Below are 563,033 nucleotides of genomic sequence, written 5' to 3' on the forward strand. Positions count from 1 at the left end.
GCTGCTGGCATCTAGAGGGTAGAGATCAGAGATGCCACGAAACATCCTGCAGGCTCAGGAGAGCCCCACCGCAGAGAGCCAGCCCCCGACACGTCAGCGAAGCTGCGACAGATCGTGTGGTGGCAGCTGGGAAGTGGATTGCGCGCAACCTGTCTCTCGGGTCCCTGACCGCCTCGCACCTTGGGCTCCGTGAGATCCTGTCTTGGATGGTAGGAGGCCTGGTGCCCTCGTCTCCAACTGTCTACTCGCGTCCCACCCCACAGCGAGTGCGCAGAGGAGCCTCAGAAGGCTGGCCTGGTGCCTGAGAAGCTGCTCCCAACCGGGGTGCGGTCCTCACTGCAGTTCTTTTGTCTTCAGCGCAGTCTCCCTTCAGAACAGCGTTTCCCACGGTCACTGAGGTCCACCCCCTGGGGAGCGGGAGAGGCAGTGAGGAGATGCGGCTGCAGGAAAGTGGCAGCTCAAGCCGTCCCGTCCCAGGAGAAGTCCCGCCGTCCTTGCAGCGGGTGTCGGACAGCAGGCGGAAGGACACAAGCCGCAGGGAGGGGTGTGGCCGGCGCCCAGCCAGCCCCTCGGCCACTTACCCCAGCACCACCGGCCACTCCGAGCCCGTGTCCCAGGCGATAGCCTGGCTGCTGGGGTCCCACTGGCCTTCTCCGGGTGGCGGGTGCTGGTGCCGGCCCGGGGGCTGCCTCGGGCTTGATCACAGCCTGCTGGGCGTGGGGGAGTGGGACCCCGTTTGTGGAGGGGGCTTCCCCAGAGCCTGGGTGCACAGGGCTGGGCTCCATTCAGCGTAGGAGGGGCTGCATGGGGTTGGGGGTTGCTGGCTGCGGTGCTGGCTGGCAGTTCTCAGAAAAACGTGTTGATGTGATAAGAGCCGATGTAGCGAAGGGAGAGCCGGTCTTCCTGGTGCTTTAGTCGTGTCTCGGGAGGAAGAGGGACCAGGGTCTAGTGGTTCTAAGGTGGCTGAGGACACCCCGCCCCGGCCCAGACTCCAGAGCCACGTGACCACGGCAGCTCCTGTCCACAGTAACACGACCCCACCATCTCCCCGTCTTTGTTGGTGTCCACCAGCCCTCCGCTCTTCCACTGGGACCCTTCGGTGGTGACCAAGCCCTGGGAACGCCCCAGCCTGCCCCCGGTGACGATGAGCCTGCTGCTTGGCCTGTGGGCTGCGGACGAGGCCTGGGTGGCCGGACGCCAGGATGGGCAGGGCTTGTGGCAGACAGGCGCGGGCCGTGGTGCCCGGAGGCCTCGGCAGGTCAGCGACTGTGGGAGGTTGGCTGTCTCCTCCTCCAGCGGCAGGTACGTCCCGGGCAGCGGGGTGTCTGCCTGCTCACGGGCCCCGGGTGGTGGGGTTTGGCCCTCTGCGCACCATCGGAGGACATCGCGGTGGCCTGAGCCTCCTCGGTCCCTCGTCCCCTCCCGCCTTCACGAGCAGCCCTGAAGACGTCTTCGTCTGGCTCGAAGAAGCCACGCTGACCCACGAAGCAGGTAAACACCAGGAACCCGCGAAGGCCGTCTTGGTAGAAACGACTTTATTTAGAAACGTAAACCGCGCGTGAGGGCGACATGCAGACAGTCGTGCTGGAGCCGAAGCCTGGCCGCGCCCCCAGATAACCCGTTACAGTTGGAATGTTTACTTGCACTGGACGCTCACTTCATTTCAGGCTTTGTGGCGCTTTGTTGAATTCAAATCCTGAAAAGGTAGGAGCTGATCTGCAGAACCAAATTCTCATATAAAAGCCACGTTTGCAGGGCCCGGAGTGCCTCTCACGAAAGCGGGACATAGATGTTGCAAATGAGTACATGTGGGAAAACACATCTTGACAACAGTGTTTGATCACAGGTAGTGGTTTTCCTAGAAATAGCATGAGCTGGCTGCGCTGAAGAGTCACTAATTCTAAAACTGAAAAGAAGAGTCTTGGGTCTTGCAGCGATTGGCGACGTAAAAACGCTGGTGCCTGGGGTGGTGCCAGGGCTCTGGCCTCCTGCTGTGGAGGTGTGCCGTGCTGTCCTGGTCCCATGCCCCTGGCCAAGCGCAGTTTGGAAACAGCCCTGGGCAAGAGCTTGGTACCACCGAGGCAGCAGGCTTCATTTCCTCGTCAGAAAGCGCTGGTGATGGCCAGCCTCGGGAGCTAGGCGTGGGTGTGTGCATCACATGCGTGGCTGCTGAAGAAGGGGGGGACCCGGCCACGGCCCTACAGCCCCCAGGCCCCCAGGTAGGGCAGAGGGAAGCTCTCAGGGCCCCTGAGGCTGTGTCTCTGCTTTGGAGCGGCTGTCTGAGTCCTGCATGCTTTGGAAGCAGAGCCTCGGCCCAGGTGTACCTGCCCCAGCAGGAAGTGCTCTCGGTGGTGGGGCGGTGGGCACAGGGGCCACGGGGCACTTGGGAGCTGCCAGTGTGGAGCATGAGGCGCTCTCCGGCAGCAGGAGGCCGGGCTGGGACGGAGGCAAGGCCGGGCCTCTTGGTGGGAAGGGCTGCGAGGCTCTGGCACCCGCACCTGGGCCTGGGTGAGCAGCCAGGGGTTGGGGCTGGAGGAGGGGGAGGCCCGGCAGGGAGGAAGCCCAGGGTGGGGAGCCTCAGGGCCCCTGGAATCTGTGGCCGGCAGGGGGTCAGAGGGCAGTCTTGGCCCTTCGTTGGTGGGCAGACGTACACCAGACCCGTGGGAACACCGCTCAGTGGGCGCCTGGGTTTAAAGCCTGAGCTGGGTGCTGGGGTGCGGGGTTTCTGGGGCTGAACGGCCAGAGAACTGGGTGAAAGCTGTTTATCTTTGAGAAATATAAATGGGTACTGGCTCCTGGGGAGCTTACCTATCCTATTTCGGTTTAAATATTTTAAAATTCCCTTAGAAACCCCCCTCAGCCTCTCCTGGCACCATCGCTCGGGTCTGGGTCTGAGCCCGTGCTCCCGCCCCGGTGCCCCTCCTGGGCCGTGGGGGTCCCTGTCTGACACAGCAGGCACGGCCCCTTCCACCCCAGGCCTGTCCTCGGTGTGGACTGCACACCCAGCCCGCTGTCCTGCGCTACTGGAACGTGGCTTTCATTCTCCGCAGCTTGTCCTGAATCTTCTTGGAGTGCTTCTCGCTGGCCACCTGGTGGGCGCCAGCCCTGCTGTCCTCGGCCAGGATGGAGATGTCCGCCCCGCTGAACCGGGCGATCCTCTGCTTGAGGTGGGACTGCAGCTTGGGGTCGGGGGCGAACGTGTAGGGGTTCTCCTGGAACGCGTGGACCTGGCTCGCCACCTTGGCGATGTTTCTTTGTTGGGGGAAGAAACGAAACGTGAGTTTGCACAAGTCACGGGGGCAGCGTCTGCAGCTGGTGGGTTCCCAGCCTGCTGTCAGGCACTGTCCCAACCAGGCCGCGTCAAAGTCCAGACTCAGAGGGACCAGTCTGCCCTGGACCCTGAGGAGGCCTGACCGGTCTCCACCTGGCTGCCGTGTGGCTGATGAAGTGGGGGGAGAGGATAGAGTGGGGTGAAAGGTCATGGGGGGAGGGTCTCCCTGGAGACAGGGTGGCACTGTCCTGAAGGGCAGTGCGGGCCTGGGGCGCTGCGGGGGGCCGTGGGCCTGGAGCTCCTAAGGAGCGGCCGGCCCCAGGGTGGGCTTCTAAGGAGCGGCCGGCCCCAGGGTGGGCTTCCAAGGCCAAAAGGAGCCGCGATCGCCTTTGGCTGGGAGTGTCTGAGTCCCTGGCAGGGCCGTGGTGGTGGTCGCCACCGACAGCCCCCCCAGTCTGCTCCTCCCAGGTGGGTCAGCAGGTGTGCCGGGCAGTTGAACGGTGGGGACTGACTGAATCCTCCGGACAGCTTTACGGAGGGGCCCCGAGGGGGTCAGCAGAGGCAGGGAGAGAGGGCAGATGTGGCTCGGGGGGTCAGGGAGGGTGGTCGCACGGAGGTGGCGTTCTGGGTGCACCTGGATCTCCCAGGAGGAAGGCAGGTCACGGCAACCTTGGGGCCGCGTTTGGGGCCGTGGACGCTGGACTGTGCGAATTGTGTACCCCTTGTCTGTGGAGAAGGAGGCGGCTGGAAGTCACCCAGGGGAGAGGGTGTGGAGGCCTGGGCTGGGGTGAGGGCTGCGTGAGGGGCAAGGCGGCCCAGGTCTCAGAGGAACGGGAGAGATGGGGGCGGCCCTCACCTGGCTTGCTCACCTGTGGGCCCCTCACCTGGTTCGTTTCACCTGTGGGCCCCCTCACTTGGCTTGCTCACCTTTGGGCCCCTTACCTGGCTTGTTCTAGCTGTTGGGTCCCCCACCTGGCTTGTTGCAACTGCGGGCCCTTCACCTGGCTTATTCACCTGTGGATCCCTCACCTGGTTTGTTTTACCTGTGGGCCCCTCACCTGAGCTTGCTCCACCTGTGGGCCCCGTTGGTCATGGTGAAGCCCCCTGTCTCCAGCTGCTGGATGTGCATGGCCAGGAGGTGGGCTGAGGGCAGGGTGGGCTGGGCCCTGAAGCGCCGTCCTTCCATCAGACACAGGCTGTCGCTCTTCAGGAAGACCTGGGGCCCAGCCAGGGGCGTGGGCGGGGGGTGGGGGGGACGGACAGGTGAGAGGTCAGCCCAGGTGCCCAGCAGTGCTGCATGGGGACTACGGCACCCCGGTTTATCAGCCAGTCCAAAGTGTGCCTTAGCTCTGGGGCTGGGGAGAGTGCAGGTGTCTAAAGCTTGCGGACACAGAAGGAACACTGACCCCCACCAGAAAGCCGTGCGCTTCCTGCTGCTGGTGGCAAATTCCTCTCCAGAAAAGAGCCAGGTGACCCCACTGCCCAAATTAGACTGGGAGCCTGGCTGGCCGGCCACAGAGACCCCTGGGTGTGGTGGCAACCGAGGACACACAACAGTCCCCCCACCGGCGCGCACTGCGTCTGGGGCCGGCTGCAGGCCGCCCCTGCCTCATCAGTCTGGGAAACACCCCTCATCCCGAGGGCGTGTCCTCGTTTAGGATCTCATGGGGGCGGCCAGGAGGCATGTAGGTCGGCCAAACTCAGGCAGGGCCTCAGGGCACCTGCACCCCAGGCTGGAATCACGGCCCTGGAGCAACCCTGCCGCCTCTGCCCAGGTGAGCGGCCGAGGCCCCAGGGGAGATGATGGGGGGGCCGTGAGGTGGGCGCGACGATGCAGGATCTGCCGGGCGATCCCCCCCTCCCCCGGGACATGAGCGGCCCAGGAGCTCACGCAAAGGGGTACCTCCACGGCTTTCAGCTCCTCCATGACCTCTGCTATCTTTGCGGGTAGAATTCTCCAGGCCTAAAATAAAAGCACAGGTGAAACTCCTACAGCCCTGTCTGTGCCCACTGCGTGGCTGCAGCCAGGCCCCCCCGGGTGACTCACAGGGGACTGTCGCACGGCCGGGTGCTCCAGGCCGCCCAGGATCTGCATGGCTGTTGCGAAGTTCCTCTGCTCGTAGCAAGACTTCGCGATCAGCAGAAATTTGGAGAGCAGGTTCACCTGCAGCTGAAACCAGAGAACAAGACGCTCAGCGTCCTCCGTCTCAGACGAGGAACGGGGCACAGGGGCCAGTGTCAGGGTGCAGGGCGGTGCGCCCACCTCCGTGCAGGGGAGGGCGTCGGGGGCCCAGAAAACCAAGGCACAAAGGTGTGCCAAGTCCATCTCACTTCTCTCCCGGGACAAATCTCTGCTCAGGACAAATGGGGGGAGCGGGAAGGGCACCCCCGCTCGGGGAGATGGAGCTGAGGTGTCCAGAGGCAAATGGGGAGCCGGTTTCAGCTTGTCGTCCGCCCAGCCGAGTCCACGGTGGGACGGGGTTGCAGCGCCTCAGGGGCCGCTGGTCGGCAGGGCAGATTCACCGGATTTGATGGGAACACCCCACGGCAGCCCCTGCTACCCCAGTGGGATTCTCCTCTCCGAGCAGACCTGAGGGGCCTGCCTCACGGCCCCACAGTTAGCGTGTGGATTTTACACAGTTCCAGCAACTTCCAGAAGGTTCTGGAGAATTCAGCTGACCCCTCATTTCAGAGCTGCCTCACCCTGTGGACTGTCGCCACGGCCAGGGACATCCTTCAGGTGGGAACATCGCCTGCGGGTCCCAACCAGACACCCTTCTCCTGGGCTTGACCCTTGTCTGGGTCACAGGACGGGCCCTGGGGTCACTCAGCACCGTTGCCTCCCAGCTGTCTGGCTCGAGTGCCTCTTAAAGGATCTTGAAAAACATCTACCCACTCCTGCTTCTTACGTTGACACCTCGTCATTTTCCTCACAGGTTCAGATGGATGTGAAGTAGGCGATTTCCAGCCCGTCCAGGCAGAGCTGTCCGCTCACGGCTGAGCCTCGTACCGGTCAGGTCAGGTCACACGGTGGGTCTGCTCTTGTGACCGGCGTCCTGCCCTCCGGGCTCAGCCGTCGTGGCCTGTGTCCCCATCTGGTTCCCTCGTGGGGCTGAATGTTTTCACAGGGTGGGTGATGCCCCACGTTGTTCATCCGTTCGTGCATCACCGGATATGAGGTTGCCTCCTGCTCTTGGCTGTCGTGTTCCGTCACTTTTACACCTGTCTGATGAAGCCGGGTCCCACCATTATTCATCTACAAAAAGGGAAGCTTTTCTTGAAGGTGAGAAACTTCACACTGTTTCCTTTTCTCCTTGACCTTGTGTTTGCACTGTCTCGCCCCACCCCGCCACCCCGGGATGTGATCTGGAAGGAACGCACTGTTACCACTGAGGGCTTTTACTAGTCTTCCGTTACATTCTCCGGCTCAAAATTTGAGTTTTGACAAATTTTTCTGAGAGCAGAGTTTACGAATGTAGAAGTCAGCCTCCGGGTTGTGCCGGCAGCGTGGTGAGGGGCCCAGTGCGTGAGACAGCGCGTCAGAACTTGATCAGCGTGTTCGCCGGAGGTGCCCGCGTGGCTTCCTGAGAACTCCTGGCGCTGTCTCCGCTCGGCCCCTGCGCTGTCCTGTCCCTGCTGAGGCGGAACTGCCCCGTGAACAGTCCTCCCTCCGACCTCTGCTCGCGGGGACGGGGGAGCCGCTCACGCAATGGGGGGAGTTTGGTCACTGCAACAGTGGTTCCTTCCCGCCAGGCGCTGACCCCGGGTGCGTCCCAGGTGGGTCTGAAGACCGTTCCGTCCTGTGGCCTGGGGACGCTGGCGCCCCTTCGTGGTGACCTGTGGGCGGGGCAGCTGCAGAGGCTCTGGGGTGAGGACTCCCTGGCAGCCGAGGTCCCCTGGGAAGCCCGAGCACCCAGGCCTCGTGTGATACCCCTGATCGGAAGCTGCACTTTGATGTCTCTCATGATAACGTCGTGGATCGGAACAAACCGGGTCGGGGAGGGGGCCAGGCCACATCCTGGCAGAAGTGAGGACGGGTCAGTCTGTCAGCTGCTAAACCCTTAAAGAAAATTCTCCCGAAAAGGGGAAAGAGTGGAAAACTCGGCACTTGTTCATGGGCCTTGGGGTTGCCCCTAGGGGCTTGGGGGACACAGAGGAAACTAGAAAAGGAAAGACAGTGCAGAGGCTCCTAATGCCAGAACGGGCACGTCCGGGCTTCACCGTCTCTCGGGGAGTTGGTGGCCACGGTGGGCTCTGGGGCAGCTCCTGGGACAGAACAGGGTCCCCCACCCCGAGCTCCCCCTTCGTGCTCAGCCCACTCCAGCGGCTCCTGCCCGGGGAGCTGATGCTTTGGGCCTGGGAGGCAGTGGGCGTGCACCCGCGGGAAGGGGCCGGGTGACACAGCAGGAGCCCCGTGGTTCCCACCGGTTCTTCCACGTGGCCACGCCCTACAGGCAGGACCCTGTGACCCCCGCCTGCGTCTGGCCTCCGGCGGAAGGACGTCCGAGGCCCTGGCAGCAGTGTGCTCCCTGGGCGCGCTCTGGGGTGCTAGGCCCACCTGCTGCCCCTCCTGCCTGGGTGGGACCTGAGGGAGGTGCTGGCCCTGAAGCAGGGGCGTCGGTCCAGGCCGAGGCCTGTGGGACCCAGAGGAACCTCCCCTTGATGGGACCACTGACCAGTGTTTCATTTGTTCCACAAACTGGCCGAGGACACACATGCACCCGTGCTGTTGTGACAGTGGCCACGAGAGCTCAGGCCAGCGGGCCAGTTCCCGGCCCTGGGTCGCGACCGAGGCAGGAGGAGTGTGGGAGCACGCGGGGGCCGCGTTAGTGTGTGTGTGACGCCGCGTCCAGCTGTGAGCGGGGCTGTGCCTGCGTGAGGTCTGCGTGTCCGCGCCGCGGGGACAGGCCTGGGTGGGCCTGGAGCCCCCGTGCACCCCCAGCAGGGGGGTCTCCCAGGGAGGTGCCCTTGCTGCCAGCAGCCCCGACTCTGCGCTGGGGCCAGAGCTGAGGGCGCCAACCTTGGAGGTATGGCTGGTCACGATTTCGGCGGCCACCCAGGTGCTGACGTCGTCTGCGCTTCTCAGAAGCTGTAGCAGGTACGTGTCCTGGACGTAGCTAGGCAGAAATAAACTGCAGGCTTCGGCCGACAGAGACCCGGAGGAGCTGGCTCTGCAAGAGACGCAGGCGCACGTCCCAGCCCGGCCCCGGGTGGCGCCCGGCCCAGGAGGCTGGCGGGACGGGCCTGCGAGGCGGGGGCCAGCCGCGCACCGCAGGCGTCGCCCTTGTGCTGGGCGTGTCCAGGAGACGCTTGGGTGAGGCCCCAAGGCCCTCCGGCCAGCCCTGCATCCCAGGCTTCTCTGACAGCCACGCCGGACACTCACTTGGGGACGGCCACACTTTTGTCCGTGACGCCCAGGGCCCGAGAGTTTAAGAAGTGGACGGGGTGGCACTTGTGAAACAATTCCTGCCGGGGACAAGGACGCAGAGGTCAGGCAGAGCCGGGGCCCAAGGGGGGACGGGGGGCACGGGAGTCACAGGGCTGGGCCCCCAGGGACTCTGCACGGCTACCCAGACAACAGTGGCGGGGGGGGGTGATGGGGGCCCAGGATGCCTGGGGGCCTGGGAAGGGGCAGCTGGGGGCTGGGCACCCAGTTTCAGGAGGGAGGGCCTAGCACACGCGGCTCCCCGCCCAGCCTGCAGGGCAGGGCGCCCTCCAGCACGCAGGGTGTGTGTGTGCCCTGTGGGACCTCGTGGGGCCTGTGCACCTGGCGCTCTCTTGCTGAGGGCCTTCAGCGCCCACCCTTGCCCGCTGCCGCAGCGTCAGCCCCCGCCCTCACCTGCTGCAAGTGTCAGCCCCCGCCCTCACCTGCTGCAACAGTGTCAGCCCCGCCCTCACCCGCTGCAACAGTGTCAGCCCCGCCCTCACCCGCTGCAACAGTGTCAGCCCCGCCCTCACCCGCTGCAACAGTGTCAGCCCCGCCCTCACCCGCTGCAACAGTGTCAGCCCCGCCCTCACCCGCTGCAACAGTGTCAGCCCCCGCCCTCACCTGCTGCAACAGCGTCAGCTGGCTGAAGAGCTGGTGGGTGCTGTACTCGGTCAGGAAGTAGGGCCCCTTCTCGCTGGCCCTGGCATAGGGGCCGTAGAAGTCCTCGAAGAAGCAGGGCTTGGGCAGGGCGGATGCGATGCTGTACTGGCGCTCCTTGTGGGGCAGCGCTAGCCCGTTGCCCCGGGACAGCCGCCAGGGGAAGCTCTGCAGGGCAGGAAGACCAAGCCCCGGAGGGTCCCGTCCAGGTTAGGGCAGGGTGGGGGGTGGGCCCAGGCCCAGGCCCTCGCAGCCTGGCTCAGCTAGAGCCACGTGGCAAATCCCTCCCGCCCGCAGCCGTGCTGGGTCGAGGACGCCTGTCCTGGTCATTTCATGGATGGGGCTGTCTGCACGCATCATGGTGAGGTTCCCTCAACCCTGCTCCCGTACCAGGCCGTTTCCCGGCCCCGCCTTGGCCGCAGAGTCAGGGAGGCGGGGTGCTCTGAGCCCCTGGCTGGCCCTCTGCTGTCCTTGTCCAGGGCCAGAGGGCTGGTGCCCAGGACCGGCAACACGGGGAGCGCGTGCCCGTTTGTGCACGTGTGCCTGCCCGTGTGTGTGTGTACCAGGGCACGTGTGTGTGCACATGAGCACAGGAGTGTGTGTGCCTGCGTAGGTGGTGTCCCCACGCCGGCTCCCCGGGAAAGGCCGCACCTTCCGGGAGATGCCGTCCTCTGAGAGCCTCTTCCACAGGGCGTTGAGGGGCCTGGCGGTGTCCTCCGCCTCCTTGGGGTCCTGCAGGTCTGTGCTGCGTGGGGCGCCCTCAGCCCGCCGCTCGGTGCCCACCTCCAGGAGGCTCAACAGGGGCTCTGCGGAGCCGTCCAAGGGCAGGATCTGGGCAGAAGCACGCGGGGTCGCCCGCTGCTCCAGAGGGGTGGTGGCCCCGCTCCCCGAGCCGCGCCCTCACCTGGGAGGCGAGGTAGTCCTGGAGCCTCCCCAGGAGCCCGGCGTCCCTCCTGAAGTCCACGGCATAGCAGTCCTCCAGCCAGGCCTGCAGGAGGCAGAAGCTGCGCCTGTAGATCTTGGAGGAGGTGGAGGTGGGATCCTGGTGGGCCCTGGGGACAGATGGAGGCCTGAGCCATGCAGGTCACCCGCGCCCGCCTGGCGTCGCACCCACGCCAGTGTGTGCATGGGGGTCTGAGCGCTGGGGTCTGAGCCCGCCCACCTGGTGCCCGTCCTGGAGCCCCTGCCACCCTCACAGACGGCACCCAGGGGCTGGAAGGCGTCCCGAGAGGCAGGGCGGGAGCCCTGCTCCGCGTGTGGGGAAGCAGGGGGCTGGGGTCTCCCGTGAGTCCCTCCCCTCCCAGGGCTCCTGGCCTGGGCTTGTGTGGAGTGTGGGGGGCAAGGACAGGCCAGCTCAGAGGGCCAGAGCACGTCCAGCACTGCCCACCACCCCTTCCCTTGTTGACCCCACCTGCCGGCTGAGGCCCGCGGGACCCTCCCTGCCCCCCAGCTGCCCTCCCCCAGCCCACGGGCCTGGCGCTCACCGTCTTCCCACGTGTCCCAGCCCCCGCCCTCGGCCTCCCCCCTCCCCAGCCGCCGGCCCCTCCTGACACTCCTGCCCCTTTCCCGTGGCCCGTCTGCGCCCCGCTCCCCTTCTCTGCCCTCGCCTGGGCCTTCCCGGCGGCTCTGGCTCTGGCCTCGTCCTCGTCAGGGTCGGCGGGTACCTGGACAAGGTGCTGCTGATGCGGTCCAGCAGGAAGTGCAGGAAGTCGTGGGGGCTGCAGAAGTACCGGAAGGTGTACAGGAACTGCTGCACGTAGCCCTCCAGGAAGGCGTCGCTGCGGGGAGAGGGCAGTCAGCCGCCAGGACGCGGCCCGGCTCCCCCAGCCCCGCCGTCCCGGGGTGGGCGCACACGGGCGCATGTGCGCGTGAGCCCCTTGCCAGGAGGGAGGCCAGCAGGAGCGCCGCTCAGAAGTAAGTGGGGGGAGCAGTGGTCACGTTAGAAATCCCTGGATGTTGCGAGCCCGAGGACTTTGGTAACATCCGTTGTTAAGGCCTCACTGTGTCCTTTAGAAACGATTCGGAAAGCTGAGCCGGAGCAGTGGCCCAGCCCCAGCCGGAAATCGCTGGGTTAGGAGACAGGCCACTGAGGGCGGGAGGGTCCCCCACCTCTGGGTGCAGGGAGCCAGGGCAGCGAGAAAGAGGTGGGGGTCCAGGAACGAGGGAGCCTCTGCCTGGGACATTGCAGCCTGGCTCAGGCTGGAGACTAGGCAGCCCGGGTTCAGCATCCCGCAGAGGGGACACCCGCGGGGTCTGCAGGGATGAGCCCACGCCCCCTCGGAGATGCCGTGCTCACACAGGATGCGCGGCACGCCCTGTGATACCGGGGCGCATGCACGCGCTCTCATCTTCTGGAAAGCACAGTGCCTGTGGCGGCGTGTGACAGCCCACGTTGCAGAGGAGGCTGGAGTCTGAGGGGTAGCCTGGAGCCCCGCGAGCAGGAGCCCCAGTCAGCCCACCTCGGGGGAACGAGCCGGGGAGCAGGGAGAGTCAGCTGCCCCGGGAGGGTCCCCGCTCCCCGCCAAGAGCCAGCAGTCTGGGGTCACCACAGCCTGCAGCCCGAAGACCCCAGGGGCTCCGACGTGGTGTCATGAGTCCCTAAAAGTCAACACTGGGGTGAGGTCTGTACCCAGCCCTGATGGGGGCCGGGCCCTGGAGGAGGCCGCCCTGTGCCCAACAACCAGGTGGAGCTGGCGGGACAGACGGAGGGATGGCAGGGTTGGGTGTGGCCCGGGGGCCCCTGTGACCCTGGACGGAGGGGCCTGGCCCTTCCCGCGGTAGGTGAGCCCGCGCACCTGCATTATTAGGGGATCCCGTGAGCCTAAGCCCTGCTGATGCCCAGAAACGCTGCAGAGAGCTGGCTGGGGCCAACCTCACCACAGCCCCGGGGAGCCCAACGTTAACTATGGGGTGTCTGACTTAGGAAAGCGGATGGGGTCCAGGTACCCCTGAGGCTCCCGGCTGCGTTCAGGTTCAGAAGCCCACCGGGCTGTTAGTCACGGTGGCCGCACACCTGACCCAGACGCCCAGGCCCACAGGTGCGGGTCCAGTAGGGCCCGTGGCCCTGAAGCCACTCGGCCAAGGACCTGGAGGCCAGTGGGAGCCGACACAGGCGACTTAGAGGGAACTTTCTAGATAAAAGTGCAAACCCGTCTCAGATGAGGGCAGGTGAGAGTTCTCACCTCTTTCACCCCCTGCCCTGCACCGCAGGGCCTATTTGTTTTCTCCCTGCTTTTGTCTCCGAAGGCCTGGGGGGCACAGAGACGCCCTCCCTCCCCGCTGCACCTGGAATAGAGGTAGGCCATGAGCCCCAGCGGCGTGCCAGCCTGCAGGACGCGGGCCTTCCTCTGCCGGCCGCCACGCGGGCGCTTGCTGGCGTTGTAGAAGATGAGGGAAGAAGACTCGTCCAGGGGGCTGAAGTCCAGTGTGTCGCAGGGGGCGGCCGCGATGTTCACGATCACGGGCAGGGCGCAGGGCTCCAGGCCCCACCGCTCCGCGTACATGACCTGGGGCGCGAGTCAGCACTGTCGGGTTGACCTGCTGCCAGGTCACCCCGCCCCTGACCCGGGGGGCGGGGTGGCCTCTCGGCAGGGGGGTGTATGTTTTCACAGGGACCGATTTCCAAGGTTTTAGCGGGAGGAGCCCTGTGAGCGCTAGGCCTCTGGATGGAGGGGAGTGGGGACCTTGCCTGTAGGTACTTCTTGACCAGCCCGAGGAACTGCACCTTGGACCTCATCTCTTCCAGCTGCCCCTTCAGTTTGGACAACATGGTCTTCACCTCCGAGCCTGAGGGCGGGCAGAGTCAGCCCAAAGCGGCCCCCAACCCCGGCCCCGGCCCACGTCCAGCGAGGCTACCTTTGTTCCGCTTCTCCTTCTGTAAGAGCTTCTGGTAGAACTTGAGGGTTTTCCGGAAGTTTCTCTTCTCTATCATGAGCTGCTGCTCCAGCTCCTGGAGAGGAAAGAGCCATGAGCCCCAGGCGCCCACCCCTCGGTAGTTCAGGGGAAGCAGGTTTGCACGCAGGACCCCGACGCTGGCCGTCGGGAGAGAGAAGGGATATCTGCGTCTGGTCAATGGAACCGGACATCCAGACAGGTTAGCAAATGTCTCAGTAAACTAATTGGGAAGAACCAGATGCGATGGACTCGCTTAAAAAACGAGGCCAAATGTGTGAGGCAGCGGTGTCAGCCTCTCCTAACGCCCCCAGGTGGCCCGCCCCCATCAGCCGCCCAGGAGGAACGGTGGGCAGAGCGGGGTGGGGCACGTCCACTGCCCGTGGGTCCGGGCCACGGAGGGCCTGCCTTCCACTGTTGGGGGCCGGGGGGCCTAGGTCCATGCCTCCTGTGCTTTCTCTGGCCCTGGGGACTGGCCTCCGGTGGGGTCTTCAGGGCAGGTCCACACAGCAGGCAGTGGCTGTCCTCACGGGCACGAGTGGTCCTGAGGCCTCTCTGTGGTCCCAGGCACACACCCTGAGATCCCCACCCCACGCTTGGCCTCTGCCCCTCAGGACCCCCGTTGCGGTGCAGCCCGAGCCTACCCCTGTGGGCCAGGGTGCCTCCCGAGCCCCCCATGCGCTCGGCCGCCCTGCTTTGAACATGAGGTTTGGACACGCCCAGCGTCGCAGACCCCACTTGACCCATCAAGACCGTCCCCCCCGAGCCCACCGTGTAGGCCCCCTTGAGCCCCCGCTGCCCACTTGGTGCTTCCGTCCAGAAACCCAAAGACAGCGGGGGCTTCAGCCAGGCCAGGTCTCCACAAGGGAAGCGAGACCAAGACTTGCAGGCTGCAGGGGAGCCGAGGGCGCCCCAGTTCTGCTTCGTGTGCCCAGCACGGCGGGTCCCAGCCCCTTGCTGCAGGATCTGCACGTTCTCCTCTCACATGGGGGGAGGGAAGCCCTGGGGGCCGGACTGCCCCCTTCAGGGGTGGGAGAGGAGCCCGTGATTCTGGGGCAGGAGTGGGCTCTGGGAAGCCTTGGGGGTGCCTGTGAGCTGGCCCCTGGGTTCTGGTGGGTCTTCTGCTGGGACCTGGAGGCGGACAGGCCACAGACAGGGGCTGGGCTGGGGGCAGAGGCCAGGGGCTCGCTCAGACCCCTGGGGAGACCACTTGCTGTTAACACGAGGGTCAAGGTGACCCCCCAGGTCCTAGTCGGCCGTGCTTGGAGAAGCTCTACCCTGACAGCCGAGCATCTGGGCATTCGTTCTGGGGGGTCTGATCACACGCAGTCCAGACAAGGTTCCCCCATGCCATCGTCCCACAGCGATGGACTTAGCTTTGTCGAGAGCGTCTATTTCTGGACAGTTCTGTGACACTTTTACTTAAACACCCGAATCCCTTCTGTCTGGTGGTTTCACTGAAAACCGGTGGTTCACGTGGTCGTCCTTGTCCACGTGCTAGTGTTTTAACGACGGTCGTAGGCAGCCCCACGGGGCTGGGGGGGGACTCCAGGCCAGGGCAGCTGGGGGGCAGGGGCCGTGCCTCGGGGCTCGCCAGTGGGCGAGGTGGCCCCGTGCCATCACCCTCTGCTGCCTGGCATTGTCTCCGCGAGGCCCAAGGGTCTGCACGGCTCCCCTTCCCCCATGCCTGCTACGTGGTGGCCCTGGCTTCCCGAGGACGGTGGCGGGGACCCTGGCCTGCGTTCCAGGGCACAGCTCAGGTCCAGCCCTTCACACCCGGGCCGCTGCCCAGATGCTGACTTGAGAAAACTCCCCAGCAGGGGCTTGCGGGCATGGCGGGGGCCGCCGTCAGTGCCTCCGTCACCTTGGTTTATAAAGCGTGAAGTCTGTCAGGGCCACTTCTCTCATCACTGAACTGCAGACTGACTCTCAGAAAAGGACCGTTTTGACTGATTTTAAGGATAAATCTACACGAACCAAGATTCACAGGGCGGCTGGTGTTAGCTGGTGTCACCCTCATGGCCACAGCCCGGCAGGCCCACAGGCAGGCGTGGCCCCCAGGCCGAGGCAGACTGGTAGGTCTAAATGAAATACTCAGAATCAGTTTGGTTTAGGTATTTCCTCCCGGCCTAACCCGACCAAGGGTTGTTCTCATAGAATTAAAAGAGCATCAGTTCACTGGACAAACAGATGAGGATGGTCTGAGGCACAGTTTGGGCCCAGCGGCTACTGGACTTAAGGTGGCCCTGAGGCGGACAAATATGAAGAAGTAAACAAATAAAACAGGAAGGAAGTTGGAAGACGAGACGTCAGAGACAGAAAGAGGGAAGAACAGACATCAGTGCCATCCACCTAAACGCTGGGAGCAAAGCCCGTGTGAGCTACAAGGCGAGCCGGGTGCTCTGACTGGCTCCCTTGGCCTGGGGGATGCCCACAGCGCTGGCCACACAAAATCACGGCCAGGGCCATGGCTGTGCCCACACGCACGGCGGTGCCGGGTGGACAGACGCTGCTGTGTGGTCAGCGATGGGAGGAGCCGCCCGCTTGCCCTCCAGCTGCCCCGCCCGCCCCAGCGCCTGGCCTGTTGTACGCGCACTCTCTTTTTGGGCAGCAAATGTGAAACATGTCCACTAGCTGTTTTATGCCTTTTGTGTTCTCTTGAGGCCCCTGTTTGAAAGAGACACAGTGGGTCTCAAAGAGAGTGGAACTGTGGCCGGGGTCACCCAACCCACCCGCGAGGCAGGGGAGGGCACAGGGCACTCACCTGCATGCACTCAGGTTCCAGGAGACACGCCTTCCCAGGTGAGCAGGAGAAAGGGAGAAACATGGCCACTGGACACCCTCCGGCGTTTCCCAGCCCACCTCACCCCCTCCGGATTGTCCCCCACGTGAGCCGCCCGCAGAGTGACGGTGGGACCCAACCACGGGATCACGAGCAAATAAGAACAGATGCTGGCCCAGCAGATCTGGGACCTGAGCTGGTCTCAGCGTCCACCTTCAAGGACGATCGACGTGCGATGCGGGGGGGGCACCCGGGGCTCACCTGTGGGCATGTCTCCCTCCAGGGAGCAGCCACCCCAGGATAGCATGGGATCGAGGACAGGCCCCTCGGCCCTAACCAGGCACCTGCACAGTGGACCCACTGGCACCACCGTCCACGGCCCTGAACACGACACAGGCTGATGACGGGGCTGCCTGTCCACAGGGGTCCACAAGGATGTGATGCTGCCGGCGAGCGTGACCTGTGACATCAGAGGTTGTGACCTGTGATGCCAGAGGATGTAACTTTTGATGTCACAGGACATGACCCGTGCCTTCAGAGGACACACAGGGACCAGTCCCCCACCCCGCCCAGCACTGTCGAGAGGAGGCTGTGGGCAAGTCCGCGTGGAGCTGCCTCTGAAGGGGCCCCGTCCTCCCTGGGGCTGGTGGCTGCTCCGGGGGTATGTGGGCTCCCAGCCCTGCCACTCGCCAGCCCTGGTCAGCAGGGGTCCCGTCTTGTGGTCCAGCTGAGGTCAGGGTGACAACACAGTGCTTCTGGTGGGACGCTGTGGACACCTGGGCTCGGAGTTGGGGGGAGCACGGGAAGCCCACCAAGGATCGGGGACCCCCAGCGTCCCTTCCCTATTTAGATTCAGCTCCAGTGAGTCTGCAAGTTCATTTCACGCTCAAGTCCCCAGTGCTCACCCCTCCCGATTCATTAAACATGTTTTTATTTTGAAATTTCTTAATCGTGACAAAATATACATAACATAAAATTTGCCATTGAACCATTTCTCATCGTGCAGCTCAGTGGCATCAGGTACATTCATTCACACCGCTGTGCAGCCATCGCCACCACCATCTCCGGACGTTTTTCATCTTCGCAAACTGACACTGTCCCCATTGAGCAGCAGCTCCCAGCCCCTGGCTGACTGACTATTCCAGGGACCTCCTGTAAGTGGAATCGTGTAGTATCTGTCCTTTCGAACCGGCTTATTTCCCTTAGAATAATGTCCTTGAGGTTTGTGGCTGCTGCAGCAAGTGCCCGAGTTTCCTTCTGCTTTAAGGCTGAACGATATCCTTGGTGTGGACGGACGGCACGTTGAGAATCCATTCTTCCATTCGTGCACACTTGGGGTGTTTCCACCTTTCGGCTGTTGTGAATAACGCTGCTATGAACACAGGTGCACAAATATCTATTTGAGTCCCTGCTTTCGATTCTTCTGGGTGTATATTCAGACGCTGAACGGCTGGCTTACGTGGGAATTCTATGGTTAAATTTTTTGAGGCGTTGCCACACTGTTTCCCACAGTGGCTGCACTATTTTACATTCCCACCAACGTGCACAAAGATTCTGATTTCTCCAAATCCTCACCGATGGCTGTTGTTTTCTGCTTTTTAAAAAAATCTTTTATTAATAGCCATTCTTTTTTTTTTTGCGGTACGCGGGCCTCTCACTGTTGCGGCCTCTCCTGTTACGGAGCACAGGCTCCGGACGCGCAGGCTCAGCGGCCATGACTCACGGGATGTGAGTCATGTGGGATCTTCCCGGACCGGGGCACGAACCCGTGTCCCCTGCATCGGCAGGCGGACGCTCAACCACTGCGCCACCAGGGAAGCCCAACAGCCCTCCTAATGGGTGTAAAGTGGTAGCTCATTGCGGTTCTGATTTGCTTTTCCCTGATGACCAATGGCGTTGAGCATCTTTTCATGCGTTTTTTGGCCATTCGTATATTTTCTTTGTACAAATCTATTCAAGTCCTTCACTTGTGTTTTAATCAAGTTGTTTGTTTTGTTATTGTTGAGTTCATCAGTTCTTCAAATATTCTTGATACTAGCCTCTTATCAGATAGATGGTTTACAAGTATTTTCTTCCATTCCATAGGCTGCCTTTTCACTCTGTTGATGGAGTCCTTTGATGCACAGAAGGCTTTAACTTTGAAGCCAATTTGTGTTTTACTTTTGTTGCCTGCGCTTTTGGCATCATATCCAAGAAAGCATTGCTAAACCCAACGTCATGAAGCTTTCCCTTATGTTTTCTTCTAAGAGTTTTATAGTTTTAGCTCTCATGTTTGGGTCTCTGGGTTTTTAGTTAATTTTTGTATATGGTGTAAGGTGCAGGTCCTGGTTCGGTGTTTTGCATGGGTTATCCGGCTTTCCCCGCATCATTTATTGAAAAGACTGTCCTTCCTTGTTGAATGGTCACGGCACCCTTATGTGTGATAGTTTGTTCCTGGGCTCTCTGTTCTATTTCACTGGTCTATACGTCTGTCTCTGTGCCTGTCCCACACTGCTTTGGTTACAGTAGCTTTGCAATAAGTTTTGAAATCAGAAGTGTGACTCCTCCAGCTTCGTTCCTTTTCACGATTATTTTGGCTGTTGGGGTCCCTTGGGATCCTGTATGAATCTTTAGGTGGGATTTCCTCTCTGTAAACAGGGCCGTCTCTCCCTCTTTCATTCGGCTGTCCGCATCGGCGTGGACACGTGGATGTGTGGACGCACGGACGCCCCACGCTGTGAGCCAGAGTCCAGTGCTGTGTTCTTGCTTTTACAGCTCCCGCCGCGGCCCCTGTGACGGCTGACACACCCTCTTCATTGTCTTGATCATTTCCTTACTTTCCGGCACCAGAGATGCTCCCGGCTCCTTTTTTTTTTTTTTTTTTGTCCCAGTCCCAAGATCAGCCACTTCTCCAAGGAGCCCTGGTTCCTTTGATTGAGAACGGTATTAGAAACCAAGAACCAGGCACTAGGTGTACTCACTGCTGCTGGGGTGTCACTGCTTCCGGGCTCTCTCGGCTGACAGAACTAGGAGGTCTATGGGGGCACACTAGGCTGTCCCCCACCTCTTGTAACCACTTCACAGCAAACGCTGTGCCCATGGACCCCTTCATGCCAGCCGAGACCCCAGGCTCCTCAGAAGCCTTCAGTGTCAGAGCGGCTCCATTTTGGGAGGACCTGCTCCATACTCGGTTACGAGGGCTGCACTTGTTTTGGGGTTGTCGTGAGCGCTGCCCCGTCGCTGATGCTGCACTCTGGCCTCTCATCAGCCTTGCGAGTCCCTTAACCGCCCCCCCCCGCCCCCCGCCTCCCCCACCTCCTCCTCTGTGACGGCAGGCGGAGCAGTAGCACCCTGCCGCGCTGGCACTCTCTGTGGAAGGCCGCTGGGGACGGGACCACGACACTTAGTAACTTCGAGTGAGCTGCACTGTGCACAAATGCACAGCAAAGAAAGGGCACTGAGGTGGGAGGAAGGAGGCCGGGGCTCACGGGTCGGTAAGGGGGCCGGGGGCACCCTCTCCTGGTCAGAGCTCTGGACTCCGACACAGAGGCCTCGGGCTTCCCCAACCTGGATACTGCACTGGTGGGCCAGGGTGTCTGGTGGATGTCTGCCGTGCCAGCTGTCCTCACCAGTCCCCACGGGAGGCCCGAGTCCTTGCAGCCCCCCCACTCCCCCAGTGCGCGACGCCAAGCACATTCGGGGCCCGGCTTTAAGGAAACCCGGAGGGGGCAGCACGACTCCCAAGCACACAGGCCCGTGCCCGGTGCTCCAGGCCCGAGGCAGGCAGGTCTCTTTCTAGCTTGGGACTAGCAACCAAGCGAGAAGGTTCGGACGGTGCTGACATGAGTGGAGGTGCAGCTCCTGGGGCTCACGGCTCGGAGGCTGCAGATGGTGAGGGTGCGGGCAGGAGTGGGACGCCAGGGCGCTGACAGCTCCCTCCTGTCTGCTACCCTGGGGCCCGGGCCCTGTGTGGCTGTGGCCCAAGTGGGAGCCCCTGGTCACGGGGGGAAGGATGCAGCCAGGTCAGGCCTGAGTTCTTGGCCACTCAGGAGTGGGGCTGCAGCCCAGGTCAGGGCTCCTGGTCACTGGGGGGCAGACCCCCAACGGCACGGGCAGCAACCTTGGGTGCAGAACTCTGTGGGGCTGCCCTGCACACGGGCTGGCCAGGCCCGGACACTCTCCAGCCTAGGGCGTCCCCTCGCCCTGCTGACCCGGGAGGAGCCCAGGCTGCCCCTGAGCCGGGCGGCAGTGCGCTGCGCACCAGAGACGCCCCTGGGGCCTGGCCCGAGTTGACCGCCACGGGCCAGGTGCTTCTGTGCTGCTTTCCATCTTGTGGTGCTGCCTGAGGGCTGACCTTGATGCCCAAACCCAACTGTGGTCACCAGCGTGAGGTAACCTCCTGCCACGTGTCCCCTGGTGGCCAAGGAGCCAAAACAGAGGAAAGCCGCCTCCTTTCCCAGACGGGGGTGGGGAACGCGTGCGGATGAGCACAGCCCCGGAGGACACGCAGGGAGGGGCCCAGCCACGTGCAGATGAGCACAGCCCCGGGAGGACACGCAGGGAGGGGCCCAGCCACGTGCAGATGAGCACAGCCCCGGGAGGACACGCAGGGAGGGGCCCAGCCACGTGCAGATGAGCACAGCCCCGGAGGACACGCAGGGAGGGGCCCAGCCACGTGCAGATGAGCACAGCCCCGGAGGACACGCAGGGAGGGGCCCAGCCACGTGCAGATGAGCACAGCCCCGGGAGGACACGCAGGGAGGGGCCCAGCCACGTGCAGATGAGCACAGCCCCGGAGGACACGCAGGGAGGGGCCCAGCCACGTGCAGATGAGCACAGCCCCGGAGGACACGCAGGGAGGGGCCCAGCCACGTGCAGATGAGCACAGCCCCGGAGGACACGCAGGGAGGGGCCCAGCCACATGTGGATGAGCACAGCCCCGGGAGGACATGCAGGGAGGGGCCCAGCCACATGCAGATGAGCACAGCCCCGGGAGGACACGCAGGGAGGGCCCAGCCAGCGTGGTGGCTGCTGGTGACGGACAGGCACCAGGGCTGGGAGACATGGGGGCCCTCCTGTCACCCGAGGTACTGGGAGCTCCAGCGTGAACCCGTCCTCACGCCCCACGGTGCCCTGGGGCCGAGCACCCTCCCTTCCAGCGGTGGACAGGAGCCCGGGACTCACCGGGCTCTGGGCATTGGCGGCGGGGCACCCGGCGGCCTTCTGCCTCGCCAGCTCCTTCACGTAGCAGTGCACGTCGGCGCTGAAGCAGTCGGCCTCGTAGAAGGCGCTGCACCAGCCGGGGCTGCAGCTCTGCAAGCCGCCTGGGCCTGGGCTCACGGATGGGCCGCCCTCTGGGGGCCGGGCTAGCCGTGCCACTGCCTCAGAGCCCCCAGCCAGGCCCCCGCCCTGCTGCCGGGCCTCTTCTGCCTGGGGCTGCTCCCTCCCAGCTGCTACCGACTTCTGAGGCCGAAACCCCACCTCAAAGTTGCTCTGCGAGAGCTCGTCTGAGTCCACGCTCGGCTTCTCCTTCGCTGGACAGAGGAAGGGGGGGTGGGTCACACGCGGCAACGTGGGTTCCCGGGGAAGAATCCACCCCTGATTGCAGAGAGGCGACAGGTCCCTAGCAGGGGGCAGGAGGTCCCTAGCAGGGGGCAGGAGGCCCCTCGGGATGGCCAGGTGGCCCCCACCTTCGCTCCAGAGGAGCTGCAAAGGGTCCTCAGGGTCGGGGTCCCTCGGTCCCCTCCCAAATGGGCTGCATGCAGGGCACATTTGTGGCAGAGACCCGAGGGAACTTTGAACTGTCCGTAAGCAGACAAAGCAGAGCATCCCCCAGAAACCAAGGGTCCCAGCTGGTCGTGAGCTGTTCCCTGGGCATCTCCATTTTGCTTTCCAGTTTCCCAAGCGTGCACACGGTATGGGGGGGCTCTCACTGCCATCCTGTGTGTGACTGTAGTCACACAACCTAAAGGACATGGTCCCCAAAGCCAAGTCCCACTCAGACCAGATTTGGAGAAATTACAGTTTTCAGTTATCAGGGAGTCCTGGCTCTGCATCTAGGAAGACACGCCTTAGGGTCTTTAAATGGCGCGTTTCCAAGAAAGAATGCAGAGCCCCCCATCACCAAGCTGCTGGCCCTTGCCCTTGCTGCCCACCTGGTGGCCTGGGGAGAATGACTCCTTCGCAGTACAGACCCCCCAGAGGAGGACGGGCCCTGCCCTTGGGACCCTGGAGAGACACAGGGTAACCTGGCCCCAAGGGTGGAGAAGACCCAGCTGTGGAGGGTCTCAACCCACAGCCCTCTGTCTCACCCGCTCCTAGATGTGAAGGCCTTTTGCTGGATGGTGAGCATGTGCTCGGAGTGCTGGTCCCACCGCTGCCCTTGGGCTGTGGCCCAGCCTCCTCGGAAGTGCTGTCATCAGAACGGAGGACACTGCAGGCACCCCCGGGACCCTCCCACAGGCTTACTAGAGGCTTCCCCTGGGAGCGAAGCGGGGGTGTCGGTGACCGAGGCCCCCCCCCCCAGACCTCCAGGACGGCCTGGCCACAGGCCACAGACGTCACAGACATGGGCCCTTTAGCAGACGACTTTCTGGGCGTCCGCCTCTTGGGGTCCTTCAACGGCTCCCCCAGTGATGTGAAAATGCGGGGCTTGCCTGGGGTGGAGAGCAGGGTGTGCGCCGCCCCTGGGTGGGGTTCTGGGGACCAGGAGGGGGCGGGGACGGGGCTGCCGTGAGCTCGGGCGTCAGGGCGTCAGGGCGCTGGACCACTCCAGGCACAGGTCCCGCCCACCCTGCAACATGGCCCTCTGCAGCCCTCGGGAGGGGCTGGGCCAGGCCTGGCACTGAGGCGCCCCGGGCGCGTCCTGTGAAGGGTGGGGCCCAAGAGGGCTGGGGGAAGGGGCAGGAGAGGGAAGGTGCCTGCCCCCCTCCCTCCTGAGCTGTCACCTCATCTTCTACCGCCAGGAGGGGAGCTGGACGGGAGCGGGGTGGCAGGGGGCAGACGCTGGTCCCTGCGGGGGCCTCCCCGCAGCCAAACCCGGCCTCCGGGCTCCGTTGCTCTGCCTCCTGAGCTGGTCCCAGGGAGGCGGACGTGCCTTCCGCGCCCCGTGACCCCACAAGGCCCCCTCCTGCCAAGAGGAGCGCTTGCCTGAAGCAAGAGTTTTGGAAGCAGAGTGGGCCTCGGCCAGGAAAGAGGGGCCCAGCAGGTGGTCGCTCTGGGGAGGGCGACGAGTGGGACTCGGGGCAGGAGGACGGCCCTCGGGGCACAGCGGGGGTGGGAGGCCGCGAGGAGGGGCTCTTACTTCTCGGAGGGTGACGTCCTCCCGTTCACCACTCTGAAAAGGTTCTGCAGCAACCTCTCCCCCCAGTAGAGGTCACAGAACTTCTCCGATATGGCCCCACAGAAAGTGGCATAGGTGAGGTCTTTCAAGGCGTAAATATACTCCCCTGAGTTCGCAAGAAAAGCACGGGGGTGAGTTAAAACGTATGGGTGCTCTTCTGGGTTCCCCTGGTCTCGGGAGCTGGTGGGGGCGGAGAGTACGGCGGGGAGCGGGGTGCAGCTGGCTTCCTCTGCTGGCCGGCCCCTGGGGGCTCTGCCCTTTGTGCAGAGACGGGAGGATGGGGGGCCCTCCTGTGGTGACCTCCCCCAGCGCACGGCTCCCCCCGGGCCTGTCCCTGGTCCTTGGGCCCCGTAGTACCCATGATCAGAGCCTCCAGCCCGTGGTCCAGGTAGCCGTCAAAGGCAAACTCTTCCTGGATGAGGCGTGTGGCCTCCTGCAGCGACGGGCAGGCTGTCCCCTGTGAGAGGGGCGAGGCATCCGCGCTGGACGGACAGAGCTTGTGGTCTGCTGGGCAGGGCCACTCCGGGTGACCTTCTGGGGCCCGGTCATCCCACTCCCTGACGGGGGCTCCCCCGGGGCCGTCGGGACTCCCTGTGGCCGGCGAGGGGCTCCGCGGGGCTGACGGGGGGCCCTCGGGCTCCTGGCCTGGGACCTGGGTGGCCCCGCCCCTGGGCGGCTTGTCTGGGTGGCAAGGACTGTGGGGGGCTGCGGTGGGCCCGGGGAGGCGGGGCTCGAGGCCTCCACAAGCAGCTGCAGTTGGGATGGGTTCCTTCGGCCCTCGCTCCGGGGGTGGCATCTGTGTTGTCGTGGGCGGGGCCGGGGATTTGGGCATCACCAGTGCAGCCCCTTCCAGCAGGCTGGCCGGGGCGGGGGCTGGGGGGCTGGGGCAGCCCTGGGCTGAGCCTCTTGGCGTCGACTCTCTGAGGGGCTCTGGGGAAGCGGGTGCTGGCCCGTCAGGCGTCTTCAGGCCAGCGGCCGCTCCATGGGTCTCAGGAGCCTGCTTCCCATCACCCTCCCCGTCCAGCCGGCCTCTCCTCTCCTCAGGCCCCTCAGCCGGCCCCGAGGTCAGGGCGAGCGTGTCCCTGCGAGCAGAGAGGAGAGAGTGTTCAGGGGGCCCGGCAGCCCGCCAGCCCCTGGGTGGGGACACTCACCTGGCGACACCAGCATTGGCAGCGAGGACGATGGGCCTGAAGTGAGTGGCCGGGGAGGCGAACGCCTCTGGCAGCAACGTGGCCCCTTGGAGGCAGGAGGGTTGGCCGGGCACCGGCCCCTGCACGGCCACCAGCCTGCTGTCACTGCTGATCTGCAGGAAGCCTGGAGACAAACATGGGGTGAGCAGGGTGGGTGCCGGCCTTAGTGGGTGCTGGCCTTAGTGGGTGCCGGCCTTAGTGGGGTGCTGACTTGAAGGGCCCAGGAAGGCTCAGGGGCACTGGGAGGAAGGGAGACTCCAGGGAGAGGCCTGAGGGAGGGGCCTGGAGTCCAGGGCTGCCCCGAGCAGGCAGGGAGGGGGTGCGGTGCTCGGTGGGGGGCTGGAGTGACGGAAAAGGCCAGAAGACCCAGCCACAGACCGGAGGCTTGGACGGGCCCGTGGGGAAGGGTCTTCGTAGGTGCCACTGAGGCGCAGACAGGGCAAGACAAGAGCTGGGTCATCAGTGCGGGGTGCGGAGGTGGAGGCGAGTCGCCTGCTACGGCTGCTGGTGAGACAGGAGGGCTGACTCGAGCGAGGCCTGAGAGGCCGGGGCCAGAGGGGCCGGTGGGAGCCCAGAGCAGGGCAGCCGGGGGCCAGCTGCGGGCACGCTGCCTGCGGTCTCGGCCACGTCCGGAGGTGGCGTCCACTTGGGGCTGGATTCCCGGAGGCAGCCTCTGGGGGGATGGCAGCGGGGGCGCGGTGCGGGGCGAGGGGCCTGCAGGGCAGGGGCGGTGGGGACAGGCCGGTCCCGGGGCCCACCTGAGCCGGGCCTGGGCGCAGCTGCTGTGCTGGGGCTCAGTTCAGCCACCAAGAAGGCGTTTTGCAGACCGATGGTCTCTTCCTCCTGGCGAACCTGGGGCAGAAGGACACGGACAGCTCCCGGTTGAGACGGGCGCAAGGCCCCGGGGGTGCAGAGCAGACCCCCGCGGCGCGAGCCCCCCACCTGTGCTGACTCGCAGGCCTGTTTCTCTGGAGCGGGAGCCCCTGGGGCGTGGGGCTGCCCAGTGCAGCTGGGTTCCGGTGGGTTTCCGGGGCATGGGAAGACCGCCAGAACCCACACTCCCCAGAGTTGCTGTGTGCTCCCGTCTGCATCCGAGGGACCCTGTCACTGCCCGACGGGGCCCTGGCCGGTCAGCACGGCAGGACGCCGACAGGCACTGAGTGTCCCTCGGCGGGACCCCCAGGGTGCGCCCCCGCCCGCACGTGCCAGGGGTCAACAGAGACCAGGTGTGAGCCTGCGGGAGGGGCTGCTCTGTGGGCTCGTTGGCGGTGAAGGAGCCAAGGAAAGTCACGTCGGGAGGATGAAGGGTGACCTGCCTTCCGCCCTAGAGTCTCCACGCATCTATTCAGTAAACACGGAAGAGCAAGGAGCCTCACCTCTGCGGCCCCAGGGTAGGACAAAGGGCCTGCGGGGTCTCCGCGGTGCCCAGCTTACCGTGCAGGTCGATGCCCTCAGGTGGGCTAGGATCTTTCTGCTGTCCATGCCTCTGTGCAGGAGGTAACCGCTGCAGGTCTGAAAGCAAGCACAGGCCAGCGTCCAGCACGCCTGGGGCACCGGCCCGCTTCACTCCCTCAGCGGAGCCCGTTGGAGTGTGCGGTGGCAGCCAGGCAGCCCGGGGGCTTCTCTCCAGGGGGACCCCGTGGCACCCCTTCTTGGGCAGAGCCACGTGCACCCCAGCCTCAGGAGCCTGGGATGAAATTCAGAGTCTCTAGCTGTCCTTCCTGGCCGTCCTGAGCTGGGAAGCCACGGAACGACGGGGCTCCCCCTGACCCAGCCTGGAGGACCCTCGGAGGAGTGCGGGCAAGTCGGGCATGTGGGGGATGCGCTGCAGGGGGTCAGGGGTCAGCGCTCGGGTCCAGGACATCCCCAGCCACTCTCCAGCCAGTGGATGCACTGGAGACACAGGACCATCTGGGGGGAAGGCCGGCATCGAGCAGCAGAGACCCCTCACCGCCCGTCCACAAATGAAGCCATGTCCTCCCCTGTCCAACAGCACTGACCTGCCCCAGAAACGAGAACCCGTGTCCCGGGCCCTGGACCTTGAGCTGGGCCCCCCCCCCCCCCCACCGCGGCCCAGTTACCTCGATGGCCTCGGCCGCGGACGGCCGCTCCTGGGCGCTGCGTCTGGCCATGTGCAGGAGGAGCGTCTTGAGCCTGCGTGGCAGGGCCAGTTTGTGGTCTCGGGGGATGCTGAACTTGGCTGCTGTCCACAGGATCGCGGCCACGCAGTACACAGACGCCTGGGTGGAGGAGGGGAGACGGCCGGCTGGCTCAGCAGACCTGCCCCCGCTCGGGCCCCGCCAAGGGCGCACCAGGCACCGTCCCCCAGGGCTGGGAGCTTCCGCAGACCCTGAGCCAGAACCCGGGGGCCTGGCCTGGGAATATGCATGGTTACCAAGTACCCACAGGCCTGTAAGTCTCAGTGTGACGAGGAAGACCTGGCGCCCCGGCTGGACCTCCCCAGCTCTCTCTCCACGAGGGCAAAGGTGGCACCTCAGGGAGCCCGAGGCCAGGAGTCCCCCAGAAACCGTGCTATGCTGCTAAATGGCTAAGGACAGGCTCTCTGAACAGAAACCCAGGCCTCTTGGTACACAAAGAGGTTTATTCTAAAACGTGCTGATAGAAAGGATGCGTCGCAGGCACTTGAGAATAATAATGAAAAGGGCGGTGCTCTTCCCTGTGAGTTCCAGAGTCAACTGCTTCTCCCTGAACGCCTTCCCCGATTTTCACCCTCTACCCTTGCATCTGCAGCCGACCTGTGACCAACACGTGGTTCCGAGGTACACGTGGCCGATACCTTCGTTTCTCTCGAAAAGTAAGAGAAAGTGAAACCAGAGACACAGCTGACATCTGTGCTGAGTCAGGTAACAGTGGCTGAATCCCCAAAGGAGTATTTCCCAGCGCTTTTGTACAGACCTGACACACTTTTCAGTTTAATTGTGTTGTTCATGTTTCCTCCATTACGTCAAGTCTAGTCAATTGACAAAACAACGAATCAAGCCCTGAGTTCAGCATTTGCTGATTTCCACGGTGTGAAGACTCCCGTGTGGCCAGCTCCAAGCTGCCATGGTGGTGCCAGTGAGCCGGGCAGGGGGAGAGATGGGCCCTTCCTCTAGGGCTCCTGCCCAGGCAACAGTCAACTAGAGCAAATCATGAGGAAGTTCTTAGTTTTGAGTATTTATCAACCTTTAAAAAAATTAAGCTTTTACTTGGAGGTAACTGTAGATTCACATAGTTGTAGGAAGTAATCCAGCGGGACCCCATGTGCCTTCCACCCAGCTCCCCACCGCAGTGACAACTTACAAGGCTGTAGCGTGGTATCACAACCTGCCCCCTGGCGTGGACGCCGGGAGATGCACGACATTTCTGTCACCAGGATCCGTCCTGTCCCCTCCCAACTTAGTCGCCGGCAACTGCTCATCTGTTCTCCACTTCTTAATTTCGTCATTTCATGTAAATGGAGTCCTACGATATGCGGCCTTTCGGGGCGCCTTTCTCTCTCAGCCCCATCAACTGGTGGTCGCCTCGTCAACACTCCGTTCCCCTCACCGCTGCTGCCGCTCTGCGGTGTGGACGCGCCACCCGCTGAAAGACATCTGAGTTGTTTCCAGGCTGTAGCTACTGCAAATAAAATTGCCACAAACATTCGTGTCCAGGACTTTGTGTGAACATAAGTTTCATTTCTCCAGGAAAAATGTCTTATGAGTGCAATTTCTGGGTTGTATGGTCATTGCATGTTTAGTTTTGTAGGAAACCAGCAAACTGTCTTCCTAAGGGCTGCACCGTCTTGCATCCCCCGCGGCAGTGTCACTCCACACCCTCGCTAGCATCTGGTACTGTCAGTGTTTTGGACGTTAGCCTTTCTAGTAAGTGTGTAGTGGTGGCTCATGGTTTTAAGTTGCGGTTCCCAAATGCCGTATGAAATAGAATACCTTCACGTGCTCACTTGCCATCTGACACCTTCTCTGGTGAGGTGTCTGTTCAGATCTTTTGCCCACTTTTTAATTGGGTTATTTGCTTTCTTACTGTGCACTTCTGAGAGCTTTTGGCATGTTTGGGATACAAGTCCTTTATCAGATACGTGTTTTGCAAATAGTTCTCCCATCTGTGGCTTGTCTTCTCATTCTCTTAACTGTGTCTTTTACAGAGCACAGCATTAAAATCAAGCATTTAATCTGAATGAAGTCTAACATCGAGTGTTTCTTTCATAGATCATGCTTTCGGTGTGGTATCTGAAGACTCACTGCCTAGATTTTCTCCTGTTATTTTCTAGAAGTTTTATAGCTTTGAATTTCCTTTTAGGCCTATGTTCCATTTTGAGTTAACTTTTATGAAAGTGCACCAAGGTCTCTGTAAAGGTTTTTTTGGCCTGTGGCCGTCCCGTTGTTACAGCACCGCTTGTTGAGCAGACCGTCCTTTCTCCTCTGTCAAAGACCAGTTAATTGTATTTGTGTGGGTTTAGTTCTGGGCTACTTTGTTCTATTTTTTTTTTGTCTTTTCTTTTGCCGAAACCACACTTGATTACTGTGTCTTACAGTAAGTTTTAGAGCTGGGTAGTGTCAGTCCTCTGACTTTGTTCTTCTCCTTCAATATTGTGTTGGCTATGCTGGGTCTTTTGCCTCTACATAAAAACCTAAGAATCAGTTCGTTGATATCAACAAAATAACTTGCTGGGATTTTCACTGAAATTGCATTGGATCTATAGATCAAATTGGGAAGAACTGACATCTTAATAATATTGAGTCTTCCAATCCATGAACATGGACTATCTCTCCATTTATTTAGATCATTTTCAGTTTCTTTCATCAGAATTTTACAGTTTTCCTCATATGAATCTTATACACATTTTCCTAAATTTTATACATAAGTAATTTTTTTGGTGCTAACGTAAATGGTATTTTTAAAAAAATAATTAATTGATCATTTTTTAAATGGCTGTGTCTGGTCTTAGTTGTGGCACGCGGGATCTTTCATTTCTGTGCGTGGGCTTCTTGCTAGTTGTGGTGTGCTGTTTTTTTCTCTCTAGTTGTGGCGCACAGGCTCCAGGGCACGTGGGCTCTGTAGTTTGCAGCACGCAGTCTCTAGTTGAGGTGTGCGAGCTTAGTAGTTGTGGCGCGCGGGATTAGTTGCCCCGGGGTATGTGGGATCTTAGTTCCCCGACCAGGGATCGAACTTGTGTCCCCTGCATTGGAAGGCGGATTCTTAACCACTGCGCCACCAGGGAAGCCCTGGTATTGTATTTTTAATTTCAAATTCCAATTGTTCATTGCTGGTAAACAGGAAAGCAATTGACATTTGTATTTTAATCTTCTACCTGCAATCTTGCTACAACTGCTTATTAGTTCCAGGAGATTTCTGTTGATTCTTTGGGATTTCCTACTTAGGCAATCATGTCACCTGTAAACAAAGACAGTCTTATTTCTTCCTTCTCAATCTACATCCATTTTCTTTTCTTTTCTTGTCTTATTGCATTAGCTAGAACTTCCAGTACGATGTTGAATAGGAGTGATGAGAGGAGACATTCTTGCCTTTTTCCCAATCTTAGGGGGAAAGCATCTAGTTTCTCACCATTACTTATGCTACCTGTTGGCTTTTTTGTAGATATTCTTTATCAAGTTGAGGAAATTTCCCTCTATTCCTAGTTTGCTAAGAGTTTTTATTATGAATGGGTGCTAAAATTTGTCAAAAGCTTAGCATCTATTGTTATGATTTTTCTTCTTTAGTCCATGTGATGTATTACATTGACTCTCAATTGTTGAGTCAGCCATCCATACATGGAATAAATGCCACTTGGCCAGTTTTAAATTTTGATGAAGTTCAATTTATCCATTTTTCCTTTTGTGGAAAACTTTATGGATAGTGCTTTTGGTGTCAAGTCTAAAAGCTCTTTGCCTAGCCCTCCATTCCTAAGATTTTCTTTGATATATCTTTTTCAGCAGGCTTTTGTAGTCTTCAGCATATAAATTCTGTACGTGCTTTGTTAGATTCACATCTAAGTATCTCATTTTTGGGGGAGTGATTGTAAATGTACTGTGTTTTTAATTTTGGTGTCCACATGTTCATTTCTAGTATATAGAAATACAATTGATTTTTGAATGTTTATCTTATATCCTGTGACCTTTCAAAACTCAATTCTAAGTTCTGGGAGGCTTTTTTCGAGATTCTTTGGAATTGCTTGGAATTTTCTATGTCGACAGTTACGTCGTCTGCAAACAGTATTATTTCTTCCTTCCTGGCCTTTATGCTTTTTACCTGCTTTTCTTGCCTTATTGTAGTGGCTAGAACTTCCAGTACAATGTTGAATAGGGTGGTGAGAGTGGGCATCCTTGCTTTGTTCTTGATCTTAGGGGGAAAGCATTTAGTCTTTCCACTAAGTATGATGTTAACTGTACAGTTTTTTTGGTAGATGATCTTTATTAAGTTGAGGAAGTTTCTTCTATTTCTATTTTTCTGAGTTTTTTTTTTAATAGATGGGTGTCAAATTTTGTCAAATGCTTTTTCTGCATCAGTTAATGTGATCATGGGATTTTTCTTCTTTAGCTGGTTAATATGTTGGACTACACTGATTGGTTTTCAAATACTGAACCAGCCTTATGTCCCTGGAATAACCCCCACTTGTTTATGGTGTATAATTGTTTTTATATCTTAGTGAATTCTATTTGCATATATTTTGTCAAGGATTTTTGCCTTTATATTCATGAGGGATATTGACCTATATACATATTTTTTGTACTATCTTTGTCTGGTTTTGGTATCGGGGTAATATTAGGCTTCATCAAATGGATTGGGAAGTGTTCACTTCTGTTTTCTGGAAAAGACTGTGTAGAATTGGTATTAATTCTTCTTTAAACATTTGGTATACCACCCTAGTGAAAACGTCTTGGCCTAGAGATTTATTTTTGAGAGTTTAAAAATTACAAATTCAGGGCTTCCCTGGTGACGCAGTGGTTGAGAGTCCGCCTGCCGATGCAGGGGACGCGGGTTCATGCCCCGGTCCGGGAAGATCCCACATGCCGCAGAGCGGCTGGGCCCGTGAGCCATGGCCGCTGAGCCTGCGCGTCCGGAGCCTGTGCTCCGCGACGGGAGAGGCCACAACAGTGAGAGGCCCATGTACCGCAAAAAAAAAAAATTACAAATTCAATCTCCTCAACAGTTATGGAGCTATTCAAAGGCCTGTTTCATCTTGGGAGAGTTGTAGTTTATATTTTTAAAGATTTGGTCCATTTCATCTGTCATTGAATTTTATGTGTGGGGAGCTGTCTGTGGTATTCCATCACCCTTTTGGTGTCTGCAGGGTCCATTTCATCTAAGTCATTGGTTTCATGTGTGGGGAGTTGTCTGTGGTGTCCATCACCCTTTTGGTGTCTGCAGGGTCTGCAGGGATGTCCATCACCCTTTTGGTGTCTGCAGGGTCTGCAGGGGGAGTTGTCTGTGGTATTCCATCACCCTTTTGATGTCTGCAGGGTCCATTTCATCTAAGTCATTGATTTTACGTGTGGGGAGTTGTCTGTGGTGTTCCATCACCCTTTTGGCGTCTGCAGGGTCTGCAGGGATGTCCCGAGTCATTCCTGACATCGGCAATTTGTGTCTTCCTTCTCTTCTTGCTTTGTCAGTTTTGCTAGAAGTTTGTTAATATTATTCGTCTCTTCCAGGAGCCAGCCCTTCATTTCACTGGTTTTCTCTACTGTTTTTCTGTTTTCATTTCACTGAGTCCTGCTCTCAGCTTCACTGTTTCCTTCTTTCTGCTTTGGGTCTATTTCACTCTTCTTTTGAGGTGGGTGCTTAGATTACTGAGTTGAGGCTTTACCTCTTTTTTAGTTTTCAGCATACGAGTCCTGTACATGCTTTGTTAGACTTACATCTAAGTATTTCATTTTTAGCGATTTTCTTTGTTTTTGAGGGGAGGTTGCCTCGTTACCACTGGGTGATGGTGAAAGTCCCAGCTCTTCCTGAGGCCTCCTCTGACTCACACTCCCACCCCGGGAACGGCACATCTCACTGATGGGCAGGGGTCCTGGGCACAGGCTGGATGCTCAGCCTTTTCCGACAGCACCTGGCCTGGGCGGGCCGCCCTCCCTTTGTCCTACTGCTCCAGCTCCAGCATGCGGGCTTCCACTGGGCTTCTGCTGTGTCCGCTGGTGTTTCCCAGATGTGCTTCCTCATCCTCCACGTGTGAGGCAGGAAGGACACCCAGGACTCTTAGGACCGTCGCCCCCCGGGGCCCAGGGCCCTGGCCTTTCTGTCCTCACACGCCAGCTTTCAGAACGGCGTGCTTTGTTGGGGGGCAGGGAACTTACGTCTCCCCCACGTTCCCGAAAGCGGAAGTTCTACCTTGGTTCTGAATATAATTTACTTGATTTTAAGTCTGTACAATTGAATTTTTAATAACGCTGTGTTTGATAAGCATCTGGCAAACATCCCTGAAAGTCCAGCTGTGGGGTCTTGTGAGCACTGCCCGGAGCTGAAGTCCAGGCTCAGATGACACCCCGTCACCCTCCGGGAGGCCCCTGCAGAGCTGGGCTCTGGATGCGGGGGCTGCGTTGGGGGGGTCGCCTTGACCCTGCTGAGTCCTGATGCTGGGCCCATCCTCTCCCCACCCCTCCCCCTCTCAGGCTCTCTGGACGGGGCACCACGGAGCGTGGGCACCACGGAGCGGGGCAGGGGGCCACGGGAAGGGGTGGGGGGGGCCCAGGTACCTTCTCAGTCGTCAGCTTTTGCTCTGCGACCTCGGGAGCCAGAAAGAACGAGTTGTAAGCACCTGAGACAGAAAACCCCAAACCCACTGAGCTTGCCTTCAGCCTTGGCTGTCGGAACCAGAGCGCAGCCCCCCGGGGGGGCCCGCTTACGCACCGCTGGCGGGAGGTGGCCCGAAAAGCACGGTTCCATCCTCGGCCACCAGCACGGAGTCCAGACACAGGTAGGCTGCAAGGGAAGGCGAGGGTCAGGGCGGCTGTAGACTCACTGGGGGACCTGATCCCCCTCAGGGCCGGCAGAGCCACGGTCGTGGGGCAGCCCCCTCTCTCAGCCACCCCACGGGCTCCCAAGCCACCCAGGGAGTGCGGGGACGCTGGGGCCCTCGCTGGACACAGCACAGGGGCCAAGTGCTGGCTCCCCTTCCCAGAAGCCTGGGCGACAGGCCACGGAAGGGCCATCTGAGCCAGCCCTGGGGCACAGGAGCTGCGGGAAGAGGAGGGGGACAGAGGGACGTGACCCACCCGCCGAGCGCGGCCCTGGGAGGGGTCCCAGGGGAGGCTGGGTGCCAGCGCTTCATACCCACAGGCCTGAGGCTCACAGAACCCGAGGGAGGCCAGAGAGCAGCGCCCCTGCCCTGCTAGGACCACCGTGGGGCCGGAGGCTGGTCCCTCTGCCTGGTAGGGCTGAGCTTCAGGGGTCACAAACGAATCTAACGTCCGAGGGCCACCCCCCCCCCCCGCCCCAGCCAACCTTCGTCTCCTTGGGGACAGCGTCGCCCCTGCTGAGAGGGTGTGGCCCAGGGCCACCACACAGCTTCCGCCCCTCCTCAGCAGGAGGAGGCCCACGTTTGAAGCTGCCCTCTGACCCCCTTGGTCCTGAGACCAGAGTAGATACACCCAGGCCGCCCCCGACTCACAGGGTGGACACTGCCACCCAGCCCCAGGCTGTCCACACAGCCCACATGGGCGACAGAGGCCACGTATGGCCCTGGGTCCTGGCCCGGACATGCTGGGGGCCGGTGGGCTGGACGAGGACCCATGGGAGGGCGTCACCTGGGTGCTGGCCGTGCGTCCGCAGGGTGCTGAGGCATGCGTGGGACAGAGCCCAGAGCTCGTACTCCTTGAAGGGCCGGCCCAGCTTAGACAGGAGGTCCTGCAGGGAGACGCCCTGAGGGGGGCGGGGGGAGGAGCCACATTCAGTGTGTGGGCACCTCAGACGGATGCATGGAGGAAGACGACAGGGCAGGGACCACCTCAAACACGTGGGGTTTGCCCCACACAGCACACTCCTGGCATGACGGGCTGGGAGAGTCCCCACGTCAGCACAACAGGTGCTGGGGGTGCACGTGGAGAAACCAGCACCTGTGCACGGCAGGTGGGATCGTAAAACGGTGCAACGACGTGGAAAACAGCAGAGGCTCCTCAAAGAATCAGACGTAGAATTACCATCTGACCCAGCAATTCCACTTAAAAGCAGGGTCTTGAAGACGTATTTGCACACCCATGTTCAAATCAGCATGACTCACGAGAGCTAACATGTGGAAGCAACCCAAGCGCCATTGGCGGATGGATGGATAAGCATCACGTGGTCCGTCCATAAGATGGACACTATTCAGCCTTAAAAAGGAAGGGAATTCTGCCACAGCTACAACATAGACGAAGCCTGAGGACACTGTGGTCCGTGAGGTAAGCTAGTCAAAAGGGGACAAACATTGTATGATTTCTCTTCTATCAAAGACTGAGAGCAGTCACACCCGTAGAGACAGAAAGTAGATGAGCGGTTATCAGGGCCGGGGCAGGGATGGCGGGTAAGTGTTTAATGCGGACATAGTTTCAGTCTGGGATGATGACAAAGTTCCAGGGATGGATGACGGTCATGATTGCACAACAGTGTGAATGTACCTAATGCCACTGTCCCGTACACTTGAAATGGTTAAGATGGTAAATTTTATGTTATGGGTTCCCCTTCCCTCGTACTGCCCCCCCCCCCCACAGATTAAAGTCCCAGAGTCAGAAGAATGAGTTCAGCTGGAAGGGAGTTCTCTGCTTTGCGGCCACGGGAGGAGCTGGGAGTACAACCGCCCGCTTGGACACAGAAGTGCATGTTCAGAGGAAGGTTCCAGAGGCAGTGTCTTCACCCCTCCTGGACCCCCCTCTGTGCCCAGGGTGTAGCTGCCTCGGTCCTGAGACTTCACTGCCTGCCTCATCCAGCCTGTGCCTGGCCAGGGGCCCAGGTTCTGGGGCACAGGGCCCCCCAAGCCTCCTGCTACATGTGGGGTTGGAGCAGCCAGCTTTGCACACAGGACGTGCTCTCCAGAGGAGATCTGGGTCCCCGACTCTGGACCAGCCCTGACACCTGACGGGTTGTGACCTGTGTGGGGGCCGAGGTCTGGTGGGCCCTGATCCCTTGAGCCTTCGGGGCAGGGAAGCCTGGTGGTTAAGACCATGGCTGGGCTCCCAATCAGCTCTGCCCTTCAGCGACCACCCACCCTCCTCATGGTGGCCCCCAGCCTCAGTTTACCCATCCGGGAGGTGGGCTGTCTGTGAGGCTGGCGGGCATTTGAAGGTGAGCAGAGCCCTGGGCTCAGGCCTGAGGTTTTCACTTCGGTGCCTGGGCGCTCTGGGTACATGAGTGTGGTCGGGTGGGTGGACATGGGGAGGCCAGTGGAGATGGTTTGGGCTGAGCAGACAGCACGTGGGCATCAAGCATGTGTCAACGCACTGGGGTCTCCAGGATGGCTTTCATTTTAAAGTAACCATATTTTTCAAGTAAATTACCCTCAGGTGCTTATCAGGATATGAATAAAAATGTAACTCAGAGTCTGCCCTCCCCTTTGACCTCTGGGTCAGCAAAGCATGGTGGGAATGAAGCTGGTGGAGCCAGCACTGCTGCACAGACACACGTGTGTTCGGGCCACCGAACCCCAGGTGACTTCGTCCCGAGATGCTCACAGGCACACACCTTAGGGGAGCGACTTACTTCGTACTCAAGAGCCCGCGCCTGCGGAGGGAGGGCGTGCACGGTGCGTGTGCACGCAGGCCCCTCCCGGGCCACGCGGGCCACGGTCACCCACCTGCTCCAGGGCTGCTCCGCCCGGCTCCCCGGCTCTGTCCGCAGTCCCGTCATCAGGCTCCGGAGTCCCTGGGTCTCTGCCGGCATCGCGAGGGCCCTTGGAACCGGGCAGGGGGCTTTCCTCCGTGGGGCCCCGGCCACGCGCCGCCCTGTCCCCAACGCGCCGGAGCTCGGCGTCTCGCTCCGGCCACAGACTGGATTCGGGCTGTGCCTGGGAGCTAGTAAGGCCATTTTTCCCCTCCGGAAAGGGCTTCCTGGGGTCTGGAGGGAAGAATTCTGGTGCCGGTGGCTGGGTTTTCGTGCTGGTCAGCGACAGGCAGAGGGCTCCGGCCTCGGGGCTGCAGGGCGGGAGCCGGGGCAGCGTCTGCACCTTCCTCAGGCGGCTCCTCTCCAGGAAGCCTCTGTCCGGGTCCCCCAGGGGCCGCTGGGCGTCCAGGAGGAGGCAGGCCAGCCTCTCGGGGACCAGCCCCTCCTGGCCCGGGCTTTCTCCGTTTTTCACAGGGGCTGACAGCAGAGCCTTGGAGGGCGGGGTCCCCGGGTGCTCCAGGCTTTCTCCGGCGGGGCTCGGGGGCTGGCCCTCCAGGGCAGGCAGGGCCGCTGGGTCCGCGGAGCGGTCCCCTGGCTGCCTCTTGGGCCCCACACTTTTTGGAGCCAGTCTCTCCCTCCAGGTGATCTCACTGACATCTGGGCAAAAGCAAGACGTGATTACAGCCAAGGGCCACGGCCAGGATCGACCTCCCCCTGCAATCCCCATGCTCACGGCCACCAAGGCACCCACTCCTGCAGGACCCCTGGACCCCCACCCGTCGCAGAGAGCACGGGGCCTCCCAGGCCCCCACCCCATCCCTCAGGACTGGCCCAGAAACGTCCTCATCTGCTTCCTTAATCACACCATCTTGGCTAAGTAATGAGTCTCCGAAGGCTCTCGGTCCCCCCCGCCACCCAATCCAGGATGAGCTTCCCGAAGGGGTTTCCTGAGGCCTGTCTAATTAGCTCATCCAAAAAGCACATGGTTTCGCTATTACGGTTACACAGTGATACTCCCCAAAGGCATAAATTAAACCTGGCAGCAGCCCCAGCTCGTCGTGACGTACGATCTTCCACACGCGTGTCTGTGTGAGCCCCTCTAGAGACACACGCCCTCCCCTCCCAGTGGCCTGCAGCCCCCTCGACGGAGCCTCTGCTCTCAGCGTTAACGCCCTCCCTGATGTTAGAGCCGCCAGCGGGCCTGGTGCTGCAGTGTCACAAATGCCAACGTGGTGGGAAATGCCGCTTGCTTGGCTGGGGGAGGGGCCCTGCCGCCCCCAGAGGCTCCACACCTCCCCTCAGGACCCTCCAGACTCCCTGCTGCGAGCACAGCGCAGAGCAGACGTTGGCATTTGTTCAAAATGCCACCCAAGGTTATGCCTTGTGAGCCGTGAAAATCCCAGACGCTTCAGCAACAGCTTGTGTGGCCACCAGACTGGCGGTGCTGTGTCCGTGTCCCCAACGCCCACAGGAGAGGACAGAGGCGACCGGTCCTGAGGGCAGTCACTTCCCATATGACCTGCCTCTCACCTCCAATTGTGGGTCAGAGCGTATAAGTGTGTGCACGTTTGCAGACGTGTTTGTGCGTGTGGGAAACTGGGGGTGTGTGCTGCATGTGCACGGGGGTGTGCTCGCTGTGTGAGTTAATAGTCTAAATAGGTGTGTCCGAGTTTGCACATGCTTGTATGTTTCCATGTGTGCTGTGGGAGCACACGTGATCTGTCTGCATCCGTGTGCATGTCAGCGTGGGTGGCTTACACGGCGAACACGCTGGTGCGAACGTGTGTGTACGTGATCGTGTTAATGCTTGTGCCACCCATGTGTGCATGTGTGAGGGTGTGCACATGCCTGGGCGTGTGTGCAGGCTCGTCCACCTGTGTGCTTACCTTGAAACGCCCCGAAGGACTCGATGGAGAGCACCCTCCTCCCGGCAGCCGAGAGGCTCTGGCACAGGTGGCAGGAGGACGTGAGCTGCATCTTCTCCTCGCACAGTGCGATGATGCTCTGTGACCGGAGCCAGCGCTCAGCCCCGCCCCAGCCCCCGTCCCCCCTCGCCGCTCCGCTCGAGGCGCCGGGATCACGAAGCGGGGCGTCCTGAGCTACGTGATCCCCGTGGGACAGAATCTGCTTCGTGAAACCAGCGGATTCTGTCCTGCCCGTGATGGTTATCATGCATGCCGTTCATCGCAAAAATGCAGAGTAAAGAAGTAAGGAGCCCGGGTGATGGGCGGGTGGGGGCCCACGTGTGCGCACTGGCTGTGCGTGCGCGCTGGCTGGGGGCGCGTGGGGCGCAGGGCCGTGCCTGGGGGAAGCGGGGGCTGCCTTCGCGCCTACCTGCAGGTCGGGCCGGTCCCGGGGGTCCTCGGCCTGCATCTGGCCCAGCAGCGCTTCCAGCTCCCGGCTCAGCCTGGGCTGGGGCTCGGGCTCCGTCACATAGTCGAGGGCTGCCTTCAGCGTGGCCCCCAGAGAGTAGATGTGGGCCTGCGGCAGCACCAGAGAACCCACTGGGCGTGGGGCAGGGCCTCGCAGCCTCCCGGGCAGCACCTGTCCCCAGGCAGCCGCTGCTCCTCTGGGCCAGGAGCACCTGCGCTTTACAGGGCCGCCTCCCCTGCCCCCAGCGCGGCGACTCTCCTGGCCCCGGGCCACCCCCATGCTCCCGGGCCTGGGGTCTGTGTCGGCCCCGCGCCACCACCCCAGCCCACCTCCCTGGCACAGGCCCTCGCCTGGCACAGGCCCTGTCTTCAAAGGGCCAGCCTATTCTTTTTCAAGTGTATGCTTCAAAAACCGATCTGAGGAGGAGGAAAGGCAGGTTTCTTGCAGTTTGGAAGTCAGGGTTTTCCCCTGTGAGAGAGGGGCTCTTCACCCCATGCCTGCTGGGACAGGCTCACAGGGCAGGCCTCAGTCCTTGGGTCCTGGAGGGGTTGCCGAACCCCCGCGGCCAGGTGTCCTCCAACACCATCTGGCCTTCTCGCCTCATCCCAGGACCGTGCATGTGGGGCTTCATCATCCCCGCTTCACTCACAGGAAGCTGAGACCAGAGAGGTTCAGGAACCTGCCCGGGGCTGCACAGCTGGGCCAGGAGGAGCTGGTGGGGGCCCTGGGCCATGTGACTCCAGAGAGGTGGGTCACACAGCTCAGGAGTAGAGGCCGGGCCCCCAGAGGCCGGCTCTCCCCACCTCCCTGCCCCGGTGCTCTCCCCACCCCAACCAGTGAGTCCCCCACCTCCAGCCCTGGGCCCACTCTGGTCCAGGGTCAACACCTAGCCAGGGCCAGCCTCAGCCTGGCTGAGTGGTGGGGTCCTGTCAGGGACGTCTTGCCCGGCCTCCTCACATGACCCTCAGACCCCACCTTCCTGGTCTGTGGGGAAGTCTGGGGCCACCAGCTCCTGCTGTTGTTCTAGGGTTTCCACTGGCCGCCTGGCTGAGACGCGCCCTCCTGACCCACCTCCCTGCCAGCGTCTGTCTCAGGAGCTGGGCACGTGGGGGTCCGCCCCTCGCCACTCAGGGCAGTTCCTGTGTTTTGCTGTTGTGACCAGCGCTGCAGGGGCCGTCCTCACGTGGACGTCTCTGTGCATCCACAGTGTGTTCACGAGGCCTCAGGCCCCGCAAGTGGGGCTACAATCTGGGCTACATCCGTTCCATCTGCAGTTTTCGGAGCTGCTGAGGAGCTTCCCTTGTGAGTCACCGGCCCAGCCGTGAGCGTGTGTCTGTGCATGTGTGTGTGGGCCAGACCCCCTCCCCCTTCTAGCTCACGGCCTCTGCAGCTTCCCCAAGCTCAGTGTCTCGGGCTAACCTGCGTTTCTGTGACCATGAATGAGACCAAGCATCTGTTCACCTCTATTCGTTGTTTAACATTTTCCTCTTTACGCCCATTCGTGGACTTTGCTAATCTGTCCGCTGAGCTGTTGCCTGTTTTGAGTGCACTCTTGGCACACGAAGCGGCTGACCCCTGGTCTGTGTGTCACACGGATATTCTGTCACTTATGTTTCAACTTTTTCATGTGTCTTTTGACATTCAAAAATTCTAATGTTTAATTTGTGAAACTGGATAATTTTTTTATTGCCTTCTTAAGAGGACCTTCCCTAGCCCACGACAATGAAAACAGCTTACTTCTGCCTTTTCCAATACTTCTGTAATTTGAAAGCATCTAGCTCTAACCCCTGTGGGTTGTACCTGTGAGCTGGCACACTGCAGGGATCTGGTTTGGGCTCCTTCCTGATGGAGAGCCACCTCCATCTCCCACACTGTTAAAGAAGAGCCCACCCTCTGTCCACCCTGAACCCTCGTCCTGCTGCCCTCAGCTCCCCGGGGCTCCACGCTCTGGCTGGCCTCCCCTCCTCTTACTCTGTGTCTCTCCCTCTGTCCAGACTGTGCTACTGTGCTATTTTAATTATGGTAGCTTCAGAATGCATATGGTAGCTTCAGAATGCATTTTCTTTTTGTTTTGCTGAGCCGTGTGGCTTGTGGGACCTTGGTTCCCCAACTTGGGATCGGAATGAAAGCGCCAAGTTCTAACCACTGGACTGCCAGGGAATTCCCCAGAGTGCATTGTCATACCTGGTGGACAAACGGCCCTCCATTTCTTTCCCAAAAATGTTTGATTATTTTCACATTTGTCAGGTTTAAAATATATATATATAGGTTCCCCCATTCCCATTAAAAAAAAAAAACCCAAAAGGTTAGAATTTATTGTAACAGCACTGACGTGGCAGAAGGACCATTGGGAAGGACCAATGTCGTACAAGATGAAATACTTGGATGTCAGCAAGATGGCTGTCCCTAGAGTGTAGCCCCCTCAACAACAATTTGGCATCCATCTGCGGACATATGCCAAGGGACCTGGCAGGAGTCTTGCCCAGCTGTGTGTCAGGTGAGAGGCAGACAAACCTCTGTCCTGGTTGTGGACCCTTCAGCTAGACTAACTAGGGAAAAAAAGAGAGGACTCAAATAAATAAAATCAGAAATGAGGGACGAGTCATTGCACCTGATACCACAGAAACACAAAGGATCATAAGAGACCACTATTTATATGCCAACAACTTGGATAGCCTAGAAAAAAATAGATGAATTCCTAGAAACCTACAACCTACCAAAACTGAATCACGAAGAAATAGATAATCTGAACAAACTATTACTAGTAAGGAGATCGAATCAGTAATCAAAAATCTCCCAACAAAGAAAAGCCCAGGACTAGATGATTTCACTGGTGAATTCTACTAACATTTATTTAAAGAATTAATACCAATCCTTCCTAAATTCTTCCAAAAACTGAAGAAGAGGGAACACTCCCAAACTCATTTTATGAGGCCAGCATTACCCTGACATCAAAGCCAGATAGAACAGTACAAGAAAACTATAGACCAATATCCCTGATGAATATAGATGTGAAAATCCTCAGCAAAGTATTAGCAAACTAAATTCAAAAGTAATTAAAAGGATCATATACCATGGTCAAGGGGGATTTGTCCCTAAGATGAAAAATGGGTCAATATACACAAATCAGTAACTGTGAGTCACCATATTAATAGAATAAAACATAAAAATCATATGATCATCTCAATAGAAGCAGAAAAAAGCATTTGGCAAAATTCAGCATCCTTTCATGGTAAAAACTCTCAATGAACTGGGTACAGAAGGGATGTACCTCAACATAACAAAGGCCACATATTACAAGCTCACAGCTAACATCATACTCAATGGTGAAAGGTTGAAATCTTTTCCTTTAAGATCAGAACAAAACAAGGATGCCCACTCTCATCATTCCTTTTCAACACACTGGAAGTTCTAGCCAGAGCAATTAGGCAAGAAAAATAAATAAGAGGCAACCAAACTAGAAGGGAAGAAATAAAATTGTCTCTATTTGCACATGATATGATCTTATATATAGAAAATCTTAGATGCCACCAAAAATCTTTTAGTAACAACAAATTCAGTAAAATTTCAGGATACAAAATCAGCGTGCATAAATCAGTTACATTTTTATACACTAACAATGAAATATCTAAAAAAGAAATAAAGAAAACAATCACACTCACAATAGCATCAAAAACAATAGAATATTTAGGAAAAACAATAAAATATTTAGGAATAAATGTAACCAAGCAGGTGAAAGATCTGTATATTGCAAAGAATAAGACTTTGATGAAAGAAGTTGAAGACACAAATAACTGGAATGATATCCTGTGTTCATGGATCAGAAGAATTAATATTGTTAAAATGTCCATCCTACCCAAAGCCATCTACAGACTGAATGCAATTTCTATCAGTATTCCTATGGCATTTTCATAGAAATAGAAAAAAAAATCAAAAAGTTTGTATGGAACCACAAAAGACTGCAAATAGCCAAAGCAATCCTGAGAAAGAGCAAAGCTGGAGGCATCACACTTCCGGGTGTGTGTATTACACAGCTCTAGTAATCAAACCAGTATGGTACTGGCATAGAAACCATCACATGGAACAGAACTGAGAGCCCAGAAATAAAACCACGCCTATCCAGTCAACTAGTATTTGACAAGGGAGCAAAGAACCCTTACTGCGAAAGGGCAGTCTCTACAATAAATGATATTGGGAAAACTGGACAGCCACATGCAAAAGAATGAAACTGGACCTGTATGTTACACCACACACAAAAACTAACTCATAATGGATTAAAGAATTAAACATAAGACCTGAAAACCATAGAAATCATAGAAGAAAACATAGGGGGAAGCTCCCTGACATTGGTCTTGGCAATGATTTTTTTGGACATAACACCACAAGCACAAGCACCAAAAGAAACAACAAATAAATGGAACAAATAAATCAAACTGAAAAGCTTCTGCATAAGAAACAATTAGCAACGTGAAAAGGCAACCTATGGGAGAAAATATCTGCAAACCATTTACCTCATAGGGGGTTAATATCTGAAGTAGATAAAGAACTCACACAACTCAAGAGCAACAAAATAATCTGATTAAAAAATGGGCAGAGGGACTTCCCTGGTGGCACAGTGGTTAAGAATCCGCCTGCCAATGCAGGGGACACTGGTTTGAGCCCTGGTCCGGGAAGATCCCACATGCTGCAGAGCAACTAAGCCCGTGTACCACAACTACTGAGCCTGCGCCCTAGAGCCCGCGAGCCATAACGACTGAGCCCACGTGCCGCAACTACTGAGCCCGTGCGCCTAGAGCCCGTGCTCTGCAACAAGAGAAGCCACCACAGCGAGAAGCCCACGCACTGCAACGAAGAGTAGCCCCCACTTGCCACAGCTAGAGAAAGCCCGTGTGCAGCAGCGAAGACCCAATGCAGCCAAAAATAAATAAATTTATTTAAAAAAAAAAATGGGCAGAGGGAGATTTCCCTGGTGGCCCAGTGGCTAAGACTCCATGCTCCTAATGGTCAGATCCTACATGCTGCAACTAAGAGTTCGCATGCCACAACTAAAAGATCCCGCATGCTGCAACTAAAGATCCCGCGTGCTGCAACTAAGACCCGGCACAGCCAAATAAATAAATAATTTTTTAAAAAAGATGCTATTTTAAAAAAATGGGGAGAGCAACTGAATAAACATTTTCCCAGGAAGACATACAAATAACTAACTGGTACATGAAAAGATGCTCAACGTCACTAATCATCAGGGAAATGCAAATCAAAATTAAAATGAGCTATCATCTCACACCTGTTAGAATGGCTGTTATCAAAAAGACAAGAGATAACAAGTGTTGGTGAGAATGTGGAGAAAAGGGAACCCTTGTGCACTGCTGGTGGGAATGTAAATTGGTGCAGTCACTGTGGAAAACAACATGGAGGTTCCTCAAAAAAATGAAAATAGAACCTCCATGTGACCCAGCAACCCCACTTCTGTGCGTACGTCCATGTGACCCAGCAACCCCACTTCTGTGTGTACGTCCATGTGACCCAGCAACCCCACTTCTGTGTGTACGTCCAAAGGAAATGAGATCAGGCTCTCGAAGAGATACCTGCAGCCCCACGTTCACTGCAGCATTATCCACAAAAGCCAAGACATGGAAGCAAGCTACGTGTCTCTGGGTGAATGGATAAAGAAAATGTGGTCTATATACACAATGGAATATTATTCAGCTGCAAGAAACAAGGATGGTCGTCGAGGGCATTATGCTACGTGAAATAAGTCAGACAGAGAAAGACATACTGTATGATCTCACTTACACGCAGGATCTAAAAAACTGAACTCATAGAAACAGAGAGTAGAATGGAGGTTGCCAGCGGCCTGTGGGCGGCAGGGAATGAGAAGACACTGGTCAAAGGGCACAAACTTCCAGTTAGAAGACGAACAGGCTCTTGGCATCTAATGCACAGCACGGCGGCTCCAGTCGGCAATACTGTGCTGTATACTTCAGAGCAGACCTGCAATGTTCTCGCCACCAAAAAGAACGGTAATTAGCGGTGGAGGTGTTAGGTGTTAACTAACCCTACGGGGAAATAGTTTTGAAATATGTTAAGTATATCAAATCATTAGGCTGTAGGCCCTGAACTTACACAACATTAAATGTCAGTTTTGTCGCAGTAAAGCTGGAAAAAATACTTAGTGTAGGGACAGGGTCCACCTCCTCATTTTCTCGTGCCTTGTGTTTTCATCTTTTGAAAAGTGGTTTGCTGTGCACTTTCAACCCTTCCTGCCATGTTCACTCCCGGGCTTTCTGTGGTCGTGGCTGTCATACGTGGGACATTTTCCATTTCCTCTCGAACTGGTAACTACCAACACAAAGGAAAGCTACGTACTTTGGGGGATGTATCTTGCCTTCCGCTGACCTCTGCAGTCTTTTATTCTATCATTTTCCACTGAAGCCCCTGACCTCTCAGGCCCACAATCTCGTCACCTACAGACAACGCCAGCCTGCTCAGGAGGGTGTCCGGCTACCTGCTCGGGGCCCTGTGAACACGGCTGGTGCCCACCCTGATGGCCCGGAGTCTGTCCGCTCTCCCTGTGCACGAGGCCAGGCCCCTGGGCCGCCGCCAGCCTCTCATGGGAGACACTGGCACCCCCGCACTGGTCCCCAGGCGGACGGCAGCCGCTCCCCACCTCACACGCTGACCTCGCCCTCCGCACCCAGGGCCTCCATCTGGGTCCCCACGGAGCCAGCACCCAGGGCTTTCTGAAGGGGCCAAAAGTAGGTCAAGCTGCTGCACAGACTCAGGCAGACGCCTTGGTTCGGGAGCCCTGCTGGGTGCTGCGGGTGGAAGGAAAGGCAGACCCTACGAGCCCAGGCTAGGCCGCAGCAGTGAGGTCCCCAGCAAGCCACAGCCCTGAGGGTGAGACGTGGCTCTGCCCAGGGTACCTGCTTCTGCCGTCCATGCCCTGTCGTCCCTCCAGGAACACTGGTGCCCGTCTACCCTCCCACACGTGCATCCATCCATCCATCTGTCCATCCCCTCTCCATCTGCCACCCACATTTACTTTTCCTCCCTCCCTCCCTTCCTTCCTACTTTTCTTTGTATCCGTATCTATATCTTTCTGTCTCTGTCCACCTTCATCTATCCATCCAACTCTTTTAGTTTGAAAATAACTCAGCAAACAAACTTCTCATTGGCTGTCAGATGACACTGTCCACTACACACTGGCCAACACCAGCGTCTTTGGCCCTCGAGGTCTTTCCACCTTTAATTCCTGTCTTGGAAGCCCCCCTAGTGGTGATCCTGTGAACCCTACTCGCATCAAGTCCGTCCCCCTGAGGACCACGGCCCATGAGGCAGGATCCCACCTGCTCTGTTGCCATCTGAACACCGAGCGGGGACCCCAGAACCATGGGCGGTGCCAACACCGGGATCGGGGCACGGCGCCCATGCTGACACAGGTGTGAGGCGAGAAGGACCTGCTTGCCCCATGGGAGGAGCAACAGGGAAAGTCACCAACCACCCGCTAGGAATTACGGCGACTCAGAGAAGAAAACTTGTCATGATAGGAAGATTCCGGGGACAGGAAGCATTAGAAAGGAAGGGGGAGCCCCCTCCCCTCCCGCTAAGGACAGTCTCCCCCTGCCCCCTGAGCGTGGTCCCATCACTCCTCCCTCCCTGTCGTGGGCCTGCCTGTCCCTACATCCTGCAGCAGGTGGGGTCCCTGCCCCGGGAAAGGCCCTCCACCCAGGGAGCTCTGTCACTTGGAGAGTGGGTGGCGGCTCCCTTCCGTTGCTGGACTCGCTTCCTCTGCAAAGGGAGGGGTACAGTGCCGTCTACACCTCAGAGTAAGGAGCAGACAACTCGGCAAAAGAGGAAAAGCGACAAAGCGACAGAGGACCCGAATGGCCCAACGCGCGGGGAGGGACCTGTGGCTCTGCCTTTCACCTGAACCCTTAGAGGCCATTGCAGGGTTATTCACTGGCCTGATTTCAATACTGTTGTGTCTCGAGGATCAGGGAGGCCAAGGAAGGGACTGGGGAGGGCAGTCAGTGGAGCAGCGAGAACACACACCGCATCGGTCAGTAAACTGTGCCGCGGAACAATTACAATAGCAACGTTAAAGATCACTGATCACAGACAACCATAACAAATCTAATAATAATAATTATAAAGCTTGAAATATCGTGAAAATTCCCCAAATGTGACCGAGATACGAAGTGAACAAATGCAGCTGGGAAAACAGCACCGACAGACGTGCTCAAGGCAGGGCGGCCACAAACCTTCAGTTTGTAAAAAATGCAGTATCTGCAAAACACAATAAAGTGAAGTGCAATAAAGTGAGGTCTGCCTGTATCACAATAAAAAATAAGAAAAACCCAACCCATTCTTTCAGAAGGAATCCCAATGGAAATAAAGAAACACGTAGAGGGACTTCCCTGGTGGTCCAGTGGTTAAGACTTCGCCTTCCAACACAGCAGGTGTGGGTTTGATCCCTGGTTGGGAGCTAGGATCCCACATGCCTCGCAGCGAAAAAACCAAAACATAAAACAGAAGCAATATTGTAACAAATTCAATAAAGACTTTAAAAATGGTCCACATCAAAAAGTCTTTTTTTAACAAAATAAAGAAACACCCAGAAGTGAATGATACCGCACCTGCCGTGTGGCAAAACTCGTGTTCGGAGGGAAATTCTTAGCTTTAGGTGTTGACCCTAATATTAGGAAGGAAGAAAAGCTCAGACTGATGAGCTGTGTGTCCAACTCAAGTTAGGAAAACTCACTAAACTCGAAACAAGTACAAGAAGAAAGAGACTGGAACATAAGAGCAGAATTGATGGAGAACAAGAAACCAAGACAGGACAGGAGACCTCACACCATACAAGGTGGGCTCTTTGAAAAGCTGTTGGAAGAAACTTTCACGTATGGAGGTTTGGGGAAGTCGCTTTGGCTCATATGTGATTTGGCTTGAACTTTGTGCTGGTCAGAGCAGCCCGTCTTTTGTTTGTTTGTTTTTTTTTAAGATACATGTCCCTGTGCTCCAGGAGGGCAAAGGGAATAACAGTCATTTAATAATATTAATAACAATAATTACAATCATTATTGACATTCACTCAGCACTCACTACACGAAGGGCTGCTAAGGAGATCAGGGCTACAGGACATCAGAGGGGGAGAAATCCCCACGGGACCCACTGGTTGGGAAGGCTTCTGGAAGGCGGCGGACTTGACTGGTGCAGAGAGGAGGCCCGGCAAGTCCTTCCGGGGGCAAATCATTGTGTGCTCGCTGCTGCCGCGTTAGCTGCACTCACGTGCAGCCTGTCTTTCTAAAAAGTTTATTTGATTGAAGTACAGTTGATTTATATTGTTGTGTTAATTTCTGCTGTACAGCAAAGAGCCTCAGTTATACATACATATATTCTTTTTCGCATTCTTTTCATTATGGTTTATCACAGGATACTGAATATAGTTCCCTGTGCTCTACAGTAGGACCTTGTTGCTTATCCATCCTGTATATAATAGTTTGCACCTGCTAATCCCAAACCCAATCCACCCCTCCCTTACCCGCCTCCCCCTTGGCAACCACAAGTCTGTTTTCTATGTCTGTGTGTCTGTTTCTGTTTTGTAAAGTTCATTTGTGTCATATTTTAGATTTCACATATAAGTGATATCATATAGTATTTGTCTTTCTCTTTCTGATGTACTTCATTTAGCATGATAATCTCCAGGTCCATCCATGTTGCTGCAAAGGACATTATTTTATTCTTTTTTATGGTTGAGTAGTATTCCAGTGTGTGTGTGTGTGTGTGTGTGTGTGTGTGTGTGTGTCACATATATACATATATCACATATGCATATATAGCACATCTTCTTTATCCATTCATCTAGAGAGCCTGTCTGAAGGCCTGCTGAACACACATTGTACCACTGCTTTAACGTTAAAGAAAAGGATATATTTAAAAATCAAAGTGGAGTGACTGTGGTTCAGGCATCCAGGATGGAGCCGCGTGGCCGCTGTGGATGTGGTTTCAGACACATTCCTGCGTCCCTGAGAACCTGAATTCGGGACCCTATCAGACTCAGGGACACCACCGGCCGCTCTCAAAACAGCCTCTGCCGGCAGCTGCCCCCCACAGCCTTAGGTGTCGAGTCTCTCCTTGTAACTATGCCACCATTTCAGGCCCCAGCCAATCGCGCTGAGCCAGCGCCCTTGCTTCTTGCAGCTCCAGTCCTCATTCCTGACAAACGACTTCGGGAATCTTGTGGATTTTGCCTTTACAAGCCTTCGCCATTTTGCAGCCTGCGGAACGTGTTCAAGTACCTCTTGAACCTGTGTCTCTCAGGCTGTAGTCCTCAGTTTGGCTCACATAACACTCTTTCCTTTCCTATTATGAATTGTTATTGATTATTTCTGTTGACAAAACTAAGAAAATATATAACCCCACCCCCTCAGCAAGGCTGGCAAGAGAAAGTACAAATAAATTATCCAAGGAGTGGAACAGGGCGCCCACGACGACGCAGTGATTCAGAAAGGGCCTCACCTGCAACTTTAAAAACACGGGTAACAATGGGTAAATGTTTAGAAACATATGGTTTACCAAGAAGCTGACTCAGTAAGAAATACAAAACAGATAAATCCTACAATTATTGGAAATAGAGCAGCGATTAAAAATCTTCGCTCCAAGGAGACAGACGGCTTCATAAGTCAGTCTGGCCAGACTTCGAAGGAACAGACCGTCCCATTCTTACATAAACTATTACACGGCAAAGGAAGCGGGGGCACTTACACACAGCCAGGATAGTCCTGAGGGCTCACACGAGTCAAAAACATCAACGGGGGCTTCCCCGGTGCCGCAGTGGTTGGGGGTCCGCCTGCCGATGCAGGGGACGCGGGGTCGTGCCCCGGTCCGGGAGGATCCCACATGCCGCGGAGCGGCTGGGCCCGTGAGCCACGGCCGCTGAGCCTGCGCGTCCGGAGCCTGTGCTCCGCAGCGGGAGAGGCCACAAGTGAGAGGCCCGCGTACCGCCAAACAAACAAACAAACAAAAAACATCAACAGAATGGAAAACTACCAGTCCACTCGAGAAAAATACACAGAGACCCAAAGCAGGCATTAGTCAATCAAATGCAACGGTGTAAAGACAAAATAGGACACAGCCAGCTTAGGTTTCTCTAAGTAGGAAAAGTTGATTTAATGCTAGAAAATAAAAAGGAGATATTAACATCTTAATGATAATTTCAAAGTATGCAGAAGCATTTCCTGATAGAACTCCATCCCTCTGGCACAGTGGGGACTTCAGGGGGCCGCTGCAAACGTCATCCAGGGTGGGGAGGTGGGAAGAGCTCTCTTAGGATTGTGGAGAAATCACTGACCCTGTCACAGCGCTGCTCCAGGCCCACTCAGGACACTTGGAAGGGGAACCTGGCAGCAAGCCCTTGGACAGTGGTATCAACACTGCCTGCCACCTTCTGCTGGTGATTTGATCAGTTAAATAGAGAAACTAAAACACTCTGTAAGTTAGCAGAAATAATAAAAGAATTTACCAAGATGGCTGATGTAAGATTAAGATGGTAAAGCGAACTGCATTTCTGTAGACTTGCCCCAAAAAGCAAAACAATGTGATTAGAAAGATGACCACCCATTTAGAATAGAGTCGGAAAATATCTCCTTCCTGAGAATAAACTAGTAAAGGATATCCAAGTACAACTTACGATAAAGGCTTTAAAATGTTACTGAGACAGTAAATGAGAGCTAAATAAATGGAGAGATATAACATGTATAACATACCACAGGCGTATGAATTCTCCCCAAACTCACCTATACATTCAGAGCCATTCTAGTCAAAATGCCAACAGAGCTTTTCCTGGAACTTGATACTAATTCTCAAATTGATGTGGAAGAATAAAGAGTTAAGCATAGTCGGAACGCTTCTGAAAAGAACAGGGACCGGGCACGTTCGCTGTGAGATGCTGGGCTCGCGGCGGAGCCACGGTCAATAAACACAGCTTTAGGGCAGTGGTGGGCCGACCGCCATGGACTAGGGCAGAGGCCCGGGAAGCAGACCCAGCTTTGTCTGAGACTGGGGTGTATATGGCTTAGGTGACGTGTACCGGGGCCAGGCAACTAACAGCTGGGAGCACCGGTTACAGCCACGTAAAAAAATGAACCTGGATCCCTGCCTCACACGCACCGGTTATATCCACATAAAACAAGGAACCTGGACCCCTGCCTCACACACATTACAAATCCACCTCGGCACTGCCTGCAGGTCCAGTGGTTAAGACTCCACGCTCCCAATGCCGGGGGCCCGGGTTTGATTCGATCCCTGCTTAGGGAACTAGAGCCCACATGCTGCAACTAAAGATCCTGCAGCTAAAAGACCTGCCGCAGCCAAATAAATAAATAAATAAATAAAAAATCAGCCTCAGGCGGATTAAATGTGAAGAACAAAACTTTAAAACTCTTGGTAGAAAATGTCAGTCAATATCTGTTGGATCTCGCGGCTGGCAAGGCTTCTTAAGGCACAAAAAACACAGTGAAAGAAAACACCAATAATTGGACTGTATCAGAAATGAGAAACATGTTTTTCCATCAGAGGAGGGCTTCAGGCAGCTTTTCTCAAAGCGGGGTTCCAGAGGCCAAACAATTTCCCGGCAACAGGCCGTGGAGGCTGCCAGGGCCGCGGGCCTGTGCTGTCAGAGCAGACTGGACGCAGACGTGGCCGTGAGAACCCAGGCCTCTGCTGAGCCGGGCATCCAAGAGAGTTACAAACATGTAAAGTGATGCCACTCTCCTCACTGTTTTTTCTGGAGGGGAATACTGTCATTTCTCACGAAAGTGTGTTATATGTGCTACCATGCAATGGGTTTACGGTTGTCACTGAATTAATAGGTAGACTTTTTATGCATTTCTCCGTTTTAACCTGCAATACAGTGAGTACTGGCAGATATAACTCACAGAAACAAAGCTCTTTGGGCACTCAGTGATTTTTAGGAGTGTAAAGGGTTCCAAGAACCAAAAAGTTTGAGAACTGCTGCCTTCAAGGAAGTGAGACACACGGTGGACATGGCATTTGCAGTCCTGACAAAACGGACGAAAATACAGGGAGAAAAGCTGAGCAACTGGATGGAAATGGGCTCTCCCACAGAGGGGGTCCCCACCCCACCACCTGCAAGCCCACTGTCCTGACCGACAGGAACGCAACCCCTGGCAATCCCAGTGGAACCGATCCCGCAGGAGGGGGTGTGAGGGTCTCTGGGCGGTGGTGGGAGCGCACCTCAGGCAGCCCCACAGGAAAGAGTTGCCCTGCTCTGCAAGTGACCCCGCCAGCCCGCTGGGAGCTCTCACTGGACACACGGAGGCCACGGGGAGCAGCGCTGACCCCACCAGGCCTCCCCCCATGAAGGTCATGACACCCGGTGCGGAAGAGTCTAGGGAAGTCACATAAAAGGAAGTTCCAGAAGCTAAGACGCAGCAGGAGACTCTTTTTAGAAAGTGAAGGCACGAGCGGGCCCCCTCCCTTCTCTAGGTCCCCTGCCCACCTCGCTGCACTGGGGGTGCCCAGGGGCCCCAGTGACCTTGGCCTTGTCCTAGGCGTGGCTGCCTCTCACTCTCGTGGGTGATTCTCTGGGGCCGTGAGCTGCCCCTGCCAATCCCTCAGAGGAGCTGTGACCCCCGTCAGTCACCACCGGTAATTTCAGGCGCTTTTAGCATCTTAAATATAGTAAATTCGCACTCAGACAACATGCTACGCGCTGTAGTGAGAAGCGTGTGGCCGGACGCAGGCTATCGCTGCGGCCAAGTCGCTGGGGACCTGAGGGGACAGAGGTGGGCGTGCCGACCGCAGGCGCTCACTGCCGCCAGGTGACGGTAGGAGGGGGGCCGGGCACTGGCCCACTTGCTGTCACTTACCTCAAAGGTGTTCCCAGTCACATCGAACTCCGGGGGGACAAAGGCTCCCTCGGGGTCGTCTGGGAAGGGAAGAGAAGGCGCCGGGTCACACGGCGACCCTCCGTTCCCACTACTCCCCACCCGGGTCACTGGGGAAGAGAGGCCTCCAGGCTCTCCCGGGATGGGGAGCTGCGAGAACCAGCGCGTCCCGAGCCTCACAACGGTGGGGAGGGGCGGAGGTACCAGCAGGTTACCATGGAAACCCGGCTCCCGGACCATCGGCCCAGGGAGGGCCCGCGTCCGCTGGACTCTGCGTTCACGTTCCCCTGCGGGCGCCCGCCCAGGCCTCACCGCTGAGCTGCTCCATGAAGCACACATTCCCGCTGGTGTTGAAGGCCAGGGTGTCGGGCGTGATGCACAGGGTCTGGAAGATGGCCGAGTGCGCGACGCTCCTCATGGACAGGCTGCACTCCAGGCACACGGCCCAGGCCTCCCGCTCGCTGAGACCGCTGTCCCGCAGGGAGAGGATGTCGGCCAGGGACACGTTCTCCTGCAAGACAGGCCTGGGCTGAGCTGCGGGCGCCGGCAGAGGGGCCGTGGGCCTGGGGACAGGCCCCCGCAGCCCCCAACGTCCAGACAGCTCCCGGGAAGCAGACGCCACGCCGCAACGTTTCATTCTATGTCGGCAACGTCTTAAAAAACCCCACCAGACGACATCCCACAGTTCCTGGACGTCAGGAGCCGCAGAGCACGTGCTGCACCATCAGCTGCTGCTGGAGCAGGTGTTTGCCCAGCCTGCCCTTCGTCCCAGACTGTGCGGCCCCCCGCCGTTGGCCCGGCCCCACGGGCTCAGCACACAGACCTCGGTGGGCAGGCAGGGAGCCCCACCTTTCCAGCTTGCGAGCGGGTGAGGGAAGACGGAGCTGTTGCCACAAAGGCACAGCCGTGCACGGGGAGCCGCCAGCCCATGAACGTGACGTGAGCCTACGACAGTCACGGGACACGCGAGAACATGCTCATGACACCACGGCTGCAGAGCCGCCTGGACAACGGCTCCGGGCGGTGCACGTGGAGGACACAGTCGCGTGGCTCCTGCACAGCTAGACTCCGAGGCCGCCCACACAGCGGGCTCCACCTCCTGGTCTGACTCAGCTGTGGTTGTGCCACCCACACTCACTCACACACACGTGTGTGCACAGAGCGTGCTAACACAATCTGTCAGGTGTGTGTGCACAGACGGACCCACGCCAGCATGCACACAGCTCTCACACATTTACTTACTGACTTTGATGCACAGGTGTGCAAAACCCACACGTCCATACACGTGCCCACATGTATCCACGCAAGTCACACACGCACAAACACACTCATCAGGCTCACACATCAGACACCCTGTGCCTCACAGCCCTTTTCCGGGCCATTGTTTGACACCCTGCTCAGCTCCGTGTATTTGCGTGCTCACGCACCACCAGCCTAAGGAGGGGAGGGGACTGAGGAGCCAGGCTGGGAGCCGGGGCCTGGGCGAGCAGGCCGGAGGGTCGGGAAGGGTCCTGGACACCCGACTCAGAGGACAGGGCGGAGACTCGGGGAGAGGTGTGGGTGGAGGGTCGGGGTGAGTTGGGGGTGGAGGTCGGGGTGAGATGGGGGTGGAGGTCGGGGTGTGTTGGGGGAGGGTTGGGGTGAATTGGGGGTGGAGGTCGGGGTGAGTTGGGTTGGAGGGTTGGGGTGAGTTGGGGGTGCTACAGAAGAGAGGTGCCCCGGCTTCGGCCCCCCCCACCTAGCTCTCCCTCCAGCCTCCTTGCTCCATCCTTCCAGCACACAGGATGTTCTCACGTGTAGCCAAGCTGCCGGGTCCTAAAAGGAGCCTACCATCTCCTGGCCTTGAAATTCTCCCACCTGTACTGCACGGGGGCCTTGACCACAGCAAAGGAGATGAAGGGTTTAAACCCAGAAAGAAAGCAGCAGTGTGAGGAGCCGCTGTGTGTGTGTCTGGCCAAGCAGCATGTGGTATGCGGGGTGGCGGGGGGGGGGGCTACAGGAGGGGGATGCGGCAGGTCCTGCCGTGTGACTAGGCTCATCCCACGTCTGTTCCTTCTCAGTTCAGGGAGGGGCTCAATGACATCCTCCTGGGCCCTCCCAACTCTTTCTCTTGGGGGGTGGTGGTTAAGATGGATGAGGAAAAGGCAGCTCTGAGAGCAGAGAGCCCCTTGCTGGGCTCCCGTATTGTACTGACCGTGGGAGGAGGGTGGACGGGGCATAGCAGAAAGCAGGGCGGCAGAGAGGCTCGTGAACCGGAAATCTCAGCTTCCAAAGCTCCTGGCTGGGTTCCCCGGGTTCGCTCCACCTGGGGGCCTCTCTGCCCCACCCAGGACCCCTCACGACTCAGGAGAGCCCGAGGCTCCCGGGGATGCCCGCGAGGCCTGGTTAGAGAGACACCTGGGCACCGTGTGCACACACGCACACACATGCACACGTACACACAGACGTCTGCACAGCGAACAGCCTGAGGACCCCGTGGGCCTGGTTATTTAGGAGGGTGAGTGAGCCAGTCCCCCTACAGCGGCCTCGCTGACTCCACTGGCTGTTGGCACGCAGCTGTGACAGATGTGCTGCCAGGAGATGGGAGCCCAGGGCAGAACCACAGCTTCCTGCTCAGGCCCAGGCCTCTGCTGCCCCTGCCCAGCGGAAAGATGCCCTGGTGAGGTGGAAGCTCCTCGGGGAAGCTGGAGACCTGCGCCCATTCATGGGGAGCACCCGCTGGGGAGAGCACCTACTGGGGGGAGCTCCTGCTGGGGGATTCTCTGCGTGACTCTATGGGGTAACTTCCATGGGTCCTGAGTCACTGCTTCCGTGTGGCTAACGCCTCCATTCACTGCTCTTAGCTCCTCTGCAACCCCACTGTTACAACGGGAAGGTGGGGTTCAGCTGAAGTAAGTTCCAGGACAGCACCGAGGGACGCTGCAGGCCCCCAACACACCCAGGGCAGGTCTTGCCACATGACGACGGATCCCGGACACTGTGCCCACGGTCACCTCCCTCTGGGACCCGCAGCCCGCCCCCCGGTCCATCCTGCTCTGGCCCAGGCAGGAAGAATGACCCTTCCGTGCCTGAATCCACGGCCCAAGTAGGGCAGGCGGGGGTGCTGGGCCGCCTTGGCTAATGGGCCAAAGACAAGGAGAGGGAGAGACCGGGAAGCAGGTGTTGGCCATTTAGGCCCCCTCAGTCCACCACCTGCCCCAAAATTCCAGCCCTGATAGATGGGAGCCTGTGCTCTTCCCAGAGGGGCAGCTCATTACCCCATGGGCCCTGAGCCTCACGCCATGAGGCCCCGATCCACACTCAAGGGGACGGTGCCTGGAGGTTAGCAGGGGCTTCACGGGCCGAGACAGACGTACGTGTGTGTGTGTGTGTGTGTGTGTGTGTGTGTGTGTGTGTGTGTGTGTGTGTGTGTGTGTGTGTGTGTGTGTGTGTGTGTGTGTGTGGTGACGTGCTACACACAGAAAAGCCAGCGAGGCTCCTGCAGACGCCTGTGCTCCAGCCTCGCCCCCGGGCACCCACCGGGGCTGCGGCAGGCTTGGGGAGACTTCCCTCCTGCCACTGCCCACGTGGCCTGAGCTGGTCATTGCCGGCCAGCTCCATCTCCTGGGTATAGAGTCAGCCTTCCGGGCAGACCCAGAAAGCCTACTGGAGCTCACACCTCATCCCTCACTACTGCCCAGCAAGGCGCCGCCTGGGTGGGCTCTGGGGGGAGATCTGAGGGGGAGACCACCCAGGGCAGGAAAGAGGGCCCCCCTTGCAATTGTGTGGGCACAGACTCAACCCCCATCCTGGCTGGGAGGGGGGCTTGGGAGGCAAGAGGACGCGGCTTCCCAAGGCAGCCCCTGTTGCCAGTCTGGGTCCTACAGGGCAGTGCTGGCTTCCTGCCACGGGCCGCTGTCCAGTGACGGCAACACGCCAGCCATGTGGGAGCTCCTGCCCCGCAGACACAGACTGCGAGCCAGGGCCACGTGGGGCCGCAGGACCCATGGGTCATTCTGCATTTCAAATGCTCCCCACCTGCTTTCAGATCCCCTGGCCCAGCCCAGCTCCCGGCCCACAGATGCCGGGGAGATGCCCCGCTGGACTCCTCACCCCTTGAGGGAGTCTGGGGCCTGGCAGATGCCCTGCCCCCTGAAGGCCCCTGCAGGCCAGTGGCACCGCCTGCCTCCCGATGCCCTGGGTTCTGCCGGATCCGCACCCCGGCCTTAGCTTGTACCGATGCAGTGGTGCTGCCTGCAGGTGGCCAGGGACCGGGCAGGCAGTGACCTCCAGGACCTTGCTGGGCGGTGCCGGCCCCCTCAGCACGCCCCCCGGGTGGTCTCTGGCCCTGAGTTCTCGTGCTTATGCGTCGCCCATGGGTCATGTGTCTCTGGGGCAGGTGCCCAGACTGAAGTTGCTGGGACACAAGTGCAGGCATCCCCACCCACTATCGGATGCCAAACTGTTTTCCAAAGAGGCTGGTCCACTCCATCCCCCCTACACCCTGGCAGAGGGGCAGGGCCGCTACCCATTCCCCGCCAACTCGGGCCACCGTCCAGCTTTCTGGTTCTCGCCAACCTGGCACTTGTGGGAAGGTTTTCGCAGTGGGTGTATTTTGTGTTGCCTGATAATAATGAAGTCAAACATTTTCTCATATGTCCACCAGCAATTTGGATTTTCTCTGGGGTCACAACAGGGCATGGACGTTCCAGGGGCTCCTGCGGGGTGGGGTCCACAGGGTTCTATTTCCTGAGCTCACTGTGGTCAGTTGATATAATTAGCTGTATAACCAGCAAATGCCTGTGTCTCATGTGGCTTGTACAGTCCTGGGTCTGGCACCCACCGTCCCTCCCTGGGAGCTGCCTGCTGTCCTCGGCCACGGTTCCCTCCCGGGGCTCCGCCGCATGGTCCTCCTTCCTCTCACGCAGGATGGCTTTTCGGATACAACCTGACTACACAACGCTGTGCCAGGCGGTCACATGTCCCTGGCGGGGATTTAAAACCTTCAACACCAACCACACCCAACGTGTTTCACGAGAACACACCCAAAGGCAATGCCTCTCTCACCGGGGAGGGTGCGAGGAGTTTGAGGAGCCCCGAGCTTCACGGCTGGATGCCACTACAAACGTGGCATCCCACTTCACCTGGAGGTGACGGCCACAGGATGACGGGGACCCCGGCCCCATGCACTGTGCACGGCTGGGGACACTGTTACCAGGAGGAGGCCTCAGGGCACGGCCGCAGGACAGACGGTGGGCTCGGGATTGAGGCTTTGGGTCCAAGTCCCGGCTCTGCCTGTCCTGTTTATTTGGCATCAGTCACCGGCTCGGTGTGCCAGGCACGGAGGAGGCCCTGGAAGTGTGGGGCAGCCAGTGCAGAAGGCTGCTCAGGACTTGGGCTCCTGACTGAAGGCCACTTTTGCCCTCTGTGAGCCCCACGTGGAGAACCACATGTTCTGCGTCTGCCTTGGGGAGTGATTTGGGGGGACGTGAGTCTCCCAACAGACACTTTAGAAATGCGTCCTTCCGGGGGGAGCGTTTGAAGGCTGACGGCTGGGAGCACCCTTTCTTGCGCCATCAAAGCCACGGAGATATCCACAGGGTTCTTTATTCCCTTGCCTTTCCTCTCCGCAGCCTTCTCTCACGCCGAATCCAGGCCACGGGGTGGGGGTGGGGTGTTGAGGCAGCACCCCCCCCCACCCCGGGGCACTGCCTCGGCAGCCGCCTCAACAGACTCTGCCACCAGAAGGACTGCTGCTAGGGCATGAGCCCCTCTGTCCTCAGAACCAGCTCTGCTGGGGCAGTGGGCAGGGGCCGGCTGAGGGCGAGGGACCTGGAGACCCCCTCTAGCCCAGGAGGGGCTGGCCGGGTCTGCCTCGCTGGTGGGCCTGGCCAGACGGGCACGTGGAGGGTCTTGTCATTTAGAGAGCAACACTGCAACAGCGCCAGCAGACCCCACAGATGGGCGCCTGTACCTGCTAGGGGCTGGGAGGGCATCTGCACAGTCCCCCAGCCTTGGGAGACTAGAGGGTCTTCTTGGGAGCAGCTGTACCCTCTGGGGGCCACCTCTCGTGTGGCGGGGACTGGCTTGTTCAAGGGCCACGGAGTTTATTCATTTGACCCCAACCCACGGTCTGTGGGGCACTACGGGGAAGCCAGAGCTACAGGGGCAAACCCAGGCGGGTGCGGAGGCGTCTCTGACAGAGTCGCGGGCCGAGTGGCCCAGTTAATGGCCAGAAGCCCCATGTGACAGAGACCCTGGCCCCTCTGCACCCTGGCTGGGGGCTCAGGACTTGGGCTCCTGACTGAAGGCCACTTTTGTCCTCTATGAGCAGGAATCAGCCCTCAGTCATGGAGGCCTCCCCCACCCCCAGCTCCTGAGCAGTCTGGCCTGACTGGGCTCTGCTGCCGGCGCCTTCCGCTGACCTCCTAGGGTCTCCGCAAGGAGGAATACAGTGCTCGGGCCCTGCCGCTAAGCGCCCCCCACGCTCATCCCCCCAACATCTGTAACCCGGAGCCCACCCCCGCAGGGCGCCAACTTCTTCAGTGACAGCCCATCCGCTGCTGTCCCAGGTGGCATCCCCCGGTCCTGTCCCCTCTGGGGGAAAACGCTGAAGGCTGGTGCTGCTGGTGAGAAGGGCTTTGGTATCCCCCTGCTGCCAGGACCTGGCCCGGGGGCAGGGGGCCTGGGGACTCTCCGCGAACCCCTCCGTGCGGAACGGTGGGGGTCCCAGCGCGGGTCGGGGGCTCACCTCGTCCTCCGGCAGAGTGGGGAGCGGCTCGAAGTCGTAGAAGTCTAAGTCTTTGCCGTCCTCCTCGTAAAAATCCGCCGCAGCAGGGTCCATGGCCTGCATCCTCCGTGCGCCGCCGGCGGCGCCACACTCGCAGTCACTGCCCGAGCCGCCGCACTCCGGCCGGAGGCGCACCCGCCGCCCGAGATCTACGCGAGGCCGGCGCCCCCCGCCTGGCTTCGCCCCTCCAGCGGCCTCGGCGCCCCGGCTCCGGCTCCGCGCACAGGCTCTGGCTCTGCGAGCCGGGAAGGCTACGCGCGCAGGGCCGCCGTGGGAACGCCCCCCGCGCCGCCCGCCGCGGCCCACGCCGGCCCCGCCCCCGGTGCGCCCCGCCCGCGCGCTGCCGCAGTGTCACCAGAGCGGGGACGGGGGTGGGGGCACCTGGGCGCGGGACTGGGGGTCGGGGCATTCGCAAGGCCGTGCTCACTTTGCCGGGCAATTGGGGGCGACTGGGGCTTCCGAGGGCGTTCTGGGGACTTTGTCCCTCGGGGACGTTGGCCGCTGTCCTGGGGGATGCACTGCGGGGGGGTGGGGAGGGGTGGAGGCCTGTGCGCGGTAGGCACCGTTTGGGGGCGGGGCCAGCCTTGTGGCCGGTGTTCCTGAGCGGTGCGTCGCGGGCAGCCGCGGGCTCTGTGGGCACACGGATGGAGGGCCGCGGCCCAGCCCGCGGAGAGTGCCGGGCGGGTGGTCCACCCTCCACCCTGTCACCCTCGCTCCCTGCCCCCGCTGGCAGGGGCGGGGCTGCCGCAGTCCACGCGGGGAGGTGGGGAGGGGCGGCTGCAGAGGTGCCCAGGAGGGCCAGGCAGGGCTGGGGGGGCCGGGCGGGGGGGGGGCGGAATGGGGTAGAGTCCAGGGAGTAGACCCGTCTGAGCAGTTGGGGTCTGGCCTGCCCCTTTCTTGAGTTAGGGTCCCATGGATGGGGGACCAATAATTAGAGCTTCATCCAGACCTTGCCAGCCTGCCTCCTCGGTGTGGAAAGGGAACCAAAAGAACAGACAAGCTCTCCCTCAATTTGGCAGTCCTGCTGGTTCGTGACTAACCCCTTCACCGGGTTTCCTCAGCACAGGGACGAGCCCTGCCCCAAGCCAGGGCCTGTGGCTGGGCAGAGAGCAGGACACCCCTACCCCAGCCTGGCAGAGATCCAGGGAGGGTGCCCCCTCACAGTGAAGCAAAGAGCCCGACAGCACAGCCTCCACGTCTTCTGCAGGAGGGTGACGGGTGGGCCCCCTCCCCCGGCGCAGGGCAGGGGGTCAGAGCTCCCACAAGACGGTGGGCACTGCGGCCAGGCTTACAGCAGCCACGATGTAAATGCTCCTTGGCGAAGGAAGCTGACTCGCGGCGGGTCCTGCCAGGTCCGAGGATGCAGGGGACTAATTCTATCCCGGCTCAGGTCTCGTGGCCCCGGGGGCCCTGCGATGTGACCCCAGGTGGGCAAGGAGCACCCGGTCGGGAGGAACGTGGGCAGCGACGCCTCAGTCTGGCGGCCGGGGTGCCGGCAGCCCCACTGTGTACAGCCCACCCAAGGCCCCTGAGAGAAGTGGGTCTGGCTGTCTGGGAGCTGGGAGCAGTAGCCAGGGCGGGCGGGTGGGTAGGTGAGGGCAGCAGCGGTTGGAGAGGATCCATCTCAGGATGAGTGCCTGGGCTGTCGGTGGGCACCACCCGGTCTCAGAGGGAGGCAGGCCCTGCTCCAGAGCCCTGGGGCTCCAGCTGCATCCTGTACTCGGGCCCTGCGTCCACGGAGCCGAGCGCCCTGCCTGCAGGGTCCCTGTGCTGCAGGGGCGGGGGGCTGCCCCTTCCCTCTGTCCCAGGCTGGCGTCGAAGGCTGTTGAAGCCTGCGTGTGGCCTTGACACCCCTCACCCGCCATCCAGCCTAAACACCCTCCGGGGGTCTCAGCTGTTGTGGGCCCAAAGGGAAGATGCCAACTTTATCACCTGGTTCTCAGGTCTCCCTGCAACCGGGCCCGGGGTCTGGGCTGAGGACTGAATTGGGGGGTGGCATGCAAACCCCTTGACTGAAGGAGCAGTGTCATCGCCAATGGTTCCGGGCCCAATGGCATTGTCTACTTTGGGAAAAGGCGCATCCAATTTGGGTAAAATGCAGAACAAAAGGGCTGTGGATGCCGGCTGAGTCAGCTTTGGCTGTTCCAGCCTCAAAGCACTTAGTGGGCGTGTGCCATCTCCTCGGTCAAGCAGGGACCAGGGGGCCTGGGCCAGTGGGGCGGGGCCGGCGGGAGCCCTAGGGAGGCACCTGGCAGGGGCCGCATTGCCTTCCTTCTTCTACCCGCCTGCTTCCCCAAAGCGTTTGTGGTCACTGGTCTTCTTTGTTCAGTGGAGTGACCGGAAGCTTCTGCTGGGTGTGTTGTGAGTCTCACTGTGTGTTTGCACACTTGCCCGCGTTTGTGGCAAGCTCTGCTCCCTGGAAGGGCGTGGCCCCCTGTGTCCTGGTGCCTCGGGCGTGGTGGGTGCTCCTCAGTGTTGGTACATGACTGTGACATTACTTTCGAGATCAGACCAAGTCTAGATCAGGCACCCTCAACCTCCCCAGAGCAAATGGGACAAGGACGTCCAGGCAGTCCTGGGCGCCACTCAAAGTTAATTTGAAGCTCAGCTCCAAACAGGCCAAGTCCTCACGAGCAGATGCCGCGAGGGCCCGCTCGCCCCGGCCTCTGCGCCAGCCTCTCCCACCACCCGCACGTCCAGCACATGCCCAGGGAGCAAGTCTGCTTCCTGGGACTCTTAGGCGCTGCCAGAATCCTGCAGAGGCTTCCTGGACGCATGGTCAGCTCCACGGCCAAGGCCGCGACCTGGCGGAGTCCCGTCTCCTCACTGCTCTTCCCTGACCCATCGACCCACTCTCCTCCACCCCCATCTCCTGCAAGACCCTTCCTCTGTCTCCAAGCAGGTCCTAGCCCGACCGCCCTCCCTGCCCACCCCCGAGCCTCAGGCCTCAGACCTCAGCCCTCCCCCGGCCGCCCTCAGTGACCAGGGAGGCTGTACTCCAGGCTAGGCTGGGCCCTCGCCACGCGTGTCCCCAGGCACGCTCTCTCCTGGCTTCTGCCGTGCAGTCAGCGGCTGTCAGTAGATCAGGCCGAATGTGGGGTGGGAGGGAGTGGTACAGGATGGGTTTTCAAAGCTCCTGTTTTCCCTGAAAGATTTTGAGAAGCTGTCACACCACGTGTACATTTTGAAGTCGACATCTACATTTTTGAAAAATTAAGAAATGTAAGTAGTTGCAAAGAATGTAATTTCTGGCGTGGTATAATTATTGACATTTTGAAATAAAGCTGTTAGTCACTCCTGTAAATATATCCAAGGACCTAAAAACCGAAGTGGTTTTGATACCCACTAGCAATCATTTAGAAAAAAACACAAACATTTCTTTTCATAGTCGGAAATGTTCATCATAACATTTTCCTTAAACTCGTTACTGTTATCTAACTTCAGCCAGAATTTTATCTACTGAGATAGATTTTTATGCTTGAAAGTTTCTGCAGATTCTCCATAATACCTTGCAACAAAGATGCATGTAAGTTTTAATAACTTGAATACTTACTAAGTAAAAATTTTTAACATTTTTGTTTCCAGTGACCATGAGATTCATTTTACAGTATCGAAATATTCTGACCATGTTCCTCCTGGCGACAGGACCTAGCCCGCCCACCTGCTGCTGGGGCAGCCTGTGCCGTCCTGTCACTTGGTGGCCGTCACTCCGTGTCTGTCACTTGGTCTCTGCACGCTCTGGCTCGTCCCCGTGCTGCTGCCTCCCTGAGCAGCTGAGGGCAGCCCCTGCCCCACTCCTCTTCCCGGGCAGGGGGGGCCGAATGGGGTACCCCAGGGACCCCAGCACCCATGGGGCACCCTCCCCAGAGGTCTGGGCCCCAGGATCTAACAGCCCTGCCCCCAGGCGTGGAAGCCCCTCCTGAAGGTACTGTCCCCAAGGACCCTCGTGCCCCTCTTGCCTTCCAGCACCTGCTTCCCGTGCACACGCTCTCTGTGGAAGTGAGTGGCGCGGCTGCACCGCCTACAGGTCCAGACCAGTTCCTTTTACTCACGGATGTCGTGTGGATCGGCCGCCCCCATGTCCTTAGTCACGCAGATGTGCGGCCGAGTCACGGGCTCAGCGCGTGAGGGAGCTCACGGTTCCCAGGAGGGGGCGCAGACCGGGCTCGTGTCTCCCAGCACGCGCCGCCCACGCCGCCCACGCCCCGGGCCAAGTGCCTCACCTCTCGAAGCGCGCAGCAGTGCTTCACAGTGTGGAGGATGGGGTGAGGTCGCTACCCACAAAGGTTGCCGGTCCAGCGGTCCTGCTAGGGAACATGCCCGACTGGGAGCATTCAAAGACCCCAGATGCAATTTCTCACACCTGGGGAGCTTGAGAGAGACTGGGGTCCCCTCACGGATGGAGCTGGCAGGGCCCCCATCAGAGGTGGGCAGAGTGCCGGGGGGACCCCGGTCAGGAAGCTGCGTCTCTAACCCTTCCCCCCCAACACCGTGTGATTCTGAGGCCGTCACAGGCGAGCTCCATGGGCTAAACCACCCGTCTCTCTAACCCTGACTGTGGATGTCCCATGCCCCCACCGCACTGCTGGTCTTTGCTGCCCCCGTGAACACCCAGGTGACGTCTTGGCCCCAGAGCCCAGAGCTGGGCTGGAGGGCTGGGGCTCCACCTCGGAGCTCCTTGGCTCCGGTGTGGACACCTGTCCGGCATCAGGTGACGGCAGTGAGCCTGCCTTCTGTTGGGCCAAAGATAAAGCTGCCAGCCCCTGGGGGAGCCAGCCCCAAGCAAGGGGGAGTCACAGCCGTGGAGGGCAGGTCCTGCGGTGCCAGAGAAGGGCCGCTGGGAAACTTATTGTAAATTGCAAATCAGGACATCCAGGGAGAGAGGGGCACCCTCCTGATCTATCAGACAGAGCAGCAGGCAATGTCCCCCCAATCCACCCCCTGAACCCCGAGGGCAGTCACTGTCCTGCCCTTGCGGAAGAGACTCCTCTACTCTCTTTTTTCATCTAGTTTTACCACTAAGCATATGTCGTTAAAGAAATAGTTTAGTTTTGCTCATTTTTTTCTTTTTTGGTAATTTGTATAAATGGAATCACACTGTGCGCGTTTTCTTTTTTTGTCTGGCTTCTCTCGCTCAGAGCTGTCCTGGGAGCGGGAGTCTGCTCACTGCTTTACTGAGCGGTGTCAGATGCACGAGTCCACCACTGACAGACGTCTGGGCATCCAGACACACTCTAGGTCTGGGGTGTCACCTGGCACGTATTTTGCTCACGTTGTGCACCTGCACGTGTTCTTGCCGGGTCAGAGGTGATGCTCGTGTTCAAGTCCACGCGTGTGTCCATTGACTGGCCTCCGAGTGTGCACATGTGTGAGTCTGTCCATTGGTCTGTGCTCAGCCTTGCAGAAGTCCCCACGCTCCGAGTCTCCCGCCCCCCCGCCCCCTCCTCCTCCTTTTCCTCCAAGAACGTCTGGGCTCTTCTTGGCCCCGTGAGAGCCCGCCTGCTGCGAGCCGTCACGACCCTGTTGGGTGTGAGTGGCGTGGTGTGGCGTGTGCTTGCACACGAGCCTGAGAAGCAGCAAGTGTTCTAACCCGAGTGTGGGTCTTTCCCCTTCGAATCAGGCTCCCTTCCTGTCTCTTGATAATATTTTGTGGTTTTCTGTGAGGAGGACTTGCGTTTCTTTTATTGTATTTATCATGAATATTGGGCGTATTTTGGTACTATTGTAAATTGTATCTTTGTAGAAATTTTGTTTCCTGTTTGGTGCTGGCCTACAGGAGTCAAATGGGCTCTTTTTAAAAAATTCATTTTTATGGGAGTATAGTTGGTTTACAACGTTGTGTTAGTTTCTGCTGTATAGCGAAGTGAATCAGTTTCAAATTGGCTTTTGTCCGATGACGTTGTGTCCAGCAATGTGCTAACCACTAACTGAGTGGTTCTGACCTGGAGACGGACTTAGATTTGCTGTGGGAGCGCTCACACTCCCTGGGAATAAGTCCCGCTTCTCCATTTCTCATCCTCACCACGCCTCTCCCTGCCCTCGCTGCCCCATGGGACCCTAGCGCAGCACCGAGCAGACGTGGTGAGACGGTCCTCTTGGCTGAGTTCCCAAGGTGAGCAGCTGGGCTTCGCTTCTTCACCGTCAGGGATAATTTTGCTGTAGGTTTTTGTAGGTTAATGAAGTTCCCTTCTATTGCTAATTTGCCAAATGTTCTTTTAAAATCACAAATAAATGTTGAATTGCATCAAATGCTTTCTCTGTGTCTATTAAGGTGATGGCTTGATCTTCTCTATTCCGTGAGTGAGCTAACGTCTAAGGTAGACTAATTTTGTAGTCTGGGAGCAAATCCACCCAACTGTGACACATCATCTCCTGCATCTCGGTCCTGCTGCCCTCACGCTGTGGTCCTTCGAGGGCGGAGTCCTGACTGCCGCCCCGTGGTGCCAGGGGCGGGGGCGCCTGAGGCATCTCTTCCGCTCCCTCCACTGCTCTGGATTCTCTGTAATGAAAAGCTTGGCATGGATTTCGGGTAAGTTCGGAGGGTCCCGGCAAAGGCTTAGCCCTTCCCTGAGGTGGGCGCAGCCGTCCTGGGTCTGTAAGTATAGCAACGCCTCTCACGGGCACTAGCATTCTTTTTTTTGTTTCTGTTCATGGAACCAATTTCAGAAAGGGTTTCTGCTGTGATTGGTACCCCTGCCCCCAGCGGAGGGGCAATAGTCCCTTTGTAATGTGAAGGGGGTCCGTTCATTTGACAGGCAGGGCCAGCTGAGACTTTCTTGGCCCTTAGACTAGCACTGATCCTTCATAAAGCAAATGTTGATCTTTAAAAACAAAATTCCAGAATAAATTCAATTAAACCCAGTTTAAACAAGACATTGCCGAGACGTGGAGCTTCTTGGCTCTTAGCCCTATGTATGAAAAGCGGAATTGGTTTAATACCGTGGGTCCCTGTAAGCAAAATGTTGAAATGCCACCATCTTTCCTGGATGGTGATGTCTTACGTTTCTTGAAAAATAGCAGAAACTCCCTTTAATTCACTTCATTGGGGCACATTTCTCAGGAAAAGGTGCAAAGATTTGAGACTCAGATACACGGTTATATTTCTCCTCTTTTATCTGTTGCTTGACATACTGAACACAAGGACCGTTGGGCCACAGGGGGAGCAGGGCACAGGAGTTACCTGTTGTCCTGGGTCTCCGTCTCCCCTTTGCTCCAAACTCCCTGAGGTTTCTTCCCTTTGGGGATGCCCTGCCTCTTCCCAGCAACCTCTTCCCAAAGTCTCTGCAGGACACAGCTTTGGAGACTTTTCCACGGAGCTGGGGACACAGGCTGAGCTCCTAGGCCTTCTCAGGGGTCCCTCGGCCACCGCCCGTCAGTTTCCCACCGTCTGACTTTTGAATGGGCTTTTTCGTTTTTTACCAGGTGTTCAGTTCTATCCTTCATCCCCAAACCCCGGTTGGCTCTTCCCTGGGTGGGGTCTGCAAGCCCTGCTGGCTGTGACCCTCCCCTTATGATGCATCTCTGCGGGCGGGGGGTTGCTCTCCCCTGGAACCCGAGGCCAACACTTTCTGTGAAGGATGTTTCCATGCAGCTCATGGAGCGAATTCCACGTGTTCACGGACATTCCAGAAGGTGCTCCTCCCAGGCATTTGTACTTACCTGCCACAGTTTTTGGAACATTTGTAGAAATGAGAGAACTGTTTCTTTACTTGTCCGTCATCTTTATCCTGTGAGCTCAGTCTGAGGCCTTGAAGGAGGCTTCACCTGGAGAGCTCCATCCATCCATCAATGCCACTTCCCTGGTTCAGGAGGGGCCCCTCCACATCCTTCTGCGAAGGTGGCTCTGAAGGGCCCCGCCCCCCGCTCTGGGTTCCCAGCCCACACAGAGGCCACCAGCGTCCCCAGAACTTCCCAACTGCTCTCAAGCTGTGAGGACGTGGACCAAGCGGGGAAGAGACGTGGGTGGTGGGCTGCAGACAGACAGCCGAGCCTGCCACTGGCTTGTCGTGTGAAGACGGAGGGTCCCTGGCTGATGGACGACCCCCATCTGCCCCTCGTCCGGTGCAGTGCAGGAGGCAGGCTGGGGCCCGGTGAACGTGGCCTCTGCGCTGCTTCCCTGGAGCCGCCGGGGGAGCTGGTCACGGAGGCTGTGGCTCTGCCCTTCCTGACTGTGTGACGCTGGGCAATCCGCTCAACCCCTCTGAGCCTGCTCACGAGGCTGGATGTGAGCGTTTGACGGGTGACGTGTGAAAGGCACCTGGCCGGGCCGCTTGGGCACTTGGGTTTGGCAGTGAGCGGAGGGCAGGCGGGAGAAGAGGCTGTGGGTGGAGGCTCCCAGCTGTGCCCTGAAGGAGGCTGGGAGCTCGCTTTCCCCAGGTGGCGCTGAGTTGGGAGTGTGGGGAGGTGGGGGTTCTGACCACATCCTGTCGCTGTGAGCTGCTGGCAGGTTGTGGGCGGGAACGCTGCCACGGGTAGGGCCGCCGTCTGCTGTGAACCCCGACTCCCCTGCACCCTGCAAGGGTTCCTGGACCCGGCGCCGCGGGGCTGAAGGGACTGTACACCCGCCGTGGGCCCCCTCCTCCCCCAGGGCCTCGTCCCCTGCCCCAGCTCAGAGGTGGCAGCTCTTTGTAAACTGTGAAGTGAGGTGCACACTCCTGGACCTCTTGGCCCAGCCGTGGGGCAAGGATGACGGGCACTTCGGCTACCCCATCTCGAGCTTCAGCGTTTCCACTTTTATAGCTTGTGTGTCTCCAGCACGAGAGAGAAGGTGGCGCTGCTCTGTCTGCAAATTGATCCTGGCATGTCCAGCACCTCTCTGCCCGCTTCGCCTGGTTTGGGGTCATTTCTTCACCTGGTTTTGGGCTGTTCTATCCCTGTGCCCTGTAACGGCCTTGGTCGCTGGCTCTGCTGAGGACCCGGCAGATGCTGGGCGTGGACTCTCCTCTGAGTTGGGTGTCAGCTCAGCATCCCCGACACCCACACTGGGGCCACTGGGGGACCACCAGTAACACTGATTCTGTCTCCATTTAAGATTTTGATGCCGGTCACCGTGGATTTTTTGGTATCAATTTTGGTTTTTTAAAATATTGTGTCACAACATTACTTGCTTTATTACTGAGTTTTCGGGCCCCTTAAATCTTGCTCTGAGCATCTCACCCGCCCGGCCCCTCGAGGAGCTGACAGCTTCCGGCCTGTGCTTCCCGCCGGACCCCGCAGTCTCGCCCCCAGGACCCTGGGCTCCCGGCCCCAACCCAGACCCTTCAAGCCCTGTGCCCTGTGCCCTGGTCCCCAGGCCTCCCCTTCCTCTGCCGATGCTCCTGAGAGGCAGTCTCAGCGTCTGACCGGCCACGGGGGTCCTCCTGCCTTTGCGGGCCCCCCAACGTTTGTCCAGGATCCATCCTCGCAGCGGCGATGGCACAGACTGGCTGCCCGCAGGCCACACAGAGCCCGCTGTTCATCAGCCAAGTCCCAGCTGCACTGCGACCACCTGGCGGTGGGGGCGGTCTGTAGACAGTGGGAGGCTTGCCTCCACCCCCTCCCCCCCCCCCGTTTGGAGACGTTGCATGGGGTGACGTGTGTAGAAGCTGCACGGCACCAGCTGTTTCGGGGGCCCCGGTATCCCTCACGCATGTGTGTTTCCTCGGGAACCCCCCACGCAGGGGCCCCGAGGGTCTGTTCCCGGCTCCTGGGGCCGGCGACAGTCTGCTCCTTATTTGTGATCACCTATCTCATAGCCCGTGTGGCAAGCTGGGGTGTCAGCCCCCGAGGGCAGGGCCCAGCTCCCAGACTGTCTTCTCTGCTGGGTCTCCAGGGACCAGTCCTTGCAGACTGGAGGGTCTGTAGGACGTGCATCGGCTCCCCAGCAGCCCAGGTTCCATGGAGGGAAGTTCTTGGTGTCCCATTGCCTCTCCATGGGGGCACGAAAAGATCCTGCCACCCACTTTCCACTCAGCCTCTGGGATATTGGGGCCCCTGGAGGCACGGCTGGGGACCCCCTGGAGGGACCTGGGCTCCTTTCCCAGGGTTCCCAGAGAGGAAGGGCTCACAGCAGACAGGGGCTGTCAGGCCAGGTGGGAGGGAGGTCAGAGCCTCAGTGGGACTGAGAAAGGCTGGGACCTGGGACCGTTTGTGGCAGCACTGCGTACCTGCACCTGGACACACGTCTCCTAGAGCAACAAAATACAAAGAAACTGTGCGGGATTAAAAAGACCTGTGTGGGGACTTCCCTGGGGGTCTAGTGGGTAACATTCCGCACTCCCAATGCAGGGAACCTGGGTTCGATCCCTGGTCGGGGAACTAGATCCCGCATATATGCTGCAACTAAGAGTCTGAATGCCACAAAGAAGAAGCCCGCATGCCTCAACTAAAAAAAAGATCCTGCGTGTTGCAACCAAGACCCGGAGCAGCCAAAGTAAATTAAATAAATAAATATTTAAAAAATACATAAATAAAATTAAAAAGAAATAAAAATAACTGGGTGCATGCGCAGTTGGTGCAAATTCTGGACCCAAAAGATACAAAGAGACCAAAAAACCCAACTTCCACTTTCAAAGAGCCTGGAGCAAAAGCAGAGTGTTGGGAGCAAAAGCAGGGCACTGCCCCTGCCCCCCGCACACAACATCACCTAAGGGGTGGACACACCACGGACGCCACCCTTCCGGCCCCGCCCCTTGACACGCCCCTGCCCTCACCCCATATAAGGAGCCAGCTCCGCCCTCTCTTCCCCGCCCCGCCAGGGAGCCAGCAAGCAAGGAGCCTGTCGTTTGTTCTCACTCCCCCGCCGCAGCAGGGGCCCCAGTGCAGCCCTGCCTGAATTTCTTGTCTGGCCTCTGATCAATTTCAATTGATTGGGGAAGGCCAAGAACCCGGGTGGGTAACAGGACCTGCTTCTGCCGGGAGAGGGCTGGGGTGAAAGAAGCCTGAGTGTGCACGCGTGTGTGTACACAGGCCGGCATGTCTCATGTGCTTCCTTGCACTCCTGTGTGTGTGTTGTCACGCGTGTGCTTATCCGGGCACATCCCTGAGCAGAGCTTGTGTGTGTGCCCGAGTGCACCCGTGTACCTGTGTGTGTCTGTGGCCTCCCCTGCGCTCTGAGGCTGTGGCCTGTGCAGGGACCCCGCCCACCGTCCCAGGGCTGCTGAGCCCCTGACTCCTGGGCTGTTCTGCCCCCCGATTGCTTCGCCGGAGCACCGCTGAGGCCTGTGCCTGCCCTGCCCTGACTGACCACACGCCCTGGTCTCCCACCTGAGACCCCAACTCCACGTCCAATCGGCCCCCATGACCTGGGACCTCCTTCCCGAATCTTATTTCTTGCATCTACTGCGGCCCCAACCCCTTGCTCCCACCATGTCCGTCCTGTGCCGCCCACCTGCTCCCCCGGCCTCGAGCTCAGCCCTGCGGCCCCCTCTCTGCCCTCGGTGGGGGGTGAGGCCTTCCTGGTGGCCAGCGGTGCCACGCAGGTCCGTGCACCCCAGAGACGGCGTTTCAGTCTCACGGGCTTTTGTAAGAGATGCGGATCGTCTGTCCTCGGCCCCAGACTTGCCCCAACACAGACACATTTCTCCTGGATCTGAGTGACTGAGACTCGACCCTGGGACCAGGCCACGGACACCGGCTCGTGGGAGGGACCTGCGCTCCAGGACCCCGGTCACACGCGTCTGAGTTGCCGGGTTGTCCCTGAAAGGGGCCACCCGGGGGTGTTGCCAGAGCTGTGTGTGTGAGAAGTAACCTGCTGCCAGGGACAGGGAAGGCTTGATGTCTGTGCGCAGAGAGTGGATATAAACCAGTGTCACTCTCAGTGCATCCACCCAGGGCGGCGGGAGGGCCTGGGTCCCCCTGGGCGAGGGAGAGGCCGTCCGTGGCCAGTGCCCGCCTGGGCCTCCGAGCAGGACAGAGCAGAGCCGAGGCCGCTGGCGTGTGGTGCCCAGGAGGCTGGATGTGAGGGCAGCGGAGAGGACAGTGGAGCCGTGACGCAGTGGGGGGATCCAGAGAGCCCTGCCCCCCACGCCTCCCAGCCACCCTCCCTCCTGGGCGCCAGGGTTTCTGGTCCACCTCCGATGCCAGGCCAGCGCCTTTGGATCTGCTGTCCAGTGCCCCTGGAGGACTGTCCCTTGGGTGGCAAGTCTGTGCTCAGGGCGCCGGCTCCGTGGCTCATGGGAGGCCCAGGCAGGTGGCCGGTGGGCCGTGGGACTTGGCCACGTGCACTCCAGCCCTAACCAACAACCCCTCCCTTCCAGCCCACCGGAGTGGGGCCCGCGGAGCCGTCCTGCCACCAGCCCCACACCTGCAGGCTGAGCCGCCTGCCGTGAGGAGGATGCCCACCTCCCAGAAGTGGCCGCACAGGGCCCTGGGTCACGTCTGGGGGAGCCCTTCTCACTCATGCCAAGGGGTCTCCCGTGCGACCCTTCCTGCCACGCCTTCCCTCCTGAATGGCCGAAGCTCTCCGATTTGGTCCTCGAGACCTTCCAACGTGGCCTTTTTGCTCCCCTCCCCCACTGGCCTCCCCAGGCTCCCACCAGGGCCGCGCCCACCAGGGCCACGCCCTCCACCCTGCAGCTGGCGCGGCTGCCGCAGCACTGCTCCCTGTGTCCTCACAGGGCTCTTACCCTGTCCCTCTGTCTCACCTTCTCGGGGGATGCAGAGCTGGCCTCTATCAGGACCAGAGGTGCCCCCTCCCCCCGAGGGGCATAAGTCAATAATCAATATGTAGATGATAAATCATGTAGTAAAAGCTGCCGCTGAAGCCTCGGCTCAGAGACGAGCCCGGGGTGTGCAGACCAGGGCGGGGCTGGCGGCCATCCTCGGGGCAGAACACGCACACCTGCTGCCCTGGACGCAGGCCAACCTTGGCCGGTCAGCCTGTGTGCAGCTGCTGGTGACACCAATGCCTGAGGCCCGCCAGTCCCCCCTCCCCACCTGGCAACACCGCGGGTCTCGGGGCGGGTGGCAGGACTACAGGGGCAACCTGGGTGCCCGTAGGGCAGATGTGGCCCTACTGCAGCCACCACGTCTGCGTGTGGCCGTTCGCGTGGCTGGCCGCGCCCCTGCCCAGGGCCCCAGGAGCTGAGAGCGAGCCGCTCCTGCCAACGTCCCCAGCCTGGCAGAGGACAGGCCTCCCGAAGCGGCGAACACTGCTGCCGCCACCCCAGCCCCCCAGGAGGCCCAGCACGACGCGCCAGCCCCTGGACAGCTGCCTTTGCAGCCGCGATTCATGCCCTGTGACCCCACCCCCCAGAGGCCGCTCCTGGGCCCCAAGGCTCTCCTCGACTGTCTGCGTCTTAAAGAGCCCAGTGGGCCAGCAGGACGAGAGACAGAGTGGGTGCCCCCCCCAGTCCTGGTCCAGCCCCTTCCTGCAGACCCAGCTGAGGCAACGCCACAGACCCGGAGGGGCTCCCAGGGGTGGCTTGTTCAGAGGTGGCTCAAGGGGCTTCTTGGAGAAATCGGGGAGGGCGTCGGTGGAGGTGCCCTTAACTGACCACCAACGCTCCCTGCAGACAGCGGTGCTGGCCGGGCCCGCGGGCGAGCGCTTTCCAGGTCCCCAGCAGATGACGCCACACCAGCGCTCAGGAGGGACTGTAACGCGTCCCCGGCTGGACCGCTCAGGAGAGGGCTGCCAAGTCCCCCGAGTCCTCCGGGCTGACTGAGGCTGTCACAGCGACCCTGTGAGGCCACCAGGTCTGCACCCTGGTAGTCAGACAGGAGCCCACAGCTCCAGGGGGCTCTCTGTGAAGGGCATGTACACGCACGCACACACACGTGTGCTCCTCCTGCGCTCACACGTACAACTCAGGCACCCACATGCTCACACACGCACACTCATCCCCACACTCACACCTCCACGCAGCCACGTGATCCAAACACAACGCACACACACACGTAAGCACACACACACGCATGCACTCACGCGTGCATGCTTTCACACACACACACCAGCACATGCTCACTATCACGTGCTCTCACACTCATCTTTATACACGTGCTCTCACACTACACACACGCATGCACACTCACTCACACAGGCACCCACCCACCCAACTCAACATAGCACAGTCCCACCCTTGCACGTGCACTCACAATGCACACACACGTGACAGACTGTGTGACATGCACACACTCACACATGTGCACAAACCAACTTGAACACAGAATGCACTCAGCACACGGGCACACTCACGCACACTCCCACACACACACGCAGGAAGCACGCTCTCACATACACACACACCGCGCGTGTATGCACATACATAGCACAAAGGAAGGGGTGACACACAGCGTTAGACCTCAGACGATGGGCTGTGGCTGTGACCTCCTGCCCTGCATCCTTTTGGAGGCATCGTCCGCGTGGGGCGCTCCCAGATGCGGTCGTGCCGTGGATTTTTATTCCTGGAAAACATTACCTGCAAACGGAAGGTGTCACAACCCTGTCTCCAAGTGGACTCAGGAGGCTGAACCAATGTTGAAACACACGATGTTTAATATTTAAGGTCGAATCTCTTTGGTCTGAATGATGAGCTGCTCTCTCTGGTCTGTCAGGGGCACCGGGGCAGGAAGGATGGGGGACGCCCTCTGGAGGGGCCGGAAAGGGCAGCCTTGTGGCTCCCCGGCCTCTCCCAGCCCCGGGCACCATGATGGGCCTGCCCCCCTATAGGGAGAGATATGCTTGCAGATGCTGTGAACCAGCCTCCCAAAGTGCCAACAAGGACAACGCTGTACTTCGTCGACGGTTCTGCGCCTGCAGCATGTGCCCAGCACAGCCCCAGGGTGCTGGTCCTGTCAGCCGCAGGAGCGGGCAAGCAGGCTGGTCGGCGGTGGAGACAGGAGCCACCCAGCGGTCGTCGGTTGCCCGTCTGGTCGACATGTGAGGATGTATGGGGCTCGGGGCAGGCACCGGCCACCTTGGTCTGTTACAACATCACTGTGAGGTTTACAGGAGCTCCAGGAAGTGGGGCTCCTGTGCTCAGACACTGGGCATCTTGCCTGGGACACGGGACAGCCCCCCAACCCAGGTGGGTGTGAGGCAGGATCTGCTCCTGCTGGAGTCCCCGCCCAAGACACAGACGCTGACAAGTCCTGGTGACGAGGCTGCACAGGGCAAGGAGAGCTCGGCGCTCGGACGGCTGGAAAACACTCTATCCTGTGTGTGCGTAACGTGTTGTGTGCATGTCTGTGCGCAGTAGACGTGTGTGCACGGGTGGCATGTGTGATGTATGCTGTGTGCAGTGCACATGTGTGCACTCTTGTGCATGTATGGTGTACTGTGCACGTGTGGGGAGTGTGCACATGTGCATGCACGTGGCACGTTCACACATGTATGTGGTACATGCACCAACACATGTGCACGTGTGTGTGGGTGCACATGTGTTACAGACCCCAGGGGATGGAGGGAGGGAGCAAAGACTGCAGAGGCCCACACACACATCCCTTTGGGTGTCTCAGCTTCTCCACGGGGACCCGTGGACCCCTTCCCATGGGACACGCCACTTGCTGTCACAGAAGGATATTTGTCACCGACATCTGTCCTCTGAGTCATGGCTTTGTGCCCAGATGTTCATGGAAATGCCAGACCCTCTCTTTTTGTGGCAGGGGACTTTATTGTTCCCAAACGTTCACGGTGTGGGCGGGACCCAGCCCTGACAGCGCCTGGCTTTGGAAGTCGAGTCTACGTTAAAGGGTGTGTGGGCATTTCCAAAGGCACAGGCCCCTCAGAGACCCCACTGGCCCGTGGAAAGCCTAGGGTCACCGACAGTCCCGCTGCCCTTGTGCTCCCAGAGTACGGCTGCTGCCCCAGCGTCTGTGATGCTCTGAGGCCTGTGGGGCGGGGGTGAAGGTGGAGCCGGCACTGGGCAGAGGTGCTGACTCGAGTCCCCCTGAGACTGGAGGGGCCTGGGGCAGCTGCCCAGAGCGCTCTGGACTGACAGGCAGGCAGCCTGCTGGTCCCGAGGAACAAACCTAAACAGAAAACACACATTAAACACTAGGAAATATCGGGGGCGCCACCCGCCGCGGCCAGGCCTAGCAAGGCAGGTGGCGGGGCAGATGGGATACACGCCGGGTGCTGAGGGTGGGCTTCTGCCCTGGGCTGCCGGGGACTGGGCACTACGGGATGAAAGCAGGTGACTGTGGACGTGGACCTCCCGGCTGCCCTTGGGGCTCGTGGAGGCCGACGTAGCCCAAAGCGTCTTCCCGCTCAGGTCCTCCAACGAAGGGGTCAGTGGCGGTGCCGCCAAGGCTGGGTCAGGCGGTGACCCCCTGCCCGCCTCAGGTGGCCGAGGGCCTGGCTCTGCTCTGAAGCACGTCCGGGCCGTGTGGGCGAAGGTGACAGAGCCCCGCCTGCTACACGGTTGTCTCGTTCCTCCAGGGCCCCGTGCGGATGTTACCCGTGCTGTCAGAGCCAAAGGGCACAGCGTCCCGTGCATCACCCTTAACCAGCCCGTTCTGGCCGGGGCCGCCAAAGGGCAGGGACTGTGTCCTCCGGAGCATCTCCAAGTGGGCCGGGCCGTGGGCTGCCTCCCCGCCGGGCCGTGGGGGACAGCCACAGAGCACGGGGCTGGCGTCGCCGCCCTCGGGCTGGCTGACCAAGGGGAAGGGGTCACCCTGGGCACAGCAGGCCAGCGAGTGTGGCCCCACTGGGCCCTCGAGCGAGCTGGCGGGGCTGTCCGTGCGCGAGCTGTGGGGGCTGCCGTCCAGGCTGGACGGGATGTGGTAGGCGTACTCCCGCTCGGCCGTGGCTGCCCGGTGCCGGCTGAAGTAGTGAGGCTTAGTTCTGCCCTGGAGGCACCTGTGCCGGTGCGGGTCATGCCCGAAGGCGTCCTCCTCGTGCACGTGGACGTGGGCTGCGTCCTCCATCAACTGCTCGCACTGCATCTTGGCACAGCAGGGTGTGGCTGGTGACAGGCAGCTGACGTGGCTTTGGGTGGCCTGCAGGTCGGTCATCTTGCAGTGGCCGGCTGGCGGGTGGCCGAAGCCCAGCGACTTGCCGGGACGCGGTGAGTCCTGCAGGCAGGCTGCGTGGCTCAGCACATCCCCGTTGGCGTCGAGCGCGGGGCGGGTGCCGAGCTTCGCGGCGTGGGGGTCCCCACGGGAGGGGCAGCAGGACCACCAGCAGTGCCACACATCTTCCCGCTTGGCGCAGTGGTGGATGAGCACGAAGAGCCCCAGGGTCACGCAGAAGGCGCCGTACAGGCAACTGAAGATCGTGTGCAGAAAGTGGCCCTGGGACACGGCCAGCGCCCCGAAGGTCCACGTGGCCACGAACAGGAACAGCGTGAAGGCAGCGGCCCGCAGCTGGGCCTTGAACGAGTGCTCGTTCTGCAGCAGCGAGGTGAGCAGGGCATCGCGGGCGGGCGGCGTGGCCCGCGGGGCCCCGGGGCTCTGGCCGGCCTCTGACCCTGCCAGCCGCTGCCACTCCTCTGCACGCTCCCTGAGCTCGTACCTGCGCTCTGGGTGGCGCCGCAGCTGGACGTAGGTGCCGAGGAAGTACACGCAGGTGACCAGGGAGATGAAGGTCGCGGGCCCGTAGAAGGCGCCCAGGCTGGGCTCCCAGGCCATCCAGCAGCTGTGGGAGGAAAGCAAGTCAGCGAGGGGGTCGCACCAGGCAGGGCAGTGGGTGGGACCAGGGGTCACCGCTTCCCTGAGCTCGCGGGAGGGCCATCGTGAGAGAAGGAGACACACGAAATCGGGATGGGGCCGCCCCTCCTGCCGCCACCAGACAGCGTGGTGAGAGTTTGGGGGCGCCGGCGGTGGTGGTGGTGTGCAGGCGGCCGCCAGGCCTGGGCTCCGAGCCTCGGGCCGCCTCTCTGGCACTGCTGCTTTTCTCGGGCAGCTGCCTTTCCTCCCAGCTTCATCCGGGCCTGGTGGGGCCGCAGTGCCGGGCCCAGGAAGGGGTGAGCCCCGGGGGAACAGGGCCTGCGTGTCCTGCGGGGCTTTGCCCTGGGGGGGGCAGCTGGGGGAGGAGTGTGAGGGTGGGGGCATGGCTCCAGCGCCGAGGGTCGGCTGGGGGCTGTGCTGCGACCTGGGGCTGGCGCTGGCTCCTGTGAGCGACGGGGCCAGACCGGCCTCCCCAGGAGGGCAGGGGGGGCGGCTTCGGGGAGAGCCCAGTGGGGACCCTGCAGCCCCGGAGCCTGAGAAGCCCACAGTAGCCACTGCCGGGTGCAGCCGACCGGTGGCCTCACGGCGGGAGTGGCCTGGCCAGGGCCAGCGAGGCCGAGGGCCCCAGCCCACCTGCCGGCCGCGGGGGACGCTGGAGGCGGCAGAGCTAGGGCGGGGGCGCCGAGAGCGAGGGGGGCCGGTGGGCGGGGCGCCGACGGGGCGGGGTCTGTCTCAGCTCCTATGCTCGGCCGGGTCCACGCTCTGCCGTCCTGGGCGTGGCGGCCCTGTTGCCGCGGGCGCCCCCCTCCACCCCTCCTTCCAACCCACGGTGCCGGGGGGACGCGAGTGGGGGACGGGGGGTGGGGGATGGGAGGCGGGGAAGCCCGCGTGTGGGGAGGACGGCGCTCCTGGGCAGGGCCGCGGCGCCGGGTACTCACTACGCGGCGTCCTCGTCCTCCATCCCGTAGTTCCCGATGTTCGTGGCGGCCGTGATGCCGCAGATGATGAAAGGGGCCCCTCCGCTGATGAGGTAGAACCTGCGAGAAGGGGCCGCTCACTGCGCTCCCAGTCCCCCTGCAGCCCCAGGGCAGCCCCCCTTCGCCTTCCTCGGGCGTCCTGGCCGAGCAACTGTCCACCCTGGTGGCGGAGCCGCTTCCAGCGCCCTACCCGACCTGGCCTCCCCTGCGCCCCCTCCCCCACGAACCCTGCACCCCACATTCCCCACCCCCTGCATTGCTCCCCACGTTCCCCCACCCCCTGGGTCGCCCCACGTCTCCTCCATGTGTCCCTCCCCGCCCCCCCGCTGCTACACCTGTGCAGAGGTGACCCTGGCTGGGCCCAGCACGTGCGTCTGGGGACATGTGGTGCCTTGGTTCACGCGGCAGAAATAACGGGGAGAACGTGAAGCCCCTGAGTGGAGGGGGGACCACAGTGGACAGGGTGGAGGGGGCTGCATGCTCCATGGGGGACAGTACGGGGCTGTGGTGGACACTACAGTCAGCCGCCTGGCCCCCTTCAGGCGGAGCTGCTCATCCCGCCGGCGCTGGGGCCTCTCGGCCCGAGCCCAGGTAATGCCTGTTCCAGCAGGTGGCTGGCGTCAGCGACTAGCCGACTAGGCGTGCGCGCTCAGGCCAGTTGGCCTGATAACCTCGGGGTGAGAAACTCACAGGGGCCGTTCCTCGTGCCTTTGTGTACTGCCTGGCAGCCCAGTTTCTCAGCTGCTTGGGGCCAAGTTCTGGCGTTTGACCCCTCCCTGGGAGGACAGGAGTTCGTCTGGAAGGGAGTTGCCTGCCCCCCCCCCCCCCGCCCCCCGTGAGCTGACTGTCCCATCTGTGGGGCCGCAGCCGACAGCTCCATCCAAGGGTGTTGGAGCGGTATCCTGGGGAGCGCGAGGGCTGGGGACTGCCAAGCACCCATGCCACGGGCACCTGGCCATGGGGCGTGCTGGTGGTCACACACGGCGATGGGTGGTGCCTCTGGTGGGGAGAGCAAGGGGCCAGCTCGGGGACGATTCCCCATAAGAGGGTGTCGTTCACAGGATGCCACAAATGCCCAAATCAATGGGAGGGCACCAGGTCCCCAGCGAGGGGAATGACACGGATTCCAGGTCCATGGGTGGAAGTGGATGACCCTGCACATGGTCACACCCGGTGACGGCTGGGGACTCTGTGCCTCCCGGAATTCTGTATCCAGAGGGCACGTCCTCCAGAACGAAGGAGAAAGAAAGACACATTCTAACAAAAATAAAACATTCGTTGTCCGCTGACCTGCAGTTAAAGAAACGCCAAATAAACTCCTTCAGGATGATAGGGTGCTGTACCAGACAGAAGCTTGGAGGAGTGAAGGTCATCAGAAATACTGAACATCTGGGTAAATATAAAAGGTTTTGTTTCCTCCTAATTTCTTTAAAATATATATTGGTGTTTAAAGAAAGAACTTTAACACTGCCTTGAGGAGTTTACAGTATAGGTAGGGGCACTATCTATAGTGTCTGTAGCATGAAGAGGGCGGGAGGAGAGATGGTCCCATGCAGTTGCCAAGTTTTTAATGTATTTTACATGAAATAGTGTAAGTGTCAAACTACAAAGACTGTGGAAAGGCTGTGGATTTTAATCCCTAAAGCAACCATGAACAGCTAATAGGCAAAAAGTTAACAGATACATTAAAATGAAATGTTACAAAATATTAAAATACTCAAAGAAGAAAATAAAAAAGGAAAAGGGAGGACAGAAAAAAAAAGAGAAAAAAGAAGCAAAACCAGAAAACAAATAATGAAATGGAGACCAAATCAAAACTCCCATTAAATTTTAATGGAATAAACATTCTAAGTCAAAGCCAGAGGTAATCAGAATAGATTAACAACAGCAAAAAAGCAAGACCTGGTTGTGTACTGTCTACAATAGGAGGAAACATTTTAAGTAAAAAGACACAGAGAGGTTGAAAATGAATGGATGGAAATAGCTATCCACACTAACCGAGTCCAAGAAGGCCGGCATGACTGCATTAATACCAGACAAAATAAACTTTTAAGAGAAGAGAGAAAGGGAGGCATTTCATAATGATGCCAACGTGAGTTCACAGGAAGACATCCAAGTGTAAATGTGTGGGAGCCAAAGGGAAGATTCAAAACATGTGAGGCAAACATGGGCAAAGTTAAAGGGAGAAACAAACAATTCCAAAGCCATAGCTGATGTTCTGAATTCCCCTCTCTGAGCAATCGATAGAACAAGTAGGCAACAAATTAGTAAGAAATAGAAGACCTGAACAAGAACATTAATCTTTTCCCTAATTGCTCTTTCTAGAACATCACACCCAGTAATTGCATAGCACTCATTCTTTTCAAGTGCACGCCATTTACCATCGCAGATGATGTGATGCTCCCTCCATGAAACAAGTGCTGATGAGTGTAAAAGTATCGAAATCATACAGAGCTTATTCTCTGATCCAAGTGAGATTAAATTAGAAACTAATAGCAATAAACTAACTAGGAAAACCACAAATATCTGAAAAATGAAATGACATACTTCTAAATAATTCGTGGATCAAAGAAGAAATCATAAGGGAATTTAGAAAATATTTTAATCAAAATGAGAAAAAATGCAGTATAATATTTCTGGGATGCAGGGCTTAAAGGGACTCTCAGCCGTGAGTATTTCTATGAGGAAAAAAAGAAAGGTCTAAAGTTCAGTGACTGAAGATTCCACCTCAACAGGGCAGCAAAACAAAAGAGCAAAGTAGACTCAAAGTAACCAGGAGGAAGAAGATGACAAAAACAGGGACAGAAATAAATGAAAAAAAAACCAAAAAATAGTGAAAATTATCATGCCAAAATTGATTTCCGGAAAAGAAAAAAAAGTCAACAGAACGATACACTCATAGCTGGATTGATCGGGATAAAGAGAGAGAGCACAAATTGGCGGCATCAGGAAAGGGGGGCCAGCATCGTCCACCCACGGGCACTGAGAAGAGGCGCATGTGCCGTGAACAACTGCACGCCAGCTATTAGCAACTGAGATGAGATGGATAAATTCCTGGAGAAAAATACAAGCTACCAAAACTGAAAGGAGAAGCATTGGAAAATCTGGATACTCTCTTTCCAGTGAAAACACTGACTTCAGTATCCACAAACATGTCGCAGAGAAACGCCAGGCTCTGCGAGTGTCCCCAGTGAATCAGAACACACAGCTGAGGAAGAGAGGACACCAATCTGATATGGGCTCTTCCAGAAAATAAAGGAGCACGGAACACCTCCTGACTCAGTTTATGAGGCCAGCATGAGCTGATACCCAGCTCAGATGGAGACATTTAAAAAAGAGTTGATTACACACAGCAACCCTCACGAGCACAGACACAAACATCTCCAACAGTGTGTCAGCAAATGAAATCTAGGACTTTATGAAAAGGACAAAGCATCGTGATCAAGTAAGAATGATCACAGAAATGCGAATTAGCCTGTTATTCATAAACATCGATCAATGCAGTTCATCATATAAACTCAAGGAGAAGCCATGTGATTGCTTAATAGGTGTAGCAAAAACATTTTAGACAATTTAAGATGCATTCATCGTCAAAAAATCTCAGCAAACTAGGAATCGATGAATCTCCTCAACCTGCTGGGAGGCGTCTATGAAAACTGGTAGCCGGGGTTATCCTTGACGGTGAGATGGTGGAGGTTCCCAAGATCGGGAACAGACAAGGTGCCCCTCCCCCAGCCCCTGCGAACCCTGTCCTGGGCACCCCGGCACCCTGATGAGGCAGCAAAGAAGTAAAGGCACCAGTGAGAATGAAGGAAGTACAGTTCTGTTTGCAGGTGACCTGACTTGTTACCTGAAAGATGCTGTGGCGTCTCCAAGACAACTGCTGGGACTAACGAGAGCATTTAGACGGTTACGAGCTTATCACACAAAAAATCAGTTATGCTCTGTACACGAGCAGGAAACCATTGGAAGATAAAAATGCTGTTTACAATGACATCAAACCGGAATCCCAGCAGATTCTTTCTTTTAAGTGGATAATTTATTCTAAAATTTATATGGAAATGTAAAGGGTCTGGACTATCGCAGGCCATCCTGAAAATAACACGGACTGCAGGATAGACTACGAAGCCCCAGCATCAGGACCGTGTGGTCCTGGAGGGAAGCCTGACAGTGGACGGGGACACTTGGCTCTGTCCCATCCAGGCTGGCTAGGGGTCTCCCCATGGAGAGAACAGCTGAGCACGGCCCCTCCACCAGGGCCTCCCTTCCTGGGGTGAGGCTGGGGGCTCCCCACTTGAAGAGAATCCGCCAGAGCTCTTTCTGGGAGGCGGGGCCTGCGCAGCAGCACTTGCAGCCTGATGACGGCCAGTGACAGGTGACTGGGCCCCTCCAAGCACCTCCGTGGGCCAGACCCCCATCGCTGCCTGCAGTCCCTCCAGGCTCACTCCTGCCTGGGCCTCCCCTTTCTGTCTCTGCCGGGACCCCGGGCCCTCCCGCTGCTCCATCCGTCCTGCGGCTCCAGGCTCACCTGCTCTGTGCCTGCCACGCCGTCTGCTCTGTCCCCTGCACGCCCGGGTCACCTGCATGTTCTCCACGAAGGCGTGGGCCTCACCCACCCCATTCCCCTCAAGCTGCTGCCAGCACAGCACGTAGCTCTGAAGAGTGGTGCCGAGTCTCTGTTCTCGTAGGATGTCCACTATTTGTGGGTGAGAGCGGGCACGGTGGGGCAGGCCCCTGCACTCGTCCAAGCACCTCAGGGCATGAGCTCTGAGTGCCTTCCCTGGGGCTCCGGGCGTGAGCACGCGGCCCGCGCGGCCAGCCCAGAGCAGAAGGGAAAGGGAAGCGACGTGCCCAGAAACTGGCCAGATTCGCAGGATGCTGTCACAGGCCAGTGTGGCCCGAGGCCTGAGTGAGGGGCAGCCTGAGGGCCAGAGCCTGGGGGTGCTGCCGCCTCCGTGGAGGGGCCGAGGGAAAGGAGCTGTGCCTGCACACCCTGCAGGCGCAGTGAGCCAGCCTCCGGGATTCCAGCTCAGCGTGAGGCGGGGCAGCGGCCGGGCCAGATAAAACTGCAGGGACGATGGCGCGACTGCCTCAGTGAGCTGGGGAAACCTTCCCAGGGGAGCGAGTGCTTGGGGACCCAGCCCGAGGGTCCTGCTCCAGCCACGCAGCAAAGGGGTCTGGCCTGCGGGCCTCCACGCCCCCGTGTTGCAGCCGCTCTGCTCCCACCGCTGGCGGGGCTGCTCGGAGAGAAACCCGGGGTTGGCTCAGGAGACACCTTGAGCATACGGTGAGGTGCATCGGCAGGCGGCCCCACGGGATGTGACACGCATGGAAGGGACCCCTGCTCAAGCCTGCACCGCTGCCCGCGGCCCCATGGCTCAGGGAGCCCCCGAGAAGCCCTGCAGCGGGGGGCCCAGGGTGGTCTCTTCTCTGGTGTCTGGGTGGATGGAGAAACCGGCGACATGGCTAAGCCACAGCCAGCTGGGGGACAGCTTGCCCAGAGACCCCGCTGCGGGTCTCAGCCCGGGGCGATTCAGTGCTGCCGCCGCCTCTCTCTTCCCTGGAGGCCGAGAGGCAGCCGGGGCCCTGGAGCCAGTAGGTTGGCTCTGCCCCGCCCGCGGTGGACAGTCGGGGCCCACGCAGCTGACACCACCCTCCCCCCGCCACGGCGAGGCTGCAGCGGGAGCCAGCCTGTGGCCTGGCCCTGGAGTCCTGCGGGGTGAGCGGTCCCGCCCTCTCTGCTGCCTCTGGCCAGGCCCCCTCCAGCCCCCGGGCGCCTCTTCCTCTGCAGGGAGCTTCGCCCAGCCTTTGCCTGGGCTGTTCAGGCTCCAAGTCTACACATGCCCGGGGCGGGGGGGGGGGGGGGGGGGGCATGCCGAGCACAGGTCGCGGGGCGCCATGCAGGCTCGGTCAGCAGAGGGCGCTGGAGGCCGCCTCCGGCCCCTTGGCCAGGGCGGCTGTTCTCGCTGCGGCCGGTGGGCGCTCCGCGGTGGGGATGCTCCGCGGTGGGGATGCTCCGCCCCCACCTGCCCCGGCTCCCCCGCCCCCGCATGGACCTTCCTGCAGCCTCCACTCCCCACCCCAACCAGCCAACTCCAGTACAGCCGCAGCCTCTCCGTGAGGTCGTGACCCCAGCGCTGGAGGGGCCTAGAGCCGAGGGTGCAGCCACCACCAGAAGCCGGCAAAAGCACGTGAAACGGGTTCGACCCTGGAGCGTCCGGAAGGGCCAGCCCTGTCCACACGTGGATTTAGCCCAGGGGGGCTGGTTTAGACGTCTGACCCCAGGACTGTGTGATGATAAATCTGGGTAGTTTTAAGCCCCTGAATTTGTGGTGATGTTTTCCAACAGGAGCAGGAAACGAACCTGGTCCCCCAGCTTACACCACCCAGAAATTCCCGTCCCGGGCAGAAGTCAGGAGTGTAAGTGGCAGTGGAATCACAGAGCTGAGTGTACGAGGCATCTGTAGAGAAGGACGGGTTTGTTAACCGGACGCAGCATTCGTGCCCCAGACTCCTGCTTCAGAAGGTGCTTTCCAGCTGGTAGGAGTCGGGACAGCCGTTTGTAACGCCAGCAGCCCCAGGTGATACAGGGGGTGTGCGCTGTCCTACGGCAAAGGACAGACGGATGGACAGGCGCACGGCCCAGAGGAAGGATGGGAGGAGGCTGGGTGCTCAGCAGGAGACGGCAGATGGGACCCCCAAGAGGTCTCCCCCAGGGAAAGGGGCAAGGGCTGAGGGGTTTGGTGGGGTCACACCCCCCTCCGGCGCCACCAGGAGCAGCGTGACTACAGGAGAGCTGGTCATTTGTCCACGTCACACGGCCACATGGTGACACAGTTACAGAGACGGGTCTGAAAAACACGCTGTGCGGTGAAAAACCAGATAAAAATATGAAATGAGCGATTCCATGTGGATACGGCTCAAAGTCAGTGCAGACAAAACTGGTGTTTAGGGGTGGTAAGACTATTAAAAAAGGCAATAAAAGTCATGAATGAGGACAGAGGGGGGCTGGGTGTGGGCACGGCTGAGGTCTCTGCAGGGGAGGCTCCTGTTTCTTCCCCTGAAGGGCACACGGAAATTCCATAAACCTGTGCTGATACTTTAGACTTATTTGGGGTGTAAATGTTCTATTTCTCAAAAAAAAAAAAAAGTTATAAAAGAAGAAAAGAAAGAGAAAGGACCAGCCCTCTCCCTGAGCCTGGGGTGCCACAGAGCCTGGAGAGTGTGGGGTCCGGCAGCTCTGACCCCACCACCCGCCTGCCTGGGCACCTGACTGTTCCCCGTCCTGTCCTCTGAGCTGGGCCTGGGCCCTGCCCTGCACACTCGCCTGGCTGGAGCCCGCGTCCCGTCAGAATAAACCAGCTCCCGGGACAGAGACGCTGGACAGCTGGCGCAGGGCCCAGATGGAGGGTGCTGTCCCTGCCGAAGCCGCTCGGGTCCTGGGCGGGCAGCTCTGGGGCTGGGTGAGGAGCCCCTGCGTGTGCCTGTCCCCAGCTCCGGGCAGGCCCAGCTGCCCTCGAGGGTGCGGTGTCAGTGACGGGCACACAGTGAGCTCAGGCCACTGGGGTTTCTGGCTCCCGCAGCGCAGGCCCCATCCACTTGAGCTTCAGTATTTTAAATGGGCTTTTGTTTACGAGTCCCCTCTTTCCGCTTTTCGGCTAGTAATCCGCAAGCCTCCAGGGCTGCAGGGAAACCTGACTTTGAAATCCCCGCGGCCTCCCCAGTGCCCTTCCTGTGTCAGCTGAGCTGAGCGGAGGACCCTCTTTCCAGGTCAAGGGGGAGCAACGCTTCCCCGAGAGTCCAAAGGGCCACAAGAGAGGATGGAGGCCAGCAGAGGCCAGTTTCTCCCTCTGCGGCTCGGCCACCAGAAGAGACCAGTGGGTGAAGGAGCCCCCAGAAAGGACCTGGGAGAAGCCGCGTCAGGCTGTGATGAGGGTCCTGACCGCGCGGTGAGGGCCATGAGTCCCCCTCGCCCCGCTGGACAGTCGGTCCACTGTCCGGGGCCAGACGTGCTGAAGGCACCCTCCCCCAGGACAGCCTGAGGAACCACCGTCAGCCGACAGACCCTGGCTGGTCCGCGCCCTCGTGGAGCCTGGGTCTTTATGGACGAGACGCGCTGACATGAAGAGCGGATGTGAACGACTCTCATGGGGGTCACTGCTGCCAGGCCTCCCTGTGTCCTTGAGCCAGGGAGATGCAGTCGGCGGGGGGGTGGAAGCTGGAGTGAGGATGACCTGTGAACCTGCCCAGGCACCGCCCTTCAGACCCGGTGTCCATCATCTCCTGGTGCAGTTAGCGTTCCTTGTGTTGCTCAGGACTTCTGAAACGCGAGAGATCAGGTTGATGATTTCAACTCAGGGGAGAGAGACGTCCACATCCATTGCCCAGGTGTGTGGCTTTTAGAGCCAGCGATGTGCCTCTGAGATGCAGACCCTCACGCAGCTTGCACTGACCGCAGTGGAGGAAGATGATAACCCTTGAGGATTTGAGGCCTGGAGCAAAGCTGGTGGCTGAAGGCCTCAGGGCCACACGGTGAGGGACGCCTGTCCGAGCCCTGACTATGCCATGCAGACGCTCCAAGACCATCTCCTGTTCAGCGTGTGCCCTGCGTTTAACATGTAGCCAGGGCACTTTACGATGACCGGCATGAAACCACACCCCAGCTGCCATGCTTCTCTCAGTGATGCGCCGGCACGTGGGGCCGCGTGGTTGCTTTCACCTAGAAGGAGCCCTGTGTTCCTGGACCAGGTCTGTGAGCCAGGACGTGATCCCAGGTGTGGCCTCACGGGGCCCCGGGGGTCAGGCTTGGAGGGTCCTGCTCGGTTCACCGACGGCCCCGGAGCCCTCTGCCCCCATGGCCGTGCCGGGGGGTTGTGTGGTTCCGGCTGGCCCAGCGCTTGCCGAGCGTGTCCCAAGCCCCTGGCCGTCTTTAATCACTGCTGCGAGAAGGGGTTCCTGGCAGAGGGAGCCCCAGGGAACTATCCCTCCACCAGGCAGGGCCGTCCAGGGTCGGGGCCGACTGCACGTGGGCTAATGGATGACCTGCAGGCGCCTGTCACCCAGGGTGTAGGCACCTCAGCACCAGCGCCAGCTGCAGTTTCCAGATGAGAAAACCACCAGCTGACCTTAAGTAAGAGGAAACCACCTAGGCGCACTTTAGCAGAAAGGGCAGAACAGATTGCAAAGTTAGCGTGTAATTACATGCAGCTGAATTGGGGATGAGCCCCTGAGCTTCGGTGACACCACAGCAAGAAGCGCGTTTGATTGTGAGGTCGACTTGCTCTGGCCGACGGCTGTGGACTGAATGTCCCCCGTTCCCATTGAAATCCTAAACCCAAGTGGTGGGATTAGGAGGGGACTTGGTCGTGTGAGTGGAGCCCTCACAAATGGGATTAGCGCCGTATGAGAGACCCCAGAGAGCTCCCAGCCCCTTCTGCCGTGTCGGGTCGCAGCGAGAAGATGGACATCTAGGAACCAGGAAGCTGGTCCTCACGAGACACCGAAGCTGCTGGTGCCTTTGTGCTGGACGGCTGGCCTCCAGACCGTGGGAAACAAGTGTCTGTCGTTTAAGCTGCCGGCCTGTGGAGTTTTGTTTTCGCCACCCAAATGGACTGAGGCTAAGGGAGCGGGAGAGGTGGAGAGGTCTCTCCACCCAGAGACCCTGGCGGAGGGGCCTTGGCCGCCCAGCCCATCCACAGAGGCTGCGGACGGTGCCCTGCACAGCTGTTCCAGTGGCTCCCCCGGTGCTGGCTGAACGGCCCACGAGTGGCTGGGCTTGGAGACCCACGATCACCAGGTTACACGCGGCTCCTTCCGTGGGGATGACACAGGCAGGGAAGGTAGAGACGTGGACAGAGAAGGGCCTGAACAAGGCTAAAGAGACACACAGTCGTGAAGTTTGGGAGCCAAGCCCTCCTCGTGGTGGTGGCCTCTCAGCAGTGGCCGAGCCATGGCCCCCTGGCCCTCAGTGTGGACACCTGCCTCATTTTCTCTGTTTGTGTCTCTCAGCCAGGCTCTCCCTCCCCAGCTTTCTCCCTCTCCTCCCCGCTGACACTCGGAAGTGCTGACCAGCAGGCCGGCTCTGCTCCCTGAGGCTGGCGGCTGGGGACCTGGGTCTCGGTGGTTCCCCATATCACTGACTGATGAGCGTGTTCCATGTGCCAATGGACACTTGTGCCAATGGCAGGTCTGGAGGTCACCAGCTGTGGCGCTCGGGCTGCAGGGGCGCCTGTGCAGCCGGTCCCCAGGGCAGATCTGAATGTGCCCGCAGCCGGCTTCCCTGGGCAGCGCCCTGCGTGCCTTCTGCTCCTGGAGGACGCTCCCGTGCGAAGAATCCTCCACTGGCTGCTTGCTTGGAGCTTCAGCACCTTCTCAGCCGCACGCTGCAACTCACACCCCGACCAGCTGAGCCCGCGTGGCAGACCCAGCCCTGGACTCGCTCTTCTGCCTGTTCCTGCCGCTTGGTTTTGCTTTCAGCCCACCCAGTGGAATTCCCCGGTGCCAGTGCCCCAGCGCGCCCCGGGCCCCAGCAAGGTCCGCACCTCTGGGTTGAGCACCTCGGCTGTGCCTCGTGTGCCTGGCGTGGCTCCGTGGCCCCCTCTGTGAGTACAGCAAGCCCCCTTCGAGGCCTCGTCTGCGTTTCTTCCCGGAGCTGTGCTTTATCACCCCTCACCCAGCGCCTACATTCCTAGAAACCCCTCCCCAGCGTGCTAGCCTGTGCAGATTCTCCCAGACTCAGCTTGAAGGGTCTCCTCCCACTGCGGCCCCGTGTGGGCTCCTCTGTGGAACCACAGCCAAGCAGCCACCGCCTCCATGCCGAGCAGTGGAGGGGGGGACCCCGGGAGTGCCGCGATGATAGCTGAGCCTCTGGTCCTCACGTCAGAACAGAGTTTTGATCAGACTGCTTTCCTCCAGCTCAGATTAGCACTGAGGTTATGCATTCAAGGCCAAATTAAAAAATATTTACTGAGTCACTATCATTTACCTGCATGTGGTTTCGACATTTAATGAGGAAGAGCTGTGAGCCTGGTTCAGAGGAGACAAAGGGGCAGAGGCAGTCCTTTCCCTCAGTCCAGGGGGAGGACGCAGCAAAGCCCCTGTTAGATGTACTGGGATGGCTGCCAACAGCATTCTGTGGGATCCAGGGATACGGTCCTGCAGGAGCAAAGGGAGTGGCAGGCGTGGGGAGGGGCCGTCACCACATGGTGGAAGCAGGCGTCCTAGCAGGGGCTGCTGGGGGAAGGCGGGGGCTCAGGCTGGGGACCGGCATTAGTGGCGTCGGGGCCCTGCGTGCTTCCACGTTAGGAGGGGACTCTGGAGGGATGGGGGTTGGACGGAAGGGCACTGAGGGTGGGAGGCCTGGGGGACGGAGAGCAGTCTGAAGGGAGTACAGTGGCTGAGGGGGGCCAGGGTGACAGAGGAGAGGAGCCTGGGAACACAGGGGCTCCTCCTGACGTGGGGAGGGGACGAGAACAACGTGGAGCAGCGCCCAGCTTCCTGACACTGGCGTGGGGGTGATGGTACCAGTGCCTTACTGAGCTGCCTGCTGTGTGTGGTGGTGCTGGGCATGCGCTCAGGTCCACGTGGACACACCAGGGCGCTGGGCATGGGCTCGGGTCCACGTGGACACCCCAGGGCGCTGGGCGTGGGCTCGGGTCCACGTGGACACCCCAGGGCGCTGGGCATAGGCTCGGGTCCACGTGGACACACCAGGGCGCTGGGCGTGGGCTCGGGTCCACGTGGACACCCCAGGGCACTGGGTGTGGGCTCAGGTCCATGTGGACATACCAGGGCGCTGGACGTGGGCTCGGGTCCACGTGTACACACCAGGGTGCTCGGCGTGCGCTTGGGTCCACGTGGACACACCAGGGCGCTGGGTGTGTGCTCGGGTCCATGTGGACACACAGGAGTGTGGGTGTGGTTTTGTGTCCCTCGTGGACACACTATTAGTTGTGTTGGGACCTCTGAGAAACAGCATTGGCACCTTGGGGACCGAAGGCTGCACCAGGGCTGCATGGACACTGGGCGGTGGTGGCTGCAGTGGGGAGCTCTGCCTTGAGTCCCTCCAGGCATCTTGGTGTGAGGGGACCCCGTCATGGGTGCGCAGAGCTGTGTCCTGGATCAGGGGGCCTGGTGGTGGAGGCTGGGCTGGGTGGGCCCTTGGGAGCTGGACCGGGCTCCTGGCCGGGTCCATGCTCCAGTCCTGCCCCCTCACTGGGCAGCTCCCCTGTGGGGCGTATGGTCCTCTCTCACCTCCTGCTGTTCTTTCCCACCTCCGCTCTCCCCCTAGCCCTTCACAATGCTTCCTGCGCTGCCCATGTGCTGGTTCCGCAAGGCCTACCCCCCACCCCCACCCCAAGAAAACCAGAAGGTCCTGGTGCTGACATCCTGGGCCCAGCTGAGGCTCTGAGTCTGGCCCATCCCCAGACTCCCAACCCCAAAGCTGAGGGGTAGCACCCCCTTGTCTAAATGTACACCCTTTTGTTCCAAGTGGTGACACCCCAGCAAGAAGCCCTGAGGCAGGACTGACGGGCCAGGGACCCAAGGCACTCTCAGCCCACAGCCATGAGAGGCCCGTAAAGGCCTTGACTCTGCTCGGTGACCCTTGGGCCTGGCCCGGGGCCTGAATCGAGGTGCTCCCCTAGAGCCCACACTCCACACCCATTCCATTCCTCACATAGAGAAAGCAGACAGCTAACCTGGCCGTGCAGCCCCCCAGCAGAACCTGCAAAGTAACCTGCCTCCACCCCAGGCCCTCCCCGGCTCCTGACCCTGACCTCAGAGCTTTCCAAACACCGGAAGGAATGAAATAGTATGTTTCCCATCATTGGAGTCAAGTTCTCTCCCCTCAGCCACGTGGCCCTTCAGTCAATCTGGAATTCCCTCACTCAGCTGTCTCTAAGACTTTCAGCACAATTCTAGAGAGATTCACCCCAGCCCCTGAAAACCGCATGATCTGTGCAAAATAAACAACACATTCATAAATAACCAGTGGGTAGAAGAGAAAATCACAAGGACAATCAGAAAAGACCTTGAGACGCATGAATAAACCCCACAACACACCACAACCTCTGGGATCAGCAAAAGCTGATCAGCTTTTGCCCAGAGGGAAATTCATAGCCATAAGTTCTAGAGTCAAAACAGAAAGATCTCAGATCGGGAATCTGACTTTATACTGTAAGGAAGTGGGACAAAGAAGAGCAAACTGAATTCAAATCAGCAGAAGGAAGGGAATAATAGACACTAGAGCAGAGATAAATACAATAGAGGCGATCACTAATGAGCTGCTGATGCATGAACCGGGACAACCCTCAAATCTCTTTATGCCTCAGTTTCCTTATTTTGTAAAATAGAAACAGTCATGTTCCCTCCAATGTGTGTGAAAGTACTGTGTAAACTATGAGGTATTATTAAACTTCCTTTACGCCAGACACATTTTCTGTTCTAAACAAACTGTGAATAATCGTAAAACACGTGCCTGCCCTTTAGCGTAGAGCGCGACAGAGTATGTGCTCAATAAACGTCGCCTATTTCAAAAAAGAAAAATTACAAAATAGAGAAAATGGATGAGATCAAAGTTGGTTCTTCAAAAAGATTGACAAAATTGGCTAACTATTAGCTAGACTAAGAGAAAAAGAGAGAGGACTAACACAGTCCTGGAAGTCCTAGCCAGAGCGATTAGGCAAGAAAAGAAAGAAAAGCACTCACATTGGAAACCTTTAAGAAGTAATACTCCCTCCATGCAGATGACATGAGGTAGATAAGACCCCAAAGGGTCCACGGAAAGTTGCTGGAGCTTGTAAGCAATTTCAGCCAAGTTGCAGGACACAAGATCAACACAAGGAATCAGTTGTATTTCTGTACATACGCAGTGAACAGCCTGAATATAAAGCTAAGGAAACAATCCCATTTACAATAGCATAAAAAAATACTTAGGGAAAAATTCAACCACGGAGCACACGATATGTGCACTGAAAACCGTAAAACATTCCTGGGAGGAATTAAAGAAGAATGGAAAGACATCCTGCGTTCAGATTGGATGCTGCTACTAATGTTAAAATGGTAACACATCTTAACGTGCTCTCCAGATTCAAGGCAATCTCTATCCGAAGTCCAGTGGCCGTTTTTGCAGAAATGGAGAAAACTGTTTTAGTATTTGTGTGGGATTTCACAACTGTTTTCTTTTTATTTCTCAGTGGAAAACTGCAGAGCTGGGCTGGGAGGACACAGGGTCTCTGGCCACTGCCCGTGCCGCCCAGCCCTCCCCGAGGGTCCAGCAAGACATGGTGCGCTCTGTTCTGACAGCTTACGCAGCACGCCCTGGCGGCACGTGGCCTTTTGGGGCGCTTCCCTCTCAGGGAGTCCCAGGAGCTAGCTTCCTGTTGCTGTTGGTAAAGCCCAGGCGACTTTCCGGAGTGGGGTCAAGGATGCAGGAAAAGGACGCCTGTTGCGGGGCCGGTTGGAAGATCCCCACTGATGAGGGTGCTTCCGGTTGAGGAGGCTGAGGGCAGAGGCTGCAGGGCCTGGAGCGTGGAGGGCAGAATGTGAGCCCTGGGGGCCTGGGACGAAAGTCTCTGGTCCCTGACGGCTCCTCCCAGCCTTTGGGGTCCCCACGATCAGCCTCTGGTCTCTCTGGAGAAGGCCCAGGCCCATCACATTCGCCGCCAGCCCCCGGCCAGGCCGGGCCGAGAGAGCAGACTGTGCTGGTGATGGGGGGAGCCGGAAGCAGACGCCCCCGCCCTCCGACATCTGCACCCGTGGCGGGTGTGCGTGCCGGGACGGGGTGGCGACGGGCAGGCCGGTAACCGAGGGAGCTACTGGGGTCACAGCGCTACGTGGACGCCCCAGTGTCAAGGCCCTTCGTACTAAAGGAAATGGACGCTGGGGCGGGGGTGTGGCAGTGGCGTCCGGCCAGCACCAGGAGCGGCCAAATTCCCCCAGTGACCTGCGGGTGTGACAGCGCGGCTGGGGCAGTCCCCACCCCAGGCCCCAGGTCATGGAGCCCCGTGGTGCTGGGCGCCCAGCCGGGTCACGTGCATTTTGAAGCTGTCAGAGAAAAACAGAGCGAGCTCCACAGCTCCACCCCAGTCTTCAAGCAACCAGGCAGCGCTTCAATCAATTTCAGACCCGCAAATGCATTTTGAGAGTGATTTTTAAACCCAGGGGACCTGGGGCCTCCCTGGCAGGAGACGAGATGACGAAATCCTGCTTCCCTGGCCCAAGTCACTGTGAAAGCGCCACTGCCCCTGATTGCCACATGGCAGCGCGTCTGCTCCACCTGAAAATCAAATAGTGTCGGAAGCCTGGGGGCGGGGACGGGGTGGTGTTGCGGGGGGTCGCTATCCGCTTAAATAACACAGGGCGCTTTTTAATCTGCCTCAGAATGGCCGCTCTGCCGGGCTGTGGGCTTACTGAGCGCTGGTCCACGTCCCTCCAAGTGCAAAGCCAGACAGAGCTCGGTCCGAGGGGCCGGGTGTCCCTGGTGCCCCCCGCATGGGCCGCAACCTCACAGCGGCAGCAGCTGCCTTTCCCAGGGACCACCTGGTTGGGATCGTCTCAGGAATCCCAGGCAAAAGGCTCCCAAACGCCAAGGGTCCCCCTCCCCGCCCCCAGCCCAGTGTCCAGGGCGACCTCTGGCCGAGCTGCACATCACCACCAGCGGGCACCCTGGGGAAGCTCGGTGGGCAGCCAAGGCTTATGCTCTCCGAGCTCAGGTGATGTCCTGGAGACGGTGGCAGCCGGATGGCTTTGGGCAGCTGGTGCCCAGGCTCAGGGCCACGTAGGCGGATCTGAGCCTGGCTCTTGCCGACGGCTGATTTGGGTTCAGTCTTGGCTCAGAAAATTGAAGGTCAGAGCCCAGCAAAACCCTGATTGCCACAGATGGCTGCCCAGTGCTGGGGCAGGTGCGTCCTTGCCTAAAGGAGCCGAGATCGCTCCTTGGCGTGAAGTGAGATGCACTCCTGCTGTGGCCCCGGCAGGCTGGTGCCACAGCGTCTCCCTGGCTCAGATGCTGGCAGGGGGTCTGGGGCTCCCATCGGCCCCAGGCCTGCTCCGACCACGTCCACCTCGAGCCTGCGCGGCCCAAGGAGGCATCGGGGACAGCTGGCTGGCGGGGGCCTCCGAACCTGTGGCCGAGCCTCGCGGTCACCTTGAGACCAGGCCCTCCCTTAGCTCTCTGAGACCCGTGAATAGACCAAAGCCCAGACCAGGCTACGGACCCGCCACGGAGCCATCCCTCCCCACGCCCACCCAGCATGGTGCCGGGGTTCTCCCCGCGGGAACTCAGCGGCACCAGAGGGCAGTCACCCCGCACCAGAGCCCCACCCTGCCCCTGGCCACCTGAGCCACTGGCTCATCCTCAGGCCCCAAGAGCCCCAGAGGGAGGTCCAGGGCCGGGGTCTCCTGGGCCTGGTGGGGGGGCGGCCAGGTGCACTCAGTACCTGAGCAGGGGCTGCCTGGGGTGCGGCGGCTGGTCTGCCCCCGGGCACAGCGGGGCCTTCTTGGTCACCTGCTTGTAGATGTTCCTGGCGGCCACTCCGATCCACAGCATGGTGGAGAGTGTGGAGTAGTGCAGCACGATGCCCACCTGGGGGGAGAGAGCGAGTGAGCCAACCACCCCCGGCCCTGCCTCCGCCAGCACGCGTTCCCCCGAGTCCGAGCCCCTCCCCCTTGCATCCTCAGGAGGTGGTGACAGGAAGTGGGACTGGCAGGGGGCACTGGGGTCCTCGGGGCAGATGCCACACTTCACAGGGGCTGGAGCTCAAGGGAGTCGCGTGGGCTGCCAGGACCCTTGAACGGTCAGCGTGGCCGTCCTGCAGAGAGGTGTGTGAACAACACCCTGGGCACGGTCCTAGTGGCGAGCACAGCCTCCCGCACGTGGGCCGGGTGCACACGTCTGTGTGGTTGGCATGGCTCAGCCCCACCGGCGCCCACCAAAGGAAGGGGGGGCGACGGCGCAGCGGGGTCTCCCGGGATTCCGGTGTTTGCGGCTCGCGGGTGAGATACAGCGCTTGGGGTCAGAGGCTGAAGTTCACCCCCTGCCAGTCGGAGTCGCTCATTACTGTGGCAATAATCTGCCTCAGCTGATTACGTATTCCACACCCCGTCATCTCCATCCGATTCTGTAAAATGAGTTGCCTTTGAAGTAATAACCTGACATTTCGCAATGACAAGTCAAACATGGCTGTAATTGTAAGGATGCCAACGTTTAAGGAACACAGCGATTCTGGGAATAAAGGTAACGTCGCACCATCATAATGATTTATCAACTCCAGGGTTCAGCCTTTACTTATGAGAAGGCTCCGTAATAATGGGTGAGAACGCCGTGGGGTGGTGGGAAACTCCCCGGGCTGTGTTTACGGTTTCAGGTGGCTCCCTGCAGGGGGGAGAGCCCAGCCCTTCCCTCCGCCTGGCTTGGGCCTCGTAGTGGGGCCGTGTGCGCCTGGGGCCTTGAGCTCACGGCCTCACCCCAGCCTGGCCGAGAGGAGGAGGCATGAGGACCTGAGGGGCTAGAACTCCCCGCACCAGAAACAGGAGGAAAGGGGACCACGTGGGCCTGGCCCTCGACTGCAGGACAGCAGAGTGGCTCTCATCACGTGTGAGTAGAAACAGTCAGAGACACGTCCTTAGAAGGAACGCCACCCTCGGCCTCTGGAGCTGGTCCCAGGCCGGGAAGAGGACCCGAAACCCAGAGTGGGGGCAGGGAGGCAGCAGAGCCAGGTCTGCCCTTCACCCGTCTGCCCCGAGCATCGCCCGGACTGTGAAAGTTTGTGGGTGATGAGAAGGTGTAAACGGCAGGACTCCGTCTGCCAGACACCAGCTTCAGGCTGGACGCGTGGAGCGGTCGCAGGGTCGTTACCCTGGCGTCCAGACGGCCCCTCTGCCATGCGGGCCGCCGCCCGTGCTTCCGGACCCAGGGCTGGTGCGGATGCACAGGGATTAGCGGGGCCCGCGGCGGCCGCCCGTGCCCATGATGTCAGGGAGCCCTTCAGTGAGGCTCGCAGCCATGGTTTCGTCGCCATAACAACCGTCTGTTCCCTCCAGCCATCCTGAGCCACTCTCGTTCCTCATGTCTCTCTAACACATTTCCCTGTGACACCTGGATGAGGAGGGTTGGCTGCAGGGTCTGTGTCAGGCCTCGGGTGGTGGTGAGCTGTTGCTGTTGCGGTGCGGGCAGGCTGGCCGCCGGCCGGAGCAAATCCACATTTATGCTAATGACTCGGCTTGTGTGATCACGGAGGCTGAGACCCAGAATTTGCAGCTGGCGGGACAGCTGACTGTGCGGTTTCGGTCTGAGCCCGGATCCAAAGGAGAGAGACTGAGGTCCCAGCCCCAGGACACGCAGGGGTCTCTCTCACTCAGACTTCTCTTCTGTCCAGGCCCGCGTGGAGTGGATGAGGCCAGTGTTGGGGAGGACAGTCTGCTTTCCTCGGGCCACGGCTCGAATGTTCACCTCACGCAGAAACACGCTCACAGTTGCGCGCAGGAAGAGGTTTGACCAAAAAGATGTTTGCACCGTGGCCGGTCGGCTCGACACAGGGTGTCAGCCTTCACACCTTCCAACCGTCCTGGTCCTGGGCCGTGTCCTCTGGGCTCTCTCTCCTCCAGCGAGCAGCGGCCCCATGGCTGTGGCCACCCAGCCCCGCACCTGCTCTCTCTCCTCTGGGCGCTCGGTGGGTGACGTCCAGCCTGCGTGTAGCCGGCCGTCCTGCTGGAATCTTGTTCTCACTGCCCCAGACCTGGCCTATGGCTCGTCTGTGAGAGAAAGCGAGTTCCTTCTGGAAACGTGGTCGGGAAGCCAGGCCAGCACGGACTCCAGAACCGAGGTTGCTCCCCGACAGGGCCATGAGGTTGTCACTACGAGGGGACCGAGCATGTCTCACGCCAGCAGGACCTCTGCAGATCCTGCCTCTCCAGACCCCCCAGGCCTGTCCGCCCCCATCCACCACACACTTCGGGGTCCACCCGGCTGCACCGGCCAGGCCTCGGCTGCCACAAGGATGCCTGGCCCCCAGAGCCTCTGTCTGGGCTGGCAGTCTTGGGGTGGGCTCCCGGTTGGGGGAGGCGGGGCTCCCAGGCCTGTAAGGGCCGTGATGACCTGAGGGGCTGGCTGCACCGCCAGGTTCCAGGGCTCCCGCTGCAGGGTCCTGGCGTGCGGAGCGTTGGTGGCAAAGTGTGGAATAAAGATAGCAATGCATATCACTGCTTCCAGATGGCTCCACGTCTCAGCAGGTGTTCGCAGCGGACGGTAAACTGGATTTCCCGGGGCTCTCCCAGGGCGTGTTTCCACGCTATCGAGAGGCTTCCGGAAGCGTGTCTGCCCCTCTGCGTGGTTTTCAGGGACATGCTGGTGACTTTTCTGCTGGGGTCCAGGAACAGGTGGCAGAATTGGCTTCCCAATGGGATGGTTGGCCCTAACATGGATTTGCAGAAAAGTGACCTCTCTTCTGTGTAGAGGAGCGTGGGGAGACTGGGCCACAGGGCCCCCGGGTCCTGTCTCATGGGTCTGGCACCCTGTTTGCAGGGGGGAGGGCATCGGGGGGGATCTCACAGCCTGACTCCTCCCCAAGGATCGGGGCGGGGGTAGCTCACAGCCTGACTCCTCCCCCAGGTGTCCCTGTGGGAGCAGCCTCTTGCCCCTGACACCCAGGAGCCGCCCAGCTGCCGCCGTCTGTGCAGGAGGATGAGTCATTTTTCGTGTGGACAGGGGGCGTGGAGGCCAGGTAACTGGGCTGCAGCAGCCCTAACGGCTGTCAATAAACTGTTGTTGAATTCACACAACCAAGGCTGCGAGGGGTGCATGTGACGTCCCGGTGGGTGCTGGCAGAGACGCTGCCTCCACGTGGTCCAAGCAGATGGACGCACACCAAATGAGTCCTTGGTGAGATGCCCTGTGGTCCGTGGGGAAGCCCCACCTGGCCCCCGCCTGGGTGCTGGAGGGGTCTGCCCGCCTGGAGGGCACTGTCCACTGGGCTGAGCTGAGGCCAGGAGTAGGCGGGCTGGTGAGAGGCTGGAGGGGGAGAGCACGAGGGGCCTCGATGTCCAGTTGCAAAGGCACCTGGGCCTTCTGTCCTTGACTCACAGTTGACGGAAGGGCCTCTTTCTGGGCTCTGTCAGGACCGGAGGGTAGTTCGTACTACCCGCCCCGCCTTCTTTTGGCCACGCTGCATGGCAGGTGGGATCTTAGTTCCCCGACCAGGGATCAAACCTGGGCCCCCTGCAGTGGAAGTGCGGAGTCTTAACCACTGGACCGCCAGGGAAGTCCCTTTCCCCCCTTTTAAGGAAGGTCAGGCGGGGCTGTGGGGTGGGAAGAAGACCCCTCTGTGTCTTCTCTGTGCTCCCCTTTCACCTGAGAGGGCCAGACCTCCCCAGCACAAGACCGCCGAGTCCCACTTGGAGGGTGGGGCCCGCGTGTCTCTTCCACGGCCCCGAATCCCCGGCGACCCACCAGCGATGGCGCTCTCTCGCCTACATCCGTGGACTCTTACCTGGGCCGAGGGAGCAGGGGGTCCCACCCCTGTGCTCCTACCCCACCTGTCTCTGCAGGAGAGGCAGGTCGTGTCCCTGTTTCTGTGATGAGCCCCGGACTATGAATGTCTCATTAACATGTCACCATAGGCCTTGGAGAAAACTGGTCCGATTGGAAAATAAACTAAATGACATGATCAAATGCTGAGCAAATCGGTCAGACTCACGTGGGAGAGGTGTAGACACACTGGATGCTTAACTGTGCCCTTCACGAGAAGCCTGAGCAAGCACTTGAATGTGGTTTCATACACAAGACGGTTATCACGAATTTCCCCTTTGAGAGGAGAGTCGACAAACACTTCAGAGTCTGTAGCAAAATGAAGACCCAACAGCACTCACCGCCTGGCACAGGATAGGGTACGTGGTGCGGTTGATGCCACCAGCAAACACGGAGAAGGTCAGGGCTGCGTGGAAGCAGAAGTTCAGGAGCGTGTGCCGGCCTTTCCGGCTGATCCGGATGGTGCTGCGGGAACGGAGATTTCAGGTCAGGAACCGGCCTCTCAGGGCAGAGCGTAGAAGTGAACCCTTTTCTCCAAATGCCACGTCCCGTCCACGCGGGGAATGGCTGAAGACCTCGGAGCGGGACGAAGACGGGCAGGGAAAAGCACACCAGAGAGACCAGGTCGGGGAAAGATGGATGGACACGCTGAATCCACCTTAGCATGTGGCCTTGGGTGGTTTTTTGGAAAATCGCCCTGGAATACTGTGACTGGGAGGTCTCTGGTCATTGGACAGACGAGGACCTTGAGGCCCTGGGACGCTATGATTTGTCCAATGTCCCAGAGGGAGGATGGGGAAGAAACCCAGTCCCACCTCCTGGTTCCCCAGACAGAGTTCTTCCCTCTCTGAGCAGAGGCTGTACCTTAGGAGGAGGCTGTGATTGACTGTCTCTGACATGATCCCCTGTAGCCAGGCCTGTACCTGGATAGGACGCTGCCTGTGGCTGTGAACATACCCATGACCAGTCCCCAGCCCTGGCGATGGACAAAATGAAATTTCTTAGCCTATGCCTGCAGCTGTGATTATGACCACAGCTTCTCTGTGGCCTTGAACACACCCAGGCCTCTACCTATGACCCTGGCCTTGGACGTGCCCAAGCCTCTACCTATGACCCTGGCCTTGGACACACCCAAGCCTCTTCCCCTGACCCTGGCCTTGGACACGCCCAAGCCTCTACCTATGACCCTGGCCTTGGACACGCCCAAGCCTCTTCCCCTGACCCTGGCCTTGGACATGCCCAAGCCTCTTCCCATGACCGTGGTTATGACTGTGGCCTGGGCTTTGCCCATGACTTTGATTGTGGACTTGACCCTGATGGTGGTCGGGACCCCTCCTCACATTACCCAGCGCATCTTCAAGTGATGCCCCAGCCCCTCCAGGCCGACATGGCCAGGAAACCAGCTCTGTAGGAAACCAGCTGGACTTCCATGTAGATGAAAAGCAGAGGGCAAGGCTGCTCGAAGTTTCTGCAGCTACTCTAACTTCCTCAGGCCATGGGCTGTAGGGGCCCCTGAACGGACACGGTGCCATTGGAGAAAGAGCGCGTGTCACCTGAATTGATGAGCACGGGGGGGCCCGGGGTGGAAGGCAAGGGTGTCGCCCAGCACTTGGCCACCCTCGGCTGCCAGCGCCGTCTGGGCACTGGGCAGCCTCAAGCTGGCCGGCTGCCTGTGAAGCACCTTCCTGGACTCCTTGCTACGTGAGGGCAGGAGAAAGCTTGCCCTCGAAGGCGAGGGGCAGAGCGGGCCTTACCTCTGGTGCACGACGTAGGTGATGGCGGAGGCCAGCAGACACAGCAGCATGACAGCGGTGCAGGCGTACACCACGGGGTGCAGGAACTCCCCTGGGGACTGGGGCAGGGACAGGACAGTCCTCAAATCCTGGAAAGGACACAGAGCACACCCGTGTGACCAAGGTGGCCGGGCTGTCCCCAGGCTCAGCCTCCGCCCGGCGAGGGGCTGGAAGCATTTCCTGGATCGGGTGGAGGTTCGCAGGTCTCAGCAGAAATGGTCGGCCTGGGGCAGGGGAAGGTCCCCAACCTGTGGAGCGCTCAGGGCAGGCGGCGTGTGGCCTCGTGGGCCCCCCGCCAGCTGCGGGCGCCTCTGGGGGCTCTGACGGCCAGCTCCCCGAGGGCAGCCTCCTGCTGTGCTGCCTGTTGGCCTCCAGACTCCTCGCCCTCCCGGGGGGCTGGTGGACCGCCCGGCTCCTGCTTCTGTCAAATGCCCTTGTATGACGGCACAACTTGCCCCCATGAGGCTCGTGTCAGATTACCCCCAAGTCCACTCCGGGCCTCACGCCCACTGCAATGCTGCTTTGAGCGGTCTCCCAGGAGAATTTGTATCATTTCAGTAAGTCTGCCCAGAGGTGACTCAGGTCAGTGGGGGAAGAGCAGCAGGTGTGAACAGGCTCGAGAACCCCAGGTGTACAACCTTCACTGTTTGTCACAGCCCAGGTAAAGGGCTGAAGGTCAGGGTTCAAAGGATATCCATTTTCCCTGGAGGATGTAACACTGAGGGCAGAATGCCCCGGCTGGACATTCAGAGCTGAGGGAGGTTCTGTCTTTTTATTCATCAGGTAAGCGAGGCCTGCTGCATCAGGGGCTGGGGCTCTGAGGCCAACCCCTGACGCAGCCCCGGAAGTGCCCTGCGTCGGAGCTGCGTTCCCAGGGCGAGGCCGGGCACACCCGCCAGGGGCACCCCCAGGGCCGGTGGAGGAGCCGGAGGGGCTTGGGGCACACCAGGCTGGGAGGTAGGGGCTAGAGCCTGTGGCACCCCCCTCTGACCTCCGACCCCCTGCCCGCACCGAGCCCTGCTCTGGACGCTTCGTGCGGTACAAGTCGTCGAGTCACGCGAGAAGCCCGCTGTGGACTGAGCTGTCCCCACCACCCGGAGGGGATGGCTTTTAGGGATGTGGCTCAGGTAGGGTAGGGTCCTCGGGTGGCCCTGACCGCAGGGACCGGAGTCCCTGTAAGAAGGGGCCGGCACCAGCACACGGCGGGAGGGGCCCTCTACACAGCAAGGAGAGGCCTCAGGAGAAGCCAACCTGCAGGCGCCTGGACCTTGGACGTCCAGCCTCCTGCTCTGTGGGACTTTGTCACGGCCGCCCCAGGGGACAAGCTGAGCCGTGCTCTGGTTCCCACTGCTCAGGTCAGAGGGTGGAGCCCTTGCTCGATGCCCCAGCCTGAATGCCCTACTCTGCTCCCACGGCCCTGGGGGACACGCTGGGCTCTGGGGAGCAGGCTGGGGCCAGTGCCCACAGGCTGAGCTGGGCCTGTGGAGGGCTGCCTGGTGTCCCCTGTAGGACCACCTGAGCTGCACCGGCTGTGACCACGGGGCTGGGGGTCAGAGCTAGGGGTCTGCCGTCGTGCTGGTCCCATTCCCGCAGACCACAGGGGCGTCCATGGCAGGCGCCCCCGCCCCAGGCCCAGAGCAGCTCCAACTGGTGCCTCCCTGGGCTGTGAGGACAGCGGAGGTGGCTGGCGGCTCCTCCAGGATAGAGTCGTGGGGAGCAGAGAGGCACCCCGAGAAGGCCTTGGCCTGTCACGGCGGGAGTCAGGAAGCCAGCGCGTCCGGGCTCAGGTGGCTTCTCTCCTCGTGGACATTCCTGGAGGCCCGGCCAGCCAGAGGATGTGCTCAGAGGAGCCACCCTGGGCCCAGCTGGGGCCTCTGCACCCCGACTTTGCTCCGACGCAGGGACTTCGGTGAGGAGGTCGCTGTTGTCATGGCAACAGCTGATTGAATTTGGTCACCCGGGAAGAGGCACTGAGTGACCTGGGTGCCAAGGGGGCCTCAGCGTCTGGCTGCCCAGGGGCCCCGCTGCCCAGGGAAGCCAGAAATAGCGCCCTGCCCAGAAGAAGCAGGCGGTCAGGGGAGGGCGCCGTGCCTCTTGGCAGACCACAGGCCGGACACCGTGGCTGCCCTCATGCTGCAGTCCTGACCGTCCACGGGCCAGGAAGCCTGAAGCGCGGGTGTAGACGTGCACGGAACACCAACAGCTCCCGTCTGGACACCCAGGCTGTCAGCAGGAGGCACGTTGCACCCACAGCCCAAATCCACGGAATCACGAGCTCAGGAGGAAAGGCAGCCAACAGACGCCAGCCTCGAGGTGACTGGGACGCAGAGGCTGCACGTCCCCAGGGGAGACCTGGAGGTCCCGCCCACTCAAGATGCCTGGGAAGGCTTGGCACAGGGGAGGGTCTGTGGCCAGATCCTGGCAGGGCTTCCACCACACCCAGGGGAGCACGAAGGCTGCTGGGCCCTCTGTCCTGCAGCCAGGAGCCTCCGTCTGGGCGAGGATGGGCCTCTGTGACGAGGGGCAGGATGGTCTCCTGGTGGAGAATAGATGTTTCACGAGAGAGAGAGAGCAGCCTGCCGTTCTTGCTTCCCGGGGGCGTCCAGCTCCCACAGCGTCCCGCCTGCCAGGGGCCCTAGCGTCCTGCCTCCCACTAGCGTCCCGCCTGCCAGGGGCCCTAGCGTCCCGCCTCCCACTAGCGTCCCGCCTCCCACAGCGTCCCGCCTCCCACAGCGTCCCGCCTGCCAGGGGCCCTAGCGTCCCGCCTCCCACAGCGTCCCGCCTGCCAGGGGCCCTCACGCGTCCCGAATTCTGGAGCATTTGGCGTCAGGCGATGGCGGGAAGGGGGCTCACGAGGCCCCGTAGTCCCAGGGTGTTTCTGCATTTGTCAGGCTCCGCGGGCACCGGCCTCCTGCCAGATGCAACTCACTGCAAACGTCGAGGAAAGGCAGGTTTTCCTGGGCAAGTCCTGATATTGGATGATCTTTTCATTGAGAGTCATCAGCCAGGAGTGTTGGATTCAGGTCTGACCGGGCACTGGCGGCGTCCCTGGGCCTGTGTGTGTCGTCCTTTTCATGGGAGATGATGGTGTGTCCCTCCTGTGACATCAGCCGGGGCTGAGACCCCCTGACCCTTCACAAAAGTGCACGTGGGCCTCTGTTACTGGTTTCATGTCCACAGGCAAGAGCCGCTCCGGGTCTGGCCCGTCCGGTTCTCTCACTGACTCAATCGGGACCCGTGTGTCCTGGTGTCTCCTGGAGCTGAGGGACCCGGGGTGGGTCCACCCCCTCTGGGGGGCTTACAAGCCCCTTCCCCACCTTTTCTGGGTGCTGTCACCTGCACTGCTGCCCCTAAAGACTGAGGCCAGACCCCTGACTCTTTCTGGGGTTGGGGGAGGGATGGCGGAGGGGGGGGGTGAACAAAGCTAGGACTTGCTTCCTGACGCAGCGGCCACAGCAACGGCCTGATGCCCTGGGGCCGAGGGCCGCAGGTGCATGTGACCCACGACGGGGGAGCCCATGCACCTCCCGGGCCTGCGGTGGAGAGCTTGCCTCCCAAAGCATCTTATCTGCCAGTTTCTATTCACACACGCAAAACCCCTTTATGTTAAGCCTAGTAAGAGCCAGAATTGGTTTTCCTGCAGCAGGAAAACATCTCAGAGCATCCGTTCAAGACCCAGAGGCGTTTCCTGAGGACGACGCCCAGCCTGTCATGGGACCAGCCCGGAGGTCCCACTGCCCGGAGGTCACCCGCCTTTGGACCCCTTCCCTCTCGTCCGAGGGCCCAGATTTGAGGCTCCTCACAGTGGTGAGGGGGGTCTCCGACCCCGCAGCAGCTGCATCCACAATATATGATTTAGGAGAAACAGAGATTTAATTCCACTTGGCCTCCTATTTTTTTCCTTTCTCCAAATCAGAGTTATCAACAGTGCTTTCTACATTTTTAGAGGTGACATTTAAAATTCAAAGTAAGTAATGCAAAATGGCGCTGGAGTTTATATTTTAAAGTTCACACATGTACACGTTCCTCTTGGAAGAAGCTACTCTGCGAGTGTTCCACGGGCAAAACCCTTACGATGGTCCATATGTGGTCAGACAGCATTGGATGGGCAAGTCCCTCAGAGGCCGTGGACCCAGCGGTGCTCTGGGGACCAGCGACAATGGATGCAGCGTTGACCTCAGAGCAGAGAGGCTGGAGAGAGGTCCAGAGAACCCACGGAGGAAGAGGGGAGGCGAAGGCAACGCCCAGAGGACGAGGCCACACACCGCGTGCCGGGAGCCGCCCAGCTGCGGGGCTGAAGCCCGCAATTCCCGCTCACGTCTGTGCTGCAGGACGACCGGCGGGGCTGCGGTGGAAGCTACAGCCAAGGTGTGTCTCCTCCGGGGACCCCGGGCTCCTGCTTCCCCGTGGCGCCTTCAGGCTCCGGGCAACGGTCCCGGGGCGGCAGTCCCCGTGCTGCCTGGTTTGTGTTTCCCCTTTTCCGTTACACCTCATCATGATCTTAGTTGGATGTGTCCTTTTTGGTATGTTTTGCAATCAAACAAATTGGGATGTTAAGAAAGACAAGAAGAAAGGAGGGAAGAGGTCAGGTCAGGGGTCACTTGTCTGATCAAAAGCGGCAAATGGGCCTCTCCGGGCCGCGGTGCAGACCGTGTACGGGTGTCCCTCCCGCATGGCCAGGCATCAAGGCTGGGCCTTTGGGGGTCTAGGGTGGGCAGGTCCTTCCACCCGGGCTTGTCCCGACCAAGACTGAGCTCTGTGGAGCCTGCGGCCCCTCGTCTGCTTTTTAGTGGCGACCCTGCTGGTCTGTCAGCCTTCCCTGAGGGAGTCCCGGGGGAGAGGCAGACGCAGATGAGCCATCTCTGCGTTGGGAGCACAGGTTGGCCCAACTGGGCATTTGTGTGGTTTGTAGCATCTTCCTTTGAGGGTGCGTGGGCTGGTCTAATTATGAAGAACTTTGGAGAAAAGACCTTGAGATATACAACGGGCTTTCCTTCAGGACTGGAGTTACTTGCTTAAAACCGTCAACAGTAAGGGGAGGCCTGAGGTGGGCGACAAACTCTGTGAGCCTAAGGCAGCTTTTCTGAGTTGTTAGAAATTTAAATATTGGACTGAGTCGAAAGCAGCGAACTGGAGGAACTCCCTGAAGCTCTGAGGCTGGAGCATCGCAGGCGGGCAGCGGGCGGGTCGGAGTGGGAACCCACCCACAGGTGTGGCCCGGGTTCCACGGGCTCAGAGGGAGCCCATGGGCACCCTGCGGGCTCCCGCCTCCTGCTGATACACCGGCTTCCTGGGCCCCGCCCTGCATCCACCCTGGTCTCCCTGGGGCTTTACTTCCACCCTTCTTGTTGGAACGCGGGTGCTTCTGTGTGGACAGGGGCGTCCTGCGTGGCGTCTGCCCTTGGGATGGCCTGGCCTCTCACCCTGTCCCAGCTCCAGGCCCTGCAGGACCTGGCGAAGGTCACCCCGACTCGAAGCCAGCGGTGCTGCCACTGCGGCCGCCTCCTGGGCCCGGGCCACGCTGAGGCGCCATTGCCGAGCAGGTCTCCGTGGCACTCAGGCCGCCACATCGGTGAGCGGCTGGGCTCACCCTCTGGGCCCCACTTGAGGCCACAGGGGCTGCGGGGAGGCCATGTACACCAGTCCTGCCTCCCAGCTAATCCCCCGCGACAGGTATGGCCGGAGAGCAGCGGCGGGGCCAGCACCGCCCGCGGGACCACACTCAGGAAGGAAAGAGTGCCCGGGCTTGGATGGTTTCCACTCCAGTTCCAGACCCATCACTTTGCTCCCTTGGAGGGCGCTGCTCTCTGCGCTAACGGTGAGGATCAGAGAGGAGCACGAGGGCAGAGCCGCACGCGCTTGGGGACCTTCTTGAATTCGAGTATCAACAGCACCATCGCAGAGGCAGCCGTGCAGTCAGGTCCTGCTTTACACTCTGATGAGGGTCAGCGCCGGGCAGGTGTGGGGCCTGGGCTTTACCGGCTGGAGACCAGGCGGCAGGGTGCAGGTCCCCCAGCCCCTCAGCCCCCAGGGGAGCACCTGCGTGTTCACCAACCTGTTGGTGCCGAGGGCACACAGGAAACTCGCTCAGAAGGAGGCACAGGTGCCCGAAGATGCTCAGGGCTCAGCACGGTTCAAACCGGGGTCGTGGGCAGCTCGACACCTCCAGGTGCCTCCAGGACACCTCGGTGGCGTTACACTCAGGAGCTGGTCGGGCAGCTGACTGCCAGGGCCAGGCCCGAGCAGGTGGCCGGAGCGTGGCATCCTGGGGCACGGGGCTGGAGCTGCCCCTGCTGGCTTTCCTCCCCACGGCCCCCAGGGGCCGCAGGCGTCTCACCCACAGGCTCCCAGACACAGGCAGGAAAGTGCTTGCAGCAGAACTGCAGCACCACACGTTAGGTTGGCATCTCTGTTCCTCTCAGAAGCTCTCTCCGGTGTAAATGTTATTTGTTAGCAATAAAACCCCAACAAACTGCTGAGATTCCAAGCTCTCCAGGCAAGGGAAATCCAGCTGGTTCCCAGAGTCCTGGACTGGCCGGCGTGGAGCTGGCTGGGGCTTGGGGGAGGGTGTGGATGGACTTGGAGGAAGGAAGGAGGGTGCTGGGCGGCCTGAGCAGCCCTGCAGATTTGCACAGAAGGGCTGGAGGGTCAGAGACAGAGGCGAAGATGGGGCCTGACGCTGGGGCACCTGGATCACGTGCGGTGGCGCCCCGGGGCGGTGCTGCCCCCCCCCCCCGTTCACCCTTCATCTGCCAGTGACAGGACCCATTTTGCAAATGAGGATATAAATTCGAGGATGCAAAGCTTCAAACACGGCCAACCCGGAGGCCCTGGCTTGTTGGGGGCTGGTGCCTGCAGGCAACAGGTCACGGCTCAGAGCTGGGGTGCGGGCCCGGCTGCGCCTGGAGCACACACCCTCAGACGCCTGAGAGGCAGGTGGCATGGCAGCTCTGCGAGCTGATGCCGACCTTTGGCAAAAAGCATCTCTCTTGTTTGGACATTTCGAATCCAACAGGAAGAAAACGAGCAAGTGACTCAGACACAGCCCTGCTTGTGAAGAGTCGGGTCTGCGCTGACGACCCATGACAGTGTCCGAGCCTCGGCCCCTGTGCCACGCTGTCCTCGGCCAGCGGTGTCCTCTGCGTGCGCTCCGCTGCTGTCCCTCACAAGCAGGCACAATGCATTATTCACTCAGCATCACCCTTTCCGGAATCCAAACAGCAGGAACCACAGGGAAGCGCCCCGAGCCTGCAGGCCGAGCCCCACACAGCCGGCCGCACCCCCTTTTCTGGTGAGAGAGGCGTTCTCTGTGCTTGCCGAACGCGCCGCTGAAGCCCACCCGCATCCCCTGCCATTCGGCCAACTTTCTGATGGGAAGGAGGCCGGCAGGGCTGCAGCAGGAGGGCCGTGTTCAGGGCCAGGGCCGGGCGAGGGAGGGCCCCAGCCCGGGGTCAGAGAGGTTTTCACAGGTCATGGTCGAGCCTGGGTGATGGTGGGACACTGTCTCTTCCACCGATTCAGTGATTCAACACTGCAGCACGTCTGCCACTAATTAGTATGATCTACGCGGAGCAGCCGCTGACGAGCAGCGGAGCAGGCAGCCCGAGGCCCCCCTCCCGCCCGGCCCCGCCCCCAGGGCCCCTGGCCGCAGGGCCAGCATGCGCCCACCGCCCCGACTGACCACGAAGCAGCTTACTCTCCCTGCCTGGGGATCCGTGAGTGGCGGTGGCAGCCTCAGCCTGCCCGCCCCCCCCACCGGCCCCCGCGTGTACTCACCATGAGCACAGCGAAGTTACTGAAGTGTGAGCAGGGGACGGAGGTGGTGCCAACGGCACAGCCGATTACGTCGCACCGTTCTCCCCGCCGGCCTCCATGGCCGTCCAGAAGGTCAAGGTCCCAGGCAGCGGCCACGGGGTAGAGCCCTGGGCGACCGTGATGGGGCGGGTGAGGGTGGAGAGGCCGCCCCCATCTGCGAAGACAGGGCAGGTCAGGGCGGGTGGGGGTCCTCCCTGCCACCTGCATCTAGCACCCCACCCACGGGGCAGCCCCCCGGCTGCAGCCGGCAGCAGCTGTTTCCGAAGTCTGCCCCCATCTCATCTCCCTCCGACCCAGCCAGCCTGTTGGAGTGTCTGGCTTGGGGTACCCGAGTCAGGCAGAGGCTCCGGGGACGACCTGGGGCCTCAGAGCCTTAGAGGGACGGTGCCCCCGGGGAGCACTTCCTTATCCATATTTAAAAACCAACCTCCGCTCGCCATCCCAGCGCGAGACACTCAGCCCAACCTCAGGCTGCAGAAGACACGTACAGCATGTCTGTCAGTTTAAGTCAAGAGACTCCAATAACCCCCAACGGACAGCCAGACCTGGGAGGGCGAAGCTTCCGCCGCCCGGACGTGGCCAGACCTCACGGGCTGGCGTCTCCCACACAGATCAGTTTATCTGGTGGCTCCGTGCCGTCTGTGTAACCCAAAGTTGTTGAGAAGCTGCATTTGGAAGAGCAGGAACTGCTCACTCCTGGTCGGCGCTGATGCCCAGGAAGCGGCCGGGGCAGTGTATGCTGCGGCCACTGGGCTCCGACCTCGCCTCTCCCCCAAGTCCCACTGCCTCCTCGCCCGGGGGGCCCACCTGCCGCGCGGACCCTGGAGAAACGCAGCCCAACTTCTCACCTATTTTGGCAAAAACAGCAGGAGTGGCAGCGGTCCTGCGCTTCCTGTTGGCGAGAGGCGGTGAGTTCCCGGGTCCGGGAGCAGTTTTCCACCCCAGGGGCAGCGCTGGAGCTCGCGAGTGGAGTTATCAACAGATTGCAAGCCTGCAGCCCAGCGACGGCCAGGGCTCTGCACCGGGGAGGGTGTCAGAGCCGGAGGGGCAGGCAGTCACTGCCGTTCTCAGCAGGCGGCTTCCCGGACTCCGGTGGGGAGTGCCTGCTCCCTCGGGCGGGCGACGGCCAGGGACCAGGGACGGTCGGGAAGCAGGAGCCGTAACCATGGGGATGGGGGAGGCGCTGATGGCGGCGGCCAGCTCCCTGCGGCAGGGTGGGAATGGTTCTTCCCAGCCAGACCGCGGGCCCCATCACACCGCAGAGCCGATTTAAAGAGACAACCGGCGGTTTTGCCTTCGCTTCCAAGAGAATCGGACAACTCACAGCAAAACGTCTCCCTGAAGAGGCAGAAGGAGGACAGCGCGATGTTATTTTTTTATTACGGGAACCCCTGTCCACCGGGGCTCTGAGAACAGAAATACAGACAAGGAAATTGATTTTGGAGGAATTTTCAGTCCTCATATTAAAATATTCTCAAATCCAAATATGGCCACACCGTGGTGAACCCACGAGTCCACGCCAGCATGAGTCAGCAGTGTGATCCTGCCAGTGTAGACAGACCTCAGCTGTGCAGAAAGAGGCCCCCACACCCCTGCCCAGCCCAGGGTCCCAGCCCCCAGCCCGGGCGTTAGAGCTGGAGATGACAGGGCACAGGAAGGAAGGCACATGTGTGGAGAGGAGGGAGGACAGGAGGATGGTGCACGGCGGGACCCTGCCTGCGGGGCGTGTGGGCCGCGGCCTGGCCAGCAGGCCTCTGGGTGGGGCCTTCCCCTGCCCCTGGCCCTCGTCCCACCAATATTCCCAGCATCCTGTCTGCATCGCTCCCGGCATCCCCGTTGCACCGCTGGGGGACGCTGTGATGGGTCCTGAACCTCAGCTGAGGGACAGGAAACCCCGAGGGGTGAAGGGGTTTTCCAGTCGCCCAGTGACTGGTGTCAGAGCTGAGTGGAGGCCCTCACGCCCAGGCCCGGCCCACCTGGCGTCCTGGGGTGGCTCCCTCAGGGCTGGAGGGCGCCGTGGAGCTCCCTGGGGGCCCGGGTTGATGGTCCTGGACAAGTGGGGCAGTGGAGGAGGTGGGAAGGCCCGCCCTGGATCGGGGGGCCTTTTGCTCAGACTTCCCCAGGCTGCGGTGGTCCCCACAGGGCTTGTGCCCAGTGCAGCCGCCTCCACAGACTGTCCGGGGACGGGGCTCAGGTGAGCACGGGTCAGGGGCTCCCAGACCAGAGGCGACAGAAAGGCAGGTGTGAGCAACCCATCACGGGGCCCAGGCGCCCAGGTGGCAGGAGGGCACAAGGAAGAGGCCCTGTGGGGGGCTGTCCCTCTGTCCTGTGCCCTGCCTCCTGCACTGTCCCTGTGCCCTGGCTGGAGAATAGGGACCCGCCCTGGCCTCAGAGCTGGTGGGGGCCGGGACCAGAGGTGGCTTCTGGGAGAACTTACAGGAGATGCTGTAGGAATGCAGAGGGGTGGCAGGGTTGGGGGGCACTGGCCTGGCTTGGGGTGGCCTGGAGGAGCCCCTCCTAGCCCAGGCCTTGTCCCACCCTGTATGCCCAGGGCCGGGGCCCACGGGCTCTAAAGGCAAAGGCTAATCAAGCTTCAGACTCACCAGGGGTCCAGGTGGGGCACATGGAGGGTCCCTGGGTGCTTCGGGGGGCACTGGGGGCTGGGTGGGGTGCACGGAAGGTTCTTGGGTGCTTTGGGAGGTCCTCCGAGGGGGCACGTCAGGCAGAGAGGCCTGTCTGGCTGCTACATCCTGACCCCCTGGGTGCTGGCCCCCGAATCCCAGTGTTAGCCTGGGCGAGGGTTGGAGGCGGGGCGTCCCTCAGGAAGAGGCCGTCCTGGGAGCCACGGCTGTGGGCCTCGGGCTTTGTGACCATCAGTGGGGAGCTGGGCCACCCTCAGTGCTGCTGCACCAGCCCTTCCTCGGACTTGGCTACCCAGTGCCCAGGAGCTGCGCAGGGCTGCCCACAGAGGGGACGCGGGCCCGGCGATGCCCTCACACAGCCCTGCACGGTGACCGGGCTCTGTACGCGTCGCAGAGCAGCACACCTGCGAGATGGGGAAACCGAGGCTGTTGGCTGCCTTGCTGGCCACTGGGTCCGAGGGGCAAAGCCAGGGCGGGGAGAGCAGGGCGCTGTCGGCCGGCCCTGTGCCCGCGGCCACTGACACTGCAGGAGCCTCAGGCCCGTTCCTTATCACGATGGCCTCCATGCAGAGGACCCAGAGGGACCCGCGTGGACGGGTCCGCGTCCTGGAAGTCATGGGTGCCATGCTTTGTGTTCGGGACGTGCCCTCGTTTGCTCCTAGGGCCTCAGGCCACCTTCTGCCCCGTGCCCTGAGCTTCTCTGCCGTCCAGGAGCGGAGCCCCTGCTTTCTAGAATTTTCAGTGACCGCGGAGCCAGGTTCAGTGGATCCCCGCCCTTTATGGTCTCTAATGCCCCAAACATGTGTCTTCTAGGCACAGGCCTCTCACCGTCACCGAGAGCTCACTCCTGAAACCTGTGTGGCTTCTTTGTGGTAAACCAGGTGTCTCCTTCAGCGGGTAGTCTCTCAGCCCTTGCTGCACTGAGCCTCTTCCTCCCCCCAGGAAAGGCCCCTTTCTGGAACATTCTATGAGTTCAGGACTCCCCGCCACCGAGGGTCTGTACGCTGCGTGCCCCCCACCCGACTCCCTCTTGGCAGCCTCTCAGCCCTTTATCCGGCCCCTTGGAGGGAGAGTCGCTCCTGAAGCGGGATGACCCACGGCTCTGCGGGGCCGGGGTGGCGTGGGTGTGTGGCCAGGACGTGCTCAGGGGCAGCCGGGGCTGGGGGCGTGGGTCCCGCCTCGTTGGGGCGGGGAACCCCGGGGTGAGGATCGGGCCGGGCAGGAGGGCCGGGGTCCTGGTCCCCATGCCCCGGGGGGTCGGGGGGGGGCTTTGGGAACCTGCAGGCCACTTGTGCGAGGCCAGGAAACAGCCTGGTGACGCTGCTGAGCTCCTTCGGATGGCCTCACGGTGGACGGGGTGACAGGTCACATGAGGCGCTGGGGGTCAGCTTAGGGGGACGGGGTGCCGTCTTCCCTGCGGTGAGTCTGGCCGCAGCTTCATGCACGAGTGCTCACTGAGGACGGCCCCGGGGCTGCAGAGTCTCAGACCAGCGGACCTGCCTCTTCCGTGGAAACTGCCGGGATCCTCGGGCTGCTCGCTTTCTGGCCGTTTCGTGGGGGCTGTGTGCGCTGGACGGAGGTGGCGTCGGTGGCATTTCCGGCCTGCGTGCAGCCCGACCCCGGAGGCCGGACGCCCGACCCGTCCCAGCCGTGCACTCACATCCGCGGCTCACAGAGAGGAATGAAAACCACTCTCTGGTTGCCATGGCAACCAGCCATCTCCCCTAACAGTGTCAGTTTGAATTTGTGCAGAACATTTCTAACCAAGATTTACGCCAACAAGTTCACTCTGCCCTGAGGTCAAGCCGAATCTGAGAACCAAATGGTAAAATTAGCAAACGCACCTTAGTCTCATGGCCGCCCCTCCTCTACTGAAGCCTCTCGGAGCCTCCAGAGGACCAGGCCACCCCCAGTGCAACTTCTCGCTGACCACTGGTGACCAATGGGCAGCCTCGGGGGTTCGTGGTCCCCTCACAGAAGAGGTGTCTCGGGGGTTTCACTTTGAGAAGCATTGTGGGGGTCCATGCCCACGCACATCCCTGCCAGGCTCCCGGGCGCACCCAGGGGTGCAGGGCCCTTGTAGCCAAGCCCAAGCAGGCCCACTTTGGACTCCACAGGCCACGGGTCAGCCTGGGTGTGGGGTGACCGCACGGTGAGCAGAGTTCAGGCAAGCGAAGGTGGGCCTCCGTCCTTTGTCTCTGAGCGGCCTGGGCTGGTAGCAGGCCCCAGACCTCCCCTCCCTCCTGGGGGCTCGCAGCCCTAGCCCACCTGACTGCATCCTTCAGGCCCATTAGAAGCATCCCTGAGAAGACACTTGAACGGAGAGGAAGGGCGGGGGACACTTGGAGAAAACAACGCTTAAATGTCACGAACATACTGCCTGTTTCTCTTTTTTCCTTTTTGGCAATTCCCGATTTGCCCCATTTTTTATCTTCTTCCTTCCCTCACATCATATCTTCTTTTCTCCTTCGCAGCCTTCAGACCCTCCTGGAGCCAAAGCCTCCCTGCAAGCCCTTCCCTCCTTCAAGAGAGTGTCCTGGAGCCATACCCATGGGTGTGGGGTCTGCTGGGCCCAGGCCTGCAGGGGGGCTGGCCTGCGACAGGGGAGGGCCTCAGGCTGAGAGGATGCGGGGGAGACCCTGCCTTGCTGGGTGCAGCCAGGGCGCCAGTTTGCCTGGAGGATGTTCCTGTAGGAAGAGCAGCCCGGGGTGTCACTTGGGACCATGTGGGGAGGGCCAGGGCCTGAGGAATCCTTGCTGGCTCTGTAGCACTGGGGAGTCATGGCTGGTGTTGGGGGGAGTCGGGAGGGAGGGAAGTCTTGTCCTTAGCTGCATGGTAAAGCATGATGGGCTGGGACTTTGCTTGGACTCCTGGGGTCAGCCGGTCTCCCTTAGCTCTGCTCCCACCCTACCCCCAGTCTCCCCAGAGGCCACACGGGGGCTGCAACCCTCTCACCCAGGACACGGCCTTCCTCCCAATGTCCTGGGTTAGCCCATCTGTGGGACAGCCATGGTGACCAAGCCTCTCTGCAACATGTGAGGGGTGTGGGGCCTGGGAGCAAACCCTGCGTGGGGCCAGGCAAGAAAGTGTGTCCACAGCAATCCCCTGAAAGGTCTGTGGTACATCCCAAAGGCAGCACCCAGAACTGGCATCGCGCAGCGGAAACCCACAGCTCCATCCCTAGCCTGTTTGAGCTTCCCTTGCAGACTGTAAAAACAGAACACTTGGTAGGGACAATCTCGAGGCAGGAACAAACATGCCATTGGCCCTCCACATGTGCTCTGGGACCCATGACCCTGAGCTGTAAACCAGCCTCTGTCCATCATCACCTCCAAGGGCCTGCGCTGCACACCCACACGGGCAGTTCTGGACATGCACGACAGCCTCGGAGGTGTCTGATTCCTCTACATGGAGTTGGGGTTCAACAGACCAAGGGACACACCTGCAAGTGCCTGGTGGAGAGCACACACCAGCATGGGCTTGGGCAAGAAGGCATCCGGTACGCTCTGCCATGGAGGACCGGCTGACCATAGGCAGGGCAGCAAAGGGTTCACTAAGAGGCACAGCTGAGCCCCAGCCCTGACGCTGGCTCTGCACATGTGACAAGCACGGGGAGATGCCTCACTTTCAGAAGTTAATGTGGGTCCCAAGGCCATCTGTGAACATGAGGCTTTATAACCAGGGTCCTCTGCTTAAACTGTCCTCCTTCGAATCCCCTGCCCAGCTGGCATCAAGGTCATCCATGCTGATCTCAAACCCAAGGTCAGGACAGAAACAGGAACATCCAGTGGTCAGACTGTTTTATGTTGAGGGACTCGTCCAGTTTCCAGACCTGAATCATTAACCAAACTTAATCGATATTTTTAGAGCGTTCCATCCAAAAGCAGCAGAATACACATTTTTCTCAAGTGCACATGGAACATTCTCCAGGATTGACCACATGCTGGGCCACAAAGAGAGCCTTGGTAAATTTAAGAAAATTAAAATCATACCAAGCATCTTTTCTGACCACAACGCTATGAAATTAGAAATCAATTGCAAGAAAAAACTGTAAAAAACACAAACATGGAGGCTTAGCAATATGCTACCAAACAATGAACAGGTCACGGAAGAAATCAAAGAGGAAATGAAAAATACCTAGAGACAAATGAAAATGAAAGCACAGGGATTCAAAACCTACGGCACATGGTAAAAGCAGTTCTAAGAGGGAATTTTAGAGCAATACAATCTTACCTCAGGAAACAAGAAAAATCTCAAATAAACAACCTAACCTTCCACCTAAAACAACTAGAGAAAGAATACACAAAACCCAAAGTTAGTAGAAGGAAAGAAATCATAAAGATCAGAACAGAAACAAATGAAATATAAACAAAGAAAACAATAGAAAAGATCAATGAAACTAAAACCTGGTTCTTTGAAAAGATAAATGAAATTGATAAACCTTTAGCCAGATTCATCAAGAAGAAAAGGGAGAGGGCTCAGACCAATAAAATTAGAAATGAAAAAGGAGAAGTTACAACGGGCACCACAGAAATACAAAGGATCATAAGAGATTACTATGAGCAACTATACACCAATAAAATGGACAACCTGGGAGAAATAGACAAATTCTTAGGAAGGTACAGTCTTCCAAGACTGAACCTGGAAGCAATAGAAAATATAAACATACCAATCACAAGTACTGAAATTGAAACTGTGATTAAAAACTCCCAACAAACAAAAGTCCGGGACCAGATGGCTTCACAGGCGAATTCTATCAAACATTTAGAGAAGAGCTAACACCTGTCCTTCTGAAACTAATCCAAAAAATTGCAGAGGAAGGAACACTTCTGAACTCATTCTATGAGGCCAACTTTACCCTGATACCAAAACCAGACAAAGATACCAGAAGAAGAGAAAATTACAGGACGATATCACTGATGAACATAGACACAAAAATCCTCAACAAACTACTAGCAATCCAAATCCAGCAATACATTAAAAGGATCACACACCACGATCAAGTGGGATTTATCCCAGGGATGCGAGGATTTCAATATCTGCAACCAATTAGTGTAGTACACCACATTAACAATTTGAAGACTAAAAACCGTATGATCATTTCAATAGATGCAGAAAAAGCTTTCGACAAAATATAACACCCATTTATAATAAAAACTCTCCAGAAAGTGGGCATAGAGGGAACATACCTCATCGCAATAAAGGCCATATATGACGCTACAGCTAACATCATACTCAATGGCGAAAAGGTGAAAGCATTTCTGTTAAGATCAGGAATAAGACAAGGATGCCCACTCTCACCACTTTTATTCAACATAGTTTTGGAAGTCCTAGCCACAGCAATCAGAGAAGAAAAAGAAATAAAAGGAATCCAAATTGGGAAAGAAGAAGTAAAACTGTCACTGTTTGCAGATGACATGATACTATACATAGATAATCCTAAAGATGCTACCAGAAAACTACTAGAGCTCATCAATGAATTCAGTAAAGTTGCAAGATACAAAATTAATACACAGAAATCTGTTGCACTTCTGTACACTAATAATGAAGGATCAGAAGGAGAAATTAAGGGAAAAAATCCCATTCACCATTGCAACAAAAAGAATAAAGTACCTAGGAACAAACCTACCTAAGGAGGTAAAAGACCTGTACTCAGAAAACTATAAGACACTGATGAAAGAAATCAAAGATGACACAAGCAGAGGGAGAGATATACCATGTTCTTGGACTGAAAGAATCAACATTGTGAAAATGACTATACTACCCAAAGCAATCTACAGATTCAATGCAATTTCTATCAAATTACCAATGGCATTTTTCACTGAACTAGAACACAAAATCTTAAAATTTGTGTGGAGACACAAAAGACCCCGAATAGCCAAAGCAATCTTGAGAAAGAAAAATGGAGCTGGAGGAATCAGGCTCCTGGACTTCAGACTATACTACAAAGCTACAGCCATCAAAACACCATGGTACTGGCACAAAAACAGAAATGTAGATCAATGGAACAGGATAGAAAGCCCAGAGATAAACCCACACACATATGGTCTATGACAAAGGAGGCAAGGATATACAATGGAGAAAAGACAGTCTCTTCAATAAGTGGTGCTGGGAAAACTGGACAGGTACATGTAAAAGAATGAAATTAGAACACTACCTAATCCCATACACAAAAACTCAAAATGGATTAAAGACCTAAATGTAAGACCAGATCTATACAACTCTTAGAGGAAAACATAGGCAGAACACTCTGATATAAACTGCAGCAAAATATTTTTTGACCCACCTCCTAGAGTAATGGAAATAAAAACAAATGGAACCTAATTAAACTCAAAAGCTTTTGCACAGCAAAGGAAACCATAGGCAAAACAGAAAGACACCCCACAGAATGGGAGAAAACATTTGCAAACGATGTGATGGACACGGAGTTAGTTTCCAAAATTTACAAACAGCAGCTCAATATCAAAAAATCAAAAAACGGGCAGAAGACCTAAATAGACATTTCTCCAGAGAAGACATACAGATGGCCAAAAATCATATGAAAAGATGTTCAATATCGCTAATTATTAGAGAAATGCAAATCAAAACTACAATGAGGTATCATCTCACACTAGTCAGAATGGCCATCATCAAAAAATCTAGAAACCATAAATGCGGGAGAGGGTGCAGAGCAAAGGGAACCCTCTTGCACTGCTGGTGGGAATGGGAATTGGTACAACCGCTATGGAGAACAGTATGGAGGATCCTCAAAGAACTACAAATAGAACTACCGCATGACCCAGCAATCCCACTACTGTGCATATACCCTGAGAAAGCCATAATTCAAAAAGACACATGCACCCCGATGTTCATTGCAGCACTGCTTACGATAGCCAGGTCATGGAAGCAACCTAAATGTCCATTAGCAGATGAGGTATATATTCTCTCTATATCTATATCTATATCTATATCTGTCTATCTATCTATCTATTCTCTATCTAGAATAACAGAAGCAGACTCACGGACTTAGAGAATGAATTTATGGTTACTGGGGGGAAAGGGTAGGGGGAGGGATAGATTGGGAGTGGGGATTGACACGTACACACTGCTATACTGAAAATAGATAACCAACCAGGACCTACTGTATAGTACAGGGAACTCTGCTCAATATTCTGTAACAACGTAAATTGGAAAAGAATTTTAAAAAGAATAGTTACATATATATATATAACTAAATCACTTTGCTGTACACCTGAAACTAACACAACATTGTTAATCAACTATGTTCCAGTATAAAATTAAAAATTAAAAAAAAAAAAACAACTTCAGGGACTAGTCCAGTTTCCAGACCTGAGTCATTAACCACACTTACTGTTTCATGGAAACATTCAGCCTCCTGGGACTGGAGCTGGTGTCTGGGGGGCCTGGTACTCTCTGAGGGGCTGAGTTCACCTGTGGGGTTCCCGCAGGAGTGGAGGGTCTTGAGGGAAACTCCTGCCGGGAGGGTCTCTCTCTGCTGTCCCTGCCGAGTCACCACCTGCTGCAGCCCCCCCATCCTGGGGCAGTGGACACAGGAAGAGGAGACAGCAGGATGGCCGCCACTGAGCCGTCTGTCCTTGGTGCCGGCCTGGGCCTGACCCTGCCACCCTCGTGCTCCCGCAGGATGTGCCCTCCTTCCCGCTCAGGCCTCCTGCTCTGGCATCTGACCTGCCCTGCCTGTCTGGGCCCCGCCTGGGCTGGCCCATCCCAAGCGGCCCAGCTCCCACCGGTCTCCTCGGCCTCCACTCTCCTCCGCCGGCTGCCGGGTCCCTCTGGCACTTGGGCCAAAGGAATTTTACCAAATTAGATGTGGTCAAAGGCAAGCTGCTCCACGTGGCAATTTTGTTAAAATAGTGGATTTGTTGGAAAATTAATGTTCCCAAGTCTCTGGCCTTCTAGCACTAGCCGTCTGGGCGCACCACAGGACAGACTTCCAGTGCTTTGTATCTTGAAACAGTCCCCCTTCTCCTTTCAAAATACCCCTAAGCCTGAAAATAATCTTTACATTTTAATATCTAACCATCTCCAGCCAGTTATTCTCGCTTTGAGCCTTTGGAACAGCAGAGGTTTGGAACGCTCTGACTGTCTAACGGGGTGGCTTGGAGTCGCTGATGTCCGCTGGCTGGTGATGGGCGAGCAGCCCTTGGAGAGGAGGCCAGCAGACGCGCGTGCAGCCGCTGTTCACAGACGTGTGACGGGATGTGCGCAGTGGAGCGAGCGTGTGCGCCTGTGTGTGTGTTGGGACCCTCTGAGGGGCCCGGGGGTGGTGCTGGTGCCCACGGCCGAGCAGGATGGTGACCATTGGTCAGTTTATTCTTCTGCATCCGTATTTTAGATACTATTTTCTTGACCATGCATTGTTTCATTGGTAAAGAAAAAACCCAATAAAATCAGTTTAAACAATAAAAAAATATAAAATTTTAATAGTTGTCACTTTGAGGATTTTGATTAACTCCTTAGTTGTAGCTATTTGGCTCACTCCATGGTTTGCCTACGTTACAAAGCAGGGCTGGCAAAGTAACTAAATTAGTTACAAGCCAAAAAATCAAGAAATAAGGGAAAAGCAAACATTATGATAAACAGAAACAAAAGTAGAAAAGCTCTTGAAAAAGGATCACAACTTGTGAATATAAAGAAAGCGTTTTCAAAATCCCCCTTTACCCAGACTGGGATCCTGTGACAGCAGTGGGCATACGGTCCTGGGTTGCTCGCGAGCCTGTTGCCCACCCCCTTCTCGTGTGTGAGAAGCACCTGGCGGAGGCGTCTGCGGGGGAGGCTGGCGGGCAGGGCGCCCAGACCCCAGGGCGCACGGACGGCCACCCTCCAGTCAGACCCGTGTGCCCCGGCCGGCCCTGCCGATCCTGCAGGACAGCAGTCATGTCCAGGAGGAGCTGGCCTCATGCTGAACTTGCCCAAGTTGGCAGGTTTATACATTTTGGAAGTCTATAAAAGCTAAGATCCTCATTAATTTTAAAATATGGTTCGCAAACTCCAACATTGACCAGTACGTCCACACACTCCACAGACTCTTTGAGCGGCAGCAGCAGGTGGGGGGAAAGTGGAGGAAAAGTGGGCGTGAGGGAGGAGGACAGAGGGTCGGGCCCCCGGGGGAGGACCTGCCAAGGCCTCCAGCACCACCGTCCTGTTCACCAGCTTGGCCCCCAAAGGAGGCTCGCATGGGCCAGGGGAGGAGACCCTCACACCTCCCGCCCGGCCCCTGCCTGGAAGCCGAGCTTTTTCCCCTGACGGGAGCTCACACTTCCCTCTGAGGAACCGAGGTCCCACCGGCCGGGGTCCTCCCACCCCAGGCGGGGCTCACAAGCCCCCTGCACCTCTTCCCTCCTCACCCCTCCCTGGGCTCGGGGGCTTCCCCGTGGCCACTGCCATCTGTGTAAACCTGCCCCGGCCCCCAGGCACCCCGAGGGCCTCAAACCTCCCCCCCGCCCAGCCTCCTTGGAGCTGCCCTGAGACCACAGGTGTGGGCAGAGGCTCCTGGCCCCGCGGGCGCCCCGTCCATCTCCGTCCAGGCGGGCAGAAGTCTCCACGCGGCGGGCTTCAGCCCTGCTCCATCCCCTGCACAAACCCCTCTGCAGGAAGCCCGGCGCCCTGGGCTAGCACATCGGTCTGGGGAGGAGCGGGGTCCTGGTGGGAAGAAAGGGTGTGTGGTCCTCCCAGGGCCGAGTCCCCGACCCACCCTGTAGTGCAGCCCCACTCGGCCCAGCCTCAGGCTCCCTGAGGTTGTGGGGTGCCAGCTGTGGAGACCAAATGGGGGGCTCAGGGGGCAGCGATAGAACCCAGACCCCAGGAGGGAGGGTCAGGCCCCGGGTCCCGGAAGTCGGGGCGGTGTCTCCCTGGGCCTGACCACGCCTGCCCATTGCCTCCAGTTAGATACGGGGACAGAGATCAGGTGGTCAAGGACAGACTTGGGCTGAGCATGGACTTGGGCCCCACGGGCCCCACACGGGCCCCACACGGGCCCCAAGGCCGGACTGGACCCTCTCTCTGTGCTCATCACCCCACAGGGAGTCCTGCGAGGCCCTTGGGCCCCAGAACCCGGGCCCCCACCGGATGTGAGGGGTGCAGCACTGCAGGAAGGTTCTGTTTCCTGCCTCGAATCCCTCTGCTGTGTGTCTTAATCCTTCATCGCTCCTAAACCACTGATAAGAAAAGCCCTCCTCATCCCTGGTTTAATAGAAGATTCCCAGTTAAGCACTTTTCTCCAAATGCAATTTGGACACAGTCAGATCCGCCGAGTCAGGTTTCAAGTTGACTTTCAAATCCTCCTGCCTTTCCCTTTTCATTCCTGGAAGAGTCGGCAGGTCCTGATGCTGAAGTGAGCTCACAGGCGGTCCCTGCACCCGGAGGGCCCAGGATCCAGTGTCGGGGTGTGTGGAGAGATGGGAGGACAACGGGCCCCGGGCCAGTCACTGGGGGCCCTGCAGACCGTGCGGGGTTATGGGCACCACTGCTGCTCCCGGACAGACCCTGCGGCAGCTCGAGGTCCAGGCCCAGAGGAAGGGGCTTCGCTCCTGGGAAATGCTCGCCTGGCAGGGACCACCTCTCTTGAGCCCCCTGGCTCCCCGCTCAGCCTGCTTGTCGGGAAAGCATGCGAGGTCCCTGTGTTGATGGCGGGCGGCCAAGGGGCTGTAACTTGGGGCGGCCTGGCTTGGTTTCTTCGCTGTGCTGGGGACAGTGGGCCCAGGCCCCTCAGAGTGAACCTGTTACGTTATGCCTGGAGCAGGGGCTGCCATCTGGAGAGCACAGACCATGACAGTCCTTCCGGCTGGGGCCTCGGCCGAGCGGGCCCCGGTGCTGCGGGTGAGGCCTCGGGAACAGAGGCACGGTGGGCCCGCAGGTCTGGTCCCAGGGCCCCGGCAGCACCCCCCACGGCTGATCTCCAGCACACACCCTTGAAGGTCCGCACCCCTCTCCGGGGAGTGGGACCAAAGCGTCCTGCTCTGGACGGAGGCCAGCCCCTGCGGGATGAGCTGTCATCTATAGGCTGACATCCATTTTCACTCTGAGCTTTGGTAGAGCCTGTAGGATACAGGACAGGCCATTTGAAACATCTGTTGCTGGGAGGACCCAGTGTGGGCTGGTAGCTTCCTAGCGCCCTGGGCCCCAGCGACCGGGCAGGGCGCCCGCCCACCCAGAGCTTCCCGAGGAGACGAGGCTGGGTCTCTGGGGCCCGTCCTGCCAGCCCCGCACCGCCAGGAGGAGGTGGGCAGTGCCCCCGCCCTGCCCCGCACGAGGGCCAGCCCCGCCTGCCGGCTGCTGCCCCACCTCCTCAGTCCTTGCGCCCCTCCTCGGCCTCCTCGGGGGAAGGGGAGACCGGGCGGGGGACAGGCTGCCGGCATCCACAGTCCCTGCTCGGTCCGGAGCTGGCCCGAGGGCCCCGGCGTGGGCACGACTACTTCGGCAGGTTGAGTGGGGCTTCTGCTGGGGTCACACGTTCAGGACGCGTCTGGCAGATTCCGAAGGACAAACTCGTTATTTTGAAAATGGGTCACTACAGGGAAAAGCCCTGTTCTGTGCCAGAACGGTGCCTGTTCTGCCTATCCTGTGAGTGTGCACCTCGGGGTGGCCAAGGGGACGGTGAGAGGGAGTCTCTCTTACGGAGCGTCCAGGCAAAAGGAAGACGCAGGATGGAGCTCGTGCCGCGGCTCCAGTGAGTTAATAGGTGATGTAGGCGTGACCTTCAGGGGAGGGCTTCCCTGTCGCACTGACGTGGGACCCAGTGACCTGGGGCAGGAGTGCAACCTTACAGGACACACAGCACCCAAGGGGCCACTGGAAAGCTGGACGTGGGGACAAACGACTGTGTTTCTTCAAAAAATGCATGAGGAGAGAGAGAGGCACCAACAGTCACAGCTCAGGGACCTTTAGACCCCGATTTAAAAATAAACTGTAAAAACTACAAGACAATCTGGAAACTGTGAACATGGGCTAAATATTTGATTAAACCCGGGACTTTAATTGCTCTTTTTCAGGTGTTGGTAGTGGTCCTGTGGCCGCACTTACGGGGCATTCGGCAGGGGGATGACCAAAGTCACGTCTGGGCTTTGCTTCCCAGTCACCTGTGTGGGGGGGGGAGGGGCGGAGGTGCAGTGACCACACTGCCGTCCTGGGGGCTGGGTGACCGCGCTTCACTTTGACCCTCACGGTAGAGTGGGTGTGCCACGTGTCTGTAAAGACCCGATGTCTGGACACCTGCTCTGTAAGGGGGCCCCCCAGTGAGACCTGGGCTCCGCCCCCACGTCTCCTTGAAGTTCCGTGGCCCTTTGCCACCTGCTGACATGCCCCAACAGCTGGGCAAAGCCTCTGGTGACGTCTGCCCCACGGTCTGCGGTGGGACCAGCCGCTGGCCACTGGCCTCTGCGGCTGCAGCCGTGGCCCCAGATGTGCCCTGAGTCCCTGCTGCCTTGGGCCCTGTCCGCCGGGCAGCCCCAGCTCAGCCCCAGGCCCAGCACGCACCGCACCTCCTGACTTCGTGACGTGTGCACGGATGCAGGGGGCGGGGAGGTGGCGAGATGGATACAAGACAGAGGTAAAAATAACACTGTTCCCAGAATTAGTTTCCCCAAGCAAGTCGGCAGCCCCTGGTTATTTGTCGCCTAGGAAATTTGGGAAAATAAAGATGCCTGTTTCTGAACAGCTGCATTTCCGTGCGCAGGGCCGCTGGCCGCGATCCCAGCAACGGCCCATGTCCTGGGACCCGCTTGTGCTCAGGGTCGGTGCCAAGATGGCGTTGCCCTGAGACTGCGTTAGAGGAGAAGCACTTTAGACTTTAGAAGGACGACGTGAAATTGGAGGGAGGTTGAAAATCTTGACGTGCGAATTCTGTAAATGAGGTACTTGCGGTTCTTAAATTCTCAACAAAGTACAATAAACATGTAAATTTGACACTTTCCGTGGAAGCGAGACTGACAGCAGCTGGGGGTTCCGGGGCCTTGAGCGTCTTCCCCGAGGCCACTGCCTCGGCCTCCTGGGCACGTCAGCTCCACCGGCTGCTGGTCACAGCCCCTCCGCCCGCTGGGCACGGCCCCTCCGCCCGCTGCCCCACGCGGCTACTGCCGCCAGATGCCTTCATCATCCCAGGGGCGAGGGCCCAGCTCGCCCCTCAGGATACAGAGAGACAGAGACAGAGAGGGAGGGGCGTGAACAGGAGGGCCGCCTGCTGGGCCCTGGGGGACTCACGGGAGGAACCTCTGGGCTGGGCGGCTGAAGGGAGCTGGGAGGGGGCCCGCGAAGCCCACGTCGGCACTGACCCCTCCCCGCCCCCTCAGCCGCTACCCGTGTCCACGTACCGCTAACGTCGGAAGGCCTGGGTGCTCAGGCCCCTGGGCTTGGGCCTCCCAGAAACATCTGCTCTGGGAAAGCTGAGGTCGCCGCCCCTGGCTTGGAGGCTTTCGGGTGGGCGGGCCGCCTGTCTGTCCCTGGCATCCCCACCGTCCTGGCGACCATTAAGTCACGCACCCTCAGTGACACGAACTCCTGTGCGATCTGTTTGCTTGGTGGTGATGGATGTCACCGTAAGTGGTTTCCTTGCGATGTGTTCATCCCGGCAGTCCGTCCTGCCTTTCCGAAAGGGCTGGGCGCCCCGGAGACTGGGGTGGGGTCTCCACGTGGATCCGGAGAGCGAATGGAGGAAACGATGTCCTCCAAAGTTGCTCGAGGGCCGGCACCGTCCCCACACTGGGCTCCGAGTCTCACTCAGCGCCTGCGACGGGCAGAGTCCCGCTGGAGGACGCAGGGCCGGTCGGGAAGGCCCTGCTTGTGGGGAAGAGACAGGGCGGACAGGAGCGAGCCTGGGGCACAGGGCCACCCATTCTGACGGGGAACAGCAAGCAGGCAGGGCTTCCGGGAGGACGCAGCCTTTGAGCTGTGCCCTGAAGGGTGCCCAGGAGCCCACCGAGTGGAGAGAGACTGTGGTGCCAGTGAGCTGGCAGCGGGGCCCGGTCCCTCGGGGCCGTGAGCACTGACACGGCAGAGCGTGTGGTCGGCTCAGCAGATGCCTCGAAGGCCAGTGGGAAGGGCATCTCCTCAGGGCAAAGGCAGCTGCCCAGCACCCCAGGCAGAAGAACGGCAGTCAGAGCCAGCCAGCTGGGGGGCCTGAGGCCGGGGGCAGCTGGACCAAGGGCCACAGGGACACTACACGGGGCTGGCGTGAAGGCGATGCGGGCTCAGGCAGGGAGCAGGCCTGGCCTGGGCCCTGCCGGGGTCGTGGCCCCAGAGGGAGCCTCTGAGCTTCAGCCTGGGCCCCTGCCCCTCCCCCTCCCACACCCCCTCTGGAACAACTCAGGCCCCAGGCCTCCTTTCCTCCGGTGCCAGGGTTCACCCCGCCTCAGCCTCCACTGCCTCCGCAGCCCAGGCCTGGGGCCCGATGCTGTCCGACCCCCGCCCAGGCGCCCCCCACCGGCAGCAAGAGCCCCAAGAGGCAGGTCCTCCGCTGCCGCTGGGACGGTCGCTTGCACAGCCAGGCCGGCCCGTCTGCCCATAGGGTCTCCTGGGGCACGGCCAGCGCCCAACAGAGACCACGTGCCCTCAGAGTGGGATATGCGTCGTGGCGGCCCTCCCGGCAGGTGCCCCAGGGGGCCCTGCGCACAGGCCTCCTCCCCCCGCGCCCGCCGGGCCCCCGGGCAGGGCTCTGCTCAACCCCAGGGCTGGGGCACCAGGACTCGATGGTCAGCCCGCGGGTGTGGGAGGCTCCAGAACCCGGTTCTCTGCCTCTGCTCCAAGACCACACCCACAGCTGATTGTCCCAGACTGACAACTGACGGGGCACAGTTTCCTTCGTTGCTCCAGGGACACTTAAACGTCCTTTGGCAAATGCAATTAAAATCGTCAAGTACAATACGTTTCTCACCGTTCTAAGAAAACCTCAGACCCGTTTCCATTCCTTCTTTCGTGGCTCAGCAAACGTCTGTTGACGGGTGCACGTGGCGGGCGATGGGCTGGACACTCCAGAGCCTGGCCTCAGACCTCCCAGGACGGCCCACTGGCGACCCCACCGCCCTGCTTCCTGGCTGCGTGTGCAGCCCGCAGGGTCTGGAGCGGGGCCTGATGGAGGCCACACCTTCTCTGCACAGGGAGGGTGACCCTGCCCAGCTCAGGGGCTGAAGGACATGGTCGGAACTTCCGAGATCTCCTGGCCCCAGGACTGCACCAAGGCCTTGGGGCTTGAGTCAATCAGACGTAAATGAACGTGTTTATTGGTTTCTGTCTGAAGCAGATGAGAAAGCACCCGAGGGCTTTGCAGTAATTAAAAACCAGTGGGGCTGTCAGAGAGACGAGAAAATTTCTCCTGTCTCCCGATGGGCCCCAAACCTGGTTTTAGAGAAGAAACGGGAAGGTCGTCACTGGTGCGGTAATTAAAAGTATAAAGTGCCCAGAGCTCCGGCACCTCCGAGAACCCAGGGGAACTGGCTGGGCTTGGGGCCTGGGGCACAGCAACTAGCCTTGCGGGGGGCTGCGTGTCAGGGGTGGCCTGGAGCCAGGAGGTCACCTTGGGCAGGACGGTGGGGCCCCAGGTGGTCCCAGCCCCCAGACAGTGTCCCTCTGGCCAAGGCTGCCTGCATTTCCAGGGAGCACACCCTGACCTCCGACCTCTGTGGTTAGTTCTCCTTCACCCCCTGAGCTGGAGCTCAGAGGGGCCAAGCATGCAGAGTGGACCTGAAGACGGTGAGGTGACCCCATGTTGTCCGCGAGGCTCAGGGGCCAAGCACTGAGATGATGGGCGGCCCTTCTGTGACCCTGGGAAGGGCCCCACTCAGCCCCCCAGGGGGACACTGGGGCCCAGGCCGCTCCCCAGGTCAGAGGCACAGGCTAGAGCCAGGAGGAGCCTGCGTCCAAGCCCCCATCCCCACACCTGTCTTCTAGCTCCTTCGCCAAGACCCCCAGCCCACTGCGGGAGGGAGTGATGCCCCCGTGGGCCTGGGAGGCCTGGGGGTCAGGCAGGTCCCTCCGCTCTTTCTGTGGGTGCCGGCCCAGGGCCGGGTGGTGTGCAGGGGGCGCTCAGGGTCAGAGGGGTGATGGCAGTGTCCCAGCAGCGCTCTCCTCCTGGTCTTTTGGACCCGCGGGCTGCCGCAGCCCCTCGGAGGAGCCGCTGCCCGGGAGAGCCCGACTCACGTGGGGTGCCCACCCCGTGGCACAGCGTCTGTCATGACCTTGCCCCCGGGCATCGCTGCTGTGCCAGTGGACGTGCACTGGGGACACGGCTGGGTTCTCGGCTGGGACTGCTGTGGCCTGGCCACCGTGTGCTGTCACGGTCGCAGACAGCAGTGCAGCGACCAGAGCCCCAAGGCAGCTGTCCTGCAGCCAGGAGCCCCTGGAGCCCCTGAGGCAGGGGGACACTCAGTCCTAGACGGTGGGCGGCTTGGGCCATCCCCAAAGCAAGGAGGGGTCGGCGGGGGGGGGGTTAGGGAGGAGGGTCTGCGGGGCAGGGGCGGCTCGAGGGAACGTGGGGAGACAGGGGGCCGCAGGCGGGAGCCAGGCTGGGCAGCTCTCTGGCCACTTCAGGGCGTGGGCGTGGTTGGGTCCTCAGGGGCGTGGGCGCGGTTGGGTCCTCAGGGGCGTGGGCGCGGTTGGGTCCTCAGGGGCGTGGGCGCGGTTGGGTCCGCAGCCCTGCGAGGTCTGTGATGGGGAAGCTGGAACTGGCTGCTCACCCAGATTGAGGCGTGAATCCAGCCCAGCCCCTCAGTGCAGAACATCCTGGAGCCTCCTCTAGCTCCAGCCAGTGGGCCGAGGTGCTGGACGCCCCTGCCTCGCAAGGAGCTCACTCCCACAAGGCCAGCAGGGCAAGGCCACTCCCACCTGTGCTCTCGCCTCCCCCCGACGGTCACTCCCAGGGCCAGGCCCGGAGAACAGAGACCAACAGATACACAGGGGCCAGAAGCTCTGAGGCCAGACGTGCTGACATGCATCCCGGCGGGGGTGTAAGTGGGAAGGTGGCCCACTTCATGGTCCAGGAGGCCCGGCCTCCATACTCCTGTGCCCCTGCCGGCCGGCACCTGCTCTCTGACAGCCGTGCACTGGGTCCCACCGCAGGACTTTGTGCCCGTGTGTCCACGGAGGTCTGTCTCTCACGCACACCTGCCCGCGAACAGCTCCAGCCCCGTGAACCCAGCGCTTCACTACCTGCTCGGTCCCACCTCTGCACACAGAGTCCAGAACGACCATTTTTAGAACCAGCGCTAAACCTACAATTCTCTGCATAAAAGCAGAATAATTTTCACGAGGTAGCTGTGGAACCCCCGAGCACGTGTGCTTTTGTAAAATTTAATTTGTATGTTTGGACACAACCTCGTTTAAGAAGAATTCACTGATGAAACACTGTTTGTTGTGCACTTGTTGGGAGCTGGGCCTCACGCCCGCCTTTCCTCAGTCGCTTCCACGGAGGGACGTGCGTTGCCACGTCTGCAGGCTGCATGGCGCTGCCCCCGGGGCTGCCGCTGCTCCTTGGAAAGTTTCCTCCTCCAGAGGCAGATTTGTTCTCTGATCTAAGGGGAGGGTATAAACAATGTTCTCTTAATGTCCTGTAATTTATCATTGCCTATGTGCTGCTATCTCTCCATAGGGGTTTGAAACTTGATTTTGCTTCATTATATTTCAGCCAATATTGGAATTTTTAAAGGACAGTTTACCTGTCAAGTGGATCGATAAATGCCCTCCGCGTGTGTTGTCAGTGTTCACAAAGCTGTAGGGAGTTCCGGGGGAAAATCACTGGCCCATGCTAGAAGGCCGTTCTTTGGAGAAAACCTTCCTCTCTGTGAAAGGTGAAATCACCCTGGATTCCTGGCCGTCTGCCACTTCGTGCACTCTCCAGCCGTCCTGTTCTTTTGTCCTCTCTCTTGTCCATTCCTGCCATTCATCCACCCACCCGCCCATCCACCTACCTATCCATGTATCTACTCACTCACCACCCGTCCATCCATCCACCTGTTCACTCAGCCACCTGTCCACCTATCCAACCATGCATCCACCCACCCACTCACTCACCCGTCCACCCATCCATCCTCCACCCACTCATCCACCCAGCCGCCCGTCCATTCTTTTTTTAAGGACCCCCGCGGCCACCATGCCTCGGGTCCTGGCTGCGGCCTCCCTGCCTTGGGTCCCCAGTGCCCTGCGTGCTGAGAGCCCTGGGGCCTGGGGCTGGGAGGGGAGACGCCTGCTCTGGTCCCTTGAGATCCCCCCTCCCCGAGAGGCTGAAGCAGCGCCACCGGCGCGTGGGAGCTGCCTTGTAGCATCGTCTCGGACCCTTGCTCTCCTGACGGGCCCACTTGACCTGGGCGCCTTGTGACCCGCTGCCTAAAGTCAGGAGATCGAAAGCAAACAGGTGTAAATGTGTCTCCTGGAAACGTATTACCTGTCGGGGAGCTGACTTCAAAGGTGGGCTGCTTCTCCTTCCATGTGGGAGTGGCCGGCGCGGAGGGCACGCCACCTCTGCTCGACTCTGGCCCCGGCGCGAACGCAGAGCTGGCACCATCTCAGGGCAGGCAGAGCGGAAGCCCTCTTGTGCTGGGCTCTGGGCGCTGAATCAGACCCGCTGCCACATCCCTGCTCCCGGCGCTGAGACACCCTCGCAGAGGCCACAGGTGTGCACGCGGGGCACAGAGGCCATGGGTGGCGCCCACGAAGGCTGTGCCTTTCGTCAGCCAGGGGGTGCAGTGTGGCAGCTTTGTGGACTGTGCTTCTCTCCGAGTCAGGAGAGCGCCGTCTCTGAAGCATCAGGAGGTCACAGGATGCTGACCTGATCAGCCACAGATTCTAGTGACAACAGAGCAAGTGGGACCTGCTGTGGAGTCTTCCTGCCTTGGAGTCCTCTACCCTGTGTCACCTGTTATGCCCTGTGCCATGTCCTTATGATGGCCTTGGGGACCAGGCCAGGCCTCCTCCAGGGAAATGCATGACCTGCACAAGCAGAGGACTCCTGCCTAGGCCCTTTCTCCTTGTCTGTGGCCGTGCAGGTGACGAGGACCAAGTTCGGCTCTGCCCTCCTGCCTGTGAGGGTCACACCTGCCCAGCCTCCTGCCCGTGAGGGTCACACCTGCCCGGCCTCCTGCCCGTGAGGGTCACACCTGCCCGGCCTCCTGCCCGTGAGGGTCACACCTGCCCGGCCTCCTGCCCGTGAGGGTCACACCTGCCCGGCCTCCTGCCCGTGAGGGTCACACCTGCCCGGCCTCCTGCCCGTGAGGGTCACACCTGCCCGGCCTCCTGCCCGTGAGGGTCACACCTGCCCGGCCTCCTGCCCGTGAGGAGCATCAGACAGCTGGAACCCTGACGAGGGACCCAGGATACCTTTTGTCGGGAGTGAAAGCACCTTCTCCCCCTGCCTGGCGCTTGGTGGGAAGGGCGGGGCCCGGCTCTGGCCACGTCATGCGGGACCCCTGCTCCGTGAGAGGCGAGCCGACTGCAGTGCTGTCCTGGGACACGGGCCAACCACTGCCTGTCCTTCGCGGCCAGCTCCTCAGCTCCCAGGGGCCTGTCGGATCCTCTTGGGGTCCCTGCCCCACCCCCATCATCGCCCACAGCGTGTCTGATGTCCCTGCGGTCCTGGGCCTGCGTGCTCATCCCTGCAAACGGCTCCCCGTGGGGCCTGGGCACCTGCAGCCACTGCTGACAGACTCCAGGCTGGCCGGGCTGCGTGGCCGAGCGAGGGGAAGGCCGCCCCTGAAGGATTTCAGCCTGCAGTGCGCCCCCCGCCGTCCGCATCCTGGGTCAGAGTCTCCACATGACGTCTGCAGGGAGAGAAATTATTTCAGACAAGGTTTTCGCCAAGGTCAATATCATTTATTAGATTCTGCCTAAATTAGCTCTCTCGGCCGGAAGGCTCTGCGAGGACGTCCTGGGACTCAGACGGGACTGCTGTGCCTGCGTTACGCGCCGCCCCTCCACACTCCCGCGCTGTGCTCGCTGCCTCTTCTCCACTGCAGACCCTCATGGCGGGGACCTTGGGCCCCTGGGCCTGCTCTTAGGGGGTCTCTGGGTCTTAGAGGCCGTCCGATGGCCTGGGCTTGGCGCGACTAGCTTCTGCTCTCAGACCCAGAGGTGGCTGCATGGGGACAGTACCTGCCCATGGAGGTGAGCCCGAGCCCGAGGACTGTGCCTGCTCTGCCCCTGGACTCTCGCAGGGCCCCTCACGTACGCAGAGACCCCGTGCCTGACCCCGGCGTGCACCCTCTCCTGATGCCCTGCAGGTCGGGAAGGCCCAGGGGGCCCTCTGGTGACTGGCCACGGAAACCCGTCCCTCTCGCCCTCCTGGTGGAATGGCCCTGCCACACGCTGGGCAGCCAGGTCACCATCCACGCCGACTGCGTGGTGAGGAGACACCTGCCCGTCTTCCTCTGGCTGCTGCCCGGCGGCTGTGCCACAACCTGTGCTGGCCCTCTGCTCCCTGCTCCCCGCACACAGGCCTGGGTGGTGGCCACCTTGACGGCTCTCCTGGCACCGATGGACACACACCTCAGGCACGGTCCTGCTGTGTGACCTCGCGGCCGAGGCTGACATGGCGGCCCCGCGAGCTGCTCCGGAGGGGGTCGCCGTGTTTCCACCGCGGCTTGGGAGCGTCAAGGCAGATGCCCCGGGAAGCCTTGCTCCGTTTCACCACGTGTCTGACCACGCGCAGCACGCTGCCGGGTGGGCGTGGATGGCAGTGGTTTCCTGGTAACTGGGCGCAATCTCGCTGTAATTGAGCGCGCACAGCATGCTGGCAGTGCCGTACAAGGGAAAGGAGTTGTTCCAAAATCTGCATTTAAGTGAAGATGTAACTGTCCTCAGGGCTGGAGCCAGCACTTCAGGCAGAGCCAAGGTCATGACGGATGAGCTCCACTTTGCCCTTGACCTCCTTGTAGGAGACACGTCTGAGTCTGGTCCTGCCTCTGCTCCCCCCGGGCTTGTGTGAAGACAGAATGCAGGGCGTGATCTGCTGGTGACACGTGAGGGAACGCCTCGTAAAAGGGACTGGCTTTCGTGCACCTGGAATGAAGAGGCGTGCTCTAGAATGGAGCCCTGCCGCTCTCCACCACTGCCACGGAGCGACAGAACCCAGGCCAGGGCAGCTCGGGAACCCACGGACATGGAGCGGTGTGAGGCTGACCGGGTCACCCGAGCCCTCCCTGCCTCGGGACACAGCGCTGCCCCACCCCCCGAGTCCCCCGCCAGCAGCGGTCAGGGCTTCCAGACCGCCACGTGAGGGACCCAGCTGAGTCCGGGGATCCTGACCCCCTGGGCTGTCCGTATGGGGCTGGGGCTGGGCAGTGGGCTGACAGCACTTCCCGGCGGGCCCCACCTGTGCCCTCACCTGCCTTCCCAAAGCGAGCCCCCGGGTCTCCTGAGCCCCTCGCCCTGGGGGTCCCCAGCCTGTAGGCAGGGGTTGGCTTTGCACCAAGGCCTTGTCGATGCCCCACGTCCACAGCCCTCGCCCCCACCAACTCCTTCTGCTTTTCAGCAGACTTGGGGGCCGGGGGTGGGACTGGGGCAGCCCCACCTGTGATGCTCTGGGTCATGGGGCTGGGGGCTCTCCCAGTCTCCCAGGAAGCAAGTTCCTCAGGGGCGAGAGGGCACGACCCTGAGCTGAGGGGGCCTGTGTGGGCCTCAGCCTGCCTGGAACTCGGCCTCCTGCGCTGCTGGCCCCGCCCTGCCAGGCCCGGGTGATGGGGGCAGGTAGGAAGGTGTAGGCTCCCCACACGTGCTCAGCAGCACCTGGACCCCAGACGCAGGCGCCTGCTCTGAGCCGGCCCCGAGCCCGACGTCAGGGCGACCAGACAGAGGTTGGAGGAGCCAGTGCCGCCCCGCCTGGCCCCGAGGCAGGCGGGCGCTGAGGCCCAGCAGTGCGGAGAGCAGCAGCGGGCGGACTCGCCAGCTCCTTTTGCAAATCACAAGGAGAGGGAAATGGCAAACCCGGTGCTGGGGCTTCAGACACAGCCAAGCTGCTGTCCGCCATCAAGAGCGTCTGCGAAGTGAGCTCCAAGAGCACCAGACGGCTGCAGGCGGTGGACACCTCCGGCTCCACGGTCCAGTCCCACAGTGGCACCAGCTCTGCGCTGTCCTTCAGCGGGGCCACGGTCTCCCAGGGCATGTCCACCCGTCCTCCCAGGGCTCCAGCCTCCGGCGGGTGCTGGCCCCCGGGGAGCCCACACCCCACCCCAGCCCCAGGGGGCCACCCCTACAAATCTTTGTTCTCCGGAGACTCAGACCAAATTTAGGTGGGATGCGGGTCACTCTCCTCCAAATCCTTAAGTCACAGCCGCCAGCTGGCGGGAGTTTAGGCCACTAGTCAAGGGGGTGCTATCCCATCTCACATGTGGAGCCGCGGGCCCGGCCCTGGGCACCGTGATGAGGTCAGCGAGCCGAGGACCGCTCAGACACAGCGGCCTCGGGCCTGGAGAAGCCACCGTGCCCCGTGGCCGGAGGCCATGGTGCCTGCAGTCTCGCCTGTCCGCCCACTGGTCCAACCGCGTGAGGGCTGCACCCTCCGAGCCCCACCCCTCGGGGACCCGGCACCTGTCCTCCAGCTGCTCCATCTGGGGAGAAGTGGGAACATTTCCTCTCTGTTGTGGGGTCCTGTGTGTGGGGAGCCCCTGTGGGCAGGGTTTTTGGAAGGACATCTGGGGGCACACCTGGGGAAAGACTTCTGAGCGGTGACCTGCTGCTCCCCAAGAACAGCCCAATTCAGACCCTTCTGGATCGACCTCCAGAGGGGAAAACCACCTCTGTGCTCTGTCCGTAAGACGGTCGGACCTCAGCTGAACCGACTCTTCGGTGCGGCCAGACGCCCCTCTGCTGCCCGAGACGGCCCAGCCCCCTCCCTGCCTGCAGCGCAGACCAGAGTCCTGACCGCATCACTGCAGATCCCATTAGGCTGTGTATCGAACGATAACACATAGAAGAATCTTGGAAAATTAATTTCACGTTTTCTTGCTTGATTTGGACTCAATTTGCTAAAATCGTTTTCATTAGAAGAGGCTCTCTTCTCATCAAAAAAGCAAAACCAAGAGAAAAAGGCTAAATTTGTCTGTGTGACGCGCATACATCTGTGAGGCGGGCAGTGCGCCCAGCTGGCGGGATGGGGGGCACCCGGCACCGCGTGTGCGGCCAGGGCGGGGGTCGGGGAGCTGCAGCCCCTACGCTGAAGCAGGGTCTGCATGTCGTGTCTTTGCAGCCATGCACCCCCCATGGAAATATGGGGACACTGGCTCGTGTCCACCCAGGGGACACATCCCAGGACCACGGGCATGCCGGGCGGGGCAGTGGAGCTGACGGCTGCCCCTCTGGGTGGAGGTGCTTGCAACAGGAAGCTCCAACCAGGCCTGAGGGGTCCGTGCCAGTGGGTGAGGGTCTCGAAACGCCGCTCGGAGCCCCTCGCACCCTCCCTGGCACTCGCTCTGCCCACGGTCAGCGCTGTCCAGGGCCGCCTCACCGCAGTGGCTGGCCGGGTGCCTGACCCCTTCCCATCCCCAGGGGTCAGCCTCAGTCCCGTGTCTTCGGGGACAGCTGTCCAGCGTCAGCCGCTTGAGGCCGCCTCTGGCCAGGGAGGGCTGATTGCCAAGTCCAGCTGCCGTCTGGCTGGAGTCTTCACAGGGGCCTCAGTCTCTGGGTGCCGAGTCCTTCTCGGGAGATGCCCGGCGGCAGCTGGAGTCCGGAGGCCAAGCCAGCCTGGGGGCAGGTAGAGCAGCCGGCTCCCCAAACCTGGTTCTCTGTGCCCGGGCGCAAGGCTGGCCGTGGGCCGCTGTGGTCATCATGGCGGCTTGCTTCCGGGAGGCGCGGGTGTGCTGGGCTGGAGGGACGGCGGCGGAGGGTCATGGTTCTTCTGCTGGAAGCGCTCACTGGATCGGCCTGAGGCCTGGGCAGGGGACGTCCGGTTACTCACCATGGACGCCAGGGGGACTTGGACCTCCTCAGCCTCTCCCCACAGCAGGGACATCCAAAGGGATCGTGGACTCCTGGGAGTCTCTGCCACGGGGCCCTGCCTTCCACGTCTGTCCACTCTGTCCCTAAAGTCTCGGCCCAGTGGCCGCCCTGGCGGGGGTGCCGCATGGGGGGTGGGTTTGCCTCCTGAGAGCCCTGGGGTGGGAGAGGACACAGCCCCACACCCTGACCCCCCTTCAGCTCCAGCCCCGAGGAACAGCTGATTAATCACAATATGCAAATGGCCCATTTAAGAAATCAGTCACCAGGACATTTGATTCATTATTCAAGACCTGAGCTGTGTGTGCAGAATTCCTAACGACCCACGAAATCAAGGATCAGGAGGTTGTTTCAGAGAAAAACCCCTGTTTGGGGGGACGAAGTGACCCCCAGGCCCCGGGCCCTCCGCCCCACACCCGGATCTCACTTCCCTTGGTCTCCTCTCAGGGACACAGGCTTTGCTGGGCCCCAGGGCCGAGTGGCCTGACAGGAGCCCAGATCCTGATTCAGGCGGCTGGTCGTCTGGACAAGCAGTTGCCTCTCCACACGGCAGACGGGCGTCAGCAGCCACCTGGCCGGCAGGGGCGCCACCCGTGAGCCCGACCCAGCGCCCAGTCCCAGGCGGGGCTGCCTGCCCGCTGCCCCGCCCGCACCCAGCCCAGCCTGGAACCCAGGATGTCTCACGGTGACCTGTGTGCCTGACAGTGACACGTCTGCCCGACGGTACCGCTCTGCCCCTCACGGGCGTTATACAGCCCAGGGCCCGTGGTCTCTGCAGATTTCACCCGAGGGGGGAACACGGCTTTGTGAGGCGAACGGTGAGAGCAGGTGAACAGGTGAGCCGGTCCCCCCGAAGGAGCCGCCTCCAGGCCCAGCCCTGTCCGGGCCCCAGGGCTCAGTCCGGGCCTGTAGGTGAGTGGCAGCTGCCCCAGGGTCAGAGGGGCGCTGCGGGCGAGGCGGGCAGACGGCACCGGGCTCTCTTCTCTCCCCTTTTCCTCAGACCCTGAAGTAGGGGTCCCTGGGGGGAGCAAGCAACTCCCTTCCCAAATTCCTCCTCTACCCAGAGCCCCTCCAGGGCTGCACACCTGGGCTCAGGGGCCGGGCCCCAGTTTCATTTACAGGGTCACAGAAGCGTGGGGATGTGTCACATCTCGCCCAGGGCCCCCACCCCACCTTTCTCCCAAGTCCCGAGCTTGGAAGGCACGGCAGAACCCCTCTGCCTCCTCCTGACACCCCCAGGCCGTCAGGCCAGACAGGGCGCAGCGGCCGGCACTCAGGCCCCCTCTCCACACAGTGCTCGATGAGCTGCAGGCTCCGGCCTCCTGCTGGGCCTCCAACAGGACGCGCTTGTCCGCGGCATCACGGTGCTGGTGGTGTCCGCCCAGCCGCTCCGAGCTGCAGGACACACAGCCAACAGGAAATGGTGTTGCGAGGCACCACACGTGTGCTCTGCTGTGGCCCCACCTTGAGGCGTCACCGGGAGAGGCTGGGAGCAGATGTGAGGGCGTGACTGGAGGGACGCGGGGCATTGGAGGCTCGCGCGATGCCCTTGGTCTGCCCAGCCCCCCGGGGTTGCATACAAACATTGCTGAAGGTCCAGGAGTGGTTGCCCAGGAGGATGGCTTGAGGGCCAGTCCACCAGACCCCTGCCCCAGGGCCCGCCTTCCCGATCACGCCGGGGCCGTGGTGGAGGTTCATTGGTCTCAGTCAAGGCTGTCCAGCTCCAGCCTCAGTCCGCGAGGCCCCCCAGTAGGGATGCGCGTGAAGCCCCCGCAGGAGTCCCGGCTCCCGGCGGCAGACAGGAGGGGTGGTTAGTTCACACGTGGGTAGGGGCGTGGCTTCGGTCCGAGCTGGAGCCGCTGGGAGCCCGGGCGGGGTGGGGGCCGCTCCAGCCCCAGGGCTCGGGGGAGAAGTTTTCAGAGGGGAGGCACCTCGCACTTGCGGGGCTGGCCCGAGGCCTCTCCTCACCTCGATTTAAGGAACCGTTTTCACTTAATGCGACTGTGCTTGAAAACCAAGCAGAGCACGCCGACTGCATAGGGACGCAGCTGGAACCCAGCCGGGAAGAGGCCTTTTCTCTTAATTTCCCAGGGCTGCCCTAGCCAATCACCAGTCCGGGGCTTAAGACAACAGAAATCACTGTCTCACCGCAGCAGAGGCCGAGGCCCGAGTCACGTGCTCTGCCGTTAGAGGCGGTGCAGGCCCAGGCCTCTGGGGCACCGCGTCGGGGCTGACCTCCAGGGTTTTCTGAGAGGAGCGGTCAGGGGCAGCTCACGGCGGCCGAGGTGTGAGAGGACGTGCCACTCTTACGTGGGTTCCGTTCCTCTCATGTCTGCCTCCAGATAAGATTCTTTTAAGGTTAATACCACATTGTAATTAACGTGAATGCTGAAAATTCTATTAGAACTTATGTTCATACCCATCAAAGGGCTTTATCACGCTCTTCCTGGGGTCCAGCCCCAGGAGGCTTGGAGGAGGCCTGAGGCAACGTCCGCCGGGCCGGCAGAGTCCGCTGAACTTAAAGCCTGAGACCCAGACATGCAGTGACCTGCTTTTCTCACCTTCTGGGCCTTGGCAGGACCCCTGGTTGGGCAGATACGCGTAGCGGGGCCCGACTCCATCCCCATCGTCCGGCATGATCATCCCTGAATAAGCGGGAAGGATCTCTTCCAGACGAGGCCGTGCCTGGGGAGCCGGGGCTCTGCTGCCCCATTAGCTGTCACCTCCCCAGAGCTCCACAGGGCCTGGCAAGCCAGGGGCTCAAACCCAGTGGGTGAATAAATGAAAAGGCCTCTGGGACACCCCTGGGAGAGACTTAGTTAGAGAGCAGCGCTCCTGACACCTCGTAATTGCCAACCAGAGTCAGGGGGCAATCACTTGTCTTTACCCTAAAGAGAGGAAAGACTGCTGACAAGATATTTAGAGCCACCTTCTAATTTCCCCCCAAACGGCTTTTGTAGACCCAGTCATTCCATGGAAGACACTTAATCTAAATGTTAATGTGACAACTGGGGGTTAAATTTACACGGAAACAATTGATTCCTGATTCCCGCGGAGGGTGGGACTCCAGGCACCGCAGCCTCGCCAAGTACCACAGTGTCCTGAAGCGCATCCTCGCATCTACTGCCAGGCTTCCTCAGGCGCTCTCGGCACCCTCTGGACCAGGCTGAGCCTGTGTGGAGACCTGGGGCAGACTCCACACTCCTAGGTCGTTGGGACAGCAGGGAGCTGGTGAAGGGGCCCCAGCTCAGGAAGCACGTGCATCTGCCTGAAATACCAGAGTGGGCCTCGCCCTCCCCGTGAATGGCTGGGCTCGGCGTTTCCGGCGTGAGACGCTCATCATATCTTCACTGTTTATTTGGGGCTTATTTTGGCTCTGAGCACTTGAGATATTTCCTGGGCAAAGAAAATGCTCCTCTTAGTTCAAGTTACTCTAATTATTTTCTGCTTACTTTCCCAATTTGGGAACGGGGTGTGCAGATGAAATTCTACAGAGTAGCAGCATCGTTTTATACTAAATATAAATCTAAAATGTTATACATTGGCAGAAACGGAAAGTTTATCATAAAAGGCATTCCTAAAATACTTTGAAACTGCATTTACTTGAGACTAAGTCGATTAAAAATTCATTAGCTTTATTTGCAACTCTTAAATTTGAAAGCTCCCCTAGACGGGGCACAAGAGTTTCCTTTCCTCATTGCCGTACTTTTTAAACATTAATGAGTTTCTTTTTTTTTTTTTTCAAGATTTTTTTGTTGTGGACCATTTTTAAAGTCTTTATTGATTTTGTTACAATATTGCTTCTGTTCCATGTTTTGTTTTTTGGCCACAAGGCATGTGGGATCTTAGCTCCTTAACCAGGGATCGAACCCACAACCCCTGCATTGGAAGGCAAAACCCTAACCACTGGACCACCAAGGAAGTCCCTAATGTGTTTCTTAAAACAATAAGTTCTCTCTACAAAACAAAAATGTGTTTAGTCTGTTAAAAATTGACATCCTAAGTAATTTGTAAAGCCTCCTCTTGGACGTTGGTGGGCCGTCCTTCCTCGCAGACTTCTAAGTGTGTTGAATTAACGTGTTCACCACCAATTGACTGGCTGCCATGGAGCTGCCAGGAATATCTGACAGCTGTTTACGGTCTGTGCATCTCTTTTACAAACATCAGCATCTCATTTGAGCTAAAAAAACAACCCCTGGGCAGGGGAAAGCAGGCGTTAGGCATCGCCTCCCCTGTGGAGGAGGAAGGAGGCTGGGCTGTCCAGGGCACAGGGTGGTGAGTGGACGACCCCCATCCCGCCTGCCCCGCCCCTGCAACCTGGGGGGACACAGCCCCAGACCCAGGCCCTACCCCCCGATGCGCTCCTGCCCCCGGGGTTTTACCCACAGGCCATTTGCTCTGTTTTTACTTGACTGTCTCGTTCCACTGGATTTTTCTCTGTAATGACTTAATTGTTTTTGTAAAGTATGATATGTTCCCTATTAAGAAAAATTCAAGCTACACAGAAAACCACGAAGAAAGTAAAAAACCTCCCCCCAAATCCAACCACGAAGAAAGTAAAAAACCTCCCCCCAAATCCAACCACGAAGAAAGTAAAAAACCTCCCCCCAAATCCAACCACGAAGAAAGTAAAAAACCTACCCCCAAATCCAACCACTCGACGCAGATCCCCCTTTGCTCATATTTATAGCTAGAAAGACAGAAATCATTTTTGAAAATCGGGATAATATATATGTGGTATTTTAATAAAACATACCCAATTAATTGTACTTGAAATTAACCAAAGAAAGGTCGGTTGAAGTGAACCTGACGGAACAGAGCATCAGATAAAAGTTGCTCTCCTGTCAGAGACGTTTCTAAGGTCCCCAGGAACCCCGATCTCACTCCAGGCTGCGCACGGGAGCCCCTGGAGCCTTGGGGACCACTGGCCCTCTGGCTGCGGCTGCAGAGCTGACTTGGCCTGAGGGGCGCTTGGTGTCCAGATGCTTTAAAAGTTCCGCTGCGTGATTTTAACGAGAAGCCGAGGCTGAGACCAACTGCTCCGAAGAAAAAATATTGTGAGTGTTCAGTGGCTGATACGGTTGCCCTTTAGCAAATCCCCGTGTTCGCACTTGGCGCGAACTCTGATGGCCACGCCCGGCGACGCTTCCTGGTGCCTCTGGCCCTCCCTTGGCTTTGCTTTACTTGCAAGGCGCCCAGTACCAGCATCGCGTCCTGCTAATAAATGCCCTGTTGAAGGGGACACGGGGCAGGGACGACTGCCGACTTGCCTTGGGATTTCTCCACCACCGCGCCCTTCAGCCCCGTCCGGGCCAGCAGGCAGAGTGTTCGGGTGTGACCCTTGGGCCCCTCCGCTGTGAGAACCCACCAGCATCGTGGCCCCTCTGTTGGACGCTCAGCCTGGTCACACCCTCCTCCCTCGGCTCGGCCCCGAGGTCTCCTGTGGGCAGGGCGGGCGGTATGGCCAGATTTCCTCTCCCTTCAGGCCGCTGATTTTTCGGCTAAGGTGTTCAAATGACTCTGTCCCTATTCTGAACCCTGATGGCCTCGCTGGGCTGCAGCTCGGTTGATGGTCCACCTGGGATTTGAGGACAGTCGTCGTCACCTGTGCTCTGGGTGTTTTCCTCCGTTTGCTGCCCTTCTTCCTGGGAACTACTTCTGGGCCTCCTGCTTCCACTCTGACCGGGAGTTGTGTCCTCCCGGCCTCTGCCGGCCTTCTCCCCACCAGCCCTCTTTTGTGGCCGTTGTCTCCTTACGTGGCTCCAGCCGCTGCCCTGAGTCTTCTCCGGCTTCCACGTGGGGAAGGCCGTCAGCCGAGGGGCTGGGAGGACCCCGTGGCCCCTCGGCCTTCTTGGCGATGACCCCTTTCCTCACTGGCCGCTTCTTTCCTCCCCAGCAAGGCCGTTCAGGATCTCACCGCCGGGCCCTGCGCCCCCCCGGTTGACGGGTTTGCCGTCAAGCGCCGAGGCTCCTTTGGCCCCTCTGGGTGTGGACCCCTCCTCCTCCAGGGCCTGTCAAGACCCTCGAGGCCAACTTCCGATCAACGGAGTGGGTCCCTGCCATTGGGGCACGCAGCCTGGTGTGGACACACCAGCGTCCAGCCTGGGTCCAGGCAGCTGAGGTCCTGACCTTTCAAGTTTCCCCCTGTGTCGGGTGTGGTCGCAGCTCTGAGGCCGGGGCAGTGGCCCCACGCAACTGGAGACAATTCTTTTAGTTGTTTTGTAGTTTCCAGTGAGTGACTGGTGCCCCCCTGTTCCGGGGCCTCCCCCAGGCTCATTTAGCGATGTGGGCAATGTGGCTTCTGCGGGACAGATGTGCTGGGCTGTCAGTCCAGTGTGCTCAGGCCCCACTGGGGAAGGGAACGCCGTCTCCCTCCACACGTACGTGGACAGAGAAGAACGTTGGGAATCATTTATTCCAGTTTCAGCGACACTCTCTAGAAGCCGCTTCTACAAATTAGCAAGATGGATTAAGTCTCAGGCTGCAAATCCTATTAGCCGGAGATGACAGTGAGAGGAGATGCAGGTGTGTGCGTGTAACAGTACGTTCACGCACGTGTGTACTTTTCAGCTGTTCCTTGGCCATGGCGCCACGGGCGGATGAGGCTGCTAACCGCCCTCCAGGGCCGCATCTCTGGGCAGACCGGGCTTGTGCCCCCCAGCCGCCCACACCTGGGTCCTGGGGCTGTCGCAGGTGGTGATGGTGGGGTCATGCGGCCTCCCTCAGGGTCAAGCCTAAGGCAGAGAAGGCCTGAGCGGGGGTCCATGTTCCAGGCCCCCAGACCGCGCCCCCCGCGGAAGAGGAGGCTTCCTTGGGGTGTAGGGAAACACCACTTGCCCCCAGGGAGGACGTGTCCCTTCCCTCCCCTGGTCCCCCCGAGCCCAGGCTGGGCTCAGGGCCCACGGTGACCGGCCGCTCTCCTCCTGCCAGAGTGACAATGAGGTCACAGAAGGGAGCAGGCCTGAGACACAGAGGCTGCACCCGGGGCCTGGCCTTTCAGCTGAAGCTTGAGGAGAGGAGCCCCTCCCCACAGCCGCAGGGCCGCTCTGCTCCCTCCCCCGTAGCTGCAGCCTTGGGCAAGGAGCGCCTTCCGCAGGGGTTCTGGGGTCTGGGGAGCCCCCTGCGCCCCCGAGCAGAGAGGGGTGGGCTGTGAATGAGCGAAGGCCGGTCCCCAAGCCTATGGGTGAGGCACTCGCACCCCAGTGCCCCCACCTGCCACTGCTGGGGACACGGTTGCTGCTCAGACTGAGCGGGGCCCACCTCACGCCTAAAGGCATCCCCACCGCGGGCGTGGCGGGGTCTGTGTGATGGGACACGGCTCGTCAGTGGCTCGTCAGCGGCTCGTCAGCAGGTTCCCCAACGGGCGATCGAACTGCTTTGATGAGGTGATGGCATCTCAAGAACAGCCCCTGGGAAGACACACCCGAGACGCAGCTGAGGGAGCTGAGTCCTTGGGGTCCTGCCAGCCCAGCCCCACACGGGAGGCGGCCCAGCACTGGCTAAAGCCGCTTTGAAGGCTCTGGGCCAGAACTTTCCCCCCTCGCTGAGCCCGCGGGCCAGAGCTGAACAGAGGCTGCAGGCCAGCGCCAGGCGCCCGCGGAGAGCGGTCCTGAGCGGAGGGCAGGCCCCGCGCTCCGCCTTCCAGCCAAACACAACCCAGCGATCACTCCGCAGCAACAGCTACGGCTCCCGCCACATCTGTGAGGACGGTGACTTTCCCACCACCTGAGCCGGATTCACGCCGTCTGGGGCCGCGAGCCGGCGGGTGGACCCTGGGCTTGGGTCACCGGGCACCCAGCGAGATGGGTGCTGGTCTGTACAGCCCGGTTCAGCCCAGAACCTTCTGGGGAGCGGACAGGCAGTGGGGGCCTGCGTCGTCCGCAGGCACAGGGACGGCCGCTCTGTGTCTGCCGAGCCCGTGGACCCCCGTAGACGCCAGGCTTCCACCGCCTTGAAAGGTAACGTTTGGCGAGGCGGTGAGGCCCAGCCCCTTGCTCTGACCCCTGCCCAGGCTGCACGGCAGGAACACGGAAGGCGTTCCGAGGTGTACTTTCCTTCACTGAAAAATCGGTGCTGGCCGGGTGCTGGCGCAAGGGCACTTCCTAGGGTGGGACCTGTGCACCGAGGTGGCCAAGCTGTGCACACGTCCAGCGCCCTCCGCGGGCCAGCTCCCGCCGCTGCCAGCCCTCCCAGGGGCTGGCCAACCTCAACTGCCCTTGAGCCTTCCCTCCTGTCCCACGGTTTGAAATGACACCTTTTCTTATTCTAAATCCTACAACATCTCTGGCCTCATTTCTGCCCCCTTCTGCCCTCCTCCATCCATCTGTCCATTCAGGAGCCAAGGGCCAGGCAAGAATGCCCCTGCCGACGGCAGCTGACTGGGTGGTGGGCGCGGGGGAGAGGTGGGGACAGTGGCAAAGGCATCGGCCTGACAGGCAGCCTCACCTGGGCTTCAGCTGACCGCTGCCAAGGGGCTCCAGTGCTCCAGAGGAGAGAGCCACTCGTTTCTGAGCCAGAAATTTGGAACCACGTGTGAAATCTGATTTCTAGTCATCAGAAGAGGCCGATTCGATTAGCGTTTTGTTTCTTTGGGTCACCACGTCGTTGGGTGGTATGGCCTCCGGTTTGCTTCCTCTGAAGAATTGGTGATTCCAAGTTCCTAGAGGGGGAGCCAGACCCTACGCTGGGGGCCATAAAGCAGGACGTGGACTCCCCTCTCCTGGCAGTCAAAGGGTGACCCTACGGCCCGGCCGCACCCCAGAAGCCCATGGGGATGAAGGGACCCTCTGAAGGGCCCACCCACCCGATTCACGAAAGGCGTGCTTCCTTTCTTTGAGACTTATCAACATTTCTGGAACATTCTACGGCCCACTAGCCCCAATAGCCACTAACCCTCCTATCCTGTCTGTCACCCCATCAGTCCCCCTTCCCCTCCCCCCAGCAAGGCTCCCATGTTTCCTGCACCTGAGTTTTCCAGCCACCAGATGCCCAGTGACCCAGCCTCTGGTCCACGGGTTCAGGTGGGGTTGGGCTGGGGTGTTGACTGGTCCCCAGTGGCCCACACATTTGGGGCCCAGGAAGTCTGAGTCCCTCTGCTGGCCTCCCCTGATCTGAGGTGGGGCCCTAGGGCAGCCCCCTCCTTCCTAGACAGTGAGAGCTCTCCAGCCTCTCTGGCCTCATAGAACAGGCTCAGCTGACTCCATCGGGACAATCAGGGCAGAGCCCGGCCATCCGAGGCAGCGGGTTTCCAGTGGGAGGTGTTTTCCTGGGTCCCTGCGACGCCTCTGAGACCACATCACGCCTGCATCCCGCTGTCTCCCGCCCCCTTGGGCAGCCCCAAGCTCCAAACAGACCAGCTCAGGAGGGCTGGTCCCCGGTGCCCCTACCCACCCTGGCTCCAGGGCTCCCTGCAGGCTGGGCTGGGGGCTGGACGACAGCCCGCAGCGGACACCTGGGGGAGGAGTGGAGTGTCCATGTGTCCCCCATTGCAGGGCAGGGGGCTGTGTTCTCGGCAGAGCGAAGAGCACGGGCCTGGGTGGTATGGCCAGCGTGGGTGGGCAGGATGGCGGGGCAGCGGGCCAGCAACCAGAGGGTGGAGTGCTGGCCGATGAGGCTGCAGGGGGGCATGGTCCAGCTCTCTCTCTTGTCTGAGCCCTGAACTCTGAGTTCACGCTGGTAGAGCCATCTCAGGGGAGGGCAGACCTGGGTCTCCGCAGCTCACGAGGCCCTTCATTCCCAGGAAGGACGTGAAGGAGAAAGATGACCCTCATCCCCACCAACCACAAGAACCCTCCCTGGTGAGGAAAGCTGATGAGATGTTTACACACAGGGGCCACACCTCAGCACCCAGGAGCCCAGGCAGGTCAGCAGAAGTGTGGGCGTGAGAGGGACACTGATCTGTTAGATGTCCGGCCATTTAATTAGAGCCGCCCCTGGGCCAGCCGGGCCTCACCTCTCCCAGCCCCACGCTCCGCACCTGGCCGCCTTAGGGCCTCTCGATCTGCCCCCCATCTGCCAGGACAGCGGACCTCAGGGTCCCCGACTGCGGACATGTCCTCAAAGGCGGCTTCTTGGATGAGGGCCCAGCCGGGGCGAGGTCTCATGGTCCTGATGCAGGGCCTTCAGATGCCAGAGGTAGCAGCGGGCTTTCCATAGTGCCTCGGGATGAAGCGGAGGCAGGATCAGTAACAAGGGATGTGTCCTCCTCTCCATTTGATCATCACACGGTGACAGCACGTCCTTGGATTTTGTTAGAACCTGCAGGATTTTAACAAACCTTTTGGTGTTAAAGCAAAAGAGGTGTCATCACCAGCTCGGGCTCCGGCGCCGGGGCTCCCAGGGTTTCTGTGCGGATGTATTGTGCTGCTCTCTTGACGCCGGCTTGGGGGATGCACTTCCAAAGTTTTATTTTTAACCAGAACATCCAGCCCCTGAGACTCGGGGCCGGGCAAGGGGCAGGTCCCACCCGAGGAGACGTGTTGGTGTTGAAACCGCAGGTTCCAAAGTCTGGTCTCCGGCTGGCTTTGCGAGTGTCTCCTGACCTGCCCATCGCTGGAGCTGTGTCTGGGGAGGGTGCGATTTCCACGGCAACCCCTTACAGACGCCCCAGGACTGAGGCGTGGGCAGTGGGGCTTCTGATCCGTGGGACGGCCATCTGTGGGGCTGACAGCGGCCTTGGAGGATGCTCAAGGGTCCTGGAACAAGAACTGGGATGCTGGAAGCTGTGGGCATGACGCTGTGCCGGGGGTGGGGGGGATCTCCAAAATCCGTGTGAAAACCCAAACCACAGGCCTGGCCGAACCTTAACACAGGCGGCTGTGGCCCCGCGTTCCCCGAGAGGCGATGGGCACCCCCCCACCGTGCACCTCCCTGTGCACCGTCGGGTTCTGACAGCTCAGGACCAGGTGAGTGGCCAGTGGTTCGGCTGGTTTGCGGCCTGTGGGTCAGAGCCAAGGGGAGGCTGCGGTCAGACTCGAGAGCGGCCTCTGCGTCCGTGCACGTGACCCGGCACAGGCCACGTGGCACCCAGTTCAGTGTTTTCACTGCAGAAAAAAGGCAAGGCTAGTCTGCGGGTCCATCCGACTCTCTCATGTTTTATTTAGGAAGCTTAAGTATTCACCAGGCCTGGGCCTCCCGCGAAGGGGGCTGTGCACAGCCCGTCGCATCCATTTGAGGGGCTGGAGCTCCAGCCTGGACGCCGCCCGCCTGGCGCTCAGATGCCCGCGCCCCCTCCTGACTCAGCAGCTACTTTGCGGAAACACACGCCCTCTGGATGGCCAGTGAAACTCTTGCCCTCCCCCAGCCTGCTTGTCCTTTTGAGCGAGCCCAGGAGCAGTCCTACAAGGAGCCTCGGGGCGGTGGGTGGGTGCCTGTGAGGGCTGGGCCCCTGCTGATGTGAAGGGGCTGGTGGGCAGCCCTGGGAGCCTGCTGTGGGCCGTGGGGCTCTCACCAAGGGGGATGAAGGGGTGCCCCACAGCCCCCATGCCCCGTGGCGTGTCCTGGGCACTGGGGACCCATGCACTGGGGACGTGACCCGACAGAGGGGTGCCCCTCGGGGGCCAAGGGCTTCTCCCATCCCGACCCCCCACCACCCAGCAAAGGGCCGGCCAGGCGGCCACCATCATGTTCCTACGGGACACGGGGCAATCTGGCCCGCCTCGTTGAGCGGGTCTCACTTGACGCATCCTCCTTTCTCGAGGTTAATGATCATTCCGAGCTGTCTTATTCTAGGAGACGTGCCCTGTGTTACTCAGATCACACTGGAGAGCACAGTGTCTTCAAGAAATTCAAGGGCAGCTTTAAAGAAACCAGATGGTCGCCTAGAACATTTAATGAACTCTTCATATCTTGCCTATCGCCGCTCTGAATTTTATAGGAACGAGAAGGTGGTCCTCAGCCCGGCTGGACTGGGGGTGTGTCAGGCCGTCCTCCTGGGACCCTCACACCTGAGCCTTGCTGGGGTGGTGCAGGGCCAAGCCCACACCGAGTGTCCCTCGGGGGATCTTCCCAGCAGGATGCGTCCAGGTGGAAGTACTTCACAGACACAGACTGGACGTCCTGGCCGCCCACCAGCGATGGCGGCAGAGGAAGTCGCGGTGGCTGCAGGTGGGTCCTGGGGGCTCCAGCCTGACTGTCGTCACACACACGGAATCTGCACACAAGGTGCCGACACCCGAGGAGCAACGGGCGCTTCAGAAGCAGCCCCAGCCTGGGCTGGGCCAGGAACCGTCCCCCAATACTGTGGTCAGAACCGCGGCTGAAGACCGCTGAGAGGCCGGACAGGCTTTACGTGACGGTTCGCGCTCCCCGGAGACCAAGGAGCCTATTCAGAGTTTTCAGAGACAGTGTGTTCAATTGGTGGAGAAAAAAGTTTAAAAACACGAGGCTGGGGCTTCCCTGGTGGCGCAGTGGTTGGGAGTCCACCTGCCGATGCAGGGGACACGGGTTCGTGCCCCGGTCCGGGAAGATCCCACATGCCACGGAGCGGCTGGGCCCGTGAGCCATGGCCGCTGAGCGTGCGCGTCCGGAGCCTGTGCTCCGCAGCGGGAGAGGCCACAGCAGTGAGAGGCCTGCGTACCGCAAAACAAACAAACAAACAAAAAAACAGGAGGCTGACGCCACCTACTCACCTGATCCCAAGATACCTCGGATGTTTGCAGGTGGTCCTCCCTCCCCACCCCGCCCCCCGGCCTGGGGCCCCACCAGCGGGGCCGGTAGGAGAGGTGCACAGACCTGGGGCGGGTGCACACACATCCTGCTGCCCGGCAGAGACCCCCAGACGGCCTCCAGAAACTCCCTGCCCGGGAAGCATTTCACCTTCTCAAGGAACCTATGCTCTGGCTTTACGTGCCCGATGCAGACGGGGTTGCTGGAGACCAGCCTGGCGTTTCCCCAGCACGCGTGTACGGGGAGAGTCAGGCATCCATCAGGACCACTCGTGCTAACGTGATTTAGACTTTGTAAGGAAGGGCTGAGCCGGCCTGCCAGGCCTGCATTACTGAGGCGGTCCATCCTTTAAGCCTTGACGGAACCCCGTGGGAGGAGCAGTGGCACAGCTCTGATGGCTGGTGAGGCAGGGACAAGCCACCAGGCGCGAGGTCCCTGAGGCCGAGGCCCGAAGACCCACGTTCAGACCCGACACCCTCCGAAAGGCCCCATCTTGGCCTCTGTGTCCCAAAGAGGATGCTGCCCGAAGACGCCGTCCACACATGCGGACACGTCTCAGCACCCATTTCCAGCCCAAACACACGGGACGCGAGCGCTCCGCTGAGGGCCCGGTGCAGACTCCACACGCGTGCAGGGCACCCTGCTCCCTGCAGGACGTGGTGACACCGGGCCCCTCTGAGGACGCAGCAGCACCTCCGGCCTGCGTTCTTCCTCACTTGCATCGACTCCGGGAGGCCGGTCTCGGCCTTTGTCCCGACGCTAACGTGGTGCCTCACGAGGTCCGCAGAGCCCACAGCCCTTCCCATGGTGGGAGAACAGGGCTCCCTCTCGGCCAACGTCCCTCTCGAGTCTGTTCCTCCAGCCGGTGGCCACCTGGGGTCGGGTTTGCTGCCACCTCCAGCTACAGAAGCCCCAGGCCTCGGCCATGCCCCGTCCCCACAGGAGCCGACGCTGGGTCCCCGAGCCCAGGACACCAGCAGGACGGAGTGTGGAGGTGTGGTGGGAAGGGACTCGAGGACCCACACGCCGAGGGCGGCCTCGGGGGTGATCCACACTCAGTGTGGACGGTGCAGAAGAGGACCCTTTACACCACATGAAAAAGGAAGCACTTCAGACTCAAAACAGCATCACCTCTTATCTCAATCTGTAAAAATGTACTTTTTCATTTGCGCAGAAAGTGGGTCTTGCTGGGGCAGCCCCGGTTGTCACTGAGCTGATGTCAGAGGGAAGATCCAGCCTCGTAGCTCGATAAAGCTGCCCTGAACAGAAAGGCCCAGAGACGCTGCCGCAGACTTTACAAAAGCAAAACGGTATTATTTCAGGATCGAAAAATCCCTTCATTAAAAAAACCCCACCTTGTATAAAACCATCATATTAACTCAGATAGGCAGTCTGGGTTTCAGTGGGGAAGAATGTTCAGCGGGCCAAGACCTCCTTTTTTCCCCAAACAGGAGCCCACAGGGAGAGCCCTGGGGCCACGGCCTGGCATCCCCGCACAGGGCCACCTCCCTGCTTACCCACTTGCTCTGCCCTCTGGTCCTGGCAGCTGGATGAACAGACTCCAGGTGAGCTGCCCTGAGGTTTCAGCTGAGAAATTTCAACTTGCAGGGTCAGTGCTGGGAGCAAATGACTCCTGGGGACGGTGTACACGTGAGTGTGCACGTGTGTGCGTGAGGGAGCATGAATGCGTGTAGGTGTGCACCAACGTGTGCGTGCGCGTGGGCACCAGTGTGTTCGCACGTGTGTGTGTGCACACGTGTACGATGTGTGTTGTGTACATGGGTGTGTGTGTGCGTGCGCGTGGGCACCAGTGTGTTCGCACGTGTGTGTGTGCACACGTGTACGATGTGTGTTGTGTACATGGGGGTGTGTGTGCGTGCGCGTGGGCACCAGTGTGTTCGCACGTGTGTGTGTGCACACGTGTACGATGTGTGTTGTGTACATGGGGGTGTGTGTGCGTGTGCGTGCGCGTGGGCACCAGTGTGTTCGCACGTGGGTGTGTGCACATGTGTATGATGTGTGTTGTGTACATGGGGGTGTGTGTGCGTGTATGAATGTGTGCGTGCATGCGCGTGTGCTTGTGTTCCGTGCCCTGTGCCTGTGCATCTGTCTTTGACATTTGGAGCAGACGGGTTCTCCCGTGGACCCTGGGTCTCACCCTGGCTGAGTCCATCATCCATGCGTGGGTGGCAGCTGAGCTGAGCTGCTGTGGGTGACATGGCACAGAGCTCCACCCTCATGCGGGGACCCAGGAGGGAGTTGCCGGCCCGGGGAGGGGGGACGCCCCAGGAGCTGAGGCAGCCGTGGTGGACGAGGGGTCCTGTGTGGTGACTCCCGTGTGGGGCGTTCAGTGCACGGGAGTGGCCGCTGTCGCCTGGAACAGCGCTGGGTGCCGGGAGGGTATCAGCCGGAACACGCAGCTCTGTCCAGGGGCCCCGGGGAGCACCTCCTCTGCCCGGTGGCCGCACCATCTTCCCCCTCCCCCAGGGGGTCCAGTGCAAGGCAGGTAGGACCCAGGTGGGGATGCAGCGCTGCCCTGGCCCTCAAGGCTGAGCGCTAGGCCTGTGACCAGAGAGCCGAGCAGGTTGGGGGCGGGTGCTGTCATTACCCAGCTGAAGGGACCCTCCCAAAGGCCTGAAACTTCCCGGTGGCTGGGCCTGTGGGCTTGGGTGGCATCAGGGTCCGTCCTACAGAGCCAGGTTCACACACCGGGGCGGCTGCGCCCTTTCCTCAGGGTCTGTCCCTTCCAGCCCTCTCAGCGTCAGGAGGCATGCACCCCCTGCCAGGACACCTCACCTCCCAGCTGGGACCCCACAGGGGGACCCTAGGAGCCCCTCGGTGCCCAGCCCGAGGCAGGGCTCCCACAGGGAGTGGGAACTTGCTTATGTAACCGGGCACAGCCCTGCTGGTAAGATGCACTGTTTCAATGAACCAGGAAGGTGTCCCGCTCCGCTTCGCAGCCTCTGGGCAAGGTGTCCTTCTCTGGGAGCTTAAAGGCATGTTGGGTATTTCGCGCGCTCTCTGTGGGGTGAGACCCTGGCCGCAGAGCTATTTCATCTGGGCTGCGGGACGTTAGTGAAAACTGCAGCAGAGACGAGAAAACCGTCCAAGGGCCGGCTTGCGCCTGCGGGCAGACGTGGAGGGGACAGCCTGGCTGCCCCTGCAGAAGCCCAGGTGGGGGGCCCAGCGGGGCCTGGGTGAGGGCCTTGGGACGACCCAAAGAGCGGGTGTGCGGGAGGGGCCAGCTCCACTCCGGTCCCGTCGCAGGTCCCCACCCAGACCTCTTGGTCGTCCACCAGCTCCGCCGCCCATGCTGTGCTGCTGCCCGAGGCTCTGTGGAGCATCCCTGGAGGTTCTGTCCTCCTGGCTCCCCACCACAGGGACCCCCGACTGGCCCGGCCACGTGGGTGCTGCAGTGGGCTCCCAAGTCGGCCCTGCGCCCCCGCCCCCCTCGCCTCTTAGCCTCCCCTTCTTCATCCCTGAGGCTTCAGGCCCGGCAAAGGTAGGTTTGGGCCTGTGCCGACCACTCTCCTGACCTCGCCTCTGCCTTGGACAGGCCGGCCTGGCAGTGGGGGCACCTGCCGACCTCAGGAAAGCAGAGTCACTACCCATGGCCCCAGCCCTCCTCCTGGGAGCCAGCAGACCTGAGGGCAGCGTTCTGCTGATGGCCAGGAGGGGTGACCAGGAGGGCCCGGCACCCCTCCAGAGCTGGGGTCTCGATCCCGTGGCCACCTGGCCACCCACGGCCCTCAGAGTCCGCAGTCCTCAGGGCTCAGCAGTGTCCCTTATTCTGACCTGAAATCTGCCATGAAGCCTCCGCGACGGTTCTGGCATGATTTCCACTTCCTGGGACCCAGGTCACCTCCGACTGCCAGGTCCCAGGGCATTCAGCGTGGCCGGGCCTGTGGCTGACCCCACGTGGCCCGGAGGACAAGCAGGCGAGGGCTGGCAGCTGCGCTAACCAGCTTCCCGGGAGGCTTAGGTCGGGATGTGCAGCAGCTGGGCCGGCCCTCTCGTGGGTAGTTTCCGAATTTCCCTGACTTCCTGCGCTGGATGTCCCTCTGTGAGGAGGGTCATGGCTCTCCTAGGCGTCTCTGGGGGGGTGCTGGGCGCCCTCGGCACAGCCGTCCACAGCCAGGGCCTTGCGGGTCCCCTCTCCCCTCTGCTGCCCACCTGGGGCCCTCGAGGGAGACGGCTGAGAACTGCCGGGCTTCACGGAGCACGGCCTCGTGAAGACCCCGCCCGCGAGACGAGACGCACAGACTTCCCAGGAAGATGAGCTCTGAGTTCACAGTCTGTCTGCCGTCAAGACCGGACCTAAAAAGCAGACGGCATCCTGGCCCCCAAGGAGGCCCCGTGGTTGAAGCGCGCACGACCTGGCCCGTGGGAGCCACGTCCAGCAGGATTCAGGAGGCGTCTCTGCACGGCAGTCCCAGCACGAGTCCATGTCTGTGCCCATCAGGTGGGACCCCTGTGTGGGTGCCCTGGAGTCTGGCACTCGCCCCATTCCCGAGGCCTTAAATGGGGGACACGTGGGGGCCTGGGCTGCAGGGCTGGGAGGTGTGCGGGGCAGGGGCAGGTCACAGGAGGCCTGCCTGGTGCACGTGGAGCAGATACACAGGAGCGGGTGGGGGTCCTCGTGCCCTTGAGTCTGCCCCACAGGCTGGTCCTCACCTGTCGCCCCCTCCTGGACTTTCTTCTCTCTCGGCCAGGACAGGTGAGGGCGGGAAAGGCCCGGGTTGGGGCTCTCCGGCCTCTGCAGATGGGACCCCATGGGGCTTTGCGGAGTTCCTGACCTGGAGGGACCGCTGGGCAGAACCAGCCCGAGGGTAGCGGAGGCTGGCTCATCCAGCTTCCGGAGCTGGAGCTCTGAGTAAAGCCTGTGCCTCAGGCTGGAGAAACACCGCCTGATAAATTCCAAGGGAAACAGAGAAGGACCGAACAGACCACAGCTCATTGAACAGGAGACACAAGCAAGCATCCCAGGACGTGGGGACCTGCGGGGCCGCTGCCATGGCGGGGTGGCCAAGAGTGGCCATGGAGCCGTGAGAAGCCCCTCCCCCACAGAGAAATGGCCGCCCAGGCGGGGAGGGTGTGGAACCCTTGGAACCTTGGACCACGGTCCAGAAGATGGAGGCGTCCACGGATGGGCACACGCCCTACCCCCCAGCCTTGAGACCTGGGTCGAGACAGGGCTAACCTCCCACCTTCGCTCACATGACCTCCTTGAGTGGCTTCGAAATGGTGATGGGGAAAGTTTCCCAGCGGGTGTTGGCTCTGAGAGCGGAACCTGCTTTAGAATCTGGGCTCTTTTCAGCTTGTTCTCTGGTTTTCTCTGGTGCACATAGAGCCTGCCTCTGGCTGCCGGATTGGGAGGGAACCACAGCCCTGCCTCTGGGCCAGATTTCAGGCGGTCACACCGTGTCAGTTTGCGCTAGGTACGGAGGGCCGGGACCACGGACAGCAAAGGGAAGTAGCCCGTCTGCAGGGCCTGCGGTGGGATGGGCATGGGATCCACAAGGAGTTTGAGGCCTGTGTGTAACCCAGCAGGACGCTGCGTGGGGGCCTTCCCAGGACAGACACCACCCCCATCCTCCGCCTGACTCCTGTCTGTAGAAAAACTTCAGCCTTCTCCGAGTTCCAAAGAGTAAATTAAATCAAACAAGTGAGAAAATGCAGAAGCAAAGGAAAACAGTTAAACAAGACAAAATATTAATTGTTTAGCCATTAAACAGATCAAGGACCTTCAGTTCCTCCTCAAGGGCTATAGATACTCTTCTGAGCTACGTCCTTGAGCTGTTTTGCAGATACTGAAGCCCCCACCAGGTGGAAGAAGTCAACTGCACGCTGCCCACAAGCACGCAGACCCCAGGCCAGTTGGAACCAGAAGGCTGATGACGTTGAGTCCTGATGACCTCACCACCAGCCAATCAGAAGAGCATGCACGAGCTGATCACACCCCACAACCCACCCTCCCTCACCCTGTCTTTGAAAACCTTTTCCTGAAAGCCTTTGGGGAGTTCAGGCCTTTTGAGCACTAGCTGCCTGGACTCCTTGCTTGGCCCTGCAATAAATGCTGCACTTTCCTTCCCCACCACCTGGGGTCAGTAGATTGGCTTTACTGTGGGCAGGCGAGTGGACCCGAGTTTGGTTCGGTGACACGCAGGCAGCAGGCACAGGGTGGGCAGCACTGGGACAGCATGTCACCTGCAGAGCTGGTGAATAGAACCCCGAACATGCAGGACAGACGACGCCCACATTTTCTAAATGAGACAAGAGCAGAAGACGGTCAGATGCTCCGGAGAACAGCCGTGACCAACGCCTGCTGAGATAGCCTTGGGCAGAGCTGCCACCTCCCACGTCAGGTGGGAAGGCCACTCTCCTGTTTCCAGGGAGGACAGAGGGTCAAGAACCCTCCCCTCTCTTGCTCTGTCCACCTTTACAGCAGATTGTGCATTGGCACCCAGACCCCAACCCGGTGGGGTCCTCACAGTCTAATCCCAAATGTCCCAAGGTGGGAGGTGGGCACGGGCTGTTCCCAGAGCTCCTGACTGACGCGGCTGGTGGGGGGGCATTCTCAGAAGCTGTGCATCAGCTGTGGCCCCTGGATCAGCTCACATGGAAAGATGATGCTTCCCCTTCATCCCGTGGAAGAAGGAATGATAAGTTTTCCATCCGGACTTCTGGGTCAGAGCTGATGGAGGACCCTCCACTCCGTGTGCTGGGCCCCCAGCCCCCAGCTGTGACCATCCAGTGGCCTGAGCGTGGGCCCTGGGCTGCTGAGGGGCTGTGGGCCCTCAGACAGTGACGCAGCCTCTCCTTTCTGGTTTTGTGTCTATAAGCACGGGGTAGGTGCCCCAGGCCTTATCTGCCTCTCTGCCTCACAGGCCTGTTGCAGAGTTGCCAGATTTAGCAACAGAGCCGAGGATGCCCAGTTGAATTTGAATTTCAGATAAGCATTATTTTGGTAGAAGTATGTCCCAACTGCAAGGGACAAACTAAAAAAGTTATTCACGTTCATCTGAAATTCCAGTTTGGTGGCTGCCCTCCTTCCTGGCCTCTCTGCCCACGTGTGGGGACGAGCCGGATCCCTGCCCAGGTGCTGTCTCAGCAACACTCAAGACGTGGAGGAAGGGTTCTGGCCCCTCGGCCGCTCTTTAGGCCCTTTTATGAAAAGACTCATCAAAGCAGAAGCTCACCTGCCGAGCTAATGAGTATGTGGACATGTGCTCCGGCTGTTTAAAAACCACATGGCCCAGGGTGTGGTCTCCTGGATGCTCAGTGGCTGAGCCTGTGGCCCAGCTGCAGAGGGCCCAGCAGGGCACCTGCCCCTTCACTTCTCCCAAAGACGATCAGGGCCTAAGGAACAGCCTTGGCTAAGCTGGGAGACAGCAGCCTCTGGGCCTGAGGAGGTGCTAAGCCCGGGCCCATCCCAGGGACGAGAGCCTTCCTTGGGCCCAAGAAGCCAAGCTTGGCTTGCCTTTCACGGAGCCAGCTCTCCGGGACTAAGACGTGGCCACGTGCCTGTATCAGGTGGGCAGTCTCCTCGGGGCAGGGCCATGTGGAGAGCGGGCAGCTCAGGACGCAGCTGCCGCCTGGAATCTGTGTGCCCCTCAGGCAGCCCATGCTCTCTGGGGTCTGCAGGCCGCCCAGTGTGGGTCGAGGACACCTTTCAGAGTTGCAGTCATTTATCTCCTCCAAGTGCCCGGCACGCTGACCAGGTCCTCTAGGAAAGGACACACTGGGGAGGGCCCGCCCCGTCTGTGCTGTGTCCACGTGACGCGCAGGAAGGCACTCCCGGCTTCTGTCTTTGGAGGAGGTTTAGAGCGCGTTTCAGGGCGTTTCCGTGGGAAGCCCTCTGAGCGGGAGCTGGGGAAGATTTCCTGGAGATTTTCACGGTGACTCTTCGTCCTGGTCCTGGACGTTCTCCCAGCTGCACGAGCCTGCTGGTCCTGACGTGGGCCGTCCGGGTGTCCAGGCCCAGAGGGAGACGCCAGAGGGCTCGTGGCCCCTTCCACACACGGCCAGGGCATCTGTGGGCCGCTGGACGTGGTGAGATGCCCCCTCAGATGGGCCCCGGCTTCATCAGACCAGCAGGTCCTGGGCTTGGCCGCTGCCTGGGGTAAACACACAGCGGAGGCTGGAGGCCAGGCCTGGTGGGGGGCCGGGCTCGCCTTGCAGCTGGGCCTGACTCGCCCAGAGCCCTGCAGTCTTTTCCATGCTCTGGCTTCCCCCTCAGTTTCTGAACTTTGTCCTGGGTTAAAAACAATAGTGATGACAATACTAACGTATCGTCTCGAAGGAGAAAAGTTCTTGGGAAATTCTCATCAGTGCTGAGGCCACTGGACGCTGGTGGTTCCGTGGGGGGCCCCCTTCTCCCTCCTTGGGTCAGGGGACACCTGCTGAGCACCCCTGCAGCCCCACACGACCACTTTACCGTCCCTGGAGGCTGCCTTGCGAGCGTGCTCCCGGGGAGACCCCCCCGCAACGGGGAAGCCTGCAGCCGGGGTCTGGGCGGGACTGGGGGAGGCCCCGTGCTGCCCTGGTGACCAGGACTTGGTTTCCCTCTGTGTCAAGGCCCGGGGCGCCCAGCCCAGCGGGCACGAGGGGCAGTCGCATGCCCGCTGCTGTCTCCGGGCCGTTTCAGTCGCGCTGGAGCTGATGGAAAGGCCGGGATCACGGAGCACCTTGGGCAAAGGGCAGTTAGGCTGGAGGGCAGGGGCTGGGGCTGGGGGTGGCTGCGCTGCATCCTCCGGGCTGCACCGCACGGTCCTGGAAAGAGGCGCCGGCCTCCTGGGTTTTCTTTTACGTTTTGAGCCACGCGCAGGTCTAACTAAGAAAACATCATCGGGAAGGGCCGGCGGGGGCTGCGTTGGAGCACACGCTCTGCTCTGCTAGCTCCACACGCGGCCGGCATCCCTGCTCCCGACGGCGCGCGGGCGGCGCTCGGCTCCGGCAGCCGGGCCTCCAGAAACCCAGTGGCGCTGCGCTGACGGCGGGCCCTGACACCCCCGCTCGCCGTCACCGAGATCTGACCTCTGGGGGTGAATGCTGCCACGTGTCGGGAGGCCACAGCCGTGGCACACGGGGCGTCTCCATTGACACGCGAAGGCTCCGGGGAAACCCCGACCCCAACACGCAATTGAAGGCAGTCGCTGGCCGGGGTGACCAGAGTCAACTAAGAATAGAAAACTGTGTCGCATTTTAGCAGCAGCTGCAAACCCATGACTGGATGACGCATTATTTTCATTAACTATAGAAGCCCAGATTTTAAAAATTATTTGTGCTTCAGACAGAAGGACGTTTTCTACATAATTTGGAAATGAACAATCTGACGGCACTAGAACTTCTCACAAAAACTTAAGTGTGACTTTGGTTCCGAGCATGTGTCTCACAGGTACTTGTTTTAATCCTTGCCTTTCCCTCCTTCACCCTCGTGCTTTACGTTTCTCTGAGTCCCCTCATTCCTCTGTGGCCGCTTCACGGGGTGGGGAGCTGGGGGCCTCCCGGTCTCTGCTCTCATCTCAGCCGTAGGGGGCACCCTGCACATGGAAGGGGGAGGAAGGTGAGGGGAGGTGCTCACAGCCCACTCGGGGCCAGGGGCAGGCGCCAGGGGCAGTGTAGGGAGGTCCCATGGCGGGGGACATGGGAGGTCAGTCGCTCTGCATTTCACAGCTGTCACACACAGATCCAGAGGAAATCCCCTCTTCCTGAAAGCTGTCAGATCTGTTTAACCGGCAGCAAAATGGTATCAACAGCATAATAACACCAATGCAGAACAATTAAAGCCTGGAGGCTGTGGGGTGGGCAGAGGCACTGGGCCACGCTCCTGGGCTGCCGATGGCCCACCACGCCCCAAGGCTGTCCTGGCCCGTGTGTGCTGGACGGAGCCTGGGCCCCTGAGTGACCGCCGAGGCAAGGCTGCTCGACTGGCCTGGATGGGACGTGAGTGAGAAGTAGAACTGCTGTGCTGACGCTCGGGGACGTTTGTTATGGCAGCCGGCAACGCTGATGAATACACACCGTGAGGGCATCTGCAGCCCCAACACTGGTCTCTCGGCCGACCTGTCCTGTTGTCATGGTCTCAGCCTTGAACTGCCGAACAAGAGGGTCTGGAGGGAGCGGGGAACGGAGGGCGGATGTGGGGAGGAGGTGGCCTCTGCTCTGTCCAGGGCCAGCTGCCTATCCAGGCAAACAAAGACCTCGGCTGGTCCAGGGATGCGGGGCAGGCCTGGCCTGGGCCGCGGGAGGCTCTTCCGGCGCCGACACCACTGAGGCCTTAGTGGAGCTCAGGCCCAGGTGGTCAGCACCTCCATCGCCACGTGGGAGCTTCCTGCAGGCTCAGAGGGTGGGTTTTGTAGAAAACCTCAGGGGTCACCCCCAGGAGGGCATGAAACTCAGCACAGTACGGAAAAATTACACTTTAGTAAATAATTCATTTTCTTGAGTGAAAGACTTGCAGGAAAGGTAAAGGAATTTTGCTGAGGTAATCATGGCGATTACCTCTTCAGAGGCGATGGGGGGAGGGCCGGCACAGGAGACCCCGCCCCCAACAAGGTTGCTGCTCCCACAGACCCGCTGAGACTGCCTGGGGTTTGCCAACCCTCAGCGCCAGGAATCCCGGGACCAGTCGGAGGTTGGTGACCCCTGTGCTGGTGGGAGCCACCCTGCCCCCACTCTGGGTGCCAAGGCCAAGGGTCGTAGGGGAAGGTGCTGCTGAGCTCCGACTCTGCCCAGAAGGCACCCCTAACGGCACTCTGTCCTGCCCCTGGGGCCCCTGTGGGCAGGGCCGGCTCCTGGGGGTGTGACCGGGCGTGGGGCTTGGGTCAGGCTTCAGATGGACAGCCCCGCCCCCCAGGTGAGGGTGAAGGGCAGGTGACTAGCACCCTGGGGCCTCTCACGGCACGCGGGGCTCAGGGCAGGGGCTCCCTGTCCTAGTGCCACGTGGTCAGGACCCTATCCATCCAGCCCCGGGCCGGGCCCAGACCCCCGGCTGGCATACGGGGGCCTCGGGACACCGCAGCTGGATTTGGGGACAGGCAAAACTGGGGGCCCTGGCACACGGGGAGGGCACGTGTGCCCCAGAGGGGGGACGCATGCGCCTCGGCCCGGCCACCCCCTCGCCTGCACTGCCCACTCTGGGAAACGTCCGGATTATCACGGCAGCTTTTCACGTATAAATAGTTTAGACCCATTTGCCAAAAATGCTTCTTACATCCAGGCTCTTAAAAGCCATTAGCCACAGAAAATCCTCAGCGTGCATCCAGACAGCTACTTTATTGGCACTTTTTAACAGGAGGTTTCTTTGTTTCTGCTCCAGGCAAAAATGATCCTTAAAGAAACCTCCCTTTAGAGAAAGTGCTTTGAAAGTAGAGCACACAGAACGCGAGTCTAGAGAAAGCCACGACCGCGCAGAGACAAAGAGGGCGAAATCCGGGAGCACCCTGCCTTTTCCGGAGGAGCCTGCGTTGTTGCTGCCTGGCGACACATCGAGCCCCGGGAAAGGTGGCAATGGGAACACAGTTAGCGGCACAGTTCAGACAGAATTAATCCTCGCAGACGCTTTGGTTCTGAAAGTCCAAGCGAGGCCCCCGCTGACTGAACTAACCCAGTTATTCTGTGATGTCTGGAGACAGGAGAAGGAGTGACGGTGATCCTACGGGAGACACTCAAGCCCAGCCACAGGTCGCTGGGCTTGAGACCGTGGACATTAGACCATGGAAGGTACTGAAGCCTTGAAAATGGCGGAGAGCTGGGGACAAGTATCTTCATATGTATTTACTACTCTGAGGAAGTGATCTGCCGTAAGCTAGCCTGGACACACCCGTCAAGCCAGGCTGGACCCGGACGCTGGGCTTTCATGTAGGAGACACAGGCCGGGGGCAGACGTGCCTTTGCTGGGGCCGCGCCCAGACGTGCCTTTGCCGGGGCCGCGCCCACGTGCTTCCCCAAGTGGCCCTGGGTGCTGGGGCCGGAGCCCACGTCCCTCTACTCCCTCGGCCGGGGCGTCAGGCTGCTCCGGTATCGGCCCCAGGTTCTAGACGGGGCTGCGGCTCCTCTCCCGAGACCCACACCTGGGCCAGTTTGGCGGGACTAAGGGCTGTGGGAGCTTCCACACTGTATGTTGGGTTGAGGCTGTTTACAGAGAAAATTAAAATCCACCTGTTATGCTCAGCTCTTTGGTGAGGAGACCCCAGGGGTGCCCCTCGGCTGCCCCCTTGGGCCTTATCTAGACGCCCTGATTAGACTATCTGGAACCTTCAGCTCCCCAAGTGCCTCTCTGGAGGACGTGAGACGCCGTGAACCAAGCCCGAGGACACAGGCCAGACCCCGGCCTGGTGACCAGCGGAAGCCCCTTTTCCTGCAGTCGCTCCACCACTGCGGGACTAACACCGCATCAGCGCAGCTGTGGACCCGCAGACCCCGAGACGGGGCTCAGGGTGGCATCAGCGAGAGAGCTCGGAGGAAGGTTCTGACACCACCAGCAAGAAAGAGCATCTGTGGAAGCTGACAAACCAATCCTGCTTTGTGGAAATAAAAGGCCTCAGGGAGGACAAACAATCCTGAAAAAGAACGAAATGAGTTTAAAAAACGTACTGCAAAGCTACAGTCATCAAGACTGGTTCTGGCACAAGGACAGAGCGTACATCAGTGGGACAGAATCCAGAGTCCAGAAATAAACCCTCACACTCACCATCAGCTGATTTCCAGCAAAGGCGCAAAAGTAACTCACTGGGGAAAGGTCAGTCTTCTCAACACGTGACCGGCACAGTGAGCATCCACGGGCAGGAAGAAGGATTTATATAAAAAGATGAATTTGATCAAAATGCATCGAAGAACTACATGAAAGAACTAAAATTATAAAACTCTTAAAAGAAAACATAGGAGTAATACCTTGGGACCTCGTGCCCTTGGGTTAGGCAAAGATGTCTTAGATACAGAAAGCACAACAAGTTCAAAAGACATAAAAATGAAAAGGGAAGCTGTCGACTGAAGCAAAGAATTGAAATCATATATCTGAGGAAGAACTTGTATCCAGAATATATAAAGAGCTGTTACAACTCAATAATAATAAGATAAATAACCCAAATAGAAAGTAGGCAAAATGTTTGAATAGTTATCTCATCAAAGAAGATAAAGAAATGGCTATTCCATGCACTAAAGAGGTGCAGCATTGTTGGTCAGTAGGGAAACGTGAGTCAAAACCAGCTGTAGGGGCTTCCCTGGTGGCGCAGTGGTTGAGAGTCCGCCTGCCGATGCAGGGGACGCGGGTTCGTGCCCCGGTCCGGGAAGATCCCACGTGCCGCGGGGTGGCTGGGCCCGTGAGCCATGGCCACTGAGCCTGCGCGTCCGGAGCCTGTGCTCCGCAACGGGAGAGGCCACAGCCGTGAGAGGCCCACGTACCGCAAAAAAACAAAACAAAACAAAAAAACCCAGCTGTAACGTCAAACGCACTGGGATGTGGAAATGTGGAAGGATGGGTGCTAACAGGTTTTGGTGAGGCGGGCACCCCCCTCCCCCCCCCCATGACGGAGCCTGGGAGATGGAGGTGTGGGCCTGGCGTCCACACAGGTGGTTCCCATAGGTGCAGGTTTGGAGATGCTCCTTCCGCCTGGAACCGCGCCCTGTGCCCCACGAGGAGGGACCCACTGCCCAGACCGAGGGCCATGGACACGTACAGCCCAGGGTCCCGGACAGGCATAGGCAGAGCTGGGGTCTGAGGAGAAGCTCTGCTCAGTGGGGCAGAGCGTCCACCCCGTGGTCAGAAAGCATCCCTGAGATGCAGTTCAGGCCCGTTTAGTGCCCACCCGGCAAGGAGACCCGTCAGGTCCAGAGTGTCGGCCCCGCCGGGCTCAGGGGTCCAGGGTCGTCGCGTCTCCCCTGGGGGCCTGGCCGGAGAGGAGCCACCAGCACTGGCCCATCGAGGGGCTCAGGCCGGCTACGTCCAGACCAGCTGTGTCCAGACCAGGGCTGCTGCTCCAGGGCCCGGCTTTGGAGCCAAGGGGAGATTTCCCACTCACTCCTCTGGAATCCTGGGGGTGTCCTGGCCTGAAGCCGAGCTGGCTGCTGTGCGATGGGGGCGTCCTACTCACCCCCTGCAGTGGCTCCTGGAGACTCCCCTGCTGCAGCCACGGGGCCCCGCTTTCCTCCATGTCACTGTGGAGGGTTCTCTCTGCAGGGAAAAACATTCGCAGGTGGCAGCTGTCCTGTGCTCGGTCCAAACGCCCTGCAGGCCGTGGCCCTCAGGACGGGGTCTGCACGGACGTGCCGCCCAAGCAGGGTTGTGAGGACACAGCCTCGTCAGCCTGCGGCTCCCTGACACCTAAGGGTCAAAGCAGCGACCAGTGTAACCCTGTGCGCACTGGAAGGTCTCAGGACGCGGAAGGAGGCTGAGGCCACGACACCCCCAAGGGAAGGGGCAAGTCCATGGCGCGCTTCTCCACACGAGGCTCCTGCTACTTTTGCAGGCTGCTGGGTTTTTCCATCCCTTTCCTTTTCTGATGGCGAGTGCTAAGTTGCTCATCTCTCTCCACAAGTCCTTATTTTGGGAAACTTGTCCACAGCTGCGTGATTGCGAACAATCCTTCAGCCTGATTGCAGTCTGTCCGCTGTGTCCCCATGGCAGCTGTCCGTAGGCGGGGATGGGCAGGCCGTGGGGAGGCCCTGGTGGTGTGAACGTCCAGTCTGGTTCCCTGTGCCAGAGAGTCACCAGGAGAGGGGAGGAGGGTCCCACGTGCGTCCTCCTGGTTCCAGCACGTGTGTGTGGAAACCACCTGAGGGCGGGCAAGGGGCAGCGAGAGGCTGAAAGGAAACCTCCGTCCAGCCAGATTAGAAAACCTCGCGACTCCTGGGCCCTGGGTAGACTCACAGAGGCGTTCACTGGTGGAAAATAGAGTCCTGGAGCGAACACTGCCCTGGTCCCACCTCACAAACCTTACGAAGCGAGGTTCACGAGGATCCTCGAGCACAGACACACCCGGCGCTTTGCCAACGTGAGATCCACAGTGTCTGGGTCTCTGCTTAAAGATTGCCGGCCTGCACCGAAGCGGGGAAAAACCACAGAGCTAGGCCACGGCCCAAGGAGGCGATGGGCCCACAGGCTGGGAGGCGGGGCCGTCACAGGCCTCACGGGGGCGGGGGTGGGGGGGGCGGCCTTGGAAGCTGCCACAGAGATGTCTGCGGGCGCTCTTCTGTGCGAGGCGGCCTTGTGCGGTGCTGTGTCCCCTCAGGTCCAGGGGTGAACAGGCGGAGGCGGGAGGGGCCTGCAGACCGCCCCCCCCAGCACCTGCGAGCTCGGCCCGCACAGGCCTCCACCCGCCTGGGCTCCCGGCAGTGCTGGCCTCCTCCCCAGGGCTCTGCTCCCCCGCCACCCCGCCGTCAGGTTCCTCTCTCGTCCTCACCTCCGATCCCCTCGTGGTCCCGGGTTTGGTGAGAAGGGGGCCCGACGGGGTGAGGGGCCGCGGCCGGGGGCACCCATCCTCGGGCCTGGGGCATGGCTGCGGGAGGACGAGGGGGTAGCCCCGGGCTCCAGGAAGGCATTACGGAAGCAGGCGCAGGGAAGGTGGGCTCAGGACAGGCCTGGAGGAAGCAGGACCCGCTGAGATGAGGCCTGACTCCCGGGGTGGGGATTAGAAAGGTACAGCCAGAGCCAGGGGCCCTGAGGGGCTGCCGGGGACCCGGGCAGGAAACGGAGCCCAGCTCAGGGTGAGGACGGGGCTGGAGGGGGGGCGCCAGGCCGGGGAGGTGCGCAGCCTCACTGAGCGGCTGGGGCCGGAGCTGACAGGCGGGTCTCGGGCTGGGCTGGGGCCGGGGGGCGCGGGGCGGCGGTGCAGTGGGTGAGCTAAATGGAGACACTGACGGGCAGGTCGCGAGGCAGGTGTGTGCTTTCCCGGCCCTCGGAAACCACTGCTGAGCCTGGCACAAATGCTTTGACGCAGAATCGGTTGCTTGCATGGGCTGGTCGGGGGGTGTTCACAGGCCGAGCGGCCAGAGGCGTGACGACAGTGCCCAGGTCCTTGGGAGCAAAGTGCACCCCCGTGGCGTGGCCCAGTTCCTGTCTTTAAAGCGAATCTTAGCCGCTGTTTATAGTTCAGGAGAAAAGCGTTCTAAGTGCTTGTCCGGGGCCTCGGGGGGGAAGCAGCGCGAGCTCGTGGGAACACTGGTGCTTCTGAGAATACCCGCCAGAGTGAGCTCAGCAGAGAAAGGTGGGCCGGGGGCCGCTGCCCGGCGGCTCTGCACGCCCCGCACCCTGAACCTGGACGGCAGGTCGTCACGGGAACCTCAGCACGGGGTCGGCGCCCCACAGCAGCTCTTCCCAAGTGTTAGTAAAGCACCTTCCAAGAAGCAGCCTCTTCATCTCAGCACAAAGGCCAAAGCGCTGGGGACTCCCAGGTGCCCCCCGAGGGGAGAGGGACCCTGAGGCTCCAGGCACGTCTGAGAACACGTGCCCCCTTTGCTGCAGGGCCCCTGGGACAGTCGCCGGGCTTGCAGTGACCTGGCCCAACGCAGCACACGAACTGGCCAGCCACACGGGGGACAGGCTGGCCGTGAACTCCAGGCCTCGAGGTCTGGACTCGACAAACTGTCCCTGGGCACAGAGGTCAGGGTGCGGAGCCCACCCCTGGGTCTCACTAGGGGTTCCTCCGTGCCTCCCTAAGTTCACAGGGCGGGGGGGACACACCTGGGGAGGACCCGTGAGCAAGAGCCTGTGGGCGTGCTGCCCTGCCCCTTATCTGGGGGAAGTTACTCTGTGAGCTAGGGTCCTGCTCCCAGCGGGTCCTGTCCTTCCCTCTAGTGGGATGGAAGCTGGGAGGGAGGCCCCTGGAGAAGAGAGACCCCGTCACCCCTCCCCTGACAGAGCCCATGGGAGGCTGAGTGGGCCAGGCTAGGCTCCTTCACAGGCTGGAAACCGCAGGGCTCAGCCGGCCTTTGTCAGGAATCTGAGCTGAGATGGGGGTGTCTGGAGAGACGCAGCCCCCAAGACAGCGGGGGCACAGCCAGCCCCTCCATCTGTTAGGCAGGGTGGGAGGCCAGGCCCAAGGGCCCCCCTGCACCAGGCCCACCCCCAGACATTCACCCGAGGGGAGGGGCTCACACGAGCCGGCGGACAGCAAGAGGCAGGGGTCATGGGGCGCCTGGAGCCTGCCCGGCACACCCCACACAACTGAGACCCCTAGAAATGGCTTGCAGGCTTTCCAAGACGATAGGAAGGGAGACACACACACACCCCCAGCTTTCATGTGCTCGGGCTAACCCACAGGCAGACGGACACATCAGAAACCAAAGAAATACATGGCCGTGGGGGACAGAGGCGGTGGGGGGCCTGCCGGAGAGCTGGGCTGCGGGGCTCCGGGGGCCGCATGCTGGCCCGCTGTCGGCAGCAAGGCCATGGTCTCCATCGATGCAGCCCAGGTGGGCAGGGCACCCTCAGCATCCACTCTGCTCAGGCTGAGACGGATCTCGGGTGTGGTGATGACCTCTTAGATACAACACCAAAGGCACAGTCCATGAAAGAGATAACTGATCAGCTGGACGCCATTAAAATGAGACTCCCGCTCTGCGCAAGATGATGGAAGAAAGAGAGAAAGGGAGCACAGACTGGGAGAAAACATTTGCAAAACACATATCTGATAAAGGACTGCTGTCCAAATATTTAAAGAACTCTTAAAACTCAGCAAAAAGAAAACAACCCAATTACAGTGGGCGAAAGACCTTAACAGACACCTCACCAAATAAGCCATACACGTGGCAGACAAGCATATGAAAAGATGCTCCACAGCATATGTCACCAGGAAAATGTAAAGCAACACACAATACCGCTACACACCTATTAGAACGGTCAAAATCCAAACCACTGACAACACCAAGTGCTAGTGATGACCTTGGCATTTTTTTATTGTGGTAAAGTACACATAATATAAAAGTTACCATCTGAATTATTTTTCAGTGCACAGCTCAGTGTTAGTAAATACATTTAGAACGCTGTGCGACATCACAACTCCACCTTTTCATCATCTTGTAAAACTGGATCTCTGTCCCCATTATGCACCAAGCCCCCATTCCCTCCCAAGCCCCTGGCAACCCCCATTTTACTTTCTGTCTCTGTGATTCTGACGGTTCTAAGTGCCTCCCATAAATGGAATCACACAGTGTATTTTTTGTGACTGACTTATTTCACTTTGCATAATGTCCTCAGGTTTTATCCACGTTGCAGCCTGTGTCAGAATTTCCTTCCTTTTTATGATTAAATAATATTCCCTTGTATGGATGGATCCCATTTTGTTTATCCATTTGCTTCTACAGTTTAGCTACGCTATGAACGTGGGTGTGCAAACATCCATTCAAGTACCTGCCTTCAGCTATTTGGGGTGTATACCCGGGAGTGGAATCACTGTATCATGTGTTAGTTCCTTGCCTTCAGCTATTTGGGGTGTATACCCGGGAGTGGAATCACTGTATCATGTGTTAGTTCCGTGCCTTCAGCTATTTGGGGTGTATACCCGGGAGTGGAATCACTGTATCATGTGTTAGTTCTATTTTCAATTTTTTGAGGAACCTCCATATTGTTTGGCACAGCAGCTTCACAATTTACATTCCCACCACAGTGCACAAGGGTTCCAATTTCCCCACATCCTCACCAATGTTTGTTATTTTCTATTTTTTTATGGCAACCTTTCTAATGGGTGTGAAGTGGTATCTCACTGTGGTTTTGATCTCTTCCCTGATGACCCGTGATGTGGAGCATCTTTTCATGTTTATTGGCCATTTGTATGTTGTCTTTCGAGAAATGTCTATTCAATCCTTTGCCCTCTTTTAAATCAAGTTGTTTGGTTTCTTTTTGCTGTTGTTGAATTTTAAGTGTTCTCTCTCTATTGTAAGTATTAAATCCATTATCAGAAACATAATTTGCAAATATTTACTCCCATTTTATGGGTGATGCAAATGCCCCACCAGAGACAAAGCCAAATGACCAAACCTTGGTCCAAAAGGGAAAATCCCAACCAACACTCCACCATAGGTGAAGCCTATGAGATAGGAATACCTTGGTGTCGTCACTTACCAGAGAGGCTCACAAACCAGACCAGACCGACCAGGACCAGAGCCTTGTTTCCTTCACCACAGAACTGAGAGCGCCGTGGACAAGCGACGCCTGGTCAGTGGCAAACACTTGGGCCTGTCCCTGAGACAGAGGTGCTCAGGCAGCTGTTAGACAGGATCCAAGAGCTGCCACTGGCCAGGGGCCGATGTGCCACGGGCAAGATGCCTGCTCCAGACTTCTGTCCCACCAGGGGTGCCAAAATTATTACAGAACCAAACTTGGGTCCACTCACCCTTGTGCAGTAAAGCCAATCTACTGACCCCGGGTTGTGGGGAAGGAAAGTGCAGTGTTTACTGCAGGGCCAAGCAAGGAGTCCAGGCAGCTAGTGCTTAAGACTGAACTCCTTGAAGGCTCCCAGGGAAAGGTTTTTAAAGACAGGGTGAGGCACGAGGTTGTGGGGTGTGGACGCTCTTCTGACTTGCTGGTGGTGAGGTATTTGGAAGTCAACGTCATCAGCTAAAGCTCCTCAACTTTCTCTAACGGCTGAACTATCATTATTTTGTCTTGCTTGATCGCTTTCCTTTGTTTCTGCATTTTCTCACTTCTCTGATTAAATTTATTCTTTGGGACTCGGGGAAGCCTGGGAGACTAGAGTTTTCTACAGACAAGAGGCAGGTGGAGGACATGGGCGGAGGGGGTTCTGCCCCGGGAAGGCCCCCCAGGTCTTGATGGTTACACCTTTTTACTCATGTGCAGGTTTTTGTGTGGACAAAAGCGTTTAAATCAGTTGGGTAAATACCTAGGAGAGTAAGTGCTAGATGATATAGTAACATTGCCTTTAGATTTATAAAGAAGCTTCCAGACTGTCTTCCACAGCAGCTGCATCACTTGCGTCCCCACCAGGAATGCTGATTCCTGTTGCCCTGACTCGAAATGAGCAGGACCCTAGGGTCCTTCCCCCTGCCCCATCCTCCACCTGCCTTTTGCTTGTGGAAAAATTCTAGCCAAAAATAAGTTTAATCAGAGAGGTGAGAAAACGCAGAAGCAAAGGAAAGCACTCAAAAAACACAGAGTAATGATAGTTTAGTCATTAAGCAAAGTCAAGGACCTTTAGTTCCTCCTCAAGGGCTATAGATCATATTCTGAGCCGTATCCCGTGAGCTGTCTTGTAGATACTGAAACCCCTGCCAGGTGGAAGAAGTTAACTCCATGATGACCAGGCTGTAGCCATGACATAAGCTGCCACAGTTCTGAGAACTGGCCTCAAGGAAATGGAAACAAACGACCCAGGAACTGAAGATTCACTGTACCTAAAACAATCAAGATGACGCTGGTCAGACCACCGATGACCAATTTCAAGATGACTGCCAGAGCTGACTGTGCTGTTTCTGCATGGAGCCCCTTCCGTCCACCTATAAAAGCTCTTGCCCCCTGACTGTCAGTGGGGGGAGTTGGCCTTTGAACAAGCATTAGCCCTCCCCTCCCGTTGCTGGCACCCAAAATAAAGCAGACTCTGCTTTCTACCAAATGGCCTGTTTATTGGCTTTTGAGCAGCGAGCAGCTTGGACCCCCACTTTCGGTTACACTCTCAAGACATTGGTGTTGGCAGGTTTCGATCTGAGCCACTCTGATAGGTGTGCGGAGGTATCTTGTTTCAGTTTGCATTTCTCTAATATCACATGATGTGGAGCATCTTTTCACGTGCTTATCTGCCATCCCTATATCTTGTTTGGAGAGGTCCGTTCAGATCTTTATCCCAATCGTAAATCATGCCGTTTGTTTTCTTATTTTTCAGTTTAAAAGTTGTATGTACATTCTGGATCTGAATCCTTGATCAGATGTGGCTTTGAAACATTTCCTCCCATTCAGTGTCTCGTATTTTCATTCTCTTAACAATGTCTTTCACAGACGCAGGAATTTGGGGATCATGCTTTTGCTGTTGTATCTAAAACCTCATCACCAAACCCCAGGTCATATAGATTTTCCTTTATGTTGCCTTCTAGGAGTTTTACAGTTTTGCATTTCTGAGTGAGTTTTGAGTTTATTCTTTGCGTGTCCGGTGGTCCCAGCACCAGCTGTTGGAAAGTTTGTCCTTCCTTTACTGAATTGGCTTCTCAGGGACCCACACTGCTGGGCAGGGAGCAGGGGGTGTTGGCACCGGAGCTGCCCTCCCACCCTCCAGTTCCGGGCACAGGAACAAGGTGGCGCTGATCAGGGGCCGCAGCCGGGTGCGTCCAGAGCCGCCACCACCGGCTACCATCAGCTGGCAGCACCCTCAGCGGTGGGCCGGAACCCGGTCCTCCCAGAGGTGGAGGCCCCTTTGCAAAGGGAACCAAGGCGAGGGGTCCCCCGTATCAGAACTTCTGCTGGTCACCTGACGAGCCCTCCCTGCTCTTCCTGCCACCCGGGGACGCCTGCACTGCCCCCCAGAACGACGGGCCTCTCCTGACCCCGTGCGGGCCTCCTGCTGCTCTCCGGGGCCGCCCTGTTGGCCATGAGCTGTGGACCCCAGAACTACCCGATGGAAGCCAGCACCAGCGGATGAATGCTCTCCTCCTGCATTTAGGGGGCTTAATGGGGGCCCCGGGATAGGCAGCCACCGCGCCCTGCTCCAGCTCACTGTCCTGAGACCGAGGCGCACAGGGAGCGACCCAGGCGTCCGTCTCGGCTCTGCTTTCTGCGGGAATTGGGCCCGCGAGACCGCGTGCCGTTGGCCCAAAACCCAGCGCCCGGGTGCGGGAGGAAACTACACGTGTGTGCATACACGCTTACACATAAGACGCACACACGTACACTCACACGTGTGCACACATGATTGGTGCCCCTACACGTACACACTCATGCACACCCTCACACACGTGCACATATAGACGCGCGCACACACATACAGGTGCACACGTGTACGCACACATGTCCTGGTACTTGCATTTGACAGGCAGTGAGGGTCCTGCAGGTGTGGGATGAAGGATGCCCCCTTCGTGGTTGCCAGAGGCCCTCGGGGCTGGCGGGAGGGGTCCCTAGGAGACAAAGCAGCTGTCTCCAACCCTGGTCCGCTGGGAGTCCTCTCCAGGGACAGCTTAAGGGTCTTCAGAATCAAAGCTACAGAAACACCCCAGGACAAGAGGCCAGCAGTGAGCTGCCTTCAGGGTGGCCCCTGCCACACCCCTGCCCCAGGATGGAGCCAGGCCTCGTGGTGGTGGCACAGAATTGGGAGCCAAGCCCCGAGTTTGCACAGGCTCTGAGCCACGGCCACAGGACTCCCACACGCATGAAGGGCTCCCATTTCTCCCCTGGGCACGGGCCTAGAATATGTTTACGTGTAAAAGGTCCGAAAAGCATTTGTTTGTTCTTGTTATAAAATTACGGCGTTTTCTTGTCTAAGGAATGCTAACTCGCTCTTTTCATTTCGATTGTGATAAAGCCACCAATAAAATCCCAACAGACTCCAAGGGGCGGCGCAGAAACCCCTCCTGTCCTTTCTTGGACCTCGACCTAGCCCTTGACCAGACCGTGTCAGCCCCACGGGCAGCAGCACAGGCCCCTGGTTCCAGGGGATTCTTTGTGATTCTGTCTCGTTCTCTATCACACACCAACTTTTCTTAATCCTTCCTCAAATATAATGCAATTCCCCACATGGTAACGATGCTGATTTATTATACCATTGGGAGGTTCAAGTGACTGATTTAAGTATTGATTCGATGATTTATTACAGTATTGAGGGGCAGGGTCTTTTCTCAAGACTCCAAGCACAGCTACAATCCACGCACGCAGGCTTTGAAGGACGCTGCCTCTGAGGACTAGGCTGTGCCCCCGTGGGAGGGAGGGACGGAGCCGGCTGCCTCTGAGGACTAGGCTATGCCCCCCGTGGGAGGGAGGGACGGAGCCGGCTGCCTCCGAGGACTAGGCTCTGCCCCCTGTGGGAGGGAGGGACGGAGCTGGCTACCCTGGGGGGCAGTCCCCCCACACCCAGCTCCACTCCTGCTTCTGGGGCAGGAGCGTATCTCAGGGCTGGAACTGTCTTTGTGACCAGCCCGTCCAGAGCCCCGGCCCTTGTCTGACGGTGCAGCACACGGGGCTGACCTCTTGACACGTGTAATCTGACAGGGCTCTAGGTCCTGGCTGTTTATGCTGAGATCTTAGCAGTGTCACCTGCTTCTGGAGTCTGCGTCCTCCTCCCTCTCTGCTCCCCACCCCCCTCCCTGCTCCCCTACCTGACCCCTCCCTGCACGCAATCAGTGATCATTCATTCCGTGCCATGTGTGCGGCGTGGCACTGGCACCAGAGGCCGCGTTAAACAGGCACAGACCATCTCCCCAGTGTGCACACAGGACACACTGCTTCCTGGTCCCCGGGCTGCGCCAAGCCTCTTTCCTCATTTAACCCTCAAATGGCCTTGTTTGTCTCCGCCTTTCCCAGCTGGGGAATCCGGCCTGGGAGGCTCACCAAGGAGCCACAAGTGCTGACTCCAAGCGGGGGAGCTGCTCACCAGCCCTGGCCCCCGTCTGGCCGGTGAGCCCCAGAGCCTCGGGGGATTATTTGATGAAGCCGGAGCTGTGCGCAGCAGGGGCAGAGTGGGAGGTTCTAGTCCCCTCGCTGTCGGCCCGGGGCAAGCTGAGGGCTCAGCAGCCTCCAGACCAGCAGCATCTCTCAGGAGAGCCTTGGGAGATGCTCAGACCACTGTGCCCTTGGAAGCCATTATCAGAGCCCACCCTCTCGGGAGCCCTTGTCATTCTTCGTCCTCATTCCTCAGCCTGAACCAGCCCATCCTGAAGCTGGCACTCCGCTTCCCTGCCACGGTCCAGCCTGGAGAAGCTGCTCTGTGTGCACTTACGCGCACCCAGGGTTTCTCTGCCTGGACTGGCCATGTAGCTGGGCGGGTGGTGACAGACACACAGGACGCTCTGTGCTCACAGGCTCGGGAGATGTGACGGGAACTTGACGTTTACCAGATCGCCCCCAGTCGGGTCTCCCTAGGACCAGAGGGACGCGCCTCGTGTTTACACATCCATCCCTGGACGAACCGCCCGGATGAGCCGGGAACAGTTCTTCCCTGTAGAAGCACGTGGCGTTTCATCAGCACACGTGCTCTGATCCTTTCTGATTTTAGAAGGTGGCTCTGGAACACCAAAGGGCGAAGCTCCTCGGGGCGCCTGACCAAGAGCCACCTTTTGTCTGCTGACCCTCCCTCCAAGGCTGGGCGCTGGCCCTCTATCTGTGTAATTAACCGTGGCCCCCAATGTTTAATCATAGCTGGTGCTCCTTGATCCAGAACCCCAACCCCTCAAAATCTGTCCCAAAGCAGATGCTGGCTGATCCAGTGATGGGCTCGGAAGCAGGACCAGTAGGGACGCAGGGGCCAACGCCGCCCCTCCGTAGGCCAGCTCGGAAACCCTGGAGGGGGAGCCCTCGCGTTCACGGGGTCTGACTCACCCAGGAACTTCACGAAAGCAGACAACCCTGGGAAGGGGTTCACTGAAAAGAGGGGTTGGGAGCCCAAAGGCGGGTTCAGGTGGGGGTGGGAAGTCAGAATGGAGAGGTCAGCCTCTGGGGGGCCCTCTGAGCAGGCCTCACCCTCTCAGCTCTGCAGGCTTCCCTGATGCCCCAGCCCCGGGAAAGGCACACCCGCTGTTGGCACGTATGGAAAAGGCCCAGGTGTCCCAGAAATGCCCCAGGAAGAGGGGCCGGACTGTTTGCAGAGAGACCAGCCCTGCGTCCTCCGTCCGTCCTTCCAGAGGAGGAAGGAGGGCGGGTGTCCCGGTGGTTTCTGCGCCATCCCCGACAGCAGTGGCTTCAAAGATCGCAGCTTTTCCCTTCTGTCAGAGTGTGTTCGAGGGCCCCTCGGTCTGGAGGGCACACGGGCGGGTGGAGTCCCACTGGGCCCACCGGGCCCCTCCATCCACCTCACCCCAGGGCACTTCAGCTGAGCTTTGGAGAGAGGCAGTGAGGCCCCTCCCGCTCCTGTGCCCACTGACCCCCCACTTAGCCCGGCTGTCTGGGGCAGCCCCGTACAGACGGCACCCCGGCCGCCCTCCGCTCCCCAGAGCCAGGCTGAGAGGCAGCTCATCCCACCTCCCGTCGCCCGCAAATACTGACCCTGGGGGAAGCGCAGTCAGGTCCCTGAAGCGTGTGGGCTGGGCTGTGGCTTCCTCTGGGCAGACGGCCTCTCAGGTGCGCAGGTCCTGGGGGCCATTGCGGTGTGTCTCTGCCCTCCTCCGGCATGTGCGGGGACGGTGACAGAACTGCTGACCTTCAGGGCATCAGGCTGACCTTCGGAGACACAGCCGCTGACCTTCGGGGCCTGCCATGAGCCCCAGTCCCCTGTGAGAGGCACTGCCTGCTGGGGATTGCAGAGGCGCCCTCACCCCTCGGTCTGCGGCCCTCACCCCTAGGGCCCTCACCCCTCGGTCTGCGGACCCTTCCCTCCCAAACGAGGTCTTTGCGAGTCCGTGCAGCCCCCACTTACCCATCTCAGCACGGAGGTCTTCGCAACTGGAGGGCGGGGACGGTTCTGTCTCCCTGCACCTGCTCAGGCTTAATACGGAAACATTCAGGAGGCTTCATTTCTCTTCTTGAGGCGAGAGTGGAAGATGGCCTGCCGCTGGGGGAGCCCATCTTCGCACGGCCTGTTCCCTGACCCTGGGTGCAGGGGTCTGTGTGCAACCACAGAGTCGGGCCAGCGCACCCCTGGGGCAGCAGGAGGCCTCAGGTGCCGGGACCCCGGCCAGGCGCCCCTGCCCAGCCCCTCCCCCAGGTGGTCTCGGGCCTCCTCAGCAGAGTTCGTGGGCATCACCTCCCCCAGGCCCAGACCTGCAGCGCAGCCCCTCTGGGCTCAGAGTGTGGGCGGGCGGCCGGCTGGACAGGGAGGGCGAAGGCACTGTCCAGGGGCCCAAAGGGGACGGGCTGTCTCCCTCCGGTTGCCTGGGCTCCGCAGGACCAGTGGGAATCCTGCAGGGTTTCATGGCATGAGCTCCCGGAAACACTGGCTTCTACTGCGAGGAGCTCGTGAAACAAGAAGTTTTGTTCTCAAATACCCACCAGGCTCCAGACCAGGAGTTTTAACTAAGTGGCCGGGGGAGGGGGACGACTTGAGCCATAGGGGGGCCGAGGGCAGGAGACTTGCTCAGTCCAGGGCCTCACACGGGGAGGCAAGTCAGGGCGTCCCCGCACACCGAGACCCCGGGAACCCCCGGAACTGGTGGAGCCGGGTCACGTTTCTCGGGGCCCCTGTGACAGGGCTGCTGCCCTCGCCCACTGCGCGCTGGCCTTGGGGGCTCCACGCCCTCAGCTCTCGGGGCCTCACCCTCCGGTTCCGAGTCTGCGAGGAGGGTGTGGCATTTAGTCCTGTTTCCCTCTGCTCTGTCCACGGTGTTTTCCTTCTAGGCCCAAAGAGCAAAGCTCTCCCTAGGGGATGAAGCCGAGCGGAGTCTGGGCACCAGAGGGTCCCCGGGCCCGGGGACAGGCTGCATCGGGCAGGGGCCCTGAGCGCGAGGCAGCACGGACCCTGCACAGAGCCCACCGCTCCAGGCACCCCCCCGGGGTCACAGTGAGCCCTGCTCCAGCCGCTGTAGAAGCAGGCTGGGGGCCCTTCCAGCCACGTGCTCCGGCCCTACACCTGCCCGCACGTCACCTCTGGGAAGACGAGGGGCTCCAAGAGCCACCTGTGAAGCAGGGAGCGGCTGGAGCCCCACCCTGGGCCCCTGGGGTGACACTGCACCCCGGGCAGCTGCGGAGGCTCTCAGCTGGGTGACCCCCAGCTGCCCTGAGGACGCGAGTCTACACTGTGGCCGGCGGTGACTTTAGAGTTGCCCCCACCAACCGTGCTTTCCCAAAGGCGCTCTGTGTCCACACGCCCCGAGGAATCTCTGCTCGCTGACCCCTGCCCGTCCACAGGGCTGCCGTGCAAGCTCTCCCGCCGTGCAGGGAGGTTTCACCAGGTTGGGGGGCTGCCCCAGAGGGTCTGAGGGTCTGAAAGAAGTGGCCAATCCAATCTGTGCTTGCAGTTTCAGCTGCTGGAGGAGATTGTCTGAATGTGTAAACGACGTTAAATGCTTAGGGAAACTGTCGTGTGTATGAATTAATCAAATGGCAAGTAAGATGACTGACATTTATTATTTTATGCCAATATTAATAAATCCATAAATAATATAACAAGATCTGTGAGTTCAGCCTAGAGGCTTAAGGAAAGACATTGAAATTTGTAACTTGAATAATATTGATTAAAAGCCAAGGACTGTTAAGTGTTTCCTCTGGAAACCATGCTTGCATGGTTGGGACCCGGGACCGGCTCCACGCCCCAGTTGGTCTCTGACCTTCATTCTGCCCACAGAGATGCTCTGGCCCACCAGAGTCAGGCCTTGCCCACCTCCCAGCACATCCCAGGGGCGCTCACGGCTCAAGGACACTGCCTGGTTTTCTCTTGCTCACTTCTGGACGCATTCGCTTCATTTGTTTGTCTCCCGACTGGAGGTAATTTCAGGGAGTAGGGCGCTCCCATCTTCACCGTGGGCGGAGTGGGGCGTGGTCAGGTCCCTGATCTGAGAACCCAGTCATAGACCCACCTGGAAGCACCGTTGTCGGCAGCCTCACCCCAACACCATTCCAGTGGCCCCAGGGTCTCCCCAGACGGTATACGAGCTGATCCTCACCAGTGCTCTGTTCTTCAAGAGGATGCCCCCTCTCCCCTGCTCTCTCCTCCGAACACTCCCCACCTCTCGAGGCACCGCCCAGTCCCCTCTTCCCCACTCATTGAGGCCCTTTGGGCCAAGTCTCTTCCCGCAGAGAGGGGCCCCCAAGGTTACCCTCCCCTCTGGCGTGACCTTGCACTCCTGCTGGGTTTGGTGAGGTCTGGGGGAGGAGGATGCTCGGGGAGGACAGGACTCCAGACACAGGGTGCCCCAGACTGCAGGGTGCTTGGGTCACCTGGTGCTTTCGTTCTTTCAAGGAGGCTCTGGCCTCAGGCTCGTTTTCACTGTATATAAACAGCACTCTTCATTTACCTCCATGTGGGCTTTTAGAAATGGCTAGTGTTCACGGTTTCTAAAGAAGACGCTGGCAAGCACACAGAGCAGCTTCACGTTCTGATGATCTGCGTTCATCTGAAGCAGCCTCTGTGTGACTGAAGCCCTTTCTTTTCAGGTCCAAGTTTTTGAATTAAAGAAAGTGTGCGCGAATCCTTCAACTGATGATGGATAAACAAAATATGCCATCTCTAGTGATGGAATGTTATTCAGCCATTAAGAGGAATGAATTGCTGATTGATGCTAAAACACGAGTAAACCCTGAGAACCTTAGGCTAAGTGAAGAGTGCCAGTTGCAGAAGGCCGCATTTGTATTGCTCCATTTACAGGAGATGCTCAGCATAGACAAATCCATAGAGACACAAAGTAGATGAGTGGTTGTCTGGGGCTGGGGAACAGAAGGGATGAAGGGTTACTGCTCATGGGGTTTCCTTTTGGGGTGATGAAAATGTCTGGAATTAGATAGTGGTGATGTTACATAACTGTGAATTTACTAAAAACCACTGAATTGTACATGTAAAAAGATGAATTTATGGCATGTGAATTCTATCTTAGTGTTAAAAATATAAATAGTCTAAACACGCCAAATAGAAGATAGAGGTTGGCAGCGTAGTTTAAAACCATGACCCAGCCATTTGCTGTCTACCAAAAGCCCACTTCAAATACACAGGCCGCTTGAAGGTAAAAGAATGAAGAAAACTTTACCATGCACACAGTAATCAAAGGAGGCAGAAGTGGCTACACTAGTATTGATAGCATAGACTTCAGGGCAAAGAAATTACAGACAGAGAGACAGGGAGGGATATCATATAATGATAAAAGGGTCCATTCACCAAGAATACATAGCAGTCTTAAATGTGTATGGACCAAACAGCAGAGCTTCAAAATGCTTGAACCAATACTGATAGAATTTAAAGGAGAAATAGTCAAATCCACAATTGCAGTTGGGGAGTTAAACATCCCATCTATCTCTCTGTACTGAAAGATAGAACATCAGCAAAGATATAGAAGAGCTCAACAATACCATTAACCAACAGGATTTAATTGACGTTTAAAGAATCTCCACCCAACAACAGCAGAATTCTTTCAAGTGGCCACGGAACATATACAAACATAAACCATGTCCCAGGCCATAAAGCAAACCTCAACGAGTTTAAAAGAACTGAATCCATACAGGGGGTGTTCTCCAACCACAATGAAATCAATAACAAACAGATAACAGGTAAAACTATACATGCTTGGAAAATAAACAACACACTTCTAAGTGACCCATGAGTCAAAGAGGAAGTGTCAAGGGAAATTTTAAAAATACACAAAACTGAATTAAAATAAAAATACAACACATCAAATATTGTAGGATGCAGCTAGGGCAGGGCTGAGAGGTAAATTTGTAGCACTAAAATGTATATATTAGAAAAGAGGAGATGTCTAATCAATAATCTAAGATCCCACGTCAAGAACCTAGAAAAGGAAGAGCAAAATAAATCTAGAGCAAACAGAGGAAGGAAATACTAAAGAGCAGAAATCAATGAAATTGAAAATAGTAAAATGGAGCAAATCAATGAAACAAAGAGATGATTCTTGGAAAATATAAATAAAATTGACATATCTCTATAAAGAATGATTAAAAAGAGAGAAAATTCAAATAACTTATATTGGGAATGAAACAGGGGATATCAATTCAGAGCCTGCAGACATCAAAAGGGTAATAAAGGGAGAGCTACTACAAACAAAATTAAACACATAAATTTGAGAACTTAGATGAAATGGACCAATATTTTAGAAAACATAAACTACCACAACACACTCAGTATGAATAAATAATTTGAATAGCCCTATAATTATGAAGAAAGTTGAATTTATAATTAAAAGATTCTCCCAAAATTAATCTCCAGCCCCAGATGGTTTCCCTAGAGAATTCCATTAAGCATTTAAAGTTGAATTAACACCAATTCTATACAAACTCTTCCAGAAAATAAGAGGAGGGAAGACTTTGTAATTCACTCTATAAAGCTAGTAATTACTCTAATACCAAAACCGTACAAAAAGAGAGAACCACAGACCATCATCCCTCATAAATATAGACACAAAAATCCTTATAAAAAATCAGTAAATAGAATTCAGCAACTCATAACAAGAATTATACAGCACGAAAGTGCGTTTATTTCAAGGATGAAAGGCTGTGTTCAGTTTTTGAAAATCTATCAGTGTAACCTACCATCTGAACAGGTTAAAGAAGAAAAATCATGTGTTCGTATTGACTGATGCAGAAAAAGCATTTGAAAAAGTCAATATACATTCATGATGAAAATTCTCAGAAATATAGGAATAGAGAAAAACTCTCAACTTGTTAAAGAACATCTAAAAAGAACCTGCACTAACTGTATACTTAATGGTGAAAGTCTAAATGTTTTCCCCCTAAAACAAGGCACAAGACAAGGATGTCCACTCCCATAACTCCTATTCAACATTGTACTGGGAGTTCTAGTCAACATAATAAGGCAAGAAGAGGAAATAAAAGCCATACAGACCAGAAAGGATGAAATAAAACTGTTCGTGTTTGCAGATGACATGACTGTCTATGTAGAAAATCCCAATGACTATCAAAAAATCCCAGAAATCAAAACAAAACAAAAACCTCACAGAAAACAAAAACAAACAAAAAACTACGAGAACTAATAGCAGTTCTCAGAATACAAGATCAAAAAAATCAATTATATTTCTATATACTATCAAGAAACACATGGAAATCAAAATTAAAGATAAAATGACATTTAAATCACAAAAGGAAGGAAGAAAGGAAGAAAACGAAGGGTGAGAGGAAGAAAGATTTACTTGTAATAAATCTACCAAAACATGTACAGAACTTTTATGTAAGAACTACAAAACGATAATGAAAGAATCAATGAAAGATATCAGCTCTCTCCAATCGATATACAGGCTTCAACAACTCATTAAAATTCTAGTTAATTTTTTTCACACATACAGGCAAGGTTGTTCTAAAGTGTATATGGAAAAGTAAAAAAGAAAGAAAGAAAAGAAAAAGTGGAGGTATTTGTCTATCCAATTTCAAGACTTATTCAGAAGACTGGATAGTGTCTATGGAGGGACGGACACACAGATCAGTGCGACAGGACAGAGGAGCCAGACGCAGACCCACACGAATGTGCTCAACTGACTTGTTAGAAAGACACAGAAACAATCCCACGGAGGAAATACAGCCTTTTCAACAAAGGGCACCGGAGTAAGTGGGCACCCAGGCAAGAAAGGACCTTGGCTGAAACCTCACACCTTACACGAAAATTAACTCAAAACAGGCCACGTACTTCAACGTGAAACTTAAAGCATAAAGCTTTTAGAAAAAGCATAGGAGAAAATGTTTGATATCTCCAATATCTAGGGCTAAGCAGAGCTCTCAGACTTGACATCAAAGGCTCAGTCCATAAATGGATACATTGATGGGCTGGACTTCATCAAAATCAAAAACATTTGCTCTATGAAAGACCCCATTAAGAGGAGGAAAAGATAAGCTATGGCCTGGGAGAAAAAACTACAAACTGCATATCTGACAAGGGACTAGTATCTAGAACATATAAAGAACTCTCAAAACTCAACAGTTTTTTTTTTTTTTAAAAAAGAAAGAACAAATAACCCAGTTATAAAATGAGCTAAAGTCACAAAGGGCTTTCCACCAAGAGGATCTACAGATGGCAAATTAGCACATGAAAAGATGTCCAACATCATAGCCATTAGGAAAATGCAAATTAAAACCACAATGAGGTATCACTACACGGTTTTCAGAATGGCTAAAATAAAAAATCCCAAATTCTGGCAGGAGGCAGAGGAAATGGATCCCTCAGATACAGCTGCTGAGGAGGTACAATGGTAGGGCCCTCTGGAAAACAATTGGGCAGCTTTTAAAAAAACAACTAAACATGCAATTACTATATGACCCAGCAATTGCACTCCTGGGCGTTTATCCCAGAGAAAGGAACATTTTTTTCGCACAAAAAACCTGGGCACGAATGTTTATGACAGTTTTATTTATAACAGCCAAAGTGTAGGAACAGGCCAGATGCTCTTCAACAATAAGGTAGCTGAGATGCGCCCAGACCACGGACAACTACTCAGCCCTAGAAACGAGGGGACGACCCGGTGAGCCTCCAGGCAGCCACACTCCTTGTGTGAGCCTCCAGGCAGCCACACTCCTTGAAAAATGCCAGTCCCCAGGGTTACGCACGGCGTGATTCCTTTTCTGTAACATTCTGGAAATGGAAAACCTGCAGAAACGGAGAAGAGATGAGGAGTTGGTGGAGCTGAGGGGGGTGGGGGGAGGGCACACGTCCGTGTGTGGCTGGGCCTGCAGGTGAGTGTGGTGTGTCTCGTGTGCACACGTGTGCACACCTGTCCGTGTGGGGGTGCGTGAGTGCATGGGTGTGTGCACACCTGTGCGTAAGTGTGTGCATGTAGGCGTGCCCAGGTGTGTGAGTGTGCATGCACTGTGCATGTACAGAGCGTGCACAGTTATTCACCTGGGTGCCGCCTGTCCACTCCACTCCTGGTGCCTGGCCCGAAACAGATGACTTCACTATGTCCTGGGGCCAATGTGCTTTCTGGAAAAGTCCATGTCTGCAGTGGCACTGGGAATGGGGCAACAGGACTCGGCTCGGAGAGTGTTTACTTTACACGGTTCCTTTGGACCAGCTCCATGTGCGAAAGGAAGCCGGCCTGTGGGAGGGGCTCCTTCAGACCCGGAGTGACAGGGTCTGTGTCAGTCACTTGTGGAAGCCTGTTCCTGGTTTTAAGGAAAATAAAGTGAGCTGGCATCACCTGCATCAGCTCCTGCATCATCTCCTGCATCAAGGCTCAGCAAAGCTCCTTTTAAATAGAGAGCTCTTCCATGGGCTGTATTTAGAATATAACTCGATTAACTGAAAATAAAGTTTTGCACAACCCGTCAGAACGACATCATCAGGCGAGCAGAGCCCATGGTAAGCAGCTCGGGAGCCGCGGGCCAGGCCTCATGCCATCTATGAACTGCAAGTGTCCCCCACCACGTGCTGGACAAGCTGCCGCGTTCGTTCTGGAAATCAGCGTGGTAGGAAAAGACCATGTCCTCCGCCACCTCAGAATAGGGTGTCTTAAGGCTCCCTTTCATACATATTTTTAAAACCAGTGAAAACACGTCTTTCACGATTACAGAGCCGACTCATGCAAACCCAGATACAGACGACCCAGTAGGTCTTTGCACAGAGGGTCCCCAGGAGCGACCTCTGACAACAGCGGCATCCACCACCTCCCTGCCCATCGTCCCTGGTCAGCCCCGAGTGGGGCCACACCCAAGGCCAAGTCCACTCGGCGCCCACACTGGCAGGGAGGCACACCCCGCACCACCGGCCCTCACCCACGGGGAAGCTAGGGATGGAGAGGCCAGTGGGGGGCCCTGGGCACGGGAGGGCGCCTCCTGGCTGGCGGGGTTCAGTAGGCACCAGCTCAGCCAGCAATGATCAGAACAGGAAGGACGAGGGCCAGGGTCTTCAAAGAAAAACGGAGGGGGCGGGGAATCGTGTTTAAACTCAGAGAATGAAAACACAAAGTGGCAGAAATTGCACGTCAGAGCGAGCTCGGCAAGTTTTGGTCACGGGCGGGGCCACACATCAGCATCAAAGCGTTGGTACGCAGAGGCCGGCAGCTGACTCCCGGGAGGCACTGCTCTGACGGAAGGCAGCATCCTCACGGGGGGGGTGAGGGGCTTCCTGGGAAAAGCAGACGGTGGGCGTGAAGGGAATCAGAGATGCGGCCTGGCGCTGGCCTGCAGAGCAGGTCCCAGAGAAGTGGCTGCTCTGCGTGGGCGGGCAGGGCTGCTGGGCTCCCGCACAGACGGAAGGGCAGGACCAGGCCTCTGGGCTCGGAGGCGGCGGCAGCGGCTCCGGCACCGCCCGGGCTTGGGTCAGCTGCAGTCACTCCTCCCGCAGACAGAAGCCAGCTCGGGTGGGCTTCTCCCCTCCACTGCCCACTGACCCCTCACCTGCCGTCCAGCCCAGGTGGGCACCAGGCAGGGCTGGGGGTGAAGAGAGCCCGGTGAGTGCAGTGGGCCAGGATGGCATCCATCCAACAACAAACAACACGATCCTGGATTTCTAGTCCCCATGACGACAGCTAGGAGCATGGTGGTCGCTTGTTCTGGTTTTATCAACGTCGAAGCACAGATAACGTCTTCGGGCCGAGCTAAGCTCAGCCAGGAGGCCAGGCCAACGCCTCTGACAACGTGTTCTGAATAGTGAGCTGTCATCATCGTCTGCATTTGCTTTATTCTTCTGACAGCAAAGACTTTACCCTGGGCTGATTTCCCACAGAGACAGGCCAGACAAGGCTGGCGCAACGGGAGAGGAGGCCGCGTGAGTCGTGGAGCCAGACGCTTCCCAGCAGAGATGGCCTCAGTCGGGCGAGGGGTGCCGAGCTTCTCGGGCACAGGCTGGAGCCCAGCGTCTCCAGAGGAGGAATTTTGACAACTTTTCTGTACACACATTCAGAAAAATAGCTCTTTCTACAGAAAGTGAATGCCTAATCTAACCCTAACCCTAACGCGTCCACCAGCACAGCCAGGCTCGCGGGCTCAGAGAGCCCTGTCTCAGGTCAAACACACAGCCACCACCTCCTCCAGCGCTGTCACCACTGAGTGGGGGCCCAAGTAAGGAGGAGTCAGCCCCACCCCACCCTGACCCGTCCTCGCCCCAGATACCTGGTGACGGGCCACGCAGTCTGGACGCAGGTTTCCTCTAACGGGTGACCAGAGCCCTGGTTTTCTACCCTGGCCCGAAGACCCCCTCCCCTGACACAAGCTCACGTTTGGGGCCCAGTCCCCAAAGGCCACCAGCTCGCCCTGCAGAGACCCACGTGGAAGCTGAAGGCCTGCAGCCATCGCGGGAGGAGCCGGAAGATACCAGGTGGGGGCCAAGCCCGGGCCCGGCACAGGCTGGACGGACCCACACGCTCCTTTCTGGTCTCCTGGGTCAAAGGTGACCTGCTGCTGGGACTGTCACTCTTCTGCCTCGGCCCCCATGTGGGCCCTGTGCGCTTCCCGGGACGGGGGTCTCCATCGTGGCAACTCCTGGGGACCCTCCCTCCGCCCACCCAGAGCCAAGACAGTCCTTTGAAACCCTTGAGCTCTGCAGCTTCCCTCAGACGAATGAGGTGCCCCTGGTTGACAGGTGGGACACACAGGGACCTGGGGTGGCATCTAAGGGAGAGACGATTGGCGTGGGGACCTGAGACACCAGACAAATGGAAATACGCCCACGGGGCACGTGTCCACGGCCGCAATCAGGGAACGTGTTTTCGTGGGGTCTGAGTCCTGTATTCCCCCGAACAATCCTTTGCTCTGAGATAAATACAGAAAAAGCCCGACCAGCTAAGGAAGAAACACAGTGTATAATCCCATTCCTCAAAACTGCTATTAATTCAGACCCTCCCCCGAGGGCCAAGTCCAGCTAGAAGCAACCGTGGACGGACCTGCTGCCTCGGTTGCACGCGGCTTCCATTCCACCAGCCCCTGGGGAATTCCTGCTGCAAAGATGACAAACTTCCCCCAAGAGGCGCTGGTTTATTTTCATACCCAAAGTGCTCTGAAAGAGGCCTTTTTATTATTTTGAGGATCTCACCTAATTGTGTTCATCTAAGTGATAACGTTTGTTAAGATTTTTAATTTAAGAAACCACGCAAGTCATTTATTTTATAAATACAAAACCGCTCAAGCCCAAGATGTATTTAAATGAAAAAGAATCAGCTTCCCTGCTCTGCCTCATAATTCAGCGCAGCCAAGAGAGTTTCAAATTGTATGAATTTTCACATCAGAATGACAGTTGATAAACAGATAACAGGGGCTGCTTGACGCTGAGCTCCGCTGATGCTTAAATATAAGGTAACACATGAGCCTGTGCCAGCAGCGTACTTATAAACTGTGTGCTCTGTATAGACACCCGAGTGCACGCAGTCACTCTCCTGTACGGGAGAGGGATGAGATTTCCTCAGAAAGTTAAACCTAGAACTCCATAAGACCCAGCAATTCGACCCGAGTATACACCCAAAGAACCGAATACGAGAACTCAAACGAAAACTGTGCACAGATGTTCACTGCAGCACGATTCACAGTAGCCCAAAGGCGGGAAGAGCCCGAACGTCCATCAACAGGTGAGACTGAATAGATGAAACCCCCGGAACGTGACTCGGCCGCGAGAAGGAGTTAAGCCCTGACACTCGCTACAACGGGGGTGAACGCTGAAAACACTGTGCTCCGTAGAAGAGGCCAGACCAAAGGCCACGTGTTATATGATTCCGCGCATACGAAGTGTCCAGAAAAGGTGACTCCAAAGAGACGGGAAGCAGATCCGTGTTGTCAGGGGCTGGGGGAGGGGCACGCGGAGCGGCCGCTGGCGGGCGCTGGCGCTCGGGGATCAGAGGGTCCTGGAGGCGGACAGTGTGATGTCTGCACAACTGTGAACATGCACTGAACGCCCCGAATTGCCCTGGAACCTGCCGGCAAGGGGAGGGGGGGAGCTGGGAGAGGAGATTGAGTCGGAGGAGGGAGGTCTCGCCCAAGGTCCCCCGAAGCAGGCCTCCAAACAGGCCAGGGAAGCAGGCGTGCGTGAGCGCGTGGACGCCCCAGCCGGGTTCCTCCCTGCCGGGGCTCTGGGGGCAAACTCGCTTCACGGCCTCTGTCGGGGCGAGGCAGAGGCTGCGAGAGGCCGGTGGAGCCCGAGGCCGGTTCTTCCCATAAAAGGCTCTGCCTGGGTCCTTCTGCATCACAACAAACATCACAGAGAGTTTTCTCATGTCTCATTTGCACAAAGGAAACGCCAGTCTTCTATTCGGCCAAAGGTGACCTTGTAATTAATGTGTCACACTGAAGCTGAAACAGGAAAACTGGACACTTTCAAATCCTTTCAGCTGTCGAGTATCCAAAAATCCTTCTGCCCCTACTTTGGGAGCCCAAATATTTTATTGCAGAGGTTATGTTAAGGACTAAAAACAGATATAGCACCTGAATTCTGACAGTAAAGAATGCTAGACGTGGGCTTCCCTGGTGGCGCAGGGGTTGAGAGCCCGCCTGCCGATGCAGGGGACACGGGTTAGTGCCCCGGTCCAGGAAGATCCCACATGCCGCGGAGCGACTGGGCCCATGAGCCATGGCCGCTGAGCCTGCGCGTCCGGAGCCTGTGCTCTGCAGCGGGAGAGGCCGCAACAGTGAGAGGCCCGCGCACCCCCCAAAAAAAAACAATCTCAAGTCAACGACAGGTCCAAGGTCCCTGTGGCATCGGGGAGCTGGACCACCCACGGCAGGGGCAGGCCTGGCCACAGAGCAGAGGGTGAGGGACCCGTGGGTGCGGGCGATGCCAGGATCCAGAGGTGCCTCTGGGGCTGCAGAGCAGAGCCTGCAAGGGCCGGCCGCACCCACCTCCAATCCCCCGACCGCGTGCCCTCCACTGTCTCCACCCAGGACTGTTCCGGGGTGATCTGTGGTGTCCCCTCTGGGGAGGAGAGTCTCTGCTCTGCAATGTCATCCCCCATCACTGCCCAGCCGACAAGGAAGGAGCCCAGGAGCCGCCACCATCATACTCTCACAGGCTTGCCCACAGACTAGCTTCTCTGACCAATCCTGCCCCAGTCCTCACCACAGAAGCAGCAAAGGACCCCCTGGACAGCCTGGGAGCCCTCGGGGCCTTGCTCCGAGCCCATGGGATCCAGGAGGTTATCAGCCCAAGGAGCGCCCTCAGTGATGCTCAGCCCTGGGATCCCAGCCGTGCAGTCAGGAGCCTGGTGGAGAACCGGCAGGAGGGCCCACGGCTGCCATCAGAGCATCATCTCCCTCTGGTGGCCACTTCCTGAGGGCGCACACTCCTCAACTCCACCCGAGGCTGCATCCAAAGCCCAGGATGCCAGCGATCACCCTCCCCACCCCAGGGACACCGCCGTCACCTCCCCACCCCAGGGACACCACCGTCACCTCCCCACCCCATGGACACCGCCGTCACCTCCCCACCCCATGGACACCGCCGTCACCTCCCCACCCCAGGGACACCGCCGTCACCTCCCCACCCCAGGGACACCGCCGTCACCTCCCCACCCCATGGACACCGCCGTCACCTCCCCACCCCAGGGACACCGCCGTCACCTCCCCACCCCAGGGACACCGCCGTCACCTCCCCACCCCAGGGACACCGCCGTCACCTCCCCACCCCATGGACACCGCCGTCACCTCCCCACCCCAGGGACACCGCCGTCACCTCCCCACCCCAGGGACACCGCCGTCACCTCCCCACCCCAGGGACACCACCGTCACCTCCCCACCCCAAGGACACCGCCGTCACCTCCCCACCCCATGGACACCGCCGTCACCTCCCCACCCCATGGACACCACCGTCACCTCCCCACCCCATGGACACCGCTGTCACATCAGACAAGGTTGGACTCCAGGCAAAAGAAATGAACAATACGACAGAGGTGATAACCCACAGTGCAGGTGGAAAGGCTGCCCACCCAATGTGCCACGTGACACAGGACCAGAGGCCCTGAAAGCAGGGAAGCCCGCAGGTGAGCACGGAGACCCAGGCAGAAGCACACCAGTGATGCTGTGTTTTCAAAGGTGAGGATGCAGAGACCTGGACAGTAGAATCGGCGCCAGGTTCTAACTGACGTGTCATGATGTTTCCAGTGTCTGCGGGACCGTCCTGAGAACCGGTTGCATATCTGGGCCCAAAGGTGCAGAGCAAAACAGGTGCAGCCGGGACAGTGGTCTCTCCTCACAGTGCGACACCACGAGAAGTTGAAGCGGCAGGAAACAAAAAACTTTCAACTTGCATAAGAAACTCCTGAGCCAGAGAAGAAAGAACTCTCATTACAGACTATCTAGAAAGCAATCCTAGGGTAATCCCTGCTGCTCGAGAAAATGCATCCAGAATTTGGAAGTAAGGCAGCTAGGGGCTCTGGTTTTCAGCATCAGGCCACGCCCTCGCCCGCCCCGTGCAGCGGGCAGAGCTCTGGGGGCTCCTGTGGTGACCCCAGGGCTGGCCGGCCAACCTGGGAAGCCAGAGGTCACCCTGTGGAAAGAGGATGGCGTGTGGGTACAGAAGTGACCCCAAGGCTATACACTCATCGTCCCGTGCGACGTGCACCAGGTGTGGATCTGAGGCAGGAAACTGATTCACTGTCCCTGGTCCACTGGCGGGACTCTATGTCCTGCAACCTCGGACCTTATGGCCATCCGCCAGTTTCCTCATCAATGGGCTAGCGGGTTCTCTGCCACACCCCCAGCTATTTGTATAAAAAACACATTTCAACAGTTTGAGAATCAGGCTTCTGCATTATATATCAGAAATCATGGGATACAGCTAACAGAGCGCTCAGATGAAAAGTCACTCTTTTTTACTTATATTAATTACTAAGAAAAGGTGAAAATAATAAAGCAAGCATCCAATTCAATAAGAACTAAAAATACAGCTAAGTTAAGCAGACAGAAGGACGAGATAAGAACCAAGGAAGAAATTAATGATTTAAAAAATAAAAAATGATAGGATCAATAAATGAATCCAAAAGCTGGTTCTTAAAAATAGGAAAACAATAACATTTAAAAATAAGTTAGCTAGCCTAATCAAGAAAAAAAGAGAGATACAGAAAATAAGGAAATAAGAAGAAAAATCAGCCCCAGATACAGAGAAAATGAAAACAACCATAAATGACTACTTTGTTCAACCCCATGCATATTACAATTTGGATGAAATGAATGCTTTTCTAGGAAAATATAAATTACCAAATTGAGGCAGGAGGAGCCAGTTACCACAGATGAGAGTGTTGCGAAAGAGCTGCAACAGTACACACGCGTGCAGCACACACACACACACACACACATCCATACACATGTACACATACGCCAGACACACACCGAGCATATATGCACACGTACATATCCACACAAAGACCCCCACACACATACACAAAAGCACATATACGCACATCACACACATGCACACACACACACACACCTGCTCAAAACAAGAAGAGAAAATGTCCAGTTTCACAAGCTCTAGTGAACCTTTAAGAAACACATAATTACAACGTTATGAAAACCAGTTCAAGAGCGCAGGAAAAAAGGGAAAAAAGGACAAGCTTCCCAATTATTTGTTTGAGAAGAAACCGCAGGACAACCTTACGTACTGAGGCGTATATTGTAAGCGCAGTGCTCGCAGGAGCAGGACCTTTCCTCACAGCCCAGAGGGAAGCCCACGGGGCTGCGGGGCACAGGCAGGAAGCAGCCACGCAGAGGGCTCTGCGGAGCTGCCTCCTGGGCGGTCAGTGGGCCCCACCTGGGCAGACGCCCGGCCTTCTATCCAAGCTCCTCTGCACGCTCAGCTTTTGGAGGGAGCGGAGGAGGATTTCAGGGGGGAACGCGTGGTGCCCCACAAGTTCCAACTTGATTCTTGGGGAGACAAAGCAAAGAGTGGGCCTGACCTGAACTGTCTTTGCTAAATGAAATACCATCCGGCAAAAAATAACTTTTGTTTTCCACTCTTAATATTTAAGGCTGCTGTAAAACTGGAAACAGGAGTTTTAATATTTAATGCTCTAGGACTCTGAAAGTCTTACTACACAATGTCTGTGAGACACTGCCTCGGTGGGAATAAATACTTTATAACTGCTATGCGTATGGTGCCGGATGTCTTTATGAATAAACAAAGACATGTTTGAGAACCATCTGTGAGGACTAATTGCTGGCTAATTTGACAGGGACTGGAGCCTTCTCCCTCCAAGGTGGTGCACGGCTCCGGACGCCGAGGAAGAAGGGTGTTTAGGTTTCAAAGTGATATCCAGGGAGAACTTCTTTTGTCATGTGTGTACATGTGTATCCATATTTCATCATGCGCTGGGCTCTAAATTTAGCTAAGAAAACCTAGACACTTGTCAGAAAATGTGTCAGACGTCTTCCCTCCCTCCTACTGCCCTGTGATCTGCATTTGCGTCCTAACCTTCACCAACGGGCACAGCTAAAGCCCTGGTGAGGATGTCGGTTGGGGGTGTCTCAGGAAACACAAAGCAGCCGTGAATTCAACAAGAGAGAAGTCTACTTCTTTCTCACATGAGGCTACCCAGGACTGAGCAGCTGCCCACAGAGGGGACCCGGGCTCCTTCACCCCAGCACAGAGGTTTCCTCTTCATGGCACAAAGTGGATGCTCAAGCTCCAGCCTTCATAGCCACTGTCCCACCAGCAGACAAAAGGGCCAAAGAAGGGGCTGCTCTCCCTTTGAGCACACTCCCCTAAGGCTGCATTGCAGTGACCAGAGCTGGGTTACTTGGCCATACTGGTCATAAGGAAGGCAGGAACTGGGGACGTCTTGTGCCTGCTAAAAGCTGGGATCTATTCCCGAGGAAGAAGGGGAGAAGACAGAGTACAACAAGATCTCCCCGAAGCCTGGGAGGCCAGGTGAGGGAGGTCTGCTCTACTGCCCCTCTGCTGCCGACTGTCAAATCAAATCATCCACGACACTTTCCTGTTTGCAGGCTGGCCTTCTGGGCTCTGGCAGCCACGGCACCAGAGCCCAGCCCCGCCCAGGGCACCAAGACCCACCCCACCCTGCCCGCCAGCTTCCCCTCCCGGTCACCTCCGCCCGATGCCTGCACCCACCTCCCCTGCTCCTTCAGCCTCCCACCCACAGAGGCCCCAGGGGACCTTCTCTCACCCTGGACTTGGGCAGCTGTGCCCTGCGGGAGCATCTTGGGGATGGGGGTGCCACTCGGGGTTCATGGCCCCACAACGCAGGGCCCACAGGAGCTTCTTGTCACCCACTCGCTCACCCTCCTCCACGCCCAGTCCTCCCCAGACCACCTGGCCTCTCTCAGCTTCCCAGGCAAAGCGCCCGCCAGCTGACCCCTGGTTCTGGTCCACCCGCCCGGCCCGCGGACCCCGGCTCTGAGTGGGCCCAGCTCATGGTTCATTCCGGCTTGGCTGTCATCACAGTAAAAGAAGATGCCCCTGCTTTAAATGTCGCTTCGCTGCATTTTGAAAAATGCATACGACCACGTGCCCAATTGTCCAGTCAAGACGTGGACCTTGTATGCCACCCCTTCCCAGTCAGGCCCCCACCCGATTTCTGTCACCTCAGTGTCCCTTTGCCTGTCCTAGAATTTCGTGGAAATGGGATTGTGCAGATGGTTTCCACGCCTGGTGCTTTTGCCCCGATTCATCCACCTCGGGGTCGTGTGGCTGGTTCACTCTTGTTGCCGAGTTGTGGTCCACCGTGGCTGTGCCACAACTGTCTACCGTTGGGCGTTTGGGGTTGTCTCCACCTTGGGGCCATTCAGGATAAAGCTGCTGTGTAAATTTCTCGTACACGTCCCTGTGCGTACATGTGGTCATTCCTCTGGGTCAATGCCTGGGAGAAGGATTTCTGGGTCAGAGAGTAGGGGGATGTTCAACTTTATTAAAAACATCGTTTTCCAGTGATAGCACATTTCATATCCCCACAAGCAGTGCGGAAGAATCCCAACCTCCACCTTTGTCGGCTGTCTCCATTGTAGCCATTCTAGTGGGTCTATGGCGACATCTCTTTTTGAACATTTGTAATTTGTATTTCCCTGATTACCGACGATGTTGAGCACCTTTTCACGTGCTTATTGGATATTCAAATATCTTGTATTTTTGAGAGTCTATTCAAGTTTATGCCCATCTTTCAAAATTTGTGTTGTCTTTTTATTATTGATCTATTGGCTTTCTTTCTATAACCTGGATACATGTCCTTTGTTAGATGTTCACTGTGGTTATTTTCAACCACCCTGTAGTTTGCCTTTTCATCTTAACAGTGCCTTTCGAAGAGCAGAGGCTTCACTTTGGATGAGGACAGCTTTCTTTCTTTTCCTTTGATGCCATTTTTTATTTCCTACCTAAGAAACCGTTGTCTGCTCCAGGGTGGTGAAGTATTTTGTTTTACTCAAGAAGCTGTATGCACTTAAATTTTCCTTTTAAAGTCTACCTATGGTCCATCTCAAATTAGTTCTGTCCATGGTGTGATGCAGGTTCCAGGCAATTCACGGCCCACTTGTTCTGGCATCACTTGTTGCGAAGACTTTCCTTTTCCCCCTTGAAGTGGCACATGTGGCAAAAGCAATGGACCGAATCCATGTGGGTCTGGTTCAGAACTATTTATTCTGTTCTATTGGTCCATTCATTTGTCTTTCACCAACACCACACTGTCTGAAACACCGCGGCTTTATTTATTTTTTATTTTCTGCGGTACGCGGGCCTCTCACTGTTGTGGCCTCTCCCGTTGCGGAGCACAGGCTCCAGACGTGCAGGCTCAGCGGCCATGGCTCACGGGCCCAGCCGCTCCACAGCCTGTGGGATCTTCCCAGACCGGGGCACGAACCCGTGTCCCCGACATCGGCAGGCGGACTCTCAAGCACTGCGCCACCAGGGAAGCGCACACCGCAGCTTTAGAGTAGGTGTTGAAATCCAGGAGTTTGAGTCCCCCAACTTTGTTCTTCTTCCTCAAGGCTATCTTGGCCATTCCAGGCCTTTGTGTTTCCATATAAATTTTAGAATCAGCTTTCAATTTCCAGGAAAGCACTTCTGGGATTCTGACTGAGATTTCATTGAGTAGAAAGATCAGCCTGGGGAGAAGGACATGTCACAGATAAGCTCCAGTTCACGAGCTCAGCGATCCTCTCCGTTCACGGGGGTCTCCTGGAGTTTCGCACAGCAAGATGTTGTAGTTTTCAGTGGAACAGTACTAACACATCTTTTGTTAAATTTATCCCAAGGTAGTTGGTTTTGATGCTATTTTAAATGGTATGTTCTGCCCTTCTCTGTTGGTTGTCAGTATACACAGATACAATTGATATCCACGCATAGCACTGTATCCTGCTCCTTGCCAAGTTCACTTAGTAGTAGTTGTAGTAGTTTTGTAGATGCCACAGGATTTTTTACACCCATGATCACTTTGTTTACGAATAAAAGCCCATCAACTTGAAAAGTGCTTAATTGTCTTTTACGTTTAATAAGACACCTCCCCAGACACCAAAGGCCCTACATCATCTCCCCCAAGTCTCTTTCCTCCCCATTAAGAGCCAGACTTCTTAAAGAATTATGTACCCAAGTCTTTCCTTCTGTCTCCTCTCCCTCGCTCACTCTTCCACCCCCTCCAACACCCGCCCCCTCCCCCCCTCCAATTAGAGATGTAGCTATTCCTGAGTCACCGGCCTCCTCCCCCGGGTGCTGTTAAACCCGACACTGGCTTCCCAGGGCTCACCTCACCACTGTCTGGGCCACATTTGACCTGGCCGATCCCTCTCTCCCCCTTGCCTTGGCTTGTGGACTCAGCCCTGCACAGGCCTCCTGTCCACCTCTCCAGTCTCCCCCGCACCTGCTTCCTGCCCACGGCCCAGGGGTCTCAAGAGCTGCCTCCAGCACTCCTCGCCCCGCCACGCTCCCCCTCTGCAAGCTCACCCGCACGCCATCACCCCTGCACACCTGCTCACAGGCCTGAGCCTCCAGCCCCGGACCTCTCCTCCCAGCTCAGACACCTCCCACAAATGTGGGCTCTGAGCACCCGATCCACATGTCCCACAGAGAAGGCCCGACGTCCTCCTGAGCCCCACTCCACCCGCCCTTTCCCGGAGCTCCCCAGGCTGGCCCGTGCCCCCATCCACCCCCAGGTGTGTAGTCCCCTGGCCCTCCCTGGCGCCACGTCCATCACCCAGTCTTCACCTGGTGCCCACGGAACATGCTCAGACCCACGCACACCGCTTAAAGCAGTAGGAACGAGAACCGCCCTGGCAGTCGCGCTCTCCTGCCCCCACCCCCATCCGCACTGCTGTGCCCCCCACCCCGCGTGCCCCTCCCCAGGCCTTGGCAAGAGCTACTCTTTGGACATCCTCTCCCCTTCCTTCTCTGTCCAGCACCTGGCCCCTCTTTCAGACCTCAGCCCAACTGCCCTGAGCTTGGGGCACTCTCCCCAACACCCCCCTCGGGACCTCACCCCTCTACAAGTGGCCTGGCTCCCGCGCTTGCCCTGCCGGCGCCCCGGGCGCACAGTTACTCCGTGCGGGTGTGATGTCCTCTCCCCACGGGGGCGGCCGTCCACCCGGCTGCCTTTTCAGGCCCAGCTCAGCCCCGGCCAGTGGCAGGGGGCAATTAACTATTTGCAGGATACATGAATGAATGAGCTAAGGAATGCAGGACCGCTTTGTGGGAGACTGCGAGGGGGTTTCAGCAGAGGGTCAGGGCCCGAACCCTGGGCATCCTGGACCGGCAGGGACCCAGATCGGAACCCGTGGCAGCTGCACTGGGCAGCCCCGCGACGGGGGTGGGCAGGGGCGGGAGGCGGGGCAGAGCCTGCGGACCCGCCTGCGAGGACGCGACCCCGGTCAGGCGGGCGCCTCGCCCTCACGTCCTCTCCGAGGGGCTGAAGGCGCTCTCACCGGGTGGGCGCCGGAGCGGTTCGCCTCCGGACAAGTATGGCCCCGCCGCCGACCCGTAGGTCCGGCGCCCTTCTCTGTCGCTAGGCAACCCCCGGGCCGCGGAGATAAAGCCAGAGGACGTTGGGCAGCGGGCGCTTCAGCCGCCGGCGCCATGGACCCGGTCATAATGCAGGAGCTGGCCCGCGCCGAGAGCCAGCAGGGTGGGTGCGGGGGCCGGGACCCGCCCGCTCCCCGCCCCTGGGGAGACCCCGGGACCCGCCGGTCACCGCCCTCCCACCGGGAGGCTGTCCCCACCCTGTTGACCCCCGCCCTGCCTGATCCAGTGACCCCTTGAAGGCAGCACTTCGAGGATTTGTCTGACTTGGGCAAACTAAGGCGCCTTTTTAAAAGGAAGCCTTTCGTCCTTCCTAAGCGTTCCTCAAGGGTTATTCACCTCACGCTGCTCCTGAAGCAGGAGCCGCAGAGCTGCTGCGGGGCCCGGAGGGCTGAGCTCGGGGCATCTCGCTGCTGGGCTCCTTCCCCCGGAGAGGACCGGGCCAGCGCGGGGGCCAGCACGGGCTTGCCTGCCCGACCCCAGCCCTGTCCCGGGTCCTCCTGACCGTCCCCACTGCTGCTTGGTGGGGCAATGGCTGCGTGATGACCAAATCTGCCTCAACTCCTGTCCTGATAGATGCTGCGTCCCTGAAGAGGGCTTATCAGTTGATCAAGTCCGCCAACCTGGGGAAATCAGAGTTCGACCCCACAGAAAGCTTCAGCCCCGACCTGTTTGTTTTGTGTGCAGAACAGGCCCTGAAGGTGATTAATCCCAGGGGTCCTAGGGAGGCGCCTTCAGGGGACCCCAATTTCTTGGTTTGTACTAGAATCGGGAAGCGGCAGCCCCTGGTGGGTGGTCCACTGGGCCGCCCCCTCTGCGAACCTCCTGGGGGGGGGTCTGTGTTCTTGCGCAGATGGGGCAGCCCGAGATGAGCGAGGACTGCATCCGGATGTACTTCAAGGTGAAGGGGCCGGTCACCCAGTTTCTGGGCCGAGCGCACCTGTGCAGGGCCCAGCTGTGTGCGCCCAAGTCCACCGAAAACATGGTGAGAGGCGATTCCGGGCCCTGTCCCAGTGTCCCCGCCAGCCCTGCGTGCTGCTTCCGCCGGATTTTCTTTACTGTCCTTTGGATCATGAAGGCTTGGTGTGCACAGCCTTGAGTGTCTTGGCGAGGTGAAGCGCACCCTTAGCTAGCTTGCCATCCTGAAATGAATATGTAATTGTCCTACTGTGTTTTTCCCCTGAGAGGTTGCTTCCATTCTCCTCAAAGTTCCACGGCTTGTACCGCCGCAGTTAAAATTCCCCCACCTCCAGACGGCGTCAGGCTAGACTCACCTTAAAACGGCTTTGTTGGGAGTTGGGTGACCAGATTCTTCTTCAGTGAAGTGAGATGCCGCATTTCCCATCTGTGCTTTTCCCTGAGGGGTCTGGCTTGTGTCCTTTTGACCTCTGCCCTTTGTGTCCCCGTGCCTGGTGGTGCCTGCAGCACAGGTGGGGCGCAGGGTGGGGTGGGGTGGGGGTGGGCTTCCAGGCTTCCAGGGAGGGGGCGGAGCTCCTGAGAGCTTCTGTGGGCGTCCACTCCCCCTGTTGACACCCTGGGGGCCAGGCCGTCTTCAGAGAGGCTTAACGTTCAGGGGAGTGACGGTGAACAGTGATTGATGTTCTAGTAGCAAATTTGATCTAATTGTGCATTCTTTATGTTGTTTAGGAGGAATTTGAAAATTGCGTGACTCAGTATATGAAGGCAATCAACTTTGCAAAAGGAGAACCAAGGTGAGCATGACGGAACGGCCGTTTCTAACTGAGTGTGTACAAGGTTTAGAATCAGAACTTACCAGGTGGTTCTGTCTGTTTGGACGCCGGGGTTTTTGTCTTGTTTTGTTCGTGTTTTACTGCATCTATGGCTGTGGGCTCACGTCTCTAGCGTTGGAGCTGGGCCGCGTGCACACTGGACCCTTTATATGCACCCTCTTCCCTGTGCAAAGGTCTCTATGACCTGCAGATGCCTTTTGCCTGCTTTCTCTGTGGGAACCTCACCTTTGACCAGTCCCCAGGCACCTCCCTTTCTTGTCCTCTCTGGGGGGTTGGCATCTGGGCTCCCTCCCTGCCCTGCCCCCACCGACCTGTGCTCCCCCTGGCAGATTGCCTGGCCCACGGCTTCGTGTCTGGAGGTTTGATTCCCCTGAAACTCCAGCACAGTTTTCTACTTAATTACTGCTTAAATATTATTGAAATTGTTAAGTTTGCATACAAACTGGTATTGATACAGCCTATTTAAACAGGACACAACGTTTAAAGCACATTTAAGTATAAACCCTAGGTTCATTCATTCCTTCTCCTAGTGTCGCTGTGGATGGCCTCCGCTGGCCAGCCCCTGTCGTAGGTGCAGGGGATACAGGGCCCAGCTCCGCAGACCCTTCCTCAGCGGGGACATCTGGATGGCAAGGCCCGGCCTTGAGCCAGAGGTTCTAAGGACAGTGGGTGTTTCAGGGGGACCATGCCCTGGAGCCCTGAGCCCACGCTGTGGGCACCCTTGGGGAGGGGCCTGGTCAGTGCTGCACTGCAGGGGTCTTGGGGGGACGTGCAGACTGCCTGGGGAGGACCAGGAGCCTTGGGGGCTGATGAGGGGTCTGAGTAGACCCCACGAAGGAGCAGGCAGCCTTGCCTTCCTGCTGGGCCTGGCCCGCCCTCCTCTGGGTCGCAGCGGTCATCGGCAGCACCGTCCATCAGACAGCCAGCACCGCCAGGTACCTGGGTCCTGCGAGGCAGAGGTGGCCCCTCCAGAGAGGCGCCTGGGTTCCCTCACTCGGGTTCTCCTGGGGGCTCCTGCAGCCCTCAGGGAAAGGCCCAGCTTCTCGGGGCGCTCTGCTTCTGCCCCAGCATTCCTCCTCACCCACCGTGCACTTCATCCGCTCGCACGGGGACCCCACCCAGGCCGCTTTCCCTGTACTGCTCTCCTGGCTGATTCCTCCAGGCAGCCTTCCTCGATGCCCCCTGCACTTGCCCATTCTTGTCTATCCCTTGAAAGCCGAAGGAGGCCTTCCTCATTGGGTACTTTTATGGGGAGCTGATCGCTTTTCAGAATGGCCAAAAGAGTGATGGGATCTCTGGTCTGGACCCAGGAGCCTGTGGCGGGGTCTGAACTGGAGCCACCTACGCGGCTGAGCAGGGCACGTGGCTGCCTCTGGGAGGATGCTGCGTCCACCCGACATGTATATCTGGCAGCCAGGCCAGGGCGGCTCGGGCAGGGCTGTTGCACCTGCCAGAGACAGAGGCCCTGGGTTCCCTCAGGAAGGGGCTCAGGACGGACTGGCTCTGGGTGAGCCTCACCCACCCTCCTCTTGTGCCCCAGGTATTACTTCCTGGTGTATAATGCATCGGTCCTCTACTGGCAAATGGTGAGGCCATTTCGCAAGCCTGGGTATCACCACCGCCTGATCCCCAGCCTCTCCCAAATCGTGAGTGTGTTGAATCAGACCGAGGAGGATGACAAAGGCTGGCGGGCCGAGCTGATGCTGTGAGTCCCCAGACACCCGGCAGACGCTGGCCTTCCCCTCCCCCATCCCGTGACCACATCTCACACCGCAGCCCTGGCAATGCTTTCTAGCCCGAAGTTAGAATCAGGTTTTGTGTGTCTTGTCTGCACACGTTTCTAAACTCTGCAGATGGCATCACAGTGTCCTGATCAGACAGGTGTTACCACAAAACACGTGCTTCTACTCAGAACCCGGGAAGTGGGAGCCTGTGTCATAGTCCTGGCTCGTGGTTTTGAAAATAAATAAGTTGTGAATCTAGTAGACATTCTAGCAACATACAGCTTGGCCCGAGTGCTCACGCATCCAGGTGGCCCCACTTAGGGAAGCTTGCCCTGAGCGCATAACCCCAGGGACAGACAGACCTGCGTGGATGTCAGCAAGTGGTCCCCAGGCGGGCTGAAAGGCGCTCGGTGACACTTTCCTGTATTTGGGTGGCATTGTTTGCGGCCAGTGACTTTGTGGATGCTACTGGCGGGGCCCAGAGGGTCGGCCCTGAAGTTGGAATCCAGAGTGTGCAGGCATTCCTCACCTGCCTTACAGCTATTTGGGGAGGCCTTAACCGAAAATAAGTAAAACTATGCTCTTTCTGTAAAACACCGTTGTTTGAGTCCTTGGTACTCACAGCCAAACAGGCCCCTTTCCCTTTGCAGGCAGTGGCCGAGCTTTCCAGCCCCGGCCTCAGCTCAGTGAGCCCCATACTGGGCGTGGGGTAAGGAGCTGGCCAATCCCTGCATCTTTCTGAAATTTGTAAAACATGAAAATATAATAACCGGGTTATTAGCCGTTTGCAGCAGAAAATGACTTCATCCAGGTTTAACATGGACGATTTCTGTATTATCCAGGGAGCTTCTGGAGTGTTATCTACAAGCTGGAAGAAACGAGGAGGCCGCGAAGTTTTGTGCCACTGCAGCCCCGTTCATCAAGGCTAATGCGCCACAGAAGTATCGACAAATATTTGCTCTTATGGTAAGTTGGAATATTCCAAACTGTAGAAAGAAGTATTTTCTTAAGCCATTGTTCAGGAAACTATGTATAAAAAACAGACAAGACCATCCACTGAGAGATACAAAAACATACATACATATGTACCAGCATGAACAGAACAAAACAAAATCTTTTCCTTCGTTGTGACTGAATATTTCCTTTTTAACAGCACTGAATTTTTTAAAAAGTTAGCAGAAAATTAGTAATTTAAGTAATTACGGCAACAGTGTGTAAAGAGCATTCATCACCTATTAATTTTATATATAGGAATCAAATTGTGTAAGAAAAACTAAACATAAAGCATAATAACTGAGAAAATAATTGTTAATTACGAAATTTTACTTTTAAAGGAGGAATGTTTGTAAAATAATAGCTAAATAAAATATCTGGTCTTTCCCTAATTATTTGCTCAAATCTCTGTTAATATTCTGTTTTCAACTTACAACAGGTCCGACATGAATTAATGGATGAGCTTCAGTTAAAGGAAGAAGAGAGAAGTTCTATTAGCCTGTCTGTCACTTTCCAGATTAATGTGCTGAAAGCGTAAGTGCTTTGGGAAGGGGGATAGGCGCCAACTAGTCTCTGTGCCGGGGGGGGGGGCACACGTGCAGGGACGGTGAGGCTGGATGGCGGGCTCGGCCTTGCCTCCCTTTACTGAGAAGCGCCGGGGAGGATGCCAGAGTGAGTGCAGCTCGTCAGCAGTGAGGAGGGTGGTTTTAGAAGAGAGGGACAGCAGCCATGTCAGATGCTTCAGTTGGCCCTGCCAGAGGAAGCTTGAGACCTGACCATGAGCTTGAACAAAAAGAGAGTAGTCGTGGGTGAGACCCTCATGGGACCGGGTGACCGTGCATGGGGGAGATTATACGGAGGTAGAGAACCTGGTGTGTGTGGTGAGGAGACCCCGGTGTGTGTGAGCGAAGAGAACCCGGGGTGTGAGGAGATCCTGGTGTGTGTGGTGAGGAGACCCCGGTGTGTGTGAGCGAAGAGAACCCGGGGTGTGAGGAGATCCTGGTGTGTGTGGTGAGGAGACCCCGGTGTGTGTGAGCGAAGAGAACCCGGGGTGTGAGGAGATCCTGGTGTGTGTGGTGAGGAGACCCCGGTGTGTGTGAGCGAAGAGAACCCGGGGTGTGAGGAGATCCTGGTGTGTGTGGTGAGGAGACCCCGGTGTGTGTGAGCGAAGAGAACCTGGGGTGTGAGGAGATCCTGGTGTGGGTGCGTGAGGAGATTCCAGCGTGTGAGTGAGAAGATCCCGGTGTGAGTGGGGAGGACAGCTGTCCAGGGGGAGGCAGGTGCTGGTCTGGGTTGGATCTGGGCAGATGGGAAGGGCCAAGCCTCCCTTTCGGTGGGCTCTTGGTGTGGGACTCGTTCTGGGTACAGGGCCTGTGCACGGTGTCCTCGGGATCCGTCCTTAGTGATGGAGGGAGATAGAGCCTGGGCTGGCAGTGAGGGAGGAGGGCGTGAGAGGTCATCAGGAGAATGGAGAAGGAGAAGGTCTTAGGCCTTAGGCCTTCTGTTCAGTGAGGACACAAGTTCATGGACTTCAGATTTTTTTAGGATAATTTAAAGAAATCTGACAGGATCTTTTGGTTATTTAATATTTGATTAAATCAATCTATATTCTAGAAAACTGGATAAAAATGATTTATCTGAAGATACCAACAAAATTCTGAAGGATACCTATAAATGTTTAAGTTATTACGATCACCAGAACTTGCCTTCAGTCAGAGAGGAAAAGTAAGTGTTTATGTTTTTGCAGTTTCACATCTATGTACAGCATTTCGTAGCTATAGGAAAATGTGGAAAACCACACAACCATCATTACGGAAGCAAGTGTCAGGCATCGTGGAGGTGTCAGTGTTTCCCTCTAGTCTTTTCATGTCCTGAGGTGTGTACTGCTTGGCAGCACCTGGGTTATGAAACTTCACATCATACTTTTTAAAAGTCAAATTCGACTTCTAGTCACAAGTGCTTTTCAAGTTACAACACCATCTTACACCTTCTGAATAGACGCCTCACAGCTGAGCTGCAGAGGAGCGTGCCTCTCCCTGAGCAGTTCCGTTGTCAGCTCTCTGCTGCCTGAGTCCTGCGAGCACTGCTCAGAGCTCAGTCCTGGATCGGGTTCCTGGGAACTGGTAGTTGAGCCAGAGGCTGAAAGAAGGTCTGGAATGTACCCCCAGTTCAGCTCTTTCATCAGGTGCTCTGAGTTGCTCTAACTCAGAGCAGGTCCTGCTCGTCCCGTGCCTGGGCACAGCCTCCCTGAGGGGCCCTGGGAGGTTCCAGAGGGGGGGCCGTGGGGACAGAGGGGACCACATGACACCAGGACACCTGCCCTGCCTCCTAGGACTGCACTGACTCCACTGCAGGTCCACTCCCTGCTGGCGAAGTGGAACTTTTTTTCATATATTTACGGACATTTTTTTTCTCCCGTTAATTTTCCAATGATTTCTTTTGCCCAGTTTTTAAAAAGTAGGTTGTAAATCATTTTACTAAGGACTTGCAAAAGCTTTTTCTGTTTCAAAATTTGAGCCCTCCAATTCCAGTATAGTTATCAATTGTGTCAGTATGTTTACTTTTTAGGTCTTTGAAAACAATTTTTGATGTACAGATGTGTTTTATTTTTATTTTTTTATTTATTTATTTTTGGCTGCACTGGGTCTTCGTTGCCGCGCACGGGCTTCTCATTGCGGTGGCTCCTCTTGTTGCGGAGCCTGGGCTCTAGGCGTGTGGGCTTCAGTAGCTGTGGTGCACGGGCTTAGTTGCTCCACGGCATGTGGGATCTTCCCGGACCAGGGCTCGAACCTGTGTCCCCCGCATTGGCAGGCCGATTCCTAACCACTGCGCCACCAGGCAAGTCCCCAGCTGTGTTTTATTTAAGATAAGAATAATTTGAGCTGACGTTCATCCCCCAGCATCCTGGACCAGGCTCCATTTAGACCCGTCAGGGAGTCCCCACGCTTCTGGCCCAGCAGCCCGGTCGGTGGGCGCTGACCTGGCTCCCGCAGGAGCCCCGGCATGTGGCCTGCACGGAGCCAGCTGCGCCCTTGCTCCCGCGCCCGCCACACGCCCCCCTCCCCCACCCCGCCTGTGGGCCTGTGGCTTCGTGGTTGCCAGGTTACTGCATGTGGCTTGTGATGTGGCTTCCCGAGTGCTCAGCCCAGCTGCTCCCCAGGCCTGGGAGGGGCGTGGCCCCTGCTGGCCTGGGTCACAGGCTCAGCCGCTTGGAGATGCTGTCTGTGGGGTCAGGTCCTTCCTCAGCCCCGAGGCTCCAGCCGTCTGTGAGGCGCCCGCTGACCCCTCCCCACCTGAGCGTCTGTATCTAGAATTCGGGTAGAAATAAAAGTTCTGTGAGGTTAAGACCGAAAAAGCACTGAAAATCAGTGCTGGCTCCCTTTGTGGGTTCTCCCTTCTTCCCTGCACAACAGGCCCAGGTGGTGGGAGCTCGGGGAGGTCAGAGGGGCTGTGGGTCTGGAGGCCCCACCAGGGTGCTTGGAGGTCCGGGCTGCACGGGTCGGGGCAGAGGGCAGGGACCTGCACCCACCCCCGTGAAGGGAGACGGGAGGGCGCCTATTGCAGCGGACAGGGTGCTTGCTTCCGGAGTGGGTGCTGGGAGGTGGAGGTGTTGGATAATGTTCTCCCGGCTGAGAAGCGTCTCTGAGACTGAAAAACAAAGCAGGCAGCTCTGTAAGGTGCAGTTAGGAAGTTCATTGTGGGGACTGACACACAGGCAGGACCAGTCTGCGGACGACAATCCAGAGGCATCCGCAGCTGTGCTCCGAGCCACCAAAAGGGGCGCAGGGGACTTAAGGAGGACTTAAAGGGGCCAGAGCTAACACTGGCACCTGACTACCAGTGGGACCGAGGGTTTACCTCCCCTGGGGGTTCCGTGACCACTGTCAGCACAGGGCACTCTTCAGTTTTCGTATCAGGTGAAGGCAAGGGTTAGCATTGCCGGGGCTCCTCTGCTTTGGACGCATTCCTTGTGAGTGGGCGGAAGCTGGGTCGCGGTCACTAGAAGGAGGCGGGGGTGAGACTGCGGGCCTGAGAGGAGCTGACCAAGTGCAGTCCGTGTGGTCCGGCCACAGTCAGGTTATGATGCCTGCCTCGGAAAGAGCAGGGAGGTGTTGGCTTATCCCCAAGGGAGGCTGGCATGTCTGGGGACGCTGCTGGTGGCCACTGTTGCTGGTGACCAGGGGTGCTGCTAAACACTCCACCATGTGCAGGACGGGTCCCCACCCAGCAGAGAACTGCCTCATCAGGACGTGATGGTGTCAGGCTGGGAACCATTGCCTTGATTCCTGCAGTTTTATATTAAGTCTTAAAATCAGGCAGTTTAGTCCTCTGACTGTTCTTTTTCGGAGTTGCTTAGGAGAGCCTAGGTCCTTTGCATTTCCGTGCACATCTTAGCATCAACCTGCTGATTTCCACAAAGACCACGATTGGCACTTGGTGACTGTGAATGCTCTGGTCACGGCCCCGAGGGAATGTGTGTCTGTCTCTTGTCACCCCTGCCCCCCACCAAGGGCTCAAATGGTGATGCCCAGGGCTCACAGCCCCTCATCAGGCTGCACCTGCACCTGCCCTGAGTCAGTGGAAGTCCCTCCAAATCCTGTGTCAGGGCCAGAGGGGGCTGGGCTTAGGGACCCTCACCATAGGATTTCTCTTCTCTATTTTATTCCTGCCTCCCCTAAATGACAGCTGAAGGCTTATTCTACCCACAGGTGGGTGTTTCTTGTTGTCTCCTGTTGACCCAATGCTGTTTTGTTTCTGTTTCCAGAATTCTTTTGCTTTTTGAATTAGCTCATCTTTCTCTGATCTTGAAATGTGGGGAGATCACCTCTGACTGCCTCTCAGACTTGAAGAAGATGGACAGCAAAGTAGGTGGTCAGGGACTGGGTGCACCACCCCTACTCACTGTGATCTTGACATGAAAGGCAAAAAACAAAAACAAAAACGGGAAAGGAATTCAAAATCCCCTCACCAGGAGGGCCTAAATTGTTGTATTGGTAAATTTCCTTTCAGTCTTTTTTAAGTGCAATTCATACAGTTGAGATGATGTGATTTTTGCAGTTTTGCATCAATAGTATCATTAATGATAAATGGATCAATTTGTCAAGAGAATATAACAATTTTACATGTATATGCATCCAACATTGGAACACCTAAATATATTAAGCAAATACTAACAAATCTGAAAGCAGAAATAGACAGCAATGCAACAATAGTAGGAATCTTTAATACCCCGCTTTCAACATGGATAGATCATCCAGACAGAAGATCAATAAGTATATATTGGGCTTGAACTACACTTTAGACAAAATGAGCCTAATAGACATCCGTAGAACATTCCATTCAATGGAGGAAAATACACATTCTTCTCAAGCACACATGGAACATTCTCCAGGACAGATCATACATTAGATCAGTGGTACCCAACCTTCTGGGCACCAGGGACCAGTTTCAAGGAAGACAGTTCTTCCACAGATGGTGGGTGGGGGTTGTTCAGGTGGTAATGTGAGTGCTGGGGAGCGGCAGGTGACACTTTGCTCGCTTGCCTGCCGCTCACCTCCAGCTGTGCGGCCTGGTTCCTAACAGGCTGTGGACTGGTACTGGTCCACGGACCGAGGGTTGGGGACCCCTGTGTTAGATCATGAAACAAGTCTCAACAAATTTAAGATGATTTTCTGACCACAGTGGTGTGAAACCAGAAATCAGCAACAGGAGGAAAGCTAGAAATTCACAAAAGTATGGAAATTAAACAACATACTCCTGAACAAAGAAAAAATCAAAAGGGAAAAAAAGACTTTGAAACATAGGACAATGGAAGTACAACATACCAAAACTTATAGAATACAGCAAAAGCAGTCCTAAGAGGGAAGTTCATAGCCCAAAACACCTACAATAAGAAAAAAGAAAGATTTCAAATAAATGACCTGTATTTATACCTCAAGGAACTAAAAACAAAAAACAAAAAAACAGAACAAAGCCCAAAGTTAGCAGAAGGAAGGAAATAACAAAGATCAGAGCAAAAAACAAATGAAATAGAGACCAGAAAACAAATAGAAAAGATCATTGAAACTGACAGCTGGTTTTTTGAAAAAATAAACAAAATTGACAAACAGCTAGACTAGGAAAAAAAGAGAAGACTCAGAATCAGAAATGAAAGAGGAGACATTACAACTGATAACACAGAAATACAAAGGATCATAGAGACTACTGTGAACAATTATATGCCAGGAAGATGGGTAACCTATAAGAAATGGATAAATTCCCAGAAGCATACAACCTACCAAGGCTGAATCATGGAGAAATAGAAAATCTGAATAGACCAGTGAGTAAGGAGATTGTATCAGTAATCAAAAAATCTCCAAACAAGGACAAGATGACTTCACTGGTGAATTCTACCAAACATCTGAAGAAGAACTAATGCTAATCCTTCAAAAATTCTTCCAAAAAATTGAAGAGAAAGGAACACTCCCCAATTCAGTTTACAGGGTGAGCATTACCCTGATACCAAACCAGACAAAGACACTATAAGAAAAGAAAATTACAGGCCAATATCCCAGATGAGCACAGATGCAAAAATCCTCAACAAAATACTAGCAAACTGAATTCAGCAGAACATTGTAAAGATCAAACACCATGATCAGTGAGATTTATCCTGAGGTTGAAAGGATGGTTTAATGTAGGCAAATCAATAAATGTGATGTATCACGTTAACAGAATGAAGGGTAAATATACGATCATCTTAACAGATGCAGGAAAAGCATTTGACAAAATTCAACATCCTGTCATGATAAAAACGCTCAACAAATTAGGTATAGAAGGAATGTACCTGCACATAACAAAGACCACATATGACAAGCCCACAGTTAACATTATATTCAATGGTGAAAGAATAAAAGCTTTTCTTCTAATACCAAGAATAAAACAAGGGTGCCCACTCTTGCCACTTCTGTGCAACATAGTACTGGAAGTTCTAGCCACAACAGTCAGACAAGAAAAAGATATAAAGGTCATCCAAATCAGAAAGGAAAAAGTAAATGTGTCTCTGTTTGCATTTGGCATAACCTGTTTATACAGAGAAAACTCTAAAGACCCCACCAAAAACCATTAGAACTAATGAGCAAATTCAGTTAAGTTGCAGGATTCAAAATCATCATCCAAAAATTGGTTATGTTTCTGTTCACTAAAAATGAACTATCTGACAGAGAAATTACGAAAACAATTCCATTTACAATAGCATCAAAAACAGTAAAAGACTTAAGAATACATTTAACCAAAGAATTGAAAGACTTGTGCACTGAAAACTAGAAGACATTGATGAAAGAAATTGAAGAAGACACAAAGAATGGAAAAATATCCCATGTTCCTGGATTGCAAGAATGAAAATTGTTAAAATGTCTATACTACCCAAAATCACCTACAGATTCAATGCAATCCTTATTGCAATTCCAATGGCATTTCTCAAGAAATAGAAAAAAAAAAATTGTACGGAACCACGGAAGAGCCAAAGCACTCTTGAGAAAGAAGAACAAAACTGGAGGCATCACACTTCCTTATTTCCAACTATACCACAAAGCTATAGTAATCAAAACATATGGTACTGGTATGAAAATAGACACACAGACCAAGGGAACAGAATTGAGAGCCCAGAAATAAGGCCACACACATAATGTCAACTAATCTTTGACAAGGGCAACAAGAAAACGCTGTGGGGAAAGGACAGCCTCTTAAATAAACGGTGCTGGGAAAACTGGCCACATGCAGATGAATGAAATTGGACCCGTACCTTACACTACTCACAAAAATTAAATGGATTACAGACTTTAAGACCTGAAATCGTAAAACTCCTATATGAATACATAGGGCAAAAACTTATCGACATTGTTCTGGGCAATGATTTTTTGAATATGACAACAAAAGCAAAAGTAAACAAGTAGGACTACATCAAACTAAAAAGTGTCTGCACAGCAAAGGAAACAACACAATGAAAAGGCAACCTATGGTATAGGAGAAAAATATTTGCAAACCATGTATCTGATAAGGGTTTAATATCTAAAATATATAGGGAACTCATACATCAGTAGGAAATCATCATCATCCAATGGGAAACATGGGCTAAGGACCTGAATAGACATTTTTCCAAAGAAGATACTCAAATCGTACATGAAAAGGTGCTCAACATCATCAGGGAGATAAAATCAAAACCTCAGTGAGTATCACCCCACACCTGTTTGAATGGCTGTTATCAAAAAGATGAGATAACAAGTGTTGGTGAGGATGTGGAGAAAAGGGAACCCTTGTGTTCTGTTGTTGGGAATGTAAATTGATACAGCTATTATGGAAAACAGTAGGGAAGTTCTTTAAAAAATTAAAAATAGAACTACTATATGATTTAGCAATCACACTTCTGTTTGTATGTCCAAAGGAAATGAGATCAGGATCTCAAAGAGATACCTACACCCCCATGTTCACTGCAGCATTATTCACAAAAGCAAGATGTGGAAACAACCTAGGTGTCAGTTGATGGATGAATGGATAAAGAAAATTGTGTGTGTGTGTGTGTGTGTGTGTGTGTGTGTAATGCAGTGTTATTCAGCGATGAGAAAGGACATCCTGCCATTTGTGACAGTGTGGATTAATATGCTCAGTGAAAGAAGCCAGACAGAGAAACAGAATAGCCTGGGGGTTGCCAGGGCCTGGGGGTGCAGGAAGTGGGGAGGTGCTGATCAAAGGGGACAAACTTTTAGCTTTAAGACGAATACGTTTTGAGGATCTAATGTACAGTTTGGTGACTACAGTTCAGAATTTTGTAGAGTATACTTGAAATTTGGTAAGAAAGATCTTAAGCATTCTTACCAAAAAGAAAACAAAACAATAACAATGTGAGGTGATGGATGTATTAATTCATTTGATTATGGGAATCATTGCACAATGTCTATGCTTTTACACTTTACTCTTTAAATATATACAATTTTATTTGTCAATTACACCTAAATTAAAATTTTTACATAAAAATAAAGCAGAGTAGACATTTCAGAAAAAAACATTAGCAGACGTTCGAAGGTATAGTAATGCAAACTATCTAAAATGAGACAGAAAGGAGAAACACTAAGGAGGATATAGGGAACATCAGTGAGCTTGGGACGACTTGAAGCAGACTCTAATGTATATGTAATCAGAGTCCCTGAAGAATAGAGAAAGAAGGGGACAGAAAAAAAATATTTTAAGAAATAACGGCTCAAAATTCTAAATTTAATCGTCTGTAAAGAACAGGAAATTATGTACTGAGGGAAAGAGAGAAGAATGACAGCAAACTTTTTGTAGGAAATAATACAAGCCAAAAGACATAAGATCAACATCCTTAAAATATTAAAATAAAATTAAAAATAACTATCAACCGGGCTTCCCTGGTGGCACAGTGGTTGAGAGTCTGCCTGCCGATGCAGGGGACACGGGTTCATGCCCCGGTCCGGGAAGATCCCACATGCCACAGAGCGGTTGGGCCCGTGAGCCATGGCCGCTGAGCCTGCGCGTCGGGAGCCTGTGCTCCGCAACGGGAGAGGCCACAACAGTGAGAGGCCCGCGTACTGAAAAAGAATAAAAAAACAAAACCAAAAAAACTATCAACCTAAAAAATCTACACTCAGAGAAAATATCTTTGAAAATCAGAGGCAAAATAAGTATTTATTAAAATATACAAAATCTGAAAGAGTCTGACTTACACTACAAGAAATTTTAAAGGACTTTTTCAAGCAGAAGGAAAATGATGCCAGGCGGAAATCTGGATCCACACAAATAGTGAGGAGGACCAGCAAGGGGAGCCGCATGAGTCACACAGAGACGGAAAAATCTGTAAATCTCTTGAAAAGATAATTGACTATTTAAAGCAAAGATAACAACATGGATCAAAAGACTCAATATTGTTCAGATGTCAGTTTTCTCCAGATTGAACTGTATATTCAATGCGATTCAATCAAAGTCCCGGCAGGAGTATTTCAAAAATTGGCAAGCTGAGTATAAAATTTATGTGGAAATGCAAAAGATCTAGAATAGCTAAAAGCAGCTTTGAAAAAGCAGAACGATGTCAGAAGACGAGCACGACCTGATATAAAGTCTCCATGGTTGAGACAGGGTGGCCTTGACATGGAGACTCACAGAGACTGAGGGACAGGACAGGGTCCAGAAAGAGACCCACAAGCGCGGGGCCTCCAGCTTGCATGAGGTGCAGAGGCTTCCGGTGGGTGACAGAGCATCTCATCCACAAATGGTACCGGACAAGGAAACAACCACGTGCGAGAACGTGAGCATCGGCCTGCACTTCATACCGTGGACAGAAATCAACTCAAAATGCATCATAAACCAAAACGTGAGTTAAAATGATAAAACTTCTGGGGAAAACGTTAAGAGAAAACAATAAGAGGAAACTTTGTGAGCTATTATCTCACAAGCACACACCTAGTAGACGGCTAAGCTGGAGACTAACCGTCCCAGATGGCCAGGAGTGGGATGGGAAACGGCAACCCCTTGGGAAAACAGCTGAGCAGTTTTTAAAAGTAAAGTGTGTGTCAGCCACCCACCCAGCAAATCCCAGGCCCCCGCCACCCCGCCGCCTCCAGCAGGACGCCCCGTCCAAACCCGGCAGGGATTCAATGAAAGAAATCAGCCAAGTTTCATAACAGAGCGTTTGTCTGAAGTTGGTGTAGTTATTTAAAAGTTCTGTGTCCAGTGAAATTAACTATCAAAGGTGAAAAACAATTTTTTTCTAGCTTTCTCATTCAAATCTTTGCATCTTTTGGAAACATTTGAAGTTTTTCTTATATATATTTGTATCATCTAATTTTTATTTGTTGAATTTCTACCTAGTACACGAGTCATATTTTTAAATGGTCTTTGAAGTTAGTGAATGTGCGTGATCGCTTTCGTTAAAACTCTCCATCTTACACAGCAACTCCTGTGCCCCGCAGGATCCCGGGGAGCTAATTGAAATCGAATGCCTGGAGTATGAATTGGAAGCTGAAAGACTTGCAAATAAAATGAAAATCTACACCCGAGAGGCTGTGGAGGTAAGTCCTCGACTGGGAGCCGCAGCAGATGCTGAACTGTTGTGCAGGTTCCCTGGACCCTGTGATTTGACTGGTGCCAGGTTTGGGGGGGAGACCTGACAGGCACGGACCAGCCCCCTGTGCCCTGGTTTCCCACCCGTGACTGTGGCCTCTCTGGCAGGAGCTCCAGGGGCCTGGGTGTCCCCCAGCTGCCGAGGCCGGCTGCCGTCCTCCTCTGCGGCACGGAGCTGGACCCCCCACGGCTCCCAGGGCCACCTTGGCCTGGCGGACGTCTGGGTTCATGCAGCCCATTCTCTGGGCCAGGGGCTGGGGTGGGACCATCCTCTGGCCAAGCCCTCCTGCGGCCTGTGTGGAGTGGCCCACCCCAGCACACTGATAACACTTGCCATTGGTGATCGCTGAGTCCCCATGAGAGCACTTTGCCATCCTGACTCAGGTCCAGGAAGGCACACGTTGCCCCGGCTCTAGTGCGGGGCTGTCGGCCTCGCTGGGCTTGGGAAACAGAGGGGCTCCAGTGAAGTGGTGAGGTCATCACGGGATGGGGGAGGGGGGACCTCGGGGAGGGTGGAGGGCAGGTCCAGAGGACCCACACGAGCGTTCCTCCCTCGCTGCCCCCTTTGGAAATCCCTGACTTGTCTAGAATATTCCACTGATATTTACTGAGGAGGCAGCTGTCTCTCTGAGGAGTTGGCGCACGGCAGCCTGGTGAACACGGTGGCAAAGTGACAGACCATGTGAGCTCAGCGTCCTATGTAATGCAGTCAGAGCTGGTCCAGCAGCCACCGCCCGAAAAGGAATCCAGCAATCATTTATGTTCTTTAATAAGAATCCTGCAGTTGGAAAAAGGGAACCAAAATACCCTGAAACAGAGTGATGGCGGCTGGCATTTCTTTGGGGCCCAGGTGTCCGCCCCCTGGCTCAGCTCCTGGGACCCTCTCTGGAGCCCTGGAGCCGGGCTGTGCTGCCCCTCTGGAGCAGGAGAGGCAGCGTCGGTGCCGTGAGCTCTGCCAGGGGACGATCAGCTGGGCCGGGGCTCTGCGAGTTCGAGGCCACCTGGGGGATGTGCGTGTTCCCTTTGGACTTGCCCAGGTGGCTGCCCCTGCCGGCGTTGATCTTCTCGAGGGAGGTCGTGGGCTACCTGTTGACCGCGTGCTGGTGCTGGCTGGTGGTGGCGCAGAGACTGCAGGGCTGTGTCCCTCTGCCTTTGTCGGCCTCGGACCTCGGGCCAGGGGCCCTTCAGGGGCACCGGTTCAATGAGGCTTTGATGGACACATCTTGGCAGGCAGGAGTCACAGGGTCTGAACCCCAAGCCTGTGCTGGTCCCTGTGGCTTGGGAGCAGCACGAGGGGAGGCCCCCAGGTGCCAGAAGCCAGGGCCCATGGACATGGCTGAGCTTAGGCGGCAAGGCAGCCCTAGTGGGTGCTGAGGGAGGCATGGAGCTGGTGAGGCCCCTTGCACAGGCTGAGGCCGGCCAGCGCCTGTCTGCTGGGCAGGGCGTGTGGGGCACGGACTGGAGGAGCTGTTCACTGGACGTCACTGGGCGTGGGCCCCATAAATATACAGGGCCAGGAGATCAGCAGCTTCGCTCAGATGGGCTCACAGAGGAGAGACGCACCCAGAGGGCGCAGAGCCCGTTCTAAGGCAGGGTCTCGACCGCAGGCCATTTCCACGGACAGACTCAGACTGTGGGCCTGGGCGCCCCCTGCGGCCTCCTGGGCTCAGGGTCGGCCGGGGCTGCCCTGGCTCGCCCTGTGCTGCGCGTTTGCCCCCAGCCTCACACATGGGCCACTGTCTTTTGTGCAGACCCAGCTGAATATAGTACAGAGACTGGACATGGTGCTCCGGCGAGCTGTGCGCCTGGGCGACCCGCGGGTCATCCACGTGGTGTGCGCCACGCAGTGGAACACCTGCCTCCCGCTGCTGCAGCACGACCTGCGGCACCATCTGCGGAAGTCGCTGGCCAGCATCGCGGAGGTCCTGGAGAAGATGGACAGGTGGCGGTCCTGGGCTCTCCCCCCGGGGGGAGACAAGCGGGCGGGAGACCCTTGGGGTAAGGACGAAGTCCAACTCATTTTCCCAAAAAAGTGGGCAGGAAGGGCAGCAGGACTCCACGGCTCCCCGCAGAAGGGCCAGCTTGAGAGGCCGGCAGGCCGTGGGGGAGGTGTGTCTGGAGTGCGGGGGGCAGGGCCTTGCAGGGGGGAGGCTGGGGGGCACCCGGGCGGCGCCCATCTGAGGTCGAGAGGGGCTGAGGAGATAGGGCTTTGTCAGGAGGGTCCTGGGCTGCATGGCAGGGGGATGGCAGGGCACAGGGCCTGTGGGCACAGGCGCAGGAGGGAAGGTGGAGTGGGCGGTGAGTCAGTGAGGCCCCCCGGCTGGGGGTCGCAGCCCATGGGGATGCTGCAGTTGGTCCCTGGCAGACAAGGGGTCTAGGAGACGGGGACTTGGTGTGTGGGCAGAGAGGAGCTGTGGGGGGTCACCCAGGAGGGGCTGCAGCCGCAGGGAGGGGCGGTGGGGAGAGCTGCCCTGCCCCGTCTGCTCCTGTGATTAATTAGGGTTGGGTTTCGTCGCCTACTTGAGCCCTCGGAACAGGGGTCTCGGCAGGGGAGCCAGGGGCCTGGTTGTCAGCCTGAGGGTGGGCAAGGGGGGTCCCCAGGGTCTCCGGTATGGTTCATTTCCTGCCGGCACCTGGGGGTCTTGGCTGTGAAGAGCTGCATCTCTCTTCAAATCTGGGATTTTTACCCATTTTGAAAATAGTTTCTCCTTCTGGAATCCCATGGGGATGTATGACAGGCTCCTAGCCCAGCTACCAACCCCCCCACCCCGCCCCCAGCGAACTTTCCACGCTCACGGCCCCACCCCCCATGTGTGACACGCTGAATTCTGACAGATTTCCTCCAGGCCATTAGTACTCTTTTATTTTACAAATTCTCTAATTTTCCTTCCTTTCTTTAGCCTATGTTTTTAAATTTTAATGACTATTTCTTCCAAAATATCCTTTTAGTTTATTTTCATATTTGCCTGATTTTTAAAAATAATGTCTTCTAGTTGCCCTCTTTTCCTCTGACAGCTCTTTTTCTGATTAACTTTATTGAGATATAATTGCACACAATAGAATACAAACATTGTTAATGTCCCTTCGTTGTGTTGTTTTTTAATCATGGGTGGGTGTTGAGTGCCGTCAAATGTTTCTTCTGCATCTATTAAAAGGTCTGTGACTTTTCTCTTTTGTTCTTTAATGTGGTGAATTATGCTGATTGAACTTTGAGTGGTGAACCAACCTTGCATTCTCTGCATGGTCCTGACATATGTCAGCGTGTTGTTACGGATTTTTACGTGTAGGTTCATGAGGACGTTGGCCTGTGATTTTCTTCTTTTGTAATGTCTTTGTCAGGTTTTGACATCAAGGTCATGCTGAATTTATTAAATGAATTGGGAAGGTGGGAAGGATTCTTCCTCCTCTGCTTTCTGAAGGAGTTTGTGCAATCTTGGTGTTTTCTTCCTTAAATGTTTGATAGAATCCAGTGAAACCATCTGGGCCCGTCTGAAGCATTTCTTTTTCCATCCTTTCAATTCTCATCCTCTGTGGATCTTCCAATTTAAAGTGTAGAACACAGCTTTTAATAGCATGTAGTTTGGCCTCACTTCTTTCTGTCTAGTATGATAATCTCTGCCTTTTAACTGGAGTGTTTAGTCTCTTTGCGTTTAGTGTAGCTTTGAACTTGTCTACAATCTCATCATTTGTTTCCAGTTGTCCCTTCTGTTCTGCTGCTGCTCTTTCCCTGCCTTCTTTGAGGTTAATTGAATTTTTTACCATTGGATTTACTTCCTCTATCAGCTTTTTTGTCCACTGTACCCTTGGGGTGGGGGGGATTGCTGTAGGGCTAACAGTGCACATCCTCCTTAGCTAAGTCTGTGTGAGGTGGTGCTTCCCACCCGGCAAAGGGAAAACCTCACGCATTTCCCGTCATCTACCCCACTTTGTGTGGTTGTTGGCATGTCTTTTACTTCTCAATGTGTTATGGGCCTCATCTTACAGGTCATTGTTTTGCTTTTAGCAGCCAGTGGTTTTTTAAAGAAAATTACAGAGAAAATCAATAGTCTCTTATATTTGCCCACTTCTTTGTCAATCCCACAGGCTCGCTCTTCTTTCTTACCCTCAGATCCAAGTTTCTTTCTGCTGTTATTTCAGCCTGAGGAACTTCCTTTATTTTTTTCTTGTAATGCATGACTGCTGGTGATGAATTCTTTTGGCTTTTGTTGATCTGAAAATGACTTCACCTCACCTTCATCTTTGAAGATTATTTTCACCAGTTGCTGGATACTGGGTTTACAGATTTTTTTTTCTTTAAACCCTTTGAAGAGGTTGTTTCATTTTCTTCTGGCCTTCGTAGTTTCTGATAAAAACCCAGCATCTGGCCCCTCTTACGTTCTGACTGTGGGTTACCTTTTCCTGTTTCCTTGCATGTCCAGTCGTTTTTTATTGTGTACCGAATGTTGTGGTTGGTGCACTGTGGAGTCTGTGGATTCTGTGATCTTTTTAAAGAGAGTGTTGCGTTTTGTTCTCTTGGGTACTTCAGTTACGGGTTGAGAGCTGGCTTCTTGTTTTGTTGGCCATATCTCTGGAAGTTTACAGTGTCTTCCAGCCTGTCTCAGTGGGGCTCAACCTCTAGCCCAGTTGCACCCGCGATCTCCGTGGGCTCGGCTGACATCTGGGGTGTGAGTGAGGGATACCCAGCTCTCTCCTCTCTGGTGGGCAGGCCTGCAACAGCTGCTCTGGTACCCGGCTCCTCTTCTCCAGCCTGGAGCAGCCTTCCCAGCCCAGAGCAGAGACCCTCCCTGTGGACGGCAGGTGCCCTGGTTCTGGGCCCAGTGCTCTGCCCGCGATGCCACGGGACACTGTCTCCAGGCAGGGTGCGGGCTCCTTCCTGAGTTCCCGCCTCCAGGGACCCCAGGCTTGTGCTGCTCAGACCCAGTGCTGTGTTTGGTCCAGCTTCACAGTGGATACTCGTGGCAGAGACTTGATCACAGTTGGAAGCAGAAGGAACTCTGAAAATTACTCATTTCTAATCCTTTTCATCTGGTCCCATTCATCCTGTTTTGACAGGGACGGAGTCTCTCATTCGAGTCTGCTGTGCTTACTCACCATCATCTCTGTGGCTTCCTTGAGCCAATGGTTTACCAGGTTGTTCCTGACGCTGGCTGTTCCGCTGTGTAGCCCTCTCCGCCTGCCGGGTTGCTCCTGACCAGGGCTGTGCCTCTGTGTAGACCTCTCCGCCTGCCGGGTTGCTCCTGACCAGGGCTGTTCTGCTGTGTAGACCTCTCCGCCTGCCGGGTTGTCCCTGACCAGGACTGTTCCGCTGTGTAACCCTCTCTCTGTGGTGTCAGCTTGCCTCAGATGGCTCCTCGCGTGGTCCAGCCCTGGATGAGTCTCGCATTATGGATTCAGGGTCAGACTGCCCAGAGCACACAGTTCGGTGCTGGTCCAGCTCCCATTCTATGGGCCTCCTCTTCCGCTGCCTCAACACAGAAGAAAGTGGCCTATTACTGGCTGCTGTCCAGGCTTCCGGGCAGAGTCCGTGGAACCTGCTTCCCTGATGGGAGCGCAGACCTCACCCTTGGCATCAACCAGGTGCCCTCTCCTGCCCACCACTCCCGGCCCCCGAGCAGCGGAGCGCCAGCCTCCAGGCGCCTTGGGCACTGCGTGCTCTTCCCTGAGGTCACGGGCCTAGCGTGTGACGCTTGTGCCTTGCCGTGGCTGAGGGTCGGCTCATGGGTCTCCTAGAACTTTAATTCGACCAAATTTGTTGGCTTTTCTGATGCTCGCGTCCAGGGTGGAGGCTGTGGCATGGGGCTCTGCGTGCTGTGGATGAAAGGCTTTGAGGAGACTGTGTTACCAGCTTAGACACGGCCGTCTCCAGCCCCGCCCAGCCCAGGAGGCTCCAGCAGAGGCAGCAGCAGGAGCAAACGCCAGGCAGGGCCACGGGTCCACGAGAGGCGTTCTGAGCAGGGGAGTGTGTGCTTCGGCCGATGAGATGGAGAGAACTCAGAGCAGAGCCGAGACGGCCCATCCGCTGAGGCAAAGCCTGGGCTTCGGTTGTGCTAAATTCACCTGCTTGGCCTCGCCAAGAGCCTCCCGGGGTGCTGGACGAGACGCAGCGTCGGGCGCCCCGCGTTTGCTGAGCTCGCCACCTGGCTTTCGTGCCGCAGTCGTTCTCTGTAGCGTGGAGCCCGGCTGGGCCCAGCTGCCGCTCCTTGGCCCTGGTGCGCCTGTGGGCTCCGAGGTCTCCTGTGGTCTGCAGGGACCACCTCTTTGTCCTCCGTGGGTCCTTGGGGTAACGAAGGGCAGAAGGCGGGGCTGGAAAACCAGGCACCAGGGGTGTCCCGCGACAGCCCCGCCGGGCTCTTGCAATGCTGTCTGTCCCCGCAGCCTCATGGTCCTGTTCCGTTGCCAAGTGCACATGGAGATGGCGTACATTGAGGAGGGTGCGGACCGGCTGGAGCCTGCCATGGGGCACCTGAGGAAGGCCGTGCTCCTGGACACCCTGGGCCTCTACCAGGACACGCTCAGGATGGCCCTCAACCGCCTGCACCTCTGCGCCACGCCGTGCCAGGTCCCCGAGCGCACCGAGGACAAGGCCACCTTGGCCATTGAGCAGGTGCGCCCCGCCCCCCGGACCTGGGCCCTGGGGCCTCTGCGCCTGGGGAGGGCAGGCATCCGGGGCGGGGCCCCGTCAGGCCAGGAGCGCTCAGCAGAGACGGGCAGCAGAGCTGCTCTGGACAGCGCGGGTGCTCATCACGCCATCTACCCTTCGCAGGCAAAGAAAGCGATGCCGGAGGACAGTGTGCGCAAGAAGCGGGCGCTGCTGGTGACCGCGGGCCTGGCCCTGGCCCCTGACACCTTCCAGATCGTGCTCGACAGTGAGAACGAGGCCAAAGGTGTGCAGGCTCTCTCAGCAGCACACACACGCCTGACCTCCGCCCACACGGGCCTCAGGTGCTGGTGTGCAGCCTCCTGTCCCCACTCTGCGCGACAGAGCACCTCCCGTGGCGAGGGGGGAGGCTCACACAGCCTGGAGGCCCGAAGCCTGAGACCGAGGGGCTGGAGGGAGGGGCCGCCTGGGCCTGTCTCCGGGGCCCACACGGCTGGCTTGCCTCTGCACCCGTTTCTCTCTGTGTCCAATTTCCCCTTTTAAGGACACCCGTCATAATTGATTAGGGCCCACCCTAATGACCTCACTTTAACTTGATTTTTCCTGGTAAGACCCATCTCCAAACAAGGCCACATTCTGGAGTTCTGGGGGTCAGGGCTTCCTCGTATACTTTAGGGGGCACTGCCCCCATGCCACTGTCCCCCCCGAGGATGGGGGTCCTGGGCTTCTCTGCATTACCCCCAAGTATATCGAACCCTTGCAGATGGCAGATTAGCGCCCGGCTCTGGAGCACCCCGGCGCCCTTCCTCTCAGAGTCCCACCTGAGGTTGCCCAGGGCTCCCTTAATGTTGGCTCCCCCGGCAGCCTTCAGCCGGACAGCCCCTGCTGTCTGCAGATAGGAGCCGCGGAGGGAGCCCACGGTGGCCAGTGTGGTGGATCTGGGATGTGGACTGGGGGATGGCTCTAGGATGTGACCCTTGGCCTCGGTGGGCCACGGACCTTGTGCTGTCTCTGTGGCCGCCGCACGTCACCAGGTCCTGTTGTCACCCCGTCCGGGGCGTGGCAGTGCCACCCCATGCTTCCTTCTTGTCCTGCTGGGTGTGAGGGGCACGGGCCCAGTGGGCAGCCACCCTGGACACGCTCGGGCTCTCTTGGTGCGTTTCACTCGGCGAGGCGCCGGGCAGGAGTACCTGGCCAGGCGGGGGCCTTCCGCGGGGTCCCTGCCAGTCGGCTCCTGGAGGTGGGGGGCCGTGGGGACAGAGGCCACCACTGTGCTGGGCGCGGGTGGAGGCTCTTGGGGCCGGCCTGGCGGGTGCAGAGGGGGTCGTTCTGTGCACCAGCTGCCCCTGGTGCCCGGCGCCCCTCCCCTACAAAGGCACAGCTAGCGGGACCTAATCTTCATGAAAAGGTCAAAAGACGCCCGGGAGGCGCCACCACACCCGTCCAGAGTCCTGCGCGCTGGGGTTGCGGGAACGTGCCCTGACCCGGGACCTGCCGCGTCACTGCCCCGTCCCGCTGTCCACCCTCAGTTTCCACCGGGGAAAAGCGGGGCCGCTTCACCTACCTGTACGCGAAGGCGCGGCACCACTCCCTCAGCGTGGATGAGGCCGCGGGGCACGTGCAGCGCCTGCAGGGCCGGAACGCCAAGGAGAGGTGAGTGGGCGGTGGCCGGGGGGCGTGCAGGGGCTCCTGGGTCGTCGCGGCGGGGGCACCGGACCGCTGCCCGCCCCCTCGCCTGGCCCCGGGCAGCACCCCCGCGGGTCTGCCCGTCGCCTCGCGTCCAGGCTGGGGCGTCCATTGGGCTCGTGGCAGGAGCCCTGCGCCGGTTCTCCCGAGCAGAGAGCTCATCGTGCACCTGTGCAGGGTACAGATCTGGGCCGAGCTGGCCAAGGTGGCCCGGAAGCAGGGCGTGTGGGATGTGTGCCGGACGGCCAGCCGCTTCTGCCTCGCGTATGACGTCGGCAAGGTGGAGCGGCAGGCGAGGCTCAGGCGAGGTAGGCCCCGGGGCCACGCCTGGGCGCCCGCACTGACGGGATCTCCCCAGGCGACCTGGGGTTGCTGCGGGGCTCAGCGAGGGGACCCAGGGCTGCAGGCGGGGGCCTGCGGGCAGAGCGTGGGCCTGGGCCGGCTCCCCCGTCAGCGCTGGGTCCGCACAAGTCCGGCCTGCAGGTCTCTGGAAGAGGTTCGTTTTGCGGACGGTGAGGATGGGGGGCCCTGCAGGCAGTCCCAGGAGGCCCGGGGCCTGGGTGTTGGGGGCGGGGCCGGGGCCTCTTGAGGGGCAGAACAGCGCAAACAGAACCAAGAGCCCAGCTGTCAGGGAATCGGTGGGAGACTGGCCATGGCCAAGCTGGCTTTGGGGACACCTCGCCACCCCGTGGGGCCCCTGCGCTTGGGAGGTTTCTGCCAGCCCCTCCTGGGCACAGTGCCACCTCGCAGAGACCCCGCCGCCGCACCCGGGGCTGCGCCGCGTTCCCTGAGAGGCTGTTCGGGTTCTGAGCATCCTGCCGCTCTGCTGTTTCCAGGGAAGAAGAAGGGCGGGGACGGCGCGGAGCAGGACTCCTCGGGCCAGTCAGACGCCACCCTGCATAGGCCGGTGTCCCCCAGCCTGCTGCGCGAGTTCGCGGAGGTGGGGTTCATCAACGCTGAGGTGCGTCCCTGCCCACGACCCCTCGGCCCCCGTGTCACCTGCCTCTGCACGGACGTGGCCCTATACCCCAGCCCTGCTCCCGAAGGAGCCTGTCCTTTAGGGAAGTTTTCCCGGGTTCTTGGGAGATTTTCTGGGAGAAAGATATAAATCAGAATGTATCATGAGGGGTGTAGATGTTAATTTTCCTTAGAAGTAATGTTTGAACTGTGAATCCACGGTGACGTAGGTACCGCAGGCTGATGGTTACTGGATTTGGGAGTGCCCTCTGCATGGGGATAGCTTCAAAAGCACTTTGAACCCATTGTAAGGGAGGAGCGTGTGTTCTCATCTCAGCCCCTCAGAGGCCGCTGAAGGCTGCTGGCGACCACCCCCCTCAGCCCTGACCTGGGGTCGCTCCCGCCCCCTGCAGTGAGCATGCAGAGACCCCAGCGTCAGCCAGGTGGCTGAGCTGGGTCTAAGCTGGCACTGGCATCCCTGCACCTGCACGTGGTGGTGATTTTGGTGATACTTTGTAACTTCGGGATTCTTGGGGCCACTCGAGGTTGTTTATTTTGGGGGTCGATGGGGTAACCTGGCCAGAACTCCCCGGCTCGTTCAGTGAGGGTTTGCTGAGCGCCTCCTGAGGGCCAGGCCATGCTGAGAGCTGGGGGCAGGTGACCGCGGAGCCAGGGATGGAGCCGGCATCACCCCCGGGAGGCAGGCAAGGCCACCTGCCCCCCGTCCTTGGTCCTGTCAGCCTGCAGGGCTTCCGTGCGCAGCCGTGGAGGGACGGGGACTGGGTTGCCGTGGACGCCTGTGGTGTGACAAGGGGACGTTTGTGTCCCTGGGGGCTCAGGCTGTGCTCTCGAAAGGAGCCGGTCTCTCTCTGAGATGCAGCGTGTATGGGTGAAGCAACGGCGTGGGGTGGGGGAAGTGTCGCTGCAGGCAGGGAGGACCCAGGGGCTGGGAAGGCCCTGGGGGCATTGCGCTGGGTCTGTGCTCCCGGGACCTCTCCTCCACTCCACTCACTTCCTCTGCAGGCCACCGTCCACCTGCTGCGATCAGAGGGCGTGCAGCTAAATGACCATCCCATGCCCCCCGAGGACCTGAGTCAGCACCCGGTGGGCTACATACCCGAGTCCCCAGAGGACAACGCCGAGTGGATCACGTACCGGTAGGGGAGCCGCGGGGGCGCGTCCTATGCACCTGGCACCGCTCATGTGTGGCCCGGGGGCACAGGCTGGGACGCGGGCCGCGCCCAGACATGTGAGAGAAGTGGCCGGCTGTCCAGCACGACTCACTAGCTCACGTCGTTGTTCGCTGTGGTTAGTCTTCCTCGTTATTGGTGGAAACGAGATGTGAGGGAGTTGGTGTCTGCGGAGGGAAGCGGTAGTCGGGGCTGGCCATGGGAAACTGTCCCGGGAAGTATGTGCATGGAAAGAGGGTCCACAGGGAACCCCCAGAGACTTGCCCACGTGAGATGCCAAGTGCGGTTTAATCATGAAATCGAGGTGCTGTGGAAACAACCACAGTTTTTAGCCATTGTTTCATCCAAAATTAAATATTCGAGAGGTGAACGCGGTGGTGAGTGAGAGTCCGCGTTGCGGTGTCGCAGGAGCCGAGGCTGTTGGCTGCTTCCCGCTGAATGCGGACAGGGGCCACTCTCCTGTTTGTTGCACCCAGTGGACGGGCCCGCACACCCGCCTGCTGTGGAGGGGTTGGGGATGCCGCCGGACTCCCTCTGCCCACGAGAGGCACAGGGAGGAGGGCCCTGATTTTGCGCAGATGGGGTTTGTCCTGGTGTTTTAAGTCGCCTGTGAGAGCACAGCCCGCAGCCTTCCCCAGGGGCCGCCGCCGCTTCCGTCTGGGCCGGGCTCCCCACGCCTGGGGGAGGGCCCAGGCCACACCTGACCACCGCTTTTGTACAGCCCACGAGCTAACGGTGGTTTTGATGGCTTTTAAGTTTGTGAAGTTAAATAGCGAGAAACACACAACAGAGACTCCATGCAGCTGTCGAAGCCCAGGGTACTAACTGTCTGGCCCTTTAGAGAAAGGGCTTGCCAGGCGCTGGTCTGAGGCCAGCAGGTCCCACGTGCCCATGTGGACGGAGGAGGGCAGCCTGTGTGTGATGGTCCGGGGAGACTGGGCACAGGCAGGTGCAGAGCTGGACTGGCGGCCTGCAAGCCTCGGCCAGGGGTCCATCCTCGGCCAGGGAGGGGCAGGGCGAGGGGCGTCCAGCAGGGAGATGGGAGAGCCAGGCGGATGGGGTGGAGGTGGGAGGAGATGGGCAGGCTGGGTCCTTCAGCGGGAGTGGCGGGCAGCCCCCAGCAGGGCAACTTTCTGACCCCTGGGCTCTAGGGATGGCTTCACACTGGTGTCTTCCTGCCACTTTGGGAAGGGTCTTAATCCCGGGGAGAGCCTGACGCACGCCTTCTGTAGGACCTGGATAGAGGGCCTGTCGCAGTACACCATGAACAGCTGGCTGCGCTCGGCCGACATTGGGCAGATGATACAGGAGGCGTGGCTCGTGCAGAACGCCGTGGTCTACGTCCTGAATCACAACCAGCACCTCATCACGGCCGGGCGCCAGAGGGAGCTCGTGGACGCCTTGTACCACCTCCTGGGCATCGTCAAGGCCATGGGCCATAGCGGGTGGGTGAGGCTGCCGGTCGCTGTGTGCATCCTGGCTTCCCAGGAGGGCCCCATCCTGCCCCTGCCAGAGACCCTGGGATCGGGCCGGGAGCTGTGGGGTGGGACGTGCGGGGCCACCCTCACCTAGTGCGTAGCAGTGACAGGGCCTCTGTGTACTGGCCGTGCACCCCGAGCAAGATACTCACCCTCTCTAAGCCTCAGGGCACCGTGTGGGGATCGATGAGGTGCTCAGACACCCTCGGGCCCGTACACGGATTCCCAGCAGCACCACTGCCACGCAGCTTCCCGGCCTGTCACACTCTTGTTGCAAACAGTGCGATTCTGAGGGAGGTTGGCGAGGCCCGAGCCTCGTAGGAACGGGGGTGGAAACCGACCTTGGTCTGATTTGGGGCGGGTTGGAAATCAGTGTCCGGGAGTTTTCATATCCAGGTGGTGTGAACTCATGAGAGACCGATGTTTTCACTACCTGAAGTTGGAAGTGTGAAAGCGTCAAGTCAGGCCAGACCTTCGCCTAATGAGGGTGACTGTGTGAAGCCCTCTTTGTGTTCTCTGCTGCTTGGGCATTTAGTCTAAACACTCAGCTTTAAAGTTTTCTGCCAGATCCCGAAGCAGAAAGGCTTGAGTGAGTCAGGACGCAGCTACATGTGCACATGGGGACTTTTACACTGCGAATAGGACGGAGCAGCCATGGAGGACGGCCTGCCAGTGCCCTCACCTCTCCTCTGGGCGCGAGGCCCGGGCAGGGTCCCCAGGACCGTAGGGGTTGCGGGAGCACCTCTCTTTCTAGGCGGGTGTCCGTGTCTCTGTCGTAGACACAGGTCGGACCGCGTTTGATGGTTTTAAATGTTTTGGTGCTGAGACGTTTCAGGAAGAAGCAGGGAGGTTCTGGTCCAAGCCCGCTCCATCCGTCGCCCAGTGGAGGGCCTGCTGGACGGCCCGGCAGTGGGCACGGTGGCCAGGTGGGCCTTTCTGTCCAGGCCCTGCAGGACTCCCTGAGGAGTCCACCCACACGGCACAGGTGTCTCCCAGGCGTGAAGGCCGCCTGGTGGAGGACGAGCCTCCACCGCAGCCAGTCCTGTCACCATGGCTTCCTCCCTGGGATGGCCTGGCCCGGACATGCTTCTCTTCCAGAGACTTGGCGCTGCTGGCGACGCTCTGCAGCACCCTGGCACGAGGCCTGATCATCGCCTGGATCCCAGCCCTGACGCCAGAGAAGTCTAGAAGACACACACGCTCAAACCCACTTCATACGCCGCTAGACCCTGAGGCCGCCTCTGAAGTCAGGACCGCAGTGGAGGTGCCGCGCCCGAGGGTGGGATCGGAGCCGGGGGAGTGGCAGACCCTGGTCAGTGCAGGCGTCAGTGGGAGAGCAGTTGAGGAAGGAAGCTGCAGGCATTCTCAGCTGCCCAGAAATGGGGCGTGGGGTGGGGGGACACGCTTTCTCTAAGAGCAAGGAAACAAGACGAGAACACCTGGGTGTCAGTGGTGGGGACGTCCCTGCAAGTCCCAGAGCTCAGAAAAAGGTGGACATAAGGCCAGAAAAATAGGACCAGTGCCAGTTCAGAACAGGAAAGCCGCAACACCAAAGGAAAGATGCACAGGCCGGGGATACGGGCGGTTCCACAGTGACCGAGGGGGGCTGTTTGTGCCCTGATTGCGTCTCCCGGGGACGTGGACTGTGTGGCGGTCTTCCCAGTCGAGGACGAGGGATGTTGATGGGTGCTGACAAGCACGGATGACCCCTCACCCATTCCTAGTAAACGTGAGCGAAGGTGAGTTCCGTAGTGAGTCTGAGGGAGGCGCAGAGCCTGCGGCTGCCCCAGGTGTGGCCGGGAGCGGTGCCTCCTTCCCGCTGAGGCTGTGCCTCAGCCCCAGGACTAGTGCGTGTTCGGGCCACCGTCCCTTCTGGACCCAGCGCCGGGTCTGCTTGTTTTTGCAGCTTTAGGTCTTGGCTCGGGTCCCCTGTTTGGATTCAGGTGTCATGAGCAAGGACACCTCCGTTTCAGGTCTGTGAGTTCGCCCTGAACCTGACCAACGGGACGGTGCCTGAGGAGGCGGTGCCCGTCAGCATCCGGCAGCAGCTCATCGCCACGTGGGTGAAGGCCAAGCAGCTGCTGTGGCAGCAGATCGGGCCGCGCCTGGGCACGGACGAGCAGGTGCCAGCCGGGGGGCGCCCCCGCTGAAGTCTTCCCCACCCGAGGGCGAGCAGCCTGGGGGACGGGGCGGCGGGGCTGCGGAAGGGGTGCTTCCCTTCAGGAGGGTCCGTCCTTGCCCAGGCCGACCCCTGAGAGATGGGGCGTGAGGCCTCCTCTGCCTGCCTGGCCGCTGGAACATCCCCTCGTTCCTCCAGCCGACTGGCCACGGTTCTAACTGTCCACCAAGAGCCGCTGGGCCTCTGGGGGCGCTGTCCACCCTCGGTGACACCTCGCTGTGGCTTTATCTGGAGGTGTGTCTAGGCCACAGGGGGACACCTCCCTGGCAGGGCCCCACGGGCCACCTGAGCTGTGAACGCAAGGCCGTCGGGGTGAGGATGCAGGGACCCAGAGGGGAGGGGGCAGGGCCAGCCCCACGGCTTCTCCTCCTGCAGACGTGGGCCGTGGATGGAGGCCAGTGGGAGGTTCCCTGGGGCCCCAGCTGGAGCCAGGACACGTGGCTCAGGTGGGAAGTGAGGCTGGCAAGGCAGGGACCATCAGGGAGGGGCATCTGAGCCTGCCGGGAGTGAGCACCGGGTTGGAGCAGGACCAAGGGAGGGGCCTCTAGGCAGAGGGCCGCCGCTGTGCCTGGCCACCTGCCCTCCACCTCTGGCCGGCTCAGCCAGCCTCCGGGCCACCTTGGGGGCTGCAGCGCCTACTCCTCTTTATTACGTGAAGAGGTGGCTTGGAGACAAACACTTACACAAACAGCTCCGATCGTTGCCGCAGAGCTAATGTTTCACAGGGTCACTTCCCGAGTAGTCCAGATTCTCCAGCCCCGGGGCTGACGGGCCCTCTGCACTTCCTTCCCACCAGAGTGCCAACGAGGGCATCAACTCGGTGACCGGAGTCCTCGTTGCTCTGGAGATGCACTCCTGCAACGGGCTGGGCCTCATGGACTTCACGGTGCCCCCCTTGGCTCAGGTAGCTGTCGCTCCCTCACCCCACAGGTGTCACGTCCCCCCAGAAGTAACCTTCCTCCCCCTTGGCCCACGCAGGTGTCACTAGGTGCCTGGTAGGCATTCCAGGGGCTGTGCCCCGACAAGGCTCCCCAACTCGAGGTGCTTATTCGAATTGTGCTGTCGAGACAAGGAGCCCCAGGTGGCCAGCGGCCCTGCCGTGTTCTCTGCACAGCGCTCCCAACAGAGCCGAGGGTCCCCTCAGGGCCCCTGAGTCTGGTCTCCTGGCTCGTCAGAGGGCAGGGCTGCCCATGTGGCAGGAACGCAGTGTGGACACTGGGACATTTGTCCTCAACCCACCAGCCCCACCCAGGCTTGGCCGCAGTTGGCAGCTGGAGCCTCAGCCTTGCAGGTGACTCGGCCTAGGCCGGGTGACCACTGGACCCATCCATGTGATGTCAGCCGTGAGCTGGCAGCAGAGACGCCCCCCACCCACTCACAGACGCCCCTCTCCCCCGCCACCGGCAGCTGGTGAAGATGGCCTTGGAGTGCAGCTGGTCGGACCCCTTCGTGGAGCTGCAGACCCTGACGCGGCTGACCCACTTCACCTACGTGGCCCGGGACCACGAGGCCACCATGGCCTGCTCGCAGAAGGCCATCCAGACGGGCATCAAGCACCTGCAGGCCTTCAGTTCGTGAGTCGCCCCAGCGCCCGACCTGTGTCCCTGTGGCGCGGTGCGTCCTCTGAGCCCGCCAGGCGGGGCAGCCTCACCCACTCGGCCCTGGAGCCACCCCGCCAGCCCCGCGCCGGCCGGGGCAACGCCTCAGCTGCGGCCCCTGGAGAGCCGTGTTCAGCAGGGTCCCGAGGCCCCACGAGCCCCGCCAGCTGCGGGCGTGACGGGGGCTCAAAGGCCGAAAGGGCCGCAAGGCTCGACCGGCGGCCGCTCCCACAGGCAGGCAGCTTTGTTGAGTTAGTTTTGAGCAGGCGACCTAGGAGGCCACGTAAATTCGGAAGTAACTGAAGGGTGATTTCAGTGAAATGAAAATAGCCCCCCGCCACTGGCTCCTCTCCGCCCGAGCGCTGCTGGCGGCGGGCTCTCCAGGGTGCCGGGATGGCCGCAGGCGCTCCAGGCCGCTTGCTCCTGTGCCCCGGGCCCCGTTCAGCTCGTCGGTAATCAGGGCTTCTGATCCTTCCGTCTTCTTAAACAGGAGGTTGTTTTAAAGTTGTTTCTGTTGTGAGTATTTCTGCTGTAAAGACTGTTTCCCTTGAGGCTCTTCTCTTTGCCTTACTTCTGAGTCTATTTCCTGAAAGACAGGATCCTGGCCCCCAGGCCAGGAAGATACCCATCGTGGCCGCACAGCCAAGCTGACCGCTCGAGGCCGGATCCAGGGAGGCCTGGCCTCCTGCCTCTGGGTGATGGGAGTGGAGGCCTGAGCCTCTTCCGGTCAGGATCCCGGGGCCAGCTGCGGGAGCGCGGCCGACACGTCCCAGCAGCTGCTCTGGGGCCTGCGTGGGACACCCCCGTGGGTGTTTGGGGGCTGACAAGTGACCATGACCCGAGCTGTGGTCACCCGCCTCGCATGCAGCCAGGGCCACAGGCTGCTCCGAGCTCCCGTGGAGGCCCCACCCGCACCTCATCTGTCCCTGCAGCGGCTCCTGGGCAGGGGCTGCCGAGCCCGCACTGGGAGCAAGGAAACCAAGGCAGGCAGAGGCTGAGGCCCTGGCCGAGGCCACCCAGCAGGTGGAGGCGGAGCGGGGAGCCCCGGCAGCTGCTGGCGTGAAAACCAAGGCAGCTGAAGAAGAGGCTGGACGGAGCCCCCAGGCCAGCCCAGCATGTCTCACTGCGCCCACCCCCGCAAGGGGCTTTCCCTCGTGACTGCCTTTCCCCCAAAACGGAGGTGGCTTTTGCTCAACAATCCATCCTGAGAAGGACTTGGCTTCTGAAAGGCTTTCGAACGTCCTGCCCTGGCCTCACCGTGCAGCAGGTGGGGGCCGAGGGCTCCGTGACGGCCAGGGGGCCGCTGGCTCAGGTGCCCAGCCTACGGAGGTGGAGAAGGCGCAGCGGTAGCGCACGGAACACCTGCCCCCCGGCAGGACATCTGATAGCAGCCAGGGACTCGGGGTTATTCCCGGAAGCCTCTGGTCCTTAGCACAGGGGTCCCCACCAGACACTGGTCTCCACCAACAACTGTAAGGCTGTGCTCGTCAGCAGACGAGCCCTTCCGAGCTCCGCACAGCATCTTATACACACTCTCCAGTGTGAACCGAGGTTCCTGTAAAGCTGTGCTCGTCAGCAGACGAGCCCTCCGAGCTCCGCACAGCATCTTATACACACTCTCCAGTGTGAACCGAGGTTCCTCAGACTTTTGAGAGGCCCTCAGCTCTGAAGAGAAGACCAACGAGAAGAAATAGGGAAAATTACTCTGGAAGAAACTGTCAGCTTTTATAATATAATATGTCCAGTTATCTCACCAGGAGAGGCGGGTTCATTCAGGAATAGCAGAGGAATTGCAATTAGGGAAATGCAAACTTCGGTGGACCACAGGAAATGTGGAAAACAAGGAGGGGGATCTTGCTTTTCTAGGAAAAAGGGGGAGTCAGGAGGGGCTGTGATAGCCAGAGTCCACTGGGGGAGTTGGGGGTCCAAAGTACCGAGGCTTCCTGTTGGCTGTCTGTGCCGGACTCTGATCGGCCGGGCTGTTGGGGGTGGAGGGAAGGTTCCTTCCTCCTGCTGCACAGTGAGTAGAGGCCCCTTCCTGTCTGAGATGTAGGTGAGGCCCCTTCCTGTTTGGGGTAATTGCGGTGCATGGCGGACGTGGGACCTCCCTGACAGGCCTGGCCTGACTCTAGCTGTAGCTGAGGTTTCTGTAATTCATTCCACAGAACAGATTACATGATGATCAGAAGAAGTATTAAAAAAGTAATAATAATAACGTCCAAGGTATTTGAGAAGATGCAGCATTTAGAAGTTAAAATGTGTTATGGAAAAGGAATGAGGAATAAAAGGAAAAGGACTAAAGAGCTCTTCAAAATTAAAAAGGTAATTTCTGAAGTTGAAAATAAAGTCAGTGAAGGGCTAGAAGATAAAGTGTGAGGAAATCGTGCAGGAAATATATGAAGAAGGACAGAAGGAAATGTGACAGAAAAGCCAGAAGAAACAGTAGGAGGTCCTAAACCCAGCTATTGGAATTCCAGAAAGAGGGGAGAAAGCGTTCTTAAGAAAGGGGTGAAAAGCAGGAGCTTCCCTGAGCAGAGGACACCGTCTCATGACTGACCCTCCCACTAAATGACCGGCGAGAAGAATGAAGAGATACTCACATCCAGATACGTCATGGGGTCATCAGGTCACGGTAGATACGGAGACTATCCTACAGCGTTTAGAAGAAAAGAAAAAGAAGAAGGAAATAGAAACGCATCAGTCTTCTCAGAAACCATCACTAGCAGCTAAAAGAAAGTGGAAGGTTCTAAGTGGAAGTAGTTTTCAACATGTAATTCTAACTCACCCAAACTTTCAAGTATCCTGGCAAAGAAAGCTACTTTTAAACAGATGAGGACCTAGAAAATGCATTTGTCACACACCTGTTTTTAGAAAGTTAATTGAGGATACACTCCAGAAAAACAAGGGAGTAACCCAGAAAAGAGAAAGATGTTGGATGCTGGAAATGGAGATGCAGTCCAGAAAAGGTGCCCAGCTGCATTGCTTGCTGAGAGAGCCTCCTCGGCAAGGATGCAGGGGAGGGCCCTGGGGGTGCGGGCAGGGCCAGAGGAGGGCCCAGTGTTGTGGAGAGTTTACAGGTATTGTGGTAAAGGAGGGAGGGAGAAAAGCCAGTTGGAAATGCCAGGAGGTAACAAAAGTAATAGCTTGCCTCTTCAGTGAGAAACACAGACATTATCTGGGTGTTTATTGATATTCCAGTGTTAGGATTAGCATTTTGACAAAGAAGGCTTATTTGTGGTTACCCAGTAAAATATCAATGTTACCAATTTTGACAGTACGAAAGTAAAGTAAAAGCACAGATAACATACTTTAGCAGCGGGAAGGGGGACGAGGACAGGTGGCGTGAGACCCTCATCTGAGAAGCTGAATATTCTGAGGTACAAAGATAATAAGGGAATTAAAAGTAATGCTGGGACCGGCTATATTCATAAGTTGGGAAAAGGGACTTCTGTAGGTAATGTTTAAAATTCATAAATTGGGAAATCAAGATAGAAGCCAGTTTTTTGGAGGAAAGCGTATACCTGCTAGAAGATAGAGCTGAAGACCTAGGAGTCATTCCCTCTTGGGAATAGGACTGGGGGCTGGGTAGGGGAGTAGTTCTCAACCATGTGGTAGGTACCACTTTGATAAAAATTAGAAGGTTAATTCTAAAAGAAAGAAAAAGACTACATTCATAAAGAAAGAGTCGGTGTGTGAGGGCTGCTGCCTCGTCTTCTTATAGCGGAGTTAAGGCTGATTTCACTACTCGTTGCCGGCACCGCAGAGCTTGTGAGGGGACGGGGTGGCAGGGTGCCTGCTGCGGTGATGGGTGTGTGCCCCAGCTTCGCCGTTCTTTCCTCAGTGACCCTTAAATTAACTTGTATTTTAAAACAGCAATTCTTATAATAAAATAGGCTAAAAATATAAATGTTTACGTATGGTAATAGGGAAAGGGGAGGTCGTGCAAGACTATGTAAAAGTTTGGTTTTCACCTCAAGACCTTGGAGAACTCATTTGTAGACTGTTGCTGTCCTCTAGTGGTGGTCGGTGTCACTACTCTCAGTGGGGTCACCCCTACCCGGGCTTGACTGTGGACCTGACCCGTTTTTCACCACACTGAGGGCCAGCTGTGTCTAGGCCTGGAGCTGGGCGCTGGGAGGCTGGACAGGCAGAGGTGGGCGGCCCTTGGCTCTCTCGGGGATGCCGACTGCACGGTGGCCTTGCTGGCCCCTCAGAGCCCTGGGCCCGGTCCCCAGTCGGCAGGATCCGCGGTCAACTTCAGCGCGTGGCGTGTGCCGCGGGTGATGCGCCTTTTCTCAAAACAGTTATACATATTTCAAATTTTTATGCTCATTTTTTCTATTTTGCAAGTTATGTAAAGAAACTCAGTGTGGAATTGGTCACAGTAATTTTCATGATAGCATTTCACAGTAATAGTGAAAATAGTTTTCAGATCTTGGTGAAAAATAGTGCAGTTACTAATCAATTAGTATTCTCACCTCTGAGTGTGTAATTACCAGAATCAGGTTCATATTTATACTATTAATGTAAAGGAATATATATTAATAGGAATTTCATGTAGATCCCTAAAACAGACCAACAGAGATTACCTTTCTACTTTGTTTAGCACTTTTATTTGACATAATCATCATCACTGTTGGGTTTTTATGTGAACTTAAAAGTCACTTTTTCTACCAGTTCTGGCCATGACACACAGTGGATCTCATACTCTTGTGCTGTTTAAAAAACTGTAAAACTTGACAAAATACATGAAACAACTGCTTCCAGACACTGGCCAACAGATGGCCCAAGGCCACGCTTCTTGCAAGAAGAGGCCATCAGAAGTGAGCCCCACGTGCACCCTCGCGCTCTGCCTGGGGGCGCGGGGCGCTGCCCAAACTGCAGCTCCGGGAGCTGGAGCCCAGACAGAAGAAATGCTCTCGGGAGGCAGAGACCAAACCCTGGGGCTGCTGGGGCCTCTGGACTCCACAGAATGCAAGACGAGCGAGGAGGTTCCTGGACAGAGAAGGCCAGATCCTGCAGGCCTGGCAGGAAGCAGGCGACAGAGATGCCAGAGGCCCCGTGCTGACCCAGGACAGTCAGGGAGCCCTTGCTGAACCGCCGGGGCATTCAGGAAGACCACGCCTTAGGGGCTGGGCTCTAAGGGCCACGCGAGTCTTGCCCTAAGACGCCTAGTCCAGATCTCAGTAGGATAAGGGTGAGCCACAGGTGAATCCACTGCCTGCCAGAATGAAACCCCACCTTCCTTGAAAGGAAGGCAACATAATCCACACTCTCAGCAAGACAGCCCTCCATCCTGCCCCCCGCCCCCCGCCCAGCGTAACAGCGAACATCACCAGGCATGTGGAAGAACAAGAAACTGTGGCCCATCCCAGGAGAAAAAGCAGTCAGCCGACTCAGACATGACACAGATGTTGGAATTAGCAGACGATGGATTTAAAACAGTTATTGTAAATACAAGAAAGGAAAGGATTTTAATGGGCAAATTGCAGGTGGTGAATTCCAACAAAGAAATGGAAACTCTAATTAAAGAACTAAGTGGAAATTCTAGACATGACAAGTACAATCTCTGACATGGAAATATCAGTGGGCGAGCTCGACATCTGATCGGTAACTCTGAACACAGGTCGGCACACTATGGAAACTGAGGCACAGGGAGAAAGTCCTGAAAAACGGAGGAGCAGTGCCTTGGGGACCAGTGGGCTAGAGCCCATGGGCCAGCACAAGTGCAGGTGTGGTCTCAGAAGGACAGAGGACAGAGGGCGAGGTGGGAATACGTATATTCGAAAATGTAATAGTTGAAATTGTTTCAAATTGAATTAACAGTATCAACCCAGAGATCCAGGATTTTCAATGAACTCCAAGCAGGATATACACGAGGGAAGCCACACCTATTTTTATTGTAGGCAAATCGCTGGAGACCAAGGTGACAAGAAAACCCTGGAAGGAAGGTGGAAGGGGAAAAGGATGCATTGCACACAGGGAAACAGGGATGAGAGGCGAGTTCTCAACAGGAACAATGTAAACCATCTTAAGTGGTAAAAAAGAAAAAACCCTGTCGATCTAGAATTCTGTATACACCAAAAATAGCCTTTGAAAAATGAAGGCAAAATCAGGCCATTTTAGATTAATTAAAACTAAACCATTTTAGATTAATTAAAACTAAAACTAATTTTAAGTAATTAAAACTAAGAGAATCCATTCCCAGAAGACCCACAGAACAAGAAATGCTAAAGGAAGTTCTTCAGCCTGAAGGAAGATGGTACCAGATGGAAACTCAGTTCAGGAAGTAGTGAAGAACGCCCCAGGTGGTGACTGTGTGGCTGAACATAAAAGGTTTTCCCCCCTTCGGTTCTTGAATTCTTTAAAAGACATACGCCTGTTTCAAACAAAAATACATTGCATTGTGGGATTATTAACAAATGTGGAAATACAATGTATGACAGTGGTAACACAAAGGATGGGAATGGGAGAGATAGGGGTATATCGAGAGTTCTTACACTGTCTGTGAAGTGGTATGATATTAATTCACCATAGACTGTGATTAGTTAGGAATGTATGTTGCAGTCTCTAGAGCAAGTACTACAGAAACAATAAAAGAATTATACCTAGACATCCAATGGAGAAGATAAAATTGAACACTAAAAATATTCAATTAATCCAAGAGGGGAGGAAAGAAAGGACGAACGTATGGGACAGAAGGAAAGCGAATAGCAAAATCGAAGGTTTAACCCAAAACCACACCAACAGATCCATTAAATGTAAATGGACCAACACTCCAGTTAAAGTGCAGAGTTTATCCCACTGGACCCAAAAAGCAAGACCCAACTCGAAGCCATTTTCAAGAGACACTCTTCAAATACAAAGACACAGGTGAAAAGTAAAAGGAGGGGGACAGATGGCCTCTGTGGCAGCAGCTGCAAGAACGCCGTGGGGCTGGAGTAAAGCTCCCAGGATGTGTGATCAGAGGTAGAGAGGCGTTTCACAAAGATAAAAGGGTTCAGTCAGCAAGAACACGTAAGAATCTTAAACGTGTATACACTTAACAGCAGAGCTTCAAAATTCAAGAAGCAGAAAGTTCGATACAGCCACAATTACAGCTGCAGATCTCGACATTCCTCTCTCAGTGGCTGATAGAACAGAGTAAGCCGTAAGCATATAGGTGGTCGCCATCAGCAGATCACCCAGTTGTCACTGACAGACTCTCCCCAAGGACCACGTCCTAAAGATCCAGGTCTCCAGGACAGCAACGCCAGGGCCCAGCGGGGCCAGGCTCTCCTCCACCTCCTGCTGGGTTGGCACGCCCATCCTGGGGGACGGGGCCAGCCTCCGATTCACCCCTAGAGCATGAGCTTGGCCGTGCCCTGCAGATCCTTGTAGGCGGAGGGACAGCCTCTTTCTCCCCTAGACTCCTGACGGGCAGGGTGGCAGAGCAGCTGGCTCCTGCAGGTGGGTACCTGCCTTTGGGGCCTCCCAGGCCATGGCGGGGAGGTCTACCCAGAAACCAGTGCTTTTCTCCTAGAGTAAGCCTGGTGCCCCCTGAGCCGAGTTGCAGGGACGTGCGTGTGGTTGTTACGTGCACAAGCCACGGCTTGGCTGAGAGAAGAGAGCTCGCGGCACCCTTGACGTTGCTGAGTCTAAATTGTACGTTCTGAGCTCTCAGCGCAGAGCCTAGGCCCCCTGAACAAGACGTGCTCTGGGGCACGGGGAATGGGGCCCCATCGCTCCGGCAGGGCCTGGCCTCGCTTGGGGTGGGCGCCTTGTTCTGCTGCTGCTGCCGCACAGGACACCCTACGTATTAGTCATTCAAACATCAGCTTATGATTCTGTCTCATGGTTCTGCGGGTTGACTGGACTCAGCCAGTTAGTTCTGGCTTGGGGACCTTCATGACGTTACTCTGGACTCCCCAGGGCTCTCTCCAGGGGCCGAGGTGGGGTGTCCCCAGGGCTCTCCCCTCTCGGCGGCACCTCCCTCCCCTAGGAGCCTCCTGGGAGCCGTGGCGCTTGTCTGTCTGCAGGGTGGAGACTGAGTTGGTGGCGGAGATGCTGAGCACCGCAGCCTGCATCCAGGGCAGGAGCATCATGGATAACCTCAAGGGCTGGAAGCAGCTGCGCCTGACGGCCGCCAATGCCTTCGTTGAGAGTGCGAGGTGGGCTGCGGCCCCCGGTGGCCAGGGTCGTCGTGCGCGTGGCGCGTCTGGGGTGCGTGTTTTGGGTGGGGACGATGGTGCCTGCGGGGCGTGGTGCTCGCTGGGGACTGTCCCCAAGGCCGGCCCCTCCCCCAGTGGCCCTGTGACCAGGGTCATCGCCTGCCCCGTGCGGTGACACCCACCTCACCCCCGGGGGTTCCCGGCAGCCCTGAGCGTCTGAGCCAGGACGGGCCCGAGGAACGGGGAGCCGGAGCTCGTGAGCGGGTCACGGCGGGGCTGCCCTGAGCAGAGCCCATCCTGGTCCTGCAGAGATGTCTTGGGGCCCCACCCCTCCCCTCGGCGCCTATACCTGTCCAGGTCAGACCTTCCCTTCCAGGTTTGGGAGTATCGCGGGGAGCAGCGCCCTGGTGATGCAGGCCGCCCGACACTTCTGGAACACCTGGCTGCCGCTGCTGTCCTCTGCGGTCAACAGGAAGAAGTGCAAGAGCGCCACTCAGGAGGTCATCAGCGTCATCAACAAGACGGAGGCCAGAAAGCAGGTGTGCCCTGGGCCGCCTCTCGCGTCCTTCCTCCAGCACGGTGGGCGAGGCTCCCGAGGAAAGACGGGCCCCGTGGAAGCACTCAGGCGATGAACACGACGGCTGCATGGGGGACAGGGGACGCTGACACCCGTGAGATCCCAGTGGGGCAGGCGGGGCGGCTCCTGGCTGCGCTCAGGGCTCAGCTCTGTCCTCCCCCATCACTGAGGGAACCCTAACTCAGACCTAGAAAGCGCCAGTAGGAAAGGGGAGAGGAGGGAGGGTGGGGGCGCAGACCCACTCAGGGCCCAGGGAGGTTTTGCCTGACAGTGGACAGGCATCTGGTGGGCCTCGGGGAGTGAGGCCTCCTTCCCCCTCCGCCGTCACCCAGGAGTGCGGTAGGTCGCGGCCCGGGGACCTCCCTTGATCTGAAAGAGAAAGCGTCAGTCTGTCACCTTTGAGTATCACGCTAGCTGTGAGTTTTTCATAACTTTACTGTGTTGAGGAATTTTCCCACCACTCCTAGTTTTCTGAGAGATTTTGTGATGAAACGTTTTTGAATTTTGTCACATGCCTTTTCTCCATCAGTTGAGCTGATCGTGTGGTTTTCTCCTCTGTCCTATTAAGGCGATGGGTTACACTCCTTAGGTTGGACCAGCCTTGTGTTCCTGGGACAAATCTCCCTTGGTCGTGGTGAATAATATGTTTACTGTGTTGTTGGATTTGATCTGCAATTCAGCAACTTACTCTGTTGAGAATTTTTGCATCTATATTCATAAAGGGCATTCATCTATAATTTTCTTTTCTTGTGATGTCTTTATCTGGACCCCCTATCAAAGTAATGCTAGTCTCATAGAATGAGTTAGGAAATGTTCCTTCCTCTTCAATTTTTTGAAGAGTTGAGAAGGATAAGTGTTATTCTTTTTGTTAATGTTTGGTAGAATTCACCTGGGAAGCCAGCTGGTCCAGGAATTTTCTTAACTGGAAGGTTTCTGATTACTGATTCAGTCTTTACTGTTAGAATTTTGTTGCCATTTTTTATTTCTTCTTAGGCAATTTGAGTGTTTCGAGGGATTTTTCCGTTCCTTGTAGGCGATCTCATTTGTTGGAAGACAGTTGCTAGTAGGGTTCTATTATAGTTCTTGCTATCATTGTGGGGTTGATAGTACTGTTTCCACTTTCATTTCTGAGTTTAGTTATTTGGGCTTCTTTCTTCTTTTCTTTGCCAGTCTAGCTAAAGGTTTGTCTATTTTGTTGATCTTTGCAAAGAATCGATTTTTGGTTTCATTGATTTTGTTCCTTTTATTTTCTATGCTCTAATCCTTAACATTCCCTTCCTTCTGCTAACTTTGGATTTAGTTTGTTCTTTTTCAGGCTCCTTAAGGTGTAAACTTAGGTTGTTGGTTTGAGATCTTTCTTCCTTTTCAGTGTCGGCATTTGCAGGTGTAAACTTCCCCCTGAGCCCTGCTTTTTCGTGTCCCATAAGTTTTCCTAATGTGCTTTTGATCCTATTGACTCAAAGCTATACAACTGACTTGTCTGCTTCGTGTCATTGTAAGCCGTAGACTGTGCTGCAGGGCTAGTCTGTGCATGTGTGTGTGTTTTAAGGTAGTGAACCTTGAACTGGAGCGCCTTCTCTTACAGGGGAAATGTGATTCCACTTTTTGTGACTTAGTGTTTCAGAAATTTAGCCGCAGCTTCCGTAATTCAATGCTGAACCAAATGAAAAACAAACTGGTGAAAGAAGAAACTGCAACTTTCAAACGTCTGTACTGTTGATTTGTTTTTGCTTTAGGAAAAAGGGAAGACGCTGCTTCTGCACCAGTGGCCCACAGCCGACTTCCAAAGTGGAGGGACGATGGAAGGGTGTTTTCTCTCAGGTTTGTAGATGCAGGACAGACGGAGCTGCTGACATGAGGCCAGGCAGGGCCTGGTGTTGTTAGATCCCGAGCCTTGTGTAGAACAGGTGAAGTCGTGGCAGTGACCACGGGAAATGCCTGCTCAGCCCTGAACTCGGGCAGGCACGGTGAGGGTGAGGGCTCCTCGCGAGCAATCGGGGACCCCCACTGTAAGCATGAGGAAACCCCCCAAGCCTAGGTGGCCCCCCAGTTCAGGGCCACCCTGCGCCCTCCCAGGCAGCCTTGAAATCTAGCCTCTGGGTTTTTCTGACAGGTAAATCACACTTTTCCATTTCCATAAAAATGTGGAGATATACTTCTGCGAAAAAAAGTAGTGACCTTAATAAAATAAAACATATTGTATAATTTATTTCTAAAATAAAAAATGATTATCTGCTAAAAAATTATCATCCCTTTTAGCGTAAGGGCCACGGTGTGTACCGCAAAGCGTGAATGTGTGGATTAGAGCCGTGGCCCTCCCTCAGGTGCCTCAGAGTCTACGAGAGAGAGAGACTCGATTTAAAATAGTGAACAAAGATGTGACCGTGTGTAATTAAACACTGAGTTGAACTCTAGACCCCCAGGTAAGATTGTTTGCTGGTGCCGCAGAGGGAGATGCAGACAGCAGCCCAGACCCGCAGGACTGCAAGGGCCAGTGAGGAGCCGGCTGCTTGGGGTCCCGGCACCGCCCGGAGCGCGTGGAGCCCATGTACGCTTTACTCCACGTGCTGAAACATACTCAGCTAAATGGTTTAGCAGCGTTAACAATTCAAACCATAGGAAAAAATGAGAACGTAGAATTGAGCAAAGCAATGTTCTGAGGAAAGATTCCTGCCTAAAGTTTAGAGTGATCAAAGAGGCACACTTTCAAAATACGTGAAAATTTAAATAATGAGAAATGAGAAAATTAAAAAGTAAACACTGGAAAAGTACTGGCATCAAATTTAGCGGCTAAATGATCCATTTCTGTAATGCACGAGCAGTTGCATTAGTCAGGCTACGAGATGCCACACTGCAGTAACAAATGGCCCCGACGGCTCAGCAGGTGAACTCGCACGGGCAGTCTCTCCCTGCTCGTCCGAGGCACCGTCTGGAATTTCTGGCAAGCGGGGTTGCCACGTCCAGGGGCATGTGGCCCTGCTGCCAACCAGGGGGTGCAGAGCCCTGACTGTAAGAGCCCTCACCACCGCGGCGTGTGGTTCCGAGTTGGCCCGGCCGAGATGAGAGGAGGAAAGCACGCTATGGAACCCACGTTCCCAAGTGTCAAGACGTTGACCAGTTTATCTGGTCACGTGCCTCAATCCCCCTGCTCCTGGGCACCTGTATTCCGTCCCAGCGCTGGCAGTGGGGGGCCACGGTGAGCCCTCAGGCCCTAAGTGGTGTGAGTTGGTGCTGTCCTCTTAGCCAGCATCCGGACAACATGCCGGCAGGATCCACGGGCGTGTTCACCCCTTTGCTATAACGATTCAAAAACGGGAAAGAGAGCTACACGGTCAGCGAGGTAAAACAGGACAACATGAGTGTCTGGCACCAGGGGCAGGGGCTCTGCTTTGCTGGACGGCGCGGCTGAGGCGGCCCCTCGAGCGGCCTGGGCGAGGCTGGTGGGGAGAGGCTTCTTCTTTCCTGACGCTCCCATTGTTTATTTTTAAAATTACGGAAGAGTAACGGGAGTTTCCAAAAGGGAAAGGGCTTAGAGGACTGCGGGGCCCGAGAAAGCCTGGCGGGGTGGGGTGAGGGGCAGCTGGGGGCACCTGGTGCAGGTGAGGCAGGTGGGGGAGGGAGGACAGCAGCGCAGGTGTCGCCCGGGAGGAGCCCCTGAGCCTTCAGTCCCAAAAGGACTGATGTGTTTCCCACGATCGGGGTCACTCCCGCTGCTCGAGGCCCGGCCCTGGAAGGGCAGCTCTGCGTGTGTCTAAGGGACGCAGATGACGAGGTCCTGTGGCTGGATCTCCACGCGGTCCCACCTGCTGTCCGGCTCTGCGGCATGAGGCCCGGGGTGTCCCAGACAGGCGGCCGTGTCCCGAGTGCTCCCTGGGGGCCTCTCGGTCCTGTGGACCCCCAGCTGCTAGCACCTCCATCCCCAGACCCCCTGACCGGCGCCCCTCCTGAGCCCCCTCTCCCACCGCAGGGGCCGAGGGTGACCTGACGCTGAGGGCCGCGCTGTATGGCCTGCTGTTCCACAGCCACGCCGACCAGCATGACTGGGAGGGCTGCCTCAAGGTGCTGGACGAGGCCCTGCAGGTGCTGCCGCGGACGGCGCACCGCCTGTGAGTCCCTGAGGCCCCCCAGGGCGCCTCCCCTCCCCGCGCCTCCCCCCCCGGGGTACCTTCCCCTGCAGCCCCCCAACAGGGTGGCTCCCTCCTCAGCCCCCCACTCTCCCCTTTCCCCTGGTGACTTTATTTCCCTACCAAGAAGTCAACACACGAAGGGAGGGGATTTAAGCCCAACACACACAAATGATAAACGGAAAAAGCAAAACACAGCACGACACAAGACCCCCGAGGCACTCAGGTTTCCTTGTTTCTCTGCGTGAGCAGGAAGGCGCACAGACACTCCAGTGGGTGTGCCTTCTATATGGGGACGACTTTCACCATCCAGGCGCTAATTTCTCTCTTTTACTTTTCTTCAGCTTGATTTTCAAACATATGGTCGTGGTGAAGGCTAGACTCGGCCAGAACTTCGTGATGGAAATTCAGAGATTCAAAGACCAGAGTGAGGAGTATCTGGCGCACATGTGGCGGCGCCTGGCCCTCAACTCCACGAGTGTCCCCGGGGAGCTGACCTGCTACCTCCACGCCATCCAGGCCCTGCAGGTCTGGCTCTGACTCACCGTGTGTCTGCGGATGAAGCCCCCGGGGGTGGGAAGGTGCGGGGGGAGGGGGGGCGGTGCGGAGCCCAGCCCCTCGGGAGAACCGGAAGGAAGGGGGGGCAGCGGGACACGAGCCGGGGCGGCAGACGGAGCCTGTCCTCCCACATGAGGGACGCAGTCCTTGTGAGGCCGTGTGGGGAGGGCAGGGGGTGGGCCGCGGGGCTCTGCAGCCTCTGGGGTTTCGGGGTCTTGGGGATGGCCCCCGCCCCCGAGAAGCCAAGACACGTGTTCCTCTCGACGCGCTTGGAGATTTGGGGGAGGGCGGGCACCTTGATTTGGTGCAGAGCTTGTGGGACTTGCCTCGGGGGAAAGAAGGCCCCTTGATTGTGGGACTGAAGCCCCCAAAGACGTGCCCTGCGGCAGGCACCTGACAGGCTTTTCTGTTGAGCAGAACGTTTCCCCTTCACGGAGCAGATCCCACCGAGGTTTTCAGAGCGCTCCAGGGTCGGGGTGTCCCCAGGAAGGGGTCCGAACACAGGCTCCATCGATGGCCATGCGGTCATGACCCATCGGTCAAGCAGAGGCCCGGGCCCACTACAAGCGGCCGTGGGTGCCCCTGCGTCTCGCGCCTAGAGCCCAGGCCAGGGTTCCTGGGGCCAGGCAGCTGTGCCGGGGGAGCAGGCGGTGCTATGGACGGGGCGGCTGCTGGCCGAGCCGAGCTGCCGGAACCCTCTGCACAGACTCCGTGGAAAGGCTCTCTGCCCCTTCCTTCCTTCGCTTCCTTTTTCTTAGGGGTACAAGGTGCTTTATAGTAAATTCACGGGGTTATGCAGCCATCATCACAATCAATTTTAGAACATTTCACCAGCCCCCCAAAACCCAGGTCCGTGGGCACTGTGTCCCTCCCCCCACCCCCGCTGGCCCCAGTGAGCCAGCGTTACACGCATGGAGCCAGACGAGGTGGGTCCTCTGTGTCCGGCTGCCCTCCCTGGACGTCTCGTCCAAGCTCCATCTGTTGAAGCGCATGTCCGGGCTTCACCGCTGCTGGTTGAATAGTCCTCCATCGTGTGGACGGAGGCTGCGCCGATGGGCCTCCGTGTTGCTTCCTCTTAGGAGCTCTTGTGACTGGGCTGCTGTAGACAGCCGTGTGCGAGTGTTTGCACGGACACGTTACAGCTGTTCTCTGGGGCACATAGCTGGGAGTGAACTCCCAGGTCACGTGATGACTGTCTTTAGCTACCTGAGTCGTGGTTTGACTTGCGTTTCCCTAGTAACTAACGTAGTAACTGGCAGCATGTTTTTCCTGTGCTAATCGGCCATTTGTGCATCTTCTCTGGAGAAATGTCTATTCAAATCCTTTGCCCTTTTAAAAAAACATTTGGTGTCTTGTCTGTTTATTGCCGCGCTGTAGGGATTCCTTATGTGTTTTGGATACAAGTCCCTTATCGGGTATAAGATTTGTACATACTTTCTCTCATTCTGGGGCTTGTCTGTTCAACTGCTTTCTCGTATTCTTGATGATGTCATTTGTAGCACAAAAGTTTATAATCTTGATGAAGTCCAACTTGTCTATTTCTTCTGCTGCTTACGCGTATGGCATCGTAGCTGAGAAACCAGCGTGTAATCCAAGGTCACGAAGATTTCTACGTTTCCTTCCAAGGGTTTCATAGTTTCAGCTCTCACATTTGAGTCTTTGATCCGTCTTGAGCTCAGCCGTGTGTTTGGTGCGAGTTAGGGGTCCTGCTCCTTTCCTCAGTGTGTGGCTGCCTGCTTTCCCAGCACTGCTGTTGAAACGATGACCATTCCCTCTTCCACCGCCCTTGTCCCCATCGTCTCTCTCGCACAGCTCTTGTCAAAGCCACCCGTGACCACATGGTCACGGTCATTCTGAGGCCCCATCCGACCCCTCCTTGGCACTCGTGGTCATCTGTCACCTGGCTTCCAGGCCCCACTGCTCAGGGCCACTCCTTCTTCCCTTCTGCCCACCTGCTAATGAGGGGGAGGACCCCACTCAGGGCTGGGATGCCCCCGCTCCCTGGTGACGTCAGGCAGTGTCCTGGGGAGAGTCCACCCTGACCTTGCGTGTCCCACCAACAGGCCCCTTCCCTCACCTCCGGCCGCGCATCCTCCTGGCATGTGAGGCGTGAGGTGTGGGGTGTGGGGCCTGGGGCCCGGCAAGCGGAAGGCAGGCTGGCTCCGCTCTCGGGGGGGCAGGGAGGGCAGCTTCCTCCCTTCGTGCAGTGATGATTGATGAGCGATACTGGGTCTGACTCGGGCTGCACACTGCACGGTGCAGCATCTTCAGTGCCCTCCGAGCCCTGTGAGCCACAGAACCGTCCATACCTCCAAGTGCCGGAGGAGACCCGGGGCTGGTGGTGGAGCGCCCGCAGAGAGCCCCTCAGGCCGGCGTCGCCCCGGAGGTGGGAGGGACACGCGGGGCCCGCGAGGGGTCCGGCGGGCAGGTAGAGGGGCGTCCGCAGGGAGCAGAGGCCGGGGTCTCTCGCCTGGCTCTGGTCTCGCTGCCCGCTGCACGTGGGAGGTCTTGCCGAGCCTGGTGGTCTCGTGACGGTAGAGACGGGTGAGAAGCAGCCCCTCTGTTTCTAGGAGGTGGGGGAACACAACACCTGCCGTGTGGTCCTCGGGCTGCTGAGTGGCAGGTGTGTGTCTTTACCAGCCTTTTCTGTTTAATCCCAAAGAAGCCAGAGAGTGAGTGGCAGAAGGTTGACTACATCATGGAATTCAGCGAGTGGCTGTTCCACAACCAGTTTCCTCTTGAAGACGTCGTCTTCCACCTGGAGTGGGCGATTGACATCCTGCTGAGGATGCGGCCCGACAGGGGCTCCCCGGAGCCGGCAGGTGCGGGAGCCGCAGGCGCGGGGGCCACAGGTGAGCGGCGCGGTGGCGGGCGGAGGGGCCGCCCGCCGTGAGGGGCTCCTGGGCTCCGCTATCCCTGCGACGCCCCTGCAGGCCAGCGTCCTGTGGGCTTGGCGAGGTCAGGGCCCTGCCTCCCCGGCTGCTGGTCCCTCCCGCTCCAGCAGAGCTCATCCACCAGGAAGGCCCAGCCCAGGCGTGATAGGGAGGTGGTGGGAGCCCAGCCAGATGGACGGAGGGAGGGGCGGCATCCCCTCACTGCCCCGAAGGTGGCTGCAGCGTCCCTGCAGGTGGGCCTGTTGTCTCCGCTGGGGGAGCCCTGGGAGGCCCGTCCCTGAGGGTGGCCCCTGTGAAGGTGGCACGCCCCTCTGGAAGAGTCTCAACCCCAGGCCGGGTGGCAGGGGCCCCTGGGGACCAGGCGGGCACAGGGGGTGGGCAGGGAGGGTACCCAGCGGCCCCTGTCTTCCAGAAGAGCAGGGGTCCACTCCGGCGGCCCCAGAGGGCCCGGGGGCTGAGGGCTCGGGGCCCCCCTCCCTGGAGAAGCTTCGGAATGTGCGGCAGCTTGAGACGCTGGCCCGCGCCTACACGCTGCTGGCCCTGGTGGCGGCCCCGAGCGCCGCCAGCCGCCAGGACTACTGCCTCATGGCCTACACCTTTCTCCGCCGCATCTGGCAGGTGAGGCCCCGGGACCTGCACTTGCACAGGTCCTGTGTCTCTCCCGGGACAGCGTCCCTCTCCCCTCCTTCCCAGCAGCACCCTCCCTGCTTTGGGGACTCAGGGGAGGAGGGAGGGCCTCGCTGCTCCCTACGAAGGGGCCCCTCCTCCCCAAGACTCACCCCAGCGCCTTTGCCCAACCACCCGCAGAAGCCTGTCTTTCCACTGCGCTGCCACTGGGCTTCCAGAACCTTCTCTATGCCCCCTCTGCACGGCCTCCGAGCTGCCCTCCTTCCCACCACCTCTTTACGGGGCCCCCGGGGCAGCTCCTGGTCGACTCTTGTTCTCAAGGACCTCTCGCCGTCGGTGCCCGCCCAGTGGGACAGTGTCGGCAGGACAGGCCTTTCTTCTGGGGGCAGGTTTGCACCCTGCCCTCAGCCATGTGCTGGGGACAACAGGGCCATCGCCCTTTGGCAGCAGGAAGGACTGGGAAGGCCGTCCTGGGTCTTGAAGATGCCCCAGGCCACTGCCACCCACCACCCACCACGCAGCGGCTCTGCGATTCTTTGAGAACCGCTAAAAGTCACTTGAGTGTGTTCTTCACTAGAGACGTTAATTAATTTTATGGGGCTGACAAGCTCTTCGTAAGGGTCAGCTGTGCGTCCCCGCAGGCCCAGAGTCCTGGAGGAAGCCCCCCGAGGGCAGAGGAGGGCGGCCGCGTGTCCACCCACAGAGGGGCACTGCCGCCACCTCTGCGCCGGGCGGCTCATGGCCTGGCCACTCCCTCCCAACCTGCCCTCATACCTGAGTGCGTGGGAGGAGGGGGACCTGCTTCTGTTATCAGTGTTGCAAAGTCGGATTTTCTCTTCCCAGGTTTCTTTATTAACAGCAGGAAAATCAATTTCAGAAAGTAGAATTCCAGCAGCAGCGAGTTCACATTCATTGTTGCTTCAAAAGGAGAAGGAGAAAAGCAAAGACAGAGAAAAAGACAAGGACAGAGACAAGGACAAGGGCAGAGACAAGGACAAGGGCAGAGACAAGGACAAGGACAGAGACAAGGACAAGGGCAGAGACAAGGAAAAGGACAGAGACAAGGACAAGGGCAGAGACAAGGAGAAGGACAGAGACAAGGACAAGGGCAGGGCCTCGAAGCAGGTGACCATGCCCTCCCGGTGGCCAGGCTCTGCCCCAGCCGCCCTTGAGGCTCCTCGTCCCAGAGGCTGGGCCGCAGGGGGCAGAGCCGTCCCGGCTGCTCTGTCCGGTTTCTCCCCCTGGGAAGTGGAGCCAGTGGTTCTTGTCCCCCTGCCCCGGGTGTTAGGAGGTGACACGGGGAGGGTCTGGCTTCTCCCCTGTGGTCTGTCGTCTGCGTTCCCAGAGCGGGTCCCTCCCTCTGCCCAGGTGCATCTGGGCCCTGGCCATGTGGGGTGGGACAGCACCTTCTCTCCATCCACTGGGGGCCTGTGCTGCACGTCACCTTGTCACCGGAGGAATTGCCTGTCTCTGGGGCTGTGCTCACGGCAGCACCCCTCCCGGCTGTCCCGCCTCACTGTCCCCACTGGGGACGCCCCCGCCTCCCTCCCCCATCACTGCTCTCCAGGAAGTGGAGACACGTGTGGGTCCGGCGTGGCTTGCCGTCGGGCTGGCAGCCCAGGGAGGGCGCCACGCACGTCCCCAGAGGCGCTGCCGACCCGTCCTTTCCCGTGGGGCCACCGGGGTGTCTGCTTCGAGCTCCACCTCCTAAAGCGGAGCCTGGCTTCCTGCTTTGCAGTTTCAAAGCCCCACTCCTGGCAAACGCCTTGAAGACGTACCCACAAGCATAGAAGAGTGGGCTTCCTACGCTTGCCCCGAAGAAGCTATATCAGTATTTAAACAGGATCAGAGCAACTTTGCCATCAACCGGTCAACTCTCCAGAAGCCGGTGAGTGGACCTGAAGATGCCGTCCCAGGCCTGTGTCCGTGTCCTGCCTCCTGGCTTGTTGTCACAGCTGATGCTTTCTGGTGTGAAGTGGGACCAGAGAGGGATGCACAGAAACAGGGCTCTGCTCAGGGAATTGTGAAGCAGGGCCTCCTGGGCATGAGCCCCAGGCCCTCCCACAGGCCCGTCCCCGGCCCCCTCCCCCTCCCCGAGCACCCGGGGACTTTTCCTCACGCATTCCCCGCACAGGTCACACTCCTGCACGTGAAATTCAGCCATGCCTGGGAGTGCCCCACGGCTGCTGTGACCGGCCACCGCAAACCAGGTGCTTAAAGCAGCACAAAGGGTTTCCTCACAGTTCTGGAGGCCACAGGTTCAAAGTCAGCATCACTGGGCCGAAGTCAAGATGTCGGCGGGGCCACATTCCCTCTGGAGGCCCCAGGGGAGGGTCCTTCCTGCCTCTTCCAGCTCCTGGGGGCTCCTGGGCTTGTGGCCGCGTCACCTCCCCCACCCCCCGCCTCCGTCGTCACGTGGCTTCTCCGCTGTGTCTGTGTCTCATCTCCCACGTACAGGGGCCCATACGATGACACGTGGGGCCCGCCTGTATCATCCAGGGCAACCTCCCCAGCTCGGCATCCTTACTTCGATCACACCTGTGCGCAGGTTCCAGGGGTAGCGCCGGGCTACTTCGGGGGCTGTTTTTCAGCCCCGCACCTGCCTGGTTTCTGTGCTTGTGGAAATAGAGACTCTCGGCCTCTAACCGCCCATGGCTGGCTTCTCTCTGGAGCGCGGTGTCCGCGGGAATCCTCCGCGCTGCTTCGTGTGTCTGGTTGTGTTCACATCGTCGGTGACGAGTATTCCGTCTGGTGACTCGACCACGGCCTGTCTGTCCTTCAGCCACGGAAGGCACGGGGCTGTCTCCAGCGTGCCTGTTACAGGTGTCTCAGGGCCCACGTGCCCACGTGCCTGGAGGGCACACCCGGCAGCGGCGTTTCTGGTCACGGAGCACGTGTATCTCCAACTACAGCATGTTGACAGACTGCCTTTGGCAGTGGTCGTGCCGTGAGGCCCGCCTTCTCACCTGGCCGTCTGGGGGGCGTGGGCCTCTCACTGGGCTCAGCCGGACACTCCCTGACTACGGTGAGGCCGGACGCCTCTCAGCGCCTTTTGGCCACTTGAATGTCCTCTTTCATGGCCTGCGTGTGCAATCGGTCGCCCATATTTTATTAAGCCTCTGTCTTTACCTTGTTGAATTGAAGGAGTTCCTTATCTGTCTTGGAAAAAACACTCTGACAGTTTAGGACAGCAGGTCACCCTCCACTCTGGGCCTTGACTGTCTTGAGGTCTTCTTGTGAATACGGATTCCAAGTTTTAGTGTACGAAAAAGTATTAATCTTTCCCTTTATGACTAGTGCCTTGTTGTGTCCTGTTTAAAAAAATGTTTCCCTTCCCAAAGGTCATGAAAATGTCCTCTTATGGTATTTTCCCAAAAGCTTTATACTTCTACATGTCAGATTTAGATCCACTTGAAGTTGGTTCATGTGTGTGCTGTGAGGTGAAGGATCCGGTTCTGAGCTCTCCGATCTGGATAATCTGAATGTTCTAACACCACTCATTGAAAAATCGCTTGCCGGGCTTCTTTGCCACGCTTGTCATGAATCAGGCGTCCACACCTGCACCAACACCTCACTGTCTGAGCTCCTGAGGTTCGTCACCTTGACTGCTTGGGAGAGAACATTGCCTGCCCTTGTTATTCAGGAAGGTCTTGGATGTCCTTTCCATCGTCCATGTGTTTCCATGTGTCTTTTAGAGTCCGCTTGTTGGCTTCCATTGGAAACCCTGGTGGAGTTTTGGCTGTGATTGCACTGAATCTCGAGATCAGTTTTTGGTTTGGGGGAGAACTGGCGTCTTTGCCACATTGAATATTCCAGTCGATGAGCATGTTCTAGTTCTCTATTGACGTAGGTCTTCTGTAACTTCTCTTGATAATGGATTTGAGTTTTATGCATGGAGGTTACACACATTAGATTTATTTCTACGTATTTGATGTTTGTGCTGCTGTTATAAATATACCTCTTTTGTTTCATTTTTTTAAACTCCAGACGAAATCCAGAAATATAATTGTTTTCATCTTGACCTTGCAGCCATCAGTTTAGTTAACTTCTAGATAAGTTTGGTAATCGATCTGTAGATTCTTTGGATCTTATGTGTATACACAGAGTCTGCATTTCGTCCGCAAATGTTTTTCCTCATTTCCGATCATTACACTTTTTATCTCCTTATTCCACTGGCTGCCACCAGCACAGCGCTGAACAGAGATGGTGACACCTCCTTATCCTGCCCCCTGGCTTAGCAAGGGGGCTTCAGCATTTCACTCAGTGTCATCGATGTTTGCTGTAGGTGCTTATAGGTATTCTTTATTGATTAAGGAAGTTCCTTTGTTTCTATTTGCTAAGAGTTTTAATCACAAATGGCTACAGATGTTTATCAAGTATTTTTCTCCATCCATCACATAATGGCTTTTTTCTCTTTCCTTACTTTATTCCCTAATGCTTATCAGAATAATGTCAACTTGGTTGAGACATATTATTCGTTTCACTTATCATCAGATTCAACTGGCTAGTATTTTGTTCGGGGTGTTTGCCTCTGTGTTCATGAGGAAATTGGTGTTTAATTTTCCTTTCATACTACACGCTTGTCAGGAAGTGGTAAGAGGCTGCACTGACTCTGAACTGTTTTCTGCTCCCAGCGCTTCTGACCGCAGGTGTGCGGGTTTCCGCACAACAGCCAGTTCTCCGCTCCCCGTGGACACCAGCTGGGTGACCCCCCATTTAACTCAGTTCTGGCACTATGTGCCATGGTCAGTGCAGGCCCCACAGGGTTAGGGCTCCGTCCCTCGAGGCCGCCCCCACCAGGCGCCGGTCTCAAGTGTCGGGTCCCCAGGCCACTGCACTCCATGCAGTGTGGCCATGAATCGGGTTCCCATGACCCCCTCCTCAGGTTCGATGTTTGCCATGACAGCTCCCAGACTCAGGAAAACGCTTGACTTAACTAGATCGCTGGTCTGTTACAGAGGATGTCGTAAAGGATGCAGATGAGCAGCCCGATGAGGGGGTCCATGGGGCAGGTGTGGAAGGGTCCCGAGCACGGGAGAGTCTGTCCCCGTGGAGCTGGGGTGTGCCGGGCACCACCCTCCTGGCAGGTGGACACGTTCACCAGCCCAGAAGCTCTCCAAACCCCTTCCCGCAGGGTTTCCCTGCAGGTTCTGGGACAGGGCACGGCTGATCGGCTCGCGGGCTGTTGGGAATTAACTCAGCCTCCAGCCCCTCCCCCCGCCCCAGATGTCGGGACGGGGCTGAGGGTTTCACTCTCCCATCATGTGGTTGGTTCCTCCGACCGCCAGCCCCCATCCTGAAGCTCTGTAGGGATGGCCAGGAGTCACCTTGCGAGTAAAACTCAGGTGTGGGTGAAAGGGGCTTGTGAACCACCAAATCCCAAGGGTTGTAGGAGCTCAGTGCCAGGAACCAAGAACAAAGACCAGAGGTATGTGTCTTATTATATCACAGTATCACACTGACCTTTTAGTCAATTAGAGAGTGTTCCCTTTTTGAACTCTTCTTGGGAAGAATCTGTATGAGATTAGCTGTTATTTCTTCCCTAAACGTTTGGAAGAACCCCTGGTGAAGACTTCTGGGCCTGGTGTACTTGCGAAGATTGTCAAACATGGGTCCAATTTACTCAATAGTTACAGAATGCTTCAGATTTTATAATTCTTTTGTAATGTTGGTGGGTTGTGTTCTTCTAGGATGTTTCCAGTTAATATAAAATTTTTAATTTATTGGCATAATGTGGTTCTTACTATCCTTTTTTTTTTTTTTGCGGTACGCGGGCCTCTCACTGCCGCGGCCTCTCCCGCCGTGGAGCACAGGCTCCGGACGCGCAGGCTCAGCGGCCATGGCTCACGGGCGCAGCCGCTCCGCGGCATGTGGGATCCCCCCGGACTGGGGCACGAGCCTGTGTCCCCTGCATCGGCAGGCGGACTCTCAACCACTGCGCCACCAGGGAAGCCCCTTAAATCCTATTATCATCTTTTAGTGTCGGCCTCACCAGGGATGATCAGTTATTAGTCTCTCAAAAAAACACACGCTTTCCAGGCCACCCACATGCCACTGGGCTGGGATGTAACCCCTGACAGGGCTGTTTTATTTCGTTGCCCTTGAGCCTCAGGTGCGGGCTTTGGGGACCCAGTCGGGGCACTAGCCTTCAGTGGGCCCTCAACTCCACCTGCAAAGGAAGAGTCACAGGTGCTGTTCAGGCTCTCAGCTGCCTCTTCTGTCAACAGACATCCCAGGACACGTGTATCCCAAGGTGCCAGGTTCACATCTCTCGATTCACATCTTCTTCCATGTCTCGGCCCAGTCATTTTTGCCTACATTGTTCACTCTTCAGTGCTTTTAAGCAGATTTTTAAAATAGCTCATCCAACTTCTCTAATTTTCTACTGAGAATATCAAACCTAGTGTGACATTATAAGAAGTATTAGTTCGTCTCTGTCTATATTGAATTTGAAAGCAATTGTATGTGTATATAAAGAAATGAAACAAAGACATTAATTTGAATGAAAGCAGACAGATTTTTCTTGTGAGCATCTTTATACTTGGGTGCTGAAGATTCCAGGAGATTGCACACGACAAGCTGAAAGCCATTAACTGAAGGACAGGAGGCAGAGAGCACATCACTCCTTCCCTCAACAGACACTAGTTCAGCCCCTGTGCACGTGGCACTGTGTGGACAGAGTTTCTGGAGGGAAGACCCTGTGAGCTGGGGGCCCACCCTTCCCCCGTCTTTGACCTTACGTGTTTGCTGTGTATTGATGTAGGCGTACAGTTTATATTATCTGGACCACTTGGTCGAGGCCCTGCAGAAGGTGTTCCTTCATGAGCTCGCCATCCCGGTCCTGCAGTTGGAGGTGCTCATTGCAGCCTCCGTGGTCGACAGCAAGAGCCTCGAGGACCTCTACCATCTCCGGTTGGTGCCACCTGCTTTATTTTGGGGGGAGCTGGGAGACATTCAAGTGGCTAAAGTGAATATTTCCCAAAGCAATATAAAACCAAATAAGATTTTAAAATATTAATTCTGTAGTTGATGATTTATATAAATAATAAAGTCCCTACGATTTGTAAAGCCAAATAAATCAGAATACTTAAACATAAAAATAGTATTTTTAGTTTTAAAATTTCTGCCTGGTTCTTAAGAGAATATGATTATTCCAAGGAAATACACACTGAAGTAGAATAAGTAGAAAAAAGGAGCATTTTTGTGTCTCCAACTTACTCTCAGATAGTTCAGGAAAACATTTGATATATATAAATTTTATATAAAATTTATGTGTAAATAAGTTTTAATTATTTCCTGAACTATATATGAAAGTTTATATATAGTTCAGGAAATAATTTTTATATATACAATTTTTATATTTTTATAAAGTTTTATATAGAATTTTAATAGATCTTTACATATATAAAATTGAGAGAGAGAGAGAGAGAACCTGGGTGGTGAAGGATGTAGTAATTCTTTGTAGTGTTTGTGTAACTTTTCTGGAAACTTGAAATCATTTCACAATACAACTGTTTTACACAAGAATCAAAGCAGAGCTTGTTTGCTTAAAGTTGTAACGGGTCAGAGCCCCACCCACTGCACCTTGTCTTGACCTCGAAAGATGACCCTGAGGCTATAAATGCGTGTGGAGTAAAGTTCATGAATGAATGGAGTAAAAAAGTTCATGAATGAATGGAGTAAAGTTCATGAATGAATGGAGTAAAGTTCATGAATGCCTGTGGAGTAAAGTTCATGAATGAATGGAGTAAAGTTCATGAATGCCTGTGGAGTAAAGTTCATGAATGAATGGAGTAAAGTTCATGAATGAATGGAGTAAAGTTCATGAATGAGTGTAGAAACGTGCTCCAGCTGGAACTTGATGGAGCCGTCTGTTATGTTTCCCTAGTAATCTGGCTTAGCTTTACAAATTATAGAAAATAGCCTCAGATTATCCATTCCTTTTCCCGTTTACCAACTTGTATCAAGTTGGCTGAGCCCAGGGCAGCCCGACTCAGGGCTGACGCTCCTCTCGCCCCCCCAGACTTGCCCTAGTTTGTTCTGATTTGAAGTTGAGGGAAGCAGCCACTTTCCACGAGGAGGTGGTCGGGCACGCCTACATCTGCGACGTGGAGCAGGTGAGGTAAGTCAGCCGAGCCGCGGAGCTCCGCCTGCTGCCGTGCCGCTCAGGCACCGGCCCTGCTCTCGGCCACGTCTCCTCGAGCCCCAGGCCCCGTCTCCCACCACGGCTGGGCAGCAGGGGCAGTTCATTCCTCACTTGCCCTCCCGTGTGTGGGCGTCTCCCGGGCTGGGGCCGCGTGGCGGAGGGACACAGCACCAGGCGTGTGCAGGGGGCCAGGGGGAGCGGGACGGGTGAAGGAGGCGGCGTCCTGAGGGCACACGGGGAAGGAGGGTCCCACAAGAAGCAGGGGCTGGGCAGGGGCCTCTGCGGGCTGCCTTTCCAGATGGGGTGGAGTTCTGGCCTGGATGTAAGTTTGAGATGCATGTTAAACATCCAGGTCGGGATGTCAGACGAGTAGCTGGGTGCATGAGCCTGGAGTCTGGAAGAGAGAATGGGCTAGGAGTGCAGATTTGGGAGTCATATATGCTGCTAAACCATGGGAATTAAAAAAAATCTTTGTAAACACGTGAGTGGATAGCGGCTTCTTGTAGCTATTTTCATTTGTATTTCTTTGATTCCTACTGAAACTGAACATTTTCAGGTGCCTCTGGCCATGGTATTTCTTCCTTGGCATAATGCCTGTTTTACTTATATTAGCTGCAGAAAAGAAATTGCCTTGAAAAAGGAGAAAAATAAGGAACCTCTATTAGAAGAAAGTCTGCCAACACTGAGGGAGCCCCCCACTCCAGCCCAGCAAGCAGAGATGAAGCCCCTCGTAGCAAAGGATAAGGTAGCCTCTCTCTGCAGAAGCACCTCGGTTCCTAGCCCAGTGGGGGCAGTGACAGGTCCCGCTCCAGCCAGTAAGCTCGGACTTGTCTTAACTGCCTGCTGCCTCCAAATCCTGGTGTGGGGTTTCCTGGGAAATCCAGGGACCGATGGGATGTGTCCCCTCCCTGCGGGCCCTGGAAGTCCCCAGGGAAGACGGGACTGCAGGGCCTGAGCTGCAGTTCAGAGAGGCCGGGCTGGGAGTAGCGGGTGCCCCCCCGGGAGAGCTACCGCGCCAACCAGAAGGGGGAAAGGCCGAGGCCCTCGCAGGCCTGAGCGCCCACCGGCCTGCCCCCGACCCCGTCCGGTGGTGGGCTCGCCTCATATGGGCTCGCCCGTAAAGGAAATAACCATCCCCACCCCATGCTCCGAGGTCATGAGCACTTGTTACCATGGGAGTGCCACACCTGGGACTCCCTTCGTGGTGGGGGATGGCTGGGACCCGGAGTGCACAGAGCCCTCCTGCAGGACAGGCCAGGCGAGCCACCTGCACCCGGGACTGCTTGGTGGGCCTGGTGGGTGAGGAGAGACAGACTTCCCGGGGGACAGCCCGGCCACGGGCACTGGAGTAGGGGCTGGGCTTGGCGGGTGTGGGGCCGGTGGGGAACCTCGCTAGACAGCATGGGCCCTGCACCCACGCAGCACCGGCGGGCCTGCATGTCTTACAGACTTTGAAGATAGACGGAGAGACCGGCAGGGGCCTGGATGGAATGTCCTTCCCGCAGCTGTGGACCCTCAAGGCTGAAGTCCTGCTGGAGATGGACCTGTACCAGCCTGCCCGGCTGCTCCTGTCAGAGGCGTACCTGGCCTTCCAGGTGAGGCCACACCTGCCCGGCCCACTGCACCTGTGGGGCCTCTTCCCCCGAGTGGCAGCCCCCCAGCTCCGTGCCCCCGCTGAGACCCTTCTCTCTGGGAGGCAGGGACCTGTCTGTGCTGAAGCCTGTTCTAGAGCACCCGTCCCACTCCCATGTGCAGATCCAGCTCTGCCGGAGGTCCGTCCTTCACGTCCTTTGTCTGTCGGCTCCTCTGGTTTCTCGAGCTCCTTCATCAGAGTGTGTTAGAGCCACTTTCTCCTCCTGTGCTGGGGGGCCCCTTCTGTTTGTGAGCCAGCCTCCCGATGTGCGTGTGGATGGGCGCCCCTGGCGAGGCCGAGGGCTTCGGTTTTGTTCCGAGAGGCAGATAGATAGATGGGGCCCCGGGGCCCCGACCCGCTTGGCTGTTTTGTTGCCGCTCCTCGGTGTGGGCCCTGCAGGTGTCTGTGGCATCTCCGGGGTCTCACTGGAAGCCTGGGGTTCACCCGGCCTCCTCAGAAAGGCTTGACTCCAGCCTGGACGCTCAGATCTCAGCTCAGCCCCTCAGGCCCCCACTACTGTCTGCTGGGTTTCTTGAGCCTGCTCTGCCCCTGAGAACAGGTCTTTGGACCCTCCCCCGGCCCCGCCCCCTCCAGTGCCAACTTCTGGAAGCCCCAGGCTCCTGCCTCCTCCCCCAGCTCAGATGTGGCTTTCTTCCTGGGCTCTGTCCCCCGTGAGGACAGACGCCCTCGGGAAAAACCCAGGACAGAGCGGAGCCACCCGTGTGTGCGTCTCTCCCTCCCCAGAGGTGGTAGCTCAGCTGCAGTGTCAGCGGCTCCCAGGGCCTCAGACGGATGCTTCTGTCTCCGGGCGGGTTCAGAATTGTTCCCTGGGAGGGTGGGGCAAAGCTACAGAGCCACACAGGCTGACACTTTCTTTGTAGAGGAACTGCAGAGAGAGAAGCATCCCTAATAAAGGTACAAAAAATTCACAGCCTTGGGAGGTTCAGCTCTCTGTCTTAGGCAGGGGGACAGGTGTGTGCAGACCAGACTCAAGAGGGAGCGTGGCCTGGGAAGGGACCGAGAAGGCCGTGCGGCTGCTGAAGGGAAGCGGCCAGGGTGGGCCCTGGGGGGGTGCAGAGGAGCACAGGCACGGAGGGGCTCCCGGGGGCCAGGAGTGGGGACCAGAGGGCGGACAGGTGGCCTAAGGAGGTGGGGGGCTGTGAGCCGACACCCACATGCCACAGGCGCCGCAGTCCCGTCTCCTGGCCTGTGGCCGTGCATCCGTGACCCTCCCTGTCAGCCTCCCCCAGACTCACGAAAGAGTCATCCACGCGCTGCCCTCACCTCCACCTGGCTGCCACCCGACCCTCCTGCTGCCAGGAGCGGGCTTTCCAGGGCTGTCAGTGCTTTCCAGAGTCAGGGGAGTAGGTTTTAACACACACACAGGCATCAAGCCCAGGCCCTGCGCCCTCACACTGCAGGCATGTCTCCAGACAAGAGCTCAGACAGTGTGTGCAGAGGCCTGGTGCCACGGCTGCCGTCTCTCTCTCTCTGTCTCAGTTTCTCTGTCTCTCTGTCTCTCTATCTCTTTGTCTCTGTCTCTCTCTCGCTCACTCTCCCCCCGCCCCTCCCCGTCCTGTCTCAACACGCACCTCTTTTTTAGGAGCTCGACGATCCTTGTGCAGAATCAAAATGCCTGCACCTGTTGGCACGGTTGGCAAACAAGGAAAAGAAGTACGGCCAAGCTAGGAAGATGGCCGAGAGGGCCCAGCACCTGGGGGGCAGCGAGCAGTTCTGGTACGAGTCCACCCTGACCCTGGCGGACACACTCCTGTCCACCGAGAACGAGAGGAGAGAGGCAGTGGTGAGGGGCCGGCCACGTGCCCGCCCGGCGGTGCAGCCTGCGGCGGGGGGGAGGGGGCGGAACAGCGGGGGCCGCCGTGACCCTGCTGGGCCTGCCTCAGGTCTGCCAGCTGTTCCAGAAGCTCATAGATACCTTCAACGTTCTTAAGAAGGAGAGACCGAACCGAATGCCCATATTGGAATTCATGACCACAGACCTAGAAGCCAGGTAATTTTTTGTAAGAAAAAATGTTAATCGGGCTTCCCTGGTGGCGCAGTGGTTGAGAGTCCACCTGCCGATGCAGGGGACACGGGTTCGTGCCCCGGTCCGGGAAGATCCCACGTGCCACAGAGCGGCTGGGCCCATGAGCCATGGCCGCTGGGCCTGCGCGTCCGTAGCCTGTGCTCCGCAACGGGAGAGGCCACAGCAGTGAGAGGCCCGCGTACCGCAAAAAAAAAAAAAAAAAAAAAAAATGTTAATCAACGTGAAAATAGTGGTTTACTTTTTTCCATCTATTAATCTTTAAGCCAAATTTCAAGCCTACGAAGTTCAGAGACTCCCAGGACAGGGCCCTGTGCCCACAGCGCCGTCCGCACCCCTTCCTGGCAGCAGGCATTTCTCTCGGGAGGGGGCGGGTGGCCTTGTGTGTCCCGTGGATTCTCAGCTCCCCCGGAAGTGGCTCCGTCTCCGGGAAGCCTCTAAGGCTGAGGCAGGCCCGGCCTCTCCTCTCCCCACGTTGCCAGGCGGTCAGACGTCCTCCTGGGGTCTGTTGGTCTGTCTGCTCCTCTGCTCGCCAGTTTTCCGGGCCGCGTGTCGGGTCCACAGAGACAGCGCCAGGGTCTCTGCAGCTGCCTGGGAGGCGGGAGGCTGCAGGGGAGACCCCAAGTAGGACCGTCAGCTTTCAGATCAGCAGCTTATCTTCGAGCCATCCTCCTGGTCGTTTGTCTTCTCCCAGAGAGCGGTTTCCTCGCGGTTTCAGCACGGACGTTCGTGGGTGCCTTTCTCGTAGCTGCGCGAAGCCGCGAGGTCTGTCTCCTGAGTTGGGTTTGCAGATTCCAGCTGAATCAGCCTTCTCAGAGCAGCTTCTGCTTCACTGACCAAGGAATTGTGGATTTTGCCCGATTTTGGTTTTCTGTCTTCTCTCTTGGTCTTTGCTGAGTTCTTCCTGTGCTGGGAGAGGGCTTGTTCTGTCATGGCTGTTCTGTCTCTCCCTCTGGGATGGGTTCCGTGGCCCCTGTGCTCTGTCTCTGCCCCTAGCAGAGGCACCTCTGACGCCCCCTGCAGCAGCCTGCAGGTGTGACCTGTGAACGGATTCCATTTCCAGTGGGTTTTCTTTTCTGCCCCTGAGTGTTTTAAGAGAGGGGTGGGGTGGGGAGTTGTTACTTTCTAATTTTATGGCATTGTGACCAAAGAACGTGCGTGTCTTGTAGGATTTCTGGTGTCAAGAAACGCTGGGGAAAGTGTTTCTCCCTGCGCCCAGAGGGAAGCTAGAGGTGGGTGGTGGCCTTGACCACGAGTCTCAGGGAAGCGCCTCCCTGCCCCGCCCCCCCTCAGGTGTGTGAGCCTCCAGCTCAAAGCCGCCCAGGAGCCGGGGGACTCTGAGCCCTTCCAGAACTCAGCTCTGCTGATGGAAATGGATAATCGCTTGCTGGAAATGGAGGAGAAGTTTACCAGCATTGGCCACAAGGAGAAGTGTGTGGACATCAAGCTGGAGCGCGCCAAGATGAAGAGGTGGGTGGGCCCACGCCCCCTCCCGGCCCTCCGCAGCGCTTCTCTGCTTCCCCCACGCGCCCAGCTTTCCTCCCGGGCCACCCCCGCCGGCCGCCAGCAGGGCCTCCCTACGGCTGGGCTTGGCCGCGGGGTTCTGCGACCCTCCCCCAGAGACACGTACTGGGGTCCGCAGCCTCTGGGGGGCGTCCGCCCACATCGTCCCGGCCCAGCCCTGGCCCCAGGCGCGCGCGTCTTCCCACGACCATACGGGCGCGGACACGCGTGTGCACACGCGGCCACACGCACGTCACCTCGGGAGGCCCGGGCGCTGCCCCCGCTCCAGCGGGCCGACAACCCTCCCACGTGACGCTCCCCTGTCCCCGCACCCCGCCCAGGGCCCCCCCGCGGTCGGGGCCACGCAAGCGTCCAAGACACAACAAGCAAACCAAGGGCAGGGTATTACAAACAGCCTTTATGCGGGAAAAGCAACCTGACGCCTGTGAAACCCAACCTAACACAATATTATCATAGAAGCAGTATATGTAGAACTTTAAAAAATGCAAAAAAACACAGACAGGAAAATTAGGGGTTTAAACCAGCACAGCTAATATTGTGGCATTGCTTCCCCTGATGTATCAGCACCAGTTTAGTTATGAGCATAGTGTCATGCTTGCTGTGCTTACTGCATTCCTCCAGATCGCTCCTGTTTTTTTATTTTTTTCTGAGATATATTGAGAATATATTTCCAGGTAGAACATCTAATTATGAAATTTAAAGGACTAATAAAATACGCGTCATAGTTACAAGAAAACCACACGCTACACACTTTGTTAGTACTGACGGCGTAATGCTTTGCCGTTTTTGTTCTAAGTTCCACTCTTCCGTCCAATAAAGGTTATCTGCCCAAAACGAGAAAGACGCGGAACAGAAGACTGCGTGTTACTTGGAGGCATACGACCTGGTCCAGAGAGCTGCTGCCGAAGAGGAAGAGCTATTTCAGCGTATTCAGGGCTTACTGTCCCTTCAGGGTGTAAGTGTGTTATGTGATTTTTACCTCAATTTTAAAAAACCTAGAAAGCTATGGAGGAAACGCCCAAATGTTTGGAAAGTAAGTAGCGTACATCAAAATAACTATGGGCCAGAGAAGAAATCAAAAGGGAAATTATTTTGAACTGCAGTGCTGCAGGGGGCGCATATCCAGATGTTTAAGATATCTCTAATGCAATACTTAGGGGAAACTTTGTGGCACTGAACACCTGTATGAGAAGAGAAAAAGATCCCAAATCAATGATCTCACCACCCTCTGCAATGTGAAAGGAGAAAAAGCAAATCAAACTCAAAATAAGTAGAAGAAAGGAAATTGAAGATCACAGTACAAATCAATGAAATAGAAAACACAAAAATTAAAAAGAAAATCAATAAAGCCAAAAGCTGTCTCTTTAAGAAGATCTGTAAAGTGATAAACTTGTAGCCAGACTGATCAAAAAAAAAGAGAGAGAGAGAGAGAGAGGACATAAATAAGCAATATCAGAAATAAGAGCTGTGACATCACCACAGACTCTACACACATTAAAAAGATAATAAGGGAGTATCATGAGCAACTCTATGCCAAAATATATTTGACAATTAGATGAAATGGATGGAAAATGGCTTGGAAGACACAAACTACCAAAGCTCACTCAAAAAGAAACAGAAACTGAATAGCCCTCTGTCTACTAAATAAACCGAATTTGTAGTTCAAAGATTTTCCACAAAGAAAATGTCAGACTCATATGGCTTTACTGGTGAATCCCACCAAACATTTAAGGAAAATTAATACCAGTTCTGCACAAACTCTTTGAGAAAACTGAAAAGGAGGGAATACATCCCAACTCTTCTATGAGGCTGACACCAAAACAAGGTAAAGATATTAAAAAAAAAAAAAAAAAACAAACCTACAGGCCATTATTCTTCATGAATATAGATGGAAAAATTTTAAACAGAATTTAGAAAATTAAGTCCAACACTGTATAAAAAGGATTATATACCAAGTTGAGGTTATCCCAGGACTTGTTTAACATTCACAAATCAATCAATTTTGTTCACCGTATATTTTTTTAGAATTTTCTTTTTTTTTTAAATTAATTTATTTATTTTTGCTGTGTTGGGTCTTTGTTTCTGTGCGAGGGCTTTCTCTAGTTGCGGCGAGTGGGGGCCACTCTGCATCACGGTGCGCGGGCCTCTCACCGTCGCGGCCTCTCTTGTTGCAGAGCACAAGCTCCAGACGTGCAAGCTCAGTAGTTGTGGCTCACGGGCTCAGTAGTTGTGGTGCACGGGCCTAGTTGCTCTGCGGCATGTGGGATCTTCCCAGACCAGGGCCCGAACCCATGTCCCCTGCATCGGCAGGCAGACTGTCAACCACTGCCCCACCAGGGAAGCCCTCACCATATATTTTTAAAAATTAAAAATAAATGATCATCTTAATAGATGCAGGAAAAGCATTTGGCAAGATCCAACATCCATTTCTGATTAAAAAAACAAACTCTTAGCAAACTATTAATGGAAGTGATCTTCCTCAATCTGATGAAGGGCGTCTATGGAAAGGACTAGAGCTCCACGTTGGAGGACTGCGCGCTTCCCCGTAGGCGGGGAAAGACAGCGATGCGCCTGCACCACTGTGACGCAGGATTTTAGTAGAGTTCTAGCCAATGCAACAGAGCAAGAAAAAGAAAGTAAAGGCGTCCAGACTGGAAAGGAAGAAGTAAAACTGTCTTTGTTCACAGCTAACATGGCCATCTGTATAGAGAATCCTCTGTAATCCACAAAATAATAAAGCTGTTAGCACTAAGGAATGAGCTTAGTAAGGTTGCAGGATACAAGAACAATATACAAATATTAGTGTGTATTTCCATATACTAGGAATGATCAATTGGATATTAAAAATTTTAAAACAACACCATTTATGACAGCATAAATATGAACTTTGACAAAAAAGTGAAAACTCGTACCCCGAGAACTACAAAACATTGCTGAGAAAAATTAAACAATACCTAGATAAATGGAAAGATATATCAAGTGCATGGCTCAGAAAACTTGACGTTATTAAGATGTCAGTTCCCCCCTAAATTATCTGCAATCCTGATCAAGATACTGCAGGGTTTGTTTGTTTTTTAGAAATTGACAAAGTGATTTTTAAATTTATATGGAATTTCAAAAGACTTAACATAGCCAACACAACTTTGTAAAAGAAGAACAAAGTCGGAGGACTGACACCACCTGATTTTGACTCACTATAAAAGCTACAGGAACTGAGACAGTGTGGTTTTAGGGTTAAAAATACACAGACATCAGTGGAACGTAATAGAGAATCCAGAAATAGATACACGCACAGAGACAGAAAACTGACTTTCAGCAAAGGTGCAGAGAGTTCAGTGAACAAAGTCCCATCTTTAGAACAGTGGTGCTGGAGCAACTGGACGTCCGCATCCAAAAAATAAACTTCAATTCTTACCTCACACCATATGTAAAAATTAACTCAAAAATGGATCATAGGCCTAAATGTAAGAGCTAAAACTATCAAACTTCTAGAAGAAAACAGGAAAATACCTTTGCGGCCTTAGGTTTAGCAAAGCTTTCTTACGTGTGACACCAAAAGTGTGATCCATCAAACAATAAATGTATAAATTGGACACTGCTCTTCAAAAGACACTAGTAAGAGAACGAATAGACACGTCGATGACAGGGAGAAAATGTTTGCAAATCATTTATCTGACAAATGTCTTGTCTCCAGAGTATACAAAGGACTTTCAAAACTTAGTAAGACATAAACAACCCAATAAAAACAGACCAAACATTTGAACAGACATTTCTCCAAAGAAAATATGTGGATGGTAGATAATCAGGTGAAAAGATGGCCAACGTTATTAGTGAGTCAGGGGAACGCCGATTATAACCACAGTGAAAAACCGCCGCACACCTGTTAACATGGTTACAACTTGAAGGACCGACCACACTGAATATTAGAACAACCTGAGGAACTGGGACTCTCCTACGCTGCCCGTGGGGACACAACGTGTGCAGCCACCTTGGGAGGTGGTTTGGCAGCTTCCTGAAGAGTTAAGCACAGGCCCGCCGTATGCCCCAGCCGTCCCGCTCCTAGCTGTTTACGCAAGAGACGTGAAAGCACGTGTTCACACACACACGTGTGCATGAATGCTCACAGCAGTGGCATTTGTAACAGCCCCAGACTGTGAGTGGGTAAACACACTGGCACATCGACACGACAGAACACTGCTCAGCTGTACGAAGGGGTTAACATACAGGCAGCAACGTGGATGGACCCTAACGTAACCACGCCGAGTGAAGCTCGCCAGGCAGAGAGTACGTGCTATACGATTCCATTCGTGTAAACTCCGAGAAAGTGCAAGCTACCTTGTAGACCCAGAAAGTAGCCACATGTTTGCCTAAGAAGGAGGAGGTTGAGTCGGAGGGGGCAGGGGGTTTGGGGGCGAGGGTGCAGCCGTCATCTTCGTGCGTATCCGTACGTCGGCACGCGCGCGCCCGTCGGGGCTGACTGGGTGGAGGCGGAGCCTTGGCGGGAGCGCCCGTGCCGTGACTGCCTGCACGCGTCTCAGTTGCAGCACGTCAGCACCCCTCTGGGGAGGAGGCTGGCGCACCTCAAGCTCAGCCTCGTGGAGGTGTGTCTGGACACTCTCCAGCGCACGTGGGAGGAGACCCTGGAGCGGCAGCTGGAGCAGGGCTCGGTGGACAAGCTGCTGGCCGACTACCTGCAGAGCCCCAGTGACTACACTTCTGTCGGCCTGGTAACCGTCCACGGACACTCACCAGTCCCCCGGGGCCCCCACCAACGGGGGCTGTCATGCTGCGGTGGGGCCTCCACCTCCGTGTGCCTGAAGTGCAGACCAGCCAGTGGGAGTCCAGGAGGCCAGGTTTCACAGGCCTCCCCCTGAGGTCTCTGAACCCTCAGAGTGGGTTCCCTGCCCCCGCAGCTCCCGGCAGGTCCCAGCAGCCCCCAGCAGCTCGGTGGGCCTCAGAAAGGCCCCGTCTAACTGGCTAATGAAAGCGGGGTCGTACTTAGGGGGAGACCCCCTGTGCACAGACGGCTTCCCTTCCCAAGGCGCGAGTTTGCTCTGACGGTCATGTCGTCACAGTAAGGAGTCCATAAAGGTCGGCTGCAGTCTGTTGAGAAAATAAGTTACATTTGCAAAATATTTGTTTTAGGGAAACATGTCCTGGCATTTTAGACGTTGTCTTAGATTTCATGAAGTATGAATCAAATAATTTGACGTAACTCTAAATGGATCAAATTAGTCCTGAAATGGAGCTGCATACAAACTCATGTCCTTGTCAGTCAGCCCCAAACTAAGGTTCCATCAGCAGACTTCAGACCCTCCCAACACCTGACCCTTGGAGACCCTCGCCACAATGCATGGGGTGTTAGAGGGTGGGTCCCACTGGGGAGGGGCAGCAGTGGCGGGCCTATTGCGTTTCTGGGGCGGGGGTGGAGTAACTGAGGCGGTCTGTGTCCCTGAAGAAGTGGTTCACCCTGAAGCGGACCCTGGCGCACACCGTGCTGGCCCAGCTGGGGAGCCTGCAGCCACTGTGCACCGGCTGCGTGGAGCTCCGTGCCCAGCTCCTGAGCCTGGCCGGGAAGGCCCTGCACCTGTTGGCCGTGCACGCAGACCCCCTGCACCCCGCCTTCTACTGGGAGGAGAGCCTCTTGGTATGTGCTTCTGCTTCTGGCTGGTTCACAAACCTACCACCTGCGCTTAAAAAACAGAAACAAGATATTTAGAGCTCACCTGACCTCAGTAAGAACTGAGGTAGCAAACAGGTCTCTGATCATCCCCGTCAAGAAGGGCGATGTGGGCTATGGAAGGAAGGAAAGGGCGGCAGCAGCCCTGCCCGGGGCCTGCAGGGAAGGACGGAGACAGGGACTTTGGGGACAGGCCCGAGGAGGGGCGGCCGCCCTTTGCAAAGAACGGGTGGGAGAGGAAGGGCAGGCACACGGCTGGTCCTGGTCTGAGGGCAGGACGGACCCATCCTAAGTGGGGCATCCCACCCCACCCCAAATGTGGGTGTCCCTGGTGTCTCCCTCACCCTGGCAGCTCTGCACCTGGGCGTCTGGCCTGCACCTGAGCACTGGACCTGCATCCTATAGCACAGTGGGGGGCCCCGCCCACCTCGCTCCCTCCCCCGCCCCCTCACTCCCCTGCCCCGCCCCCTCACTCCCCTTCCCCACCCATACGGTCAGGTGAAGCCCTGACCCCAGCAGCTGCATCAGTGCACAGAAGCCCACACCCTTCTCTCCAGCACTCCTCACCCCCCACAAGGCTGCCCAGCAGGCCTGGTGCCCCTCGGAAGGAGCTCTGGTGACAGCCACTGCCACCGCTGGCCGTGGAAGCTCCAGGTCACCGTCCTAACCACCTCTGCAGATGCCACCTCCTCCAACTGGAAGGCACCTGCTTGGCGGTGCAGCCAGGCTTATCCCCGTAGACCCTGCTCTTTCAGGAGACCCCCAGCCCCGAGCAGCCAGGCGCCGCACCCCTGTGTGATTTGGGGCTGGTGCCTCCACTTCCCTGACCCAGCTGGGTGTGCAGGCCCCGGGGTCAGCCCGTGACTGTCTGTCCTGGGTCTCCAGGCCGCAGGACGTGACTCACATTTGAGTGAATTGATGGCGTTTGGCCCCTTGTTCAACCTGTATTTACTGAGCACCAGAGCAGGTGGCTCTGAGTCAGGCAGACGTGGACCAGATACACAGCTCCTTTCTGAGCGGGCGTCCCATCTATGAAGCGGCCCTCACCACACCCCAACTCGCAGGGGCTGCTGGGGAAACGTGCCCCCCAGGCCTCGCTTCGTGTCATGTCCCCTCAAACCCAGGGCTCCCCTTCAACCCGAGTCCTCCTGGGCCTGCTGCCCCCTAGGCAGTTTCCCTTGGCACCCTGAGGACCCCGTCAGGGGGCTTGTCTTGCAGACAGGAGGGCCTTGTTTGTGCCTTCGCCCCCCGGGCCCCTGGGGCAGACTGGCAGCTGGCTCCCCGGGTCCTGGCCGGCCTGATGCCGGGGGAGGTGATTCTGAAGGACTGAAGGGCAGTGAGCACAGAAGGCCCTTGACCTGAGCGTGCCGAGGCCCCACCCTGGCTGTACCTGCCGAACGCCAGGCTCTTGGGCCAGGGTCCTGCCGGTCACCCAAATCAGCGAGATGCCGGCCCAGCGCCCACAGCGCCCTCACCCAGGGGTCCTACAGAGACGCCTGGCCACGGTGGGCACTGCCGTCCGTGCTGACGTGCGGGCCGACTGGAGGTGCGTGTTCCGTAGGGGGGCACTGAGCTGAACAGCCGCGAGTGTCTGGAGATCATCCAGGAGGACGAGGACCGCAAGGGGCCCCACGGCGGCCTGCTGGCCCTCAGGGCCACCCCCGAGGGGCACAGCAGGAAAGGCTGGGATCTGAAGGTACCCCTGCCCCAGCCCCCAGCCCCGCCCCGGGCGCGCCCTGCCTGAGGAGCCGGCCTGAGCCTGAGCCTCTCCCCGCAGAGGAGGATGGCGCTGGCCCAGCGGTACCTGGCCCAGGCGTCCGAGGTGCTGCTGCAGTGCCTGCAGGTAGCCCTGGGCAGCAACCTCCTGGACATCGCCGCAGCCGCCAGCCTGGAGATGGTGGAGTGTGTCGGCACCCTGGACCCTGCGGCCGCCTGCCAGTTCCTGGCGCTGTCTCAGGTGCGCTCTGCTCTGGGCGCCTTCCACAAGGTCCCTCTTAGCCACTGGGGAGAAGGAGGGTTCCCGAGACCCCGGTGCTCCCTCCGTTGGTGGCCCTGCCAGCCAGGCTGCAATTGGGCTCTGCCTCAAGGGTGGCGCTCATTGGAGGAAGCACCGTGGGCACCAAGAGAAGGGGGCCGGCCCCCCGAGGTTGCCCGGAGGCTCACGGGTGCACGAGCAGCAGAAGCCCTCCAAGCTCGTGTTCCTGCGACGTAGGGCAAGAGTGTCGAGCCCTCCTCCCTGCGTCCTGAGCTGCAGGCCTGCGGGCACAGCGGTGAAGGTCCGGCCTGGCCTCGCCCCGCGGCTGTGCCGGCTGCCAGGAGGAGCACCTGGGTGCCCACCTGCGCTGGACGGCGCCCAGGCCCCTCGGCAGCCTCCGTGGTCTGTTTCAGAGCTGCTCAGCCTCAGAGGGCATGCGAGACGTCCTGCTCACGGCCACGGCCAACACCAGCAGCTCACAGCTGGCCGCGCTGCTGCAGCTGCAGCACAGGCTGAGGTGCCAGGAGAGGACGTCCACCAACCTGTTTGCCAGCGTGGAGCAGAGACTGGCCGCCATATCCAAGGTGACCAAGCTAGGGATGCCCTTGACCCTGCCCCTGGCCCCGCGGCTCTGCAGACATACTCGGACCGAGTCCAAATCCTGGCTTGCTGTGTGGCTCTGGGAGGGTCACTCAACCTCTCTGAGCTGCAGCTTCCTCATGGGCCCGGTGGGGGGATAGCAGCCCACCTCCTCGGTGACAGCGAGAGTCAGCGAGCTCGCAAGTACAAATGCCCAGGGGCTGCAGCAGGCCGTGAGGGGGACAGTACCCCGGGGCTCTGCTTTCAGCCCTCACTGTGTTTGAAGAAAAGTTTTATACTCAGTCAAGTCTTAGAGTTTAATTTTGAAAGAAATTTGCAGAGCATGGTAGCTAATAGCACCTCTGCTTTTATTTGGACTAGCAAATATGAATTGGAGATTTAAAGAAATTAAACTTGATGCAACTCAACAGAGAAAACAGGCCCGGATGCTCTGGTCAAGCCCACCCTCCTCCTTCATGGGGCTTCCACGGTTACTTGCATGGGCCGACCTCATATCCCTTGACCCGGCTGCTTTCCTCCTTTTGACCTCTGAGGACAGGATGACCCTCTGTGGTGGGGCCGTCCTGTGCGCCGTGGGTGTTCAGCGGCAGCCTGGCCTCCAGCACCTCCCCAGGTGTGACAACCAAAAAAGTCACCAGGCCGAGAGCCAGTGCCGTGACCCAGGGATGGGAATCCTCCCTCCTATGGGGCGGAGGCAAGACGGGGTGCAGGCTGCTCTGGGCCAGGCCAGCCTGGAGGAGGTGAGAAGCAGTACATGAACTGTGAAAACACTACCAGGTGAGAAGCAGTGAGCGTTCTGCTAAGATGCCTTACTGGAGGGAAACGGCCCAGGAGCCGGGCAGCGCGGACCACCGTCCTGAATCCATGAGCACCAGTGATGCAGCTTCAAAGGCGCAGAAGAGAACTGCCAGAGACAGAGCAGCCACAGACAGACCCCCGGCTCTGCGGGGAGGCTGCAGCCGCCCTCTTGGCTGCTGGCACGATGAGCAGATGAAGAGGCAGTGGCCTGCAGAAGCGTGTGGGGCATCTGTGAGTGCAGGAGGTCTGGACAGACCCGGCCTGGAATGCGGCGCCAGTGTGACCAGCCCTGGGCCACGAGAGCCTCAACAAGTTCCAAAGCACTGAAGTCATTCAGTTTGTTTTCTAACCACAAGGAAATTAAAATGGAAATCAGTAACTAAGAGATACCTGTAAAACACACAACTGCCTTGAAATTAACCAGTATGTCTATCATCATCAGTTTGTCAAAGAGGAAGTCACGATGGAATTTAGAAAATATTTTAAATTGACTTAGAGAATAAAAATACTGTATATCAAAACCTAGGAGACTTGTCCAGAACAGGGCGTGGAGGAAAAATACAGCCTTGAATACAAAAGAGAGTCTTACAGTGATTTAAGCTGTGATTTCAAGAAGCTAGAGTAAAAACACCTAAGAAAAATAGAAAACAAATAAGAACGAGAACAGCAGAAGCCATGAAATTAAAACACACTTACGGCAGAGGAAATCATCATGACAAGTGTTGGTTCCAAAGAGAAGACTAATAAAATTGATAAACACTTAGAAAGACCCGATAAAGAAAAAAGAGAAAGAAAACAAAAATTTCGGTATCGGTAATAAAAAGACATCACGAGATCCTTCAGACATCAAGAAGCTAGTAAGAGACTATTTTTTATAACCTTACTCTAATAAATTTGACAATTTGGATGAAATGGACAAATTCCCCCAAAAATATTACCTACCAAAGCGGACAGAATGGAAAATCTGAATAATATCGCTTCAAGAAATGGCAGCTTTTATTAAAAACATTCCCACAAAGAAAATCCCAGACCCAACTGGCTTCGCTAATAAATTCTTCCAGACATTGAAGGAAAAAGTAATCCTTCAAAACACTTCCAGAGGATAGGAATAAAAGGAATACTTCCTAACTGTCTTTAAAGAGGCCCAGTGAGCCTCGATACTAGAAACCTAGCAAGGACGTTACATGGAAGGAAAATCTCTCTCATCAACGTGGACACAAAGTATTAGCAAGTAAAATCCAGCGATTATAAAAGGGATAATACATGAGGATCAAATGGCTGTGTTCCATGTGGTTTAATACTTTTAAATCATTCAATATAATTCACCGTATTAACAGGAGGAAAAGGAGAAAATCATAAGATCATCTTGATAGACGCAAAAAAAACATTTGTCAAAATTCAGCACCAGTCGGTGATTTCAAAATATCAAGATAGAAGATAATTTTCTTAATTTGATAAAGAATGTCTTTAAAACTCCATATCAAACATCATACTACAGGACTTCCCTGGTGGCGCAGCGGTTGAGAGTCTGCCTGCCCATGCAGGGGACGTGGGTTCGTGCCCCGGTCTGGGAAGATCCCACATGCCGCGGAGTGGCTGGGCCCGTGAGCCATGGCCGCTAAGCCTGTGCATCTGGAGGCTGTGCTCTGCAACGGGAGAGGCCACAGCAGCGAGAGGCCAGCGTACCGCAAAAAAATCCCCACATCATACTATATACTAAAATTTTGAAAAATTTTCTCCTTGAGTCAGAATGACACAAGAAAGCTATCACTGCTTCTATTCAATGGAACAATTAGACTCGAAAAACGAATAAAGGGCAGAAGCACTGAAAAGGAAGAAGTAAAACTGATTATTCACAATCAGCATGATTGTGGGCCTTGAAAATCATAGTCTCTCGATAACAGATTTAACATGCAGATTTGGCAGGTCACTGCTGAAGGCTGTAAACATGACTTGTATCTCTACATGCCAGTTACAAACAAGCAATGACAATGTCCGAATAATACCGTTTTCAGTAACATCAAAAACAATCAAATACCTAAGGGAAATCTAACAAAAGATACACATGACTTCTACCCTGAAAACTGCAAACCTATCCTAAGGAAAATTCAAGAAGAACTAAGTAAGCCCAGAGGCAGCTGTATTTGTGGGGGAAGGCTCCATACTAAGATGTTTGTAAGGAAACGCCAGCTTACTACACAAGATACCAAGACGTATTGAAAACTATAGAAGGTAAGACAGCGTGGCATTGGCACACAAATGGAGAAAATGACCGATGGGACAAGAAAACGCCCAGAAACAGACCCACCACCCACACCTGACAGATGAAAAGCGCGACACTTAGGGCAGAAGAGCGGATGGTGCAGCCCTGCACGAAGGGCAGCTCTACCTGAGAAGGTAACACAGCAGAGCTTTCAGAATAAGCTTTAAGGGGACCTCTTCATGGCTTCGGAGTAGGGAAGACTTACTACGCAGGAGACAGAGGTGCTAACCATCAAAGGGGGAATGATCAGTTGTACTGCACTGACAGTAAGAACTTGTGTTCATCAAAACCATAGCCCAGGAGTCAAAAGGCAAGCCCCAGAGGAGATACAACACACGCGGGGGGCCAGGGGCTGGTGTCCTGTGTGTAGACAGGAGGTGTCCCCTCTCGGCAGGAGAAAGACTGACTGTCCCACAGAAAACAATCACAAGACTGGAATTTCACAAAAGATACCCAAGTGGCCAGTAAACTCTGTAAATGACGCGCAAGTTCACTGCTCATCAGGAAGATGGAAAACTTAAAGCCCCGTTCAGGTACTGCTAGACACCCACCAGAAGGGCCGAAAGGGAACAGGTGCAAACCCCAAGGGCGGGAGAGCAGGCGGGGCCCTGGCGGGGGTGGGGCCCGGTGGCCCCTTTGGAAGCGACGTCCCCCAGCAACTCCCCTGCGGCCGGTGGTCCCCAAAGAACAGACGTCACAGTAGCATTTGTGGCCCAAAAAGGGAGCCCACCCAGGTGCCCAGTGGCCACAGAAGGGACGAGAAGCGGTGCCCTCACCGATGGGACACTCTGCAGGCAGCAAAGGGCAGCGGGGTCAGCCGCCACGTGCGCCAGCGCGGAGGGCCCGGGCCTCGCACAGCGGGCCGCCCGAGCTGCGGAAGCCTGCCGGCGCCTCCCCTGGAGCGAGGCCGTGGCCCCTGTGAGCAGCCCGCAGCCTCCCGAGCGCCGTTCCCACGGCTTCCGTGTGTCCGCTGGCCGCCGGGGCAAGCGTCCCAGAAGCCCCTCCGCACCTCCGTGGGCTTGAGTGCCGACGCTGGTCGGCTTTGGGCAAAGCTGAAGCTCATTTCATCCGAAAGTGGGGAATGGGCTTCTGAGCGACCGCTGCTCTTCGGGGAGGCGGCCCGCGGGGTGCTGTGTGGCCCCCGCTGCGGACCCTTCCCCGCAGAGAAGGGGGACCCGGGTCCGGGCAGGCTGAACCGCCGGCCGCCCCCGCCCCCCGCGGCCTGCGGGCCGGGAGCGCGGGTCCTGCGCGTGCCCTGCCGGTGTCTGCGCGGGGGGCGCTGGGACCGCGGGGAGGGGAGAGGGCGGCAGCTGTGCTGCAGGACGTGCCGGGGCTTTTCCGTGCGCCTTTGGGCTCGGTGCCTTTGCGGGTGTGCGGCGGCGGGTCGGGCTCTGGCGGTACCGGCGGAGCCAGTGTCCAGGGCAGCGGTGAAGTCCGCGTGCCTCTGCTGCCCCCTTGTGGCGGCGCCCGGCCCCGCAGCCGCCGCCCGGCGCTGACTCCTGACTGCCCCCCGCAGGCTTGGCAGAATCTCTGGGTCACCGAACAGCACTTGAACTTCTTGAGTGAAATCCCTCCCACTTTTCGGATCCTCTTTCTGCACCACTCACGGGACAGGTGAGGCCTTCTCTCTCCTGTTCTTGGGCTTGCTACCCAGGCTTCTGCCCGCTAAGGTCCCTGTGGACACAGCACGGGGCTGCCAAGCCGAGGGACAGACAGGCTGGCGGGGGCTGCCCGCTGAGGGGGGCGGCGGGGGGCGACCGTCCCTCTGCCACGATGGCCAGGCTGGCCCGTACGACCCGGGGAGGGGAGAGGGCACGGTGCCACCTCCCGCCAGCACGTGGCCCTGGTCTGAAGTTCACTGCTCAAGTGGCGCAGAACCCACTGGTCTGGGGAGAAGCTGGTGTCCCAGCCTCTGGCAGCACCGCACACAGACCCCCCAGGGGCCGGTTTTAACCCTGTGTCTGACTTGGCTGGGGCACCGCAGGGAGGAGGCTCCTGTTCCCAGCAGGGTGGGTATGTGGCACAGAGTCGGCCTCGTCGTCGGGGCTCCTCTGGGATCCCCGGAGCCGGGCTTTGACCCCACCCTACGTCCTGCCAACAGGACCCATCTGTATGGCGCTGCCTACGAGAAATCCAAGTTCATCCCCGCAGCCAAAGGCAAACTGCCCCAGGTTGGGGGTGAGTTCTGCCGGAGCACCACCCTCGGGGTGTGTGCAGGGGTGCGCCCACCGGCACCAAGGCCGAGCGTGCGCACCCGTTCCCACCCGCGGTCCCCTCAGCCCCGGGGGGCGTTCTGCGAAGCCGCGTGTGGGGACAGCGGCGGCGTCTGTCTCTGCAGGCTCCTGCAAGGTGACTCGGGTGGCCGTGAGCCCGGCCGCCTTCTCCTCCCTGTTGGCCAGTGCCCAGCAGTTCCGGGAGCACACCCAGGCTGAGGCACACAGTGAGGACACGGCCCTGAGCCCAGGCTTGGTGAGGCCCCGAGCCCGGTGCCAGGGCTGCTTCCACCCCGCAGGGCAGGGTGGGGAGGCCTGGGCGAGGACCACCCCCCAGGCGCTGCTGGACGCCGGGTCAGGCTCCCCGACCAGGCACGGGGCCAATCCTTGAGCCAAGTCTGTTGCAGACGCCTCCGCGATGCTGGCAGAGGAGTCGGGGGTGGGGGGCTGCTGGCTGCTGAGCTGGGCCTGTCCTGGGGGGTCGCCTGCAGGGTCTCGCCCCTCTTCCCCTTTGACGCCTCTGACTGCGGCTGTCTTTGGGGCAAGAAGGAGTCAGAGGGCGCAGCCCTGAGAGGGGAAGAACACGCTGTGCAGAGGCTCGCGGAGGTCGTGAAGCCCATGGAGGAGTATCTGAGGCCACTGTTCCCGCTGCTCAGCTGCCCCCCGGAAGCCAGGTACCCATCGAGGGCTGATTCCTGAGGAGCTCAGGGACAGGGTGCGGAGAGCAGGCGCCGTCTGGATTGCCCGAGCCCTCGAGGTACAGGGTCGTGTCGTCTCTCTGTCCCCACAGGTGCACCCAGGTGTGCACAGGTACAGGGACACCCAGGGCTGCGGGGCGCGGCCTGCAAGCACTCCCTGAGTCCCAGGGCCAGCTGAGTGACTGGCTGTGGGCGTGGGAAAGTCAGAGCTGTTTCCTTCGTGGAAACTCGCATCTCTGAGGCCACAGCGCCGTAGGCTTGGTGGGATTCTCTCTGCGCTGAATCGGACCGTTCGATTAAACGGGAGACGTGCACAGGCTCTTTGAGAACAGAAGCCCGGGCTCTGTCCGCCTGCCGTCGGAAGGAAGTCTGGCCCTGCTTGAAACCTTTTCTGGGGGCGTCCCCGCCGTACGGGCCCCTGCCGCCCTCTGAGCCGCTGGCCTGGGTGTGAGAAGGAGGGGAGAGCACGGTGAAGTACCTGGCCCCTTGGGTCTGTGTTTGGTGGGAGAGAAGGTAGGGGTCGGGCAGGTGAACTTCCCTGATTGGCCAGCAGGCCAGAGCATCCTGAATCCTGTGTGTTCACATCCTGCCTGTTGTCCCTGCCCGCATCTCAGGAGACCGGTCCCCAACAGCGGGCCGGGAGAGTCTTGTGGCCCTCACTGCCCTGGTGGGAACAGCCTGAGGAGATGCTGTCTCTGTTCTCAGTGATTTTCATGGAGTTTTTAAAACTGAATCTCTGCCTTTGCCTTTCAGAGCGCCGATTCCCACAGTTGTTGCGGATTTGGGAAAATACAAGGGCAAAGACAAGGAGAGGGAAGAGTCCCTGCCGCAGGGTGAGTGGGGCCCCAGGTCCGTGTCTGTGGGATGGAGGCCGGCAGAGCTGCGCTCTCTGTGGCTGCAGCGGGGCCGCCGGGGGCAGCCTTCCCGGAAGGTTCGCGCCACCCCGCCACTGCCCACGCGACCGCAGATGCCCCTGCCCTGCCGGATGCCCGGGCAGAAACCATGGTGACGTCGCCGTCACCCTCCTGAGCACGTCAGACGGCAGGAGGGCAGACGGGCCTCCCAGGTCAGCAGTCTGCTGCTTTCCTACGTGGAAGATGAAGTGCTCTTGTTTGCTCCCCGCCACCTGCCCCGTGGCTGAGCCACCCGGTGCCCGAGGTCCCAGGCCGCGCCGAGGTGTGCAGCTGCCGGGAGCCCAGTGACCACTTGTGTGACGGAGCTTCTGCCCTAAACGTTCCCAGATGAAAACCCGCTAGACTTTAAGTAACTTGACTTTGCAAACACATCAATTCCACTGACATGTGTGGTGGCCTCAGCCTTTGCACCGGTTTCCCGACGGCTGGAGAAGCCGTGGTGTCAGGGGAGCGCCACTACCCTTCCTCGAACGGAGCTGTCCCCAGAGGCCGTGGCCCCTGCCTGGACGGCCCTCGGGGAGGGGGGTTCGTGCAGATGTTCGTCCCTTGAAGGGGCTCCCTGGTGAGGCCGCGGAGCCTGGGCGGCCCTCAGAACCTCAGGGGACCCGACGTCCCCATGGCCTGGCCTCTGTCCAGGTCCTGGCTGTGACCCGGCCGCACCGTCAAAACCAGCGTGTACCCCCAAGACGGCGCTGGTGTGCCTGCGAGCTGTGCCCGGCTCAGATCCTTTCCGCGTCTCTTGCCAGGCGGGGGCTGCGCAGCAGCCAGACGGCCTCAGTGGCGAGGGGCAGAGCCTGGCCCTCAGGTGTCTGCTGCTGCCTTGGTAGCCGCTGGCGTTCCCGCCCACAGTGCAGCCCGAGGTCGCAGACAACGTCATCCTGATCGCTGACAGGCACCTTCTGGAACTGCCGTTAGAAGGTCTCTCTGTGTTCGATGAAGGGATGGTCTCCTCCGTGTCACGAGAGTTTTCTCTCCAGATGCTGTGGAACCGCCTGCATAGAAAGGAGACAGGTAAGAGCTACACTGATACTTGACTTTAAAATGCAAATATTTAAGTGACTTTCACGATAAGAGAATGTAACTCTTGTCAAAAAATAGTTATCAGATGTTACCATACTTCTCGAGGCCCTGGTTCATTCAGAGAACACCTGCTATGAGCCGGTGCTCTGTTAGGTGCCAAACGTGCCCTGAACAGGAAATTTAACTTTGTTCTTGGCCTCACATACTTCTGTTTCAAAGGAGGGGACTGGTGCTAACCAACCAACTACACAGTTAGTCATCAATCAGATGATGAGAGGCAATGAGGGAGAGGACAAGGGGGACCTGGCTTGGCCTGGGGGTGGCTGGGGACTCAGGCATGATCATGTTCTGTGACTTGGATGTGCCTGGGGTGTGAAAATTCTCCAGGATGTACACTGGTGCTGTGTGCAGTTTTCTGCATGTATGTTGCACTACGATAAATATCAAATTACATTAAAAGTAGATAGATTGGACTTTTGTTTTCATCCAAGATGAGGTGACAGGGACCAAATTTGCCCTTCCAGCTGGAACAACAAAAACTCAGACAAAAATACATGAAACAGGGACTTCCTTGGCAGTCCAGTGGTTAAGGCTTCACCTTCCAATGCAGGGAGTGCAGGTTCGATCCCTGGTCGGGGAGCTAATGTTGAATTGTAACAAATTCAATAAATACGTTAAAAATGGTCCACATCAAAAAATAAATAAATAAATAATTTGAAAAATATCTGAAACAGCGGTTTTCAGATATTGGAGAACAGGCAGTGGGGGACAGCAATCCCCAAGAGAGAGAAACAAGCAGGTGAGCCCCAGCTTTCTGCCTGGAGAGAGCCCGCAGGCTGCAGCACATGGTGCGGGGGTGGGGACCAGGCACAGCCTGGCGGTCTCCCCGAGGCGAGGAGACGAGGGGCTGGGCACCCAAGGCGGTCCTGGGAGGAGAGACCTGCAGAGGGCCCCCCTCAGTCTTCTGCTGAGAGCCGGTCAGTGCAAGCGTGTGTGGAGACTACAGCCAGAATGGGACACCTTACAGTTCACAGCTATCAGGTACAGGCCTCAAGGGATCAAACTATTTCCAGGTAACTTAACTGCATCTCGAAATAAAGCTCCAGATGGATAGAGTGTTTTTAAAAATCCAGGACCCAACAAGGGAAAATTCAAAACGTCTGACGTCCGATCAAAAACCACCTGGCATGCAAAGACCCGTGGTTGAGAGAAAAGCCAATCGAAAGCGAACCAGAGGTGACCCAGGTGACAGTTCCTGGAACTATAATCCAGGTGTTCCAGGAGGCGGTAAGCAAAGACACGGAAGATGTAAAACGGACCAGAACTGAACTTCTGCTGAGGAGGGACATGCCCTGGGCAGCATTCATGCAACTTGACACGACAGGAGAAGAGACTAGTGAGCCTGAAGAAGTAACAGCAGGAAAAAACTGAAAAAAAACAAAAACAGAAACAGAGACAGAGCACCAGTGCGCTGCTGGACAAAGTGAAGCGGCCGGACCTGCCTGTAACTGGAGTCTTTGCCGGGGGAGCATTTGAGTTAATAATGGCCAACTTTTCCCAATTTTGATGGAAACTGTAATCCTGCAGACCCAAGAAGTTCAGTGAATCCCCAACAAGACATAAAACCATACCAGGGACCATTGTAGTCAGGGTGATTAAATCCAGTGACGGAGTATTTCACAGGCAGCCAAGAAAAGAGACACATTATATATCCAGAAACAAATACAAGAGAGTTAGCAGACTTCTCGGCTGAAACAATGCAAGCCGTGAGGAACAGCTTTAAATTATTAAAGAAAATATCTATCAATGCAGATATTTTTGAAAATAACTCTCAAAAACAATGGTGAAATACTTTTTCAGAAATAGGTGAGCTGAAAGAATTCTTCCCCAGCAGGCCTGCCTACCCCACAAGAAATGCTTCAGAGTGTTCTCCAGGCAGGAGAAAAAAGGGTGGGAACCTGCATCTGCAGAGAAAGAAACACCAGAGACTGGAATTAGGCGGGTCAGTATTTAAAGCTTTTTTCTTAATTTAAAATCTCTTTAAAAGATTTTGACAGGGGCTTCCCTGGTGGCACAGTGGTTGAGAGTCTGCCTGCCGATCAGGGGACATGGGTTCGAGCTCTGGTCTGGGAGGATCCCACATGCTGTGGAGCAACGGGGCCCGTGAGCCACAACTACTGAGCCTGTGCGTCTGGAGCCTGTGCTCCACAACGAGAGGCCGAGACAGTGAGAGGCCCGCGCACCGCGATGAAGAGTGGCCCCCACTCGCCGCAACTGGAGAAAGCCCACGCACAGAAATGAAGACCCAACACAGCCAAAAATAAATTAATTAATTAAAAAAAAAAGATTTTGACAGCTTGGAGTGAAAAATAATAGCAACGTGTCGTGGGGTTCTACAGCATTATCTAAATGTAACTTGTGGGGCAGCAAAGGCTGGTGGGGGGTGGAGAATGGAGGCTCGGGCTACTGGACCAGCACAGCCACTGAAAACAGAAACAAAGAGGTACAGCTAGTACACAACGAAGAAGTCAAAATGGAATCATAGAAAAAAATATGATTAATCAGAAAAAGGCAGAAAAAAGAAGGGACATGGAACAAAGAAGAGACAGGACAAATAGAAAGCAAACAGCAAGATGGTGTGTTTCCACCCAACCACATCAGTAATCACAGTCTCCGCACAAGGTCAAAACATCCCAGTTAAAAGGTAAAGATCACCTTTGGGAATGGAAACGCAAGGTCCCAAACATGCTTCTTTAAGGAAATCAGCGTAAATAAAAGGACGCTAATGGGCCAGATACAAAGGACGGGAGAGAGAACAGGTCTTGCGCCCCCAAGAGGCCACGGTGCTGGGCTCACCAGGAGCTGTGGGCGGGGCCTCGGGCTCAAGCCCCGCCTATCTGCAGCCCCTGCTGCTGGCGAGCCCAGCCCTTCCACATTTTATGGGCCGTTTGATGTCCTCACTTGTGAAAATCCGTTCTAGTCTTTGGCCAGTTTTTCTCTTGGGTTATCTGCCTTTTGTTCTTTAGGTTTGTATAAATTTTCTGATCATTTTATGAACTACAGATGTCCTCCCAGTCTGCAGCTGGTCTTTTCACTCCTTTATGTGGTACCTCTTGGTGAACAAAATATTTGAATATAGTCCAATGTATCCATCTTCTCTTAACAGCTGGTGCTTTTGGAGTCTTTTTATAAAGAACATTTTCTTACCTGAAGATCATGAAGGTTCTATGATGTCTTCTAAATGGGTCTCTCTTTTTGTCCTTCACGTCTTCACGTACCTTCCATGCGAAATCGGTTTTGCACACAGTGTGAGATAAGGGGCAGGTCTCTCTTTCCCACGTGAGTCCCCCGCTGTGCACGCCCCATTCACTGAAAGGGCCTTCCTGTCCCCGCCGCTCTGCGCCGCCAGCGCTGTCTGGAAGAGCAGACCACCCCCTGGTGGGGTTAGCAGAATAGCGGCCCTAAAGGTGCCCACGCCCTGACCCCGGGCCCCAGAGGAGGTGCCCTGATGTGACAAAAGGGCCTTTGCAGATGCAGTGAAGGGTCCTGAGATGGGGAGACTGTCCTGATTGTCTGGGTGGCCCAGTGTCACCGCCAGCGTTCTGAAAAGAGGGAGGCAGGAGGGTGCGGAGGTAGCGGAAGGGGCTCGTGGCGCCTCTGGAGGCTGGAAAAGGCAAGGGAGCCGATTCTCCTACGGAGCCTCCCAAGGGAAACAGCCTCCCTCGCACCTGGACTTTAATCCAGTGGGACCCCTTTCGACTCCTGCCTCCAGACTGTAAGGTAATAAATTGGTGTTGTTTTAAGTCCCAACATTTGTGGTAATTTGTTACAGCAGCAACTAGACCCTAATACAAACTCTCACCATAAAGTAACAAAAATACTGCATAAATGTGAGTGAAGTCTTTTCAATGCATTACGGAGTGGGGATAAAAAGGATTCTGCAGGTCCCAGAGTGAAGTGTTCTCAGAGCCTTGAGCCCTTCAGGCTGGAGGAATGCCCTTTGAGTGTTACATATTCATGGCAAACCTTTAAGGATAATCACGAAAGAGCATAACTGGTGTATAAATTCCAAACCAGTAAAGAGGGAAAATGAATAAGAAAAACAAGTGAACCAACCCCTCAGTCGAGTTACAAAGAGCCAGTGGTGGAGATGCATACACGGAGCAGAGGACGGAGAACCCACGGGCGAAAAGGTGCTGTGGCCCATCCATTAGGTCAGGAACCGAACCAGTGAGTGCAGCACACCTGCCGACTAAAGACACCGTAAACAAGAGCGCGTAGATGGGATGCCGGCCACGTGAGACTCTCCTGAACAGAAAGGGGGCACAAAAGCCAGAAAGCAGAAGAGCGGAAAGAGGAGCCGGGCGGGCGAGCCCCCAAAAGGGCCTCCATCGCACTGTCCGCCGGAGCCGACTTCACCGCCGCGGGCATCCGCAGGGTCATCACACAGTGATAGCGGTGAAGTTCGTGGCAGGATCAAAGAGCCTCGATATGGGAAGCAGCAAGTAACAAGCACCGGGGGCGAGGCTGGTGGCCACTCCCGCGATGGGAGATTCCCGCACGCCCCCACGACTGAAAGGTCAGACAAGCAGAAAGGGCGCAAACAGCGAGAATTGCGGCAACGCACTTAACAGACTTGGCTTAACGGACACGTGGGCCCTGCGTCTACAACTTAGAGACTCCCACTCTTTTCAGGTGCACGTGGAACAATCACAGAAACTGGCTGAGGCCCCATGTGGTTAGGTTAGAAACCAATTCCCAAAAGACGGAGTTTTTAAACTCCCATACATCTGGAAATTTTAAAACACTGACTTCTAAAAACTCCCGGGACTCAGAAGAAGCAATGATAGAAATGCCAAAGATGGCTGGATGTTACCACAGCAGAATCTAGAAGGATCCTTTAGCTCTAAATGCTTAAAGGATCACGAACAGACCCCAAAACAAAATAGGAAGCAAAGACAAAAATTAGTTATTTGGGAAAAAATAACCTCATAAAATAGACACATTTGGGTGAGAATGATCCAGAAAAAAACAGACAAGACATAAATAAACAATATGAGAAATACAAGAGACACCAGCTCTAAAGAGCATCAGAGATTTAAGAGAATAAGAGAATATTATGAACAACTTTTGGACAATATATTCAAAAATACTCGGAGACTCAAGAAGGAAAGAAAACCCAGCGGCCTCATAGCGAAGAAAGGACGATCAATACATTTACATTTCCCCACAAAAAATATTGCTTTTACCATTTTTCTGTTGAATTCTACCAAAATTTCAAGAAACCGTTCATGTCAGTCTATACATGTCTCCCCAGGTAGAAGAAAAAAAAGCCATCCTTCTGCTGGCCAGTCCAGATCCTGACACCCAAACTTCTCAGGAGTAGCAAAGAAAGAAAGAAACATGTAACATTTCATCACCCAGTCTGACCTTAAAAACTTACAGGTATCACAGAGGAACAGATTAAAGGGAAATCGAACTTATAAACATCCAAGATGATGCAGGAAAAAAAGCATTTGATAAAATGCATGCATTCGGGTCTTCCCTGGTGGCGCAGTGGTTGAGAGTCCGCCTGCCGATGCAGGGGACACGGGTTCGTGCCCCGGTCTGGGAAGATCCCACATGCCGCGGAGCGGCTGGGCCCGTGAGCCATGGCCGCTGAACCTGCGCGTCCGGAGCCTGTGCTCCGCAACGGTAGAGGCCACAACAGTGAGAGGCCCGCATACCGCAAAAAAAAAAAAAAAAAAAAAAAAAAGCATGCATCCGTAATAGAAATTCTTAGCAAACCAGGAGTTCTTCTCATCCTGGTGGAGAAAGCCATCCAAATCTAGGGCAAGCTGCTTCCCAGCGGTGCCCCCATAAGGCTGGGACACGGCAGAGAGGCCCACATCAGCGCTTACATCTCTGAGGCGGCCAGACGGGAATGAAGGAAACTGGCATTATTTCGGTTACCTTCACCAGAATGGGAGCACAGCGGGGGCAGGTGTAAATACTCCTGCAAGAGGGAGAGGGGCCAGCAGGGCCCAGCCCTCTGCGACTGGGCCAGCTCAGCAGGTGCACCGGCAGGTGCCCAGCGTGGTGTGTGACTGGGCAGCCGCATGGGCCCGGGAAGCTCTGGCGGCCGTCCCTTTCTTGAGGTCCCCTGGCCCGGCCTCCCCAACCCTGTGAGCCTTTACCTTTGAGAGATTACTGCCATTTCAACTTCACAAAAATGGAAATCAGCTGTTCACACCACTTCTTGTTGTTTTCATTGAGGTGAGATTCACGTAATATAAAATTAACCATTTAAGCATTCGAACGTCGTGTACCACGGCCTCTGTCTAGTTCCAGGACATCACCACTTCTTGTTATTGTCTCAACAGAAGGGAATGTGAAAAAGGAGAGCAGAGGTAAAGACCACAGAAAGAGAGGCACAGCAAAGAAGGGAGCAAAGGTAGGTGGTCGAGGCCCCGCTGAGGCGGAGAGCCGGGCGGGGCCCGAGGTCCGGCCGTGCCCCCAGGACGCATCCCCAAGGACGCCTGCCTGTCTTTGCAGCGCGTCGTGTCCCGGATCATCCCCCCCGACTGCATCGCGGTCGACGCGGACAACTTCAGATGTATCCTTTGCTGCTGCTTCTGCCCTAGACAGCGAGCGTGTGGTCCTGTTTCTCCTTAACCAAGGCCCAGTCGTTGTGGACCCCTACGAGGAGGCCCGAGGCCCAGGTGAGCCCTCCCGCCCACGCACAAGCCATACGCCGCCCACAGCACTCGGAGCATCGTGGACCGGGTGCCTCGGCCTCTGCTGCCACCCGGCCCTCCGTGACCTCCTGCTACACTGACGGTGGGCGGGAGGGGGACACTGGTGTGCTCCGAGACCCCGCCCTCACCGTCTGCGGCCAGTCAGGGCGACGGCTGTGTGACCTGGGCCCGAGGCGGCGCCGTGCCCCACTCCGGGCCTGCGGCTGTGGCTGAGGGCTGCCTCTGCGGCTCGGGGACAGGATTCCTCAGCTCCTCTTTTGCTGAGCTGGTGTTTTCATCTCTCCACAAAGGAGGGAAGGAGTACTAAGATTTCCACTCCCCCGGGGCCCCCGTCTGTGAGGGCCTAAGGCCCAGGCCGCCCTGCCACGCCAAGAGCCGCCAAGGGCACCGGGACCGCCCGTGCCCACACGCGCGGTGCGCCTAAGTTTTCTCACCATCCGATTCTGGCTGCAGAAATGCTGACTCCTGTCTCCGTGACCCGGGAAATTTTGGAAAGATACCGAGACACGTTCACTGCGAGATGGGCGGGGCATCTGGGGAAGAAGCAGTTTCCCAGGTTGGCATCTGGGTTCCTGGGACGCCGTCCTGCGGTGGCTGGGGTGCGCCAGCCCGAGGGGCGCTCCGCATGCGGCCCCTTCCCCCCTCCCCGTCCCGCCGAGGCTCCCTCCTGCCCTGACCCCCACTTCTGTCCTGTCAGACCCTTCCCTCTGGTGCACGGAGGCGCCTAGATCCCCAGATCCTGGATGCGGACCTGGGCCCCCGCCGCGTGTGCGCCCCTGCACAAGGGCCGGGCCCCTCCAGGCGGGGCCTCGCGGAGGGGGCGGGGGCCCCAGAGGGCGGGGCGCGGTGGAGGGGAGGGGCTCTGTCGGGGCGGGGCCCAGGAGGGGCGGGGCCCTCTGGGGCAGGGACCTGGGCTCCTTGGCCGGACGGAAGACCCTCTGCGGCTTTTCAGAGTAACCGCCCCGGGGGCAGGGTGTGGAACGGAACGCGGGGACGGTCTGCTCCGGATCGCGTCCTTAGCCCGCGGCTCCCGCAGGCACCCACCCCGGGTCTCTCTCCTTCCCTTGGCAGCCAGGCAGAGTGGGAGCAGCTGCTGGGCAGCTGCGGAGGCTTTTTCTTCTACGGGATGGAGAGCTTCCTGTCCCACATATTGGTAGAAAGGTTGGCCGCCATGAACTTGGAAGGTGAGACCCCCCAAAAGCCCGCCTCTCTGCCAGACCCGCCGGCACAAGTCGAATCCACACGGGGACAGAGCAGGGCGCCCCTGTGTCTTATCAGGTGGCGCCCCTGTGCTCTGATGGCGGGCTGGGGGGGCGCTTTAGGAAGGCACAGCGGGGCCTGGCCAGGGTCAGGCGTGGGGGGTCACCCCTCTAGGGCTGGGCCTGCAGAGCGCAGGAAGGCTGGGGGGCGCTTCCGGAAAGTGCTGGTCGCAGCCCCTCCCGCCAGTTGTTCTCCTTGAGATGCAGGCACGCCGGCCCCGTTTTCCCTCCCGCTGCCCACTGGCCCCTGCGCCACCCAGCCCACCCCCAGGGTGCCCGTGAGTGTCGTCCGGCCTGCCCTCAGGTGACCTTCTCCTGAGGGGACTGCTGGGTAGCTGGCCACTGTGCACGGTTGAGTGGGGGCCTTTTCAGGGACCCCTCAGAGCGGCCCCTACCCTTGGGGTGTGTGGCACAGGTGGACACTGTCCGTGGTTGGGATACCTGAACCCAGCCCGTCACCCCATCTCCTCCCTAGGCCCTGCCGATATGGGTGGGGTCCGCACGTTCTTACCCCAGGGGAAGGTAGAAACAGGCTTCTCTGAAACTTGAATTCTAGACCTTCTCAGACGAGCGGTGAGTGACACTGAAGAAATCATAGGCTCCCAGGCGCCTGTAGGGGTGACAGCATCGCTGGGTGCCCCCGCCGTTCCCAGCCAGGCCTGTCCTCACACAGCTGGAGGCTCTGCCCCCTCTGGGGACGGCCCCTGACGCTTGGCCTCAGCATCTGTGGGGCTTTCCGCACACCCACATCCAAGAGCTGCGTTTTGGACACTGGCCCCGTTTCAGTGGGCACACGGGGCCAGGGCCACCGACGCCTAGCCCCTGGCAAGCCGGAGTGCCTCATGGGCGGCCTCTGGGAGCCAAGACCCCTCTGCGAGGCAGGGAGAGCTGTGGCAGGCCCCGGGGTGGGCTTCCCTCCCTCACCCGGCCCGGTCACCCAAGGAGGACGTGAAGGGTGTGGGTCGGCCAAGGCAAATAACGGCCGGCTTGCCCGTGCAGCCCACGCGACCCAGGACGGGGACGAGTGGTGTCGGAGCCTCGGTCGGGTCAGGCCGAGTTCCCGCTATCCTCCTCGCCCTGGGTGACACCCCCACCTGCACGGCGCCCTCACCCTGGGTGCCCTGCCACTGAGCCGCCCCTCCTGTGACCACAGAGTGCCAGATGGTGGTGCTGCTGGACCTGGCGCGGTCCTGCGAGAGCACGCGGCGCCACGTGGAGTCCTCGCAGAACAAGAGGTGCCCGGGGTCCCCTCCGCTCGGGCTTAAGCCTGCAGCCTGGCCTCCGGCAGCTGACGAGGGACCTGGGGGGGCATATGAGCCACGGCTGTCCGCCTGGGGCACTGTCCTTGCACCCCCTGGGCAGCTGGGATGCCGTGATCCGGCCCCCAGACCCTGCCTGGCAGAGTCCCAGGGCGGGGGTATGGATGGACGGCGCCTGCCTGGAACCTCAGGCAGCTGGGTTTGGGCCAGGAAGCAGACGGCTGGCAACTGGGAGTACACCCTGGCTTCAGGGCTCCCCGTGTCACCTGTCACCCCCCCCCCACCCAGGGCCTCTGTGGGCTGCAGGCGGGCGGAGCAGAGGACACCCTCTGGCGGGGTTCCCCTCCTGGCCCCACACCCCATGACTGGGAGCGCCCAGGGGGACTTGGCAGGGCTCGGAAATGCCTTTTCTTGTTAAATGGTATTTAATTGTGTGGGGGGCGGGGGCGGGGGCGGGGGAGGAATTCTCGGTTCTTTCGAGAACCCTAAGAGCTGTCAGTCCAAACACCCGGTCCAACACTTGGCGCCCTTCGGGCTGTGGGTGGGGGAGGGCTCGGACCGGGCCCTTTGGTGCTGGCCCGGCCCCCAGGAGCTCGGTCCCCTGCAGCGCACCCCGACTGTCCTTGGAGGGGCCCGTCGAGACGGCCGTCCTCCTGAGTCTGGTGGGGGTCAGGAGCATCGTGGCGAACCAGTGGCCGACGGTCCTGCGGGACAACGCGACGCGGGCCAGCATCCTGTGGGAAAGTGAGTCGTGTCGGCAGCCGCCCGTCCTGCAGCCCCGCGGGGCTCCCGGAAGCCTGTGGGCTGTTAACGGTCCCTCTGAAGGGCTGCTTCTTCTCCAGATCTGTTGACAGCTGGCAAGCCGATCGGGAGAACGACCCGCCTCCTTCAGAAGAGGGGAACCGGTGAAACTGTCCACCACGGTGATTAGAAACGGCCCTCCCTCCTTGCTCGTCCCTCGGGCTGCAGGGTCAGGGGTCCCCCACTTCTCCCGTTTCTGCACAGCCTCCTACAGGCCACTGCCTACAGTGAGATCTGGCTTCGAATGTCTTTACGGAAACACACATGGGTCACGTCTTCATCTTCAAAACAGCTCAAGTCCCACAAATCCAAAAGCCCTGGTGTGTTCTCTGGGAGGCGGGGAGCCCACCCACTCCTCCTTCAAGGCAAATGGAGCCCTGAAGTCCATGTGTGGCAGCGGCCTTACACGCGGATTCTGGTGTAAAAACCTTAAATGCAGCGCGAGGGAGTCTGAGCTTTAGCAATACGTTGATTGGAGAATCTACCGTAACTAAGAAAGGTTCATCCCAGGGTCATTTAAATCATGAAATTTTCAAATATACAAGGCGAAAGGGGCTTCAAATTCAAAACTCACATGGTCCACGGGTGCCCGGGAGGTAGTTGCCGAACAACAAAAGCTCGTGGAGCGAGCGCGCAGATGAGCGAGTGAAGGTGTGAGGGGTGGGCGAGCGCTGGCCTCTGGCTGCTGCCTCCGCGCCCGGCGTCCCCGTCCGGGCTGCGACCAGCGGCAGGGCCAGCAGCACCCTCACCTCTGCTGTGCTCCCCGCATGCGCCGTGAGCCTTGGTTGGGCCGCAGGCATCCTGTCCCCGTGAGCCCCGCGTTTCACAAGCCCGCCTGCTCTCCCCACAGATGAGGCTCTGCAGACCTGGGAGGACAGGCTGGTGCTCTTCCGGCCGCAGCCGCAGGGCTCGGAGCGGCTCCCCGTCACCCTCAACCTGGTCCTCTACGGGCTGCCGCACCAGGCCATCGTGTGATGGGGCCGCGCCTCCCCACAGCCTGTCCCCACCATCCGCCATCCCCCTCCCTGGTGTCCCCGGCCCCTCCGCCCGTGACCTCCTCCCAGGCTGCGCTGCCAGAGCCCACCCCCACCCCGCCCGGCCCCCGTTCTGCACAGGGCAGCAACCGGCTTCTCCCTCCACGGTGAAGCCAGGGCCCTGTCGGCGGGAGGAGAGCATCCTGGGGGGCTCGGCAGCACGGGTTGGGGGAGGAATGCGTCCAGGTCCACCCCACAGCGGCCTGGGCCCCCGGGTCCCTTGTGCCCCGGCTGCTAGACCAGAATCGCTGGGAGGCAGAGTCTGTTGAAGTGCTTTAGTAAACAGCTGCGTCACCTCCGAGCTGTGTTTCTGTGCCCCTGGAAGCAGGGACCAGCTCTGGTTCTGCACCCCCGGCCGACGCACACGCCAGCACTGCCCAGCACCTCAAAACTCAAAGAGAGGAAGTGGCTGTGTGAAATGAGCCCCCAGGCCTCCCCTCCCTGCCCAGAGCTTTCCACGGGGTGGGGACTCACGTCCCGGGCAGAGGCGACCGTATCCTCAGGGCTCCCAGGGTCCCAGCCCGGGACCTCGCCCACTCAGTTCCACGGGGCTTTGCCAAGGAGATGTGAGGGGGTGGGACGTCCGCTGCAAATGCATCTCAGTGGAGTGGCCGGCACTACCCTTGCCAGCCCTGGCGTCCCGGGCAGGGGGCAGGCGGGAAGAGCCAGTGGGCAGACTGGGTCCAGGACCTCATTTCCCCTGAATCACGGGACCAGAAATGGCCGTGTGAACATGCCAGGAATCCTCGGGGAGGCGGGGGCGGGCCTGCGACGCCCTGTTTGTCCTGCTCCTCGCTGACCACTCCTGGTGCGTCACAGTCTGTGGTCACCTCCAACCACCGGGCTGGGAATCCCTGGAGAGGGGCACTGTCCAGCGCCAGGCCGTGGCGGGGCCAGCAGGTGCTTGCAGAGCGAAGGGATGAGCGGGCGCGCCTCGGAGGCTGAGCCCAGGAGGCTGAGGGCGTCACGGGCTGCAGGGTGACTGCAGCTTCCAGAGACGGGAGTGGGGAGGGGCCCCATCCCTGATCTCAGAGCCCCCACTACTACGGGACGTGCAGCAGAGCCTCCTCCAGAGCTGGACGTCCAGCCACCACCTGTGGGCACCGCTCTGGGCAAAGTGAGCCCTGGGAGAGGCCACTGTCCCCAGAGGTGGACACTCAGCTGGAGCTGAAGGTGGCCATAGGATGACAGATGCCACAGTCACCGGGAGAGCTCCTCACACCGTGCCCAGGCCAGCCTGGCCCACGTGTGGGCAGCAGACTGGCCAGGACCCTGCGTCCCGAGAGCCCCCAGGTCTGTGGCTGAGGGTCGAGGGTGAGCCCACTCCTGGCCTCTCTGGGGTGGAGCCAGCCCATTAGAGGGCGCACAGGCTGGGGCCGGGGAGGGTCAGAGCCCCTTCTGGCATGGGTCCTGGCAGGCAGCCCCCCAGATCCGCTGAGGCCAGGCCGCAGAGTGCACGGTCTGGGCCGCTGGCCCCGGGGCTGCTCGGGTGCCGTCTCCAGGGCGCCCAGGTGTTCCTGGGGCTCCCGGGCCCATCCTGCCAGGCTCCGAGCACAGGTGCAGTGTCCACACAGAAGTCATGTCCCCAACCAGGCCTCAAGTCCCCTGCCTGCCTCGCCTACCTCTGGGGCCACGTGGCAGATGGAAGAAGCCACCCAGTGGCCAGAGGATGCCAAGTCCCAGGCTGACTGACCCTGGTCACCGTCCCGTCTGGGCTGGGAGGCCCAGGAGCTGAGCACGTGGGAGGTGGCACAGCAGGGGAAGGTTCCCCTGGTACGTGAGCAGGCACGGAGCTCCGTCCTGACCTCGTGCCCTGGACACCGGCTGGCGAGACTGCATCCCTGCGGCGTGGCCTCCCTGCTCCTAGGCGCAGAGTGAGCAGTGCTGAGATTCCTGGGCCGAGACACACAACAGCCCAAATAGTAAAAAAAAAAAAAAAAAAAGGCCCAAATTAAGACCGAGATAAAATATCATTACCATATCTACTAAAACAGCTAAAATGAAAGATAGCGACAAACACCAAATGCTGGGGAAGATGCAAAGAAACTGGGTCTCCCATACGTTACTCCTGGGAATCTAAAATGGGGCAGACCCTCTGGAAAAGAGTTGGGCAGGTTCTCATAAACTGTGGGTGCAGTTAGCATATGGCCCAGCCTCTGCATTTATCCCAGAGAAATGGGAACTTAGGTTCACACAAACACGTGCATGAATGTTTATAGCAGCTCCATCCCCTTAGAGCAAAAACTAGAAACAACCCAAATGCCTTCACTTCTAACAGTTAAGCAAACAGCACATTTACTTGCTAGAATGCCCACGAAGGGCTGGATGGACCTCAAGGGCGTCGTGCTGAGTGGAGAAGCCAACATCAATGAGATCACGCCCTGTGGTATCGTTTATACAACATCCTCAAAGGACAGAACACCTGAGATGGAGAACAGGCCCACTGGAGCCTTGGGGCAAAGCCAGGTTCTGTGCCTCGGTTGTGACAGTGACACAAATCTATACATGGGATAACATTTCACAGAGCCCCTCCCACACACTGACACACAGAGACAGACACACACACACACACACACACACACACACACACACACACAAATGCCTGTTGAAGTGGTGGAAACAGAACCGGGTCCACAGCCCGGATTGCAGCACCAACCTGGGCTCCTGGTTTGCCGCTATCTGGGGCAACTCCCCAGCGGAGTGTGTGCTGTGTAGGATGCGCTGCACTGCCTTTGCTATTTCTGCAACTTCCTGTGAATCTATAATTAATTCACCATAAAATTTTTTTTAAAGCTCATCTTTGATTAGATTGGGAGGTGGTGATTCCCCTCCTTTGTGTTTGATTTTTTTCCTTTTTTCAAATATATACACATGCTTGTTCCAGTTTTTTTTTTTTTTTTTAAAGCACTAACTAATGACCAGGGAATAAATTCAAATCAAGCAGCGTTGGAAATACGAGCTTTCTTCTAGAAAGATGTTGGCAGCCGCCCAAACAACAAGAATAAAAGCTTCTGGGAATATTTCATCTGTGCAGTGTCACATTTTTCACCTGGTGCTGCATCTGCTCCTGTGAGAAATGGTCAACGGTGAGTGCCGTTCCGTGTACCAAAGCCGCTACAATAACTTTCTGAATTATGTCCCAGCGACATAACAAATCACAGCATCAATTAGCTCCTATAACAGAAGTGGCATTCCGTAATATATCCAAGCATGAAAGAACTGCGTAACCCTAAAAACTATAAGGAGAAGAAAGATCGCTTGGAATTTATTGGTAATAATAGGAGACAGAATGTAATTTGAATGGTGGACAGCCCTTCAGCCCTTTGAGAAAGGACGACCAGATCTGCAAGTTCTAAACGTTCCAGAAAGGACGCAGGTGGATGACGGGGCGCCCTGGCACGGGGCACGGGGGGCCGGGGGCCCCGGGAGATCCCGCCACTGCCCTCGCCCAGCCTCCGACTTCCCCATCGGCAGTCGGCTCTGGTCCAAGCTGAGCTCCAGAATCCGGACGGGCTCCACGGCCTTGAGCTGGTCGCCCAGGAGCCCCAGCCCCTCCCCCGGAAAGTGCAGCACCCAGGGCGGGCCGGATGGGGAGGAGCGGGGCCCAGCATCGTCCTCGCAGCCGCTCTGCCTGCGTCCAGGCCCCGCCCCCGCCCCCCCCACCGGGTCCCCGGCGGCAGCGTCGGTCCCTCACCCGCGGCAGCCGGCGAATCGGACCGGTCGGTTCCTGCTCGTCAGTCACCTGCTTAAAAGTTCAGTTTGTTTTCCGAATTTATGTCTTGGAAATAGTGATTTTCATATTTTTAAAATATGGAGTTTCTTTTCACAATATGTTATATTGTAGGAAATTGGGGGGGGATTAAAGGGAGAAAAGCCCTCAGAGCCACACAAAGGCAGAAACCCATGTTCTGATGGTTTCTGGATTTTTCTCTGTGTTTTTGCACAGTGAGCTCCTGGGTGGTTTCACACAACATGGTAAAGGACTTCCCATTTCAAGATATTAATCAGAAACCTCGTTCAAAGCATTCCTACCCTCACACAGGCTGCTTGCAAACACGACAGATCTGATGCACGGGGACGAGGGTCCTTCGGGCTTGGAGGGGAAGCGGGGGGACCGGAGGAGGGTGAGTGGGGGCATTAGCAGACTGGGCTGGGGGCCCGGGGACGGTGGGCTCTGGAGCTGGGCCAGCCGGGCTGTGGGGGGCTCATGCTTGTAGGACCTGCCTCGTGGGTGGTCCCAGCTCCCGGCCGGGTCTGCACCTCCATCCTCATCGAATCCCGAGGAACAGCATCACCAAGCACAGACCAAGGTCCACCTTCCATGACGTGGCCACCGCTTTCGCCGCGTGGGAGACCCTGGCCTTGGTATGCCATGGCCCCAGGCTCACACCTCCAGGCACGGGCTCTCTGAGCTCCTGGACCGCCCCCCCCACCCCGGGATTCCCATCTGAGGGCACGGCTGCCCCTCACCACGCTTCCCAGGAGCCTGTGCTTCCTGTGGTTCCGGCCAGCTCCCCCATCCACCTGGGGCCTGGGGAGCCCGGGCCCACCCTCCTCTGCCAGCGGTTAATTCACAATCACAGCTAAAGCAGCCCTTCCAGGTTGATCTGGATTAAGAAATTGGCAGGTTAATAAAGCTAAAATGTTCATAGGCGCTTGTATATAAATTTCTATTAAGTTCCCTCATTCAACGCTGGTCTCTAATAGTTTAATTTCTATATTAAATAATTAAAACTCTATTTTCAATTACTGTGAACAATTGTTTTCCTTAATGATCGTCCTGGAGGAGCCAGTAATTTTATATCTTGTAAAAATGATTAACTGGCATCATTATCCCATATCTCTGAAATATAACCCAGCCGCTTCAAGAAAGGCCATCTGTATTCAATTAATGTTCCCTTGCATTAAGACATACAGTATTACTTCATGCCGTGCACAGCCCACTGTCCTCTCATTTTATTATGACGATGATGGAGATAGAAACAACCAGTTTAATTATCCCGTTTCCAGCAGAGAAATCAATTTTCAATACATCTCCACCCTTATAAAGAAGGCGGCGGCGTGGTTCCTGGGAAGTGACGCCTGCAAGCTCCCTCCCGGCTCGGGCCTGACTGCAGACCCCGGGGCTCCTCCACGGGCCAGCCCTTCTGTGTAGAGCGCTTCCGTGGGGCAGACTCTGGGAGGGGCCTGTGACCCCCGCCTCCAGGGGTCTGTCCTGTGCGGGTGCTGCCTGCCCCTCCCCTCCCCCCAGCATCACTCTGGTCCCCAAGGCCCCCACGCCCAGCAGCAGGTTTCCCTGGGGACAGCCCTGCTCACTGCACCAACGCTGACCTCAGATGGACCGGGTGCCCACGCAGACTCGGAGGGGGTCCCGGGGGATGTACTGCAGCGTGCAGCCCGCCCCTTGGTCAGGGTGATTCAAGGGATGCGTCCTGCCTTGCCAATCAATCACACGGCTCTCTCGGCCAATATAATCTAATTGTTTGACATTTTTATCACAATTCATTGAGACCAAAGGGAGATGAGGAGATTAATACCCCCGTGCGGTTGGCTAATGGCCGGGAAGGAGCTGATGGGAGCTCTTAAATTTTCTTATTATAGATTTTAATTCTTTGTGACACGAGGTGAGAGATGGCAACGGGATAAGGTAGAGGCCCCCTCTGCCCCGGCGCCCCGAGATCAGGGTCTGCTGGGCCTGCGCAGCCCCTCCCCACGGGGGAGACTGGCCTCTGCAGGAGGGGCAGCTGTGCCTGGACGGGCCCAGGCTCTGAGGAGAGGCTGCGGGGGGAGGCTGGGAATACTGGATACGGGGGCCGGGACAGTGAGGACAGGGCCCCAGGCAGGCGGGGAGATGTGGCGCGGAGGCAGGGAAAGCCGAGCGAGAAGGACAGTGTTTGGCCTCTGCCACTGCCTCTGGGGACCGTGTCATGACACTGTCTGCGTGGACGTCACTGACACGGACAGCCTCCTCTGGTTGTGATGTAACCCGTCACACCTGACCCCTGAGGAACGACAGGGCAGTGACAGGTGATGGGGACAGGTTTCAGGAGCCAGGACAAGTGTGGACAGAGAGCCAGTTGTGGCCACAGGTGCAGCCATCCGCTGAGGAGCCAGAATCCTGGCCCAGGCCGCCGTCCACAAGGCTCTCACCCCGGGCTGCCTGTTGCCCCCCGAGCCCTTTCCTCCGATCCACTGCTCACAAGAGATGATTTTGGATTTCCCTGAAAACTGAGCAGAGACATCACCCTTAGAGCCTAAATCTTAGCATTTGAGTAGAAAGTGGAAAGAAGATTTACCTGCAGCCTCTGCTGTCCCGGGGCCAACGTCCAAGCATCAGAGCTCTCACGGCCCCAAGCATCCACGCATCCTGACCACTCAGGCATCCTGGCTGATTCCGTCTGCCCAGCTGCAGCGCCAGTATTACAAAGCTACAGACTCAGCACCTGATCCGCTGGCTCTGGAACCGGTTTAATGAGAAATGAAGACAAAAACAAACGATTTTGCCCAGACGCAGAGCTCAGATCGGTCGGAGGAGAGCCGCCTGGTCCTGATGGGAGCTTGTTCCAGGCAGGGCCGGGAGGGTTCGCATCCTGACGGGGGCCGTCCGCCTCCTGTGTGGTCCCTGCCCTGCCCTCCAGCCCCCCTCCACCCCCGCGCAGTCCTCCTGCCCTCGCTGACCACCACTGCGTGTCCGTCGCCCCGCCGGGCTCCGCCTGCAGCCGGCCCCTCTAGCAGTCCGGGGTGAGGCAGCTCGCAGGCACGCGCACGTCGGTGCGCTCCCGGCAAGGAGATCGGCCGCTGGCTGGTGGGGTCCTCGCCGGCACAGGCCTCTCCCAGGGCAGGGCGGCCCCGAGGAGGCTGCGCTGCTGCGGGGACCAGCCCCAAAGTCCTCGCACTCACGACAGCTCCCACGCAGGCACAGGGATGGCCTCGCGGTGAAGGTCCCGCGGGGTGCAGTCCGCGGTGGAGGCTCGTGAAAGCCAGGGCCACGAGCGGGCGAGGTCGGCTCGCGGATAAGCCCGAGGCTGCGGCCCAGCAAGCTCGTGGTGCGCTTAGGAACCAGTCAGGGGGGACGTGCTCAGCGGACGGGGGCGTCACGGCCACCCCGTGGCCAGGACCACCTCGCCCCACGGCCTGCTTCGGGCAGTGCCTGACCGGCCACAACCCTCGGCCCGCTGACCCCGCTGCCGCCCGGCCCCGCGGGCTCGGCCGTCCTCCTGCTGCGTTGCTGGTTTTGCCGACAGACCCACAACCAACAGGGCAGGCTGTTCCGAACTCACTTCGGCCGGAGAAAATGGTCCTCGAGCTCAAACAAACGCAGGTCTTCCCGGACCCCAGCCCGGCCTCATCAGTCATGACCAACGGCCACTCAGTTCCCAGGAATGTGGGCCTTTGTTGTTCTTATTAATAAAAGTAATCCCTGGGCTTCCCTGGTGGCGCAGTGGTTGGGGGTCCGCCTGCCGATGCAGGGGACACGGGTTCGTGCCCCGGTCCGGGAAGATCCCACATGCCGCGGAGCGCCTGGGCCCGTGAGCCAAGGCCGCTGGGCCTGCGTGTCCGGAGCCTGTGCTCCGCAACGGGAGAGGCCGCAAAAGTGAGAGGCCCGCGTACCGCAAAAAATAAATAAATAAATAAAAGTAATCCCTGCTCATAGAAAAAACCGAAGAGCTTAGCAGAGGCTATAGGAAGGAAGGCAAGATCTGCCCGCCCCTTCCACTCCAAGCCCCGCCCGTCCTCCCCAGGCTCCTCCCCAGGGCAGGGTTTGGTGCCACGGGTACTTCCAGGACTTTTCTCTGGGTGAGTGTCCATATATTTAATGATGAAATGACACGCAGATTTTCCCAAAGTGTTAGTATATTAGAAGTGCTGTCATAGCGGGGTCCCCCCACTTTGCATGTCTTCGTGGGCGTCTCGCACTTCATACACGGCCGCACCCCGGGTTACTGTGCTCCCAGGATACAAGCAGTCTGTTTATTTTGGTGAAACTATTGATGTCTTCTTTGTGAGTAATGTATGGTCAACTCACGTAACTCTGTCATGCCTCCGCGTTCAGGACGGAGAACTGGATACATTTATTAGACCCCAGCATTGATCGTTTATCCTTCCCGTCCCGCAGCTGACTTGGGCCTTCATGGATGGGGAAGGTGAGTTAAAGTTCATGACCACAACTGCGTCTCTTTTTGCTTCTTTGTGCATTTCTGTCATTTTTAAGGATTTTGGTGCCAGGTTTGTCTTCAGAACAGCTTGTAGCTTCCACTGTTGTCAACTGTAGCTTTGTCTCGAGATGACAGAGGTTTTACTGTCTGGCCCACGGTTTCTGCTCACAGGTGTCTGTACGTCAGCCACAAACTGTGTTTGTCCGGCAGGGACAGCCCTACCTTCCTCGCCTGGACGGCCCAGGACTCCCGGGGGAGCTCCTGGGTCCCCACGTTGTGCCCCAGCCAAAGGAGACTAAAAAGCAGACCGGGTGACAAAGGATGAGAAACGGGGGAGCCGCAGGCGAGAAGGAAAGCAAGACAAAGTGAGATCACGAAGGCCGAAGACACCTGCCGCAGCGCCACACACCAGCAGGATTAACACAGAAACCTCCAGGTCCGGTCAGGGGCCTGCAGCAATTTGTCCTAACAAGGATATCAGAGGTTTTGCATGTGTACCCCGTGGTCTTCCCAGTATAACTGCTAAAGATGACACCCGTTACGGGACACCCACAAACCTGGTCTGCAGGACTGAGCAATTCCGGGCCCTGAACAGCGGTTCTATGAAGATGCCGTGACACAGGCCCCGTGGGAAAAGGCGCACAGACAGGAGTGTGTGTGTGTGAGCGTGTGTGTTAGTTCTGTGGGGGGCGGATCTTATAGAGAGTGAGACCTCCCACATGCGGGGTCTTTTGTGCGTTCTGTCCTTGGGGGTCGCTGTCCCCGGGGCCGGGGGCAGTGTCTTCCCCCCAGCAGGTGCTCACTCAGCAGTCGTATGAACGAGTGAAGGAGGGTGAGTGGACAGAGGTGGAAAGGACGCTGGCCACACCGCCACCTGGGGCTGAGGGCTGAGACGCGGCAGACAGTTACTTTCTTCATTGTGTTCGATGTTTCACACCTGGTGTCTGTCACCATAACCAGAAAAAAAGTTTTGTTTGAAAATGCAATTTCTCTCCACCCAAATCTCTGACAGCGGTCATCTCTCCAGAGATGTCAAGAATGCGGCCCCGGCCTGGGGCCAGCAAGGGCTCCCGCTGGTGGAACCACAATCCAAACTCTGCAGTCAGTCGGTCTGCACCATGGCTGGAGCCCACAAAGCACATGGAGTCCCAGTCCGCACCCCTGTGTGCCCGGGACTCCCCTCTATGTGCCCAAGACCCCCCACCCCGTGTGCCCAGAGGCCCCTGAATGTCCAGGCCCAGGCTGGGTGGAGGCTCTCCCTTGGCCCTCGGGTGGCAGGGCAGGGGCTGCAGGGGAAATCTTGGCGACCCTCTGGGGTGGGGCCTTGGGGAGGGACGGGGCCTTGGGGAGGGGCGGGGCCTTGGGGAATATCCATGCTCACATTTGTGCCTCTAGGGGGAGCCGCAGGGACACCGCACACAGACTGAGTCGGGGACCCGGCAGCCGCCTGCCTTCTGCCTTTGGGCCGGGCAGGGATGCAGGGCTTGGCCTCCGTGGTCTGGCCCAAGTCCCCTTCGGTGACATCTGCCCTCTGCCCTGGCCTCCGTCTCTTTAGGCAGCTGGATGTTTCCAGCCCCTGCCTACTGCTCCCTTGGGGGCTTCCTGGGGTCTTTCCAGGGGTGGCAATCCCAGGGTGTCAGGTGAGGCCGCCACGTGGGCTCCCAGAGACCTGTGAGGACAGCCGTGTGGTGGCTGGGGTCCGGCCTGCCCGTGCGGGCCTCTCTCCTGGGTTTGTAAGTCTTCCCTTGAGAGCAGGAGAAACCAGCCTCAATTCCTACCCTCCCGGAGGCTCAGCTCTCCGTCCCTTCCTCAGGGAGCCTCTGGGAGTCCCTAGGCCCCTCCTTGTCCCAGGACCCTGAGTAAGTGCCCAGAGGCCTTTCCCGCCAGCTTGTCCCTGCCACTGGAGGGCAGGGGCTTGCATTCAGTCTCTGCCCCTCAAGTCTCCGTGCACGACCTGGAGACGGGCACTGGGACACACTCCTTGTCTGCCCCATAAACCAGGTAAAGTGACAGTGAGGAAACCACGAGGATCCCTCCAGTGTCACCCAAATAAACGCTTGTCCCAACTAGAGACTTCAAAGCATAAATTGTCCTCCTCACTTGGGGGTCTGGAAAGAGCTCCATGTTACCCTCTGCTCATATGTTAGCCAGCTTCTGCTCAGTAACGCTGTATAAGAAACACCCACACCACCAGATCTCGCTCTTCCCACCTGGGGCAGGTCTGGGACACGCCATTCTCATGCTGAGACAAAGAGCGAGGAAACTGGTGGACACGAGGGATCCTAAGATTCCACTTGGGCTGGCGTCCGTCCTGCCCACCTTTCCCCGGCCACAGCGATCCCATGGCCAAGCTGGTCATCAGCTGGTCATCAGGAGAGAGAGTGGGGTCTTCCCAGGAGAAGCAGAGCCAGTCCCCTGGGCCGGGCAGGATGGATTAACTTCCTTAGCTGAACAACCTCTCCTGGACCCTTTGTAGGAAGAGGCAGCTCACTGGGCCCCTGCAGACCAAGCCACATACTGATGCCACAGGCCACCAGCGCCTGGGGGTGCCCATACCCCCTACCCCCGTGGCAGAGGGGTTTAGTGGCCGGGCAGCCGCACACAGCCTCTGAGCCTTTGGGGGTCATGTGCCGGACCAGCTCCCGGGCCCAGTTCACTCCCCTCCCCAACCGTGCCGGATGCACTGCCCGGGCAGCGGGCAGCCTGGGCTGGGAGCCGGAGCCCCTCGTGTGTTGCCAGGGGTGTTCTCTGCCTCGAAGTCAGGGGCGTTATTCACAGCCTGGCTGTTCCTCGTGTATAGGAGCCTACAGGACAGGCTGCCCAGTCAGGGCAAACAGTAGCCCTGACCTGTGCACCGGCTGTAAAGCTTTCCTTAGACCAAGGCCCCCTGTGTGCCGGCCCGGGGAGGGGACCCCATCACTCTTACCTGAAACCCCGCCTGGTCCAACCCTCCATCCGCCACCCAGTGGCCCTTTAAAAGTGCAAATTGGTTCCCACCATAGGCAGCTCCTCCCCTGAAGATTGAACCCCACTTCCTGGGCGGGTCTCCAGGGAAGCTGCCCCTCCCCCAGGTAGCCGCAAGCGCCCTCAGCAGCAGTGCAGGGGTCGCCCTGTCAGCAATGCTGCCCTGCGTCTGTCAGGCTCGGTTATTAATCTGCCTGCCGTCTGCCCCTCTCCGCCATGAAGGCACTTAATAAAGACCTGGGGGTACGAGGACAAAGACGTCGAGGCCCAAGCCCAGACCCCGCACGGCGGGGTGGGGGGTGATGGGAGGGCACTGGCCACGGCACAGCTGGATCCCTCACCCACCAGGAAGCCCCACCCTGGGGCCGGAGCGGCCTGGAGTGTAGCCAGGAGCCCTTCCGGAAGCGTCTCCTTGGCCAGTGCTGTCCGAGCCCATCCTGGGAGCACAGCACAGGCGCTGGAGCAGACGCCCTAACACAGATCGTGTACTTGGCGCCCAATTAGCGCGTTTGGCACGCGGTCAGACCCCCGGGAGAGCAGCCTCGGGAGAGAGCTCATTACCCACGACAGCGCATCTGGTGCCGCGAGGCCCCAGGGCTGAGCTCGGGGGCGGATGCACTGCTGCCGCTTTTTGTCCTTTCCTGAGGGAGACAAGAGTCTTGGGACCCCAGAAGAGTGCTTCCGAGGCGCCAGGTGCCTGCCACCTGCCGTCAGGGCAGAGGCCACCTCCTCCCGGGGCCCCTCGCCTGGCTCCCGTTTCCACAGCCACGGGCTGGGGGACGCTTTCCAGCTCGGGTGAGAACATCTGGGGGCGCACGCCCCAGCCCGGCCCTCCGCAGCCGGAGGGAGTGGTGGCCCCGCTCCCGGGTGTGGAGAGGGGGCCAGAGCCCTCGCCAGGCCCAGCTTGGGTGTGGCTGAGGGGAAGGTGGCCACACTCTCCAACCCAGAGCCAGGCGCCACCCAGAAGCAGGAAAGCAGAGCAAAACGGCGACCCAGGAAAGGTGCCCGAGAGCTGGGGCCAGGCGGGCCTGGGGGCGGGGCGAGGGGGGACTGGGGGGCGGGTCCGCCCGCCCCTTTGGCCTGGACCAGACCCACACGGACGGACGTTTCCCTCTTCAGCCCCAAATCCTCTCTGCCAGGGAGTTATTCATCCAGCCATTCCTTCACTCAAGCTCTTAGCAGCCTGGGCCCCTGGTGGGTTGGAGCCTGTCCTGCACCAGGGACCCTGCAGGACACCTGGAAGGGAAGAGGCAGCACAGCCTTGATGCCTGTTGGACATTCACGTGGCGAATGCGAGATGAGTGGAGGGTAGCAGACCTGGGGGAGGGACCCTGGAAGGAGAAGAAGGAGGAGGGAGGAGGACCAGGCACGCGGACTCCGGCAGCCGTGGGAGTATGGCCAGTGCCGCCCCCAGTGCAGAGGCCAGGCGCCTGAACCCCGAGGCTGCCCATCAGACAGGGCAGCCCCGCTGAGCCCAGAAGCACTGGCCAGGGAGGGTGGAGTGTGCCACCCTCTTAAGAAGCTGCCTGAGAAGAGAATGAAAATAATTGGACCTAAATCAACAGAGGGGTTCGTTCATATGTGGGTACCTCCCAGCAGCCACGAGAGGCCTGTGGCCACGTGCCCCAAAGAGAGTCGTGAGGCCGAGTCGCCCAGTACCGGTGGCTTGCACAGCCACAGGTCCTGGGAGACCAGCGTGTTGGTGGACGGCCAGCCTCTGTGTCAGATCCCAACCTGGCGGACGAGCTCTTCCTTCAGGAGGAGAAAGGTGAGGCCAGCACAGCTAAATGGTAAAAGAGACTCAGGTTTGTGACAAGAACGCGTAGTATAGCTCTGTACACTCCTCTAGGGCTATTACATTTATCAAAATACATAACCTTTAAAGAAGTGAAGGAGCTGGGGGTGTGGGGAGGGGCTCTGCAAGGTGGGAGACGCCCACCCGGCCCAGGCTGGGGGAGGAGCTTCAAGTCCAGTGAAGCCAGAGCATCACAGAGGATGGGGGAGGGATAGGAGGCCCCCAGAGATCGGGGAGGGGGGCAGCTGGGGCCCCTCGGCCTGCCGGCTCCCAGGCCCCTCCCACCCACCAACAGTCCCCGCCTCCCAGGGTCTTGCCGGGATCTTCCCACGGGCGTCCCTCCGGGGCCCACGTGCCCATGGTGCCCTTCGGCTCAGGGTGTCTGGAGCCTCTCAGCGGCGCCATCTCCCTGGGGCAGCACGGGCTCCGGGAAACCCTCCGAAGCCCGGGCCTGGGGGCACGTTCGCTCCTTGGCTCGGCAGCACTTCCTCAGCCCTCCAGGTGGCCGGAGCACGGGGGCCCTGCACCCAGGTGCTGCCTCTCTGGAAGGTGCTGCCGCGCAGACGGGCAGGCCAGCCTGGCGGGGGCTGGGGGCGAGGGTCCAGCCCAGAGCCGAGGGAGCAGGAAGTGAGCCACAGGAAGGCGGGGGACAGTGGTCCGGGGGCCGGCGGAAGGCAGGGCGGCAGCAAACGGACCAGTGTGGGGGTCAGAGAGATGCGAGGCCACAGGGGGCTCAGTCAGAGGCACACGGGTCACTACGTGGGGATTAGACCGAGTTGCAGCGTGGTGCGCGGCACTGGGCCCTAATGCAGGTGGGAGAGGGGTGAGGCGGGGCCCGGTGACCAGCTGGGTCTCCCCTACCAGCCACCCGTGCCCCTCACCCCAGGCCCCGCACACCCTCAGCACTCAGTGCTCTCGCTGCCTTCAGACAGCGAGAGTCACTGCCCTGGTGGCACTGGGAGTGAGCAGGGCAGCCTCCACTCGCGCCCCTACGCAGTGACGGGTGTCCGCCAGCCGCCTTTCCGGGGGCCAGCCAGTGGAGGGCGCCCAGCGGGATGGGCAGGGGTCTGGTCTTTCCCTGCGGCCCGGGCGTTTGCTGGGAGCGGGTGGGATTTGCGCCAGCAGGGCTCCTTCAGCATCTCCAGAACCTGGGAGTTCCTGCAGCTCCAGGGCCCAGGTGACCGCGCCTCTGCCCCTTCATCCCAGAGCTGCGGGCGGCACTTGGTTCTCTTGACCTACCAACCCTGGGTCAGCAGCCCCCTGAATCCGCCCCCAGGTGTGGTCACCTCCTCAAGCTCCCAGAGGCTGAGAACTGCTCACACATGGGAGGACAAACCCGGGCCCTTTGCCCTTTGCAGGAAGCCACCGAGCAGCCACGAGCAGGGAGCTCCACGACTTACCAGCCCCGCAAAATGACAACTCTTTCCTTTGACAAGGTTTTTTGCCAACTCCAGGGGTATCTGTGTGGTTGGAGATAGAATCCAAGCTCCTTCTAGGTGCAAGCGCCCTTACCCACCTCCCTCTCCGCCCCCCCTCCCTCCCCCCCTTGCCGGCCGGGCTCTGACCCACCCTGGGCTTGGACACCTGTTGGCCCTGGCTGGCCCTCCAGGAGGACCACCTTCCCTGACCTCCCCCTTCCCAGCGATCATCGGTCCTGTTCCCCTCCTGCAGGGACTTCCGGAAGTTTTTTTGTTTATTGTTTATTACCCACTCCTCCCCTGGGGGCAGAGCAGGGTGCAGAGGTGGAGTTCGCTGCCTTCACGTGGCTCTCCCAGAGCACGCCTGGCACCTAGTAGGTGCCCAATAAATCAGCGTTGACTAAGTAAAGGTCTCTGTCAAACGCGCGCTCTGCGTGTTCCCACAGCGTCTAAGCGTGAGCGCCGAAGTGCCCGCCGCCTTCCCAGGCAGGACTTTTCCTTCAGCACCAGGAGGTGGCATTCGCGAACCTCTCCACCCCGGCGGCAACCAGCACGAGCGGCGGAGGCCGAGAGGCGCTCCTTCCCCGCCGGCGGCCACGGCACTTTCCCCGGAGGAGGGGCGTTTCCCTTGATCCTACCCAGGGGGCGGCTCCCGGGAGCGCAGGAGGAGGGCGTGGCGTGGGAGCCGCGTAGAAGGTGGAGGGGCGCAGCCTCGGAGCGCGCAGAGACGGCGGGCAGGCAAGTTGAGCAAGTTATCAAACCTACACACCCGGGACTGGGGTACTGGGGGAGGGTGTCCCGTGCCGTGGCGTCCTGGGGGGTTGGGGGGCTGCGTCCGGGGCTTGGGAACCCCCGCGCGCCGGGCAGGACAGGACGCATGGGGAGGGCACCGAGACACCCACCGCCAGAGAGCATGGAGAAGAGGCCGCCCTCACCCCGCACCCCGGGCGCCCCCAATGCTCTCTGGGCCTTCCAAACCGCACTCCGGCCCCCCATCCGGCACCCAGGGCCACTGGCTCCCTGGAGAGCCGAGCACTCTGCGGCCAGGAGAGAAGCAGCCCCACTCGCGACCCCAAGCATTCCGGCCGCAGTCCAGGGAGGGCCCGGCGGCGTAGACAGACCCGGGACTCAGGGCAGCGACTCGGGGTGTCTGTTTCCTCAGCGGTCAAAAGGGCTGCGGAGGCCCCAGCCCGGGTGCTCGAGGAGCCACAGCGCGGCACCCAGAGCTGCGGTGTTCCTCCAGCCACCGAGCCAGAGTCGCAGGGAGGATAGTGCGCCCTGTCGCCCCGTCCGGGCGCGCCACTCCCGGCCCGCCCCAGAGAACTGTCGGGCCACAGCTGCCCAGAGTCGGCTCCTCGGTGCCGGGAGCAGGGACCCGGCCCCACCCCTCTGGCTTGGCCCCGCCCCTCCGCCTCTGGCCCCGCCCCCAAGCCAGTAACTGCCACGCCCTCAGAGCCCGAACCTTGGCCACCCCGTTAGCCGCCTCCGAGGAGCCCAGAGGGCCCCAAACCCTGCTGGGAAGGATCCTCCCTGCGGCTGGGCTCTCGGGGAGCACCTACGCTGTGCCCGAGGCGGTGGGGCTCAAGTGAGGCCCGGGGCGGGTCTCGGGGCCTGGCCGCCCGTAGGTAGCGCGGGAATGCGAGAGGTGAGCGCTCGTTAGGTATCCCGGGCCTGGCTCCGCAGGTGCCGATCGCCTGCGGGGCAGCCACACCCGGATCCCGCGAGTGCGGCCCCGACCGAGGAGGCGGGAAGAGAGAAATTCCCATGCGCGCGGACTGCACCGCGCCTGAAGCCGGGGCCAACACGCGCCACGGCGCGCCGCCCGGGACAGCACGGTGCGCGCACACGTGGGCAGGGGCGGCCACCGAACGTCCGCCCAGCCCCGGCGGCCAATGGCTTTCTGAGCGGCGATCTGGCGTAAGGACTCGCAGCGCCAAGACCCGAAAGCTAACTGCACAAAACGAAAATGGATCCCCCCAAAGGTCTCAGTGCCAGCGGACGCTGGGTCCCTGCACAGAGCCGAGAGGGTCGCCTTCGTCCGCGCCACAGAAACCCTGGCGGCCGGGGTGAAACGGGAACGTCGTTGCTAACCGACCACACCAGGCCCGAGAGAGGCCGGCCTGGCGCACACCGCCGCCCAGCCACGAAACTGCAGCCGTCGCTTCGCACACGTTCCCGTCACGTTCCCAGCAGGCACAGAATAATAATAATAGACGCCACTTAGTAATTGCTGTGACACCAGCCAAGAGAACCAAGGAGGCGACGTCCAGAACTGTACTCAGCACTGGCTCTCTGCCGGCGCCCGCTGTCCACTGCGATCTTATTTGAACCCGCACAGCAATTCCACGGGGTGGGAGGCTTTTCCACCCAGAGGAGGACACCATGGGCCCTGCGTGCCCGTCAAACGGCCACGCTTCTGCCCGCTGGCTGCACTTCGGGCGCACGCCCACGTTAAGGCCCTGAGCGTGGCCCCGCACGCCTTGGCACCCGGACTCTGAGCCTGCCAGGGTCCCCGACCGCCGGCTCGGGCGGCGCTTCACAAGGGAACGGCTGTGCCCTAGGTCGGGGCGCCCAGGTCCAAGCTCCGGACTCGGGTTGCCCCCCGGGAACAAGCTGCGACTTCGCGGCCGGGAAACGACTGACCGGGAGGCCCGGGCGGTCCCCGCGCCCTGACCCGACACTGTACAGTCCCGCGGGCAGGGAGGGGACCGGGAACCGCCCCTCCGGCAGCGCGCGCAACTCGGTAGCCTCGCGTGTGGCCCCGGGACAGGCCTCGCCACGGCGCCAGCCATTGGTTGGTGAAACCAGAGCAGATTCTCGCGGGCCAAGTCTAGCATTCGGCCCGTGGACTCTGACGTCCCGCGTCTTCCGCCCTTCTGCATCCCAGAGGAGAATGTTCCCGGAAATGTTTTCGTTCCTCCCTCAAACCTGAGACCGGGGCGGCCGGGAAGCCGCAAGGCGGGGCGCGGACTGTGACCCCGAAGGTGCCTGCTGAATCCCCGCGCCCTCCCGCCTGTGCCTCTTCACCGAATGGGGCGCACGGAGTGTGCCAAGTGGATCCTCAAATCTGCATTCTTTCGGTGATAAAATATGTTCTCGTATTTTTTCCTGATTTCCCACTAAAATCTTTGCCTAACTAAACTCCCATCCAACGGGATTTATTTCGTCCCCGGGGAGATAAATCAGGGGGCAAATTTACAGCCCGGGAGGCACCTGCCGGGCTAATGGGCCCTTCACGGAGTGCGCGGCCAGCGGGGGCGCGCGCAGACGGCGGGGGCGCTGGCCAATGGCCGGGCCGCGGTCGCCGGCAGCCAATCAGCACGCGCGCCGCCTGGGGGCCCCGCGGTTATCAGCGCGTCCAGCCCGCGCGGCGCGGCGCCGCTCCGACCGGCCCCGGAGCCGCCACCGCCGCAGCGCGGAGTACCCCCGCCGCCGCCCACCCCGCGCCGCAGCCGCCGCCCTCCCTCGCGCCCGCCATCCGCGCCGTCGGCGCCCGCACCCCGAGCCCCCGCTGCAGCCGGCGCCCGCCGGGGTCTCGCGCAAACTTCCCGGGCCGGCGGGCGCGGGCGGCGGCGGCGGGGCCCGGATGGGCGCCCGGGCCGGCGGCGGCGGCGCCCATGGACGCTAACCGCCCGGGCGCGTTCGTGCTGAGCAGTGCGCCGCTGGCCGCGCTACACAACATGGCCGAGATGAAGACGTCGCTGTTCCCGTACGCGCTGCAGGGCCCGGCCGGCTTCAAGGCGCCCGCGCTGGGCGGCCTCGGCGCGCAGCTGCCGCTCGGCACCCCGCACGGCATCAGCGACATCCTGGGGCGGCCCGTGGGCGCGGCGGGCGGCGGCCTCCTGGGCGGCCTGCCCCGTCTCAGTGGGCTCGCCTCGTCGGCCGGCGTCTACTTCGGGCCCGCGGCCGCCGTGGCGCGCGGCTACCCCAAGCCTCTGGCCGAGTTGCCCGGGCGCCCGCCAATCTTCTGGCCTGGCGTGGTGCAGGGCTCGCCCTGGAGGGACCCGCGCCTGGCCGGCCCGGGTAAGTGGCCCACCCGCGGATTCGGCGTGGGGCGGCGCGGCGGCCGGGGGCGCGGGGCCGCCGGCCGCGCTCACCCGCCCTCCTTTGCAGCCCAGGCCAGCGGGGTCCTGGACAAGGACGGCAAGAAGAAGCACTCGCGGCCGACCTTCTCGGGCCAGCAGATCTTCGCGCTGGAGAAGACTTTCGAGCAGACCAAGTACCTGGCGGGGCCGGAGCGCGCGCGCCTCGCCTACTCCCTGGGTATGACCGAGAGCCAAGTCAAGGTGAGGCGTCTGCGGCCTGGGCGGCCCCCCGCGGGTCCCGCTGCGCCGAGGCCCACCCGCTCCCCCGCGTCCTGCGAACGGTCTGCGAGCGGCCGTCGGCCTTGGCCTCGGTCCCGAGGGCGCCCAGCCCTGCGGCCCGGCCCGGGCAGAGGGGTGGCCTCGGGCGTCCCTCTGCGTCCGCGCGGCCGGCGGCGTCTCCGGCCGGGCCGCCGAGGGGCCAAGCTGCCGCGGGCCGGGTGCTTCGGGAGGCGCCGCCTGATGGGCATCCTCCACCCCAGGTGTGGTTCCAGAACCGGCGGACAAAGTGGCGCAAGCGGCACGCCGCGGAGATGGCGTCGGCTAAGAAGAAGCAGGACTCGGACGCCGAGAAGCTGAAGGTGGGCGGCTCGGACGCGGAGGACGACGACGAGTACAACCGGCCCCTGGACCCCAACTCGGACGATGAGAAGATCACGCGGCTGCTCAAGAAGCACAAACCCTCGAACTTGGCGCTGGTCAGCCCGTGCGGCGGCGGCGCGGGGGACGCCTCGTGAGGACGCGGCGGCAAGGCCGGACAACCAGGGTACGGGACGCGGGCCGGCGCCCCTCGCCAGCCGCCCGCGCCGGAGTGTGTATATATATTTTTACAGAATAAGTTATAAAGCGGCCTGGCTCGGGCTCGGCGTGCGGGGACCCGAGAGCGCCCGCGTCCCTGTCCTCGGCGTGGGCGGGATCGGGACCGCCGCTGCCGCGCGTCCTGAGAGGAATCACGTTGTATAATCAATAAATTATTTAACACGTTCCCCGTCGGAGCCGTGGCTCCCGAGGCTGCACCGCGTGTTTCTTCCTTATCGAAAACCGCGGGCGAGGCGCGGTGGCGCGGCCCTCTGCCGGGCCCTCTGTCCCGGGTCCCCTTGTCCAGTCTTCAGTGCCGCGGGGTCCGCGCCTTCGGCCGAAGGGGCGCCTGGGTCTGGCGCAGGTCCGGCTCAGAATCGGGGTGCGATGGAGTCCCGGTCGCCTCGCGCCCCGGGTTGCCCGGGCGGCAGCAGCTCGCAGGACCGAGGGCACCGCGAGGCCCGGCGCGGGGAAGGCGGCCCCGCCCGAGAACCCTCGCGCTGCCGGCCAAGGGAAGGGGCCGCCCGGGGCCGAGGGCCGGGAAGAGCCAGGACTCAGCGAGCGGGAGCGGAGCCGACGGCGGGGGGATGGAGCGGGGCGCTGGGCGCTCGGCGGCGGCGGCTCCTCCGGCGCAGGCAGCTGTATCTCGCGCGGAGCAGCAGGTAGGACCCCTTGTCCCGTCCCTCCCCGCAACTGCACCGGCGCCAGCCCGGGGCGCCCTCCCCAGGGCTCTGGAGGCTTAGGTGGGTGAGGTGTGGGCGGATTTAGACACATTTGGGGTTGCCGGAAAGGGCAGGTGAACCCCCGCTCCTGCCCCACCCGGAGTGGCGCCTTTCCCCTTTGGTGGGTGCGGGGGCGGTGAGGGGCGCCGCTGGGCCCTAGCTCCTGCTGTCCTGCTGACGTGCTTTGCCATGATTATGTAGGTTGGAACGTGCCCAGCCTTAGTAGCTACATAATTTGAAGTAAATCAGGTTTTAAATTCATCAGCACCGTAGCACTTCTCCTGCGGTTTAATAGATTGTTTTCATCGGTAGAAAGCGGGGTTTAATTCAAACCGGGACTACAAAGAGACATCCAAGGTAATTTTGCTGCCCCGGCGTCAGTTCTCTCAGGGGCCCTGGAGTTTTCTTTGCCCGTTTGACCCTGGGATGCGGGCGAAGCACGTCTGGCCAGTGCTTGGACCTTGTCCTCCTCCTGGGCAGCTCCGGCCTCCACCCGGGGCACCTCCCTGGATCGGCCAGACCGACCCAGCCCCCCAGCCCCGCGGAGGTCCCGGAAGCCCTCTCTCTGGCCTGTCCCTCACCCCGGAATCCAAGGGCCAGGATTCCAGCTAACAGCGTCTGCTCTGGTTCACAGAAGACCACCCCATCCGTGCAGACTCTGGACGCTCCACGTGGCTGCATAACTGTTGTGTTAATTTTAAAAACTGAATATAAAGGGTTGTATTACGGTAAGAAAGATTCTTCTTGGAAGGCATTACTGAAAATGTTAAAGAGAAATGTAAAAGGCTGAAGTTTTGTTTTTTGGGTGTTTTTTGCTACATGGCTGCATCAATTTAAAAAACAGACGTTTTTCACTGGCTGGTTTTCTAAGGGAGCATTAATTTTTTTTCAAAATTTACGTGAGTGAACTCTTCTTTCAGCTCAAGAGCAAAGGAATTTCCAGTTTTAAAGTTTGAGGAAAGCCACACATTTATGTAATCGCATTTAAACAACGCTGAGGGGTAAGTCCCAGCAGTAACCTCTGCAGTAAAATCCGAAAGATGATCTCTCTGCGCTCACGCCAGAGCTCAGCTCTGCAACAGTATCCGACAGTGGAGTCCAGGACCGCCGAGAGCCACGAGCGTAGCCTGCACCGCAGGCTACAACGGGCCGGAGCACGGGAGGAGGAAACGCAAAGCAGACGGGATATTTTCACCACGATCGATTTTATTGCTTAGGGACCGGAGCGGTCATTTCCAAAGGCCTCCTGAGTGACCAACAGCTGAAACCCCGCTGCACAGAATCGCCGTGAGTCGGCCAGAGCAGGGCGACCACAGCTCGACACAGACGCCGACGGTACGGTCAAGGACACAGGTTCGGCACGTGGACGCCAGCTCACTTGCAACGGTTGTGATTTATCTAAAGCAAGCTTCTACCCAGCGCCTTCACCCCGCCCAGGAGTTCTGTAGTGTTAAAGCAAGTTAATAAAACATTCGTTTGTGTTTCATCCATGGGCCCTGGGACCACCTCTCACGGCTCCGCCGGGTGCCAGGAGCAAGTACGTGCAGCAGGGTTACGACAGGTCGTTAGAGGTTCAGCGTCCAAGGACGCGTACAGCTTGTTTCTCTGGATATTTTTATACACAGGCCACGTTACAAGCAGTTTCTATCGGAAGCAGACTAGCTATTTTTATTTCTCCCATGATATTATTGTTTTATGTAGAATACTTGGCACCATAGAACAGTAACAAAAGACAGACAAAACGGTTTACAAAATTCTTAAAAGGTACACCCGAGCGAGCTATAAACTTCACATTCAGTTCTTAATATGAGACAGAAAAAGGCCTAGGAGTCTCCAGCTGCTCGTATGGACGTGCTGTGGTCGGTCTGACCCCTGACGTCTCTGCTGGGTCGTAGTACTTGTTTTATAGCTTTGTGTGTTGACGTGCATGTAACCAAACCCCTAGACACCAATTCTACCTGCTGATATGACACTCAAGCGTTCATACTGGAAAGTATATTTAGCGTAAGTTTTGGTAAGGTTTATAAATTATTTTTAAAAAGTATATATTTATATATATTTATATATATAAAAATGGAAAGCAGCCGCAGTGTGATTCAGAAACCATGTGACTAACAGGGAACAGGGGCCCCCAGAAGTGAGAGCGAGGCCACGCCGCTGGCCGGCAGAGCCCCGGCCGCCCCGCCACGGAGGGGACTCCGAGCCCTGTGGGGTTTCTACGCCGGAGAAGCTCCTCCACGCTGACAATGATTAAAAATCGAAAACCGTGAAGTCTAAAATGCAGAATCTCTTTGCTGTCTATTAGAGTTTTGGCAACAGGACTGTGACTTATTTAAAAAATCCCAATGTTTCTACTTGATGTCACACGAGCAGACACGACAGTGAGGTATGTGAGGCTTGTCCGGAGCGCCGTCCGGGCTGAAGCGACGTGTGGGGCCGGCCGTCTAGCAGTGGCGCTCAGGCGGGTCTGTCGATGCAGCTGTCGGAGCACGTGGCTCCTCGTGCTGCAGGGAGGTCTCGCCGGGGGTCCCCTCGTGGCGCTGGCATCGCTTCCCTGCCGTGGAATCAGCCATTTGTTAAGGGGACAGACACACCACAAAAAGCTCAGAAAGGTGAACTCGAGGGAGGAGGCATATTTACCACCAGTTCACTGCACCACACAACACTTGTGCACACGTGCGTGAGGTTTACCTGCCCCGGGCGCCATGCGGAAGGCCAGGAACACGGGCTGCAGCGGGAGAAGAGAGGCTGTCAGAACCGGGCGCCCAGACCCCGCTCCCGGGCTTCCCGGCCGCGGCCCGCAGGCCCAGCGCCGGGCCCCAGTTCCCGAGGAGCTGGTGGGACTGGGCGACCAGAGGCTAGAGGCAAAGGGCCTTCGCGTTCTCTAAAGACGGTGTTGTTTCCAGATAAAGACAACGTGAGAGCTGATTTCAGGCCCAAAGAACACGGGGAAGGACAGAGCCCGTCCTGGGATCCGGCCCACTGGGCAGTGTGGGCGACCCGCCCAGAGGCCCTGAAAATGGGAAACGGTGAACGTCTCTCACGTGGCTGATGGTGACACACGACCCGTCACCACATGCCCCTCGGAGGGGCCCGTACAAAGTTAGTCCCGGAACAAATCCTCGGTGTTGCCCCCGAGGCACTGGGTCGGTGGCACGCCCGTGTCCCGCCCGCACTGGCGGTGGGCGGTCGCCATCAGGAGCCAGGAAGGTACTTGAGTGCAGGAAACGGCCCCCAGGACCGGCCAGCGTGACACAGCCTCCTTCTACAAACAGTAACACTGCGTACTTTATCCTCCTGTGACCAGTCACTTCTGCCTTCTCATCTACCTGCCTGTCTAGCCCCTACCTGCCTCCCTTCTGGTATTTTATTAAAGTTAAATAAAAACAGACCAACTTGGCCTCCTCTGTGAAGCAGACGAAGGAGGCGGAGAAGAGGGGCAGTAGAAGCAGAAACGGCCCCCAGCCTGGAAAGCCCCCCACGGCCCGCCCCTCGGGCCCAGCCCCCAGACCGCGGCACGGCTCTGTCACCTTGTGGTCTCCCATGCAGACACTGGGCCCGATGTGGTCGTAGGTGACAACCTTCTCCTCGCTCTCCGACTGGGAAAAGCAAACAGAGGGAGAGGCATGGGAGGCGGAAATGGTGGGGTTTCCTGGGAGAGCAGCGAGCGGGAGGCAGCCCAGCGATGCTCCGCCCGTGGCCACCCCGCCCACGTCTCCGTGGGGCTCCGGCCGGCTCAGAGCCGCCAGTGTGCCTCTGGACCCTAGGAGGGAGGTCCGGGCAGTCCGGGCAGCACCTCGGCACCCGGCTGTCCCAGGTGGGAGGGCTCCGGCCTTGGGAGGTGGCGACACGGGCCGCTGGTGTGGAGCCCGAGCTCCCCTCTGCCTCTGGGCCGGGCCCTGGACTATGCTCGCCGCAGTCGGGGCAGCTGTGAGCTTTCTTTCCAGCCGTGCCCCCGGCACTGAGGAAGCCCACCGGTTCCTGTTTGTCCTGTTGCCATTTGTTTGTGACCCAGAACTCCCTGTTCAAACGAGAACAGACTCCCCGAACGCCACGCTGCCGCACCCAGCGGTCTGCGCCCAGTGACGCAGGGCTGTGTGCACAGGGTGCCCTCCCTCCTCTGCCGGCCTACAGGCACCTCAACTCCAGGTGTGCGGCCAAGGGTGTGTTCCCGCAGTCGGTCGGCTGTGGCTCCAGCTGGGCCACGATTTCACACCCTCGGCTGAAGCGACTGAGACTATAACTGAATCATCTTTAATGCAGCGGGAAGCTTAAGGTCAGATTTACTTCCCAGCATGGTCGCTGCCAGAAGGCATAAAGACAGGCCCCTCTGCGCATCCTTCGCCATCACGGCACCTCCCCGGAGTGGGGAAACGCTCAAGCGCAGCGTGGTAATTTACAAAGGCAGCATAAAACTGTGATCTCCAAGTGCATAATCGTGAGACAGATAAACAAATTAGCAGGCGCCGCACACCTCGCTGCGCGTTCATCAGCACGCCCGCCACCTCCGTGTTCCGGGGCCGGGAGGCAGAACGAACATGATGCCGAGGTGACCGAGCGTGGCATGATGGATGACACCGCGGAAGCTGCTCGTGCCACGGCCAGGGGGCTGGTAACGCCTGCCGCCCGCTGGGCAGCCCCCAGGGGAGGGCCTGCCGGGGCTCCCCCCCACAAGGAAGGCGCTGGGCCCTCCCCACACTGGGCCACCCAGCCGAGCTCTGTCCCCGCTGTGTCTGCAGCATCAAATCTCGGGCCCCGAGGCTGCCATGATGTGAACGCAGGTAACACAGCCTGCAGTGCCGCCTTCTGCTGGACGCGTCTGCAGCCCTGGGCAACCCCCTCACCATCCTACGCACTCCTGCTGTCTTGGTGGGTTTACTGCAGGATGTCTTTTTCCCTGGAAGAGGACACTCACCTCTTCTCTGCGCCCCGAGGCCCCTGAGGCACCCTCTCTGGACGCAGCCCTGTGCTCAGCTCGCCTGCTGGTGTGAGCCGTTATGTCCTCACATGGCATCTCAGGGCCCCAAGGGCAGGCCCAGCGGAGAGGGCAGGGCTGCATCCGGGGCCCGGCACCAGGCATGCTTGCCCGGGTCTGTGTGGTCAGGGCCAACGTCCCGTGCAGCTCCCTTCGGGAGGGCTGCTTGTGGGAGTAGCCCAGCCAGCGCCTGTCCTCTGTGATGTGCTCTGGGGGCGGGTGTGTCACAGCCGGGCGCAGGCCCTTGCCCCCAGGCCCCGTCAGAGCAAGCTCACCGCAGACCCGATGCGTCCCCACCTCCAACCCGGGCCCAGCGGCCTCCCTCCCCACGCACCCGGGGGCTCTGGCTCAAGGCAGAGCGTGGAGGGCCGGCCCACCCCGGAAAGGCCAGCAGCGGGGCCTCCTGGAGGGGGGCTGCAGGGGCTGCTGCACCTGGGCAGCACCTGGGCAGTGCACCTGGGCAGGCCAAGGGGGCTCTGCCCTCCTGGCTGCGTCTCTGGGTAAAGGGCCCCGGGGCCCAGTGGCGCAGACAGGGCTCCTTGCAGCAGCCTCGGGGGCTGTGGAGGGTGGTGACTGGAGCCCAAAACGTACTGGGTTGAGGTTGGGGGATGGCCTGGGCCGTGGGGACCTCCTGCCCCCTCCTAACTGGCGGCCCACATCACGCAGAGGCCAGACCGCTGCCCTGATGAATCAATGCACCTCGTTATTATATTTTTTCACTGACGGGGTTGACAAAACCAATGCAGATATTGATTCTCTAGAGCAGTCCTCTTGTGTTAAATGTGGGCATTGAAAAACCCCGGGAAATCAAGAAACTCCAGGAAACTCAAACTCTCCCCGCACCCGGTCTCACGGGGCTGCCTCCTGAGCGCTGGCCGTGCCGGTCTCACGGGGCTGCCTCCTGAGCGCTGGCCGTGCATCTGCAACTTCTCAAGCCCCAGTGTGACTCTGGCTCTGATTTACAACTTAGGAAAATAAGGACGGACTTCATAGCTCCCAAGCTCTTTCGAAGACAAGAGCTCATTGACTCCCCCGAGGACACAATAAACTAAAACGATTCCTAAAGCACTGGTGACAGTTTATGCCTATTTTGAATCCAGAAAGACACTGGAGGTCGGGCTCCATCCCAGCCCCGAGAACGGGGTCAGGGCTCATCCGGGCCGGCAGGAGGGCAGGTCCCCTGGCCCGAGGCTCCCCACCCGCCCGGGCTCTGGCCCGCGCAGCCCTGACACTTACCCTCAGAATCAGCTCCTTGGCGGACGGGGACATAAGGACACGGTCACACCAGGCGGGGCACCGGGTGTTCATGTACTGCCTGCCCTGGCTGGAGTCCTCACTGTATGGGTAGCTGGGGAGACAGGACAGGAAGGCACCGGTCAGCAGCCACGGGGCCCCTCCTCCAGCCCCTCCTCCGTGCCCGGGGGAGGGTGGTGTGGGCTCTGCCCCACGCACCTCAGAAAGGCCAAGCCTGTCCAGGGTGAGAACAGGCAGATGGAAGTTTCCAGAATAAAGTCAAAGGACTGTCCCCCCCAGCACTTCAGATGAACCCTCCCCAAGGACATGGACACGTCTATTAAACTTGGTTTTATTTCTGGATGCGGCCTACAGCCCAACGAAAACCTGCCCAGAAGCCTACGGACGCCTGGGCCCAGAATGACGCACACCCTTGTCCCACCGAGGCGTCCACCTCGGAAGCGCCCAGGTGCCCGGGGCCGTGGCCTTGGACCTTCGCTGCGGCGGAGTGTGTGCCTGGCCCTGACTTACCGCCCTGGCCGCATGGGCCCTTCTTCCCGCCCACCGGCCCGGTGCGGCAGCGGGGAGACGCCTGGGGCCCCTTGGGAATGGGGCCACCGCAGCCGACCGACTGACATGGCGAGAAGCAGGTGGGGCCTGTGACCACCAGCTGAGCCCCTGACACCCCGACATTAGCCGCCTGGCTGAGGCCCAGAACTCACCGGAACCTCCGGCTCCGGGCTCTGCACTGCCCACTGTGGGCATTTTGATTGGGTTGCACTGAACTAACAGCAGGTGCATTTACCCAGAATGAACTAACGGGCTGTGGGGGACCCTCAGCCGTGCTCCCTGCACACCCACGAGGATGGCGGGTCTGCCTTCTCGCGGTGCATCTCCTATGGCCTTCAATACAGTCTAAATTTTTTCCTTGCCAAGGTCTAATGTGCTTTTTAGACCAGCTCCAAAATACCACATGGTATTTGCTGTGAATGGCACTGTACTCTCTGTTAAATTTTCCTGTGCTTTCAGCTGGAGGAGAAAAATGCCACCGTCTCCCTGAGCTGCTCTGTCCTGGGCACCTGCTCGCATGGGGCCTCTGCCCCTCCTCCCTCCCTCTGTGGCCCGTGGTCAGGGTCCGCAGAACCTGAGTTAACGGCTCTCAGCCTACTCCATCCTCCAGAGTGTTCCACACACTCTCGCCAGAAACGGCGACTTCCGGCCCCAGGCCCTGCAGGAATTTAGTTCATTGCAGACCCAAAGCAGCATCATGGCTCCAAACATAACGTCCCTCATCTCTGCTTCTAACAGCATCACCCTTGCTGACGGCACAGAGCGCTGACCACCCTACAACGTCCTTCAGGGAAAAGGGGGACCAACGGCGGGCTTGTCCAGGCACATCCCAGCCTAGCTTGGCTGTGGTCCTGAAGGAGCGACGCTTGCCCACCCCATCCTCCCGGGAGCTGCAGGAATCGGGGTCCGCACGGGCCGACCCTGAGTGTCCAGAGCAGGATGTGCTGAGCACAGAGCAAGCCCCCAGCCCCCTCCACTGGAGGCCAAGGTCAGGGGAGAGAGTGGCCGGCAGGGCTGTGGCCAGGGCTAGGAAGGTTGTGTGCTCTGAGCCCACCCAAACTGGTCCTTGACCGTGAGGCGGGGCAGGCCAGGTTCACCCGGTGGGACATCTGCAGTCAACAGGAGGTCTGGGAGGTGGAGCCGGCCACCCCGGGCCTCGCCCACGTTCCCTGCCAGGCAGGAGCCACGCAGACGCACGCTGCTCCAGGAGTGCTGAACGGGCCGGCTCAAAGCATCCCTCAGAGACGCAGCGCAGACGGGAGTGGGATCGAGTCCCGGGGGCTTCAGGAACCACCACGTGACCCTCAGCTGCACCTATGATGTTGTTGCTACGGGAAAGCCCTCGGGAGCCCTGGCCATCAGGGGTCCCACTGAGGCTGCGCCCCAATGCCCACAGAGCCCCCTGGGGACCTGCCCAGGGCAAGCGTCCTGCATTAGAAACAGCACGAAAAGCCCACGCAGGTACGTGACGGACAGTCCCCACGCACACCGCAAAGCCATCGTCACAGGGTGTCCGGTCCCAAGTCCAGCCCCCCGTCCACCGCCAGGAGCTGACTGACGGGCCATCACGGGGACAGTCAGCCTGGTGAGGAGTAACAGGGAAGGGCCCGGGAGGCCCGGAGCCGTGGCAAGCTTCCCCCCGGGCCTTCAGTCTGTGTCCTCAACCTTGCTGCTGCCGTGGGGCCTGCCCACGTGTGATTCAGCAGGCAAAAGAAGCCGGCCGTGAGGGGCGCCCTGGCCAGGACGGGCAGGGCGGTTGGGGGCGGCACCCTCACCCCACGGACCGGGGGCCCTTGCTGTGGACAGACTCCCGGAAGGGGCCAGCCACTCCCAGAGCCAGGCCAGGAGTGAGCAGGGCGGTGCCGGTGCAGACAGGCCGGGCAAGGCCGGCATGGGCCCGAGAGGGGGGCCCTGCCCAGGCCACTCCGAGGATGGCCCAGCGCTGCCTGCCGGGGCTGCCGATGATTAATGCTCGCTGCACACGCGGACTTATCTGAAAGCAAACGCTGCGCAGGGCGGGGACGTGGGACGGAGCCGCTGGCCTGGCCCCGCACGGTGGGGAGTGACGCCACAACGAATGGCCCTGCGATAAAGCTAACAATCGCCCACCTGTCCGCCCAGCCCCTCGGGCTCCTTCCCGCAGGATGCAGGATGTGGGCAAGCGGCCCCCTTGCCAGGGCGCTGCCGACAAGGCTCGGCCTGCATCTGAGCGGCGGGCAGGCGGGTGGTGTCACCAGGGCCCGAGGCCAGCAGCCAGGCCGCGGAGGCACAAAGGCCCACTGTGTCGGCCGCCCGACTCCTCAGGGCCGGCCGCCGTGCGCGAGAGACGCGGGCTCAGGAGGACCCTGAGGGTGGAGGGGGCGGGGGCCCCTGCACCTGGCCAGACAGGCCCAGTTCTCACCGAAGCGGGAGGCGGAGAATTGGGGGTGCTGGGGGAGACCCTCCTGGGCTTCTCGCTCGGGGAGAACGTGAGTGTTCCCAAGTCATGGCCCTGCTGAGGGCAGACGGGCCCGCGCGGCCAGCGAATCGGCAGACCGTCCACCCGTGCCTGGCAGCCCCGGAGGCTGGCAGGCAGTGGCCGCGCAGGAACCCAGTTTCCAAACACCTGAGACTCCTGGGAAAGAAAAGGAGGTGGAAGGAAGCTGCCCCTGAACTGGGCAATAACATTCACACTGCCGTGGGGAGGAGGGGCCCGTGGTCAGAGCCACAGAGCTGACCCGGCTCTGTGGACACAGGTGCCCGCAGCATCCCCGTGGGGTGACCGGCGGCTTCCCGAGTAACCGGTGCCCTGGCCCTTCGCCCCTCAGCGCTGGTCCCCGTGCCTCGGTGTGGGCCGTGTCCACCCGGGGCTCGGTGACCAGCTGGACAAGCTTCCTGGCTCCCTTCCCAAGAACCAGGCCGGGCACACAGCAGGGAGCTCAGCCTTTTTGTCCAAATGTCACCATCTTATATTTATGGTTACAGACAGGAATCTACAGATGGTCCAAAGTTGAATTATGGCCCAAAAAGAAGTCTGAAAAGTGCCTCCGAATCTTTAATATAAAAATAAATGTATCCACTGAAGAGAGACGGCCTCCTCTGGCCAGAGCCGTGTGCTATATCTCATCCCCGTGTTGTGTATAGTTTTGCCGTGTGGTGTACTTCATCCCTGTGTTGTATATAGTTTTGCCGTGTGATATATCTCATCCCCGTGTTGTGTATATTTTTGTCTTTTTCGAAAGCTCTCACTGGATCTTTCTCTGTAAGTAACTTGCCCAGTAAAAACCTCTTTCCCACCGTGGAGCGTTCTTGTCCGTCCTTGGGAAGGTGTGACTTTTCTCTGGCGAGGTGTGTACTCTGTGCGTCTGTCCACCTCCCCGGTCAGCTTCACTCTGAGGCACACGTGTCACGCAGGGCCACAAGCGCAGGGGCCGCAGCACCCCTCCACACCCCGGCGGCTCCCGCGCCACAGACAGCAGCGCCCGGCCCCTTGGTTCCCGCTGCTCCCAGGCCCGCAGGGAGCAGCGGTCCGGCCGCTTCAGCGGCCGACATCTATCCGCTAAAGGCGGCGTTTTGGTTACTTCCAGGTTTGGGGAGTTCTCGGCCGTGACGTGTGGACCCCCAGGGGCCCCGAGACCCTGTCAGGGGCTGGAAGGTAAGCTCTATGTTTGCGATTACACGGAGACGCTGCTTGCTGTTGTCATGGTGTTGGGGGCGGTCCCCTCCTCAGCCCCACCCAGGCGAAGCCACGCGAATACTTCCTTGATTGAATCTCAGGCCTGGGAGACACAGTTTAGGAGTCAGTGGGACGAGAGGGGAGCGTGTGGGGCGCATCCCGCCACCTCTGGGAATTCTCGAGCCTCAGTGACGGGAGGCTTCCTGCGGCAGGGGCGGTTCTGAGGGCACAGGTGGGCAGCAGCGCTCCACAGGGACTTGGGTCCAGGGCAGGGCTGCGTGCAGGGCCGCGGGAGGATTCCACACCACGGGAAGCCTGCTGCCACCACATTAGTGGAAAAGGCAGCTAAGCCATCTCATATTCATACTTTGATCTCTTTATTTTAAAACCAACGACAGTAACTCAGAAAGACACTCTAAGTTAGAAACTCCCTGCTGGGTGCACAGGGCAGGCTTTGGCGGTCACCTCTGGGGCGTCCCAAAGCACTGCCACTCACGCCGGGCCATCCTGGGGAGAGGAAAGGGGGGCTCCCGCGATCGGCCCAAATCCGGGTTGAGAGTGGGAGCCGCAAGCGGACGCTGGGCCGGAGAGCAGGGAGGGTGGACAGGATGACAACGCAGGACGCGGAAAGCTGACTGTCGCCTCGTCCACTGCAAACAACCGGCCTCGAGGCCGGTCACACAGACAGACCAGGTGGGCACGGCTCATGCCAGCGCCAGCGTCACACTCTTTGCCCACCAGTTATTCTGAGCACGAACTTAAAGCCTTTTACGTCACCAGCACGTGGAAACACCACGTGGCCTTAAAGGCCTTCATTTGGCCTGGCCCCGAGTGCCGTCCCTGGCCACTTGGGGTTGGCGGGCATCTGGAGCGCAGGGTGGGCCCCGGAGGGTCTCCATGGCGGGCACCCCGTGCGCCCACTAGCCTGGCCTGGCCGCGCTCCCTGCCTCTACCCCACCCCGCCGGTCACTTCGTGGTTGTCCCTCACGAAGGTGCAAAACTGTCCCCGAGGCTGAGAAGAACGAGAATTGAAGGCTCTACAAACGCCTGAAATATTAGCACCTCTTCCAGCAAAGTGACACACAGCACTGAGTTACGATCCATTAGGAGTGGAGTTCTGTGAGCCCGCGGAGAACAGTCACGAACGCCTCTGCTCGAGAAACTCGCCCCCGCCCCCTCGCTCTCCTTAGGAGACCTGTCTGCTCGAGCATCTCTGAGGACTGTCCCGGGTATGCGATTAGCCACAGCCTGGAGCCACGGGGGCCCCGGTGGCCTCCACTCCAGGCTCTGCACTGACCCCGCCCCCAGCCCCTGGCCCCCAGCAGCTGGGTGCTCGCCTCCACCAGAACGGGGAACAGGACTCCGCAGCCAGTTTGCGGTGAGTCCACTGCTTGGATAACAAAGGCAAAAGGCGCAGAAAGGTTCTGAAAACCAGGCGCGACGGCCAGAGGATGCCGCTCAGGACACCCTGCTCCCGCGGCACTGCCCGCTGGCACCAGGGATGCCCATGGCTCTCGCTAATTCCCTGGCTGACAAGCTGGCAAACAGGCCTCACAGAGAGGAGAGCTGGGTGAGGACAGGCACGACGGCCTGGGGTGCCCACTACCCCCTGAACGGACACTGCCCACACCCCCCGGCCCCGCCCCCAGGAGGGGCCAGAGTCCGGCAGCCAGTGAAGCACAGACCGTCCCCACAAACGCCCAGAGCCACGCGCGAGGGCCCACGGCCTCGGAGCCCACGCGCCTCTGTCCCGACCGCCTGGCCACGTGGGAGGGAAGGGCCGTTTTCACAGAACGCAGTCGTGAGGATGACACGGGCCTCGGGAGCGTGGGAAGGGGCTGGCGTGGCCCTTCTCTGTGACTGAGGGGCTGCCACATGCACACCCCGCCCTGCCCGAGGCCACGCAGACAAACGCAGACGTGGTGTCCCTCACTGATCAGCGCGGCTTCCGGAGAGGTCCCCACGGGCTCAGCCACACCAGAAGAAACAGAAGCGGGAGGTTCCGCCTTTCCACCTCAAAGAGGGCAGCGTGGTGGAGCCTGGACGCAGGACGGCCCTGTGGGCAGGACGTGCAGCGGGCGGGCACCCCCGCAGACTCCTGCCTCCTTCCAGGGCGCCTCCCCTGCCCACCTGCCCCCGCCTGCCCCTCCCCGCGCAGGACCAGGGCAGCCCGGGTGCCAGGCTCCTCAGGCGGCTCCTCAGTGGCTCCCACCCCTCAGCTCGGAGAGAAGCGATAGATGGACGGTCTGCAAGGAAACCGCTCCAGGCCGGAAACCGCTCCAGGCCAGATGCCCCCGACAGCTTCCAAGAGCGGGAGATGGCCCTAGGCTGGTAGCTGTGCACAGAGGACACCCCCTGCATGCCCCAGCAACACCCCCACCCGTGCAGTGCATACACCCAGGAAGTACACGTGCATACACGTATACACACGAGTTTTGCACCACATGCGCGAACTGCACACAAGCTCAGGCACACACCATGCACATGCACACACACCATGTAGATACCCATGTACATGCAAACACCTATTCGCTCATATGTGCACATACCATGTACATGTGCAAACACGGCTCATGCACACAATACCCACACTGTGCAATGCACACCTGTACACAGCCATGTACTTGCACGCACGCACACACACCCACACCACAAACAGGTCCATGCGTACACACACCGTGCACATGTGCATACACAACCCACCCCCACCCCAAGACATACTGCACACACCCATGCACATACACCCACATACCACACGTCTGCACACACAACCATGTATGCGTACAACTCTGCATGCACACGTGTACACCCACACCATGTACGTACACTCCGTGTGCACACCCATATCTGTGCACGTGTGGATACTATATGCACACACGCAAGCCCATGCACTGCACAGACACACGCAATCAGCCTATAATCCGATCGCATACGTCCTGCAACACACCCACAGGTACACACACACCCCTGCACACACGTGCACATACCGTGCACACACATGCACCCACCCCCATGCGCTGCCACACCCACACGTGCCTCCAGTGTGCACAGGTGAATACACTCATGCACAATCCTGTGCACACACTACACACGTGTGCAAGGAGCTCACGCTCCTGCACACACACACACACACACACAGCACGCCTGAGATCACTTATTTTCCGGCACAGTCAGAGACCACATCTGGGTACCAAACCACACAGCCACCGTTTCTAACCAAGTCCCTCCTGCTGTCCCGCTTCTGCTTCCGCTGACATTGTCCCACGTCTGGAACAGCCCTCCAGACCCCACGTGGCAACCCAGGGGGGCTGTGAGCTCTGCCCGATGGTCACAAACATGCTTTTAAAATGCAACAGAGCCAAGGGAGGGGGATGGGTGTGACCCAGGCACCAGAGGAGGGGAAGATGGGCAGTGCGGGAGGAAGCGGGGGAGGGGTGGGTGACTTGGACAGTGCGGGGAGATGACCTGGGCAGTGGGGGGGGGGGATGGCTGAGCCAGGCAGTGGCCGGAAAGGCCTCAGGAGCCTTTGCTGGGTCTTGCACCACTGGCTGTGACAGGGCTGACAGGCCAGGTATATTTCCTACCGTGAGCTGGACCCCCAGCTTTGGGAGCTGATGACTCAGTCTGTAAACCACGATTTTTCCCACCTCAGAAGACTTCGAATGCTACTTCCCAGTTAAAGGGAGAAAATCCGGCCCCTAAATTGATGGTCCTCCCAGTGCCCCCGGCGGCCTGCCCCGCCCAGGCCACCTCCCTCGGGTGGCGGCCGCCACCTCCAGGAGGACGGGGGCCTCTGCTGTGATGGGCTTGCGGGGGGCCCCGCGGCCCAGGACGCCACCCCTACAGCAGGGCACATTCCTAACGCACCTGCAAAGTCACAGGACGTCCACAGGTTCCCAGACGAGGGCGGGACCTCTCGGGGTCATTCTCCTGCCACACGAGTCCATCAAACACCGAGGCAGGTGTGCCCCAGACTGAGCGCAGGTGCCCTCGAGGTGCCCGCAGCCCCAGGTACCCTGACGAACCCCAGGCTCTCCCTGGAGTTCCTCCGGCTTGGCACCAAAGCATGCCCACCCCCACCTACCACTGGGATCTCAGAGGCCGGGGCTACGGCCGCCTTCCGGGGGCACGGCCCTTGCTTCCTGGAGACCGCCAGCCGGGGCCTGACTGGACCACGCAGCCCTGTCCCTCCCGACTCTGGACGTGCCAGTCTCTCTGCTGCCTAGGGGTGGGGGCTCGTCCCTCGGCCACCTGAGCACGGACCACGAGGTCCTGTGGCCGGTCCTGCCTGCATCTTCTGCGCCTCGCACCTGGGTGACCTTCAAGGCTGCGGCCTTTGGGAGACGCTCGAGGGGCTGACGCCAGCTCAGGGCACACGTCCACAGGGCTATGCCTTTGGCAGCCCCAGGCCCCCTCCCTCCTGGCCGGCTCCACAGCCCTGAGAGAGGCGCTGGACCCCGGTCAAGCGGGAGGGGCGCTCCAGACCCCGGCACTACCCTCAGGAGGCGCGGCTGAACAAGTCCCTCGGGACGTCTTTCGACTTCAGCTGCACCTGGGAGCACGGTTCACCGCACGTGATGTGTGCGTTTAAAGTGGCGTCAGAGACTGAGGGCAACGTGGTGGTCAGCACCTGGACGGCGCTGCTGAGGGCCGCCCTTCTGATCCTGAAACGCTGAGTCACGAGTTCACAGGTGTTGGAGCCGCTGCTGGAGGCTACCAGGCACCCCAAGGGCCCAGGTCCCTGCTTCTCTGGCCCCTGAACCTCGCACCGCTGGTCTGGGCGCCGACCCTGAGCTGCGAGCGCCCGGCCGCCTTGGCCAGAGCCTGGACCCGTAGCGAGTCCCATGTCCAGTGGATGGTGGGGGAACCTTCAAGCCTGCACACGTTTGACCACTGGAGTGTGGCCCAGGAAGCAGGGGGTGACCTTCAGAGGGAGCCTGAGAGGACCTGGCTCCCCAGCGCGTTCTGATGCCAACCGTTCCCTGACGTGGATCTGACGCGTTTACTGCCAGGCCCGACGCAGACGAGGGGGGGCCAGGCAGCGCTCTCGGCCCCACTTGCTCACCAGGTCCCGTCTACCTAAGAAAGCTTCCCTGAACCTGCCGAAGGCCCATTTTCTCCCAAGTGATGAGAATTCGTACTTGGAATCCATGAAAGGAGAGAGATGGGTGGGAGAAGCCCGTGATGCGGCATCCGTGTCCTTCCAGACGGGCCCGCAGGCCGAGCGCCCACCCAGTGTCCTGGCCACTTCGTAATCGTCTCTCTCCCCCCACCCCGGCCCTCTGCAGCCCCGGGCTGGTCGGGAGGGAACGCACTGTTATTCCTGCAGATTTCAAGACTCTGGGAACACCAGAGCAAAACCCAGCAAAAGCTTACATACCCGAGAAAGACAAACACGGACAAACCAAACCAAAGCCCACGCCACGACGGTTCCAGAAAGATCCAGAACACAGAGCTGCCTGTGTGGGTCCCTCGTAGGCTAATCTGAGAGGCCATGTTGGGAGAAAGGAGCGAACAGACCCCTGCTGTGCTCAGTGGGGGTGGGGGAGGGGGAGGAGGCACAGGTGGGCACAGACAGATGCACGGACAGGAGGGCAGTTACCTGCTGGCCCAGCGAGCGGCGGTCCTTACCTGGGAGGGAACGAGATGTCCAGTTCATACAGTCTGTCCTTAAAGACAGACAGCTCTTTGTCAAATTCTAAGAGCTGAAAGAAAGAAACAGAAAAAATATAGGGTCACTTTGGTTTGCCTCCCAGGGGGCACCAAGAAGCCCTGGGGGAGGGTCTGTCTGCAGCAGGGACCTGCAACTTCCTGGAAACAGGTGTTGCTCCAGCACCTGCCCTGCACATCACCCGGGCCGCGTGCAGGCCTCCCGAGGGCGGGCCCCCCGGGCGTGTGGCCGGAGAGACCGGGGCACCCTGCAGGCCCTCCTGTGCGAGCCCTGCTCCGGACTCAGCCCCTCTGCCGCCGGCGCTGGACCCACACTACCTGTGCTGATTGGCCACGCAGGGCCACCTCGCCCTGCTGAGACCACGCGGTGCAGCCGCCGCGGGCGCTGGCGTCGCCTCCGAGGTGCCCTCAGGCAGTGTCCAGCAGGGGGGACACCGTTTTGCCCAAACTAAGTCAAGAGAGTAAGAGCACTGACCTCACACGGGAAGATAAAAAATAAGACCTGGCCCTGAGGGACGCTTCAGAGCCACACCCCACGGGGCACCGTGCCCCCAGGAGGGAAGGGCACTGGCAGTGTCTGGCCACCGTGGCCACGCACACCCTGGGGACGCGGTCATCACTCACGTGCCCTGCAGCTGTGCGGGAGCCCGAGGCCACACCCGTCCTCTCCCTCTGCTACCTCACCCATCACTCCCAGAGCGTGCAGTTAGCGGTGCCGTGCCACAGCAATTACCGGGCGCCAGGCTGCTACCTACGCCACCTGCACGTGGCCCTCGCCGCTGAGCCTGCGTGCACCAGGCCAGCCATCGGCCGGTCAGAGGGAGGCAGAGCTGACACCTCCCCCGGCAGGAGCCCTTGATGGCGTCTGTGGTTTGCGTGGGGGGATAAACCAAAGCTCCTTTTGCATAGACGGGACCACTTCAGACACAGCTGCCTGATTTCAGTCTCACACAGGGTCCTGCAGCATCCTGGACACCCGGAGACGGGGGCACAAAGAACCTTGGACCCTGCCTGGCGAGGCTTGGATACTGGACCCCACAGGTGACACTCGTGAGCCCATATCTGCTGCGAAGAAGCACCCGTGGCAAACCTCACCCTACTCAGCACCCCCTGGTGGCCATGCCGGGGGCCCTAGGGGTGCAGGGCCAGGAGAGGGGATGCAGGATGGGGAGGGGCATGGGGTGGGGGAAGGGTTTTGGGATGGGGGAGGGGAGGCACAGGGCAGGAGCTGTGGGTGCGGGAGGGGAAGGGCGGGGGCGGGCATGGGGGGACGGCTGAGCCCCTCAGCTTCCCGGCCCCAGTGGCCCCTGCCTCTGCATCGAGGAGAAACACACCCCACTTCCAGGGAGCAGCCCAGGCCAAACAGCTTCTGGAAGGCTGCAGAGTTAGCACCTCAGGGGTGCCGGGGATGGAGGAGAACTGTGTGTGTGTGTGTGAGGGGGGTGGTGAAGCATGAGCGTGAGGCCTGGACCAGTCCTGTGCTTACACGTGTTTGCACGCATGTGGGCCTAGAGATGCCCTCGCATCACACTCGCAGGTACACACCCCCCCGCGGAGGCCGGCGAGCATGTCTCATCCACAACGCTCCAAGCGTGAATTCCTGGCCTTCGCAGGTCAGACGGGAAGACAGCCGTGATGCTGCGTGGCGGCTGCAGGCAGGCGCGACCGTCAGGAGAGGTGCATCCACGGCACCCCTGACGACTAGCCTCCCCCACCCAGAGGACTCGGTCCAGCACCTGGGAACCTGCAGGCGCTGAGCGGCCCGAGCCTCGCCCACCGAGAGCGGCCAAGCCTTTCAGCTTCTCCCAACTTCTTCTCTCAGACCCTTGAGAGAAGAAGAGGAATATCCTGGACACGGTAAGTCCGCGAGGCGTCCCGATGGGCTCGCCGCCCCGTCCTGTGCGCGACGGGCACGCGCGTGTCCGCAGAGCCCGCACGCTCGCTCAGTGCCGCGGCTCCGGCCCCGCCGCGGGGCCTCCCGCCGATCCCTCGGTTGGCGGCGGCTGTCGCTCCCACAAGGCCCGCTGCCCGCGTCCTTCCTGTGGGGCCCTGGCGCTCGGGCTGCGCTCCGTCTTCGCGTTTGGCGTTCGGCTCAGGACTCGCCGAGCTCCTGAGGACCAGGCCTTCCGGCCCCGCCTTGAGCCTCCAGGCGCTGCCTCCCAGCGACCTGCGAGGTCTGCGCGCCGCGCTGGGGTCTCAGCTCCGCTGTCCGGCTGCGTCCGTCCTGACACTTAACTCACCTGTGGAGACTTCCACCTCAGTGACCGCTGCTAGCACTTCTCATATCTTTTAATCTGCCTACTTTTTTCAGGGTATGGTATCTGTTTATGTTTCTGATGCTTTCATGTTTTCAATACCTTTAAATCTCATCTTATAATTTTTATCAAGTATTCAGTTATCTGATGTCTGTGGACTCACTCTACTGTGGAGTGCTTCCTACACGCTTTGTACCCGGGGCTGTGTTTTGTTCCTGCTGCCCCACGGCCCCCACGGCTCCACGCCCTGAGTCCACGGGAACGATGGGGGATGGAGCCACGGCTGCTGCCACAGGAGGCCAGCGTGAGGCGTTTCTGATTAGAAATGACAGTGCATTTCTGTTGAAAGGGTAATCTGTATCTCTCTGAGATTTTTCTCAAGTGGTAACCAATTTCACATGTATCTTTAACGTTCTTCTTGATTACAAAGTGAAAAACAGAGCAGGGCGTGTGTAGACGATGATTAAGCGGTGGCTGATCGTACGTATCTGTCAGGCGCTGTCCCGGCTGCACACATTCCTCAGTTACTGCAGAGACGCCGCGCTGATAAAGGGAAAGAGCCGGAAAATCGATGCGCCCCGAGCTGGAGCAGTTGCTACACACCCAGAAAACATCTCTATCCAACAGGCCGAGCGCGGTGGAAACTCACGCGCCCTGCCCTGGGACAGCCGCAGAAAATTTAATCTCTCCAAATCCTCACCAGGGCACTCCATCCTGCAGCCCTGACAGCCACACTTATAATTAATTATACAATTTCGATGGGAATATCGACTAAACAAAGCTATAAATCATAGAAAAAGTCAATAGGCATGGACACATTCAATCATGTCCCGGCCAATGATTACTACTCTTAAAATACAATAATTATTTTCAGAGCCAGCTTGAATTAAATTTCTGTCAGATGGGAACAAGGCTGGTGGTTGATCAAGGATGCGATGGATTTGGGGGCCGAGGCCGGAGCAGCACATCCATCCTGCTGTGGGCGTCTCGCGTGAAGGTAAGATGTCCTCTGAGGGCTCTGCAGGCCATGCATCGTCCCCCAGGGGGGTCTGGACGCCCGCCTCCCAAGTGGGACTGACACGCCGAGCTGCCGGGGCAGTTACCGCGGAGCCTCGGCCCTGCACCACGGGGACGCACGAGGCCGCCCCCTTCCCCGGAGATTCCTGACCCGACAGGCGGGGCCACGGGCCTTCCAGACCCACGTGTAGACCTCGTCTCTGCTTCGACTCCACTGCGTCTTCTCATCTGAGTCAGCCTCAAACTTCTCCCAGATACTCAAACTAACTTTGCTCCACCTTAAAGGAGCACAATTTCACATGGTGAATAAATACAGAACTAGATCTTATGTCTAACGGTGACATCTGTAGTTTCCAGGGTGGTGACACATTCTCTAAGTGCTAACCGAGGGCAGCGGGGACTCTGGACCCACCGTGACATCCCCGTGCCCCCTCCCCCCCGCCCCGCATACCTGCCTCAGGACCCTGTTTCTCCCTCACACGGTGGACCTTCCTTCTCGCCAGTGTCCTGGCTCCTTCCAGAATGTTCTGGCCCCCTGGCCACCCCAGCGCCACTCTCTGTGTCCACCGTTCCCCTCCCAGGGCGTCTCCGCTTTCTGCTCGTCCTGGTAACCACACTGTCCCTGGCTTCGAGGGGCCGTCTCTGTGCTAGGGGCCCTCAAAGCCCACCCCGCCCACCCTACTCCAAGCTCAGAGGGTCGCACGGCTGCCCAGGGAGCGGACGGCACCCCGAGTCTCCTGGGCACCTCACCCCACACAGGCACACTGAACGCGTCGTGTCCCCAAACCTGCCCCACGTGTTCCGGGCCTGGGAAGTCACAGAACGGCAGCCAGACACGGCCGCGCCCTACAGAGCCTCCCGTCCAGCCCAGCAGGGCCGCAGCTGAGCCGTGAGTGCCGTGTGCTGAGCCCAGGCGCTGCGGGACACAGCAGGAGCCCACCGCACCGGGACCCGAGGCCCCCTGCACAGCCGAGCTGGGAACTGGCCGCGGGGACGCGGGGACGCAGCACGACAGGCAGGGGGAAGTGTGTGAGGCGGCTCGGAGCATCCGCGGGGGCAGAGGTGCCCCCCGTGCGGCTGCAGGAGGGGTGGGGGGGTCAGCACAGAGGCCCCGGACATGATCCGCGCCTCGGAGGAGAGGTCAGGGTCCCGGGCTTTACCCGACGGCGGTGGGAGGTGGCCAAGGCCCAAAGCTGGGCCTGACTGGGTGGGCGTGTGACCAGGCCCGGGCGGGCTCCAGGCTGGGGGTGGACAGAGGGGCAGGGGTCGGGAAGAAGGCGGGGGGGCGACGGCCGGGGGCGGCAGACTCAGACGTGTGGCGAGTCCAGGCCCAGGAGCTGCCGGACGTGCAAGGCGAGGGAGGCCCGGCGGGGGACGAGGGCTTCCGGGGAGGACAGGAAGGTAGGGCGGGTTCACGGGCTGGCAGAGTCTGCTGGACATCTGGAGAGCCCCTCTCCACTTAGACGTGAGCCCTCTTCTGAGCGCCTGGCACGAGAGCTAGGGGTCCTCCCACACAGAGGCATGGAGCCCCCAGCCGGGCTGGAGCCGGTGCTCGGAGGGGCCTGAGGCAGACGCGAGACAGAGGCACCGTCCAGAGCTGGAAACTCAAGACCCAACGGGTGACCCGGCCACTCAGGGGCGCCCAGGGCACAAGAGCTGAGCTGGGGGCAGAGGGGGACCAGGGAGCTGACCCATGAGGGGTGAGGTCCCGGGGGGGCGCTTCGGAGGCAGGCCCTGAAATCCAAGCCCATCCCTGGCCTTTGGGGTAAAGGCGCCCCTGGGGGGTGACAATGGCCTTGGTGGCAAGCAGGCGGGGTGCGGTGAACCGGGAACTGAAAATGGGGACAATGGCACAGACGGCCCCTTACCAGGGCGGGAAGACCAGAAAGGCCCCCAGGAGGCGGGAGGGGGAGGCACAGGTGCACATCTGGGCGTGCGGTGAGGCTCCCGCAGGCGTCCCGACCGCCCTAAGGCGCCGATGCGTCAAAAGCAGGCCCAACTGGCGCACAAGAAGTAAAGGGCACCGCAGGCGCAGGGCCCCGTCGCCTCTCCCGCTGCAGGGGCCGTGCCCGCCGGGTGGTCTGAACGGCAGGCGTCCGCTCGCACATACCAATACTTCCCTCTGCACACACACACACGCACACATGTGCGTTCGCAGCCACAGAGATGCCCCCGCCAATTTGCACGGTGGTTCTCTTCTTTCCAAAGGAAGCCCAGGCCTCTGTGGGCCGGTCCTGAACCAGGGGTTCCGCAGCCAAAGCTCCTAGCCCTCTGCCTCTCACCGGGGAGGACCCCAGTGTTGAGAGCCACACTGGCCGGCACAGGCAGCGAGGCGGGTGGCCACAGCCCAGCCGGCGGCAGGACGCGCCCCCAGGAAGGGCCCAGTGGAGAAGTGACGGGAGGGTGAGGGTTCAGGAGCCGACCCACAGGCTGTGACGGCACCGGGAAGCATGGCTCTGGGGAAGCGGGGGCGTTGGGAGGGGCCGGGGGCCAGCGCCACCCCACAGCAGCTGCTAGGGGACCAGCCGCACGTCGGATGCCACAGCTCACCGCGGTGCCGTTGTCGTCCCGGAAGACCTCCTGGTTGAAGTAGTCGAAGAGCTTCTTCTCGAGCTGGAGCATCACCTGCCAAGGGAAGGGCCGTCAGAGCAGGCGGGGCCCCACCTCTCCCGCCGCGGGGCCCACCGGGCACGGCACCCCCCGCACCTAGGACAGGCACTGACATTCAGAGCACAGACAGCTGCGCAGGGGCTCACCTTCCGGTCGTTGTCCGACTCTCGGAATATCAGCTTCACGACTTCGTTGGTGTCGGCGGCCCGGACGGTCTGCATCGTGGCCTTTGTGCAGAGAGTCTGGGAAAGACACGGAAGGAGCTCAGTCCCCGGAGACATGCCAGCCCGCTGCCCGCCTCCACCGCTCCCCGACCTCGGCTCAGGGGCTCACACCTCCCGTGGAGGGACCCGCGGCTCCAGACACGCGGGGCCGCACACCCGGCCCTCTGCCCGCCGCCCCAGGCTGCCCCGAGGACCAGGGACCAGGGGGCCTGTGGAGGCTGGGCAGGGAACAGTCTGACTGGCGGTCCTCCACAGCCACAGCGGGAGGGACAGTGAAGGGCAGCCAGACAGGCCCCGGGGGCAGCACGGGGGACACAGAGGCCACGCCGGGGGCCCTGGGCAGGGACGCCCACCAGCTGCGGCGGGGCAGACGGAAGGGCACGGGTGACAGGCTGACTGCAGATAGGCTGAAAACTCTATTAAATCCAGACTCCTTTAGAAAATCCTCCCTGTCCCAACCTGGGTGTGGGGCGAGGAAAGGCAGCAGGATGGGGGTTAAACAGGGTTGCTCCCCAGTCAGGACGAGGGTGGAGGCTGGCGCAGAGGCCGCGAGGCCTGGTGCAGTTAGGGGCACCGCAGGGCCGCGCTGACCACACCAACACCGCAGAGACGAAGTGCAGCTCTAAACGGGCTGAGAGACACCCCAGGTGTACGGCAAGTGCCGGCGAGCATGTGCGGAGACCAGGCCCCGCACCCCTCCCTTCGGGAAAGTCCATCCACGCGGAGTCCAGAAAGGACAGAGCGGGGGCCGCGGAGGCCAGGTGGGGTGAGAAGGTCACAGCTGGATTTCAGTTCGTGTGTAAGTTATACCTCGATAGGGCTGTTTTGGAAAAAGCACTAGGTGATTTTTATTAAAAAAAGAAAGAAAGTAAGACCACCGCAACTGAACTAATGTTGACTTAAAAAAAACCCTCTTTGTCTAAGGAGCCCTCGTGAGGTCACTTCACGGCAGAGCCACGGGGCTCAGAGGCCGCGGGGCTCAGAGGCTCAAAGCAGCCAGCTTTGCGGGACATCCTCCCGCAACAGGCCCCAGGGCCCGGGGAGGCCCGGAAGCCGGAAGCCGGAAGCCGATCCCCCTTGGGCCGCGTGTTCCAGGACAGGCATTGACATTCAGAGCACAGACAGCTACTCAGGTCAAGCCCCCCACAGTGGCTTCTGGACTCATGTGTCACAAATCAGTCTGGCCGCCTTCAAACGGCCGGATTAGAACAAGCGCCTGGACCATCCGGCCCAGCGCAGCCACCCTGCCCAGCCCCCGGTGAGGAGGTCACCCCATCCAGATGCTAATGCGCTTAAGTGGCTTCAGCCCAGTGAATGGGGAGGCCCGGCAGGCAGACGGCATTGTAGCCGCCCGACGATTCAGGAAATTCATGGTCTTCTCCCAAAGGCATCTGCTGGAAACGTTTTAAAAAATTGCTTTATCTCTCGCCACTTCAGACGGGCTCCCAGAGGATAAACATCTGACCCAGCCCTTGGAGGGGCCTCTCTCCCACACCCGCCAGGCCTCCTCCCGGGCGGGCCTTTCAATCGCAGTCGTGACCACTCATGCAGAAACCCCTGGGCCAGGGCCTTTCCGGCTCGCCTGCTTACAGGAGGGCATTTTCCTCTTTTGAAAGGAGAAAACAATTTCCCAAATGTTATCTTAAAGAGCCACGTAAGATTCATTTCACGATCAGCAGCGGCAGGAAGGGCACGGGAGAGGCGGCCCAGCACTGTCCTGCTGGCACCCGGAGCCCCTGGTGTTTCACTTGGAATTTAGGGGCACAGGCTGCTGGGGCGGTGCCCACAGGACCCCACGCCGGTGTCAGCCCAGAGGCGCAGCGTGCAGCGTTTCCTGCGAGTCCCGCAGTCTTACAGCCACTGAATCCGCACAGCCCCCTGGGGCTCAGGGCGCCTGTGCAGCTGGCCCCGCTCCTCCCAGGGCTGCCCCCCCCTACTGCCCCCATCCCGCCGTCACAAACGCTCCCCACCAGGGTCCAACTTCTATACAGACAGAGCCCCTGGGGTCCCCACAGGCAAGCCCACGAACGCGGCCTTACAGAACCCACTCTGCTCTCTGCCAGACTGGCGCGGGGGTGGGGGGACAGCCAGCCCCGCACCCGAGGACAGGCCCTGGGGTCAGCCAGGAGCTGGTCGGGAACATTCGAGTCTGAGAAGCCTGACCTGGGGGATACGGCGGGTTTCAGAGTCTGGGTCACGACGCGCCTTCTGGAAAGTTTGGGCGGTAAGCTTCCGTCTGTGGAGGTCAGAGGCACACCGGTCGTTTTCTCATTGTAATTACTAAGCTTCTAAATGGTAAATAAAAGCCATAAGGCTCTCTTCTGTGCATCCACTTCGAGAGGTAGCAGGCATTAAAAAAAGCGTCTCAGTTGCGTTTACTGATGGCTCGCCAAGGCTTCAGACTCAGTTATTGTGATTCCAGAGACCCGGCTTCTGTCTGGACCCAGCACGCTGGGCCCGGAGGAAGGGGATCCCCCAGGAGCCCCAGCTGACACACACCCCAAGTTTCCAAAGGACCCCGGCGTAGGCCGGGCCGGCGGGCACCTGTGGTCGGCGGGCACCTGTGGTCGGCGTCCAGGACGTGCAGTGTATACAGGGGGGCACGCCTGGGTCTGGGTGTCGGGGTAACTAGAGAGATGGTGACCGTGTAACGGAGCTAATGGAGCCGGGTTCCAGGTGGAGGGCCCTGGTGGGGCAAAGGCCGGGGTGGCAGCGTGAGAGGTGGAGACAGGGCCTGAGGGGGGCTGGGGGCAGGCAGGGAATGGCCGGCAGGCCACACGGTGTGGAGGAGAGCTGAGGGGACGCAACCTGTCTTACAGAGCTCCCAGGCGGCCAGGACAGAAATTCGGGGCTTGCCCCATCGTCACAGGCCTGCCCAGCGGCCCAGCGGGTTTGTTCTCTCCTCAGAGGCAAAAAGAGAATCAAAACACACTTCCATTCTACCTATTTTCTCCACCTGAGAAAACATAGGAAGCGACGCAGGTATTGGAAGCATATTTCGAATGAACACGAATAGCTGGTCTGGCTTCTGTCTGCAAAGCCCGGTGTGGCCTGGGGACTGCGTCTGGGTCTCTCTCCACCGGAGTCGAGAGTCCCGACATGTGAGCGTGCAGGGGTCTCTGAGGGACCCCGAAGAAGCCCACTGGCCCACAGCCCGAGTGTGGGCCCTGCCCTGCAGGTTCTAGACCCCGCGGAGGGTGCGGGCACGGGGAGGGGTCAGCAGGCGCTGGGGCTCGCCCCCCAGGGTGCTCCCTGCCAGCCTGGCACGTGGCGCCCTCCCCTCGTGCCCCGCAGGACGCTCGGGCCTGCAGATGAGGGGCCGGGCTCAGGGGGCCGCCTCCTGCCCCAACGACGCTCGTTCCCGAGTTATCCTGGCAGCTGTTTACGAGTCGGACACAGACTGGGTGCTGGTGGAGGCACGGACCCCCTTCCGGCAGCCAGCCCCCCGGGTCCCCGAGAGCCGCAGGCACCCCCGTTCTCAGCGACGGGCCTCACGCCCTGGCTTCTAGGAGGCTCCGAGGAGTGCCAGGGTCCCCGGGACGGCTGGGCCCAGACAGGTGACCAGGAGTCCAAGCTGCGGAGCGTGGTGGGCAGCAGGGGACGCGCGTGCAGTCCATCCCTGTGGCCTCCTGCCCCCTGCCGCTCTGGTTTCCCCCACACACCTGCACCCGGGGAAGGGGGCTCGTCAGGGCCTGAGCTCAGAAGCGGTGAGCGGGGTCACTGTCTGGCGTGCCGTCACTCATGGGGCTGCACAGAGGGTGGGGCAGGTTTAATCCTGATTTCAGGCAGCGAGGAAAACCGGTGTGGCCAGATGACTGCGGCCGTCTCAGGTACAGGCAGTGGCCGACCCCGTGCGTCTCTCCTCAGAGCCCTCTGCGCTCTTCTCCTCCACGTGGGGAGCAGCGAGGTTTAAACAAAATCAAAACGAACCACCAAGCCACTCTGGCACCCAAATTTAGACACTCCCAGCCGATACTGGAAACGTTCTAGCTCATTCTGAGTAAGAGGACAGCACTCCTCTTTTTATTGAAACGCAGACCCCCTGCAGGACGGAACGCGGAGCCCCCATTTCTGCCTGGGCCCCCAGGAGAAGCTCACACCACGGAACGGGCCCCCAGAAACAGGAACCAGCGGGACCAAGGGCGTCCAGCCCCCTGGAGGTCCAGCATTCTCTCAGCGGCACCCACCTGCCAGTGACAAGGCCGCTTCCGGTCAAGGGCGTGGGTGGTGAGCCGGCACCTACACGGGGTCCCCCGTCCCCCGCTCAGACCTTGGGGGCTGGATTAACCTTTTTTTCCATCAAGTGGAAAATACAACAGCCTTGAAATGAAAAATAACCCAAAGAGCAGCTTCCTGACGTTGTGGAGCCCCCCCAGCCCCGCAGGGTCCTCTCTGTCCCCGTGGTGGCATCCTGCCGCCTGGGGCCTGGCTTCCAGCACCTCTATTTGGACGTGGGCCCTCTGGAAGGACAGCCAGCAGCCTCCAATGTGAGGCCCGCTGCACACCGCGTCCCACCAGACCGGACACAGCTTCTGCGCCGCTGGGGTCCTTCCCGAGTGAGGACGGGGCGGGAACTCCACCTGCCCCGTCACAGAGCCACATGTTCCCGAAAACACAGGGAGCTGGTAGCGTCCTCACCTCCCCCTCCCCTGACCACATCAGGGACCCAGCTTGGCCGTCTGCGCCTGCGCAGTGGGTCACCGCTGGGGAGGGTGAGCTGGCCGCCCTGTTTTAGCCTTGGACGAGGCTCCTTCTGGCCCCATGGGAGACTAATGAGCTGGTCTGGACGGAAGCGCTGGTTCTGCAGCGAAGGGCCGGGCCAGCCTGCTCGACACCGTTACTGTGCGGAGGGCCCAGGGGGAGGGCGGGAGGCTGGCGGGTGGGCCCCATGCCCGGCCCTTGGCGTGCGACCCCGCTCCGGAGCTTTCATCCCCTGACAACTTCACGCAGGAAAACACGCGGACCCTCTGATAGCGTGAAATCGGAAACAAAGCCGGGGCACAAAGAGGCCAACCGGCCGTGGCCACCGGTTCTCTCTTCAGCCACAAACGTGCGCATACGACCGACCCCCAAGAAGCTGAAAGGAAAAGCACGTAAAAGAAACACGTCCTCAAGGGCTTCAACACAGCGCGGACGTGCGTGCCCCTGGGTGAGGATGCTCGGCCGGGCCGCCGGGCTGGCCTCTGGCATCTCAGGGGAGACGCGGGGGAGCCCTGGCCCCGCCCGGCCCCTCGAGGACCCTCCACCCCCCGGCATCCGTGGCCTCATCTCCTGCGCAACGTCAAAAGGACAGTGACCCTGCTCTGGAGGCCCCGCGTGAGGGGGTGGCTGGCTGCTCTGAGTTGCGTTTCAGACGCAGGGCGTGAGGCCAGAAAGGCCCAGACCTCCGACGGGGGTGGGGCGCTGTGGGGAGCCCAGCCTCCACTCGCCACGGCCCGGGGACGGGCGGTGGCCCCCGCTCTGGCCACTCCCGTGGGGCTTGGCTCTGGGTCCACCTGCTGGAAGCAGAAGAGGGAACAGAGCAGGTGCTTCATCAGCTGTGTCTGCAGCCCCGGTGCCGGCACCTCCCGGGAGCAGGGGCCAGAGACGCCCCGCCCACCTGCAGCCACGCACGGCCGGCCTTGAGCCCGGCTTCCCACCGGCCCGCACGCTCAGCTCCTGTTCCTCTGCACAGAGGGGTCCGCGCTCCGGGAGCGGAAGCCGTCGGGGAGCTGGAACAGGGTGAGCTCCTGGTTCCAGCAAGCCGCAGCCACAAGCAGCTTCTCCTTCCTGCGGGGGCGGCCATCTCCTCCCCAAGCACTCGGACACCCTCGCCGTCTCTGTGCTGTGCGTCCAGCAGGAACCAGGCCGAGGCCAGCAATTTGCACCTGAGGAGCTCGGCATGGAGCTGCCGCCCCAGCTGGGCTGCAGGGCCCTGAGTCCTTGGGGTCCCCCCCGAATATCACGGAGACGTCAGAGAAACCGGGCCTCGGCACGCACACCCTTCACTGAAAACCACCAGCCAACCAAAGGCGTCAGGGAGAAGCTCACCCCGTCCCATGGCTGTTCTCGTCATCAAGTTCACCCCATCCCACGGCTGTTCTCGTCATCCTGTTACTTTTGGTTAAATTCTAGCCATAAAAATGTCTACAAATAAACAGGCGCACAAATCAACGTTCCGTCTGCATCCTCCTGCAGCACAGGCCACAGAGAGAAAGAGAAGGATTTCTGAACGGTGGCGCGCAGACAGACCTGAGTCCTTTACGTGGGTTTTCTTCAGAACAAGTTAATGGAAAATCGTTACCTTTTACATTTAGAGTTATTTCAAACGACTGGAAAACAGATCCCACTCTAGAGGATAAACGTGACCTTTTCTGCGGTGACTCCCCCCGTGACTCTGGACGTTAACCCGGGTCTGCCTCCTGCTGTGCTGCACCCCCTTAACCCCACACCTGCCTCAGCTCTGGAAGGAGAACGGGGTCCCGACCCGGGCTGCCCAGATCCACCTCTTGGACTCGAGGGGTTAAAGGCTGCCTCTGGCACCTCACTCACAAGCCAGCGTGTGGGAGGTGTGGGTCCAACGCTGGGTCACTGTGAGGTGGGCACGGAGAGTCAGCCAGCCAGCCCCGTGCCCTGGACACCCACCCACCCGCCAGGAACAGGAGAGAAGCACCATCCGTCCCAGGGATGGGCCAGTCCTTGGTCACCAGCGTCTACAGACGTCATTTCAGTCCTAAAGGCGTCCAGGGAGAGAGAAGAAGGGACGCAGAGTCAGCGGCTTCAGAACCTGCCTCGGTCACAGGTAACTCATGGCTCCGCAGGAAAGTGCTCAGAAAAAGTCTTCACGAACCCTCTGACCATCCCCTTCGGGGCAGACACGTGCCACGGCCTGAAAAGTAGGCGCTGGGCAGACAGATAGAAATGCGTCTCGGAGCCGCCCACACCGCCTGCGGCCGGGTGAGCAGGCCTCAGGGTACACGCTGCCGTGGGAGCCCCCGGGGGACAGCCGGGGCCACTGAGCCTGCGACAGGAACAGCACCTCCCAGTGCACGGACATGTGGTCCAACAAGCTCCAGCCTAAGCTTCAGCTTCCTTCCCTATCACACACGCACACACAGCCCCTCGGCGCGCGCGCGCGCACACACACACACACACACACACACACACACACACACACCCCTTCTGGAGAGCAAGAACCCTGGTTTGCCTGGCCTGTGCTCAGCTCCAGGGCCCCTCCAGTGGTGGCCAGGCCGGCCTGAGGCCCAGGAGGTCACCGTGCTCTAGGGGGAAGGTCTGCGGCCAGGTGCCGGGCCGTGACGGCTGTCCCTGGGTGTCGGGGGGCGGGGAGCTCGTGTAGTTAAGACGAGGCCACTGGGCAGCGTCTTGCCTCTCAGCTGCACCAAGTGGGGCCCAGAGCAGGCGCCCGCGAGAGCCATGAAGAAACACACACCCTGCTGCCTCGGCCGCAGGAGGGGCCTGGCAGGGACCCTGCCCTCGGGGGAGCTCAGCAGAGCGCTAACTTCCTCGGTTTTCAGGGTCCCAGTGGCCTGCCTGACACAGAAGGACCGTGCTGGGTGCGCGCCGAGGACCTGAGGCTGAGCAGGGCGGTGGCCGCGTCGGGCTTTCACCAGGAAGCACCGTGGGGAGGTCGTCCTGCATCGGGCGGGAGCGACCCCGAACACCCCCATTCCGTTTACTCTGACTTCCCCAAGGAAGACCCTTCTGGAGAAGTGCAGCTTTTCAGAGGTTTTCCTGGCAAACCCCAGCCCCCGGGAGGAGGGACATCCTTGATGACCGAGAGCACATGGACTCCGAGTGCCTGAAGGCGCAGACGGCGCCGGGGTCCGTGAGAGGCGCTGCTGTGAGGCCGTGTCAGCGTCAGAGGCGCCTTCGTCCTTTTTGTTCTGTATCATCAGCTGTTCACGAGAACAACAACCACCATAAAGACCCTTTCATCTCCTCCCCGAGACGCCCCGCCAGCTCCCAACCCGCTGACGGAGGGGCGACAGCGCCCGCCCGCGGCCGGCTGCGCAAACCAGGGGAGCTTGACTGAGTTTTCTAGAAGGAAGCAGCGCGGGCTCTTTCTAGGCTCCTGTCCAGCAGGATGGGACTGCCGCTCGGGGGTCTCCCTGCCCGCAGGGGATCCGGCCGGGGGACCTGCCACGCTCCTGGTCTGGCCTCTTGAGAACGTCCCCAGCCTTCCACAGACACACCAGGGCTCAGACCTGCCGGGCAGTGGGGGACAAGGGGCAGGGGGGAGAGCAGGACCCCTTGTCACCTCCTTCTGTCTCCCCGGGACAGACTCCCTGCCCCTGTCCCCTGCCTGCCTCTGTTTGCAGAAAAACTTTAGCCTCCTAGGCCTTCCCTGAGTTCCAAAGAATAACTTGAATCAGAGAAGTGAGAAAATGCAGAAACAGGCTGGGGACAGTTCACGGGGCCTTACGAAGGGCCGGCACAGGTAACGACCAGGTGCGATGCCCCCTCCTGGCTGAGTGGGAACCCACCCTCGCCAGGTCGCACGTGCAGCCAGAGGGCAGGAGGCTGGGTGGCAGAAATGCCCGTGGTCCGGGGCAGGGGCTCAGGCCACCGGGCAGCCTGCAGAGTCTCCCTGGCCGCACTGGGATGCGGGCGGGCTGTGCGGTGCCCCTGGTCCTCTTCCAAGGCGGGCGCGGTTAGTGCTGCGACCCCGGCTGTTGGGGCACCGCCTGGGCTCCCACCCCCCGCCCTGTCCCTGCCCCGCGAACGTGAGCGTAGGGACGGCTGCTTCCTCCGAGAAGCCAGGGTCCTCTCAGGCCCTGCTGGCACCTGAACCTGTACCTGTCAGCAACCGGCAACCGGTTTTTCAAAACAGCCGCCAGCCTCCAAAAACGCGTCCGTCACCACGGCTGTCCGCGGTGACGGACGGCAGGTGGGTGCGGCTGGGGCGCGCGGAGATGGGAGCGCCTGGCACCGCTGTCACCCTTTGTCACTGGCCAGCTGAGCGCCCAGCTGCCAGTTGCCACTGCGCAAGGCATGAAACATACTCTCTGAGCAATCCCGCCGGCGGAGCTGAGTGGGAGGCTGCATCATTAATTCGTTCGGGACTCACAGCCCGTTAGACGGCACACGATCGTGGTGTTTATAGTTTGTTTTAATTACGGCTTAAGAGGTGCCAAGTTTGATCGCAGGATCATCTTTTCAGTTCTGCTAGGCAAGCATGTTTGTATTAATTTGCATCTGAAACGCGAAGCTCTAATTCCGGGGGTGGGAGGGGCAGCCGTTCACTTTGCACAAAGCACTTCTTTCCGACGCTGGTGCCAGCCAGATACCCGAGACCCCTTGCTGCAGAGGACCGGTGGGTGTCCAGCTTGCCCTGGAGCCCCTCGCCGACTTGTCCTTCCAGGAGCCCCTGCCCGCTGCAGCCTCTTTCTCCCTGCAGGTCAGGATGCTCGTGTTTCCGGAAGGACCTGACTCCCCTCTGGGAGCTTCCAGGAGCTTGGCGGGGTGAGCACCAGAGGCAGGGCATCCCTGGGCATCTCAGGGGCCCAGGGCTGGGGAGGGTGTACCTGCCACTCTAGTGGGGGACCAGCAACCAACACCAAAGCCCAGCCAAGCCGGCACAAAGGATGACCTCAACTTCCCTCTTCAAGGGGGTCACCTGCCACCTCCAGACAAGACGACGCCGGCAGACGGAGGTCCCGCGTCCCCATCCCTGCGTCTCCTCGGACCTTCTGACCCGCACGACTGCAGTGCTGTCTGGGGCGCTCGTGGTCACCTTGGGTGCTACGCTGACCTTGGGCAATCTGGAAACCGTCTGTGGGGTGACCCACCAGCTGAGGACACCGGCCTCCCCAGGAATACGGGTCGGGGCCGGCATGGCCTCTCCCACCCCAGGACCCGGTCTGTAGGCACGAAACGGCGGTGTCTCTACAGGGTCACCGCTGAGGGCAGCCGCTCACCCAGGGAAGGGACAGCTCGAGGCCTGGGCCCCGGCTCAAGCCTTGGTGCGCCTCTGACCGGTGCTCTTTCCTGGGCCGTGTTGTTTGGAAGGAAAGGGCACAGTCCTTGGAGGGGGTGGGGCAGAGGATGAGCTGCCTGCATCCCAGCCCCCTCCCCCTCTTCCCGGTGCCCCAGTGCCCACCTGGAGGCCGCCTGCCACCCTCAGTGATGCCCCCGAGCACTGCCTGAGAACCTGCAGGACCCTGTGGCCCCAGCCAGGCCTTGTCCACCAGGCGGCCCATCCCCAAATGTGCCCCGCTGACTCCCCGCTGTGCAAGTCCCAAGAAGTGGCCACCTTCACCTCCATACACGGCTCTCCTGTAACAGGCAAAGCCCCGATGAGGTGTCCCGGAGCCACGGAACACCCGGGCGGCCTCGTCCTCACGCTGCTCTGCACATTCTGGGAGCTGGGACGGCTGGTAGGCCTCGAGAAGCCATCCACTCGGTCTAACAACCTTGCGGGAAAATTTGGAGACCTCTCCTCTGGTGTCCACAGAGTTTCTGTAAGTTGTTTCTACAGTTAGAAACCCTTTCAAAAAGCCATGCGGGCCAGCAGACTGTGATGTTCCAAGAGGTGCTTCCATGGTGTTTTAAAATTCAAGACGTAAACAGGTAGCTTAATGAACGCCACTGAAATTAATCTGCAGCAAAAGAAACTTGGTCTCTTTCAGTTAAACTTTTAGATCTAGCTTTGCCCACAAGTATGTCTTCTGAGTTAGCATCGATCTCTCCAGCGGTGGGAGAGGAAATGGGGCTCTGGCAGGAAGGGGGCTGCAGAGCGTCCCCAAGTTCACGTCCACCCAGACCTCAGCCCACGACTGTTTTGTCAACCAGGGCCTTGGCAGATGTGACGGGTCAACGTTCTCGAGCCGAGCTCACCCTGGATTCAGGGTGGCCCAAGTGCAGTGACTGTCCCCACAAGGACAGTGAGGCAGGGAGGAGGCACGTGAGGCCGGAGCAGAGGCAGTGATGACGCGGCCACAGCCCAGGGGCGCCTGGGCCACCGGGGCCGAGGAGGCAGGAGGGAGCCCCCTGACCTCAGACTTCTGCCTTGAGACCAGTGTCCCAGCCGCCGGCCGGGGACACGAAACACGACCAGGCACAAGCTGTGCCACCAGGCACAAGCTGTGTCTTCCGTGGGGACTTCAGAACATACCAAGTTCATTACAATTTTCTTCATCAGCTGGACACGTCTGGGGCCAAAGGTGACGTGGCAACCCGGAGGGGACACGCGGGTGCAAGGGTGGGGTCCGGGTGTCACGCGCTACGCTATCCGCCTACGACTCCCCCGTTGGGTCCCTGCTTCTCCGCCAGGGCGCTCAGCCGCCAGGGCGCTCAGCCGCGGGACTGCATGGCAGCTTCCTGCTCAGCCTGGATGCTTTGTGAACAGCTGATGACTGTGCTGATGAGGCGTGAGAAGATGGTCTTTAACCCCTAGGGCTAAAGTCTTCATTTGACCAAACGGTCCTAAAAACTCGCTATACCAAAAATCATACTCCACGTGCTGGGAATAAAAATCATTTCCCATTGGTTTGCTTTACTTACACAGTAAACTGTGTGCAGAGATGTACGTTTTCGTCAACTGAACAGCCATTTATCCACAGGATAGATGGACCGTATGGTTTAAAGAACCACGTGCACAAGAAAACCCTCCAAAAATTAATGCACGAATCTTAGACACATCTGTTTATTCATCGAGCAAATAATTCAATTAAACACCACTGATTCCTCCCTCCTTTGAAAGTGCCAATTTCACAGCCCTGGACAACGGAGCGCTTTTCTCACGTGTGCGGGTGCACAGCCAGAGCAAACACTCCCTGGCAGCAGCGGGGCAGGGGCAGTGTCCAGCGAGCTGTCGTGGGCAAGCCCAGAGCTTGGGGGTGCGGGGTGTCCTGGTGGCATTCAGGTCCGCTTAGATGCGCTGCCACACTCCGGGCGGCTCCCAGAAGAGGCTGCGAGGAGACTGAACGGAGCCCGGGGTGAAGCCGCCGGTTCCGCGAGGGAGACTCCGTGTGCCCGGAGGACGGGGTCTCCTGGAGCCGTCCCGCCCCGCCAAGCCCAACGCCTACCAGCAGGCCCGCTGGGAAGAGCTGCTGCTCAGAACGACCACGTCCCCTTGGGGTGCAGTGGGACCTCCTCGGGCCCGAGACCGCGGGGTGGGGTGGGCGGGGCTGGCGGGGCGGAGGGCCTCTGCTTCCTGCCCCCCTGGGTCAGCCCTCGTGTGCCCTTGTGTGCCCAGGACCCGTCCCTGCCGTGGGTCCCTCTGACCTCTCAGGACTGCTGACATGGGGTCCCCAGCACAGTCCGAGGGGCTTGCGGTGAAGGCACACGGAAATGCCTAGAGCAGACAGATGACTGACTGTTCAGGAAGTGACCTCCTGGGGGAGGGGCCACACAGATGCGTAACGCCTGTGACTCTTACCAGCAGCAGGACTGCTGCCCTGAACCTGACCTCACACACAGCCGCCCACACAGGGAAGCGGCGGACACTCCGTGCCCCACCCCTTCCCAGGTGTGCTCACCGGCTGCCCGGACAGCGGGACACCAAGGCCGGGGGCAGGTCCAGGGGCGGCCAGGCCAAGGGAAGCCGAGGGCCGGGGAGCCCAAGGTGGGGTCCGCAGGGGCCCAGGAGGGGAAGCTTGTGCACATAGTTCCGCTTCCCTGAAAAATCAGCTGTTTGTGAGAACTGCCTACAAAAAACAGCATTTCCTGTAGTTCCTTATCTAAGTCAGTTAATTAGTTGGAAAAGCGCTCAAGAACGAAGATCCCCTGTACTTTCCTGAAGGAAGAGGAACTTATTAAAACCTGGGCAGTCCACCAAATGTCGAGGCTTTTGGCCTGGAACCTTCAGGCTGTTGGTCCTTGGAGACGCTTGGGGCCCCCGGGTGGCCTTCAGAACAATGCGCCCATCGGGGGTCTCCCTGTGGATCCACAGACCAGGCAGCCCCTCGGTACGCGGGGCAGAGCCCTCTCCCTCCTCCGCGGTCTGGCCCTCAAAGCTCTGCTGCTCAGGGGACGACCTCGGGCTGTTACTGACCAGGAAGTGAGCGCCTACGTCCCTGCTCAGGCTCTGCCCCCTCTCACTCACGGTCAAGGACGTGTGGCCGTGGGTCCTGTACCACCAGCCCCGACATCCTGATGATACGGGGCCGGGCTGCCACCTCTGGGAGGAAACACAGAAGGATGGAGCGCCCAGCCGCGGGCAGCGCCTCCCTGGCCGAGTCCAGGGTCCATCAGGACCCCGGCCAGCACCGGCCACCTGTGCGGTCACCGTGTGGCAGGAGTCCTTCCTCTAGGGGATGGGACGGGTCCCTGAGGTGAAGCCAAGGTCTGAAGGTGAAGGGTCAGGAGAAAGGGCGCCGGGCAGAGAAGCCTGGGGAAGGGGAGGGGGTCACACGATCAGCGGCAGCCACACGTGTCACGGCCCAGCTCCGCTCACGCCCCCTCACGCCCCCTCACGCCCGCTCACGCCCCCTCACGCCCGCTCACGCCCAGGGCCGGTTCCCGCTTCCCACTCAGTAAGAAAAGGAAATCACGACTCTGCAGGAGCCTCGGCGCCCCCCATGGAAACCGGAGCCCCGCCTGCGCCACACGTCCCGTGACAATTCCGCCCGCGTCCAGAGCCGCTGCCCTTAGACGGGGCCCTCGGGCGAGCAGAGAGGCCGTTCCAGCACAGCAGGCTCACTGGGCCCAAGTACCAGCCGGAAGTGACCTGCGCTCGGGGGCTCAACCCAGCAAAACCAGCGCGGCTAGAATACCAGAGGAGGCACTGTTGGCGAGGGCGCCTGGCCTGCGGGCACTGGGCTGGGCTCCCCACGCCCCTCACAGCATCACACGTGCACTGGCGGATTTCAACAGGCGGGCATCGCACCCATGGCTCAAAGGCACGGAACCCATGGGACCTTGGATCCAGGTTGCTGATTGAGCCAAACTCAAAATGAGGAGGGGAAAAGGCAGCAGAACCAAACGCAGGATTTTATGGTCCTCAGTGGAATTCATTTGTCTATTTGAAAACACTCCGAGTGGTCGAAAGCCCCCTCCCCACACTCAGGCGCCTCTCACTGCTCAGTTTTAAGACAGAATCTTCTGCCGAGAAGGGAGGATTACTTGTACCTGAGACGCCAAAGGAAGATGACAAGAGGGGACCCCCGGGGTCTCCCCCTGCTGTTTCCACCATCACTGCAGGCACACGCTTGTGTGTGCCCTGCTCTGGACAGGCCTGGGCTGGACCCTGCACGCTGTGGTCTCCCTCCTGCAGCTGGGTCTGGGGGGACCCGCTCACCTTGGGCGGCTGGCAGGCCCCCTTCGCTGCGGCCTGGGGCCCTGCCTTCAGCACTGCACCCCCGGGAGAGTGGGGCAGGCGCGGCAGCGGGGCTCAGGGCCGCAGACCCTCTGGGAGAAGCCGGCCCCACGCAGAGGAGACCACGCTCCAGGCCACGTGGCGGGACCCGGTGGGGCCGACGAGCTGGCCTTCCGACCCGGTCGCCTCGCGGCTGGTGCCCATCCAGGTTCCACCTGCGCCTGCTACTCAGCGGGAGCGTCACCCAGGGGCCTGAGGGCACCCTGGAGATTCCCACAGCTGGGGGGAACTGGCGCATACAGCTGACCAGGGGCTGCCTTCTCACAGGTAGCTTCCTCCCTTTCCTCTCCCGACGGTCAACAGAGGAATCTCCAGGCTCAGCACACGTGTGCTGAGTGACCCGACCACTACCCAACTACTCGCTCGGAGGGGCTCCCATAACAGCCCCCTTTTGACAGTAAAACGTTCTCCATTAGGAGTTTCTGCCTTAAATAGAACCAGTGAGCAGGACAGTGGGAACGCGCCCGTCGAGGATCACGGGCTTCCGCTGTCTTCCCAACGTGACCGAACACGCGTGAGGCTCCCGGCGTGGCCTACCTCCACCACGGACTTGGAATCCAGTCGGAAGTTGAAATCGCCAAAGACAAAGTAGGACGCTTTCTCGAATCGCTGGTCGATGATTCTGGGAGGGGAGAAGCAGAGGGGGTTACTGAGGCGCGGCGCCCGCCACGCCCGGCCTCTCCCCGGGCTCCCCACCACGCGTCTCCCACCGCCTCCTGCTGAAGGACGCTTGCACCCCAGTGACCGTGACCAACACGTGTTCCCCAGACGGCTCCCAGCTTGCCAGCACTGGCGTGTGCGCCAGCGCAGTCCCATCCGCTGGGCCGGGGCCGTGAAAACCACGTTTGGCGTGCAACGACAGCCTGCGCCAGGGAAGGAAAAGGGCCACGCCACACGCCAGACACAGGAGCGCAGCCAGGAGCGGGCAACCCACATGAGCCCAGGACGCCTCCGTCTGGTCCGTGGACGGTTCCTCCCATCGGTGGTGGACACCTGACCTCATTCTCAGCGTTGTAGCTTATCCCCACGTGGATGTTTGGAAGCTACAAAGTGAGAGTGACTATGTCTTTTTTTTTAAGCTAAGTATTGCCTGGCTCAAAAAACTTTTTCCACGTATTTTAAACCAATCACAATGTATTTCACAGAGATTTTTCAGCTGAGAAACGCACACACGGCAAACGTGACAGTGATATGTCAGTGTCACCCCCACCCGGGCCCCGTACAGACCTCTCTTCCCCGGTAAGAGGCCAGGACACCACCCAACCCCGATCCTCCGCTCACTCGCTCCCCCACCCCCTTCCCACCCTTGGTGGCAGCAGGGTCCCGGCTGCACTGGCCTCAAGGGCAAAGGAGGCAAGTGCGGGTCGCTTCCAACTCAAAGCGGAATGCGAGCCACGGCTAACGAGACAGCCCGCAGAGCAGACGTGTGGTCTGGGCAGAAGGGAAGGGAGGTTCAGTGCCCCAGGTCCCCGGTTCCACCGCCCACTGGTGGCTGCACTGACACCCCCGCCGAGACGGAGCAGCAGGGCCCACGGGCACAGCGTGGGGCGCCGCCCCCATGGCCCACGTGCTGCGATGGACTCTGAGAAAATAAATATTAAAGGCGGGCAAAGCCGGGAGCACCCCTCGCCCAGATCAACTCAGAAATATCTGCCCGGCACCGAGACACCTGGGTGCCACCGGCCCTGCCCCGTCCGGCCCCCAGGGCAGAGGGAGCAGGCGTGCCCCCAACCCCGGAGCGGCCTTCCCAACTTGACGCACTAGCCTGAGAAAGGAAAGGTGACTGACAGCGATGACATCACCGCTGTTTCACGACGGTGGCCGCTGGGCTGGAGGGACAGTCCCGTCCGCACCCCCGGGGACGGCAAGCTGGTGGCTTCTGCTCGCGCCTGGCCTGCTTTCCTTTCTGGTTTCTTGCCTCCTGCTTTTTCAACTCCAAGAGTTTCCCTGTGAAGTGTGATGGTGATGCTGTCTGTGCTCACGGTACCTGTCACGCACGAGCCTTAATTTTCACGCAGGAAACACACCCACGTCCCCCCAGCTGCTGGCCCTTCTCCCCCCAAGGCTGATTCCCGACAAGTCCTTCTCTCGTCTTCCTGGCAGAGTCTGTAGTGCAGACTTTAATCCATCTGGAATTACGTGTGAAGAAGGGGTCTTAGTTTATCGATTTTCCCAACAGTCGGCTGATCCAAACCCTTTATTAAACATTCAATCCTCTTCCCCTTGAGTTTGTGCAGAACAGGAGTCCCTGGATTACATGGGTCTTTTCGAGACTCTCCTTTTCTGCAGATCTTTTATCTATTCCTGTTGCTTTTAAATCATAGGACTTCTCATGGGGAAGCCCTGCTTGTTGAAGTTCTTCTAGGAATTGTCTCAGCTGTTTTCATATTTTCTCGCATGTTAATTGCTGTATCACGGAGCTAAATTCCACAAAAAGTCTTGTTTTCCTGTTTAGTTGGATTGATTCTCACACATGCGAATTTGAAGACAAAGGACGTATTTTAACAGATTGTCATTAACGGTGCAGATGACAAGTGACGTCACTTCTTGTGTGAAAAGTTAAGTCTTTCTGGGCTTCCGTGGTGGCGCAGTGGATGAGAGTCCGCCTGCCGATGCAGGGGACACGGGTTCGTGCCCCGGTCCGGGAGGATCCCACATGCCGCGGAGCGGCTGGGCCCGTGAGCCATGGCCGCTGAGCCTGCGCGTCCGGAGCCTGTGCTCCGCAACGGGAGACGCCACAACAGTGAGAGGCCCGCGTACAGCAAAAAAAAAAAAAAAAAAAAAGTTAAGTCTTTCTGTGGAGGAGACATCGCTCAGGGATGAAAATACAGGGAGGCCGGTGGGTCGGCCCTGGGGCTGCCGTACATCTAGGACTGGCCGTGTACCCCACCCCGTCCCACCCGCCTGGCACCTGCGGGGGAGGGGGAGGAACCCACCCCCATCGACTGTCTGTCAGCAGGAGGCTATCCAAGCCATCTTGAAGAAAGTTAATCTCTTCTGCCCTTAAACTTTAGAAGAAGAAAATACCTCAGAGAACCTGCACAGGTTCCTGGAAAGGCCGACAGGGTGTCCCGTCGGGGCACGGACTCCGTGGTCGCCCATCTTCTGGGAAGGGGACCCAGTGCACAAGCCCCACCAGGAAAGGAGAAGCAGCAATGTCCCTCCCGGCCCCGCCTCCCAGGACCAGTGAGTGGATGAGAGAGACACAACCACTGGGGCTCCGCCACACTGCTCTTTAAAAAACCCCCAAACGGAACTCTTCACTGCAGCCCTGCCAAGTGACTGCTGGCTGTGCGCGGAGGCCAGAGACGCCTGCGGCCCCAGGGCCTGTGCCTGGGGGTGGGCACGGGGGCTGCTCCCCGTGCCCTCACCCTCCAGCCTCACGGCTCTGGGGCCCCACGTCACCGCTCTGCGCCCAGCAGCCGTGCAGCCCCAGCGCAAGGACCGCCAGTCCCTGCAGCTCCCCGAGGCCCGTCGGCCCCAGCCTGCCTGGAGGCCCTCGGGGGCACCTCCCGGCCTCAGCCCCCTCCCCCTGCGCCCCCGGCCCAGCAAGGCTGCCTCCAGACAGGAGCCTGGGGGGTGCCCATTGGGGTGTCCCGGGGCAAGGGGCTGGGGAGCAAGCTGACACGGCGCCTGGGACCCCACGAGGTCTGGGCTCAGCGGTCGCACGGCGCCTCCTCACCACCGCCACTCGGACCTCAGGCCACTCAAGGGGACTTCTCTTTTCTTTCGTTCTTTTTATTTATTTTTTAAGAAAAACTAAACCAAACTGAAGCTTCGACTTGATTTGCTGAAGGAAGGAGGGCGAGCTGTCACGCTTCCTGGGCAGAAACACTTTAAATGTCCACTTTAAACCTACACATCTTATCCTGAGGGTGTATCAGTTTCTGTTTCTTAAGAAGCCCAGGGCACAATGTCCTCGAGAAAAGTCGGTGTGGCAAGTGGAGAAACCTCTGCGTTCACAGGCAAACCGGCTGCTCTCTCGCGGCTTCTTACGCTTAACGTGGTGTCGGGTCACACGCGACACCTGAGCAAGGCGACGGGGACACGGCTCAGACGCGAGGCCAGAGCGCTCACAGCGCCCCTCGATCCTGAACTATTTCTCGAGCCAGAGCATTTGCCTTAAATCTTGTCTTGGAAAGCCGGGCTCCAGCCCTGCGGCAGGAAAGGCTGGAGCTCCACATTTCCTGGGGTCGAAGCCTTGGAAGGTGCCTGAGGGCGCTGGAGGTCACGGCCACACTAGCTCTCCTGCTCCAGGGGGCCACGAGGGACGCACAGGAGGTCCGGCCCAGGCCTGGGCCCCAGTCCCCACACAGGCGGTTTCCCGGGAGGTAGGTGGAGGCGGGCGGGCGTCAGACGATTTGGGTGAAGCACGAGCCCGGCTGACCCCGGCTGGCCGTCCTCGCCCTGACGGATGGGCGGGAAACGAGGGACCAGGAAGCAGTGCAGACGGCCGACACCGCGCCGGGGAAGCACGACTATCTGGCTAATTAAATGGCAGAATCCGTTTAGAGGTAACTTCCTTCTTAAAAGATAACGAATTTCAGATTTAATATGGGACTAAATCAACTTTAAAGAGCGCTGAGGGTTCGGAGGGAGAGAATGCTGCATCTGGCGGCCTTCCTGGAACCCGGCCCCCGCGGCCTCTTTCTGGTGACGGACGGGGTGGCCCGCGGTGACGGGTGACGTGATTTCATCAGCTTGTCTCGGGTCTTGTAATTCTATCATTAAAACCCTAAACTTTATCATCTTCCCGTGCCCTGCTCCTTTTGATGTAATGGCCTGAGCCCATTAATAACATCGCCGTCCGAGGCGAGATGGAAGGGCTGTCACGGGGAAGCAGTCGTCCGAGTGCCAGACCGCGGCCCGCAGCCCTCACTTTTAATTTCAACATAGTGCCATTTGGGCCAGCAGGAAAGAAGCGTTGTTTTAAAATTAATTACCTTGTCAGTAGCTATTATGATTAAAAAGTAGGTCCACGTCAATACCCTGTGCCTAATTCAGAAAGAGAACTACACGAAGAGCCATGGAAATCAGTGCTCTAGGCCCTGAGAACGGAGCCTCTTCCTGTCTTGACGGGCGATTTCACGACGCGAGGAACCTTGCTGTGCCGAAGGGTCCCCACCCGCTCAGGCTGCCTGTGCGGAAGGAAGGGGCCGAGGACGCCTCGCGGCTTGAAGAGCCCGATGGCAGAGGCGACAGCCCTGAAGGGGCCACAGACCGAATACCTGAGGTCACACGTTTCTACTGGGGGCGGCTCGGGCCTTGGACAGGACGCCAGGCAGAGGGGCAGACGAGGGGCCGTCGGGCCTGCCCACCAGGCTGCACTCCAGGGTCCTTCCTTTGTTATTTTTAGCCTCTGAACGTGGTGGAAACTGACCTCAGGTTTCGTCTCAGATCTGGGAGAGGCCATGTGCTCAGGTCAAACAAGTTGAAATAGCAAAGCACGGACGGCAGGAGGTTCCTACGACTGGCCGCTGATTTCAGGGTCTTTGGAGTTTCCTTTAGTCTTAAAGCATCGGATTGAAGGGTTTATCACACGTGCATCTAAGCTGCCTTCTACAGACCGACCTTCCTGGAAGCTATTCTCAGGACTGCACGCTTCACTCTGCCCCGCGTGCTGGCCTCGGGCTTGGGCCGGTGGGGCTGGCAGCCCTGGGGGAGTCCCCTACTGTGACAGCTGCAGGCACGAGGGAGCCTGTGGGGAGGTGGGTTGTCCCAGACGCCCCTGAGGCAGAGACAGAGGAGGAGGGTACCGTGTGAAGGCAGGAAGGACACATCTGAGGGATGGAGCCTGAGCCGAGTTCCAGCGACGCGTGCGCTCCTCCAGCCCAGCGTCTACCCAGGCCTGGCGCCCCAGTGACCTGTGAGGTCACCCATGCCTCCTGCAGCAGCAGGCACCCTGGGGCTGGGCCCAGGGCTCCCCAGCACGGGTGACACACGAACCCTCAGCCACTTGCGTGGGGTCGACCAGGGGGAGTCTCAGCACAATAAGGCCACACCCTCGAGCAGCAGAACATGGAGAGCGCCGGGGCAGCCGTGGTGGCTGGTTACAGAAGCCACTCTTTTCCGTAAGCTTCCGGGGACCGCGCCCGGTTCTGAAATGCCCCTCTGGTCTCAGCCGGCTGGTGGCCGGAGCTCGGCTGTTGGAATGAGGCCATGAGGCCCCGCGGGCGCTGGACTGTCCCTGCAGTCTTACGAGGAAGCCCAGCCCCTTGAGACAGTACTGGAGACGGAGCGCTCAGGAGATGATCCAGGTCAAATGGGGCCATGAGGGTGGGCCCTGACCCGATGGGACAGGTGTCCTCGTAAGGAGAGGCACCAGGGCTTCTTCTGCCACCTGAGAACACAGCAAGAAGGCAGCCAGCGGCGTCCAGCAGGAAGGGGTCTCTCCAGAGCCGGACCACGCCGGGCCCTGACCCCAGACCCGTGGCCTCCAGAGCTGAGGGCAACGAAGTGCATCGTGGCCGCGGGCTCTCCAGTAATCTGCACGGTTGGTCCGGCTCCAGCCTGGGCCTGAGTTTCCTGTCTGTGCACCGAGATGTCCTCCAGCCCACGAGGCTGCCTCTGTCGGGGGGACAGGAGGGGTTCAGGCCCCACCATGGCCGGCACTTCTCAATCAAATCGCTGTTTGCCACCCTCTGCATGGCCGTGCTCCCTTTGATGACAACGGTCTCCAGGGCAGGGCTGTGGGTGGAGACCTCCTGCAGGCATCAGGCTGAGCTTCCCGTCAGCAGTTCTCTCATTCGTTCTTTAAATAGCATCATAATATTAAATACGCCTTTTCTGCTCAGATGCCACCACAAGCCAGAGAAGCAGAGAAGACCCATAGCCTCCTGGGGCCACTCAGTTCCCCCACGTACCCGGAAGAGAAAACAAGAGCTGGAAGCTCAGAAAGCCGAGGGAGGCTTTAAGACTTTTGATATCAAAGAACGTCGGAAACAATGCTGAATGTCAGCGGCTTTCGGGAGATGCAGACCACCCCGCGGTCCCCAGCCCGGGTGAGCACGCAGCTGGCGGGGCCACAGTCCGGCGGAGAAGGACGAGACGTCCTGAATGCTAGCGAAGCCCCGAGAACACCGCAAACGAAGGCCAGCAAGATGGTGGACGAGCACGGACGGAGCTGCCACGAGGGACATGGAGCTGGAGGGTGGGAGTGACAAACGCACGATACAAGCCACAGAGGGAGGTGCCCGTGCTGCTGTTCACGTGACACTCCAGGATATCATGTAAGGGGCTCACGGAAGCCTGCCTCCCCCAAAACAACAGAGGATGCAAACGTGCAATAAAAACATATACAATACTGCACACATGTTAACACACACAAGCGGTCCAGGGATGTGCACGGGGTCCAGGAAAGACAGGCACTGGATCAAGACGGCGGGGGGGCAGAGTGGGGGGGCGGGTACGACGAGGGTTCAGGACAGAGAACACAGGGGCACCGACGGCACCCTCGTTTCACTTCTGGACAGAAGGACAAGCACGGAAAAACGTAAACCCGACACTGCCGAGTGGAGGGCGCAGGACTGTCATCGTAGCCTTCCACACCTCGCTGGATGCCTGACGCCAGGAGCACGCAGGAGCCCAGCCCCCGGCTGGGGAGGAGCCGGGGGGGCGAGGACGCTGCCTGGTGGGCCCGGGACTCCTGCGTCTGAGCTGGGCTCCAAACAGACACGGGACAGTGGCCACCTGGGCCTCCAGGCTGAGGGACGCCTGAGTGGGGAGGTGGGGGCCACCGGCCACGTGGGGCGTCCCGATGCCCCGCATCCTTAGCACAGAGCCTGTCTTTGCCTGGAGACCGGCGGCTTTTCTTCTGCTGGCTGACCAGCGAGGCGAGTTCTGGGAACGGCCCTAAGAGAAACCCTGAGACGAGGGTCTTTGAGGCGCTGACAGCTGACGGATGACCGCCCGCAGGACGACAAAGGGGAGCTGTGAGCAGCCGCATCACACCGCCGCGCCCTGGGAAACTAATTGCTCCCAATTGTCCCGGGCAGCATTATTTCTCTGGCAATCATTTTCTTTGAAAGCCCAAAATGAGCATGAAACAACTCTTTTGACCGGACATAAAAGTTAAATGTCCCAATGTTGATCAAATTAACTTCAGCGCTGTGACAATGGACTGTATTTGTGAAGAGATACTGGGGGACAAAGGGGCGCTTTATGCCGGGATTTCACAGTTGTGATGTAAAAATGTTCCTGAGGACCTGGCCCGGCCGCATTGCATAGGGAGACACAAGAGCCCTGTCACTTGTGGAAAAAAAATCTCACTTCACGGCCGAAAGCTTGGGAGAGTCCAGGAAGGACTGTGTGAGCTGCAGTCTCTGCTGCCGAGTTAACGCCCTAAACGTTCCCCAAGAGCGTGACTGTGCGCCTGGAGAGGGACCACCTGTCCCCACGGGGGGTACAAAGGTGCACGCGGCACACACAGCCCCCCAGGGCCCCGAGGAGGGTCCGAGCCACCCCTCCAGGCAGACAGGACCCCAGGCCCCGCGCAGAGGCCCCAACACAGCCCACTGCAGCGTCTCTGAGCCTGACGCCCTTTGCTAATTAGAGGTTTGTCTTCTTTTAACCTTGCAGAGCGAGAGGGTTTTTTTTAATTTTCTTTTTTTTTTTTTGGCCCCGACTCGCGGCACGTGGGATCTTAGTTCCCCGACCGGGGGTCAAACCCACACCCCCTGCATTGGATGCACAGAGTCTTAACCACTGGACCGCCAGGGAAGTCCCAGAACAAGAGATTTAAAGCAAAAAATTATTGCACAAAAACATCAGTTATGATTTACCATAAAAACCCAGACGAACCCACTGGCCGCCCTTTATTAACACTGGAAATCCTATTTTGCAACGTCTCCAAGGGGAATCCTTCCCACTAAGCCCATCACAGCAAGGGTGCCATAGGCGTGGTGCTCTGCAGGGGACATTCATGGCGGGCGCTGCTCGTAGCGTAAACAATTCTGAAAGTTCACACACTTCAGACGAGAGTTTGACTCTCAGGGTTTTTTGTTTTGTTTTAAGTAAGATTTTTATTTTGGAATAATCTTGGATTCACAAAAAAACTGCAAACACAGCACCGGGTGCCTCTCGGTTTTAACCCGCGGTCCCCCCACCACCTTGTGGGGACAGGACCTGGGCTGACGTGCCACCTTTCCCGGGCCTGACACCCTCGCTCGGATGGAAACGCGAGCCTGCGAGGCTTTACGGGGAGATTAAGCCGGGAAGGCGGGCTCCCCTCGGACCCCGCACTGTTTCCCTGCGTCCACGCCGGCCGCAGACAATGTTCCCAGAGGTTCCCAACGCCCTGAATGGGAAACTGTTGGTGGCAGCGTCCATTCAAAGGGCCAGCATGGCATTGTCCTCCCAATCGGCAGAGAGAATGCGGTCTGCTGGTGGCTGCCAAAAGGTTAGCATCCCCGATGAAAGGGCGGCCCGTCATTCACCGCCGACAGAGCGGCCCTTTGTGCGGGCGGCCCGGCCCCGCGCGGCGGAGGTCCGGATGCGGCTGGCTGAGCGCCCCACAGAAGCCCTTCATGGGAACGCAGAGCTGGGGAAGGGCCCGAAACCCAGAGGCCGCTTTCCCGGGGGCCGCAAAGCACAGGCGGTCTGGGGCAGTGACACATCCTCAGGCCATCCGTCTGACGACCTGACCACAGCCGCCAAGCCCAGCTCATTCCCCATCCAGCCGGCTCCGGCCCCAAAGGAGGCCCCAGAGAGGGCCCGGGGACCGCAGGGCCCCAGCCGCGCCCCAGCCGAGCAGCCCTGGGAGGCCGGTCTGGCCGCTGCGAGATGAGCCCTCCCAGGAGGGCCGCTCCCAAGTCTGATGTGACCACACGCGCCCCTGGGCCTCCTCCCGGACCAAGGCACCGTGCGCGTCAGGCCGGTGCCGCGAGGGCGGACAGCCCGGGGCCTCAGCACAGACTGGGCGATGCTGGCGCCTGGCTGCAGACAGGGTGAGGGCAAGCAGATCCCCGTGTCCCCCACGTGGGGGCCTCAGATGGGGCAAGGGGCCTGATCTCCGGCAGCCCGGAGGCGAACTGGCGGCCACTGTCTCGTCCCGCTGACTGGTGGCACGAGGACAGGCTCCTGGCCTTCCGGCTCCGTCCAGGGAGCGTCTCGGCCGAGCACACGCACAGAAGGAACAGGCACAACTCATGGTCTGGGCAGGCTGGCGAGGTCCTGGCGAGATCTGAGACCCCGCCCCAAGCCCAAGCGGACCAAAGGCCCCACTTAGGGCACGGGCGCTGGTGGGAGAGGACTCCAGCTGAGGACTCGGCCGCTGGACGCGCTCCGGCAAATCAGGGCCCAACGCAGCCTGTTAATTGGGTGTGAGGAGCTCCCTTTCTTTCCCAGATGACAGCCCATCAGCGGCGACCCCGTGAGAGGTCACATGAGACCATTGCAGACAGAGGGAGGGCCTCAGAGGGCCCAGGGGGGAGGGTCCTGAAAACCAGCTGTGACGGGGGCCAGGGCGGTCGGAGGGGTGTGCTGGGAGCCTGGGCAGGTGATGGGAGGAACTCGCGCACTCTGACGACCACTGAGGCTGCCTCCCCTCTGGCCAGGGGCCCGCAGCCGGGCCGGGAAGCTGGGGCAGAGCGGTGCGGGAGGCGGCGCTCCGCCGGGCAGGGCAGACCTGCCCGGCCAGCCACTCCAAGGGGCCTATAGCCGGAGCCCGGTGGGGGTCCAGAGTCTGGGAAGACTCAGCCCGCGGCCAGTGGGACCCCAGGCCAAAGGAGACTTCCGTCTGCCATGGCTCATCTTCCCCCCAAGACGGAAAAGAAAGTGAGGCCACCCACTGTCCAGCGCGTCTGGACAGGATAACGGGAGCCTTGGGGCAGGGGTCGGGCTTTGTGCATTAGCCCTGGGTCGACACTGGCAAGTTCCGTATTTTGGGTAAATACGAAAAATGGCTTAAAGAGCAAGGCGCGCTCCTCCCCAGAGGTGGGCGGGGGGAGGCCCCCCTCAGTACCCACCTGTCGAGCACGTAGCCCAGGGCCTTGTGCCGGATCCCCGAGTACACAGAAGGGCTGGTCTCCCAGGCAACCAGGTTGGAAGCATCGTGGAAAAGATGGATGTTCACCAAGTCGAAGGCACTGCGGGGACAGAGACAGGAAGCTCGGAGGAGGGCTGGAGCTGCCCGGCTGCCTGGGCCGGCCCCCCATGCCGCCCCACCTGGCTCCTCAAGGCAGGTGCACCCACGCTGCCCGGGCGTGTCCTCCCCCGAGGTGTGGTCAGAGGACACACAAGACCTGGAGTCCTCACACAGTGAAGTCCCCACACGGACACGGGTACTCGGCCAACGGAAAAGGGAGCTGTTTCTCTGGAGAAAGGGACCTACACAGGATCCCAGGAACTTTCCTCAGAACGGGGGGCGGGGGGAGCGGGAGGGAGGCCGGGGAAGGGGCGACGGGAGGGGGGAGGGGGGACAAGGCCCCTCCCCAGGCCTTAGCTCCCTCCACGGGCAGCTGGTGCTACAGCCCGAAGCCCCCTGTGCCGCTCAGTGCTCACCATGGGGTCCCCGTGCCATAGGGGTCACTAAGGGATTCATTTCACTCCCCAGAAGAAGCCCCAAGCTCACAGCCCTTGGAAAACCCTTGGGGAAACCCCAGCAGCCCAGCGTCGCCTGGGCTTCTGCAGGGACGTGGCGAGGCGGGTTTGGCCTGTCAGCCTCTCGTGCCCAGGGAGCCCTGGGGCATCGCTGCAGCCTGTCTGCCGCACAGAGAGGTGGGGGCCATCCGCAGAGCTGGGACCACTGGGCCCCACGATCCAGTGAGACACGTGCGCTGACCTGACAGCACTGTCCTGAGCCGGATAAAGAGCTCGAATTCTCTCCTATGGCCTCATGAGGACCCACTGACCCCAGGCGGCCACCCCGTGCCCCTCCCACGCTGCACCGGGGGGGGCCCGTGGGACTGAGAACAACGGCAGGAGTTGGGGGGTCAGGTCAGGAAGGCTGCGGCTGTCTCAGCTCCCCCTCACGCTCTGGGACCCTGGCCTCAGGAAACGCCCTGACCTGCGTGGCCCCAAGGAGGGGCCCGCGTGGAAATAGCAGGGGGGCCGCGGTCACTGGCTGACGCTGGCACCTGACGGGAGTGCAGCTCCTGAGGATGGGCTGCAGCCTTGGCCTGAACAAGCGGTCAGCTAGCGGCAGGTCGGGCCTCTCCCCAGGGAGACACCCCAACCCCAGGACCTCACAGTGCAGACCGTGGCCTCAGTCCCCCGGGCCCGACCCCAGGTGGCCGAGCGCACGTCAGGGAAGCAGGACCCGCTGCTGGACGCAGCAGCAGGGGGACCGCCATGGGGAGGGGCTGCCAGGGCACCCATGGGATGGGGGGGCGGGTGGGAGTGAGTGCTGGGACACCACAGTCATGTGCCCGGCAACCACGCTCTGTGTCACACAGAGTCGCCAGAACAAAAAGGGTCAAAGAGTAGAGGGTCGGGTCGGGTCGGGCAGCCTTTGACGGAAGTGCCCCCGCAGTGCTGAAGGGGGGCGTCCTGGGACGCAGGGGACCACGGTGGACGTACCAGTCCGCAAGGCACCACCTCGTCCGGATGAAGCCTTTCCTCGACCACTTGCACTGAAAAACAAACAGGTCACACTTGTCAGCAGTGAGGGGGGAGGAGGGCACGCCTGGCTCACAGGCAGTCGGGGCGCCGAGAAAAGTGGGACCACACGGGCTCCGCACTGGCTGCGGGCAGGGAGGGGACCACGAGGCACGACCACCACCATCTCCCAGACCAGCTGCAGGGGCTCAGTCGGCCAGGCCATGGGGGGCCCCAGTGGACAGGAGGACGCCCTTGGCCAAGTTCAGGGGGCCCCGAGCGGCGGCGCCAGCAAGACCTCCTACGCAGCTGGCGGGCCTGGCGGGTGACAGGACGCGTCTGAGCCGGCAGGAAGCTGCGCGGTCGGCGTGGAGAGGCCGCCACTAGCGGGCTCGGGGCCTGCGGCGTCATCGCCGCGAGAGAGCCGTGTGGGACCCCGGGAGGCAGACAGACACAGAAACCCCATCTCTACTTCTGCTCCACCAACCCCACCTCAAAGAAAGGAACTTCTGCTGGAGAAGCTGGGAGAAGCCTCGCTGAGCCGCCACCCGTCCTGCTGTCCCGCAGCTGGGGCGGCACCTGCCCCGCCCAGCGTCAGCCGCCACGTCCCCTCGTGCTCACGCTGGGAGGGGAGGAGGGTGGGATGCAGCCGGGCTGCCCAGCAGCCGCTCTGTGACGAAGGACGTTCCGTGTTGGGGGCCGCGTGTGACAGTGTCATAATCAACTTTCACTTAAATGGCCACACAGCACAGGGTAGCTTCACGGCCTGAGCAGTTTTGGGAGTGGGGCTCCGCCCGGCACCCCTTGCAAGTCTGCGGGAGGCACTGGGGACCTTCCTGAATCCCTGGTGGCAAACTTTAGGGTGCTGGAGGGAACGTGTGTCTTCTCCGGGACCCTCCGCCCACGTGCCAGGGCAGCGTGTCAAGCGTCCACGGAGCACAGGGGCTGGTCCTCGGGCGGGGGGCATGTGGGGCTGTGCCGTGGGGACAGGCGGGGGCAGAGGGCGGAGACCGCGTGGTCCCGGAGACGGTAGCCGCGTGGGACCCAGAGAACGACGCGGCGAACAGCACGGCCTCCTGACGGCCGTGTCCAGGGAGGTGGGGGCCCAGGCCAGCCACACATCTCTTTACTTCGAGCAGACAGTTCGGCGGCTGAAGCGCTCTCCACGCGCCTCCCTAGCCACCGCCCCATTTGCTTCTACTCCCCCGACAGCCAGCCGTCACGAGGGGCTCCTCTCTCTTCTGCTCCGTTCGTTCGGCGCCCCGTGGGCTCCTCACCCCACCCCTTGCCCAGACTGCTCTCACAAGGTCACCACGGCCTTGAGTTCCTGACGCGTCCTCAACCGGACCGCTGATTCGCTAACCCTCTCTCTGACCACGTCCGGTTCAGAATCCAGCCCGCTGTTCAGCGCAGCACCTGCGGGACCCAGGAGCCCTCGAGGTTGAGAATCGCACCCAAGGTCACATGGCAAGTGGTCACCCGCTGGGGCAGGCCGCAGGGGAGCCAGGCTGGACGTGGGCCCGGTCAAATCCACCAGAAGGTCTGTCGCCTTCTCCCACTGCCGCAGCGGGAGTGGGAGGGGGTCGCCACGCACACCGGCTGTCGAGGGCGCCCCGCCCCCCCTCAGCCTCTCCGGGAGAACCAGCGACTTGTCTTCCGTCTGCAGCCACGTCCTGCAGAGAGTGGGAAGCAGGCGCCGCCACCCTGGTGCCCTCGTGCACATTCGGAAACCAGGAGCTGCAGCACAGGGCGGCCTGACTCCTGGGCTCAGGGCGAGCCTCCGGAAGCGGGACCAGGGTCTGGGCCGGTTCCCTGGGAGCAGCCGGCAGGGCAGCCTGTGGTCAGCACACATGTAGGGAGGCTGGGGCCTCCAGCACAGAAGCTTCCGGATGCAGGTGCTCATAGCAAACGGAGGCGGGGTGCAAGCGGGCGGGGCTGGGCCTCCTCTGCCTCTTCCCAGCCCCGTGCACGCTCCCAGGCTCACTGGTCATCGGCCACCTTCTCAAGCCACCCAAGGCTCCAGGCGACGGCAGACGGGACGGCAGTGGCTGGGGTGCCCCGGGGTGTCCACCCCAGTTCTCAGAGAGGCTCTCACACTGGAGTGGGAACCATGTCACGCCCGGGTCTGGGCGGGGGCGGTGGGGGGGCCGCCACATCATTCACCTGACAATATTAAGTCTCTGCTCAGATGCCCTGTTAATAGGATGCCTTTACCAGCAGATGGATGGCGAATACAGGCGGCTTCATCTACTAAAAGACGGCATAAATCACGGTGAGAAAAGGGAGGCTGCGGGAAGGTTATCACCACCCAGCCTCCCCGTGAAAGGCCCGCTTCAGAGCATTAGTGAAATTAATTCATCTTTCATAAGAGCTTGGAACAGTCCCTGTGATGCATGGAAACAACCAATTTCTCACGACGGGCAGGAGGAATAAAATGCCTCGGCCCCGACGGACGACGCAGACCTGCTTTTCAAAACGGTCTCGCGTTGCCTGGAGTGCTTCCCCCAGAGGCAGCACGTGGAATTCGCGTCGAGCCAAGAGCGCCCACAAGCCACCAGGGAAGTTCTGTCGGTTTTATGTGCAGTGGGCTGTAATTATTTGGAATTGCATCATGCCTCCATCATGGTAATTACGTTTAGATTGCCCTTAAGTGACGGTAATAAAAGAAAGAGAAATCAGTCTTAAACTAATTCCCTCCCCCAGAACGTGTTCCAATAAGGCTAAAGGCCTGGACTGCAGGCCCAGCAGGAGGGGAGCAGCCGCAGCACAGCCTCCTGGGCACCGCGGCCCTGCCCGGCGGCCTGCTGACCTGACGCACGCCAGGCAGGGGCTCCTAGCAGGACACGGGAGCCCGGCAACGGTCCTGGAGTTTCTTACACCTGAGAAATTCCACGCAGTTGACAGAAACATCAGAAGCATTTGTGTTTTTCTCAATAAGATTTTCCTTCTGTTAATTTATGGAGATGAGAGGAAAATGAACAAGCCCTGAAAACTCATATGTCATCAGACCCAGCGGAGCACACACTCGGGCAATTCCATGGAGCAGAACGGGGCCCCCAGGAAGGCCAGCACCCCGGGGCAGGGGTCACCTTGTCCCAGCAACACGCCGCTCTAGTCGAGACATCGGGGTCTAACCCAGAGACCCCCCAACCTTCTCCGCCCAGAGACGCACTCCCCCCTCTGCCTGCGGATGACAGTGAGGCCGCCTGGAATTGGGTCTGAGGAGGGCTCAGTGCCCCCCGGCCGGCACCGGCCAGCACCTCGGGGGGCACAGCAAGCACATGGGGTGTGCAGGGAGGTGGGAACCACAGCTGAGGTCCCCACACCTGCCCCCCCCCCCCCCCACCCACAGGTCAACCTCAGCCCAAGCTTCACAGCCGCCTGGGCCCTGGTGGGAAGAGAAATGCGGGGAGACCCCCAGACACGCCGCGGCCTCTGGGGAGGGAGCCCGCACAGGGCAGAGCCTGAGGGCCAGGGCGGCAGCGGGCAAGCCGGGAACGCAGAGGCTCCCGCCCAGGTGCCGGGCACCTTCTCCGGAGGAAGCAGTGGGGCCCCCTCTGCCCACCCAGGAAGACACGGTGACCGTCACAGAAGGCTCCTCTTCGGGAGCAGCACAGCTCCTAGATGACAGATGCCGGGAGCCTCCAGTGACCCCAGCTCCGAGGGCACAGGTGGAGTGAGAGGACCCCGAATTCTGGAGTCATTGGCAAGTGACGAGAGGATGAGGGACAGCTGTGGGCTGAGCGAGTCCCTGGGGCGACGGGGGCCGCGCGCTGGGCGTCCAACCACGAGCCAGGTCACCCAGGTGCGTCCCAGTCCTTGGCGGGGGGCGCGGAGTGGGAACTCCGTCCCAGGCACCAGGCGTCCCCTGGGTGGGCAGCGGCCTGGGGGAGCACCTCGAGGGAACGGGCGGGTTCGGGAAGAGCAGAGGCCCGCCTGCCATCCCTGCCGCCTGCCAGTCCCAGGCCACGGGCTCGCCTTGGCACCTGCCGCGGCTCAGGACTCCAGTGGCAGTTAAAGGGGAGAGCTGCAAAGATACTTAACTGCTCAAAGGGCTGCCTCAAGTGCTCCCCGCCCAGCCCCACGCAGGCCCGGGCCCAGCACTGCCCACCAGCCACCCAGCCCCTGCGCTGATCTGGGCGAGGCTGGCTTCGTGGCCGTCCCCGGCAGCCCTGCCTTCTCTGCCAGGTGCGTGGACCCTGGACGTCAGCAGGGGCGTCAGGGTCCCTCCTGCAGAGCAGCGGCTGACATGCCAGAGCCTCTTCCTCGGCCCGTTCAGGGCTGTCCCCAGCGGGCCTCTGTAAGCTGGCTCTCCCGCTCTTAAGATGCCCGCGTCGGGGGAGAGGCCGAGACCCTATCTGTGGCGCTGCAGGCCCCGCCCCTGGTCTCCCCACAGCTTGCGCCGTTTTCACCGGGGTCCCTGGTTGCTCTCAGGCCAGGGCCAGTGCCGGCTCCCATGCTGCCTGCAGGGGAGCAAGGGTGAGTCTGGATCGGGATGGGCCAGGAGACCGACACTGATGGCCTCTGAAACTGACTTCTCAGCCCTCGCCCTGATCCGGGGAACCCTGGGCCGGCCTCCTGCTGGACATGTCCACTGGCCAACGTCCCGGGAGGACTGCAGGACTCACGGGCTCGGCCGCACTCATGGAAGGCTGAGAACGGAAGCTTCCGGAGCCTTCTAGCCACACCCTCCTCCAATCTTGGACGCAGAGCAGAGGGGAGCAGTGCCCAGGGGCAGGGGCAGCGGCGGGCGGGGCGGGAGGCGGGCCCCTGACACCGCGTCCTTGGCCGGGGACGCGGCCCATCCCTCAAGGCACCGGCCACCTTTCCTCCACTGCAGGATCGGGTCATAAAGCAAGTTAATAAAGTTGCGGCCTTGCTGAAATCGGCTCCCAGTGCCGCAGGAGGGGCGGCTCCACAGAGTCACGGCGGGCAATCCTCGACCAAGAAGACCTGCCCCATGGGGTTTTGGGGGCCGTGTGGAAACGCAGCTGTGAGGAGGGGCCGCCCGGCTCTCAGTCTCACCCCCGAATGCTTCAGTCACGGGTCACTTCCTACTGCGAGTCAACAGGCCCCGAAAGGGAAGGTGATCCAGTCTGGATCAACACCTGGACTACACAGGTTACGAGACTCCAAACACGCTGGTCGTGAGAGTATTCGCTGAAAATCCCAGAATCCAAAATTATGTGTGCAGCGTAACGGCTACATAAAAATAACTAGACAAAAATGCACTAAAACCCGGAGGAAACACATGCACGCTTCCTGACTGTGTCTGAGCAGAGGGTGAGAAGTAACCCCGCACTTCCCTCTGCTGAAGCGCACAGGGTGGGGGCACCGGCTCCGAGTATGCAGCTGCGCCTCTCTGGCCACACCCAAGGCTTTGCCAGGGAAGAGCCCGGGGCTCACTCAGCACCCTGGGGATGGGGAGAGCCCCCCGAGTGCCACTGTCCCAGCACGCCCGAGCTCTCTGTTCGGGTTGCATCACTGGCCAGATCGACCTGCTCACGCTGAGGTTTGCTGGGAGGCCCCTGGCGCACCCCAGGCCCCAAATGAACAGGTTATGGTTTTTCTACCTCTCTGGGGGAAGGTTCCTTTGCCTGGAAACGACGATGATTAGAAAATTTACCTACTGATGTAACGGTAAACACCACGGGCTCTCCCAGCCCTCATCTAAGACCACGCAGATGAACCCACGTGGGTTTTAGAACCTCCCAGGACAGAATACTGGAGCATGACGGCAGCCGGGGGATCCCCACTGTGAAGTATGAAGATTTCACGTCCTAAATCCCACCTGAAAGTAAACGCACTAGTACGAGTGTGGCCGGCGGGGCCCCGACGTACCTCGGGGAAGTAGTCCTGCGGAAACTTCTCTTTCTCCAGCATGGGCGTGCTCTCCAGCGTGTCTGAGTAGATCTCCTTACCAGTGACTTTTTTATACTTCTTGGCTAGGAAAGAGCAGAAGAAGGACCCGGGGGTAACTTCAGTTCTTCTCCCCCTCCCCCCAGCTCAGGGCCACGTGGGGTCCCGCATCCCACCCGGGCAGTGCTGTGGAGGCGAGGGAGGGCCCAGGAGGCAGACCCGACGAGGGCCACGCCCCCAGGCAGGGCAGCTGCTCCCGGGGACGCCGGGGCTCGTGCATTCCCATCCCTGGACCTGGAATCTGACACGGGGTGTCATTACCCGCTCCAAGCTCCCGGCCTGCGGATTTACAGGGGCTAATTGGCATCCTCTGAGCAAAGTGCGACTGCATTTAAAAGGGCCGTGGAGTTACCGTCCACTCACACTTAAGACGAATTCATTTAATAACATGGATTTCCTCCTTGCATCCAGCCAACATCACTCCTAACCAGGGAAGGGGAGTCCTTACGTGAGACGGGGGAAAGGGATGAAGGCCAGGCACTCTGGGCCACCCGCCCTGTCCAGTGTCCCGCGGGCTCTCCCCGCATCTGGCTGACGCCCCACACACAGGGCCTGGCCTGGTCCTTTCACACCCAGACCTGGGATCGTTCCTTTTCAGAGACCACCGTGGAGTTTAATGCACAAATGTGTCTATTCCTCAAACTCTTACTTGTCTGGTGGGTGGGAAGGCTGTCAGCCTCCCCACGAGATGCCGGCAGAGAGCCCAGGCAGCGGGGGGGCCTGCCGAGACCGCCACGGGGAGACCCCAGCCCAGGCGGTCACCAGACTGCCCCCACCGGCTGCCGGAGCATCACCTGTCCCCTGCTCCCGGGCCAGGACACTGGGGTGAGGGTCCTGGGGTGTGTGGAGATCCATGGTGTTTGGGACGAAGGACGAGCTGTCCCGTCAGAGTGTCTGTGGAGGCCCTGCTCCGCGTCCCACAGGCAGCCCCGCCTGCAGTCTCTGGGCTGCCGGCCCCCACGGGCCCACTGACACACAGACAGCACGTGACGTGGGCCCCTCCCCCAGGACGGAGCTGCGCTGTACCCACTGCTCCTCTGACTTGGCTCCCAAACCACGGAGACGAGCCTCAGATGACAGGTGCAGCTGGCTCTGAGGCTACCCTCCCACCCCCGGGTTTGCCCATCGGGGGAAACGCAGGCGAACCCACGAGCCAGGAGGCTGGTGCCTGGGAAGGTGGGCACAGGCCAGTGTAAACTAATAAGGCATGAAGCCACGACCCACTCATAACACCCACCTGCGGCGGGAAATGACGCAGGAGTGTTAACCACACGAGGCACTTCCTGTAGCCACCCACCCATCTCCGTGGAAGGACAGCGTTTATCAAACCACCCCGCACAGCCGGCACCAGGGTGGCAGGGGGGCGGGGGGAGTGCTGTCTGCGGGGCGCACCTGCCGTCACCGGCACGTCGCGTCCAGCTCCCCTTCGCGAGGCGGACAGGCCACCCCGGCCCCAGAGCGGGGCAGCTGACCGCTCCTGCTGACGGCAGGCCTGTCCCGCACAGACCACCCGGGGCGCCAGGCTGGCAGGCGGCTGCAGCCTGCTGTGTGCACCCACCCGCCTCGCTCCTCCCTCCACCCCGCCCGGGCCTCCAACTCCCCTCCTGGGCCCTCCCTGCACCAGTGGGCACCAGGACGTCCACTGAGTGCCGTGGGGCCTGGCCAGAAGCTGAGGACGCGGACATGGGACGCAGACACGACCCGCAGAGTGGGCCTGGGCATGAGGCGGGGAGATGGACGTGGGTTAGGACATGGGACGTGGATACTCCCCGAGTGTGGAGGACAGCAGGGTGTCACCTGGGGGGCGGTCAGGGGAGCCCCGGAGCAGGGCGGAGCTGAGCCTGAAGGAGGAGTGAGGGGTGGCCCTGGGCCCCCACGAGGCCTCTGAGGAGGGTGAGGGCCGGGCGGAGGTCCAGCCTCTGGCAGCGGCCGCCTCTGCCGGGTCCTAGGGACGCCCCTCCTCCCGACATCCGGGCTCGTCCCTGGGAGGCGCCGAGCTGCTGCTGGGGCCACGCGGGCCCACGGTCTGGGCGCCCTGCAGGGGGTTCTTTATCCCTCCTTCCTACCCCCTTTGCTAACCGCCAGTATCGCCTGGACCTGAGAATAAAGCAAGTTCTTTCTAAAGGTCTGCTCAGGATGGGAATTCTCGTAGCAAAGGCTGAATCACCCCAACAGCCCACTGGGGGCATCGGGTCATGAGCTGCAGAGGGGTGGACGCCCCCCCAAACGGACATCCTCGGGACGCATGGATGCCCACAGGGCAGACGCACCAGCCCTCGGTGAGCCAGGCGGGCACAGGTGCAGGACCAGCCCTGAGGCATGGTCAGCCACCTGCAGGCTCCTGGGAATGAGGACAGGGCAGGGGCTGCTGCAGCAGCAGGCAGCTCTGCTGAGATGAAACCCCAGTTCCCTTGAGGAAAAAGAAGGAGACTGCGGGGGTGGGGCGGAGGAGGCCTCTTTCTTAAAAATGAGCGTGTATTTGTAGAGCAGTTTGGGGATTATGGAAACTGAGCTGCAAGTGCAGAGTTCCCATCCGTCCCCCGAACAGCTTCCCAGCATCTCGTGTTGGTGGGCTCGTACGCGCTAGGGGTCCCGACAAACGCACGACGCCATGTATCCACCGCTGCAGGGGCACGCAGAGCACTTCCACGGCCCCAACCCCCCGCTCCACCTGTCCGTCCCTCCCTCCCCCAGCGCCTGTCAACCAGCCATGCTTCTACTGTCTCCATCCTTTCCTCAGTCGTTGGCCACGTACTGCAGGCGGCCTCCTCCAGTGGGCTGCTTTCCGTCGGGAACACACATGTTAGGTGCCTCCTGAAAGGTTCCTCCCTGAGTTTTTGTATCTTGATAGCTCACTTTGTTTTACTGCTGAATAACATTCCCTTGTCTCTGGACCACAGCTTGTTTATTTGTTCATCTGTGAAGGACATATTCTGGTTACTTCCAGTTTTTGCTAATTACGAATAAAGTTGCTATAAACATTGCTGTAAAGGTTTTTGTGCAGACATTAGTTTTCAACTCATTTGGGTAAATGCCAAGGGATGTGTAAGAGTATGTCTAGCTTTGCAAGAAATTGCCAACCTGTCTTGCAAAGAGGCTGGACGGTTCTGCATCCCACCAGCAGTGAGTGAGAGCTCCTGTTGCCCCATGTCCTTGCTAGCACGGCGTTGTCAAGTTTTCAGATTTCAGCCATTCTCATAGGTGTGTAGTGGTTTTAATTGTTGTTTTAATTTGCATTTCCCTGGTGACATATGATGTTGAATATCTTTTCATCATGTTTATTTGCTATTTGTATATCTTCCTGGGTGAGATGTCTGTTCAAATCTTTAGCTCACTCTTAAATTGGGTTGCTTTCTTATTGTTGAATCTTAAGAGCTCTTTGTATATGTTGGATAACAGTCCTTTACCAGGTGTGCCTTTTGCAAATATTTTCTCCCATCTCTGGCTTGTCTTCTCATTCTCTTAACAGTATCTTTTGCAGAATGTAAGTTTTTCACTTTAGTAAAGTCCAACTTAAAATTATTTCTTTCATGGATCATGCTTTTGGTGTTGCATCTAAAAAGTCATCACTGAACCCAAGATTCACCTACATTTTCTCCTATGTTATCATCTAGGAGTTTTACAGTTTCACATTTTACATTTAGGTCTATGATCCATTTTAAGTTTTTGTGAAGGTGTAAGGTCTGTGACTAGATTCCTTTTTGTGTGTGTGGATGTCCGGCAGGTTCCAGCACCACTTGTTGAGAAGAGTCTCTTTGCTCTGTTTTGTTTCCTTTGCTCGTGTGTCAAAGATCAATGGACTGTATTTGTGTGGGTCCATTTCTGGGCTCTGTCTTCTGTGCCATTGATCTATCTGACTCTTCTTTCACCAACACCACACCGTCTTGATTGCTGTAACTTTATAGAAAGTCTCGATGTTGGGTACTGTCAGTTCTCCGACTTTGTTCTTCTTCTTCAATATTGTGTTGGCTCTTCTGGGTCTTTTGCCTCCACATAAACTTTAGAAATCAGTTGGTCAGTATCCACAGAATAACTTGCTGGGATTTTGAATGAGCTTGTGTTGAATCTATGGATCAAGTTGGGAAGAACTTGACAATACTGAGGCTTCCTATCCATGAACATGAACTATCTCTCCACTTCTTTGGGTCTTTTTTGATTCCTTCAATCAGATTCTGTAGTCTTCCTCATGTAGATATTATACGTATTTTGTCAGATTTATTCCTAAGTACTTCTTTTTATATGTGTGCTAAGGTAAATGATATTGTGTTTTTAATTTCAAATTCTACCTGTTCAATGCTGGTATCGAGGAAAGCCACTGACGTATGATTATTAACCTCATATCCTGCAACCTTGCTTACTGGTACCAGTTTTTGTTGCTACTGTTGGTGGTGGTGGTTCCTTGGGATTTTCTATGTAAACAGGTCACCTAAGAATTAAGACAGCCCCTTCCCATCAATAAGTCTTTAATTTCCTTTTTTTTTTTTTTGTCTTATTGTATTAGCCAAGATTTCCAGTATGATGTTGAGGAGAAATGGTGAGAGTGGCCATCCCTGCCTTGTTACTGACCTTAGTTTCTCACCATTGATTCTGATGTTAGTGGAGAATCTCTGTAGATATTCTCTATTGAGTTGAGGAAGATCTCCTCTATTCCTAGTTTGCTGAGAGCTTTATTATAAATGGGTGTTGGATTTTATCAAATGCTTTTTCTACATCTATTGATATAATCGTGTGATTTTCGTCCTCAGCCTACTGATGTGACGGATTACATTAATTGATTTTTTGGATGCTGAATCGGGCTTGCATACCTGGGATAAATCTGAATTGGTCATAGTGTATAATTTTCTTATACATTGTTAGTTTTGAGTTGCTAATATTATATTGAAAAATTTGCATTTTCTGTTCATGAGCCTATAGTCTTCCTTTTTTGTAATACCTTTATCTAGTTTTGTTACTAGGGTAAGGCTGGCCTCATAGAATGAATTAGGAAGTTTTCCCTCTGCCTTTATTTTCTGGGCAAGATTGTAGAGAATTGGTATAATTTCTTCCTTAAATGTTTGGTGGAATTCACCAGGGAAACCATCGGGCCTGATGGTTTTTAGAAGGTTATTACTTATTGATTGAATCCCTTTTAATAGACAAAGGCCCATGCATACTATCTAGTCCTCCTTGAATGAGTTTTGGTGGATCGTATCTTTCAAAGAAGTGGGCCATCTAAGTGATCAAATCTATAGGCATAGACTTGTTCACAATATACCTTTATCATCCTTTTAATGTCCACAGGATCAGTACTGATGACCCCTTTCTCATTTCTAATACTAGTCATTTGTGTCTTCTTTTTTTCTTGGTTAGCCTGGCTAAAGGTTTACCAAGTTTATTGATCTTTTCAAAGCACTAGCTTTTGGCTTCTTTGCTTTTCTCTCGTGAGTGTCTCTGTGCAACTTCACTGACGTATAGGCTCCAATTTTATTATTTCCTTTCTTCTGCTTATTTTGGACTTCATTTGCTCTTCTTGTTTTCTCAGGTTGCACAGGAAGGCTAGAGGAGGTGCAATCGGCTATCTCCCTCCCCCGTGGGTTAGGCCCTGATCAGACCCCAGTGGCTGGGCTCAGGGTTTCCCTGCGGGCAGGCCTTTAAGAAGAACAGAGCTGTCTGGGCACACTTCACAACAGCTACTCTCCCCTCCCCTGCCAGAAAGGTCTGGGGATTTTTCTTTCATCTTCGGCGTGAGAACCTGGTTAGCTTCCAGGAGGTAAAGCCCGCGACAGCGTAGGCCCTGAGCCTGGGTGCGCGTCCCCCGCCAGCTGCCCAGGCTCGGCCTGTCTCAGCGTCCTGACCGTGCGGTGTTCTCTGCTCAGTGGGCTCTGACTCTCTGGGCCCGTCTGTCTGTCTCCCCGGTTTGGGGGGCAGCAGTTTGCCCTGTGACCTTGCTCCTCTGAGGGACCTAAGAAGAATCACCCATTTTCAGCTTGTTTGGATTGTCTCTCCTGAGGATTGAGTGACAGCTTGCAAGCTCATCACGTGCTGCACCAGACACTGGAGTCCCTTTCATCCCTTTTCAGCTCAAGTTTCTAAGTAGGAACACATTTGTTAAAATTCAGGCTGTTTCTTTTCAAAAGTTGATTCAAACTTCACAAACCTGGATTGCTTTTGCTGTAGTTCAATTCCAGGCAGAAGTGCGAGCCTCAAAGAGCCGGGGCTGTGGAGCGGGGGCCGGCGGCCCACGCCTGCCTGAGACCCCGGCCTCGCCCGCGCTGGGGATCTGTCGGCAGCAACACCTGCCACGCCACGCCCCGGGGTGTCTTCAGACTCGACACAGCCTCCCGCCAGGTTCGCCTGCTCAGGGCACAGCCGCTGCCCGTCTTATAATGGTTCTTGTCACTGGCAGCATGGAGGTTTTGCTAGAGTCAAATAAATGTACATCGAAGGTACAGCTGTAAATAAACTGTGTGCTAGCCAGGTACTTTCGGACGAGTTTGATTTAGTAATAAAATATGTCTGCACATGGTTACTTGGAAGAAGGAAAAGTTCAGCAGACGTGGCACCTGTGGAGCCTGAGGTGCAGGTTTATTAGAAGTGCAAGCCGTTCTGTTTCAGCTTCGTCTGGAGCCGCTGTGTCTGCACAGCCCCTCTGCTCACAGCTCCGCGGCCCGAGGACAGGACACTTGACGTCCAGTGTCTGCTAGGGTCATGGGAAGAGCGGCCCCGGCCCCGGCTCTCGCCAGGTCTGCCGGGCCACTCCAAGCTCCTCGGCAGGAAAGGCAGACGCTGCGTCTCGAGAGCAGAGAAAGCTCAGGCTACAGGGCCGGCGAACATCACCTGCTGGCTGGGACCCTGTTCTCAACGCTGATGGAATCACTGCTTCCCAACCTGGAGAGTGCGAGCCGTCTCCCGAGTGAGCGGTGGCAATGAACCTGAACAAACCGACACAATCAGCCGCTCCCACAGTTACCTCACCGCGGGCGGCATCTCAGATTAATGCGACCTGGCTCAACAGCCCAAGTGGAGCTCAGACGGGTTCACATGTAACATGAAGAGACAACCCTGCGTGGAAGATAAATGCACACGCATCCCGCAGACTGAATGGAGCAGGGACGGCAACTCCTCAGATCGGGGACAGACTCACACGCCCTCGTGTCATGAGCATCTTAGGTGACTCTTCTCAGTACAGACACACAGCGTTCACCCACTAAACACGGGGCTACATTTTCTAGCTCTGCCACAAACATATGCTCTCGCCCATTTTCTTCTGAAATATGCTACCCTCCAGTTGTGTTTTTCATTTTTTTTACTTTCTCACGTTCGACAGGTACACAGACACAAAACACTTCCCTCTCCTCTTGACTGTATTATAGGAAAGCTAGAGTCACCCGCCAGAGCCGTGAGGGGTGGCAGAGGTGCGGGAACGGGCTGGGACGGCCGCGGGCGGGGCGGGACAGGGAGGGGGAAGCCGCCCAGCACAGGCCGGCCACCTCGGCCTCAGAGAAGCCAGAAAGCAGGTGTCCTCACGATTCCCTGCTTAGTGACTGCGCAAACCCCTCGATCAGACCCAGACCATGCGGTGCTCTCGCAGGAACACTGGGTGGGAGGGACCAGGAGAAGCCAGACTAGCGGGCAGGGGGTCGGGGGTCCACCAAGATGGAGAATCCCAGAAGACAGCAGAGCACACATGGAGTCTTACCTTTAAAGTCAAACTGGGAGATGTTTTTTAAGGATTCGTGAAGAAAGTAAAAGCTTCCTAGTGCCTGTAGAGCAAACAGAGAAATGGAGTGAGGCCAGCACGGGAGCGTTCCTAAAGCAGTCCTGAGCGGTGACTAAGAAGCTCTGTGGTGAGAAAAAGAGTTCCGCCCACTGCAGCCCAATCACAGCCCCCAAACTCAGCAGTCAGCCGCAGGCACTCCCCGACCCAGGACGCCAGGAGCGCCGGCCCTAGCCAACCCCGAGTAGGCATCTCCCCTGTGGACGCACCCGCCCCGCCCCCTGCCGCCTCCCGTCTGCTGCAGGGTCCAGTGGAGCAGAGGGCGAGGGTCGGGGCAGAGTGGATGGCTCCTGAGTGAGGACACGGCTCCGTTCCGGGCAGCACAGCCTCGCCGTGGCTCCCCCTGCCCCTCGGCGGGCCAGCCGCCCGCTGCCCGGTCCAATCCCTGCTCATCCTTCAGGACTGAGCTGCGACCTCAGAGCCTCCGGAGCCACCGGCCCTGCCCATCCACGATCGACAGCCCAAGCAGCCACGGAGCGCCCGCCGGTGCCAGGAGCTGCTCTGGGCGATGAGTCGGCCCTGCTCGCCCCCCTCAGGAAAAGGCCAAAGTGCAGGGACCGGGCTGCGGTGGGGATGGGGCATCTGGCGCCAAAAGTCACTTGTTTACCTGGGATTCATACTTAACCGGGTGTGTGTGTGCGCGTGTGTAGTTACACATCTTTTTCGTGTGTATCCATGTGTGTGACGGGGACTCAGGCATGTGGTCAGTGCCGACAGGCTCCCCACGGCGCAGGCACAAAGTAAACGGAGTGCACACGCTGCTTGCCAGGCTCACCCATCGGGTCTCTGCCCCGAATCCTCTCTGAGAGGATCTGGGCACCTTGGCGCACACACCCGAGAACCAGCCTCCGCTCTCTGTTCTGACCGCGGACAGTCAAGGCCCCTCCAAGAAGAGGGACGTGGGCAGTACTGGACCCTGGAAAGCTGCAGGACCACACCCACGAGCGAACGGATGTCTTCCCGTTTGCTTGGGTAAAGAAAGCACTCAGGAAATGCGTAAGTAAATAACGCAATTGCCAAGATTTGAACTATTGCCTCATTGGATGTGATAAAGCTAACGTGATATTAAGAAGTTTACAGTAAATAAATGGAAAATCAATTGCCAAGGCAGGTGCAGAGCTGTAACTCACAGAGTCAGAAAATCCATAATTAGCTCTAATGAATATTTCAAGTCAAAGTTCAACTCAACTTTTTCAACGTCTGACCGACTCCATCCATACAGTTCAGGGCCCATTTGTCACAGGCTGTGAGGACAGGTGGCGGGAAGCAGCCTGGCGACGGGACGCCGGCTCGCGGGTCCTCTGACCCCGCACCTGTCAGCAGTGTGTTCGTCATGTCTCAGAGTATTGACTCCTTGCCTGTTTTGCTAGAAACAATTAAAATACTTCTTACATATTTATAAACCTGACTGTCAAGAGTGCTTATTAATTCTCCATTAGCGAAATGCAGTCCAGCCGCTCCTGTGTCCCCAGAGCAGCAGACACAGGGCGGGCGCCCTGACCTCTGGCAGCAGGATGGCCTCACCCCGCGGCTACGGGGACCCAAGGCCAGAGTTCTCGCGACAGGGCTCTGAAGGGGTGCTGGGTGTGGACCGGATCCGGCCCGTGTGGCTCCTGGTCCCACCTGCCCGGCTCCACTGGATCCTCGAGGGTCTGCAGTGCTGCGAAGCCAGTCCCCTGCCTGGAGCAGGTTGGCTAACGGCTGACGGGACCACAGGCCACACCTGGGCGCTCGTTCGCCTGCGGGAGCTGAGCTCTGAAAGCTGCAGGCCGCTCTGCAGATACACAGAGCCAGGGCACGGGATGGGGCCGTAGGCAGATGTCCCCCACGCTGGACAGGAAGCCACGCATCCGCAGACGTCGGCGAAGTGTGGATTTGCGAAGGGCACCACGGACGGAGCCGCTGCCCACCCGCTGCGGGCCAGGGACTCACCGGCAAAAGCTACTGCTTGGAAACACCCCTCCACCTTCTATTTGCAAACGGATCAGACATTCATTAACCGATCATTTCTGCGCCGATGTTAGCGGCCCAGGTACAGGTTAGCCCTCGGCCCCCACGTCCAGTTGGCTTTCAGACAGTTCCGAACCCTCAAGTCAAATCGACTGAGCAGGAAGGGGCACAGGGGCGAAATGTTCTTCTCCGGATGCAATGAAAGAGGAAACCATACACGTGCTTCTCGCACACGACCCCAAGGCGCTAACAGTGCCCCTGAGGGCACCGTGGGAACAAGAAGGCCGGGTCTCAGCTCCCAGGGCGCCTGCAGAAGGGAGCTTCCCTCCTCCAAGTCCCAGGGAACTCCCACCGCCATCCCCCAGGCAGGGGGCTCCCCGAGAAGCCAGCTGCTGCATTCTAGGACAGGAGAGGGCGAGCCAGGGGGTCACACACAGCCTAGGGCCAGGGAATCTGCCCATCGGGAAGGCCACCTGCCTTTAAATGCAACACAGCTCCTCCCGGAAGGCACTGCATTACACTGTTTCTACGGATAAAGCATTTTCAACATGTCATTTTTTTAAAAAATAAAATAAATGCATCTGAGAAGACGATAAAAACTTCCTAAGACACAGCTGATAACTAATGCTCAAGCCTGCAGCAACCACAGATCGGGAGCTGCTCTGCGTTAGCATCGATGGGCGTGGATGACTCACGGCTGGAAAGGCCCCTTGGTTTGGAGGTTATGATGAACCCCTGACATGTCACCTGCTCCATCCTGGGGAGCAGACAGCGCCCCGTGGACACAGGGCCCCCAAAGGAGGTACGGCCCTGCGTGTGCACACGCGCTGTGGCGTCAGGGAAGCAGCTGTGCTCAGCTCAGCACTGACATTCCAACAGGATCAGACGCAAACATCTCCACCCTCGGAGAACAAAGTTCAGGACACGAGAGGCTGTGATGGGGACCCAGCCATGGGGAGTGATGGGATGTGGCTGTGATGGGGACCCAGCCCTCATAACATGGGGGACCTGCAAGTTCTGAGCACACAGCCATGGGGAGACGCACAGCTCCACGGCCTCACAGCGAGTTTACATCCAGGGGAAGCCGTGCATAAACACACACACAGAGCTCTCTCTCGGAAGCCGGGGCTCTCAGGACACACGCACGGGAAGGCAGGCGGCGCTGCCAGAAACACCAACAGACCCAGCGGCCAAATGCCTAACAAGGTGAAGACACACTCGTGCTCCAGCCCTGCAGTGGAGCGCTGCACAGCAAGGAGAACAAGCAAACCACGCCGAAAACCACACAGGGGCTTCGCGATGTTGAGAGACGGAAGCTCCTGCACCCTCACAGGGCGTGGCGCCCAGGTAACAGACACGATCAAAAGAGTGCGTTTAAACAGAACGAAGGAATAAAGAGATCGGCACAGAAGTCAGCATGGGGGTTATGGGGGAGCAGGGCACGAAGCAACTGCTCTAGAAAGGCCTTAGGTTGTGTGGGGGATTCCAAGGCGTCCGCTGTGCTGGACACTCCCAACGCAACTGTCCCCCCAGAGGTGGCTGCCATCCTCAGTGTCGGTGACCAAGGTCAAGGGCACCCCTGGAAGGGCTCAGAGCCTTCACCAACTTTATCTGCGCCGTCGCACCCACTCCCTCCTCAGGAACTTGTTTTGATGACTGTAGCTTTGTAGTACAGGCTTAAGCCAGGGAGTCTGAGCCCTCCAGCTCCATTTCTTTTCCTCAACATTGCTTTGGCTAAGGAACTTGTTTTATTTTCCATTCAAAGTTCTATTTGAGAAACGTTTGATGTTGCAACATGTAACATTAGCTTATTTTTTTTTTTTTTTTTTTTTTTTTTTTTTTTTTTTGCGATACACGGGCCTCTCACTGTTGTGGCCTCTCCCATTGCGGAGCACAGGCTCCGGACGCACAGGCCCAGCGGCCATGGCTCACGGGCCCAGCCGCTCCGCAGCATGTGGGATCTTCCCGGAACAGGGCACGAACCCGTGTCCCCTGCATCGGCAGGCGGACTCTCAACCACTGCGCCACCAGGGAAGCCCACATTAGCTTATTTTTAATGCTATAAGATCCAATATACAATAATACTGAAAGTTATTTATCCAGTTTTGGTGTTGGACATGAAGACTGCTTCCAAAGTTTTCACTATTAGAACGAATACTAAAACGAACATTGCACAGTGTCCTTGAGCACATGGGAGAGATACACACCCGCGTGCATTAAATGTGCATGTACGTGTACGTGACATGCGGCTGGGGGTTCTGGGTCACGGTGGATGGGCATCTTCCACACAGGTTTCTACACGGCGCCCAGCAGTGCCTGCTGCCCCACACCCTCGCCAGGACCTGGTGCCGGCACACCTGGATCTCTGCCAGCCGACTGGGGTGAAATTACACATCACTGTCATCTTATTTGCATTTTCCTTAGACTCGTGCAGCTGAGCACCTCTTTTTAAGAGGAGTGGAAACTTGGGTTTCTCCTGTGAACACCTTATTCTTATCCTTTGCTTATTTTCTATTTCCCTTGTCTACTACTGGTATTACAGAGAATTCCCCCACTCCTTGTGGCTTACCTAGTCAGTTTTTTATGGTATCTTCCATGAAATGAAAGCCTTTATTTTTAAGGTAGTCAAAGTAGCCGACATAGTCCTTTATGGTTTCGCTTTTATGTCTTGTTTGGAAACAGTTCCCTCGTCTGATCCCACAATGAGTCTCAATATTCCATGTAGAACGTGTAAGGCTGTTTCTTTCCCATTTAGGTTTTTACAATAACAGGGACTTACTCGTGGGTATGGCGCAAGGTGAGATCTAGCGTTACTTCATTCCACATGGAATTCCACACTGTCCGGTTTCCCCTTTACGTATGTGACGACTCATTTACCACATCTCCATCCGTTTGGGGATCTGTTCTCTGGGCTCTCGGTTCTGTTCCATTGGTCTATTTCTAACAGCACTTTTTCCTAGTTTAGCTTTATAATAAGTCTTGATATTTAGTAGCATAAATAAATGCCCCGTTTTGCTTTTCTTCACAATTGCTTCTGTGATTTGGGGCCCTTTATACTTGCATATAAAACTCCAGAACAACGGCCAGATTACACCCGAAACATCCTGCTGGAGTTAGGATCACACACACAGATCGACTCGGGGACAGCTGACGTCTTGGTGATACTACTCAGTCTTCCTGCCCATAAACATGACATATCTTTAACCACATTGAGGTCTGGCTTCTGGACGGTAAAGCAGCCAGTTGCTTCAAGAGACTTTAAAATGTTAAGCCAGTCTTGCGTTCTTGGCATCGGCCTGGCTTGATCACGATGCCCATGTTCACACCTCGCTGGATTCTGTCTGCTGTGCCGTGTCCAGGGTGTTGCCTGTTCCCAACCTGGTCTCTGTCCTCACCACCCGGTGAAATCGCTAAGCCAGGTCTTCGCGCCGGCCCAGCTGCAAACCCACAGGAGACCTTCTGGGACCCTGAGCTTCCCAGCAACATGGGACCTGTCCTCCTGTCACCGACCCGTCCTCCTGCACGGGCCTTCCTTTTGGGTGTCAGGACACCACTCTCGGCCTCCCCGGGGTCTCTTCCCCAGCTCCACGTGGCAGCAGCCATCAGCTCACCCTGCAGCGCCTGCCCCGGAGGCCAGCCTCAGGTGCAGGGCACTCAGTCCTCACGCGACTTCCCGCAAGAGTCCAGCCTCTCCGATTCAGACATTACGGCGCCGGTCCCCCTCCTGCTCCCACTGAAAACCTCGTTCTCTCTGGACACCTCCCGCTGCTTCTCCACCACCACGTCCGCCCCAAACGTCCACTCCGCGGTTACAGAAACGTGTCTCTAACCTCCCCTGCCCCACACCAGGTGGGACCCTCGTTTCCTCCACTGCTTCCCCGCCTCTCCCCCACCTGCTGCCAGGGCCACCAGGAGTCTGGCCCTGTGCTCCTCTGCTCTCCAGTCACCCTTCCTCACGACAAGCCCACCCAGCTCACAAAGCTCTGGCCACACTGGCCCTCCCAGGCCTGGAGATGGCCAAGTTCTGCCGTCATCAAGGCATTACTTGCTGTGCCAGCTTCTTCTCACGAGAGCCTGAGGCCACAGGTTTCCATGGGAATAGAGCCCTGAGGCCGCAGGTTTCCATGGAAATGCTGCCTCCTCTGAGCAGCCCTCCCGGACTGCAGCCCCACAGAGCCCTGTCTTTCTGCAGTGCTGCCCACTCTGGCTGTGTGCTTATTCCCTTCTTTACCGGGAGTGGAGGGAGCTCCTTGAGGGTGGTCCGGTCACCTCTGAGTCCCCCGCACAAGGCCTGGCACGTGGCACGAATCCACCGGTCAGGCGAGAGAGTCGCAGAGGCGCAGGACACCCCGATGAGAGACAGGTCCACGGCTCTGGAGCCAACGCGCAGAGTTCAAAGGACAACTTAATGCAGCCTCCAGCGCCTCCATGAAGCTGAGCCTGACTGCAAAGAATAAGGCACTTTCACCAATAAGGGGAACAACCGCTTCACAGGAGTGAAGCCCCAAGACTCCGGGCTTAAAACAATTTAATAGATGGAGTAATAAATCAAAGCAAAGTTACGATAACATTCATTAGATTATAAACAAGGATAAATGAAACAAGGCTCCTGCTTCCATCAATGCAGAGCTTCATTGATCTTCGCCGTATAATAAACTCTCGGACGGGCAGCCTAACTGGACAAGGCGGCACGACTGGACGCGTCAGCCCACGTCACCAGCAGGCGGCCGCGGGGACGCTGCGTTGAGGTGTTGCTGCTTCTCCGAGCAGCTCTGCGACCTCAAACAGGAGCTGACTGACTCTCCACGTCAGCCTGTGGGCTAAACGCGGAAGGACGCCCCCGGACCCCCGCTGACCCTGCAGCCCCAGTCCAGGCAGCCCGCCTGCGCCAGGGACGTGCGTAATGTCATTTGGTCGCCCGCCGACTGCGGCATCTGAAGTTAATCAAATCGGTTGTCCACTGTATTCATCCACTTACGAAGTTAATGATATTCCGTTGCTGAATTAAAAAGCATTTTACAAAGCGTGCACCAGAGCGGCTGGCATGCTGTGCCCCCGGGCGCTGGGCCCCGTCACAGCCTGGCTGTGCTGTCCCCCGTTGGGCTGCCCAGTACCCAGTGCCAGCACTGCTGTCCTGACGGGGGGCAAACCGCGGCGACGGCCACTCAGCGTCCCCTGGCCCGCGACAAACCCTACCAGGGTGACATGCTGCTAACCTTTTCCAGTCGCCGCGTGAAGAGGGCTGGCGTGTCACCAGACGGCCTCGCGGGCGGGCTGCGGGGAGGGCGCATCGCCATGGCCCCGCGCTGCAAGGACGCTGGTCCCACCCCAACCTGCGCACGGCGACCTTGGGCCCAGGACAGCCCTCCCAGAGAACCCACGCACCCCACAAACCGTCCGCACCATATCGAGCCGCACTCAGGCAGCGCGAAGTCTGGCCTGAGAGCCCGAGGGCGGTGCGGGCCGTGGGGCGGTGACGGGGGCCTCGGAGGGACGGTCAGCTTCTGAGCGGGGGGCGCCATCCCCAGGACATCCTGACAGAACAGGTGGAGCCGGGGCGCTGCCCAGACAGCTGGAGGTGGGCTCTGCCATCGCCTGGGACGGGGAGGGTTCGGGAGGGAAGGCGTCCAGCTCTAGACAAGCTGGGGCTGAAGTGGCCCTAAGACACACCTCAGGGGGACATCAGGCCCGGAGTCCAGGACAGACGTTTGGGCCCAGATGTCAATGGGGTGCTTGGTGTGTGGAGAGCCCCCCAGGACGGACAAGAGCCAGTGCAAAGGGCAGGGGACAGGGGGCCATCAGCAGGGACACGGCGGGTCAGCGGGGACATGGGAAGGTCAGCGGGGACACGGAGAGGTCAGTAAGCACACTGGGGGGTCAGCAGGGACAGAGGGAAGTCATGAGAACAGGGGGTCAGTGGGGACCAGGAATGGTCAGCGGGGGCCAGGCACAGTCAGGGAAGAGGACAGGACAAGGGCAGGAGGTGTCCTGGGGGTGGTCTTGAGGGGGCATGGCCACGGGGCCTGACCCGCCGGCACACTGAGTGCCCGGGGCTGGGCACCGAGCCCGGATCCCACGGCTCGGGGCAGTGGTGATGTGGAAGAAATTGTGGCAGGATCCCACAGCCGAGGATCCCAGGCAGCTGCTGCTCCCCGAGGGCAGGGACTCGTGGGGGCCCCGGACCCACCCAGCACCTGGGAGACGCTCTCAGATGCCCCTGTCCACGACCCGACACCCTCCTCCCCCCGCGGAATCACTCGCTTTTGTTCAAGGCAGTACCTTGGACCTTCCTTTTCAAAAGGGAAATGCTACTGACTTGGCCTGATTAACAAGTTCCAGGAGCTGACGCCTGACAGCAGGTGGGAAACAGAATTCACGCTGTGGGCCCATCAGCCTCCAAGGCAAGGTGAGAAAGGCCGCAGACCCCGAGCCCCTCAGCAAGCACCCGCAAAGCGTCTTTAACTGCACATCACCTAAGTTTTTCGTCCCCAGATGAGATTCCTTTGCGGTATGAACGTTCTTTTCAATAATAATACCTTTGCAAATGGAAAGTTTTGATAACGAGCAAAGAAAAATACCAGACTTAAAATAACAACAGTTTTAATTATGAAATTTGTTGTCATACTTCCACGTCTAAACGATTTTACCAAGTAAATCAATCAACTTTATGCCATTTAAATTATGTAGAGCGTTTGCATCCTAATTATTAAAACAGCTCTGACTCTCAGTTTTTGTCTTCGAAAAATCATTAGCTTTTCAATTACAGTCTCATTCCTCCGAATGTTCTGGAGAAACAGGCTATGAGCATCATGGACGTAGGATTAAGTAAAGTAAAACGCATTTAAGAGCAGCCAACGCGGACGCACGCCGCTTACAAACTACCCTCTGCCATCAGAAAAGCCTGGGAATATAAAATGCTACTGAAAGGTTTAATTGATTTTTAAACTTCAATTATATTGGGAAACTGCCACCTACTTCTGTTTCAAATAATTTAACCCAGTCCTGAGCCCACAGAAATGCTAAAACAGCAGCATCTGCAAAGGGCATGGCTCGCAGGGACCCCAGCCGCTCAAGCCTCACAGCCCTTTCTCAACGTGGCAGAGCCCTGTGGACACTGATTCCACTGACACCACCGCCTGCTCGTGCCGGTGCTGGTGGGTTTCAACCCCGCGTCTACACTGCAGGCGATCCTCCCCCCACGTCCGCCCCGCACGTGCCCACCGCTCTCGGTCCTCCGGCCTCTGCTTTCCTCCTGGGGTCCTTTTCCTTCTGCAAGAAGGATGTCCTTGAGGATTTATCGCCCCTTGGGTGGGTCTGCTGGTGACAAATCCTTTTTGGTTTCATTTGAATAAAAACGTCGATTTCACCTTCCATCCTGAAGGTGTCCTGTGGACCTGGGATCCTACGCCAGCAGCTTCCTTCTGGGACGCGGCCTCGGCTGGGAAGGAGGCCGTCGGCGTCACGGCTGCCCCATGGGAGGGACCCCGTCTCTGCCCCTTTGTCCAGGGCTCTGTTCACTTTCACTATCATCTGTTGTCTGGACACAGATTTTGTTTTTTTATCCTGTTTGGGGCCCATTGGGATTGCAGAGTTTGTGTGTTTGTCTCTTATATGCTAGAAACTGTCACTTATTCTCTGTTCAAACACGACTACTGATGCCCTCAGCGTTCCCCTCAGCTCAAGTTCCACGTCTGTCAGACCACACACCTCCCACCCCACCCTTTGTCTTTCCACAATTCCTTTCACCATTTTCTGCTGGCCCACCTGCTGCAGTTCATTCATCTTGTCTTCAGCTCTGCAGTTTCTAGCCTTGTGATCTGGGCAAACACACCAGGAAAGCCTCATTTGTAGGGGTGCCCGGTCCAGTCTGCCTACAGAGGTCTGTGAGAGACCACGGACACAGTGTCCTCAAAGGAGCACCAGCGGCGCGGCCTCCTGTCCTTCCCTGGAGTCAGGGCCCCGCCAGCTGCAAACACCGGCCCCCAGGCTTCGGCGCCCGCACTCACCTGCCCGGCCCAACACTGACCGGCCGCCGCTGCCCTGGCTCCAGCCCACCTTCCTCCCCTCGCCCTCTTCGGGGGTGAGCAGCACAGGGGTCCAGAGCGCGGCCCTGCAGCAGCGCCCCGTGCTCACGTCCCGCACCTGCCCTTCCTGACTTGGCGACCCCAGTCCCGTTACTGGGACCCCAGCGGTGGCGTGGGAGGTGCGCCCCGTGTTTGCTTTGCAGGGCCGCTGTGACCCGCAGCGGGCGGCGCTGGATCGGGACGCAGCCGCTCAGAGTTGACCACCAGGCCGGGCGCATGGTGAGAATCTTCCACCACGCGCAGCCCCCGCCGCGGCCCGGGGAATACAATGGCACAGCAGGGAGGGGCGGTCAGCCGGGAGAGGCTCCCACTGTCTCTGCGTCGCCCCCTCGGTGAGCCTGCTGCCCCCCGCCCCGCGCTGCACCAGATAAAGGCGGGAAGGCGGTGGCTCCCACGCGCCCCACACTTCACATCACGCGGGCAGCATGATGCCCATAACGTGAAAGGAAGGCCCCTCCTCCCTGGCACAACAGCCGCCCCCTGCGGCCTCGACAGGAATGGGACCTACTGACCCTACTGACGAGGTCACGGAGAAGCAGCGCGACAACCACTCCTCGCCTGCACTCCCCCCGGAACCGCAGAGCTCCCTTCCCTTAGAAAGTAAGAGAAATCAGTGTTTCCTCAGGATAGAGAATCTAGGGGAGGAGAAGGTCGGGAGAGCTTTTCTCCATAAAAGAGGGAGACACTGGCCTGTGCGCTGATGGGGACAATCGGGCCCAGTAGGAAAAACCGAGGGCGGGGGGACTCCTGACGGCACGTCCTAGGAGGCCGGTGGGGACACCGAGTCCCCCCAGCCGTGAGCCCAACGTCCCTGCACGGTCGGGATGGGGTGGACAAGGCCCAGGTGCACCCTGTCCTCAGTGGCCGGGGCCTCACACGTCCTGCCTGCCCACTGGTCACAGAGTCACTGGCAAACGATTGAGGGGAGGGTCTGACACGCGGGTGGATGCCGGTGGGAAGGGGACGGGGCTTGAAGTGGTGAGGGGGACACAGGGGGCCCGGGGCCGGGCCCGGGCAGAAGGCGGATCCGGAGGCCTGGGGGCGGCGCCAGGCTTTGGTGGGAGAGGGGATTCTCGGGAGGAGGTCTGTGGGCCTGGGCTTGGCCAGGGGTGGCCGCAGAGACTGCAGGGGGGTGGGGGCCGCTTGGGCAGGGACGCAGGACGCCCCTCGAGTGCTGGGGGCCGTGAGGGCACGGAGGGCAGGCCCTCCCGTGTGCACGCGCGACACTACGTGCACTGGGAGCCACTGAGCCACGTGCAGCCTCACCCCCCGACTCCGACGAGGAGAGCTGGGGCCACCTCGGGAGACACACGTAACGAGATCAGGGAGAGCCGTGATGCAGCACAGCTGCCCTGGGGCTCACAGCAAAGACCCCAGCGCTGCGAGCCTGTCATCCCCACGCCCGGACAGTCTCAATGAGCCTCTAGTGGCACCTCGTCCCGTGCCAGAGAGGAGAGCCCTCCTGGAGTCCGTCCTGCCGGCTGCCTCGCGACCCGCCCTTGACCAGCTGACGGGCGCGTCAATGCCACTCCAAGGGGGCTTGGCGAGCGCACAGAGGACTGGCTGTCACCCTCCCGCGGCTGTCAAGGAAAAGGGCCCGACAGAGCACGGCCACCTGTCCCAGGAGTGTCCTTGGGAATCGTCCTGCCTAGTTTATGAACCCGGGTCACTGAGGCCCCACCCTCCTCTGTAAGGATGTGCTGGCAGGTCTAAAAGCAGAGGGTTACGGTAACATGCGTGTGCGTTCCCTCTCTTTACCGTCTATCTGCGCCTCGGGCGGGGCTGCAGGGGCCGCGCCTGTGACCCTCTGGACTGCCCACCGGGTCCAGTCGCTAGTGTTTCTGGCCTTTCTGTGCCCAAGTCCCCAGCTATAAAATGGGGGGATCACGGTCGCGCTTTCGGGACAATCCTGGCAAACAGGAGGTGCCCAATAAAAGCGAGTAGCGCTGTGATGCGTCGGAGCGAGGCCGCTTCTGCAGAAGCCACAGAGCCCAACCAACCAGAAAGAGCTACTGCTGCGGCTGACGGTCGGTGAGCTAGTCAAGACCAGTAGAAAGGAAGACAAGCCTGTAAGTCGCGCTGAAGAGAAACGATAAAGCCCTTCCAACGCTCCCAAGTGCAAATCCACGCTTCTCCTGAGCGAGGGAGCGGCGTTTCTTCACCTCCCCGATCAGGCTCTAATTCAATCTCTAGGCCGCTGTTTAAAATAAAGCCATCACGGATCCAGATTTTCATTCTTCCCTGCTGAGCTATAAAATCAATCACGTTAAGTTTTTATTACGTAACCTCCACAGAGTGAAACGGTTTGAGGTTAAGATATTTGATGTGCTCTGGCGCGAGCCGGGAGGAGTCTGTCAACGTGCTTCCTTCTGAAAAGGGGATGTTCCGCTTCATTTCCATGCTCTCTCCACCAGCAGCACCTGTACGGTCGGGGGTCGCTCTGACTATAAGAAAACTTAAAGGCGAACCGGAAGGAGGCAAAGGGCCAAGACTTCCTTGGTGAAAATGCAAGACCCTCAAGTCATGTCGTCTGAAAAGGGACCAAAGTGCCGCTTAAACCGGCCCCGCCACTCCCGCTGTTGCCACGCGGCCCAGATCCCCAGCGCATCTGAAAGACGGAGGCGTCTGTTGGGTGTGACCGAGACACAAGGAAACATAACAGACACTTACAAAAGTTACACCTGAAAAATCTCCACTCCAACTTCTGGTCGATGTCTCAGCCAAAAGGTCACAGCTCGGAATTTGCTGGATAAATAAACGCTGGCGAGGCAGATGGATCACCGGAGAATTGATGCATGGCAGCGAATGAATAACCTGCAAATGCCGCCCAAACCCCATTATTTCCACTTTTCCAGGAGCCCGAGATTCATGTCCCCGCATGCTGCCAGTTCATTACCAAGAAGCATCATCCCTCTTCGGCTCCCGCCGGGCGGCGCGCAGCCCCTGGAGGGCCCTTTAATGTTTAATTCCCCATCATCCGCTCCACTGAACAGCTTAATCTCTGCTTGTATGATCAATACTAGATCAGTGTAAATTAAAATGACAATTTTAAAGTAATTAAGCCTGTTAATGCTCGATTCAAATGTCATTATTTGCACAAGGGATTGAGGAGAAATTACAGCGTGTCCAGGGTGACAGGAAGATGTCTGAGCTGCCTGGATGGGCCCCGTGGAGCCACCGGGGGCTTCAGCAAAGCGGATTAACTCTGCCGCGCCCTGCCAGGCTACCTCTCCAATTTCTAAAGAGGATAACACAATTTGATAAATTTAATTCCAGCTACAAACTCAATTATTGTGATAATAGATGAAAACTGGGAGGAGAGGCTGTACAAGGCCCACATTTTAAAAACTACACTTGACTCCGGAATGAGATACAACAGTTGTGATTTGATTTGATTTGTTCTCTCTCGTTTGAAAACCCTTTAAATAATTTCGATGGTTGGAACAAGCGTGCACATTGATTAAATAGCGTAGCTCTGACCCCAACGGGGCCGCAGCCCCACCGGTTCAGGTCACAGTGTAACATCTGCTGCCGCTCGTAGCAGCCATCTTTAGCCAGGCACAATCACATCTTGCATTACTGGCTCTCGTAAACTGATATATAAACCTCAGCCTTGCCCATTCCCGGCTGGTCTGGCCCCAGCCCGGAAAGATGCGTCCGGCCATTTTTTTCCTGAGTGGCGGGTGGGAGTGGAAGATTAATTAAAAAAAATTAAACAAACAAAAAATCACCTGTGCTCGCCCAGTACCTGGAGCAATGGGCCCAGAGTACAAGTCAGACCCTCTGACTGATTCTCCTGCACAGGCATTTCTCCACCTGAGCCACTTACCGGGGGGGGGGCACACACAGTGGACGGTGTCCACAGCACTGGAAGGGCTGCTCCAAGGGGACACCTGCCGTCCCTGGGCCTCATCCTTCAAATCACCAATAAAAGCTGACAACCAAACATTAATATCAAGATGAAGAGAGACGTGTAGCAGTTTCTGTCTGAAAGATGTGGAAGTGCCCTGCAGCCCATCTCTCAGGGCCTCCTGGGACCATCGCGGACACGGGGCCACCCCGGAAGGCGGCTGGGAGCAGGAGAGCCGCGGCAGAGCGCCAGGGCCTCCCCGATGCAGGGCAGCTGAGCGGGCTTTGTAGCCTTCCGTCGCCTGAATGTCCCTCCACTTTTTGCAGAGGAGGGAGGCTGTGGTCAGCACTTCCCCACCAGGGCCTTGCCTGCTGCCCATCTGGCGATGCGACCACAACTGGGACGCAGTGGGCACCGTCCCGCCAGCAGGACACGGCGGAAAATCCACGCAATCGTAGCAGCATGTCTGCACGTGGTTCTCCTCTTTGGCTTCTAACTGCAAACATCCCAACTACAGATTATCAGGTTCGAAGGTGAGGAAGTAGACGGGAAGGAATTTTTAATGATGCATTAAAATTAGCCGTGACGTGGAGGAGAGCTGGGCACGTGATCATTCGATTTTAAGGCGAACGCGGGGAGGGGCCATCAGCGTGCTGACATTCCTCCCTTTCAACCCGGAACACAATCATACAACGAGGAAAACCCCAAATCTCAGCCCACTTTTCCTTGTAATAGTTAAAAAGCAGGACTTCTGGAAGGCAAGAGACACAAAATCAAGGGAAAACCATGGGACGCGCTGATTTTCAGGACAGGTATTCCTATGAGTCTCAGAGGTGGTGTCCGGGGCTCTCGGGACACAAGGCACCCGGGAGGGCGGCTCTAGGTGGAAGGTGATGGGCTCGACACTGTGGGCCTTTTCTGAAAACACCAGGAATTCTGCAGGGAACACAGGACGCACATACAGTTTCCGAGCTCCGTCCGCTTTTCGTTTCCTCCTGTCCGATGGGCCTGGAGTAGGAACAGCTCAGCTGGTGGGACTCACCCCGGGGGGGGCGCAGCCCAGAGACGCTGGCGCCCAGCCACCACCTCAGAAAGGTCTGGGCAGGGAGGGGCGGCCTGTTGACGGTTCAGCACCCGGCTGCACAGGGGGGTGTGGAGCCCCTGCCAACAAGTCCCCCGCCGATGGGGGCCCTGATCCAGCACCAGCCCTGAGAGCCACGCCGCACCACCGCAGACGGCAGCCGCAGACGGCCCCCTGGCGGGAACCCTGCACCGGGCTTGCCCGACGCCACTTCCTCTCTTTCAAGGGACAGGGCTGGGACCAACAGGAAGCAGCACAGTCTGGATGGGCGAGTCTGACAGACATAAATCCAGAAAGGATGTGGCTGACACGCGGAGCCCAATGGCCACGTCCCCCACTGAGTTACAACCCACGGGCACCACGAGGCTCGAACGCGGAGGAGGACTTCCGCCAGCTGGCTGTGCGTGGCGGGCACCAGGCTGTGCTGTTCGCACACGTGGGCCTGGGGGTGAAGGCACCGGACAACCGGGGACCAGCCAGCAAAGCCCTGCACTGGCTACCCTCACGGTCCAGCGTGAGGACTAACGCCCGGACGGCGGACGCAGCTCCGTGCACGCAGCGGGCACGAGTCGGGCACTGGCCCACAGCAGGCTGTCCTTCCCCGGAGACCCTGCACCTCGCTCTCCTTGACAGGCTGCGGCCGGTCTACAAGGCAGAGCCCGGCCAGCCCACACCACCCCGAGCTCCGCCTGGACCCCGGCCCGTCACAGGAACTCAGGCGTCGCCCACACGGAAGGCTGGCCGATGCCCACCTCCCCGGGAGCTCCGGGGAGGCCTCAGGAAGCCCCTCCTCACCAAGCCTTCACGGGACCCTGTGCCCGCCCTCCTCTGGGAACGGGCTGTGGAACCCAATGGGCCACACTCCTGGGGCGCAGCTCCCGGGGTCTGCCGTCCAGCTGCAGGCGTCAGAGGAGGGGTCTGCTCGGACGGCTCCTGGGGGTCCCCTGGGAGTGTGAGGCTGGAGCCCCGGCGCAGTGGCGCAGTGGCGCAGGGTCCCAGGAGAAGGACGGGGGGGCCTGGTAATCTGGGTGAGCTCAGGGCTGGGGGGCGGGGGCGCGTCACTCAGGCTGAATGAACGGACAACAGGTAAACTGTGAGTCGACGGGACCACTCTTTACGTTCACTGCTTCACTGATTTCCTGTCAAAAAATGCTAACAAGCCTGAAAGTCCTTAAGAGCTTTACAATTTTTCAGTTGTTCACCAGGACATTCCAGGAGCTGCATTTGTTTCCAGGCGGCGGGTGACACGCGCTCCATCACACCTGTCTGCCCCTGACCGATCGTCACCCGGGCCCTGCCGCTGCCACCGAGAGCCCGGCCCGATTCCCACCCAGAGAGCCGGCCGAGGGTGAGGGAAGGGCCCTGCCAGCGGCCCGCCGTGGTGGGACGGAAGCAGAGACAAACAACCGCCTGGATCAGGAAAACTGCCCCAAGCGGGACTTTGGGCAAAGGAACAGGGGCCCCTTCACCAAGGAATCACATCGATACGGCCGTGACCCTGCGCACACAGTGAGCGCTATGTAGGTGGGGGACAGCCTGGGGACACCGGGGCCGGCAAGCACGGGCAGCTGTGTGAGCAGCCTGTGGTGGGCGGGGGAGCCGCGGCCGCGATGGGGACCACTCACTCCTACACCGCACGGCTGCGCGCGGGCCACTTCCTGCACCCCCCCCCCCCCCCGGGAGCTTCTTCCTAGCCCCTCCCCACACCCAGCCTGCAGACCCCACGCCCGTCTCACAGGCCCCATCACAGGAATGTAAATCACGTGCAAATGGACTGGCCAACTACACACCAAAAGACAGCGCCCGCCAGCCCAAAGTCAGGAAAAAGTGTGCACCAAAGTCAACACTAATTATTTCACTGAGTTGGAACAATGCTACATTCAAAATCAATAAAGCCTTATTTTACCTAAGGAATGAATTTTATACTGATAATATCTGCATAGGGCACATGTGACACTGAAAATTATTCACACTCTGCTGTTACTTCCTGCGGAGCGTTAAGTTTCCTCCATCATAAGACGTACAGAACAATTTGTATGGCTTTTACCTGGAGTCAGCCTGTCATGGAAATAGCCTTTCTCAGTTAAATCATTTAAAGTTTGACTGCTTATCAGCCATTAACCACATGACTAGATATTTTTTACAGTGTTATTGATGGATATAGAAAACTGTATAGACTTAAAGTTTGCAATTAGATGAGGCGTGACATATCTACACACCTGTGAAACCAACACCACAATCAAGGTAACAAGCACGTCCATCATCCGGGGGGCTTCCCTGTGTCCCCTGGTCCCCGGATCCCTCCAGCCCCCGTCTGAGGAAACCACTAACTACTTTCTGTCATTGTAGATCAGTTTTCGTTTTCAAGATTATACAAATGGAGTCACACAGAATGTGTGTTTCGTCTGGCGTCTTTCACGTGGCATAATCTCTACATCCATCCGTACCATCTCCTGTATCAACAGTTCTTCACCTTCCACTGCCGAGTGGTACTGTAGCTGGTCTATCCACTGACCTGCTGCTGATGTTTGGGTCGTCCACAGTTTGGGGGTAAAGTTCCCATAAACACTTACGTACAGTCCTTGTGTGGACATGTGCTTTCATCTTTCCTAGCTGGGTACCTAGTGGTGGAAAGGCTAGGTCATATGGTAGGTGTATTTTTGACTTAAGACACTCCCCACGTGTCTCCCCAGTGGTTGTGTGACCTGACATTTCCACTGTAGCAATATCTGAGAGTTCAGCTCTTCCTCACCCTCTCCAGCACTTGACGTGACGTCTTTTCACTTAAGCCAATAGTGGAACATCTGTGATCTTTAACAAACAGTGTGCTCCTCATCACGTTGCTCTAGTGACTAATGGTGTTGAGTGTATGTTCACATGCTTATTTGCCATTTCTATACTTCGTCTGGTGAACTGTCTGTTCAGATCTTTCAGAAATTCAGTTGTCTGGTTAGTACTGATTCGTAACAGTTCTTTATATGTAGTACTCTACGTAAAGTCCTTTATCAGAGATATTTTGCAAATATTTTTTCTTTGGCTGTGAACTATTTTTGTATCTTTTGAAGAACAACTGTTTTTCATTTTGATGATAGCTTAAGTTTTCTTTAGTAGTAGTTTGCGCTTTTTGTGTCATATTTAAGGACTCTTTGCCAAAGCCAAAGTCACTAAGATTTCCTCCTGTTTTCCTGTAGAAGTTTTACGGTTTTAGCTCTTACACTAGGTCTGTAGTCTGTTTGGGTTAAACTTTCATAAGTTTTGAAGTAAAGATTGAGGCTTTGTTGTTGTACATGGCCATCTGTTACAGCACCAGTTGGGAAAAGATTATTGTCCCCACACTGAGTTGCCCCAATACCTTCATCAAAAATCAATGGTGGGGTGGGCCTGTTTCTAGATTCTCCATTCTGCTCCATGATCGATTTCTCTGGTTTTACAAGACTACACTGTCCTGAGTATTGTAGATTTATAATAAATCTTAATCAGGTAGTATAACTCCTCCATCTTTGTTCATTTTCAAAGTTGTTTTGGCTAATCTAGGTTCTTTACATGTCCATATAAACTTTAGAACCAGTTTGTCAACGTCTATTAAAAAAAAAGAGTCTGCTCTGATTTTGATTGGTACTGCACTGAATCTTTACATAGATTTTGGGAGAAATGACATCTTAACAATAATGAGTCTTTCAATCCATGAACATGGTATATCTCTCCATTCTTCTTTAATTTCTCTCAAATTAGTGGTTATCTTTGTAGTGCTTTGTAGTTATCTTTGTAGTGCTTATCTTTGGCCTAAGTTATTCTAAATATTTCACATTTTGGTGCTACTATAAATGGTAATGTTATTGGAATTTCATTTTCCGCCTAAATCATTTACAAGTTGACAGCTTACAAGCTGTACCTACATGACTAGATTTTAAAGACATGAACAAAACACTTCTCCATTAGCAAATCCATTCTGACTCGTCATGAAAGCACTGCATTTTGTATTGTTTCTCCCTGAAGGAGATATTGTCCTCATTACGGTCAATGCAGTCAATTCAGTAAAGCTGATCTCAAGCCTCCAACAATTTGCCCTTGGCTCTGGACTGCGTTTTCAAAACTACAGCACAGAGGGGTGGAGATATGCATTTGGAGGTGCAGTGTGGTTTGGCTGGAGTGAAAGGGTGTGTGTGCAGGGACGGGGGCTGTAAGCTGTACTCCAGGACTGGTCACACCCTGGCTTCCTCATCCCAGGAGACTCAGAGTCTGCACTGTCTTCGCCTCCTGGGTTCGGCCCATTTCTCCTCAGTGTTCACTAGGGGACATGCCCTGGATGGCTCAGGCTCAGAGAAAGGAAGGCACAGAGTCAAGAAAATAAAACCAAAGCGGGTCACTACTTCTGGTGCACTCTGGGTACTGATTTCAACAAGAACTTCCAAGCCACATCTATAGGCCTTTCACATTCCAAACAACCCGCCCATCCCCTCCCTGCCTCTCTGATGGCCTTACCTCTTTTCCCAAAACTCTGCAGTGGTTCCCTGCCGACCACTCAAATTCCCCTGCCTGATGCTCAAGGAATCTCCAGGATGCTAGCCTCCTCCCTCACTGTAATCTCTCTCAGACAGCCTGTGTTCAACGGCCGGAACTACCCCCATGCACTGCCCACAGTGCGCCTGTGCATCAGCGCACAAATCCACACGCCATCTCCCTGAGGCCAGGCCGCCCGAGCACCACCTCCACCTGCTCCTCGGCCGTCTCCTCTGAGGTCAGCAATAAGGGAAGGAATCTCTTCCTGCTATTTCTTTTTTTAAAAGTTTGTCTTAAAAAGTCACAGTTCTGCAAAGCTTATAATGGAAAAATAGCAGTGCTCTGACCGTTTCAAGTTTCACTCCCCAGAGGCTATTACTCTCTTTTAATTGTTTCCTTTGGCATGTCCCTCTGTATCTCTAAAGCTTACAATGCTACTTCTTGACTTTCTAGTCTTCAATATTGACTACTGATTTTTCCACTGTGGAGGATGAGGCTTTAATCCCTTTACACCGTCTTCCTCCTTCATCCACATGACACACACACACACACACTATCCCTCATCCCCATCCGCCAGATAAGAACACATTTTTCCTTAAATTAACAATCAGTATCTGTATCATTATAACTTTGGACGTGCTCTTCACAATAGAACCCTATTTCATTACACCTGCCTTTCCTCTCTTGAACAGCTCTGTTTTCCCTGGAGTTCGTTACCGCCTTCTTTTTTTGTTAACTGAGTTCTTTAATATACATTCAACATAAGTCATTCACACACTCTCTAAACCTCATCTCAGTATGTTTCCACAACAATCTCACCTGCTTGGAGACTCTCTCAGAAACTTAACCAGCTGCATGACTGCTCTCTCGCCTATTACATGGTTATCCTCCTGGGATCTCCCTTCACTACTGACCTGGGGGTTCCCTTGAGAGCTGAGAATCAGGCCTAGCACAGAGGAGCACACATCAGTGTTTCCCAAGCTGAACAGAAAGGGCATCCAGTCTTCACGCCCAGGGAGCCAGGTAAGGCCCTGTGCTAAGAGTTCAGCAGACACCTGGTCAGGGCGGAGGTAACCAACCCTCACGTCTGAGCTCTCTGCTCCTGCCCTCAAGGGAGCTGGTGTGCTCAAAGCCCTGCTTCCTGTGCTTCCTGGACCTTTGGGTAGAGAACCAAAGCTTCCTGACAGAGGGCACTGGGGACATGCTATTTTAAAAGGCCTTACATATCTGAAGTACCATTTTCTGCACGTTTATAAGGTGTGGCTGGATGGGAATTCTGGATGGGAATTCCGGCATGCCAGAGGTTAAGATCTGTCTTTTGCCTTCCAGTGTGGCCTTGGAAGTAGGCACTGCCAGGGTCCCTGCCCCTCTGGCCCTTGCCCTTCCCTCTCTTCCCTTAGAGTCGCCCCATGGGGCCTCGATGCTGGTCTTTATGCCCTCACTCCCTCAGTCACCAGGGTGGGCTGCCCAGGCAGGACATGGCCTCAGGGGGAGGCAGGCAGGGGAGGCCACCCAGGACCACGTGCCCCACGGCCAGCAGCAGGCCATCCCCAAAGGGGCCCAGGGGGCACATCTCCGAGTCTGCCCTGGTCTTGTGCCCACATGACTGCCCTGCCTGGACTGCCCTTTCCCCCTTCCTTCCCCACCCACTCCCACACATCCTTCAGGGTCTCACTAAATGCCGTCCTCAGAGCAGCCTGCTCTCCACTCCTGTCACCATCAGGCCCCGCGGGCGCTTCCGGGCAGCAGACACGGGCACATCAGCTCTCTTCACACCTCCCAACTGCACAGCTGTGTGTTTGCCCCAGCGTCCACGAGGGCAGAGAGTGTGAGGATGTCAGGTCACACGTAGGGTCACATGCAGCATGTCACATGCTGTGGGTTGAGTGTCACGTGTCTGCATGTTTGCTCACTGGAGTGTGCAAGCTCCACGAGGGCAAAGAGCGTGAGTGCGCTGTGTGCAGCGCATGGGGAATCGCAGGCAGCGTGGCGTGTGTCCCGTGTCTCTGCGTCCATGGCACCCGCAGTAGGCCCAGCACACAGAGCACAGCATGCGTGTCCTGCAGCCAAACTGAAAGGCTCCACTGCACCTTCGAGCCCCCTGCCGAGAACAGCAGACTCAGCTCTCAGAAGGCCGACACCTGTGGTCTCGGCTCCGCGCGTGCCAACACACCAGCAGGACCGAGCCAAGCCTGCGCGAGGAGCCTTCTGCGGCTGCCCCCGGGCAGTCTTCTTGGTCTTTGGTGGGAAATGGAGGGCCGTGCTCCGAACTTCCCACGGCAGCCAGCAAGCCTCTGAAGGGCATGTCAGCCTCCGAGACACACGTTCTCATCTGAAACGTGGCTTCTGGGGGGAAGTGGTGCCCAAAGCGAGGGGCAGGTACCAGTGCTCCAGAAATGGGCATGACGGCTGGAAAATAGGACCCAGGACTGGACACTCGGGGTGTCTGGCACTCGGACAAGCTCCCTGCTAGAGAGGGGTCGTCTCAGCCCCCAGAGGGCAGGCCACGTGTCCAGGCTGGTGGGGCTCCTCCCACCTCCCATCCAAAACCCCGACTGGCTGACGCCACACCTGGGGTCCTGCACCCTACCATCATGCTGGTACAGCAGCCATTGCCATGTCCCCCTCACTCCACCACCTCCAAACAGGATGGAGAAAAGCAGCTCCTTCCTCCTGGACCCTCCATCCCTCCCCAACAGGCCCGCCTAAACCCCCGAGGGCTCAGTCCTCTGCGGGACCCAGTGACACCTCCGTGCCCCAGCCAGTGGCCCTCCTTCCCTCTGGCCAACACGCCAGCCACTCTCAGAAACGTCTCCAGCCTTCCCGACCTGGCCTGGCCTGGGCGGCGGTCAGGACCCCAGGCTCTCGGGCAAGGCACTGAGGCAGCCTCGTGGCCTGGGATTCAAGTCCAGGTGAGGCAGACAAGCCGCCACGGCCTTGGCCTCCTCCTGCACCCAGTATGGGCAACCGTGGGCCGCGCGAGGATGCCGGGAGAGGCCTTCCACGGACGGCTCCCGCCGGAGCAGACGCGGGGCCCTGCACACGTGCTGTCCACGGCACCAGCACTCAGCATCGCCTGTGGGACGGCCCACACAGAACCTGCAGCCACTGCTTCCCACGGCCACGAGCAGGCACACAGGGGCCCTCCTGGAGCTAAGGGCCGCACGGCAGCCTTGGGCACACAGAGCGCGGGGTGGGGCAGCACACCGCCCCCCCCGCCGGGGCCCTAGGCACAGCCCCCTTCTTCCTGCCACCCCAGGGTCCAGCCCAGGGAGCTCCCACGCCTGGCGGTGCCCTGTTCCAGCGACCAGTGGGAACGGCCACTGGCTCTCGGGGCAGCAGGACCCGCTGTCGGCCACGAGACACGTTTAAAGTCTGCCAGGTCTTCCCAGGTGAGTTTTCACCTCACAACGGCCCCACGGAAGGCGCCACACAGCACTTCCTCTGTCCTTCCCGAGTGGCCCCCAGTCCCCAGCCCTCCCGCCTTCCTGCCAGGCCTGCGGACCCAGACTGTGCGGCGACCCGATGCGCCCAAGCTTTCGGGGCCTCTGGAGAGGAGAGCCTCCGGAAGCACCCGGCCTGGCATCTCCTGGGCTCCCAGAAGGTCACCGCATCCAAGACTCAAGCCGCCTGGTTGCAGACAGCTCTCAGACCCCCGGGGTCACAGCCCGGTGGGCAAGTGGGTTTTCAGAGGACCCGGAGGGCTCTGCCCCACCGCTGGCCCGCAGCCAGGACACACCCAGCTCCGCGGAGCGCACGGCCAGATCAAACTAGCCCAGCAACTGTCCTCCTCGCTTGATAGCCCAACGCCAGCTCATCCGTTAGAGGGAAATAAAGAAGTCGAGCCTAAATGCATAAAAAATTATGATGGAAGCCCTAAATAAGGCCCCGGCTGCAAGCTTATTGAGTCAAAAATCAATCAATCAATGAACAAGTGGATTAGGCGCACCTCATAAGCCCCAAAGAAATAATTCGCCCAAACGCTGGGATTTAACAGTTGAGGACCAAATTCCAACACTTTTAGGAAGTAAATAATGAAAAATCAATTTAAAGAAAAAACAGATCAAGCACCCTGGGCTCTGGCCCGCGGACACGTTTATTGCTGAGTGCCGTCTCTCGGCTGACCCGAAAACTTCGGGAGGCGTTTATTTACTTCCAGCACCTTCCGGAGATCAATATTTTTAATTTGGATCCCAGTTATTATTTTTCACATCACAGCAGCGGGGAGCAGAGTAAAGTGGCTCATATTTTAGTGCTAAAAAGATCGATATGACAGTTTCACCTTCCCTGCAGCCCCTGCCGCTGCCCGGCTGCACATCACCACGTCCCACGGGGCTGCAGGGGCCGCAGCGGGAGCGGCCGTCCCCCACCCCCGAGGCCGACAGCCGTGATTTAGCTGAGCGTGGAGGGCCGGGTGCCCTCGGAAAACCAATCTTGCTTCCCTCACTTTATCAGGCCTGTCTGGACCCACAGGCGGGCCGAGAGGCTGGGAGACGGGGCGGGGCCGGAGGGGCGCCCTAAAGGAGGTCGGTTCCCTCATCAGGATGCGTTCGCCCTCCTCCCCTTCCCTGGAGCCGAGAACATCAGGAAGCGCCGTTACTTTTCTATAAATTTTCCCTAAAGTCTCATCCAGGAGAGCAGAGACAGGGAAGGGGCGGGTCCCGGAGCGAGGAGCCAGGAGGGTCCAGGAGGGCGTCTCCTCGGAAGGGGCGTGGCTTCCGGCCTGACCCTGCACAGGCACTGGGCCACCGAGGGGCGGGGGGAGGGCCCTGGGACACGGCTGGAAGGCCGGCCCAGACCCTCCTGCGGAAGGACGCCACCGAGGCTAGCGCGGACCCTCCAGAGTGCTCCGCCGGTGAGGGCAGGAAGCAGCCCCCAACACGGGGAGGAGCAGGAAGAAGAGGGAGCTGCTTTGGTGGTGACCTGCCTTCACGGGGTCCCGGGCCCAGGAGCCACCAGCATGGACAGTGGAGTGAGCGGGAACGCAGATGGACCCTCCAGGGCGAGGACCTCCTTGGGGCACACACAGACCCCCACGCCCACCCCAGGCGCCAGGGCCTGTCCTTGGGCCTCCTGGTCTGACGTGGAGGGAGAAATGCCGTCAGGCCACTGCGCGCTCTTGGCCTGGGGACCCATGGACAGTTGGGTTTGCAAAGCTCAGCTTTAGGCCAGGGATGGAGAGGTGCTTCCTGGAGGGGCCTGAAAGGGTCGCTTCTCCCAACTTCAACATCACCCCCGCCCCCGACCAGTGAGGCCACGGTCCCGGGAAACCTTTGTGAGCCTTGAATTTGTGTCATTGGGTTTCTGGTCTGGCCGCACTCTCACCCCACAGGAAATGAAGCCCACCCATGCGCCCCTTCCAGGGGCCAAGTTAACCGCGGATGAAGCTGGAGGCCGGTGGTGGGAAGCAGAGGAGGGCGCGCCTGGGACCCTGGGCAGCGCGGGGCCTCCATCTTCCAGGTGCAGCCCCGGAGACCCTCCCCCCGCCGGCCTTCCTGGTGCCCTGGGGACACAGGTGCCGGCCACTGACAACCGCTGACCCGTCTGCCCAGACGCACCCCCACTTTCCGAGCTTTGAGGGGAAGTCGGCACTCTCCCAGCCCACGGACGCCCGCGTGGCTGCCCCGACCGCATGGCTCCCCCTGGGCCCACGACCCCAGCCCGGTGCCAACAGGGGGAGCCCTCCGCCAGCCTCCGGCCCGTGCTCCCCGGGCGTCACGTCCACTGGACAGACGGCCACGCGGCTCAGGTCCTGCAGGCTGACGCCGGACAAGGGGAACTCGCGAAGGCGCCGCCAGAAAGGCCCCTCCCGGCACAGATGCGTGCGGGGCTGACATGGTGCCACTGCGGGAGGGGAGGGGAGGGGAGGGGCGAGGCCACGGCACGGGGCAGCCATGCGCGCCCCGCTGCAGAGACAGTGGGGGCCGCCCGCCCTCTGAGGGGGCGACGCCCTCCAGGCTCCCCGCCCAGTCGCCCGAGCAGGCCAGGTCGGGAGGCTCTGGGGGGTCCTGCCAAGCAGGCTAAAGCTGATGCCCATGGCCGCCAGCTGCTCCACCAGCACGTGCTTCGGGGAGAAAACCAAGCAAGGGCCTGTGCCTGCACCTCACGTGCTCGGCGCACCAACCCTCTGTACCGGGGGCTCCCCAGGGACTTGCGTCAGCCCCACCCCTCAGGTGGCCCCTCTGGTACTGCACGTTGGGGTGTCTGGGCCAGGCTGCGTGTCCTGCCTCAGGAGCGAGGTGCCTACCCCATTCTCCTCCCCTTCTTCATCACAGGTGACCAGGTGAGGGGGGAGGATGCGGGGGCCCCAGGTGAGGGGGGCACGTGAGTGGCCGCTGGCTGTGCCTGCTTGGAGCCTTCACCAGCCCTGAGCAGCCCTGAACTTACTCTGATAAACAGCGCACTCTCCTTCCTCTGAGGAAAGTCCCGACCCACCTTGGGGCCCATCCTTGTAACTGAGAAGGTTTCTTCCAAGCATTCTTGTATGAATCACTTTTCGGACAAAGTCACAGATTCACATCACGTGCCCGACTGTTAACGCTCTTCCACCGGACTCCATGGTTAAATCCAATGATGTACGGGGGGGTGCCCCCACTGCCACTGCTGACGCTTCTGTCATGAGCACGCATGACAGACGCGGGGAGCCAGGCCCTGGGAAGGGGCAGGATGTGCGTATGAAAAGGAGGGGCACTGGAGGGAGGAGGGAAGGGAGAGGCCCGGGAGGAGGCAGGCTAGCACTCTGACCTCTCCTGGGGCAGCCGGTCCACGGGGCCTGCGAAGCAAGGGCACCCAGGGAGGGCAGGGCTGGTGCAAAGGGCCTGCAGTACCTGCAGGGGACGGAGGAGGGAAAGAGCAGGACGGAGGGTGCGTCGGGGTGGCAGCCACCTTCCTCGGGACGCGGGCTTGCAGAACGCAGCACCACCGCGGTGCAGGAGGGACGGCTGAATGACAGCCGTGCCCCCCTCTCTTGGTCTCCTCTGCATTTTTCTTTTTAAAGGCATTTTTTTTTAAGATTTTTTTTTCACGTGGACCATTTTTAAAGTCTTTATTGAATTTGTTACAATATTACTTCTGTTTTACGTTTTGGTTTTTTGGCTGCCAAGCATGTGGGATCTAGTTCTCCGACCAGGGATCGAACCCGCACCCCCTGCGCTGGAAGGGCGTCCCAGCAATAACCGGGCTCACCCCACCACGTGGTGCCTGGGAGGGACTCGGGAGCCGCTGTGGGAACAGGGAGCGGGTGGGTCAGGCCTTGCAGGACCCCCGCAGCCACACCTCAAGGGACCCCGCAAGGGGCTCACCGGAGTGGCCTCTTCTGGGCACTCCTGCTTGCGCTCCCTGGAGACGGTCACCTTCCGTGAGCGCACCTGGCATGGCGGGAACAGAACCCGCGTCTGAACTCTCCGGGGGATTAAAACTGGGCCACCTTGCCTCTTTCAGGCAAACACAAAATCACTGGGGGATGTCGGGCGTCGACGTCGGCCAGGAGACCCAGGGCGTTTACCACCTCACCACGGAAAACGCTTGGGCGAAGGCCGTCCAGGGCGCTGGCTGCACAGCCCCACCCTTCCTCTGCTGGGAGCCCCGTCCAGAAGCCCACGTCCGCTCCCGCAGCCTTGGGCAGGGGGCGGGGCCGGGGAGGGCGGGTGCCTCGGGGGTTCTCCTTCACTGTCGCGTGCCCTCCAGCCCGCCCCTGCCCCCACCTCCCCAGCTATGCCCTGCATGAGCCTTCTGTCTTCCCAGCCTCCTCTCGGGGAAGCTCGCCCAACCCGCGGTCTTCAATGCACGTACACCCCGATGGCCTGGAGGTCTGTCCTCAGGCCGGCACCCCCCGTGAGCTCACACTGGCGCATCCATGGCTCTGGACCCACGCTGGGGGCGCCCGGGGCATCCACGTCCAGCCCACCACTGCATCCTGGCCCCTCTGCCCCAGGATGCCTCCTTCCCTGCTCAGAGCACGGCTGCCGGGCACCGGCACGCACTGGCACCAGCCCAGGCCCCGGGCAGCACAGGGAGCAAGGCTGCTGCTCCCGGACTCTGGATTCGAGGAGGAAGACACGGTAATCAGAAGGCCAACCCCAAGCACACCAAGGTGGCCGGTGCCCAGAGACGAGGGGGGCCCGGCGTCTGAGGTGCTGCAGCAGGCTGCGAGCTCCCTCCGTCCCGTGCGGCTCGCCCGTGGCTCTGTCCACGCCCAGGGCCAGGTCCTTGGCCCATGACGGCGGTTCATGAGTTCCCGGGAACGGGACGGGCGATGCCAGCATGCCATGCTGGTGGCACCTCTGAACGAACAGACTTCCAGCTCGACTTTCCCGAAGGGCATGCAGGCGGGCAGGGACCCGGTCAGTGGGCAGGGCCTGAGGGAGGGTGGCCCGCCGCAGGACGCCCAGTGGGGGACACTCTGCCTCCTCAGGCCTGAGCAGACCAGACGAGCCACGTGCTTAAGTGAGCGGCCACTCGGGATGGTTCTTAGAGGCAGACAAAATTTACCGTAATCATTTTATTCAAGTCTGAAACTTGCCCTTCGAGCAGCTCCTGCTTGGGATGGGAAATGCTGCTTTGCCGCCACCTCCTGGTGAAAATGAGCATCTGCAGGCTCCTGGTGTGCCACTGCCCCAAGGCCACAGCCCCCAGCTGGCTGCCCACCCAGCCACAGCTCCTCCAGGCTGCAGACCCTGCTGGCACAGAGCCCCCCCAGGACGCCGACCCCCAGGACACAGGCCCCCAGGACGCCGACCCCCAGGACACAGGCCCCCAGGACGCCGACCCACAGGACAGAGCCCCCCAGGACGCCGACCCCCAGGACACAGGCCCCCAGGACGCCGACCCCCAGGACACAGCCCCCCAGGACGCCGACTCCCAGGACACAGCCCCTCAGGACGCCGACCCCCAGGACACAGGCCCCCAGGACGCCGACCCCCAGGACGCCGACCCCCAGGACACAGGCCCCCAGGACGCCGACCCCCAGGACACAGCCCCCCAGGACGCCGACCCCCAGGACACAGGCCCCCAGGACGCCGACCCCCAGGACACAGCCCCTCAGGACGCCGACCCCCAGGACACAGCGCCTCAGGACGCCGACCCCCAGGACACAGGCCCCCAGGACGCCGACCCCCAGGACACAGTCCCCCAGGACGCCGACCCCCAGGACACAGGCCCCCAGGACGCCGACCCCCAGGACACAGCCCCTCAGGACGCCGACCCCCAGGACACAGGCCCCCAGGACGCCGACCCCCAGGACACAGCCCCCCAGGACGCCGACCCCCAGGACGCCGACTCCCAGGACACAGCCCCTCAGGACGCCGACCCCCAGGACACAGGCCCCCAGGACGCCGACCCCCAGGACACAGCCCCCCAGGACGCCGACCCCCAGGATGCCGACCCCCAGGACACAGGCCCCCAGGACGCCGACCCCCAGGACACAGGCCCCCAGGACGCTGACTCCCAGGACAGAGCCCCCCAGGACGCCGACCCCCAGGACACAGGCCCCCAGGACGCCGACCCCCAGGACACAGCCCCCCAGGACGCCGACCCCCAGGACACAGGCCCCCAGGACGCCGACCCCCAGGACACAGGCCCCCAGGATGCCGACCCCCAGGACACAGCCCCTCAGGACGCCGACCCCCAGGACGCCGACCCCCAGGACACAGCGCCTCAGGACGCTGACCCCCAGGACACAGGCCCCCAGGACGCCGACCCCCAGGACACAGGCCCCCAGGACGCCGACCCCCAGGACACAGCCCCCCAGGACGCCGACCCCCAGGACACAGGCCCCCAGGACGCCGACCCCCAGGACACAGCGCCTCAGGACGCCGACCCCCAGGACACAGGCCCCCAGGACGCCGACCCCCAGGACACAGGCCCCCAGGACACCGACCCTCAGGACACAGGCCCCCAGGATGCCGACCCCCAGGACACAGGCCCCCAGGACGCCGACCCCCAGGACACAGGCCCCCAGGACACAGCCCCTCAGGACGCCGACCCCCAGGACACAGGCCCCCAGGACGCCGACCCCCAGGACACAGGCCCCCAGGACGCCGACCCCCAGGACACAGGCCCCCAGGACGCCGACCCCCAGGACACAGCCCTCCAGGATGCCGACCCCCAGGACACAGCCCCCCATGTTTCCGTGAGCCCCCCACCGTTATGCTCGTCACCAGGTGCAGCTGCAGGTTCAGCTCTTTCTGGGAACAGGCTGCAATTTTCTGATCCCTATTAATACCTGTGACAGCATTTATGTACAAGATAAATTCATTTCAATTTCCTTTTTCAATTAATGGCCTATTATTTGAACCACACTCAGCTAAAAATATTGCTCCAATACTATTAATCTTGTAAAAATTAAATTTTCCTCCCTCTGACAGCCAGAGGCCACCAGGCTGGGGCGAGAGGGTGGCCATGTACCTAGGCCATGTACCTGGCCAGCACTGCCCAGGTCCCCTCCAACAGGACGTCCAGGGGACCCAGCAAAGGCGGTTCCACGCACGACACACTGAAGGGGCGACGGACGGGCACGACGGGGATGGGGCCGCAGGGCCAGGGCCAAGCAGGATTTTATCACAAACCATTACGGTCCCAGTCAGGAGATGGGTGACAAACACATGCCTCCCCTGGGGAAGAGTCTGCGATGAGGTCCAGACCCGGAGAGTGGAGCACCGCTGGCCATTCCCGCCGCCCCCCACCACCCCGCCCCGGGGAAACATGCCCACAGTGGACTGTGGTTGCAGGAGGGGACCACCGGCGGGACAGCAACCCTGGAAGGCAAGCCAGGCCACAGCCTCGCAGGGCCAGCCGACACACCCACCGCTCCTTGGGCAGGCTGGACCTTCATCCCCAACTCCCAGACACTGTCCAGTCCTGCAGACACCTGGAGCCACAGCCTCAGGGCCTCAGACCTGGGCTCATCCCCATGTCTGATGCGGTGCCGTCCCGTGCAGGGTCGGTCCTGCCCAGGGAGGTGCAGCCCTGAGCGCCGTCCCAGACTGGAGCCAAGCAGGATGTGGCCCTGTCACCGACTAACGTGCCATCAGCGCACCTAAGACTAAGAGAGGAAAACGCTGCCGGTTCTAATTGAGAGATGCTGTGGGTGTTAGATGCACCCGGGTCTCAGATGTAAATGTGACAATCGACTCGTGGAAGAACAGACTGGAGGTAGTATCGTCCTTAGGTACCTCCGTGCACCAACCGGACAGGAAGATCTTCCGGGCGTGTCATTTGTAGCGTCTGCAGTGGTTGCAGATTACTCCACCATGTGGCTGGTCCACAGTGTAAACATACCTAATTCTGGGCACTTAAAATTACTTCCAACTTTTGTTATCAAATAACTTTTGATGACCATGCTTATACACAACAGTTTGCACGACGGCTACTTCTCCAGGGAAGCTGCTGAGTGACGGCAATGCTCTTCGGCAGGTTTCTGTATTCCACTGCGAACTGTGAAGTCACATTTTAAGATAAATCTCCAGAGATGAGGAAGACCGAAATGGAGCTCTCAGCCCCCAGGCGCCTCCAACACAAACCTCTTCTCAGCCCACCAAGCATTTGGCTGGAGGAGAGACGCAGGTTTTACGTCAGCATGTCACGACAGGTGACACAAAACAGACCACAGAGAACTAGAAAACTCAGCATTTCAGAAAACTATGGAAAACTTCCACAGACAGACAGACAGAGACAGTGGGAGCTCCTGGCCTTCCTGAGGCCGTAGCTTCTGTGCACAAGAACCAAGGCCCCGTCCACTAACAAGCTGATACCCACGCTTCACTGTTGACTCAGTCCCAGGCGCACATAGAGCCCCACGGGGCACGGAGGCCGGGCCCAGAATAACTCCCTCAGCGGATGGACGGCCTCTGCCCCAGGGAAACAAGCGCCTCCACCCTCCCTCGGCCACCCACCCCGCCTCATTCTCTGGTCCACTGGGGAAGGTGTATCAGATATGTCAGCCCTTCTGAGGAATCGGTTTGATTTCGTTGATTTTCTCTAATATTCTATTTTCTATTTCACTGATTTCTGTCTTATTTTATGATTTCCTCTCTTGTAAGGGCGCTGGTTAAATTTGCTCCGCATTTTCCAATCTTCTAACGTCAGCATTTGATGCTGGAAATCTCCCTCTAAGCGCTACTTCAGGTGCATCTCACAAATTTTGAAGGTTTTTAGTTTGTTTTTCGTGTAATTGGAAACAATTTCTAATGTCCTTTGTGACTCATGGGTTATTTACAAGTTTCTTGTTTATTTCCAAATATTTGGGGCTTATTTCCAGATACCGCTTCTGTTTCCTCCTAATGTAGTTCCTCTGTGTGACCTCAATCTCCTACACGTGCTGAGCTGCGTTTTCGGCTCCGATTTCAGTGTGTGGAATGTTCCATGTGCACACACAGGCCAAGGCTCGTCCAGGCCCCAGACCGTCTGTGCTCTGGCCGCCAGGGCGGGAATGCTCGAGTCCTCGGGACGGACCCCCTCCCAACCACCGGCGACCCTGCACCCACCCCGACAAACGTCAGAGCAACGCTCGCCTTCCCAGGGAAGAGAGTGGAGGCCGCCTCGCCCCTCGGCATGCCACGTGCCCATGCCCTGTCCACGTCCCAGGGCTGTGCGTGCAGCCGCCAGCCCCGTGTCCCACGGAGGCCCGTGAGCTCATGCCAGCTGTCAGGGACTCTGCCAGCTTTCCCGCACACGTAGCTCTGACACGGGTACCCGCACGATGGGCTGCCACACCCCCCTGGGGAGCTGCCCCCGGCGCCCTGGCCCCGTCACAGCCCTCGCTCTGAAGGCTCCTTCGGTATCAGCTTGGCCACTCCTACCTTCTCAGAACCCGTGTGGATGGTCTTTTTCTTCATCCTTTTACTTGTAAAATACCCATCTTGCCACCTAAAGGAGACTGTGAGGACCCGAGCACGGTGTCCACGAGGCAGAGGCGACCAGGGCCACGGTGGGCCATGGCAGCTCTACTGGCCGAGCAGGGACCGAGGTCTCTGAGAGGGGGAGGCGACGAGGGGCCCCGCTAACCCGCCAGCAGCAACCCGGGGACGATGCTGACCGCCTGACGCTTGTCACAGTGACTGGATCATGGGGTTTACACATTGTACCAAACTCTGACAGATCCCAGCCACGACCTTTTCCAGCCCTTTCCTCTCCCGGCCCTCCTGGCGCTCCAGAGACACCACCTGACGTCCTGGCACTGGGCGACACCCATCGCCAAGTCCTTCTTTCTCCACAGCTCCTGCGGCTGCGGCCCTTCAGGGAGCTCTTCCTGACGCTGTGGCCCTAAGCTGCTGCTAACGGTGTGGTTCTCATTCCAGACGCTGCCGTTTTCATCTGAATAAGTCCCACTTGGGGAAAGCATTTTTATTTGCAGGATGAACTGCGGAGAGGGAGCCGTCGGGGAGAAAGGGGAGAGAGAGAGGGGCTGTGTCCCCGCCCTCGAGGCCTTGCTGGGCCTGCCACCGTGGGGTGAGGCCCCTGCGAATGCGGGGAGGGTCCCCCCGCCGAGCAGCATGGCAGAGGCAAGACCCCGGGATGCAGGATCTTGCAAATGCAGCTAAAGGCAGAGACACGAACCTGCAGCCCGTGACCACCTCACAGCTGGCATCAGACGCCCCGAATTTAAGGCCTGAAACCTGGCAGCAGCCTCTCTAAGCAGAGGGGAAGCGCGGTGGCACCTCTGCCCCGGCCGCTCTACGCAGGACGCTCTTCCCCGCCCCCACTCCCCGCACGCAAGCCCCGGTCCAGGCAGCGGGCATACGGTCACCTGCTGCCGCCTCTCTGGGCCAGGGATGCCTTGAGGAGGGGACCCAGCAACCAGCACCTGCACCTGCAGCAGGGGACGGTGTGAGGGGAAGGCCGCGGAGGACAGATGACACAAGACACTAGGGAGCACAGGCGGCCTCAGGGCTCCCCAAACACGGTGAGAGCCTCCCAGCAGCAACGGCCACTCAAAGCCGGCCGACCTCGCTGCTCCGAGACGCCCCCGCCTGGCCCTGCACCCGGCACGCCCGTGGCCACCACGCCAGCCAGGGTTGCTTCCCCGGGCATCCGCCGTCCCCCAGACCACTGTCACACTGTAATTCACGCACGGCCGCCTGTGCCCGTGGCAGAGCTGGCCACCGAGTCTCTACGTAATCAGAGGATGGCAGCTCCAGAAGACTCCTGGCCTGGCAACGCTTACTCCACGGAAGGGAAGTGTGCTCACCGTGAAGTGTTCCTGGGACTCGTAGTTTTCATCCAGGTAGACCCGCGCCCTGTTATACTCTTTCATCGCATCACCGGACAGCAGCTCTCTGGAACGAAAAGAGGGAGCTGTTTAACGCACAGCCACACGGACACCGCACCCTCTTAGAGGAGCGCTTACGAAGCACAGGAATGGCAGCTTGGAAACCATGCTTTACGTTGTCCTGAAAACAATAGCAACGGGGGGGAGGGGGAGGGGGAGGGGGGAGGGGAAGGGGGAGGGGGGAGGGGGAGGGGAAGAGGGAGGGGAGGGGAGGGGGAGGGGGAGGGGAGGGGAAGAGGGAGGGGAGGGGAGGGGGAGGGGAAGAGAGGCGAAGGTGGATAAACTGAGACCCACTCTGGGCCCTCAGCGCAGGCCGCTCCATGCCGGCCGTGAGATGAGCAGGATGGGGGCCCCTCGGGAAGCTGACACGGGGAACTCACCCAGGGCCACACACCAGGAAAGCTCAAGTCCGCAGCCTGTGGGGCATCCTGGCTGTTTGTGCCCGGGACTCACAGGGCCACACAGGCGCCCCCAGGCCTGGGCAGTCCCGCCCGCCTTCGCTCCTCACAGGAGAGAAGCTGAGGACCGTGAACAAGGGGCCAGGGCTTTGCAGCAAGAAGGAGGGAAGGGTCTCCAGACGTCCCTTATGAACAGGCTCCAGCCCTGACTGCACACCTCATGGCCACACTTTGTCACCACAAAAGCCTTCAGCAGGCGGCCTCGCCGCCGTCTCTACAGACATGGCTGGGGCAGAGCTTCCGCGCACCTTCGAGTTCCGTGATGGCGCGGACGGACACAGGCACCTGACCCCTCCCCCACCAGTGCCCCGGCAGGGGGTGGAGGACATGGGTGCCGTGTGACCAGCCAGCACTCAGGGCAGGAAGAAGAGGGGCTCCAGCTTTAAGGAGTGACAATGAGGAAGGCAGGAAGGAATAGGGGGGAGGGGAAGGAAGAATAAAAGCCTTGAGAGGATCAAACTAGTCCTCAAGGACCTACCTGCCTGCTGGGATGAACCCCAACATGCTTTAGGGGGCGAGGCAAGACGCAGACACGAAACACACACAGCAGCAGAATCAAAATTACTGACATGTTGAAGGAGCAACAAATATGACCCATAATCTACAAAAAAAGGCAACAGAAACAGATGTAGAAAGGATAAAAATGATGGAGTTTGCTGAAAATAAACTTGAAACAGATATCATAAATGTAACCAAAGATTTAAAGGAAAACATGGACACAAATGAAAGTTCTAGAGCTGAAAAATACAGCCTCAGAAATAAATTCACTGAATAGGCCTAACAGCAGATTAAAACGTAAAGAAGAACAGACACAACTATATCCAAACTGGAGCAAAGAGGAAAAATGGACTGAGAAAAAAAAAACAAAACCGAAAGAGCTGTAGAGACCTGTGTGACAGTCTCCCATCAGGAAGCCAGAGTCCAAGAACAAAAGAGAAGGGAAGCAACCACGCAAAAGCTTCTCCCAAATCTCAGTGAAGTCATAAACCTACAGGTTGAAACAGCTCAAAGAGCCCCAAGCAAAAGAAACACAAAGAAAATCAAACTAAAGCAAAACAATCAAGTTGCTGCTCACCAGCTAGAAAGACAAACTTAGCAGTCAGGAAAAAAGACACACGATATACAGAAAATGAAGACGAGAACAACAGCCCAGTTCTCCTCGGGAACAATGGCACACAGAGAACAATGGGACAATACCCTTAAAGCACTGAAGGGAAAAAATGGACAAGCTAGAATTCTGCTCACAACAAGAGCATCTTTCAAAAACAAAGACAAAGACCTGTTTTCAGATAAACAAAAGCTGAGAGAATTGACCAGCAGCAACTTGTGTTGAGATAAATGTTCAGGTTCTCAGGCTGAAGGAAAATGGTGCTGGAGAGAAAGCTGACTGTACGGAGAAGGACCCACCCCGGGAGGGGCAGGTGACTCTAGTCAAACAGGTGACATGTTCTCTCACTTTTTAACCTTTTCAAGAGGCAACCTACGGTTTCAAGCAAAAATAACAACATGTGTGTGACGCAGAGCACAGGCAGGAGTAAAACATCTCTGACAACAGCAGGGGGACGGCGGGGGACGGCAGGGACGGGAGCCGTGGGATCCCGCGAGCTCGGACGCACAGCCCTGCCGGGCGCTGCCCCTCACCTGCGTCTGCTTGTCGCTGATGTGCCCAGCTTCTCCAAAGGTGTTCTTTTCTTACTGACTTACTGCAGTTCTTTATATAGTTAAATACTGACGATTTCTGTCAGTAAAGTATGTTGCAGATATCTTTTCCCAAGTGTGGCTAAACTTTTACTTTGTTTATAGTGTCTCTTGATAAAGCTTTTAACTTCAACATGGTCAAATGCGTCAGTCTTTCCTCTTGTGGGCTGCACTTCTGCACCTTTTTAAAGAAATCTCTCCCTAGATGCTCTCCTACACTTTACTCTTGAATTGTCCTCGGGCCTTTTACATTGACTCAGTAATAACTGAAACTCATCCCTGTGTGTGGAGAGAACAAAACGTGCTGGGGACCCAGCTTCATGGTTTCCTGGCCCAGGACACCAGGGGTGCCGCCCCCTGACCCAGCCGCCACCTGCTGCACACTGGGGTGAGGCGGGGCAGAAGCTCCGCTGCCGCGCATCTAGGTGCCGCCTGCACGCGCGCGTGCGCGCACACACGCAGGAGGCCCTTGGGCCGGGGGAGTTGAGGACACCCCCCTTGCTGTGTTTCAGTAGTACTGCAGCGAGCCCTGCCTCTCTGCACTTCCACATCAATTCTAGTGTTAAAGTGTTAAGAAAACATTTTGATTGAAATTGCCTTAAATTAAAGATTATTTGGGGAAAGTCTGGTAGCTTTTAAAAATTTGCCTTTTAACAAAGGACCCCACAATTTGACAGCTGAAAACACGGATGGCTTGTGGCATTCCACGCCACTGGGGACTGTGACAGGGGCCGAGGCCTGGGACAGCAGCTGGACTCAGCCTCCGGCGGGGCCCCAGGCTGAGAGCCTATAGAGGCCACCCACCCGCAGACCTGCACACCACACGTGGCCCCGGCCCACCCCACCCACAGCCGCCTTCAACGACCAGCCTCACAAGTGGCACGTGTCACCTCCCCACACTCCGCCGGTGGGAGCTGTCACAGGGCCCGGCGTCTGGGGTCGGGGAGGACAGGGCCACATCTCAGGGGACACAGTGCAGAGAGGGTGCCCCAGGCACTGGGGCCAGAGGCAGGAAGGACGCTCCGGCGGCTGCCGATACCCAGGGCTATCCGGCACGCAGCCTTTTGGCCCAGGCCTGCCGTCCCACCTGTCCTGCCCCCGCCCCTGCGCCCACTTCCCGAGGCCCGGGCCCTCGCTTCCCGTGTGGCGCCAGGCAGGCCCGCCGTCCACAGAGCCACACCGACGATGGCGCTCTGTGCCCGTCCCACTGTGCCAGAAAAGCTGTGGGCTGCTGCGTGGACATCAGCCCCGTCTGTCCCCGGCCGCAGCAGAAGCAGAAGCAGCAGGCTCACAGCCATCGGGCCACGTGACGGCATCTCGGCCTGGACCCGGGGGGCACTGTCACCCCACCCCGGGCCTCGCGCTCACACGAGCGTGCCCCCCACCCCAGGAGGAAGCAGAGGGACAAGCGGCTGCCCCGGGACGTACCTGACGAACTTGTCCACGTGCGACATGGAGGCTTCATAGTTCTTCCCTCCGAACTCCTGGCAGTGCAGGGCCAGGAAGTGCGGCCTGTGCGTGTGCACGACCTGGGGAGGAAACACGGCAGCGTCAGGCCCCCGCGGGGTTCCTGCCACAGTGCTTTCCCCACAAGTCCTGAGGACCTCGGTCCCCAGGGCCGTTCCCTCCCCGTTACTACAAATCCTCAGAAAGGATTCACAATTCCTCAGAACCTTCCTCAGTAATCTGGACATTTCCTCCCAACTATAGAGTCCTGCGTGCCAGCTGCAGGGCACCTGCAAAGGCCCAGAGGAGCAAACATGCATCCTAACCTCACACGTGAGGGCAGCCATCACTGATGCTGCTACGGCCGCCAGCGGGACATGGTCCAGCCACGCGGCCCCTGGGCAGCGGAGCCAGCTTGGCCCACCTCCTCTCAGCGCCGCCCACCCACCACAGCCCACGGGGCCAGGCCCGCCGCATCTCCCTGGTCGCCAGGGTCCCCTGCCCGCTGGGCTCCGACTAAACTGGCCACACTTCGGCCACTCGACCTGCAGTCGTCCTCGAAGCTGCGGCCGCTGACCCCCCCCCCCCAGCGGCTCCTCCGGGAAGCTCACAGGGCTGGTCCCGAGAGCGCCGTCCAGCTGCCCCCCGCTGCCCACACCCAACCCAGCACGGACCCAGCCACCCGCAGGCGGTGGCACGGACCTGCGTCTCACCCCTGCCGTAGGCCACGTTAGGCGTCTCCGGGCAACCCACAGGTCACCTGAGCAGGTGTCAACCCGCACGTGCTCACGAGGGGGCCAGGAACCCACGGCCCTGCCCTCCTGGGGCGCCGGGGACAGCGAGTCACCGATGGGGCACACTGTGTGGCGACGAGGCGGCTGTGCCAGGACACGCACCGGGGGCGTCAGCACGGCCTGGGGGAGCAGCAGGGGCAAGGGCTCCTGGGACTGGAAGGGCAGCGATGGAGGCATACCAGGAGGCCAGGCAGGGCGCTTGGAGGCCGAGAGGCTGCCTGTCCCCGCCTGCACCCGCCCCTCTGCCCTTCCTCGGCTCTGCGCCTCTCCGCCCCCTCCCTGGTACCTGCTGACACGGCAACACTGCCGGCTCTGAAGCCTCACCCAAACCCACAGAACTACCTTGTCCCTCCCCAAGCCCACCGTCCCAGAGGCAGGTCCCCTACACAAGGCCATCCGCGCCTAAGGCCACAGTGTCAGCGCCTGAACCCGACCTCGGCCACCACCGCGTCCTGCCCAGAGGCCAGGGCACCGTGGACAGGTGGGGGCTGCATCCAACGGGCCTTGCGGAGAGATGGGTGCTCCGGGAACAACAGCTATGTGGCCCCTGATGGGAAGCGGCTGCGTCGAGGGTTCAGCCAGGCCAGAAGGTCGGCCACGGGGACAGAGGACGCAGGCCATCAGGCCCTGGGCGCCACGCTTCTGCGAGTCTCGGAAGGAAGCATTGCCCAGCAGTAGCTGCCCCTGACCCACAGACGGCAGGCAGCACGTCCAGCCTCGGGGAGAGTGACTGGACCTGGTCCTGCTCCAGCTGTGACATCAAAACACAATCCCCAAGACGGGGAGGCTCTTTAAACAGGAGGAAAGTTCAGGCCAGAAAGTGTACTTTTCAGCCGCGTGGGAAAGGCGATGCCAGCGGGTAGAGTGGCCTGCCCTGGCTCGCACCCTACGCTCCGTTGAAGCGGGTTTACGGGACGCCCACCGGGTGCTTCCGCTTCCCACTGGACACAGGCGTGGACTCTCTCTGTCCCTGGTCACCAGCCGCAGGGCTCAGGCTCTCGGGGACGGGGACCAGAACAGGCCCAGACGTTTCCCCAGCTGGTGGCACCACAGCCCTGCCCGGGGGCAGGGGTGGGGAGAACAGGCGGCTCGCCTCGGCGAGCTCAGTCCTGCTCCGCGCAGGCGCTAAAACACAGACTCTGAGACAAGCTGGATGCCGCCCGCCGGCGGCCCCCTGGCAGGCGCCCTCACACACGATGCCCCCCGTGCAGCCCCTGCCGGCATGGAACGATCACAAGACAAAGTTCAGGAATCCCAGGGGTATCCATGCAGCAAATCACATTCACCAACCGGAAAAGACTGCAGAATGGTCTCCGGGCCTGAAGCCTGGATGCAAAGGGCACAGGGGACCCCAGTCAGGAGAGGCTCCGGGCCAGCCTGGGTCAGATCACCAGACCGACCTGCCCTCAGGCCCAAGGTCGAGTGTGCACAATGCCAGCCACGCCCACAGCTGCACACAGCAGCCTGGTCACACGGAAGCCACCAAAGGCTCCCTGATGTGTGCAGCTCTGTCACCCACCCTCTGCAGTACCCAGAACAATATATAAAACCAGACCTTCACAAAGGGGGCACAGAATTCCCCCAGGAGCGGTTCCTCCCTGGGAAGCTGGTGACTTCACACAAAGTGAATGCGATGCTCTGACACACGCAGATCGTCACGAGCGCGACTGTGAGGTTCGTGACACCAGTTCCTGTAATTCTGCAGCGTGTTCTTTGCCCAGCTCTACAACAGGCGTGGGAAAAGGAGAAGGAAGCCCCAGAGACGCTTGGGTTTTGTGGGTGAAGACGGGGCCCCGAGTCAGTGACAGGTTCCTGCAGTTCACACTGTCACCTCTTGTAACCGAGGCTGCAGGTCACCAGATCGTGGCTGGGAACACGACCCAAGTCCCCAGTAAAAGCCAAGCGGAGCCGCTTTCCAAGGACTTTGCATTATGAATTAGGGCAGCGAGGACGAGGGCCCACGTGCGGCCGCATTAAGTCACAGACACACGGGGTCTCTCTGGGCAGGCCTGCCCACCTGACTGCCTTCACCCGAATCCCATACACGTCGCCCTCGTAAGACGACTCTCTGCTGTGGTTTAAATTGAAATAGCCATTTATGGCACAGAATTCACTCTTTAAATCATATGAAACTCCTCAGACATTTGACTCCGATCCCACAAATCTCAGAAAATGGAGAAATCCAAAAAGAGCAGCCCCTCGGGAGTGGGCGGACGCCCCTCGTGCGGACGCCAGAGCAGCCGGGCGGCGCCCAGCAGAGGGGCCCCTTCCCGGGACGTGGAGCCGTCTCCGCGGTGGTTTATCTCTGAAACCCGTGGCGGGCTTGCCTGAGCTACAGGGCCTGGAGGAGCAGGGGCCCAGGGCAGCCCCCACCTGCCCGCCCGAGCCTCAGCTGCAAAGGAGAGACGAGGCCTGTGTACGGATGGCGGGGGGACCAGGCACCGGCGAGGGAAGGGGCCTGGCGGTACCACCGAGGTGGGCGCTCCAGGAGCTGCCGGGGCTCCGGCCCTGCTGTGGGCCAGGGAAGCCCCTTCACAGCCACAGCTGAGGAAGCAAACGCCGGCCCGGGGGTGGGCGGGCTGGGACCTCACGCCCGTGGGGGGCCGCGCCTGAGCTTACAGCGGCACCGGGGGACGCATGGGGTGGGCACCACCCCGATGGGCACGCTGTGGGCTTCCCGGGCACTCACGGGGCCAGACAGCCCACTCCTCTCAGTCTGAGGTCACCCTGCACAAAGCACGTCTCCCTACAGCACTGCCAACGTTCTTCCCGAAGGACCAGCCCGTCCACTCGGGCTTTGCCTTAAACAACTGGGAAGAGGCGACGCTAGCACCAAGCCGGCGGGTCTGCGGGCTCCGGGACGCACGGCTCCATCTCGCCCTGGCGTGCGGGGCTGGGGTCCGGGGCTGCACCACGGAGCGCCCAGAGCAAGAGCAGAGCTGGGGTTCCCCTGCCTCTCGTCTTCCCGGCCCGCACACCTGCGCACCAAGTCCGTCTGACCCCAGGCTCATCTCCACGTGTGTCTCCCCTGCCCCACCGTGCTCCTCCCAGGGCCTCTTGCATCTCCACCTCCAAGAAAAGACGTGGTGCCTGAAAGCCCTCCAGGAGCACTTTTTCGTGCTGTAAACTCACAAAGGATAGTGACAAAATGAAGAGTTGAAATTCTCAGAAAATCTGGCTTACGAGGTTTCCATTAGGATTGTGCTTGGCCAACAACAGAAAACCAACAACCAGCCGCTTGCATAAGGAGGCCAGGCTGGCAGGCAGAGATGGTGCACCTGCTCGCAGATGGCATCCAGGAACCAGCTGCTTCCACCATGTCTGCTCTGCCACTGCAAGCACTGGCTATCATCCTCGTGACTGCAACATGGCTGCAAAGCCCCCAGGCCTCATGCCTACATTCCAGGCGGGAAGAAGTGGAAAGGGCATAAGGTTAAAGGAAAAGGGGAAAGGGCTTCTTTTCTAGTGCTTTGCCTACTTTATTTAGACAAGAAAGCTCTCGCCGGGGACTTCTGCCTACACACTGTGTCACAGGACGCCCCCAGAAGCCACGCACAGGTGGCACTGGCTGGCACTCTGCAAGCAACAGAGCCCGGTGTGGGTCACGTGCAACCATACATCGGGGGGGGGGGTGCCGTCTGCCCCCTCTGCCGCAGCCTCCGCCACACCACGTACCCACCTTCCAGTCTCCCGAGTCCCAGGCTGAAATGAAGGACAATTGTAGGGCGGCCACATCTGTGACCCCCTTTGGTGCCACGGTCTCTGAAGACCACTGGTTAGCAAAGCCCTGGGCACAGACAAAGGGCTCGCTGACTAAGGAACCTGCTGTCCCTCTTCTCTTGACACCCCCCAGACCTGAGCCCCTCTTCAGAAGGCTGTGCTCCAGCCCAGTCGAGGTGCTGGGTGCAAACGCGCCACAGACACGCAGGTGCTTCCAGCCTGCCCAGTGCCGGCGCCTGCGACTCGGCACACAGCCAGGGCCGCGTGTCCGCGTGTCCACATGTCCCCACGTGTCCTTGGCCTGGAGCCGTGCGGGCAGCTCCCGCCCCTCCACGCCTTGCCCTCCAGTCCCCGCCACTGCGTTCCGGTCTTACTCAAACACCAAGTCATCTGTCCCAGCTCAGCGGGAGGGAGACTTTCCGGCTGGACTCCCTGCGCTGCAGCTCTGCCCAGACAGAGGCTGGGGAGCCCCACCCAGCAGAGGTGAAGCCCCTGTGTGCCCACAACACCATCCCCGACTGAGCCACTTTCTGGGGAAGGAAGACCCCTACTCAACACATTTTAATTGGTAATCACAATTAGATTTAAATTTAAACACAATTAAACTAAATTTAATTCCAAATTTAAATTATAGTGAAAGTAAATTAACCCGAAACTGAATTTCCATTGATCCTCAGTTTAAATCAACAGCCAAATAAAACGACTGATATTATTTTAACTCTTGAAACTCAGTCTTCTACACAGTGACCCGGACGACACTTCCCGATGGCCGAGCACGACCGCCTTTAGGGACGACAGGCACACCTGCCTCAAGCGCACACGTGTGAAAAGTCAGATCAGGAGCGGTTACCGTCACAACGGTTATGAGCTTCCCAGCGAGCGTGTGTCTTACTTGGGTTCCCCTCTGCGTGGAGAAGCACGTGCAGGAGGCCTCAGCATGTGCTTCCGCCCGGCTGTCGACAAAGGTCCCGTCCACCTAACCCTGAGCCACCTGCATTACGTGGACGCACCTGGTGGCGCGCCTGCCAGCGGAGCCTGGGCGGCAGGGGCAGGGAGCCCGATGGGGACGCAGTGGAGGAGGGGAGGCCCTCGCTCCCCCCACGAGAGCGGGTGGCCAAGGGGTGCAGGGAGCAGCAACCCTGGAAAACCAAGCTCCAGGGAGCAGTGCAGCCCTTTTGAACCACAGTGACCTCAAGTGGCGTGGACACAGGCCCCAAGTTCAGGGCTGCTAAGAGATCGCCCGACATGCCACCTACTGGGACCCCGCACACGTCGGCGACCTCGAGGGCCGCTCGCCAGGCCCGGCCATGCCTGGTCGCAGGTTCCAGCTGGCGTGGCCTCAGGTGCCCCATCCACACACAGCGGGCATGAGAGGACGTTTCAAAAGCCAAAAGGAGGTGTTTAGATGAAATCACGCCGAAATGTAACATAAAGAGGCCAAAGTCACGTCTCATTTGAAAACGAAGCTATTAAAATGACAAGATCCTTATCACGAAACATTTCAGAAGAAAAGTAACGAATGATCATGGAAACGAACAGCGTACACCAAGGGACACGCCGCTGCCATTTCTCTACGCCCACAAGTCGCACGTTTCATTTACAACCAAAGGTGACGGAGCAGATCCACACAGGCTTTCCCTGAACAGCCGGAGATAAACTTGCAGCCAAGTACGGGGAGCTCCTGCTCTAAGAGTAGACTCAGAAGAGCCTCGCTCCCACCTCTGGCAGCAAAAGCACCAGCGGGGCAGCGCGGGGCTTCACGACGGGGAAGGAGGAGCCTGACGGCGTCACCTGGATGGCTGGATGCCTTCCTGCAGGCACGTTAAGAGCAGTGACTAACGCCCCAACTCCATCCAGGACAGGCCACTAGGGCGTAAATTGGATTGAAAATCACATACACCAATATATTTGTATCCACGAGTTCACAGCGATACTAAAAACCCCACACATTAGTCGTCTTGGAGTCAGGACATTCTTTTGAAAACTGGTAGATACAGAGAATGAGGCAAGAATTCATCCTGCCTCGCTCTGTACCTGCGCCTCTGGGGAAGGAAACCAAGGAGGGCAAGCGTCTCCTTAGGAAGCATCCCAGCTGCCTGGCCAGCCGGGACCACACGGAGAACCTGGAGGGCATCCCACAGCGCGAAGCGAGTCACAGAGAGACCCCCTGTATGACCTCACTCACTCGTAGAATCTAAAGCCAAACTCAGAGAAACAGAGGATAGAAAGGCAGCTTCAGGGGCTGGGGAGGGAGGAGGGGGTGGGATGTAGGTCAAAGCCTCAAGTGATGAGATAACAAGTTCTGGATCTAACGCACAGCCTGGTGACCAGTCCACAATGCGCAGTTGCACGCCCCAGGCCCTGCGGGCGTGGGAGGGGCTGGTGGAGGGGCTGGAGGCCGGAAACCCTCGAGGGAAAATCCCTGGAAGCACCGGCCCACAGGACCAGGTTGCAGGGCGCTGGTGAGACTCTGCTTCTGGAGAGAAAAAGGGAAGCCAAGCGGGCAGGTGGCCTTGGCAACCGGATAAAGGGGCAGGGGAGAAAGGGGGAGACACAAACGCTGAGACAGAGGAGAGGCTGGTCCTTCACTGCCCGACGCCAGGCAGGGTGGCCCCCGTGCTCCGGACTTCGCTGGACAGACAGAAGAGGGCGCTGTGAAGCTAGGAATCCTACCCATGCCGACACCGTGGGGACAAGCCAGAGGCAGTTCAAGTCCCTGCAAAGCCGCTGTGAACAAGTCAGCAAAAATGCACACGTCCCACGCCAGGAAAAGGCCCTCCGCCCCAGAAGGAGTCGCGAAGCCACACAGAATTACAAGCCGACATCGCAAACGGATGCAAACGCACTCAAACAAGCACGGAGGTGATGCAAACACACCTGGAATTAGAAACACAAAACTAAACTAGAAATGGACCCAAAAGAGAGAAAGAAAAGTGTGGACTAACCTCAAGAAAGAAATGGGAGAAAAAGACGAAATCATCACAGAGAAGAAGAGCAAATTACAAAGTGCCCAAGGGAGAATCAGCTTCAAGGGAAATTCAGCAAGAAAGTGAAAACAGCGTCGTGAAGAGAGCAGTGGAGAAAGGAGTGACCGTGGCCGACAGGCAGCAAAAGAAGAACATCTGCCACACGGGCCCCAGAGAGGAAGGGGAAACCCATGGACCAGAACTGATACTTAAAACCATAACCCGAGAAAACTTGCCAAAACCAGGAAAAGACCCGAACTCACACACTGAAGGGCTTACTGAGCACCTGAGAAAATTAGCCCCAAACCACTGACTCCTGGACATATCCTAGTGAAACTACTAGATTTCAAAGGTAAAGACACCATCCTCCAGGTCTCCAGGAAACAAGATCAATGAGACCCTCATCAGGACCAACGTACAAGTCACGGCAGCAGCAGAACAACCTTCACTGAAAACCTCAGTGAGACAAAGCGTAAGGCAAGGATTACACACACATCAGCCAACTGTCCTTCAAACGTCAGAGCCAGAGAAAAACAGTTTTCCACATACAAAATCCGGTCAGTTCTGTCCCCATGAGCCCTTCCTGAGGGATCTACTAGAGCAGGGCTGGGCAAACGTTAACCTCAAGAACCAGATAAGACGGCAGGCTCTACAGGCAACGCCACTGGGCAGGTGTGGACAAGATGCCGTGTGAGTAGGTGTGGCCGCCCCCCAGGAACCTGATCCCAAACCAGGCAGCAGGCGGGATGGGCTGTGGGGCGGGGAGGTGGTGCTGACTCCTACTTAAAGCAGCAATGATAATACCGCCTGCCGGAGTCCTCCACGCGTGTGGACCTAAAGCACACGCCACACAGAAACGCATACGATGCCAACGTTTGTACATCATACGTGAAGGAGCATAACGTTAACCAGAAGCAGGGGGAAACCTTTAGGCCCGTGTATCGAAACCTACAGCAACCACTTAAAAATAGTTTACAAAAGGCAAGAGGCCAATAAGAAAATTTAAATAGAATGCAAAACAAAAAAAAAAAAAAAAGGAAAGAAAGAATCCAAAAGAAAGCAGAAATGGGGAAACAAAGGGACAAACCAGGAGGTACAAACATAAAACAGATAATTAAACGGCGGACCCCAAATCAACCGTATCAACGGTTACGTTAAATGTGGATGGTCTGGGCCCACGCTGAGTGGTAGGGCTGCAGGGGCCCCCGTACGGGACAGCGTGGAAGGTTCTGCAGGACAAGGCAGCGCCAGCACCAGGGGAGATGGGCGTGCAGACTCACACGCGGAAGGGAACGGGCAGAAGGACACACGGGAAGCCTGGGAGGCCTCCTCAGTGACGGCAGGGGACCCCAGGGGGTGAAGAGCATGCGTGGTAACCAGACAGAACTCGTCAGGAAGACACACAACCACACGTGTGTACATGGCCAGTATCAGAAACTCCCACTCACAGGAGCACACACACACACACGCGCGCGTGCGCACGCTGCCCTAACAGACCGCACGGAACAGTCCAGGCCGCAGCTGTATGGCGCACCCGCTTCCGTGGCCCATTCACCAAGAAGGATCATCGCTGGGCCACAGAATAAGTCCCCGTGCCTGCTGCCCAGGGCTCTCGGAGCGTCCACGTCCCTAGGCGCCTGCCTGGGACAGTCGCCGTGCACAGGCCAGACACAGAGGAAGCACCAGACGGCATGTCAGTTCGACGCCACCACAAATGCTGCGGTGCCGGGACCGGCTGTGGGGATATACCCAGGCCCCGGGGCCGCGCAGTCATTCCCGCCCCAGAACCACACGCGCCAGTTCCAGCCCAGAGCTCTCTGGGCAGCTGAGGATGGAGCTGCTGGCCTTCCCCAGCCTCTGGGAAGGAGCTCTGGAAGCTGAATGAGCCCAGACAGAGATCCCTTTGGGTCCGATGGCATGGACATCTTGAGGATGGACAGGAATGTCCCTCCGAGGTGTGGGCAGCACGTCGGGTCACGTCTGGTTGGAAGGAGCTCAGTAAAGCGGGAACTGGACGGGGCAGAGGGCTCCAGGCCCCCGGGAGGGTCGGTGTCTGGCGCCTCCGCCCACCTGGGCTCTGGCTTGGCTCCCACCCTGCCCACCTGGGACAAGGTCACTGCCCAAACTGCACACGTGCTCGGCCAAAATTCTTTACCAAAAAAAGGAGCTTCTGCGAACTTTAGGGAAAAAGTAGGCAACTGATAAAAATAGGTGGGTTCGTGCATAGGAAGGCTCAAGAAAAATATTTTGGAAAAGAGCGAAGTAGAAACTTTGGCAAGGAAGAGCCTAGGGAATTAAAAAAACCAAAAAATACACACCCTGCGGCCAAAAAGCAGCCCCTTCCTGATGCTGTGCAGGTGGCCCAGTGAGAGGGCGGCCCTCGGCTCCCAGAACGCAGGAGAGCAGCCCTGCCATCCCCTCCCCCCCACTAAAAATAGAAACAGCCAGGCCTGGTTAGGCTTTTTCCAAAGAGAAGCGTCTGAGTGACCTAAAAAGGAATCACATCCACAAACAACCCGGTGGAAGCCGGGAGAGCCAAGATAAGGAGCCGAAAAGGGACAAAGGAATTCCTCCCGAGGGAAGATGGCTGCCACCTACCAACTGCGCCTGAACACACCCTGCACACAACGTCTGCCCACCCTTGGCCTGGGCAGGTGGGGCTGTCCTCTGGACACCCAGACTGTCCCCGCTCTGCCCCAGGGCTGCGCTGGGACTGGCTGTGGGTGGAGGCTGGGCGCCCGCCCCCAGGAGGCCCAGACTCAGCTCCTGGGGCCCTGACGGGGCGCCGTCCCAGAGCCCAGGCCCCACAGCAGCCGCCGGCCAGCACCCAGGACACCACGAGCTTCTGTGACCTCGCCAGCAGGCAGAGGGCCTGGCCGTCCGATCAGCGAAGTTGTCTCCCTGGCCCCGTGTGGGGCAGGAGGGCCGCTCCGCGTCCTTGGGGTGGGTGCAGGCCTGGCCGTCCAGCCCAAAGTGCAGGGCTGGAGTTTTCTTAGTGCAGCCACTGGCCGTGGCACCTACAGGCACGCTGGACCGCCGACCGCAAAGGTGAAGCAGCGTCCGGCAGGCAGGGCAAGCCACTGCTTTACACCAGATCCAGACAGCTGGACACAAGACCGCTCCTTTTAAAGAGGCAGAACCATGGAGCTTGGTTGACTCTTAACAAAACCTGTTGCTTTGGGACATCAGAGTTGTATACGAATGGATTGATTTTAATTTAAAAAGCACTCTTCCCAACCAAGGTGGGAGCAGGACCAAAGCAGGTCCTGGGCCGACACGTGAGGCCACTGCGCGCCCCGCACGCGCCCACCCGGCTTTCCACATTGACCGTAGGGCCAGCTGGCGGCCACAGACTCCCGGGCACAGCACAAGATGCCTTGGAATCCCTTCTGGAACCCTGCTTCCTGAAGCCGGCCCGTGTTCCTCGGGGCCATTTGCAGCGCACAGGGTACTGTGATCACCGTCTAAGAGTCCAGATGAGCCCCCACCCCCGCCCCGGCCTTTCATCACAGTGGCTTCCCCCCAGCCCCAGCCACCCCCTAAAGACTATCTCTTCCCCGGGACCCTGGACCCCAAGGAGGCGGCCTCCAGAGTCCCGGCCCGCAGGCTCCCCGCCCTGCACCCATCTCCTCTCCCTGCCGGGGCTCCAAGCCTCTCCCAGTTGCCACGTGGTCCCTGCGCTAGGGTCCCTGGTGCCCGGGTGAGCCCAGTCCCCCAAGGTCCTCAGGCCCCGCCCCTCCAGCCGGCCCCGCCCCTCCAGCCGGCCTGCATCCACCCCTTCTTCCCGCCGCTCTCCTCCCCACCTCGGAATCCCCGTGTCCTCGCCTCTTCCTCCTCTGTCCTCAGTCAGGGAGGCCACCTAACCCCCTTTCACCCCTGGGCCCGACTCCCATCAACGCCCCCCACCCCGCCACCTCCCTCTGCCTGCTCTGCGGCCCCCGCGCCCCCAGCACCACGTCCCCCAGCTCAGGGGCCTTTGGAATCACAGCGACGGGCGCCGTCCTGTTAATGCAACCCGGCAGGTCTCGGAACCTCTAAACCTCCCTTTCCTCACGTGGGAAACAGAGTTTGGCAGTTTGAGCCCATCGCAGGAGTGAAAGGCCGCAAGCGCCCGCCACGCGGCAGCTACAACTGAAGGAAATGGGCCGAGGAACGCGAGACAGGGGTCGCCTGGAGTCCTGCGGCTCGCTGTTCCCATGCGTGTGGATTTAACGCAGGTGCCTTCGCATCGTTACAGCGAACAGCACAACGAACCCTCTGCCCCATCACTGAAAGTCCATCACACCCGACCAGTTGCTGAGCTGCGGGGCCCTGTGGGCGTGAGACCCCCCCAGTATCCACTTCGGAGGGGGTCCCAGGGTCAGGGGTCAGAGCACTTTCCAGAAGGGCAGCCTGGACACACCGGTGGCACCACGTCAGTGGGCTCCGAGGGGGGTGGGCCTTCGTCCCAGTATCAGGGGCAAAGAATGCAGCCACGCTGACACCAGCGAGCGAGTGGCTCTTCAAGGGCCAATGAGGATTCTCCGCTGGGGCACCACTGGGTCCCCCGGAATAGCTGTGCTGTGCCTCACTCGCCGTGAGGATGAGCCGGCGTCCACGGGCACAGCACAGGCGAGCGACGTCTGCAGCCTATCACCAGCTCTGTGTCTCTGTAAAGGACCTCAAACGCTGACGCATAGGGTGAGGCTGGGCACGGGGTGGGGGGGGCCGCTGCAGACCCGCGGCGGCCGAGCCCACAGCAGGGGGTGGAGGGAAGGACTGGCACTTCCTGTGCCCCCAGCGCCACCCAGAATCCGAGCAGGGCCCGTGCCCCTGGTCTCGCCTCCTCCAGGCCCCCGTCCTTCCTGTAGGAGTGCGTCGTTCCCATCCCCACGAGCCACATTAGTGGATCAGGGCACGCACCAGAGTCTGGCTCGCAGAGGACGACAAGGAAAGCAGTGGAGACACCGTCTCAGGTTTCGTGCGAACATACGTGTCCACGTCAGGTGGGTAAACAGGGTGGGAATCTTGGGTCACGTGGTGGGCATGTGTTGACTTCACAGAAATGGACAGACAGGCTCTCCCACGGTGGCCTCACCATCCTGCGTTCCTGCCAGCAGGCTCAGAATGCGCTGCATCCTTGTCAACGCAGGACGTGGTCAGGGTTCTGTTAATTGTATCCAGTCTGACACATACGAACTGATATCTCACTGTGGTTTTAATTTGCATTTCCTGAAAGCCTAGTGATGTTGAGCACCTTTTCACACGTTTACCATTTGTGTATCTTCTTCCGCAAAGTGTCTATTCAAATCCTTTGCTCATTTGTAAACTGGGTTCTCTGCTTTCTTATTATTGACTTTTGAGAGTTCCTTGTACTTTCTGGATACAAGCCCTTCATCAAATGTGATTTACAAATATCCCTCCCACATCTGGGGTGCCTTTTCATTCCTCTAACAGTGTCTTAACAAAGAGCAAAAGTCCCTAATTATGCAAAGTTCTAATTTATCAGCATTTTTCTTCTATGAGTTGTGCTTTTGGTGTTGTATCTAAGAAACCGTTGCCTAACCAAAGCTCATAAAGACTTGGGAGGGGACGGGGGCGGGACTTAGAGCTAAATTTATTTGTCTGTTTGCTTAATGTACATTTCAGGTGTGCAGCACTGTAATCTGACACCTGTATACACTACAGAGTGATCACCACCACAAGTCTAGCTGCCATCCACAAATTTTTTTTTGTTTTTTTTGTTTTTTTGGGTTTTTTGTGGTACGCGGGCCTCTCACCGTTGTGGCCTCTCCCGTTGCGGAGCACAGGCTCCGGAAGCGCAGGCTCAGCGGCCATGGCTCACGGGCCCAGCCGCTCCGCAGCATTTGGGATCTTCCCAGACCGGGGCACGAACCCGTGTCCCCTGCATCGGCAGGCGGACGCTCAACCACTGCACCACCAGGGAAGCCTCATCCACAAAATTTTTGTCTTAAGTTTTCTTCTAGAAATTTCATAATTTTAACTTTTACATTTAAGTCTACAATGTATTTTAATTTTTGTGTATGGTGTGAAGTATGGAAAAAAAATTTTTTGCAAATGGATGTCTGATTGGTCCAGCACCATTTGTTGAAAAGACTGTCCCTTATCTAATGAACAGTCTTTTTATAGCCTTTGTCAGTCACTTAGACATATTTGTGGGTCTGTTTCTGCATCTCTTTTCTGTTCCATTAATCCATATCTCTGTCCTTTTCCCAAAAGCACACTGTCTTGATTGCAGTAGCCTTGTAGTAAGTCTTGAAATCAGAAAGTGTGACTCCTTAAACTTAACTTTTTTTCCAACACTGTTTTGGCTATTCTAGTTCCTTTGCTCTGCCATATACATTTTACATTTTGGAATCGTCTTGCAGTCTTCTACCAAAATGTCCTGCAGAGATTTTGATTGGAACTGCAAAACTGGTGGATCAGTTAGTGGAGTTGACATGTTAGCATAATTGAGTCTCGCAGTCCATGAACATGGTACACCTCTCCATTTCCTTGTATCTTCCCTGATTTCTTTCATCAGTGTTTTATGTTTTCAGTGTACAGACATTAACATATTTCATTAGCTTTATACCCAAGTATTTCATTTTGGTGCTACTGTAATAAGTGATCATATCTAACAGAAAAATATGTTTTCAAATCGATCTTGTATGTTGCAAACTAAATAAGTTGACTTATATTTGTAATAGTAAAGTTTCTGTGGATTCCTCATGATTTCCAGTCATGCCTTCGGCCCAGACACAGTCTAACCTCCTCGTTTCAGATCTGTGTGGCTCTATTTCCTTTCTTGCCTGGCGGCACTGGCTAGGACCTTCACTGCCACACTGAACAGAGAGGTGAAACCCGGCATCCTTGCTCTACTCCCACTCCCGAGGCAAAAAAGCATTGCGTCAGCTGTGGGGTTTGTAGTGCCCTTGGAGAAGCTCCTGCGCAAGCTCCTCTCTATTCTTGGTTTGCTGGGAGTTTGCATGAGAGACGGTTGTAGAATTTTGGCAAATGCTTTTTGTGCACCTACCGAGATAATCATGTGGTTTGTCTTCCTCAGTAGGTTGACATGCGTAATCTTATTTATTAATTTTGTATGTTAACATCAGGCTTCTGTTCCTTGGTACTAATGCATTAACTTTTTGATATGTTGTTGTTTATACGCATGCTTGTGTCGCTTGTATCTTTATATATATATATAGTTTCATATATTCGATTTGCTAAAGTTCCATGAATTTTGGCATTTACTCCATGGGGGATACGGATCTATCTTTTTATTCTGTGACGCCTCTGTCTGCCCTTGCTGTCAGGGCACTGCTTGCATCACAGGATGAGTTAAGAAGCATCGCCCATGCTTTAGTCTTCTTGAAAAGTTTCTGTAGGATTGTTATTGTTTCTTGCTTAAATGTTTGACAGAATTCGTCAGTGAAACCATCTGGTCCTAGAGAGTTTTTTTTGTGGGAAAGTGTTTAGCAGAATTTTAATTTAATAGAGAGCTCATTTATTTCTTCTTGACTTAGCTTTGATCCTTTGTTTTTCCAAAAACATCTTCCTTTCATATAAGTGTCCAAATTTATTGGCAAAAAGTTGTTCATGATATTTCCCTTACTATCTTTTTATTGTCTGCAGGATTTTTAGTGATGATTCCCCAATGTAAAATTTCTAAAATTGGTCACTCTTGTCTTCTCCTTTCAGAAACTACATATAGAAGAGCAAATTAAACCCAAAGTGATGAAAAGAAAGGAAAACATAAAGAGCAGAAATCAGTGAAAGAGAAAACAGAAAACAACATTGGCGTGATCAATAAAACCAAAAGCAGGTTCTCCAAGGTCAATAAAACTGATAAACCTCTAGCCATACCGTTGACTGACTTTTCTCCTCTTTAAGGGTCCTGTTTCCCTGCTTCTTTGCCTGCGTGGTCATTTTTTATTGGTTGTAAACCATCAAATTGTAAATTTTGTCTTGCTGGACACTAGCCTAGAAGTTCTCTCTGGCTGTAAACTGGGGTGAGTACAGGCTCCTTTCTCATCCCCTCAGTCCTGCCTGCTGCTTGAGGTCTGAAAACTACTGTTTCATATATGTTTTCTGGTCTTAATTTGTTTAAGGCAGGAGGATAAATTTGGTACCTGTTTCTCCATGTTAGCTGGAAGGAGATATTACTCATCCTGTTATTCTTTAAGTTATTGTCAGGGAAAATTGTGAAAGACTTTCAAATGGGCATAAAAGATTAGAGGTGCCCTGTCCCTGTTCGGGTTATCTCTGTCTTTAATGATCTCTGAGCTGTTTTACAGTTCTGTGAATTCTAAACACCAGCAGTGATGCAAAGATTCTTGACCTCAAGAACGCCAGTGTCGGGCTTCCCTGGTGGCGCAGTGGTTAAGAATCCACCTGCCAATGCAGGGGACACGGGTTCGAGCCCTGGTCCGGGAAGATCCCACATGCCATGGAGCAACTAAGCCTGTGTGCCACAACTACTGAGCCTGCGCTCTAGAGCCCACGAGCACAGCTACTGAGCCCGCGTGCCACAACTACTGAAGGTTGCGTGCCTAGAGCCTGTGCTCTGCAACAGGAGAAGCCACGGCAATGAGAAGCCCACGCACTGCAGCAAAGGGTAGCCCCCACTCGCCGCAACTAGAGAAAGCCTGCGCGCAGCAACGAAGACCCAACACAGCCATAAATAAATAAATAAATAAATAAATAAATAAATAAATATTATTATTATCTTTTTTTAAAAAAAGAATGCCAGTGTCTGGTGGCGCACAGCTCATTCCTGGCCAGTCCTACATCCCTTCTGCAAATTCGTCTCAGCACCGCAGACAGCAGAGCCCATGTGTTTGCTCTTTGGATTCTTCTTTGAACCAGTTCTAACATCTTACTGGATCTCTCATTAGTAAATAACAAATATTTATTATCTCAATAGAAAATCATCAATACTTGCTCATTTTTCATGTTTGGATGTGAGCCAGCGTCATACCTGTTTTATAATTTATCTATAGCATTACAATAAACTTGAAACAAGCCAAGGGCCATTGATAGAAAAATGACTTTAAAACATGATGGCCTATCCATCCATTTGATGAAATACCCTGAAGCCATTAAAAGAGAGTGTATATTAACCTACAGAGAAAGATTTCCCAGTTTACCAAACAAAGAGTAAGATGTCCAAGTGCGCTGACCTGCGACTGGCTAAGGAAGGGACCTTTTCCCCGGGACACACAGACATTAGACGTGAGGGTGTGACATCAAGCACAGGCAGAATGGGGGTGGGGACACTTATTTATCTCCACTGCTTTGTGCTGTTTCCTCACTGTTGTTCAGCTGAGAGCTGAGCACACACCACGTGCAGACACACTCCAGGCTCTAGGGATGCAGCAGCAGGATGGGCCCTGCCCCAAGTGCACCGTCTCTGTAAACTGGAAAGTTAAAATCGACCTCCCACCAACCTGGCCTGCAGTCACTAGGATTAGTGACCATCAGAGGCAGAACGGCTGCGCCTGCCCGTCCTCAGGTCTGGCTGCAGCCTCTTCCAGGGCCTTCCTGAGGACCCTGCAAGCCGGTTCCTACAGCCCAGCCCAGAGCAGCCCTAGGCCACCCTGGGCCGTTTCCGGCTATATCTTGGCAGCACCGCGGAAGTTCCCGAGGGCGGGGTGTCTGGCCCCTCCCCTCTGGCCCCCAGCACCCTGCACAGCGGCTGGCACCTCCCAAGCCATGGTCTCTTCCTCTTTGTATAAGGGCACTGATCCCATGACAGCCCCACCCTCATGACTTCACCTGAACGTAATCACCTCACAAAGGACCCGCCTCAAATGCCATCACAATGGGGATGAGGCTCCAGCATATGAATTTGGGGGCAGAGGTGGAGGCCGCATGTGCAGAATACAAGTTCAGAGAGTGATGCGTCCACAGGGCAAGATAAGGCTGGGGGAGGCCAAGAGGGTGACCGGGAGGGGCCTCTCAGGACGAGGAGAGTGGGGCGGGGGGCAAGGCAGAGGCCCAAACCCCAGGCGTGCCTGGGAACAGAGCAGGCGCAGAAGGAGGCAGCGGGGTGAGTGGGGCCGCCTGGAGGCCCCGCATGGACCCTGGGCCCTCAGCCCAGGAGACGGGAAGCAGGAGGGCAGCAGGACCTGGCTTCCATTTGCAGGGCGCTCCGCTGCTCACAGAGAAAGGACGGGGGTGTGGCGGCCTCGAGGGAGATTCCCGAGGGACCATGAAGGGGGCTGGCAAGGCTGCCGCTGGCCTGGAAGTGGGTGAGGGTCGCTGGCGATGGTTCCAGGAGTCTGAGGCCTGGGGAGAGGTCAGAGCTGGGATGGGCACAGAGGGCAGGGAAGCATGGGGAGGCCAGCAGGGGTGAGGCCAGGCTCTGCGTCTTCTGGAAGGCTGACCACCCTCTCTGGTGCCGTGGCCACGTTCGGGACAGAGCACACGAAAATCTCAGTTCAGAACTAAGGATGGGAACATAAACGGTATTTCCTCCTGTCCCTGCATTTTTACGGTGATCAAGTTTGACAAAAAAGCAAAAATTACTCCAAGGGTTCTAGAAAACATGAAGGTTGTATTCAGTTCTCCTGTTTATAAAAGCAGGTCATTAAAAGCCTACTTTCAAAAATATCATAACCGCATAACAGAAACTCCAGGATTTTTTTTAAAAAAGTACAGCCACCCAGCTCCCCGTGTCTCAAGGCCCCGCCCCCTGGGCCCTGGGCCAGCGCCAGCCTTGCGCTGGGTGGGGCTGCTCGGCTCCCCGACCCACAGCTGCTGGGCTGCGGGCAGGGGGCTGGGCACCCCACTGACCAAGTCGGCCCAAGAAAGGCGGTGGGGGGGGGCTTGTGTTAAAATCTTACTTTTAAGAATTGCCACTGAAATTCCTTCCTCCTCAAGAGGCTTCTGCTCACAAACCGGGAAGAACGTCCCGCAGCTCTCATCACTCCTTACGTTCTATTCCCTTTGCCAAGGCGGAGTGTTCCAGAAAGGACGCGGGCGCCCTGCACACCGACCCCGAGAGAAGCACCAAGCTGCCTACCCGCCGGTCGGTCTCTGGTTCCGGAAACAGCCCGACACGGCTGAGTGTGCAGCCAGGAGGCTCAGAAAGGAGGAGGCCTGTGTTTCCTGGGGGTCAGAGTTCACAAAAAGTGGAGCCGCCGCCCTCTGAACTCACCCCCAGCCCACCGGCTACTCACTGTCCTAACTGCACCGAGGCTCCAGGTCGTCAGTAGAACAGGAGGGAAAAGGAAGGTTGGACGTGAGCCCCGCGCCTTCAGTCTGGGGCCTGTCAAGTCGGCGTCTCACGTCGGCTCCCCGTGACCGATCCCAGGGGCCTCTCACCGAGGGCAGCCCAGCGCCCGAACAGGCCTCCCACCTGCATCCTTGAGGCCGTCACCGCCAAGACCCCTCCCAGCCCGGAGCCAGGCCCGCTACCCACCACATCTCACACCCTGTGCTCCTCGGGCACTGCCAAGGCCCAGCCATGAAAAACAAACGAACAAACATGACAGCTGTTCTGGCCGAAACTAACACAGACCAGGGAACAGACAGAGCTGGACGGATGGCTCCGGCCACACACCAGGGCCTCTCCACGGCCACAGGCAGAGGGAGCCGCTGGAGCCGGACCGCGCCCCCGAGGTGAGCCCTCGACCAGGAAGGTGGTCTCGCCCTGCCCCCTTGGACAGCTGCCTGCCTGGAGCTGACGTAACAGCTGCCAGGCCAGGCTTCGGCCGGGGCCCTGAGGCCAGCTCTGCACCTGGGCAGGGCAGAATGTGGGGAAGGAAGAGCTCAGAACCCCCAGGTGATGGGGAAACGAGCCCCACTCACTACCACAGACACCCCCGCCACGGCCTCTTGCCAACCCCACCCTCCGGGGCCTCAGATGCTCCCCAGGGACCCGCCTGCCCTCCCAGCCAAGACCACCGCCCGCCTCCAAATAGCCCAGGCAGACACACCTCATTGGACTCTTCCCTCTGGATCCGGCTGCATCTCCAGGGTGGGAGCAGAACCCGCACCCCACCCCTGTCCCCACCAGTGGTCTGAGCATCTGGTGGGGTCAGGCGTGGACAGCTCAGACCAACAGATTTGACAGGTGGCCACCCCCCAGTGCCAGCAGGGACGGCAGGAGCCCAGGGCTGCCCAGTGGCCCATGTGTCCCACATGGGGTGGTCAGGACACCGAGCGCCCCCGAGGGGACCCGCCAGGTGCCACCCCTCAGCCCCTGGGGTCTCAGCAGCCCTGAGGCTTGCCCCCAATATCCACACTTCCTCCTGTTCACAGAACACACGTGCTGGGCTCGTCACTCTGTCCCTACCCCAGGCTCTGCGGCCACACTGGCCTCCTGGTGGCCCACAGTCAGCCTGCAGCCCCGCTGAGCGGGATGCCCTACTCGTCCACCAGTTCCCAGAGTGGCCTCTCAACGCCCCATCAGGGTCCCACGCGCGCCGCTAAGGACCCCGATACTGCGAGGCTGGTCCTCGTAGGGGGACGTCTGAGCTGGTCCTGGCTGTGCTCCTCGCCTGTCCCCGTGGAGCACAAGTTCCGGGAGCAGAGTCCTCTGTCATCCCTCCAGAGCGGCCCCCCCGGCATCCAGGACAGAACTGACCACAGACGAGGGGCCCAACCAACAGCTGCTCCACAGAAGGTGCCGGGAACTAGCCGCTCGTCCCGACAGGCTTCCCCCAGAGCCTCCGGCCGGCATCCACCCGCCAGCGGGCCACCATGCTTTCTGCCCAGAACCCAGGGCGCCCCGAAAGGCACCCAAATGTCCCCGCCAGCTTTCGACAGCCTCCCCTCCGACAACCAGAGACCCCGGCCGGGGTGGGGGCATCTGAGAAGGGAGGGGCCTCCGAGGAGGAACCGGGAAGTGGATGGGACCCCCCGGCTGCCTGCGCGAGGCCACAGGACGAATCGTGATCTCTCGCAATGTGAGCCGCTCCCCTCCCGCGGGCCCGGCCGCCACGGGGCTCTTACCTGATAAAATTCCCGCAGCCAGTTCTTCTGGAGGTTTTCTGGCTGTAAATTAAGAAGAAAAGACAGTCAGGCCAGTGACACAGCCCTGACGTCCGCGAGCAGACGCCAACGTGATGGCCCACCTGCCGTCCTCACCATGGGGGCTAGGGCGCGACACGGGGCGGAGGACACCCTGCTCCACTCGGGAGACCCCATTCTGCACGGGGAGCTGGTCCACAGCTCGTCCAGGGAAAAGGGGCAGAGCGAGGACAAGCCTCGCCTGGTGATGGGCAGGCGCCACAGCCCTGGATCCAGAGCTGACCTCCAGCCCTGCTCTGTCCCCGGGGCGGGGGGTGGGGTGGGGGGCTTGGGAGGGGCTGCCCGCAGCCAGGCGGGGGTGTCCGGCAGGACCTAGCGGCAGGGGGCCCGGGCCAGGCTCTGAGAACATGGAAAGAGCCACGCGGCACCAAGTCCTGGTTTCGGGCTTGCGGACACCCCAGGACACAGCCAACACAGAGTGCCCGGTCCCTGAGAAAACAGGACGCCGCCTTTTCCCACACGGCCTGCCAGGGTCCTGGACCACCAGGCCAGCCAGCCGAGTGAGGGGCATGGTCCAACCCAACCCAACGAGGCCAAGGTGCTAGAGGTCACGGCAGGCCTGGACAGGGACGGGAGACACGGCAGGGACGTACGTCCAGTGGGTGCAGTTTCAGACACGGGAAATGAAAAGTTCCTGAGATCTGGTGACATCAGTGTGAATGTCCCTGACACTGCTGGACCACGCTTAAGAACGGCGAAGATGACAAATCTAATGTTATGTGTTTTCTACCACAATTCGAAACAAAAAAAACAAAACCCCACGCACCATGCCTCAGGACTCAGACCCCTGATCCGAGCAGAGCTCTGGACGGCGAGGCTGTGGGCCCGGAGCCAGAGTCCAGGTTGACCACGGCTGGGCCCAAACGCGTCACCCATGGCCCACGAAGCCAGAGTGCACGGCTGCCACACGGGAGGTGCTGTCGCCCGCTGATGCTTCTGTGTGTCCCGAGGGCAGGTAGCCTGCACTGCAGGCTGAGCAACGAACAAAGGGAAAACGGCTGGGAAACCAGAGCCTCGCAGACCACACAGGAGGGTGTAGAGGAGGCTCCACACATCCGCGCAACAGAGACGGAGGCCAGCGTCCAGCCGGGTGTGGGGCCTTCCAGTCTCCAAGGCCAAGTTCGGGGCCGGGGCCCAGCCTCCAGCCCCCACGTCCTGCACGGGGAGGAGGGCACGCCGTGCCTCTGTCTGTCACCCTCCCAGGTGAGCAAAGAAAAGCACGAGCAGGCAGGCCGCCCACGGAAAGACCGGGCAGAGGCTCTGAACAGACTGACAGCCAACAGCCCATGGAAGATGCCAAACATCACTAGGCGTCAGGGAAACGCAAACCCGAACCACGGCGAGATGCCGCCCCACAGCCCGGGACGCTGACGCAGAGACAAGCCTGCAAGTCTGGGGAGACTGCACAGAAGCGGACCCTCAGACACGGCTGGGGGCGGGGGAGGAGGGTGCGGGCGGCGCGGCTGCTGTGGGAAACGGTCTGGCGCTTCCTCAAAACACCGGCTGGCCCAGCGATGCGCCCAAGAGACGTGGAAACGCTTGTCCAAGCAGAGGCTCGGCCACGAGCACTTGTAGCCACGGAATCCCGGCAGGCGAAAGGCAGGAACTGCCCAAAGGCCAGCCCAGCATGCACGGAGAGACAAAACGTGGTCCAAGAGAACACGACGGCCACTGACATGGCCCACGGCGTGGATGAGCCTCAAGAACGCTGTGCTCAGTGAAAGAAGCCCGTCACCAAAGGACAGATGACGTCTGATGCCGGTTCACGGAACTCCAGAACAGGCAGGTCTGCAGAGACAGGCAGCAGACTGTTGCCGGGTCCCGGGTGTGGCTGAGGGGTGGAGGCGGTGACGGCGGCACAGCTCTGAGAGCACGGAGAGCACCGCGCACCCCTCTCCCACCGACCTGAACGATCCCCCACCTGAACCAGGGACGCGGGGCAACCCGCGCCATGGCGAGGACGCGAGCAGGGATGGCCAGTCAGTCGGCCTTGGGCCCCGGGGTGATCAAAGAAAGAAGACTTCGAGTGCAAAGGTCCCAGATGCCCTGACCAGGAGCGAGTGAAAGGGGAGGGCAGCCCCCCACCCCTGTCCTGGGCTGAGGGCAAGGGTGCTGGTTTGGGGGCACAGAGGGCCCACCAGCATTTCAGCTCGTGGGCTCGGCCTGGAGACAGAGGGCAAAGAGATTCAGCTTCCAGTCCCGAGTCCACGAGCGCGGGAGCCTGAGGGTGCGGAGCAGCAGGAATGGGCATCCCCAAGGAGGGAGCTGGAAAACGGGACACAAAGGGCCCAGAAGCCAATGTAGAGCAAATGCTTCCCTAAAAGGGAAGGAAAACCAACCAAGCTTGCGAGGGAACAGTATTCTGAGAAAAGGGGACTCGGAAAGACGGACAGCAAGACCAACCCGGTCACTGACGGACAGACGGATGCGGAACCCGCAGGCCCAGAACTCAGGAACAGAAACAGAAACCGGAAGACCACGGGGACGAGCCCGGCGTCCACCTACGCACAGGACTAAGGACTAGACGTGAAGGGATGTGATGTCAGAGACCTGACAAAACGCAGATACTAAATCTATACCGGGTGGGGGGGTGGGTGGCAAGCAAAGAACCCCTGCAGAAGAGTGATTTCTTTACAGCAGGCAGTTCACGAACATGGTCTAAAGTTAAGATGTATTTTCAAACTACAAATTCTTAAAGTTTGTTTTCAAGGTTTCATATACTTAGGAGAATTTTAGAGAGACACAGTTTGCATTTTTCTCAAGCCAGTACTTTTTTCTCTTGAAAATTCCAATAGAATTCAATTTGACATTGGACTGAAGACAGCAGTGCTGTGTGGCCCCTGGTCACTCAGCCCACCCTGCTCACTGCACCGCCCTGCACACAGAGAGCTGGGGACACATGTACAATGGCTCTTTCTGGGTTGTGGGATGATTTGTACTTTTCTATAATGCTTAGACTTTAAGGAAAACAAAAAGGGACCTTATAAAAGAATTCTATTTCGGCAGGAAGCGTGAAGGAATTGAGAGTCATTTTAGCATGCTTGTCCCGCACCCCCTGACAGAGAAAGGCACCCAGACTCTTGAAGACACAGCAACCCCCTTCCTAAGTACAGAACTGAGGCAGCTGCAGGAAGTAATGGGGCATGTCACACTGGTGAGGGCCAAGGCAGTAGTAGTCAACTAGTTCAATGCTTATTTTTAAACTGCTATATTAGATCTTTTCTTTACTTTGCAAACAAAATAAGCTCTACATGACTTCAGGAGATAAACACAAAAACTTGAAACAGGAAAAACTATCAGAAGAAGACATAAGCAAATAGCTGTCCTTATGCTAGAAAGATAGCCTTCCTAGACATAAAAGCACAGAAAGGAACCTAAGGGGGGAAATGCCTATAGATTCTAACACTCAAAATTGAAGTAACCACAGCTAACATTATTCTCAATGGTGAAAAATGGAAAGCTTCTCCCCTAAGATCAGGAATAAGACAAGGATGCCCACTCTCACCACTTGTATTCAACACAGTTCTGGAAGTCCTAGCCACGGCATTAGGCAAGAAAAGAAACAAAAGGCATCCAAATTGCAAAGGAAGAAATAAAATTATCTTTGTTCACAGATGACATGATCTTATATATAGTGAGCCCTAAAGAGTCTACCAAAAAAAAAAAACTGTTAGAACTAATAAATGAATTATAGCAAAGTCGTAGGGCACAAAATCAACACACAAAACTCACTGGTTTTCTATAGACTAACAATGAACAATCCAAAAAAGAGATAAAGAAAATTCCATCTACCATACCATCAAAAAGAATAAGATAACCAAGGCAAGACTTGTACACTGAAAACTACAAAACATTTCTGCAGGAAATTAGGTATCGGTAAATGGAAACACATCCCGAGCTCATGGACCGGAAGACAGTACTGTTAAGATGTTGATACCATCCCAAGCAATCTTCAGATTCAATGCCATCCTTACTGAAATTCCAACTACTTTTTTTACAGAAATAGAAAAACCCATCCTAAAATTCATATGAAATCTCAAGGGACCATAAATAGTCAAAACAATCTTGAAGAAGAAGAAGAAATTAGAGGTCTTACACTTCCTGATTTCACGGCCACAGTCATCAAAACGGCATGGGACGGGCACAAAGACAGACGTATAGACCAGTGGAACAGAGAAGAGAGCCCAGAAATAAACCATCACATGTGTGTCAAATGATTTTTCACAAAGGTGCCAAGACCACAAAATAAGGAAAACACGGTAATTTCAACACATGATTTTGGGAAAACCGGGTATCTGCATACAAAAGAATAAAGTTGGACTATTACTTAGCACCATATATAAAAATTAACTCAAAATGGATCAAAGATCTAAACATAAGACCTAAATCTATAACATTTTTAGAAGAAAACGTTGGGGAAAAGCTTCGTGACACTGGATTTTGCAATGATTCCTTGGATCGTGACACCAAAAGCACGGGCAACCAATGAAAAAATAAACTGGCCTACACCCAAATTTAAAACTTCTGTGCATCAAAAGACACGATCAATAGAGTGAAGAGGCAACCCACAGAATGTAAGAAAATACTGGCAAATCATATATCTGATAGTGGGTTAACATCCAGAATATATTTTTTAAAACTCTTACAACTCAACAACAAAAAGACAAATATGACTATTCAACAGAGGCACAGGACTGGAATAGACACTCCTCCAAGGAAGGTGCAAAAAGGGCCAATAAGCGCATGACAAGATGCTCAGCGTCACCAGCCATTAAGGAAATGCACGTCTAAACCGCAGTGAGGTACCACTTCACACCCATCATCTTAAAATAGATAAACAAAATAACAGGCGCTGGTGAGAACGCGGAGAAATCAGAGCCCTCGCGCACGTCGGTGGGAATGTAAAATGGTGCACCCACCTTGGAAAACAGTATGGTGGTCCCTCAAAATACTCAAAATAGAATTCGCCATACGATTCTGCAATTCCACGTTGGGTATTTATCCAAAGGAATCGAAAGCAGAAACTCAAGCAGCCATTTGCACACCCACGTTCACAGCAGCATTTGTTGTTCACAATCAGCCAAAAGGTGGAAGCAGCGCAACTGGCCGCTGGTGGAGGAACGGACGAGCACAGCGTGGTGTCGTCCACACACTGCACTGTTATTCCGCCTCAAAAGAGAAGGAAATTCTGACGTGCTCCACCATGGATGACTCCTACAGACATTAGGCTGTGCAAAATAAGCCCGTCACAAAAGGGCAAATACCGCATAACTCTATTCATGCTGGGTCCCTACTGCAGTCAAGTCCCTAGGGACAGAAAGCAGATGGTGGGGGCCAGGGGTGGTGGGGAGGGGATGCAGAGTGTTGAATGGGGGCAGAGTGTCAGTTTCGGGAGATGAAAAAGTCCTGGAGCTGATGGTGGTGACGCCTACACAACGATGTGAATGTACCTGATGCCACTGAGCCTGGCACTTGGGTCACGTGGTAAGTCGTATGTCATGTGCATCTGACCACGACAAAACTAAAGAGAAACACGTCTGGAGTCGCTGCAGCTCCACTGGAGCAAAGCCCCCTGGGCTGCGGCTCAGCAGTCTCTGGAGCTGTTCTAGGTGCGTTATTGCATTTTACTCTTATTTTATTTAAAAAAAAAAAGTTTCAAGCCCAGTGATAAGAAAGGGAAGTCCCATAGGCCCACCTGATGGAGACACACAGAAAACTCTGGGGCTGCCGAACACAGCACAACGTCACCACGTACCGTGACCACACAACACACATCAAAGGGCAAACACTGGAAACAAAAATAAGAACGAGAAGACGGTCTGCAATGCCAACATAATACATAATTTTTCAACTCTACAGATAAGAGTGTCCCCACCCGGCATATAGCCCTACCGTTTCCCTTTCTTAATGCATTCCTGAAGATGTGTGGAAAAACACTAAATTCTTGAAAGTTACAACTGCAATTACAGTCTGAAATCCAAATATCTACCTCAAATCTTATCTCACAGAATGTAAGGAGTTTAACAACAGACCGTGATGTCCTCAAGGAGGCAAACCAGGGCGACCGAAAGCTCCTGCTACCGGAGGAGCAGAGTGGATGCCGCCCAGGGCCTGTCCTGGATAAGCGCACAGCGGCACAGCCACACGGGCACACGCCTGACACACCTCCCACGATGCCGTGTGAAAAAGGGAAAGGTACAGCGGAAACACCGGAAAAGCTTTGTCACCGTGGTTCCAAATACCTAGAAAATACATGCTCACACATTAAAACGTGAGTGCGTGTGCATGTACACACACACACACACACACACACAGAGGCCTGCTTTTCTGCCAAGACCAAACACAAAAATGATTTTTTCAAATGTACGTATCCCAGAATTTTCTATAAAATTAGACCTACCTTAGCACGGCACCCTTTAACAGAGAGCCCCACCCAAACAGGTCTTGCTGGGCTGCAATCACGCTGATGTCCCAGCGGCTAAAACAATAAACTGGTGACTCTGCGCGGCAAGGCCTGGAGGCCTCCTCAGAGCTGCAGCCCATGTTTGGCTAGTGCAGAGTGATTTTTAAAGACACTAAAGTAAGAATAAAAGCTAAACACACGTACTAGCTCTTAAAGAAATACTCTCATTTCAGCCCAAAGCGTGAGCCAGGCAGGGCTCTGTGTGTATTCGAAGAAAGCACATACCTTACTTACCTCTTAAACACCCTCAATTTGCTCTCATGACCTTGCAGAATAAGAAAAAAACTAGCAAAATGTGGCTGGGAAAAATGTTAAAAATGCTCATTCCTTCCAAATGTGAAATTCTATTTCTGGACGTCGATCCTAAAAAATGTAATTCTAAACAACAAAAACGCTCTGCACACAAAGAAGTTCACGACAACATCATTTATAAGAGAATTACAATTAAGAATACTTCAGAAGAGTACTGCGGACGGCTCATCGATAAAGAAAGTCACGTAGTGTGTCTGCTGAAGGAAAGAAGGAGGCAGCAGCAAGAAATCCACGAGACGATAAAGAAGTTCTGGGCACAGACAGTGGCGACGACCACACAGCACTGTAAATGGACGCAATGCCGATGAACTGCACGTTTACAAGGGTGAAAACGATAACTACTACGCCAGGTGTATTTTACCAAGAAATACAACATCTGATGAGCACATGTTAACATGGAAGCAGTTTACACCTTAACAGAGATGGAAGGAACACAAAAATACTTCGTGCCCACGCGCAAGCCCAACAGCAAGGACCAGACCAGCACAGCCATCTGCAGAGGACCCTGCAGCAACGGGCCACCCTCGCCCTCCACTTCGTCCCCAGAGAGCCAAGGCTAACGCAGGGCGCACAGACCCACGTGGGTCCGTGAGGAATGAACGGCTGAGCGGAAGGTAGTCGCGGGCCCTCCCTGTGGGGCAGCTGCTTTGAACCCTCTGTCAGGGTAAAAAAAAAGACTGAGAAAAAAACACCAAAATTTGAGTAGTTGTATTTGAAGCAATTTCTTTTTCTTTTCTTTTCTTCATTTTTAATATGCTTATAATTATTACCATGCATTACTTTCATGTTTTTAACTGTTAATTTTAAAAGCTTGAGGCAGAGAAAAACAATGAAAGCTCTCAGAATAGTTTAGCAACATTTGAAACAACTACTATTCACTATGAACAACGGGGAAAAAAAGGCAAATGACCAACGGGAAAGTACTTGCAGCTTACATGAAAGCTATTGGGCTAATCTGCGCATTACTGCGCAAAAAGTCACTGTAAGTCAGAAGCCCAACAACTCACATACCCCCCCAAACACACACACACACCACACACACACACACACCATACACACACCACACAGACACACACCATACACACACCACACACACACACACACCACACACACACCACACAGACACACACCACACAGACACACACCATACACACACCACACACACACACACACACCACACAGACACACACCACACAGACACACACCATACACACACCACACACACACACACACCATACACACACCACACAGACACACACCACACACACACCACACACACACCACACAGACACACACACCATACACACACCACACAGACACACACCATACACACACCACACACACACACACACCACACACACACCACACAGACACACACCACACAGACACACACCATACACACACCACACACACACACACACACCACACAGACACACACCACACAGACACACACCATACACACACCACACACACACACACACCATACACACACCACACAGACACACACCACACACACACCACACACACACCACACACACACACCATACACACACCACACAGACACACACCATACACACACCACACACACACACACACACACCACACACACACACACACCATACACACACCACACAGACACACACCACACACACACACACACACACCATACACACACCACACAGACACACACCACACACACACACCACACACACACACACACAGACACACACACCACACACACACCACACAGACACACCATACACACACCACACACACACCACAAACACATACACACCATACACACACACACAAGTACACCACGCACACACACTGTACACACACCACAAACACACCACACATACAAATCTCCTCAAAAGCCACCTGTGGCTAGTGACCACTGGCCTGGACAGTGCAGATTTCAGAGACATGGGAAGCTTCTCTGACCCTGAAACTCATGAAAGTTCCCAGTGAAACTTCGTGTGACGATAAAGATGTTCTCTATTGGCACCAGCTAAATTTCCACTTGAAATGTGGCTAGTGTGGACTAAGTAATGGAATTTTTTAATTTTTATTTTATTTTGATTAATTTAAGTGTAACAGTCACATATAATTAGCCATTATTAGACAGTACAGCTCTAGGTCACAGAAAAAGAAGAAAAACTTTAAAGTCTCTATCATGAAAAAAGGGTGTAATACTGACATATATACGAGATAAAGACAGCATACATAAAGAGGGGGAACTTCAAGCCAGTCTCACGTATGGCTATCAGTGCAAATACCCTACCATAAAGAATGCAGCAGCACACTGAAAATTCACAATCAGAACTAAGTGCAATAAACCATGAATGCACGGACGGTTCGATATGAGGAAAGCCCCTAATACAACCGACCATACTAACAAGACTAAGAAAATCAAATGATTATCTCTAAAATGAACCGAAACGTTAACTAGAAACTTGCAGCTGCAGACCCATGACGTAAAGAGCTTGCAAGTCCTCACTCTTATCCTTACAACGTCTTTTCTTGGACCCATCAGAGAGCTGCAATGGCTAGGAAACCACCCCCCTGAGACCTGGAAGAGAAGCTGCTTGAGTCAGAACATCACTGGAAGACTTATAATAGATGGTAATTTTGAAGGAAGGCTGGAGGCTGGGTGCAGACAGCATGAGCGTGGGGAACTCCTTGGGGCCACACTTCTAAGCAGGCCTGCACATTTTCCTAGGCTTTACTTCCAGGCACCCCACGGAGTGCTCACGGTGAAGATCCCCTCCTGGCTCTGGCAGAAGGAGGGCAAGAGTAACCTTTGTGAAATACACCCAATGCGTTCTCAAAGCCCACTTGGCAGAGAAAGACTTTGCCGGAGCCTCAGCCCACCTGCGGGAAGGACGTTTCCCCCTCCTAGCCTCCCTACCTCAACTAAGGGATGGGGAGAAGGAAGTAAGAAGTGTGTGAGGGTCACAGCCCAGGGACACGGGGCCACTAGCAGACTGAGATTTAATCACAGACTGTAGAACACTCCTTCCCCCACTCCTTACCACCACACCAGGAGGGCTCCAGTGCAATGGCAGTGACTCCAGCCGAAACAGGGGCAAGATGTAGGAGGAGTACTTAGGGGAACCCCAAAACCAGGACACTGGGGGATGTGAAGCCTCTGACACCACAACTACAGCAAACAGTAAACACAGTCCAGCTCCTGCCTCATGCTGAAGGCCTCAGTCCCTATTACCCAATACATCATGTCCAGGTTTCAAAAAAAAAATTACAAGGCATAGTAAAAGGCAAGAAAAAAAAAAAAAACAGTCTGGAGACATTTTATTTTACTTATTTATTTATGTTTTGGCTGCACCTAGCAGCTTGCAGGATCTTAGTTCCCTAACCAGGGATCAAACCCGGGCCCTTGGCAGTGGAAGTGCACAGTCCTAATCACTGGACTGCCAGGGAATTCCCTAAAGACATTTTTAAAAATGCATCAGAATCAGACTCAATTATGACACAGATTTTGGAATTACCAGAAAGGGGGTTTAAAATAACTGTGATGGAAAAAGTGGACAAGATGCAAGAACAGATGGGTAATATAAGCAGAGTGATGGAAACTCTTAGAGTCAAAAGGAAATACTAGAAATCAAAAACAGTAACAAAATGAAGAATGCCTTCGGTGGGCTCATTAACAGACTAGACACAGCCAAGGAAACAATTAGTGAGCTTGAAGATACGTCAACAGAAACTTCCAAAACTGAAATGTGGAGATTAAAAAAATGAAAAAATTACAGAACGTCCAAGAACTGTAGGACAATTTCAAAAGATAAAACGTACATGTAACAGGAATAGCAGAAGGAGAAAGAGAGAAGAGAGCAGAAGAAAAGTTTCAAGAAACAATGGCCAAGAACTTTGCAAAACTCAGGACATACACCAAACCACAGATCCAAAAGCCTTAGAGAACACCAAGTAGGATAAATACCAAAATGTCTGAAACTAGGCACAAACTGCTGAAAGCCAAAGACAAGGAGAAACTTTGAAAGAAGGAAGGGGGAAAAAGTCACCTAATCTACAGAGGAACAAGGATGAAAATTACATGAACTTCTCAACAGAAACCACATGAGCAAGGAGAGAGTGAAGTGAAATCTTTCAAGTGGTGAAAGAAGAAAACCGAAACACCAACCTAGAATTATGTATCCAGCAAAATCATCTTTCAAAAGAAGGGGAAACAGACTTACTTGGACAAACAAAACTGAGGAAATTCATCACAGGTAGACATGACCTGAAAGTAATGTTTTCAAAAGTTGTTCAGGGAGAAGGAAAATTATATAGGTCAAATATTTGGATTTTAATAAGGGAAAAATGATGGAGAAGAAATAAATGAAGGTTAAAAAATGAACTGAAAAGTTTTTCAATAAAAGCAACATTTATGATAAAACTGTAACGAACCAGGAATTGATAGGTGCTCCCTGAGCAGGCAGAATCCCAACAAGCCTGCAGGTGCCCCACCCAGGCTTTCACTCCTGCACCACCCCTCCCACTCAAGAGTGGGGGTGGGGGTGGGGGTGGGGCTGTGAATACGGTAAGATGTCACTCTCATGATTGGGTAACATACGGCCAAGGGGAAGGGATTTTGCAGATGTAATGAAATCCCGTAAGTAGCTGATCTTAAGTTAATCAGAGGGGGATTATGCTGGGTAGGTCTGACCTTATCAGATATCGGGTGAACCATTTAGAGGATCTAAAGGTCAGAGGCTGGGAGCAAAGGGCTCTCTCTCTCTCTCTCTTTCTCTCTCTCTCTCCTGCTGGCCCCGAAGAAGCAAGATACCATGAATTCTACAGCCACAAGGAAATGATTTCTGCTAACAGCCTGAGGGAGCTGATCCACAGACCTTCCCTCCTGGGGTCTCCAGATGAGACCCTGTGCAGAGGACCCAGCTCAGCTGTCCCGACTCCTACCCCACAGGAACTTGACACAGTGAACGGGTGCTTATTCTAACCACAAGGTCAGTGATGATTTGTTACACAGCATAGAAAACCCATACATGTCCTTGCTATTACAAACATGTCTGTGTGCGTATAACGAAATGAAACATGTCACTCTAAACATTTTTCTCCGCTCAGATTTTATTTTGGTATAACGTCTACGGTAAGGATCTAATTTACAATGTAATCCAAATGGTTAAACTGTATGAGTAATCCTTGTCCCCAAGTGATACTGTGTGGTCAGTCTATCTGCCTGTCCCTCCCTTCCTCCCTCCCTCCAATAATCAGCTTATCAAATATTTATCTCACTTAACGTATTCAAACAAACAACTCTTAACATTTCCTTAATTTACTGTTTTCCTGGGTTTTTCCTGTTGTCTTATTCAATAATATTTGGATTTATGTTTATCCTTCCTGTGTTCCTTCAGTTAATGGCATAGTTCTGTATTTTATTTTGGACTGAAAAGCTTTCTTTATTTTTATTGCTTCTTATTTAATAGCAACAACTTTGAATATCACAATATATGTATTGGAAAAGTTATACACCACACACACCTTCGCACCTCATCCTAAAGCTAGCCCCTTCTTTGTGGGGGAAACACTAGCCCCTCCCACTAAGGTCGAGAACTTGGCAAAGATGCCCATTATTCCCACGTCCACGTAACCTTACATCGAAGATACTAGGGAATGAGATCAAAGCGAGAAAACAACTACGGGTATAACAGCTGAACGGAAGGCGGGGCTGCCTGCATCCACAGATGATGTGACAGTGCATCTGGGAAGCCCAGGGAATCAATGGTAAGACTAAAACAAACAACAGAAGAATTCAGGGAAAATAGCAGGATATAAAGTTAACATACCAAAATCAACAGCCATCATAAACACAAACAGTAGCCAGTAGGAAGATGCGCTGGGAAAGAACGCCCCATTTATAGCAGCAACGTAAGAAAAGGCACAAGTTAGGGATACATTTTAAAATGTGACAATTTTATAAGAGAAAAGTGTTATGACATTCCTGGCAGAGACAAGAAACAGATGTGAATCACTGGAGAGCCCTCTCTGGTCCTCAGAGGGGGACTCGGCACCATAAATTCAGTAGTTCTCCCCCAGACGATGCCAATAAGTGAACCGCCCACACCCAGCTCGACTAGATAAGCTGATTCTAAAGTTCATTCGGAGAAACAAACTATGACTCAAATCAAATACAATTTTTAAAGAGAATGATACGTTCGTCTACAATTAAAAAAAAAACAACTTTTGCATGGCAAAAAAATAAGCAAAATCAAAAACTGTCAAACCGATTGAAAATATCTGTCATATATATCACAGAGGAAGAGTTAATCTTCCTAATATCTGAAGAACTATGAAGAACTCTTAACATCCAGGGAAAAAAAAGGCACAATATGAGAAAACCCAAACAGAGCATCGCAAAGAAGACCCCTGACTGACCTGTGTGCACGGAGGCCGCCCTCTTCCTGGAGCTGGGCTCCCGAGGTGGGGCAGGGGGCACCTGGCCCCCAATATCCAACCCGAAACCAAGAGGGAGACACAACCAGGGACCCAAACTGTGGACCCCCTGCAGGACGAGCAGCCTCCACGGTCAGCGGCAGAAGGACCCAGGGTGGGGACGGGACTGAAAGACAAACCGTGACCCCAGGCCAACAGAGCGTGAGCAGGGCGGTGCATCCCGACAGCAGCCGTGACCCTCAGCGGAGGTCCCAGCTCTCGCCGAGCGCCCCCTCCATCCCCCTCCCTCTCCCACCCCGACCCCTCGGTGGTCACCTGGGGTGACAGCCTGGCCGGCCTGGAGGGCGGCACTGGTCCTGGGCCTCATCCTGCCCACACCAGCCAGTGGTCTCTCTGAGCAACCGCCACCCAGCATCCTGGGGGGCCTCTGCTTCCCGCTGGCCTGGGCCCCCCAGCTTCTGCACCCGCCCTCCCAGCCGGGGGCTCAGCTGAGCCTGTGCGGCCGCCCGCTTTCCCAGCCCCGCTCTCTCCATGGCCCAGGGTTCCGCATCACGGAGAGAGCCAGGCTGAGAGCGGCAGAGGGACGCCTAGGACGAGGCACCGGGGAGCCAGGGGCCAGATCCCAGCTCCCCCCCCAGGGCCCTAGAAAGGCACTGCCCCGCCAGCCCAGGGCCCCCACCGGGAACAGAGCCGAGGGCCCCCTCTTCCCGCAGGACAGACTCCGGCCGCATGAGAAGGCCGCCAGCTCTGGGATGGTCCCTCAGCCACGGCACGCCTCCACCAGTGATGATGGTCACTTTCCGCGTCCAACACGCCCCTACGTCAGCCACCCCATGAGGTTTTGAACTTTGGAGACTAGTCTCAATTCAGACGACGGAAAATGTGGAAAAAACGTACTTTGAGAATCCATGAAACGTGGCTTCAGGACTCTGAGGGAGCTGCGCTGGCAGCCACGTGCCCGGGCGTCCACCCATCACAGGGCCACCCCGACTCCTTCTTCGCCGGTGCCGTCCCGGAGGAGGCTGCAGGGCACCAGACAGGCGACGGGGAGCCCCCCTCCACCCCAGACACCACGCACACGCACCAGGTGCGAGGGCCGGGCCGGAGAGAGCACCTCGGCTCCGTCCCTTCAGGGCCGGGAGAGGACAGGATGGGCCCCGCCCCCTCTGCCCCTCTGTCCCTCTGTTACTGCCTGGGCCTCGCAGGCAGGGAACACAGCAGGTGCTCAGACATCGACCGACCGACTGCAGTGTCATGAATCCTGCAGACGCGTCCGCAAGGAGGGTCCCCGAAGGAGGCCAACAGCCCGGGGCCGCGAGAGTCCGCTGGCTCCGGGGAGGACAGTGATGGGGGCGGCGGCGGCTGCGCAGAAGGAAGCACCCCCTCCACCCGGAAGGCCTGAGTACGGATGCGGGGAGCAGGGGCAGAGCTGGCAGAGGCAGGCCCCCGAGGAGAGGACGCAGGGGAGCCCGTCAGGGCAGGCGGCCAGTGGGAAGGGGCAGGGGCCGCGTGGCCGCAAAGGCGCCGCAAAGCAGCGGACGGGCCACCTCTGCAGCTGACCGGCCCCTGGGGCATCTTGTCCTCCTGGGGGCTCTCAGGGCCGGGAACCAGGAGGCCCCCGCCCCAGTTCTGGCCCTTCCCCCGCCTCCCAAGATCCCTCTCCTCTGGGACCCGCGGGAAGAGGAGGAAGCCTGCCCGCTTGCTTGGCGCGGGCGCTGTCCTTCAGCCGGGAAGCACAACTGTGACCGGCAGGAAAGGGGCTGCGTGGCGCTGGAGCCCGGGCTCGGGGCAGATGTGGACTCAAGGCCACCAAAGCCCCAGAGTCCCGGCTGCAGCAGTCCCAGCCCGCGAGGGAGCTGAGCGCACCTGCCTTCCGAGGAAACAGTGACACCCCAGGACCATGGACACAGGACACAAGCTCGTCTTTCTCAAGCACTTCCTAAAACTTTCAAACGGGAGGCATTTAGAAACAAACGAGGGCCCTGGGCTCCCTCACCCTGCGGGCAAGGCCCCTGGGGACGCGCCCCGAGGCGTGCACCCGCCCTGCTGCCCGATTCCTCAGGAAATCCTGCCCCACGCCACCCGCTTATCCCTGCGGAAAACCGTTTCCTTTCAAAAGAAAGGAAATCTTGTCTGTGTGGTCACAAATACTGAGGCTAAAAATAGTTCTGCAGAAGGAAGTAACGATGGGCCTTCCACCAAATGGCAAGGGCAAGCCGCACAGCGGTCCGGCCTGCAGCCCGCACGCCCTGAAACCCGTCTCTCCTCTTCACACGTGTGCCTTTAGATAAACCTGGCAGAGTAAGAGAATCAGGACAAAATGACAATAAGAACTGCGAGAGAGGCTTTCCCATGAAGGATAACTCAACAACATCCTCCTCTAGTTAAAGAAAAGCAAAAAGCCAGTGCACGTCTCTATAAATGACGCCACAACCTCTCACAAAGACGGAAACTCTGAGAACCATAGTCATTGGGAAGGAGGGCTTGGGGACTTTTATAACAAAATAAACATTTTCCCCTAAAGAGTGTCCTGGAACATAGTATATTTAAATGACAGTGAATCATCAAACAGGATCCAATTCTAAGAAACAAGGCAAGTTTAACTTTGAAATAGCAGCCTATAAAAAATGAAATTATCCACCTTTCAGGCCAGCTAAGACCAAGCTGAGCCCGTTTAACAGAGACCCATCCAGCTGGAGTGTAAGCAGCAGATGCAGAGGGAAACAGACTAAAAGGCTGACACCTGAGGCAGGTGTGCACATCGGCATGGAAACACACCTCAGCTTCCGCTCTGAGCGCGTCCGCGTTACAGAGCCTCACGCGTGTGTACCTCTCCCCAGGACCACACTTCCCTCTGGCACCACGACATCCTTCCAAGACGTCGCTCTGGCTAGAACAGCAAGTGGGGCGCACCAGGACCCCTGGCCAGCGCTGCCGGAGCACTGGGGGCGGTGCCTGGGGACGCAGAGGAGGGGTGGGGCTCCTCTCGGGCACCTGGCCTTTGCTGCCTGTCCTGCCCCGCACCCGCCTCCCGCAGGCCCGCCTCCATCCTGCTGCCCCCATGTGCCATCAGCTGGTGCAGGGGCCCACACCTGAGCTGCCGCCCGGCCGTCTCCTTCCCACCCTCCAAAGCCCGTTAACACGGTTCATGTGCTGTTCTCCTCCCACTGCTTGTTTTCTTTTTAATAAAAAGGTGACTGAGCAGAAATAAAATGAGAGCAGGCCACGCAGCTGAGCCATGAACAACGTGCACGTGGTCCCAAGGACCTCAGACCTGATGGAGCCCTGGCCCAGAACTGCATGGGAGGGCGGGGCTCAGAGCAGCTCAGTCCACAGACGCCACAGACCCCAAACATGAGCCTGTACTTAGAAACACGGGAGGGCACCAGAGGAAACCCCGAGGTGGGGGGGCTGCCTGGGGAAGAGACGGGTGGAGGTCCACCTGCCCCTCTCCCGAGTCAGGGCACCGATGCCTTTCTGTCTCATTTACAAGGAGGTTTCTTTTCAAAAGGGAATCACAGTCTTTTCAGAAATTTTGGGAAATTCAGCAAGAGGGGAGCCCAGAAATACAATTAAGCTGCTGTCCCCCTGGGGACCTCAGACCCATCACCACACCATCGGTGGCGGGACAGTCCCCGGTCCCCTGCCCCCCACCCTTCCAGCTGGCTGTCCAGCGCGGCTGCTCAGTCAGGGGGCCTCCCAACCCCATGTGACAAGTGACAGCGGGCACCCCGCTGAGTGCGGGGTGAGGAGTCCCCGCAGGATTCCGGGGACAGGCTCACACATCCCTCGCCGGGGGGGGACTGTCCAGGTGACCGTCGCGAGGACAGGACTCCGCAGCGGCCCTGTCGGTGGGCTTGAGGGCCCCTCACCCCTGCTGGGTGGACCCAGGTGCAGCACGAGAGCCAGAGACGGTCCTGGGAGGACAGGAGATGCCATGACCTCTGACGGAGCTCCCTCTTCCTCTCTGAAGACCCCGAGGGGAGAACAGGCCCAACCCGGCCTGGCCAGGCAGCCCCTACCCGGCTCTCCCGCAGGACACACCCCACGCTCAGCGACAGGCTTTCCCACCTGCAACACAACACCATCCCTCGTCTGCACACAAACACAGACGCTGGGGTCTGGGGACACGTGGCCAGTTCCCGGCTCTGATCACGGTGGACTGATGCTGTCGCGGGGACCCTGGGGAGGCCAGCCGTCCCGTGTGACCTCCCGCCGCAGCAGGTGGCCTGGCTCAGGGCCAGGAGAAGCGGTTGCGGAGCAAGGGCGAGACTCCCGCCGGGCTGGACTGCAGATCGTCCACATCAGGAGGAGCACGTTCCCAGGGAAAATTACAAAATGCATAGGGTTCAGGGGAAAAGGCAGCGTGGGTGTCTGAAGAACACGATCGCAGGTGCATGGAAAAGTGAGAGGGGAGAACTCGCCCTGGTCCACCCAGAGCCAGAGCCCCAGCAAGCGCCCTCCCCGCCACACGGATGGCTCGGTCACAGGCAGAGATTCAGGCAGGACAGCCTCTCCCAGAGGCAGCCGCACGCAGGCCCGGGAGCAACGGCGAGGACGCGGGGCCAACAGTCATTTCACTTTGGTTTGTAAACAAGCCGCATTTTACACTGGAAACATTAAAGTGGGGCCCGGACCCTCCACTTCAACCTACAAAACAAAGCAGCCCCAGCCGGCCCGGGAGTCCTGAGCAGAAGGAACTAGTCACCACCCGCAGCCAAGATGGCGGCAAGAGGACAGACTAGTGAGACTGACGAGCCCTGAGTAGAACGAGCAGGAAGAAAGGACACAGATAATCAGTGTCAGGAATCAACAAGGAGCTGCTATCACTACAGACGCGAAAGTAATAACAGGGAATATGAACATCACACCACCGGATTCGACAATGCAGGTGAAATGAACACACTCCTTAAAATAAAACGACACACAACCAACACTTTTATCTGTTAAAGAAATTGGATTTGTACCAAAACCCTCCCCACAAAACACAGACTAGTGTTTCTAATTTCACTAGTGGATTTCACTAATTTCACTAGTGAATTCCGTTGATCACTGAAGGAAGAAACACCAACCATCTCACAGGGCTCTTTGAAAATATAGATGAGAGAATACTCTCCAGTTTCTTCTAAGAAGCCAACACAACCCTAATGCCAAAGGCCTTCAAAGGCATGGCAAAGAAAGAAAATTACAGACCAATGTCTCTTATGAACACATACAGAAACCAAGTGCAGAAATACATTAATAAAAAGAAAAAGAAAAAAGAATATAACATGACAAAGTAGCCCAGGAATGCAGTAGTTTGGTTCAACACCTGAAAAACACATATAATCCACCAAATTGACAGACTAAAAAAGAAAAACTACAGGATTATTTCAATAGATGCAGAAAAAGCATTTTACAGCATTCAACATTCTTTCGTGGTTAAAAAAAAAAACTCTCAGCAAAGTAAGAATTAGAAACTTCCTCAGTTTGATATGGGACAACTGAAAAAAAAGAAGAAAAAAATAATCCTCCAGCCACCACCATTGTTACTGATGAGCTACTAAATCCTTTCCCCTAAAAGAAGAGACGGATGTGGAGGCCCACACTCACTACCTGATTCACGTGGTGTGGAAGGTCCTGACTGCGCAGGGAGGCAGAGAGAGGGATGGGCAGCCCGTCTGTCTGCAGATGTGGAGCCGACATAGAGTCCTAACTTCTCTAAAGAGCTACAATTTAGCAAGGCCGTGGGACGCGAGATTAATACACAAAAACTCATTTGCATTTTTATGTAACAACAGCAAACAACTGGAATATGAAATGTTTAAAAATACCATTCACAGCAGCATCCAAAAAATGTAAATTACATACGAATACATTTAACAAAAGCCACGCAAGCCCTCTACACTGAAAACCACGAAATACTGCGGGAAAAATCAACGACCTACCTAAAGGAAGTGACGCCTGGTCCACGAGCAGAGGACACAGAAGAGCTAAGATGTCAATTCTCCCCCCATTGGCCTATGGATTCAGTGCAACCCCACAGCCACGACCTCAGCAGGTTTCCTGTAGAAACTGACACACCAACTCTAAAACATGTACAGAAATGCAACAGGCCTAGGATACCCAAAGCAATCTTCAGAGAATAACAGAGGACTTGCCCTGACATTAACACTTACGATCGCGCTACACTCATCAAGACAGGTGGTCCTGCAGTAAAACTCACTGAACAGATCAACGGGACAGAGCAGAGTCCAGAAAGAGACACACATCGATACTGCGAGTTTCCACAAAGGTGCCAAAGCAATGCACGGCGGAAAACCAACTTATAACAGGTCGCAATGAACCAGCTGACATCCATGTGGGGACAACGCACCTCAACCCAGGCCTCACGTCACACACAAAATTAATCTGGGATGAATGGAACCCCTAAAGGCAGAGTTCCTGAAAGAAGCAAGAAGAACGTCCTCACGACTTGCTGGTAAGCAAAGATTTCTTAGGGAACAGAAAGCGAGAATCACTCATGAAAGAGTCACAGGTAAGAACTTCCGGGGGTTGAAATCACCATTAAGAAAACGAGCAGGCAAACCACAGTCTGGGAGAACTTGCAAAAATGCATCTGACAAAGGACTGGCATCCAGGATACATGGAGAACTCGTACAACTCAGTAATCAAAACAAACAGCTCGGCAAACGAAACAGGCAAAAGATAGCAACAGATACTTTACCCCCCCCCAAAATACACGAATGGCTAACAAGCCCCTGAAAAGACGCCTACAACCATTAGTCGTCAGGGAGACACTAAGCAAAGCAACGAGGTGCCAGTGCACACCCCCCGGAAGGGCTAAGACTGCAACGACCTGAGCCCCCGGGGAGCGGGGGGGGGGACAGTGAGGAGCAACGCAACGTCCACAGCGACGGCGGGACAGGGGTGCGGGGGGGAGGTGGCTGGGTCACCTGGGAAACTAAACCCACACGCACCCCACGACAACCCAATTCAACTCCCAGGTGGAGCTGCCGAAGAGAAGTGAAAACACGTGCTCGCAAAAAGATCTGTACAAGGACGTTCACGGTGTCTTTGCCCCTAATGGCCGCACGTGGAAACAGCGCAGGTGTGTGTCTCCGGGAGAAGAGCCAAAGCCACCACAGCACGAGGGGAGCTCGGCAGCGGGATCTGCCCGGCAAGACAGGGGAAGGAGCCCGGCCAGTGTCGGGACTTTGAAATGCACAAAAGACAAGAGTGATTGATGGATGAATAGGTGTGTCATAAACTGTGATAAAACAAGCCTAGTGATATGTTAGCGACAGAATCTCAGTGGTTGACAGACGAGTGCTAACGATAAAAGTCTCAACTTGATTGCATTCTTGGAATTTGTGTAATAAAATGTTGGAAAAGAGTTTAATAAAGGGCTGAAGTTGATGGTCTCCAATGTCCTCTCTGTGACTTTTGCCACAGAGCATGGCCAGCTCCAGGACGACAGATTTTGCTTTTCTTTTTCTCAAACTGAATGAACCCTCCTCTCACACCAAGCAGACCTCACACCAAGCAGACACAGCCCCGGGGAGCTCTGGGCAGGTCACTTGATAAAGCTGACCCAGCCCCAACCCAAGAGCCACCGTAAGGCCCCACCAGGAGGAGAGCGCCGCGGCGGGCGCAGGCGTCTTTCCGGGCAGGGGCCCTCTGCAGCCCATGCTGGGGGACGGAGGGGGTGGCCCCCCTGAGCCAGGACAGCTGGGGGCCGAAGAGGAGGCCAGGAGTCGGGAGCCACGGAAGGAAGGACGGTCAGGGTCACGAAGCGGCAAAGCCCGACATCCTGCCTGCAACCATCAGACATGCTAATTCTGAGTCTCGGGAGAGTTCTGAAAATTTGTAAATTCAAGTCCAAAGTAACTTAAGTCTAAAAATAGGGCGGCTGTAAAATAAATACATGCAAAATGTTTCCAGCTTCTCCTTTCCTTCTCACTGGCAATCACAACGGCGCCAGGCCCTGAGCAGTGCTGAGCGTCACAGCCCCACCCCAAGGCCCGCGGGGTCCACAAGCTGCAGAGGGGCAGGTCTACAGTGCTGGGGGTGCCCTGAAGCCCCCAGCTGCAGGCAGGGCTGGTTCACGCGCACAGGCACCTCCCAAGCCCCGGCTTTCCCCGCCGGGCACAGCAGGCGGGCATCAGGCCGCAGAGCAGGGGGCGTATTGGCCCCAAAGGGCCCGGCTGATGAGCAGGGGAGACGCGGCAGCCCCCAGGGGCACGGCCCCTCAAGTTCTCCCGGCCCACCGCCAGCACCGGCCCACCTAAGCCCAACTCGGCAAGAGGGGCACCAGCTCTGTGCACTGGAGGCCCTTTCCCGGGCTCAGGGAAGGCAGACCCCCAACGGCGTCCAACCTCCAATGTCAAGGGCTGGCACCCTCCCCTTGACCTTCCCCCGCCCACACGTCCCTCCTGTGAGGGAGCCAGATCGCCCCAGGTACTTCCCGGGACGCTGTCCCTCTGACCTCCCCACAGCTGGACCCAAGGAGCCCCGGTCGCCCGGCCCCAGTTTTCGGTCGCCCTGCCATCAGCGCTCAGCTGAAAAACCGCAGGGCCGCGTGCGCTCAATGGAGTAGCACCCACACGAGCCTGCCCACTGCCGAGAGAGAGGCCCGCTCTCCACACGAGCGCCCGCTGGGGACGAGAGAAGGGATGGCGAGGGCAGCCGAGGTGTGGAACGGGAGGGCGTAGGGGGGAGATCGGGGGCCGGGCCTCCCCACGTCCGACGACCATCTGACCAGCCCAGCCCACGAGGCTCCCGCCAGCGCACAGGAGGCCCTGCCTCTTCCCCGCATCGTCCTCCCGTGGCCTCTGACACACACACACAGGGAAATGTGTAAGCCAGCTGCGCACTCGCCCGCCCGCCCCGCCGGCCCCCGGCCCAGGACCACCACTGGCAGCGGTGCACGGCATTCCTGGTGGGAAACCACGGCTATCACCCTGCGCCACCCCTGCCAGGGTAGCTCTGCACATGCCCTCGAGCTACCGGGAGTGCTGGGAGACGGCTCAGAGCCCCCAGAGCCCGATGCCCGACCCCAGGTCCAGAAAGAGTCAAGGCCTGGGGGACGGGGGCGGCAGGGGGTGTGGTGGGAGTCTCGCACACGGCCCTGGGCTCCCCCGCCCCGAGGGATGCCCCAGCAAACACAAAACACCCGACATGCAGCCCGGTCCCGAAACAGACAGCACACAACTGCTGAGGGACAGGGGGTGTCCTGGGACTGTGTTCTGGGCAGTAAAGGCAGAGCAGGGTGCCCTGGGTGGGGTGAGCCCCACGACCAGCCATCCGGTCAGTGTGAAGCCCTGGGGGCCAAGGACTCCCTGCCTCTATCTCCCCACCCCGCCCTGGGTGATATGGTGAGTGTAGCTCAGTTTGCAAGGCTGCAGCCACTTTGCAACCAGGAGGCAAGACAGCCTGTGGCCCAAGCCAACCCAGCGTGGAGACAGTCACATGAGCCAGGAGATCCCACGTGGACTCAAGCCTCTCCAAGTCGGGGTTCCTAACCCTCTCATCCGAAGCTGCCTGACTGATAGAGAATATGGTGCCCAGAGTGCACTGTTACAAGGACCCTGAACCGTGGAAGGAAAGGAAGGCAGGTGGGGAGGAGGGCACATGGGCAGCTCGAGCACAGGCTCGAGCAGGGATGCGGGGTCAGTCCCGCCTGTGCCCGCAGGACATGGGGTCACCGACGCCTGTGACGTACAGTGTGTGCACGTGTGCATCTGTGGAAGGGTGGCCCGGCAGGATCTCACCCCACCGCTGTCCCCGGCAGATGAAGCCCGCGTGAACGTGCCCTGCAGACGACACGCCAGACTCAGCATCCTAGCCGCTGTGTCCCCAGAGTCCCCCTCCCCCCCGGGAGGCCGGAGCTTTCAGAACCCACTCAGACAAGGCCTCTCCTGCTGAGGAGTTCCGTGCAGACATCGGCTTTCTGAGCCAGGGCCCCCTCTGGGGAGCTAGCCTGCAGCCAGGTAAGCAGGCACTGGCTGAGTCACCGACTCCCCTGAACCATGTGAATCCGTCAGGACTAGATCTGATGCACGGAACAGAAACACCTGTCACATAACGCAACCTGGAGGCCACACCTGGGGCGCCCACCTCTGCCCGGCCGGCCTGGCTGGCAGCCTCCTCCTCAGGGCTGGGCGCCCCAGGCTGCCCCCGAGTCTCAGCAGAGAGGAGGCCCTGAGTGGAGCCAGCTCCCGCCGGAACCCTTGACAGTGTCCGTGGCCCCAGCCTCCTGGTGCACGTGGAGGCTCTGACCACGGCAGCAGCGGGACGGGCTCCGAGACGGCAGGCTTCACCCCGTCCAGCCCTAAACATACGCCTGGAAAAAAATCAGTGCTTTCCCCAAATCACGGTTTTGTTTTCAAAGTTATCAGATGGTCAGTACAAGACAGAGCCCCTCCTGTCCACACATTCCCGAACAAACAAGCACCGCCCGCTGCTTCCAGCCAGCACAGCCCTTCTTCTGGCCACCCGGGCTCGCGGAGAACGCTGCTCCGGACCAACAGCCTCTCCTGTTATTCACGATGTGTCCTGCAGCAGACCCTGCCCCTCCAGGCCTGCTGACCCCCAAGAGAATGCGTGACCTCGCGTGACCTTGCCCCAGCGCCTCAGGGTGCTCTCACCTTAGTAAGCCTCAGTCTTCCCTGAGGTCACCTGGAGGCCACCTGACGCCCAATCGCCCTCCCCTGGGACCCCCCCTTCCCACCAGCTCACTCTCCAGAGTGACCCTTCCGCACTCCCACCCTTACACTCTTACTGAAAACCCCCAAAGGCCCCCACTGCTTTGGGGGAAACTAAGTCAAAACTGCACCAGTTCAAAGAATGAGCACCGCGTCCCACGGCCGAGGCGCACAGCTGAGTGCTGGGCTGCCAAAGCACAGAGGCTGGGGCTGGGGGAAGGTGGCCACGGGGGCAGCGCAACGCCGAGGTCCTGGCCCTGCCTGGGAGCCCCTCCCCCTCCAGGGCTCCCTCAACCTGCAACACTCCCTGCCCAGACCTAGGACACCCCCGGGACTCAGGACATTCCTCCCTGGACCTAGAGCATCTCTCCAGACCTGGAGCATCTCCCCCTGCCACTACAACATTTCTCCTCCACCTAGAAGACCCCTTGGACACAGAGCATACAACAGCCCCCCAAGGACTCAGAGCGTCCCCTCCCCTGACCTAGAACACTCTGGGACCCCCACCCAGCACTGGCCGATGCTCCAGGTGCAGGGTGGAGGTGAGCGCCCCAGTCAATACACACAACAGGCCCGGAATGGGGACTGAGGGACCCGCGGACCCCAGCTCCACTGAGCTCTGGGTGGACAGTCTTCCGCTCCAACCCTGATGCACACGGGAGCCAGCGCTGTGTCATGTGACACCCGCTTCCTGGTCCCCTGCCCCGAAGGTCCACAGTGGTACCCCCAACCTCGGACCAGACGGGGTGCGGGATGAGGATGGGGCAGGAGTGGGGGGCAGGGGTGAAGGGGCGTGGACTGGGGTCAGGAGAAACTGGGGCAGGAAAGGCGTGGGGTCCTGAGGGACAGGGCTGCCCGGGGGGAGGGGGAGGGGTGAGAGGCCGGCACAGGGGCAGGAGGGTGTCGACCTTTTCCAAACGCCTGAAACATACGCTTTTACAAATCTTATCATATTTCCAAAGCAAAAAGTAGAAAACGTCTTCCTGAAAATAAAGTGAATTCATAAAACACGCACTTTTCCAAAATTCCTATTAAGTAAAGCAAAGGAGCATCCACGAACAACGAGTGGGGGGGGGGTGGGGTCAGTGACTGAGCCGGGGGGCCACGGAGGACGGGCGCCACTCTCCCGCCCCCCGCTCCCCCCTGCTCCCGGGAGCAGAAGCTTCCAGCCATGGCGAGAGAGGCTGCAGAACTGTAGGAGTGTCGAGTGTGATCCCGACGCGCAGACGGGTAACAGGCTAGAAGAAAGCCTGGACGCTGCAGCTTCCTGAAATGAAGCGCCATCACCCCGTGGAAGTCGTTCCTGTCCCTGCTTCTGTCCAGAGCCACGCGATCCCGCCGTCCTGTCCTGCCCGAGAGCCTGTGGCCTGTCTGGAGCCACAGCGTCACCCCCTCAGGTCATCACCAAAGGCCCAGTCGACACAGACCAGCCCCGGAGGAGTGGTATGGGTGACAGCGTCACTGCTGGAGCCCAGCAGCAGCCCCCCAGGGACCATGGGACACAAACCACGCCTACTCTGCCCGGGACACCTGCGGGACGCGCCGGGTCACCGCGGGCACCTCCACGATGGCGGGTCAACCCTCCGGGGCCCTCCGGACGGCGTGTGGTACGGACCAGAGAACCCTGAAAATCACGAACTCTCTCCCCCACCCCCATCCCCACCCATGGAGAACTCTAGAAGCGCCCAGGGCCTGCCACGCCCCCTTCCGCGTGGGTTTCAACCCTGCACAGAGAACGCAAGGCCACCAGGGACCCCCTTCCTGCCGCCGCAGGGGGCCGGTCTTGCACCCCTGGCCGGGCACGTGCTTCTGCCCCTTTCTCTGCCTGTTCCTTAGACGTGGCCCTTCCTGCGGCCCCAGCACCCCCTTGGCTCCCACGTGGCTCCCACCAGCTCTCACACAGGGGCCGGGATCTGTGACCTTACTTCCCAGGAGCACTCCCACCCCAGGGGCCCCCCAGCTGCCCCGCTCGCCCCTCCCGCTGCACCCCACCAGCGCCACCCCCCCCAAGGGAGCATGGAGCTGCTCTTGCCGCCACCTGGAGGATGGGTCCTCGGAACCCCCCTGGACACGGAGGAAACCCAGGGTCACAGCCAGGAAGATGTGAACCCAGGCAGCCCTAAGCTTCCCCGGCTCGCCTCACCCACAGCGGGACCGAGCTCCCCAGCAGGCTTTGGGAGACCCTTCCCAGGGCCACAGCCCCGCGGCCGGGCCATCCCGCGCTGGACCACTCTCCCACCCCCTGCCCACGCTGAGCCCGACGCCGCCCTCACCCCTGGCCCCCTAACTCCCGGCTGCCCACCCTGCTCTCCAGAGCCTGTGGCCCAGCCCCTCTGCACACCTTCCCGGGTGTCGGTCACAACCCACCCTCCTCCTCGCGGGCCTCCACCCTGCCCCAGCCAGAGCCCCTCCAGCCAGGGGTCTCCCTCCGGTTTCCAGAGGCCAGCAGAGGGGTGAGCAGCACGTGTCCCCAGCGTTCACTGAAGTGCCCCCCCCCCACACACACACACGCGCCTTCGTAAAGTTTTGTCTGTGCTGCAAAACCCACCATAACAATGTGAAGGGCGACCCGAGGCTGAGTTTTGGGGCGGGAGGTGGAGCTACTCAGTTCTGGTCCCGTGCAGGGTCACGTGCCGCAGCATCAGAAACAGACACAAAAACACGAGGGTGCTTGTCTCTTTTCATTGATGCCGAATCCAAGTTTGCAACATATTTTGCTGGGGGCATGATTACCTCCCCAGGGTAAAATAACTTTTTCTGTACTATTTTAATTTGAGAGCCCTAGTTTTCTCCTTTCAATTCAAGTTCAATATTGAGTCTAATCTCAAAACAAATTTTGAGTGAGGCCAAACTGCTGACATTAGCAAATACACCCACAACTAAAATAACCAGAAATCACAACGTCACGGCTGCTCGCCCCTAAAGGCCTGGAAACCCACGCTCCTCTCTCATATCAGGAGCTCCGAGGCTGCCCAGGAGCCAGGGAGAGAGAGGGGCCCGAGGGGGACGGAGGGGGACGGAGAGAGCCGCCCAGCACGCAGGAGAAGCACCGGGAACGACACCCTACCCACCAGGACCAGATCTTCTCTACGATAGAGTGGAGGCCGCCGCCCACCTCTTAGCCGGCCTCTCCCAGGCCCTGGTCCAAGAGAACAGACAGCGTGCACTCTGGTCAGTGAGGGCGGGGCACGAGCCCGTTGAGACATCCGCTTGATCTTGAAGGTGAACACAACACTTAAAAGTAACGCAGACGGTCCGTGTTCCAGGACAGCCCGAAACATTGCACGTGCACTGCTGGCCGACCCGGTGAGAAGGCAGGTGGCCGTGTCGTGCAGTGCAGGCCTGGGGCGGGGCCGAGGGTCGGGGAGTGACGGAGGGGCAGGAGGATGCTGCTGCCCCGGGGACCAGGCCCGGGCTCTCTCCCTCTGTCCACCCTGGCTGGAGGGACCCCCCAACTCCCCCAGGACTAGGTCCTAGAAACACAGGTCCCCCCACCCTGAGCCTGCAAACAGAACCAAAACCCTACCAACCCAGAGGTCCATCTGCTGTGACCAGCACAGGAGAGAGGGGCCGGCCCTCAGGGGGAGAGATGGGACCCTCAGCACTCCAGCCCGCAGCCCACTGCTGCGTCAGGGCTGCGCACTGGGCCTGGCCTCCGCCAACACGACCAAGGGCGAGCGGGGAAGGGCACAAAGAAGACTGCTGCAGGGGCTTCGCGGGCGAGCCTGCAGCTGCGGTGCATAGAGGCCCAGGGTGGAGCAGGGGAAATCCTTTCCCCAAAGTACCGTGTCCAGGAGTAGAGAGGAGCCACGGGTTTTTAAATCCACAAGAGCCATGACGTTAATTACATCAGACGGCCCTTTGGCAGCAAGCGATTCAACAAGGAAGAAAGAAGCCGAAGAGAGGCCGCCCGCTGGACCCGGGCGCGGATACGCGAGGCCACGGGGCACAAGCAGGGCAGCTGTGCTGGCCAACGGCGGGGGCACCCGTGAGCCAAGGGCTCACGTTCACTCTTGGCCGCTCCTAGCCAGTGTAAACACTGCTTACAGAATTTCAAATAAACGGATTTCTACAAGAAAAAGCCTAGAAGTAAATACACTCAAATGCTGTGGTCGGGTGAGGAAGTGGGATGATGTGGTCTTTTCCCTTTCTCACTAGTTTCCAGATGACTGTGGATGTGGTCACATCGCTCGGTGACTCATCTTACGGTCTCTAGACAGCCTGACGCTCCGATGGCGTGTCTGTCGAGGGCGCTGCTCCCTCCTGTGGGTCCCGCCGGGGCCTCTGCCTGTGCACCCCCTGCCCCCCACCTGCTTTGACCCCGTGAGCTCACTGGGCCAAAGCCGGTGGCCACCGAAAACCCTGCCTGGGACGGGGCTGTCCGTGGGTATCTGCAAGGGGCCCAGGTATCAGCCGGTGGCCCGCCCACACCACAGAGGCAGGCGTCTGGCAAGCCTTCAGAGGCCAGCAAACCCCAGGCCGCCAGGAAGACCGCGGGCCTTTAGGTGACGCACAGAGGAGCCCGGACAGCCGGTGGGCCTGCGACCCCCGTCTGCAGGGGCTCCCTCCTCAAGTTACCGTTAAAACTGCCTAACCGGCTTTCAAAATTCCAGGAGCAGACCCCCCACCCGGCACGCCTGTGCTGGAGAGAAACCTCACCTGCCACGCTGCAGACGATGTCTGCTCATGTGCAGGGGCCCCGAAAGCAACCCGAGTCGTGCTTTGCACTTTTTATCGTCCATTCAGCTGTCAGGCTTCTAGACGGGAGGCTCCTCCCCACCGGGAAAGCACGTGTCCTGCCTGCCACCTGCTCCCGTGCCCCGGAGCTTCAGGTGCATCTCGCTGAAGCCGCCTTCACAGACCCCTTTAAATTAGAGGGAAAACAGCCTCCCCCAGCCTGTGTCCACTGGGCCCATGGCAGCCCCGGGGGCGCCCTAAACAGGAACGATGCCCGTCCTCACGGGGCCCACGTGCCACGTCTACCACAAGCAACAGCTCAAGGAAACCCAACGTCTGCAAAAAGCAGCACATACACGACTAAGCTCAGCTGACGTTTAAAAGGGACTTTCGTTCTGACTCAAGAAATGATCCAGGTCTCGACATGTCAGCCCTCAGCACAACGAGGGAGCACCCCGCTCCCTGCCTAGCCGCAGCCTCCCCTAAATTCTGTCCCGGTGACAAAAGCGACAGAGGAAAGCCAGATGAGCCCCTGAGCCCACATGCGTGACCGGACAACCACACGCAACATTAAAATGCTTCATGAAAACAGACGCGCTGAAAAGAGCAAATGAGATGCACCTCACCGTGAACCCGCGGACTCGAGGGAAAAACGGTTCCGAGCATCCCTGGCGCCCCGCCCTCTGCTTCTGCCGGCCGCTCGGACGTGGCTTCCCCCAACCCCCAACGCCCGCCTCGCCTATGAGAACCGCAGGGAAAACCTCCCCACCCAGCTGTCTTCAGCCCCACGCTTAGGGGATCACACCGCTGAGAAAGGCACTCTCAGTGTTCTCCCCAAGGACACGCCACTGGGCCAAGGGCACTGTCCTGTCACTAACCTTCTCCACTGAAGCCTCCGGCCTCACATGGGCACAGCACTGGGCCACACGCACGCAGGGCCCGACTCCCAGTACACCTGGGTCGGGGCAGGCCTCTCTGGGGCTCGAGGGTCGGGGTGCCCGGGTCCGGAGCCTGGGGCTTCCAGAGCCCTTGCTCCCTGGACGACGCTCTCACTGGATGACCGTCCTCAGCTGGGCGTCTGACACAGACATGAGCTGCAACTCCCCATGCGCACTTGCACGGAGGCCCTCGTCCCGCAGCCCGACTCCACGGGGCCACAGAGGAGGGAGGAAGCCAGCAGCAGCGGAGAGGGGTGGCCTGGCCCTGCCCCCGGCGCCGCTCGGCCCGCGGCTCCCCGACCCACGCTGGCTATTTTGGGGTTGAGTCAGGTAAGCTCCCTAACAGCTGTTTGCGTCCGAGGTGGTGGTCCTGACTCTCCACGGTCTCGAGCTCAGAAGCACGTGTGGCCGCACAGAGCGGCAGGCAGCCGTCGGGCCACCAGAGGGGCACCCTGGCCAGCCCTGGGGGCTCGGGAGGCAGGTGCACGCACGGGCGTCCGCCACCTGCCCCACAGGCCGGTCCTGGACCTCAACCTGGAATCTGGGGACCCGCCTCCGCTGCTCGTCTGCCCTTCCCTCTGCTCACCTATGGCCTCCAGCCCAGGGTCCCTGCCCCGTCAGCATGCCCAGGCGGCCGCTGGTCAGGGCCAGGCGACGTGTCCGAAGGACCCAGGCCCTGAGGCCGTGGCGGGAGAGCCAGCCCCAGCCGGGCAGCCGGGCGGAGCTGGAACGTCGTCTCAGCCCTCAGCCCTCGGGATGCCGGCCTCGGCGGTGAACGACAGCGCAGGAGGGAGGGGGACTGGCGTGTGCACCTGAGTACGTGCGTGGACACCCCTGAGGTCGGGGTCCAGCCTCCCACTGTCCTGACAGCTGAGAGACACCCAGCTTCTGTCAGTTACCCTGTCTCTCCAGAAGAGCCACTCCCTCATCACCACCCCAAACTACAGTTACTGCCCCTTCCGGACGGTTCAGCTGGCCCTTGGTTTCACCACCAGTGCTCTGCAATCTGGGGGGAAGCGCAAGGACGCTGATACTTAGAAAGACAAGAGCATCTAACAGAATCTTAAATGCAAACACCCAAAATGAAGAGACAGCGAAGGCCTCTGTGTGGGTAGGTGGCTCGTCCTCAGGTGCACCAGGGGAGGGGTACGAGGAGACCGAGGGACACCGGAGGACAGCTCCCCGGCCCCAAGCCCTCCCCGCAGCCTGCGACACTGCCCGGAAGCGCGGGGCACCATGAAGAGTCTATGAACAGAATCTGGAAGGAAACCACCCCCCACAAGGGACGCTGCTCCCCACGCCCGTGCCGAGGGCCAGTGGTTCGCGGATGTCCCGCTGCCCTGGGTCCCAGTGGGGGTCCAGGCGGCCACGGCTCACGGCAAGAGTACAAACGGGGCTCACCGATGAGGAAGACCTTACAAGATTTATCCTAAGTCAGCCTCATAAAATGAGACATTTAAGTAAAACTTCAATTGTTTTTAACCACAGAGAATCAATGACAGTCCAAAAGAAAAAGATGCAGTATCAGAATTTAGCAGTTTATTGCGTGAGTAGAATTAATCAGGTGTTTTCAGATGTCCAGTATTTAAAAGAATTTCCAAAACGTACAAATAATATACCATTGCAATCTATGTTTACTTCTGCAAATACATGTAATGAATTTACATGTTTTGGGCAATAAAATTTCAATATTAACTAAGCTTCAATTGTTTCAGAAAAATTCTTAACAATTTGCTTGAAATGGAAAACTCAGGGCTTACTTAGAGACAGGTTAAAAATCATGTTGATCTCATGGAGCTGCTAGGCACCCTTCTGAACTATCAGGACAAACCTGACTAGCAGCGCTCATGCAGACGGGCTCCGTGAGGACTTGGCCACACAGCATCGGCTGGACCTCACACGGGCGGCAGCAGATGAACACAAGAACAGCTGGGGTCTCGCCAAAATTTTCAAAAATGATTTCCATACGTTGTCACTGAGCACTAAGTTATCACGTGATGACTCACAAAAAAGTGGCAGTATAATTCACATTACAATAAACTTCGTATTTAGAGAAAATTAAATCATGCATTTTAAATAACCAGGCACTGGAATACTAAAACTGGAAGGTCAGCTGGACCTCGGGGCAGATGGCAGGGCCTCGGGTGCGAGAGCGGCTTTCAGAAGCACACCAAGCCGTGCAGCCTCGCCTGAACAGGCAGTTTTCAATGGAAATGATCATTCTGAACGTGAACATGAGTTAGACGCTGGCTGGAATATAAGATGCTCGAACACAAGGGCTTTCTGTTCTGTTCTGTTCAGTTCACCAGCTTCTCCCCGGAGCCCGGAACAGGGCTGGAACAGAACAGACAGGCCAACACACGTAGAACAAACCTTTCCTAAGATGCCTGTGGATTCTGTGCGTGTGTGTGCACGCATGTACATGTGCGTGTGCGCATGTGCTACTCAAAGAGGTCTTCTCTGTGCCGAGATTGTTTTAAATTATTTTGGTACTTTTTCTGCTCCTGTTTCTCAAATTTGCTATATTCTATCTATTTTCACGTGCAAATTTACCAGTGAACGCATGGTGGGTGATCCTACTGTGGCAGTGGTTTTCTTTCTCCTTCCTGGTCCCCCGCCCCAGTGACGCTCTCAGATGTGGTGAAATACAGTCAGTCTCTGACTCAGCTCTGCTCTTCACGGGCCACCAGGCCGCCTCAGAAACCCTCACTGAAACTTCTCTGCTGGGAGGGAAACGCCGCCTTCGTCACGTGGCAAGTTCTCGTGCACTTTTGTGTCTCTTTCTAGGACTGTCATGTCCCCCTGACCTACCTCTCTTTTCCCCCAGCTTTTCTGAGATATAATTGACACAAAACACTGTGTAAGTTTCCAGGTGTACAATGTGGTGAACTGATGTCTGTATCTGTTGCAAAATAATCACCACAGTAGGTTTAGTTGACAGCCATCGCCTCACAGAGTTACACATTTTCCCTTGTGACAACAACGTTTAACCTCTACTCTCCTGGCAACTTTCAAATGTACAACTCAGCCTTGGCAACTGTAGTCCCCTGACCTCTGTTTGATATCGGTTCCAAACTGTCTGAGTCCCACAGCTCTGTGGTCCACTGTAACATCTGCTCAAGCGTCCCTTCTGAGTCACCACTCTGCTTATAGTGCTCCTGGCTGCCACTGCATGCTCCCGTACCTGTCGAATTCCAAAGCAGTGCAGTAGAGATTTGAGACAGCACTGCGGGTAGTCTAGGGGGGCAAGGACCCAGACATTTGCAGATGCAAATGTGCCCACCCAGGGGTATCCCAGGGCTGTGCAATCCCACTTCCCTTGGCCGGCTGGCCTGGGGCAGGTAGCAGACAGTCTGGACGAGACCGGGGAATCCTGGGGTGCCTTCCAGGAAGACTCCCTCCCTGACAGGAAGCTGCACGTGACACCGCTGGGGTAAACAGGCACACCAGCACCCAGATCCTGCCTCTAAATACCATTCTCCAATGAAGAACCAGACTCTTTGGAGAAGTGGCCGACTCGGGGCTGGGCAGGGAAACTCCAAGCCGAACTGCTCGGACCATCTTGTCGGGCTGCAAAGTCAGGAAGTGCTCAGAAAACAGCAGGATGGGCGTGAACACAGAGCCACGGCCAGAGTCGGGCCGTCTGAGCCCCCATGTATGACAGTGATGGGCTGTGACCCAGGAATACGACAAATGTCCATGAATCCACACTGGCGTAAACGGACAACTGAAAGAATAAATAAACGGGAAGAACTGGGAGATACCCAACAGTACAAGTGGATGCCCCGGGACGTGAGGCTTGTTACCCCCTCGAGTGTAGGGGGCTGGGGACCTGGTGACCGGCCCCCACTGCAGGGCAGGACAGGAAGAGGGTGACCTGATGGTGGGGAGAGGCAGGCACCAGATTAACCGGAGATGGGGGCCAGCATCATGGCCCCAAGTCCCACCGAGGTCACCCACCCTGACGTGACATAATGACAGCATATTTCTTAAGTTCAAGCCTGTGTATTTTATGATCACACATGGGATCTCCTCTGTTTACTGTTCGGATATATAAGAATGCTACCGACTTTATGTGTTAAATTCACTACTAAATCCTTTTATTGTACGTCGTAGGTTTGCGGTAGACGCTCTTGACTTTTCCAGATGTGGATCACTTTGTCCATTCTAACGTTTCAATAGCTACTCTCCTCTTGTTTATTTGCTAATTACACTAGCTAGAGCTTCTAGAACATATTAAATAATCATGGTTATAGCAAATATCTTTGTCTTACCCCTGAATCTACTGCAGATGTTTGATTTCCATGTTTTAAATCATATTAAGGAAATAACTACCTGTTTCAGTTTTATTAAGAGTAATCAATTTTAAGCCAGAGATGTTGAACTTTATCAAATACATCTTTAGCAGCTATAGAGGTGACCAAGCGAGGGGTTCTTCCTATTGATAAATTATTAACTATAACATGCCGAACTACACGGCCCAACCTTTCTGCATACGAAGCAGTGCTTACGGGTCTAACCCCTCTTATTTGCTGCTGACCCTCTTTGGGGCCATCCCGCCACCAGGCAGAAGGGGGACGGCCCTGCAGCTGTCTACGGTCCTGCCTCCGTGGCCCTGGAGTCGCTCTGGAGTGGGGACAGGTCAAGCAGAACTGCAGGTGGTGTTCCTTGACCGTTTGGTGGGACCCACTCTGGAACATCTGCACCTGGAGGCTTTCTGGGGCCGTGGCCCTGACAAATCGACTGATCTTTTCTTCTCAAATAACTGGCTGGTTCAGCGCTTCTCTCTCCTCTAGGGTCAACGTGGTCATGTATATTTTGCTAGAAAAGTATCCCTTTCATTAAGTTTTTCAAAATTATTTGAACATATTGGAACAAATTAATGCCTTAGAGCTGTTTTAGGTTTGATAAGGGTCCCTGGAGAACCAAGGGGAGCAGTGCAAGTGGCAAGGCGGCAGCCACACCCCAAGACCACCCCGGCACGGCCTGCCCCGAGGCCCTGCTGAAGTCGCCTCCGAGACACAGGCCCGAACTGCGAGCCTGTAAGTCGGGGGAAGAGCCGCATCCGTGCGCGTGGAGAAGGCGATGCTGCTGATCCACAGGTCTAGGCCGAAACGGATGCCCAGCCCCGCCCTCGCCCACTGGCTAACGCCCGAGTCCAGGGGCACCTGCAAGGGCCGCGCTCAGAGCGACGGCAAACCCCAGACATCTGGAGTCTCGTCCACACCAGCAGGCGCGCCTCCACGGCTGCAGGTTGAAGACCAAGAGAGGAAAAGTGCCTCGGAGAAAAGTCTGGCTCATTTCTTGTTTTCAGATTTGGAATTAAAATAAATCTTCAAATAGGCACCACTTAAAACAAGCTCTACGAAACATGTGGAGACATGTCAAACCGCTCAGCACGGAGGCTGTAGGACAGCGCCGTGGAGACGGCTCGCCGTATCCGCGCTGCTCCCCGCGGAGCAGGGGTGGCCCCGTGAGGCTCAGCCAGCGGCCTCTCCGAGCACAGCTTGCCCACAAGCACCGCCCCGCGGGCCACAAGGGGTCCGGCACACAGCAGGCACACGGTACACACGTGCCGCATGAATAAACCCTGAACGTAGCACCTCAAAGGCTGGAATGCCCAGGCCCCGTGGAAAGTCACCCCGCTAACAGCCGTGCTGGGTGCCCAGAAATCACGCTGCACACCCCCCGCGCGGCCCCACCCCACTGCTGAGTTCTCCTCAGGAGCTTTCAGCCACTTAGACGACACTCTTGATGTATACATTCTCTTCCAAGTAACTCCAGAACTTTCAGAACTGACTCTCAACCACGTGGGTGCGTAAGGACTGACGAGGTGACCGCCAGGCGGGGGGGCCCAGGCGCGGCATGAGAGGCGCTGGCCTGACAGCCAGGGATGACCCACGCCCGGAGTCACACGCCCCCAGAGGCAAGGTCACCGCCGCCCAGACACACTCAAGATGCTCTTCACAACACGCAGGGCTGCCCAGGCCAAGGAGGAAGCCCAGGGCTTGACGAGGTCACCGAGAGGCCCCCCAGGACACACTGCCACACCCAGAGGACGGCGACCAGCACGATGACAGGAGAGGAGGCCGCAGATCCAGGGCCCGAAGCTATGCCTGGCCCGCACGCCCACCCTCCGAGGTGGCGTCTGCGCGCCTGTGCTGGGGGCCCTGACGGATGAACTTCGAGTGGATGTACGTCCTTGACGCCTGGACCAAAGCACAGAGTAATGAAGACCAGGCACTAGAGCCCCTGCGGGTCAGTCCCGACCAGCAATCACGGTGGAACCATAAAGCCGACCCGTGTGCCGGGCAGACTTTGGGCTTGTTTTCCTCTTTCCGCTCCTTTTTCTGGTGTCATCTTTCTGGGGACACCCCCTCATGCTTCGTTTTCAGTAGCAGCCCTGAGAATTCTTCTCGATTTTAAAGTTATTCACTACGGCAACCCATAATTATGATCCTTTCAGACTTACTGTTTTCTGTTGCTCTCCTGCCCTGACACACAAAACAAAACGTGAGCCTTTCTGTAAAACTAGCGAACACGAACACGCTCCCATTTAATTCCCTTGCTGTAAATACGCAGCCAACATCTGCATTTGAGACACCTGATTGGCCAGGAAAGATGGAGCCGCCCCCGCAGGGCCGCTCTCTGCACGGAAACGCCAGAACCAGAACCCTGGGCCGGGGGGAGGGCAGGGGGGAGGGCAACAAGGAGACCCGGCGCCGGCCTGACCCCTCGGCTGGCTCCAGGGGCCCCAGCGGCTTCACAGCCCAGACTCTGAACAAAGCTCACGCTGCTTTCCGGTCCTGCCCAAGCTCCCAAGTCAGACTATTACCACCCATCACCCCTCTACTCGTACAGCCGCAGCAGGAGTCTGGCGAACGTTTCAGAGAGAACGCATATATGGAGACCACAAGGACACAGGTCCCCGTCATCTGCTCCCCTCCTCGCGGCCAGGGGTCCCAGAAGCACCACACCCTCAGACCCCCATACGTCGCTGCCGCCCCGGGCCCAGGACATGGACGCCCAGCCCAGGCCGGCCAAGGAGACTCGGCCTCCCAGAAGCCCCTCCCACGCCTGGGCCTCCTGCAAGAGCTGCAGGTGCAGGCCTACAGCTGGCGCCCTCCCCCGACCGGGCCCTCCACCCGGGGTGGGGTCTCCCCAGGCCCTCGGGCGCCTCCTCCCAGCAGGCCCTGCGGCTCCCGCTCGCCAGGGCCCCAGAGCTTGTCCTGACTCTGCCGTGTCCCCAGATGTCAGCACCACCAGAGACTGGGGGCCGCAGGGATCCCCCTGAAGGGGTCCCGGCCCAGGGAGGTCCCCCGTCGCAAGCACTGAACACTGTTCCAGCCTGGCGACTGTTCCTCTGAAGACTTTCCAGGAGGTTCTGCTCTGCTTGCAACAGGCCGAGGGCAGCTCAGTTGCGAGGGCCAGGCGGGCCCAGGCTGAGCGGGGAGCAGGCCGGGCCCCAGGGGCTCGCGGGCCGGGAAGCGGGCGCCCTGCCGGACCTTCCTCCGTTCAGGCTCCGGCAGGAAGTGGCCCTTGGGGCCTCCCAGGGTCTGGCCTTGACCCCCGGTCCTTCCACGTCCCAGCGACAGCACAGTCCACCACGGTCAGCGGTCCGGGCCTGACACGCGTCACCTCAAGGAAAGGCCACAGCCTTCGTCTCTGACTCAGGTTTTCTTCCCGGGGTTGGAGACCAAGATTCAGAGCTGACACGATCAATGTCAAGGCCTTCGCACGTCCCCAGTGAACTCCAGGATGCGCCCCCGGCCCCCGGCCCTACAGTGCACCTGCCAGGGGAGGGGGAGCGCTGACCGCCTCGGATGGCCCTGCGGGGCCCCAGGCAGACAACGGCCCCGCGAGCTGGGAAGCGCTGTGCTAACAGACTGGACCTGGGAGAGAGCTGGTCAGCTCGTGAGTGAAGGGGTTGGCGTGGCCTGGGCTGGGGGACATCTGGACCGGAGCACGGGTGTGGACTGGCTGAGCACCTTGGGAAGGGGGGGCGGCTGCCGGGAGCTCGGGGGAAGGTCCGGACTGGGGGCAGTTCTGGGGGGAGCAGCCTCGGGCACTGCTCCGTCCGCTGGCCCTCCCACCCCCAGGAACCTGCCTGGGGCCGCAACCCTCAGGAGAAGGTGCTGAGGAGAGGAGTCAGGGTCAGGAAGGGCCGCGGCGGGGAGGAGGGCTGCCTGGGTGCGCAGGGGACCCGGGAGGTGGGTGGACCAGTGAGCGTTCCTCTGGCCCGGGCTCAGCAGGGCGCCCACAGGGATGCCACAGTGCACTCTGCCAGGCTGGACTTAGAAGTTGAGTCACAGACATTCACGCCTGAAACTTGCTGTCTTAAAAGAACAAAGGCGGGGGGCGACCAATCAAGCAGGGCCAGGAGTAACTCTCAAGTTCCTGCAGCTGGAAAACTGGCCAACTGACCCCGCGACACGAGCGGCCCTGACGGGGAGGACGGCACCGAAGGCCCCGGCCAGCCCAGCCACAGCCCTCCCAGCTCCGAGGTGCTCGAGCTCCCAGGTGCCACCCCGGCACTCGACACATCTGGCCCACGGACATGAGGGCTGGCCCACAGATGACCGTGGACACAGGAGCTGGTCCACAGACCAGCTCATCCATTCCTGTCACGTCTTATCGGTCCACATCCCGCTCAAAGCCAAAGTTCCCAACCTCAAAGTACTGGGCAAAGCCACCCCTCGGCCTCTGGCAGACTCTGGCTAAGCCTCTGAGGGCTTCCCAGCTGGCCAGCACATGCACAGACACCAGGGCGCCAGCCCCGCGAGCCCTAGCCCACAGGTGGGAGCCCACAGGTGGGTGCTCCCAAGTGAGCAAAGTGCGGGAAGAAAGGCCCATGGCCGACCACCAGGCAATGGGAGAGCCTCGGCGAGCCTCGGAGGAGACAGTGTGCTGCTGCCAGGACAGCCCCTCGGGGCGCCCCCTTTCCTCAAGGATGCCATCCCTCGCCCCCTTGTGACCAGTGGGTGTCACTGCCCTTTACCTCGAGGGTGGGCGGCGGACTAGCCGCCTCCAAACACGACCAGTTCTGGGATGGGCATGGATCCCCAGCAGCAAAGCAAGGCCGCTGTGGCATCTAAGCCAGCTACGGTCGCCCCGGCCCTCGCAGGGACACGAGGGAGGAGCCAGGTGGGCCGTCTGGGAACGCGCAGATGGCGGGTACACAAGGTGTGGCGGGGCAGGAGTGCTGGGTGTGGGCACCACGTCTGCGCTGGCCTCTGAGAGGAGCCCAGACACAGAGACAGTCCTGCTGGGGCCTCGCTGCTCCTCGAGACCCCGACCGGCAGGGGGGCCTCCCTCCTCCCTTCCCGGGTCAACGGCCTGGGCCAAACGTCCGGGATCTTGCCGCTCAGCGACGGTGCCCAGGCCACGTCTGAACCCAGGAACGATGTCCATGAGGCTCTGGCCGCCCGCTCCTTCTCGTGACGCAGACTCAGGAAGGAGAGGCCCAAGGTGAAGGGCAAACACTTCCAGGCCTTCTAGCCCCGCCAGGACCAATGGCCCTCCTTAAAATCAACACTGTGCTCTGCGTCCTTTGTCACCCTGAAGTGAAACTCAGAGACCACACTGCTCACCACTCATGTATTTTTAAAAACCAGTGTATACTAAGGCACAGCAAATGGAAGGTAGTTTATGTTTAAACAACTCCTATTTACCTACAGAGTGTTAAATTTACACACACTCGTGTGGTCTCCATCTCAGAACCCAGCAAATGCCACTTCTTAAAATGTCTAGGAAAATACAAACACCCTGTGTTCCATCGCAAACCGATTCCAAACATCGTGGGTAGCAGAGGGGACACACGGGCAGCTCCGCGCCTCGGGGCTGCAGGTCCTGACCGGGCCCCCAAGATGCCGAGGACACAGCCCTGCATTCGCCCCCACGGTTGCTGTCTCAGGTGCTGCACAGGAGCACCTGTCAATCACACAGGAGCCACGAAATGAGTTTTCACTTCCTAATTCTTCTTTTCACATTTTAGACTAAAATGTCTGTTTTCAGGCAGCTAATGACAAGCTGTTGGAAAAGAATATTTTAAGCCAAAGTATTACTGTCTTTCACAGTAACCAGAATTTAAAACTGGGGTGTGTCAACGACCTACCAGTCTGATGCCCGGCAGGGGGAGAAGCGCAGCCTGATGTGACGGTGCCCCTGGCAGGCCCCACGTGGCCGTCCTCCTGTCACTGTGGTTCCCTGGGCTCCACCCACACAGTCGAGCCCAACACCGGTGACGGGAAGAGGCCTGCCTGGCACCCACCTCGGCGAGGGCAGGGGCGAAGGACCCAGCTGTCCGAAGCCGCCAGGCAGGCCGGCAGTGGTACCCTCTGCCCGACAGCAGTGCGAGGGCCCGAGGCGGGGCGGACTCGGCCTGACAAGGAAGCCATCTGCTTGTTAAAACTTCCATTTCTGCTCAGACGTGCAAGAGCAGCTCTGTCTCCTGTACCTCGAGCCCTGCGCTGGCAGCGGGTAACCTGGCCACGATCCTCCCCTCACTCCGCCCCGCTGAGGGCAGGGCTCAGACCCCAAGTCAGCGGGGGCGGGCAGAGTCGCCCCCCAGAGCGGGCTCCACTCCGAGGAGGCCCCAGCGCTCGCCCTCAGACAGAACCCATGCACACAGGACGGAGCTCGGACCACCGAGGACCTCAAGTGCCAGGTGTGGACGCCAGGCTGACCACGCGGGCTGAGGCGGGCCTCTTCCCAGGCCAGGCAGGGGCCAGGGCTGCGGTCGGCAAGGGCCAGCCCACCACTGCGGCCGAGCCTCAGAGCTGAGACTCCCTCAGGTCACCCCCAAAGAGGCTCCACACTGGGAACTGTGACCGGAACCTTCAGGGCTCCTGGCAACCGTGCAGTGGCCGAGCAGCAGCGGGGGGCCGCCGACAGCCTCACTGGAAAGGAAGAGTGGGCGACACTGGGGTCACTGCGTTCCACGAGAAGCTCCATTTTCCGCGGATTCAAGTCAATCTCCTGCTCACACTGGTTAAGCAAGACCTGCCTCGTTGCGAGAAGCCGGTTCCCTCCTGGGCAGACACACAGGGGTAGGACAGCAGGGTTCACGGCCACCTCTGGTCCTAATGGGCTCTGGAGAACTGCCCCTGAGTCAGGAAGTGTCCACACTCCCTGGAGACCAGGGCCAACTGCAGGGTCATCCTCCGGAATCAGATGGGTGAACCAAGCTCGCACTGTGCGGGCTCCTCTCGGTCCATGGCCTCCACGGGCCAGCGGGAGGCTGGCTGCAGACAACCCCGGGCACGCGCTGTGCCTTCCTACGTTGGAGAGGACAGCCCGCACGCAGAAGGGAGCACGTGCGTCCGTGACAACCCTCAGGGTCTCGGAGCTGCGGGGACGGGGCTCAGGGACGCCAGAGTGCCCAGAGGGGCACCAGGCTGGAAGCAGACTCACGCTGACTTCGCATTCATTCAAGCAACAGGCGAAGCCAATGAACCTGCAGTGAGGGCCACCTCGCCTGGGCACAGAGGAAAACTGCCCCGAAGCTTGTCGCATGGGAAGAGGACCCAAAGTCACAAGCGGCTCAGGAGAAGGGCAGCCACTTGCCTCAGGAACAAGTAGAGGATGGCTCAGTGTCGACCAAACACAAGGCAAGGCAAGACAGAAGGAGAGAATGGAATCCTCCCCAGGAGCCACGGCAGCAACGAGACTTCCAAGACAGGCTTCTGTGTGATCTAACCCGAAACGCAGCCAACGCAAAGAACACAAAAACAACAGAGAGACGTCCGTGGAACCAAGAGTTGGTCCTTTAAAAAGATCAGTGACATTGACAAATTTTTAGCTACACTGACAAAAGTCAGACGACTCAAATTATTAAAATCGGGAATGAAAGCGAGAACAGTACTACCAACCCTACAGAAATAAAAAGGATCACAAGGGAATAAGATGAACAAAGGTCTGCCAACAAACTGGTAACCTAGATGAGATGACAAATTCCCAGAAAGACAAACTCTGAAACTAACCCAGAAAAAAACAGGAAATCCGAGCAGACCTAATTACAAGTAAAAAGATCAGGAATAGGTTAAACAAAAGACGTGTAAGACTTGTCCTGAAAAGTATAAACATCACTGGAAGAAATTAAAGAGACCTCAATAAATGGAAAGACATCCTGGGTCCATGGACAGCAAGACATAATGTTAAGACGGCAACGCTCCCCAAAGCAACCTGCAGATTCGAGCCATCTCCATCAAACTTCCAGCTGCCTCTTCTGTGGAAAGTGACAAGCCAATCCTGGAATTCATGTGGAAATGGAAGACACCCAAAACAGACAAAAGAAGCTTGAAAAAGAAGTACAAAGTTGGAGGACTCACACTTCCCCATTTCAAAACTCACTACAGGGCTTCCCTGGTGGCGCAGTGGTTGAGAGTCCGCCTGCCGATGCAGGGGACACGGGTTCATGCCCCGGTCCGGGAAGATCCCACATGCCGCAGAGCGGCTGGGCCCGTGAGCCATGGCCGCTGAGCCTGCGCGTCCGGAGCCTGCGCTGCGCAACGGGAGAGGCCACAACAGTGAGAGGCCCGTGTACCTCAAAAATTAAAAAAAAATCTTACTACAAACTACAGTTATCAAGACTCTGCGGTCCTGGCACAGGGACAGACATACAGATGAAGAAAACAGAATTGAGAGTCCAGGAAAATAATCTATATATCTGTGATCAATTAATCTTCAAGAAGGCAATTCAACGGGGAAGACTAGTCTTTCCAACAAACGGTGCCAGGGCAGCTAGATATGCACACACGCAGAGGAATAAGGGAGCAGCCCTACCTCACACCATATATAAAAATTAATTCAAGACGGATCAAGGACGTGACTTTAAGAGCTGAAACTATAAGCCTTAGAAGAAAAGATGGGGTCTTTGTGACCTTGGATCTGCAATGGTTTCCTTTTTCTTTGCTGTCTCTCTCTTTTTTTTCCCTATGTGTATTTTTTTAATACATCTTTATTGGTATTTTTTTAATTGAAGTATATTTGAGTTACGTTGTTTCAGGTGTATAGCAAAGTGATTCCATCATATATGTGTGTGTATATATATACATATGTACACACATATATATACATGTATATACACACACACATACATACATATATATATTCTTTTTCATGTTCTTTTCCATTACAGGTTGTTACAAGATATTGAATACAGTTCGCTATGCTATACAGCAGGACCTTGTTGCTTATGTGTTTTGTTTTGGTTCTTTTTGCGGTACGCGGGCCTCTCACTGCTGTGGCCTCTCCCATTGCGGAGCACAGGCTCCAGACGCACAGGCTCAGCGGCCATGGCTCACGGGCCATGTGGGATCTTCCCGGACCGGGGCACGAACCCATGTCCCCTGCATCGGCAGGCGGACTCTCAACCACTGCACCACCAGGGAAGCCCTGTTTATGTGTTTTATACATGGTAGTGTGTATCTGTTAATCCCAAATTCCCAAGTTATCCCTCCCCCCATTTCCCCTTTGTAACCATAAGTTTGTTTTCTGTGTCTATAAGTCTATTTCTGTTTTGTAAATAAGTTTATTTGTGTCATTTTTTTAGATTCCACATATAAGTGATATCATATGGTATTTGTCTTTCCCTGTGTGACTTAATTCACTTAGTATGATCATCTCTAGGTCCATTCATGTTGCGGCAAATGGCATTACTTCATTCTTCTTTATGGCTGAGTAATATTCCATTGGGTATATGGACCACATCTTCTCTATCCATTCACCTGTTAGTGGACATTTAGGTTGTTTCCATGTCTTGGCTATTGTGAATAGTGCTGCTATGAATATAGGGGTGCACGTATCTTTTCAAATTAGGGTTTCTGTCTTTTCTGGACACATGCCCAGGAGTGGGATTGCAGGATCATATGGTAGTTGTATTTTTAATTTTTAAAGGAACCTCCATTCAGTTCCCCATAGTGGCTGCACCAGTTTACATTCTCATCAACAGTGCAGGAGGGTTGGCAATGGTTTCTTAGATGTGACAATGTGAAGCACAAGCAACCAAAGAAAAAAACAGATAAATTGGACTTCATCGAAATTTTAAACATTTGTGCTTCAAAGGACACTATCAAGGATGTGAAAAGACAGCCCAAAGTACAGGAAAAAATATTTGCAAATCATATATATGATAAAAATCTAGTATCCAGAATATATAAAGAAAAATTCAACAATTTTTAAAAATTTTAAACCAGGCAAAAGATTTAAATAAACCTTTTTTCCAAAGTAGATAAACATTTTTCCAAAGTAGATATACGAATACCTAATACGCACATGGAGGGAACACTCAATATCTATTATCAGTCATCAGGGAAACGCAAAACAACGCCACTTCGCACCCACCAGGACAGCTATAGACTCAAAGAGATGAACAATAACAAGGGTTGTCCTGGATGTGGAAAAATTGGAACCGTTGTGCATTGCTGGTAGGAATTCAAAATGGTACAGACACTTTGGAAAACAGTCTGGCAGTTCCTCCAGAAGTTATACAGGGAGTTATCATATGACTCAGCAATTCCATGCCTAGCTATATGCCCAAGGGCATTAAAAACATGTTCACACAAAAACGTGTACACAAACGTTCATAGCAACACTGTTCACAGAAGCTTTGGCTTCGTCCGCTGCTGAATGGACAAAGCGCGGTCTGGCATACAATGAAGCAGCACTCAGTCACTACGTGGGGTGAGGCGCTGACACAGGTACGACATGGATGAGCCTTGAACACCTGATAAGAAGTCAGACACGTTGTCTGATTCCATGTATATGAGGCGTCCAGAACAGGCCGATTCACAGACACAGAGCAGACTAGTGGGGCCAGGGCTGGGGGGAGGGAGGAACGGGGAGTGACTGCTAAGGGGTACTGGGTCTCTTCTAGGGGTGACGAAAAAATTCTGGGGTTAGTGGTGACGGCTGCGCAACCTTGAGAATATACTGAAACACTGAACTGTATGCACAAAAGGAGCGAACCTTACGGTACCTGAATTTTGTCTCAACCTTTAAATAATAACAACAATAATAAATGCCGCCAATTCAGCCCTCCAACCGGAATGACTCATCCTCCACCGTGCGGACCCTTTACAACGTGGGGGGCTGCAGTCGGGGGGGCCGAGGCCAGACTGGAGTCCAGGCCTCAGGGCAGATGCGGGAGGGAGCTGCGTGCCACCCACCTGACAGCACGCACAAAGGCTAGAGCACAGCACCCCACCCACGGTGAGCCAGCTTTCCTCCCAAGCCAGGAGGGACGCCCCCCCACCACCCACCCTGGCTCAGTAGCACCTCATCAGGTCCTCATCAGGGACCCTGAGACGGGGAGAGGCCAGCTTAGGGGTCCGGGTGGAACTGGGAGGCTCCCGGCGGAGGCCGCCTCGGGCTGAAGGGGGCTGGCGGGCACAGCGACGAGAGGCCTCATGTTGGGGCCGTTGAGATGACTGGTTCCCACGAGAACACAAGTCCACGGGCCCTGGTGCCTCCTGGATGCGGGGCGCCCGCAGGGGCAGGCAGAGCCCCGGCCGGGGCCCTGGTGGGGCTGGACGTGCGCCGGAGCCGGCGAGCGCCCAGAAGCTCTGCCGACAGAGGGCGCCAAGCTGCGGGGACGCGCCACCCGGGTCCCGATCTGCCTCTGAACAGTGCAGGAGCTAGAGTCAAGGCACGTCAACCGCGGCGAGGTGGGTGAACATGCAGTGACGTGGGCTGTGCTCGCCCCCGCCCCGCCCCGCCCCGTGGAGAGAAGAGCAAAGGGATTGCGCACCGAACACTCCCCCGCACTGGAGCCGCCAGTGCCCCTCCCCATCCTGCCGCCACGGGAGGGGCCACACACACCAGGCCCCCCCTCCAAAGGCAGCCTGCCCAACGGGGACTCAGGTCTCCAGAGCAGAGGAGGGACGGCGACGGCGACCTTAGCCGCATGCGCCACGCTGGGCTCAGGGTCCAGGCAGGAGATCCGAACAGGCGGGCACCACGGGACCATCCCGTTCAGGGCGCTAACCCTCTCCGTGGAGCGAGAGCCTTGCGGGGCAGAGCAGGACGCACGGGCGGGGGGCAGGAAGGACCGCCCAGGGAAGGGGACCTCTGAAGTCCCCTGCCCGCCCTGCAGAAACTCGACAGCCGGCAACCAGGCTGCTTCTTCTGTAAGCTAAGAAGGCTTGGTTGTCACATTTATGTTCAATCACCCCTTATTTTGTGATTCATCGTGGGCGAGGACCTGCTCACTTTCACAGTAACAGGCTCCCTGGGAAAGCAGTGACTGAAGCAGGAGGGGATGGAGGCCCATCTCAGAGGGCTCAGCCGGGCACCCCACCAGCCAGGCCGCGGGGGACCGACCAGGAGGGCAGCGGGGGCAGCAGCTTCCATGCTTTGACAGACACGCGGGGTAAAAAGCCCATCTGAGGTTGTGAACCTGCACTGCGCCACCCGTGTCAGACAGAAGGCTGACACAGAGCCCCAGGTGGCCCTCGCCCACTGCAAGCCACACTCGCTCTCACTCACCTTGTAACTCGGATGCGGTCTGACCTCAGGACCATCACAGCCCAAGGCTGACAAACAGCGGGCCTGCAGGCCCTCGGTGGGGCCCCTGCCACCCCACAGTCACAGCAACTCGGGAAAGAGCCAGAAGAGACAAATCTACTCAGCCCTACACAAAAGGAGCGAACTAAGCCCCAAAGTGACAAATGGCCGTCGTCTTCAGATTTCTGCAGTCTCTCATTCAAGCTAAGGAGCTTCCGGGAGCCTGGAATCCTCCACCCACAGCACCGGGGCCACTCACGGCTGTGCTGGGGGACAGCAGGAGAGGGCCTCTCCTGCGGAGGGGTTGCTCCCAGGGCCGACACTCTCCCTGAGCTTACCTGCTCCAAGCGCACTCATCTGCCCCCGGCCAGATACAGAGACTCCTACTTCATCAGCAGGTCCCAACTGCGCTGCCCGCGGCTGCCCAAGTCTCAGGTCCGAGGAAGTCACCCACGGCAGGAAACAGAAAGGTGCCCTTGGACCAAGTGGGGGGGATCGCTCGGGCACTCTGAGTGCTTTCAGGCGGGTGGACTCACCAAGCTCTGGCCAGGGGCTTTCAGACAGCGTCACGGCACAGGAAGAAAAAGCACAAGAAAGTTGCAAAATTTCACGAGCACAACACGAGATACAGGAAAGAAATTGCAGTCGAGAGTCCTGTACAAACAGACCCCCCTGGACTTCTGTGTAATCGCAGCCCTGAGGAGATAAATGACCCCAAATAACAGTGTCAGTAACAAAAAGAACAGTAGCTATTCCACAGACCCTATGATCACCTCCCTGTCCAAATAGCTCTATTAATAATTTAGATACAAGGTCCATAGGAGCTACATGATTCTAAAACAGAGACCCTGGAAAAGCCAAGGAAAAGGGCTCAGAAACGATACTACAAGCAAGCAGGGTAACAAAGTAAATGATAACAGACCCCACGTCACACCATCTGACAGAACCAGCAGCTGGTGTGATGTGATTACCAGGCGTCCCCACATCACTAGAGGCGTGGGTGCACGTGCATGTGTGTGACGTGCACGCATGTGTGCGTGGGGTGGACATGACACTCAGGCACGTGACACTGCCCAGGGGCGCAGGATGGCGGCTCACACCAGCCCGTGGGCCGGGCTCTCCAGACGCCGGGGGCTCTGCACAGGCACGCGGGGAGGCCCGGGCTCGGCACTGTGACCGCAGGAGAAGGGCGCTCACTGGCCCTCGGGGTCCCCCCGCGAAGACAGTGCGCTGTGTGCGGAAGAGTGGATCCCACGGCTGCTACAACGCCAAGGAAGTGGCGCGACATCGAGAGGGGACGCAGCGCAGGGTGGGAGCGGCAGGAGTGCCCCAGGACGCTTGCGCTTTGTGACCTCAGCACAGGGACTCAACGGCCCACCTGCAACAGGAAGGGCCGGCCTGGGGGTGCCTCCGCCACAAGCTCTGTGCCCCAGAACACACGGACGCCGCGACAGGTGTCTGGGCCCCAGTGCCCCCCTCCTTCCTGAGGGAGTCCAGCATGCGTGCCCAGTTCCGCAGCCCGCTGGGCACCAGAGGCTCCCGCAGACCCCCAGGTGGCTCCACCCAGCAGTAGGCGGGTGTTCATTCTCTGACAGAACAAAGTTAGAACTTCGTTTTCACACGGCACAGGTTCGGAATGCAGCCATTGCCACAAAACGCTGAAATCATCCTGCGGTCTGTCCGGGTTGGTAGCGTTGATGGCAACACCGTGCAGAATACAGAGGAGACGTTTCAGAGCCTTTGTGGGTCACACCACACAATCTTTCTCATTAGAGGAAACTAAAATTGTCAAGGTTATCAAGGTTCAGAGACGTCAGTTTTCTCCTAGGAACTAGCATAAATTTTTACATTTCTGAGTGGAGTTTTATTGTACTGGAAAAACAGCAATGGAAAGCACGCACGTCGGTGCTTCCGCTTTGCCGTCCCGGGTTCCTCAAGCGCCATTCCCGACGGACCCCATCCTCAAGGGCCCCTCCCGTACACCTTAGGGCGCACCTCGGGGGCACCAGTAACCTCTGGCTGCATCTCCCAGAGTGGCTCAGAGCTGCTCACCCTCCCGGCTGGGCCCGGCCCCGAGTTCCCCCTTCTTCCCTTTCCGGACTGACTCACTTATCAGTCATTAAAAACTACAGACAGGTCCCAGGCAGCTCCCTGGAGGAGGGAGCCGACTGTCCGCACCCAAGGCCCGTGCGGGAGACAGGGGGCCAGGGCAGCACCCGCACCTCAGGGCCTCCTCCCGCCGGCTGCAGAAGCTGCATCACCAGCTGCGTCCCCCGTGCACGACAGAAACAGGGGCTCCTGCACAATCGGAGGCACAGCCTCTCAGCCTGCAGCGCCAGGCTTCCGCGCTCGCCACCCACGCCGGCCACGTGGCTGCCCCAGCGCACCCAGCTCCCCGTTTCCTGCCACTGCTCCTGCCCCACAGTGGCCCCAACGGCCCCCCTTCCTTAGTTCTCCCAAAGTCGTCAGGCCCGGCCCCTGCTTCTCGCCCCGGGGGGCCCTCCGTGGTCTCTGCGCTCAGGGCATCTCTGGGCGTCCGAAGCCACCCCGAGTCACCAGCCAGATCCCTGTTCACCTCCTGCTTCTGCTCGGCAGCTGGGGCGGCCTGGGCCCCACACACAAGCCATGAGCCAGGCGGCCCAGTGCAAGGTCCCCCGTGCCCTGAAGGTGGACTGTGCCCGTCCCTGGACGGCCAGGACAGAGGCGCCGTGCCCCGGAGGGCGAAGCCCTGGTGACGGGCAGGCGCCTCAGGCTACGCGCAGTCGGACCTGTCAGCTTCTGGGGCCGCCCGGGCCCCGCGCCTCAGACCCCCAGCACGCCCTTCTCGAAGTACTCCTCCTCGAACTCCCAAAACGCCCCTCCCGGGGCCCTCCTCACCGTCCTCTCCTCTCCGGGCCTCCACCTGCCCGTGACCTCCCGCCAACCCCTCCTCCTGTCTCGGTCCAGGACGGACGGGGAAGGCGCGGGAGGTGCGGGGCCAGGGAGCAGCGCGCCACGCGAGGGGCCTCGGGCAGGCTCCCAGCGCTCGGCCGCCGCGCCCACCAGTTCAGAGGACACCCCAGACGGGCCTGGCGGCCGGGCTGGCGGAAGCGCGGCGTGGGGAGGGGCGGCTCCAGCCCCTGGAAGAGGGCCCGGCTCTGGAGAGACACAGGAGCCCGGGGCCCCTGGGGCCACGCTACTAGGAGCCCTTAAAGACAAGCTCTCCCGGTCCCCGTGTCACCGTGCGCCTGCAATCTCGGCAGGGGACGCAGCAGAACCCCATGGAACCTGGGAGCCCGAACGACCCCCAAAAGCACCAAGTGTGCCTCAGGCCCCGTATGTAAGGCTGGAGTCCTGGGGGCAGGGGTTCAGCAGCTGAGGTGAGATGCCGCCTGCCCTGGTGAGACAGCCCCCAGATGGGCCCCCGGGCCCTGCTTTGGTTCCCCTGCTGGTCAGCTCTGGCCGCTCACCCATGTTCTGTCAGCACCACTACTAACCACGACCCTCGCCCCTCACGGCCCAGCCTGCCACCTCCCGCCTGGACCGCACACAGAGCACCCCGCCTGGACGCAGTGGCGAGGGGAGCGGTCGTGCTACAGCAAAAACAGGAAGTTGCAACAGATCTGAAAAACCGTTACAGTGATGAAGGAGAAAATAAAAGCAAAACACATGTCCCCACAAATTTGTTTGTTACTTGGACAGATGTCATTCTTAACAGAACAAATCCAACTGAAAGTAAAGCCCACATCACCCCAAATTAGAATATATCGAACATGGAGCGCGCTCTGCCCTGAACTGGACAAAGTAAGTGCCCCACAGGACACCCCAACGAAGCCCTGGAGCCAGAGTAGGCGCAGGACTTGAGAGCACCCGGGACACCGTCAGGCGGCTGGGACAGGCGGGTCTGCCTGCTCCTAAGCCTTCGCAGCGGCCTCTCCGTGCAACGGCTCCCAGGATGCTGCTGAGGGAGCCTCGTGATGGTTTTCAGAGCACTGAGCACTCGACCCAGGTCTGTTTCACACACACAGGCTCACCCACGTGGCCAGAGCTCCCCCCACCCAACTCTCTACTCAACAGCCTACCACTGACCGCCGCCCCAAAGCCCACGTAGGCACGGTAGGGTGCTCGGAGCTTGGGTCCGTGCTGGGGTCGGGGCAGCTGCCCCCAACTCATCCTCAGGACCCCAGGACTAACGGGCAGTGTAGCTAACCAAGACACTGGTCCAAGCGGACCCCAGTGCGGCCCCCTGCAGCTGGGCCCTGAGCACTCGCACCCCTGCCCCCGAAGGACGGCCAGGCCCCAGCAGGGGGGCTGCACCCCCAAAGGCCTCCATGAAGTCCAGCTGCAAAGAAACGACCGCCAGGTGTGACACAGACGGCAGGAGGCCGGGCCAGGCTGGGGACAGACCTCTCAGAGCCTGAAGACCTGTCACCTCTGCGCTCACACAAGGTTTTCCCTAAAGGAGGAACAGGCCAAAGAGGCACCTCTCGCTCTTCTACCACGAAGTCTCTGGAAACACTGGCGTCTGACGCCCACCCCACCGTCCTGCAGGGGCACTTCCTCACTGGGCCTCGAGCCCAGACCAGGACAGCCGCGTGCCTGCCAGGAGGTGACGCACCTGCAGGGCTGGGCTTCTGTCCCACAGGCAGGCGACCTTGGGCAGCTGCACGGAGATGCTCCACCTGAGAGCATCCCCGCTGCCCAGGTGAGGGCCCCGAGGGATGGCAGCCGGGCAGGTGGCGGGCGATGCACCAGCAGGCCTATCGGAGACATTCTGAGACCTGTACTGGGCTTAACAGCCACTCAGCCGGGGGAGAAAGGCAAAGGGGAGGGGGTGGAGGACAGCCCCCCAGATGGGCCATCACACCTCAGGGGCTGGGAGAAAAGAATTCCCCTGGGAGAGGCACGGTCTGCCCCTAACCTGGGGTGGTGTCCCCCATGTCCGGGGACAGTGGGCGGGGAGGACACCCGAGTCCCTTCCAGGGAGCCCTCGCCACCACTGCCCCCTCGAACAGACTAGTCAGCACCCTCCAGGGAGGGCGTGGGACTCGGCCAGCACGCCAGCCCTGCAGGGAGACATGCCGTCCCACCATCCACACCGGGCTCCGCCGTACAGCGGCCCCGCCCTCGCCCCGCCTCCCCCGCAGAACTGTGCTCAGAGGTGCGCCGTGACCACAGCCCCCTTCTGTCGGGGCAAAGCAGGCCTCTTGGGGGGGATTCTGGCACCCTCTGCCCCCCCCCGGAAGTGAGAAGGGCGACAGCCCCAAGGAGTCACCCCTGTCAACCCAGTCAACAGTTTGCCAAAAACTGTCACAAATATGGCAAACCGTCCATCTGAGTGGGAGGCCTACTGTTCAGAAGCAGAGGCCACAAGGACATTCCGCCCACACCCACCATCAAAGGGACGTCAGCACGAGTGGCCCCGCGTGGAGGGGCCGGAGCACACTTAGCTGGAGCCCACGCAGCCAGAGGCGGGAAGTGGAGCCGCCGCTCTGACAGCAGGCGAGCGGTGCCCAGAAAGGGTAAACGTTCACCCGCCACACGACCAGGCCTGGCACCCAGAGGCTGCACCCTGCCGCGCGCAGCAGCCCAGCCGGGAACAGCCCCGAGTCCGCTGCCGGTGCCTCCACCCACGAGCGCTCAGCAGGAGAAGCACCACGAGGGCCACGGACTGTCGGTGCTGCAGGATCCGCGGTGAGGGCAGGTGGAGGGGAGAGCCGCCCAGGGGCTGGGGCTGAGCTCTGAGAAAGGCCAGGAGGGCAGCGTTTCAAGCTGGACCGTGGTGACAGCTGAGCGATGGCAAACATTTTCTGAAGACCATCGAACCGTACTCTTACGCTGGGTGAACCGTGCGAGATGCAAATCGTGCCTCCACCAGACTGTCCCAGCGAGAAGGAAAAAGCAGCCGGAGCCCAGGCATCCACCTCCGAAAGCGGCTCTAACACTGGTCCCCCGGTGCCCGCGAGGTGCCAGGCCAGTGGGGCACGCGCCTTTCCCAACTCAGTCCCCGCCCAGCTCTGACAGGGGGGTCCAGCAACCAGCAGGCTGGCAGCAACTCTGGTTCCCTACAGCCACGTCCGCTCTGCCCCTTGCGCTCATCAGGGCAGAGCCCCAAATCCCGCCCCTGCACTGCTGGTCAGAGGCCAGCACAACCGAATGTAATGAAACATGACAAAAGCCCCAAGCTGGTAATTACTGGAGGTGGGGAAGGGATGTGGGGCGGACAAGGCAGCAGAGCTGGGCACGGTGACCCGCGCCGGGAGGGAGGTGCGATCCTGCCTTCCCGGGGGCTGGGGGGCTCCTGGGAAAAGAGGGGTTTAGGCCAAAGCACGGAGACGCGTGTTCCGTCCGGGCAGCGGGGACCGGGACAGCTGCAGGTGCTCGCGGGAGGCGAGGGCAGGAGCCACACGTCAGGACCGCAGGCGGGGAGCAGCCCGAGCGCAGCTCAGCCCTGGACACAGGTGAGGACAAGACTGCCGCCCATGGAGGCCCTGTGGGGAAGGAGAGGACGGGGCCCCGCCAGCACAGGTGCCTCACGACCGCCAGGGCATCCATTCCCTCCTTGCCCCGCTGCGGCCAGTGTGCCGCTGTCACTCCACACTCCCTGACGTGCAAATGGCCATAAAAAGGTGAATCACATGCCCCGTCACGTGTACACAGAGGTGGAGCTGTCCTGCGTCCCCGCTCGTCCCCGCAGACCCTGGAGTGCACCGTCTTGGACAGGCACTAAAGGTGGAGCTGCCCTCCACCGAGACCCAGGCCCAAGCCGGGCCTTCTGCTTTCACAGCCCTTTCAGTTCCTAGAATAACTGCTCATCATTCAGAGGCCCTGAGAGGCGGGGCAGAAAAGGAGGCTGTCTGAGGGCTGTCTTGAAAGCAGGGCTGTGGCCAGACTCTGCCGAGGGGGGACACGGGGGCCCCCGACCTCCAGGATGCGGCTCCAGACACCAGCTCCCGTGCTCGCAGGTCGGACGAGCCGGGAAGGCCAGCACGACGTGAGTGACCGGGCCAGGATGCGCACGAAGAGGGAGGAAGACTCAGCGTGGGCTCTGCAGTGCCGGAGACCCAAGAGGTGTCCTGGGTAGTTCAGACGGGGCCAGAGCTCGGGGCGTTCTGCTCAGCAAAGGACCAGGAAAAAAAGGGCCTAAGGTCACGATGACCCATCATGACCCCACAGCCATGCTTCCAGAAATGGAGTTGGCTTATTCTTACTCAAGGGAAACCCAGAACTCCTTGAGCCTGGTCGGCACCAGCGTGCTTCCCTGATGGTCAAGGCACACCGTCAGCCGGGGAACTCCCTGCTGTGTGAGAGCACCAAGACCAGCCGTGGCACAAGGCTGGTCCCTCCCTGACCTGCCCCAGATCCTCAGATGCCGACAGCTGTGCAGGCTGAGCCGCCTCCCGGGGCATCTCAGCTCAGGTGTGCATGGCGCACGCCATGCCTCCACGGACCTCACTCACCCTGCTCACCTCCTCCCACGACGGAGCCGTGAGCCCTCCACACTGTTCCCCGCCCCCCGCAGTGCAGCAGATCCAAGGGGATGCCCCGTCCCAGGGCCACATCCATCTCCCAAAACAAACCTTGTAAACTCAAAATTTAAGGTTTAGAAAACAGGTCTAATCACCAGAGGCCAAGCAGACGCAGGGACCATGACTAAACAAGGGCCTGGATGCTCCCAAACAGAGGCCCACGTGTGCCCGGCCTTCCCCAGACGCACAGGGACGGGGCTCCCACAGGCTACCCCGCCCGCTCCAACTCTGGAGTCACACGGCTGGGTGGTGGCCCTGTGCTGGTCCCACACTCCAGACATCCCAGACGAGCTGCTGCTTCACCCTCGCTCACCACCAGAGACGAGACCCGACGGCATTCTCGGCGGTACCTTCGTCAGGATGAGCTCTCCGACGAGCTCAGAGCCACGCTGGGAGTGGACCTGCCCAGCCCCGGCCTGCAGAGGAGCTCACGTCTGGACACTTCTCAGGCTCAGACAGGAGAGTCCCGTGTGCCCCGATTACCCGAAGCAGCAACAAAAGAGAGAACCCGAAAGTCACGTCCGTGTCCACCTGGGCCACTCGCCACATTCTCTCCACTCCTCTCCTCCCCGGGCCCACGATCATCCTCCTTCAGCTCACTCACATCAGAAGGGTCCCCCTCCCCCCCCCCCCGTATAAACACAGGGAGAGCAGGGCCGCATCCCGAGAAGTGACAACAGACAGGTGACCGAGACTCCGCTCAGACCCTTCGTTGCCTTTCTGACTAGCCTCCTGGCCCTGTGCTGACCCCCACCTACTGGACCCCATTCCTGGACCAAGCTCACCTCCCAACAGGAGATGCTCCCGCCCGCCGGGGCAAACACTGAGGAGGTCAACATTTAAGGAGGCACCCCACCCTAGTCCCTTAGCAAGCCCTGCCCCCTCCCCCGGGCAGCCTCCCCGGCTTCCGCATCCCTCCCTTCGGGTCAAACAGGGGGCTCTTTAAACAAGGGCAAGCTGCGGGCAGGCAGGCCTGGTCCGAGTCCTGTAACTTCCGAATCAGACCCGACACACATGGCATCACCCCCAGCAGGGGCCTCTCTCCTCAGAAAGAGACTCCCACCAGAGACAACCCCAGAGCAGCAGCGCCGGCCCCTCCTCCCCTGCCCGCTCACTCCCAGAAGGGCACGCAGTCCACGTGCTGACGGAGTTCACGACGTGGGCCCAGAGCGTGAGCTCGCGGAGTGGCGCAGGCTGAGAGGCAGTGGACGTGAACGCGCCCCGTGTCAGCATCCTCCAGGGCTGTCCAGCAGGTCCCCCGGCAGTGCTCACTCCTCTGGACTCAGGACACGCAAAGCATTTAAGACTTCAAACCTAAGAAGTACCTCCCCCACCAGTAACCTAAACCCTCCCTCAGCATCTCCAGAGCCAGTAAAAGCGGGAAGCGCTGCAGATGAAAGCGCGCTCTCGCGGCCGATCCAGGGCCGGCAGAGATCGGGGACGAGGGCAGGAGGGACCACGAGGCAGGCATGGCCCCAGACGGGTGACCGCACGTCGGTTTAAATTCCAGCCGCGTCCAAGGCAGGCCTAACAGGAGCTCGTCGGGGCTGGGTGGGGGCTGGGCGGAGGCGTGCGGGGCGCAGGCACAGCCTCCCAGCGTGGAGGAAGCAGTTCTGAGACACCACCGGTGTGAGCCCACCGACTCCTCCGACCCCGCCACCCTGGGGACGGGACGGGCAGGCCCCCATCTACGGAGAGGCCCCAGCTGGGGCAAACAGACCAAGTTCCCACAGAGAAAGGACACTGAGATCTCAGGTCAGAGGCAGTAATGCCAGAAGAATGTGGAGACACCTCCCCGCGGCCATGCCCCCGCGGCCATCCCCACGGGACAGGGGCCGGGAGAGCCCAGAAAGGGGCTTGCGAAGAGGCCTGGCCCGCTCAGCCCCACCCCTGCCCCAGCACAGCAGAGCCCCTGGGGGCTTCAGGGGCTGCATGGACAGCAGAGGAACCGCCTCCAAAATTCGAAATTTGGAAAACCCAATGTCTTTGACGAGAACCGGCCCCTGCTTCACGGCACTGGCCGAAAGCGCTGGACCTTCCCAGGCAAAGGCAGGAGGAGGGAGGCGGTCCTCACTGGGTCTGGGTCTCCTCCCTGTGTCCTGGGCATCCACATAAGAGATGCTAGTGAAAGACCTGAGACTAGAGAAACTAACTCCCCAGGAGGCCGGGAGGTGGGGGGCCCAATGCAAGTCTTCGAGAAAAGACAGCTAACACCTGGCACCGGAGCACGCGGAGGAATCGGAACCCTCGTGCGCCACTGGTGGGAACGCAGGGCGGGGCCGACGCGGGGAAGCAGTGGGCAGCTCCTCGAGAGGCCACACACGCGCCAGCGCAGACCCAGCAGTCCCCACCCCAGGAATGTGCCCAGGGGAAGCAAAGCACGCCCACACGAAGACTTGGAAGTAAACGCCCACAGCAGCCCAGAGGCGCAGGCTGCCCAAATACCCATCACCTGGCGCTGGATACACAGCAGGGCACAGCCGTACAGTGGGACGGTGCTCAGCCACCAACAGGAGTGACGTGCTGAGCTCTGAAAACACGGTACCAGATGCAGAGCCCGCGTGCATGACTCCGCTTACGTGAAACATCCAGGACAGGCAGATGCACAGAGACAGGAAGCAGACTGGTGATCATTAGGGGCTGTGGGGGTTTCAGGGGAGATGGAGGGAATTGGGCGGGGGGGGGGGGCGCAGCTATGGCATACGGAGTTCCTTTTTCAGGTACAAAACAAATTCTACAACTGACTGCGGTGACAGTAGCACAGCTCTGATCACACACTAAAAACCACTGAGTCGTACGCTTTACACGGTGAAGTCCGTGCGTGCGAGTGACGCCTCAGTGAAGCCGTCACCAAACGAAATTCCTCAAAGAAGTGGAGGGATCCACACCATTAGAGCAAGTGAGAAGGCCCGGACCCGAGGCTGGCCCCGATGAGGCCCCAGCGGGCCCCCCGCACCCCGGGATGGACGGCGGAGGCCCTACACACACACGGGGCTGGGGCGGGGGAGACAGAGGACAAGTGCCCGAGGTGCCCAGCCCAGGGGAGGGGCTCGCGGACCCCCGACACAGAGCCACATGCGCAGCGAGCTGCCGTCCCCAGGTCCAGGCGGAAAAAGGGGCTGCTCAGGAGCTGGCCCGGCAAAAAGGGAACCAGCTCCAAACTGACGTTCAGCTCCGAATACGCAGCAGGACAACGGTCCTCCAGGCAGACACCCAAGAGCGAGCTGTGCTCTCAGAATCCTACCGCTTGGCTACGTCTCTTTCCCAAGAAACAGTCTTACCATGTAAGGGTGGGACTGAGTTCTGAAACGACAGCCTGCAAGAATCCACCTTCTCAGTTCACTTCTAGCAAAACAACAACGACAACAAAACCACGTAAAGAACCAAAAGCTAGAAACCTCCCTTGTCAAAAATCCAGCCATCTCGAGCAAAGCAATTAGGTATGCAAGCCTAGCCACCCCTTGCCAGCGACGGGGTGGGGGGTGGCAGCACAGCCCGACTGGGGACTGCCGTATAGAGCTCCGGGCTCTCTGGGGGCCCCCTGGAACAGGCCCAGGCAGCCCAGCCAGGCCAGGCCCCTCCCCGCAGGCTCAGGACGGGCCCCAGCTCAGACAGGGGCCCTGGAGGTCAGGGCTTCGGCAGGTCACGGCTATGCCCTCAACAGTGCAGCACCGTGGCTCGCTTTCCATCCCGCCGTCTCAAGCACGAACGGTGGAGCTTTCCGGGGCTGTGACATGCGATGACATCACCCTTCTGAGAGCTACTGAAACTGTCTCAGTTTCCACTTGCCTCAGGGTCCACCCACTGACCTGGCAGACACTGGTGGTTATGACCGACGAGACCAAGGACTCTGTGGGGCTCTCCAAAATTTCTAAGGGTGTAAGGGGTAAAAGTTTGAGAACCAATGTACTCCGGATGGTGACCACCCCCTCGTGTGTCACATCACAGGGTGAGGAGCGACCCGAGGGCCCTGTGTGGGGACTAAGGTAGCCGCACTGTCCCAGACCCAAGCAAGCCGGGCGGGCAGACGAGGAAAGAGCTGCCCGCCAGACGAGACGCCCTGGGGGTCTCAGGACGTCAGGGCCAAACCATGGTGAAAGTCCACATCCAGAGCGTTAACGGGATCGCCTCTGGATGGAGAAGAGGTAGTGAGGGGAGACCACGAAACTACGGAAGCAGATACGCATCACCCGTCACTTGAGCACGAAAGGCAACAGTGCCCGCCCTTCCCAGCAGGGCCCGTTTCTAACTCAGATCCCTCTTCCTCGGCCCGCCCTTCCCAGCAGGGCCCGGTTCTAACTCAGACCCCTCCTCCTCGGCCCGCACCCTCCAGGAAGAGGCCGATGCCACACACTGTGAGGCCTGGCCACACAGTGGAGCTTGGTTTCCAGACGATGAAACTGGGCAAGAACAAATCCCTGCCCAGGCCGGGCCACCGTCTGCACAGTGGGTCAACAGGGGCACATGCCACACAAAGACAGAGTCACCAAGCAGCTCTTCTGAAACCTACTATAAACCAAGGAGCTAAAATGTCCTTCACTCGAGAATCGGCTGCTCTCACCGGCCATGCTACAGGGGACTGGTTAGCACCCACCCCTGCTTTTCCAGGCCACTGGGGAAGAGCGGCCCCAGACCAAGCTGCACACATTAAGAAAGCTGTGGGTGAGGACAGATATGTCTCTACTGGCCCTTAAGTCAGAAGCCACCTTGCAGAATTAACCCACGCACTGCTTACCAAAACAAAGGTTCCTTCCCGATACAAACAAGATGCAAAACTCCATACAGCCTTTAAGAAAAACGAAGACTCAGAGAGAACCTGTTGCTAAACAAAAGTAAATGAAGGGATCCACTTTAATGCCCACAGAGAGAAGTGTGTGTATACAGTCGGAACACAACAAAAATGCTCTAACTTGGAATCAAAGATTACTGGAAAGAATGTTTGCACAGCAAAATTCTTCTCCCTTTGAGACTGAAATGCCCCCACCGTGCTTCATTTTCCTGACATTTCTGAGGCTTTGAAGCCACAGCTAACGGATCTGAATCATCTGAGTAAAACCATGTTAGCGTGGATGTTACTGCAAAGCCGAGAATAGAATGCTAAACATACAGACGCACGCCCATACCGGGCACTTTTGTAGAAAATGATCGATCGCGAAACTAGATAAAGTTGTCCCGTCTGTGCCCAAGTCAGAGGGCCCGCAGTTCATCTCCAGCAGGGAAGCATAATACATGGCGCTTGGAAGTTAAAATAAGAAAAACACAAAAACAGCGCCTACCTTTGATTAATAAAATCACACCTCGCCTGTACATGAACTTAGCCTACAGAAACATCCCACCCATGCTCGCTGCCAGCAAAGGGAGGCTCGGAAGAGGCAGGGATGCAAGTCATGTTTGCACCAGTGGTCTGCGTGGTCAGTGGCCGCACCCTCACCGCGGGAGGAGCTGGGGGAGGAGGGGGCGGGCAGTGCGAGGCCGCCTCAGGCTCCATCTGGGCCATCACCCTTTTTTTCTTAAACAAGCACGCCACTTGCAGCCACATTCTGCTTTATTTGGGTTGGCAGTATAAGTACCAACAGCGGGGTGGCACCGTGGCTGCAACGCCGAACTGGGTCAGCCTCCGCCTGCCTCGGGAGCCGGGGGAGCGCCGGGCCTTGGCAGACTCTTCTCCCAAAGGCCTCGGGTGCCTGGGTGGGAGGTCTCAGAAGGTAAAGGCCTTGGGCAGTCAGCATCCTTTTCTCTGGCCTTGAAAAGCTTCTTGCATCTTTCTCTTTAACAGACAAGAAACATAAAGTCCTCCAGGGCTTTCAACAGAAACCCCTTGTTTGAGAACTAGACAGCTACTAAGTTACAAGGTAAAACGAGGGTGCCTACACCTCCGAGCAGCCACAGACAGCTCTGCAGACAAAGCAAGCAGACGGGCAGGGGCGAGGGCCACGGAGGGCCGGGTCGGGAGTCACAGGCCAGAAGTCAGGGGCTGGGGCTCGGGAGACACGGGCTACGGTTTGGGGACCAGGATTCAGGGCTGAGCTTCTGGGGACAAAATTCTGTACCAGGGTTGGGACCAGGTTCAGGGTATGGGGCCCTCGGACTAGGGCTCGGGGGCCAGGATTTGGGGACCTTGGACAGGGATTAGGACTGGTGTTTAGGGACCTGGGTTCAGGGACTGGGCTCCGGGTTCAACCTATGGAGTGTGAAGGCTGGACCAGGAGACCAGGATTCCAGCGCCCAGGGCCAGGGTTCAGGGCTGGGGTCCTGGGTCCAGGGCTCAAGTTTCAGTGTCTCGGTTCCAGGGTCCCAGGGCTCAGGACTCAGTGTCTGGGTCCCAGGGTCCCAGGGTCCCAGGCTTCAGGCCCGAGTCCGGGGTCCCGGGGCTCTGGGGTCAGTGTCTGGGTCCCGGGATTTCGGGCTTCAGGACAGGGGTCCGGGGTCCCGGGGCTCAGGGTCCGGGGTCCAGGGTGCCGCGTCCGGCGCCGCACTTACGTCGTCGAAGAGCGAGCCCACGTTGGCCGTGACCAGCAGCACCGCGGTGCCCGTGGCGGCTGCCTTCCCCGCCATCGCGGCCTGGGCCGGGGTGGCCGCTCTTCGGGGCCGACCGGCCGGGGTCTCCGCGGGCCGCGGCGTCAGCTGCGCCGGGGGGAGACCCCGGGGCGCATCGCGGGCTCGGCCGGTCGGGCGGGGCCTGGCCAGGGTCCGGCCGCGCTCGCTCTCGCTCTCCGCAGCCCCACGCCCGTCGCTCTCCGCCCGCGCTCAGCGCGGCCCGCGCGCAGCCATTAGGATCGCGGCCGCCGGAGCTCCCGCAGCGCCGCCGCTGCCGATAGCTGAGACGAGGCCCGCCCGGGCCGGGGGCGGGGCGAGCGCGGGGGTGGGGCGGGACCGCCAGGGGGCGTGGCAGGCTTCGGGGGCGGGGCCTGCGGGAGGTGGGACGGGGATACGAGGGGCAGGGCGGGGCCCGAGGGGGCGGAACAGGGATGTGAGGGGCGGGGCGGGGCGGGGCGGGGATTTGGGGAGGGGAGGGGCATGTGGGCGGGGTGAGACTGCAGGGGCGGGGACTGCGGGGAAGGCGGAGAGGGTGTGGGAGGGGCGGGGTGTGGAATCGAGGCAGGGCCTGAGGGGTGGGGCCTGCGCGGGGCGCTCCTGCGAAGGCCTCGGCGCTCGCAGCCACGCTCCTGTCAGTCAGCGACTGCCCCGCCTTACCCCACGCCGCGGCGGCGCACTGACTCCTCCCGCACCCCATGACGTCATGGCCCTGCTTCGACGGCGCTTCTTAAAGGGGCCGCGCGCTGCTCCGGGCTCGACCGGGCGCGACCCCCTTGCTCCCGGGCAGGGGTTGCGGTGGGAGCACGTGGCTCTGTGCGGACTGCGCCGGACCCACGGAGAGGAGGGCGGCGAGGCCGGGCCGCCGGACCGGACGGCTGAAGGCAGCAGGCGCGCTGGGGTCGGTGGGGTCTCCCCAGCCCACCCTCCGCGCCAGGCCGTCCGCGGAAATGAAATGGCCACTGGTGACGGGAGACGCGCGGACAGTGCAGTGAAAAATGACAAGTAGCCACCAACACTAACGGTGGCACTAGGTTCTGTCCACCCGGTCTTTGCAGGTGACGTTGACCGCGTATCCAGGACGGTTCTCAAGGCTCTGAAGGCCCATCTCGGCCGCGCGGCCGCCTTTCCACGGCGCCGGTTTGGACAGTGTCCAAGGGGAGACGAGAGATGTGCGCGCTGCTCCCTTAGGGCAGGCGACACCACCACCTGTCAGGGCCTGGGGCGCAGGCCCTGGGCTGCGGGCCCTGTAGGGAAGGCATCCCCTCCTGCCTACAGCGACCGCTCAGCCTGACAACTTGAACCCATTTCACTTAAAACCACTGTCCCGTCCATGCAGCAGCTGTCGGCTGTGGACTGAATGTGTCCCCAGAATTCGTAGATTGAAGCCCAACCCCTAGTGTGGCTGCCTGTGGGGACGGGGCCTCCTGGGGGCTAATTCAGGATAAATGGGGTCTTAAGGGTGGGGCCCTCTTCCAACAGTGTTGGCCTCTCTATAAGGAAAGACCACAGAGCACCTGCTGTCCCTCACCCACAGCCTCCCACCCTGAACAGAGGACAGAGAAGAGGTCATGGGAACACACAGCAAGAAGGTGGCAGTCCACAAACCAAACACAGAACCCTTTGGAACAGCATCCCCGATTCTAGCCTCCAGAACTGTAAGAAATAAACCTCTCTTGTTTAGGTTGCCCAGTCTGTTACGGCAGCATGAGCTGACTGACACAGCATCTCTTGTTTTACTTTTTTACAAAAGCAGCACATGCCAGGGATGCCCTTAGCAGAAGCCAAATGCAAGGGCCTCACTGATGCCTGGGACCTATTTCCTAGGAAATGGCTTCGCCTCCTCCCCTCCCCTCCCCTCGAGCTGTTTTCTTACTCCCTCCCCAGCCCTCTGTGGCCCAGAAACACCACTGCCCACGTGCACACCGGCACATAGGTACACATGCGCTGGCGCGCACGCACACGCACGCACACACACACACACACACACTCACTCTGAGACTGCACCTAAATCAGAGAAAATTAACTAGAGAAACTCCAGCCCCACGGCCCTAGCTCAGGTCCCAGGGGGTGTCTGCGCTGAGCACCGGAGCTCCTGGCCTCTGCACATGTGCCCCCTCGCTCCAAGATGGCGCCCCTTCCCCCCTCTCCCAGCCGCCAGCGGGTCCTCCCTGCCCAGGGATGCCCTTACCCTTCACAGGGGAACATTTGCAGTCTGAGGCCCCCAGCAGCTGGGCCTCCTCCGTCTGGCCACCCGCTCTGGGTGGTTCCATCATCCACCATTTTCTCCCATGTCTCCACTCCCTTTGCTGCTAACCCACTCCTTAAAGTCAACCAGCCTTTGCCCCGGGACCCGGGGCCCCTCCCCTCCAGGCCCTCAGACCGCGCCTCTTTGTGCACGCAGCCCACTGGGGCCGTGCTCACCGTGATCGCTGTCTCCTGGTTCAGCCATGTGCCCGACCGCCGCACACGCCTGAGGGCAGAGCCACCTCGAACCCAGCGGGTGGCCGCACACCCCTGATTTCGCGCTGCCTCGTGGGCCCGCGGCCGTGTCAAGGCCATGGCAACCGTGTTCGTCTCTGTGCCCCAGAGGTGACTTGACTGGCCTCTTCTGCTCAGGCTTGTCCAATGCCCCTTCCTCCATCAGACCCCTCTGAGCGCCCCCAGCGCACCCCATGCATCCCCCTCATATCACCCATCTCACCATGGAAGCCAGGCTCTCCTTTCCCCTCTGCCTGTTGACTGCCTCCCCTCCCCCACCGCCTGGGCACAGCCTGTCACAGAGAAACACTCCGTGAGTATGTATCACAGGAATCGATGACACGCCGAAGCCATCACCATGCCCGGGGCCAGGGCTTTCCAACTTTCAGAGATGTGGAACATTGACCACCTGTGTTAGAAGCCACGTTCCTAAAATCATTTTTGCTTGACTCCCTTCTTACCTTTGGAACACTGTTCCATGTCTGTTACCTTTGCAATCGTAGTAAGAAGAAGCAAGAGGAGGAGAAAGAAGACGTTCTGCAAAGGCTGCTTTCCTGGCCCAGGAGAGGCCTGGCTTAGCCCCTCAGTGTTCGAGGGCGGCGGAGGGTAGGTGGAGGCAGCCCGGGCCGCGGCAGGGGCTCCTCAGGGGAGCCAGCCCACTGCGACCCGGCCCGCTCAGCCAGACACCCTCTGGGCTCCCAGGAGGGAGGCTGACCCAATTCTTTGATTAAACAGCAATATGCTGTAAGCTTTTTTTTAAAAAAGGACAGTATGTTAGCCACTAAGTGTATCACATGTTTACTTCGTTTAAGATAGTAACCAATTTATCTATGGATTCAGATTAGCCGATGGTTGAGAGGTTTACAGCTGGGATTCCTCCTCCACAGGCTTAAAAGTTATCCTCCCTCAGGGGCTTCCCTGGTGGCGCAGTGGCTGAGTCCGCCTGCCGATGCAGGGGACACAGGTTCGTGCCCTGGTCCGGGCAGATCCCACATGCCGCGGAGCAACTGAGCCCGTGAGCCATGGCCGCTGAGCCTGCGCTCTAGAGCCTGCGAGCCACAACTACAAAGACCCAACACAGCCAAAACTAAATTAAATATATAAATTCATAAAAATTTTAAAAAAAAGAGTTCTTCTTCAGATGGACAGAGAGACAGATGGATGGACAGATAGATGGTACTTTGTAGCTGCACGATGTGCTTCAATCATTGAATAATCGATCTTCAATACTCCTGCAGGGTGGGTCAACCTTACTCTGTTTATGGAAAAACACTAGGTTAACTGACTCACTCAAGCTAATCTTCTGTAGGCAGACAGGCTGGCTGGACGCACAGTGCAAGGAATCTAGGGCTCTGTCCTCTTTTTGAGGGGCTGGACTCGGTTCTTTAGCCAGAGGTATTTTTTGCCATTAGCAAGGTGATGGGAATTTTACTCCCCGGCCTCAAATTCATCCCAGCCAGGGAGGCTTCTTTCCCTCTGAATTCTCTGGCTGCTCCTCATTAACCAGCTTAGTGATTCTATCGCTTCGCAAGCACCGGATGTGTGCGAGGTGCTTTGCAGTTCTTATTTCTGGGCCTCACAGCAGTCTTAAGAGGTGTGTATCCCTGTTTTATAGATAAGAAAACCAAGCCTTCAAGATTAAAAAGCTGTCCAGATTCACATGCCAACTGGTACGGGGCCAGGACTCCAGGCCCAGCTGGTCCCCAGCAGCATCACGCGGGCTTCACCTCCATCCAGCCATTCATTCATGTATTCCTTCAGCTGACATTTATCGAGCACCTTCTCTGTGCTGTGTGCTATTCTGGACACCATGGCTAAGACGGCAAAGGTCCACAGGAAGCCCGAGGTTCCCGCAGGAGAGCAGGCAGGGAACACGTGCGCAGGCACTCGCTGAGGTGCTGCCCTGCCAGCTTACTGGACGTTTCCTCGTGGAAGCCAAACGCTCACCGTAGGATGTTTGAAACAAGAGAGTTGTACACAGAGTGTGACAAGGGGAAGCAGCCCCTCAGGACTTCACAACACATCCCCAGCATCTCACCATCTCCGTAGCACTCAGCCCCATCCCCAGCGCTCTGACCCTCCTGCACACTCGGCACCACTGAAAACTCTCCCTATGTGTTATTAATGTGAAGTATTTACTTTGCCATTCACCTGACCAGTGACACCCTAGTGTTGTAAGTTGAGGTCGTTTCCAGTTTTGCGTGATGAGGTCAAGGAATTCAGAAAAGGTATTTGACAAAATGGAACATCCTTTTTAGGATAAAAACTCTCCACACACTAAAAATAAAGGGAACTTCCTAAATCTGATAAAATGCATCTGGGAAGAGTTCACAGCTAACATCGTATTTAGTGCTGATAGACTGAACACTTGCTCCCTGAGCCTTGGAACAAGGCAGGAGTGGCCACTCTCACCCCTTCTGTTCAACATGAACGAAAGAGCTGTCTGTACAATAAAATAAGGAAAAGAAATGAAGGTCATACAGATTGGAAAGGAAGAAGTAAAACTGCCTTTGCTTTCAGGCAGCATGATCATCTACGTAGGAAAGCCTAAGCAATCTACAAAAAATGTCACTGAATAAGTGAATTTAACAAGGTCATGGAATACAAGTTAATATTCCGAAATCAACTATATGGCTATATATCAGAAATGAACACTAGAAAAATAAAATTTTAAATCATTTCCATTTACAGTAACGTGAAAATTAAAATGTGTAGGAATAAATGTAACTAAAGATGTACAAGAAACCTACAAAACATGGAGGATTAAAATTAAAGAAGACCTAAGTAAATGGGGAGATACGCCATGTTTGTAGGTTGAAAGGTTCAGAGATACTAAAGTGTCAGTTCTCCTCAATTGATGCATAGACTTCATTCAACCCCAATCTAATCTCAGAAGGCTTTTTTTGTTTGAATTCTTTTTTAGAAATTAACAGGTTGATTCTAAAATATATATGGAAATGTAAAATACATAGAAGAGTTTTGAAAAAGAACAAAGTTTGGGTACTTACACTGCTTGATTCAAGACTTACCATGAAGCTACAGAAATGAAGACAGTTCTGTTGGCATGAGGACAGACACGTAAATAAATGGCCCAGAACAGAGAACCCACATTGACGTGGTCATCGATTTAGACAAAGGTGCTAATTCAATGGGAAAAGAACAGTCTTTTCAGTGGATAGTGCTGGGATCAACTGGACATCCATATGAGACAAAATAAACCTTGACGCACACGATACCAAAATTAACCTAAAACTGGATCACAAACACAAAAGCTAAAGTTATGACACTTCTAGGAGCACATGAGGACATTTTTGAGACTTGGAGCAAGTGAGGATTTCTTAGAGAAGACACCAAAAGCACTGTTCATAAATGAAAAAGAAAAACATTGCACTTTATCGAAATTTTTAAACTCTGTTCTTTGAGAAACACCGTTAATAAAATGAAAAGAGCAACGCTTTTTACACTCCAACGTCCATCAAGAAAATGGCCAGAATAAGAATCCTGGAGTCTGCACACAATGGACTATTATTATTATTGTTCTATTATTCTGTTATTCAGTAACAGAAACGACATAAGACAGGCTCAGGAACACCAGACACAAACGCACACAAAGGGGTGACAACATTTACATAATTTCTGAAGAAGGTAACTCTCTCTCCAGTGACAGAAAATGGATCAGTGGTTGCTGGGCCCGGGTGGATTTTGTGCAAGGGGCACAGGAAGGAACTTTTTGGAGAGAAGGAAACATTCCTGATCTCGATTGTAGTGGTATTACATGGTGTATACGTTTGTCAAAACTCACGAAAATGTCCACTGAACAAAGGTGCATTTTAGGTAAGAAAATCATACCTCAATAAGGTGAATCTAAAATGTTTGAAAAGGAAAATGAATTGATCATCACGATTATGTACATCTACAATTTCTTATGCACAATAACATAAACCCGAATCCTCTAAAATTGGGAACTTGTTTTTTAATTTGTTTATTGGCATAACCTGGAAAGTCATAATCTGGGAAATACAGCAAAACAGTCTTCATGCCCTGCTCAGCCTGAGAATCCATCTGTATTGTTTCCCATAGGTTGAGACGCTCGGATATGGGCTCAGATGTGGGTTCCCCCATCCCGTTGTTTGTGGTACGTGATACGTGGGGCGCGTAGACCATCACCTTTCTAAAATCTGGTTCCTGAATTATATCTGGCCCCAGGGGTTTCAGATAAGCGATGTGGAGCTTTAATTGTGACAGCTCCTGAGAAAACAGCCCCCGTTCAGACCTGCGCTTTCATCCTTAGAAAACGCACTCCCAGTGTCAGGAGTCTCAAAACATAATAGCCAGAGGCTGCTCTCCATCCGGAGCCTGCAGAGCAGCAGCCCCTGGCTGGGAGCAGGGCTTCCTCCTCACCCACACGGGGAGGGCGCCCGCGAGGGAGGGGCCGCAAGGATGAGAGGCTGAGAGCCCGGGCCTGGACCTCACACCCCATGGCCTGCTCCACCAGCTGAAGCAGAACCTCCACGGAAGGGAATCGCTAACCAGGGAGACTGGGGCTCCAGCGTCCCAGGACGCACTCTGCAAACCCTGGACGTTGAGGAAGCTGGCTCTTGGAGAGCGAGCCCTCACCAGCAGGCCTGATGCTCGGTCTGCAGGACGCCTGTCCTGCCTTCAGAGGTCCTCTCTAGCTCCTCTTTTTGGTTTGTTCTTAATCCGCTCCATAAAATTAGTGGCACCATAATTGTCCCCAAAATTTTCCTAAGGTTTGAGGCAACAAGCCCGGCCTGGGCCTTGCAGCCTGGACCCCTCGGCCACTCGCCCGGAGAGCACTGACCGATCCTGACCTTCCCTGCAGCCCTACCAGGGGGTGAGACCGTCACTCGCCTTTGGAGGAAATTAGAGTGAATTTGGGGTCCTCGTGGCAACGTCTCAGCAGCCTCTGCAATGAGCCGCCTCCGAGCACACGCGACGCCTGCTGCTCTGGCAAAGGTGCGCAACTCCTCTCCTTTGGCGAGACAGATTGCTGACGGGACCAGATTATTTACATAATATCGTGCAGGCAGAAATGCTGGCATTTCCGTGATTCCGGCTGGCAAGTGCTCACATTTCCGCATGGGGCTGTCCACGGTGGGCCAGCCCTGCCCAGGGACCACCCGGCCAGAGGTTAATCCTTTGTAGCCAAAAGGACAAATTGGTTCCCGGATTGTTGAGTCCCAAATGATAACTGAAACAAAGTCAGGGATATCGTACAAGGAGAACCCGTCTCTGAGTTGGCGCTGCTCTTCTAAAGCTGTCGAGGCTCCCGACGTGTCTCAGCTGCTCTTGAGGCTCGAGCGAGAAGCTGGTGTCCCTCCCGCCGACCGGCGTTTGAGGAAGTACCAGCTCTCGCTTCAATAATCAGCGTTGCTCGCACGGGCAACCCACAGCCTCCATTTTTCAAGGATCCTCAACTCAGCTGTCGTTTCTATTTTGCAACTTTGTATTTATCAAATCGGCTTTAGGAAGATCCGTCTCCATTGTCCCTTGCTCGAATCTTCAGAAGAATTCAAAAATACCCGAACTTTATTTTACAAGAAAAAACCCTCCGCAATATCTTAGCCCTTAATCAACAGCAGTTTGTGAGCACACGTCTCTTCCTTCCCCCTCTTTCCTGAGGTCTGCATAGAAAGGATCCTGTTGGTTTTATCTGTTGATGTGGAGACTCAGCCCTGCGTGGAAGTGAATGGATGGTGAAGGAGCAGGTAAACACAGGAATAAAGGGTCCACTAAGTGGAAATGGTTTAATGAGAAGATACCATTCTGTTAAATGTTGACATTATTTTGAGTAGGGGCCTGCTCAAAATTAAATCTCACTACTTATGTGCACTACATATGTCTCTCTATTAAAATGAACTGCTCACTGATGCGTTTTGGCCAACAGACTACATCTTTGCTTTGGTGGATCTCGTAAATCACTTACTGTCAGCTGTATTATTTCCTCTGTTTTTAAGGGAAATGGTAGGAAACACAGAAGCACCTCCACCAGCCCTTCGGTGAAGGAAGTACGTCCCTGTGTGCTCTTGGATGCAGGCTAACGTCACCTGGACTGTATTTTAAAGCCAGTTTTTCTGAGGAAGGAAGGAAAGTAGGAAGGGAGGGAGGGAGGGAGGGAGGGAGGGAGGAAGGAAGGAAGGAAGAGAGAAAGAAAGAAAGAAAGGGAAAGAGAGAAAGAAAGAAGAAAAGAAAGAGAAACGGAGAAAGAAAAAAAGAAAGGAAGGAAGAAAGAAAAAAGGAAAAAAAAGGTTGGTCACCTGGACCCCTGAAAGCCTTTTTCACACATTTGAGGATGGTTATTAAGTCACTACTCAAAGCCCCATCTCCTAGTGGCTGAAGGTAATTCCAGTGTCCTGATGTGGGTGGTCCTTTTAGGGTGACCCCAGACACTGGCCTCACCTCTGTTACAAAGGCCACGTGTTTTCAAATCTTCTATTTAAAATATTTACTTATTTCTACCCGGTAATATCTTATTGAAACAGGTTCACTCCTAAAAGCAGGGCTGTCTGGGGTAAAATTATAATTAATCAGGAATACCTCTTTGCGCGTTACACGAGCTACTCGAATTCACCATTTGTTCATATCTTAGGGAAATTCAAGTCTAATAAGAAAAATTAGTAAAAACCAAATGTTTCACTTTCTTGTTATATGTATTTATGTTGTTTGTTCCTCTATTAAACAGAAATATACTGTTAGTAATATTAAGAGTGTTCTAATATTATACTATGCATTGTTTATTTAGTAGGAAGTGTTTACTATCCTCTTAAATATAAAGTTAAAATGTGTTAATATAAAAAAAAGACTTTCTATTAATGCAAGGGCTCTTATATATCCTCTGGTGTAATTTCCTTTTGAAAATTTTAATGTCATGCAGACTTTTTAAACTCATTCCTGGGTATTTCCATCTTTTGTATTGTCATTAGGAATGTGACTGTCTTCCATCACATAGTCCAACTCGTGTGGTTTGTAAACAGAAATGCTACTAATCTAAACATACATTTAAAATGTTAAAACTCTTGCTTCTGGTTTTCTCTCTTTGATTATTTATTAGACATTCTCTTGGATTTTTCAGGCAGGGAATCCCATTAACTGATTTGAAATGACGGTGTTAATGCTGTTTAAAGCTAAATTAAGATATCCCCGAGAATGGAAAAAGCAAGACAGATAGTTTTTCAAACCACAAATAGATTTAATTAAACTGTTTATTTTTTGAAATGAGGCCAACGACATATTTACTTTACAACTTGTCCTATCAGAACATGTTAAATGCCCTGCCTTGAATAATAAACCATTTCCAGCAATTCTTTAAGAAGAACAGCCTTCCTGGCAGGTCCTGCTGGCCCGGGCAGGGCGGCGCTGGGGGCCTGGGTCTTCAAGCCTCGACCTCACCGCGCGGTTTCTTCTGCTGTCGCCGTGCTGGGCTCAGAGGCCACCTTCTGCCGGCGCTCGTGGGCCAGCAGGAGACATCGCCCAAAGCTCACAGCCGAGCTGCAGGGGGTACGATTACCCACCCGCCCGGCAGCCGGCAGCCTCACCCTCCAACCTCCAAAATGAGTCCAGGATCAATTCCTCGAACAGCCTTGTTAGTTAGAAGATTCATTCAAAACTAAAAGGCTGCTTAAAGCTGCAGATTCCGCCTGTCCCAGCCAGAGCCCAGGAAACAAACCAGACAGGAGCCCCTGAAATTTCGGGGAAACAGAGAACCACAGTCCCGTCCCCCTCACGGCTCCGGGCCAGCTTCTCCGGGCTCCCTCGGGGTCTCGGTGCTTGACCCGCGAAGGGGATGGCGCTCCAGCGGTGCCCTGGGGAGGCCTAGGGGAGCGGGCCATGGGGTGGGGGGGTGCGGAGTGGGACGGTGGGCCACACCCAGAGAGGACACAGACTCCCGGGGGGCAGCTGGGGCTGCTTGGGTGGCGGCGTGGGGCTCTTCCCAGGGCTCAGAGACTGACCCTGCGGGGATAGGAGATTGGCTGTACTTCTAACCACACGCACGGTTTAGAGAAGGCCACCATCCTGGTCCCGGGCAAAGCGCTGTGTTTCTCTGGCCGGACTTTCCGACCCAGGTCCTCATTCAAGGCACAGAGCACAGATGCTTCCCAGCTCCCCAAGGGTGCTTAGGGGAGAGGTAAACCTGACACCGTGGGCGCCCACAGGGCCCCGCTCTCCTGCTGACCCTGGGAGGGAGGGACAGGGACCCAGCCTCTGGACACAGCTGTCCTCATCCTTCAGAGCCCACTGGCTCCTCCCAGCCGGGACGCTCCCCTCCCCTTCCTGGCTGACTCCTGAGCAGCACGGCTTCCGGCGTCCGAGGGCGCTGAGCCAAGGCGGGACCACCCCCTCCACTGTCTGGGGGCCCCCTACCCCCTCGTGGCCTTCACTTGTCCCCTCAGACTCTTCCAGGTCCCTTTCCTCGGGGACCCCTCCCCTGTTCCGCTGGTGCCAGTGACTGGGCTTGTCCTTTCGTGGGGGTGCAGGGTCCGGGGGGGTTCACCTCCCCGGCTGGAGCCGCCTCAGCCAACTTCCCCAAGCCACCGAAGAAGCCGCCTGCGAGGACGCAGAGCAGGAGCCTGGGACAGGCAGGCCAATGGAGCCTGGGACAGCTGGAGCCTCAGGGGCAGAGACAGCCTGAGGCCAGGAGGCTGCTGCCGCCCCTGGCAGCCCCAGCGCATCAGCACCCAGGACGCGCCGTCCAGCCAGGTGTCCGCCATGGTCAGCTTTGTTCCCCCTTCTCAGGGGACCCCACCCCAGGCAGAGCTCTCAGCGGTGACCCTCAACACGCTGGGACCTCTCGTGCAAATCAGGGGCACAGCGCCAAAGTCCCCACCCACTGGCCTGAGTGACAGCATGACTGTGAAGTTCCTTGTTGTGACCAAAACCAGGGACAGGAGGCGCAGGGCAGTGGCTGCCAGACGAGGGGCCGTGCAACTGTTTTTGTGCAGAAGCAAAGGGCCGACGTTAATTAAGCTCGGCATGAAATAGTCACAAGACCAGAAATAAAACCTTCGTGAGACGGAGTCAGAGTCGCACGAGGAAACCTGCTCACGGATGAGCACCGTCTGTGCCAGCACCGAGGAGTGCGTCCAGGGTGTCAGCTGTGTGGTTGGTGGGCACCCTCACAGGTGCCCCGCGTGCGCACTTTGGGTCGTGCACCTGCTCTAACTAGGCCTTGGGTGTCACCCGTTTCCAGACCCGGGGAGTCTCCTTGGCGTCCAGGGGCTACTTGTGACCAGCACAGCTGGGGCGGGTGCTCACTGTTGCCCCCCGGGGGACAGCTTACCTGTCACCTGCGCCTGCAGAACCCAGGGGCCCTTATCCAGGCTGGCCAGGGAACTCTGCTGGGCTCCCCTCCAAACCCCAGACGCAGGAAGGTGAGCCCTAGGGTTGGAGGGGGACACAGGGGCTCCCTGCGGGCAGCCTGACTCTCGCAGGTAGATGGGAAGACCGCCGCCCTCCCCTGAAAGAGGAGACGTGGCAGGCCCTCGGACATCCCCGCAGGAGCGCGGTCCTGGCCAGCGGATGTGTGTGGGGCCTCCAGGCGTCTCCCTCAGCCCCCGTGCGACCTCGGCAAAGCCGCTGAGAAGCGCCCACGGCCGGCAGGTGAGGTGAGGGCCCAGCCAGCTTCTAGCCCGGGCACCAGGCTGCCCGCTGGGTGCGGTCCTGGCTCTGAGCTCAACCGCGTGGGGAAGCAGCCTTCGCACCCACTGCACGGCCTTGTGCTGCCTCCTCCTCCCCGCCAGGCCTCTGGTCTGAGTCAAAGAGCAAGTTTATGGAGCGAACTCTTCACCTGGCTTTCAGATAGAGGCCTTGCAGCGCACGCGCCACAGTGACAGAAGCGCTCCCCGCGGGCTGCACCGCTTTTCAACCGCGGAAAAGGCGAGCCAGAGCGGCCGCTCCAGGCTATTTTAAGCACAGACTTAGAAGTAAAAGCAGCTGTGAAGTGAACGGGTTTAGGAACATTTCCATCTCCTAGAGTGTTGGAGCCGAGGACCTGGCCAGCGGGCCCAGAGGCCTGAGTCCTCCGCTGGCCAAGCTGTGCGTCCAGGCCTCCGCCGCCAGCCCTGCTCCGTGTGTGGTGCGTCCTGGACGCGGGCAGGCAGTCCGGTCTGGCAGGCCCTGCAAGCGCCGAGGGGCAGTGACTCCCCCGGTGAGGGGCTGGACAGAGGCCAGGGCGGGCGTGCCCAGCGGGGCCCCACCACCACCCGGGACGGCGAGAAGAGAGCACGGCCCTGCCCGACCCTCCCAGAGCCGGCCGGCGGGGCTCATGTGGCCGGATCTTTCCCTAGGACCGCCCCTAGGGCTCAGGCCACGGTCCCCGATGGGGTCTGGGGACCCTTCCTGCATTCCTCTGCCGCCAGGTGCCTGCGCCCTTGGCTACCTCTCCCTCTCTGTGCCCCCCACCCCACTGCTGCAGGGTCCCCGGTGGCCACGTCCTACCCGGCGTGTATGGAGCTGGACACCTAGACACAGACGGCAGGGCTTGGGGTGGTACCTCCCCCAGTGGAGACCTTGGTGAGGCCGTGAAGCACCAGGTCTCAGGACCCCCGTTAGCCCGTGTGCAGAGAGAGGTCGGTGCTGAGGGTCCTGTCTCTGGTTCCTACTCGGCTGTGCTCACAGGGGGGCTCTGAGCCGGCGGGAGCCCACCGTGGGGTGCTCACCCCCAGGCCGGGGTCTTCAGCCTCAGGCACCGGGCTTCCCCCGGTTTGGGGCCTGACTGCTGGTCTCTCACCTCCCCAAGGAGAGCAGCTCTCTGCCTGAGTGCCCCCTGCCCCGCCCCACCTCAAGCAGCGCAGAGGCCTGGACGTCATCTGCTCCAGGGCCCCGGGCCCTGTCCTGAGGCGGGACACAGGGTCCCTGCTCACTGGGGGGCCTCCTGGTGCATCACCTCCCGGGTTTTCCTACTTCCCTGCGTCTCCTCTGTCTCAGCCTCTTATGCCCACCCCAACCCCAGGCCTCTGGACTCTGTCTGGCCCCCTGGAGGCCTAGAAGTGGGGGGAGGTTCCCACATTCTGGAAGGGGAAGGGGGGAGGGGGAGGAGAGGGAGGTGGGAGGAGGAAGGAGGGGGGGATGGCGATGGAAGTGGAGGGAATCCAGCCCTCCTGGAGCTCTGGTCCGCAAGTGGAATTTCCAAAGCGCAGCCGATACCTTGGAGCAGGAAGGCCGGTCTGTTCAAATTGTTAAGCGGGTCGGCGCCGTTGCTGCTCTCCAGGTTCACTGTGCAAGGCCACCCTGCCCCACAGTTTCAGGAGAAGCCCAGCTCCAGAGGAGCCCAGCACCCTTCTTCCCTCCTCCTCCCGGTCGAGGCCGGGGCCCGGCGCTCAGCTGTCCTCAGCGCACGTCTGGCCGGCGAGGCAGGGCCAGGTGGACCCCGGGGCGGGACGCCTGGTGGCAGCTGCTAGCCGTGCAGAGGTGCCAGGGCCATGTCAGACGCCCCCTCAGCCACCACCAGGGACCCCCAGCTCCCCGACGGCAGGTGGCTCCGTCCCCCTCCCGCTCTGTTTCCTCTCCACAGCCTCCCTCTGCCCTGGCCGAGACCTTGATCTTGGCTGCATAAATGTCACACCTGTCCCCTTGTCAGTCTTCTCTTCGCCTGAAAACAGATGCCTCCTTTCAAAGGGTGGCACCTACTTTGAGCAAAAAGGTAAATGTGGGTTTTTAATTTCTCATCGAGGCTTGAGGGCAGGTGGGCACGACCCTGCCCCCCGGCCCCGTCCCCTCCCCCATCTCCTCCACGCCGGACTCAGAACCCACCCAGCTCCCTCTCAAGAGATGCCCATCCCTCCTGAAACGTTCCCTCAGCACCTCACCTGCGCACACCCTGATCCCTGAGGGAGGGTGTGGGCAGGTTGCTGTCCTGACCTGGGCTCCAGGCACTAGGGCATTCTGGTGGCACAGGGCAGAGGCAGCTTGGGGTGCTGGTTTCCCTCGGTCCCGATGCTGGGGCAGGTCCTGCAGGGCAGCGTCTGTTTCAGAGTCAGCTCATCCTGTGGCCCAGCAGGGGCTGTGCTGCCAGGCCCCATTCCCCAGGCCTCAGCTGCGGAGCACGGGGCTGAGAGCAGGACGCCTGGGAAGACGGGCCTGTCAGGGCACCAGCCCACAGCACCAGAAACCAGGTGCAGAATTCCCGCTTTCCCCTCGACCTCTAGGAAGATTCGATGCTCTTGGTGAGGTGCGTGACGGCGAGTGGAAGGAAAGTGGGACACTTGCAGATGGCTGCCTCCAGCATGCGACGGCCGCAGCCCACACCGTGGGCAGCTCTGAGCCCCAGGACAAACTTGTTCTCGTCCCAGCCGCTCAGATCTGCCGCCTCGCGACCCTCAGTGCGGCGTGGACGCTGACCTTTGCCCTGCAGAGCTGGCCCCTGTGCACCCAGGGGATCTCTGCTGGGGAGGGGGGCTGACTGATGCGGGGGCTCGACAGTCACCCGACGCGTGCACTGCTCGCGCTTACGGCCCGGCGTGAGGACATCAGGAGGCGGCAGGCGAGGACCAGCTGGCAGCCTCTTTCAGGCCACAAATTACTTTTTCAGCAGGAAGAGCCTTGTCTTTGCCAGAAGGTGTAGGAGGCAAGTGCGGACATGCTTTCTTCCTTCAGAGCGTCAAAGGGCCAGGAGGTCTGAAAGCGCCCGCTGTAGGGCCAGAGGTGAGCCCGCCACCGGGGGGCCAGCCTCGACCTCAGCCACCAGCCATGCCGCCCTCGGGTGTCTGCTGTGCTTTGGGACAGCTCGCGGGTGTGATTGCGATGCTGTCTCTTGCTCCCCGGGAGCTGCCATCTCTCTGGGTGGCACGGAACATCTGTGGCCTGAGTACCTTTTCGGCAGCCCGACCTAGGGGCTCTCCCTATTAGTATTCGGTAAGTCACAGCAGCCGGCCCGGGGAGCTGCTGCTCCGGTGAGCCCCGCCAGCCACATGGCCCTCACTCCCTTTCTGGAAGCAGGTGGCCCTGCCCCAGGCTGCCGGTTCTTTCCTTCTGAGTCCAGAAGTCCACTCTGGCACACGAGCGCTTTCTTGCACCACCACGTGGATGCCGCTTTAGCACCAGAGATGACCCGTGTGGGCGGGATGGGGACGGGTCTGCTCTGGGGCCAGGCCAGAGTCCGGCCTTCGAGTGGGCTCACCCCTGAAGGGTCTCTGGATTGGAGGTACGGAGGCTGAGCTTGGATCGGGGCTTTCTCGGTCACCGAGGCCTCTGGTTCCAAAAGTGCTGGGTCAGAAGGTGCGTGAGGGTGGGGTGAGGGTGGGGGGAAGGGGGAAGGGGCCTGCGCCCTGGGGTCATGCTTCTGGCCCGGAGGGGGCCAGCCCGCAGGAGGCCCAGTGAGCATGCCCTTGGGTCAGTCCCCTACAGGGTCTCAGAAGTTAACCAAAGAGTTTCTGCGGGAGGGGCTCAGAGCACAGCCCTCTCCTCCGGGGTCTGCTCACAGAGCCACATCTGGGGGCCACTGTTCCTTCACTGGCCGAAATGGCCGCCCTGAGGTCGATGCCTCGCGTGAGTGGCTCGAGGTGCCCCAGAGGTGCTGGCCTGCAGCTGCTCTTCCAAGGAAACACACGGCAGGTCTGGGCATTCGGGGACCTGCACCCCGAGGGGGCCAAAGCTGCTTCAGGCGCCTCGGCTGTGATTTCTCCTTGAGCAAAGGTCACCCCCATCTGCAGGCTCTCTGGGGGCACTCTGACCTCTGAGAGGGTCCAGGAGCGCCCCCCACCCTAGGGTGCACCATGGGAGCAGGGGAAGAAGGGGGTGTCCAGGGAGATTTCAGGTGGAGGAACTGCAGCCCTGGGCCCCAGGAAGGAGGGATCGGCCTGAGTGTCCAGGGTGGGGTGTCCAGCAGCCCGGCCTCCCCTGGCCAAGGCCCCAGCTCTTCCGGGCCCCCTAGAAGGGAGAGCCCCCCGGGAGGAGGGCTCCGTCCCAGCCTAATAATAACTCCCGCGCTGGCCCCAGCTGCCAGGCTATTTTTAGAGTCCCTAACCCAGCCCCATGTGACTCAGCAAGGCCCTGCGCTGGGATGAGAAAGTCACACGGTGGCCAGTGGCCGGGACGCGCCAGGCGACCGCGCGTGGGCAGGCCGGGCCCTGGGCACAGTCAGGCCAGGGCCAGTGGAGCCCTCCCGCCTTGGGCCTGGAGCCGTGGGTGCCTGGCAGCCTCCGGCCCTCTGTCCGCCCCACCCACCCCTTTCCTCCCTCCCTGCGTTGCCAGCTCCTCCCCCAAGCGGAGCATGGAAAATCTGATGTCAGAATTCCAGTCTCAGCAAAGAATGTGGCCTGACCTTCACCTCCTGGGGAGCCGTGCTGAGCCCCAGGGGGGCTGGGCCTGGGTCTCCCCGCTCCCTGCAGGCGTCCGGGAGTCCTGGGGGCCACCCACCCTTCTCCTCTCCCTGGCCCCCAATGCGGCCCTGACCCAGCTGCCTCTGGCGGGCTGTCTCACTCTGGCACTGGGTGCTCGAGGTGCCTTCCCGAGTGTCCCCAGGCTGGTCCTGCCCCCAGCAGCCCAGTTCCTGTGAGCAGCCGGCCGCTGGGCCATTTATTACTGGAAGGGTTTCTGGAGCAGGTCACCAGAGCGGAGCAGAGCCGAGGAGCCGGACTCCCCGCCCAGCTGTGTCACTCGACCCCCTGGGCGGTGCGGAGGCCCCGCTTCCGTCCCCTCCTGGGGGAAGCACGTGTGGGTTATGGGGAGGGCGGTGGACACACAGGCACGTGTGGGCCAATGTGCTCACGTGCACACCTGCGCATGCTCACGTGTGTGCATGTGCGTACCCATGTGTGTGGGACCTTTGGTCCCTTTGGAGTAGCTGCCGTTTCTTCAGCGTCCTCTGGTCCAGAGAGGGATGTCCGTCTCACCACCACCTTCCCACCCAGCAGGAGGTTTGCGTGGGCCCAGCCTGTCTCTGTGTGCTCAGGCCTTCCGGCACCCCTGGACTGAGATGGGAGGAGGACCCTGGCAGCCAGGGCCGGCCCCAGGGCGGGGCAGTGGCTCTGTGGGGACGCTGGGCTCGGAGGTGGGGAGGGGCACTGGGGCGACTCTGCCGTGGGCGGGGCTGAACTGATGGGGCACCTGGAGCTGGGGGTGGGGGTGGACTTGGTGAGCCCACCCGAGACCCCAGAGCCCTCCGGCTGGAAAGGGCAGTTCTTACCGGCCCTGGCCCTGCACCTTCCCAGCAGTTCCTTGTAGTTTTGGCCACCACGGCCTCGGCAAACACATGTCCCAGGGAAGGGACGGCGGCCTTGCCTCCCAGTCGGCCTGCGGTGTCTTCCCACCGCCCCACGGTGTCCCGATGCTGTCCAGCTGCGGGGTGCACGTTGTCATGTGTTTCCCAGAATGAGGTCATTAAGAGAGACAGCTCTGCTGGTGTTGACCTTGGACTCACAGTCTTCGCCGTGTCTGTTGGTTGTTTGCTCTGCTTCAAGTATCCGGATGCTGTTATATTTAGGGAAGAACTTGCTCCCTAAAGATGGATAATGACAGTAAATTAGACCTTGTTGATTCTGCATCTTTTTTTTTATTCCTAAGTCTGTCTTTCAGGAAGTAAAGGGAAAATAAAAAGATGTATAAGAGCCTTTTTCCACAATGAAAGCACTGTGTTGCTTTTCATTAACTTCAAAATCACTTGGAAAAGAGTCTTCCATTAAAACTATCTGGTTCCCTGCCACGTCCCAGGCGTCCTCTTAAACTTCCCACTAAGATACCCTCGAAGACAAGGAAAAACACAAAACCCCACAGCAGCTGGGGAAACCAGGGCTTACGTGCTCCTCTGAGAATCTGGCAGATATCCCGGGAAGTGTGGCTGGCAGCAATCCCTCTGCTGGCACCCCAGGAGGCTGGATGTCCTCCCACTCAGGACCCCCAGCCTGTGCTCGCTGGAAACCCATGTGGCCCCCTCGGCCATGGGGACTGCTTTCTGAGGCAGCTGTGCTGATTCCTGAGGACCCCTCGAGACTCTGTCCCTTCCGAACCCTGCCAGGCAGGCGGAGGGCTGAGGACTTCCTCTGGGTGCACGTGGACCCTGCTCGGAAGCCTCCCAAGGGGACTGTAGGCCAGGCGAGCAACAGCCGTGACCTCGGGGCCTGGGGCAAAGGGGACTGGAGGACCCAGGAACCCTGGACATGGGGCTGGTGCCCCCAAGGGCTCTGTCCAGCTGTGGGACAGGGTGCAACCAGCCCCAGGTGGACCTGGAGGAAGAAAACCAATGCCACGTGCTGCCGGCTAACACGGGGTGGATCCCTACACACACACACAACAGAATAGCACACACCCGGGCACGCCACCACAGCACACACGTGCACACACACGCCCCGCACGCCGCCGACAGCACACACGTGCACACACCCCGCACGCCGCCACAGCACACACATCACAGAGCTCACATCACAGCCCTGTTTAAGGGCAACAAAGTGTCATCATTCTGATGATTCAACCAGAAGAGCACATCTTTGGAGCTGAGGAACCTGCAGGAAGGCGGGGAGGCCGTAAGGTCAAGGAGGAGCCATGGTTTCCGTGAGGCAAGAGATGCCAGCAAGGTGAGGTGAGCCGAGATGGAAGTAACAGGACATGATGGGGATAAAGGGCCTGAAGCCCTGGCTTTGGATAATAGCACAGCAAGTATAAGGAGCAAGCACTCTGCACACCGAGGCCCGCTCACAGGGGCCCATTGGTGCTGGGAGATGATGACGTCCTTCTGCCCACTTCTGACACGTGAAGGAGAGTTAAGATTTAAATATCAAGGTTGACCTAATTGTTTCGTCAAATGCCGTGTGTTATATAAAGAATACATTTCCTTGCAAGTGTGTGTTAGATCTTTCTCAAGTTTGTTCATATACTAGACCTCAATAATTCCAAAAAACGTTTTCGTAGAGACCACATTTTTTCGTCACAATGAAGTAAACTGGACACGAATAACAACGTGATGCCGTTGCTGAAGCAGCTTAAGCTTGTGGCACTGGGCCCAGGCCACAGGCACGCTAACCTACCACTTCCCCGGACAAGGGACCCGTGGTGCCCCCCACCACCAGGCGAAGGGACAGAGCCGTCCTGCTCCAGACCAGGGCCCCCCAGGGGCCAATGGCCGCAGCCCCGGAGCCGCTACTCCCCGCTGGGCTGTGCCACCTCTCGCGGCTTACATGGAAACCCCAGCAGCTAGCAATTAAAGCAAATCCTCCAAAATAGCTCTTGGGTCAAAGAGACCAGCAAAGGCGCAATCCCAGGGTGCGTAAGACACAGTGAAACTGAAAACACTACTTGTCACAACTCTGGCATGTTGCCATTCTAAATGAGACTGAAGATCTGGAATCAACCAGCTGCATCAGCTAAAAACAAAATTGGGGGAAGAACAGATCATCCCAGAAGAAAAAACTATGAAATTAGAAAAAAAAAAAAACTGATCAATAACTCCAGCTGCTGGTCTATGGACAAAATAGCCACAAATGAGGAAATCCATGGCCATCAGAATCCAGAAAAAGAACTAAAGTATAAGTGAGCAAAATTATAATAACGGCAGACGTGGAATTAAAATATAAAAATCCCAATGAAAGTAATTTTATCAAAATATAAATTAGCAAAATGGCTTTAAGAAGCGTGAGAAAGACTAGACATGCAAATAACAGTAGAAGATTTTTGAAGAATGTTCTCAAGTTTTCCCAAGTAATCCTCTCAAACATTTAAAGAACAGGCAGTTCCCAAGGTATAAAAACTTTTCTGATAAAAAGACTAGATAGGGCTTCCCTGGTGGCGCAGTGGTTGAGAGTCCGCCTGCCGATGCAGGGGACACGGGTTCGTGCCCCGGTCCGGGAAGATCCCACATGCCGCGGAGCAGCTGGGCCCGTGAGCCATGGCCGCTGAGCCTGCGCGTCTGGAGCCTGTGCTCCGCAACGGGAGAGGCCACAACAGTGAGAGGCCCGCGTACCGAAAAAAAAAAAAAGACTAGATAATTCCTAATTCAATTTATGATGCTAGCATAATCTTGATCAGGAAATTGAAACTGATCCAAAAAAGAAAATTATAGACCGCCCAGGTGCAAAAATCATAAACGGAACACTAGCAAATCAAATTCAAGAAGATACGAAAAGAATAACCTATGAAGTAAGGTTTAGCCCAGGAACGCAAAGATAGTTGAATTTCAAGGAGCGTATAAGCTCTACAACGGCCAAAGGTCAAAGAAGAAAACTCTTATCCTCTCAGCAAATGCCAAAGAGCCTTTGATAAACTTCGCAATTCTTTCCCAGCATTCTTAGCAAACTCTGAACAGAATAATACAGAATGTGGAGCAACAGTTATCCTGGTCAATGCTTGCCTGCCAGACTTCTCTCTCCTCTCCAGCCCATCCTGGCGTGGGCATGTGACCCAGGTGTGTCAATCAAAACGTCCTGTTCTCCTGGCCAGAAATGGGCAACTGACCCAGTGATAGCCAATGGAAAATAACGAGACTTTTTTGGGGAATTTTGGAAGAGACATGCTCACCCTTCCTTTGAATTTTTCCCCGAGTGGACATATGGTCTAGAGCTGTTGTAGGCATGTTATGACAAAGAAGAGAGCTGAGCTGGAACACAGAAACACACTTAGAAGCTAGACTGGGATGCTTGATCAAGCCATGCCTGAGTCTCAAAGCCATGTGAGTGAATAAATGCCCTTGAAGCTAGTTTAGTTGGCTTTTCTGTCTTTTGTAATTAAGAGTCTAGACTGATACGGGCTTCGGTCACAACAGACCTATCCCCTTTCACCACTGTTAGTTAATATTGTTCTGAAAATTCCAGCTATTTGTATTTCTACACGATGAAACCATAATTTTATTCTAGAAGGATCAGTAGCTCCCAGCTCACCTCCCCGGATCCCTAATCATGCCAAACCCTGGCTGACACCCCTCGGGTGTTCACTGTGTGCCACGGGCCATGACAAGGGCCCTGGGACCGTCCCATTAATCCTACGAGGGGGAGGAGGCCGCATCCCCGCTCCACCTGAGGCATGTCCTGGGCTTAGGGACACGACTGGCTGGCCTGAGGTCACAGGTAGGTGCCGCGTGGCCCAGCGAGGCTCTTGGTGGTTTCTGCCTGAGTGTTTCCGGCGTGAGAACACGTGTGTCCCCAGGTGGTGGGGACAGGGACGATGGGACAGGGCCCCGCCCAGTCTCGGGGTCCCAGGTGAGGGTGTGGCCAAAAGGCCAGGGCTCAAGGTCTGTTGCAGCATTAGGTCACCTGAGCTGCTGGTCGGTGCCTCCTGAGAAGGAGCCGTCTGGGTCGAGCCTGGGCCGACAGGAGCCAGGGCTGGGGTGAGGGTGGCTGTGAGGTTCCATGATAGACGGATGTCTGTGCCTGCTTGGAAACGCCAACTTCCATCCAAGACCCAACCACGCAGCTTGCAGCAGCAGAGAACACTCACCACCTTGCCCCACCGGCTGAGCGGATCACTTCAACACAGACGCCTGCCCAGAGCAGCCTGCAGGTCCAGCTCATCGGGGACGAGACGCCCGGGTCCGGGCCCCCTCTCCGCAGCCGGACTCTCACTCCCAACCATGCTGACTTGGACGTCGGAAGCCAGACGGGCTCTCCTTCCAAGGATGATGGGTCTCTTCCCTCCTGAGTCCCGGGTGGGGGCTCCTTCCCTCCCCGGCCGCAGAGTCTGACACGCTCCAGCCTGCACGCCTGACCCGCAGACACAGCGGGCGTCGGGCTGCCCTCACGCCACCCTGGGGCTGCAGGGGGCTCCGCGGGCCAGCTCTGGCCCAGCAGAGGGAGCTGCCTTCTGCCCTCTGCCCAGCTCTCTCCCTCCGTCCCTCCACCCTTCTGTCTGTCCCAAGAAACTGCCGACTTCATCCTGCCTCCGGGCCTTTGCACTTGCCGTTCCCTCCCTGGAGCTCGCCGCCCTGGCCCAGCAGTAGCTGGCTTCTCGCCCCTCAACCTTCCCCTCATTGATGCAGTGAGCCCGGGGCCCAGCACGGCTCCCGGGTTTGCACTCAGAGGTGATCCGCCCCGCTCGATGGGGCCCGAGAGCAGGTCAGGGAGTCCGAGTCTGGGGGCTGCCTCCTGCCCTATGCACACTCCTGGCTTCCTGGCCCTGAGGGTGAAGCACGTGGGGACCGGGACCCTCGGGAGCTCCACGAGGGAGGGTCAGCTGCACGTGGCTGAAAGCTGTCAGCTGCATCCCTGTTTGCCGAGAAGAGTCCAGAGCCCCGAAGGGCGCAGGGGTCGGGGACCCTGCTGAGCCCTGAGCAGCCAGGCCGTTTCTCAGGAGCTGCAGCTGGCACGTCGGACCGTCTGCACCACTGGAGGCCCACAGGCTGTCCCACTGGTGCCCAGGGAGCAGGAGGGCAGGGTCGGTGGCTCTGTGGGCAGATGGGGGCGGCCAGGATGACCGTCCTCGGGGTCAGGCGGGGCTGGGTGAGCGCCCACCCCCGGCCCCAGGACCTCCCTACCCCGTTCGTCCGGGGGCAAACGCTCTTTCCCTGGCTGACCCGGCCAGCCCCGAGGGCCAGCGCAGTGGGTCCGGGCTCCGCTGGGCTCTGTGTGTGCCTTGCCGTGGCCTCCAGTTGGCCAGCGCCCCTGCAGGAAGCCAGGGGTTGCCCTGCCACGTCCCCACCACTGCTAGCTTTTCTTCTCTCCAGGAGGTGCACTCAGCATCCCCCGAGGACACCCCAGGTGACCCCGCGTTCGCTCCCATCTCATTCCTCAGGCTCAAAGAAGCGAACGAGGAACTGCTTATGTTTCAGGAATGTTTCTGTCTCCTGCTGACGCTTGTGCGGAGAAGTCGCTCTGTCTGGGACATGACCACTTCCTGTCCACCGGGAGGGCCCGTCTGTCCAGATGTCACGGTCCCTGTGTGTGCTGACTTGGGACATTGCTGACTGTTCTGCGCACTTTGCAGGGTTTCTGCCTGGTCCTCGTAGTAAACTACAAACTCAAATTGGCCGGGACCGGCAGGTGGAGAGCCAGGCCAGCCGGTTCTGACCTCCGGGCCTGTGGTGAGCCTCCCTGGGACCACCTGGGGCTGGTGGGCAGGAAGCTGGGCCGGCCTCCGTGGCGTCAGCTCCCAGCAGGTGCATGAGATCGGTTCCCAGGGTTCTTGGCCCAGAACTGGCTGCTGAGAATCCAACTGCTAATAAGGCCTGAGACGTGGTCACCTGCCAGACGGCCTGCGTGGTGCCCAGAGCCTCGCTCTCCAGTCCTCCCAGCCAGGCTCGCCCACTGGATCTGTGAGGCTGCCTGCTGCTCGCGGGACCCGGGTGCTCCTGGCATGGCCGGGGGCGTGCACACCTGTGTTGGTTTGTCGGGGTGTCAGGCTTCTCAAGGACCAGGGCCTCTTCATAGAAATGCTGATGCTGGGGCCCACCCCAGGGGGTCCGAGGTGTAGCCTGGACTCAGGACATCTCCTCTGTGACAAAGACTGGGAACATGCTGACAGCTCACAAGGTGCTTTCACACACTCCCGCTTGTGGAACCTCACGCCTTGCCGTCCACAGCCCAGGACGCTGGGCTCCAGGAGGCCAACCACTGGCTGACGTCGTGGGGAGTGAGAAGCTGAGTGCCCCCCTCACCACAGCCCCCCTCGCTGCAGCCCCTCTGCTCCCCCCAACCTTCCTCAAGTCACTTCAAATCCCAGTTTGGCCAACTCAGATCACCCAGGGTCATCGGGAAAGGATGCAGAGACTGAAACTCACTGAGACTGAAGGTCCAGCCGGGCGCTGCACTGGGGCAGGTCCAGCGCCTCCGTTTCAAGGTGTCCTGGCAGGGGGGCGGCTGACCTGGAGTGAGGCAGAGGCTGGAAGGTCCACAGGTCCAGGTCCAAGTTGTCCAGGAGACACAGGGGCTGCACCGTCAATGATGTGTGGGCCTCAGGCTGCTTTGGGGCGGTGCATGGGTGCGGGGAGAGGAGCGTGGCCCCAGCAGGGACGCTCGGCCGAGGTGTGACGGGCAGGGATTCGGGGGTGGCGGGAGCGAGCCCTCATGCCCGCCCTCGGCGGGGAGGGAGGCCCGAGTCGCGGGCTTCACACCCTCTGGATGCCGTATCACAGCCGGCAGTGGCCGTGGCGGCCTTGAGCGCCTCCCTGGGTGCACAGAGCAGGCCCCCCGCGCCCCCCAGAGCCACCTGCCTGACCGGGGGAGGCAGAAGCCAGAGGCAGCCCAGACCCCAGGGCTCCCATTCTGAGGGCTTCCTCAGAGCCTCGCTCCTCTGCCTAGCGTCCGGCGGCCTCCACTGGGACGATGTATAATCTTCTCGCCAAGTTGAAACGTGAGCCACCGACTTAAGCTGAGGACACTCCGGCCCGGGACGCGCTGCCTGTGCTGTGCAAGGACGGCCCCTGGCCCCCAGGCCTGGCTCTGCGGCCCCCGGATCCCAGTTCACGCCCAGAGGCCGGCCGAGTGTCTGCTGTGACAGATGGGTATGACCCGTGGGGGGACCCAGGACACCGAGCCTTGGGCTGACAATGAAGGCTGGTGCGGGGCCCCTCCGTCCCACCCTGTTCTGTCCCGTCCTGCTGACAGGGAAGGCCCTGGGAGAGCCTGAGGGCCAGGCGGCCTTTGGAAAGAGACCCCAGCGCTCAGCTAGGGTGCGAGGGGGCTCCATCCTGCCTTGAGCCCCTGTCTCTCCTGCTCCTTTTATGGACACAGGCCCCTCTGATGTCTGGCGGGGGCCAACCCCGCCAGGTATGAGCTCACAGGTGAGGACGGGCCCCTCCCAGCTCAGCTCCGGGGATGACCATTGCGAGGCTGAGCCCCCCTGGGAGGCAGTGGCGGTCATCTCCGGGCACTTCCCAGGGTGCTACAGGGCCACATGGGCCCAGCCGGTTTCAGGAGGGAACAACAGGGAGTGCTGGGGGGCGGATGGGCGTGAACGGGGGCCTCCCTACAGGCCCCCAGCTCCACCTGCCACGTTCACCAGCCTGAACACAACAGCTCACCTTGCATTTGTGATTCAGAGACCGTCCATCAAGAACGAGCTCCCACAGTCTCCAAAAGCCAAGGATACTCCCAGGAGGGGCAGAGTCCCTGAGCCCCCCTCACCACCCATCAGGAGGGACCGGCTGCCCGGGCGGTGGGCTGTGCATCTCTGCACCCGGCCCGCAGGGCGATCCCGGGGCCCCTGCTCTGAGGGAGGGAAGCAGCCCGGGCAGAGGGTCCCGTGGGCAATGAGCCTCAGCAGACCCCACGGGGAGCTCTGGGCCACCAGAGTCTTAGCCAGGCCCCGGGCCCTGCATCCTGCACTGACCGGTCCCTGGATACAGGCAGCACGCCTCTGGGCGGGTGGCGGTTCTTGGGGCTGCAGTGCGGGCTGGGGGTCAGCTGCCGCGGCCTCTGCACCCAGCCCACGGCACCCTTTGGGCTTGGCTCGGCGGGCACATGGGACGCACCTTCTGTCCCCAGACCTGGGCTGGGCTGGGCCCTTCCCCCGGGGAGGGTGTGCGGGGCCGGCTAAATGCTCAGGACCCTCGGGTGGCCCTGGGCCAGGGAAGGGAGGCCAAGGAACGAAGGCATGGTCTCCAAGGCCACAGCAAGGACGGCTGGGGGCTGGTGAGCTCTTGCAGGAGCCCACATGGAGGGCCGGGGTCCTGGAGCCCCCCTCCCCGGGGGTCCAGACAGACTGTATCCCAACAGTCTGGACACAGGAGATCCAGACAGCCCCCCTGCATCCAAAGTGCTGCTGTGGGAGAGGTGGCTTCCTGGAAACTTCCAGAAAAAGTGACACTCCTGGCAGAAAAATCGGAAGCCTCAGAATTAGTATCGATGCCTTTTTTTAAACAATGAAGGATGACCCCCCCGCCACCCCTGGCCCACGCCCCCTCTGCAGGCTGCATGTGGGCGCTGCGAACAAGCTCGCTCGCTCGGACTGACTCATAAAAACGTTAACTGGCAGATCCTTAACAATGGCCCTTTCAAATCATCATCACAAGGGATAAACCTAAAAAAAGATTTCCTTTGCCTTTGACTCATCTTGGCCTAAATATCGTGGGAAATTTCCATGACTCCTTATGTCCGACATACCAAGTGTCCAGAGACTCACACCCCGCCGCGTAGCAGAGACGGCCACCTTCCCCAGGCGAGTCCAGGGCGGCGCGGCCTGGCGTCTGTGGCAGGTCCCTCGGGGGCAGGTCAGGCTGGTGAGGACTCCGGGGTGTGCGGACAACCTCCCCACGCACCGGCACCCAGACTGGGTCCTGGCCTGGGGTCCCGCCCTCGCCCGTGCCGGCCCTTAGAAACGTCTGCTGAGAAAATTCTTTCTGTTGGGACACTACCTTTAAAAACAAAAAAGAAAAGAAAGAAAACCAGCTTTCTTGGGATATAATCCACATCCCACACTCTTCACCTCTTTGAAGCAAACGATTCTATGACTTTGCTGTGTTCACAGGTAGTCATCTCCACAGTCCTTTTCAGAACATTTTCGTTAACCCAAAAGAGAAACCCGTATCCTTAGTAATCACCCCGCCCTGAGCAACCACTGATCTGCCTTCTGTCCCTCCGTGTCCCCTGCTCTGGACGTCTCCTGGGACGGCAGGAGACATTCTGTGACGTCATCTCTGACCACAGCCAGCCCCCTGCACCCAGAGGACGGACACTGGGTGAGTCCTTGTTGGAGTTCCACGAACTCAAACCCCGTGAGCCCCAGGGTTCAGGCATGGGTCCCACTCTGGCCCCAGTGTATGTGGGGTCAGACGTGGCCCGGGGTGGAGTCTCGGTCCCGAGGAGGCAGGGGGCCAGGGGGTACGCGGCCAGGCCTGCCGGGGGCATCTGGGCAGCTTCTCCACTCCCGCGGAGGGACCGAGCCTCCCTCGTGTGAGGGTCTGGGGCGGCTTCAGCCGTCTAGTGACCAGAGTGCTGAGGGTGACTGTGTGGAAAGCAGAGCTGACCCAGGGCCTGGACCCATCGCCCAGCTCACTCTGTGCACCGGGCTGCCCCACCCCCATTCCAGCCCAGCGGGGCAGCTCCGTGTCCTTACCCCCAGTCGCCAGCCTGCAGTCATCTGTCCTAGGGGAGACAGGCCCCAGACGGGGTGTGGCCTCGGGCAAGGCTGGAGGACCTAGCACCCTCATCCCGGCCTCAGATCCGCTCAGCTTCCCTGGGCTCTGGGGCCTACGTCCTCCCAGATGCCCTTAGAAGCCAGACCAGCCTGACAGAACCAGCTCCAGACATGCCCTCCCACCTCCTCTGCAGGGCGTGTGCCCGCTACAGACTGTCCCCAGTGCAGGGCGTGTCCCCGCTGCGGGCCCGTCATGGTGCAACTCCAGGAGGGATGGGCGGGGGGCCAGGGGGGGCCCGGCTGCTGGTGCCGAGCTCGCAGGGCTCGTGGGTTCTGCTCGAGCCTCTGGCGGTGGCGGGGTCCCTGTGCCGGGGCTTTGGCACAGCGGCTTCTCTGGGCCCACGTGGCACTCTCGCGCGGCTGTGGCTGAATTTGGGCTTTGCTGCTTTTTCTATTTGGTTCAAAGCAGAGGATGTTTCTGGGCTGAACCACCTTTGGCCCGGCTGGAGGTGTTCATTTTATGTCTAAAGCTCATCTCAGCGTCCCTGTTCTTTTCTGTGAACTTTCCCCAGAATCTCTATGAAGAAGGTTTAAAACCGTGACCCAGTTCCTGTCCGAGAGGGGAGCAAGCACCCCTTGCCCGGTGCCCTGTCCGCTCCGGTGTTTCTGAACCTTGTGGTCACCACGCAGCTCTCACTGCAGGGACCTGGGAAACGTGGTCCCGGCGCAGTTCTTGTGCAGCTTCCAGCCTGACTACTTTGGTTCCAGGGACGTTTTCAGGGCTTTGCTCCTGGAACGGCCATGTGGCGTGAACTCACATGCCGGGGTGTGTAGGACAGACTGAGTGGCAAAGGCGCCGGCCTCCCGGTCACCTCCACGCAAGTGTCCGAGCTGCTGGCCCTCCACAGGCCCCTGGACAGGAAGCCCTGGGCGGAAGGAAGCAAGTGATGCAGCCCCTGCTGTCCCACCCCTACCAACCGCCTGCGCAGCGTGTGGTTCGGCCCATGAGGAGGGGCCGGAACGGCGCGGGGGAGGGGGAGGGCGGGGCGGGCGGGGCAGACGCACTCCTGCCCCCAGGGGCTCGCCCTCCAGAGCGCAGAGACAGGAACGGGGTGAGGAATCGCAGAGGTGACAAAGGTGAGACGGTGAGAGTGCTGGATGCTCGCGAGGGGATGTGACCTGGATGGGGGTCTGCGTGGCCTTTCTGAAGAAGCAACACTTGAGGGGTGACCTGAAAGGTGACACGTCTACGCGGCCTGGGCCAGTCCGCCTCCCTGGGTCTCCAGGCCCACGAATCCCCAGGAGTGGGGTCCCTTAGCACCTCCCTTTGAGATCAAATCGGCACCTTATTCACGTTGCCCTGGAAACTCATCAGCAGGCTGTCACCTGCACGGTTGTTCACTAGGCACATACGAGGCGCCAGGCGTGGGGCTCAGAGGGCGTGCGTATGCGTGTCTGTGTAACCGCGTGTGCCTGCACCCCGAGTTAAGCAGGCCCATGTCACTTGGACGAAGTGTAAACTTTGGTCCCAGCTGGATGGCAAATTTGAACATCCACATGTGATTCTGTGTGAGCGTCTAATGACCAGGGTCCTGGAACCTTCTAGCAGACTAGCCTTCAGGTGGCCCTGACCAGTCCCAGGCTGAGTGACCCCTCTGTCAGCCCCAAACGAGGGCTCCAGACTCCCACCTGCCACATCTCCACTTGGGGTGGGGCTCCTCAGTGGACCGTGAGACATCCTCTGTCCCTAGGGAGGCGAGCTCCCCCAAGGGGGAGCTGTGGTACTCATGAGGCTCCCAGGGGAGAAGGCAGGCAGCCCTGGGTGCCCCGGAGGCCGGAGGAGGCCCCACCCGGTCCCCAAGGTGGCCCACAGCAAGTCGCATCCTGAGACCTGGTGTGACCCATGCCCAATGGCACCGCCAGCACTGCTGGAGAAGGGAGGGTCCGGTGCTGTTGGGACCTGGGGCTCAGAGAGGTCAAGAATCTGCCTAAGGTCAACCAGCTGGTGAGTATGAGAGCTGGGTCCTCACCCAAGTTGACCCATCTTCAAAGTTCGTGCTTTCTCAGCAACCCCAAATGCTGCCTCAGTTCAGGGGTGAATGGTAGTGGTGGCCAAATTAGAGATGGAGGAGGGACGTCTGGTCCACTTTGGGGAGGACGCAAGGTGGACTGGAGGGCGGGGGAGGGACTTGCCTCCCTCCTGGCAGTGGGGGCCTGGACCCCCACGCCTCGCTGACCCTGCTGCCCTCCCCTTAGCCCACCAGAATTGGCCCAGGGAGATGCACCTGATACAGACTGGGTCTGTCAGCCCTCTGGAGGTGTGCTCAGCGGGGCCGGGAGACCAGGGTCTCCCTCCTTCCCTGGGGGCTCAGGGGACCTGGGACAGTGTGGGCTGGAGCTGCTTGTGTTCACTTTCCCTGGATTCACGGAGAAGGCTCCCTACGAGGGAGCCACAAGGCCATGGGCAGAGTGAGGGAAAGCCGAGGGTGTGGTGTCCCGAGGACAGCACCTGAGCCAGGTGACCCAGCGTGTCCACAGCCATCCTTCCTGGAACGAGCTTCTCGTGGATACAGGACAGCTCTTTCCCTTGTGGCTTAAAGTTTGGGTTTGCGTCTCTTTCACTTGGATCCGAGAAAGTCCCTGCAGCTCCGAGGCTAGTCCACGACTCAACACTGAGATCTCGTCAGGAGGGGTGGTGGCCATGAAAACGCATGGCTCAGACCTACACTTCGAGGTGGCCCAGGTGCTGTGACTCTGGGTCCACCTCCTCGTTCACCCAAGGCCGCTCTTCCCACGGACAGTTCCCAACCAGTAACAAGCAGGACACAGGAGGTGGGGAGCCGCTCCAGTGGGGACGTCGGCTGGAGGGCTCCCCACCGGCCTGGCTGTGCTTCCTCTGGTGGTTAATTGTGTGTGTCAAGTTGAGCAGGCTCAGGGGTTCCCAGGTATTGGTCTAATTTATGCTGGGTGTCGCTGTGAGGGTGTTTTTGAATGAGGTTAACATTTTTTGAGAAAAGCAGATTGCACTCCCTCGTGTGGGTGGGCCTCTTCCAATCACCTGAAGTCCCAAATGGAACAAAAAGGATGACCCTTCCACAAGGAAGGGAGAATTCTTTCTGCTCAACGGGCTTTGAACTGGGGCGTCTGACCTTCCTGGGTCTCGAGCCTGTTGGCCTTCAGATGAGAACCACACCATTGGCTCTCCTGGTCCTCAGGGCTTCGGACGTGGCCTGGAACAAAATATCGGTGCCCCTGGGTCTCCGGCCCGCCGACTCTCCCATAAATCTTGGGACTTGCTCACCTCTCTAATTGTGTGAAACAGCTACTTATGACAAATCTCTCTCTCTGTCTTTATCTATATGTACATCTATCTACATATATGTACACACACACACGCACATACACACAAACCTCTTGGTTCTGTTTCTCTGCAGAACCCTGACTAATACCCTTCCCAGTCTGCTTCATTTCCCTTTCCCACCGCTGCGGCCTCTCCCGTTGTGGAGCACAGGCTCCGGACGCGCAGGCTCAGTGGCCATGGCTCACGGGCCCATCCACTCCGCGGCATGTGGGATCTTCCCGGACCGGGGCACGAACCCGCGTCCCCTGCATCGGCAGGCGGACTCTCAACCACTGCGCCACCAGGGAAGCCCTCTCTCCCGCTTTTATCCAGCTTTCTTTCCTTCATCCTTCACGGTATTTCCCTCAATGAAACTTCCTTCATGTCTAATTTCATCTTGGCATCTTCTTCTACGAGGAGCAGAGCTAACACAGAGGGTAAATGATGAAGCAGATGAAACAACTGTCTCCCACCTGAGGGCCCAAGCAGGAGGAAGGAATCTGACAGGGCCCCAGGGGCTGAAGGGACGTGGGAAGCACAGCGGTGGTGGCAGCCCAGCATTGGACTCTCTCTAAATTCCCACCAGAGACAGGCAGATCCATTAGAAAGCACAACCCACGGACACATATGCAACAGAATTAGGGGAAAACGATTCCTGAACCTGAAAATACCAGCCCAGGAGGAAGGGTAGCACAGAGCATGCTGGGAGTTATCCCCAATCCTATGACGGCCCCTCACTGAGCTCAGAGGACACCACTTGCCCCTGTTCCCTCCAGGCCCAGGGGTGGGAACATCATCCCTATTTCTGGCACCTGGGAGCCCCCATCCTTGCTCCTTCCCTCATCCCTGCCGCAAAATACCAGCCACGAGAATGCAGGCATCACGTAGGCACACAGAGAGGGAGGCAATGGGGCACCTGACAAACCTGTGAGCAGGAGAACCCCAAACAGCCCACAGGTCCGCCCTGGGGAACACAGAGCCCCTGGGGAGGGGTAGCTGGAGGTGAGAGGAGGTTTGCCAGTTCCAGTAGCAGGTGTGGGCAGGATGTTGGGACACGACAGTCAGGAGCTGCCATGGCCCGGCCGCTGTCACCCTCAGAACTGCCAGGGCTCCCTCCCAGGACAGGGTCGCACACCGAGGGGACCTCTGGGGGTGAAAACAACATTGAGCAACATAGGGACCGCGGAGATGAAGGACGAGGACGTCCAGGTGCGAGCGGGGAAAGAGAAGCCCTGTCTGCGTGCTACACAGAAGCGAGAGCAGAGAGCTCCGTGGAGTTTAGAAAGTTTAAAAACCACTGTTTCCTGAGTCCATAACTTAACATACAAGCGAGCACTAAAAACTATCAAGGCAATAGCCAACTCTCAAGGCAATAGCCAACATAATGCTATTTTGAGAAGAAATTAAATAAGAAGCACAATGACATTCCTACAGAAAATGAAAGGATACTAGAAAGGTATGCCCACAGTACAGATAACATTGAAAACTTCTACTTCAAACAAGTTAAAAGATGTTAAGAAAATTATACATACACGACATGAAAGAATAACATAAATCAGAATTAGAAGAACTCAGAAGTGAGGTGTCAGAACTCAGGACAGAATTAGAAATAAAAGTGAAGAATTCATGTCAGGAATGAAGACTAAATGAAAAGGAACATGAGAGTGAATTAGCACAGATAATACCTTAAGAGGAGTAGACGGCGAAGAGAGGGGAAAATAAATGAGAAAGAACGAAAGAAAGGGGTTAAAACTATTGGGAAGGGGGCCTCCCTGGTGGCGCAGTGGTTGAGAATCTTCCTGCTAATGCAGGGGACACAGGTTCGAGCCCTGGTCTGGGAGGATCCCACATGCCGCGGAGCGGCTGGGCCAGTGCGCCACAACTACTGAGCCTGCGTGTCTGGAGCCTGTGCTCCGCAACAAGAGAGGCCCGCGCACTGTGATGAAGAGTGTCGCCCGCTTGCCACAACTAGAGAAAGCCCTCGCACAGAAACGAAGACCCAACACAGCAAAAATAATAAATTTATTAATTAATAAAAACTCCTACCCCCAACATCTTAAAAAAAAAAAAAAACTATTGGGAAGAATCAGACGAAGATTGAAGACGGGCAAAGAGGATCAATAGGAGTTCCTGAAGAAGAAAACGGAAACGAAGAGCAGAATAAGCACTTATGTTCAGAACAGCACGCCATGCACCCGAGAGCACTGCCCCAAATGCCAGAGCCAAGACACGGTCCAGTAAAGCGACTGGGGCTTAAAGGAAAAGAAAGATACCTCAGCCACCTGGTCCAGAAGAGCCAGTGACTTACGAGGGAGAGACGATCAGGTTGTCATCAGACTTTCTGTAAAAAACAATATTGCTTGCCAGGAGAAAATTGGGTAACGTACTTAAGATACTCAACGGAAGAAAATGTGAGACAAGGGTTTTCATACCCAGCAAAACTGACTTTCAAGTGTTAAACTCTACAAGGAAACTGTTATCAACATACGAGAACTCAGGAACTACTTCCGCTTGAGCCCTTACCAAGCTCCAGACGATCAAAATAACTAGAACAGCACTGGTGATATAAGGACCAGTGGTGGACATTACAGATATCATTACACGGAACTAAGATTAAGAGGGGGTGAAGTAGGAGAGGGCTCAGTATTAATGGTGAGGTCACGCAATTAGAAAACAGGGAACAGCATAGCAAACATTTATAAAAACTCTTCTCAGTAATTATAAGGCGATTGTGGTATTTTGCTATTGCGACACTGTTGTATGTACAACTTGGAATAAAGTCAGTTAGTAATTGTGGGATATTTCAGTGATGTTGAATGTATCATCTCCCGTTTCCTTGAGAACAAAGATCTTCAGTGTGGAAAGAAGGAAGTACAGACCTAATACAGAACTGAAACAACAAAAAATAAACAAAAACCCCAACCTTGTGGTCCTGAGATTGGCATCTGAAGAGGTTTAGAAACAGATCAGTGCAGTAACAAGGAAGCCAGGGGTTCTTGGAGAAACGGCCGATTCCCAAGGTGGGAGAGGAAATGAAAAGAAGGGCCTGGGACGTCTAGTCACAGCAGAGTGGTGATGCTGAGCCCACGAGCATCATGTCAGAAGGACGCAGGGGTCACCTGACTGGGCTCCCGCTGACCAAACATGGATCGACCTGACATTAAAAGATGGAATCGTTGCAATTGACACACCCCGTCAAATACATTAGTTGATAATGTTTACGTAAAACCGAACGATCTATAATCTGGTTGGTCATCTTGGGAAGATGACATGAACAAATTCATTATCCTGAGAGCTGGTAGATAAAGGGAAAGTATCCAGCATTTTTCCTGCCTTTTCTCTGTGAACTGGACCACGAGGCAACCAAATGGTAGATGAGGGGAAGTGACTTTTTATAAAAGTGTGTCGACTCAGGACTGAAGGGCAAAGACAGAATCCAAACGTCACCATTTTGCAACTCCCGTGGGTGAGTGGATCTGGGCGTCAGGCCCCACGGCTGTTCACATCAGGGAAAGGGCGACAGCAGACCTACATGCCTCTGGAGGGACGGTCACCCCCCTCGAGACGTGCCAGAGGGACTGGACCTGCGTCTGATGGATCTCCTGGATGGGCAGGACTGAACTATGGCATGTGCACACTTGGGGCCAAAGCTCCAGAGAAACACGGGCAGTTGACTGTCAGTGTCGGGGAAACCAGTGGTCACTCTGGGGGCTGGGGCTCTGCGTTGGGGGCAGGGCACTTACAGGGGCTTTTGGGGCGGCTGGCCGAGTTCTGCTTTGGCTACGGCTATGGTTATAAGGATGCTCAGTTTATTCTCACCCAACCTCGTGTCTTCGTGGTGTGGTTTTCTGTATCTGAGCTTTATTCGACCACAAAAAGGTGGACAGAGTAGATGCTGAGTGGGTAAGCATCCCCCCCACCCGCGCCCAGGCTTCTCCCTGGTGCAGGCCCAGCCCCCAGACCAGGGCAGGTTTCCTGGGGTGTGAAAGCCTCAGTCTCCGCAGAGACGCCAAGCACCCACCTGCTCACAGACTGACACGCTCGTGTGGGAGACTCTTGGCGACTGCAGGGGAAGATCAGAGGCTCGATCGTTGTCAAGAACATCGAGTCGCCCTGCAGAGAAGCAGCGCCAGGCCTGCCCACAGCCAGCCCAGACCCGGGAGAAGGTGCAGCTGATGGGCCTGGACCAGATGGAGCCACAGGCTCAGCAGGCACTGGGAGGCTGCGGGGGTGACCACGGGGAAGCGACCGTCACAGCCTGGAGCGACGGGACCACCAGCGCCACGCCAGTGGGATGGCCATGGGGAGGGGGACCCGTGACAGGAGGAGCAGGCTCTGCGGCCCCCCTCACCTCACGAGGGCGGTCTGGGTGGACAGTCAGCCCTGGCTGAATGAGGGACTAACGGGACTACGGAAGAAGAGTGTAAAACAGGAACAGAAGCATCATTCTGAAGACGCAGAAGAACCACCACATCTGAAGACGCAGAAGAGCCACCACATCTGAAGACGATCTCCTGGAGGAAGAAGAAAACTCTTCGACATTTACTCTAGGATGGGGGAGGCCCTGCCCCACGCAACGTGGGAGTTTATTCCAGACGTGACAAGAGGGGCTGGGGCTCGCGTCAGGGGATGAAGACCCGCAGGCGGCAGAATCGGGGCAGCAGGCTTCACGGGAAAAACCCTTGGCGCACAGGCAGAAAGAGGCACAGAGGGCCAGCGGGGCGGTGGCCGGAGAGTCTGGGGACCAGCAGACTCGTCCGGGAAGATGCTGCGAGTGAGTAACAGGAGGCTCAGCAGGCCTTTCAAGGGGCGGCAGTCAGTTCAGGGGCAGGACTGGGACAAACTGCACGGCCTCCGCAGCGCAACGGGGGCCGGTGGCCCAGGGCCTCTGCCGGCAGGACGGCCACCTGTCAAGTCCTCTCGAGGAGACGCTGGGCAGCACTGCTAGAACAGGACCCCAGACCCAGTTTGCCTCAAAATGCTGCAAAAACCGAGCCACTGCCCGTCAGATACGCAAACACAGCTCTTACGTTACCCCAAGGGAGAAAGTAATAATAACATTTAGTGCCGATAAAACCAAAGGCCTTTATTACACATCCGTATACAAAAGACGGTGGTAATGATTGTGATAGGGTACGTAACGCTGTCAAGCGTCCTTAAAGATGCGCTTTGGCCAAATGAGAAATGAAGCAGCGTGAACCCCATGCCCCCCGATGAGGGTCTGTAGCTGTGTGTCTGGTGCAGACTTTGCAGCCAGAGCAAGGTCGCCCGGTGCCCGGTTGCCGGCCCCTAGCCTGGGCCCAGCTCTGGGAGGTGCGTTTCTGCATATCTTCCCCCCCGTCCCCACCCCCGGAGTTCAGACCTCTCCCTGCCTGTTGGACAAACCACGTGGCTCAGTGCCAGCCTCCCATCCCAGCAGCAGTGGAACTTTTCATGTGGTTGAGACCCTGGTGGCAGAAGCCCAAACGAGCAGACCGCCCCCTCCTCAAAAGCATGCGTGTGTCAAGAGTGGTGTCCTGCTCTTGCCAAAGGCTGTGAAGGACGCCTTCCTGCGTCACGAAACCTCTCCTTGAAGCATGTATTTATTTTTATTCATAGAGAACAAAAGGCCACAAGTGTAGGTTACCTGACAGCGATCTCCTCCTCATTTTTCCTCCACCAGGGACAACGGATACTTTTACGCTGATCTGGCTTGTGGAATGATCTCAAAGCAGAGCCCCTAAGAAGACCCCAGAGAAGCGCGTGTGGTTGCAGGCACGGAGCGGGGGCTCCAGGGCACGGCACCTTTCTGAGGCATCCAGTCTTCTGTAATGTGCGTGTATCACCTTTACGACCAGAGAAGAACCCGTTAAACAGTGAATTGTGCCGTCTGTGTACTGTGTCCACTCTTGGGTGACAACACACGTGGGCATGAAATACTGCCAGGGCGCTTGGGAGTGTGGGCTGGGCAATGGGGCCATGGGAGCGTGTTTTCTTCCTTCTGTTTCATGCATGTACCAGACTTTTATAATAAACTGGTATTACTTTTAAAGCAAATCATTTCAATTAAAAAATTTAAAACAAGTAGAGGCAAGAGAGACGGCCCCGTTGAAGGAAGCAGTGGCCGGATAACCGTCAGGGGAAATGGCTTCGGCCCTTCTCAGACGGAAGACAGTCCAGCCCTGCGCTGGGGGCGTCAGCCTGGCCAGCTGAACGGAGGGGGAGCCTCTGCAGCAGGGGATGAGGCTCGAGCCCTAGAGCAGAGCAGGGACAGCTGGCCCCCGGCTGGGGCACCTGAGGCCAGGCCAGGCGTGGTGCCCGCGGCCGGGGTCAGCGGCTGGGCGGCCAGCACAGGCAGGGACAGGCCTCAGGGACACCGGCGGGGTGAGTGGGGGGGCCTGCGGGGTCGCTGTCCTCCCCCCAGGCTCAGGGGAGGGGAGTAAGGCAGTCTTGAGGGGGCCTCCAGGCCACCCCTTCACAGCAGGCTCAGCCCAACAAGAAGGAGGCCGACGGGGAGGGGCCCCAGGCCCAAGCAAGGCTGCGGGCCGGAGGACGCCAGGCCCGCTGGGACGGGCCGTGCGCTGGTGTGGGTGAGTGGGGAGGGGCCAGGTAGCACCACGCAGGCCTTGTCATCGAGGTTCAGGGGCCAGGACGAGATGGGGCCAGGAGCAGCGCTGGAGCAGCCTGTGTGTCCTCAGAAGGGTGGGCCTGTGGCCGCCGTCCCCAGGTGGGAAGCCCTACTGGACAGCGCCTGCAACTCCCACAGACCTTGGGGGCCGAGCGCTCTCACCCCCAGGCATCGGGCAGGGGGCAGCCGCCGTCGGGGTCTCACGACTGGGACCCGGAGTCTCTGGCTGGACGAGGAGAGCTTGGTGCCCTTTCCACGGAGGACGGCTGGCCCAAGGTGACCACACCCCTTGAGGGCAGTCCGGGATGCCCGGGTCCTCATCTCTGCAGGCCCCCAGGTGCTGAGGGGTGAGCCCTGAGGGGAGGGCTTTACTCCCTTTACAGGGGTGAGCCCAAGGTGCAGCCGTCCTCTCCAGGGCTGCACTGGATGCCCGCTGGTGTCCCCGGGACAGGAAGCAGTACCACTGCCCCTCCTGAGCGCTGAGGGGCCCTACACACCTCGTGTCCCCCGCACCCCACCCAGGGCTGCGCCCTCAGCAGAGGCGCCAGAGGACACGCGAGCGTGGACTTCCGGGAGCCCAGGGCAGCAGGTTAAGGGCGGGGACCCTGTCCTCACATCCTCCTGGGACCCAGTGCAGCACAGTGACACCAAAGCCCCCCGCTAGCGCCCTGTGAGCACCAGGGAGCCCCAGACGGCACGCTGGTGGGGTGCCTGGCGGCATACCTGGTGGGGCCGAGGATCAGGGGAGACATGGGGGGGACGTGGGTACAAGGTCACTGCACGAGACTCTCAACAGGGCAGCAGCAGAGAAGGTGGACCTAAGACGTCCCCTGGACGGAGGCAAGTGCGTCGCAGGGTCCCCCCGGCCAGGACTGCTGAGGAAGGCACGACCCTGCGCCACACGCGTTGCCCAGCCTGGGCCTGGCCGGAGCTGCGATGCACCAGGTCTCCGGCCAGCAAAGCGAGGGTCCCTGGGAAGAAGTTCCCGGTAGAGCCCAGGCGCCCAGCCTCGCCTGTCTCCTCCCAGCACTGTGCTGCCCTCTGCTCAGGAGGTGACCTTCCTCCAAGGAAGCGGGGGCGGGGAGACCCCAAGCCTCTCACCACATGACGCTGAGCTCGCTCTCTCCTCTCCCCAGCCCCCTCCCCTGCCCAGCACCTGGAGGCCCTGCTGGAGGGCTGTGAGCTGGGCGGAGGTGCTTCCCCGGGGACAGAGCCCCACCTCCTCCATCCCCCCATTTGCACATCCCCTCAGTCCTCTGGCACCACTGGAGCCTGGGGGCCTGGAGAGTTACAAGCTGCCAGGTTCTAACAGGGCAGGAGAGCAGGCTTCCGTCCTCTGTTCCAAGTAAGACTCATCCAGTGGGACCTGCTGGTCACATGCCTGCACCTGGAAGGGACGCCCCATAGGTGTAAGGCCGCCAGGACCCAGCCCTGACGTGGGGGTGGGCACGTGCGGGGTGGGCCCAGGTAAGCTTCGGCAGGCCCCCTGGGACCCGCAGGGGCGGCTGTTCTGCCCCCGTTGGGCCCGCCTTTGCCGGGCCCTGCTGTTGCCGCCCTGGGGGTGGAGGGGCAACCAGTGGAGGTGGGGGGCACTGAACAGGGGCAGGGGGGCGACACACACACAAGGCCCGGATGTTGGGGGAAATCCAGGACTGTGGCTTCTGTCCACCCTGGGAGCCCTGGGGATGGAGGGCAGGGCCTGGAGCCTCGGACAGAGAGACCCCAGCCCAGCCCACCCAGCCCCTCCCGCTCGCAGAGCCCGCACAGGGGTTCGGGGGGCAGAGAAGGGTCCGCTCCACACTGAGGGGCTGGAGGCTGCTGGCTGAGAAAAGGATTGCACAACGTGAGAGCTGCTTGGGGCGAAATGAGGCCTATGGCCCAGGAGACGGCATCTCAGAGAGCTCCGAGAAACTTCCCCCAAAAGGTGCGGGGGAGGCCAGTACAGATGTGATTTGGTGAAGGGGAAGTGCGTGCAGGGAAGCGCTTTTCTTTTGCAGAAGGTTACTGCCAGTCTCGAGGAGCAGACGTCACCATGGATTTTAGTGCTTTTCTAGATACAAGAAGATGCTAGAATTGGGCTCCTAAAATCTTCTCCTGAAAATATCTAACTGTCTGAGGGCCTGTTCTGCCAGTTTCTCCAGAGCACAGAGGGCCTCCTTCCCAATCTCCCCTGAGCTCCTTTCAGGGAGCGTCGAAGGGCAGCGGCTGCAGCGGCTACTCATGATTCGGTCCTTGTGGAGGCGGGTGAAGCGCCGATTTGTCGGTGACGAGGCCAAGTGGGTCTGGGCTCCTGCAGCTCCCAGCTCTCCAGCCTCCTCTTCCAGGAAGGCCCACGGAGCGACCCTCACTTGAGGACGCAAGGAGACCCTCTTGGGGTGTGCTCCCACCTCAGGGCCGACCAGCCAGGGGGCTCCCAGGGAGCCCGGAGGGCGGTGTGAGAAGAACTGGACGTCACTGGCCTGGGCTCAGCGTCTCCCCTTAGGGAAAAGCACGTTCTGACCAGGAGTGGGTCGTGCCCCCTGGACGGGCTGGGGGGATGCACAGGGCACACCTCCCGCAACACTCTCAGCGTAAACCTCGTTGGCTCTGGGCTCCAGGCCGCTGATACAATTATCTCCGCTGCAAATCCGAGGTTTGCCGAGCTAAATGGGCTTCTTGCTTTGATCCTGGAGTCGTCTGCTGGCCTCCCAGGCCAGGGGGCCCCTCCCAGGCCCTGGCAACATATTTAGCCGTTTCTTGACCAAGTCCAGCCTTTCTGAGGCTGGCAGCTCCATTGTCAGGAGCTCTTGCCTCTCCTTAGAGAGAGGAACACGGCCAAGCGCCACCCGGGTCCTGCCAGAGGGACAGGAACCCAAGAGCTCGGGGTGAGGCCCCTCGAGGGCCGCCAAGGCAAGGAGCCGCCCTCACTGGGGTGAGGCTGCCGCGACGGGGTCTCCCCAGAGGTGCCCTCGCTGTCTGGGGTCCTGGGCAGCAGGGCCTTAGCGACTGAATTAGGTGGTCCCAGAGTTGGGGCCTGAGCACGGAGGGGGAGCAGGTGGATGGAGGTGCCCAGTCCGGAGGAGAGGAAAGCCGTGTGGCCCGGGACCTCGGCATGCCGGGACATGGGGACACCGGGACCCAGGGACACCAGGACAGGTGGGGGGGACTGGCCGCTGCGCGAGGCAGGGCAGCCCCCTCTCTGTCCTATGGCCTGCTCTCCCCGAGCCCCCCCCCCCCAGCAGGTCTCCCTGACACCGTAGGGCCACCTCCCGCATTCCCCCTTAGCTTCCTTCTCTCCTGAGCACTTCACTTCCTGGCCTCCTGGACAGCTGGCTTCCCTCTGAGTCCTTCCCGAGAGGCACGGCTAGGCCCCCATGAGCACGAGGCCCCCCCCACACCTCCTCCCATCCCGGCTGGGCCGGGTCTGTGCCAGTCGAGTCCAGTACTGAGAACTGTCCCCAGGCATCAGGACAGGAGCCCTGCTCCCGGCCCCACGCCATCACCTGGGAGCTCGTTAGAAACGCAGCACCTCAGGCCCCTCCAGGGCCCCAAATAAGGACCGCATTTCAACAAGATCCCATGGGACCCCTGTGCCCGTCGCAGTGCCAGGGTGCCCGCTTCACCCCTGCCCACGGATGAGGAGTCCACGCAGAGCCGTGTCCCACCTCTAGAACACACGCCTGCCCCACAGTCCCAAGCTCACCTCCAGGGCCTGTGTGAGTCCCTCCCCTGGGTCTGTCTCCAGGGGGTGCCCTATGCCTGAGTGGCGCCCCAGGCCCCTGGCTGTTTGCAGGAGATGTGGACATGGGAGCTGGCAGAGTGATGAACACCTCCTAAGGCTTGGACATGTGGTGTGTGAGGTGTGGCCTCCACTGACCCTTTCCCTGGGCCCCGAAATATTCTGGGTGTGCCTGCCGTAGGTGGCCAATAGGCCAGGCCAGGGCCCTGTGTTACGTGCTTCACTGCCCCGTCCCCTCACTCGTTCCTTTATTCACCAAATACGTACTGTGTGTCCAGCACGTGCCGGGCTCTGCCCTGGGCTCAGAGCGCGGCAGAGAGCGTGGCAGACACACCCAACCCCACAGAGCACCATCCTGGAGGAGATGGCAGACAAAGGAAATACACAGGAGGCCCTGGTGTTCTGGACGGTGACGCGGCTTTGGAGAAAACGAAGACACAGGTTGGGGGGGGTGGACGGGAGGTGCCAGGGAACTTGCTGAGAAGGGGCCGCGCGGAGAAAGACCCGAGGGAGGCAGCCCCGGCGTCCAGGGAGCAGCGTGTGTCGAGAAGTCAGTTTGCCGGCTCAAAGCTTTATGAATATTCAACTTCACAGGAGATGCCGAGATGCTTCCCGAACAGGCTGTGCCAAGGTACGCTCCCAGCGATGCTCTGGAAGAGTTCCTTTTGGAACACAGCATTCCAGCACTGGATCTGGTCAGACTTCCTGACTTTTGCTGGTTTGCGTTTCCCGTAGGGAGATGAGAAAGGCCCTTCCTCGGCGTGGTCCGGGGTCACTGTATTCCCCTCTCTGCTTCTTCTCAGCTGTTCGTGCCCTTCGCCCATTTTTATGTTGGGCCGCTTGGTTTTTCTTATACGTACCTAAGTGTGTGTGTGTGTGTATATATATATCATCACTTTTTAAAAATATACAGTTTACAGGGTGCAGCGTGCTAATGCTAATAATTTGTTTAGGATTTTTACATCCTTACTTAACAGTGAGACTGGACTAAAATATGCTTCTTGTACTATTCTCGTACGGTTTTGTTTTAAAATTTATGCTGCCCTCAGAATAATTTTGGGAGATTTCCCCCTTTGTCTACCCTTTTGTGTAAGTTTGTGTAAGACTGGAAAAGTCATTCCTTGGAAGTTTGGTAGAACACATCTGTATAATCCCATCAGTGAGTTTTCTTGTAGCAATATTTTCCACTAATGGTTAAACGTCCTTAAACGTCATAGAAATATTTTGTCTCCTCTTTCCTCTTGAATCAATTTTTTGAAGTCATAATTTTCTGGGAATTTGTTCATTTTGAATAAGATTTCAAGTTGAGTGGTTCATGATATTTTTATCTTTTAAAACTTCTGTGTATGTTAGATGCTTTCCCCTTTCCATTCCTAATGTCAATTTGGCTGTCTGTCTGTCTGCCTCTCTCTTTCTCTCTTGCTTTTGTCTGTCCAGTCACCAGCCAGCTTTCATCTCTGATTCTCCCCACTGTGCCTTTCATTTTCTATTTTATTGATTTCTGCTCATATCTGTGCCTTTTCCTCCTCCTTTTATCAGTTTTAGCCTCTTACTCTTTTTCCGATTTAAGTTGCATACTTGCCTCTTTTATTTTTTTTCTTTTCTTCTTTTAAGGCTACACAGCCTCCCCTGGCCCCGCTTTGCAATATGCCGCATACAGGTGGCCCCACACACGACATGCGCGACACAGAGTATCCTCACCGTTAGCCAGTTCCAAGTGTCTCTAGTTTCCATCATGCTTTCACCTAGGCATCGTTTGGAAGTGTGTATTTTATTTTCCAAATAAATGGAGATTGTAAAAGAGTATTTTTACTGTCTTAAATCATTAAGATTATTTTTTAAATATTGTTTTCCATTCTAACTAATTGTGTTATGGTCAGGAAACATGGTTTGTGTGGTATCATTTCATGGAAACTGGTTGGTATATTCCGTGTTGTAACGTGCAGTTACTTTTCCTGAGTGTTCCGTGTACACTTGAGACAGGAAGGTCGCTCTGGGCTCCACGGCTGCCAGACAGCGGGAAGGGTGTCCACTCTCATCGGTTAATGTAGCTATAAGAATTGTAGATAAAATGTAGCTTCGCGGGCAGGGCTCGGAGCTTTGGAGGGGCACCACCTCCCATCGCTGCCCGGGGCCCTGGGGGCTCGTCTTGGCTCTGGTCTGGTCTGGTCTGGACTCCTTCCAGCCGGCCCAGCCCTCGGGCTCCCCGCGAGCGCTCCAGGGCAGGCGTTTCCTGGGGAGCTTCTCCTGTTCTCCGGCCCTGCTTGCTCAGGGCGGGGCCCTCATCCTGATCTGGGCAACTGCCTGCGACTGCAGCCGCAGCCCACCCCAAGGCTCCGCCACTGCCCCTCCCCAGCCCGGGGAGGCCTCTGACCCACTGGCAGGACCCAGCTCCCTGCAGGTGCCGGGGCAGGGCTCTCGCTTCTCAGGGTCGCACGGATGGGGACTGTCTGCGCGGTGAGGATCTATGCTCAGGAGACCCTGGGGCCGCTCTCCCCGGCAGCTCATCCTGCTTGGATTTTAGCTGGAGGAGTAACTGCTGGTTGAGGCCGAGGGGCCCCCTGCCCTCCGTCTCACCCTGTGCTCCTCTCTCCTTGCGGCCCCCGGGCTGGGGCCCGCTAGCCTGCACGCGAGCGTGCTGTGAGGCCAGGGCTCTGCACTCGCCAGCTTGGCCGCTCTGGCTTCTGACTCCGCTCTCTGGCACCAGGCCCCGGGCCCCTGGGGGAGGGCTGGGGGGTCAGGGGACAGGCACTGGGGTCAGGCAGTGCTGGGCTCAGGCTCTGACCCAGCCCAGGCCCCGGGGTGGGGGGATCCCACAGCCAACAGGCGGGGGTCTTGGGCTGGGGCTCCCGGAGGCCTGCCTGGACCGGCCGTGGCCTGTGGCTGCGACTGGTGGAGTCTGGGTGGGTGGGGCCCTCCTGGCTCTGTTTCATCGGGTAGCAGGTCGAGGGGTCTGCGGCCGTGGCCGGGTGCCGTTCCAACACCCGAGGCTGGGCCTGTCTCTGGCGCCACACCTGCCCGCTGCGGGCCTCCAGGAGGACGTTTCCCAGACCCGTGACGTGACGCACACTCTCCTTCCGTGCCTCTGAGGAGCCCGAGAAATCGCTCAGAGACCCGGGACCAGGTGGCCCTGCCATGCTCAGAGCCACGCGGCCGGCCTTGCTCCGTGGGGCAGGACCCTCGGCAGCAGCGGGGGGAGGCCTGGAGCTGGGCCCACCCTTGCTCCTTCCTCCGGCCTCACCTGCCCAGGCCCAGGACGCGGTGGTCGCGCGGAGTGGCCCCCGGAGGCCGTTCCCGCATGGACACAGTGACGTGGGACTCAGCTTCCCGGGTCCTCCTGGTGGGCAGAAGCCCAGGGCCCCCAGCTCCCCCGTCACTCAGCGCCCTGGGGCCGGCCCGGTGGAGCCTCTCCTGCTTGGCCTCGGGCTGATGTGGGGATTCAGCAAGGGGCCCTGCTGTGCGTCCAGGCTCCTTGGCTGGGCCCCTTCCCTGCCTGGCTTCCGCTTGTCCCCAGCTCTGCGGCTGTGGATCTGTGGCTCCCAGACCCACCCTTGGGACCCTGGAGGCCAAGGGAGCCCTGAGCAGGTGCGTCTCCACCTGCTAAGGAAGGAGGGACGTCCCCAGGCCCCGGCACACACTCCAGACCTAAAAATAGCCGAGGCCATCTGGACAGCTCGCTGTGCCCGGTGATGGGGGCATCTGGTGGCTTTGCAGGGATTACCGGGCTGGTCGTCAGGGACCTCCGTCCCAGGCTGCCTCTGAGCAAGAGGCGGGTGGATTGGGGCGACCAGGGCCCGCACATTAGTGAACCAGCATGCCCTGGACATGGACGTGGCCCCTGGCCACACAGCCATCCTGGACAGGCCTGCCCGGCCCTCCAGCATCCTGGGTGTCCACGGGATTCCCACACCCTCTGGGTGGATCCACCCAGAGGCTTCCAGGAAGCAGGTGGTTCCAACTCCTTTCGGAGCTCAGGGGCTTCTCTTGACCCCTCCGAGGCCTCAGGCTCTGGAAGGGACAGGGGTCTCCCAGGTCATCTAGGAGGGAGCAGGTCAGCCCACACTAGCAGGATGGTGACAGGACACAGGACCCCCTCACCACAGCTCCACCGACAGGCCCCTGCTGTGCGCCAGGCTGAGGCGGTGAGGCCTGAGACCCCCGGGGCCAGGAGGAGAGGGCCCCAGGTGGGGGCGGGAGGGGCAGGGGGTGGACCCCCAGCTGGCGGGGCAGAGCAGAGGGCCCGGCACCAGGTGTTATCGGGAGGGAGGTGGCGAGGTGAGAGTGGGGTGGGGTGCCTGTTAGAGACAGGGGGCTTGGCTGCCAGCGTGAGGGTGGGCATCCAGGAGGGTCCCCGGTTCCCAGGTGCCTGGGTCACGGGAGGAACCAACCGCAGCCCCCAGTTCCTCCCAGTCAGGGAGGACGCCCACGGCCGTGACCACGTCAGGCAGGCCAGGCTTCTGGAACACGTGGGCAGGCGGCCGGCCGGCCGGCCGGCCAGGCGGCTGACAAACACGAAGGTCGCTGCCGATGAATCTCTTCCGCCAAAATGCCACAGGGCCGGCAGCCGACCTTTCCCCTTTCCACGGCTGTAAACGGCTTATCGATAGCAGTGCGCTCTCACACACCCGGGAGGGCACAGAGCAACTGTGGGACACGCACTCCCTCCGGACACAGGCAGCAGCTGGGCTCCGAGGTCCCAGCCCAGGCACCCACCTGCCTGCGTCCTCTCTGGGACTGGAGTTCCCAGGGCACAGCCCACTGGAGGCCGGCTTGGGGGCTCTTCCCCTCTGCCCCTGGTCTGTGATGGGTGCAGCCGACCCTGGGGCCATGGCGCTCAGGCCCGCTGCCAGGGGTCACCTGGATCCGGTTCTCAAGGGGGACGATGGCCGGTGGCCTCCACATGGGGTGAAGGGCCAGCAGATGGCAGGGCGGCCGGGGGCACCACGCACCCCAGCTTCCACACACGGATGTCTACCTTCACCAGGGCACGGGGCCTCCGGCCTCTCCAGGGTGACAGACAAGAAACACACTCAGGCTGTACACACACACACACACACACTCACACTCACATATGCAAACATACACAAATACATGGGCAAACGGACATGCATACCCACACCCACACATACACATGTGCATTCATGTTCACATGCACACATGTGTGTTCACACTTGTGCACACATGCGTGCCCATGTGTAACCCACACGTGTGTGCACACATGTATACACATGCACCTGTGTGCATACACCCACTTGGGCCCTGTAAAAACAGTCCTCCATCCTGAGAGAGAGAGAACATAGCAACCAAGATGAAAACGGAAAACACATTTTACAAAATATTTTCTAATAGAGAAGAGTGTATATTTGAAAGTGTCTGCTTTGTACTTTCATTAAGAATCAAGAATAAACGTACTGAGGAAACAAGAGGACAAATGAGAAGTCTCAGTGGGATAAGATACGCTTTGTAAAAAGAGAGCAGCTGCCCGAACATCAGGTAGAACGAAAAGTGTTGCCGGACCGAAAGAAAGCAGAAGCGAGATCTCAGAGGAATGAAAGCGAACTAGAGGAGTGGGACTGTGCGATGGAATGGGCAGAGGAGGTGCCTTCCTTCTGCCCGAGGAGACGAAGGGCACAGGGGACGTCCTGAAATTGGAACGATCTGTAGTGAGCTCTGAAATCAATTACACCTGGAATTAGCCTAAATAATTGTAGTTGATTGCAAAACAGAATTAAACGTCAAAACAAATTCTTAAAAAAACCACAGTAGCATAAAAACAATAAGTGAACTCATGCACAACACTATTACAATGTTTGTACACCTCGAAGAAAGGGACAATTTTCTAGGAAAATATGCTTTTCCAAAATTGTCTCACTAGGAAACTTGAAAACTTTAATAGATGAATAACCACGGACTAAACTGAAAGGCTTGCCAAGGAGTTATTCACATAAGTGGCACCAGGTCAACACAACCTTGTGGGCGAATTTATTCTATAATTTCAAGGAACAGATATTTTCAATGCCATCTATGTATACACGTGCATATGTAGGCTATCAACTGATAATTAATGAAATATTAACTTTATACCTCTAATTTAACCTTGATACTAAGACTTAGCAAAGATAGCTTTACAAGAAAACCCTTATGATACAACGTCAATTATGAACACAAATATAGAAGTCCGAATAAATTCTTAGCAAATTAAGTTCAGTCACTATCGTAAATTAACAATACATTGAGTGCATTAATTTTATCCATTGTAGGCAAGGATGAGATAAAATTATACAATCTAAATTGTATTAATAATTTAATCATATCAATAGATTAAATTAGAAATATGATAATCTGATTATCAATAGACACCACAAAAGGCATTTGATAATACTTAATATTCATTAACATTAATTTTTAAAATTTATTTTATTGGAGTATAGTTGATTGACAACGTTGTGTTAATTTCTGCTGTACAGCAAAGTGATTCAGTTATACATACACATATGCATTATTTTTCATGTTCTTTTCCATGATGGTTTATCATAATTGAATATTGAATATAGTTCCGTACAGGATATTGACTAGAGCTCCCTGTGCTACACAGTAAGAGCTTGTTGTTTATCCATTCTCTATATACTGGTTTGCATCCGCTAACCCAACCTCCCATTCCACCCCTCCCCCACCCTTTCTCCCCCTTGGCAACCACAAGTCTGTTCTCTACGTCTGTGGGTCTGTTTCTGTTTCATAGATAAGTTCATATTTTAGATTCCACATATAAGTGATATCATATGGTATTTGTCTTTCTCTGTCTGACTTACTTAGCATGATCATCTCTAGTCCATCCATGTTGCTGCAGGTGGCATTATTTCCTTCCTTTTTATGGGTGAGTAGTATTCCACTGTGTGTATGCAGCACATCCTCTTTATCCATTCCTCTGTCGATGAACATTCATTATCAACCTTAAACGTCAAGCCCGTCTGGGGTTATATAATGCACAACCCTCTCCTCTCGCTGCTCCCCGGGGTCACTGCCTTCAGCTCTTTTTAGAGATCCCCCAGCTATTTACCAATCCACCTCTAAACAACATACTTACCTACCATGGCTTGATTTTTCAGTTCTAGGTGTTCTCTATCAGCTCCCTGGTTTGGAAGATGAAGGTAAATTCTCCCTTTGCCTCTGCCCCACACAGACCCATGAACTTCTCTTCCCCCACGTTTATGGAATTTATCACAATTTTTTATTAAATCAAAATGGATGGCTGTGTTATTAGATTAGGTCAATGCCATTCAGACTCGAGCCATGAAATGTCATTTCATTGTATTCCCTTTGTTATACAACCTAATATTTTCCTGGAGTTAATCATTTCCTTATTTTTCTGCCTGGGGTTTGCAGGGCCTCTTGAATTCATGGGTTGATGTCTTTCATCGGTTCTGGCAAATTCTAGGTCATTATCTCTTTGCACTTTGCTTCTGCCTCGTTCTCTCTCCTCTCTTTCGGGAACTCTAAGTACGTTAGAACTTTTGAGCATGTTCCATGTTTCTCTGTGTTCATTCTCTGTGCTTCAGTTTGGGTATTTTCCATTGACCTGCCCTCCAGTTCACCAATCCTGTGTTCTGCTGTTAAAGCCCTTGATTGACTATTGTAGTCATTAAACGTCCATTGATTTTTTTTTATAATTTAAATCATATTTTAAGCCTTCAATTCTCTGGTGACATTTTCCGTTTTTCATCTGCTTATTTATTCATCTTTTCCTCAGTTTTCTGCAATACACTCATCACAGTTCTTTTAAAGTCCTTGTCTGCCAGCTCTAGCATCCATCTTCGGGTCCACTTTTATTGTCTACTTTTTCCTCGTAATTGTGGGTCCTGTTTTCTTGCCTCTTCCATGTTTGGTAATGGTTGGTTACAAGCTTAACACTGTGCATGAAAGAACCGGTGATATCCAGGTGACGTCCCTTCCACTAGACATTACCTTCTAGACAGAGGAGTGAGGGCTGGACTGGTCCGTCCAGGGGAGGATGGAGCTGGGCGGGGCTGACAGCAGTTTGAGTTAGACCCGGTCTGCTCCTTACTTGCCTGCCCAGCAGGTCGGGCCCCCTTGGCCCCAGGGCTTCGAGAGGAGAGGTGGCAATCTGGTGACCGCCCCGGGGGAGGGGCTGAGGAGATCCCCCCTGAGGGGTGGGACTGCAGAGGTTTCCCTCTGCCTTTGAGAACTCCTCCACCTGCCAGGGGGGACGTGGGAGGAGAGAGAGGCCAGGGAATTCTTTCCTGATGGGCTCAGCCAGTTTGCTCTGGACTGGCTATGTCTCTTCCCCAGGGGCAGGACCCTGCAGGGTCTCTGCAAACAGCTGCGCTGTGGGGCCCTGTGACACTCTCTGTGCAGCTCCAGGCCCAGGACCCCCCAGTTCCACACTCCTGGGCAAGGCTCAGTCCCTCTCTGTTGCCTTAAACCCTGCCCACGTCTCTGAGTCACCCCCTTTATTAAGTCTTAGTCAAAGTACCAGACCAAGCAGGAGAACTCCGTTACATAGTGAATATCAACAAACACTGACAGGATAATTGGTTAATTATCTGGAGAGAAAAGTAAACTTATATCCCTAGCCAAGTATCCACATAAATTGAGATGGATTAGAGAAGCAAATAAAGAAGAAAATCATGGTATAGATTAAAAAGGCGCACGGAGGCACTGCACCAGTTTTAAATTTGGTAAGAGCTTTCTAAGTATTAACCCAAAGAATAGTCATGAAAGGAAAATATGGATAAAGTTGAGGGCATACAATTTGAACATTTTTATATATACAAATATCTTTGAAAAATTAAATGCCAAGTGACAAATCGGAAAAAATATTTGTGACAGACGAAGATTTCCAAAATTAATAAAAAAGACAAATATCCCAAAAAAAAAAAAAAAAAGACAAATATCCCAATGGAAAATGGGGAAAGATTAGGATAAAACAATTTACATAAAATAATTCAAATGTCTAAAGTGAAAGTACTTAACCTCTCCAGCCATCAGAGAAATTAAGTGAAAACTAGGTCCAATTTACCCCTTACCTCGTGGTCCAGCCTTCTCCCTCTCCCACCCCTGCTGCAGGGCCAAGGTTTGGGGGAGGGGGGCGTCACCTAATAGCTTTACTTCCAGAGTGCCTCCTTCTTGGGGGGGGACACTTTGACTCTGTTTTGATTCCGGTACAGACTAAGCCCTGGAATTTTCCTTTTAGAAACGAAAGGTCCGTTAACATATCTTCCTAAACAAATAAGCAGTTTCCCCTGGAGACAAACTTGGCAGCGCCCCCCCCACCCCCAGGGCAGGAAGGGCTGCTGAAAGTTAAACCACAGAATGTCAGGTTTGCACCCTGCTGCGGACACCCTCTCCATGCTGGCCCCTGCACATCCCTGCCCCCCCCCACCTCCCCAACCTGCCTGCCCCAAACACCCTCCCCCTGTCTGGGCCTCTGAGGTCCGCAGGAATCCCAGCCTCCCCAGGCTTGCCCAACTCAAGGGCTTCACTCACTGGCCCTTTCTGCTCCTGCCACGAACCATCTCCTGCCCCAGGGCCTTTGTACTTGCTTTGCCCTCTGCCCAGAACACTCTCCCCAGATATTCCCACTGCTGCCTCCTTTATACAAACAGATCTTTTTAAATGTCCCGTCCTCAGCTGGGCCGCCCGCCCTGTAGCCAGCCCGGCTGGATGGCGGCCCCTGCACACCCGGTTCATCCCTGTTCGTGCCTGGTCTCTTGCAGGTCTGCACGTTGGTTTCCCTGCCAGGGCATGAGCGTCACTGTGACAGGGACCCTGCCTACCGCTAAGGCCGGCCCAGAATGGGCGAGAGGAGTCCTGGGGACAGGCTAGAAGGGCGTGGCTAGTGTGCTCACCACGGTCCCTTCGTCTATGGATGTATGAGTGACGTCTGGTTTTGCAGATGTTCCACTGTACTGACAAACCAGCTCCATCACTGGAAAAGGCAGCACACGTTGTTTTTAAGGGAAAGCCAATGCCAGGAGAACCCTCTGAGTTTTCATCTTGTGGACACTTAGCAAAGAAAGGGGCCGGAGGGGGCGGGGCAGGGAGGAGGGCCCCGTGCTGGGCCTGGGCCACACAACAGGGCCTGGCTGGGCTCCTCTTGGTCAAAGGGCCGTAAACACCTCCTGCCCCGGAAGTGTCCTGTTGCCCAGGGCAGGCGGCCAGCACCAGCTCTGCCAGAGCCTCTCAGCTGTGATGTGGCCCAGTCACTCCCAGACATTGCCCAGGAGGCAGGAGCGGGCCCGGGGCAGGGGCAGCGGAGGGTCCACCGGCCCAGAGAGCCCTGCCCCAGGCTGGTGCCGCCACTCCTGCTGCAGCCCCTCCTGGTGGCCGGTGGCCAGCGAGTCCGGACTTGGGGACCCTGCGGGCTGGCCAGCTCTCAGCCTTGTTCCAGCGGGGGCCCCGATCCCTGGGGCTGCCCCCGTGCCTGAGCCGCCACCAGCCTCTCCGGGCATGTCCCGGGGGCTGTCACCCCTCTCCCAGCCCTGAGAATCCAGCCCACAGTCTGGCTGCCCCTCCCGGCCTGGAGCCCACCCTCAGGCAATGCTGCTCTGCTCAGCACGACTGTCTCCCTCTCAAGACTCGGCCTGGAAACGGGCGGCCGCTTGTCGGGTCACCTTGTGCTGCACACACTGTCTGTTAGCCAGACCGGGGAAGGGGCTGTGTCCTCCCACATGAAGCCCTGAGGGACCTGCAAGCAGAGGGCAGAGGGCAGAGGGCAACCAGGCCCTGGAGCCACACCAGCTCCCTGCCCTCCTCCTGCCTTCCAGCCGGGAGGGCGCCCGGGTTGGACCCACACTTCCTGGAGCCCATGCGCGCCCCATCCGGGAGGCTGCAACCAGGACCAGAGCACGGCCTGGGCGGCACGTGTGTCTTCTGGGCCGCTGGGAGCCACGGGGATGAGGGTTGTGTAACCACCGCTTGGCTCTCCAGGCAGCGCTTGGGCCTTTTGATTTAATTGCAAGTGTATTTCCAGAAGCAGGATCTGGGGCACTGGGATGAGGGCGGCCGAGGGGAGGGCTGGGATGTGGGGAGGGGGCAGGGCCAGAGTCTCTCCCCACAGGTGCCAACATGCCTTTCCAACCCCGGGCCCCCAGGCCGGCAGGAACGGCCAGAGCACAGGTCAGCTCGGTCCAGGTGCTCTCGGGGTACGATGGTGGTGTGGGTGGGCGGCCTGGCCGGGTGACCCCCCATCATCAAAAGCCCCCCTTTCACAGAGCATCCCCTGGGCCCAAAGACAGGAGGCCTGAGCCGCAGACACCCTCCCCTCTGGGCCAGCCTTTTTTCTTCCAGATTGTTCCTTCTTTAGTCAAATGGCCACGAGCTGGGGCGCCTTGGTGACCGTGTGCTCTACATGGCCCCAGGGCCTGGATCTCCAGGTCTCCCCATCGAGTTATCACCCAGGGTGTCACCTGCCATGTGCCCTGCCCTGTCCCTGCCTGCAAGGAGCAGCCAGCTCAGCAGCTGATTCCACGCGACCTCAGCAAGCAATGGCCAGATGGAGACGGTCTTTCTTTCTACCCACACCCTGGGCTGTCACAGCAGTCCTGCGTCCTCAGGCAGGACTGACCCCTCCTGGCCACTGTGTCCCCAAGTGCAAGAGAGTCTGATCAGATGAGACCAGGCGCTGCCCCGGGCCCTGCCCCCACCTGTCCAGGTGTGCTCAGAGGACCAGGGACTAGCCAGACACATGGGGCACACAGCAGAGCCTGCGGCTATCTCCAGGACCACCTGGTGTGGGGTGACACGTGGCCTTGACCGGAGAGTGGCGGGTCCGTCAGGAGTCGAGCGTTGCTCCTGCGTGCCCAGCCGCCTTCCCTCCCTCCCGCGAGAGGGACCCTCTTTCCTGGGGAACCCACTCCAAGCGGCCTGGATCCTGTCAGCTTTCCCCGTTATGGAGTGGGCAGGTAGCCAGGCCTGGCTCGGGGTGGGGTGAGCCTGGCACTGGGGGAAGCTAGGACAGGCTGTCTCACCGCCCTGGGGCAGATCCCGCCCTGGAGGGGGGCTGAGCCCCCAGAGCCCGTGGGCCTGGGGCGGCAGGGGTTTCCCAGAGGAGCCTGGTGCGGCCTGTCCTTCGGCTCACAGCCACGGCATCCCCCACGGTTCAGGCAGGCGCTCGGGGTTGCGCATCGGCATGCCTTGGGCACCGGCGGGGTGGACCTCCAGCGACCGTTTCTGGAAGGATTTGATATTTGTCATTTCCAAATGCATCCACGTAGTCTGTCCGGGAAAGAGCGGGCCTTTGACCTCCTTCACACGTTTCACGCCGTGTGGGGCTACACGCGGGGTCCCCTAGCCCTTTAGCGCTGGGTCCTGGAGCTCTTGGCTAGATCCTTGTGTGACTCCAAGAGGGACTTGGAGACGAGGCCCAGGCGGGGCCAGCGAGGGTTCTAGTCCGGCTCCCGGCTCACGAAACAGAAAGTGGCCGTTCCGGGCCTGGCGGGAGCCGCGAGGGCCTCACCGCCTCTGACCTGGCCGGCGGGCCCCGGGCCAGGCCGCTGCCCCACCATCCCGTGGTTGACCTGGAGGCACCAGGCTCTGGGCGCCACCTCGCAGGTGAAGGGCTGAGGCTCTGAAACGTCAGTACGGAGCCGAGCTCCAGCCGCAGCAGCTGCGTCCCGGCCTGCGTCTCCGCTTCCTCCTCCCGCCTGGCTTGGGTGTGGTTGCTCGGCCTGCAGGGCGTCCTGGAGGCTCCCCAGTCACGGCAGGCGATGCCATGGACTCCAGCCAGAGAAGAGAACCAGCTGCGCTTGCTGGGAGCCAGGCCTGGCACTGCCGTTCCCAGCCTCGGGCCAGCACTGAGCGCTGCTCCCAGAGAAGAACGAGCGGCCTCCAAGAGGTCTGGTGCCCTGGAGGAGGGGTACCCTCGCCCACCACAAACCACTCCCTGTCCCATCCCAGCCCCCCTGCTCTCTGGGGGAGGCAGCCCCAGGAACCCCAGGCCCCAGGCCCCGCCATAGGCTTGTCTGAAGCAGTGAGGCGCACAGATCTGAGACTCAGGGGCCAGCCTGACCACCAGGGGAGGTGACCACCCCTGGGGCCTCAGTTTCCCTTCATCCCAGCCCAGACCCACACCTGCCGTGGGGTCAGCTTTCACCAAGAGCCGCATCTGCTGGGCCAGCCGGGCCCGCACACCTGCGGGCAGGGCAGGCGGGCGGCGCGGAGGCTCAGGAATGCTGGAGAGAACGGGCCTTCCCTGAGCCAAGTGTGAGACTCGGGCTGGCTCGGCCCCTTCTGGAAGCCTGGGCCGGGTCCAGGCTTGGACAGAACAAGCTGGTTTTCATCAAAGCCGGAAAACATGCGGCTCTGGCCCAGTGCGCCGGGCAGCCCTTCCAGGGAGTGTGGGCGGGGCCAGGCAGCCCTTCCAGGGAGTGTGGGCGGGGCCGGGCGGCCTCCACCGCAGGCTCCCCTCATCCAGAGGGGGGCTGCCAGGCCTGTCCTCTCCAGGTGCTGGCCCTGGGGGCCAGGTGGGCATCCAGCGAGAGTGTCTGCTGGGCTCGCCTCCATCCCACAAGCCTGTGGGGCCTGTGATGGGAGCGTAGGGGTGCTCTGGCTGCTGGCCCCGGACGGGGGTGGGGTGTGGGTTCAGGCAGCCTCGGGATCAAGGCCCCAGACTGCCTGGTTTGACCCCCGAGACGCTGTCTGAGGCTGGGTGGCCTCCGTGAGTGACTCCGCCCTCAGCCCCACTTACCTATCTGTGATATGGGCCCCAGAGATGCAGGGAGACTGAACAGTGAGGAGGTCAGTGGGGCGGGAAGCTCAGCAGAGGGGGCCCTGCCTCCCTCCTGGGGACAGAGGTGGGCTGGTGACCCTCTGTCAGGACAGCTTCCTCTCCTCTGTGTCAGTCAGGTTTGCAGACAGGGTGAGAGCTCATTTTCCGTCCCGGCTGTACTGGGGGCGGAGGAGGACCATGCCCTCAGGGATCGTAGAGTCCAAAAGAGGAGAGAGAGCCCGAGGACACAAGTCGGGGGAGTGGGGAGGGGTCTCTGTCGGGGGCACAGGGAAGGGAGCCCCTGAGCAGAGTCGGCCTGGGTCTTTGCACTGGCTCTCACCAGCCCCTTGGTGCACAGGCTGAAGGGGTCCACGGCCTGGTTTACAGGAGAGGAAACAGCAGCCGGAGAGGCAAGTCCTCCCCAAGTCCCTGAATGGCGAGCTGGCCTGGACCCCAGGCCCCAGGGTGCAGGCGTCCCGGGCTCTGTGTCCAGCAGGCCGGTGGAGGTTCCCCAATGCTGGTACAGCCGGGAGGAGCTGAGGGAGTGGCCACCATCAGCAACAACGTCTGAGGAGACAGGATCAGAGGCCCCAGACCCACCATCACAGTGCCAGGAGCTCTGCCCCTGCAGCTGGAGCCCGAACAGACCCCCAGCCCACGTCTCGGGCCTAGTCCCGGCCGCCCCCAGACTCAAGCCTCCACCACGTGCGCTGGGCACCTGAGCGCCTATGTCAGCTCTGAGGTGCCCTGCCAGCCCTGGCCCTGCCTGGCCGTCGGCCCACCGGCCTCCCGGCCCTGCCCTGGTCCTGGCTGGCCCCTCTGCCCCGCCTGGCCTGTGTCCACTGCAGCTGTGCCTGCCCCTCCCACCCCTGCCCTTCGAGAGGGGGCCTGGAGCAGCCCAGAGCCACTGTCCCCACTGCGTCCCAGCTGGGGCACTCAGGGCCCAGCCCTGGACCAGCCTGATGCCCCCTGGCCCACTGTCCTTTCCCACAGCCCCCTGCAGGCAGGCTCTTCTCTCCCAGACATTTCTAGAAGCTGCTCAGGTCTGGGGAGAGAATGGGGAGGGGCAGGGGAGGGAGAGAAGGAAGGAAGCATGAGACCAGGCGGCTGGGCCAGAGCAGAAGCTGCAGCCCCCCCGCTGGGGCTGGGAAGGTGGCTCCGTGGGTTCCCAGAGCCCGTGAAGTCCCACCATCCCTCTGACTAATTTAGAAACGATTAATGAGCCAGCTCCCCCTGGAGAAGGGCTGCCATCTGTCCTGGTTTCAAAGGCTGCCTCCTTATTCCTCGAGGAAAAGCTGTGGGTAACCTGATTTACCCTCGGAAGAAGGAGGCGCCCGCAAAGGCAGCGAGCTCGGCAGGGCAGGCAGGAGCTGGTGGCAGGGCAGGCTGCTCCAGCGGGGTGCTCGCCGGCGCCCCCCCAGCTGCAGACCCCGTCCCAGGGGAACTCAGCAACGCCGTGAGGAGGACAGCTTGCATTCCAGATCTGGAAGGTGCAGACTTGCGTCACTGCGGCCAACACTCCTGGGTGGACCCCAAGCCTCTGCTCCCGGGACCCCCCACGAGGTTCCCTTCCACAGCGGGAGACAGCGACTCTAAGAGGTCTGAAGCGAAAGGCCCACCCCAGCCTGGAGACCTGGCACCGGCAGCCCGGCAGCCGGCACCCCACTCCCCGACCCAGAGCCCCCAGAGCTTCGTCCTCCCTGAGTCCCGGGGACCCACATGCAATGCCAGGGCAGGGCCCGGGAGCCAGCCAGCCAGGTCCTACTCAGGTGGGCAATGCCCAGGCCCCCCGTTTATTCACTCATCAGCCTAGTGTCTCGAGCACACGCACGTGAGCATCCAGGCTGGGGCAGGGGACCCGGAGCAGAGCAGTTCACGCCCTGGGAGGGGCGGGGCATCGGGGCCGCGGGAGAGAGAGGCCTGGGGGGCCTTGCGGGGGGAGGGGGGGAAGGGTGGGAGAGGGCTCCAGGGAGGAGGAAGGACTGAGATGGGGAGCGCTGGGGTGGGGGGCAGAGGAGACACATGGGTTCTTGGAGCGGGAGGGGTAGGGCAGGGGCTTGGCCGGTGCCGGTGAGGGAGGCCCAGAGTCCAGTCCTCGGTGGCCCCCAGGTTCCAAGGGCGTGGGCGGGCTCGGCCGTCTAGGACCAAACAGACCTGCCTGCAGGCTGGACCGGTGCCCAGACAGGTTACCTGTGTGACAGTCGCCTGATGCCCACCTGCCTGCAGCTGCCCCAGGTCGGGGGCTCAGGACGCCCCGGGAATCGCTGTGCTCGCCCTGTCCACTTCTCTGCTCGCCAGCATGGCTGGGACAGGCCCGGAGAGACCCCGCCCCCAACTTGGGCCCTGCTGCAGGCCCATCCTGGCTGCTGTCACCCTGCCGCATGGCCCGCCCCTCCTCCTCCCAGGCCGCTGAGTGGCTGCGGCAGTGTCCTGGGGCAGCTCCACTTTTGGGCGACCCTGAATCCTGATGGCTTTCCTGACCCGCAGAGCAAAGAGGAGTCCCTCACTATCGCTCAAGAGGCATCTGCTGAAGCCTGTGAACTGGCGCCAGACATACACTGGGGCCCAAACCACTGAGCTGAGGCCTCTGTGATGTGGCGCCTTGCCCTCTCCGTGCTGTGCAGCCCTCCCTCCCCAGGAAACGCCCTGCCCCTGTGTGGTGGAGGGGGTGTAGGGGCCCTGGGAGGAGGAGGGGCCTGGGGACTGGAGGGGACCTGGGAGGGGAGGGGACCTGGGAGGAGGAGGAGGTCTGGGGTGTGGAGGGGACCTGGGAGGAGGAGGGGCCTGGAAGGGGAGGGGGCCCCCACCCCGGAGGGGGGCCCCCCCCGAGGGTGCCGGAACTCCAGGGTGGGCAGCCCTTGCTGATGCCTTGGAAGGAGAGGCAGCAGAGGCAGCTGAGTGGGGTTAGGGTTAGGCTGCAGCCCCTGGAAGACACAGCTCACCTGACAAGCAGGTTTAGCCCCAAGCCTGTGCTCCCAGCGACTGGTCCCCCCATGGCCAGGCACCCCGGTGGTGCTGGTCACCCCAATGATGGCCTGAGTGCGGCACAGGTTGTCCACTCCAAGCCTCGACTCCAGGCACAGGGCCTGGGGCCCGGAGAAGAGACCACGCGTGGTGGGAAAATAAGGGACCTGGGGCCTGGGTCTTTGTTGCTCACATGGCAGAAGGGCGTCAAGGCTGTAGCTGGAATGAAGGTTGACAGTTGGCTGATTTCAAGATGGGGAGATCGTCCTGCACCGTCCAGGTGGGCCCAGCGTAATCTCAAGGGTCCTCACAGGGGAGGAGGGAGGCAGGAGGGCCAGAGGATCAGAGAAGGCAACTGGCGGCCTGAGGTAGAGGAGGGGCCACGAGCTGAGGGCTGCAGGCACCTCTAGAAGCTGGAAAAGGAGGGGAAATGGATTCTCCCCAGAGCCTCTGGAGGGGAGCAGCCCGGCCCTCACCTGGATTTAGCCCAGGGATACCCACGTCAGACTCTGACCCCAAGACTGTAAGACCATAAGTTCATGCTGGTCACGAACAGCAGACGGTCAGCCTGGGAGACACTTGGAGCCCCCGTGGCTTTACAGGGGGGGCCTGTCTGGGGTCACAGTTGCTTGGGGAGCACTGCGGGGGGCAGAGGTAACAGGGTGACCATCCCCACGGCCCCTCCTGTGCTGCCCGCCCTGTGGTCAAGCCCTCCGAGGTCAGAGCTGGGAGCCCAGTCACGTGAGGTCAGGGAGGACAAGCCCCGCGCTGTCTGACACGGACTGCAGCCCTCAGACCCGCAGCTGAGGGTCCAGACTCGACGGGGGGTGGGGGGGGGGCAGGCAGGGAGCAGCATGGCGATGGCAGAGACGAAGACAATGGCGGCTCCCACACCGCCGGCGCGCTGTCACCGCAGCGTCCTCGTCCTCGTGGAGAGAGCTGGCGGGGGCCTAAGTGCTCAGCGACGGGGCGAGTGAAACAGGCTGCAGCTTGAGTGACGTGGGGAGACAAGCAGGAAAGCTGCCCTCTTAGGAGAGCGTCAGGGAGGAGAGACCCTCTGATCGGACACTCATTTTCCTCTTTAAGCTGCCACGTGTCCTGCAGCAGCCCCTGCGGCATTGTAGCCAGAGTGTCTGGAGCAAAGATCGAGCTGTGAGCATTGTGAGGAAGGGGTGGTCACGATGGAGCTCATGGGGTCGCAGTAGGGCGCGGAGTGCGGTATGCGGGGCGCCCTCTGCCGGCGGTGGCGGGCGCTGCAGCGGGTGGGCGGGACCGGGCCCCTCCTCTCGGGCTGCACCCCTGACCCCCTGGAGCAGCCTGGGGGCAGGGTCTGGCTACCCCACCCAGGCTGCCTTCTCCAGCTGTCGCAGGGTGCCACCAGCCCTGCTGGGGACTCACTGTCACTGTCACAGGAGGGGTGGGGCCGGCTAGGCCTTCCCCAGGGGTTCTCTCAGCAGGGACTCCGTCAGCTGCTCCCTCGGGAACGTGCCCTGGCCGCTGCCCTTTCCTCACCCGTGCCCCAGCGCCAGCCCACATCGGGGCGCAGTTCCCGGGAAATGGGCGGGACTGGACCCACCGCACTGACTCTGTCCGGTGGGCAGTGGGCGGCCCCTGGACTGAGGTCAATGTGGCCGCCGCACTCCGGGTGAACGGAGCCGGTCTTTGTACTGTGTGGGTTCGAGGAGGTTTTAGCTCTTCTAATAATAGATGGGCCACCAGGGGCCCCCGGGGCTGGGCTCGTGTCCTCGTCTGGAAGGCCTCCCTCCCCCCGCTGCGGTGCCGTAATTGCAGGCGTCATATTTTTAGGTCACACTTGACGTCTGAATGTGACTCACCCCGAAGACCCTGTCATCGGCGGCTCACTGGGCTCCAGCCCAGGGTTGAAAATGACTACCTTCGGCCCAGCGGTTGATTCTGTCCACATCAAGGCCTACTGCCGGACACCCGGGAGCAGGGAGGCTGGGGTGGGAGCCCAGCCAGGGTTCTGCCCCTCGGTGAGCTCGTACTCAGGGGCCGGGTCTCATCCAAGGCTGCCTGTCTGCGTGTGTCAGCGCTGGGGCAGGCCCAAGACACCCTTCCACAAGAGAGTAAGCTCTGCACGGGGATGGAGAGACGAGGGGCCCTCAGGCAGGCCTGTCCCCCAGTTCCACCCGAGCCCTGCGGGACCTGCCCCAGACTCTCTGGAGGTGCAGCCTGGACCCTGGGCACCGGCAGCCCTCACCATCCCAGACACGCCTTTGGGGCCACCGTCTTCATCAGCAGGACGGCACGTCTCCCGGAGCCTCTGCCCGGCAGGAAGCTCGGTTGCTGGTGACAGGGACTTCCATAGACCATGGGCCCTGCAGCAGGAAACACTGACCATCAGTGCCTCAGCTCCTGCGAATCTCTCACCTCCGAGCCCTCACCTTGTCCTGCCCGCCACACTGAGGCACCCAGATCCTTCCCCAGCCCTGATCAAGCCCCCGCCCCTGCATTGAAAGAACCGCCTCTAACCAACCCCCCAGGTCTCGGTCGATTCCGACCTGCGCCCCTCTGTCCAGCCCTGCGGGCCCCACTCCTCCCCATCAGGCCCTCGACATCCCACCACTCGTGGTCAGGGTGTTTGGGGACCAAGGGCTCGGCCCACCTGGCCCAAGGACCATTCCAGTGGGAGACCCCGTCCTGCCCAGGATCAGCTGGGATTCAGGCACAAACAGGCAGGACGCCACAGTCTATCCTAGGTTCCTGTGAGTATCGCAAATGTACTTGTGCACACTTGGTCTTTTCTGTGACGTGTCAGAGAACGTGGGCCGAACGCCAGCTTCCTCGCGTCTGCAAGTGTGTAACAGACAAATCCTCCCAGATACACGCTGACGATGCTGCAGGAATACTAAGTGAGGCTGAAGGTCAGTGTTCACACTTGTAATCTAGACCGAAAAATTGTGTTTCAGTGGAAAATTCTGCATCATGTAGAGGGCGTCTGAGCTGACTTTCAGTCAGCTCAGCTCCACCAAGGGGGTAGGTGCGAAATTCCATCTCCGCTCCCCGACCCCTGCGCAGAAACCAGGTTTTCCTCTGTTGGTTTCAACATCAGTGACCTTTCAGTACGTCTGTCCTGCAGCTTCTCTCTGGAGTTGCTTAGAACATCTGCCTGGTTCTCCCTTGATTAATAAGTAAATAACATCTTTCACGTGAGCTCATTTTTATATCTGTGAGTCACAATCTTACCTTTTACTGAAAATGATTTTTTAACAAATGTATTAGGTTTCTAGACGTTATACATCAGTTACCAAAGTTGTGTTTGTTAATCCACACAACGAACTACTTAAGGAACCAAATATATTAAACTAATAAATGCAGTTTAAAATATTGGACGTTTGTAAGTGGGAACAGTTATTCAAAGACCCTGTGACAGTTTTTAGACTTATAGACGTGGAGTATGGACTTCAAAAGAGTGGAAAGCCTGTTGGGAATTCCCCTGTGGTCCAGTGGTTAGGACTCCCGTGCTCTTAATACCGAGGGCCTGGGTTCGATCCCTGGTCGGGGAACTAAGATTCTGACAGCCGCGGCAAGGCCAAAAAACCCCCAAAATCCATCTATAAAAGAGTGGAAGTCTAGGTTTGAAGAGCAGCGGGGCTGAGCCCCCCGCCTGCTGCCCTGGCCCCCAGTCTTCTGCCGGCCCGCCCTGGTCCTTGCCCGAGCCTCCTCCACCTGAAGGGCTTCTACTTCAACTCTGCACGCTCAGACCCAGAAGAAAAGACCTTTCCCTTGAAATCAACCTATTGTGCGCTTCCTCCCTTGCCTTGATTTAGCAAATGTTTGTTAGGTAAGTGGACGCTATTCAGTTTTTAAACCCTTCCTTTAGGCGGGAGTAACTGTGTCTGCATCTGCCGGCTTTGTAAGCCCTGCCTGGGCCCCTCGCCCCTCCCCGACCGACCGCACCCACCGCAGCAGCTGCGGCCACTCCGGTCAGGATGCTGAGAAGCGTCAGCAGGTGGCATCGCCGGCCCGTGATGATGCTTCACTGCGGACTTAAAGGCACACCGCCAGGGGGCACGAGTCGCGTTCTGGGCCCCCCCCCCGCCCCGCCCCCGCCGCCCAGCCTGAGACCATGCCCTGGAAGTCCCCGGCAGGGCTGGAGGCCGGTCTGGCTTGAATTGTCCCCAAAGGGGCCCAGTGAGACAGCAGGGACTCACGTGGCTGTGCGGTTTGCAGGGGCTTCACACATCTGGAGTCTTCCGCACACCTGGGGCTCTGAAGGGGGAAACCGAGACAGGAGGCCGTTGGTCCTTACCTGGCCCAGGTTCGGCTGCCTGAAGTGTCCAAGCGGAGACCGGCACTCCAGCCTTCCCCTCCTCCCCAGGATCCCTCTGGCCCTGAGCCCCAGGTGGGCCGTGAGCTCTGGGGGCCCAGTCCTAGGGGTGCTGGAAACGCTGAGGCCCCACAGGGCTGGAGCCAGCTCCCTACGGATGGAGGGTCAGCCCTCTGTCCTGGAAGCCAGGCCCAATGAGGCCAGGGAGCTGGTAGAGGGCCCCTGGGGAAGGTGAGGGACGCGGGCCGGCCTGTGGCGGCCTGGGTGCCTGACGGGGCTGCGTGCTTGGCGGAGGCCATGTCTTCTGCAGTGCGGCCAGAAGAGGGCCCCCATGCCCCTCCATGGCGGTGCGGACCCCCCAGAGAGACTGCAGGGCCAGCCTGCTGGGTGCCCAGCTGACTGCACAGGGCCCCAGGCTGGGCTGGCCCATCCTGGGAGCCTCCCTCCGGGACTGGAGGCCAGTTGGCACTTTTGGCTGTGCTCTGATGGGTGACCAGGAGGCTCTGGTGGCCACTCTGAGCACCCCTCCCCTCCCCGCCTCCCGACAGGTACAGCACGTGTCTGTGCCAGGAGGGTCTGGAGGCCTGCAGCCTCCTCCCCGCTGCCCCCCACATGGGGCTCACGGTTTTCCGTCAATGGCTGCAGCTCACCATGCCCCCCAGGCCTTGACCCCGCAGTCCATGGGGTCTCCTCACCCCAAGCACACCCGGGGTGAGGTCGGCCCCCCATTCTCCCAAGGTGGGCCCTCCTCCCTCCCCTCCTCTCCCAGAACTCCTCCTGTCCAGCTGAGCATCCCAACAACGTCCCCCCAACACAAGCGCCAGGAGGGGCTGCCTCTCTCCCTCCTTCCCGCCACCCCACACATAGCCTGGAGTCGCACGTGAGTCCAGCCCTCCGCCGGGCACGGGTAGCTTCCCTCCGGACACTCTCCCGCGAGAGCGTTCCTTCTGAGGCACCGCGAGCCACTCTGCCTGCCCTGTTGGGTGGGGCAGGCGAGGGGGGCCATCACCCGAGCCCGCAGCTCGCTCCCAGGGGATGGTGTTTGCTCGGGGTCCCCTCGTCTGCTTCAGGACCAGCCCTGCCTGAGCCTCTTGGACCTCCTGGCCCCCAGACTCAGTTGTCTCCGAAACCCAGGGCCTCCCAGGACCCGGGGGTCTCTCCACAGACTCACCTGCAGTCTTAATGCCCACGTGCACATATGCATGCCCACACGTATGCCACACACACGCCGTACACTCGAACATACACGTGCACACACGTGCTCACACTCACACACGTCTGGTAACATGCCGTCTGGTGGCTTCCACAGCTGTGGCCTCGGAGAAATCCGAGTCTCAGAACTGGAGGGCACAGCCGGGAAGGAACAGGCCCAGGAGGGGCCGGGACGGGGGAGCCCTTCGGCCTGGTAAGGGCGGAGGCGGGGAGGTCCCACACCTGGTTCTGGTTGGGGGACAGCCGAGAGCACATGCATGAGGGCCCACTCTGCCTCCCAGCCATTGTCTGGGGAGGGGCCAGAGGAGGTGCGGAGGAAGGGGGCTTGGGCAGGGGAGAGGGGCAGGGAGGGACTCCAGGTCCAGGGTGACGTGGGCACAGGGGCCCTTTCAGTGGCTCCCGGGGCGACCCATCCTGGCCCTCACTTTCCCTTCACCAAAGGCATCCCCTGGAAATCCAAGACCCACCCCCTTCCTGGCCATCTCCTGCTCAAGGTCACAGCCTGCCCGGTGGATGTGGACCCAGGAGCTCCCGAGCGGAGGGTGCAGCCTACGGGGAGGGTCCCGGTGCCAGGGTGGGACTTGCCTACCCAACTCCCTGAGCACTCCTGTCCCAGCCGCAGCATCCTCCTGGCACCTGGGAAGGGCCGTCCTGCGGCTCACTCACCCGCATCGGCGTGTCGGCTGGGTCAGCACAACTCAGAACTGAATATTTCATGGCGGCACCATAAAGAAGGCTCTTATGTAGAAAGATGATGCGATTATTTCATAGACTGAATCACAGCCACACTTAAAGAGGGGATCCGTATTGTGAGGTGACGGTCCACGTCACCCTGGTCCACGCATCACACACAGGCTGGCGTGGGGGACATCCCACCGTGCAGGCCGTGCCCCCCTGGGGCTGCAGCCCAGCATCCACACCCACGCCACTGCCACCCAGTCCCAGCTGACCCCTCCTGTCCTCACCTGACCCCTCTTGTCCCCACCTGTCCCCGCCTATCCTCACCGTGGCCCAGGTGGGCCCTGTGTCTGGGGCTTCCAGGACTTGGGCCCTTCAGCAGCTGACCCAGCCCGCGTGGAGCCGGGTCTTCACCGCGGCGCTGGGCGCACTGCTCGAGAGGCTCTCCCGTGCTGTGCTGAGCTCAAGGAGGCTGGGCTCCTGGACGACAGCCAGCCCCCGGCCTCCACCCTCCCTCCATCCCCACGCTCCCTCCCTCCCTCCCTCCATCCGCACGCGCCTTTCTCCAGCTCTCCCGGATGGAGGTGACTTTCTGTATTTTCACTCTTTCTCTAACGAGCAGCTTTTACACTACCTTATTTCGTTAAAAATTATAATTTATTTAAAAAACAGAAAGTGTAAGACAAAGCCCTACGTTCCCAGGAGGTTTGAGCCCAGGCGGCTCAGGGCCTTCCCAGCTGGGACAGGGCTGGGGCGGGCCTGGGGGGCCTTGGGGTGGGGCGCCCCAGAGGGGGCAGTGGGGCAGCTGAGCAGGACACTGGACGCTGCGCTGAGGGCCCTCCTGTGCGGAAGTAGCTGCGACCCTGGCCTTGGCGGGGTTTCCCTTCTCCCAGCGCTGAGCCAGCGCGTATGCGGGATGGGAACTACGAATCTGACAGGCCGGTTGTTTCCTGCTCTGCCGGAGCAGCCGCTAGCCCCTCCCAGACACAGGGGAGACCACTCCTCGGCTCCTGGGCTCCCGGCCTCCCCGCCGCACAACCCCTGCACCGCCCTCCCCCGCTCCAGGGTCAGGGAGTCTCTCAGAACCGTCCTGCCAGCGGCCGGCGGGCCCAGCGTAGACGTCGTCACCCTCGGTCCCTGGGAATTGGTGGGGAGGCGCCAAGAGTGGGGGAGACATCCTCAGCCCCCTGGGCTCAGCCCAGCCCAGCCTCTCAGCTCACGGTGGCCTGGGCCTCCCCACCTCCACATTCCTGGCCCCCAGGATCCACCTGTCAGCACAGGCCTCTGGGGTCAGGCAGCCCCACGGAACCGGCTTTTCCGGCCGCCTCGCCGTCTGGCCTCAGCCAGGCCCTGGGGCGCTGGGAGGAGGAATGCAGGTCTCCTGGTCAGGGGTGGCTGTGGCTGCGGTCTGTGCCTAATGGTCGGTGGGGGGACGGGGGGGGGGGGGTGGGGGGGGCGACTGGGACGGGCCAGGAGGGGCCCAGGAGGCGCACAGACCTCAGCTACCTACGCACACACGCACCCCCCACGCCACGGCCTCTCTGAGCACCCTCCCCCAGCCGTGCCCGGCCCACCCGCCACAGCCCAAGGCCCTCCAGCCCCGCCAGGCGGGCCTCCTCCCCGCGATCCCGTGTTGGGCAGACCCCTGGGCCACAGGGATCACTCTAGGGGCCCCCGCCCCAGAGCACTGCTCCTCTGGGCCTCCTGGGCCTGCAGAGGCAGAGGCCCACCTCCTGGGTCCTCAGGCCCTGGGCTCTGTGGCCCAGCTGGCAGACCCTCAGGACCCTGGCCCCCGACCCCTAGCTGTGACCTTCAGCACCCAAGGGCCCTCGGGAGCCGCCATGCCACGGAGGGCCTGCTGGGGAGGCCCTGGACGCCCAGCTTTGGCCTTCCCACCGCCCCCCTCCCACCCCACAGGTCCCTCCTGCCCCTGGCCCTCCCCCTCCCCTCCTCCCCCTCCCTTCCTCCCCCTCCCCTCCTTCCCCTCCCCTCCTTCCCCTCCCCTCCTCCCCTCCCCCTCCTCCCCTCCCCCTCCTCCCCTCCCCCTCCTCTCCTCCTCCCCTCCCCCTCCCCTCCCCCTCCTCCCCTCCCCCTCCCCCTCCTCCCCTCCCCCTCCTCCCCTTGACCTTCCCCGCCCGCAGGTCCCTCCTCCCTCCTCCAGCTCCTCCCAGTGCACTTCCTCTGTGTCTCTCCTGTTGTGAGTCAGCAGGGAGCTGTGAGGTTCTCAGCAGGTCAGTCTACAAGCCCTCCCTAGGCCTCCCTGCTTCCGGAAAGCTCTGCACCTGAGGCTTCCTCAGCAGCTGACTAGGAGGGGGCCTGCCCACCCCACCTTGACCCAGCCACGTTCCTTCCTGGGGTGGGGGCGGGTTGGAGTAGCCAGCGAGCTGATCTCGGGGTCCCACCCCTCCTGCCCACCCTCACTCCGCTGCCTGGGCTCCCGAGGCAGACCAGGGCCTGGACCTTGTCACCTTGCCCCCAGCCCCCATGGGAAAGTCCCCTCCCGGCGCTCCGCTCCCCCTGAGCCCACCAGCTGGGGGCGGGGAGGTGGGAGTCCAGGGGACAGAAGCAGGAGGGGCAGGAGTCGCTGGGCAGTGCCAGGGCCTCAAGCCCAGGACCAGCGTGCGAGTCCCAGCACCCAGCTCGTGTGGGGCACGGGGCCCGCGCGGCTGGCCTGGTGCTGCGGGTGCCTCGGCCGCCTGTCCCCTCGAGGACAGCCTTGTCCAGGGCGGACCGCCCGTCACAACAGCTCACCAGCTAGTGGCTTCCACTTTGGGCCTGTCCAAGGAAACTTCTAGAACGGCCCTTCGTTATGGACACAGCCCCTGCCCACAGACAGGACCCCCGACCTGGGACACAGCTGGCCTCTCATCAGGACGGATACACAGCAGAGAAACCCGGACGCAGTCTATGACAGGGCACCTCCCTCACCGCTGGGGCACCTGGACTCTCCCCTAAACCCCCGGCCCCGCCCACTGTTTCTGAGGACTCTGGGGGCCTTTGGGCACATCTCCATGGGAACAGACCCCAAATCTTGGCTACTTTGTCGCTCGGAGCTCTCCTGTGGCTGGTTCCGAGCCTTCATTTTCAAGCCAAAGGTTCCTTCTCGCCTGCTGGGCCTCCCTTTAAACACCTGGCAGAAGCTGTGACGTCAGGGTTTTTCTTTACTGTGTCTCAGGTGCCCCTAGAAGGGGGCCTGGTATCCTGGGAAAGGAGATGGGGATGGAGGGTTCATGCTCCCCCCACCCACGACGCCCTAGGCCCCAGCCCTGATTCTAGCTGAGCCCAGAGGAGAGGGCTGAGCGGGGGAGGCGGGGCCGAGTGCTCAGACAGGGGTAGGGGCCGCGGGCTACGGTGGAGGAGCAGAGGGTGGGGGCACCAGGCAGATGCGCAAGGCCAGGTGACCCGAGGACGGGAGCTCCAGACGGCACCGGCCGCTCCTGGAGGGTCCGGGAGGGGTAACCAGGCCACCATCATGCAGCTCAGAATCGGGAACCTCCACGCGCAGTTGGCGGTAGTTCACAAATATTCATGTGAAAATTAAAGTCCCGTCAAAGAGCTAACTCACTGCTGATAGTTGCAAATTATTTTTGTATTCATACAAAAGTACAGCGCCGTCATCCCTCCCGGTCTGAGTGCGGGCTGGGGTCCCCTCACCTCGCTGCTTATGTGGACCCGAGGTCAGTGCCAGTGACCTCAGGGAGGAGCACAGTGGGAACAATGGGCCCGGAAGTCCGAGGTTGAAGAGGGACACTCCAGCCCGACCCCTTTGGGTCTTCCAGAGCAACCTTGTAAGAACCACATGCATTTTCTTACATTTTTTTCAGATTTTTCTGGTCCCCTTCCATACTTTTTAAACATTTTTATTGTGGATGTGTCCAACCACACACAAAGTGGAGACAAGGGCCATCAGGTCCAAGCCCAGCCCCTGCTTTTCTGGTGCCAGCTCACTTGCTCTGTAAATACATCCTGCAGTTTCTCTAAAAGGCCCCAAGTTCCCCACTTTTCACTTTCTTTTCCTCTCCTCTGTCACCAGCTGCTCCTGCGACGCTGTTGGTAAGAGGAACACTTCAAAAGACCCTAAATGCTCAGCCTTTGGGGGCTGGTTAAACGTCTGGCTATAATACTATGGTGGCCCATAAACTCACATAGCCTAAAAATGTACACTTACCTACATACACAGGCCTGTGCCTGCACCTAAAGACATTCTGAGAAGACGAGACCAGGGTTAACAGGAGCTGTCTCAGGGTGTGCGGGAAACGTGAGGGGGTTTAGAACATGACTTTTGATGGTCAATGTTTTGTGAGTGTTCTTCAAGAAGCATGGATTGGTTTTGTAATAAGAAAATAAGCTTACAAAATATGGAACAAGACAAGGATGCCCCCTCTCACCACTTCTATTCAACATAATACTACAAGTCCTAGCCAGAGAAATTAGGCAAGAAAAAGAAATAAAAGGCATCCAAATTAGAAAAGAAGAAGTAAAACTGTAACTGTTTGCAGGTGACATGGTATTATATGTAGACAACCCTAAAGACTCCATCAAATAATTGTTAGAACTAGTAAGTGAATTCAGTAAAGTTACAGGATATAAAATCAATACATAAAAATCTGTTGATTTCTATACACTAATAACTAACTATCAGAAAGAGAAATAAAGAAAACAATCCTGTTTATAACTGCATCAGAAAGAATAAAATATCGAGGAATAAATTTCACCAAGGAGGTGAAAGACCTTTATATTGAAAACTATAAGACATTAATGAAAGAAACTGAAGAAGACACAAATAAGTGAAGAGATATACTATGTTCATGGATTGGAAGAATTAATATTGTTAAAATGTGCCTACTACCCAAAGCAATCTACAGATTCAGTGCCATCCCTATCAAAATTCCAATAGCATTTTTCAAAGAAATTAGAACAAAAAAATCCTAAAATTTGTGTGGAACCACAAAGAACCCCAAATAGCCAAAGAAATCTTGAGGAACAAAAAGAACAAAAGCTGGAAGAATCATGCTCCCTGACTTCAGACTGTACTACAAAGCTACAGTAACCAAAACAGCATAGTACTGGCACAAAAACAGATACATAGACCAGTGGAAGAGAATAGAGAGCCCAGAAATAAACCCACACATATCTGGTCTATTAATTTACAACAAAGGAGCCAAGAATATACAATGGGGAAAGGACACTCTCTTCAATAAACAGTGTTGGGAAAACTGGACAGCCACAAGTCAACGCATGAGACTAGATCACTATCCTAGGCCACACACAAAAATTAACTCAAAATAGATTAAAGACTTGAATGTAAACCCTGAAGCCATAAATCTCCTAGAAGAAAACTTAGGCAGTATGCTTCCTGACATAGGTCTTGGCGATAATTTTTTGAATTTGAGACCAAAAGCAAAAGCAACAAAAGTAAAAATAACCAAGTGGGATTACATCAAACTAAAAAGCCTCTGCACAGCAAAGGAAACCATCAACAGAATGAAAAGGCAACCTACTGAATGAAAGAAAATATTTGCAAATCATATCTGATAAGGGCTTAATATCCAAAAAACATAAAGAACTCACACAGTTCAATAGCAAAACAAACAAACAAACAAAAAGCAATTGACTAGGGCTTCCCTGGTGGCACAGTGGTCGAGTCCGCCTGCCGACGCAGGGGACACGGGTTCGTGCCCCGGTCCGAGAGGATCCCACATGCCGCGGAGCGGCTGGGCCCGTGAGCCATGGCCGCTGAGCCTGCACGTCCGGAGCCTGTGCTCCACAACGGGAGAGGCCAAAACAGTGAGAGGCCCGCGTACCGCAAAAAAACAAAAAACAAAAAACAATTGACTAAAAAGTGGGCAGAAGAACTGAAAAGACATTTTTTCCAAAGAAGACATGCAGATGGCCAACAGGCACATGAAAAGATGCTCAACATCACTAGTCATCAGGGAAATCAAATCAAAACCACAGTGAGATCCCACCTCACACCTGTTAGAAAGGCTGCCATCAAAAAGACAAGAAGTAAGTATCGATGAGGATGTGGAGAAAAGGGAACCCTCCTACACTGTTGGTGGGAATGTAAATTAGTGCAGCCACTCTGGAAAACAGTATGGAGGTTCCTCAAAAAATTAAAAATGGAACTACCATGTGATCCCACAATTCCACTTCTGGGTATTTGTCCAAAGAAAACAAAAACACTTAACTCAAAAAAGATATCTGGGGACTTCCCTGGGGTGGCGCAGTGGTTAAGTATCCTCCTGCCAATGCAGGGGACACGGGTTCAATCCCTGGTCCAGGAAGATCCCACATGCCGCGGATCAACTAAGCCCGTGCGCCACAACTACTGAGCCTGCGTGCCACAACTACTTAAGCCCACACGCCTAGAGCCCATGCTCCGCAACAAAAGAAGCCACCGCAATGAGAAGCCCGTGCACCGCAACGAAGAGTAGTCCCCGCTCACTGCAACTTCAGAAAGCCTGCGTGCAGCAACAAAGACCCAACGCAGCCAAAAACTAATTAATTAATTAATTAATTTTTTAAAAAGTATCTGCACCACCCCCATGTTCATAGCAGCATCATTTACAACAGCAAGATATGGAAACAAACTTAGTGTCCACCAATAGACGAATGGACAAAGACGTTGTGGTATATACATAAAATGGAGTATTATTCAGATTAAAAAAAAAGAAGAAAATCTTGCCATTTATGACCACATGGATGGACTTTGAGGGCATTATGCTAAGTGAAATAAGTCAGACAGAAAAAATCGTACTATATAATTTCACTTATATGTGGAATTAAAAAACAAAGAACAAGCTCATAGATACAGAGAACAGATTGGAGGTTGCCAGAGGTGGGGCAGGATGGGGGCATGGGAGAAATGGGTGAAGGGGATCAAAGATTTAAAAAAAGAACAAATTTTAATTTAAAAAATAAAATTAAAAGACACCTCTTAGATTGAAGGCCACTGGCAGAAAAAAACTTCCTCTTTGATGAAGTCACTCAGCCCCTCCAAGGGGACTTCCAGCTCCTTTCCCAGGAGCAACTATTGCTAAAGATATTCTTTAAGGATCAGTTGGGCATGAATATATAGATTTGCATTGTCTACAGAATAGAAATGAAAGTTTCTACTGGATTTAAAAATATTATACAAGAAATATAATTGATCAAGACATACTTCCTCTCTTGAAGGAGAAAATAATAACACAATAAGAAAATAATAACCAGAGCAATACCAATAACAACCCAGAGGAGCTGTTCTGAGCTCTTCCCATATATTAATTCACTTTATTCTAAAAATTAAATACCCTAAAAAAAAGAAAAAAATTTTAAATAAGCTTTAAAAATATGGGATCAGGAGAACTAGCGGCTTTCGCCAGTTTCATTTTCAACTGTGTTTCTGCCTTCAAGTTTTGCAATAGTTTCATGATCTTCTTAATTGTTCACACGCATGTTTTCAATCACCACTTCACGTTTCCTAGAATTCATTCCTTTGGCATGTGCTGTTTATGGTCTACTGTGATTTATTTATCTGATCCCCCGCTGTTGGACATTTATCTGCTTCAGCTTTTCACTGGGAAGTGAGGGAATCCCCAAGAACCGCAGGGTTCTTACACACCTCCTACACACTAGGACGGCTAGAATTAAAAAGACATAACAACCAGTGCTGGAGGAGGTGGTGTCATCGGAACCCTCATTCATTCCTGCTGGGAAGGCAAAAAGGTGCAGCCACTTTAGGAGACAGCCTGGCTGTTCCTCAAAAGGTCAAACACAAAGTTAGCATGTGACCCAGCAATTCCGCTCCTGGGTTATGCCCAAGAGAAGGGAAAACCTATGCCCACACTGAAACTTGGACACAAATGTTCAGGGCAGTGTTAGTCATACGAGCCAAAAGGTGAAAGAAGCTACTTGTCCATCAGTGGATGAAGGTTAACAAAATGTGGTCCATCCACAAAGTAGAGCATCATTCAGCTATCAAAGGAGTGAATTAGTGACACACTGCAACACGGATGACCCTTGAAAGCATCACACCAAGTGAAAGAAGCCAGATGCAAAAGTCCACATATTATATGATTCCATTAATGTGAAAAGTCCAGAAAATGTGCATCTGTAGAGACAGAGAGCAGGTGAGTGGCTACCAGCAGCTGGGAGTGGCGGGGGGCACAGGGGGTGGCAGCTACAGGATACAGAGTTTCTCTTTGACGTGATGAAACTCCTCCAACATGGACTGTGGTGGTGGGTGCACAGTGAGCAGCATCTGTGGACGCACTGAAGCCGCTGACTGTACTTTTTGAACGGGAGAATTGCATGGTGTGTGAGTTATAGCTCAAAAAGGTTTTAATTTTTTTTGGCCGACCCACATGTTTCGCAGGATCTTTTTTCCCCAACCAGGGATTGAACCCGCGTTCCCTGCAGTGGAAGTGGAGTCTTGACCACTGGACCACCAGGGAAGTCCTCAATAAAGCTATTTTTAAAGAGAATAAAAATAGGGCAGCCCCAAATTTCTGAAAACAGTACAAAGGAACTTGGAGGTACATAAAAGTCACCTTGCTGTGCCCCAGAGCGACCTGCTGCCGGTGAGTTTCTGCTCCTGACTGGGGCCTCCAGTGCCCCCAGGCTCGTGCCCACAGCAGGCTTCACCCTGCCGGGCCCCCCAGTCCTGGTCCCATCTGTTCCTCAGGGTCTCACTGCCAGATCTTCTGGGGGACTTGGGTGGTGGGTGGTGGTGGGTGATGGTGGGTGGTGGTGGGTGGTGGTGGGTGGTGGGTTGTGGGTGGTGGTGGGTGGTGGGTGGTGGGTGGTGGTGGTAGGTGGTGGTGGGTGGTGGGTGGTGGTGGGTGGTGGTGGGTGATGGTGGGTGGTGGTGGGTGGTGGTGGGTGGTGGGTTGTGGGTGGTGGTGGGTGGTGGGTGGTGGGTGGTGGTGGTAGGTGGTGGTGGGTGGTGGGTGGTGGTGGGTGGTGGTGGGTGATGGTGGGTGGTGGTGGGTGGTGGTGGGTGGTGGGTGGTGGTGGGTGGTCGTGGGTGGTGGTGGGTGGTGGTGGGTGGTGGTGGGTGATGGTGGGTGGTGGTGGGTGGTGGTGGTGGGTGGTGGGTGGTGCGTGGTGGTGGGTGGTGGTGGTGGGTGGTGGTGGGTTGTGGGTGGTGGTGGGTGGTGGGTTGTGGGTGGTGGTGGGTGGTGGGTGGTGGGTTGTGGGTGGTGGTGGGTGGTGGTGGGTGGTGGTGGATGGTGGGTGGTCACCCCATGCAGCCCTGCTCTGGGCTGCACCATCTCCCAAGCTTCAAGACCCAGCAGCCGGGTGGTAACTCCTCTCCAGTGAGAATGGGGCTCAGAGGGGTCAGACCCAGGCCAAGGCCCCACGGGCATCCGTGGGAGAAGCCTGAGGCCTGGGGCCGCCCCATCACTGCACTCCCGCTCCAGAGACAGAGGATGGGGGAGCAGGCAAGGCCGGAAGGACAGGTGCTTGGTCTGGGGGGTGGGACCACGGATTACAATATCCTTTCTAATGACCTGATATCTATCTATTATTTCTACACCAGTCACAGGACAACCTAAATGTTACGAAAAGGAAAGGAGAAGTCATGGTCCAACACTTGTCCACCATTTATTTAAGTTTTGTGCCAAATCTCCCCTTGAGATGTGTCATTTTAGACCATCTATATTTCTGTAAAGGTTGCTTGGCTTTTCCTACCAAGAACCTTAAAATTGTCCTCAGGGCTGGATCCCAGAATTCCCCCAGGAGACTCTCCCAGCGAGCGTGGCCTCTTCAGGCAAAGGCAGGCCTGCTCAGCAGGGGTGGTTTGTAAACGCAAACGCACGGCATCAAGTGCGGATCCGAAGGTCAGGAGCCGCGAACGGTGCAGAAGCCCCACAGGCCCCTTAGCATCTTGTTGATTTTGAACAAGTTTTAATGCAAGAGAAAAGGTGTATGAAATGATGTTGTGCATAGAATGACTTCAACCGCTCTGCGTATGTATCTGTGTGTATGTACCTGTGTGCGTGTCTGTATGTATCTAATGTGTGCACGTATGCGTGTGTGTGTCTGTGTGTGCATGCATGTATGTACCTATGTTTGTGTGTACGCACGTATCTGTGTGTATGTATCTCCCTCTGTGTAACCATGCATGCATGTATCTGCGTGTACGTGTATGTATGTGTCTCTGTGTACATGTATGTGTCTATGAGTGTGCGTGTCTGTGCGTGCACATGTGCGTATCTATGTGTGTGCATGTGCGTGCATGTGCGTGCATGTCCCTCCAAAAGAAACATACCACAGAGGCAACTGTGATTATCTCTGTTGGGCGCGATTATGGGTAATTTTAATTTTGTTCTTTAAAATGTTTTCACATTTTCTTAATAATGTATAATGCGCAGCTGTAACTTTTATAATCAGAACAGAGCAAGAAAGGGGCACAAAAGGCTGGCCAGCAGGACAGGTCTGAGCGGGGTGGGGGACCTGCATCTCCAGGAACAGAGGGTGCATTTTGCCTGCATTTGCGGCTTCAAGGAAGAGGCGACGGATAAAGGACCCTCTCCCCGACCCGCCCCCACCTCCGTAAGGCCAACCCGCCGCCACAGTAAGGGCCGGGGTCATGGCCGACCCTGGGAGGATGGGACGGGGACGGGATCCTGGCCCTGAGAGCCAAGGCTGCATGAGTGTTTCCAAACTGGAGCTCAGGCTGGGCTGAAGGGGTCAGCGGGCTGACTGGGAGTCATGTTCCTTCTGCTCTCTGCACTCACGTGGCCTGGATGCGCGGGAGGTGGGGTGCACCAGAGGTCGCCGGCAGCATCCGTGCTCCTCTGGGTTGTCCAGCGAGACCAAAACGCCAGAGAGCCCCTGGGAGGAGCGAGCAGCTTCCACGTCCGACGCGCCAGCTAAACGCAGGGCTCTGTGGGGGTGAAAGGCCCTCCCGCATCCTCACTTCCCTGTGAGCTAGCGCCAGGGAGTCTCTTGGCTGGCACTGTGTCCAGTGAATGCCGGAGGGCCTGGAGGCGACTAGGAAAGCACTGGGGAATGGGTGGGGCGGCGGGATTGCGAGCGTCACCCAGAGATCCTTGGAAACAAGGGTCCCTGACCGGCCCTGGTGGCTGGACTTGGTGGAGACTGTCCCCAGGCCTGGACACAGCAGTGGGCTCTGTCCTGTTGGCAGAGGCTTGGCGGTCCCTGTGTTTATGGCTATGACAGTGGCTTCAAAAAGGTCCCAGCTGCACCCATCGGTCCAGCCCCTGCCTGCAGCACGGGCCCTCACGCTGAGAAGACCCTTAGTGGGAACTGGGTCCAGCCCCTCCCCAGAGTGCCAGGAGCCCCCTCCCAGGAGACAGAGCTGGAGCAGGCAGGCCTGGGCGGAGTGCCTGGGCGGAGTGCAGGGTGGGCGAGGCCAGGCTGGACCCTCACACGGCACACAGGGTGCCCCGTGCCCACCTGTCCTGAGGCTCCCATCGAGGGTGGACAGGATTAGCAAATTAAAAAATCAAAGTTAAAGCAAGGTGATATTTGAATTTCTGACCAACAATAAATCATTTCAGTATAAACCTGTCTCATTCGTTGTTGACCTGAAATTCAAATCTAACTGAGCACTCTGTATTTCATCTGGCATTCCTCCCCCCGCCCCCTCCCCGCTCTCCGCTCCCACCCAGCACTGAGCCCTGCAGTCTCTGGACCCCAAGCTGCAGCCCCGATGAACCAGATCCGGGATGGAGAAGGACCAGGGGACCCAGGGCGGTGGCAGCCTAGAGGGGTGGGCTGGGGGCATCTGTGGGTTCTGCGCAGTCTCACGGCCCGGAATGCCCCGCCCTCCGCATCGCCGCTGGGCTCCCGGGCTGGTCAGGCTTCTCCGGAGAGACAGAACCAGTGGGGGGGTTGTGCGCGTGTGGGCGAGGGTGGGGGGTGCCAGGAGGGGGAGATTTATTTTAAGGGACTGGCTCACACGTTGCAGGCGCGGCCAGTCTGAAGTCTGCAGGGCAGGCCGGCAGTAGGCAGACCCGCGGAAGGGTTCACGTCTGGAGGCAGAATTCCCTCTTCCTAAGGGGAATTTCAGTCTTTTTCTCTTACGTTCTGCAACTGATTGGATGAGGCCCACCACAGGTTGGAGGGTGTGAAATAACAGAAAAAATAAACATCGGCCCGTCTCCAGACCCTGACGCAGCCCTCCTTAATCCCTCGGAATTTCCTGGGTGATAGGAGCGTCTAATGAGGTGACTCTGGGTGGCCTCCTGGATGGGGGCTGGTGACCAGAAAGACCAAGACACGGTTAGGAGCTGGAACTTTCGTCGGCACCCCACCACCCTCCGGGAAATGGGTAGGGGCTGGAGACTGACTTAAGGACCGAGCACCCCGATGTGATGGTTACCGAGATCAGGCTCGCTCCGCTCACTGCACGACAGGCCGATGAATCGGGAGGCGCGGCGCCGAGACAAGGAGAACGACTTTATTCGGAAAGCGGCAGACGGAGAAGATGGCAGACTAGTGTCTCTGAAAAACCATCTTATGAGATTTGGATGCCAGTTTCTTTTATAGCACAGAGAGGGGGAGGAGATGAGGAAGTAAAGGAAAAAGGCCATAAGATTTGCAAATGTCCCCTGGAACGGCCAGCCTCGGGGAGGGGGTGTGTTAACTTCTTCTTTCTTGTAGCCATCCGCAGGTGGACAGGGTCAGGAGGTACCAAGGCACTTGGGTTTAACATTCAGGCAGAGGGGCGGGGTTCCCTGAGGCAGGCCATTATGTACGATTATAATAACAAAGGCAACGAAAAGCAAAGGTTAAAGTTAAAGAAACAGACCGAACCTGGATTCTGATTTAGCTCTTCCCTGTCACATGATGAAGTCAGCGTAAAAATCTCTGAAGTGCGGGGTTGAGAGAGTCCAGGTGGGTGAACACACCCAAGTACTGGGAGGATGACACACCCCAGTTCCACGGGGACAGCGCTCCTGCACCTGGGACACTCCCAGTCCTCCCCCTAAGTGCCTCTTCAGCTGGCTGTTCATCCTTTATGACTTGATAAACTGGTGGACGTAAGTAAGCACTTACCTGAGTTCTTCCAGCTAGTCTAGCAAATGATTAAATCGTAGGAGGGTGTCAAGGGAACCCCCGATTTGTAGCCAAGAGGGCAGAAGTTGTGGGTAACCTGGGGACCTACTACTTGTGACTGGGGCTGAAGTGGGGGACAGTTGTGGGACTGAGCCCTTACCCTGTGGGGTCTGAGCTAACTGGTCGGTATCTGAATTGAGTCAAATAGCAGAACACCCAGCTGGTGTGGAAAAGACACACAGGTCTGACGTTGGAAATATCCTGTGGGTGAGAGAAGGAGAAGCAGGGGTTGTGTTTCCTGGAGAGCAACGCTCTTCCTCAGAGTCCCCGGATTGCAGACGTTACACCTTCACAGCCACAGCTGGACTGCTGTTTGACTACACAGCTGGCGCCGTGGCCCAGCCCAGCAGACACGTGAAATTCACCATCACAGCAACTGAGGCCCTGCCCTGGCTCCAGCGGGGCCATGGCGTCCAGCCCTGACCTCGAGCACAGCTGAGGACCTGCACTTGAGCCGGGAAGGACCAGGGCCCCTTCCCAATTTGCTCACAGCACCCACGGACTGGGCCCTCCACCCACCCGCCCGCCCCACCCCCGGAGAAGCCCCCTCCCCTCTCCCAGCCTCTCTGGGGCCAGAGTCTTGCAGGCCAGCCGCCGCCTGGCTTTGTGGCTCTGCGGTGCTCGACCCGGTATCCAAGGTGGCCGCGTTAATTTGAACAACGCCCAGCAATGCTGCCACCCCGCCCCATCAAAGCACGGGCTGTGCTGTGGCTTCTGGAGCCCAAGAGGACTCCATGCTAAATTAGACTCGAGAACAATTACATAATGAAGCGCACCTCGCTTTCTTCCCCCAGCCTGAGCGCACGGTGACTCCAGCCTGACAGTCTCCCCTGTCGCAGAAAGGCTTGCAGCACGAGGATTGATCTCCCTGCTCTGTGAGGCCGGGGTGGGAGGGGCCGGCAGACCGTGCACCCCGGCCAGCCCCTCCCCCACCCCGGGCTGCTCTGGCGCTGGGCCCAGGGTAGGGACGAAGGCTCCTCAGAGCGATGGTGGCCACAGTGATCATTCATTCCCGTCAGCTGCAGGCTGACGTCCTGCTTCTCCTTATCCAATATTAGCTCAAAGGGGGGAAAGTGCTTTTTTAAAATGTTAACTGTAAATCCTGCATGTCTAATTCTTTGTTACCTCTAAGGCAGACATTCCAATTAGCAAAGGGGAAAATCTATATATTGGGCCCCTCAGGGACTGGGCCACATGGCGGGGAGCAGAGCGGGCGCGGGGAAGGGCCGGGTGGGAAGAGGGGCTGCCTGATGGACCCCTCCCTGGCACGTCCCCTTTGCCGGCCCTCTGCCGTCCGTGTCACTCTCCACCCCCCAGCCCCTTCTTCCCAGGGGGTGGACATGGGGTGGTGGCCACGCTGCTGCTGTACAAAGGACCTCCCTGGGGCCACCGTTTCTGTACTTTCAATACAGGGGGACCCCTCAGAGCACCCCAGCCCTGGCCTCAGGGTGCTGCTTCCTGTCCTTGGGGTCAGGGCCCTTTGGGGGTCTCTGCTGGCAGGGGCTGGGCCTGGCAGGTCCTGAGTCCTTCCCCATCCGGCCTCCCTGCTCTGCGCCCACCCCCATGCCTGGAGGATGGGGTGCCTTGCTGGTCTGCTTCTCCTGGAATGTGGAGTGGGGAGCAGAGGCCCCGGGCACAGGGTGGCCCAAAGCCCCCATGTACTTAATGTGCTTTAGTGACACCGGAGTTTGGGCTCACCCCACTCCTCCCCACCACGTGCACCCAGGCAGACCTCAAGATAGGGCATGATGGGGCACCCAGGGTCGCCTGCTTTCACTCCTGCGCTGGGGGTGAGCCCTCCTCACCTGCCCCACACTGTTCGCCCCCAAAGAACCCCCAGGTTCTGCTACAGCCCACACTGCAGACCTGCCTGGGAGAGCTCCCAGCCCCCAGCCCCGCAGACCCAGGCTGGTGCTCCTCCAGGGCCTGCAGCAGGCTCCCCGGTTTCCAGGGCCTCAGCCTCGCTCACCTCCATGGCCCTGCTGTGCCCTCCACCAGCACCCCTACACACACGTCCTCGTGTGGGCCCCATGTCTGAGCAGGACCAAGAGGGAGCCCTGCACCAGGCCGTGCAAACTCTGTCCGGAAAACTCCTCCCTCCTCCAGCGCCACCCTCAGCAAGCTAACTGCCATTCTTGCTTCAGCGTCAGCCTGAAGACTGCCTCCTCCAGGAAGTCCCCCTGATTTCCCCAGGGGGCTGGATTCTTCTTCGCGTCACAGTCACCCTCACAGGTCACGTCCTCAAAGAAAACGCATCTGGGGCTGAGCGCCAAGGAGCCAGCGACTGCTCTGCGTCCACTTTGGTCTCCTGGAGCCTGGATCCCCACAGGGGTTGCCGGAACAACTGAACAAACGAATGAATGAGGTGCAGGCCCCGAGGCCTGAGGGTGCTTGGAGCCCCCCGTTTCCCTGGCAGCCTGGCAGCGTGCCTTGCCATGGGCCCCACAGCCCCCGGGGAGGGGCAATGGGTTCCCGACGAGGAGACTCTGGCCCCTCTGCTGGGGCCACAGCGGCAGGCAGGCTGGGAGTCACTGAACCTCTGTGGACAGTCCCGGTGCTGGAAAGGGCCGCGGGGGTAGCTGTGCCCCAGCTGGCAGGCCCTGAAGATGACTCTGTCCTTGGTGCCTCCCAGGAGCCGGGCCCCCCCAGGCCCTGCACCTCAGTTCACCCGGCAGAGCGTGTGGCCTCGCCAACAGCGGGGTCAGGTGAGGGGCCACCAAAGCCCCGGGTCTCCCCACCAGCCCCGCGCACTCACAGACCGCAGGGTGGGTGGTACCACAGTGTCAACAGGCCTGTGGCCCTCGGGATGGCCACACCTGCATCTCCTCCTCCCTGCGTCCTGGGCTCCCTGATCTTGTGCACCGTGTGTGGCCCAGAAATTCACACGCAGATGGAGGGGAGGTGGCGCCCTGGGCTCCACTGTGTCCTGAGGGCCCCCGACCTGCAAGCCCGCCCCACCCACGGCTCAGCCCGCGCCCTCATGGTGACCCAGAGCACACCTGGGGTGGGGGAGGTCTCCCCAGGAGAGACCTCCAGACACGACCAAGTCCACGGGACGCAAAGGGTGCGCTCGTCCTGTCCTCAGGGGGAGGAGGTTGACCAACAGGCCCAGGGAGTCTGTGCAGGGACACGGAGGGGCTGGCAGGAAGCTGCAGGCGGTGGGCTTTGACGACGCTGCAGTTCTGAGGCACCGTCCACTTCCTGCTGAGAGCGAGCGGCCAGGCCTCACCCCCCTCGGCGGGTCACTCCTCCCTCTGGGCCAGGCCCGGGCGGCCCCGCTTGTTTGCCAACGGGAGCGTCCGGAAGGCCTCAGGCCTCTGCCAGGCGGGCGAGGGAGGGGAGCAGCCCTGCCAGCTGACAGGGCAAGCTCGGTGCTGGTGGGTGAGGCTGTGAGCCCCAGGCCCGAGGAGAAGCGCCCACGACACACACACACCCACACCAGACACCCCCAGGAGACCCAGACAGAGAGCCAGGACGCTCAGGCAGATGCCCCACAGAGGCCTGCCACGGCACAGGCTCGCACAAGACACCCCCAAACAGACCCCCCCACAGACATACGCGCTGGGACACACCTTCCCGCCCGGGTGTCCCCTGCCTGCACCAGCTGCAGCCGCCCAGCAGCTGGCTGCGGTTTCCTAGGAAACGCGGTCACTGTCGCGGCATCACAGAGTCCCGAGGGCCTCCAGCATGTGCCAGACGAGCCCCCTAGAGCCTACCTGGAACTCAG

At 58.1% G+C, this 563,033-nt stretch overlaps 5 protein-coding genes and 1 long non-coding RNA gene across 15 annotated transcripts; 2 read left to right on the plus strand and 4 right to left on the minus strand.

The window, feature by feature from the left end:
• Positions 1–1,514: 1,514 nt before the first annotated feature.
• KNDC1 (kinase non-catalytic C-lobe domain containing 1) lies at positions 1,515–59,633 on the minus strand. 5 transcript variants are annotated; one of them, XM_060286598.1, is made up of 31 exons: positions 59,344–59,632; positions 52,926–53,124; positions 52,596–52,654; positions 38,668–38,814; positions 38,220–38,337; positions 36,308–36,990; positions 34,287–34,401; positions 33,391–33,462; positions 33,237–33,322; positions 26,622–26,780; positions 25,975–26,052; positions 25,299–25,392; positions 24,502–24,664; positions 23,708–24,432; positions 23,312–23,456; positions 22,320–22,420; positions 21,193–21,542; positions 16,012–16,041; positions 13,212–13,305; positions 13,045–13,142; positions 12,642–12,862; positions 11,021–11,134; positions 10,261–10,408; positions 10,008–10,187; positions 9,321–9,524; positions 8,655–8,737; positions 8,292–8,442; positions 5,319–5,441; positions 5,175–5,234; positions 4,330–4,487; positions 1,515–3,252 (listed from the first exon to the last, which is right to left on the minus strand). In XM_060286598.1, exons 1-31 carry the CDS (start codon positions 59,443–59,445, stop codon positions 3,021–3,023), a joined length of 5,292 nt encoding a protein of 1,763 aa, XP_060142581.1. In that variant the 5' UTR covers positions 59,446–59,632; the 3' UTR covers positions 1,515–3,020. The 5 variants fall into 5 exon arrangements, 4 of the variants coding, with proteins under 4 accessions (XP_060142581.1, XP_060142584.1, XP_060142582.1 ...); XM_060286601.1 differs by lacking the exon at positions 16,012–16,041 and having other exon boundaries at positions 33,237–33,298; XM_060286599.1 differs by lacking the exon at positions 16,012–16,041.
• Positions 59,634–73,852: 14,219 nt separating this feature from the next.
• On the minus strand, positions 73,853–109,496 carry ADGRA1 (adhesion G protein-coupled receptor A1). Of its 2 annotated transcripts, none has more exons than XM_030832154.2 (7): positions 108,926–109,496; positions 108,039–108,231; positions 100,224–100,351; positions 98,811–98,934; positions 94,385–94,530; positions 77,907–78,005; positions 73,853–76,936 (listed from the first exon to the last, which is right to left on the minus strand). In XM_030832154.2, exons 2-7 carry the CDS (start codon positions 108,039–108,041, stop codon positions 75,715–75,717), a joined length of 1,722 nt encoding a protein of 573 aa, XP_030688014.2. In that variant the 5' UTR covers positions 108,042–108,231; positions 108,926–109,496; the 3' UTR covers positions 73,853–75,714. The 2 variants fall into 2 exon arrangements, with proteins under 2 accessions (XP_030688014.2, XP_060142451.1); XM_060286468.1 differs by lacking the exon at positions 108,926–109,496 and adding an exon at positions 108,623–108,801.
• Positions 109,497–192,942: 83,446 nt separating this feature from the next.
• On the plus strand, positions 192,943–281,965 carry CFAP46 (cilia and flagella associated protein 46). The gene is made up of 59 exons (XM_060286502.1): positions 192,943–193,033; positions 193,504–193,628; positions 193,781–193,912; positions 194,575–194,639; positions 196,219–196,383; positions 197,245–197,368; positions 197,835–197,929; positions 199,010–199,120; positions 202,161–202,260; positions 208,354–208,452; positions 210,256–210,446; positions 214,880–215,108; positions 215,268–215,388; positions 216,632–216,755; positions 216,966–217,096; positions 217,625–217,749; positions 218,769–218,902; positions 220,168–220,380; positions 221,512–221,677; positions 222,387–222,536; positions 223,389–223,496; positions 224,000–224,166; positions 232,209–232,340; positions 232,717–232,879; positions 234,654–234,738; positions 236,885–237,023; positions 237,386–237,569; positions 240,262–240,451; positions 240,906–241,111; positions 241,964–242,245; positions 242,859–243,008; positions 247,884–248,032; positions 249,144–249,242; positions 249,879–250,011; positions 250,715–250,861; positions 252,503–252,703; positions 252,804–252,910; positions 254,237–254,413; positions 255,287–255,422; positions 259,006–259,194; positions 259,926–260,114; positions 261,709–261,843; positions 261,925–262,104; positions 262,536–262,706; positions 267,300–267,397; positions 267,885–267,961; positions 268,122–268,252; positions 268,543–268,670; positions 269,448–269,527; positions 270,458–270,619; positions 276,991–277,061; positions 277,163–277,223; positions 277,294–277,329; positions 277,819–277,921; positions 278,437–278,549; positions 279,778–279,859; positions 280,491–280,627; positions 280,726–280,806; positions 281,535–281,965. The coding sequence occupies exons 1-59, from the start codon at positions 192,985–192,987 to the stop codon at positions 281,657–281,659; spliced, it is 7,953 nt and encodes a 2,650-aa protein (XP_060142485.1). The 5' UTR covers positions 192,943–192,984; the 3' UTR covers positions 281,660–281,965.
• Positions 281,966–296,896: 14,931 nt separating this feature from the next.
• NKX6-2 (NK6 homeobox 2) lies at positions 296,897–305,054 on the plus strand. Of its 3 annotated transcripts, XM_060285983.1 has the most exons (6): positions 296,897–300,074; positions 300,165–300,337; positions 300,616–302,010; positions 302,288–302,381; positions 302,574–302,654; positions 302,871–305,054. In XM_060285983.1, exons 1-3 carry the CDS (start codon positions 299,276–299,278, stop codon positions 300,868–300,870), a joined length of 1,227 nt encoding a protein of 408 aa, XP_060141966.1. In that variant the 5' UTR covers positions 296,897–299,275; the 3' UTR covers positions 300,871–302,010; positions 302,288–302,381; positions 302,574–302,654; positions 302,871–305,054. The 3 variants fall into 3 exon arrangements, with proteins under 3 accessions (XP_060141966.1, XP_060141965.1, XP_030687808.2); XM_060285982.1 differs by having other exon boundaries at positions 300,616–302,381; XM_030831948.2 differs by having other exon boundaries at positions 300,616–302,654.
• On the minus strand, positions 302,958–482,547 carry INPP5A (inositol polyphosphate-5-phosphatase A). Of its 3 annotated transcripts, none has more exons than XM_060285981.1 (16): positions 481,010–481,116; positions 422,141–422,182; positions 401,704–401,804; positions 398,039–398,126; positions 364,311–364,374; positions 356,555–356,658; positions 350,696–350,748; positions 349,144–349,263; positions 338,717–338,801; positions 323,785–323,880; positions 323,579–323,653; positions 317,718–317,791; positions 307,865–307,976; positions 305,184–305,252; positions 304,345–304,381; positions 302,958–304,207 (listed from the first exon to the last, which is right to left on the minus strand). In XM_060285981.1, exons 3-16 carry the CDS (start codon positions 401,727–401,729, stop codon positions 304,098–304,100), a joined length of 1,113 nt encoding a protein of 370 aa, XP_060141964.1. In that variant the 5' UTR covers positions 401,730–401,804; positions 422,141–422,182; positions 481,010–481,116; the 3' UTR covers positions 302,958–304,097. The 3 variants fall into 3 exon arrangements, with proteins under 3 accessions (XP_060141964.1, XP_030688009.1, XP_060141963.1); XM_030832149.2 differs by lacking the exon at positions 481,010–481,116 and adding an exon at positions 482,214–482,547 and having other exon boundaries at positions 304,068–304,207; positions 304,294–304,381; XM_060285980.1 differs by lacking the exon at positions 481,010–481,116 and adding an exon at positions 479,015–479,032 and having other exon boundaries at positions 304,068–304,207; positions 304,294–304,381.
• A 59,698-nt stretch (positions 482,548–542,245) lies between these two features.
• On the minus strand, positions 542,246–546,349 carry LOC115839866 (uncharacterized). Its single transcript, XR_009559399.1, has 4 exons — positions 546,221–546,349; positions 544,227–544,284; positions 542,678–542,957; positions 542,246–542,390 (listed from the first exon to the last, which is right to left on the minus strand). It is a non-coding gene; the product is annotated as an uncharacterized lncRNA (long non-coding RNA).
• Positions 546,350–563,033: the final 16,684 nt, after the last annotated feature.

This window comes from Globicephala melas, chromosome 16 (genome assembly GCF_963455315.2).
Source record: "Globicephala melas chromosome 16, mGloMel1.2, whole genome shotgun sequence".
Lineage (NCBI taxonomy): Eukaryota > Metazoa > Chordata > Mammalia > Artiodactyla > Delphinidae > Globicephala > Globicephala melas.

Coding starts and splice junctions, on each gene's coding strand:
- CFAP46 (XM_060286502.1), top strand. CDS start 192,985: ATGGACCCGGTCATAATGCAGGAGCTGGCCCGCGCCGAGAGCCAGCAG. Junction 277,062..277,162: donor CAGCAAAGAAGGGAGCAAAG/GTAGGTGGTCGA, acceptor CTGTCTTTGCAG/CGCGTCGTGTCCCGGATCAT. Junction 280,807..281,534: donor CGGTGAAACTGTCCACCACG/GTGATTAGAAAC, acceptor CTCTCCCCACAG/ATGAGGCTCTGCAGACCTGG.
- KNDC1 (XM_060286598.1), bottom strand. CDS start 59,445: ATGCAGGCCATGGACCCTGCTGCGGCGGATTTTTACGAGGAGGACGGC. Junction 26,053..26,621: donor CCGCGGCCGAGGCCATCGAG/GTAACTGGGCCG, acceptor GCTTGCTTTCAG/ACCTGCAGCGGTTACCTCCT. Junction 4,488..5,174: donor AGGAGCTGAAAGCCGTGGAG/GTACCCCTTTGC, acceptor GCTGGGCCCCAG/GTCTTCCTGAAGAGCGACAG.
- INPP5A (XM_030832149.2), bottom strand. CDS start 482,288: ATGGCGGGGAAGGCAGCCGCCACGGGCACCGCGGTGCTGCTGGTCACG. Junction 398,127..401,703: donor CACGTGGACAAGTTCGTCAG/GTACGTCCCGGG, acceptor TTTTCGTTCCAG/AGAGCTGCTGTCCGGTGATG. Junction 305,253..307,864: donor CCAAGGAGCTGATTCTGAGG/GTAAGTGTCAGG, acceptor TGCTTTTCCCAG/TCGGAGAGCGAGGAGAAGGT.
- ADGRA1 (XM_030832154.2), bottom strand. Junction 78,006..94,384: donor CCCAGGCAGCCCCTGCTCAG/GTACTGAGTGCA, acceptor CCCTTCTCGCAG/GTTCTACCTCATCAGCGGAG. Junction 76,937..77,906: donor GAGGACGAGGACGCCGCGTA/GTGAGTACCCGG, acceptor TTCCTCCCACAG/CTGCTGGATGGCCTGGGAGC.
- NKX6-2 (XM_030831948.2), top strand. CDS start 299,276: ATGGGCCCTTCACGGAGTGCGCGGCCAGCGGGGGCGCGCGCAGACGGC. Junction 300,075..300,164: donor CCCGCGCCTGGCCGGCCCGG/GTAAGTGGCCCA, acceptor CCTCCTTTGCAG/CCCAGGCCAGCGGGGTCCTG. Junction 300,338..300,615: donor TGACCGAGAGCCAAGTCAAG/GTGAGGCGTCTG, acceptor CCTCCACCCCAG/GTGTGGTTCCAGAACCGGCG.